Source organism: Poeciliopsis prolifica, unplaced genomic scaffold (assembly GCF_027474105.1).
Source record: "Poeciliopsis prolifica strain line A6 unplaced genomic scaffold, Auburn_PproV2 SCAFFOLD009, whole genome shotgun sequence".
Taxonomy (NCBI): Eukaryota; Metazoa; Chordata; class Actinopteri; order Cyprinodontiformes; family Poeciliidae; genus Poeciliopsis; species Poeciliopsis prolifica.
The window spans coordinates 4,458,253-5,034,968 of record NW_026562384.1 but is presented as its reverse complement, the minus strand read 5'-3'; the positions used below and the strand labels follow the sequence as shown (position 1 = coordinate 5,034,968).

At 40.9% G+C, this 576,716-nt stretch overlaps 2 protein-coding genes and 6 long non-coding RNA genes across 12 annotated transcripts; 4 read left to right on the top strand and 4 right to left on the bottom strand.

Annotated features, from left to right (window-relative positions):
- The first annotated feature begins 135,471 nt into the window (after positions 1-135,471).
- Positions 135,472-136,422, top strand: LOC129362768 (uncharacterized). The gene is made up of 3 exons (XR_008606263.1): positions 135,472-135,628; positions 135,705-135,767; positions 136,007-136,422. It is a non-coding gene; the product is annotated as an uncharacterized LOC129362768 (long non-coding RNA).
- A 6,449-nt stretch (positions 136,423-142,871) lies between these two features.
- Positions 142,872-143,823, top strand: LOC129362769 (uncharacterized). The gene is made up of 3 exons (XR_008606264.1): positions 142,872-143,028; positions 143,106-143,168; positions 143,408-143,823. It is a non-coding gene; the product is annotated as an uncharacterized LOC129362769 (long non-coding RNA).
- Positions 143,824-240,309: 96,486 nt separating this feature from the next.
- Positions 240,310-248,311, top strand: LOC129362636 (uncharacterized). The gene is made up of 3 exons (XR_008606255.1): positions 240,310-240,567; positions 247,295-247,356; positions 248,253-248,311. It is a non-coding gene; the product is annotated as an uncharacterized LOC129362636 (long non-coding RNA).
- On the bottom strand, positions 248,273-325,615 carry LOC129362635 (uncharacterized). Its single transcript, XR_008606254.1, has 3 exons — positions 325,450-325,615; positions 320,677-320,802; positions 248,273-248,360 (listed from the first exon to the last, which is right to left on the bottom strand). It is a non-coding gene; the product is annotated as an uncharacterized LOC129362635 (long non-coding RNA).
- On the top strand, positions 273,483-546,190 carry tenm2a (teneurin transmembrane protein 2a). Of its 4 annotated transcripts, XM_055034285.1 has the most exons (39): positions 273,483-274,057; positions 342,608-342,957; positions 364,682-364,726; positions 366,112-366,405; positions 378,855-378,905; positions 459,912-460,118; positions 470,945-471,176; positions 483,369-483,607; positions 499,339-499,461; positions 503,145-503,350; positions 504,853-505,048; positions 507,024-507,125; positions 507,607-507,801; positions 510,544-510,744; positions 512,429-512,614; positions 513,666-513,692; positions 520,480-520,626; positions 520,916-521,126; positions 522,718-522,837; positions 524,263-524,524; positions 524,840-525,107; positions 527,278-527,421; positions 529,016-529,265; positions 529,621-529,641; positions 531,171-531,400; positions 533,172-533,326; positions 533,611-533,712; positions 534,616-534,789; positions 535,015-535,652; positions 535,850-536,025; positions 538,784-539,019; positions 539,216-539,512; positions 539,734-540,291; positions 540,397-540,666; positions 540,806-541,216; positions 542,483-542,593; positions 542,691-542,958; positions 543,288-543,418; positions 543,637-546,190. In XM_055034285.1, exons 2-39 carry the CDS (start codon positions 342,732-342,734, stop codon positions 544,372-544,374), a joined length of 8,448 nt encoding a protein of 2,815 aa, XP_054890260.1. In that variant the 5' UTR covers positions 273,483-274,057; positions 342,608-342,731; the 3' UTR covers positions 544,375-546,190. The 4 variants fall into 4 exon arrangements, with proteins under 4 accessions (XP_054890260.1, XP_054890261.1, XP_054890262.1 ...); XM_055034286.1 differs by lacking the exons at positions 364,682-364,726; positions 378,855-378,905; positions 513,666-513,692 and having other exon boundaries at positions 273,484-274,057; XM_055034287.1 differs by lacking the exons at positions 273,483-274,057; positions 342,608-342,957; positions 364,682-364,726; positions 366,112-366,405; positions 378,855-378,905 and adding an exon at positions 405,085-406,444.
- Positions 298,981-301,117, bottom strand: LOC129362634 (uncharacterized). The gene is made up of 4 exons (XR_008606253.1): positions 300,920-301,117; positions 299,889-299,972; positions 299,225-299,315; positions 298,981-299,060 (listed from the first exon to the last, which is right to left on the bottom strand). It is a non-coding gene; the product is annotated as an uncharacterized LOC129362634 (long non-coding RNA).
- Positions 546,191-547,805: 1,615 nt separating the features above from the next.
- Positions 547,806-557,339, bottom strand: zgc:165573 (cysteine-rich and transmembrane domain-containing protein 1). 2 transcript variants are annotated; one of them, XM_055034289.1, is made up of 3 exons: positions 557,178-557,339; positions 551,806-552,124; positions 547,806-548,857 (listed from the first exon to the last, which is right to left on the bottom strand). In XM_055034289.1, exons 2-3 carry the CDS (start codon positions 552,104-552,106, stop codon positions 548,754-548,756), a joined length of 405 nt encoding a protein of 134 aa, XP_054890264.1. In that variant the 5' UTR covers positions 552,107-552,124; positions 557,178-557,339; the 3' UTR covers positions 547,806-548,753. The 2 variants fall into 2 exon arrangements, with proteins under 2 accessions (XP_054890264.1, XP_054890265.1); XM_055034290.1 differs by lacking the exon at positions 557,178-557,339 and adding an exon at positions 553,412-553,510.
- Positions 557,340-558,972: 1,633 nt separating this feature from the next.
- On the bottom strand, positions 558,973-563,489 carry LOC129362633 (uncharacterized). Its single transcript, XR_008606252.1, has 3 exons — positions 563,411-563,489; positions 560,278-560,395; positions 558,973-559,174 (listed from the first exon to the last, which is right to left on the bottom strand). It is a non-coding gene; the product is annotated as an uncharacterized LOC129362633 (long non-coding RNA).
- Positions 563,490-576,716: the final 13,227 nt, after the last annotated feature.

Here is a 576,716-nt window from a genome sequence, read left to right as displayed (position 1 = left end):
AACAAAACAGCCACAAAAGCTTACAGTCTTTATGTAAACCCGTAGTAACCATGAACATCTCATTATAATGGGTTGTAATGTCAATATCGTCTGTCAAGTTCAGTTTGAAAAATGTGGGAATACAAAATGTATCTTTCAGCTTTCCTCAGACTAGAATAGGAGCATTTAGGCATGTTTACTCTAAAATGAAGTTGCCATTAGCATGACTCAAACCACGCTCCACTAGAGGAGTGTCCTCTGCTTTCCCTGCTCCCCATTAATCATTTTGGTATTACCTTGATTGATCTAGTTTCAATGACTTATAGTTGAAGTCCTCTGTTTTGACATGGACTTTCTAAATATGCTAAAATAAATATGTATGTTTCCATCTACATGGTTTAATTTACTGTAAGGCTCAAAGTATATATGTATAATTTTTTTGCATGGGGATACCAAATATGAGCTGCTTCAGCTCAGCTTAGATCACTTGGTCTTGCCATCACAATTAATCTTCTTTCATCATAAATAAAGAAAAAAAAACAAAAACTTGTCTTACTTAGGACAAGAATTTCAATTAAACATCCAATAATCATATTAAAGATAGTTCACTAATCCCATCTACGCTCCAATGCTTCTACAATTTGGGGGTTGACTTGTTTTCTGCCTTATCTTAATGTCAATGGATGGGTGACATCAATTTCAGAAGTCATAATGTGTGTTTTACATGCAGAGCTCATCGTGTCAGGCTCTTAGCAAGTGGTTATCCACAACTCCAAAACTCCTGCAAGCTTAAAGGTCTGGATAGCTAACCAAATTAGCTTCTAATTAGGATTTACTTAGATTATCTTATAATGGGTTATAATCTAACCCATTAACATGTTATAATCTAATGTTTTAACATAACATTATGTAGCACTTTTTGTGTACATAACTATTAAAAGTGCTCCCCGAAAAATGATGCCCAGATTTTTCTATAAAAATAGATTTTATATTAATACTTCTTTCTGAAAGGCCTCATTTGTGCTAAGAAAGCACCAGGTCAGGGGAAAACTGTTCCATAAAACAATCACTGCATTGCATTTTTACAGAAAAGCTCCTCACCTGCATTTATTTTACACCAACATAATGATGAAAGTCCTGATGGTGTTTAGCGATGATGAGATCTCGACAACACAAACGATGAAACGCCCATCACACTTTACCCATTTACAAATATGCATTTTTACGATAACAGATCTTTAACTGGAACAGACCAACACCACACCAAAAGGGACACCACATTTATTTACAAATTATTTAAAAAATCGCTTTGGGAATTTCTTATGACACGTGCATGAGCAGCTGTGTGTGTGTCATGCTTTAAATGTGTCACTATGCTTTGACTTGTATTGTTAATGTATCACCAAATGGCTATCCCATCGTTCTTATCAAAATAAATAAATTCAACGATTCAGAAAGAAAATTAAATGTTTTCTTTTTTTCTTTATAAGTATACAGCACATTAATAATGACTAAATCACTAAATCAGATGGAAAAACAAAGGCTTGTTACTACAATCTGATCATAGAGCATCTCAAACTGCAGCCCTTCATTTTTTATGTGCCACGTCCCTCATAAGTTTGGTCGGTAACGGATATGAGGAGTAAATGGCCTCTGTGGCGGAACGGGGACAAATGATCACAAACCATGAGGCGATGTTGTACATGTAGGCTAAGTTTAGATCCCCCGCTGTCCAGGATGGTAAAAAACATTACCGGGCGTATTTAGGGAAGCTGTCAAAGCTTTCCTCTCCAGACTGTGTTCAATTCCAGCACCAGGGCCCCCAAGGGCTGGTGTCTGGGAATTAAAGCTGTCTCATTCTCTCCCACCCACCTGCCTGCACAGAAACTCACATAATCAAACACCCCTGTTGGCCACGACCCATCTGGTTTCTTTCTACGTCTGTTCTTCACAGTGTCTGATATGGGAGCAGAGCTGGTTACTTGACAAAAATACATTTAATTACCCCCCAGCAACCCACCTACCTACCTTCCCAGACAGACGAGCGAAAAAGGGACACACGCGTTTGGAGTGCGCGCACACACCCCGTCGACAAGCCTTTCACCTTCCTTTCTGGCCTCCCTACCGTTTCATCACTTCTGCTGCTTCAACAGGTTTACGTAAGCGTCTTAGGGTGAGGAGAAATTTCACTCTGTTTGCACATACAGTATCTGTTCAGGCATGAATGCACACAGATGTTCCCCACATATACAATCTTCAGTCGATGCGTGTCCAGAAGCAGTTCCCAGGGAATGAGGAGAGGTCAGTTTGTGAAATAGCCAGTCCATCCACTTTAGCTTGTCAAAGTCTTCTTAGAGTGGATTGACTCTGACATGTCTGCTCAGCCTATCAATTAGGAGATGGTTACATAATGAGTTAGCCTTTGGTTCACTGGTCTGCACACGTGACATGAGGAGAGCAAAGATGTGGGAGCAAAGCCTAGCGGTGAGAATTTATTAATTACATTTTTTTGTACTTTAGCACTAGTATTGGAGAAGCAAAAGTGTCAAAGCATTACAAGGTGCTGGAATATTAGATCTCTGCATAAAAGTTAAAATTTATCTATCCAAAATTGCTGAAGTTCTGTTTTTGGGGGACACAGAAACTGCTGTGCACTCACAAGGCTTTATAATCGATGCAGAATGTGCAGGTAATATTGCAACACAGTGAATTTTCATGTGAAAGGAACTTGGTCATGTGATCATAACTTTGACCTTGAGAGAACTAGTTTGCATTTTCATTGCACCACATCAATTTTCAGTGCAAGCTTAAATCAACTGACTTTGTTTAACTTCTGTATTTTAGCAGCGCTTCCCTAAAACGCACTTAAAGATGTGCTTGTTGCACATTTAAGCTTTTCTTAAAGTAGTGGTAGGGCTACATATTTTTAATGTGTTGTGACACAGATAGAAAACTGCATGCATTCCTCAAGGAATGCATGCAGCCTTCTGACATGTTACCTTTTCAACTAACACCAATTGTGAATATTTTAGTCTTTATTTTATGTCTTTCTTAGCTGCAAGAATATTTTTAGTATATGTTTATCTTAAATAATTTTTTGTCAGATGAAAATCTGACAATAAAATATTGAACTTCATCTCATTGTTTTGATTTAAAACTAAAAAGCAAAACTTATTCTCATATCTTGAGAGTATTATAATAATTTTGCCATCCTCCTCTAATGCAAGTGAGGGATACAATGCTTTAATGAAATCATTGTTTACTAAAATCTGCAAACACTTTTACGTGAGTGAGCTCAGTATGGTTATGCCGCTAAAACCAGAACGTCTTGAAATCATACTCAATAGAACAACTTCAATTAAAGCAGTTCTTTATATCCAGGTGCCCTCCAGTCCTCTTTAAAAGGTCACCTTTACATAAAGGAATCATCTCCACAAGTAGTCAGTCAGCAGTTGGCTGCTTAAGATAATGGGGTGCTTGTAAAAATCAAGCTGTAGTTTTAAAACAGCATTATCTTAATAGGACTAAGTGCTAGTCCTCCTTTCCATGCCATGACCCGCTGATATTCACAGCCAAATGTGCCCGTTTGGTAAGCAGGTAAAAACTGTTGGTGTCTTCCTTCAGCCAATTGATTAATGGCACGCAGCAACAGGAGGGGGAGGAGTAGCACTGCACTCCTTCAGGCTCCATAGAGAAAACCCTCCTCACTCTGACACTTCCTCTGGCATGGAAAGGATTTTAAACATTTTATTTAGGTTTGAAGCGTTTTAAAACTTTGTGTTCCTTGGTAGAAACAACTGGTCTTTGCCTATCATTAAAAAAAAAATGCATTACTCTGGATGAGATAACTATATACATCTACAGATTTGGGTGGTAGATACATTTACTTAAGTAAGGTTTTGGAAAAAAATAAAAAATACGTACTTTGAGAGTACTTTTACTGCGCCGTCTTTGTATTTGGGTCTCCAACATCACCAAAAGTCAGGATAAGATATTAGTAAAAACCCAAAGGGGCAGAATAGATGAATACACAAGTGGAAACTCATTTTGTCAGCACTATTTCAGCAGCACTACCGTCAACATGTCAACCTGACAGATTCACATAAGAATAAGGAAATTTTAACGATCATGTGTCAAAAATGCCACTCAAGACAAAGATAAGTTTTGATAGAATATTCAGCATCACCTTTCTGGTACCAACCATGACCTTTGTGCTCCCTCACACAAATCCTTTCCAATATGGTTCATTAAGGACATTGTAATTTCAAGATAGCCACAGCTGAGATTATTCAAAATCATTACTGATGCACAGCGATGTTTTCAGCCTTGAGGAGACGCTCCACATTTTGTCACACACACACACACACGCAAACTGCAAAGGACAACTTAGCTCAGGTAGTGCTAAGCAATCCTGGCAGCAAGCCTTGGCACATTTACAGTCTTTTGCTATCAACACAGTCAAGCTGAAGGCTGATCTCACTGTGAGCTAGTGAGGAAGGTTGTCCTTGGCAGAGCTGGTGTACCAGCTACATACGAAAAGTAAAGAGAGAGAGAGAGAAAAGAAACTATTCTTTTCCTAGATTCGAAGGGCTCACCAGTTGGTTTAGGGTTTTATTGATTCATACATGGCAAAGCGACAACCCCGTTACTTTGGCAAGCGATGGGCAGAAAAAAGAGGAGGGGGGAAAAAGTTAGTTGGAACGAGCAACAATCCAAGACTCATGGAGCAACAGATGCTGAATATTGTTCTCATTTATTCAGGGCCTGCTGTGTTAATGGCTGTGTAAATCTGCTGGTCTCTCAGAGTAGCAGAAAGCAGCTCTGGCAGGCCTCAACAATGGAGCCTAATTGGAGATAAGCCTGAACAACAAGCCTACAATGTAGCCTCATAAATTACAGCTTCTACACTTCCCTTCATTCTTGCTCCACTTTTTTTGTTTTTTTTTCCACCAATAAAACCCTAAGTACAACTTAAATCTTTATTTTAAACTCTGTGGTCTGTCATCCTTTGCTTTTTGGTAGATCCATATTGTTTTCATCCCTTTAGTAATGTCGCTATCTTCCAGTTCTCCATTCATCCCCCCATCTTTTCCCCTCCTTTCACTCCATGGCCCTGGCTTCCCCAGGATTGTAAAGAGGACTGTGCAGATTGAACAGTAAATTAAATTAATGTAGGCCATTTCTCAATCATTTTTCATCCTACTAAAATGATTAAGGCTGACGTAAGAAGTTCATTAAAACAGAAAACATTAGGCTCATTAAAAAGCCATTAAAACTATCGCACAGAGGTGATTTATGCTGGAGTGCAACTGGGGGAGGAAATGACTGGGGAGAGAAGGGCGGCGAGGGGTGCGGCGGCTGGGTCCGAATGGAAGCAGATGGGAGAGAAGAGGAGGCAGAAGATGAGGAGTCAGCTTTGTAAGAAAGGATGCCACTAAGAGTGAACTCTGATGAATGCAAGACGAATTGTGGCAAATGGAAACAGTGGGTGGCAAGCAAGCTTTTAAGGGCCTGAGTCTTTCTTTGTCTTTACATAAAATGCCGAAGCGCATCAGTTCAGCCTGTATTCTGCTCTTTCAAATGGTTTAAGTATCACTGTTCTAGATACAAACTCACTGAGTCACCAACCAAACAAGAGGAAACAAGATGTGAAGCTGAAAGCATAAGCAACATCACACCTTTTGGTGCTTTGTTGTCAAAATCTCTGCTAAAGCATACATTTTCACTTTGCTCCCTTAACTCATTTTTTCCTGTATCATGCTCATGTGATTTCTGCCCGTTTTCAGATATTTTTGTGTCTCCTGGATACCATGATTGGTGAATGGTGTTGACTACGTGATTTCTGTAAACATCCCTCGGTGCCGTTGGCTGTAACTGTTCAATGGACGTGTCAATCATTCAAACTGGCCGACGGGGTCCTGAGGAGCTGCTTTCCGCAATGTGCAACGTCTGACTGGATTACTGAACACTTTCACACACAGGGCACAGACTGGATGAAGGATTTTTTCTAAATTATTTTTTTTATCTTTTACTTCCTATGAGAACAATATCGGGAAATATGAAGATTTTTTTCTGCAGGAGGATTTTCTGGAGGTGATATTGAAGCCAGTCTGTGTCCTCTTGACTTTTCCTCAGATGAGAAGAGGTCACATTATTGTATCCATGGTATAAAACTCCTTAATGCTTTTTATAAATTCTCCATGAGGTTATGTGCACCCATCTTATTTGTTTTGCTCTAACGATGTAAAACTGTTTTGAATGCCGACTCCTTTGCTACACCGCCCTTTACACAGCTATGTTTACTCTACTCATGTTCGTCTTTTCGTCTGAATTGAGGGAATATATTTTTACAGCATATATTATTATTTCATGTCTCTCCTTCAAATGATTTCACAAGGATAAAAATTAGTATTATTACACTTATCGGTGCTAGACTAGAAGGCTGCATGTGATCATTTTTTTCTATGAATCTAGTGTAAAAACAGACTGCCAAATTTTTATTATTCTACATTATAGACAGATTGTGAATGCAAAACATGGGATTTTCTTAAGTTGCTGTCATACTGTTTCCTATTTTGTAATGTATTCCCTGAAAAAAAGAAAATAGCTGTGTTCACAGTGTCCCACAATGTCAGGACCAAGTTTATTACTTTTTCTATGACAACATTAGCTTCTCATTATGTGTTTTATTTATATAATTAGATGATCAACTAATAGGATATTTCAATACCTTATGAATGCCTCCAAGTGATAAGATAAGATTCGGACAAATTAAGTGGAAAACAACCCACAGCATGGGTTACATCTTCTACAGTAAATAATTTGTTTTCTTCATGTGTGTTGTATCGTCAAGAAAACGGATAAGTGTGCATTCACCAACTCGTGTAAAAATTTAGGTAGCAGTCTCCTTCTGACTTGCACGTTAAACCCTTGCAATTTATGCATTGTACAGGTTCCCATCTAATGTCCTGTCCTTTGACTCGACAGTATAAATGGGGAATGTTCAACCTGCTGTGGTGGCCACAGAGCGACAGAAAAGGCAGAGCGGTTGAGCAGAATGTTTTGAAGTTTTGTGGAGGAGCGGGCAGAGGTTCTGTTTTGGTTGGAATTTGGCTTTATCTGCTCGCCCAGCTGCCCAGGGCTCAGTTGACGGTCAGCCAGTTTTCTTGAGCTCTGCTCACAGAAAGACACTCAGCAGATTGAGTAGTTTGACTCTGCTCACTCTCTGTCCAGCTGGAGAGAATGTGCCACTAATAAGCGAGCTGCTACTCAGCAGATCTAACTGTGTTGCTGATGGTTTACTGTCGTTGTTTATTTTTAAATTGGCTTAGAAAGAAGGTTGTGACTACAAAAGACGGCCACCAAATCACCCTGCTTTTTTGGTGCAGAACTCTTTTCAGCTGGAAGCTGAGCTTCCAGCTCTGCATATCTGGTGTGTCTTGGCACGGACACATGGATTTGAAAGATGGTTCTCCGTGGGTTAGTTTGGTTCCAGTGCATCTCGTGGGCGGTTGATTAGACTGAGTTTCATGGTGTTTGGAGGCTGGATAAAGATGTTTGGCTTCTAGTTGTAGCGAGCCAAATCTGAACCTACTTATTCTGCAGGGTACTCCAGCTGAACTCTGCCCTTATGTTGCCACAATGTTCAGGTGCGCTACACGTTTCATGTCAAAGGCAACTCCTATTGGTTCCTAGACCAAGTTTTTAAATATATCACAAACCTCCGGCAATTGCCCTTCCTGATGTGTTTGCACACATTTTCATTTCAGCTAATTATGACTAATTTCTGTCATCATTTTTCAAATTTACTTTAGCAGTTGTAGTCTACGGTGGCCCTGGAGTGCAAAGCACATCGACAAATCAATGTCAACATGATCAAAATCACAGCATTGTAAAATTTTTCAATTTTTGAGGCAGTGGATTAGAATTTTGTGTTCTGTTTTTGTTTGTGTCGGTATTTTATCATGTTTGTTTTTTTTTTAATAATGTTTGTCCAAATAGGTTTTTTCTTCTTCTCAATTTGCTATATAAATAAAATTATCTGACCTCAACTTAGCTATAATTTTATTTTCATATTTTTGTTGTGGACCCCAGGAAAAACAGTCACTACTGTGGTAGAGACTAATGAAGATCCTTCAATAAAAAGAAAAGAATAAACATTAACATCTTAAAAAACACAACAACATTACCAAAGGTACCAATGTAAAACATAACACATCACTGATACATCTATTGTGATGGAGGCTTTGTTCCGCTGGACGTGATACCGGGTACGTGACTTAAAATTGATGAGAAAAGGAAGGAACTCTATTTCAGATTTTTCTATTTTACCTCAAATTACCTTGAATCAGCTTATGACGACCAATGCAACAAGTTGGTTCAAAAGGGGGGAAACTTACACACACACAGTTGTTTGTTCAGTGTCCATAAATGTCTGTGCAATGCACCAGAGATCAATAATTCTCAAAAGTTGGGGCCTCTCTTCTCTAGAGACGGGAAAAAATCCAGCCAGAATTTTTCCACAACCTCATAAATGTCCACAAAGAGCACAAGGTTTCTTACCATTGTGGTAGTGAATATTATTTCTGGCCAATGTATTTGAGCCTGACCATAAAATGTTGCCTTGTGTGGATTAGACAAAACCTATAACAACTGCAATTCTATGCTCCTAATTTATTTTTTCTAAAATGATTGAAACGTTATATTTGATGTACAATGTCGTCAAAATCCGTCATTAAACTCCCAAAAATTTAAATAAAATAACATTCAAACTGTTGACGTTATGACAGTCTGTGTTTTTGTCCTTTTATCTTTGTTGCAACACGTTTTTATATTTATTATTTTGTATTTCCTCTCTTTGTTTTTGCCTGCATGAACCTTTCTTACTGTATGTCCAAATACTACAGGGCTAGCATTACTTATCAAAAAACATAAATCCCTCACGCATTATCCATTCTGATTCTCTGATTTATTCACATATTCACTGCTCTCTTTAAATATTGAAAATGCATACATATTGTGACTGTCAGATGCATAAAGCATGCCGAGCAGAGTTTGAAGGAATGGTACACTGCAGCTCTTTTGCTCCCCTCTAGGTATGCTCAGCTTCACACTGCCCTTTGAAGAAAAAAGAAACCTTTACTTTACATGCAAATGGGCAACTGTGATTTCAAATAAACAAGCATATTCCGATTTAATGCTAATGCTTTCGTGCTTAAAAGAGAATTCCAAATGTGGCAGGCGCGGGGCAGCTGATGCTTTTAACATGAAGGGATCCTGCTGCCGACTCCCTAATTGTGTGCAAAGCTGCCAACTGTTTTTTGTCATTGCTTGTTTATTGTCTAACCATCCAGCTGACAAAGAGATATTTTGATTTATTGGCAAACAGTTAGTTAGCAGTCTGCAGCCACGTGCAGAGATTTGGTGTGTGTTTTTTATGTGCGTGCCTGTTTATGTGCATGCAACGTTGAAGATGCTATGTGTGACTACTTTAGCGCCATACAAAGAGAATATATAAAAAGCTTCTTGATGGCCTCATAACTAATCTTCAAACTGGGTTACAGTTCAAAGCTACCCCATGGCTCCACCATATTATAACTCTTCAATTAAATGTATGAATTCATGTTTCTGTACATAAAGAGAAATGGTGAGTTGATGTGTTCTTTATCCCCCATTCTGATGAAAAATTTATACCAAATTACAAAAAAATATTTGTATATCTGGGAAAGTAAACAAAAAGCCACTAACACTTTTTGTGACATGTTTATTGTTATTTCAAGTTATAAAAGAAGTGCGGTAGGTTTCTCAGTCCAAAGCATTGAGTTTGTTGAATTGAACTTATGAGGGGCGACTGTGGCTGTGTGGTGGAGTAGCCGGCTTGTGATCAGAGGGTTGTAGGTTCAATTCCAGTTTCCTCCTGCCACATGTTGATGTGCCTCTGGGCACATCAAATTTATACATCTGCATATCAGTGTATAGATGTGTTTGTATGGGTGAATGTGACTAGTGTAAAGCGCTTTGAGTGGTCAAAATGACAAAAGTGAAAAGCACTATATAAGTTCAGTCCATTTATGAACACTGATAATATTGAAAAGTAAAACTCCTTCAGCATCTTCACATTTTTTCAAAGTGCAAATACAAACCTGATTATTCTTCATTTGGATTTCAGGAAATGAACCAACACAAAGTGTCGGATACTTAGGAAATGGAAAGAATATTCACAAGAATAAAATCCTTGTCCTATCAGCATACAAGAAAGGTGCTCTGGGATAACGGGCGACGTGTGCTTGTAGAGCATGCTGCTGGGACCAAATGGGCAACACTTTCAATTTGCATGGGAAATCTGAGCAACACGTTGAAAAAAAGAGGCAAAATTTCTAAGAGGGGAAATCTTCAACAGGACTAAGCTCTTTGTCGTGATGCTCAAGCGTGGCGCATATTGGATATTTTAGGTGCATACCCATCATAAGCAGCTGGGGTTTACCTTGAAGTGAACAAACAACAGCCACCATCCAGAGACCACATGAAGTGTTCTTTCCAAAAACTGAAATAGGAGTTCTGAAAACTAATTATAAAGTTTGCGCAGGACAGAAGAGAAAGGTTGGTGAGAACAAGCATGCATCTTCAAGCTTGTTATAGCGATCTTTTGTATTTGCACAATGCAACAGAGGAGAGAACCTATTGACATTGAGAGATACTTCAAATATAAATATATATATACACACACATATACACATTGGAGTGTACTTGCTTTTCAATCAGTAAACTCCAGTTCAACACCAAAACAAACTACTTGTTAAGTCAATTCCCTCTTATATTCATTTAACAACACACAAACCTTGATAGACCCAAAATGCATTGGATAACATAATGCTGCTTTGTCGATGATACATCAACAGAGAAAGATGTTATATGAGCTACATTAGGATTTAAAAATGAAAACCTTTGGACTGATGCCGGAAAACAATGACGGCGGAGGAAATACCATCTTGTTCAAAAGAATTAATCACATTTATCAGTTTTATGCATGAACAAGAAAAGCATGGGTTTGTTTCAGAGATCTACTTTTGCTTGTGTTCGTTGCCTCACTCCTTTTTATAATTTCTGCTTCTTTTCTCTTTTTCTCCACGCCTTTGCTTTCAGTGCATAATTTATTCACAAATCCTATGATCTGTTCAGCTCCACAGCCTCCCGTTTACACATGAATTATGGAATTGGACAGTACTCGACATTGTTTCATGCTGCTTCTTACGTTCTGTTGCCTCTGCTAAGAAAACCATTCTCAGAGTGGGATATGATACTTTCTTTTGTCGTTGTAAAATCTGATGCAACATTTGCTTACAATGGAACTGTGTGCTTTCATTTCATTTGCACAGCTTCAATATTACAGAGGGTAAAATAACAGATACACCTACTACCTTTGTGTTCAACTACAACTCCTCGATTCTTTGCACATAAATGAGTAAGATGCACCTGATCTCTATGGATTTGAATCATTGGCTCTGCTTTCGTGTGTTAATTTAAAGCTTTGCACAGAAGTCACAGAGCGAAATCATTCTTGGAAACATTGTCATGGCTTCTGTGGGTGTATTTTCTTCTGACATGTTTGATTTTTTTCTCTTTTTTCTCACTAGAATTACAGCTGAATCCGAGAGTAGCTTGTGGACTTGGAGTTTGTTTGCAGAAGTGTCTGAGAGAAGCGGTGTGATGGTCAGCATGAAATGAAAGCCTTTACTGCCCTCACAAACTAACACGCATACATGCGGTGTATGGCTAGCAGGCTTCCTCAACCCAAAAATGACTGACATGCATGGCAAGCTCTCACTTTAATGAATCAGTCATAGCTGTCATCATCAATCAATCAGTCAATCAGTCAATCAATCAATCTTTCAGTCGCATCAACAAGATTCCCACAGAGCCATGCATTATGCACAGTCTGCTAGAGGAGGAGAAACGACTTTGTTCCTATGCATATGTTTGTGAACCTCTCAGAAGTTCCTGTTAGAAGTTTACGAAGCTTCAAGGCTCTGTATGAGAGAGAATAACCTGTAATGAGGCGACTTGAAACTGTTTTGACTCCATGACAGCAGGTTTTCCTACTCCTCTCCGATTCACTGTCCAGACTGATGCAGGTCACCATTCGCTGGACAACTAAATTACATTCAAGAATGAACTGCAAACAAGCCTTATTATTGTTTTTTTTGTTTTTTTTCCCCCAGCACTGTCTGTCATTTCCCCCCACATTGGTCAAAGTGGGGGGAATTGACTCCAGAAAAAAGTTGTCTAATTGTCTTGTGCGTTTCTGTAAGTTCTTCAGACTAAAACATATTTTGACTGTTTTCTTTTTCTAATAAGTAATCTTCCACTTGCCTTACCAGTTGTTTTAAGTGGTTGAGATTAGACCAGACTCTTGTGATGTTTAGATCAATATTGAAACAATGTTCCATGAAATGTTCCCCTGACCATATCGTCAACTTTTCCCAAACCTTTTCGCTGAACTCTCTGCTGGTTTTCTTGTCTTTTGAGCTTCTGAGGTGCTCGGACTTAATTGCACTTAGTGGAAATTATTCATTTATTTCTCATATTTATTGTTGACTGAACCGGCAACTAGAACATCACATTTTGTCAAGCTTCCTCTTTATTCAACATGGTTGTCTAAATCGGTTCCATGAGAAACCAAGATACACAAGTACCTCCATGCACCTTTAAGTCCATTAAATTTGAATCACAGGTTCCCGTTTAGGTGCTAATGAGCTGAAAAGCCATGTGGAGTGGCAGGTGGAACCTGCCTCATTTAAACCTCTGACATCCACAGTCTGCTGCTCTCTGTGTGTATTTCTGGTGCCATCAGGCCAAGATCCAAGGGGGCTCTTCAGAAAGATCATTTTGTAAGTGATGAGAAGTCGTGCAAGAAGATCAAGCTCCCCAAAGCACAGGTGTCGCTCAATGAATTAGAATATCATCAAAAAGTTAATGAATTCAGTCAACTTAACTCAAAAAGTTAAAATCACATATGATGTGGGTTTATTACACATTTATAGATTTATTTCTGGTCTTACACTCCATAAAGGTTTAAAATGTTGGCCTGATTCAGGCAGGCACTGAGTTCAGTTCCTCAGAAAATTTGAACATTGCACAAGCTCAATAAATTTCTAATTTAAAAAAATATGTGGCTCGTAAAATAGATATCCGTGTACTGAGTTCATACACCGTACAGTAAATGCACTCAATACTTGTGTGCGTCCCCTTTCTCATGAATTTGTTTTTCAGGGTGGTGTAACATTTAGTCATCAACCTGTGGATCTGCAGAGGTGTTCAGAAAACCCAGAATACTTTAATAATGGTTTCAGATATTCTGGAATGTTGGCTCAGACGTCTCATATTCCTCTTGACGTTATTCTATGGGTTGTTAATGGGGTTTGGGTCAGGCAAGTTTTCATGTTCCTTTTGGGGGTTTTTTAACCCAACTTTTCCTTTCTTTCAACTTTTTTGTAATATGATTGGATAGAGATCTCTAGACTGCCAGTTTGTCTTCTGAACAACTGTCAATTACATAATCCCCATTGCAGAATGATGTTGTAACCACATTATGACCTAAACAATTATGGGGAAAAGTCCAGTTTATATTTTTGTTAGTTCTAAGCTGTTGCAATCATTTAGTTTTAATTGATTGCCTAAAATGAACATTTATGTTGATATGCTACGTTTTTGAGCTACAACTGTGAAATAAAGATGATAAAAATGTGAAAAAAACTGTAACAGGTACAGAAATCCCACTCCCAATGGAAGTGCCACAGGAGAATGTTTGAAAAACTGGGATCTCATAATTTCATGAGATTCCTGGTATCTCCGCAGATGTTGGCGTCCAAATGGCATGTTTACACGCAGAACACATTTTAACGTGGCAGGGAGAATCGTTGGTTTTCTAAAAACACAGTTTCTTTTTGTGCCAAAATACTGACATTTCCAAAGTTAACCCCCCCGACTAGCTGTAGAGGTGATGGTGAAGTTTGACGTTTTCAGTGTGAAGGAATAGGTAATGAAGTTTGGAGCCCCTGGTTACTGAATCACTACAAACTCTGTGTCCCAAATTAAAACTGTTGAAATATTGCTTTAAGATTTGTCTAGCAGAAGCCTGGAAGCAGAAGAAAAAAAGCCACATCTGCAGAAATGGACACCTGAGTGCTGCAAACAAATCAGAAGAACACAGACAAAACATCTCATTGCATTTGTTTTACAATTAAAAGCATTATTTTTGAATTACTAGTTTTTAAGCCTCCTTAAAGGAAACTGTGCATGCGGAGAATAATTATTCACCACATGAATAATGACTCCTTAATAAATAGCTTAAAACACATTTTGCCAAAGTAACGTCTTCTATAATTGATTGTAATAAATTTATACTTTGCATGTCGGATGCTTGAATGAGATGAAAGATTCCCACAAAGTCAGACAACTTTTTACCAACTGGGATCATAAATTTAATCTGACTTTGTTGTATGATAACTAGGATTAAACGATAATGGATATGATTGGATAGAGATACATGATTGGGTTTAACTGATCATATTTTTTTGTTTATAAATTAGATGCATTTGCATCCTGGTATATCCTTTGTGAATTAAACTGAGTTTTGCACAAAGATTGTTTTGCATGTGTGCAGGTTCAAAGTAACACTATATTCCTTCTATATATTTACACACAGAAATTTAAAGTTTGTGAAGTGTACTTTTCAAGGTTAAGTGACTTCTTGTTTGTATTTGTTTGACACACTGCTGACATAAGTAGCTAAAGTACAATAACTCACTGAGTAAGACAACATGGCCAGTAATCTGAGAGTGCAGAAGTTCAAATAATAAATATTCACATAAGTAGTAGCAGAAAAAAAATGCAGTTCATGTTAAGGTACACAATACCATCATAACAACATCAACAAAAAAGGTTCAAAGAACTGTTTCAGTCTCTGGATTTACTTTGTAAGAAGTGATAAGTGTTGCGTTTTTTATGTTCTTTGTTACAACTCTTTGGAATAATAAGGACCTTGTTGCAAACTTCGAGGTCAAAAAGCGAGATAAAATATGTTTTGTATATCCTGAGCAGGAAAAAAGAAGAAAAAAAACTGCTTTGACTTGAATACTTTACACTTCCCATCCTGCGTTTGGTGGATTCATAATTAATGATGTATGAATGAATAATGCATTTTCAGTCCACCCACTCCAGTGAAACAAGAGTTGGTGGTGTGTAACCATGTCCATTCAACTTAGAACAACTGTTTGCTTCCCAACAATGCTTCCTCCTCTCCTCTCATTCTTCCCTCCTCTTGTGCTTCCCCTTTTCCTTGCTCTGCACATTTCACACACCTGCTTACTTCCTCTGGAACCGCTTTTTTTTCTCGCTCCCTCCATCCCCATACTGATCATCCGCTTGCTTGCTGCATCCCATGCCCAAAAGAGAGACGATCCATTAATCAGCAAATAGTGCATTACCTTTGTAATTAACATTCAACTGAGTTTTACCCAGTAATATTTCATTAGTTTATATGCAAATAATTTTGAGCGATTGCCTCATTTGGTCTGTGAGAGCCATGATATATTGGTCTGCTGGAGGAATGTGCACGTGTGTCTGTGTATGTGTGTACGCTCACATTGCCGTACTGCAGGTTAACACATTTTCATGAGCACTCTCTGTTCCCCTTGTACATACTCCCATCATATGCACAGTGTACTAAAATAAAAAAGGCATGTGTACACAGACAAACACACAGGATAGATGGTCAGGCCATATATCCTGCTTGCGTTTTAAATACATTGAGCTCTTTACTCACATCAAACTAATTTCAAATTCCTTGCACTCCATCAAACCCGAGCTGACTATTAAAGCTGCATGGTCAATTCCTTGTCAGTTTACCTAAAATATACCCACAGACACTTGAGAGCTGCACATCTAGCGGCTGCCAGTCCTTCATGTTTATTTAATCAGTGCATGGAAATGCTTTAGAAAAAATAAAAGAAGAAGTTTTCCCTTTAATTCCACAAGCTCTTAGAGGCCTGTGATATGACTGCCTCACTTGGGCTTTTTATTTTTATCGCCAGAACCTTTGTTCACATCTTGCACCAAGGAAAACATAAGCCTGTTCTCACACAGGTGGCGTTAACCATCGCTATTCTGTTTGCATGCTTAACAAAGAGGGGCCTTTGGAGTTAGTTGGCAACTCAATTGGTAGAGTACTTGATATTCTAGGGTGAACTATAAAATTATATACATACATACACACACACACACATATATATATATATATATATATATATATATATATATATATATATATATATATATATATATATATATATATATATATAATATATATATATATATATATATGTATAAACCTGATGAAACTGGTTCACAGATTAATTTGCTTCATCCTCTACATGCAGTGCAGGATTTATACAAAATTATAATCTCAATCCATATCAGTATTAAATTAGATATTTTATGTTTGACACACCACAGCGACAACAGAAACAAGTGACTAGAGCAGAAACTGAGGGGAAAAAATCATGTAAACCATCAATATTTGAGAGAAATAGTTATTTTGATTTTTTTTATATTAGTCAAAGTAAAGACAAAGCCACCCAATGCTTTAAATCGCCATTTCAGAGGCTTTAAGATGGTAAATTGTGTGTTTGAATTCAGCTTGTAAATTTCAGTCATTTCAGAATCTGGGAGAAACATTTATAACATTTATTTAACAGCAAAAGGTGTTTATTTGACACGACATTTAAATCAATGCAAGGAAAGGTTTATATTTCATGAAAGTATATAAGCAGCTCTCCAGGAGAAATCGCAGCATGCCACAGAAATTCAGGGTTCGCAGATGACTCCATGACAAAGCCTCAGAGAGTATTTTCTAAACAGCAGCTGTATTCAACACAAACTGAGGTTCAAAATCAAAGTTTCTAATATGGAGTATGAAAGCCAATGGAGTATGAAAGCCAATGAGATCGGTGTTTGGCGTGATTATGTGGAAGTCTTGTAATGTGCAATCAACAATAATCTAGAAATTTAAAGGAGGCAGAATACTGACGGAGGAGAGCAAAGACCCAAGTTTGCAGTCACTGAATGTTTAACCAGGAGCTCAGGCGTCCCAAGTTGCTCTTATCCTCCTGCTGATTACAGTCAACGAGTTGCAGGTGTACAGGTGCAGCACACCTGCCGGCTCCAGCACAGAGAGGTGGACCAGCAGCAGGATCTCCACGCTGCCCCCCAGTGGTTGCTTAACGTAATTCAGAGAGAAACCAACCACACGAATACAACAACCCGCATTCCTGACAGTTTTAGAGGAGGTTTTAGATGCATCCTTTCTCCAACACAGCTGAATCAAATGACTGAATTACACCTTCACTTTTCGCCTGGTAATGAACCATTCTTTTGATTCAGGTATGTTGGAACAGGGTTGCGTATAAAACCTGGAGGACAGTAGGACACATTATTTGAATAATTACCACAAAAACTATGCTTCAAGTTTCTTCCACTTTACAATCACACAGGACTTATTATTGGTCCTTCAAACGGCCTAAATAAAAAAGACGAAATCTGAACATGACAATGTCAAAAATCTGATCAATCTTTATATGGCTCCAATGCAACAAACCCTGGGAAATCCTAAGGCTGTTGCTTCTCTGAAGAGACATAATGTGGTTTTATTTATGTGAAATTCTTTCTTTTCTCTGTTTTTCTGCATGACAGAAAACTCTAAAGGATGATCTTAACACCGAGGGATGAAGAGTGGGAGTGTGTGTACATATGTGGATCTCTATGTACTTATTTATAATGCATCTTGTCAAAGCAGCAGAATGATACTGGAAGTGATGGGCCTCTGACAGGAGTCATTACGGTGGCAAAACACAGGAGCTAACAGAAGAGGACAGATCACTCCTCCGGAGCGTGTTTGCATACACTTGGCCATTCCATTTTCTACAGAGTCATAAAGGCATTTGTTATCTTCTTTTACTTGACCTTTTAAAGGTTTAAATGTGCATAGTTGTTCATAATAGTAAGGGGACAATTACTGTTAGTATATACATGTAAATGGAGAGTGTTTCAGCTCCTTCTTTTGAAAGTTTCATTAAGCTTTAATTAGATGCTGAAAACTTCATGGCACTCGCTTAGTTTTACTATAATGCAGCCCCAAAAAGAAATGTAGAAAATCAGTCTGCATTTAGGTTGCATCCAATGAATGCACGTCTTGTTTTTTTTTTTTTTTTTTGTGATGCTGTGGACATATCTAACTGTCCTGCTGCACCAATTAAACAGAGGTAATCAGGATCTCCAACAACAAAAGTATTGCTAAAATGAACTGCCACAATAAGGAAATACTCAACCTGATGCAAATTGCTTTCCGTTTGTGCTCAGTATAGTTCACAACAACCTCATGCTGGGGAGAAAAAAAAACAAACAATAAAACAAGCTGCTATATTCTGGACGAAGTTTATTTATCTAATCCAACTGAGCCAGATGGAGTGGGATGTCCTTTACTGCCTGCATGAAAGGTTTACCAATAAACAATAGTGTAATTGATCAGCAATGGCATCTTAATGGATTCTCGCAGGCTGCAACAGTGCTAACAACTTCACCTCTCTGCTGTTCATCGTAAGGCCAGCTCAAGAATTTATAAAACATCATTATTACATTGGTCACCTATATATATTAGATATATATATATATATATATATATATATATATTATATATATATATATATATATATATATATATATATATATATACATATATATATATATATATATATATATATATATATATATATATATATATATATATATATATATATATATATATATATATATATATATATATATATATATATATATATATATATATATATATATGTGCTCTTGTGTTCAAAATACTGACAAGCAAATGGGCTTGTGCTAAAAATTCGACACATGGGCGCACCGTTCCAGCCCCAAACAAGGCAGGTGTTAAATTAGGCTGGGGCTCTCTGTGCCTCGGTCCTGGCACAAATGCTTTGTCATCACCTTACACTTAACTAAATCTTTGCAAAACCACAATTGCTCGAGCTTGCCTGGAAGCACAACTCCCAGTCTCGACCACTCCCTCCTGATTTGGCCAACTGCTGTGCAATATGTAGGCACCAGGTTGCGGACTGACAGCGCGAGCCGTGCAACGGAGTCGAACTAAAATGAGCAGTTAATGATAAATAATACCCTTATTCCCAGTGCTTAGACCATGAAGCACATGAGATGGCAGCCACTTAGCTGCACGGTTTCACAAAACAATTTGCTCTATTAACTAACACAATGACAGAGAATGAGATTGCCTCGCTATTATGGCGCATAAAGAAGGGAACAAACTGACCACATGATTATCAGGTGATCTTGAGTTAGATACATGTGACCAATCGGCCAGCAGATAACGTCAAGGGCGATCATTTAAAATGTAATGGCCGCAGTTTTAGAAAGACTAATTAGGATGCAATGCACTTTGATATCACTGTCTCTTGTGCAACTATAGCTTACTTTTAGACATTGCATAATTTTTATTTCAACTGTCTGTGCAGCCATTTGACTCTTATCTGTTTGATAAATACACAGCGGTAACAACTTAGCGTCCTTTCTTAAATAAACTGAAAATTGATCTAGCCTAAAAGAATTTTGCATCAGATAATTGGTATCTGATTAGATTAGAAAATATGAAGCACTTTATCTTCTTTTTTTATTTAATTTCACATTCAGCGTAAGAACAGCCATATCTGCAAACCTTTTTCTTCTTCTTTTTATTTTTGTCTTGTTTTAATTCTTAAAACTCCACTTGAATATGACGTAAGCGTGTACGCCGTGCGTCTAACTAAAGGATGTCTGCTAAAGTTGCTACCTCAGCTAACACTCAGGCAATATCATTACATGACAACTGCCAATGTGTCCACTGGGGCTGATTCATTGGCCTCGAGTCCGGAGGCTCGCCCGGGAAAGACGGCTCTTCATCAAGCTACAAGTGAGCAGATGCTGGCTGAGAGGTGACAGCTTCCCAATATGCAAACCCTCTATTTATTTGCCTCTTAATATCCTCAGGTTGAAGTCACTGGGACATTTTTCCATGTCTGGCAAAAAAATTAAAAGATAAAAAAATCCATGCACAGAATTATTTGATGTTGATCATTTATCATTTGATTGAATGTGTATTCGAGGTTCAGGGCTTGTGCATATTTTTCAGGCCGAAATTTCCAACTTTTTACATTTTCAGGGCTTGCTGTCCTTTCTCAAAAGTTAACTTTTAGTTAAAAGATGGACGGATGGACATCGACTTATTTCCATTCTTATCCAGACCTGGCAAAGTCAAATTCTGTGTCCAGGTTACATAGAAACCCTAAAGTCTATAGTTTAATAACAATTATCTAAATAATCCTAATTTACATGCCTACATTTTTCCCACACTTTAGCATTTTCCTTCCTTTCTAATCATATTTCCCTCCCTCTCTTCTTTAATCAAGGTAATACCAAAACCTCACAGCACCAAGGGCTACATGAGACAAGAGCATTGTAATACATGCGAGTACAGATCACAGTGAGGCATGTATGTAGTGGGAAGAGGTGCCTTTGTGCCTTTGTGAGCTTTTGGAAGGGCATTCGATGAGCTGGCTGAGCACAAATCTCAGCTTTCCCCTCAGATCTTCTCGTTACCTGCCACGCGCTCTTGATGTGTCTCAGCTGAATAGAGGATTGGGGTCAGCTGTTTCTTTGATGTATGGTTATATAAAATTCACCCAGCCCCGTCTTCTAGTGACTCCCACAGATTCAGACTGTTCGGCTATTTTCTGCATGTTGAGGACGTCTGCAGTAACTTTTTCTCCCCTTTGTTTTCCAGCAGGTGCTGGCTCAGTACCTTACCTTGATGCTTCAAAATTATCCTTTTGTTATCGTTACATTGGTTCAGTGGACTGAGTGAGCTGTTAGCTCTTTTGGATAAGACAGCGATGTTTGATTCCTGAATGGTGACACTTTACATCAGATGTTTTGTTTTGTCAAAAATATACATTAGGATATGTTTTCTTTTTATCTTTCGGTCATTCACAGCCTTATCTTGTGTGTTTATTAGATATTGACCCTTTGCACGTGATGTCATGCTCTGAAGATAGTGGCCCACTATCATTGCTTTTATTTCCCCATTAAAATAGCACAAACAAACAAGTAGGGAAATCAAACTTTTCATTTTATCGTAAACTTTTTGACGAGGAAAGAAGGCGGTGATGGATAGCAGCCATCATTTGTAAAGACTGGCAGCCGTCGTCAGTATATTCTTTCTTGATCAGCTGCAGCTATCGGATTGACTTCTTGGACAGAAATGCGAAGACACTTTTGCAGTAATCAATACGACCAAAGATAAATGCACGGATGAGTTTTTCTAGAGCTTGCTGAGACATTAGTCCTTTAATCCTGGAGATGTTCTTCATGTGATGAAAGGCTGTAATTGTCTTCATGCGTCTCTGGAGAGTCAGGTCTGCGTCTGTCACCTCGCCCAGATTTTGAGCGTGATCTCAAGTTTCTAGCTGGAATCACTGAACCTCTGTGCTGAATCTTGATCATTTTTCTTTAGGTTCAACAATAATAACGTCACCTTTGTTTCCGTTCAGCTGAAGACGGTTTTAGCATATCGACACATCAATTTGTTCTAAACGTCTGCTCGGTGCTGGGATGGGCTCTGGGTCACTTGTTGGCATCGCAACGAAGAAATCCTGTAGATGTGACAAAATGGTGGTTCAATTCCCAATGCTAAACATACTGTTCCATGTAATATTTAATTTCCACTTCATAATTGTGTGCTGTTGCTTTGTTTTAGGTTATTGCATAAAAATTCTGTTAATTTACATTGAAGTTTGTGTTTCTGTCAAAATAAGTGAAAGAAGCAGAGGCTGCCTGAATACTTTGCCAGGTTGAATGGCTTTCAGTTCTGTTTCCAAGGGAAAGATTAAAATTACAGACGACTGGGCTACCTTTCATTCTTTCAGGTCAGCCCATCTTAAAGTGAGCTATGAAGCTGTTGTGGCATAGATTGCTTACTCCTCTAATAAATTAGGTACTCCCTTTTACTCTCTCTCTCGTGGTTTGCTCTTTTTTGATATACCTTTTTATGCTGTTCATTATCCCGTAATACCTGCACTGTCAACATCACAGATGAGCCCGGCTTCCCCTGCGCTTGAGCAATCTGCATCTGACTGCCACAGATGACCGGTGCAGAACCTCACAGGTGATCCATCACTATATTAACCGGGCGATGGGGACCAACTAGTAATGCAACATTTGATCGATGTGCAAACTGTAATTAAAAGCGCTGTGCTAATAAGTACCTTGGGGCAATTTTTTTCTTCTTCTTCTTCTTCTTCTTCTACATGCATGGTCATGGAGCATGAGATTGGGTTGGTTGAGAAAAGGTAATAAAGATGAGTGGAGTTGGAAAAGAGGGAGCAAAGGGGGCTGCAGGGCTGCAGTGAGTGGGCCTGGGTGAGAAGATCAAAGCTCAAGTGCTCCGATGGACAGATTGAAAAGCATGGGGTCGGGGAGAGGAGGGTGCTGCTGGCAGAATATCTAACAAGCAGAAAAACGCAGGGAGAAGAGGACGCTGGGGAAGTAGCCTGCCATGACTTGGCTGCAAAGGCAAAACATCATCTTTGAATTACAAAATCTTCTTGGAGTTGTGCTTTTGTTTCCAAGCCAGATGTGTGCTCAAGTCTTCCTAAAATTGTTTACTTTGCTCGCGTCGACTCCAAAGTGACGGATGGAAGCGAGGGGGGAATTAAAACGCGGCCCTTTGTCTCCTAATCTCTTGCTTTATCTTATTAGGCTGCACACCCATACTCATCCTAATTAAAACCAATCTTTAATTCACAACAGCAATGAATCACAAATGCAACCCCCCGCCCCCACACACACTTTCCACTTCTTCCTACATGTGTGGGTCAGAGTGATCAGCAACACATATGCACTCACACACACCAAAATCATAAACCCTGGGCCGGATATTGTTCCAAATCCCTTCGTAAACAATTAGGCGAGTTATAGACTGCTTAATGAGATAAAAGTAGATGGAGCATTATCTTTTGTTTTTCATGTCCTTTGGGACCGTGAGCCGGAGTTAGTTTGCATTATCGGGATGTCTCCCCTGAGGCGTCTGCACGGCTGGAGAGCTCCAGGCATTAACACACACAGCTCCATCCTGGGGTGTGTGGGCCTCTGCCTCGGAACGTGCTTCAACTTTAGTTAGAAGGTAGATGCACGGCAGCACTTCTTGTATTTGAAAGTCCTCCCACATTTATTCTTCTATCACCTTCTTTTGGCTTTTGTCTCATTACAAAATGTTTGAAATGCCTCCCATCTGACCCTCACTGACCTTTAGACAAAAGTTCAGCAGCCACATAGTTCAGTTAACCACAATGCGACAAATTAAACAAGGATGTGAAGGATAAATTCCTTCTTTTTCTCCTTCCATCTGAATTTGTGATTGTGCGGCGTGCCACTACGCCTTGGGAAGGGCGATTTCAGAAAAGGCTCGACTGTTCATTGTGATTCATCTGGATGTTGCACGGATAGGATGCAGCAAAATCAACAGAGCTCATTGGAAATAATGCGCCACGAGCTCTGCTTCAACAATTTAAAGAATTACCACCGGCACCCGTTTCTGCTGTCTTTATCTCAGCCCTCACCTGTCTTATCAAACCCTCTCCCGCAGTCCGTGTTTACTGGTTATCACACATCATCCTCTAATCGGGGAAAAAAAAAAAAAAAAAAAAAACAAGGATTCTGTTCTGTCAATATCTGAAAGATCTTATCGACCGCCAACACATGTCTACAAATACGCTCCGTCCATAAATGATTCATGCGTCTTTGCATTTCATGGTGCAATTCATAATTCATTTTGTTTACCTCTCCCGTGTTTAAATAGCATGTGGCTTCTGAGCGAGTCGCCTATTAGCAGCTTGCAAAATAGTTGGGGAGGTAATGGTAGAAATGTCACTGCACTCGAATGAGCTAAACCGGCTAAGCGATGACAAGCGATCTCCCTGTCAGACATGCAGACTAACAGGCTGTCGGGTTTAACATCCACTTCACTATCCTCATTATAAATGGCTAAAGTGAATGTTTGGCTCGGCAAACAGGCAAGACATCAAAGTCCTCCATGATATAAGAAGTGTGCAAAGCTGGCAGTGCATCCGATCATAACCTCTTACAACATGTAATGCGAGGGCTGCAGCCATCAAAGGCTTCATGCGTACATGCACAAACTTCTCTATCATCATGTGAGATGAAAGGTTGAACGTTCCTTTTGACCCTCTTTTTACCCCGTCTGTCACGCGCGAGTTGTGCACCCACATCTCCCGGTGTGGCTGTGGGTTGCTCAACTTTCCCTGTAGGATCACTTTAAGGGATAATTATGGATTTTTGAAGTGAGATCAATTTGAAGTTATATATGTAGTAAACGGTACTTTAAATGCTTTGAATCAAAGTTCTGTAATCCAGAAGGGGGGCCAGTCGAGGCTGCAGGCTCGGTGTATCGGTTCACATAATCGGCTTTGATTGCTCCAATTCTGGCAAGAACGCGTAAACTTAGAATTTTCTACCAAGTTGTCATTTGCACAATTCCTTTCTATGTCTTGTAGGCCTTTGGAAATTTTCCCACTGGACTCTTATGCCATTTATAGGAGCCATTTATCCTTTCCTGTGTTTAATGCCACCAGGGGGTGAACTTCATTTTGAGTTCTGAGTATGCCTGGAGGGGGATGTGGCTTATTTAAGGTCAAGTGTGATTCTGTTCAGGTGTGGCTAATGGAAAGGGGCAAGCGGTTGTTCTTTGCTTTTGATTTATGTCGGTTTTATGTGGTTCGAAATGGAAATGGCGAGTCAGTGGACATTGTACTCAAAAGAAATGACTTTCTGGTTATAAGTCAAAATGAAGATCGGCATAACAAATTTTGATAGAGCGCAGGTAAAACCACTGGCTACCAGGAACAACAGCAACCAATAGCCTAAATTACAGGCTTTTAGCCACTACTCCATCCACAAATAGAGCAATGCACCCCAATGTTATAAACACTTTAATTAGCCCCCTGTTGTTGTTAGCTTCCCCCCATTTTGAAGATTTATTGATTTTTCTTAAAATTCAGTGCTTTTAGACAATTGATTGTGACCAATTAGACAACAACAAAAAAATGCATTTTCGCAAGGAACAAAAGTCATGCACAAGTCAAAAAATTAAGTCCTTCACTTGCTTTACCTTAATTTGTGTATAGCATCTGCATATTGTTTGTGCTACTGCTGTATGAATTGCATATCTAGTTTAGGCGATACCAATAAATATGGTATTTACAAGTGGAGAATACCGGTTTCAGTAATTAAGTGCTTAATTACTGAAAGATGTAGAAAGCTTCAGTAATTAAAAAAGCTTTGCACTGGGCTAACTTTTGAAGACGATTATTTTTGTTGTCACCGTTTGGCTCGGCCTCAACCCGCACCTTTGGATCAGTCATGGCATTCTCACTCAAACATATAGGATTTAACCCCCTGCAGCTGGAAGACTCCCTCTGTCTGGTCGTCAGATTATTCTCCTTCAGGGGGGCATGTCAGTCAGACAGGATGAAAATTCTTCAGAATTCACGTCAAACTCAGTTAAAGATTGTTCTTAAACTACAGCGTCTACCAAAGCCAATAAATCACCCTGAAACTCCATCCTCATTATTTGCTACTGTTCTTGCTGTCTTGTGTCAATCCCTGCAGCACCACATGACAAAGTGTGACCGGGACGTTCACTACATGAATAACTGGAGTTACTTGCACACTTTCAGAAATCTTTGTTTTTGTTCTGAAAGTCCATAATTTGTTATCCTATTGTGTGCGTGTGTGTGTGTGTGTGTGTGTGTGTGTGTGTGTGTGTGTGTTTAAACTATCCAGATACCACAAAGGAAATGTACCCCATGCTGTTTTATAATTAGCTTTAAAATTAGCATTGCATCCCATTTTCTTTACCTCTTTTTTTCCACCCAGTTTTGTTCTTTGTGAAATCCCTGCGCTGCACTCGCCAGAGGTTTTGCCCTCCTCCTCTGTCTCCTGCACCCCATTTTCTTCCCCTTTTCCTAATTTGTGTCAGGCCTAATGACGCATTCATCTTCGGTCACCTTCAACCCTCTCGAAGCCGCTCTTGACGAATGCTCGCCGGTGTCAGAAAATCAGAGGGTAGAGTGGAGGTAAACACCAACAACTGATGCTTCCTTCAGGATAATCACCACTGCGGCTGGGCAACTCCTGGCACTAAGCACCCCCCTCAGCTTCTGTCTTTGATTTGCAAAGAGGGGGGTGGTAGGAAGGTAAGTGGATGTGGGGAGGGGAGGTTCTTATTCAGTGTGCTTGCAAGCTTGCATCTATGTGTGATTAATCTATACTGAGCGAAAGGTTGGGTCCAATCAGCACTCCATTTGTGGATAGTAAAGGGTTCTGTGACCATGAAGGGTAAATGGGAAATGGGAGATGGCGTGTCCAGTGTTTTGGCAGCGTAATGGAGCCTATGAAGTTATTTAGGACCAGCTCTGCCCTGTCACATGCCTGTCACACCGCTGGCTCGGCGGTGTCACATCCTATGTGTGTCTGGCGGAGCGCTCCGCCAAACACTGGCATCTCCCATCGTTCTGTGTCAGTCAGAAGACAACACACATAACAATCAAAACAGCATACACATACACACACACACACATGCACGCTCGCCAACACGCATGCAGATCGCATCGTGGTGAGAGGTAGGAGAGCCTACAGGGGCCCCGCCGAGCCATCAGCTCTGTCTCCGCCAGATAAACATCCTCTCGACACTGTGACATTTTCCTCTGTGCGAGCTGACGGTGAAGGCTGCAAATGTGCATGAGCATGTTCCCACACACGAGATGTTTTTTTTTTTTTTTTTTTGTTTTCTTGAGCATTTTCATTTATGCATGCAAGGAGTAACGGGCATTTTATATAAAGAGCAAAATTAATGTGTGACCCGGTTGCACCGGGTAATAAATCACTCTTTGTGAGAAGAGCGTTTTTTTTGTTGTTGTTTTTTTTCCCCTCCCTAAAATGTTACCATTAGCATTTTGTTGTGTTGTGTCGAGATAAATGATCGTGAGATTTATGCAAAGAGAATTAGATGATGCCAAGTGTTTTTGGCACGGTCAGGAGAGTCATGTCAAACTCTCTGGTTTTTGATGTATGAGAAAAGAGCAGCGAGCTGACTTGACATGTACTTTTAACTCTCTGCCAAGTTGAATTTATTTATTTATTTGTGTCCTGTTTTTAATCCCATGTGACCTGTGATATTCGTCTTGCCGGTGCGCGGTGGACAGGGCTCTACACGATGTGATGGCTGTGACAACAAATGGCTTTCTCGTGTAATAATTGTCTCTGTGAGTGTTCACAGTGGAACCTCTCGATACAGGGTACAAATGTAATAAAACTAAAAATAATGACATGACACAATACAAAATAGAGCATGGTCAAGATTAGCAAAGAGAAGAAAAAATTGGGTTTAAGTTTGTTTTTTTATTTTTATAAATCTGTAATCCATCCCCTTCACTTAGATACCCTAAAGTGAAATCTGCTTTCAGAGATCCTATAACTGGTGCATTGAGTCAACTGTGTAGCATTTTACCTGAAGTTTTTTACACGCTCATTTGTGGATGAAGACATAAAATTAAAATCGGGTGAGACTATGGAACCATTTCCTGAACATCTCACGGTGTGCTGTTCAGACCGTCATCCATAAATGTCAACACCATAGCACAACTTTACACTGACCGTGGCAAAAACATTCACCTAAACTTGGCAGGTCAGTCGACTGTAGCCTTGCAGACCGTGGTAGCTCTGGAGGAGCTGCAGAAACTTAAAACTTGGAGAAGGAACTTTGACAATCCACTCTCCTCATCTGGCAAGAGTGGCAAGAGAAAAGCTCTTGTTGAAAAAACACCAGAACAAGTGCAGTTTGTATGTACTACAGCAAACATTTGGGACTCAAATCAGAAGAGAGAAATTTTATACTAGCTTAGAAGCAAAAATGCCTCCAAAAACAACCAACATGGTGGTGGCTGCATCAGAGCTATATACAAATTACTTTTGTATGTTCCCCATCTAAAATGACTGAATTGGGACTATTTTCTTTCTACCCATTGTCCAGAGAGAGAGACCACTTAGGCTTACACATGATTTTGGACTGTAGGAGGAAGCACGAGTACCCAGAAGGAACACAAATGTGTTCAGGGAGAACATCCCCAAGCAGGGGAAGCCCATAACAGGATTCAAACCTGGGATTTAAACCATTTTTTAAACCATTTTGACTTAGAAGTCTTAAGTCTTTAAGTCTGCAAAAACTTGCAGTTGTAGTTGCAGCAAAAGGTGGTTTGTCACCTGAAAAAAACTACCCCCTATTCCCATTTTTAGCTCTCAAAATTTATGGTAGTTGAGACCTTTTACAATCTATTTCCTCATATATTTTGTATATTTTCATCCACCATTGCAATCTTTCCAAGCTCTCATAACTTTGGCCTGGGAGAGTACCTATCAGTCAGATCACCTCTGACGATTTTCTCTTTCTTTCTCCACCTCTCGATGTCCCATTTGTCCTCTTCCTCCCTCTCCACACCCTGCACGAGGCTGAATTAATGTTTGACTGTGGGAGACTTGTAGATGGCAAATGTTCGCATTCATTATGCATGACTTCCATGTTGCTGTTAATTTCTCGGAGCCAGCCAAGTCGAGGAAATGATTTTGTACATTATGTTTGTTTAATGAAATTGTCACACTAATGGAAGTGAGGGAGAATAAGATGGAGATGACTGTTTCTGTTTGTCATTTTTATGACCTGTTTTCTTTTTTTTTAGATCACAGTTTTCACATCATCACCCTCGCCCAGTATTTATGGACCCTTGAAGTTGTCTCAGATCCCTCAGCATTGCCCCTCTGCTCACCAATGCAGGCTTGTTTAACATGTTTTCATTTATTTTTCATCGTTATTGAATTGATGCTCTGTGGTTTCTTATCTAGATATTGCTATCTGCGAAAATGCACGGGTGTTTGTGCAGTTTGCCCGTCTTCTACTCAAGGTCTGCACACGTTTCGAGTGTTTGGGGATTCCCCTGCTGGTTTGTGAATAATTTAGTGTTCTGTATGATATAGATCTCCCTAAGCAAACACGTTTTATCTCATCCCTCGCCGCACCTGAGGCCGAAACCGTGTACAAGATTCTAATCACAGGTCCGTTTCCCTTTCCATGTCAGAGTCACACTTTAACATGATCTCACACAGCATCAGCTGAAGTCTGCTACATTGGGGTGGACTTGAACAAATGATGAGCAGATAGCTGTGGAGGTAGGTGGCCCAGGAGAAAGAGAAAAAGACCAGGACTCTAAAAGCTGGGTGGTTTGGGGCAACGTTTCAGATTTGCTTTCCCTCTTCTCTTTGTTTTAAATGCTGATAAATACAATAAAATGTGTGGATCAAATTAAACCAACACAACATAAAACTTGTAAATTGGAAGGACATTGACGCATGCTTTTGTTTTTTGTTTTTTTCTTTTCTTACAGCTGCAAGTGTTTTGGGGTATATCTCTACCAGATTTGTGCATGTGGAGGATATTTTTTCTCAAATTTGAGTTAAAAATCACTCCGGCTCAAGACTGCAGCTCAAAGTGAATGTAGACAACTCGAAATTGTGAAAGTATGGCTTTCATAGGATCTCTTTGCTGCATCCTTGGGGTCAGTTTTAAGACTGCTCTGCTAGTGGTTATATGCTTCTTTGTGATGGTTTCAATATCATCTCAAAATCAGCTAAAACACTCAAAATGGATCCCATGGAAAACCTACCATCACTCACCTGACCTCTGGATGAAAACTGATGTGGTTGCCTGGAAGTGACATTGGTGACACGTCTTAACAGGGCCTCTGGGACGACATTTATTCATTTTGGCTCTTCTTGAGGTGGCAGGAAAGCGAAACAATGCATTCATTTATATGGGCAATGGAGACGTGTGGATCTATTGTTTTTTAGTTAGTTGTTTTCCGGCACATAAATCAATCTGCAGTGCTTTCAGACAGAGACAACATGAATCCTGTGCTGTTTCTCTTTTGGCTTTTCCGGAGTTGAAAGTCTTGCGCCAGAGCAAAACCAAAAGAATACAACGAATCGTCATGGACCTCTGCGTATTCTGAATACAGATTCAACAGATGACATTATTCACAAGAAAATACTGAGTCAAGGATCTTTCATTTCATCAGGAGCTGAAACTAAATCCTCCTTACCCATTTGACATTTGTCTGTTGCATTATTTCACAGGTCACTGATATTTGGACCCGTATGATTCTCATTCATTGCTCGTAGACAAAAGACAATACCTAAAATCCAAGGCATTGACTGTTTATACATTACATTTTAGAGCTATCCTTCCAGCATTTAGTGATGATGTCACTTTGCTTTTAGTGACAATGTCATCCACTTTGTCAAAAGCAGGATTCCTGCTTTTGTCTCCTCAGAGAGAGGTTGCTGCATCCTGAACGTTTTAGAGCATGAAATCCTTGTTTTCTGTGTCTGTTGAGGGTTTTAAATCCCTCACAGAAAAAGTTGCCACATACTGTAATTTTCTTTGACTTTGCCGAGTTATGGCAGAGCTTCAACATCAGGTGACAGGCACTACCACCTCACTTGCTTCAGCCACTGGTGAGGAAATATATGAGTTTTTTTCAGGTTTGCACAGTTGGAAGTACTGTTGCCTTGCAGCAAGAAGGTCCCATTTGGATGTTGAACTGGGGTCTTTCCTCGTGGAGCTTGCATGTTCTTCCCATCCATGCTTGGGTTCCCGCTGCTTCCTCCCACATTCTGAAAACATAAATGTAAGTTAGTGGTTTCTCCAATTTTCCCTTAGGCGAGTTTTAGGCGGAGTTCTCAGCAGAAACAGTGGTTCAAAAACCAAAGAGACGTTGACGGATGCAGGACAGGCTTCTGGAGGTGGAGGTCAGAAGATGCTATGAATGCTGGGAGATGCAGTTGTCATGGTGAAATATTAATCATCAGGGGTAATTTGATGGTCTGGAGCTGTGTTTTTTCTTTCTTTTCCTGCTTTCAGTCCTAGATACGTAACAATAGTAAAAAAAACAACATGAATTCCTCTTTCTAGAAGAAAATCCTAAAAAATCGTTGAGCTGTCATCTTGTGACCTCAAGGTCAAGCACACTTTGGACATGCAGCAGAGTAATGTCAGCACACTGACATTTCTACCTCTTAACCTGCCAAATGACTTTGCATGCTAGATCTAGGTTGATTTGGAGTATATTTTTCACAGCACTGTGCATGTTTATTTTTTCTATAAAAAATTAATATATTTGTACTCACAACATCTCACTTTCAGTGCACAATAATTGTAACTTTAGAATTTAAATCTGAAATTTGAAAAAATGCTCCCATTTTAAGTAAAAAGACATTCAGTAGATCTATAAAAGCAATGTGAAAATAGCAACAACTAAAATCACGTCAATGCATTTATCTTTCTTCAATCACAAAACAATAAATAAATGCTTTTTATAGAAGTGTTACTGTTTCATAAACTAAGAATAGAGTATAACCATCATGCATACATGCACTCTGATGTGCTGCTGGTTCTCCCACTCAAGAGACATGGAAATCCAGAAGAACATTTGTGTTTATTCAAGTTTTTATAGGTTAAAAATCAGTCTAGTATAAAAATCAAATTGTAACCAAACTGGTCTTCCACTGCATTGTGTTACTGTTGAAAAGTCACAGCACTACAAAGAACCACAGCTGAGGCTTCCCATTCACTTTGCTCCACTGGGATATTATGGTTCAGCGAAGTCTTCAAGATACAGTATTTGGTCATTAAGGGCTTTGACTGTGAAGGAAAGCATTTCAAATTCTGGATTTGACTTGGAAAGGGAGCAGAAAAGCCAGGACAGGATAAAAATGATCTCTCCGGTAGTTCCTGTCAGAAATCCTGCCGCAACAATTTGGACTGGGCTTATAAATGAAAGGCATTGTCAGTGACACTGAATGGTCAAAGCACTTCCAATTGAGCCCCAGGGACGCCACAGCCTCAGAAAGAATCCTATTTTACTGTGCTATGGGTATTTCAAGGATTCGAAACCATCTGGGATGAATTTGTGCTTGTGAATAGTGTTCTGCACATCAATCACCCCTTCGGACGTTGTGCATGATACCGATACTGAAAAATTGGACCAACTTCCATGCATGTGCACATCCATGACAAGGACAATTCAGGGAGTCAATTAATCAGTCAAGTTTGTTTGTGCAGCACATTTACAGCAACATGGCAGTTCAAAGTGTTTAAATCATAAAAACACTGCCCCAAAAAACAAGAAAATATAAAAGACACCAGACTGTCAACAGTTGGAAAAACCAGAACGATACATTTTGATGTGTTCCGTCCTCAAAAACATCAAATATGTCAAATATGTTGGTCAATGTGTCATTTTTTTGAGTCAAAAGCAAATCTGAACAGGTGTGTTTCTAGTCTAGATTTGAAGGAACTCAGTGTTTCAGCTGTTTTACCATTTTCTGAAAGTTTGTACCAGATTTGTGGTGCATAAAAGCTGAATGCTGTTTCTTCATTCAGCTTTTTACACACACATTTGGGGGATGCTGAGCCAGAACCAGACTGTTGAACTTAGCAGTCATATTTTAGGGCTGTGGGAGCTGGTCTAGTCATCCATGGGCAGGACTCCCTGAAGAAACAACCCAGGAAAAGATTCAAACAGGATCCTCTTGCCACAAGAAACCCACCTGTACCACCACGCAACCGAAGCATGCCACATGATGTTCAAACCCATTTTTTGAAAAGGAGCATGCATTTTCCAAGACTCTGTATTTCTACAGACAACTTTGCAAATTCCGTTTTGATTCTGGTCAACGTAACTTAATTTACTGAATACTGCATATAATATCAATCGTATCATGTCAAACCCGTGTTATTATTATTATTATCATTGTTTTTGTGGGAACTCCTGAGTGTGCACACACGCGTACACCTGTGAGTTTGAGACTGTGTGTGCATGTTTATGTTTATAGCAGTGGTGCTGATGCTGCCTCTAACCCAAAATCCATCACTGAGTCCAGTCATGCGATTACTGGCTGCTATGGGAAACGCTGACTAGTGCTGCTACTCTATTAGGCAAAGTGCTTGTGTGTGTATGTGTGCGTCGGTAAAAGAGGCGGAAAGAGAAAGAGAGAAAATGGGTATTATCCCAGGTGCTAAGTGCTTCTTGCCACCCCTTTTTGGACCAGGACCACTTTCCCTCACAGGCCACACCTATGCAGCCCCCGCCTCATCCCCACCCTCTCCACTCCGGGGCTGCAAATCAGCCTTCCTGCTGAAGAGTGAGATTACCGTGTGCTGCATTGCAACAGATTGATTTCTCCTCGACCCGCATTCCATCCCATTTGCTTTCACCTGCATCCTTCCTGTGTCTCCTGTCCGAGCTGCGTAAATGAATTTGTCCAAGAAAAGACTCTACCTGCTGTAGATCGTAAGGAAAAAAAAAACTGAAAAGAAAAGGAGAGCTCTGCTCAGGACAGATATGTGGAAATGTCTGTGCAGCTACTGTTCCTGGGCATCTATAATCTACATCACGCGTGTGTGCGTGCTCATGTGTGTGTCAGTGTAGGAAACCAGGTGGGCTGTGAAATAGGGATTGATGTGTCCATTTGGAGACAGGTGTTTAGATGTGACTGAGGGCTGCAGCAGCGTCGCTCTGCCTCGGTCTGCTGCCTCCGTCGGGGCGCCTCCGCCACTGGCCTTGATTACTTGTTGTTATTGGAGTGTGAAATCTGAATATGCTTTTTCATCACTCAAACTTTGGCTTGAGTCGGAGCAAGGAGGCGCAGCGGCCAAATGTTAGGTTTTACGATGTGTAGCCGGGCTGAATTTGTGTTCTCAGTTGCTTACTGTCCAAGAGTTTGAACTATTGCTCTTTAAAAAAAAAAAAAAAAAAAAAAAGAGACATTGCAAAAATATGAATTTCCATGTGCTGCATAGAGACACATTTCTTCCTTGTGTCCTTTCTTTTTGGTATTGAAGCTATTTTTTTATAATCTCTGAAATTGTTAATTATTTAGTTTTTGTTTCATTTCTTTTTATATATGCATAAATGTTTGTAATCACATTTGTCAGACATAGATCCGACATATAAAACCTATAATCCCAAGACTATAGGGACAATTTTTGTCCCTTTACAAAATTGCAAATCATCAACTATGAAGCCGTCTACAGATTTTCCCAAGGGCCACTGAACTTTTCCTATTTACAAAAAAAAAAATCTTCTTTCATACAGTGTCTGTAATTCAACTTTATTTATATTTTATAATATGGTGATGCAGTTCACCAGGGTTCCTATGATTTAACCAACTGGGACACTGATTAAAATGGCTGCATTTGTTAAATATGCCAATTAAACCACACTAAACAGATTTATAAATTTAGAAATAAATATAGAAAAGACAGATGCCTATGGCACACTGAGGTGTTTCTCTATAAGTTCACTTCTTATTCAGAAATATTTACTCTTCAGTTATACAGCTTTCAGACGTCTGAGATAATCCAAACCAAACAGGTTGTTGACTTAAAATGAAGGCTTCATTTATATTCTGGGTTGGGAGCCTCTTCTGTAGATCGCATGCATCAAAGATGAGTGTACCCATAACTCATTCACACTCTGATCCATATATTTTCAAACAAAAACAAATGCAAAAGAGAATTTTGTTTATGGTTTTATAAAGGCACAGAGCAAGATAAAAGAAAATCGGCCTTCTATTGACCTATAATTTTCATATATTTACTGTTGGAATTTATGCAAACTAGTAAATCTTTTGGAAGAATATTTGCTCTTTCAAACATTGCGATATATTATATTGTGTATACCAAACATCCTGTTGCCAATGCTGATTTTTTCTTTTTTTGTTTGGACAGAAGCAGCATCTTTGTTACGACACTGCCTTCAAATGTAGAATAAAAACTGGCATTTACGTTGAATATCAAACACAAGATTCATAATACATTTACTTATCCTCGCAAGTTCATGGTGCACAGGTCTCCAGTTTATCACAGAGTAACCAACACAGCACACACAAGCCCACCCAAAGTAATTGTAGAGAGACTAATTATGCTTTTGGACTAGTTCTTTGGTTTGCCGTAATGTCTGCAGTAAAAATATTGCACAGAGCATTGTCACTGTATTTCGCAGAGCACTCTGTGTGTTGCGAGCAATTATGTTCCAACCACGATGCAGACATTTTTATTCAGCCCCCTTTACTCTGGTTGCTCAAAATAAAAATCCAATTAGGCAAATGGAGTTTAGGAAGTAGCTTTGGACTTTGAAGCCTTTCTGGAGCACAACTGGTTTGTGGTTGGAAAACTAACACTGCACATTACCCCAAACGTGTCAGAAAGGGAATATTTTGTGGTGACTGCTTTTCCTCTACCAGAGTCATAAAGGCTGCTTTCTGTTACCACAGCTGCCTGGTTGCTGTGCTCCTCTAACAGTTTTTCTTCCCTCCCAATCAATGTCAAGTAACTCTGATAACTCCACTCTACATGTACTGTACCATTGTTTTAAGGACATACAATGATGCTGTATGGGTCAGTCGAATGGACCAGTTTTATCATGGAAACACGCAAAATAGTGTACTGAACTGTACTAACCAGTTCCACTGATAACCAATAGGCCGAACATATCACAATTCTCTTGTCCTGATGAAATGAATCATTGTAGCTGTAAAATCAACAACACCAGCTGTTTTTCAGCATTGATTTGCGTCTCACCGGACGAATGAAACAAAGCAAAGAATATCACTTTCTGTTTGGGTCAATTTCAGTCCCTTTGTCTTGCATCTGCTTCAAAAGTCTGACATTTTTTTTCCGTGACAGTTTTGCAGCCATCTATTGGAACACCTACCAGTTTTTCCCAATTTAATCCCACAGGTCCACGGATGCATTTATGCCTGTGAACAAATCACTCGTCGTTGTGGTGCCTTTCATTGGTTCCATGGCTGCCTGCTCCTCTGTCATCTCGTCTTTTGTTACTCCACGTACAAAAATAAATAACTGGGCTGTGGGCCAAAACTGACATCATGATTCTTGTTCAGAGTCACGGAAAATAAGTGTGTTTTCTTTTGCAGCTGATGCGCCAAATTTCCCGAGATGTTCTCAAGCCGTCTCGTTAGGGAGCGCGAAAAAGAAAGACGCATTTCCAAACGCTTCCGTTTTTCAAGACAAATGAGCTCAGCAGACTCCATCAAATTTTTTTTTGATAAAGTCAGAGAATGTCTTTCCATTTCTTTCAATTTTATAGAATATCACAAAGCTTGTCCTGACTCCTGCATTCTTGGAAGAGTGGAGCTTTGTAATATATCCTTTTTACTTTCTCACTTTAGCTAGCAAGTCATCTGATGCCCGTCCCTGCTACGCATCAGTCATATTCTTCTACTCGTCTCCATGTTTAAAATGTACTGTCTAAACACAGATGTTTCCCGCGCACCATGCAGCTTTTCAGCAGGTTTCAGCAAAGAAGTATTATGAAGCCCATGCCTTGCTGAAAGCTAAAAGGATTATGCCAGTTGTAAAAACCTCTGCATCAAATTTTCTTTTTTAGTGTAGAGCAATAAAAGCAGTGGCCTTCAAAATAAAAGCAGTCCAGTGCATTTCGTGCGTCCATGGAAAAGTAATAGGATTTACACTTCGACCGCAACCTTTGATGCGGGCCGGTCAAAGGTTGTCAGCGGGCCGGATGTGGCTCGCGGGCCATAAAATGCTAAAATCTGTTTGGAGTTGACAGCCAGACAGCTGAGCGTTTAAATAGCTGGAGTGTGTTATAAAAAGACAGAGAGCACCTGGTAAAAGTCTATTAATCTTCAGGTGCTTGGAGAAGACATTCGTTATCAGAGCTTGGGAATTAAACATGAGCATGAATTCTTCAGGGGCGCAATATAAAAGAGTTGGATAATTTTAGAAGGGATCACTCCACCTGTAATTTTTAGCTTCCCTCAAAGGCCCCTCTCTGTCTCTACCGTTTAGAGCTAATCCCTTTTGGAATTTGGAAGCTGTGTACTCCGATGTGTATTCACAAAGTGGATTAAAGAGACTCGATAGTTCGGGTTTTGTTTTTCTGTGTGTGTGATTAAGTGAAACCTCGGAGAGTTATTAGATTTACCAGCTAAGAGGGGATTGCGATAGACAAATACAAAGCAAAAAAACCAGAAAAAACAAAACAAAACAATGCTGAAACACTTGCAAGAGAATTGACAATGATTCATCCCAAGAACGGCAGACGCAGCAGGTTGCAAGAGTTTTAGTACTTTTTTAAAATTTCAATTTGGCACTTTGGTACCACAAATTTATTCGCTGTTGAGTGTGTTGCATCTTATTTGGTCTTTTGATATTCAAGCCAAACATAAGGTGATAAAAAAGTTAAAAGATGCATGGTTTTCATTTCTTTCTTTTTTTTTTTTTGTCAATCTTGAAATTGATATATTTACAGTCATATTAAATTAATCAAAATTCTTATGAGTTTTGTCAGATTACAAGATATTCCTTTGATAATAACCTGTAAGTATGAAACATACTTTTTACTGACCCCACTTGTGACCCACTTAGCTAAAATAAATAACCTTTTCAACAATACTGAATACAATTGTATGTTCAATTGCTTTGTGTCACTTTTTTGCAGAAAGTGTAGTTATTCTTTCTTGCAAAAAAAAAGAAAAAAAATGAAATAAAAAATTAACTGAACAGATTCAATATTTACCCCTTGCAAAACATTCACAAATAGATTTAAGTCTGGCTTCATCTGCAGCATTTCAAATCATGACTGTGAAGCTGCTCTGTATTTACTTCCCTCCATTGACTGGACCATCTGACTTGTCCCTGATGTATTCTGTCAGTTTTATTTAGAAAAATAAAAATCATAAACAAACCATGTATCATTTTCCTTTGACTCGTGTAAACATTATAATCTTGCTGGATGTACTATGATGGAATGTAAAATGTAAACTCACTTGCAAGACAAGGCGTTCAGCAAAACGGCCAGGGCTTGTCTGGAGACGACCTTGCAAAATAAATGCATTTCAAATGCATCGCATTGAGCGTGGCGATCGCAGCTATCGTTTGAGCTTTGAGTCACTGAAACCGCCTGTTTGTGAATCTGAGAGAAAGTGCAGCAGGTGTTTTTGACCAGAGCAGGATTTCACTGGGACGTTTTACAGATCCTGTGACACGACGTTGCGTCAGGGACTGATTGATTATTCACACCAGAGCGCCGGCTGCTTTACACACATTAGCTTTTGACCTTACAGGTGAGGACTGTGTCACATCAGATGCTGAAAGGAGGCTGCGTTGTGAAACGAGGCGGTCCTGATTTACTGTGCCATCGCCGCATTCTACGTCGGCAAGGACCTGTGGGGAAACGAGAAGGCGGGACAAAGAGAAGGGTAGATAAAGCCAAACGGAGACAAAGGGAAGAAGAGAGGGATTAATCAAGTAGGGGGCCATATGAGAGTAAAAGCAAAAGGCTGCTGAAAGACGTGGTGAAGCAGGAGCCTGAATTGTGTCCTTTTCTGATGTTTATTTTATCTGAGGTGGCAGGTGTGTCGGGTCCACAACCTTGCAGCGCTTCTCTGGCCCGGTTCTAGCTGGCTGTGTTGCTCGCCTTGAGATAAGACTGTAATGAAGCCGAATGGGAATAACACAGACCACCAAAAGAAGCCTCCGGCCAGAGGCAGATTCGAGCGTTGCCTGCATCCCTCCACCCTCAGCTGCCCCTTTGTCTCACAACATAAATTTGCTCCTTCATCCCTGTCCTGCTGGCTGTGTTTGTTTAGGGACTGTCGATGAAGGGAAATAAATTGTGCTGATTCCCTGTGGGAAGTCAAGCCACTGGAAGGCCCATGTTTGCCTTATCGCACACACCGCTTCAAGCAGGGAGTTTAAAGCTGAATATGGATCGCCAGAGCTAAATAAACATGCCCTGCATTTGTTAGTGCTGCATTATACTGTGTCTTGCGAAAATGTTTCACGTCCTTTGAACTTTTTTTTGGTTTCCATTTATGACTTTACAACCAAATAAATCTATTTTCTATACAGAGATTGTATGCAATACGCATTGTAAATAGTTCTGAAATTATTATGAACTTGTAATTTGCCTGTTCTGATATTCCTAAATTAAATTAAATGCCTTTAGAAGTCACACAATAAGTACAGTCTGCTTACTTTTATTTAAATAATAATAATGAAAACTATTCTGTGAAAGTTTCTGAAGTTTTTCTTTTAGAAAGTGGTAGGGGGCAAACAGCATCATAAAATGAAGCAACACAGGACAAGCCAGCGATGAGGTTGTCCAAATGATGATCCATTTCGATTGGCAGGTCGGGCAAGGAGAGCTTTAATCAGAGAGGAGCCAGAAGTTCAATCCATCAGTGTTGAGATCCACAACTCCGGGGGTGAAGATCTGTTCTAAAAATAACTACTGCCTTCTTCAAATCTGGCAGGAAAAGCTAGAGTAGTGAAACAAAAGTCATTGTTGAAAGAAAGACACTAAATTTGGAGATTGTCTCAAGCCAAGTAGGGGACATAGCAAGCTCCGGTCAAAGGAGAGCACAAATATCGTCAGTCTAACCAACATCTGGGTCTCTGTGCGGCAGAAATAAACACTGTAAATCATGAACAAAGTTGGTCAAATTTGGAAGGAAAACAACTTGAAATGGCCAAAATCCGAGGCAGGGGTTCAGGTTCCAGGAGGACAACAACCCTCAACATACAAGGGAACGTCATACTGCAGCTTTGTGTGTCCACGTGTGTATCTTTCCTTTTATTCACTACACCACTCTGGCAGGCGTGGCTTGCTGTTGGAGCTCATCAAGACTAATCAGGAGGAGGAGAAGAGGATTCCCAGAGACAGACAGCAGATTGTTCTGTCATATTAACGTTGGTTAATACTCTAGTGCTGGGAATAATTGCGGACACCAAGGAATTGTTTCATAGGTTTATTGGAGGAGATGTACAAATAAATACAAATGAATTGAGGCTGAGATCCAGGTCTGCAGTTGGAGGGAAAGGAACATGGTTATTGGCATACTGTTGGAAAAGGTTTTGAACTTAAATACTGGGACCTCTAGAACAAAACAATGGAGACAAAAACAATTACCGCAACAGGGACGAAAGTATTGAGTCTGTGGGAAAAATATTAAGGCATGCCACTCATTTAAAAATAAAAATCATAAGTTTCTTTCCATTTTCAGGTTGTCATTATGCCTTGCTTTGTGTTGCTCTTTCACTAAACCTCTGATGAGATGCAATGCAACTCATAGTTCTACTGAGTAGAATGAACCCAATGTCTCTTATTAGCCTGTGTTGATGCAAACATTAACATGTTTTTTCACTGAAATTAAACTATCGTTTAGACAAATAAATATTTCTCTTTGAAAAAGCCTAAGAAATGTACAGATTTGTATTAATATTATGTAAAAACAACAGTTGTTTTAAACACATTTAAAAAAGACAGAAAAAACAAAAATGGATGATTGATTAGCCTTTGACCTTGTCCAGTTTAATAGCAGCTGAAAAGCACAAGCTGTCTGTCAAACTGAATGCATGCATGCGATTTTTATGTCGCCTCATACTGTCGTTGCTTTGCAGTGACAGGCTTAGTGTCCCGGCGAGGCGTGACATTGAGAGCCCCGCGCTCGCAAACATGCCACAGAAACATTTAACCCCTTTAAACTCAGCCCAAAATGGATTCATGTATTTGCGGCATGGTGTGTGTGTGTGTGTGTGTCTGGTATGTCTGTGTGAGAAACACAGTCACACCCTCCTGCAGGAGAAGAGGCAGTTGTACAAAGGCTGTGTAAGCACAGACGCGCTGACAGCACTGATGCGTGTGTGTGGATGTGTTTGGGGTTGGATAAATTTTGCCTTGGTGCCCTTGTTTCCTCTTCTTTTCCTCCTTTCCCCTCCCTCTCTTGTTCCTCCATGCCACACCCTCTCTCCTCCCATTATTGTCACTCTACACTAGAGGGCTGTCTGTGGACCCTGAATGCATTAGGCTGTCTGCTCCATTGTTTGTGCTGTTTCTCTGTTCCCGTGCCCCACTCTCTCCCAATATTTGTTTTCATTAATCACAATGGGTGCCTGCTGCGGGTATCTTGATGGCATTTTTTTTTTTCTTTTTTTGGTTTGCCTTTTGTTCCGCTGCCGCAGCTTTTGTCTTTGGTCGCTGGCGTTCCCAGTATTGTTTGTTAAGTTCCACGGTGTTTGCGTTGGCACATGTGTGTGCCTAAATGTTCGACGGCACATATGTGTGAGCACACCAAGGGGCAGACGAACGCAGAGGTGGGGACAGAAAGAACATATCACGCATTATAGCACATCCTTCCTCCTTTCATGTTGCGCTTTCATCTGAGCTCATTACAGCTGGGTTTTGTGAGACTGGCGGACTCAGAATGGACACGTCTTTAGTTACAATGCGGCAAGGATAAACACACACACTCGCACGCCATGTCCTTTCCTGTGAACACACACAATGTTGTGAATTAAAGTCCAGTTCCAGCCTGTCGTTTCTCCTATTAATAGGTAATTGCCTTGCATTATTTAGCTTTACTATAGGTTTAGAGAAATGGAAAGAGCATGTGGATGTCTGTGTGCACCAAATTGGCCAGCTGGTGGTAAAAAAGAGAGACTTTTACATGACTCAGTTTAATCATTAAAGTTCAACTCGGTTCAAAAGAACATTTAGTGACCACACAGCATCATGAAGAGCAAAGAAAACAGCAGACAGGTCAGAGATAAAGGTGTAATGACGTTTGAAACAGGGCTGGGATAAAAATAAAACCGGTCACTTAAGCGATGAGGATTTTGTAAGTACTTGTTGCATTAGACATAAAAATACTACATGGTCACACCTCCTGTCCATGCCACACACTCACCTTCCCGGTAGTTTTAAAGCCTGTCGGCTTATTTACCTCCTCGCCAGATTTTTCAGACATTTGTTGTCCATTGATCCAAGCTGCTTCTCCCGTGCTCCTGTTGCTTCACTTGTCTACGCGGTTGTTTTCCTGTGCCTGTTACTCTATGTCCTGTCAGTAAATATTTATTTCCATCATGCAGTTTCTACGTATTTCCATCACCACTTCAAACAATGATTTCATCACAAAAAAGAAGAATTGACTTTTGCAACAACATGTGTACCATTTCAAGGACTTTGAATGCTTTTTTTCAGGCGTAGCAGATTATAGGAGACCTTACTCAGAAATATCAATTACAGCCAACTGTGATAAATCATAGTAAGAACTTGTCTACTGATACATCATAAAAGCCGCATATTTATGAGCTCAAACCAACCATCTCACCCTCTCCCTCGCCTCCATTATGAAGGATCTTGTTGGTTTGTTTGGCTCTGACAGGTGGTGCTGCCATAAGGTGGATAAATAAATCATCTTTGAAGGAATATGAAAACATTCCTGTCTTCCCTCCTGATGGTTCCGTGTTGTGTTAGCATTCACTCTTTCTTTCAGTCACTTTCACCAGATTAGAGACTCTAAAGTCAGTCTAGTGTCAATGCTCATTTGTGAGCACAGGCATCATACCTGGTATGTATGGATTTCACCTGGTCCAGAGGATCAATTTCAATTAAATATCAAAACAGATCTCTCACTTTCCCCTACACCTCCTGTTATTCTGCAGGCTCTCAGAACCCCGGATTGTCATTTAGATTTTTGTTCTTCTTCTTTTATCCTTTTTTCTTATTACGCCCTTCGGTTTCTGTGTTCACACTGAGCAACAGGCAGCGTTTGTGAGCAAATGCACCGAGAGACGATACGCTTCTACACGGGAGCCTTTGCTGTATTCAGACAGAGTTGCCATGGTATGGGCAGAAAAAAAATATATAAACGAATCGGCAGAGTAAATTATTCTTCTTGACACCACTTAGACATGATAACATTCAAACATAATCTTACGTTCTTTTGTAGTGAATTTCTGAGCTGTCAGTAAAAGTATAAATAATGCTTTTCCTCAAATCAAAGAGAGGGTGGTATCTAAACGTGGAGCTGCTCATCTTTTGGATTTGACCTTTTTTTACCTGAGCTGCATTGTGGTAAACACCAAACTCCAGATGTTTACAGTCTTTTGATAAATGAGCCATACCCCTCAAACATTTCCAGACATTACAGCACCATACCTCGGTGTAAGTTTAGGTATTCTTTATTTATTTATATGGGTGATTTAAGTAATAGATCAACACAAAGTTGCGAGAGGAGAAGGAAATATCTAAGTTGTCAGAGTGTACAAATACAAATTTGTTTTTAATACTATTGTGGCGCAATTTCATACTGAAAGCATTCGTTAGTCTTTCTCTGAAAATATAGAAATGACAGAATTTTTAAGAAATCATTGTTTATGAGGCTCAGTGTAGAGCAGTAAACCATACCATCTCTAGTTGTAACTGCTGAGAAACACATAAGTGGCTTAAATACATTTTTTTAAAAATAAATTTGGGTAATTAATGCATTTACTTGCTGCTACCTCCCCATCTCAAACGGAAAACCAGGAGATACCGACCGTCTCTGATGTTGGTCTGGATCTAATTAGCTGTAAAGGCCGTTCCGGGCAGCCGTTCTACGTTTTTATTGATGTATGCTTGAAGTTTAAAGGTGCAGCTTTTTCAAATGCGGTGTGTGTTGTCTGCAAGAATCCAGCTCCTCATGTGCAAAGTTAATTCTTTTTTACACTCAGTGCTCCAAGATGAACCCAGTGGCCGTGGCAGCTTTGTCCAAAAACAAAAAAGTACACAAGCTCAAGTGGACATGACACTCTAGATGGCTGCACATCTCGTCAAGCAATAACTCAATACTTAATAGTCACTGCATCACTCAATTGAGTCCACAGAAAACAGACCAAAGGAAAACATAGCTTCAGCGCAAACACACAGAGATATCTCATAGCTTTAAAAAGACCAACATGGCATTAGGTAAATGTGGCAGGCTCATTCATTTCCTCATGTGGACTGACCTCTGACCTGATGAGCGATGGCCTCATCTGTCTCCCGGGGTTCCTCAAGTGAAAGCCGAGTCATTAAAGCTACAGTGATTTAATGAATTATAAATCTCCCTAGAGATATTAAGCAAGCCCTTTTCACGTGCAAACACTCAAATTACATCAGTATACAGTTTGTGCCTTCGTAAATGTCCATTAATTATGGATGTGATGTCATCATCCGCCGGCGATGCTTCGAATGGGCTCATTAATTGAATTTAGTTGGTAATCCACGATTTGTTATGTAGATTATCAATGGAATCTAAATGGTGACTGAACATTGACCTCTATGATTCTGCTTTCACCTAAAGTTCAGCATCGACACACTTTAAAGCCACTTGGAGGCAGCAATTCCAGATATGCATAGGAACAGCAGTGTGTTTTCACATCAATAGGACTGTACACGTTTTTAGTTATTTCATGTTTTGTTGCAAAAGTGAAAATAAAAAAATGTGATGTTACCAGTGGAACAAAAGTTAGCATCAACATTACCGTTAAAAGCTGATTTAAAAAGCTTTTAATCAGTTGGTATTCGATCGTGTCGAGTTCACAATCTAAATTACTAACACTGAAACTTGGTGACATGAAGTTCTGGATTCACAAAACAATTTGTCCATGTGTGAAAAGAGAAGCATTCTAAACTTATGTTTTGAGTTAGAAACATATTGTAATAAAAGCATTAAAAAACACAGTGCAGTGGGACAATAAGCACAGTTGATTTTTCAAGTTTTCCCACACACAAAAAAATAGGTCTATTTTAATCTCAGCTACTCGTGAACTGTGAGACACAAAATCTATCAAAATAGAAAATAATAATCATAAAAAGAAATCCAGAATTAAAAATTAAGTGACATTTGAATGATTAATTTGCACTTTGTAGTACAAAATAAGTTTTCATTTTGTGCAACATTCACGACAGAATAACACTTGTCATCTAATCAAGTTGAACGTAAAATATGTATGTAGATCACACATTGATATATTGACATAAGTTTAATTAGAAGAATGCATAAAGTGCTCAGTTCATGAATTAACTGTACACATGACTTTCTTGAACTTCAGTCATTGGAGTGACATGAAACATCAGGGTAACATCGACAGTAGAGACTTTCATTCATATGAATAACAAAACCATGAACTTTAATTTCAGTCCCAATGTCATACAGAAAGAGTCAAAACATTTTATGAGAAGAGATGGCCTCAAAAGTTACGATGAGCAACACACTGTGCTGACATGAATTCAAATCCTGCAGAGTTGTATGATTAATTATTTAAAAACGACACAAATTGATTTTCTGGATTTTTTTCTTTCTTTTTTTTTTCAAAGATGTCTCTCACAGCTACAATGCACCAGAGATACATAAAAAATATGACAGACCTCTATACATTGTTTAAAAGTGGGGAAATCTGACAAATCAGGACGAGATCAAATGCTTATTTCCCTCACTGAAAATCAGATAGGATGGATTATTATACACATATTACAGATTTTAGCTAAAACATCCCTAATCCCAGTGTTCTTTCTTCATCTGAGACACTTGAACATAATCTGAAATAGTTTTACAGAGACGGATTTCAACTTAAAGGAAGAAGAAAGTCTTTTTCTTTCAAAATTCTCTGACATTTTTCTTCTGATTAATGTGCTTTACAGCAGCAATAAAGACAATACAAGTGAGAGGCATTTCGCTCTGTTGAAACGCAAAAAACCTGAGACGTGGATTTCTTTATTTCTAGTAAAATAAAACATATGACTTTCCATTTCATTATTATGAAAAACAAACAGCCGTTTATTTATTTCTCTTAGTCTTTTAATTGAGCTCAGATTTAATGCATCGTACCAAACTTTGGCAAACAAAGTCAAAAGACCTAAGTGATGTATTCTGTGCTCTCTCTCTCTCTGTGTCAGTCATTGTCCTCAGTCGTCTCTCACCCCTCCTCCCCGATGCAGAAATCCATAGCGTTGTAAATGAAGCTGTGAGGATCGATTCTGCAGGCAGGGTAACGCCGGAACGCTACCACCAGTGTATTGCAACAATGATCTAGTGGTTAAAAACACATTGGAAAACAGAGAGAGGAACATAGATCTGAGCCAGCTGCACGCCCACATTGCTCTCGCTGGAGACATCATCAAATTAAACAACAACTATGATGTGTTTCTGCTCTGTGCCCCCGCTACCACGCAACTACGTTTCACCCCAACACACACTCCTCTCGTTGTTATTGACAAGCACCTCCACTGGGGCAGATTTATAATAGAATGCATGACATGATTTGTTTCAAGTTTAGAATGAAGGCCAATTAGTTTAACAAACAAGAGACAAATCTTGTTTGGCAAAAGCTGATGATGTAAGGGCATGTGAAACGCATCTGCTGGGAGGTATTTTGGAGGTTGTAGGCAGACTCTGCCGAGACGCTGATGTATAAAAACGTGTATTTCATGCTTTTAGGGTATATAGTTTTGAATCCACGTTTAGTTTAAGGTCTTTCATTTGGACAGTCATCCTGTGAAAACAAGTTAAAGCCAGAGTGTTTCATTAAGCAGCTTATTGCAAACTGGCTACCTGAGCCCTACTATTTGCTCTTCAGTAAAAAAAAAAATAAAAAAATAAAGTATTCACTGACTGTCTGGAATCTAGCTAAAATTACCTTATTTGTGAAATTGTAGAAGTTGTAGAAAATAAAAGAATAATGCGATGGGGTGGGAAAACCAAAACAATGGCAAAATACCTTAACTATGCTTATAAATACTTGAACATTCTTGTCTATTCTTTCAACGCTACATTTTTCCAACACTTCACAGTGAGCTGTGCACAGTGTGAAGTGACGCCAGAAAGGTTAATGGTTATTTTGCCTTTTTTGCTTTCCTAATTCCAGTTTAGCTGTTAACCTTTACTTTGACCCACTTGCCGGCTGGCCACAAACAATATTTTGTGCCCTGACTGCAGCTGGAAGGAAGTCCTGCCTGTAAATGGTTTTCACCGGGTTACCATCTTGTAAAATACAAATCTTCCTGTATTTGAAGATTTCCTGACAACATTATGATCATGTCAGCTTTTAAATCATCATGATTTTCTAAATAATTGCAATTGCACCAAGAATTATTCATACCCCTTATATTGGAGATTTAGGTTTAATGTAGTTTTATTTTTTTATTAATATTTATTGGCTGGACAATTAATATTTTGGAGTGGGCCAGTCAGAGTCTCAACTGCAATCTAACATAAAAAACATAAAAACTCAGAAACCATTAACGACGGTCGTCTTAATTTCCACCAGAACTTTTAAAACAAAGACAAAAAGTTAGTGGTTTTAAAGTCGCATAAAGTAGGTCTTTGACCTTTTTTCAGTTCTTCCTGGTAGGTGACCTGTTGTTTCACCTTGTGGTATTTTTCATCCAATTAACCTCACTCTCACCTCTGTTTGTGTGTCACCACAGCGGTGCTCTAGATTAAAGAAACCCCTCAACTCTGCAGTAAACAGGACACAAAGTTTCACGCAGAGACACACACGGACAAGCTCGGGCAACCCTTTGGTTAATAAATGGAGAAAAAATAACATGAACCATGTGCTGTCAGCTGGGCATTGTGACTTTTTTGCATAACCAGATACTATTTATAAGCAAATTTGTTGACTTTATGTGCTTTTTACCTTTCGTTTGGTGGATCGAATAACAAAAACCCAGCTTGAGACACACCAGTGAAGATAAGGGTCATGTCTTGCCCCTTGTCCGCGTCCTGCCAGAAAGATTAGACCTCTCATCCTGGCTCGGATCAGCTCTGATCAAAAGCAAACAGCTCGCAAACACTCACGCTCCATCTTTCAAGCACATTCACAGGCACAATCTCCTCTCCTTCTCCTTGAAGATGTGATCACAGACCCCAATCATGTCACTGCCACATAGAGAAATGCTTCTGTTTTCTTTTGGGGTTTTTTTAAATCATCATTCCCAATGCTGCACTTGTTCCTGAAGTTAAACAGCGGGTTCACCGGCGGGGTTGGGACCTTATCGTAACATGCATCCACTGGGCTTCCACCGGGCATTATGAACACAAGACTTTGACTTCAGCCGTGGTCTGATCCTTGTCTCAAATCCACCCCAAGTCCACAGGCGATGGGAGCGGAGATAGCCAACTATGGAGAAAGTCCACAGGTGGCCCGGCTCTGGATAAAAGCTTTGTTTGTTTGTTGAGACTGATCCTCTTTCTCTTCATCCGGTCCTGGCCTCTCCTCGACACAGCATTGTCCCCTTGCCTGAACACATCAGATTACCTCTGATCTCAGGTATTTCTGCTAAACTTTATCCCATATGCCGCTAGCTTTCTCATCACTACCTCCTGGCTTAATCACAAATCTCCTCCCCTGCCTCTCTACCTTACTGGGGGATTTTCGTCCCCTCCTGTCGCTCACTCCAACACCTCTTATTAACATTTTTGACGTAAATCTGTGTTGTTTCAACATTCAAAGTGGTGATTGCCTGGAATGTAATTAGAATTAAGGTTATTGATCATGCAGGGCCAGACAGTGGCGGTATAAATAATAGCTAGCATGAGTAAGTGAAAGCGATAGGTGAGCTCGAGTTGATTTATGTGCAGGCTCTATTGGTCCTCGGCATAAATCACCAACAGCCATGTTCTTATTGAGTTATGAAGCCCCAGAGTTGCAGCAGAATAATGGCCAGCTCTGTGTCTTGTGTGTTACTACTCAATCCATAAGATACCAGCCACGAACCAATAAATAAGGAGGGAAGTATGCTCTGTTTTTTGTTGTGAGACAGATTTATATATTCATCAGTTCCCGTGCCAGAGCAATGATGAGTGAGTGGGACTGTTTGGGTTTTTCTAGCGACTGAAATTTAAATTCACACCTGTTTCCTCAACAAAGTTGGTATGACATTGTTGCTATGTGAAAAGTCATGACAACTTGAGATATTAACGTTCAAGGTTTTAGAGTTTCTGGTGTGGATCTGGGTATATGAGTTCTGTTAAACTGCAGTTTTCTTTTTTATTTATTTTTAAGATTTCTATCTAAAAAAATTAGAGCATGCTGACTGGGGGATCCAGACAGAAGCTGAATTATTGCCAATTTGACTAGTTGTCAATAGTCATCACAGTTTTGGTCTTGGCCAAACTGTGGTGGTCTTGGGCATCACAGTTTGAAACCACTTTGTTGGTAGACAAATTAGTTGTCGATCAACTAATTTATTCTAGTTGTCTACCATCTACTGACGCCATGAAGCTTGTTTAGCTTTTCTTGCTATGCCGATGTTTGGTTGTGTCTTATTTCAACTACTGTAAAAATCCTCTGTGAATGAAGTCTGGATGACTGATAGATACTCAAAGTGTTTCAAGTCTTCTAATTTGCCCATTTTTTCCATTTTATTTTTTTAATAAGTCAACCTAGGAGGCAGAATCTCCACCTGCTCCCTAATGAAGCCCCGAATTAGATGACGAAGCGTCTTGGCTCGTGTTGTTCTTGTCATTTGCGATTGATCAAAATTTTCTCACGTGATCTGCGTTTTGTTGTGCATACTTTACAAAGTTGGCAAAAATCAACAGTGATGTGCAATTTCCTAGAAGAAAATGTAGAAGTTTCTCACTACTCCTGTCGTCCACGTCTCACTACTTAACACACTGATATGAACTGTTTGTTTGCAGTTCTGATGGCCTGAATCCCATCTAATCGGTTACACAGGTAACACTGCGCCGGCCCTGAGACATAAACTGTTGTCATCTTGTTTTGGACAAAGGAGTCATCTTCGTTACTTTGCATAGCATTTAGCAAATTCAGTTGATCCGTTGACATGCATTGGGTATGTGGTGAAATTGGATGCAACATCTGGGCCTTGAATTGCTAGCTGTTAGCATTTTTATGCTATGACCCATAGAACAATCAGTTATCCCAGTAGGATTCTGGGTAAAACACATGGGTGGATGGTTTCTGATTTCCCACTGCTGGCCTATTAATTGTTTCCAGCAGCTTTTGCTGTCTGTCTTTTGTCCCATAGCAGGAAATATTACTCACCTCTGCCATTCAGAGCAGTAAAATCCTTTAATCAATTTAAGTTATTGGTGCTTTAAATTTGATTATAATGGGGAATTTAATTAAGAATTAGTAACAAATTCGCTTATTGTCTTTTTTCATTATGCTGATTTTATTTAAACAAAGGAGTGAGGACTTAAATTCCAGGTTTACTTTATTGATTAAAATAGCTAATTAAAGCTTGATCATTTCTTAAATTAATTTTGAAATCTAATAAGGGGAGTAGTAAAAAAATAAAAAACAGGTAACGCAACCTTAATGCTACACACACTTACTGGCCAATTTATTAGGTACATCTGTTCCAGTGCTTGTTAGCATGAATTAAATAAATAAATAAATCAGCCAATAACATTTCAGAGGAATTTAGAGATTCAAAAAGAGCTATGAATTTGATTTTAAGAAATATTTGATGCTACATATAGAAATAAATTAATTTGAAAAGTAAACAAATATGACAAAACCCTCCATAATATTCTCCGTGTAATGCAGAGCTTGGATGAAGGACTTTGTTTAGAGCATTTCACAGTGGAAGATAGGTCAGGTGTTGTTACACAATATATGAACAACCACAGGATGAGTTCAGCTCCACTGTAACTAGCCTTTAGACCCTCATATTACTGCTGACTCATGTGGTATATTTTAATTATAATGCTTGGTTAACACACTAGAGTGGGAGTGTGATGAAAATACACAAAACTGTATTTTTCACATGTCAGTATAAACTGTTTTTGACAGAGTTCCTCACAAACTGTTTTTATTATTATTATTATTATTATTATTATTATTATTATTATTATTGTAGTACAAGTGCATATAAGTCACATCAGAAAGTAGCTTTAAAAAAAGCTCTATTGAGACAAAATACATGAGCAAATCTTATGGCAATGCAAACAGAGTGAACAGATGCATTGACTCTAATGAATCCAGACCTTTTATTTGGACAATTCTAAGGGAAAATGAGTGTCAAACTTTGTACAAGCAAGGCATACTTACCACACTACGTATTTCCAGAAAACATGAACCACTAAAATTGTATTTATTTATTTATTTTATTTTTTCCCCATCCGTGCCCATGCATGAATAAAAACGATTTATTTGCCATTTTATTCCCACCGTGTCCCAAATTGACTCCAGGGTTTTCCAGTCGGCGCGTTAACTTTGGCCAGTCGAGGAGGTTACATTTGCCGGCTGAACTTTTAAATGACCGACGGAATTGTAATTTCTCCTGAGTGGGGCTTGTCATTACTGTTGGCAGGCATCTAGTTAAGAGTCCCTGCCGATTGTACTGCAACGTTCACACTCTTAAGTGACACTAAGCCTCAGCAACAGGGGAGGGTTTTAAACAGGGCCCACAAACAGCCATCGCCCAGAGTCTCTTAAGAGCTGTCTGTGTGGTTCGCTGACAGATCAGTGTCCCCCCTCAGCTGCTGGCGTCTCTGCAGTCAGAGCCAGATTTCAGCCAGCCTGATCAAGAACTGGACGAGACGATGCAGCTCTTCAGACGGCACGCATCACAAGCAAACATGCCCCGCAACAGTTTAGTTTGAGACACGCACGTCGCTCTGTGCGAACGCTGCAGTTGCGGGGCAGCTCAGGTTGCCGACTGCTCTCGTCAGTCTCACATTTGTCGACGTGTCTCACTGAGACGTACGCGAGGCCTACAGAGCTCACCTCCCGCCTCACCAAGCACAGGTCCTTCAGAGCTTTATCAGGCAAACACTTGAAGCACAAATATTTTAGCCCAAGAGGAGAATAACAGGAGCAGGGGAAATTGATTTTGATTCGAAAGTGACGGGAAATAATGGGGCTCGAGACCGTCCCTGAATCTGAATCAGTTTCTCATTTCAGAATGCAAATGGCCTATATGAAGACTTTTGGGCGGTAAACAGGCTTCAATTCCAGCACTGCTGCGGACTAGGATGTCTTAGCAAACACAGTCACGGGCCTGCACAGGGTTACATGGGCACACAGAGGGGTGTCATGGCTGTTTTATATATATATAAAAAAAGGTAAAAACGGTTGCAATAACACAGCAAAATAAACTTTTCTGGTTCTACAACTACCAATTACATTGGTCAACAAATGTTGACACAAGAAAAAAGAAAAGGTTTTGCAGGACAGAACTGTTAGTATCTCATCTCATCAAGACATAAAATGTCCACTTGTATTTCGGCCCCGGAAATGGATTCTCACACGATTTTTATTTGAAAGCGCGTAAGATTAAAAACAAATGGTGATAGTAAGTTAATCGAAGGAAATAACACCTATCAGCATCTCTATCGTAATAATTAAAATAAACAAAAAATGCTTAAAAGAAACCCAATTACAACCAACCAATCTAAACCTGTCTCTCACAGGCGCACCTCCCAAATAGATTTTTTGACTAGAGTAAAGCTGACAGCTGAAAGAAAAAAAAAGAACAAAAATTTGAGTTGCCTAACGAAACATCATTAAATCCAACAAATTAATCTTGATTTTCTGTGACAATACTGTGGTTTAATAAAGGGAGACTGACAAACAATGCCAGGCGCATCATCGCCTTCAAATTAATAGTGACTGACACCTACACCCTCCCCGCTTAATTAATGGGAAACAAAACCCAACGAGAACATCCATCTAGATACACGGAAACAAAGAAAGGGTCGACTTCTGCCATTCTCTGTAAGCCGCCTGGAGACGCTGAAACGTGGAAACGTCGAGGCTGAAGGCATTCGTGCGTGAGCGCAAGCACACCTGAGTCTTGTCTTTTTTTCCCCTTATTTTTCTTTTTCAGATTGTGGTCTCTTAAGTAGACACCTAATACACCCCGAGCCCCTGACATTGAGTTTATAAGCAGGCATTATTTTTAGCGACGCTGTCATGTTTCCCGGAGTGACAGATCTTAAAAGCTTCCACACGCAAAGCCCACCTCCTCTTGCTCTCTAAAGCCACGTCTGCTAGGCAGCAATGACTGGGCTATTATCTTACAAGATGAAAGCTGACACGTCGCTTACGCTTTTCATTTTCTGCAAAGACCATCGCTTTCTGGCAGAGCTTTTTGATGTTTGATTTGTCCTCTCATCGCCGGCCCGCCGCGTAGCCACAGTCAATACTCTGCGATTATAATAATATCCGGCCGTCGAATGTCAAGAGACTTTTTTTTTTTTGCCCCCCGTTTGAATCGCACTTGGTTGTGAAAGGAAGAGCAGACTGAGAGATGGAAAGAGGAAGGGGTGGGAAGAAGGTCAGAGCAGCGTTTTAGAAAAGCACTCCGGAGAAACGGGACACTCCCCAGCACTTTGTCACATCAATTAGGAATTCTATCTGGGCAATGGGATCACGGCCTGTGGGGGCAGTGGGCAAGACAGCCTATACATCTTGCCGCTTCATGTGTACGCACATGTCTTTGTGTGTGTTTCCCCCCTGCTCCAAATTCGCGACAGATGCGTCGAGAAAGTGAGAGTGCGCATCGTTTGAACTGTTGATGTTCATCTGGCTGACCTCCTGGGAGAAGCTAATTTTAGCCCGGCCTTTCGCAACGACCTCGGCCGCTTCGTGTTGCTAATTTTCTCGTCAGCCATGAGCGGGCGGAGGCAACCGGCGAGCCGTCGCCGCTGCCTCGTGCTGTCGCTCTGCCTCTCTTTCTCACTAACAGTCAGTCAGGCAGTCAGGCCTTGAGGCTGTCAGAGGGGGAACAAAGTGACTGGGTGATGAGCCAGACACCCGTCGTCTGATCACACGGACTGATGCTGCGCCAGACACCGCAGCCACTGGCTCACTCAACAAGGTTCCTCTCACAACAGACGATCGCATACTCCCGACCTGGACTCTTTATTCTTTTCCTGTCTCCCCCCACCACCTCTTCCTCTCTCATCTTTCCTGCTCCTCTCTTTCCTCCCATCTGTCCTGCTCTATTTACTCGCCTTCTTTGCATTTCCAAACACTTGCCTGTTTTTCTCTTGTTTAAATATTGCCTGTGAAAGACACCTCTGTCGCTTCCTTCCTCCATCTCCTTTCCTAATTGTTCTCAGAGTTAGAAGGTGAACCCCCTGCTGTGTGCAAAACACAAACAAAGACACGCATACCGGGGAATTGGCACTTTCTGAAAAGAAAGGCCAAGAAGTTTGACAAATGTACAGAGCTGAATCTTTTCTCAAGGCTGATTAGAGCTGAAGGATCATTTCATAATCTGACTCTGGTTCTGATGGGTGCTTGTTTAGGTACATCTAAATCGTTTAATCAGACACTGTATTTATGTCTGTAAATCGATTCAAAAAGTGACAAACCTTCTTTACAAACTCTGCTTCAAGTGTTTATTTGTGTTCACATTAATATTTAAGATCATTAAACATTTTGTTGGTGAAAATTGAACCAAAACCCTGCAGGACTTCCAGGATAAATTTAGTAGCGATTTCACTTCAAGTGAAAGTTTATTTGTTGGCAATAGTTGTTTTCAGGCACCTGAATGTAGATTTTAGTCGACAATTACTTTCTTTGAGCAAAAAGAAAAGAAAAAACCCCAGAAGGTTTCAAAACTTAAATGCTGTTGCAACACTTTTACTATGTAAGCAGAAATAATAAATTAGTCCAGGACATTAAGTGTTGATTGGTCTTCTCTTATTGTTAGTGAATGTAGCACTTCTTACACATTTACAAATGAAACATTTTTCACGTGCCTCAGAGATCAGCATCGCATCGCCTCTGAGTGACTACCAAACTCAGTCAAAGGACAATGATGTCAGAATGTTTGTAAAATATGATAAATGTTGACTAACCGACATCGTTCCTCTAGTGATTATAGAATAAAGCATTTCCAAGAGTCTAAGGGAGATTCACAAGGACAAAAATTTCCTGTATATGAGTTATAACAGAGCCATTGTGCTTCCGCTAAGCCATCTACAACATCAAATCTGTCTACTTTTGACTGAAGAGAAAGCAAAGTGGATTGTTGCTCTGTGGTTCAAAGTCCTCTTTTCAGAGGAATGCAAATTTGGCATTTCATTTGGAAATTAAGGTCCCAGAGTCTAGAGAAAGTGTGAGGTTTCCATGATGACGGTTTGAGGAGGCACATCGTCTGCTGGTGTTGTCCTCTGTCTTTTATCTATTTCAAAGTCTGCGAAATTGCTCGAGTACTTGTTTCTGTTTTCTGATAGCGAGCTTTCTGGAAATGCTGATTTCATTTTTTTGTATTTCCCCACCAGGATTTGGCACAGAGCCACGCTGCCAAAGATAACGGTATTTAACCGTAAAATACTTGGGAATACATATTATTAGGTTGACATTCGTGTCTAAAAATCCGCTCCTATTGGTTCGGTTTATTTTGTCGTATTAATATTTGAACTATATCACTCTTCGTGCGGTGAACAAACAAGTATCACTTCATGATGATGCTCCAATTTACTGAGATGCACCTGTATTTGGTTCACTCTGATACACCTTCAACTACACTGACTTAAATCCTCTGAGATGTCTTGTATGAAACAACTGCATTTTTTTTTTGTTCTATGAATAAGCTGACTTCCTCTGATATTTGTAGCTCCCAGCTGCAGTGGGCTATGTATAAATCAATGCTTTGGTGGGCTAGAGAGAGGGAGCAGTTATATTTACTCTGTTTCCTAGCTAGCAGCACTAGCTGTACTAACAGGTAAAGGAATTCGATACACACCACTGGGAGGCAAAGGATTTTTTTTCCCTCACACACCAGGAATGGCAGTTCTTCTGATAGGGATGGAGTAATAAAGGAACACCGGTTCAGTCAAGCAAGAAAAAAAGAAAAGAAAAAAAAAGAAAAGACCCTGCAACACATCAAAATAACATAAAACACATTTTTGGTCATGCACCACTGGCAGAGAAGTCGGGAGGGGAAAAAAATGGATTGTGCACATACAAACGCGAAGTCGTCTCCTCGCAAACCTTCTGAGCAACTGGTAGAATTATTTTGTTGTTATTTTTATGTTTTACTTTTTCTACAGAAGGACAGAGGTCAAAATCAGCCAATTTTCCCTTATTCGATCCTTTTTAGCAATTCGTAGGTTTTTTTTTCTTTTACTAAAACGCACCAATGCCAAAAAATCCCACATTTTTTCTCCTGTAAATGCATCAATCCACAGCATTCCTTTCAGTGCACTCTTCTTATTTTTTTGAGTTTTCAGAGAAGACTTAAGGATTCATAGTGTGACGGATAGGTCATGGAAATCCGTCGTTTTCTGTTGGACTTAAAGCTGCCTCTAATATCAAGCAACCCACCCCACGTTTATTTGACCTTTATGTGTCAAAAGTCTAGAAAAAAATAATAACATCTTGAACAATACTGAAAATCTTCATCAGCTTATTTGCGTGTCTGTTTAATTCCTCAGAAGACCTGAAAATGCATCAGAATGATTTTCATTTTAATTTGCATTAGTTTACAGATTCAGATAAATTACTTGTGTGTTCCAGTGATGTATCTGCAGTCTACTTCAGTGGTGCTGAGTACTAGATTAAGGTCGATGGCGATGAATTATACATGCAGTGAAATGCAATTTTCTTCATTAGATGACAAATCTTTTGTTTGAATATTGCATACTATGGTAATAATGCCGCTCTTAGCTTTTATCATTGGCCACTGAAGCCATGTGGCTGAGGGAACAAAAAATAAAAATGGTCTTGTCATCACTGTAAAGCAACACTTGATAGTTCATTAATTCATCGAGCAAATTCAAGTTAAATCATTAATTGTAACATAAGTAGGCGAGCAGTCTCTGATTATCACCAGTGAAAGGCTGAGTGAAGAGCTTGTGAGTCTGTTATCTTCTTTTTCCGGATTATTTCTGTCAGCTTATAATCGTGTGCAAGTGTTTCTCCAGGCTTTGAGAAATGAGGGCTTGGATGGGTTAATGATAGAGGCCGAGGGGGTGTGTTAGCGTCGTCCTCTACATCACTTCTTGCCAAGGGAGGCCTCCGAGCTGCTATGATGGAGTGTTGGAAGGGGAACAGGCTGGTACATGGAATCGGTGATGGGAAGGGTGATCTGAAGATGGAGACTGGAGGACTGTGATGCAGCAAAGCGGGGAAGTACGCTGTGTGGCTGCGTTTACGCTCTACGGCTTCATCACTTTCAGAAACATGAATAATTATCAGTTTCTGCTCGCTGACCAGGTTTGCTCATGTTAGATTTTGCACAAGGTTTGCCTGACGTTACAGATGGTGGAAATAGCAATCTGGCTTTTTTTTCTACATATGCAGATCAGATTAAAAATTATATTTAAAATTAGTGTTTAATTGCCTGAGCATTAAAGCAAAACCCAGCAGTGAGTGGGGATTCTTTCTATGAGGCTGCAGAAGACAGATCTGTCAATAGAAATATACTATTAATAGCAAGGGAAAGTAGAAAATCTCACATTCATCCATCCATCCTTTATACCAGTTTATTTTCTATGCACACAAAAACACTTCAGTTTTTGTCAACGCCCCGTCACAGACAACTCAGGAGCGTCACATGGCTACATTCACCAGCTGCTTTTCCATTACAAATGTGCACAAACCTGTGCCTATATTCTGCTAATGTTGAAAAAACACAACTTTGCTCTGGCAGTGTTTCCATTCAAGAAGAAAGTAGATTAAAATTATGTGGGACGAAGCTTGAGTTATGCTCATAATTCAGCCACAGTGCGAGCACTCATCATCTATCAGCCATGAGATGAGACGTCGGTGTCTTATTGAGGCATTGGAGCAACAAATCTCTCATACCTGGGAGCAACTATGTGTGCAATGTTTTTGGAGAAGTTGTTGTCTGCGATTTTCAAAAAGAAGCATTGATTAAATGTGATTGAGTTATGCACAAGTTTTTTATGAACTGTATGACTGCAAATCATTCGAAAAGAAAACAAATAAAAAATGCATCACCGTCATAGTACTTCCTGTCCTCTTCTTCATTGTTTTTGCCAGTAGTAGGATGTATGTGTTGATTGCATGACTTGTGTGATGCCAAAAAAGGTGCTTCCATTGCAATTATTTATATGGTTGAAAAACCACTTTGTCCTCGAGCAAAAATTTTCTTTCTTTTTTTTTTTTCAAAACTGCAGTGTTTCTAATAAGCCAAATTACTTTGGGAATTTCAGTTTGCTCAATGTCAATGGTTAGTGGACACGCAGCTACAGAAAGGGCAGCTTAGCATGGTCATCTGGTCTAGTGAGCGTGTTTTTAATGTTGGGTAGAAGCCATGGAGATACCACACAGGGGCAGGGACAACAGGCAAACATCATGCAGAAAACAAGAAACAAACCTTTACTGATTCAGCAATAACAGCAACACTTCCCGCATGTTGTGATTACTGCCTTTAAATATGCAAAAACTGGTAGAGAGGTGAAAAAAAATGTTTAACTTTCTTCTGCTTCACAACTATGCATTATAGGTTTTGTGCATAAAATGTGACAAAACAGAGTGAAGTTCAAGGACATGAATAAAAACCCCGCTGTGTTTAAGTCAGGGGTGTCAACATCCAGTCGTCAAGGGCCGCTGTCCTGCAGTTTTTAGATGTGCCACAGGTGCAAAACACTGGAATGAAATGGCTTAATTACCTCCTCCAGTTCTCCAGAGCCTTGCTAATGACCTATTATACTATTCAGGTGTGGTGCAGCAGAGGCACATCTAAAAGTTGCAGGACACCGGCCCTTAAGGACAGGATGTTGACACCCCTGGTCTAAAGTCTGAAGTCACCTGTTGTTGGTAACACTTCATTTTCCTCTTTATAAACCTTTCTCATATTCCTTCACTGTTATCACAGCTAGTTTAATAGCTATCACACATATCAAATTATCAATGATAAATTAAGTTTCTCTCATCATAAATTTTTGCTCATCAATGTCAGAATCTGCCTACACACAGTTTTTCTTTTTTTTTTAACCAATGTCTGATTTACAAAAAAAAAAAAAACATTATGGCATTAAAATAATTTCATTTGTTCAGCAGAAAGAGATGCAGATAAAGCGCCGAAAATAAACTGAAATAAAATCAGAAGCGACCTCATGCTTTCTTGCTCTGATTGACTCCGTCATGTTTGAATCCTCCTTTGTGTTTGGATTGTGCAATGTCAGCAAAGGCATGACACTGAGCAAGTGGTGTGAGAAAAAGTGGTTTTGTCCCAGTGTTTGTGCAATGAAATGATCTTAACACATGCGGTAATACGGTTTGATTCAAATTTACATTTAATTTGCTTCGAGTGAACAGAACAAAACCAGGGGGCAGATGGCACAAACAGGGAAACAGATTTGATATTGGTCGACGGTTTAAATGTTGAGGAACAATTAAAACATTAAATCAGCGTGCAATTCTACAAGCAGATGGACAGCAACACATGCATATATGCATGGCGCTATTTTGCAAAACCCAAACTTAATAAGCAGGTGAAACGACTACGTATTGAAGGGTGTGAGAGACTTAACTAACTTTCCATCTAATTTACTGTGATGCTTCATTGCTTTGGGAAGCTTAATCTGGTCATCGCCAGTATTTATCCTGAGAGCTGTGACTTTTAAATTGTGCACACATGGACTTAATTGAACTAATTTTGTGACAACTAAGGGTGACCATACACGCCAGATTTTTTTTAACATAAACGCATTTTCCCACATCCTTTTTCAATTTCCCAGCGATGAAAGAAATTCGGTTCGGCCTCTCAACCTGATCTAATTTGAGCATGCTTATTTCGTGAAATCCTGGAGTGTATTTTATTCAAATCCCAATTTACAATTCAATGAAAGAAGAAAGCTGTGGAAGTGCAGATATTTTCCCTTGTTCAGACCTTTTTTTTGCACATTTCACAGTATTTGATAAGAGAAGCTTCCCTGTCCCAGAGAGAGAGAGAGAAAACCAGCATAATGCTGCCACCACATTGGGGTTGGTATGTTACGACCTGTCCACAATGTACCGATTCTCTCACCCATTTCCTTCTTTATACTTCACTGGGGCTAATTGCTCTCTTCCCCCCCTAAACTGTGCGACTCAGTGACATGTTTGTAATTGTTCGCCATCTACATCTTGTTCTTGTGGTGCTGTGATGGGCAATAATGTTCTTCCACATACACGAGTTAAAAAGGAGAGAGATCATAAACCAAGTTTTCTGTTTATTCTCAAAATGTCCTTGTGGTACGATTTGTATCGGTAACGCAAAAATGAAATGTGTTGAACACAAAAGTGGCATTCACAAGTTACTTAACAAATGAAATAACGGTGGCCAGACAAAGTTTGTTCCTTTAAATTTCAAGGTTTTAAAGATTTTCTCACATCAAAGGAGAGGTTACAGAGACACGTGTTGTTATACAGGGAAGCAAGTCCAAAGGGTCTGAATGACATTTTTAAATACTGGTGGTTAAATACTGTTGATGGGTTTTTTTTTTTTTTGTGCAATGTTCAGTTTGTTTTCTGTATGTTTTTTTTTCTTTCTACCAATGTATCCTTTGATTTGTGGATTAATCTTCTAGCAAAATCTAATATATTCTTCTCAATCCAAAATGAGTGTCGGTTGTATTAAGTTTTGGAGGCGAGTGCACTCACCTTAACGACGTGCTTGAATGCTCTTTGCCAAATTACGCCTCGACCCCGCCGTTTCAATCAGAAGCTTCTGGCCTAATTCTGGCTGGCTATTGAATATATTTCATGCATTTTTAATAGTGTGTTTTTCATGATTTTGGAAAATTCTTTCTGAAATTCTAATTTTAGCCCCATTTGTTCAGTCGAAAACAGTTTTGAGATCTGATTGGAGTATTTTTATTTAGAACACACTGGAACTGTTGAATCTGATGAATGTAAAGCTATAAAGTTAATATTATTCATTCCATCTGTCTATATGTCCAATGCTCTGAGAGCAAAACACCCAACACCACCATGATGCTAACACCACTCTGATTATGAGTTGGTGCAGTGATCTTTGGTGTTAAAACCTCGCCTTGACTCCTCTAGATATAATTCTTGCCACTGTGACAAACAGTTATCTGTGTCTCTTCAAGTAAAGGCTTGCAATGACATTGATTTTAGTTTCCATGAAATGACATTCTTGGGATTTGTTATTTCCTGGATTATTTAATTTTTTTTTTCCTTTTTTTTCTCTTTCAAGTATTTGATAAAAGTCTTGGCATGCATGATTAACTGATCTATAGAAATTGTCAGAAGAGGCTTCAAGCTTTATTAATTTTTGTATGTCTTTTATGACAGCATTGAGCCTCCCTGTAGTTTTGAATAGCTATATATCTGTATAAACACCTTTACAAGGCATGATATCAACGCTTCTAAAGTTTCCCGCAGTTGGCGAAGACTAAAGAGTCGACATCATTCTTTTGCCGTATTGACACCGTCTGAATTTTGTAATCTCCAAATGCAGTCTGTGTCATTTCTCACGATCAGTCAAAAGCAGATGGTGATAGATTGCATTATTTGACGGATGCACAGAGACTTTACCGCTGAGGTGTGGCGGCGGGTCGTAAATGTGACCCACTCCGCACTAATCTCTCCCTTCACCTGCTCCACCTTGGTGCCCTCCTTCCATATCCTCTCATTTTAGATAATGAAAGAAGTCTGGAGGGGGATGCCACTGCAGAGATCACTGATCCCCTCTAAGTGAAAACCTATACTCAAGTTAATGTGAGCACCCTCGGGGGACGACGGCTTCTAATTGATTAACCACATTAACCGGATAAAAGTCTACTGGATGTGAGCAGCTCAATATGGGAGGGATCCACAGCGGTTCAAAAGTTGCAGATAATGAACACTTTTATTTATTTTTTTGACTGCAGCATCTGCTCTGGACTGTACTGGAGCTGCTGCTTAGTGTGCATCCGAGACATGCACGCTCGCTCCGCTAGAGGCAGTGTTGAATCATGTATTTCCCTCCAGCTGCTGCCCAAGCTGACACATGAAAGAAAGCACAGAGGGAAAAGCGCTGCAGCAACAGCTTCACTCTATTTGAGTGAAGACAGGCACATGAGCAAATGGATAACTATTTCCCAGTAAGAGAAATCCCAGCACTAAAGAACAAAATAAGCTGAGGTGATTTTAAAATCAAAACTACCAAAGCATTTCTCTTCAGACTTGAAGGCTCATAGCCTTTTTGCTGTGCGAGTGCAAGCGTGCGTGCGTGTTAGAGGGGTGGGCGTTACATATTCTCCTATGAACATTGCATAATCAAAGCTTTGAGGCTTATGTCGATGTCACTCACAAAGGTTAGCCTTCAAGTGCATTCCTTTCACCTCTTTACATGCGGTGATTAATAAAACTCCCGTCCTCCTTTGAAGGTGCTCGTGCAGCGGCTGGCGCGGCTTTGAAGGAAGGAGCCACGGTTCTGAATGGGCTTTGATCTTCCCATGCAGCTCCGAAAACAATGCGGCGACACGCAGGGGGCCTGATGGGAGACACTGGCCCCGAGAATCCTGCAGTCGTTTCCTGCTGTTTAAACTACAACAAAAGGCTTGTCAGCATACTGTACATCCGGAGCGAGATGCATTTGTAAACTAGGTCGTCCTGGTGAAGGTTATTTTACATGCACTTGAAGTTGTGGGGAACTGACTGGGCCGACTCTCTCCTCCAACATGCAGGTATGTGTCAAAGAGTCAGCTGGAGCTCTTTGAAGACGGCTTTTTCAATGTAAAGCTCTGGGACTCTGCAGCTTCGACGCGTTTGCTGCAGAAGGAAAGCTGTGGTCAGCATGCAGTGCCTCGCCATCACTAATTTTAACATCCTTTCTAGGGCATTTAATGTGACAGACCAACCCAAAGCAACACATAAATGTAAAGTCTTACATTGTGACCACCTGCCTTTAGAGGTCTCCTAATTAGTAAGGTGGAGCAGATTCACCGTTTTCAACTAAGATTGATAAACCTGGCAGGCAGGTCAGGTAGAGACTTTGGAGGAGTCTAAGTTTGAGAACAAATGGGGCAGGAACAATCCAGCACAGGGATTTTTCCCCCTCCTCCTTAACCTTTATTTCACCTGAAAAATCCCAGTGAGATTAAAAAAAATCTATTTTGCAAGCTAACTCTCAAACCAGAAAAAGATGCAAAGGGAAGGAAGGAACATTAGCGACGGTCGCTATGAATCCAACCAAGAACACGCAGTGCATTCATCTGCATGCATCAGCTGCGATTGAAATGGAGAGTTTGTCCCTCTTGTCCTGCTCTTAGGGAGACTACAGTGCTGTGATTATGTTATTAGTTGTCATGCTGCAGTGTTATGACAGTGCCAGATGAACTTTTGTACACCAATTCCCTTGTTGCTTTTTAAGCTCGCCTGCAGACAGTGCCCTTTTTCATGCGCTTGTAGATTGCTGGGAAACACATCAATCTCCTGCGGGTGTGATGCCCGACGTCTCCCCCTCTGTGATAGGTGACCCCATTGCCCTTCCTCTGGTGTCCACTGGGCTGTTCATGTCTGGCTGCTGAACCTCCGCTACCCTAGTTATTAAAGACCACATCCGCCCTCGCCTCTCTTTCTATCTTTATTTATTTTTTCCACCTGCCCTTCCTCCAGTTTGCTTCAGCCTCCCTCAGTTCTCCATGTCTCTGTTCTTTAGCCTATAATGACATGGGAGATTGCTGTTGTGCTCTTATATCATCGCTGCCTTGTCGCCTCATCGAATGTGCAGAACGTGGGGATCCACCAGTGGTACACTCACACGACCTTTAAGAGCTGTAAAACAACGGCAAATTAGTTTTTTTTTGTGTGTGTGTTTTTTTTAAACTGAAATGTGTTTAAAAATCTCATCGGTAATCACGCTCACTCCCTTTTGTTCTTGTTCCATCAATCATGGGAAAATGTGGCAGGCTGGCCCACAGGTAGAGAAGTTCACTAATTAATGAGTGGAGGGTTGCTGATTCATTGCAGACAGACTGATCTGGTGCAGCGTTAAACTCAAAGCGGCTGGATTTATTATTTTTTTCATTCATTTTTGCGGGTTTGTCTGTGAACAGCTATATTGAAAGACTTGCAGAAACTCTTAATTGGATTTTTGTTGTCAGAAAAATACAATACTATGTGCAGCAATTGCAATTGTTTGATGTGTTTAGTTTGTTCAAATAATTATATCTATATATGAAGCACATCACCTCTTGGTTAACAAAGAAGTCACCTAGCAACAAGTCCACAGTTCATAAAAAGAAACTATAATTACAAGTGCAATAAATTTTCAACATACTTAACACGTCCTATTTTGGGAGAGTGATGTGATGACTTTCTGTTGTGTCTTGAACTCAGCCCATCCTGGTGCTTTTTGCATTTTTTAACCTTCTGCACTATTTCAGGAAACTACTTTTACTAGATTAATCAAATCTCTGATCTATGAGACAGATGATCTGTGAAAAACATAAAGCTCCTCTGTTTTCTCCCAGTGCTCCCAGTGATAACTGGAAACAACCAATTAGAGCCAGGAGGAGAATCTTAGCGATGCGAGTAAAGCTTATCTATGTGCTGCTCATCCCCAACACCTTTCCTCCTTTGGTCTCTGCTACACAATAGCTCCTTCCTGATATCAGAGTCTCGTTAGCTTAGCCACCAATGATGGCAGACAAATGGGTTTATTGCAACGATTTCTCCTTCATTATCAGAGTTAGCAGTGTATACACAAACATGATTAACGGTGCTTTTTAACCAGAATGGTGCATTTATTCAGAGAGTGAAAGTGCAGGAGGTTGACCTTTTAACAGATTATCTGTCTCATATTATATCATGACATATTGAAAGTTTTAACAACTATTTAATAAACACTGTTTTGTTGTTTTTACATGCTGCAACGATATTCTCTGCTTTTTATGAAATAATTTCATGTTTTTGGGCCAAAACTAACTGCTATATGCTATTTAGCATACCGCTACCCACTTTGACATTACAAAAGTTGCATCTGAGGAATGGAACCCCAGAGCTTTAATAATGCTGCCACCACCATTTTGCATTGAGAGCTTGGCATTGATTTTGCAATATGCCACATTCATTTTGTCAAACACACCATTTGGAATCAAGGCTCAAAGATTTTTGTCATATTTAACCCGACCGTAACATATTTTTCCAAGATTTTTAAAGATTTTAGCAAGGTCAAGGTGTCCTGGTCAGAATAATTTTTGGCATGGCTGACACATGTAGCTCACAACCAGTACTTTTTGCAGTGCCCTGCAAGTCCTTCACTGTTACTGTCAGCTTCATGACCGTCTCCCTGGGTCATTTTCAGGCTGGTCTTTTAAAAAAAAAAATCTGTATTAAAGAAATATCTATTTTGAGTAATATTCACATTTTACAAACATTTTGCTGGCAGCCTTTATCATTACCAAGTGTTTAAATAAGAAAGTGGATTTTGTTTTTGTTTTATTAGCGTCTTATTTCTTCTCCTTAGTAAATGTGATCTTTGATGATTTCTATGCAAATTAAGGGTTTTAAAAAGGATGTAAATGAACAAATGTCAGAAAAAACAACAAGAACAAATAAAGTGAAAAACAGTCAATTTTCTGTATTTAATGGCAGTTAAAGAAGACTGAAGGTTGAAACTGAATCAAAAGGTCATTCAACAAAGTGTTTTCATCTTAGCAATGCTTTCAGGAAATAAAATATTGACAAAATATTTCTAAGAGCTGTTTTACAAACATAGGAGGTATGCCTATATGCTCATACTTAAAACAAGCAGTTGCTATTAATGCAGGTTTCTTTCTACAAGCAGAAATATGTACTGCTATATTGGGACAGGATTAATAGCATGTAGTTGTTGCTGTTACAGCAGAGCCACCTGTTTTTATTTTTATTGTTTTACTTTATTAAAAGTTTGTCCCACCATCCCACCAATCCACAGCAGGAATGTAAAACTGAATCATTCAGAGCATTTCTATCAATACACAAAATGTTTGTTTTCTTAAATCCATCTCTACCCAACAATAAGCCTTAACAGGAATCAATGCTAATTGATTCCTGACAGAACAATACATCTTACTAAACCTCTTATTAAGATTGCGTTGTTCTGTCAGGAATCAATTCAGAGCAAAACTTTGCCGCATGAAATGTACTTAGCAAATGCAATGTGCAACTTCGAACATAAAGCCCAGGTTTAGTTTGAACGCACAACACCCTGGTGATACAGCCAAGATGAGACATATGCAAGATACCCACTGCTGTTCACTACATAGGGGATTCAGTTAGGGTAACCAGCTGAAGATACATTCCAGACGTTACTTGAGGGCAGTGGTGCTTCATAATTATGCAGCAGATATTTACAGCCTCCTGTCACACAAACGAGTGCTGGAGGGGGCTGAGAACATGGCAAATCTAAGGGGATGGAGAGCATGTATTCTCCGGTTTTGCTTGAGAACACGTTGTAATTGACATCTCTCTCCACAGCGTTGACATAAAACTTTATGACACAAATCTGTGTGCCCTTATAACTTTTGCAGTCGCTTTGTGTGCACCTGCGCGAGCACAGATTGCAGCCACAGCGACATAAAGATGCTTGATTTACCAATTAGGAATTAAAAACACAATGAAAACTTGCCAGAGCAAAACTGTTTGTGGACAAAGGTTTTCGAGAACATCTGTTGTCGATTTTATGGAAATATTTTCTATGACTACAGCATCTCTACTGTTCCTCTTGTTTAGAATGAGCAGCTGAAGACTCTTGATTATGTGCAGGATGTCTGCTTGATTGGTTGTTCCTCTCTTCTCATGAAAAACTGAGGCTCATTTGGGGGACGAAAGCTAGGAGTGGTCACGTTTTTACAAAGACAAGAACATTGTCGCTTTTCTAAAGTAAATTTATATATTTCTAATTTTAATTTAACACGTAGGCTGAAATAGACAGAAGTTATGACTTGGTTACTGCTAAGTAAGCTAAAAATAGGCCACAGCTCATAATGTTTTATATCATACATGGGAATTATCAGGCACTTGAGTCAGAAATATCTTTGTGTAGAAGGTATAAGTGTCTCTACACATGTTTATACAGTCGTCATACATAAGGGAGCAACGATGCTTTAGACACTTAAGACTTTTAGTTTTGCTCACATGTTGAATTTTGATTCACCAAAAATACAAATAGATGTAATTCAAGGGACTTGAACAAATACAAGTTGTGATGGAATGCAACTGATTTATAAAAAGAAAGCTATATATATATATATATATATATATATTATATATATATATATATATATATATATATATATATATATATATATATATATATATATATATATATATATATTATGGGTGTTAAAACATTTTGAAATATTTGAAATTTGAGTTGGTTTTGATCCTGAGCGTATGTCACCTTTTAGACAAAATAATTTAGATTAGCACTTAAAAGAAATAACATTTAAATGGCAATTTGCCCTAAAAAGTCAAATAATTACTGTCTAAAGTCAGCAGCTTAGAGACCTGACCACCCTGCAGTCTGCACAAAGGCTTCTTGTGGTCTGTAAAACTTGTTCTGGGGCAGAAAGGGTGGAGAGACGCGGTTTTACGTACAATGAGATGTCTGCTGTCATGGCTCTCAATAATCACCACCCACTTTTACTGCATGGCAGGATCTTCGGACAGAGTGATAGCTTTCCCTCCATCCCCCATTCTCTGGCAACAATCCCATTCAGTTTTTGTTAAGAAAATAATCATTATTTGCTTTAGAATAAAGATCCATCCTCTACCATATTACTTGTTCTTACACAGGATAACAGCGCTTTTTATTTAAGAGAGGCTTGGATCCAAAGTTTTTTTTTTTTTAAACCAACAGAAAAAACTAATTGTGATTCATTTTGGTTTCTTTCTGTGATGCCAGGCGGCTCTTTTTCATTGTGCAGAGAAGAGGCTTGTGCAACTTAAGTAATTCTGGACAAACCCTTGGGTACAAATCAGATCAATAGAATTTTATGAGAGAGATAATTTGCTAGTAAAAAACACTACAACACAGAATTAATCTCACGCCTTCTAGTAGTATCTAATCCACTGATGTAGGCAGTAAACTGGTCTTTACTGCCTACCAAAACAATGCACGCTCTGACAGCATGCAAGTATAATGTTTTCATTCCACCGTTTAGTGCCTAATTTTCTTACAAACTGTTGACCGTGATTGCCAGTATTAACCCATCTGTGCAGTGCAATCTCATCAAGTTCTTCAGGAATCGTTGGGCGTTGAAAGTTTTTCTCTCAGGCGGCCCAGTAACTGTGGTGAGTCGGAGTAACACAGGAAACTATCTGCGTCTGTCATTTGAAGTGACGATGAGACTATGATTCAGCACAGACAATCAGTCTTTAAAATCTTCTAATAAGTTGCTCAGTGGGAAAACCCCCCCAAAGGAATAAAGAAAGAAAAAACGTGGGAGTAAGCAACTCACATGAAGGAGAAGTTTGACCCCATTCTGCCATGAACACAGTTGATGAATTTTAAGTTTTATCGGCTCACTTATTGTCCTGGCATACAACAGCTCAATTTGTAAATAATAACGATACGATGGATGAAAACCGCCCCGAGTTTGTTCAAAGAGGATCTTCACACCTGACAGTCTGGTAGATTTGGTTTGACTGGGGACAGAAATTGTAACGTTTCTTACAGTTTTCAGCTGCTGCAGTTCACTTGCACACTGGACTGTGTCAAACTATCCAAGCTAAAGCAAAAAACACAACAAAAATAAAATAAAACAGTTCCCCCACTTGCCTGTGGTGGCGCTGCACCAAGAGCCACTGATGGAAATGACACAAAAACCTCAGAAAATGATATGAGCACAATTTCTTTCTTTGCAAAATGTAAACATAAAATGATATTTTAGCTGTTGTAGGATTTCTCTTTTGTCTTTGATAAAAGACCAACAGCCATTTCTTCCACTAGACTCATGTTTGCTTAGGTTGCTTTTACCCAGAATGCCTTTCTCCATGGCTCACTTCCTGCGTTTGGTATGTTTGCTTCCACACATGCATCCGAAATGTGCCAGAGTTCACAACAACCAAACATGGACGTAGGTTTTTAGGCAGACCAGATGTCACTTTTTTAGCCTGCATCAAAGTTTGTTTCCCAAACCAACCGGAATTTCTAAGTAAACACATTTGGTTTTGATTGAAGTGAACTAAACAGGGGGACCTTGAATGCACCCTAACAGTAATGTTTACTTTCTGAAGGAGAGCTCTTCTAAAGTGCTCCATAAATAAAGCAAAAGTATTCACCTTCACTTTTCACCCCTGGTGTTTGGTTAAATCTAAATCTTTATTCTACGTGTGCCACTAGACTGAGTGGCAAAGTTGCTCTCTAAAGCTCTCTCACCATCCAATCTCTCCCTTTTAACAAAGATCCCTCTGCCCTAATAGAGTCCTTTTGTGTTTCTATCATTTCAAGTGCTTCCATCTCCTCCCACTGATTCTGCCCTGAGTCCCGCCCCTCCATCTGAGCCTCTTGCTCTCCCTTTTTCTTACTTTTTTAGCTGCTTTAATTGCTTGAAGGTCATTGACAATAATGTGACAACTTATTAGAAACCCCATCTGATGCCACTGATTTTATACCTTACTTTGCCACAGCGCTTGGTTTCCAGGCAATTACTGAGCATGCTATTTATTAATTTCACGGTTCACAGAGCATCACACGCTATAAATAGTGAAGGATGATAGCTCAGTCATTCACATTGTTGGCGGCTGGTATCGATTTTGAGTGACATGCTTTGGTGGGATGGAGCCTTCATATTTTGGGGGTTTAACCCTTGTGGGTGTCTTTCAGGTCTGTGATGTAGGCTGGGATTTTTTTTTTTTTTCTTCTAAGAATCCCCAAATTTGATTGACCATATTGACTGTGCATGTTCTTCAAGACTGCTTCTGCCGTTTTTATTGATCCCAGCTTTGATGCAAGCAGAAATGTGGCACATTGCAATGAGAAGGGTAAGTCTGTATTGAATTGCATCAACAATAGACAATAATGAAAGAAGGAAGGTTACACAAAATATGCTTAGCACTATTGTTTTTTTTAAAGCATTTTTTTGTGTCTTTGTAAATACCTTTACAAATTGTAGCATTCGTAGTTTCTTCAATATTTGCATTTTCATTTTCGCATCACATAAGATTTTGATTTATTTGTTTATTTGTAGCTAAAGTTCAGTGCGCCTTAAGGCGGAACAACAAAAACAGCTCTTCTTTGAGCCTTAAATGCAATTCTGATATACAAATTCAAAATATAACTATGATGGGGTGGGGTACGATCGGGATCACAAAGTCATTTAAGGAAATCAAATCTTAAAAACTCAAACTGATAAAGAAAAAAAAATACATGAACGTAGCAAACACAACAAACTAACTAAACTAGTGACAGAAACCATAAGCCATAAAATAAACATGGCTCACACTGACTCGTTGTTGCCAAGCTTTCCAGCTTCTCTGCTTCCCAGAGCTGTGGACGTCCCTCTGCTTCCTTTTCCCTGGCATCATTTTTTTGTCCTTTGGTTTGCCGGTGCCAAGTGTCTTTCAGGTTGAGTTAACATCCCTGCTGCTTGTGTGCAGACTTCCATATTGGCTGACATTGACTTCCAGAATGGTCCGGGGCCTGGCCTCTTGACTAACCTGCCATATTCCGATTAGGAAGATGGTGTCAACTAACAACTCCAGACCTGTCTGTGTGCCCTGTCTGCAAGACTCAAACTACTCGGGTTTTAAGGTTCTGTTTATGATGAGAACTTCCTCAAGGTTCAGCAAGTAGCCCAGTCATCCCCGAGGGCCTGTCTCCCCTGCCAACATCTGTTGTTTTCTCATAGGACATCTGTCTTCAGTGGGCAGAATTTGTGATGAACATGACCATAGCGGTGACAACATCTAGTGCAATATCAACATGGGTGCATTGTGAAATAAAAAAAGTGAAGCATATGAAGTTGGTTGACTTTCTGCAACCAATCTTTTAGAAGACCATTTGCTAAGGATAATAGTGTGTTGTAGAACAGTGGCATGTTTCAACTAAAGAGTCCTGGCCATGACGGTGATCGTTCTTCCGGTCCTCTTCATCCTCCTCCTCAAATCACCCCCTCCCAAAACACATGACTTAGTTATTTTAACAAATTCAAAATAATTTGAAGAAATGCTTACGTAATTATAATATTTTTGATGATTTTATATGACATAAAGGTTACAATTTTAAACAATAATTAAGGCATTACAAAAGAAAAAAAAAGATAAATTAAGGATTCAAAATGAGAGATTACACACCTTCAGTGTCATACCTGCTGACAATAGTTGCTGGAAGTTATTGCAAATTAATTTAAATGAACAGCTTTCGTTAAACAGACCATAGACAGACTTTATTGTCATTCATTTGCACTTTCATAATTTTACATTTGAGCAAAATTTTGTTGCATCACTGCAAGACAAAGGTCTGAGGTAGAAAACTTAACATTAAGCTAATGTTACATTAGAAACACATTTTCTCTGCTCATTTAAATTTGTTTTAAGTTTTTAACTGACATAAAATTATCACTTGCTTATTTATTCTAATTTATTCATTCATTAGCACTCTTTTACGACAAGAAAACTGAGGAAGTGTGGAGAAATTCAGATTTCCTTTTTTGTTTGGTACATTTTAAGAGCTTTGTGGGATGTTCGGGGGTCACAGGGACATTTTCTTGCATAACCAGGAACCCAACACCTCTTTAAAATGTTCCTCACTTGCAAAGCTAACAGCTCCTGCACTTGGACACCTGATTAGAAACACAATCCTCCGGCGCACATGGCAGAAAATGTCATGCCGATAATTACACCGAAAGAGCTTCATACATGCTATATGCTCGACATGAATTGTAATAACGTCCGCAGATAGGTGACATACTCTCACAATTGTAAAGCACAAGCAGTTCAAGGACTGAGACCAATTATGTCTTGTTTTCTTGACAAGAGATTCACAGCTTTTAAGTTTTCATTTCACTTGACTATATTCTCCCGGGTCGGGAACCATTTAGCTGTCAAGACAAGAGAAGAGAGTGTAATGATCAATTACCCTGATACGAAACTTAAAGAAAAGGGAAACAAAAAACTGGACGAAAAGCCTAAACAATGAAGGGTATACGTCGACGAGCATGAAAAACAGACATCTCGTAATCTTTTAAGAAGTGATTTGCATAAGCGGGACATATTAAAAGGGATGTGTTTGTTTGTTTTTCAAGACTCACTTCACATGAGTGGCTCTCTCACATTTACAGCTCGTTCTTTTGCCTAAAGGTGTGAAAAAAGTGAGGCGAACATTCACGAGGCTTTGACCTTTAAAGTCAACAGCATAAATGTTGATTCCAGCTGCCACAATTGTCTTGTTATCATTACTGAATCACAACAGAGCAAGCAAATAAGGCTCAATATTCCCGGTAATGTATGGGTTTAATCACCGCCAGGCATCAGGCGTGTATATTACAATCATCTCTGGATGCTTGTGAATAATCAAAGGCAAAGAAAATCAGAAATGAAGCCAGTAAATGCTTCGAAGTTGTGTGTGTGTTTTTTTTTTCCGCCTTGTGTGTCCAATCAGAATGTAGCCTCCTGTTTTATTATTGCAGCATGCACCATTCGTGGTTCCCAGTCTTATAAATCAAGTCAACAAGCACTTAATGAGTTGACAGTGTGTTGGAAGACACTTGTGCTTCAAAATCCCACTTTGATGGCTTTCTACATGAGGTTATATATCCTCAGTGTGTTAAAAGTTCCCCATCAAGGGAGGGAGCATGTGTGCGAAGGGCTTCGTTTTCATCTCACACTTTTCAACCGTAAAAGGCGCCGAAGCTAAAGGCTCTTCTGATTGAGAGGGCGGCTCCTTTTACGGTCCGAAGCATGCTGAACTTTACGAGAGCGACACCGGCCCTTCAGCGCTGCTGGCTCCCGGCTGAAATATCATGTTTGTTTATCACTGGAGAGAATTTATTCTGCTGATTCATTGGCTGGCACTTGTGCAACGGCTGAAGGAATTCGATTTTTTATATATTTTTTTGCTTTATTTATGCGCTTCATTTTTCCTCCTGTGGAAGAGTTGTCTCCAGAGTGATACCATGGGAAAACATACTTTTCTCCCCCCGCCGTCGTCCCCCGTGAAACGAGATTACAAGGACAAATAGAAACAAGAGTCAGGGAGGATTGGGGACATGATGGAGAAGTTGTTCAGTGCAGTTTTGCTGCACTTGATGTCTCTTTTTGGCCTTCTGAAAAAGAAGAAAAGAAAATGTTGATGTAGTGCAGCTTTTCCGTAGTCCATGAATAATTTTACAAAAATAATTAGTTTTCAAATTGTAGGAAAATTGGGGGACTTGAAAAGTGAAATATTCCTACAACTATTCTATATTCTGTCGCATACAACGACAAACTTCAATGGAATTTTGCTGGAATTTTATGAGATGGATCAACATAAGGTATTGCATAACTTTGTAAATGCACCTTTTGCTGTATTTAATGCTGAAACTCTTCCAGCTTCACACACCTTTTGTTTCTTCCTTTTTCCTTTATTGTCTCACTTTTTTTCCCTCTTTCTTCTTTGCACACCTGGAGATTGAAACCTTTGCCCATTCTTTTCTCGAAATTACTCGAGCTCTGTCAGATTGAATGGAGATTACCAGTGAACAGCAATTTTCCACTCTGACTACTGAAACTACAATCGGCCAGGCCATTGTAACATGTGAATATGCTTTGATCTAAGCCACAGGTGTCAAACTCCAGTCCTCAAGGGCCGGTGTCCTGTTTTTTAACTGCCACAAGTACAAAACGCTGGAATGAAATGTCTTAATTACCTCCTCCTTGTGAAGATAAATTGTCCAGAGCCTTAATGACCTAATTATTATATTCAGGTGTGGTGGAGCAGAGGCACATCTAAACGTTGCAGGACACCGGCCCTTGAAGACTGCAGTTTGACAGCCCTGACCTAAGCCGTTCTATTGCAACTCTCACTGTATGTTTGGGTTGTTGTCCTGCTTGATGGCAAACCTCTGTCCCGGTCTTACGTCTCTGCTTTCAACCCCGCTGTGCATCCAGGCAGCCTCCTTTTCCAGCTCCTCAGGGATCTGAGTTCATAGTTCAGGTATTGTTTGAGTTTTTCCAGATGCTCCGACAAAAAAAATAATGAACTTGTTGCCATGGTCCATAGGAATTGCTTCAAAGTAAAATAAATAAAGCTAGAGCAAAACACCTTCCAAAGCACTGGTAACAACATTAAGTTACCCACAGATGAAACTTATTTAGCAATTTTGTGACATCTGAAGGAAATGTATTTTACCTTGAAGGCAATAGAACAAAAGTAAGTACAAATATAAACATTTGTCATATTTTTTCAAATTTTTGTTTGACTTTCAATTAACATGAAATGCTTGAAAATTGTGTATTTTTTCTTCTTTGTGTTAGTCTATCACATAAAATCATCATGAATTACATTGCATTTAATGGTGGCAACATGGAAAAAAAACAATCGGAGAAAAAGGGGCTGAAGCTTTGGATAGTAATTCAAATGAAGTATACTGTGTGATACATTATGATTACAGAGCTGGTAGCAAACTCCTGCTACCATGAACCATCTCTTCCAACGTATTATTGAGGTTTATGATATGAGACGAATATGACTTGATGTGGTTGGAAATTCATTAAAAATGACATTGAGAAATGATAAACCACTCTGAGTGTGTGTGTGTGGGTGTGTGGGTGTGTGTGTGTGTGTGTGTGTGAGAGAGAGAGGAAACTGTCCCCTCAGCTAGTGCAGGTCACCTGTGCTGATTGGCTTCATAGGGAATTTGCTCTGACTGTGAAGGGGCTCACGGACCTGTGAAATAAAATAATTAAAGGATGCTAAGGTATGCTGCCTGGTTTTTCTAGCAAACACATTTCACACGCAAACGGCAGGATGCGAAGCATCATGAATCCAACGATCAATGCCCTGTACCCACCCGAGCCCAGCCCGGCCCATTTGTCTGAAATAGTTTGGTTCAGCAGCGGGACAAGCCCAAAGTGCTGCTGTAAGGGCTGCAGGGGAATGCATGACACACCTTCTGCCATTTTCTCACTCTTCCCACAGTTTTTCACGCATCCAATGTGCAGTCAGCTTGACGTGTGACACTCGCCTTTATGTGTCACATGGCCAGCCCTTCAGCCACAGGGAGGAGACCCCTCGCAAGACACACTCCTCTGAAGCCAAGAGAGCGCCGACTTAACATGTAGGTCACATGGCTGCTGCGTACATTTTTTTCTCTGGTTTAATTCCACCAGGAGCCATAAAATACAGCATCGTCAAGACAGAGCCAGAGTAACGGCTCCACTTTCATTCTGCTCTGCAACATCACAGTTTCTTTGTGACAATAAAGCGTTGCTCTCTGGCCGCATCGCCTGCACTTGTTTTGGGGTTTTGGTAGAGCGGACAGGAGGAATCTAACATTATTACTGCGCTTGTGCCGTCTTTTTTGCTTTCCACTTTGTAATTATAAATTTGCGTAGGACACTGTCAATATTTTACAGTAATTTATAATTATCGCAATGTAGGTAAATCAGAATTTTAAAAAGCTATAATGTGAATAATACTTATCGCAACGTCAGGATTATGGATATTTGATAGTTTGGCAGTTTGTACCCTTGTCATACACATATGTGCTTAAAATATCATTTTTGTTTTGTTTTCAAGATTTTTTCATAAATAAATTAGATAAACAGTTTTAAGGATACATTTAAATATTACATGAATGCAGTGGAAAAGGTATAGAAATTTCTTGGATGGAAGGATATATTGTATATTATTTACTGAAAAATAAACTAATCATAAATAATATTACTTAAATGAAGCCACACTTGCGTACACAGGACTATGATTACGTCATCAAATCTGACTTTAATCTGTGTCTCGTTGATGGTCCTCCTGAACGAGGCTCCATTTTATGCCCCAATAACGACAAAAACCAAAAGGCGCAAAAGTGTAAAAACACAAAATGAACAGCATCCACATCTGACAACCAACTGCAATGTTACAAGGTACAGTAGATATATGAGGAACTTGAGCTGTCAGGTGAAGCTGTTTATCTGTAATTGGAGGATGTTTATTTCTCGGTTCCACCTACAGCCTTGCCAATGATATACCAGCTCTGTGACTGAGTGGCAGATAAGGACATGACTGTAGAGTGGCTGAGTGGTAACTCATATTTCTACTTCAGCCCAAGGTTCAAAAAAAGTTAACAATCTTTATTGACATTCTGTAACACAAAGATCTTGCAATATTTTTAATTTCGGACAATCGACAGAAAAAAAAAAAGTGTAAGTCACAAACTAAAGAAAACTTGACAGCTTTGCTATGTAAACTCATGCCATTAAGCAAAAGCTGGTCATTCAACATTCCTTCTGCATTTTAAACGTGGATATTTCAATGAGGCTTTTTGCACAGTGGCATTAAAGCATAAATTATGTAAAATCGAAGGTAACTATTTTACATTTATGTAAAGAGGTTCTCTTCTGTCTTGACAAAGATGGAAAATGGTCTGCTTTTGTGGATTATACAAAGGGCGACACCAGTTATTTTTAGCGGTAAATTAGACTGCTAGCCCCCACACTAACAAGATATGTTTTTTTTTAAGAACGACCTTGTGGCAAATGCGCATCAGGTTTTCACAACATGTAGTGGTTTTACACAATTAAATGTAAAAGATGAGTCAAAGTAGGCAATCTAGCTGATTAGGCCAAGGTTATAACCAAAGCAACAGATGATTAAGGTTGTCAGCCTCCCCAATCTAGCCGTCAGCTTTGCAATGGCTGTGCCCAGCCAAGGCAATAGATAAGCTAATTGGTAGCTTCACTAGACTCATGAATTGCCCATGGCAAATGAGTAGTCATCTTCACATTTGCCAAAGCAAGCTGTTCATTTATCAGCACTGAATCATCTTTGGCCGAATCACTGGTTGTCTGCAGCTATGGCTTTCATTTGGACCTTTAGAAAAAGAAAAACTTACACTGACCTAATGAGACTCTAAAAATGAGTGCTGCATTGTAGGTACGACTTACAGATTTCTTCTTTCTTTCCTCTTTTTCTGTCACACGTGAATGTATCAGATGGCTAATAACTTTAAAAAAATATAGAAAAATGTCACCCAAATAAATGTAAATAGCAGTTTTCAAGCGATAGTTAATTTTTTTCAAGGGGCTAAAACTAACCTCAACTGGAAAAAAAGCATTTCTAAACCTAAGTGAATGATGAATCTTTGTAGAATTATTTAAACTCAGTCACACTGGAATCTTTGCAAAGATGAATGCCCTGATTCAGATTTAATATTTTATATTTTAGATGACCTTCGCTGCCAAAAAACCTTGTTTTTTTTAACCACAGACAGACGTCAGTCACCTTGTTGCTTGTGTATTCTTGAATTTCTTTAGTCGGGACTTGATACCTTGTTTTTTCAGATAATTTAAAAGATTAATAAGATAATCAATGAAATGATCAACTGCACTTGAATTCAAGTTATCTTTGATAACTTGAAACATTGTAGTGTAAGGAAAACGCAAAGACAGGGAGAAATCTTTGAGAGATCAAATTGTGTTTTCATAGAACTCCTGGACTTAACTTTTAATAAACTGATGACGTAGAAAAAAAAGGTATTTCTTTTCAATATCTTAGGTGATTTATTTATTTATTTTTTTCAAATTAAAATAACCAAAACCGATGTTCAGAGTCATTAACCTGATGATACGTTGCACCTGGTGTTATTTACAGCACCTTTGCATATCTCAGTGGACAGTAATTCCTGTACTGATGCTAGGTATTTAATGTTCTGTGTTTGAGCCATGCACCTGTACCTGGGAAAAAATAAAAAATAAAATCTCCAGGGATGATTTCAAAGTTTCAGCTGGCTAAGCATGTGGTTGTTTTAAGCTGGTTATAAATTATCAGAGGAAATTAGAGGGAAGCAATTACATTTTCTTTCTAATTTAACACTTGTTCCACTGAAATGATCCACATAATAAGAAAAGGTACAACATATGTCACGATATGTGCTTTTATCAGGTGCACCTACAGAAATCGAGATTTTCATTTAAAAGCAGTTTGAACTACAAACCCATTACAGCAATGCGTTTACGCCTTAGTGCTATATCCTTTGAGAAAGGGATCTCAAGTTTCTAAAAAAAAAAAAACAATACATTTTAGCCCAATAAAGCAGAAAGTTCCCATTTGAACAAGCCAACTCTGTTTGTTTGTTTTTCTTACAGTGAAGTGGTGTTAATAGATGCACCACTTGATCGCTTAGCGGCGTGGAAAAATAATATGCCATGAAAGTGACTTTTCATTTGCCGGCAACACACATAACCACATTACACGCTAAACACAAGAAAGGCAGAAGGACAAAATTAATGGTTGCTTTCTCTGATAGCTGTGGATCTAATTTGCATGACTTTGCATTATACAGTCCATAAATGCGACAATATTCAAAATGTGGCGGTCCAATCATGTTTATTTTATTATTGATAGTTCAGTCGCTAAGATTAATTTTCACTTTTGATGCAGGGTAAAGACGGGCCCCTATTTGGTGGGAAAACACTGGATTGAGGGAAGAATAGATAAAAGGAAGCTTTACACCTACAATGAGTTTTTATCAAATCTTTATCAAGGTCTACAGATTAAATTACTCAAGTTAATAATGTCTTTTGCCATCGAGTCAGCCAATTGAGCTTTTAATTTAGTGGAATTAATCAAATTGCTACATGGGGATTTAAGTGCTAAGAAAATTGCGGGATTAGATTTTTTTTTCTTTTTTTTTTTGCTCATTATTTGACTAATACAGCGTAGATCTGTTGACATTTATTCTTCACACATTTTTCATTCATACAATGCAGCTCTTAATTGTTCATTCACATACTCTTTATGTAAACACATTGAAGCCCAATCTAATATTCAGATCCAAGTGTAAAATATCTACCTGCACACGGAGGGGAAGAATCGAGGGCATTTGGCATCGTGGTGGAAAACAGAATACTAATTACCTCCTGAAATAATTCAGTGTCAGCCCCAGTGTGGGCTCCAATCAGGGGGACAGCTGAACAGGGCCAGCCCTCTGTTGGGAGATTCATCTCTGTCAGCTTAGATAAACCCACTGGCCATCATAGCATTGGCATGCATAAGCCCCGTTCCTGGACCTGAAGGGGGGAGAAGCTGATAAAGCTATCCATTCTGACCTCTTCTGGAAGAAGACAGAGGGACTAAATGAACTTGAGCTTTCATTACTGAGTGCTTTTGTAGGAGCTCGTGGTGGGCATCTGTTTTCTTCTTCTTTAACATGTCGATTTATTCTATACAGGATTTCTGGGAATTTTTATGCAATCTGTTCTCTTTGCTGGATGAACACCAATTAATTGATTCTACTTTAAAGGAGGGAACTGTTTTTTTTTTATTGTTTATTTGGATGCTTGTTAAAACTGCCCCTATGTCCTAACAGTATGAGGCAAATAGTCTGCGATAAAGTTTAGCTCCTATGTGGTGTACTGGAATACACTGCTCAGGGTCAGAAGCAACCAATCAGAGGCAGGGGGGAGGTCTTAGACTGCCCCCTGCCGTCTAAGACCTCCCTGCGCTAAGACCTTGTTTCAGGTCTTAGCGCAGTCAACCAAGCTTGTGTATGCACTCCTCACATTCTTCCCCACAGCAGAATATGTCGGCTGGTGAACATGGCCACCGATGCTGGTGGATAATTTAGGTTATTTCTTGGTCATAAACATAGCTACAGCAAACCAGCAATTACTGGAATGGTGTGAGCAGCACGTACACACACCTGATTGTGGTTGCTTTATGGGATTTTGCCAATTCCAAAAAGATAAGCAGATGTTGTCATTTTTTCTTTATAGTATGGCCTGAAACTATAATCTTTGAGATATTCCTTTTTATGAATTTGTATCAGGAACTATGGTAAATATGTCACAATTTTAATGTTGTTTTAGCAGTGAAATAATGCCACAATTTCAATTTGGCCAAGAAAGCCAGAGACAGACAGATGGTTCATCCAATCAGCTGCCAGACACTTTTTGAAGTGACTATGGTTTCCCTGCAGTGCTCTGTGTAACAAACCATCTGGCCTGTCAAGTTCTATTTAGCACATTCAATCTGAAGAAGTTGACTTTCTGGAAAATACAATTTGGATTGTCACCTGTTTGCACCCCTGTCATAATGAAAATATATGTTGTTTAATGTATCTCTAGGTTGACCTTCATACTGGCTGCGGTTACTCTACATTCATAGAGAAAATTCTGAAAATGAGTGTATAGATAAAAATGTTCTGCATGAAACTATATTCTGCTTTAATTGTTTTATTGTTATTATTATTATTTAAGTTACATTTTATTTGTTCTGTATGGACTAAATATCCAGTGTCACAAAAATGACTTAATTATAAAATGTCTTCTCTGACCATCTGCACAGCACACCTATGAAAATATTGTAAAAAAAATAAAATAAAATGTGTGCACAATTCAGAATGCTCCACATTAAATAGATAAACGGTGCAGACTTAATAATAGAAGTGTACAGAGTTTTGGTTGCAACAACAGTCCCTGTTTGGTAAGCATTAAGAGTAATCACTTGTTTGCTGTGCATATTTGCGTATGCACAGACTATTCACATTTTATGACACTCCAGGTGAAGATGCATAGAAGAGCTGGAAATTATTGTGCTTTTATTGCAGCAGGATGATCTCACACAGACAATTTTAGGAGGAAAAAAAATTCAACATCGTGTGTGTGTGTTTCTTTGTTTGTAGTTCCTTGTGGGGACCATTTTCCTAGCACATACTTACTAGGTAAAGTCTAAATATTTTGCATAAATCTTTAGCTTGTTTCTTTTTTTTTCTATTCTTCTAGGAGCAACTTAATTCAGTTTGATAATGTTTGCTCTTCGAGGAATGTTAAAACTTTGCTCCAGCACTGCTTATTGGCAACATATCTTTTCCCCCATCATGTAAAATGTTGTCTTCATAATGCCCTCCACTTTTCTGTTGCCACATCTGTCATTTTTCAGTTAACATTTTTTCTTACAGTGAAACTATAAAGGTTTTTTTTTTTTTTTTAAGCAAGGTTCATATTTGCTATGTCCTTGTCATCCAATTAAGCTGCACTTTATCACAGTAAGTCACAGTCTGATGCCAAATAGCAACATGAATTCAGCCATCCTTTATGAATGGGTCAAAGATCTTTTTTAAGATGGGACATGAAGTACTTGCATGTCCATCTCAGAACACAAACCTTACCCAAGGTTTTTAGTTGCACATCACATGAAATGTACCACTTTTTCCTTTGATCATAGCCTTTAAGTATGAGGATCTCATTTAGTGGCTGTTATTCAGTATTTAGGGAAACTAAGTGAAACGCACTGCATTGCAGCACCATCCCTCTCTCTTCCAAGAATGTGCTTTTATAATACTTGAGACTGTTTGATCTCAAGTGACCTTAGATATTTGTGAATTAGATATTTATTCAGTCCAGAGTCACAATTAATAAGCATTCATTTGGTTTCTGCTGTACTTATTTAAAAAAAGAAAGAAAAAGAATCATGATCTTTTTTTTTTTTTTAACAAAATCCAAAAGATACAAAATCCAAAAGATCCAAAAGCAATACATCAATGAAGTGCTGTGTAGGTCTGTTTGCAGAAATATTGCCAGCAGCAGAAGAGAGAGAGGATTATTTGCTGGCAATATTGTGACAGACATAAAGGGATGAAAACAACATCTTTTGCTGTGGGATGGACATGAAAGCACACAAATGAGGACTGTGATGTTGCCCCTGCCTCTCGTTGTTTGATGAGGAATGGACATAAAGGGCAAAACTGAAAAGCATCAACTGTTAAAATTGTCTAAACAGGATGTGGCTGATGTTGGAGATTGATGGCGTGAAAAAATTCCTTTGCACAGATTACAGAAATTGTGTTATGTATAGGAAAAATGTTATGCTTCTTCTACTTATAATTATTATTTTCTTTATTCAAAGAAGACAGATGTTTGATGTTCACGCTTGGATTTTCTCATTCACAAAACTTCCCAGTTGAGCGGTGAATTTTTGCAATAGCACTAGAGTTACCATATGAATGACTGTATTTACCAGGTCACTTGTGAACACAGTTGATTGCACTTGCTTTAGCTTAAAATGCCTGCTGAAAACCTGCTGGGACATTTACCATGATCATATTTGGTGACAAATCATTATGGTACTTGTCATCTATGAGATTGTAAATAAGACTTTGCTCCACAGACTCAACCTCTATGAAACTATACTTTGTGGATGACTTAACGCAGCTTTGTGTGAGTGTCGTTCAGATGTGGCTTCGGCACCACAGTCTGAATTAACACCTGGACTCACACACCGTCTTATTCATCCACTCTTCACCTCTTCATTCATTTATTTATTTTTTCTCTCTTCTCTGCAGTTTTCTTTTTTCCTCAACAAGAACCCATCTTATTGCACAAATTAATCCCTTGAACAGCACACAGAGGGGGAAGAGAACTAGGAATTGAGAGGGTGAAGGATGATAGAATCCTGAGGCTTTAGGGCCAACGTCACTACAGTATCTAGGTGGTGTAGAATGAGCTCCATTATGGCTCTCAGGGCTCAAATTGAAAACATTACTGCTCCCATTCACAGTCCTCAGACACAGAGGATGGTCTTTATTTCCAATCTCAGGCTCCTTTCTGGTTGAAGGAGCACCCGTCTTGTGTGTGTGCGTGGGTGTGTGTGTATGCTTGAGAGGGAGGACTGTGTGTTTTCGTGTATATGAGCGTTTCTCAATAAAGTCCTCACTGCTGATGCTGGGCATACAGGTGACCCCTCATGAGCCTTTCTCATTATGATCCACCACTCAATGCTGGAGAGTTAGGAGCATGTTTTTTCTTTTTAAAGACTGTCGTTATAGCACAGAAGCTGAGGCTTTACGTGCTAATGCTGTGGTGCTGACCTTGGTTATCCAGGACACCATCAGTATGCATTGTGTTTCACTCAAAAGAATATAGCGACAAGTAGTAATACATAGGAGTTGAATGAGTGATATTTCAACACACATAAAGCACAGGTATCATAATTTGTGCAGCTTTTCCTCTTCCAGCCCTGTCCAGGTTTGTAGAGCTCTAGGAGAAAAAAAAATGCAACAAACAAAAATGCTTAAAACATTTAAATCTATATTTTTTTCTTTACTTGTATGTCTGGGTCATTTTAAATCGCTTCTGAAAACTTATCTGTCATGATCTGTGTTTTTTGTTGTTTTCTTTCTGGCCTCCCTCCAGCCTAGGTTAATTAGAGCAGGTGTTTTGTGTTTATACTATCAGGTGTGTAGCCTACTGAAGTTCAGGGGGATTCCCAAGTAATGGTGAAATTCTCGTCACACGTCCCCTAAACTGTCCGTGAAATTAAAGCAAATCTTTATTTTTAGTCCTGGTCTCTGTCCGCATCCTTTCCTCGATGGCGGACCGTGACATTATCTTTCTTCGTTAGCTGTTAATTGAGGGCTTGTGATGTTTAATTTGAATCTTATTTAATAATAATTACTATTATTATTGTGTTATTCATTTTTTTCTCTCTTTTCATCTTTTCATCATTTCTGTACAGAACTTTGATGCAGTTTTAAACCTGTTTTTAAAACTGCTATACAAAAACATTTGGCATTGACGTTTCAGGTGTCAATAGATAACTTCTATCTAGTTATCATGTTGGGTACCCTAAGTTTTAATCCTGGGATCCTTTCTATTTATTATCTGCTCGCTCCCAGTTGCTCGGATTGTAACATATTAAGATTAAGTGTTAAGTAATAAGATTAGCTACCACAACTATGTATACGATGCATAGTTCTGTACTATGTCGCCAGAGGAAACCGTACAAACAATAAATAGACACTTAGAACAAATGAATGTTCAGCTGAACAGAAAATATTGAAGTTATCACCTTTAGACCTAAAGGAAAAATGAGCAAGCGGTAAAGCATTCTTTTAAAAACAATATTTAGAAACTCTGTATATGTATTACGTATTCACATAACATTTCAGTCAATTCTTTTAGTTAATTTTAAGAATAATGCAGCAAAGGCTACAAGGTGACAAATTTCTCTGCTTTACCATCCACCAACCTGTCATACAGCTCATTTCTAAAAGACTGTTTACCTAAACACAATTCTCTGGAAGTAGAAAGGTCACATTTCCTTCATCCCTCCTCCACCCTTGTTTCCCTCCGCCACCATCCCTCCGCAGCCTCCCCACTTATCCATGGGAGGCTGCCAGATTGCTTTTGCCTTTTTAGCAGAGCTCGCTGACAGACAGACAAGGCCCTGACAAGGTCACAGCCAGGAAAAGGATTCATGATGAAAAGACCAGCTTTAAGGTCAGACACTGCCATAAATCAAGGATATCCTGCACAAACCGTGCTGCGTGATCATCAGTTCGATGCTAACGGATATTTATTAAGAACCAATTGGAACAAATGTGTAGAGACCCACCAGCAATGACACTGAAAGTCAAACAATGGCTTTGTTGCGGTAGACACATGCGTTCATTTCCTGCAGACTCACACATTTTCTCACTTTGATGTGGTGGCTTAAGTTGTTTTGCCCGAGGAATAGATTAGAAAGTTCAGTTGTCTGATGCAACCGTAAACCTCCCGCGATCTGAGCGCGATGCTCAAGAAGAGTGAGGCAGATGTCACGGTCGGACAGCGGGGAAGCAGTAGGGTAGCACCATTCGTCCTCCAATTTCCGAAACCACATACACAAAAAAAAAAAAACTCCTACCTGCACACCTGGGGTCAGTGTGACCATATCTGACCACACAGAGTAAAAGACTCATGGGTTCTAAATGACTATCTCTGAAGAAAGTAAGAGGGTTAAGAAGATCTTCTCGATAGATCAGGAGTAAATCTTAACATGTTAACACCACTGCCATGAAATGCTAAGTTGATTGTAGGAGATACCTGATTTATTTGTTGTCAGACAACCTGATGTTTTAAAAATGTACACTCCTCATTAACAAATTTATTCTTGATCATTACACATGTGCCTGGTAAAAACCAGCCCCTTGTTTTATGTTTTTTTTTTTTCGTCATACAGAGCGCCTTGTTTCTCGGCTATTGAGAAATTGAAGACTGGTGGGTGTGTGGACTCTGTTGAAATTTTAAATGATCGGGTCAGATTTTACCTGCTGCGAGTTACATCTTTCTTGGCCTCTAGACACAAACACATTATGAAGACTAATGTCCCTACAGCTGACAGCTTAAGAAGAGGGACAAAAGGCTAATTGGGCTGAAAGAAGGGTTTATCTTGGAGAGTGGCAAATGCATGAGATTTTTTCAATTCATTTTGGGGGAAAAATGCTATAGATTCACCCGCAGAATGGCTGCAAACTCTTGCCATCAGAAACTACTGAAACGCTTTGCGTGCATGCTCGAATGTGAAAATAGACTTCAAAGCCTTAAGTAATCTAGTTCAGACTTGTTTCTTTTGCTCAGCACTTACACAATAAAACAATTTTCTTTGAATCAATATTTAAGAGAAGTGAAGCCAAAGCATTTATTGCATAGTCGTTTTACAAAGTTACAATTGTAGCCACTTAAGGGAGAGTTTCCAACAATGAGGAATAATGATGACAGCTATCATTGGCAGTGGCTAAAAACCTTTTCGAGTGCTCCTGAGAGATAAATTCCCTTTTATTGTCCTGTTTTGGGGGCTTTTGATGTGCCGGAGCTTAAAGCAACTCCACTCCACAGATCAGGTGTTTAAAGGTCTGAACAGATGTATTGGTATTGGGGGAAAAAAAAAAAAAGGGCACAAGCTGACAAAAAGATAAATGCAGAGATAAGAGGGGTGAAAGTGAATGATATAGTAAAGAAAAAGTGAGACCAGGGGAAAAAAACAAGGAGCGTGAAAGATGAAGAAGCTTGAACCGGTCTATTGTCTAACCTTGCTATCTTTATCCCTCTCTGCATTAGATTTATTGGCACTCCTGGCAAGGATAAAAGTATTACAGTTTCCAGTATTGCAAGCTCTGAGGAATGCACACCAAACATCATATAGCGTTAGTGGCGTTTTCATTTTTAGCAGGTTATATGTCATTTCTAAACAGAAAATCAATCAATGTGATCAACTGCCACTGCAGCTGTCTATGTGATCTCGTCTTATTTTACACCAAAGTCCATGAGACAGCCTTCCTTTTGTTGGAAGGAACGGTGCTATTTATTGTGTTATATTTTTTATATATTTTATAACATTTTATCTACTACTTCAATTTAAAAAAAAAAAAACAGTTACATAACTAGTATACCTGTAAGATTGTAATTTTTTTGGACAATAACTTGCAATATTTCTAATGTCGATGCATAAGCATACTTAATCTAACATCAGTCTTGTGACGCAAATATAGAATGAGTCTGTAATTTTTGTGAGTTCAGACTCATTATTATAAGCAGAGCGTGAAGCGTGATGATCATTTATAGCCATGTCAGAGAGCAGCAGATTACCTATCACTCTCTCAGCGATGAAGCATTAGCTTAGCAACAGTGTCAAACCCTTTTAGTGCCAGGCGAATGTAATGCTGCATATTCAAAGAGGTGCCGTCTTTATAATCACAGGTACAGCATTCAAAAGGTTTTGTATGGGGTCTGCCATTAACGTCTGGTAGCCTGAACCTCCTGAAGTGCAGAGAGAAATTACACTATTCCTGGGTTGCTGGCTCCCTCTTTGACCATTATAATGGGAGAGTGAATCATTCAAAATAATATATTTTAAAGAACTTCATTTATTTCCAATGAAACTGTGCCTATAATACAGTAACACTAAGAAATGATTTCCAGTTTCTCTGAAAGGGAACCTTTTGAATCTGTCATGAACTGTGAGACATTCTGGCCCACCAATGTCAAAGACAGAAGGGGACCTTGAAATTGCATTACAAAAGTGCTCATGCTTGCTTAAGTTCTCCACATTTCTGCAGTTTATTATTCATTTAAGTCTTATTTCATTGAGGCTTTGATTATATAAATCAAGAAAAGGTCATGGAAGTGCAAGAAAAAAAGAAAAAAAAACATGGTTTTATAAAAAAAATAAATAAATTCAAGAAAATTAAAAATCTGAATGTGTAGCATGGATTTGTATTCAGTCCCTTTTCTTCAATTCTGAAATAAATATCCATTGAAAATGATTGTCTGTAGAATGTACATGTACATGCGTACATACACACAGAGTTGCCATCTTTATTTTCGTTTTTGAAAGTCATGTATCTTTTTCATTGGCATTCACAATTATGCGCCGCTCTTTGTCCGTCTGCCAAAGCAAACTCAATAAAATATATATAAACACTGGACACATCCCCGTTCCTTTTCCAGAAATACATTTTTGCAATGGACTTTAAAGGAGAATTTGGTACTTTATCAAATGATCAATTAATTTTGAGAAATTGTAAGTACTTTACCGCAGAGCTCTGTAATTTGTTTTATTCTATTATTGGACATGGAAGACTTGAAGGAGCAGTAAAATGCATGTCCCCTCTGTCTGCCATCAGAATCATGAGCACTCTTGTGCAGGTGCAAACCCTGGAGCAGTATGACAGAGCTGATCCATTGTTCATTATTTATTTACTAGAAATCCCTTAAAATGTTCTTTCCTGAAAAGAAGTTACTACTTTGGTCTTGTATTACTCCATCCTTAATTGAGATTTTTTTTCTTTGACTTATTTCACTGCATGCTTTTGATCATTTGATAATGTCAAAAGTGGATATAAAAAGTCCACACACCCCTGTTCAGATGCGAGGTTTTTGTGATGTAAAAAAGAAGACAGCAAGTCAAATACTTTCACAACTTTTTCCACCTTTAATTCAACCCATTACCTGTACAACACAATTGAAAAAACAAACTGATTTCTTCAGTGTTCCATGGTATATTTAATGAATTGGAAATTCTTTTGTCGCCTTCACCTGACTGATATCTTTGAATAATGAGATCCCTCTGCTGCTGTGACAGCTCCGTGCACAACATGGCTTGTGCTGGATGATGTGTGTGGTGGACGCTCCTACCACCACCACCGCATTGTGTTAGTATTTATTTTTTATTTATATTAGTTACAGGTTGTAGTCTGTTTAAGTTGACACATTAAATATATGTCTAAATAAATATATGTCATTTAGACATATATTTGCTAATGGGTGCACCCTAACCCTTAACCCTAACCCTAACCCCTAACCCTAACCCTACCCTTCCCTTAATGTCTGTCTGAATGGGTTTCTCATACTTGATTTTTGTTTGAGGTGCTGCTGATGCAAACCAGCTGGAGGAGGAAAACTGGATCAAACCATTTGTTTTTCTGAAGGAGGGAGACTTTGTTTCAAGTTTATTTTAATTAGTTAATTTTGTCAGCACAAATAATAAGTGAATATTTAAGTAAGTTAAGGTTAGCTTTGTTTTATTTGTTTCATAAGAAGCTTTATCTAATTTTGCATTTGTTCTTTTGTAATGCTGTGCCTCCCGCGTGGTAGATTTAGGTTACTCCACCCCTATTTAAACAGCCTTTGGTTCTTTTTTTGGAGGTCAGTTTTGTTTGTGTTGAGTTAGTTCAGTTGACCTTAAATTGGGCCCAAATTAGTTATTTATCCTTTTTGACTCATTCTTCCATAAAATCTTGATGCTTTGTTCACCATTTTTTGCAAGAATTAAATGAAACCTTTTCTACTTTGAACAATTTTTTTGTCCTCGTTTGAGTCTGGTCCCTCACAGTTGGTGTCAGGAGTGTCTCCTGTTTTCTCTGAGGGGAAAAGTTTCAAAAATGCCTGGAAGGGAAAGAGGACGAACAAAAGGAGGACCCAGATCTGAACTGGATGAAAGAAGCAGGTTCTTTCATCCAGCTGTTGGTGTAGCGTTTGACATGGAAGAAGAGAGGAGGGAACCAACACTAGCATACTAGGCTAACTTTCTCAGAGCCCAAATAGGACATCAGAAGGCCAAAGAGGACCACTGGACCAGAGAAACTGCTAAGAAATTTGAGGAACGACAACAACAGTTCAGATTGTTTAAAAGGGAGAGCCAACCTGAGACCACTCCTACTGCTCCACAGACATCACCAGTGCGGCCTACACAACCACCACATCCTGGAGTGGCAGCTTCACCTCAACGCAGTCAAATCAGGTGACCTTTATTCACCCTCGTGCGTATCCCATGCAACTAAATTACAAAAATTGAGTGAAGACGACCTTGGAACATTTTTTTATTACTTTTGCCTGCAGACTTACTGACCAGATCTTTGGTCAGTAAATCTAAGTAGATGGCTGCGTCCCTCCACTCAGACCCACTGCACAAAGCTTGTTACTTTCCAGAGGATTTGAAACGGATGTTTCAAAATGCAGCTGGAAGGAGGAGGCTCACACGATCACTGGTCTGATTTTTGAAGCAAGCGAGCCAGTTCTGGTGTGGTATTTGGTCTTGTCCTGGTCCAACTTTTGCTCGTTCTTATCCAACTCCTGGAAATTTCCTGAACCAATCTTTGACATCGACACTGTCAAATTAGTTATGTATTCATTTTGACTCATTCTTGTATTAAATCTTTATGCTTTGTTCACCAGTTTGTGGAAGAATTAAATGGAACCCTTTCTATTTTGAGCATTTATTTTGTCCTCGTTTGAGTCTGGTCCCTCACAGTGTGGCTATAAAAATGTCAGGACAAGCCTACTAGAACACCTGAACTTTATCAGAGGCACTATGATTGGTGACAGGTGTGTGCTGACTCCAATCATGAGTTTGAAAGTAATTGGTTAAATCAGAACACAGCCACAACCCCAGTTCTGAAAGGGCAGGCACACTTATGCAACCGCATTATCTCAGTTCTTTATTTTCACTTCACCTCAGTGAAAGATTTGTTTTCAATTGCATTGTGCAGGTTATATGCCAAGGAGAGGTCATGTACAATTTCATAATCAAATCAATCTTTACAATTATTTTATTTCACTTTACCACCTTAGAATATTATGTGCAGATGCAATATGTAAGATTTGAATTAAAAAATGGGGGCAAAATAAATTCAACTTGGAATAGAAGAAAACAAAAAAAGCAAACCTTTAGAAGATCAGCTTCCACACACCAGTGGGCCTGTGGTGGAGTCTATATTACAGCAGGTAGTAATTGGGCAAACTCACTGTCCTCATAGTGAGATCACTCACTGGCAAATATGTATATTGTTTGCTAAAAAATAAAGTAATCTTATTTTATTTCTTTTTCAGATCCACAAGTTCAGCAATCTGTATGAAACTCTGTCATCACAAATATGAACAACAACAAAAAAGTAACGGTGAAAAAAATGGTGAAACATTGTCCTTTAAAGTACATTTAAAAAGTGACAACTGTACATAATGGATTATATAAATATTACAAAAGCCTCCCCTCTGAGCGATAAATTTCTCCCCCCAGGCGCCACTTTTATCTGTTGTGTTGCCCTTCAAGGTTATCTGTAAAATGCGACACAAAGTGTTTCCACCCAAGCAAAGTGGGGAAGTGGGAAAAGAGCTGCAGCCATTCTTCACCAATTCTATTTCCCGGCTCGGGGAGGTGGTACAGCCAGAAGGGAGGAACACTGACTTGCACACCTCCACTTGCCCTCAGCCGAAGGCCCCCCACCACCCCTGAGATGGAGTTACCACAGGGGGCCACTTGGAGGCTAAACACCCTCCTTCAACAGGCCCCTCAGGGCCCTATTGTACATTCGTCCCTCAGTGGGAATCCTTGCCACTGCAATCTCTTGCCAGTCATCCTCCCCAGAGACAATTTGATTTGTGTAGACCCAAAGTGAACTTTCTGTGGATATGTAACAAAATTCACACTCCATAGATCTGTTCAATAAAGCTTGGTATGTCTTATATTTGTATTTCTAGCTTCAAAGTGGAATACGCTGCAGAACACCGCAGCTCCACAGATGAGCATATCAATGGCTTTTATCTTAATTTGGTTGCACTGACTTATAAATGCAACCTCGGGAAACTTCAGGGCTTCAGTTCAGACCAGCGATTTACTTCCTTCAACTTGTGTCTGTCTCCCTGCAGTTTACTATTAGATCAAATATTTATTGGTGACACCACGGGTTAAGAGTTGCAAAGTATCATCTACCTTGGGGGAGCAGGACTTTGTGAAGGAATTTGCCATCAGACAGTAGCTTTGCCTTTTAAAAGAGCTCTAGCTATGTGGGCCCTGCACCCTGTGGCCTCTTGCAAAAAGGCCAAGTCTGTGTGGCTTACCCAGAGATAGGGTCCTGAGGCAGGGGTTGGGATCAGGTCTTTCTTCTGTACTCCTTGCACTGGCTCAATCTACTGATAAACCTAGTCGAAGCGAACACCCGGTGTTCCTTCCGAAAGTCCAGAACAGCAGAGCTTCTCCAGAAATTGTAATAAGTCAGTGAACAAGATTTACTTTACGTTGATCTTTCTTATCACAAACGCACAGGTGTTTTCTTCTAGGCTTTAAGACACTTAGAAGGAAGTATGCGAGAGATTAAAACTTGGACAGATAAAGCGATGGTCTGCTTTATGGCGCCATGTTTACACATACATGTAATTTGATGGACTTAAACAATTAGGAAATAAAGAAATAGAAAGAGAGTAACCAGTAGCTAAGACATGAAATGTTGAAATTCAGAGTGAATGCTACTTTTAAGGTGCAAATATATTTATTGCCATAAAACCTAGAAATCTGAAGTATGAAACATAGATAAGTCATACTCAACATTTCCATTGTTTAGTGAAACAAGCAACTAAATTCAAAAGCATTTTTTAAAACAAAAAAAGAAAAAAAAATGTAGTCTGTATTATCATCATTATTATTATTGTTTTCATTTTCTTTTTTTATATATTTATATAAAACCCTAACCCATTTTTTCACTGGGACAGAGGTGAGGGGTTTGAGCTGCTGCTAAGCTGTTGTTAAGTGTGGTAAAATGTACAGGGACAAATTATAAACATATATGAATATCTTGGGAACTTTTCTTTTTTCCTTAATTCAGTAAATGCTAGTGAAATGTAGGCAAACAGTAGTCTGTAGGTAAGCTAACTATGCAAAATGGTTGACGATCTCATACTTTCTCTCTTTCATGTCTCTTTGATAAAAAACTGGGTTACAAATTGACACTTTTTCTTTATATATATTTTTGAAAACCTGACTTTATAATTTTTCTTACTGGCATTGTAACTCACCACAGTTGTTCTTGTCTTCCACCAACTGCTGCTGAACACCATCACTGCCAAGCAGGAACTAACCATTTCATGCAGAACCAGACGGGTGTTCAGTGCAAATATGGATGTGTGCTTTTTAGTCTGGGAGAGGCGACATTTAATTTTTATTGCTAAAAGCAATTTTTTGTAGAACATAATTAATTTTGTAATCGACAGGGCCCCAGATTTGTTCTATTAAAAACAAAGAACAAGGAACACAGGTTGGTTTAAATGCACAGGGAGACAATCAGGAGTAACAAGAAACAGGTGAAACTAATCTAGGGGCAGACAGGACAACGCAGAGACTCCGCAGAACACAGAAATCTAAATAAACACACAAATCCCTACACTAGATGCTGTCATTAGTATTTTTTAGCTTTTTACATGGGTTTTTTCACACTGAGTGGACTATTTCTTACCTTTCTGCAAATCTTCATCACTTAGCTTCAAATGCTTTTGCCATTTTCAAAAAAACCATCCAGCATTTACTCTTGCATTTTTGCAGGAAATGCAGCGTTTCTAGTTTCCACTGTGTTGCATCATCTTCTTTCTCTGACTTTAGACGGCAATATGTGAGCATTTGAGATCTGATGAGCAAAACTAAGTTTCCTAAGTTGTGGATATTCTGTGTATGTCATACCGGAGAGCATTGTGTAAAAGACGACTTTTCATTTCCAAGAGAGTTTTCTATTTCTCCTTAGTATTTTCAGGCCAGAAAGAACTTGGTAGCATTTTCCTTTTTAATTGTATTTAAATTTGTTATACATGACAGTTATAACGGATGTTATGAAGAACTGCTTTGCACAGTTTACAATGTCTGACTGGATTGCCAGACGCCAAGTGAAGAGAGAAGTTCTTTTGTTCAGAGAACTTAATTTGTAATCGTTTACATCTTTTGAGTACAATGGGAGGCAAGAAAAAGGAAAAAAGTTTCTTGCTTTTCTCAGACAAGAGACTTGCTGCTTCCAGATTTGGATACCACTGACTTTGATTATGAAACTTCTTGTAATCAAAATTTAATAAGCCATTATAAAGGATTCTGTGTAATTATTGTGTAATTGTTATTATACTTCAGTTTGTAGATATAGTTCATGCTCAAACTCTTTTAAATGTTGAATTTCCCAGTACAGAGTTAATCAGTGAATCAGTATATTTTTTACTGCATATATCACACTGCAATATTTTTGTCATTCAAGAGATGATAATGGCTATGATAAAAAAAAAAACAAAAAAAAACAAATGAAGACAATGTGGTTTTATGTCATTACTACAGATTTGTCACTATTTTTCTTGTGCGATTGTATTTTGAGCTAAACAGCATCAACACTGTTATTAGATGGCATATCTATCTATAAACATAAATGAGTGGGAAGAAAACAAAGAACAATTTTTAATGTCATATGGTGCTACAAGTTTGTCTAGATTTCTATAAATTAAAGAGCTCTAAAACTTGTGAACATTTTTTTTTTTTTTGCATTAAGGTTAATGGTCAGATTGTGTACTGTTCGGCTAGAGATTTTCAATTGCAATGACAAACCTAACAAATATTTAGATTGTAAAGTATAGGTCTTTTAAGTGGGATTTTTTTTTTCAATTTTTACTCCTCTGAAATATTCAGTAAGGAGTGTTACTCTTACTGTTTTGTCAGAACAATAATAATCTCCTTCCCCCCTGGAAATTCTCAAAATACTTTCATCTAATTTTGGGCATGTTGTTTTCAAGCAGAACTTTCAAAAATAAGCCTTGGAGTTTTATTCCTACGCCATTAAATTGCACATTAAATCTTTTTTTACTCTTATAAACTCATCCCTATTATTCTGGTCCATTCAGCCGCTTTGGGATGCTCTTTTAACCCTCAATCATGTTGCTGACATTTTGCAAATTGACTTAATTACTTGTGAGATGATCTAACAGATGTTCTCCTTTTTAATAGCTTTCTTACCGCTCTTTTCCATCCTGTTGTTGCCTGATCACAACTCGGTTTTTAACCAAATCTCTGTCATCAGATCCAAACATGTAGCCAAAGATCCTACCTTTGCAGGAACGGGAGTAAATATCAAAGTAACATAATGATGATATGGGCCCCACCATTTGTCATAGTGGGACAGAGTGATTTCTTAACATCTATGATTTTTAAAATGAACCAAAAACTTTTTTTGGTTTGTTTGTTTGTTCCTTCTGACCAAAGCAGATAATACTGGTAACATGTTGTGTCCTCCATATCATGTCTGAAGAATTGAAAGTTGGGGTTCTTGTGTTTTAACAATATCATTTTTCTTGCAATTCTTGTCTAGTGCAGGAATAATTGTTATGTCAACAGATTCTCCCAACTGAAATGTAAATATCTGCAAATCCTACCCAACCTGTCAGCCTGTCTCATCAGTTTATGGCTTAGACAGTGCTCTGTGGAATTTCCTCAGCTTGGGATGTTGTTGCTTAACATAAACCTTAAATTCCTCTTTAGGTCATCTGTATTTATAGTTATTAACAAAAAGGTGTTGACATCTGTTGTTAATTGATGACACTGGATTATATTTACTAGTGTTAGAGTATAGATTCCAAACTATTTTCAAAACTTTGTGGAAAAGCATTTTTCTTTCCACTTCACACTGTGGTTTTAACCTCACAAACTTAAAAACTGAAATATATGAACTCGCATTGAACTATAGCTAACAATTGCCCTGCAGAAGAGAGTATTAATTTTTTTTTTAAACCAAAAGGTGAAAAATGTACAAAAAAAACCTTATTTTTTGTACAGTTTACAATGTCTTTCTGACACACTGAAGGGTGAACAGGTTATCTAGCTCCTCGTAATCACCTCGGCAAAACAGCATTGGCCAAGATAAACACTGTGTCAAGTAGCTGTAGACCTGGTCCGGCATTGAGTTAGCAAAGTCACTGAGCTGCACCTCGTGTGATGTTGCTGCGTCTGCATCCATCGCAGTGAGAGTAATGCGAGTGCTGTGACATTCTCCTAGTTTTAGTGAGGCCACAGAGAAAGATATGGTCTGTCAGCATGACACAGATTGCTTGCTCGATGCCAAGAGAGGGAAAGTGTAGAATGTGTGGCTCTGCACTCAGTGGCCTCAATTTGCATGGAGTAGTTTGTATTCCAAAGAGGTTTGTAAAAAAAAAAAAAAAGATGTGCAAGCAAGAGATTGGTGTGTGCAAGCTACTGTACATTAACCACTTAAAAAGCATTTGAAAACCCCTTGCATGCTACAAATCTCTATCTGCCTCTACCCCTCACCAGAAACAGATGTCCAAGCGACCTGCCTCCATTAAGTGGATCTGCTCCAGAGTATAACTCAGCCCCGGCCCCAGACCCTGCCGAGATTTCAGGCTGCGGAGCCAGCCCACCGTCATCACCATCTCTCTGCCCAGACGTGGCACTTTGAGATTGAGACAGCGGGGGCAACACGCCAGCGCCGGCTCCATCGTCGTGTAACTCCTAGTGCAGGTGGGAGAGCTGGAGCTGGACACAGCCCATCCCTCTGCTGTAAGTGGTCATTAAAAAGCTGTCTGACAGTGCTTTCCTCTATGAGTGGTAGTGGAGTTGTCCTGCTCACTACATCGACTACTCCACTCTCAACACCACAAGTTTCAGTTTAATGGTGTCTGCTGGTTAGTACTGATCCATCTGTCAGTGTGCGAGTGCGTTAGCTACCATCTTGCTCTGCAGTCCTGTGCTGGGCCGAGTGTGTCATGTCTTCTCTGACAGTAGTAATTGTTAGGATTGGATTCAGCTCGGTGACTGGAAGACAAGAAGGACAATGGACAGTGTGAAGAAGAGGAAGTGGTATCTTCATTCCTATATTTTTTGTTGTTGTTCCCGTCATATTTAGAATTTTATGTCAGGATTTCCACCTAAAATGATCTGAATTATTAGTTTAGAGAATCAGATGGGCTGATCCCAAGGTAATGTTAGTTTGGGCCTTTCTGATTTCTTCTGGCCAAATTTGTGTGTTCACAAGACATTTTTAGATGAAATTTCTCTGTGGCAACAATATATGTGTGTGGGCAAAGAGAAAGGGGGAAAAAATCTGAATAATACTATTCCTGGTGCATTAAAGTCTTTATTTTATAAAAAAAAAACAAAAAAAAACAGGTAGCACTTTATTTGACAGGTTGCCATGACACCATCATAAACATGACATAACACCTGTCATGAACATGAGTAAGTATTCATGAATATTTATGACTGTGTCAGTCAGTAAATCTGAATCCCACAATTTTATTCTGACATAATTGTCGATATTTAACACTTCATCCATCCATTTTGTATGTAGAATACAAAACCCAACAATCACTACCCAGTATCTGTAGTTTTTATTTTATTATTTTTTGTCAACCTTACCCTCATTATTAGTGCCACATCATCCAATTTTTGCAGCAGGCTTATGTTCAGAGTTAATAGCACAAGTAATTTTACATCCATAAACTACAACATAATATTCTATTTCTCCCTCATCCTTCAGTTCGACTGAATTGTTCTCGCTTCAGGTATTCTGGCAAATGGTGAATAAATTACATGCAGGCACCCAGAACCCTTTATGGGTTTTCATTGGTATTCACTCATAACGGTTCTGGGGTTTTATTTAATTATCTATCTTTGTTTTATGTTGGAAAATCATTGCAGATAATCTGAGGAGGATTAGACTGCATGTACCTACAACTCCCCTTCTACACACACACACACGCAGACAGACACCACTACCACCACCGCCCCTTTCTAGTTTCTGTCTGCCCTGTCCTTTCCTTTTGCCTGGCTCCCAATCCAATCTGTGCCATTTATCAGATGGAAGTGATAAGCTTGGGGAGCACACAGACAAGCACTACATCAGCTAAGATCTCTGTGACTCTGCTATATTGCAGTAACTGGATATTCTAAGTTATGGCTTGGTTTATAGTACATGGTAAAAAATAGTGCAGGCCACTGCAGCACTCAAAAAAAGCTGATTTAATATTGTTATAAATTTTAAAGACAAGAATTAGCCACAGCCGACCGACGCACCTATTTGCAATTCATTATTGTGCAGATTTTTCTGTGAAAAGTAACTCCAAATTATTCACAGGAAGTCTGCTTATTCACACATATATTTTTAATCATAGATAATTTAAATAGTTTTAAAACAATAATAAACGCAGCTTAGAAAGCTGATCTACCGAGGAGCAATGTCACTGTGACATACTACTTGGCTGGCATTTGTGAGGCATCCATTCAAGGATTGCTGTTGAATTTTCAACGCCACTGATTGGCTGCACCCCACTTCCACGGCAGTGCTAAAAACAGTTTCCACTGTGCAGTAATGCATATTAAGGTATATTTGCTGTGTGGTCTATTGAAGTATGTGGTTTTTAGAGAGGGGTTCAAGTGTTTGTGAATTCTAGAGATAATCTAACCTGTCCAGTTAATACAGGCTCTATAATTTGAAATAATTTTCACAAGCTCTATGGAAACTACATTTTAAAGTCGTTTAACATTTACAAGGTAACGTCATAATGAAACATTGGTACACATTTCATTACATTTTACTTATGTCTAAGTGAAACTTTCAGCGCTTATATTTAGCTGCTCAAAATTATAATGACTGAATAAAACAACTTTGGTATTATTGTCTTGTGAGTGGATTTCAAACATGCTGTATGCCTGACTGCAGTAAAATTGCATCATTCAAACTTTTGCACATTATGATTGTATTGTGATACTAAGAAGACTTCTTAGTGTCTTATTCTTTTCTGTTGTTTAACTACCTCCTTTAACCTGAAACATGGTAGAGAGCCAGTGTTTCAATCTTTCTTCAAGCCTCAAGTATCTTTGTCTGTAAGTAGTGTGTTATTGTACTTTAATGTTGTTTAACATAAAGTAATTAAGCTTGTCTGCTGTTTAGGTTTTGTGTTCGTGTCCAGCCTTCGTAACACCACATGGTAAAATTGTAATAGTCTTTCATATAAAAATGTGTGTACTTGAGACGTGCAAGCTTTTCTTTTATGTTTTTATGAATGTTTATTTTTTAGTTTCACAAAAAAAAGAAAAGAAAGCTCAGACGTTACTTCAGCTGGAGGTCTGGAGTATTTTTTTTTTTTTGTTCGCTCTCTGTCTGACGCAGTCCAGCACGCCTGTGTGAGGACAGAATAATGGCAGCAACGCACAAATCAGAATGTTCTGGATTTCGACAATTTACTGCTAAATTGATGAAAATGGTAATTAAACTTTCAAATCAAGGCAAACATGTTATCACTAACTCACCAACAACCTAAAATAAATGTGTATTCGGATGATTTATTTTTTTCTCACGTTAGCCCAGAAATGTCCCTTAAACCTTGAAAGTCATAACATTTATAGATGAAGTGAAAACTCATAAAGTCATAGCTCATCAAAATCACATGTGTCGATCATGTCCTTTTATGAAGTTTGTTAAATTATCTTCAGTCAAAAGCTGCCATTTGACAATTCAATTGCACTTAGAAAGAGCTAAATACAGTTGTGCTTTCCTCTGAAATATGTTTTGATATTGTTCTTGCATCTGAATATATATATATATATATATATATATATATATATATATATATATATATATATGTGTGTGTGTGTGTGTGTGTGTGTGTGTGTGTGTGTGTGTGTGTGTGTGTGTGATGCTTGTGCCTTAAGATATGCAGTCTCAGCAGTCTCAGCAGTACACAGTTCACACACATTGACTTAAACTCAGTAGCTGTGTTTACTGAGATGTTTTGCATTACAGAGCTTACAGCCTGCTTTAGAAAGTCCTCAAAATAGCATTGTACGGCATATATCTTCCTCAAACTTTGGATAAATGCATTCACTTTCTATATTGTTCTGCACTAGACAAACAAAAGCAGACTCACAGTTGTGGCTCACAGCAATGTTAACTTAAATGTTAAAAGTAAATTAGAAAACAATTTATTGCCAAGCCACACACAATTCTGCTGCTGGCTATCCTACTAGAGTTCTCTTAGATGTAGATAAGATGCTCACAGACCTTCCTTAATGCTCCCTCTGAATAAAATAGGAAGTAAATAGTATTAGCGTATAAACATTGCTGTCTTTGCGCACATTGAAGAAAATCTTTTTGAACCTTTCATATTTTTTCTCCTCAATACACATTCAGAAGGAGATCTGCTACTCTTCAGACACTGGGAAAGTTATCAATGTGTAAATATATATACATATATATATATATATATATATACAATGCCTTGCGAAAGTATTCATACCCGTTGAACTTTTCCATATTCTCTCACATCACAACCACAAGCATAATTCATTGGAATTTAATGTGAAAGACCAAAACAAAGTGGCATACAATTGTGAAGTAGAAAGAAAATTGTACATGATTCAAAACTTTTTTTGCAAGTAAAAAACTGAAACGTGTGGTGTGCAAAAGTATTCATGCGCCTTTTCTTTGAGTGCAATCAATTTGTTAGCAGCTGCTGAAAGTAAATAAAATAGTTGCTTTTAATGTAGCTTAGTTACTTTCCAAATCAAGTAATCAGTAATCTAAGTGACTTTTTCAAGAAGTAATCAGTAATCCTATTAAAGTTACTTTTCAAAGTTGCTATGTCATCACTATATATATATATATATATATATATATATATATATATATATATATATATATATATATATATATATATATATAACCCCGCCCCTGAGAGGGTGGTGTTCGAATCCAGTCTGGTCCTTTAGTCAAGACCCTTCAAGCTACTGCCTACCTCATTCCATGAGAGATACTAAGATGCGTAACATGCCGGCTCAGACGTCGCCCAGCCAAACAAGGTCTGCGTCAGAACCAGAGCACCTTGAATGGGCTACTGGAACAAGATGGAAATGGGCGAGAGGTGAAAACTTGGGTCTGTTGGAATGCTACTACTCAAGTAACCCTAATCAGAGAGGGTACATGCAAAGACTGGGGAAGGATCGGTTACTTTGACATTAACACTAAGTGCTAAACAACTAGTAGCTCAGTGTTCCAACATCCGCAAACTGTCACAACTATAGATTGATGAGGTACAACACAAATGCTATGGCAAAAAGGAGGAACCTGGATGTAAGAACTGTGGGGACTAAACTACAAGTCCCCACCCAGAGAGGGGATATGCAGTGCATGAATCAGAGCTGAAGGAGACAGCTGCCAGCAGGATATTTATATTACACTGTTGTTGCTGAAACCCAAATGTGAATGCAGCGTTGAGAATAATATATATAACTACAAATATATGCCATCACTGTTCTGACTCCCGCTGCTGCTTCCTAAACCAGAGGAGGCAGGAAGTGCTCTTCTGTGGTGAGCCTTCAAAATGCCTTCAAAATAAAAGCATGGGAGTGGGATGAATGTGACCGTCTCCAATATTGGGGGGACACATTGGGCTCTTACGCCTATGTCTGCATGAAATTCAATTTTAACTCACCGATTCTTATTTCTAGAAATGATAGAAGTTGTAGTCTGTGCTCTCAGAAAAACAAACAGCACAGAATGTATGACATTCATGCCAATAATGTTTGTAAATCTGTTTGACACAGCAAATACCAACCATCTTCATTTCTCTGCACAGTGCAATTTTCGGATACCCTTATCTTATTTCTAGACCTGCCACACTTGATATCATAAAAATGTCATTTTTTACATAGTAGAACCTTAAAATGAAACAGAACCTCGTCTTTGGATTGTTACAAAACGAATTACCTTCATCTTTTCATTACACACTTTATCTTGCTTCTTTTCTTTTATTTATCTATCTGGAAGAGCATTCATGTGTCCCTTTCCTTTATCCTTGGAGACGAGAACGGAGACAATGGTTCCGCCGTTGCATTTCCTCCCCATTCTGTCTCTGCCCAGCAAAACATGACGGAACAAATGAACCAATTAATTGTGCCGGTGGCTGTGCCGTCCCAAGGGGCGCATCCAAAGAACTGAGACGGCCTGATTAGCTCGCAGGTAGGCCTGAGTGGAGACTGGCAGCTTAGACGACTCGAGTGAGAAAAGCTCAAATAATGTGAAGTAACATACTTACAAAAACACAAAAAGTACTTTACACTGCAGCTGCTTGCATTGCTTTCTCCCCCTTTGGCCTTTTTCGCTGCTGTCGACACAGCTTTCATCTTAAATAGCAATTTGTGTTGACTTTATCCTGTCAGTGGAGGTATTAACAAATAATTGTTTTTTCAAGTCTGAGTCAAATCTTACGTCTCGAATGAGAAAAGTTTACATTTTCACTTTGGATGCATGTGACCTCGTACATGTTTAAGGATTATTAATCCCCACAGTGTTGATGGGAATATAATATGCCCACAACACCACACTGCTGCACTGTTATTATAAAACCAATCATTGCCCTGAAATCTAATTAAACACATATAGCACATTGTCTGTTTCAGAACATCTGAATGTGGAAGGTCTGTGAATCAGTTTGAAAATGTAAAAGGTTTAACTCTTGCCCTCATTTAAAGTATGACTATGCATTTATGTAAAACAAAACGTTGTTATTTTATTTGTTTATTTGTTCATTAAGATCTCCATTATGTGCAGTAAAACTACAGTTTTCTTACACGGACACAGCAGAAACATAATCACAATTAAAAAGAAAGAAACACAAAAGAAAAAGTTATTAATTTTCCAGGTCCTTATACTTCTCCTTAACACAAACATTTAAGCTTAAAATGATGTTGTTAGCGGACCAATAGTTACTAATCTATCCATTTAAAATCACTGTTGGTGTCTGTTGTTGGGTAAATCAAAGAAGAACTGCTTTTAACCTGAAGAACTGAAAGTGTCTTTGTATGTACATCAGCTTGACAGTGAGGGACGATGGTATAAACTAGTTATTTAGTCTTAAAACAAGCTGAAGTTAAATAATAAAGATTTCGGTTTCAGCGACAACGGTGTCATCATAAATATCCTGCTAGAACAAGCTGGAATATACAATATGTTTCTTTATTAGCCCTGGTCTCCTGGATTATCCTCAGTTATTATATCAAATGTTCAAATTGGATTGTTTTTAATTCTAAAGATTTGCTTGATGGTAAAAACGTGGCTGTTTTTGCTGACACCTACTGTCAAGAAACCTAACAAAGAAGGCATACTGTGTGTGTGTAAACACTACGTTCTGTCATCGTCTTTAACACTTAAATGCGAGTCTAGTCTGGATTCTTTGTTCATGTTTGAGTGTGAGTAGAAATCACAGGCTCCCGTCTCCATGTGTATCTGCAACAGAGACAGATCTTGAAATAAATAATGCCAATCCTGCAAAAACGTTACAGTACCTTCACGAGTGACATGAGTGTGAAGTACAAGAGCGTTTGAAAAACTTTTGTAACTTTATTTCAATCGATTCCATGCGCTTCCAGCACACCTAGAAGGGTTTCACCTGACTTTAAGCAAGAATGATCAGGTAATACCCTCAGTATTGATCTAACTTGACCCTCTAATATTAGGTGTCTTCCAGACTCTCTTCCATCTTTCTGTTATCACACACTCAGTGATCGGAAATTTGTAGACTCTCTGGGAAAGAAGGGGAGGAAAGAAAAAAAAAGACCTCTTTACAGGGTGTCATTTTACAGACAAGGTCAGATTCACCATGTGCATTTTATGTCAAAAAACTGGGCAGTGCTGGAAAATATTCTATTTAAAACATGCTGAAGTCACAACCCAAGGGGGGTCAGTGAGGGATTTTTGAATTTAAAGATGATCTATGAGCTGCAGAGGTCATGCGTGCCACATTTTAGCTGAGCTACAAATAATATCGTGCAAGGATTCATTCTTTGGCCTTTGACTCACAACCTGCTGATAGGTGACTGTGTCACATCAGGAGTCGGGCTGCAGTCTTTCATAGTCAACGCCTTACTGCTGAAATTTCATGTTGAAAGCTCCAAATCCCCTTTTCTAAATAATGTCAAAGGTCTGGAATAGCTGGTGCTGACTTAATCCTTTACATGAATTAGTTTAGAAAGAAATAGCCTTCAGTTGTTTGTATGTGATCTTGAGCAGATCAAACAATATTTCCTTACTGTACACTATGAGCATATTATAGAAAAAGACTTTAAAGTGTCTGTTTTCAAAGTGGGTGAAAGCACACACCAAAAAAGGATTCAAAACTACTTTGTCTACAAGGCAATTCAGCTGCAGCTTATCCCTCATGGTCAATTTGTCAGCATGTGCATGCCAGGAGGTATCCTTGAGGGTCAACACTGGTCATTGCTCTCTCAGACACTTGGCGAAAAAGAGGGCAATAATGGAAGGTAAAGTGAGACAGAAAAGGGGGTGGGGGAAGGGATGGAGGGGGGCAAGAGGGAGAATGATCCTGACAAAGGCCCTGAAACAGATCTGTCCCAGTCAGCAGAGCCAGGGGAGTATGCAGCCAGGCTGTCAGCACCTCTCATTAGTCAAAGGCAGCCTCCTCGACAATGTGACACTGATTACTGAAAGCGCTGATTCAGACTTTCTCTCCCTCTCTGTGTAGCCACAAACAGCGTCAGCTAAGGCTCCATGCAAGTCTCTATTTGTACACAAAGACAACAAAGCACGCCCGCACGCAGACACACACACTCACGCACTAGGTAAGCTTACCGTCTTTCCCCTGCAAAATGGTGGAATTGCATTTCATTCAATTTACAGATTTACTGTTCATCTTTAAAGGGACAAAAAAATACATAAATAGAAAAGAAGTGCAGTGAGGGGCAAGGGAGTGTCTTCCAGCCAGCTTGTATGGCCTGAAGGAGCCTCATCTCTTCGGTTCACAGTATTATAAAAGTATGCATTCCCCACTCACACAATGGAAACACAGACTTCAATATGTTATTGGGAGGGATTTAAAAAATATATTTTTATTGTTGGAAAATCATTTGATTTAGAAAAACATTACAGCTAAGAACATTAAAAAGATCTATACTATGTAGAATGCCTGTGTGGCCAGCTTTTTGAGGTATTTCACCAGCTTTTCTCCTCTAATGAGTAAAAGAAAAAAAAAAAAAAAAAGAACACATTCTTAATTGCCAAATAGATCAGATTGGAGAGTATTGATGTCCTGGTATCAGCGGAGGCATTTTTACAGACATAGAAAAATAATGCATTCAAATATGTAAAGCTTTGTGAAATGTTATTTATAGACATGCTCAAGGCCCGATCCTTGTTATATTGTTGAATAAGCCCAAACAAATGAATATGTGACCAACAATGCTCATGGCATTACTTTGGAATGTTAGGAATCTTAATTGGCTATTCTGAATCTCAGTAACAATATCGAGTTGATAACCTCATTCTCTTTGTGCTATTTTTATGGACCTCATGCAGATCTGCACACAGTCATTTATATTTGATGAACAAGGATTAACAAAAAGCGAAAAACATTTTTAAAGGCTCTAAGTTATGCTCTGTCTATTGTTAATATTTCATCAAATAAATACACAGCATCTTGATTGTGAAGCTCAAGTTTTACATTACTGGCAGATTTCTTTTCACCTCGCCTGCATGAATTTCCTTCTGCTTATGACGCGTGTGCCTCTGCTGTGTGATTACATGCAAATTATGCACAAAGTCTTAATAAAAATCCAACAACCACCAAGTCAAAGTATCACATTAAAGGTTTTCTTGCAAGCAAAGCAATCAAAGCTGATTATCATGTACAAGAGTGGAAAGAGAAAAAAGGCTTTCATATGTGCAACAGACCATCAAATTTTGAAATATGCACTTTGGAGTGCCTTATGTGAAAAATGTTTTCATAAATTCCCAGTTAAGTATTTATCGCCTTCTCAGAACTTCCATGTTGACATCAGCAGTCAGTTCTCCTGGCTCTGACAGGAATATAAATATGAAGAGCCCTCCAGGCTTCTACAAAGGGACCTTTTCATGTGGCGCCTCTGAGGGAAGGCAGCAGGAAACACGACCCCAGAGAGAAAAGTGTCCAGTATGCCCTTCAAGCACATACACTGCTGTTAGCCTGACCAGGCCAAGGATTAAAGGGAATTTGTAGGGAGTCCTTTGCTCTCCAATTCTGACTCCTACACTGGATCTCCTAGTTTGTACCACCTGTGGACTTGCCACAGGGAATGCGGTCTGTGCGCCTTTGATTGAGCCACATGGCATTTTGACCTGGAAAGGCTCAACAGGCTCTACTTTTTTATTAGTGAACCAGCAAGCCAGCTTTCACTGAAGGCTGAGAGTGTGCGAGCCTACTTGGAGTCCCTGCTTCAGTCTTCCTGACAGGAATGCTAAGTAATTTGTTGTTTGCCTGCTTTATTTATCCACTTTTAACCCCTTGACCAGCTGACGGCTTCACTTTTGTGAGTACAAACACTGTTTAGCATGCTTTCATTAGAGCTTTGTTATCCCAGCTCCTATCCAAACTGCCTGGTTGTCAATATACAGGCGGGGTGTGTTATGAATAAGAGGCTAAAGTCCACCCTTCTCACTATGTTGGTTCTAACAAGGCCAGGATAGCAGCCAGATTGACAGCTGCCGGGCCATTTTAACAGCCTTCGTGTTAAACTGCTAAACTCCGAGAAGCCATATGAATGAGTCCCTGCCAAATCACAAAGAGCACAAACCAACTGCCTTCACCGCTACAATTTTCCAACTAACCATAAGCTTTCCTGAGGAGAGAAAATATAGTCTTGGACTCTTAGAAGGATGCTATTTTTCAATGCAAACAACGTCAAGTTTGCACTCCTCTCCCTATCTTATAATGAGACTGACAGTTTTACCTCTTCTCATCTTCCAGTGGAATAATATTAGTATGTGGAATGGTTAAGATTTTTAGATATGTTTCCGTTTTACCTTCCCTTACCCTGAGAATGAATGACACAGTAAATGTTGGGAGTAAAGAATACCGTCGAGCGGTTCGTTATTCCAGAGCAAATGCTCATACAACAGACATCGGAAAAAACTGTTTTCTAACCCACACATTGTCAAAATGATCCACGCAGGCTCAAAAATCTATTCTACAAAAATTTGATGAAATGTCACATAGAGAGTTTTACCCTCAATATGCTGTCGACAACACAGAGTGGATATTTCACCTCTCTTTGTTGCAGAGCGAATAAGGTTCATTCAAACTTTTTATTTCATTCGCTGGCCGATTTTTTGTTGAGTTCAAAGCTAGCCTTGTAAAAACAAGTCACTTGTTCTACAATTTGTTTTATACAGAGGAACCGAATCTTCAAACGACTGCTTTCTGAAGATATGGACTCTGAAGTTTTAATTTTTACCCAGTCGCTAACGTTTGGCCATGACATTTGCAATGCGCCAGCTCGAAAGAGCTTTCCGAATATTTTGCATGCATCTTGCATCGATTTTAAATGCTAAACATTTGTAGTCTAACATGGACTGAGTGGCTTCCTCCCTTGTCTGAAACAGCACAGACAAGGGAAGCCCTTGTCTGTGGGGCAAGGGCCAAATAGATCAGATTGGAATCAGCAAACTCTTTCTTTTGTTTGCTGATTGACCCAGTTGAAATTCAAGCTGACAAATTGACCTCACTGAGATAAATCCCAGAAGGAGCAGCAAAGGACGACAAGAATGTAGCGGAATCGAGTTGGAAGGCAATCACCAGGCAAGGACAATGCCATTCCTATAGCTCAGTTTGTGGTTTACCAAATTAGGTTTTGATGTGTACTTGTGATTAGTGCCTTGCTAGACTATTGTGACCCACAGTATTACTCTCAGAATATAGGAAATTGCTTAGGCTGTTCAGAAAAGCAAGAAAACTATGGAGACCAAACCTGCCAATCATCTGGAAAAGGTGAAACTGGTCTGTGAAATAGAAACAATACCAACCAGAAACAAATCATGGCTTCAAAACTGACAACTTTAAGTTTGGAGCTCTTTGAATGTGTGACACACTTATAAGACATGTGCTAGGAATCAACACAACATCTTGTTAAATGGCAGGGATTTACTTTTTCTGCAAATCTAAGGAACAAACTTTTTGCATGTGTTTGGAATGACCTCTAACCTCCGTGGGGAAAGTAAATAGTTAAACTGCAAACAGGAACTATGATAACGCTGCTTTGTGCATCTGGGATGTCTGATTAACCTTTCTGAATGTCACCCATATGCTGCCATTAAGATGCAATCAGTGACATATTTATGTTTCAAAGCTTTTATCATATAAACACAAGCAACTATTTATTGGACAACATATTTGTTATTTTCTAAAACAGACACATTTGAATATGTTGTTCATGTTTTATCATAAAGTTCTTATGACTATCTAAATTTCCTACATTTTTTTATGCTTTAAAACTCCAGGCAACTCAGAACAAAAAAAAAAAACAGGTTCCTAAAAATGGGACTCCATTACTTACTCTAGCATCTAAAGCCCCGGAGCCTCTTAATGTCTGCTCGCTGAACAGCTTTTGGTGCCTCTATCAATTTTCTTCTGCGGCCAGTGCATCATGGCACCAGCACTAAAGGACAACTTCTGTCAAGAACTGATGAAAATGGCATTATTTGATGCACTGGGAGTGAACACAGATTTGAAGTGGATAAAATTTTTAGCTTTCCAGCTCGCGTGTCTGTGGATCCATCGCCACACAGTAAACAGCCGTGGCTAAAATTTGATGTCTCTTTTGACCTGATAAATGGGTCTTAAACTTGGAATGTTTGACAGGTTTATCCCTGCAATATGGATATTCCAGGGAACCTCATCTATTCTACTTTTACTTTCTTTATTTTGGTTTAGACTTTTAAAGTATTTTTGGATGAAAACAAATGGCTGCAAAGTTAAAGAAAGCTCCTCAATGTTAGACCAAGGCATATAACTACAGCACACGGGGGATTTATTTGGGTGTGAGGGAAACAACAGTGGAATTGCCAGTTCTCTTTTCTGTCACCTCCCTTTCTCTCCAAATAGAGGGGAAGTCAAAAACAGCATTTGTCGGTGCACATTACATCTCTGCTGCTATATTCCCAAATGAAAGCCCAGTATGTGGCTCCTTTCAACAGAGGATGGTAGCAGGCCCTGTTAATTGGACTTGGCTCGGTTCTCTACGAAGCTCTATTGTCAGCATAACAAACTGAGGATTACTGAGCCAGAACTGCACCGTGCTCATAGCGACATGAACTGAGCTCAGAGTGTTAAACCATTGTACTGTATACTTTAAATTGAGACATAATAGTTGAACTTAGACAACAGAAGCAAAACAGCAGGTCCTTCGAAATCCTTGACTTCTTGAGCATTTTGTCCCATCAACACTGCAGATTCTCCCGTATTTTATAGGTATTTTATTGAATGGAATGACACATACTGTTTTATCATTTCAAAACAAATATTTTATGTGATCCAGTGCAACAAATTGCCTCTACAACTAATTCTTAAAATAATTCACCTTTGTGTAATTTGAGATTGAATAGTTCTGTGAAAACCTCAAACTTTAGAGAGTAGTGGTGAGCAAACAGCATCATGAAGACCACTGAACACACCAGACAGGTCATGGATAAAGTATTGGAGGCGGCAAGAGACTAAAGACAGGGAGGGAACTCCACGTTCCAGCAGGTCCAGAAGCCTACAATGAGCCGGAGCAAGAAATATTTTGTCCCACGAAGGGGGAAGTTCAGATAACACCGTTTTAAGTGAGGTATTGCTACTGCTACAGAGTGTAGGTGTGTCACAAAATAAGCCATGAAAATGTGACAAGGTTTATGGGGTCTAAAGGGTTTTTCAAGTTGCTGTACATAAGCAATTGTTTGGCCTCTTTGGGAAACAAACAGACAGATGAGGAGCAACAGATTTTAACTAATTCTCATATGGTTCCTGAGGTACTTTAAGATAAGAACATAAAACATCTCTGCTTTAATTCCACTGCATATACTGAGATGTTTACACAAGCCTGGTGAAGAATTTCAGGTCTCTGGAGACACACACAGTGGCAAAGTAATGGAAAAAAAAACCCTCCAATAATCACAGTTCTTAAATATGCTTTGTTCCCAGGTCGGTCGGGATTAGGCTTTAAAGTCATTTAAACAAACTAAAAATAATCTTTTCACAACACAAAACCTGTTATTCGCTTCCTAATTCTTTTACCCCTGTCTCAATCAATTATCTCACTTTACATGTTCTCTCTGAGTGTGCAAGCCAGCCATCTCTCTGCGCGTTTGAATTGAATGCATTAACTAACAACTGCTATTTAATATTATCAAATAACCTTAAAAATCTAATTTCACATATATATCCTCAGCATTGGTTACTTTGGCTTGTTTTAAGACTCACACTCACACACTGCTTTAAAAGAGCGTAAAGTTATTCCTATTGTTCAATTGTGGTACTTCAAGCAACATCACATTATATGTATTTCACCCAGATTAAATGTAGATTTTGCACATCCTGGCATAGAAATAATGCACTTTCTAGAAGAATAGATTTTATTTTGAAACCTTTAGCGATTTTAGCAACATATGTAAAGCTGAACATTATAGATTTTTATTTCCCTTGAAACATTATTTAGCAGCAGTGCTGTTGCAATTGAATCCATTCCGATTAAGCAGTGTTGGTATGTCTTTCTTAAATTAATTTATCTCCTTTTGACAGAGCTTGAAGCTTTATGAGGGCTCCCCAAGGAAATGTCTCTTCACCCTCCAGGCACATCCCGACGATTTGTCAGATCCCAATTTTGTCGGTTTACAGTAAAACCCTCGTAAAGTTAATGCTGCCATAAAGAGCCATCTGCAGTTTTGGGCTCTCCTATTAAAATGTACACAAAGTCACAAATAAATAATGCATTTATTTTTGAAAAATGATCTATCAGTGAAGTAGACTAACAGGGAAAACTATTTATTTGACAATATTTGTTCAGTTGCGAAACTAAAAAACCCCAATAAGAAATAAATTTTTTTGCACCCCTGATGTTTACATTCCCCATCTCCCTTTTGCCAGAGGGGATTTTTATGGCTTGTGAGAAACATTTTGTTTCAGCATTTGTGTTTTCCTGTGTTTTCTAACAACATTTACTTTTGTCCAAAAGCATTCCACAAAGTGGGAACATGTGCAAAGAATGAATCATTGACAGTTCATGCTGCTCTCTTCTGTACTCCTCGCCCCAGTTTTCTGGATAATATAAGTTTGTGCACTAAAATGGCTATGGAATGACTTTAACATTTTACCTTGAGGCAATTTAACCAAATGTCAATCAATTTCAAATGTATTTTCAAAGTCTATGAGATATAAATCAAACGTCCTGATGTTTCAATCAGCCATGACATCATCCATCCATCCATTTTCCGACACCTTTGTCCCGAGTGGGTTTAGAGGGGTGCTGGTTCCTATCTCCTGCTAATGTTCCGTGAGAGGCGGGGTCATCCTGGACAAGTCGCTCATCTGTCGCAGGGCAACACAGAGACTGACAGGACAATCAATTTAGAGAGATCAATTAACCTGACAGGTTTTGGACCAGAGTACCCGGAGAGAACCCACGTATGCACAGGGAGAACATACAAACTCCATGCACAAAGACCCGGGGTCTGGAATGGAACCTAGGATCTTCTTGCTGCAAGGCAGGGGTGCTACCACTGCCATGATGCAGCCCACCATGACACCAGTCATTCTAATATAACCTCTAACTGCATGATGCATCCTTCATTATATATTGAGTTTATCATTTTATTTTACACTAACATTTATTTTTTATAAGACTAATATTTTCTGTGTTTTATCAGCCAACATAAAGTTTGAGCTGTTCAGCAACAGAGGAGATCTAAGTAAATTTTAGGTTTCTTCCGTACATATTTGTTTGCAACATTGCATTTGTTTGCTATGTTGGATAGAAAAGGTTTTTTATGTAATGTATCTGATTATGAAGTCAATAATGTCAGATGGATATATTGAAACCCAGTAACCTCAAAAGCTTAGGTTTTTTGAAGTTCTATGTTGTTTTTTCAAACATAATCTTCCTCACTCCCTGAAGTAGTGAAATTAACTTCAGCCCTTGTCCAGCTTTATCTGTTTCCGTAGAAGATGCATTAGAGTTTTTAATTATTGCTCTAATTATAGATATGAGAAATGTTCTGTGATTACTGACTTTCATGTAAAATAACTTTCTCTTATATATCTGAGCATACCTGTTAATATTAACTTGGACTTGTTCCCTTGTCTTTTTTATTTGTAAAGGCAGTCGAGAACTGGACTTTTGTTTTACCCTATCTGTAGTCAAGCAAATCAGAAATGTTCTAATTACTCATCTATAAATTGAAATTGTTGTTCCCCTGTCATACTATGGTATATTGGCCATTTGTTTCAACACCATAGATAAGCATGATGTCTTATGAAAATAATGCTGAGTGTCCACCTCTCAGTCCATTTGACATTGTCTCTTGTACAATCTGTTTTCCACATTCTTTGTAGTGCGTCAGCTCACACACTCCATATTTGCATCAAATGTGCACCACTGCTACAGAATTGATGTCACTGTGATACAAATATGCCTAAGTAACACACAAATAACCTGTTTATAATTTAGTATTCAGAATCTTTACTCACATCAGCATGCTAAATGCTTGAAACTGAAAGTGAAAGTGATGGGATGATCTACCATAACTAATTTAGCCAATAATTATTTAACCACTTGGGAACATTTATAGAGCTTTGGGTCATTCTTCCCACATGGTAAGTTGATTTTTTTTTAGTTTGAAAAAAATCCTGATGTAATATGACGACATCATAGCAAAATATGATGTACTCTATAAATCTAAATGCACTATTGTACTACACTATCCTGTGCAGTAGCATTCAAAGACAAGAAGAACTTTATGCTTTTTCATCTGAAGTGCTTGTAACATTTTTCTTTACATTTGCACAAGATGAAAAACAATGTGACACTTAAAGAGTGCCATTTGGCACATGTGATTTTGCTTGTAATGAAATTAAAACTAGGATTTTCTATTAACTTTCTTGTGAAAGAACATGCCACTCCAATAAGAGTGAAGTTTATTTTACAACCAGCTACACATTTTTAGCAGGAATAGTAATTGGCATGGAAGGCACTGTAAGTCCAAGAATAACACACACACACACACACACACACACACACACACACACACACACACACACACACACACACACACACACACACACACACACACACACACAAAAAAAAAAAAAAACCCTCATAATTTACAAGTCTGGAGGAGTGAAGTGAGCATCATTGATGCCCAAACAATTGAAAAAGGTACAGAGTTCTGGGTATTTTTATTCATCATATTAGACATGTACCTTTTATTAATGTAAAGATAGCTGCTGTCTTGGCTAACATGCTTCAAATTTAATTAGAATCCTAAATAGGGGGAGATAACTGCATGACTGCTTATGCTGCTCAAGTAGAATACCTAGTTTGTTTGTTATTTATTTACTAGATTCCCTCTAAATGCTGTTCACCTTGAAGCTTTATTTCTCCCTCCCAAGAAAGAAAGAGAACAGTTTTATGGTTTTATGATCATTCCTTTTTAACATGTTTTTAATTATTTTGGGTTTTGATGTCGCCTCAGGTCCCTCCGTTTCAGGTAATTGTCCTCTACAGGAGACAGTGGAAGTAACCTCACCTTCTAACTGCGCTCTAGCTCTCCCGGTGTTTTGAATGGGGATATTTGTATGCAGGCAACTCCTGAATGTGTGTAACCGTGTAGAAAGTTGGAGTGGCAGCTCGAATTAAGTCTCTGCAAGAGTTAGAAAAGTGCAATCTCTTTGAAGTTTTATTGGATCAGAGGGAAAGTGAAAGCTGCAGTTTGGCGAGGGTTTGACATCAAAACATGACTTTTTTTTTTCTTTTATACTTTGGACTTTTTGTGGGAGACATCACAAATTACGTTTATTTAAAAAAATGCTTTTTAGCACTACAATTAACACAAATTTTTCACAGAGGGTAACATTTACACAGTTAGGGGGAGGGAGGAAATTAAGCTGAAACTGAAGACTTGTTTAGGTAGCCCTGTCACCCTCTTGCCTGCATGCTTTGATTATCTAAAAAATAATCATTTTAATTGCTTCTAAATTAGCCAAGCAAAAGGCCTTATTTGCATTTGTGTTGCGCCTGTGATGAGATGAAAATAGTTTTTTCTTTTGGTTGGAGCATAATTTCACATAAAAGTAACAAATACACTAAAAGGTTTTCTTTTGTGCAAAATTAACTGTGCAACAATTTGCAGTCCCGGTGTAGAAATACACTTGAGGCAGCATATTATTTACAAAGAAGTCCATAATTCCACAAACCGGGAAAGACAAGAATACATATAATTAACGTAACAAGAAGTAAGGAAAGGACTCAAGGCCAGAATGGAATTATAATGTTATAGCAAAGTTTATTTCAGCCACTTGTAAATATGTATCTTTTTTCTTCCAACCAGATCAATATTTCAATATCTTTGAAGGTTGAAAAAGCAATTAGTACATCAGTTTTTCAAGGTCTGTCCTTTTTGGCTCAGCTATTCCTTTTCCACGAGAGATCAGAGCAACACCTGCATTACAGCAAATAAGCCCCAAAATCCATTCATCCATTATTTTATCTGACCAGCACTCAGGAAGAAGAATGACTTTTCTGGATGTGGAATATCCACAACAACCACTGGATATAAAGCTTGTTTACACAACCTGCACATGATGGTGTCTGTAGTTGTTGCAATTTGCTTACGGTGCAACTCTCAGCAAAATAAAGCTGGGATTTTATGTCGTTTTTTTTTTTTTTTTTTCTTTGAGAGGAAGTCTCCCCCAACACACGCCGCACACATATATAGATAACCGAAGAACATTGAAAAATCAACTTTTGCTGACCTTCAGCCACTGAAGTTTATCCAACATAGCATTTGAAAATTCTGCACAGCTAGCATTTCCATTTCCACACACATCTTGGATTGTCGTCAGAATATTAGCAACCGAGCTGGGATGGCCCTGGCCCGTAGCAGTGAGTGAAGCCATTCACTGGGACTGTCATATGATTGGATTGAGGCAGACCTGAGCGCAGCTCAAGCTGCACTTATCAGCGAGCGAGCAGATAGGGCTTGTCATACCGCCTGTCAGATCTGATGAGGGGACCACAACCCTCACAATGGAGCTAAAATGCAATCTTCTCCTCCGCAGCCGCCTGGCCTACCACGAGGGACACACTTATTAGACTTTGTAAACAGCCAAATGTGAGCGCTAAACTGTAAGAGTTACTGTCAGGGTGGCTTCGCCTCTGTCAGCCAGCTAGCTAAAACAGGCAGCAATTCCCTACAAACTTCTGGTGCAAAAAGTGGGATCACAGAGGATCTGAGAGTAAGGAATGTGTTGGAAGTCAGACATACTCTACAATAAGTATTCGCTTCTTGAAACCTTTAAGGTTTCGATAATTCGTTTTAGTTTAGGGTTACATACAGCCGGACCTGAATATACTCATTAGAATGTACTGGAAAACGGTTCTTAATTTTGTTCTTAATTTTCACATTGGAGTTTATGATATTGCAATAACAGATAAAAGCTGGTAAAGCTTCTTCAACACCATTAACAGGGACACAAACTGAGGTCTTATCAGCCAGTTAAATGTGGCACAATTTAGATAAAAATACAGCATTTCTGAAGACAGCAGAATGTTTTTTTTTTGTTGTTGTTGTTTGTTTGTATATTCGTTGAATCTGAAAAAAATGTAAGCTTAGTTTTAGTTTAGGAACCCTTCCTTATATATTCAGGAATTACAACAACTTTTGAATCCAGAGAAACTCCTATTAGCTTATCAAGAGAAACTACTCAATACCTTAGATCAACATTAACAGAACAAGAATCCAGAGAAGCCCCTTATCCTTAAACACGGAGTTATACTTTATTTCCTTTTTCTTCTTTTACTCTTTCCTTTGGTTTGCAGTTTTGTTGTATTTCCTTCAAATTCATGTAAAGCACGTTGAATAGCCCTGTTGCTGAAAATGTGCTATATAAATAAAATGACCTTACCTTCTGTATCTTCCCATTCAGACACAGAAACCTAAGCTGGTTGGAGCTGCTATCGAGACCTGCCTCACTCACCCTCTCTCTCTCTTCCCTCTATTTATCCTATAAGTGCTCCCTGCTGAGGACACATTCTTCATTTTTAATATAATCTCCCCTTTCTTGTTCTCTGATTATGAGCCCTCCCCACAAAAAGCTTCCTTTTCCCGCTGAAATAATGATATTTAAACAAGCGGACATGCACGGGATTGCCAGAGGAGACCCACAGACGTTTAATATCTGCCAGAGTACAAAGGGCAAAGGAGAAAGAAAGCCCAGTTGACAAGAGACTCCTTCCTCCATGGAGCACACAGTCTGCTTTCCTGAGATCATTAATTTCTCCAAAAGAGATCTCTCCGGGTGAGACTCATTCACATGCAGATGGCACTATTCTGCGGGAGCCTCTATCGCTCTCTTACTCTCGTTCCATCAGGCCATTTAGTGCTCCCGTTCTCTCTCTTTTGCTTCGTCGCTCCTTCCTATATTAGGCAAACGGTTAGCTTGGCAGCCTTAGGTGACATTGCGCTCATATTTCAGCACCAGGGAACAGGAATAATGCAGTGTGCTGCTATGGATACATTACATGAGAATTTGTCTCTTTTAAAGAGAGCAAAGCCGGGGAGGGCGTCACTTAGCGATACAGGCGTTTGTCTTTGGGAATCATTTCTCTTCACTGGCTTCTCTTGTCAAAATCTAAACTTCCTCTGTGTCCCCTCCCAAAACCCCCACCCTGTCCACATGGTACAGTTTAATATCTGGAGACAACATCTTGCTTTGTTTGCGCTAAAGGTTATAGATAAATGAGCCCCCTATGCCTCCTGAAGCAAACAGCTTTCTTTGCCATAGGATTCTTCATTTTGTTTTGGTTAAACCATTTACTAGAGATGGAGAGTTTAATCTGCAAGCTAGATTAGAGTCACGCAAAACAAAACCAGACATCAGGCTACACTTACACTATCACTGTCCAAAGTCAGGAATTGAGGGCCTGCGTCCTTTGTGTTCCAGATTAAAGGTGCTTGACTTCTGTTTTCGAAAGGTTTGGGTGTTTTGGAGAAGGGACACATTTAAAAGTTGCAGGACAGTAGCTCTCGATGTCTGGACTTGGCCTTGGGCATGTGTGTTTTAGACCTGACCCGGGTCCACACACCTGAAGCAAAATGGATGGGTCCTTCATATGCCTCTTCAGAACTAAGAGAAAGGTAATTTAGCTAATCAAATCTTTAGACCTGCAAAACACAACAAAATGTCAAAACTACATTCCTGTAAATATTTTATTATATCTTTTTACAGGACAACAATGAACATGTGATTGCACGATTCAGTGTAAAGTAGTCAGTGCACAGCTTGTATTGCAACGTAAATTTGCCAAAAGAGCTTTTTCAACAATTCTGTTTAATAGAGAGAGTGGCAGTCTTTGTTCAGTTTGTTCAATCTTTAAACTTTTAGTTTTCAAAGACTGAACACTAAGCCTCAACCAATGCAAAAAACAAACTTGACGTCTGCACTGGTCTCGCCTCTTAGAGATTTAAGACTTTGGGTGGAAAAGATGACTCGCGAACATCTCAGCCTAACAGTGACGTTGCTGGACTGGAACCTTTTCTTTTGTGCTTTGACCCTAAATCACTGCATCATCTTCCCATTGCTGCTCCCATCGGCTAATTTGTAGAAAACCATTCCCAAACTGTAATTAGTAATCAGCGACCTGTTACTGCTGGCTTTTCTGTCACAAGCTGGAGGTATGAGCTGCAATCCCCGTCCCCCTGCACCCCCTGCACCAAACCCCCTCACCTCACTCAGTTCATACCTAACCTGAAAGACTTTGATGACACATTTCTTTGAAGGCCTGATCAAAGACGCGAGTCTTTGATGAGAGTGATGTTTGCTGTTGGTGAGGATGTAAGGAGGAATACCAATCATTTATTTCTGGGAAACAGACCAAAAGAGGGAGAGATGGAGAAGGGACAGGAAGGAGGGAGTCCAAGGATGAAAGCATTCCTATACACAGAATTCAAATGCATAAACAATATTTGCCATGGAAATAGCTGTAATTTATATGTTTGTATATTAAATACTTCCTTCTTGCTTTATAGGGCATTGATCGAGTATTTTAAAAGATGATCAGAAAGCGAAATGTTTTTTGGGGAAAAGCTATCTGGTGTGGAGGGTAAATTTGTTTCCATATGCATCTACTGTCTTTATTTTTAAATAATTGATGATGTACAATTTTTATTTATAAAATAACATATTTGCTTTGAGTAGTTTGTACCCTTTGTTGTTGTTGTTTTTTTATTTGCACTTATACAAGTTTGTCACATCATGACAGGGCGACGATAGTGCTCTTTAAAAAACTGTGTTGTAAACAAAATAATCTGTACGAAATAGGCAATAAAAGATTCATTTTCCACTTTCATCAACAACCTTCTCCACTTCAACTCCAAAATGTCAAAATCAAAATAAACAAAACGTAGAGAGAATACTACTTTATAGAAATCTAGACATTTGTATTCATACTTATAAACACATAGTTTAAGATTAAAATGAAGAGTTGCAATGTGCACAGTTGTACCCTTCAGAAGGTCACGTTTACATTTGCGGATGTGTCTTGCTTTGACTATATATAGATTTAAATTGTATTTAATCAATTTCCCGCTCTGATTTTAACCCATCACTCTGTGCGCTGTGTTGTGAAACAATGTCTCTCAAGTGCTTCAATGGAAAATGTTTCTGATTTTCTTTGACACTGATAAGGTCTCTACCCTGCTGTGTTATAACACTGTAGAGTTATGTCTGTGTGTGGCCAGATGACCGGCCGTATGACACGACTGTTCAGAAGATCTAAGGCAAAAGAAGAGTGAGAAGCATTGTTACATTTCCCATTGCAGATCAATTATTTTTTCCAGATTGAAAACCTTTTTTTTTCTAGCCTCCAGCTGAATCTATATTTCTGTAATGAATTTTTTATCTCTGTTAAATGTCTGACGTCTGAATTAGGGTTTAAAGTGCATCTCCTTGCACATAAAAGCTCTGAACAACCAAACTACATAGGACAAATTTTAAATAAACACAGCTTTTGGTGCCGTAATCATGTTTTAGGCTCAACAGGTGGGTTGGTAGCTTCAGTTCATTTGTGAACATGGTATTTGTGATCATGTTCAATATTTCTCCAGTACATCAAAGGTGTGGCCAAAGAGAAAGTTTGCTCTTCTCCTCAGTCGGAATGCTGTCAGATGTGTCAGGAGAGGACGCCACGTCAGAAGGAGCTCTGGCCCAATATGTGAAAAAAAAACCTGAAATGGAAAACACAACACAAACACAAGGTGGAGGTGGAAGAACAAAAGTAAAAGCAGATCGACACGAGGCAAAACAGACAAAAATCAAGTTTGACTGCGAAGCAGCAAACGACGACACGCCTTATTCTTGCCGTTGCAATGTTTGCTTTTTAGGCCGTCGTCGAGTTTCCCCCTTTCGTAACTGCCATATTTTCTCCACTTCAGTCGAAGCTTAGCCGTCTCCATGTAGCAGGTTAGGGAGGAAAAACAAGGATCTCAAATCGGCATCTGTATTCAGGTGCACTAATGGAATCACTGAGGCTAAAATGGCAGGAGGTGAAAGGTGAATGCACAGAGAACAGCAGAAAGCTCCACACGACTGCCGCAGCTGTCGCTCTGCCAAACCACTCGACTGTGATGGTATGGGAGATGTGTGTATTTCCGTGTGTAGGTGTCCACGTGTCTGTGTGAGTCGGGGAGGGGAATGACTAAAAGAGGAGCTCTCTTTCTTTTTTTCTTTCTTTTTTTTATTTTTAGTTACAGACTTTGCCGATCGATTCATTTTGTTCACAGGCATTCATCTATGTAGCCCTGGTGTGGCTTTCCTGAAGTGGACGGTCGAACGAGTGTGTGCTGACGGTTGCAAACAAAATATTTAGTGATTTTTATGAATTTACTGGAGGGTTTGCTGTTTGTATTCCTGGATGTAGTTTGGAGGCGGTATAAACAGATATGTCATACTTTGCAAACCAGTGCAAAGTTAACCATAGCTGACCATAAAGGGCGTCACATTTTTTATTTTATTTCTGTTCTTTTTTCAGAAATGGTCCCCTCTTGCTTAAGCTAATCTGCTTCAAGATGTGACATGTTGCCATTAGAGATGGTGGAGTGCAGACCTTTTCTGTGATTAGTGGTAATTTGAGTTGCTATAATATGCAACCAGTTTGTCCATTCTCCTCTAATGTTAGCATAGCATTTTGAGCAACACAACTGCAGCTTCATATATATTTTCTCTATTCAGATCATCTTACGGCCATCAGTGACAATCGCACAACTTCCAGAAATCACAAATCACAAATCGTCTGTTTTTCTCTCCATTCTGATTCCGATTAACCTCATCAAGCCTTTTTCACCATGTCTAGATGATGTTCAGCGCATTAACCCCTGATGCGCTGAACAGCACTAACTTGCTAACATAGTACTGAACCTTGAATTTTCTGTATCATTTCTCGCCTATATTCTTATCAGTCGTTGCTCCTTTTCTGACCTTTTCCCAAAAAACGCACAAGCTCATCTCTATTGTTGATTATATTTTTAACATTGTGGGTTTTTCTTTTCTTTTTTTTCTTTTTTCTCACAGAACTGTACGCAACATAACTTCAAAGGATAATGCAAGCTAAACCAACTTGGCATTTAAATTAGCATTAAATCTGTTAATAAATGTTTCACAGAAACTCGAGTCAGCTTAAACTCATTATAATGATATGCAGTGGGTTGGTTTTAATTTAACATTTCCCTCTCTGCTCTACAATTTTAGGCTCTCCCGCTGTGAGAGCTAGATGTGTAGATTTGTATTCCAGTTCCCAATTTAAGATTCATCTGAGCATATGTATTCCCAACTAATTGATGTGATATTTTGCTTGCCTTTATGAATAATTGTTCATTAGTCTGTGGCCTTTCTCATTTTATTTTTGCACGTAGTGTGAGTAAAATATCTGCAATTTTGTAATAGTGTCTTGTTCTTTGCAGTGAGTGGGAATTGCCCTTAGTGATGGAGGAGAACATTCTATTTTTAGAGATTTAAAGAAAAAAAACAAAAAATTTTGCCTCTTGAAGCGACTTTTCAGAACACTTCCTGGCAGCACGCACTTAAATGTTGTCCTGTATGTTCAAGCTGGAGTTGAAGAAAGAAAAATAACAAACATAGAGAAGCTTTAACAGAATTAGCTCGGATCAAATAACATGAAAAATAAACGGAGATGGAAGACATGGCAGGAAAGACGGGAAAGAAATGTTGAAAGAAAGACAGACACTGTCTTGTCATTAAGTTTAAAAATATGATGGATGATGGTAAGGTAGACAAATATATGGTGGAGAGGAGCAGGGCTTAATAAAAATAAAAAATAACTTACAGGTCTTTGCGCAAAGAATTGACACATACGACATTTAGGATTCCAATGTGATTACAGTAAAATAATTGTACGTAGCATTTTTTTATTTTATTTTTTTTAAATTAAGTTCATAAAAGACTTTTATGTTTGTTCGTGTTTTTTTTATTTATTTTACTTTAACTGCTGATACCCATAAATATAAAAAAAAAAGTTTCCAAAGGGCGAATATTCTTCCATTTGGAGTATTATTGATGTACCTCTGCTTCACTTTGTCCCCCTCCACTGTGATGCTCATAATGGAGACTTGATGATACCTTTAGCATCACTGGCATTTCGTTTTTTTTTCCTTTTTCACAAGGAAAAAAATTGAAAGTTTTCTTTTTCTAACATCACAGGGCACTCTCACTTGCTTTCAGTTGTGCTGATTTAACATTATTTTTAAAAAGAAAGGAGAACAGCGTGTAAGATGTCGTAAAATAGTAACTGGTTTATCTAAAATCATAAAACGGTGACAGACAGCTAAATATCATGGTAGCACGCAAAAGGTTGAGATTAAGCTGTAACAAACTCTACATGTGGCTGACATACAGTGTTTTTATGAGGCTGTTACATAACGCCACAGGCTATGATTTCCCTTCCTTTTATCTCAAGCACACTCGCAAATTGCAGTGAAAGTGGAGAGTCTAGATTACGTCTGCAGCCTATCACTGATTTGTGAATTTTAAACGTAGAAGACAGCAGTAGGAAATACCTTTACACACGGCACACACTCTGCGCCAGTTGCTTAACACATTAAGAGCATCTGCAACAAATGAGTGTCGACGTTGTTGTGATGGTGCATTGCCACGTTTAGCCGCTCCGAATTGGTTTGGATGCAATGCACGAAGAATATGCCACGAAACATTAATTCAGCTGTATGAATTGTTTACTTCTAGAACATATAGTTGATAAATATTTCAGTAAAATTTAGTTTTAACAGACGAGACAGATGAAAAAGATCAAATGTTGCAGTTTAGTAATCTTGGCGCCTGCCAAATTCTCATGCAACAAACAAAAACTGATCACATTTCAAAGAAGCTTTACAACCCAAAACAAAACTCCTATTTTTTTCTTTTTCTTTGGTTTGTTTGGGGTTTTAAAAAAAAAGAAGAGCGAAACGCAATTTGGACTTTGAAAATGGAAGAAAAGGAATCGGAGAAATTGTCAATGATAGAGAAGAGTGCACAACATGCCGAAAGTCCTACAAACAGCGATGTATGAATGTGCCTCTTTCTGGCCTGTGCAACATTTACCAGAATAAACATCCACATGCATTAAATCCTGTATGTCTTGTGCTTTATTGTTGAAAAGAAGCAAGCAGATAAGCCCTCCTGGGGAAGTGAAGGACCACATCAAAGAAAAAGAAAAGAATCTACAGAGTGACTTTGGCGGTAAATAGCGGAAGGGACTCAACCTTTTCCAAAGACAAACAACACGGCTGAAACAAGAAAACTGTATTGTAAATGAAAGTGCCAGAATCACTTCATATCTTTCAAATCTTTTTGTGAAATTTGTTAAGCCGCAGTAGCGATTTACCAATCTTCCTCAATGGAAACACCCTGGCGAGGATTTAGACTTCGATGTCATTCTGAGAGACGTTCATGCTTCTCAATGCAGCATGGCATGGTCTGAGCAAAACATCTCATATGCTTGCAGTGCAGAAAGGAGCTGCTGAAACAAATTACAGCTGGAAAATCCCGTTACTTTTGCAAATGTAGAGTGAGACCAAAAGAGCAGAGACAAGATCATTAAAAGTGCGGACATTCAGACATCACACCAGCAAGATATGGTAATTGGAAACATGAATATTCACATTAAAGTACTATCCTTCTATCTACTCAAAATATTCAACCATCATTCATAGTTACATGCATCTGTCATAATCTCCTTTTACCCATCAATTTATTCAACATCCAACAAGTTGGACAGTTAAGTGTCATCATCGAGCTGAAAGTGTTTTACTTCTTCTCTGCAGTGACAAACCTTCAGGTAATATTTAACAGGTGGTACTTGGAAACACATCTCTGTGAACAGAGATAATGTTACGCTGCTTGGTAAGGTTGTCGATGACCGCCTTCCTGGACTTCGCTGATTAGGATGTGACACCACAAATTTTTGATCACGGACACGTCTAACTTTCTGACAAGCTGAATTTTTGGCTTTCATCATGTGCAAGCCATTGTCATCAAAATTGCAAGAAAAGAGATTTAGTCTCATATATCTATGTGTAATGATTTTGTGCAATATATGTTTCACTTTTTGTTGAGATGACTGCCGAGAAATATTGTACCATTAGGCAATAATAAAAATATTTTTGAATGAGTTGTGTTTTGTGATTCTTTATTTTGTTTTCTGCAGTTGCATTGAAGAACGGGCTTAATTAATGATCTCAGAAGGGCAGCAATTTATTTTTTTTCACATGGGGTCAGGTTGATTTGAATGCTATTTCCCCTTTTATGAATTAAACTAACAGTTAAAAACTGCTGTTAAATTTTCGCTGGTTGAGCTTGTGCGATATTAAAATAAGCTTGATTATCAAATACTTGGAAATATGACAGAGATGAATTAGTAAGAGGAGAAACATGTTTTTCACAGCACGTGAGCACAAAGAACAGTAAGAACTCAAACAGCTTTAAATTGGCTGGCAGGTGCTGTCTGACGATGCAATTACACTTTGTAAATGATGCTTGACTTGTGCATTGCTGCACATAGGGCTCTGGAACAAATTAAGAGGCCACTTAAAGTGATCAGTTTCTCTGATTTTACCTCTATGTTTCTGAGTCAGTTCATGTGAATTTGTACAACATCCGTAATGATAAATACAGATTATTTTTATTTTTTCCCCCGTCATTCCTTGTAATTGGACCCCATTCTGTTCTTTTGGCTACAAGTTTCACACCAGTTTCTGCTCCAACAATTGGTTGGGTGCAGCAGAGCCACGACGCAACCTACAACAATCCTCCAAATAAAAAATTAAATAAATAAAAAAAAGTACAAAAGCCAGGAAAAGTTTCCCTTTCAACTACCCCATGTAGGCCTTCGAAGGTAGGCTGTGCAGTGTGATATCCTGATAATTGGAATGATCTCTGCAGTCCCCCTTTTTTAAATACGGCAACCACTAAGAGGTGGTCACTGAGGTTTGGCGACTCAGTGTGGTGCTGCTCTGTAATGGACTGTTTTAAGGGCTGAGTAACTCCTTTCAGCAGGGAGAGTCAGGGACAAACCAGTCAAGTCAACGGGGCATTTCATGTTCTAAAGCTCTAAAGTGCCTATGAAACTCCATCGCGTGGGAAGGTTTAAAAATATATAAAATAGACAAAAAGCAGAATTCATTTTCATTGTTAACTTTTTTACATATGGGTTTCATCAACTGTACATCACCTCGCATAAGTATTCATGAGCCATGAACTGTATCAGGTTTTGACGTATTGCAGCCAGGTACATTTGTTTTGTGTGTGTGTGTGCGTGTGTGTGTGTGTGTGTGTGCGTGGGTGTGGGTGTGTTATGTGTCATTTGGGGTAAAAGGAAGACATTTTTTTTTATTTTTTATTAAAGGCGTTTTCTTGAAAAACACTTTTAATATGTAGAAATAGTTTTGTTATTGCAGACAGAGCTGAATGTCTTACGAGAACAGGGGGTTTCTCGACCCAGTTTGCCTACTTTTTCAAACAGTAATGTCCAATAAAAAAGCCTTGGAGTGCCCAACCATTACACAGAAGAAATGGATCCCAGAAGGAAATGTGTTTTTGTGTGAAACGTGTGTATCACATGCATAAAACGGCAAAATACCTTTTGAAATGCTGTCTGGGACTGAAACCAACGTATCATTATCCGCATTGAGTCATGGATCAACAAGGACTGAGAGGCCACCTAGCAGGGAACTTCAAAATCAACATAAAGAAAAAGACCACAGTTTGCAAAATTACAGTTTGCAAATGCAGCAGGAGTGATCAATTTTCAAAGGCCTTCAAAATGTTGAACCTACTCTACCAAATACTGAGGGAATTATTGGAACTTTTCAGCTCATAGAAAGTAAAATAATCAATAAAATGTAGTTTCTCATTAGGATTTAGTAAATAAAATAGTTTTGGGGATCCTGGAGACGTTTGTCTGAAAACTAAGGAAACAACCCAAAACTACATCAAATTCCACTTAAGGTCAAGTGTAACCTTGGGCATCTAACTACAAACTCAAAAATAATTACAAGTCTTTAAAACTAGAGCAAGCAACGGGTCCAACACTCGATGAAAAGAGTGTTGGCTCAAAGTCTTCAATTTTACTCTGCCACTTAAGTTTTCATCTAGGTTTTTTCTTCAGTTTGCCTTCTGTTTGATATATTCTTGTCTTTCAGAAACTTTCTCACACTGTAGCAAATTTAAGTACTTAGACACATCACAACTCTAGGGGTGAATTTTTTACCATAAGTAAGCGTCACCTAAACATCTCATATTAGAAGCTAAAAATGGCAGCAGCATCTTTGGAAAAATTGTTTTTGTTCATCGCCTGTTAAAGATCCCCCCAGAAAAATTTCAACAATTCATGCGATGGCAGAAGTTCGGCTGCCATTGTGCCTTCAGTTTCTAAAACCCTGCTCCCTTGTAATTTTTGGACCCAAATCCTGTGTTTGACTGTTGGTGACAAGTTTCTCCACATATCCCACAGAGAAACGCTTTCTTTCTCACACACACATGAGTATTTTCTGTCAAGCTGCCTCATCCTCGCTGTCTGTCATTTTCCTTTCTCTCTCTGATGAGCATGCATGCTCACGCACACACACACACACACGCACACACACGCTCTTCAGGTCCCCCGTGGGTCCTGTTTAGAGCGTCACTTTCTTTGTCAGTGAGGAGCCACAGTGAAGCTGCTGAACCTAAGGGAAGATAGGCCAATTTAACCCTCCCTGCATCACTCCTGCTCTCATTCCCTCATCCTCTTTCCCAACATTTCTCTCAAGTCCCTGCTGACTTGTTTGTCCCAGTGGTGTTTACCTCCACCGCCTCTCCTGGCTCGGCTCAGCGTCCACCCTGACAGTAAGGCCATTATTTTTCTTTCTCACTTGTATCCTCTCTTCTCACCTTCTCCTCTTTTTCTTTCTGTCTCTCCCCTCTCCACTGCACCCATCTGCTTTTTCTCTTTCTGGACCCTAATTGGCTCGGCACCCTCTCCCCCCGCACCCCCTGTCATCTCCAGTGTTTCTTTGAAAGCTACAGTGAGCCCAGCAGGAGACAGGAGAATGTGCAAGGACCCCCTGCTCTAACAGAGTCCAATGATTGTTCTCATCTTTATTTACACTATGTGCTTCCTCATTTGCACCAAAAGACGGGGGGTTAACATCGTGTTGTACGCACTCAGGCGTTCACAATCAACCAAAGCATAGGAGGTGTTTTGGTCTCGAGCTAAAGTTGACAATCACCTGGATGTTACTTTGAAGGTGAAGTACCCACTGAAACATTTCTAAAACATTCACCAGTGGAACAGTACTCCCCAGCAGTGGGAACGCAAATGTGCTATACCTGCGTATTCAACGCTTCAAGTTCAACACGTGCACTTTGAATCCAGATGCTTGACATTTTGTTCTACACCTAGCGTTTTGAGTGTCTGGTTTACGTTCGAAGTCTATGAGGAGGCGTGTCAAGTGTGTGTCAGACACTCTGGCCATTGTTTTCCATTCGTGGCCTATTTGGAAGACGTGTTGGATGCACCGTGATTGACCCTCAACGTGCCTTCACATATAGTTTGAATGTAAATCAGATGCAGGAACCGCGTTTGACACCATTAAGCGTCAAAATGTTTAATATGGCTACCCTAGATAGAAAGAAACAAGCACAAAGACCCTGATATTTAAATCCATACCACCTAAAGTGTTTCCTAGTTTGCAAAACTCCAGCACAGCCTCAGATATCCTCTCCACGGATGGTTTTAGTGGCAAATGTTGGAGCATTGTTGCATGCAATGCATAAAAAATGAATAACACTGTTGCAGGAAATCTGTGTCAGAAACTGTGAAATAAGCTAGGCAAAGTACAGCATGTTACTCCAGCTAAAAGAGAGTAGGACAGCAAAAAAAAAAGAGAGAGAGAGCAAGCTGAAAGAGTTGTATGTGCATTTAAGAGTGTAAATATTTGAGTGGCCCCTGCTGTTGCTGTGCATTCTGCCTTGAGCAGAGTAATGCTTTTCTGTTCTCCAGAGTTGAAACCTTACCGCCTAGCTTGGCTAAACCATTTCATGGTCCGCTTTGGAGGTTCCCATGTTGGAAATGGCAAACTCCCTTTAGTTATTTATGATTTGTTGCATTAGACTCTCATCCTTTGAAAATTCCCAGTTGTTCTCCAGTCAAAGAAGTTAGAGATCCACTCCAAAACAGAGCTGCCCTGTGCATGGTTGTGATTTACAAGGTAACAAATGTTTATTTAACATTAGCTTCTTTATTATACCATTTAACTCATTGAAAACAATAATAACAAAAAAAAAAGTCTGTTTACTGCTGAGGTGTTGCATTATTATGTTTAAAGGCCAATTCAGGTGCATCACATTAGCCAGCCAAAAAAGGAAGTCTGACGAGAAAAACACATATATATATCTAAACTATTGTGCTCCAGCCATGATATTTCTGCCTTTGGAAAAAAATATGTCATGTATGATAAGAGCTAATATTAGTTAAATATTAAATATATTATTTAATACTTTTAAAACTTGTTGAAGTGTAAAGTTATTACCTCATGTACATGAGGTCAGAGATCTCTGCATTTTCGATATGGTTTGCACCCTTTTTCTTCATTTCGCTTTGACTTTTTTGTATTGTTTTATCTTTTGCCTTGAAACGGCTAAGCAACAAAACCTACAGTTTCAGAATGATTCTTTTTTTTCCCCTCTAACTGTCCCTTATATTCCAAAATGCTAAAAATGTTTTTTTATCATTTTATCAGCAAGTACAATGTAGTTGCAAGTAGCTTTACATGAACAAAATGGCCAAATCGCAGGTTTGACTTGAAGTCTTCTCGAATTGTGAAGCTTATCTGCAATGATTAGGAAGTAATTCCAGCTCTCTTAGAGAGTGCTTAGTCAGTGTAGGAGAGATAAAAGCTAATATGAGAAGTGGATACAAAGGCACATTTTGACTTCAGTTTATTTTACAACACAGCCAGGAAAGCCGTTGGACCTCCTGTACTCTATGTTTACTTGTCATTGTTTGCACCTCCTCATCTTTTAACACCACTTATTCCTGCTCACTCCACTCTCTCTGCTCCTCACCTCACAACTTCCCATCTTCCCCTTCTTCACTATCTCAAGATTCAGATGAATAATTCATCTCCACTCTTGTTAAAGAGAACACAAACCTTGAAAAGAGACAGATGAGAAAAGAATCCCCTTCCACTAACACGTCAAATGCAGTGGGACAACAGTTAGGAGCTAGAGGCTTTTCCCTGCCTTTTTTTGTATGTGTGTGTTTCCCCTCCACCCACATTTCCTCTCGGCCCCATGGCGCACTCTCATGCCGTCCTCATTTCGCTCAGCATGGGCGCATCATTTTCTGCCCCGGGGCATGCCCAGGACGGTCACAGCTGTGAGGAAATGTCAGACGTTTACCACCCGCCAATCTCCTCACCAAATATGCATGCTGATGCAAACACACGGGGAAAAGGAAAAGCGCAAACACAAGAGCGCACGCGTGCACGGACATGAAAATGCTGATGTGCAACACGCAAACACACGCATGCTCACGCCCTATTTACACACAACACAGCGGCAGAAATCTCATTACTCGGAGGGCGCATGGCATTGATTTTTGCCTCTCCTCGGTCGTGGTGAGTTCTGGCTTGGCACGGTCTGGGCTCATGCGAGAGCACCCACAGCAGCACTACGGGTTAAGCCGATTACATTTTTGGGGGGGGAGCAGGGAAACCTGAGGGGCAAAAAAGATCCAGTTTTGTTCCCCTTTGCCCCCCACAACATCCCCCTCTCTGTTTTTTTTTTTTCCTTTCCCCTTTCCTTTCTCCTTCTCCTGATTATATGCTTGAGAGGTTTAAGCAGCATGGGGTTGTGGTTGCATTCATTGACACGAGCAAGAAAAAAAGATTTCAGATTTAAAGTATTACATTTGTAAATGGTGAATGAGGAAAGAGAAAAGAGAAGAGAAAGAGAAAACCGGTGCGGCTCACAGATATGTTATTATAAAAAATAACCTTCAGAGCAAACCGAACGGATAATGAGGCTGAATGAATACTACCTTGTTGGTTGTTATATTTAACCATTAAAAAAGAAAAAAAAAAAAAAAGCAAAGCAGAATACAATGGACTGAAAACAGGGTTATTTCCCCAACCTTAACCTGGCTTGTCAGGTTTGTTCAAAGTGCTTTAAATGCACATTCTTTCTTGAGGCTACGTTAAATAATATGTGTCTTTTGTTCTAAAAGGAAACTATTAAGATTTCAGGAAGTCTCCAAAAGCACTCTTTGATTGCTTTTTGTTTCATCAATCTGTCCAAGTCGGATTTCATTGATAGACCAGCAAAAAAAGTGTCAAAAGTAAATCTAAAATGTGTTCAAATATTTTATACAACCACTTCTACCAGGTTTGCACATCTAGATTATATTAAAAAAAAACAGGAAAAAAAAACATTCAAGACCTTCCACAGGCTCTCAATTGAATTTAAGTTGGAACTTTGACTAGGCCATTCTTAAATAAAAATCAAAACATTTCATTTTGTGTTTTCACCGTGTTTGTTTTCCACCACAAATATCATCATAAACGTAAATGTGTATTTTTGATAATGTTCAGCTTTCATATCAAGTTATCCGAACATCTTCTTCCAAGTTTGTTTCATCCCCTGCCTTATGGCACACCGCGACCGGGACTCGTAATTGTTTTCTTGGCGCACTTCCGGTAACCACTCTGGCGCAAAAAGGCTATTTGGTGAGGGCATAGATAACAGTGATGCTGTGCAGCAATTCTTGGAACAGCTGAAGAATATTTTACTGCTGCGAACTTCTGCAAGACTTTCTCCTTCACCTGTCTGCTGTGTTTTAGCATCTTTATGATGCTGTCAGTCCTTTGATGTTCTGATATTTTTCCCCCTCGCTGTTATGCATTCCTTTGTGTGGGAAGTGTCACGTAGACCCTGAGTAAAATACATTAAAGTGTGTATGAAACAATATTGCACATGTTTTCATAATGCCAGCTTATTTCATTCCTCTTCTGGACGGTGAAATATGATTCAGCAGATGTAAGTCAACGGAGGTCTCTCCTCAGCAACGCCTCATCCCTGGCTACTGAATCCTCATTATCGCTTTGTCATAATTCTGTTTTTCTTCTGTCTTTAAAAAAAAAAAGAAAAAGGTTATTCTAATGGCTGCTGTTCCATTTAATTATATAGCAATTATCTGCTGCCTTGTGCCTGACCGGCGTTCTAAAGCAAAGTCAGACTGTGTCTGTCATCCCCGATGGATTTTTCTTTTTTTTTTTTTTGATGCAGGACAAGTTGAATGTTTGCCTGAACTTCTTGTTAAGTCCAAGTAACCTTCTGTTTTTTTTTTTTTTTTTTTTTGTTTTGTTTTGTTTTTTTTTTTGTTTGTTTTTTTCATTCCATTCCTCTGCTGATGCATTCCCGGTCCTGTTGGATCCGTCTCTGTGGTTCAGAGTGATAATTAGCCTGCAATCTGAGGGAGAAGAAATCATTGATATGTATTTTTCTCCTTCTATTTTTGTCCCCTGGAGTCAAGTTGATTCTTTGAAGTTGGGGCATGTATGAAATCACTTGATCTTTATTTCTTTAAGTTCATTACTTATTTTCCAGTTGTGTGCATGTCATGCATTTTTAACAAACTCTTTGAGTTGACTTTGTGATGTGTTTGTAGCCGAGAACATCAAAGGAATCGCTTCCTCTCTGTCTCCCTTCTTTTCCCTTGGTCTCAGTTTCTCTCTCTCTCATTCTTCTCTCCTTTTCATCTCCTTTTCTGCCTTTTTCACTCAGAACTGCTTGCTCAGAGAGCTTGTCTTTTTTTTCCTCACTTCTCTACTTTTTGGATGGGATCGGGGATGGAATGAGACGTTGATGCTTGCAATAATTGTTCTTTCAAAAACTCATTTCAATTTTCCTTCAGAACATTAAATACGGTACCATTCCAACGATCAGATAATGAACTTATCCATTACTCTAGAAAAAAAGTGCATTTTTTTTTCTTCTTTTCTTCCAGAAGCACAAAAAGCTGAGAGAGATTCTCTTACACGTATCGACAAGCAGACGCTTTCATCCCGACCCGAACGTTTTAATCAGCTTCTACTGGAGGTTTGGAGAAATGAAAGGTTTTAATTCAGTAAATGCTGGTATCTGTTTATATTTTATGGTTCAGATAAAGTCAGAGTCCTGTCGGAGGCATATCATCGATGTTCGCCACTGGCTACAGCTGATGCAACAGATGTGTAATATTTTTATTACTAACTAATCGGCAAGGAAGCATTTACACGTGAATTTTTCACCAGGTTGATGTTTAAAAAGAAAAGTAGCTTTTTCAAGTTTTTAAGGGTACCGGGAACCTTCTGAAAGCAGCTTCAGGATTGATCTATTTGTATATTGTGGGCTGTCCTTCACATTTAAAATGAAAGGAAAGTAATTTGCTAACCTCTTCAAATCCTTAAATTCAAGAGTTGCAATTACTTCCATGGCCACATGTGTCGATGTCCATCAGACAGTTTCTACAAACATCGGTGAAAGAGTTTGCCACTCTCAGTATCTCTTTTTAATTTCGATGGTCGACATATTTTCTTTTCAGTTGACCTAGGCGCTTTGAGGAAACAGTGTTGCATTGCTGGCCTCCTTTACCCGCTCCAGAACTAGTTGAACATGTTTTCTGAGTAATTGTACTGTTACGACAGACATCTGTGACCAAATCTCAACCATCGAGGTGTTTAGTTACTGTAGTCCCTCAGCGGTGGTTCCAGTTAACTCCCAGCATGCATCACTACCACTGGCAACAAAACAGCCTTGCAGCAATATGCCACTGCTGCTGTGCTTCACAGCTGATATGGGGACGTTGGGCTTGAAAGGCTCACGTCGACCTAGTGAACATGAATCTTGTCAGTCTGGCCAAACAGTTACATTTTTCTTTACATCTCACCAAAAAAGTTTGTTTTGGACAAGTTGATTCTGTCTTTGATAGGACTCTTTCAGTCCATGGCTATGTAAAAGTTCGCGAGGCGATTTCTCGGTGTGTTCCTGAACAATACAACCTCTTTATGAGTCATTATAAAGTCACCTGACTGCCTTGTACTTGAAGTGTTTGAACTGGTAGTCTGGAGATTTCAGAAATGCGCTGCATACATATTTTCAGAGTTCCTTTGATACCCCCATTGTTCTGTCATTACTAATCACCACAATGACTATGCTCAAATCAATATGTTTAAGGGGTGAGTCCCTCTGAGTGCCTGTTCAGACCTTCACTCTCTATGCTGGCAAAGTCAGTCTTCCTGCTCTGCCCATTGGTCATGGTCAGAGGGTTCGGTAGCGCCGTTCATATGACAACCTGGCATCTGTCTGTCAGTCTGCAACAGAGCAGACTGACAGATGTGGCCACAGCGTAGCTGACCACCATCATTGAATGAACAGGTGAATGACTGCGCTTTGCAATCCCTTGGACTTGACAAAGGGCTTCAGAAATGCAGGCTATTGACAATCTTATGCTGGAAAATTAAAACATTTTAGAGGTTCCAGAAATCCTGATCAAAAGGTTTAAATTGAGGTGTTTATATATTCATACCTGTATCTGAAATTCGACCCTGTATGAATTAGAGAAAATCCACACTAAGTTAAACCCTTTCATGCATGAATTATGATCCTTTATGTCAGGATTTTTTTTCAGATTTTTTGTTATTTTCATTTTATTAAGGTGTAAAAAGAGAAATCACCATGATTTTTTTTTTTTTTTTTGAGGTGATCAGTTGTATTTTTCTCCAAATACAAAGTTGTTCTTTGGAAAATACATCAGCAGCATTATTCGTTCGGGGTGACTTCATGTCACAATATTTTTTCTACCTGCTAGAGTCATCCAAAATGGATGTAGGGATATCCTTGAGTTGCTTTTCTTTTTTTTTCTCAAATTTAATAAACGTTTTTTGCACTTACAGTGGATGGATAGTAGTTGACAGTGTGTTGTATAGTTCACTGGTGTCCACTTCAGTGGTCTGTGTGCATTTCTAACATAAAAATCCAAAAGAGTTAAAATGCAAATTTTTTTATTTTCTGATTACTGTACTTTTATACACTTTTTTCTCTTAAAACAGGACTGTAAAAACTGTATTAAAGCCTAAAAAACAATACTGAATCTAAATCCAGGATAACTCTACAACCTCCTGTCCACACCTATCTTTGCGTCAAGGAAGTGCCAATATTACATGTTTCTTTTCTAAAAACACAAATGTACTATTTTATGTTTTTTTTTCCTCTCTCTCTCTCTCTTTTTTTTTTTTTTTACATAATTAAATCATTAAAAATTCCTTGCTGTTAAACTTGACATATGTGACGTCCTCTGTGAAATGGCTGACGCGCCGCTCCATCTGCGCCCCGTCTTTGCCAAACATCTTGCGAGCTGCGGGGCAGCAGGGCGTGGCCTGCCCTCAGGCCACAGGAGAGGTGCCCTCTCGCCCAAAGGCTCTCAGCACGGGCAGCTGGGCCGCGAATGTTCCCGGTTACGTGGGTGCAGAGAGAGTGCATGGCCCCTGCTTTAATTTCTTTTCACCCACATGTGGTGCATTCAGTGAAATGTTATTTTAATCATCTCTTAATGACAACCAGACACACAGGCTAGTGTGCGAGGAAAAGCCTCATGTCGCTTTGGCTGCTAATGAACGTGGCTATGATTAAGAAAAGAAACAAAAGAACATTTCATTATAAAGACGAAATTTTAATTCTTGTCATGGAATATTTAAACCTTAGTCAAACAGCAGTTTCTGATGAGGGGGGGGGAAAGAGGTTGATATTTTATACTCCCCCCTATTTTCAAAGTCTTCTTGGCTTAGAGCAATTTAATTCACTCTTGGGTTCCTTCCCCACATAACGCTAACCGCAGCCTGTAATCAGCTTATGGAACGATTTCCTCAGCACGTGGGTTTTGCGATAGAAATTTGCTCTCGTTTGTTGTCTTTTCTCTTCGCCATCTCGGCTTCTCACATTTTATCAAAGGTATTTTTGTTTCGGTAAAGTTACCGACAATGACTGTAAGAGACATCACCACGAACTCCATGAATAGCTCTAATTAGAGACCAAGGGCAGAAATTGTTAACTTCTTTTCTTTTTTTTTAACATTTTAGTAAAGTACTTTTAAAGTCTATGTGGTGGTTTGGAAAAATCTTTAAATATTAAAATCAATAGACTTTATAAGATTTTTTTTTTAAGATCTCATCTAACCTCTGAACAAAGAATGACCCTTAACATCGCAGCGCCTACTTATCTTATATCTTTCTGTGTGATGTCAAGAGAGTTTGCAAAGCAGCACGGGATTTTAGTTTTTTTTCTTCCACCTCTCCCCCCATGTGAATTTTTAAGTCACATTTTCCCCGGAGCCAGGTAAATCCTTAATGTGCTTCGGCCTTAGGATTTAAAACACCCACCTTCATTAAAGAGGGGTTTATCTGAGCCTGAGTGAGCTTTTAGTCTGCTTTGGAGACAGCCAGATGTTGCCCTTTTTTTATGTTGCGCTTTCTCGCAATTGCGAAACTCGAAAAGGCAAGTGTGGAACAAAACCTATAAAAGGAGGATTGAGCTTTTTTTTTTTTAAAAAGAGAAGTTTGAATGACATATTAACAAACGTTTGCGCAAAGTAAAAGCGCTAATGGTTCATAGTTTCACTACAAATGCTGGTTTGAAAAGTGTGGCTTGACTCTAGATTCAGCCCCAGTTTCAGAGGTAAAATTGTCAGGTGTTTAGAGTTAGGTCACGTTATTAAACGATCCCAAACTTTGAACAGAGATAGAGAAATAGATGGATGAATAAACATAGATGATGGGATCTGGAGTCCAGACTACTGCTTAGTATTCAGTCTCATGATGAAGAGATTAAAGAGAAACCTTTAAACCTTCTAAGGATTGGGAATTCACCAAATCTAACATGCTTTGTTTAAAAATTGTTATTCAGTGAAGCAGTTAAGAGGAATCTGGTAACTGTGCAGGACCTGAAACATGTCATATGTTGATGATTTATTTTTTTTTTTTTCATGAAGGAAAGGGAAAATAGAGAGAACAGGACGACGGAAGTATGGAAGCAATTGGGCAATTCTGATGCAAAATCTTCAACAGGTCGAAAAGCGTTTCCTATAAGAATTGTCTCTCAACAGGGGCCAAATTAAAATGGATCTCACAATTCTGAGATTTTTTTATTTTTTCTTTTTTTTTTTTTTGTTGCAAAAATAGAGGTAAAAAAGAGAAAACATGACTCTGTTCCATCCACTTTCGTGTCAGAATGCTGCACAAATTCTCACTACTGAGTTTGCAGTTGGGATGTGACAAAAAGGTGAAAAATGTCACACAAATAATTTAAACTTCCATCCATCCAGCCATCCTCTGTCTAGCAGCCTTCTAACTCACCTGTAATGTGAAGAACATTGCACTCAGTGGGAGCAGTGATGCTGTCCTCTGGGTTGAAGGATAGCTGACATGTCAGGAGAAAGTTTGGTGGTTGAGACACGAAGGTCTATCGGTCATTCTGGCTCTCAATCTGCTTTGGTTCTGATTTAACAGAGAAAACATTTGTCCACATATGTACGTCGAGCCGAACAGGCCCATCATTGTTTCTGTGTGGCGTCTCATCAGAGGAAACTTGTGTAACCCAGGGTAAAAACTGCCCTTAATCCCGCCTTTGTTGCTCCATTGGTTGGCGTGATAGTCAATCACACAGAGTAGTCAGCCAATCATTGCACCTGGAGTGTTTTTTAGGCCTGCTCCAGCTTTTCCCAATCAGGTGTGAGGGGGAGAGCTGGAGACAAAGGAGCTGCAGGTTTGTGTTTCCAAACAATTAGTTGATCTCTTTGTTGTTATGCACTTTTAAAACTCACAATATAAAAATTACGTAGATCTGGGTATCCAGTGAGCTTGGAGCCAGGAAGTTCTCATACAGCGATCTATAAATGGAATTGGTGAGTAATGAATATGTTTTGTTGGTGGTGGTATCCAATGCTAATTGTTTATGAAATATACCATCTAACTTTTAAATTCTAAACATGTATTTAAGATAATGAAATGAATGCTGATATCTTTAAGTTGTTTTAAAGATTTGATTGTGGATATGATTGTATTTATTTCTGGATATAACTGAAAAAACAGTCTAGTTAACTAGCAGGATGGTAATTTACTGGACCTGTTTATTTCAATACAGGCCAGGTGACCCTTTTTGGGTTAAAGGATGGTGAGCTTCTGATAACTGGCTGGAGCCAGGAGAACCTGAAATTGACTCCATACTGGTCTGGTAGGAGGCTGATGGTCCACAATATTTCCCCCTCCATCTCACTACATAGACACACTTCATTATTCATCTTTTCATCGGACACAAATTGCGCTTGGACATTCTCCTCTTGAATATCTGGAAAAAACACACAATGGACTTTTAAATGTGTGTCGGTCAGACATTGTACTGACCAGGCGGGGAAAAGTGAAGGACTTTTGTGCACAATTATATAGAAGATTTACTGCAGTGCTGTGTATATATTTATTGTGTTTTTGTTTTGTATGTTTTGTCTTGTAATGTTTACTTTTCTTTAAAATACATAGTATTGAAAGCAATTATTCTTTTGTTTCGTTTGATTACTGACAACAGCTCCAGTAGATGAATTTAGTCTTCTGATCTCAGATGCTACTTAGTCTTGTGCTACATTAAAATACTGCTACATTATTGGTGAGCTAGCCAGGAGCTGTTTGATCAGTAATCAATAGAAAGCCGTTGAATTGAGTTGCACAAATAAGTCTGGTTCATACTCACCAATTCAGTTTTCATCATGGAAGTTTTTGAAACTTTTGGTCTAAAAATCTCTAATACAGTATTGATTGATGAGTCTCAGAGAACCCCACTGATGAGCTTATTGATTTTCTTGAACAGTATGGTAGTATTAAGCAGAAAACTACCATAGATTTACGTGAATCAGAATTTGATCAAAGGTTGGCTGTTGAATATGATTCTGGATTATCTTTAGCACGCTTATCTCCAATATTACCCTATATATTTACATCAAGTGAGGGTGATAAATTTTATATTGAAAGTTTATCTGAGATTTATGCCTCAAAGGTTGGTGGCTTAAAGACAAACAAGTATTTGGCGGATTTACAAGAAATTGCCAAGCTGTCTGGAAAAAATTATGCTGAAGTCCTCACAGAAGTGATGTCCCAGATACAGCAGTCTGTTTCAGAGTTTTGTCCTGTGGTGCCAGTGAAGGCAAAAGAAGAACAACCTGCAGAAGCAGATGAAGCACAGCAGCCATCAGCTCATGCCACAACTCGACTCCCTTTTCCTTTGTCATCCCATTTACAGTCAGATCCTCTTCCATCCAGTTCTTCTGTCTCCATCAGAACTGAAGCACAAGGTCAGGAGAAGCAGTCCACGTTAATTTCTGCTGGTGACCTTAATCCTCCTGAGGTGCAACGCTACATTGTGGAGCATGTTGTCAGGAGTGGGGACAACTCTCTGCATATGCATACATCTCATAGACTGAGAGTATTCTCTGGAAAAGTCCCGAGGCCAAGTCATGAGACAGACTATGACACATGGCGGGCTAGTGTTGATCTAATTCTTCAAGATTCTTCTATGTCACAGTTGCAATGTACCAGACTAATTCGTGATAGTCTTCTTCCACCTGCCTGTGATATAGTGAAACATTTAAGTCCTGATACATTGCCAAAGGTGTACATGCAACAACTTGATTCAGCTTATGGAACTGTTCAAGATGGAGAGGAGTTGTATGTTAAATTTATGGACACCTATCAGGATAGCGGAGAAAAGCCATCTGCTTATTTGCAGCGTCTGAAAGTTGTGCTACAGCATGCAGTAAAGAGAGGAGGTTTTTGGAGAAGGACATGGATGCACGACTGTTGACCCAATTTTGTAGAGGATGTTGGGACAACAATCTAATATCAGAACTTCAACTCAAACAGAAAAAAAATAATCCACCTTCATTTGCTGAGTTGTTGTTGCTGCTTAGAACTGAAGAGGACAGGGAAACAGCAAAGACTTTAAGGATGAAGCACCACTTGGGGAGCACTAGACAGAAAGTTGCATCTCAAGTCCAGTTTGCACATACTGATCAGGAAACTAACCTGTGTGTTGCTTTGAATAACATGACTAAACAGCTTTCACAACAGATGGCAGCAATACAGCAGCAGCTCACTTCTTTAACAACAGGTCAGATGAGCACTAAGTTACCTTTTGCTGCAAAAGTTACTTCAAAGCCTAATGTGAAAAAACCTGTTAAGGATGTAAATCTCAGCATTTCTAGCTCTAAACCTGGGTTTTGTTTCCGTTGCGGAGAGGATGGCCACATTAAGCCTCAATGTGACAATGAGCCCAATCCAGTATTGGTCAGTGCAAAGCGGAAATTGTTTTATGATAAACAGAAGAGACGGAGACAAAATCCCTCTACTTCAGGACATTTAAACTAGTTCCAGTTCCTGTTGAGGGGCAAACAGGAGCTGAATTGGACCAATCTTGTCCCGCAGAGAGAGCGTCTGTTGAGTGTGCTAAATTGCAGACAAGAACTAAAACTAACTTGCCAAAGGGATTGATCGGCTCCAGATGTACAGCAGAAGTCAATATTGCTGGCTACAACTCTCAATGTCTTCTGGATACCGGCTCTCAAGTTACTACAATTCCTGTTTCTTTCTTTAATGAGCATCTTTCAGATTATCCAGTTCACTCGCTAAATGATCTACTTCATGTTGAAGGGGCTGCAGGTCAACATGTTCCATATTTGGGTTATGTTGAAGTACCAATAACATTTCCAAAAGACTTCATTGGTAGTGAATTAACAGTTGAAACCCTTGCTTTGGTTGTCCCTGATGTGAGACCTGGATTTCCAGTTTCAGTATTAATTGGCATGAACACACTTGAAATTCTCTATGAAAAATTTTGTTCCAGTGACTGTCCAACATTTCAACCTGCTTCATATGGGTTTAAAACAGTTCTGCATCAGTTAATGCATCAGCAGAACTGTGGTAACCATTTAGGTGTTGTGACACTCAACAGTAAAACCCCTGTACTTATTCCAGCTGGTTGCACAGTGGTGGTTGAGGGTTGTGCCAAACTGTCTCGTGCGGCCAGTCAGTGTGCTATTGTTCGGCACCCAGTTTCAGGCCTGCCGGGTAGCCTCGTTGTTAGTAGTTGTTTGGTTGCACTTCAAGCTGGTTTACTCAATAAGGTTCCAGTTGTTGTCTCCAATGAAACAAAGCAAGCCACTTCCATATCTGCTTCAAATATCATTGCTGAACTGGAAGCCTATGCAAGTATCATTTCAGAGCACGATGAGATCAATCATACAGCTAAGGAGACATCAACAGCACCTTTGAACATCAATTTTGGTGAGTCACCAATACCATCAGAATGGAAGGAAAGAATCATTACAAAATTAAATGCCATACCTGAAGTTTTCTCCCATCATGATTTAGATTTTGGTTGTACCAAGCAAGTGAAACATCACATTAATCTTCATGATAACACCCCTTTAAACATCGTGCGAGACCAATTCACCCACAAGACATAGAGGCTGTTCGTAAACATTTACGTGAACTTCTGGATGCTGGTGTTATTAGAGAATCCGAATCACCTTTTTCATCTCCAATTGTTGTTGTTAAAAAGAAAATGGAGACATAAGGCTGTGCATTGACTACCGTAAACTTAATTTACAAACTGTCAAGGATGCATATGCTTTGCCTAATCTGGAAGAATCATTTACAGCACTTAGAGGATCAAAATGGTTCTCTGTGCTTGACCTGAAATCTGGTTATTATCAGATTGAAATGAATGAAACTGATAAAGCGAAGACCGCTTTTGTTACTCCACTTGGGTTCTGGGAGTTTAATCGGATGCCTCAAGGGGTTACTAATGCACCATCAACATTTCAGAGATTGATGGAGAAATGTATGGGTGACCTGCATTTGAAAGAGGTTTTGGTTTTTTTGGATGATTTGATCATATTTTCTAACAGTCTTGAAGAACATGAAACCCGTTTACTCAGAGTTCTAAATCGTCTGAAAGAGTTTGGATTAAAACTCTCTCTGGAAAAATGTAAATTTTTCCAAACATCTGTCAAATATTTGGGCCACATTGTTTCAGAGGAAGGTGTTGAGACAGACCCAGAAAAGATTTCTACAGTGAAATCCTGGCCAATTCCTACCAATTTGAAAACTCTGAGATCTTTTCTGGGATTTACTGGCTATTATAGGCGTTTCATAAAAGGATATGCTACTATTGCCAAGCCTCTTAACAATCTGACCCGTGGGTACCCATCAACTAATAAAACCTCAAGAGCACAATCTAAGTGCTCACAGTTTGATCCAAAGCAACTCTTTGGTTCCAGATGGACTCCTGAGTGTCAGTTGGCTTTTAATACTCTGATTGACAAACTTATTACTGCACCAGTCTTGGGGTTTGCTGATCCTGTATTACCTTACATCCTTCACACAGATGCCAGCACCACAGGACTGGGTGCTGCCCTCTACCAGGAGCAGGAAGGGAAGCTCAGGGTAATAGCTTATGCTAGCCGGGGGTTGTCAGCCAGTGAAAGTCGATATCCAGCTCACAAACTTGAATTCTTAGCACTAAAGTGGAGTGTAACAGAAAAGTTTCACGATTTTTTGTATGGAGCGGATTTTACAGTGGTCACTGATAGTAATCCCCTTACTTATATTTTGACATCAGCTAAGTTGGATGCTACCAGTCATCGTTGGCTGGCTGCACTTTCTACTTTCTCCTTTAAGTTGCAGTATCGAGCAGGGAAACACAATCTAGATGCTGATGCACTTTCCCGTCGTCCCTGTGAAAAATCTGTGACAGATGAGGTTGAACATAAAGATCAGGAACTCATTTCTCAGTTTGCTCAACAACATCTTTTAAGCAGCACTAACGATGAGATATTACCTGAAGTGATTGATGCAATTTGCCAAAGTCGTCTAGTTCGGACCAGAGTTGAAAGTCTTTTGGTTGAATCGCTCTCAGTCAGTGCAGATATAATTCCTGTGGACTACTCTGAAGATTCACATGGACTTCCTGTTGTTCCTGTGATGTCTCATGCAGACCTACAAGACCATCAGAGAGCTGATCCTAGTATTAGGGAAGTAATCCATCAGTTGGAGACTGGTGAAAAGATTCCTTCAATAATCAGGGGTGAACTTCCAGAACTTTCTCTTCTCCTTAGGGAATTAACTAAACTGGAGATGATTGATGGCATTCTGTACAGAAAACGCCAGGAACATGAACAATATAAATACCAACTGGTCCTTCCAGCAGACCTTCGTCAATCTGTTCTCCATAGTCTCCATAATGAGATGGGCCATCTGGGAGTGGAGCGAACCCTGGACCTTGTTAGGGCTCGATTCTATTGGCCAAGAATGGCTATGGAGGTGGAGAAGAAAATAAAAACATGTGGACGTTGTGTTCGGCGGAAAAGTTTGCCAGAAAGAGCGGCTCCATTGGTCAACATTCAGACTTCACGTCCTTTGGAACTCATTTGTATGGATTTCCTCAGTATTGAGCCTGATAGCAGCAATACCAAAGACATTCTTGTGCTGACAGACCATTTCACCAAGTTTGCTATTGCCATTCCAACGCCAAATCAAAAGGCAAGAACAGTCGCCAAATGTCTTTTGGAAAATTTCATAATATATTTTGGAATACCAGAAAGACTACATACAGATCAAGGTCCGGATTTTGAGTCCAAGTTGATAAAAGAGCTGTGTGCTATGATAGGAATCCAAAAGAGTCATACAACACCATACCACCCAAGAGGAAACCCTGTAGAAAGGTTTAACCGTACACTGCTGGCAATGTTAGGAACTCTTGAATCAAAACAGAAGTCAAAATGGAAAGAGTATGTTAAACCTCTCGTTCATGCGTACAACTGTACCAGAAATGAAGTGACAGGATATACTCCTTATGAACTTATGTTTTGGACGTTGTCCTCGACTTCCAATTGATCTTGCTTTTGGTCTCCCTGTTTTTAAAGAGAAATGTCCATCACATTCACAGTATGTACAGAACCTGAAGTCACGGTTGAAAGAGAGTTATCAGATGGCATCAAAGAACTCTGCTAAGAGTGCTGAAAGGAACAAGACTCGGTTTGATCAGCGGATTCTACCATCCAAGCTGGAAGTTGGAGATCGAGTACTTGTGCGGAATGTGAGACTCAGAGGTAAACACAAACTCTGTGATAAATGGGAACAAGATGTCTTTGTGGTGGTGAAGTGTGCTGGAGATCTTCCAGTTTATAGTGTAAAACCAGAGTGCAAAGATGGCCCAATACGCACACTACATAGAGATCTTCTTCTTCCGTGTGGTTTTCTCCCTACACAGATGCTGAAAGATCAACTGAGACTGTGTCAGTTCCAAAAATCCAGAGACATCAACAACTTGAGAAATGGCAAGAATCTCCTGATGACTCTGTAGAAGGTGAAGACTGTGAACAAGAGATTCCATTCTATCTAGTTCCACCTCAAGTGACGGTTGAAGTGGAGAAAACACTCACAAAGTCATCATCTTCTGATGTAGAGAACTCTGTTGCTCTAACAGCCTCTCCAATGAAGAAACAATCTGTTGAAATTCCTTCAGAGTCTGAGAGTGTGAAGTCAGTTGTTGAAGTGGAATCAACTGAACTAGAATCCAGTGCTGAAGACCAATCTGATGTGTTTGTAGAGCAAGTTCCATCTGATTCTGAAGACGTGCCTGATCCAGGAAGCCCAATTGGTGAAACTGTTCAAGCTTCTGATTCTGACGTTACTTTGAATACATCCCTAAACTTTGATGGCATAAATCAAATTAATGACGTTCCTCCAAAACGTTCAACACGTCACAGAATGGTGCCTAAACGACTTCAATATAGCACTTTAGGCAATCCGCTTATTTCAGTTGTTCAAACTTTATTACATAGTTTGTCCGATGCCCTCGTTTCGACACCCACTACTTCTAGCACTGTTCAAATTATCTAAATGTTTACATGTCACGGGACGTGCATGATTTAGGGGGGGAGGTGTAACCCAGGGTAAAAACTGCCCTTAATCCCGCCTTTGTTGCTCCATTGGTTGGCGTGATAGTCAATCACACAGAGTAGTCAGCCAATCATTGCACCTGGAGTGTTTTTTAGGCCTGCTCCAGCTTTTCCCAATCAGGTGTGAGGGGGAGAGCTGGAGACAAAGGAGCTGCAGGTTTGTGTTTCCAAACAATTAGTTGATCTCTTTGTTGTTATGCACTTTTAAAACCTCACAATATAAAAATTACGTAGATCTGGGTATCCAGTGAGCTTGGAGCCAGGAAGTTCTCATACAGCGATCTATAAATGGAATTGGTGAGTAATGAATATGTTTTGTTGGTGGTGGTATCCAATGCTAATTGTTTATGAAATATACCATCTAACTTTTAAATTCTAAACATGTATTTAAGATAATGAAATGAATGCTGATATCTTTAAGTTGTTTTAAAGATTTGATTGTGGATATGATTGTATTTATTTCTGGATATAACTGAAAAAACAGTCTAGTTAACTAGCAGGATGGTAATTTACTGGACCTGTTTATTTCAATACAGGCCAGGTGACCCTTTTTGGGTTAAAGGATGGTGAGCTTCTGATAACTGGCTGGAGCCAGGAGAACCTGAAATTGACTCCATACTGGTCTGGTAGGAGGCTGATGGTCCACAATATTTCCCCCTCCATCTCACTACATAGACACACTTCATTATTCATCTTTTCATCGGACACAAATTGCGCTTGGACATTCTCCTCTTGAATATCTGGAAAAAACACACAATGGACTTTTAAATGTGTGTCGGTCAGACATTGTACTGACCAGGCGGGGAAAAGTGAAGGACTTTTGTGCACAATTATATAGAAGATTTACTGCAGTGCTGTGTATATATTTATTGTGTTTTTGTTTTGTATGTTTTGTCTTGTAATGTTTACTTTTCTTTAAAATACATAGTATTGAAAGCAATTATTCTTTTGTTTCGTTTGATTACTGACAACAGCTCCAGTAGATGAATTTAGTCTTCTGATCTCAGATGCTACTTAGTCTTGTGCTACATTAAAATACTGCTACACTTGGCATTATCCAAACTCTGATAGTATTCAGGGAGGGAGAGAAGCTGATGTCGACTCTTCAGAGAATCATCACATTGCATTTCAATCAGCTCTAACTGCAGACTCTTTTCCTCTTCTGCATCCACCAGGAAGGGCGTCGAGGAGCTTGATTTGATTTTCAATGACATAAAAATCTTGGAAAGGCTGGTTGAATTCTGTCACGAGAGATGCAATCACAGACACATATTTTCCTTTTTAGGCAGAAAGGTCGGCCTTTGGAAAAGCAGACTTGATTTCAGACGGCGCCGGGAAGAGAGGAGCGTTAAAGCCTCAGAGTTGTGTCTCTAACAGGCGGAGCTTTACACAGAAGGCTTTCATGTGCACATACAGGTGCGGCACCAGCTGTTCTTTGCCTTGTAAGTTCTTGTTCAGTGTATTCAGATGATGCATACGATCAATTAAAAATGCCAGGTCTGCCAGCCACGGAGGGTCCCTTAGTTCATGAAGAGGTCGGCCCTTCTCTTTTAAAAAATGGTAGATTTCTGATCTCAGCGAATAAAACCGCTGCAGCACAGAGCCGCCGCACATCAGAGTGGTAGAGTACATCCCCGAATTCAGCCTCCATTCTCTGTGGTACCGTCCTCTCGCTCGAATTATGTGGACAGTTTTTATAACAGTGTTCATCACATCGCCCAGCTGGACGGTCTTGGCACACAGTTCTTCTTGATGGATTATACAGCCTCACCTCTGCTCTCTTTTACCTTGGCGCGCACCAACGATGCCATTCCTTTGCGTTCGCCCGTCATGGCCGGAGCTCCATCTGTTGTTACTCCACAGAGCTTGTCCCATTTAAGCCCCATCTTTTCAACTGACACAACTTCAAATATATCTTTTCCCATCGTTGTGCCTTTTAGGCTCATTGTATGAAGCAGCTCCTCCGTACAGCAAAACTGCAAACAAATGAACTGTTGCGTTGCAACTGATTTTTTACTTGCATGCCTGTTGAGTAAAAATGAAAAGCACAAGCTTTGTCTTTCAGCTGAAGTTTCAGGTTAGCTGACAAGTCCTTGATTCTCCGCACCACTGCATTTCTGGATAAGCTCACATTGTTGAAATCAGACACTTTTTCTGGACACATTATTTCTGTGACTTTGATGAAATCACCGTCTGAAACCGGTTTGCCGTGCTGGGCAACAAGTTTAGCGACTTCATAACTTGCTGCTGTGGCATTTTATTTTGTTAGCATAAAAACCTGTTGTTGAGCTGGCAGGCTAGCTGCCATTTACTTGACTTTCTGTGTTCGTTCAGCACCAGTGTCTGGTGTTCGATCTCATCATGCCAACAGAAATTATACTCTTTCATCACAGCAACATCTTCATTGCAAATCAAACAGACACACTTTCCATTGGTTTCTTTGACAAAAATACAAATTTTTGTCTGAAATCTCCTACACTCACTTGCTATTTTGCGTTTCTTCGGTGCTGCCATTTCTGGTGACTCGCAGGAAAAAATTTTCTTCGCTTAATTTCGGTTTTCTGTGGCTGGCTCCATCTCATGTTGAAACTGAGAAGTGCGACAGAGCTGGAAGCTCAAGATTTTTGTGGGCGCCGCATTCAAATATATTTTCAGAATTTGCTGCGGGCCAGTAAGAACTGGACCGCGGGCCGCAATTGGCCCACGGGTCGTCGTTTGGACACCCAAACAAAGATGTGCAGGAGGAAACAGACCCACCGTGGAGCGGAGAGCGGTGGGAATAAACAAATAGCCATGAAGCAGAGGCATCTGAAAGACTCCCGTGGCTCGTTTCCTCCAACTGTTGCACGACAGAAAAGGAGAGCGTAGCTTTAACAGGTGGAGGCATCGTGACGGGCCTGAAACTGCGACTACTTATTTGAAGTGACTAGTGACAAATATGGTGCTTATGTCCAACCAGGATTGACTATTCAGGAGAGTGGGTGAAAGAAAAGAGAGAGAAAAAATAAAAAAAACAATGTGAGTTTACACTCGCATAAAACCTCAGCAGCTGTTACTATGGAGACTGAGAAGTTGTGGGCCGAAGTTTCTTCTGGATTTCCTCCCTGGCGTCGCTTTATAAGGTCTTCTGCAGCTTTTAATATTCTCACACACAAGCCTTTAGTCTCCTAGTGCTGGCTGCGTTCTATCAGGCCTAATGAATAGCTCCAGTTTGAGCACGTGAGATGACTAATATGTGGAGCTGATAAATGAACCAGCAAGTACATTGCCTCTGTAAGTAGGCCTTTTTTTTTCCTGTTTGCAGACTAAAGGGGAATTGTGTTTCTCGTTAAGTCTTGCCAATGTAAATAAAGTTGACAGTGAAAGGCAGATACTGTAGATATATACATTTGGCAAATGTTAATTAATTGTTGAGACTATTACGATCGTAGCGGTCATCTGTTTTCTCCAAAACATTATGCATTCTTAATAAACAATCTCACAATAACACAACTTCAAAGTTGGTCTCCTTCCCACCAAAAAGCCAAGCGTAAGTTGAAATGCGTACATGTCATTGTCAAAAGAATGAACCTGCCTCTCCAAATCTTGCATGTATTAGTGTTTGTGCCGCTCGATGGCAGAAGAAAAACCTGTTATTAAACTGTTTGTCTGCTTCATCAGTGGCCATGCTGATTAGCCTAAGCATTCACAACAAGCTCTGATGCAGGAAACTCACTGTAGCAAAGCAGAGAGGAAGGTGGGAGCACCACATACACAAGGATGATTGATAGTAATCTGATTGGTTGTTTCTGACCAAGAGGTGCATTTCTGCGGATGACCGTAGGACCAGATATTTTTATTTACTTTTTTTTTTCCATAGATTATCTGTTGCATGTCAAACTGTCAAAACAAAGTGTCAGTTTTAACAAGTATGTAACTAGAAAAAAAAACACGCTGCTTATGAAAGCTGCAGAAAGCATCTGCTGCTTTCTGTTTATAAGACTGTTTAGTTGAAGAATAAAGTATATAAAGTAAATAAAGGTAAAACAAAAGCTCAAAAAGGGGAAAACACAAGGAGGTGTCTGAGAAGTTTAAGGATTTACCAGAGACTTCTCTGTTTCATGAAGATCTCGAACCCCTTCGACACGAGAGGCTTCTTTTCTTTTGTACTAGATGTGACAAGACATAAAAGCTCAGAAAAAGAAAAAGAAAAAAGCTTTAAACTTTTGCAGTCTATTTCCAGTCCGAATATATACATCCTTTTTCCCCCGAAAGCCTCAGCAAACATCAGATGATGAAGAAAGAAGAAGAAGAAGGAAGAAAAAAACAGGCTGTGGTGTTGGACTAAAGTAGGGCAGTGTGTGCAACTGGGAGTAAATGTGTTCTTAGTCTTTCCCACTCTGAAGTGTTTGCACTGATGCTGAAGTGGAGCAGAGAGGCACATCTATCAGAAAACACTCAGCCAGATTCACAGCCTGGGGCAGTTTGGTCTGAAACATCCACGACCGCAACGTGCAGCCAGAACTCTGCTGGCCTGGTAATTACATGTTGGAGGCTGCGTACAGTACATGATTGGGAACTTTCTTGAAAGCTAATAACTCATTACCATTTTCTTCATTCGGGTCCATCCCGCCTCACATCTCTCCCCTCATTCTGTCAGTCATGCCCGACTGCAGGTTCTAAGGAATTCTCCCGAGTTGCAAAGAACATGAATATCCAAATATCGTTTTAAACATTACAAATCTGCCCAGCAAGAAATCTCAATACGCATTAGAGACGAAGAAGAAGAAAGAAAATGCATGTTCTTTTTAACCTGTTCCAGTTTTGCTGATTTTCTTTTCTTGTTTTTTCTTGTTTTTTTTTTTTGTTTTTTTTGAGAATTATATCCAGCAAAACCATCAAGTAAATTTAAACTAAAGTAATAATGTAGTGGGGTAAGGGAGGAAAATCAGCTGAGAAAAAGAGAAAGATTAGATATTTGATATGATCAATCAGAAAAAGAAAAAAAAAATAAAAGCAAATGAAACTTTTTCTATCCCTTCTCTAAATTTCAAAGCCGTGCCTGTCGCAGGGAAGACAGAGGAAATAAGATTTTTGGGGAGGTTCTTCAGAGACTCTCCAATTTCACACTATCATATTAAAGTGTCCATCTGTCTGCGGATGGATGAGTGATACTCCTGCAAGGTGCAAGGTGGTCTGCAATTCCCATGAATAATTTGAGTGTGTCACTGTGGGCGGTCCTTTCTAAAGGAGATTGTCCTGCAGGAGGCTGGGTAATGATAGACTTACTGGGTTTCTCTTTCATCCCCCACTCCAATTGATGAGCTAAAAAGATAATATGTATCCCAGAGGTTGGTGAAGTGACTGGCCTTCTCTAATATATTTAAGTCATTATTCACACTCTTCTCTTGAATTGATTAGTATTCAGATCATGGAACTGGGGGAAGAGGGGAGGATAAAGGTTAGATACATATTTTAGATATTTGACATGAGCAGACCGTGCCTGATAAATCTCACTAGTACAAAAAATAATAATAATAAATCCACACCGAGGTGTTTTTACAAAACAGATAATTCTCACACCTCTGCAAGCTATCACTCCTGCCAATATGGCAGCTGTAGTGACAGAGGCTGGGAAGAGAGCGTGTCATTTGAACATGGAGGCAGGGAAGAAATGACATCGAGAGCAAGGTCTCAAGAAATTGAGGAGAATGGGAGAAAAAAAATTGAAATAAAAGTATGCGAGGAAACCCGGTGGTTCAACACATTCTCGTTACTAACCTGGCACACATTGACACAGAGCACCCACCCCCCATCCCCACTGCCCTGCATCACATTTTTATGCACCTTAAATTTTCATTGTGCAGAAGCCTTTCTGCATCATGCTAGGGGAACTCAATACGTATTGGGCTGAAAACAATGTGAGACGAGTCAAAATCCAGCAAATTTGGTAACATAAATGAGGAGGAATGCAGATTTTCTTCCAAATGTTTCAAATCGTCAAATTTTAATACGAGGCGACAATAACCCGAGCAAAAATCCAGTTTGGATGATGATTTTCTTCAGTAAAGAGGGTTAAAAAGAAGCTATCCAAATCAACCTGGCACTGTGTAATTGCCCCCCCAACCCCAAATCAAATAACTTATCATGCCAGGACGTCATCACAGCAACGCTTCGCCATTCTCGCCATTGATGCCGTTTACAAGTGTACTTAGGAGCGCTGTCGTTCGCATGATAAGCTCAGCGGTTCCACCAGGTGTTTGCTAATTGCTGCTAGTCTGGTGGAGCTGCGTGGAGGAGGAGGGGTTCCTCGGTTAACTGCAGCTTCGAGGCAGAGATTTTGGGAAATAGGTGGCGATAAGAAACTCCTGAATAGCTGAAAACCTGAGAATCGAGGATGGATCAATGCTTTTTCTCCTAAGAAAATGTCCACCTCTTCGTTTACATTACCACAAATGCAGTCTTTTTTTTTACTCTGCCTTGTTCCTCCCCTAAGGCTCAGAGTTGATGCGTGACTGACAGCTGTGGACAGCTTGGTGAGACACAACAAACTCTGGGGACGCCACCAAGAGGGAAACTGAGATGCGGGTGCTAGAGAAGCAATCGGACACAGTGGAGAGACGTCAATGTGAGTTTTTGTGTTCGGGAGAGAAGGATAAAGGTGAAAAAGCAGCATGTCCGGCGTCAATCAGAAAGAGATGAAAAACAATTATTTTCACATGTGCAAAATTCCTCACAAGTGTCGAGAGCTTTGTCCATGTAAAATCATTTTGATAACAATTTAATTCTGATAGAGCTGAATCCAGATGATTTTTCAGCATTTACTGTCACATGCTAAGACTTGACCTTCAACTTTTCTGTAGAAGCAGAAAGATTGAAACATCCAACTCTGATGTGTCACAGGTGTGGCTTAATTCAAAAGCTTTTGCGTCCGGCTGCTTTCTCAAGCAGTCAAGCATTTCCATATTTGTTGCAGAGCAAAGATCAATACAGAGAGGTTTTTATTATTATTATTATTATTTGACAAGAGGGTTTCCCCTTTTTTTTCCCTGACTATATTTGGAAAGAGATTGATTTTCCAGAATTGCTCCACTCTGCTGGTGGCGGAAAGACAGATGTTTCATCTAATCGCCTGACACAGTTTTTTTTTTTTTTTTTTTAGGACAACTTCTCTTATGATTCTCTGAGGAAAAGCATCTGGCAAGTAAGGACATTCATTCAGAAAAGCGTGTATTCAAAGATTTGTTCACCGAGACATGTTTGTTGAGCCTCACCAACAAACCTGAAGGCCGTTAAATAGAACAGAGAATAAAAACGTTACAGACTAAATTACAAACAGGGAGAAAAATCTGGGATTTATTGCAACTAACAGTTCAATACTGTTCAATGACAACATAGTTGTAAATTCTTGTGAAGCCTTATCTTAGGATGCTAAAAGCATCACTGCTAGTTCTGAGGAAGAAAGAGGGAGAGGATAGAGCCTAAGCAGCAGCTTGTAAAATGTATCATATAGAATCACAATTGATGTCACGTAATCCTCGAAAATCAAGTACTGGTCCAGTGTCTGGGCGTGTTAGGGCTCATTCAGTCCTCAAACATATTTTGTCTATTGTACTCATTTCTTTGACCTTACACAAACAAAAAAAGGCACAACAAAGACTCAAATGTTTGTCAAAAAGTCTGAAGAAATACATTTTTCGAGGTCATAAGAAAGGATCTCTCCTTGGAAATGAGATTAGGCACAGTTTACCACTTTGAGCATCATTGTTTTGCCTTTTTATTTGGCAGCACACATTGTTTGGTTTCATCGTAGGTATGTTATCACTCCGTCTCTGCAACACAACTCTGTTGATCTTCTCATCTGGTTTTGTGACATGCAGATCAGAAAATTGCCGTTCCAACAGCCGATGTCGAGCCTCGGCCTCTAATCACCTTACTTCTGTTTTTCTCCTGGTCCCCCTCATCTCCTTATCAAAGACCCAGCTTTTTAATCCAGCATGCTTCTCTGGTTACAGTCACTCATGAGTGTCCTGGAAATCCACCCCGTCTCTGCTTCAAATCCATGCAAATCACAACATCTAAGAGCAGCGGAGCTTCTGCTCAGGCAGAATTATGCACATATAGGGATTGGACAAGTGAAGGGGGGAGGAGGAGGTTTTGTTGGGCAACGGGGGAGGGGGATGGGTCGAAGTACACCGCACACATTTCACTCTTAGCAAGGGGTTTTTGTCATGCTTCTCTTCAAAAGATCTCACTCCCTCTTTTAAGTTTTCTTTTTTTTTTCTCTTTCAGTTTGGCTTCACTGGACAATGTCAGGCAGTTCTGAGTGTTTTATAGGGATGAAACATTGTGACTTTGATCCAGAGGGTTGGCTAAGTGCTGGACTTCAAGAAAATGTGGGGCCTTGTTTTTGACACATTGTGAGGACCATTTTTCTAACAAATGCTATGTAGCGGGGTCCATTTGTGTACGGCCCAAAGTCGGGGGACCATAAGAAGACAAGGGTTATGGGTTAAGTTTAAGACTAAGGTGTGAACTGAGTTTCAGTTTAGGATTAGGCATGTAAGAGTTTATGGTAAGAGTCAGGGTTAGGCTGAATAGAAAGGTGTGCTATGTGTGTGTTTCTGCACATGACTGTGTGAGAGCAGAAGGGTGGTGGGGGCAAGCGGCGTTTGCTAAAGGGGCTGTTCAACACTCAAATTTGGGTGCAGAGAGGATGAAGGATAAATTCAGGATGACTGGAGCGGATTGGCATTACACAGTCATATTGTATGAAGGCAAGGGCATGAACACACGCGGATTTGATGTGGGGTACGAGGTCAGATCTGGATTTAAAGTAATCTCTTTTGAAAGTAAAAGTGGTGTGTATAATATTTTAGGTGCAAAAGCATGGGAGTAGCCATGAGTTCTGCAGGTGCACTTGCAGCAAAAATGAGCCACACCAAAGGTTTTCTGTCTGGAGAAGAATAACATTGCAGTATTTTCCGGGTCGGGATAAGAACAGAAAAAGACAACAAGGATGCGAAAAGGGATTTCCAGACAGCAGTTTCTATTATATTCTAAATGTTACGTCCTTACATCTCTCGCCCTTTTTTTTTTTGTTTCATTTGTTTTCATTGTTGCTTGGTAGGATGTTTCCAGATTGAAAGCATACTAGATAGCAACACCGGTAGCTTTTATTTTCCTCTCAACTTTTCAAGAGGTCTTGTTAAGCCATATTTTTTTGTTTGTTTGTTTTAAATGCTTCATTTATGCTGTTTAATCTCAACAGCAGTCTTAAACATACATTTACTCTTCTAATTTAGCTGTGTTTCATTAAAACTGTCAATAACAAAAAGCTACAACAGCTCCTCTGCTCTATAATATCCAGTCATTCCTTTTGCATGCTCCAAACAGAACCACAGCCACAGACAGCTCTGATCATGAACAAAGACAAATACAAAAATATACCAGGAGATATTCAAAAACTGTTCAAGACTAAGGGAAGGCAAAAGAGGAATTAGAGTTCAAAATATGCAAATTAAGAATTACAAGGAAAAAAAAACTTCTGCATTATAGTATGTAGGGCTGAACTATGGAATAAGTTGAATGTTCAATATTCAAACATAAACCTGTACAAATTATGGTAGGAGCTGTCATACATAATAATGGATAACATCTTATGAATTATCATTTGTTTGTTTTTTGAATAGATAGAAAAATGCTTAGAAAACTTTGGGTAGAAGTATACATTTACATTCTGTCTCCGTTTATTCATTTTCTCCTCTGTCCTACAAAAATGTATTAGATGTATAATAAATAGCACACAAGTACTTAATAGTTCATCCTTGAATATAATAGCAATTTAAATTTGATTACAGCAGCAGGAAAAATCATTTCTTTAAATTTGACAAAAAAAGAGCATCAGCAAAAACACCAATAATAATTAAATAATCCCTTCATTAGATGTATGCCATATTCATCAAAATTACAAGAAATGGAGACTTGAAATATTTCTCTCAACATTTAGGGAATTCACACAACATCAGATTCATTTCTGAATCAAATGACAAAAATAGGCAATATTTTCAGAAATTATAAAGCCTTTTTTTAGATGCATGTGTGTTAAATGTACTTTAGCTACATAATGAAGAACATTTTCTGTGAAAGTCTAAGGAAAACAGGGGAAAAAGGACATCATCCGACCAGAAAAAGATCTTGTTTGTCTCATAAAACGGGCCAACAAAGAGGACAGTTGCTGGCTCCACATGTACTGATTTAGAAAAACCTTTGCTGAAACCTTTATTGAAATATGCTCTTCCCACAGAAATCTCAAAAACAAGCGTGCTAATAAAGTTTCCGTTTTGATATGTTGCAGATTAGATTATTTGTTTTAGTTAGTTTCATTCGTCTCACTTCATCTCAAAATACATAGAAATCCAGTTGCGCTTCATCAATAATGCAAACATGCAGCGGTGTAACAAAAAGCAGCGAATGGAGTAAAACTTCTGACCTTGATGACGGGTTACGTTTTTTTTTTTTGTTTGTTTGTTTGTTTTTTGGTTTTTGTGTTAACGCAAAGACGTATTTCCAGCACCTTAAACATATCGAGAGTTGTGTGAGGGAGCTGTTTCCGTTCATTTTAACAAAGGAGAGTAAGAACCAATCTCATTCTGACACTGTCAAGAAGATATACACTCCGCTGGTAAGAGGTGCCCAGAGTTCCTGTCAGCGACTGTGCAGCGAAGAGACAGGACACTTGTTGACAGGAGCTACTATATCCAATGGGGTATTGAAATTCTGACAGCAGTGCAAATGCAGGGTAGGAAGTCAACAGCAAGAGTTCAGTGGATCATCTTGGCAGGTCTGGTTGAAAGTCTAATCATCATAGTTGGCAGAGCGGAAAAAATAAAAAATAAGCAGCCCTCAACTTTACTAAGCAGCTGTTGAGAATTTGACCATCTACCTGTCAAACAATGACCCGGTTGGGTGACCCCTGTCCTCTAAGGGCTTGGTTTTGTGTGTCGAAACAGAAGTGGACATGAGAGGACCAGAGTGATTACTGGCGGCTGAGGACTTTGTGAAATTTAACTGCGAGGGAAGCAAAAGGGCACGAGAGTCTCCTGTGACCCAGTTAAAGCTACTTAACGCAAACAAAACATGAACAGTAAATGACACAGAGAAGAAAATGAAAGAAACACTTGCAAATGTCTTTGTTTCACATTCATTGTGCAGTTTAAAACAACAAATCATCTACCTGTAGCGCCACACAGGATCTTACATTTGGTCTTGGCCGGTATCTGTAGCGCATTGTCTTGCTGAAGTGCACAGAGACAGACGCCATCCTGGATCTCCATCCGTTTCAACAGCAGCACTAATGTTTCTGAGCAGAACAGATTCAGATAGGATTGCTGGAAGTATTGCATATATGCATATTATATTAATAGTGCAGATGAAGTTATGTTTAAGTGTCAGTGGTTGGCTGTGTGGTTCTCTCTCCTGTGCGTCTCTGTGTTGTCCAGGATCTACTCTGCCTCTCCTCCGTACCGCAAATAATATCCAAACATCAAAATAGATTCCTAACCAATTGATTTAATGTCATTACAAAAGCTGTCAAAATGTAAAAAAACAAAAAAGCCAATTTTGTTTATATGGGTAGCAGAGTTTCTTATTTCTCCTCATGTGTCAGTTACTACGAAATTTGTCGATTGATTGCTTCTGAATTCATGTTGTGTCTTTGAGGAGTTGATGTTTTTCACTCTTCAATAATTTTTTAAGCCTGTCATGGAAGACTTTTTACTGTTTTTTTATTTTTTTATGGAAGCAAAAAAAGAAAAAAAAAACCTTATTTGGAAGGCTTTTTTAAGTGTGTCTTCCATTGCTAATGACATATCAAGATGATTACACTAATGAATGTGTCTTCAAGTCATTTGAGAATGCCTAATTTTTTTTTCTGGCAAATTTGACCAAAATATCAATCTAAAAAAATGTTTGTTCTTTGACTTCCTATATATTACTGCATCTCATTGGAGACACATGTTGATTTCTATTAGTAACCTGGTCAGTAATTAAACCAAATGTGCTCTTAAAGTTGCAACAAAAAGATACAGTTATACATATTCACACAGGCTTATCACCTTCCCCTACACACACACACACACGCACACACACACACACACACACACACACACACACACACACACACACACACACACACACACGCACACGCACACAAAATACAAAAAAGAAATATTTCCTTGCTTCTCCACCAACATACATACAAATACACACATGGTTGCAGCACTCTTATCAGCAGAGAGCCAGATAGGTGCTGCGTGTCCTCTGAGCACCCTGATTTCATCTCTGGGCAAAGTGATTGACAGGTCTGACAGCTGGGCTCCATCTACTCTGCAGATGCATGGACAACCACACACCCTGCACACACACACACGCGGCAGCTTAGCAGCTGAAAGGCGGTCGGCAAGAGAAAGAAAGACGAGGAATGAACGGCAGAGGAGAAAAGAGAGCCGGTATTTTATTGATCGATGAGGAGATGCCGATCGAAGAGGGATGGAGTGATGCATTTGCACACATGCTGGGGATGTAAACACAGGAGGCAAAAAGGAATTTAATGAAAACAGAAGTGAAACTGGATGCAATAGACATGAAAAGATAATTCTCCCCATCAGCACGTGCGGCGGCGATACACATGTGCATATTGAAACCCGCATCCCCTGTGATAGACACTTTGAAGAGTGATGAAAGGGCAATTATTGGGATGTGCGCTGCAGAAGCTTGAAGCTCGGTGTTAAGTGCCTTTGGGGATTGCTGGGAGTACACTAAGCCAGGTGGCGGTACTTTGTCACACACTAACAGACACACACTGAGCACTCATCAGCAGACTAGAGGCAGCTAACGGGCCGGTCTGCACATATTCACGTGTCAGTTAGTAATCACGCAGCATGACCTTGTTTTCCCTGACTGCTTAGGCTTGTCAGAAACATTCGCTGCAACATGCATCACTCTCCTCCCTGACATCTGTCTTCTCAAATGAGTGCGCGAGCGGCAGAGAGCGTGTTTGTGGTCAACAGGAACGCGCGCGTGCAGCCTATCACTGACACCGCCTCATGGAATGACAGCCGGTCCATCATTAACCTCACCGTAGGACTCCATGACATGTCTGCTTCCTGCGGCGGCCATTTTCTCTTTCCCCATGAGCCACGGAACGAACAGACTGGAAATTGACAAGTGACCCTGAGCTGGACTTGAGAACCGGGGTTTCTCACAAAAGATCTCCGAGACGTTTTAAATGTGATTGTTTTAGTTCCTTAGACACTAATTTTTGCAGAGATTAAATGATATGTGATCAATTATCTTTCTTTAACTGGAATTGTAGTGAAGAAGGCTACAAATGAGTACTATCAAAGCAGAATTTAATTTTGCAAATCTTCACCTGGAGCTGAGATCTTTGTGATCCAAAAAGATGACTTTGCCCTCAGTTCAGCTGAAAAAAGTTGCAAAAAGAGTCACAAGTGCAACATGACCTTATAACATGAGCATGTTTTAGGCTTGTAAATATTTAGAAATGAGTAAAGCAGTGCATGTTTCAGACTTCAGGCATGTTATTCAACCAAATCTGTGCTGGAGTAGAATACGAAGGACGACCCTGAAAAGCATTTGTTGGGGTTAAAGTTTCATTGAAAAAGACAAATTGATGCCCTTTGACCTCGCCTGTCTTCATAATTGGCACTCTGATGGGTTTTCACTCTTATCACAGAAGTATGAAACACGTTTAACTTGAAATTTATTTAATTAAAATCAATTAAAGAAAAAAAACATTTCCAACATAACACAGGTCTAGACTTTGTGGTTTTGCTGTATTGAAGTTTTCTCTGCTTACACTTATCATGATCAAACTTATTCAGTTATTGTTTGAGAACAGGTTGGCAAAACTCTTACTGTTGTGTTTCATTTTTTTAATTTTTTTATTTTTTGGTTGTTGTTTTGTTTTGGGGGTTTTTTCCCCACTTATGTGGAATTGCTTTCTTAAGCCAGAGTCGCTTCAGGCCTTTTCAGCCATAACACTTTGATTAATTTCTTTAATTCTGTTTAGGCCATTTCATTTTACCGTGAAAGCCATCTCGGGGCTCTTCAGAGAGAAAAGTAAATATCCTAATTGATTTCCAGTTAAATATAGTACAGGTCACTGTCATTATATTTAAACTCACAAAATCAGGTGCCTTATAATTCAAAGGACTGCAAAATACAGTCTATTTTCAACTAATTGCGTTCAAATCAAAATCGGTGCAACACAACACATGGATATGTTAAACCACAGTGTCTGCCTCTTTGACTTTCACCTCCAAATCATTTTTCAACCACTCCAAAGAGTTTCAGGTTTGCCCTACTTGATCACAGTTCCCCACTTTACCGTTTTTGTTTTCCCTTTTACTACTTAGGGCATGGTTTTCATTACAAACTTATCCTAAAGCCTTAATATAGACTACCAGGAGATATATTTAATTTCCCTCTGGGATTATGGAGATATACTTAAAGTTAATTTACATCTTCAGTCAATCCATGCTCCTAATGCATCACTCAAAACTACAACAGAAGAAACCGTCTATCCTCATCAATGCATTTGTCGTTGTAGGGCTGTAAAAGTTGGACTAATTTCATTAGGCTGTCCAGGAAGCTTACTGCATTGCCTCCAGCTGGATGGAAAATACTGCTGTGAAAATTCAATTTTGGACAGTTTTCATGTGCTCTGGTACAAATCTACAATGAGGCAGCAGTGACGTTTTCCTCTTGGCGATCATTTGACATTTTTTTAAACGTCATCGCCATGCAGCTGAGTTTTGTTTTGGTCCAGTTTCATGATGCAATCAAACTAGTACAGAGCTAAAACAACTCGGAGCTCTCAAATATTGCGAGACTGCAATTATGTTTTCAAATATGTTTGAACCAAATCAATTCTCCACAGCTAAAGTAAAGAGTAGCTACATCATGAATGGTGCTTAAATGCACCATCTTTTGTCCATCAACTGGTGCAACCACCTCCTAGTGTACTTCCTATTCCTTTTTACACCTTTTTTTCTTGTGCCCAAGGTTCTTTCTCAATTTATTCCTTGGGTACTTTCTGTCTTTTTCCCCTGCTAAATTTTATTTCCTCCCAACCTTCTCTCATTCATTATTGTCATTTCTTTAAACATCAGTTGCTGTGTCAAAGGTGAGTTTGAACTCTAAAGATCGTCAAGAAGTCATAAAAATCTTACATAAAATGTGATTGCTTTATTTTGTAAATACTGCTGATTTCAATTAATCACATTTTACACACAAAACGTCTGCACAACAAAGCCCTTTCTTTTGGCTCGCTGAGAGTAAAATCTTACTTCAAATACAATCTGATTTGATTCTAGAAAAGACAGTTTGCGACAATTTTGCACAATTTGAGTGCAAATTGACAAAAAGGAGTGAAGCTATTGCCGAAGCTATTCAAGCCTACATCATCATTTCAATGCAAAACGTCAGCAACAAACAAACGGCCGAAGCAACGGACAATCCTCAACGCAAATGCCGGCGCCCGCGGCCCACATTTTAGATGTTTCAAAACACTTGAAAGCTAAATAATCGTATCGCTTTGCACCAGTCTGATGGCTGAATAATCATAATAACAGACTAAAAGCGAACATATTTGCTGTTGAGCTCACATGTTAACAGCAGGTTTTTAATATGAGAACATTGGTTATTATGTCAATAACAGGGGTTTTTGTTAAGAAAAGAAAAACATTGAGTTGATTACAGGATGTGCAATTAACTCTATGAAAAAGTTCAGTCGAGTCGCAGAGAGGGGAGGAAATAAATCTCGAAGGACAGGAGAAAGGTCACTAAGGTTAAGAGTGTTTGAGTTTGATGTATCATGTTGCTCAAAGCCACAGATGGATTTTTGTCTAGGCTCGATCTCGGTGAGGATTCCTGAGCTAAGAACATCAACTTGTAGCCAGATACAGTGTGGTGTCTGTGATAAGCTTCACACACAGAAGGAGGGCCTAATCCAAGCTAACTCCTCAGATGCTGAGCTGCACAGCACCATGAAGATGATTAAGCAAGATTCCTCTAAGATAAATGTTTTCCCTGGAGATTAGCTTTGGATAGCTTTAGCTTTGAACTGACTTAGAAAGCTCTTGAAATATATCATCTGTGGGGGAGATCAGGCATCCTCATGTGCAATAATTTGTCACAGTTAGAACAGTGCTGATGGGAGTGCTGCACAAACAAGCAGAAGTGAAGGATGAGTTTTAGGCATGTTGGAATTTATATCCTTTGCCATTTCATAAAATCTGTTGTTTGCAAGCCTAAACCAAAAATGTTTTATCTTTTCATTCAGTTTAGAATGTTATGCCAAACTATATAGAAGGAAAAAAAACAAATAAATACTGGCCCAGTAGGACTTTGTCTTCCCCCCGCCCCCAGTCTCTCTTGGTTATGAGACACTTCCACATACACTGATGGATAACAGAAGCCCATCACACTTAATTTCCTCCTAGATTCAGTCTTGTACCCTGCTGTCTCCGCTGCTGAATCAACATCATGGTGGCTTGAGATAACACAGAGCCGTGGCAAGATTATGTCCTCAAGTGTAATTTTGGTCTGGCTGCAGGACTGACCGGAACCAGCTGCGAAGCCAGTCAGGACCGTATGTGTGTGTGTGTGTTTTTCATCTCTTTCACATCACTGAAACTATACCACACTGTTATTGCCTTTCATGGGAAAGATGGACAAGCTGCAGTCACATATATGTCCTTCCAGAAAAACAAACAAAAAAAAAATAATTCAGAGCCTCAGAACAAACAAATGGCAGAACATTGAACATCTTCAATGTTACTGTGTATTTAATACATACATTTTATATTCTTAGCTAAATAAAAAAAGTTTTATTTTCTTCACTAAATCAATAAGGTGACCAAATTAACATTGTTGACATCTTATTGTTATTGCAACAAGATGTCTGTTGTTTTATTACCTCTTTTTTGTATGAAAATAAATTGTCCACCTCCTTATAGATGGTCAAATAAAACAAACAAAAAATAAATATAGAAAGAAACTGTAGTCTTTGTTTACTATCACCAGGAGTTCTGCCTGGTGATAGTAACAACCTTTTCAGTGTGTCGATCTTCTTCTTAGGCCTTCTGATGAGCCATCATTGGATCCAGGTGCGTTAAACCAGGGAGAGAACTCAAACATGCAGGATGTCGGCCCTTGAGGACCCACTTTGGGCACCATTGATTTAGAGCCTCAGCAGCTGAGCCAGGAGTGCATAACAATAATTTGTGTCCAATCTGATACCATTTCCTTTTCTAGAAAAAAACTAAAATGCTGCCATATTTAAAAGCAGTGCAGAGTTTTTGGGTTAGCTGAGTGCTGTCCGCTAACCCAACAAAAAGTCTTTATTAGTCCACTCAGTTATGCAGTCGGACTAAAACAGAAAAAAACTATTAGCCTTATTTCAAACGAGAAAGACAGCGATAGATACAGGAGTAAAGCTTAAAGAACTGGTCTTCATATCAAGCGCATGACAAGATTCAAGTAAAATAGGAATTGATAATCTTGTCATATTGATAAATCTGGCTCTACGAGATCTCATAGTGCCTGGATCACATGGCAAGATTTTAAAATTGTCAGTGGATTTTAAAAACTGTAAAGAGCCCCACGTGATACAACAAAACAAAACAAAAACAATCACAGATATAACAGTTTTGGTGGTACAGTGTGAGGTTTACAGGCATATACAGGCAAATACGACACATCATACATGAACAGATTTCACGCACAAATATTCAGATGTCGGATGGGAAAACTCACAAAACCCCTGAACATCAAGCATGTTTTTAGAGTGAGTAAACATGGCTGCAGAGGACAAAGCAATGGCGAATGTTTGTGGGCAGACCTGACGTCCTTCCAAACAGATTAGAGTGGCCTTAACGCACCACACAGCAGCAATATCTCATAAGAATATCTTTACAACCTTCACAGTAATCGTGGCGTCCTTAAGACTGTCAGAAGAGGAAAATCAGATCAAGAATCAACTTAGCAAGACCTTTTCTTGCTATGTAAACCCTAATTGAGGGATCTTATACCAGCGCATTATAATTCTGTTCATTTACTGTAGAACATTTATTGTTCAAAAATACTGACATGAATAATTTGAGGGAATTGGTTATTTGCGTATTAATAGTCATTCTAAATTTATTGCTTCCGCATTCACAAGAAACGACACAAATTTAAGAGTCTGTTGTTTTTGGATTATCATCCAGAGCACATGGTGGTGTAAACTGGTTCAAAAGAGACATTTCACTCTTACATGAGTAAAATGCATGTGGACAGTCAGATCATGTCTATTGCTATACGTGTGTGTGAGTCAGTTTGTGTTGTCTGTATTTGTTTCTGTGTACGTGATCTGTAAATGCCAAATTCTGGCACTTAATAAGCCCCCATTATGGAATTATCTCTGGTGCTTTTGTGTCTTTGTACAGAAAAACCTAACCACCAATTAAGTGGTTGTGTGCCTAGATGCCCTATTCTCTTGCCCGTTTGTAATTATCGGTTTTCTCAGCGTTTTCTCGGCTCAAGCTGGCCCTTCTGCTTTTGATTAGCCTTCTCCAGAGCATTACCACTCACAAACTTTGTCACTCTCGCTCCGAAATTAGCTGTCATCCCAGCCACATGCATATTTCATCATGCCCCCAGAGCAAGGAACCAAAACTGAACCACACAAACAGAACAAATATTATGGGTATTCTAGAGCATATGCATTTTCTTTGGAATCCAATCGTGTCTCATAAAGTATATATATTTTTTAGCTCACATAAGTATCCATTTGCATATGAATGCAGATTTAAAGAGAAAGTGTAAGATTTCTGTCTTGTTTTTTTTTACTGTGGACATAGAATAAATTATTTCACACTTATTTGATGTCATAAATACAACCCACTGCTTATTCTCATGACTTGTCAGGTAATTAGCTTAAGCTCATTTAAGGGTGTGTAATTTTACTTTTTATCCTTTTCTTCAAACAACAACAACAAGTACAAGGTTTGTTAAACCTAAAATGTAAGTTCTGTTTACCTGTTGGCATTCTGTACATTTACTTGTTTGAGCCCGTAAACACAACAGGGTTCCTTGGTGCAGCTGGGAGTGTTGGAGTGGACTCCTCTCTAATCTGTCTCACACAGTCGTGCCTTCTACATCTCAGATGGAAGTCTATCAAATCCTCCTGTCTAAAACCAGTGGCCCATGCCGCTCCAATTAGGTGTGTCAGATGGATTCTATTTGTTCACCTTCGAAAAAGGCACCAAGGTCGGACAGCTGCCTCTGCCGTATCAAGAAACTTCTGGTCTGCAGCCCCAAAAGGCCTGTTTGAACACTCTGATACGTTCCAAATACAACGGCGGAAGTCAACGTTGCAGCATCGAACTGCAGATTAATTCTTGTTTCTCTTTTTGGTTGCATATATAAACAATAGAGGCTCCAGCAATTCTGTTGTATCTGGGAGCTATGTGGATAAATGTTGCCTTCAATGTACCACAACTTGAACCAATGACTTTAAAAGGTCCCTGCTCACATTAGCTAAGCTTTGCTATTAGCCTTGAATGGAGCTGGCTAGCTGCACAGGGTAGATCGCCATGGTAACTCATGTGCTACGAGTTAAGGCTCAATCCAGAAAGCATGTCTGGAAAATCCCAGCTTCAAATCTCATATTGTGATGAAACAGCCCTCTGGATGTAGAACAAAGCAACAAGTAACGGTGAGTATTTACGAAAAATAAATAAATAAATAACAATAAAGAAAAGTATTTACCAGAAGGAACATTCAAAAACCATGACGATTCAATCATGTTTAGTTTAAAAGCACATTGTTCGAGGTAAACCGTAACACAAACAAACTCAGGACAGTGTGTGAAACAAAGTTGCTGGAATAAATTAAGAATATGCTTAAGGGACAAGAGGAGAATAAAAACAATCTCAACCTCTCTGTCAAAGTGAAATTAGTGTCCAACACAGAAAAGGCTAAACCGGTAGGTAGGTAGGTAGGTAGGTAGGTAGGTAGGTAGGTAGGTAGGTAGGTAGGTAGGTAGATAGATCGATCGATCGATCGATAGACAGACAGACAGACAGACAGACAGACAGACAGACAGACAGACAGACAGACAGACAGACAGACAGACAGACAGACAGACAGACAGACAGACAGACAGACAGACAGACAGACAGACAGACAGACAGACAGACAGACAGACAGACAGATAGATAGATAGATAGATAGATAGATAGATAGATAGATAGATAGATAGATAGATAGATAGATAGATAGATAGATAGATAGATAGATGTGAATGCAGCACAACTGACAGGTCACACAAGTGGCTGAATTTATGTTTCAGCAAAACCCTGTCATATTTGTTGACAGATGTTACTTAATGCTACACTGTCCACTGTCTTCTCCACCTGTCAAGGTCAGTAATTGTAATGGAGACGATTTATATATACCTCTGCATTGGGGGGACAGGAAGTTGTTTTGAAGCCTGGCAGAAGGAGACAGGAGACACGAGATGGAGAGAGGGCTGAAGGGAGGGAGGGAGGTCCATTGATTAGGAAGATGCTCTTACTGATTAGAGCCATCACTCAGTGTCACAATTATCAATGTCATCAGCTCGTCTGCAACAAATTCTACTTGCATCCCGGGACAAACCAACACCCTCTGTGAATATGTGTGTGTGAATGTGAATATGTTCTTCCTATGCTATCCCACGCCCTCCCAATTACTCTAACTGATTGGATATATGCAAATTGAACCTAAATTAAATGCCGTCTGCAACGGAACCCCGCGTGGGACAGATTTGAGCAGGCACCCAATCACAGGCGCCCAGGAGCGCCGCATTTCGTTGGATTTAACCTTCATCTTTAACCCAAGGTACAGGTAAACGTGTGTTTTTGTTCCCATTTTTGGAAAAAAAAAAAGAAAAAGCATTTTGTCGTGAGAGATTTTATGCCTGACACAGCTGCAGTTGCTGCTTGTAAGGACAACAGAGACGGCATTTTCAGTTTTGTTTTAATTTAGTTTGATACAACCTCTCTATTCCCCACTCTCAAGCAATCTTTTAAATCCCATGCTGCATCAGTATGCGAGCCATCGTCTATCGTCACACCACAATGTTGTGCCACCAATGACTGCTGATCCACTGTGACCAGAAGGACCATCTTCCCCACTCCGTCTTCTTGTCTTTCATCTGTTTTCCTATCCACCACAAATTTTATTCTGCTGCAGAATTAAATTTGTCAGTATTTTTTACTTTATTGTTTTAATAGGATAGTTCTCATCTCTTCCATTCATGGAGGGAATGAGAATGAAACAGGTGTTGAAAGGAATAGCGGCGCGGCTTGTGCGTCATTTTATTTTGCAGCGTTGGCAAACATTTTCGTGGAGATTTTCATTCAGACGTTGTGGCGGATAAGTTTGAGTCGTCGATCGACGTTATTTTCGTCTCAGTGATTCTGAGACGAACTCATTTATTTGCTCGTGTCCTAAGTTTAAGGGGTTTGTTTGTTATTTTGAAAGAGTTGATGAAGGTCGTGCTCTTTTCCTGCGACTATGTTTGGATGGAAGCACTTTGCGAGGAAGAAACATCGTCACGGAAGTGATTTGTTTTTCCACCGGTTGACAATGAATAAACATTCTGGATCTGTTCCCTTTATGTGATGATATTTTGAAGAACTTTTGAGTTAATATCTAAAAGACATATTTGACGCAAGACAAAGTTGTATAACTGGAAGCATAGATTAAAAAAAAATTTTTTGTTCTTATTTTTGTTATTATTTTGTGAGATAATCCTAAGTATTGTAATGTATTAGTAGTGTCAAAAGATTCCTTTTGAAAGCTCAAACAATCCTTTCTTTTCTTTCCTTTTCTTCTCCTCCAGAGAATGCTCACAGTGAGAAATCTCTTTCTCCCTCAGGCAGCCAGAGTAAATCTCTCTAAGCTCCGGCTCCCCTACCCTACCTTTAGATTGAAGGCCACCTCCAAAGGTCACTGAGCAGAACTGATCCTCAGTATTCTCTTTATCCCAAAGGGCTGGATGAGACTGGAGAAACGGGGTGGCCTGGGGCAGGAAGGAGGGTGCATACCGAGAGTGATGAAGAAAGAAATAAGGTGGGAGTAGAGGTATGATTAAGGCATTGAAGATGATTCAGAGTGAAGAAGAAAAGGGACAGGGGAAAGTGACAGCGAGCTGTGGAAGGAGGCGCATCTGGCAGATAGCCTGAGGTCCGGAAGGAAGAAAGGAGCCCAGATGTGCGGCAGAGGAACAGTCAGTAACGAAAGCAAAGGCAATTTTGAATGAATGTGTTCTCATTTTCTTCTGAACAATTGAAGTTCACAGGTATATGTTTTTTTGCACTTGTTCAAAACGCCTCAGACTGGCTCCCTGTAGGTCAGAGACTAGGCTTTAAAATACTGTTAGTTTATAAATCACTTGAAAGGCTCAGTGCCAAAATACATCAAGGATCCGGTGCCATTATATGAACCTTCCAGATCCCTCAGGTCTTTTGGTTCTGGTCTGCATCCCCAGAACCAGAACCAAACATGGAGACGCAGCATTCAGTTTACATGCACTTCAAATCTGGGACAAACTTCCAGAAAGCTGCAAAACGGCTGAAACACAGACTTCCCTTGAATCTAAACAAAAAACCCAGCTGTTTATAATTCCTTTTGAACCATAATACATAAAACACTGAGCAATTTGTGTTGATGATTTTGATGATGGCACTCATCAAAATGCAATGTTCGTTACTGGTTTTCTCAACTGGTGGCTGTATGGAGTCTTATGACTTTGCATTTTTGTTTTTTATGATGTAAAGCAGTTTGAACTGACATGTTTTTTTGAAACTTGCTTTTATTGATTGGTTGTTTGCTCCTCCAAAAATGTGCGTGTTCTCCTCTGCAGTATGCATACTACTACACTAAATACAACTAATAGACTACAAGGTTTACAAGTATCTTTAAGTAGCACAGTCTTAGCGATAGTCTGTTTAAACTGGAAACAAATGGGAAGTGAATTTTTAATGTCACACAGAAGTTAATTCAAGTCTAACAAAGAAGAAGGCTTAAATGAAATGATGTGCAAAGTTTGAGACCTACACCAGAGACTTGCAGCTGTGTTAGTAGAGAAAGGCATCGAGTAAAATGTATGGAGCCCCTCTCACTCATTTTGGATATAATTAATCTTTCCTAAGTAAATGGATACGTACCACAGGCTTTTAAGGAAGCTGTAACTAAATCTTTACTGAAGAAACCTTATCTCAAAAAAGACTTAATAAATGGCATACCAATATCTGCTCTTCCTTTCTTATCTGAAAATCTTGAGTAAATAGTTGCTAATCAAAGTGTTTGTTCATTTACACATTAATGACTCGTTTGAAGAGATTCAGTCAAGGTACGGAGTTCATGATAACACCGAAGCAGAACTGGTGAAAACCACAAATGTTATTTTCATGGCCTCAGATGATGGAATTGCATGTACTTGTCCTGTTAGATTTCAGTTTATGCAGCCAATCATAGTTTTGTCTTGACCATGTTTGGATGAAGGGGACGGCACTATCCTGGTTTAATTATTTAAAAAAAAAAAATTGGGGTCAGATTCCAATTTGTTCACGTAAACAGTAAATCAAATTTTCCCCCCAAAGATACTTGTGGAGTACCATAGGGTTCAGTGCTTTCAGTTGGTAAAATTATAAATATAAATATTCCCTGTGATACTGATTATGCTCAATACATACATTATACTCAATAAGTATAAAAAAATACATTCTTGTACAATGACAATCCAATATTATCCTGAACACAAACAGATTCTCTGATAGACAAGCTCTATTTTAAATGTTACAATTAAAAGACTGCAATTATTACATTATGTTCATTTTTAATTAATTACCGTTACGTTGTTCATATATTTAAGTTACGCTAAATTAATAAACAAATACTTGAGGTAAATCAAAATGTTTGATTTGAACGTACTCAAAAAAACAAGATGTTACACCAACTAAAACTCTGAGCAAAAATTCCCTTTTAATAAATTACTTTAGATGCTCAAGTTTACAGTGAAAGATTGGATATATTCCACAAAATCTGACCCGTGGCGGTCTTTAACTGTCTAAAACAAAGTATTTACTTTTCAAGGTACTGTTTTTAATTGAATAATATAATCATTAATAAGAAACAGGACTAACTGAACTGAAGAAATCTCTGGTAAGACAAAGATTTTCAAGTTCAAGTGTCACTTGTTTTATCATCAGATCGAATCAAAATTAGTTTCATCATGCAAGTAGAATAGTTCAAGACGAGACAGGTCACATAATCTTTCAGAGGTTTATCCTGAATAGGTAAGTAGAACCTAGAAGTGATGTATCAAAATTCTTAATTTCTGCTCGACTGAACTGGAGCAGAAATTCCCTTTTTGCAGTGCAGTGCCAGTGTTATTGCATCCATGTGTTCATAAATCTCTGTCCTGCCCTGCTCAATCTGTCTCCTTTTTTACGTGCCATCAAGTCTGCGTAATTTCGCCCTCTAATGAAAGTTCCTCTGCCTATCAGTGACTGAAAATGATACTGGAAATATTAATAAGGGGCCCTTTTTAACCAAATTACATTCCATCAGAGTCGAGATTAAATTAGCGAGTGCCAAGGTGTGCAGGAACAAAGCTAATGGAATCGGATGACAGCATCCGTCAATCAACACACGATATAGGTCATTCTGCATCCAACCTTGTTTTGCCCACTCTTATCAATCAGGAACACACACAGGGAAACATGATGCAGAGCGCAGGTGGCTGCAGGATGCTAAATGTGCTCTCATCTTGCTGCACAACATGGAGAAATAAAAATGTTTGACATTAAAACACAGGCAGACAGCTGAACTCTGCATACTTGGATTCTGTCATGTAAATTACTTAGATGATGCCCCTGCAGACTTAAAGTGGGATGTTTCACGACATAGCTTTAGATTTAGACAACAGACAGACTTTCCTCATTAAACAATCTTTGAATAGCATCATCCACTGGGAGCATTACGTCACAGAAATCGGCTCCAATGAGACATAATAAATGCAAACCTGTATAAATTCTTTCAGATTCAGATAGAAGGTCATCAGTGGGAAAGATAATATTTCTGCAAGTATTTCAGCTGAGGGTTGTGCATCTCACAATTATGATTAATATGTAACCTTGAACGGCAGGAAAAAAAAAAAAAGAAATTACATCGAATGATATTTCAGTTTGTGCAATAAACTCTATTTTATCTCCTGTTGTGTGTATATGTGGAGTGGAAGAAAACTGGTTATTATATGTTCATCACTTTCTCTTTTTCCACCCCAGTGTACACATGCACACGCCTACGCGTGCGCACACGCACACACACTGTTTTTGTCTCCCCAGGTGTGCACCGGTCCAGGTGTATGTCTTCACAGGAGCTCATCACTGCTCTAATGAGAATGATCACTGCTCATCTGTCTTCATCCACATCCAACAGAGAGCACCTGCTACTATCTGTGGGCATGCGTGTTTGTATGTGTGTGTGTGTGTGTGTGTGGCGGGGCGTGTGTGTGAGTGCGTGTGCGCTCATTTACATTTAGGTTGAATTCATTGCAAATTTCATTTGCCCCCCGAGTATATTATTTATGCGTCCAGGTTTGTTTAATTGAACATTCGGTAAGTTGGCTTTGGACCAGCAAACGCTCATACTTCAAATTTAACGTCAACTAGTCGATTGTGATAGCTGAGTCTTGGGAGGCTGTGAAAGATTGCTCAGGTGCCGGCAACTTCCCTGCAGGAGTGAGGAGTTTCTGATTTAACCATTTGAGTCGAAACAAAAGCTCCTGTCTGTCACCCAAATGAGGCTGACATTCAACGAACGAATCAATCCGCCAAAAGCAAAAGAAAAACACAAAAAAAAGAGTTTGAGTTGAAAAGGACATAACCTAACTCTATGCAGAGCCTTGTGTAACTCCGAACTCTGATAGCCCCCCACAGGTTTCTTAGCTAGGATTTGAGTGCACTATTCACTTAATGCCAAATGCTCCAATCTGTGTTGAAGTTATTTTCCAGCTTAGATGCATTTAGGCCCATAATAGATTTTTGCTATGACTGGATAGCAACATCAAATTAACACCTGCCAATAGACATCTGTTGGTACACAATAAAAGTCTATTGTGTGAAGAGTTTCACAATAGAAACAACTCACTCACACTGACAAAAACAGTTGGCCTCGATTTGTAGGTCTTAACCGGATCTCAATTACTAAAATGAATTCGACAAATTTAGCACCTTTGTACAGACAGTTCTCCAACATCAAACCTTTATAGCCAGTTAACACTGGGCTGAACAAAAGCCACTTTGTCCGCGTTGGCCGTGTTTCAAAACACTGATCGGCGCAGGAGGAATGCAAGACATTCAATGTTGCAAACAACCCTGACAACTGGCCAAGAGTCTTTTGTGTCACTTTGGAGGAATTTTGGAATTGTTTTTTTTTTTTTTTTTTTATAGAATTTATATTATCGTCCATCTCGGCCAGTCATCCAGGTGCTACAGGAGCAAAGCAGCCAAAGACTATCAAACTACCATCTTCATGTTTGACTGCTGATTTGATATTGTGCAATGCTGTATGAATTTTACACCTGATTAGCAAACGGAATTACAAAGACAGAGAAATTAATTGCATCACTCTCCTAAAAGTTGACAAACTGTAAGAAAAATGGGGAAAGGATGAAACATTGGAGGATAAAAGTTTCATCAGATCCGTGATGAGGGAAAACCGGCCTGATTCTTGATTCTGGCGCAGTGAAACATATTCTGACGATATTCTCCATTAAATGCACTGATGCTGCAGCAGGCAGTTCATAGAGAATGTAAAAAAACAAGCACTTTCACATAGGGTATTGCAAAGACGTTTTTCTGCGTGCCAGTTTTACAGTATACCCCACAATATGATACATTCACACTTTTTGTTGTCGCAATTTAGAGTAGACAGTTGGTCCCCACTCCCAGTGGGGGGCCAACACTTTGTTTTTAACACAATCTAAAACACTCCCACAGATCTGAAGTAACTTTCAGGTGAATATAAAATGTGTTCCTTTTGTCTGCTACCGACTCCAACACAGCTATACGCAGGAACAACCCAGCACAACACTTCATAGGTATTAAAACAAATTGATTTCTTCCCCATCCTATCCCATTCTCTTTATTCTTTGGCATTTGACTGTATTAAGAGTGGCTGTCAGTGCATCACTTTCAGCTTGTAGTGTCAGTAGAAATATTCTAATATCATTGGAAGAGTTCTTTCCAGGTTTGTGATTGGACCGAGAACTGGCTTTACGTTGTTGTCCAAGCACCATTAACCCAGTTCACTGTTTAGTTGAACGCCAGGGTACACTTCTGCACTTTCATTTCCATGATACGTTACTACTTTTATTGTAGCGTGTGGCCCAAGCCAGCTGCCAAATATATATATATTTTTTTCTAGGTAACCCGGCATATGCCTAATAATGGTTAACATAATTGGGAAGGTTAGGCAATCTCTATCTGCACCAGATAGAGATCACTTTAAAACTTTCCAGCTTGAACAAAACATACTCCCCATTTAAATTTTCAGCATCTTTTTAGAAATCTTACATCACAGACCAGCACAAAGTAGTTCGTAGCTGTGAAGTGGAAACGGAGTGATATCTGGGTTTCAATCCTTATCACCAAAATCTAAAAAACCAAATGTGTCAGGCATTTGTATTCAGTCTCCTGAGTTAATGCACTGCAGAAAAGGAATATTTTATAGTATGTCTCGACCAGAATTGCACATCCAGAGACAGAAGTTCTTTCCAGCTCATCTTTACAAGTTAGTCAGATTATGTTTGCTGCATCTGACAGGTAATGACTTCCGTCCTTTTTAACAAATTTTGAGGAAAAGCATTTCAACAGAATGATGCTGCCTTCAGGAAATTACAATGTCCTGTTCAGGTACGTGTCCAGCGTTACGTTTTTGACATACAAAGCAATTAGTTTGCCAATAGGTCAAAATTATTAACTCTGATCATTTCCACATGGTTTCTATGTTTCCAGCTCTATGTTGCTTGATACAACACTGGGTTTCTTATTACTTTCATCAGTGATTTTCTCTTTTAAAAGTCCACAATTAAAACTTGTCATGTCAATGGATTCTTCCGCCTTAGCTGTCTGTGCTGCTTCTTTCTTGATTGTTGCTCGTGTTACCGAACTTCCACATCTTTCTCCCCAGTCTTGCATTAGTGCTGGTCACTTTTCTTCCCAGCTTTGATCATTTTAAATTTAGCATGCTTTGACAGCAGTGAGAGCTGCTTGACTTTGTCCTAAGGATTGTTGAGTGGGTGCGCATGTGTGTAATGCATGGGTAAAGATTTTAATGATCATGTACGCCTTCTACCCATTTCAATCAAGTAGCCTTCTCATTTCGATTCCACCCCCCGTTTCTTTTTATAAATGCCTACCCTTGAAAATATGTTTACTTAAACCTGAGCAACAAGAGCGGGCGAAACAGCAAAGATTGCATTTACCCCCAGAGGCTACATCAATTGGCTATTGTCAAAGTCAAAGTAGATTTTATGTAAAACTCCAAATCCAGGTTGTTTGTATTGACCAAACGACAAAGTGCGTGTTCATTTTTCCCCAATCCAATTAGAAATCTTGTGGGTTTTTGACAGCTCATTTATATTTGTAAGTGAGTGCCCGACGCTGCATGTGTAATTGTGCACCGTGTGGGGAACAGTGTTACCTGGGTTCGTATAGGAACACAAACAGAATTGATTTAAATCTAAGATTAATACGGTGGAACGCTGCGATAGGCAGCTGATTGCTTTTTATGATCAAATAAAGTCAATGCTGATTCATGCAGAGCTCAAAGTGGAAAACATTGATTTTATTTTCCTCCCCTATCATCTTTTTAAATCAGTGGTTTGTTAAATCTTTTTTCACTTCCTTTCAGTTCGCATTCCAAGCCTTCATTATTCTCATGGATCTCACAGTTCTTTAACATTCTCGGAGATGAAAGAGCTGCTCTTGATGCAAAAGAACATCTTAAATTGCCCTACATAACTTTTGCCTTCGTGCCCAGGAAATGCCTTCGCACACTATTTTATAGCAGAAATTTGCATTGAAATGGTAAGACAAGCACAGCTCTATTATTAAAAGCTTCACTTTGAGGAAACTCTTACTTTAGTGCATTTTCCAGATACGACAGTATGCAGATTTCTGGTTTGGTTAAATAATTGAGTGCCAACCCATGGAAACCTTTTCAGGTGAATTTGCAGGAAACGGCTTGTCTTGTGCTCCCACCACAGCGCCTTGTTAAATCAACCCCAGCAGCAATAAATGGCAGTTTGGTCTTCACTCAAAAGGTTGTTTTCCGTGCTTTGTCAACATGCTGGCTCTCTGTTCAGTCAGTCAGTCTGTCAGTCAGTCTTTCAGGTAAAAACTGTTTGGCTGAGATCAAGACATAAGTGCTGGTGACAGTGATGGAGTGAAAAGGTCAAATATGACGCACCGGTTATGGAGATGGAACAGAAAGGGCACTTTGATATTTCTGGCCAAATTCTATAAGCTGCACTGTAATTATTAGAGGGAAAGAAAAAAGATTTCTCATTTTATATTTACTTTTGCCTTTTCTTGCATTATTCCAGTAACAATGATCCGATTCTGAAGGGTTGCTTCAGTTCACGTGTGGACTAATGACTGTTAAGTGCAAAGCAGACGATGGAGGAAATTATAATTTGCTGCTGTTAATGCATACATTCTGCTTGCTGCCAGACTCAGATGACCCTAAACTCTGATGATGTTGTTCAGCCTACAGCTGTCAGGTCAGCAGAGTTCATTTACCCTGTCCAGCTCTGTGTCCTCTAAGTGGGCTGATATGAGCCATTTTTGGCCTCTGCCTTTCACATTTCCATTTAGAAGTCCAGATAAAATAATTTAAAAATAAATTAACAACCCTAATTAAAGAATGATGAATCAGAGTGGATGGGGTGCAAAGTGTGAAAAGACTGAAGGCTTTAATCTAAGCTTTTTAGAAGTCAGTCACTGTAGGAACTGTAAATAAGGTGCTACACTTTAATGTTTTTGGTTCATTTGACCAAAGTCAAATTCATACGTATAAATATGTTTTTTTATTCAAACACATGTTCACACATAAACTAACGTGCATTTGTTTTTGTCTGTTACTAATTAGTCAGACAAGAACACAATGGCTCTATTTCTTAGGTTTGATGCTTTATCTAAGCCACAGATGGAAACACTAATACAAACTCTAACCAGCTACTTTGACTGATTTTTCTCTGAGATTTTGGCCCATATTCACCCAATACCATTGCACAATTGCTGCAGCTTTGTTGGCTGTACACAGACTAATTGTCCTTTGGAGTGCAGTTATCTTATTATCATGTTCAAGAGACCAGTTTGAATTTTTTCTGGTGACACAGTGCAAGACGGGTTCAATGTGGTCATAGATGGATGAACAGGATGTTCAGGTCAGCTGTGGCATCTAAATAATTATTTTGGTCCCAAATAGTTTCAAAATAAGCTGACATAATATCCTACCACCATCCTTCTTTTTTACTAATCTAGCCCCTCTGCTTCAGCATGAGACATGTCGTATCTTCAGAGAGGTTCTTCTTTTAGATGTAACTAGAGGTTATTTTAGATACTGGTGAATTTCTGTCATCTAAAATCAATCGCCCATTCTTATAGGACTTTGTACTTGAATTCCCACACTTGCCATTCACTGTATATTTTCTCTCTTTTTGAACCTTCTGAGTTAATGGTGACAAAAGTTGAACATGGAAATTTCTGCAGAACAACAGCTTCCAGACTATTCAGTCTGGCACCAAGTACAAAGCTATTGTAATTTTAATTAATCCCCCCATTCTTCCCCTCATTCTGATGCTTCACTTGAACTGTAGCATATCATCGTCGTCATGTCGTAGTGCCTAAATGAATAGTAATAATTGGTTGAATTTCCATTTGTGTTAACAAGCAATTGGACAAAGTCTCATAGTAATCATAAAATAATGACAGTATGGAGCATGTGTGTATATCCTAACAAGCGCTCTGCTCTAGCCTGGTGACCTCATTAGATGTAATACCTTTAGGGTATTTGTGTAAAAGGTATGGAGGCAAGTGATGTACAGTATCTATCAGATTCTGACTGAGTGTCTGCTTGTAAATTTCTAACTTCATCAAGCTGGCCTCGAGGCAGGCCTCTAATCATCTCCTCGAATGACAAGTACTACGAGTTAACGCATATGGATAGAAATGCAGCCTGAGACAGAAAAACGTGAAAAGATATAAGAATTTATCAATAGCACTTGAGGCTAAAATTAAATTATTCTGCTTCTGATAATTAGTGTTCTGTAGTGACGAGCCAGTGGGGCCTTCAGGTATTTTTAAAAAGGTATTGATAGTATGAAATGAACTCTGTCAGGAGGTTCTGTTTGCTCCCTGCATCCATCTATCCATCTATCTATCTATCTGTCTAGCCCGCTCTCTTGGAACATTTGACGAGCTATTGAAAACACATTTTGTGTTTAACATATCTAAAGATGCTGCATTGACAACCTGTTGCAGGCAACATTGTAAAACACCAAGGAATCACCCAGAGTTAGGGACACAAGAGCGTTGGCTGCTAATCCGGCTCCTTGTGCTCTCCTGTGAATAAGTCAGGTTAAAAAAATGTTGACCTGTTTTATGTGTCAAAAACTATCCAAACAGCCAACAGTTGATCTGACATTAAAGACTTGAACATAGTTATTATCCTGAACCAAAGTTCAAACAGTTTTGTTCTCAGCAAAGCTGCCAGCATCGTTTTCTGACGGTTTCGGAAGCATCTACGGTCATGGTAATGTTCAACAAATTTCACAAAGTTCGGCTATTCCAAGTTCATCATCTTGTAATTCACTTGTTGTGATACACTTTGACCTGCCTTGTTGCTGAAATGTGCTACACAAATCACATTGATTGATTGATTGGTTGGTTGGTTGGTTGGTTGGTTGGTTGGTTGATTGATTGATTGATTGATTGATTGATTGATTGATTGATTGATTGATTGATTGATTGATTGACTTAAAAGCAAAGCATATGGCTATTTCTGCATCATCCAAAACGGATCCCAACATTTCCCTAATAAATGAGTGAAGCCAAAAATTCTAGCCAGCCAATTCTCTGGGCTCTAAACATAAAATTCACAAAATTGTCTCGTCTTAAACATGGCTCCATTTTCTGATGAACCAATATATGGCAAGATATCCCAAATGACTGGAGTTAATTCACAATGCAAGATGCAAAGCCAGTGTTCTGTCATATAAGAGGAGCACTTTTAGTTGAAAATATTTTTTTTTTTTGTTATCGGAGCAGCTATTCCCAGAATCCTTCGACGGTCATTTTCATTCCGTCCTTGTTGTTCATTTTGAGGAAAAGCATCTTGTAAAAATCCCTGAACTTAAATTTCAGAAGCCCTTTATTATTCAAAACTCATACAGCGTTTCATCATACAGCAATTTCAAATCTCAGAAACAGCTGCAAAAATAAAGTCTTTAAAATTGATCTGCTTGATTTTTACATAATTATAATTAATTATATCAGAACTTTTTCAGAGGATATAGCACTTGAAAGTGTTAAATAAACATTGATAAAGTAGTATATTTTTTTTTCCTGGACTAGTGTTGATTTCACCCTATTTTGTGAGTTAAAGAAGGAACTCTGATAAAGTGTTAAAAGTTTAGCTACTATGATAGTGCTAATTTAACTCTGAAAATTGTGGACCTATATAAACCCTGAAAAAGTGTTGAATTCAACTGTGTGGGAATTAAATTAACACTGGTCTATTTACTGTGCATCTGTTCTGCTGATCAGATGTGAAATGAAACAGAAAGTGTTAATTTGTTCAATGCACCTGAAACAGATATACAGTCATAATAAATACAGGTGATTATTGTTAAAAAAGTTCACTAAGTGAAACACTATCCAGATCACTTCTACACAGTCTGAGGGTTCAAAGCCTCAATTTCTGTTAGTTACGTTGACAAATAAAAAAGCACATGTTTAATACATAAATGTGGGCTTAATGTAAAGTCTATTTATTTCCTCCATATAGGTTGCTATTTTCAAAAAGGTGCTTAAGCTGACAAACATGCCTGACCAAAATGTATGTATTAATCACCTGAATATGATCCAGACAGGTTTGAGGCGAATTAACAGCAATCGTTCACAATTGGTCATATTGAACGATTAAACAAATTCAATCAGAAATGTTAGTCAGGCCTTGACAGCATCACGATCACAATTTCCGAAAGTAATGAATTATTGACATATTTATCGAAATAGAAAGGATTTCAGTTGTCATTTTTGCATTTTTGTGGTCTTGGTGAACTAGGTTGTTCTCATGTAGCTTATAAATATTGACTTTGTGTTTCATTATCTGTGAGCAGTTTATTTTTCATGCTGATTCTGCCATTAATAAGTTGTGACTTGGTCTTCTAAGTATTAATTACTAATATCTCCATGGCATCTGCTTAAATATAATACACACTGGAAAACCTATTTTGATGTGGGGTCAAGTGTGGGAGGCGTATCAGGTTGTTTAACTAACGATGTCACAAATGTCAGAGGAAAGGTTTTCTAATCCTGTTGGGTGTCTAAGACAGAGCAAAGAGACTTATCTTAAAAGTCAACCTCAGAGGTTGAGACTGCTGGTGTGCCACCGTTTCTTGGGGTATAAATGTGAGTGGAACTAGTTTGCACGACATTGGACAAGCAGTACTGTAACTGACGAGTATCTTCCTGTGACATGTTGTAAACAAAACTGAGAAGCCATACCAAAGCTTCAGTGCCTCCGGGGAATGGGTGGGATAAGGTTCTCCCCCCACCTTGCCAGGTCAGGTAGCCTTAGTATTGGTCTTATGTCAACATGCCATCTTAAGTTCCCCTCACTCAAGAGATGTTCACCTAATTAAAACCCCTTTCCTTTTGCCCTCAGGGAGAGATGGGGAGGTGGATGCGGACAAAGCAATGGAGAAAGGGTCTCTTGTCAGAGACCGTGGCAAAGTGAAAGGATGGACTGGAAACTCAAGGCTGGGAGAGGAGAATTTAGCAAGGCAAAAGCAGAAGTAAATGACAAACAGTAAGGGCATGGCTGCAGTAAAAGTACAATCACTTGCATCTTTGCCAACCTTGAAATGGGAACAGTGTGGAGAAGCTTTTATTTTTTTCGCACTGTCTTTTTCATCAAATTTCCAAATACAAAATTTTGTCCAATAATAAATGGACAAATTAGTAACTGTCTGATTTATGTATGTATGGAGAGACAAAAGAAAGAATCTGTGGTGAAACAAAAGGACTCATAGTATGACATGGAGAGACAAACTGATTGGACCACGGGCGAATTAATTGATAAATAGGCCAATAGAAAGACTTACAAATGAACAGAGATAATGACAAATAGACAGATGAAAAGAACCATAGACAAATGGACAGAATGATAGATGGAAGGCAGATAAACAAATAAAAGCATGTTAGACAAATCATGATTGGGTGAGTGGATAGAACTTAGAAACATTTGGGAAAACCCTGAAAGTAAAACATTTTTGCAATGATGTATCTGTGCAGAAGCACTAAACAAAACAAAGTAGAGAACATGTGGATGAAGATTGTGATGATACCCCCTGTGCTCCTTTGTATAGAAACATCTTTTTTTTTATAGCTACACAGGAAAGCAGAACATTGCTGCAACACAGAGAAAAGGGTGGAACATAATTGCTTCTTGTAACATAATTGCTTAAATTGCTTAAACATTAACACAATTTTACCTATAAATCTTCTTTTTTCTTTTTTTTTTTTTTTTAGCTTTCCTCTCACCAAAATCTGCTATAAATGGATTCTTCATTTGTTATGACTGCAAATGAAGCCGCACATGGGTGTACAGAAAATACCCCATGACTGGTTGTTCGGATAGGTTGCCATGGCGAAGACAGTGATTAAAGCTATTAAAGCTGCAGGCACAGGGTTAAATGGGAGCTCTGACTGCTCCTGCTGTCACATATTAAACAGGAAAAAAAAAGAAAGAAAGAAACACAAAGTATGCAAGAATGGTAAAGAAATGAAAATATGCGACTAGAGAAAAAGCAGCTTGAGCAAAAAAAAAAGAAAAGAAAGGGTAAAGTGTGGGTGAAATAAATGTGATTAGCTGTGCTCAAAAGCAAGGCATGATCCTGCCTCGCTCTTAATTGATTTCTTTTTCACGGAAGATGAAATAGAAGGTTATGGTACTCCAACAATAACTTACCTATTCAGGCTCAGACAGGGGGGGCTTTATCACACTACAAAAGACAGGGCTCGTTCATCATTACAGTGTGACATGTAGCACTGGAGCTTATGCTGTGAAACAGGAAGTGTGTGCATGCGTGTGTGTGAGAGCATGTGTAATAACCATCTGTGCGATATCATGAGGAGGGAAAGGAGAAGATGCTTTTTCTACTGTGCATGTTTTAATCTGGTGTTTCAGCAGAGTGACATGTTAATTTAACCTCCTACAGGCTCTGCTGTCTGGGATACGGTGATGCAAGGCAGGCTTCTCTTAATCAGGATAATGTCATTTTAATTCTTTCTTTCTGTGTTTCAGTGGCAGCCATACTGTAATAATTCTGTATAATGCTATTAACAAAATGATTTCCAGGGAGTAAATATGACACCATGACTAACAAATATCACACCAAATCACTACTGACAGCTGAAGTTGAAAGATAGTTTTCCTCTAAATTGCACGGCATTTCAACAGAGAAAACACCATGTAATACAGGATTTGACTCCGTCTTCAGCCATTTTGTTCACACGGTTTTATTTTTGCGTAGCCGCTCTCCTGTTTGACACGTTGCATCGACATGTGGACAGAAAAAGATTCAGATCCAGCTTGATCTTAAAGTAACTTCTGCAAAAAAAGAGAGAAAACAATGCGATTATTGTTAAATGAATATGTGTATGATTATATCCTAAATGTGTTGAATTTAATTCAAAAGAAGTGGAGTTAGAATTTCTGTCATTTATTTTATTTTTCATACATCAAAAGCATTTAAATGATGTGTTTTTACTTCAATTGACAGCATTTGTGTAGATTGGAAAGCGGAGAACGGCAGAAATTACAGAAGCTTCAACAAAATGTCGTGTTCCCTATGGTAAAAGGGAAAATTCTAAAGTATTTTCACATTTACTTTTTTTTCTCTTTTCTGTCACATGGCTCAGTTAATCCATGGTCACTTTTAAAACCCTGCAAGGCTGCAGCTTTTTCAATAAACTCTTGATTCTCTATAAGCGCGGTGACATCTGATGAAACCATAACTCACTTCAACGAAGGTTGATATGCCAGAATTTTGGCTGCGTTTGCATGAGGAATGACGAGTAAGAGAAGCAGCTGGAAAGTGCTTCAAAATATTTCCTGGTCCTTCAGGCTGAAACACACAACTTCCCTCTCTGCTAGCACACTGCCTAGGAATTAGAATAGAATAGAAATATGTTTTATTGGCCCACAGTGGCGAAATTCAGGCGTCACAGCAGCACCCTGTAGTCACTGTTCGTAAAAAACTGAGTAAAGCGTTTTTGCTGCCCCCATTGAATCAACCCGCACTTCTACGATCTCAGATGGTAAAAAAAAGGTGTAAAGGGAACAGCACGCAGCGTTTGTGGGCGTGCGAGTGTCCATGTGTATTTTTTATTTATTTTTTTTCTATTGCAGAGACAGGAGGAGAGAGCGAGATGGGAGATGGACTGCCGAATGCAGGAGTTGTTGATTGTGTGTGAGAGCTTCGAGAAAGGGTGCAGAGAGTATCTATCCGCATCATTCACTCTAAAAGCCCGGAGAAATGGAAAGGATGGATGGGAGGACAAGTAGAAGTCAATAAAGAGGTGGTTGAAATGGAGAGACAGGAGATGAGAGTAGTTTCATGTGAAAATGACTTAGAGGAGGGCAAAGGCGGGGCAGACTGAAAGAACACAGGAGTGACAATAAAGTAAGCAAGATACCCAGGGATAAAATACTAAAAGCCTGATTATAAAGACTTCATGCCCCAAGTCAAGTGGAACGTGACAAGACTTAGAAATTTGGGGACAATGGTACGCTACATTTCACAAGCTAGGTTATTTATACTAAATAAAACTTTTGCTCCCATTCTGTTGTGAAAGAAGTTGGGTAGTTTTGCCCAAAAAATGGACATAAATTGTTTATATTGGGGGAGAGAACAGACTAGAAGAAACCTCATTATTTTTCACAGACTTCTCTTCTGAGCTGAACAACCTTGAGAGACTTCACTGAGCCTCTGCCACAGGATGAAATAAGAAATGATAAGGTAAAGTTATGCTTTGTAATGATGTAATGAAGCCCAGGCACAAATTCAAACTGGAAGACTCTTTTTAACCCCACCTGCGTCATCCAACCGGTGCATCCTGCTCATCACTGTCGACCAATCAATGCTGGTCCAAGTCACATCATGTCCAATCACAGTCAAAGTCCCAGCTGATAAGGACCTCCATCCATTCCAGCAGACCTCAACTCACCACCACCCCTTCACCTCCACTCGCCCGGCCTTGGGGCCGTATTTTTTGCCAAGCCTCCCGGGTTCTTTGTGGATGGCATTCCTACCAGCATCGGGAATGCTCATCCGAGCTTATCGCAAAAAGTTTTGCGATAATTGATATCCTCAGCCGGGGCCCGAACGCCAAAGACTTTTAATTTTGTATGTCAATAAACTCTTCTACTTGTCTTCCCCTCTCTCTGTCTGAGTCTCTCCAGATTGCAATGTCAGTGTACCTTTATTTCAAACCAAGAAGTGACTTTGTTCATTTGGAACGATGGAAATCAAAAGTTTGAATCAAAGAATTGGTCATAAATTTGTTGTCAATTGTTTTAATGTGCATTCGGACCAAAATGAAAAAAAAGAATTTCAAAAAATCTGAGACCCAGGACTTCTCTCATTTCTAAAAACTATCATGGCTGGACATTTACCTACTGATCACACTTGCGTATAATTATTTGAGGAGATGAATGCAGCGCATTCAAGGGTTTGGAAACAGTGTCCAAAAGTAAGAACCAGAGTATGGGAAGCCCAGGATCCATCCAGTGAATGTAAATATCTAGTGTCAGAATCTGGGCTCCAGGTGGATCACTTTACACACATCTCTAATTTGAGTGCATGAACAAAACAAAAAAAAGGTAACAATTTTAAGCTGAAAAGTCTCACATTGAACAACTCTTGCTTTCGAAGAAGTGAAATATTGATACATCATACAACCTTATGATGAAATGGAGATCTACAGTAAGCCAAAAATAAAACAACATCTCTTCCGACTAACCGACCTCCCTGAACTAATGTCCCACACTGAAAGGCTTGGGCTTTATGTGGCAGGAAGTCAAGAGTGTCTTGCATTTGAGAAAGTCTCTGCACACGCCTCACAAGCCTATGTTGAACGTTTAATAATGTTTCTATCTCTGCCCGAAGGAAAATCAGGTCTTGTGGACGTACAGTTCATACTTCTTTACTCCAATTGATAGTGCCTGCGAGGAGAAGGAAGCAACACCACATGCCCATTCCACTTGGCAATCGTGATTTATATTTTTAAAGGTACAACAGCCATCTACCGACTTCTGAGTTGTATCTGTATCAAGCGGAGTACACGGCTAACCAAGGCGGAGGGAAAAAAAGAAAAAAAGCATATTTAAGCCACTAAGCCAAAGGAGAGCGCTGCACGCATTATCCATCTGCTAAAATACACCAAAGGTTGATCCATCCAGAAAGGGCCTTCGGGTGGGTCAGAGGTCTGAGAGCAAATCCTCACATTTGTGCAGCGCTAAATGAAGCATTATGCAATGTTTTGGCGTAGCTAACTCAGGGCCTTTACTGAACATCTTGTCCTGACATTAATCCTGCCAACAGAAACTAGGCAGGGAGAGAAGCAGAGTCTGACCCCCAAACCCTGTAAACTCTCATGGGCTTTTACATGCACAAGTACAAATACGTCTTTCCACGATAGATAGGTTGTGTAAGAATCAATCAATTTTGCAAACAATATCAACACGACAATAAATTCATAATATTACAATTATAAAGGCCTAATATTGCCAGAGTAAGCTACTTTTGCATAAATCCCTTTGTCAATGCAGCATTGCACGGTACAAGAATATCCTAAAACACAACAGTTGGAGCAAATGTTTTCCGATGAGGCTCGATTCCAGTGTCTGCTCCACACCTTGCCGCTCTTGCATTAGCCTTGGTTCAACCTCCTCTTAAGACTGTGGTTATCCCAGTTGATCTAGTATGGTGTTTGACTTTTTTTCCTTCCTCTCAACCTTTCGCTATAATTCCCAGATGCAGGAATCTGTAAACTTCCATTTTCCTTGTCAATGTTTTTTTGTGGGTTACCCTCACCCCTTTAGGATGCTGGAAAACTGGCAATATTGTGATTAACATAATATTTGTGTTTTTTTGAAGAGTCCCTTTTGTAGTGCTTTTATGTAATATTTTAATTTTAAGATAAACAAATGAGAATTTTAATTAACTCAGTAGAACAGTTCTTACTGAAATCTTTTTTTTAATTATATTCTAATTTAATGATATATACTTGTAAGTGAAAGTCCTTTGTTTTTCACGAGTTTAACACAAATTTGCCAGCATAATATATTTACACTTGTTTCTTAAACAACCTGACAATGCGCAAAACAAGCATTGCTTTCTCCTCTTATCACTATCTCATTCATTTACATGTTTCAGCTCGAATGCAATGAACTCCCAGAAAGTAAATAATACATTTTGCATGTGGCGCATTACTCCTTTTTCATTAATGTAAATCCCCATGTTGCAACAACCACAGGAAACTGGTGTGTTAATGGATAATAAATCTATATTTAAGGATATAGGCAAGAGGAAATCCAATTTATGTCAAGGCTCTCTAGCAGATCCCCACTTTTATCCCCATACGCGCCTGGCTGCAGGAGTAATCGGCTTTGTGTAATAAAATGATGATGATGACTTTATCTGACATTTGTAGAAGGAGGAGTTCCAGATTTCTGTAGGTCTATATTATCAGCCTCTATCCAGTGAAATAATCCTCAGACAGAGTGAGACAGTGATTTTTTTTTCTTTCTTTTTTTTTTTTTTACAGGGGAGTAAACACAAGGGTTATATTGAGGTGAGCAGAAGCAGTGTGTTTGCAGAGAGTCCTGTTTGCTTTGTGTGTTTTTCTTTCTGTGTGCAACGCGTGCGCGAGGCTTACATGCTCCCTCCATGTACTCAGAGATTCTTGGCCTTACCTCTCTCACCTGCGATGTGGAGGAGGATGATTACATACCAGTAAGGTCAGATTTATCTCCATGGAGATGCCCGAAGGAACACTGATACAAGAGATACATTGAGAATGGCGCTCCATTACCTGGAGCAGCGAGACAGCACAGACAGACAGCCGAAATAGATAATGAGGTGTAACTAGATGGCTGTGAGGATTGTCCCGTAAAGCTGCGTTTCCAGACGAAACTCAGCTGATTCGGGGCTAATGATCAGATTACAGCCAATCACATTCTTCCATCTCAGTCACTTCAAAACACGTCAGGTCTCTACCCGTGACATCCATTTACTCCTGCTCCAAATCCTCCAGTTCTCCTCTTTTGCCTGATTTCATGCAATCGGCTTTCTCTTGTGTTTTCACAAGAGCTAGATTCAATTAGCATTTCCTGCGAGTTAAGTGGCCCTGCGGGGTTAAGGTCTGTCATGTCAGATGGATCTGTTTGTGTGAAGAAACAGGAACACCAGGCAGTCCGCTGTTGGTGAGAAAGAGATGCCTCGGAACCCGTCGAGTGAGCTTTTGCCAGACCTACATTGCTTGGAGTAACTGGATCTTAGAAAACTTTCAGTGTAATTCATAAAAAAAAAAAAAAAAAAAGAGACCAGCCATCATCGGTAATCTCCTCAAAAGCTGAGCTACGTATAATTCCCAAGCTCTAACGTTATGTGAAGTTTGTCCAAAAGCAATGCAAAGTGCTCGAGCAACCTCCCATCAACACACATTTAAATATCCTCGAGTCCAAGACCTTTATTTTCAAAATTGCCAAGCAAAAAATGTCTGGAACAAAGTTGGTGGCAAAACATTGTATGGCACTATCCTGGGGATAGGGAAATATCTAATCTCTTCTTATGCCAGACTAAAGGCTAAATGATTGAGTTAATCATTTTAGAAGTTACTTGTTTGTGAGGCCCCTAAATGACATGTTGATCTTTATCATTAAAGCTGAAACGTCTTAGTACAACCACGGAAACATATTCAGGTGAAGCAGTATATTTGCAAGTGATTCAGGAAGCACACCAAAGCAACCCGGACACCTCGTGAATTCCTTATATTTTAATTAAGTTGGACAATATCCTGCTTTCAGGTAATATCAGGTAACGTCCCTCCAGGATTGCCTTGTAATGTCGCAAAAATATTTTGACAAAATATAAGATTAGAAAGAGTGTGGCAAGACCTTAAGAAAATACAGTTCAATATTTAGCTGTACTGGCTTTCCTTAAATTGTTAGTTTCACTAACAACTTATTCAGGAACATACCTCTTATAAGAGTTTATTTTCCATCTCTGCTGCCTGTTCACTTTTGCTGTGCAACATTAGATTGTTTTCCCCACTGTGCTAATATCCTGATATCTGGTTATTTGTATTATTTTTCAAAGGCATTAAAATAATATACAAATTTGACTCTCTGGTCTTCCTTTCTTCCAGCACTTGCTGGATATCATGAACATGGGATTTTCACTGCTTTTTGCTCTCTTTGTCGAGACAATTTACAGCGTCTTGCAACCTTGTTCGGCACAAATAATGGTTAAACGGTCCACAAGAAGCTTACAGGCAACCGCTGCCCTAGTAAAAAGACACAGGATGTCGTGAGACACTGAAGACAGTACGATGTAAGAACTCGAGAAATGGAAGTGGGAGGTTTAGATTAAAGCGCAACAGTTTATATAAATCTTTGAACTTCTGCGTGTCTTAGCAAGTCCTTTATTTCTCTGGTGACTTTAAAGGTAATACGAACAAAAATCTTTTGTGTTCCCCCCCACACCCCAGAAGCAACACAACAACAGCAACCCAGTTGCAGTCTGCAGAGTTGGCAGAAAAATCACCTGAGATTTCACGAAATATTTGATGGGGACTAAAATGCTGTGAAAAATAATGATGTGGTGCCAGCTTTATTGGTACCCTTGGTGAGGATGTTTAAAAAGCACTAAAACAAAATCTTCTATCGCAGTAGCAGTATCTTTCTTTATTTCCCAGAAAAGAACTTTGAAGTATCCAGTGTGCGTCTAGTGCTGCACAAATAAACTCACCTTTCATTGCCGTGATTGAAATAATATCCCTATTACAAGGCATGTCTCTAATGAGAGATATGTGCTGTACACCTAACCTTTTCTCTCTCTATTCAGTCCTCATTTTAGCCCACGAATATAAAAATAGGGACTGACCCACTTAGAGGTAAATATGCATAAATACTTGCAAAAAAAATGGGGGGAAAGGTTGTAACTTTCAGTTGTTTTTTCTCATCTCTTTCTTCCCTATGTATTTTATTCATGACATTTTCCGTCCATTTACTCTGCCCACGAGGGTAAACCAAGGTAAAGCTGCTCGCTTATTCAATTAACACTGATCAGGAGGCATTTTAAGTGGTTCCCCGGCTGATTTTTGAAAAGAGGCAAAGGCTGCAGCTTGTGGTCTGCATTCTAGGTCAAATTAAGGCAGCCAGGAAGCCGAGATCAAGGCCGGGACTGTAATTAGGCGTGCCAAACTCTGCCGGGTGTCATTTTCAGAATAGTGACAGTAAGGGTTTTGGGGGGTATGCCACAGGGCGGTGTTCGATTCCCTTCGACAAAAGGGTAGACTTTATCAAATCTAAACCTCCCGTCAACGCAGAGAGGGCAGCTCAATATGGCTGCAGTGAGGGCACAAATGCAGATACAGAAACACGTTGTGGTACAGTGCAAGGCCTCTTCTTTATTAGAGTCTCATAAAATCCTGTCTCCATGGCAACTACCTCATTAGAAAGTCACTGGTGGTGGCCAGTGCTCTGCACCTTTTTTTAAATGTCTTTTATTCTGCTTTTGTATGTTTTTTTTCTTCATTTTTTCTTATAATTGCAGTTTAAAAAGTAGAGTGTTACAAGAGGCGATAAATAATGACTATTGAGAAGATTAATTTGACAGTGGAAAAGAAAAGAAGAATATGTTAGTGGCGTGCTTTGTTCTTTGTTTCACGTCAAAGAACATTGCACATCATCCAACCTATCATTTTCAAATCCAAACCAATAACGAAAAAAAAAAGAAAAAAGTTAACAATTTGCACCCTGTAATTTCAAACCAGAGCATTTTATCTTGAAAGGCATAGTCTAGGTTACACGTCTGACTTCAGGAGATGCTTATAGTCAAATATTAGGAAAGGTGCCCTCATAAGCTTTAAATGCCCTTTTGTGTATGTGTGTGTTTGTGTGCCAGAAGTGCTGTCATTGTGTGCCCTACAACAAACTAAGCTGGCAATGATGGGAAGCCCACAAGGGATCGTGTCCTTGGCACCGCAGCAGGATCCCTCCACCAGTGTTTTCAGGACATAAAGGCAAAAACTCAGAGCCACGTTGGATCTATTTTTTTTCCCTCACTGTGGTTCTCCACAGTTAACAATTTGCAAATCCCCTGCAGATTGATTTCAAGGTAATTGTGCAGAAAAAGACACTACATTTGTTTATTACTTACAAAAGTCAAACTTGTGAACGTTCTCTGACAGCAGGTTTCGCATCCAACACACACACACACACACACACAAGGGGGTGTGGTTATCAGATAACAATTCAAGAGCAAGATCTGGTTTGTTAATGAATCCCTTAGACCAAATGTGTCAAACTCAAGCCCGGTGGTCAAATCCGGCCCCCCATAGCTATTCATGAGGCCCTTTAGCTTCAGCGGGCTACGTAGAAAGGAGCTTTAAGACAAAGTATTATCTAAAATATGGTGAAACAAGCAAAATTGTGTCAAAGGCTTGTAGAAAAAAATAGCTAATTGAAAAGGCAGTGGTTGTTTGCTTGTTTTTTTCTTCTCAAAGAAATTCACGGGGGGATATCACGGCGATTCTAGTTGATATGACAAACTTTTCACGAACATTCATTTTACTGTCGGAGAACTTGTTGATCAGTTGTGGTGACGTACTTAATCAAACAGTCATGTTAGTATTTCAACACAGACCTGGTATAGTTGGGAAGCAGGAGTCAAGTTTTATAGGTTGTCCTTTAGAGAGACAATAAAACATTTATTTGCATTCTACACCTGAATCGCGACTATGGCAAAGACACAAACGTCAGAAAATCTTAAATGAATGGGAATGAATTATGAACATTAAAAAAAATAATTGTAGCGTTTTTCAGAAACATTCAATTCTTTTAGATTTTTGGTTCAAAAACCTTCAGCAAAAATTTTAAATTTAGACATTATTATCAAACTTTATGGAGAATACGCCAATGTTTTGAAATTTCCATTCTGTGTGAAGTCAGAAATTCTTGTGGGGGCGCACTCTACTGGACTGGAGGCTCGCAACAGCAGCTTGGTTTGCAGTTTGGAGTCGTTTGACCAACCCTGTTGACGCCTCCCACAAGAACAGGTGACTTCATGCTCATCTGTGCTACAGCAATGCGCTTTAGTGTACATGCAACTTACCATAATTTCATAAATCTTTCTTTCACAAGGTTTGGGTGTTTCACTTAGTTCTTGGTCTTTTATCTATTTGTGCATCAAATCAAAAGGGACAGTGAACCACATTTAGGGAGTGGAAAGTGTATCCTGAAGAATTTAATAAGAAAAGAGATTTTGATGGATTACAGACCTTCTCCACATCTGAGACATTTTCAGAATGATGAATCACAAAGGCCTTTTATGCTCTCTCTTTCTTTCCATTTTCCTATCTCTCCCTCGCTCCCTCTTTCTCTGCCTCCGCTCCTTCTCATCTCATGAGCCTTGGCTTTCAATTGTAAGAGATTACAGGAGCATAGCTGGACTGTGGCCCGTCGAGGATCTTTTATTAATATTTATATGCATATGAAACAAGCCAATTCTAAGCTGTCTATGCGCAGCTGAACCCCGCAGCCTCATTGTGTGTATATATATAAATATATATGCAGGAATCATCATGTGCGGGCGGTTGTGTGAATATGTCGTACTGTACAGTTGCTCAGTTTGTGTGTCTTTGTTTCGCGCTGGCACCAGCTGCTTAACTCTGCCGTCGTCCCAGACGACCCGAGCCACCGGTTCTCCATCAGAGACTGGCAGCAGGTTTGATCGTTAGCGCGACTTGTGTCTCTCCGTCTTCAAGGTTAAACGTGACTCTGGGACCAGAGGTGTGTGGCAGTGGCGGTGGCGGTGGGAGGCTCTCAACCTGCAAACAAGCACGGCGCTTGACAGTCAAGGCTGTTGAGGAAGCAGGTATCCCACCGGTCCAGGGAGCAGAAGGAAATTAATCTTTCATACATAATAGATAGCTAAATACTTTAAAACACAAAAGGCGGTAGGCGCTTGCACCAAAGAGGCCCTCCCACCACGAACAGGTCAGACATCCAGCTTCCCTCTCCTCTCCACTCTCATTAATACTCAATTACAGCAGTCCTTCAGGCTGACACTATTGTCTCCCCGAGGAAAGCTGGCCTTTATCAAGACAACAGGTATGGCCGGCCCCCTTGTACGCAGAGCTGAAACTGGGCGATCTCTTTGTCAGGGAAAGGAAGAGAATGTCATCGCTGCTCGCTGAAGCCACTTTGCATGTGTCAGTCACGTCGTCGTAATCAAAACCGACACGTAACGAAGGAAGCGTAGCCCGCCGGAGTGGCTGTATCATAGCAAGATAATAAACATAAACAGCTTTTAATTTGCTCCGTGGGCACCACAGCACAGCCGCACAACACATTTCAAGGTAAAGCGATGCTAGATGCCGCTAAGTGTTCCCTTTAAGCAGTCATGTCTGCAGGCAAATGAAAGCTGACACCTGTTTAAGGGCCGATTTTGATCAGGTGAGTGCATATTTCAGCACCAGTATGTTTATCTCAGTTCTGAAATCTATTTATTGTGATGTTTAGCCCTTTTTTACTCACTTATTCTTCCAATTTCGGTCATAATTTCTTACATTTGCACAGTAGGTAGTTTTATCTCATCTTGCCTTATGTTGTACTTGAAAGCACTGACTTCATATCATGAAACGATTGAGTCATCTCATGCTATAAAAACAATTTGAAGGCCTATTTCTTTTTTCTTGCTCCAAAGAAGAAATTTAGCTCCTTTTATGTTTAAAGCATGACAGAGCAATTATACGCCGTTAAAGTTAAGTCATATTCTAACTTATTAATGACAGCAAGCAGAGCAGTCTGTTAAATTCCTCACAGCAAAATGCACAATTAAAGTCCCTTGAAAAATTATCCACACATCTTTATTATTTTTTTTTTTTTAGTTCCTCACACAACCACAAGCTTAAAAAAATTACATTGGATGGAAAGTGTCTTTACGGCTTGGCACAAAATCCCAACTAGATTTAGGTTTGGACTTTGACTTCATCATTTCAACAGATCAAGATGTTTTCATTCTACACTATTCTGATGTCACTAACGTATTAATGACAGCATTAATAAACAGCATTAATGCTGGGGGTCAATCTGCTGTAAAGGAACCCTCCACACTTCATTGGGAGTTATTTGCTATCATCTGAGGAAAGTTCCTCCTTCCGCTTGTTTGCTGGGTCCACAAAAAGACTCACTTTCTTCCATAAGGGACAGATTTGGAAACTGCACAGCAAAGTTTTTTGGGGTTTTTTGTTGGTTGCTTTCTGGATGCGGCGCTTTGTTAATCAAGCCTGTCATTTTTTGGTCAGATTGAAGTTGTTACATACTCTTTCTTGAAATAAACAGAGCTCGGTATCATTTTCGTTTCACTTAAAAAATTGTACACTGTTTTTTGTAGGGTAGCATCTATAATCCCCACAAACACAAAATGAAGTCTGGTTGCAGCGGAGCAAAATGTTGACATGTTTAAAGAGCAGACACGCTCTTGGAACCTATTATAACAGATCATATTTTTTTCTTCTAAAAGTCAAAATTTCTACTTGATTTATTGTATTTCTGCCTTTCCATAACATCCGATTGGCGGTCTCCACATTCCACTGCGCCTGAGCCATTAAAATATGGGATTCTGTAACATGACACAGTGGAAGATGTCACCAACAGAATTAGTCACTGAGGAAAAGAGTATCACTGTTGTTCCAATTAGCAACTCCCTGCATGCCTTCCTTGATTCTCGGCTCCTATCTCTTTGCTCCTTACATTACCCCATCCATTCCCATTACACACAGTTTCCTCATCTCTTCTGCCCGCTATTCTTTCCTCTGCTTGCATTAAAACTTTGGCTTCCCTACAGTGAGAAGATTTTCAGAACGAAATGATAAATTGGAAAGTATGAAACTTGTATCATCATCTTTTTTTCCTTTTCTTATACACATCTTTTTTTTTCTGGGTACTGTTCCCTAGGTGGAGTGGTCTCTGTGGGCTCCCAGCGTTATCTGTGGGTGTTTAGCTCTTAATCTGTCAGACTAATTCCTTGGACAAACACAGCGACAATGTGAAATTCCCAGTCCGCAAGGAGAAAGGACGTGGGGGCCACAGGGCAGCTTGGAGACTGATGAGCCCCACTAGCATAATTAAGGCCAGAACCTCCCTCTGGATGAGCCTCCATGTCCTTGTCTGTCTCTCTATCTCCCTGTGTATCACAACACACGCACCATCTACCTGTGTCCTTTCTATCTCCCTGCTCCTTGTTTTTGTTATCTTTGGTTTCATTATGTTGCGTCTCAGGTGGCGGCGGCATGGAAAATATTGCATTCCCACTACTGTGTGCGTCGCAAATACCAGAAGAAGCGAAACTGAAAAGAGGAGTGGAAAAATGATGGTTCTATCAAGTGAGCAACTGTATTTTGCTTTGAAAGTTTGAAATTCATCAGAGTATTGAGAGCTTTTTAAGTTCAACATTTAACTAAAGATGTTTATTTATTTATTCCACAATATTGTCAAGATTTTTAAAGGCACCCTGAACTGCGTAGGCTCCTTTTTCTTTCCCACTGGCTGACAAGTTCTTGTTTGATTATGAGCTGCTTACAGTTGCATCAGAAGTGAAGATATAAAACAGCTATTTTCATTTTAATAAGTCCGTAAGCATAACTGCTTTAGTCTTCACAGATGTGGCAATAATTCTTCAGCAAAAATTATGTATGCACAAACCAGCATGGGCCGTATATGGACTGACCCAGGCCTGGGTTGATTTTCGCATTTGAAATTTGTCCAATTTTTCTGTAATGGTGCTTAGTGGTGTTTTAGAACAAAAACTGAAACAGCACTAACTTGTAGGTTAACTTAGCACTAGTTCACTGCATCATTTTTACCGTCTTACCAATTCTGATTTCATCCTGTCGAGATTTTAATCCAAATCAACATCGGTGAAAACGATTTAAGTTCTCTCTCCTGACCCAGTGTTTGGTTAAACTGTCTAATTTCTGTCCAAAAAGCATAAATGTAACCTTTAGAGTAGCAGAGTTTATTTTTATTTATTTATTTTTTTTTTGTGTGTGTGTGTGTGTGTGTATCTCCAACAGGAGACATAACGTGTGTATGTGCTGGCTTGTACACGCAATAAAAATGTGTGAGTAATTTTATTACACACAGGCTATGTGAAATTAGATATGGTATCTTGATGTGGGAAAAGCAAAAAAGTATTAAGCGCCGTTTGAGTTCAATCCATGCTGTTAAGACTTGTTAAACGTGACCTGTGCTAGCAGTGGGAGCTGTAGCTTTGTTAGCAGCGGCATGTGACAGCTCCGTTAGTGTAAGTGGTTGTTACTACTGATCTATCTGTGAAACACAGTGCCATGTCTCTAGGCAAGCTGGAAGATACCATCTCCTGTGCGCAGACACACATACACACACACGCACACACACCCCCACACACACACACACACACACACACACACCTACACACACAAACGGCACGCAAAGCATAAACAGCGTGGATGGAGAGACGGGCCCTCAGTGGAAATGATATTGGGAAGAAGACAGTCGTCCTTTTCTCCCTTACACCTGAGAGTCCCAAAGGCTCCATAGAAAGACACTTCTCCTTAAATCTCTGTCAAACTCTCCTCATCCTCCATTCCCTCCTTCTCTACTTTCTTCCATCACCGCAGGCGATTGGTTTGATCTGCAATCCCTGTAGCCTCAACACATTCACTACGTTTGCTGAACCTCACCCTGCTGTTTTCTCAACCTACACGAACCTGCGCTTTCCGCTTGAAGCAAAACAAAACAGCCGCTGTGTCATAAATAGGTTTGGCTTTGTTGTCTTCATAACTCACAAAAGTCCTGCAACAAGCATCAATCCATGTTCAAATAGTTTAACAAGCTCTACTTTTTATGCATTGTCATTTGCTTCCATCACTGCTTTGCTTTGTTGCCTCCTGGCGTACCTACAAACTATACAGTCTACACACAGCTGGCTTTTTCTTTACTCTGCTTTTTTTAAAGCCAACAACAAGTCAAAGACAAGTCAGTACAAGTGTACGAGTTATTTGCCTGAGTTCTTTTCTGCCCTTTTTCTTAATGCACAAATAGATTAGTTTTGTAGATTGACTTTCTCTAAAGTGAGCAAACAGCTGGATTTGAAATGTAATATCTTGTTCAAGTTGCATAACTCAGGAATCATTTATTTGTTTCTGATGGGAATTTTTTGTTTGCCCCAACTGGAATTTCAACAACCCTGCTTTATTATCCTGCTCTATCACATAGTGTGAAGAGGGCAACAATAATGTTGTGACAATTCTTCATCCAAGGCATGCACAGCTGTATCATCTGTTTTGAAAGATATATCTGACTACAGTTTACATTAATCTTGCATCTGTTGACAATGTTTGCATGCTAGCAGTTTGCAGAAGGGCGAGGCTAACATTAGCATGTGTCATCTTTGTTTTGATAGGACTTGTTGGTAATGTTATTTCATATGTCGGAGTGGTTCCATATAATTTTGCACAGAGAAATCTTACAAGTATGTTCTTTTCATGATCTTTAAAATACAATGCCCAGGGTTTCAAGGAGACCAAGAACTGCAACAGCCAATCTTTCCTTCACTGTGATTGGAAAGAGTGCAAAAGATAAAAGCACATATTTACAGATAGTATGTCAGTCGTTAACAACCCGGGTTGTCAACGGGCTTGTGCAGAACTCAATGGCCTGCAGGGGAGACAATGCGATCATTTGAATGCGGGAAGCTAGAGAAGGGATGCATATTAAACACACAGGACAAGGGTTGTTAAAACAAAGATACCAATATATAGATGTTGTGGAAAATATTTCTGAGCACATGTTTCTTTCTAATATAACATTGCAAAAATATAATCAATCTGACATTTAGATTTAGCCAATTAACATACAATTGTAGTTTCCCTGTACAGTAAAACTGTGCAGAGGCATGTATAGATTATAACAAAACTGAACAAAGTGTCTTATGTATTTGTTCAAAGCATACAATTTAAACAAATATGGGGAAACCTGCTTAAATAATAGCAGAAAAGTAAAAACTGTTTTTTGTGTTTGTTGGTAGTAGTGCTGGCAAGAGCTGGCAAGAGGAAAGACTTCTTGCTCCTCTGTGCATTTAGTTTGGACCAGCCTGCCATTATATTTTCTTTGGTGACCAACTGGGTTCTTAGTTTTTGTGTCGTCAGTGTCAATCTTAAGTTTAAAAAAAGATACAATTATGAAATGTTAATTTGCTGAATTAAAACCATTGGTTAATAATATATTCTTCTACCTCTACTTCTGTGTAGTTACCAGTAACTAGTATTTCTTTTATCCGATGCGGCACACATCAAATAAACAGAGGAGTTATGAAAGTGACGAGTTTTACTTCAACATTGGCTATGACATGCTTGGCTCTAATAGGTATACAATGGTGCTGTCTGCAATGCGATGTTTTGTACCAACCATCTGTCAAGTCATGCCTGCCAGGCGCTGGAGACAATACTGCTAACTGAAAATCGCTAACATTTAAACTAACATTTATACTGTCTGGCATGTTTATTGCTTCACTGTGGTGCATACAGAAATTTTACAGACCTTTTTAAATTCCTCATAAACAACAGTGTTGGTCTTTAAAATGCCTTGACGAGCTTGCAGTGAGACTCATCTTTGTAGTCCCCACTCTGTTGCACAACTAGAGTAAGGACTTCTTGATGTCCTTTGTTGTTGTTTTTTTTTTTCCCCCACATTCGTCTGAGTCATTGGAAAGTACCTTTAGAGTAGTGCCTTTGCTTTTGCTGTCAACAAAAATGGGTCCCAAAAGCTCTTCCATGGATGCACTTGCTTTGTTATAGGAGTATTTAACTCTTTTCTGATTGTCAGTCATTATTTAGCTGAGACGATGAAAGGGACGGAAGTGGCAGAGTGTTTGTGGTTGAAGCACTTCTGCGTACTGTGTGTTGAGGACAGCATTACTTGTGACAAAGGAAAACTACACTTCTATGTTTTTTGTTTTTTTTTTTTACATTAATTATATAAAACTTTTATTTTCACAACCAATTGCAGGACAGGGAGCTCCAACAAACAGTGCTGGAGGTCGCAGGCTGCTGTAGATCAGCACAAAGCACTGAGGTGACACCGGAGACAACCTAACGACAACCTTTGTCGTATCATGACTTTCCATACATCTCAACAAGAAATCTCATCTCCTCTGACACAAATGCTTGTAAGTTGTCGGTCGGGATACATTTCCCATTAGTCATTTGAGCTCTTCTACCTTTGATAGGCAATGAATGTGCTGTAAAAATAGACATATTTTCAGCCGCTCATATTCCTGAGGGGGGAATAGATGCACCGGTTGTTGCTCAATAGCGCTGTTCCTCCAAAGCCAGTGAAAAGCCTACGAAGGTATGTTGGTGCCTGACTTAGTTAGCTTGTGAAATTATTTCAAAACTGCTTTTGGATATGGATAACAAGGTAACAAAGCAATTAAATCAAGTGTGGTCAATTTGAAGCACCCGACAGCAGCTGTAATCAAACATCTGGTTAAGGCTCCACAGATAAATAAAACAACGAGCGTGGGATTTAAAGAGTTCTTCGCCGATTCGCTTGCGCACGTCCACATGGTTGATGTTGGCTCATACTTGTATGTATGCCGGCCGAAACAATATTACATCCCACTTTGGAAAGTTTTGTCTTCCTCAGCCATGTGAGAGAAAGAATAGTCTTTTCTGACACCTGGCAAATGAAAAGGGCATTCACTTCAAGCAGGTACGACAGCAGTGAGAAATGCTGGCATGCCAGACATCTTTCTGGCCAGGACTGACAGGTGAGCAGCTGTGAGGTTTGATGTTACCCCACCTCAGATGATTATCAGTTCAGGTCCATCCAAGATTTATTTATTTATTTTTTTTTCAGTTTATTTAAGCCCTTGCTAGAGCTAAACTACCAGCATTGCTTTCTGTCATAGATGGTGTTTAAAACTCCAGTTGCATTCAGGTTGTAAAATTAAACAACTTGTTTTAAGGCTCCCACATACTTGGGTCATAATATGCTCATTCTTTGAGCCTCTCCTGTTCTGCACCTACTGAGTACAAATTCCTTCATTTTGTACAATCCAAATCAATTCTACCATTTCGATGAGCTAGTTGGGAGCCTAGATCTCCCAACTAGCTCATCGAAATGGGCAACTGCTTTGATGTTTTTCCCCTCCATCAGAGCATAAAAGTTTTTAAACTTAGCATTAATGCCTAGATGTCTTCCTAATGAGTTAACCTAAATATTACATTTTAATAATATTCAGTCATTTGAATCAGCCCTTACCAAATTCTTAAGATCGTAAATTAAATGTTGAATCATGAACGATGCTACTTAAGTGTCTGTGTAATAATTTATACAGCACATGTTTGAATTCCCAACCTGCAGCAGCGGAGGGTTATGGTGCATTCACACAAAAAGTGTTTCCAGTGTCCGGCGCGTCTGGTTTACATTCAAAGCATTGAGGGCCGTTGCCGCGCTAGAGTCTGACGCGCCTCCATATAAACTTTGAATGTAAACCAGACGCTAAAACGCTAGCTGTAGAGCAAACTGTCAAGCGCCTGCATTCAAAGTGCGCGAACGTCAAACTCGAAGCGTCGGACTCGTTTTTGACGTGCGTCACGCCTTTGGTGGGAACGCATGCAAGAGGTGGTCTACACGTCATGGACTTCATGACAAAACTTCTTTCAAACCTGGACTTGTCCCTCCAACAGTTGACTTGGGGAAAAAAAATAACCTGGGAAGACACCCATTTTCTGTACCAATTTCTCTCCGTCAAAGAGCTCAATGAAATTACTCTCAACTATTCCATTATCTAATATGAAGTAGATCTGTGGTGCCACACAGTAGGAATATTTAAGCGGAGATGAACGCAATCAATAGATGAAAGTATAAACGAAACAAATGAGACTTGGTAAAACAAATGGCTTTGATTTGAGGCTGCAATCTGTTCGAGTGCTGCATGGGGGCCGCAGAGACAGCAACAACTATTATTAATGGTAAACAGTGAATAAAAAGACCATAATAAGGCATGCATGATTAGATAAAGAGGAAAAGGTCACAGCAGGTTGATGCATCTGTCTCATTAGCTGCTTTATTTGTGTCCCTTCGTTTACCCTTCATTAGGCTGCCTGTTTTATCCCCTCTTTCTGCTGTTTTCCACATCTCTCCATTCATTAGGTGCTGCCGCTCTCTATCGCCTCCTTTCTGTGCGGTTGTTTCCGAACGTAATGGCTTCCAACAGTGTGTGTCTGTCTCTCGGAAATGTCACCCCAACACTCTGCGCGGCGCACTTCTTTTGACATGAGCGCTATGTGTGGCAGACAGGGCACAGGGATTAATTTGCCATGTGTGTATACCTCTGCACCAGACAGGGGTAGAGACTGTGACTGAGGCCTGTCTGACAGCAGCGTCGAAAGACTTTCTTACTGGAATCCCTCAAGTCTCCAATTGCACTTGATGTCACAAGCAGCAGGGAAAAAAAAAAAAATGCGGGGATGGGGGCGTTTGTGATGGAGGAGAAGGTGTGAATGCAGAGCCTTGTGAGAGAGACAGGAAGACGGGTTGAAGGAAGGAGGGGACGCGGTGAGTGTGTGGCATCAGGTTAAAAATAAGTGATAAAAGACAGATCCTCGTACGGAGATTTAGAGTGGGCCAGTTTGTGGGGAGGTACAACATGTAATGCAGCTCAGTGCCAAAAGAGGTCATGTGTGTGCTTCAGATTCATTAGCGAAGGAGGACAATATTAACATGCCATCATAATTATTGCCAGTTTTAGCAAGAACATTCTGTATTTGTGATCCTTTAATAAGTACAACTAACCTCTGAGATTAGGGAAATGTCTCTTCAAAATCCTGACTTTCACGGTGTGCTGTGGTAGTTTGTAAATTATTACACATATTTTTTTGTTTCCCTCTTCAATTGATGCATCTTCTTCACAATATTTTTTTTTCTCTTTTTTAAATTAATGAGCCCTTTGTCAAAAATAAAACTGAGGAACAGCATCATCCTTAATTGTAGTGCTCCTGGTTAACTTTTACATTAGCAACCTGCATGGCAATAAAATGTAAATAAGCCCTTTATTGTAAACATAACGCATTAGAGGAATGGATTTTAAAACGAGGCATTGTAGAAAAATGCCTTGTTCTACAATGTCCCTAATCTTACGGTAATTCTTTGCTTCCCTTATCCTGTCTAAGAAAGTAGCTGAAGCTTACCCAACTGAAATAATCAGATTCTTAGTTGGGTTTATATCTAGACTTTGACAGCAGTTTTTTTGTTTTTTGTTTTTACCATTGCACTGAACCACTGGACATAAGCTTAATGTCACTGTCCAGTTTGAGGATGTACACCCATACCACTTTTTAAAGGAGCAGTATTATGTAAAAATTGACACTTTTGAGCTTTACATCATGTTATAAAGTGTTACCTCATCAAAAACATATCCTGGATTCGTTCAGGTATGTTTAAGAAGTCCTTTGCTTTCCCATGGCAACTGTTCAAATCGAATGGCAGACATTAGATTTTGGGCAATTAGCCATTTTTGAGGCGCAAATCCTCCTTGGAAATGAGCAGTTTCCAAGCTTCCACCTCACAGAGCACCCCTCCCCTGCAACTCCCTCACTCAGCTCCTTTAGACTAGCCAGCAGCAACTAGCAAACACCTGGGGAAAATGTGCAACAGCGGAGCTCATTATGCAAGTTACTTCGCAGTGAAATGTTGGTAAAAACGTCGTTCAGGGTTTAATAGAGAAGCACTGTTATGACCTAACAATGCTCAACAGTCTGATGTGCAGACTCTGTTTGAATTACACATCGCTGAAATCCCCTTTGCAGATTATGGCTCCTCTTAAGTGATCACACAACCTTTTATGGTGAAATACACTTCACAGTTTTTAGCCTTTAAACTTGTGAACAAATGTGAAAACCCTTTTCCTTTTCCTCAAGCTTTCCAAGTATGTGCCATTTTCTGTTAGTGTAACCACAGCTTAACCAAATGAGCAAGAAACTCGGAAGAAAAGTTTCTTGCACTCGAGGGTCACATAAGACAAGCAAATAAGATTTAACAACTCAAGTTTATTTTATTTTCCCCAGGAAAAAAAATAATGTCCTGGTAACACTAGTTACCAAACAATAAATGAAAAAAAAAAAGTCCACCCCTTAGAGCAATAAAAATATTTATATTCAAATGATGGTAGTTCTGAAAGCTCACTTAAAAAAAAAAAGATTCCATTTGAGAATGTTCAAGAACAAATAATTTGTGGAGATTATATATATATATATATATATATATATATATATATATATATATATATATATATATATATATATATATATATATATATATATATATATATATATATATATATCCATATATTTCTATATATATTTCTATATATAAGCTTACAATCTGTTCTCCAGCATCACCAGTCATCACTCCCAACATCCCGAGTCACAAACATGGCGGCGAGACCAAAGATGGTTGCTATGTCTATATCATCATACAGGTATGTGGGAATTAGCAATACTCTGATTTATCGGTGTAAAACGGATTAGCATTTAAAGTAAACCAAGAATATGCACCACTGGAGGGCTTAACATTTGCACAAACAGTTACAAACATCACTTCACAATAAAACATTGTTTCCTCTCACAGAACTATGTTAAGAACAGAGCTCCCCATCGTGCTCCAGGTGTTTATTTGTTTGTTTGTTTTTTTCTTTTTCCAAGCCCAAGCAAAAACTGAACTCTGGCTACGTAGACATTCTTACTTAACGCTTAAAAAAGACAAAGCATGACTTTTTCATATCCCAACACCACCAACTTATATGAGAAGAAAAGTTGGGGCTCCTTCTATGTAGTTTGCCATTTTCTCTTCCACTCCCCCCAAATCTGCCTGGCGTTTCTTCTCTGCCCTACACAGCAGGAGTGTGCGTGCAGCGCCCTCTATTGGGCATTTAAATAACTAACAAAATTACACAAAACGTACAGACATATCAGCAGCATAGTTGTTTTTTCAATCTTCAATATGAATGAAACACTTTGGCGTTCATGGTTCTGCATTTTGCAAAATATGAAAGAGTGAAAAAAGTCTAGCAAAGTTAAGGTATGAAAACATTTGCAAAGCACTGTATCAGCTGAGGCACTTTTTTTTCCCCAAAAATCCTATTTAGTGCAGATTAGTGTGTTTTTAGCCAGACTATCTCTGATTAACAGTTTTAAAAGTACTTTGTCACTTCATGCTTGTAAACAATTTATGTAGAAAGCAAAAAAGAGAGCTCCCACGTTGCCCAAAATCCAATGTCTGCCATTAGCTATTAACCCAAGTGTGAGGCACTAATTAAAACAGGACACCCACATTCAAGCCAACTGAGAACGCCAGTGCTGATGCATCATGTAGAGAAAAAACAAAGAACAAAGAGCGGAAAAAATATTCTATCACTGTGAGACATTAATGGTTTGTGTTTTTTTTTTTTTTTTTTTTTTTTGTAAATAAAGGGTAAGAATAGTGTAGAAGTTATTACCCGCAGGGCTGTTTTATATGAGTAAAAACAGTTTAATATTAAAGTCAGTAAACCTAAATTTGAAAGTGGTGTCATTGTTTTCACATTTGTCATTCAGTGTTTGAAATATTATTCCATCATATGGGTAGCTTTTATTTCAACAAGACCATTCTGGCAGCATATTTAATGATAAAGTTAATTATTTAATTTAGCCAAGAATGCAGAGCTAGATGCTCAAAATGGTAAAGAAAGAAACTCCTTCATTGGATCTATGCAGTGTGTGAATATTTTCAGGTGTGTTTACTTTTTGTGACAATATCAACAGCAGCTGTATTCTGAATGAGGCAAGACAATTTGTGATAATTATGTTGGTCTTTGTTTTATTTTCAGTCTTTCTTTCTTTTTTTCAAAATGAGGGACATCTAGCTCACATTAAAAAACTAACTGATTAAAGGAATACAAAAGGCAATACAATTGCAACGGGCAATTGTTAAATCAAAATGTCTGTCCATAAACTTACAGCCAGATCTGAACAATAAATGTTTGAGACTGTCTGCTAGTGAGCTGGGGTTGCTTTTGGAGTAATGCCACTCGACCTTACAAACATAAATATGAGTTTTCTGAAATTTAACTGCAACTTCGGGCTTTGATTAGATGACACTTACACTGAACCTCTCGGCAACACAGACCTCGGGTGGGTTTTGGTCTGAGACGGAGAATGAATGCCCGCTGTGGGCTGTGATGGAGGATCTGTGATGCTGCAAGTCTGTTTCTCATCTGAAGGCCCCGGGAACCTTGTTAGAGAGCATGGCAGCATGAACTTTTTGAAACACCAGAAGATTTTAAATAATAATCTGTGCAGTTTTCCAGAAAACTGGACACTGATCCTGACTGGTTTTCTCAGCAGGACAGTGATACAGAATATGTAACAAAATCAACACAGAAAGGCCAAAAATCGACCTTCTGAAATTATCATCGCAATCATCATCGTTCAAAGAAAAAGAGGAGAGAACCCAGCGCTCGATGTGCGTGTCAATGTGAAATAATACAAGAGAAGACAAAAAGGCGTGGTGTAAATATGAACTGCAGGATCACCTGTATTTATCGAACAAATGTTTTGATGTTACAAACATTTCCTTCTCCACTGAATGAATGTATAAAGGCTGGATTTTTCAAAAAAATTTCAGAGCAAAATATTTTACTGCAACTACAAATGAATTTATTTAAGGACTTTTTGCACATCATTACCTGCTTGATTATAAATGTGGAGGGCCCTGTATTAGTGTTAGTATTAGTATTAAATGAATTTTCAATAATCAGTTGTGTTTCTTTTCCTCTTTTTCACAGTAAGTGGTCACAATGACGTACACTTTCAGATTTTAACCAAGTAAAAACAAACAACAACAAAAAAAAAATGAAGAAAAAGACAACGCTGCAGTTCTTAAGAGATGCTGCCGTCCAATTCGCTCTCGCTCGGCTCTCCTGATGAACCTCACCATTGCACACACCACACCTGCATTAACGTGGTGTTGTTGATGAAAGCCCGCAGCAAGCCTCACCCTCTTAATAAAGTAATGTCTGGAGTGGCTGTGAGAGCCTTGTCTGGGAGGGTATGCAATGGGCTGGGGAATAATGAGCAAGTCTGAGATAAATAATGGATCGCCGTCATTCACATTACAGAGGAAATGACTGTAATAGTGCTTGCCGGGTGAAAGACCTCCATCTAACACATTAACACTCAGGACAAAGATGGAGAGGGACGGGGGCTCAGGATTGGAGAAAGAGGATGCAAGTGGAAGTGCAAGAGGGCTGATCATCATCCCGCCCGAACACGAACCTGCCCACTTGAGGCTGGCGTGAAACAAAGCGAGACAGGAAAGAGAGGAAACGAGCGCAACTATTTTAAGGCTGAGGCTGAATGAAACACCTGAGAGCTTCATTAGCAATGTAGCATCTATCAGGAGGAAGTTCTTTAGGACTGTGATATTTTTCTCTTGCTCTCTCGACCCACTGTGCCTGCCCCGGGAGAGGGCATTAGAAACAGAAAGGTCTGAATGCGAGCCTACAATAGTGGAGATAAATGGGATTTGAAGCACGGGCTATAAGGAGTGGCAGTCATTAGACAGTAAGTGAGCCAAGCGAGTTGTTAGGACATGAGCAGTGCTAGTCGTTAGGAAAGGATGGAGGGAAAGAGGGATGGAGCAATGGAGGGAAAGGAAGGAGGCCAGTGGCTGTTTGTTCTAGGACTAAGTGCTGGATAATGAGATCAGACTGACATGACCCTCAGAGCTGCAAGAGACAGCTTTAGCATTACACCTCTCCCAGTTTCTCGATCGCATTCTCCATGTCTTACATATACTTTCACTGTCTGCGTTTGTATTGTTGTCTCTCGGTTTGCTGCAGCTGAATCTGCGTCACAGATGGAATATAAGCTCTGAAGCCAACAATGCAGAACTGTATAAATGTTGACAATGAGTCAAACTGTAGCAGACTGAGTGTAAAGGCCTGAGAAAGAAACAAACAAAAGGACGTTTGCCATACTTTCACCAGAAAATAAAATATGGAGGAAATAAAGAGGAAACTTAATTTACAAACTGGAGAGCTACTATTCTCCAAATTGTGATATTCGCTGTTGTCTCAAGTGCGAAATTTATCTTCTTTTATTAGTGATTTACTTTCCAAGGAAGCTATGAATGGACTGGCGTTCTGTTGAGCTGCAGTGGGTCATTGGCTGAGATAGTTCTGCCAACAACTGAACTTTTTCTCCCTGCTTTTTAATGACATAGAAGGCACTTTTACATCACTTTTTCCTGTTTCTTTATGTGTGTACAGACAGTCTTCTTGGTCGTGACAGATGGCCCGCTCGCACTGAACCAGGTTCTCTTGCAGGAGAATTTCTCCCCTTCGCTGTCGCTACATGCATGTTCAGTATGCAGGACAGGTGCAAGTAAATGACTTTTTTCTAAACCAATTTGAAGAATGAGCTGAACTTGACGCAAGGATCAATTGGAATGTATGTATGACTGAATTGCAATTACCTTTTTTAGTTAAATGTCTTAAGATGGAAGTGTTGTGACTTGGCACTGACGACATTTCACAGATCCTTATTAGATCCAGGGAATGGTTCCTGGTTTCTGGAACCACTGAGGCATTGGCAAGACATGACTTCTCATCATGTCTAGTTTAACCCTTAGAATGCTAAAAAATAATAACTATTTCACATGAGTTATCAGTCACATTTTTCAGTAGCATGCTCGACTGAAGGAAGGAGATGAAACGTTAGCGTCTGTTTGCTGGCAACAAGAAGGTTAGCAAATCAAATTATGGTTTAAAAGCTATGTATAACTGAATGACTCAACAGTTGGAAATAAGCACCTCAACAAACAAAAACAGACTTCAAATCCATAAAACTTATCTGAAAATTATCTTTTAGTAAGCTTTTAGCATATTTTTGCCATTTTCAATACCTTTGCAACCTTCTCCCTCTGAACTTCTTTCTCTATCTATGCTAGTATTTTGTAGACTAATAAAGCCAAACCAATGGCACTGCCACTTCCTATTAACTTCCCAACTCAGTTTTCCAGACAAATCTAAAGCTTTGTCAGGAAAACTACCATTTTCTACCCCCCTTCCCCACTGTGCTCTGTAATTATTGTTTTCCTGTAAATAACCCGTATTGTCCCGTCCTCACTTTAGTTCCTTCATCTCCCCACATTACTTGCTCTCCCTTACCGCTGTTACAGTTGCGTCTACCCTCTCTTACGTTAGTCTTACCCCTTTATGTTAGTCTGGCCCCCTTTTGTTAGTCCCCCTACGCCAGGACAGCAGCACCGGACGTCGGTGGCATCTTGCGTATTCTCAAGTCCAAAACTTGACAGGTTTGGAGACCAGAGTGATTAACATTAACAGAACATAACCAAACATTCAAGGTCTGAAACCGTCAGATGTTTGAATGTGTCTGATCAAGGTTAGCCACATACCTGTGCATCTGCAATAATGGCAGAGAATATCTGCAGCCACTCTTCTTTGATCCGTCTCTGAAAGTGATGTTTCTCACCTTTACAGACGTCAAGAGTCTAAAAGTGCATATAATGATGTTTAATTAACACTTGCTCATGTGCAGGGCTCTTCTGTGTAAATCAGTTCCTAACAGAATCAGCAGCTACATTTCCCATAGCGTGTGTCTTTAGTCAGCGTGTCTGGATTCAGATACAATTTCAATATGCCACACCGACTCCTGAGGCACAGATGTCTCTTCGGTTTGAGCTTAGGGAAAAGTATGCAAGCTGTTGGTTTTGCTGTGGCAATGTGAAACCGCCCCCCCACCAAAAAAAAAAAAAAAAAAAAAAACAGTAAAAAGCAATGAATTAGATCCTACAGCTGTATAAAACAGCCATGGGTTCTGTTACATGAACTGCAAACAATTACAAAAAATTTCATGATCATAAGTCTGACCTTTTCTCAATTCACAGCTCGACTCCATTCGTGTATGACTGAAGAAAACAAGATATTTCAAAATGCCAAACAGCAATTGGCTCTGTCTATAATGTTGACTATTGCATAATTGGAGCAGTAATCTTCTCCAATAGTCTAAAACAGTCAAGTGTGATGATGATATGCAAAGGAATTTATTATTTCCTGGAGCTGCAAACAGTCTCATCAGGATCTTGAAAGCAGTTTAATCAATAGGAAGCGTAGAGGACACAAACGACGTGTTCAGATTTGTCACAGTCGCGGCCGTATTGCCGAGCAAAAGAAATCTAGCTGCATTAGCAGGTTTAAAAAGTATCACAAATCAAGCAAAAAAAAAAATAAAAAATTTAGAAAGAGATTTTGTTTTCGTTCTACAGGTGAGGCTGGAAAGGGAAAGCGGTGGCAGCTGCAGGCCACTCATTGGAAAGATTATTTTCCCAGTTCTGCAGCCACTTTTGGGCAAAACAAAACCAGGTGCATGCTGTTTTTGCCAAAAAATTACATAATAAGTCCATGACAGCGAAGGCCATCGATAAATGATTGACTGGCAGTCAATGAAGCATTCAGTTCTAATTTGGCACTTATTGATCTAGTTCTTGGATGACTGTGATGATCATCTTTTCATTTGCAATCTTACTAGGGAATCTATCATTCTGGTCCAAGAGTGGACAGACATTTTAACTTTTTTGTATTTCAGAATCATTTTTTTATGCCTTGTAGTTTTTCTAAAATGTGTCGGGCCTCATTTATCAAAACCCAAAGCAGATTTGTGAGCAAAGATAATTGTAGGAGAAGTTCCACATGTGATTTATGAAACTACACCGAGTGATCCGACCTCATCAGGTTAAGTCAGGTTGAATCATGTTACGATTAATCTGGTGACTGGACACAAATGTAATTCACATTTCACTCTCCATAATTTCTCTGGTGTAATTTTGCCAAATCGGTAACTATAAGGTGGCTTGTTTGTCCATTTCTGATCCCAAAACATTAAAGATCTTCAAAGATTCAAATATTTTGAAGTGACAGAATCAAAATGGAGAATTTATAGCAGTTTGGAAGCAGGATGAAATTTGCGCCAAAACACAAATGCACATTACTTAAAACTTTAATCTTTTGGTTTTTTTCCAAATTTAAATATGAGTTATAAAATTTGACCTCTTTTCAAGGCAACATTTGCTGCTTTTCTGATGTTTTTCTTCTTCCCCTCCTCCCCCCACAGAAGAAGTATGGCAAGTGAACTGAACTTTAAAGTTGTGTCAAAGGGCTTTGCTGTGAGTCTTTGTTGCACTGAGCTTCATAAAACTTTCTTTACACCATGCTGATCTGACACACACACAACAGCAAGTAACACCATCAAACACAAAATACTTTTCACTTGTCCCACATACCAGGATGCAGAAAATAGTCAGATATACCATATTTGAGTGAAGGCGTTCTCTGTGATTTCTTTGTAAATGCTGGTGAAAAAAAACATATTCTGAGTGAAAGTGCTGTAACTAAAACAGGAGGGGGTCTACAGAGGGATTCTTTCATTTTACTGCATGCAACCAACAGGAGGTTCTGGGGCGGAGAAAAAGAAACAGACATGAAGAGCAGTCATTTTAATTTTCAGACAAGTGTTTGTTCTGCATCCCAAGGAAACTTTTTACTTCAAAGATTCGGGAAATCCTTTGTGTATCACTTTGCACCGGCTCGACGTGCTAAATATATGGGAGCATTTTAACACGCACTGTTATTTCTGTCGTGCAACCTTGACTGCTGGATGTACGCCGTGATCCACCATGTCAGAGCCGCAGGTTTATTCAGAGGTTTCCAAGCCCTCTTTGACCTTTTTGCACCGTAGCACAAAGCATCGATCTTAGCATCAAATTGAAACGGGCCGGTCGAGGATATTAATATATTACGACAAGCACTTCTTTTACGAAATGCACACAGCAGATGAAAGTGAAACAACACTTAAAAAAATGTTTTGAAATGACTTGTTTTTTTTTGGGTTTTGGTTTGCACAATTTCAACACTGTAAAAGACTGCAGGAGCTGAAATGAAAGGCCGTGGATTTTAAAGGGATGTGCTGTAAAATAACTGCGAGCAGACCTGGACTCTGGGTTCAGAGAAACGGCATTGGTTTCTCTTACTGTACAATTGAGTCTTATTTACAGGTTATGTCCACTTCTTTTTCATTTGGTTTTGATGAACTGATTTAAAAATTAAGTCAGCTGACAATAAATCTTAAGGCTTTCAAAGGTCTTAATCATTTATTCACAGGCATTTTTCTAAACTTTCTGCTTTTTTCTGCATTTAGGTTTTGACATCAATAGCGAGGTTAATAAAACAATCGCAATAATTTTAACTGCTGGTTTATTTAAGAAGCAGTTAAAAAGTAGATGTTAACCCTTTGGAAACAACAAAGAACGTATCAGCAGAATTAAGACTTTGATGGCTTTGTATTAAACTTCCTTTCCATCTAAAGTCCACTCATTGAAAAAGTGTTTATGATCACTTTGATTCATGCTTTGGAGTTGTATCCCTTCATGTAGTTGGATATTCATGCTTTGCCAGTGATTTGAGAAGGTTCACTGCATCTTTTCTGATTTCTAAGTTTGCCTGATAGAGCATTTAGATTGTCAAGTGGGTTTTAAGACACAATTTAAGCTGTTTAACAAAGAAAGGATGATTACTGTAGAAAATCCAGAAAAGAACAAAAAAAAAAAACCTGATTTTTCTCTTAGGTGTGGATTTTTTTGGGGGGGAAGGAAATCTCATTTAAATGCACTGGTCTTTTTCATTCACAGGTTTCTTTCAGTTATTTATTTTTATTTTTTTTCCAATCTGACGCGTCTACTTCTGCCAATAAAAAGCCTCACACCTAGGCCGGTGCTAATGAACTGAGAGGAGGAGAAAATGGAGTAAAGTGAGTGTGATAAAAATAAAGTTCTAATGTGGGATGGGAATATATATTTTTTAATTTATATTTAAGAATCAAACCTGTATTTAAAAAATGAAACCCATCCAAGCAGACAAGAATCTGTAAAACCTCATTTAATGAGGTTCTGTTTGCTGCCAAATTACCAAACTTCAGATAGTTAAGTATGACCAAGATCTGGCTGAAATCCCATGTTGGGTGAAAAATGGATGTCAGTTTGCATGACTATAAGAAAGTAATTGCAATTAAAATCATCAGGGATGATGAAGGCTAATATTTTGAGGTGGACAACTTGTCTAGCATAGGACTATCCCTCGGCTGTCGCCCAAACACAATACAACCTTCTCCCACTATAAATAATAAATAAGTAATAAAACGGGTACAAAAATGAGGAAACGCTAATGGAGTACGCTAGTAAATATTTAAAGGATAACAACAAAAGCTATATTATAATTCTTCATCACAGTTAATATTAAAATAAGTTACCAACACCGGATTGTTAAAAGTTACAACTCTGTTCAGAATCCAAAGTAGAAATAGCTGTCTCACAAACGTTTTGATATTATATTCATGAAATGTATGTTTTATTGACGCCTAAGGAGAATTTAGAGATCAGTTGACCTAACAGTCATGAATTCAGACTGCGGCCAGGAAGCCAGAGCACCAGAGAATAAAGGGGATGATTGTTGATTTCAGGGGGAACAGGATTAAATCAAACCCAAACTAAATTCATTTTGTCTTGATGACTAAATACACTGATTTGCTGGTTTGTTATATTTCTACATTTAATTAATGAATGAAATGATTTTGGCTTGTCGACCTATACTTTCCTGTTTGTACCTGTATTTTTATTTCCTTTTTCTGCACTGTAATCTTTTAGCATCAGAGCTCTTTTGAAGTCGTGCACTTGACTCAGCATCTCAAACAAAATGGTGCTCTGGGGCTTGTTAAATTTGTTCACACTTCACCGTCAGACAGTAGACTTGGACCATGCGGGCCTGTTAAGTTTGAGTCTGGCACTGAACTTCCTGATTCCTGCTTTCCAACTTCAAAGACACCCCAGAAGCAGCTTGATAAAGTCCAGCATTTTGGGAATATTGCCATTCCGGAGAATCTTCTGCGTAATGCAGCTCGTCAGCATTCCGACTGATACGATATATCTTCTCCTTAGTTGTATCTGGCATTCGTACGTTATATCCTCTGGCCTGTCTTTGAACTTCTTTCTTTATCCATTGTCTTTTAACCTTTTCAAGTCGACTGTTTTGATGTCACCTAACTCTTTAGTGCTCTTCATATATTTCCACAGCCATTAAATTTTTAAAGCTCTTATAAATCTAGCACCGGGCTTGACACGTTTTTAGCTTCTATCGTCTGTCGTACAAGTTGTTGAGCTTTTGGTTTTGTATGATCCACTGTACCATTAACCTGTAAATTAATGTTTCAGGCTGATAGTGCAGACAAAGCAGCCAACCAAAAGACACCGTCAGCACTGCTTTCCTGGCAGTTCAAAAAAAAAAACAATGGCCATCATAGCTGATGAATAGAACGGAGTCCGCCCCAGTGCCTCAGATCTTGCTGCTTCGTTTTGAGCTTGATTACCTGTCTGTAAAGATCCATGGATGGTAATATCCCTCTTGAGAAAACATTGTCTATATGCAGCTGTTATATGGTCCTCTAATAGTTGGGTTGTTCCAACCTAACGGTACTCTCTTTCTTCAAACCTACCAGCCCGCCCTCTCAGGAAGAATTGCCATTGTGTTCACATCTGTGCTCTGTGATGATCTAGTTCACGCAGAACAGCAGTAGGGATAACTCATTACCGAGATATATGGTACACCTGATGGCTGCCGGGGGATTTGCCTTTGAGCTGGCTTTTTAGGAGAGTGTCAGCGCACTGCTTTAGTTCATTAACTTGACTATTTTTTTATTGCCTTTTAGCATTTCTCGCTTGCATTTAAAATGATGCTTGTTTGATTTGAAATTTCAAGCTTTCCGTTTGAAAATGCATTCTGATCATACGACAACTGTGTTTTGGATTAAGTCTGCTCGTGTGTTTTTCTATCAGAATGCATCGGATCATTTGAACCTTATGACAAAAGAAGGAACTATTTAAAAGGGGAGTAAAATGCTTTCACAGCACCTTAAATTTGGCAACACAGACATTTATTCCTGATGATTGAATGAAATGAGAGACATTCACATATAGGTAAACCCGTTTCGGTAACACTTTATTTGAAGAGGTGTGCATAAGACTGACTTGAGGCTGCCATAAGCATAACATACCACACATGTCATGAACATGAGTTACTCTTCGTAAATGTTTACGACTGTTGTCATGAAGCGTCATTCTGTCAATAATGACACTTTTAATGCAATGGTGCGCTAAACGTCGCATTAAAAGTTCATCAAAAGTGTCGACTTTGCATTATTCAGTAAATAATGAAACTTTTAAAACAAATTTCCATTAAAACTTACAGTGAAGGCCAATCAGAAGTATCAACTTTGTATTAAAAGTGTCACTATTTTCCGTGTAACACTTCATGACAACAATCATAAGCATTCATGAAGTCTTCTTCGTGTCCATAAATGGTGTTGTGTCATGTTTATGATGTCAGTCTTATGCACAGCCCTTCAAAAAGTTTTTTTAAAGTAAAAGTTTGACAGGCATATAAAAATGCAAACAGAATTTATCTTAAAGGGAACGGCGCGTGCCTCAAAAAACATAAAACAATAATTTTGTGTTCATGGCGGACAGGCCGTTTCTGATCTGTGTGTATCTGCCATCCTATGCAGCCAACTCTTCTAGCCGTAATACAAAGCTGGTACACGTGTTCACCTCTCTACTTTTTAACCTGCAAAACTCTGATCATTTTTTTATTTTTTTTCTGTTTCAACTTTAGGTTTTAGACTCAACTACCTTTGCTGGAGGCTACATATCAGACTGCATGCAAGTCCCTCTGGGGCCACAAAAAAACTTCTGACAACTTCTTAAATACATGCAGTAGTAATTCCCAACACCAGTAAACACACTTTGATGTTAAAAATTGGTGAAGTTTTTCTACAAGCCCTGGGACAAAAACATGTTCCCACCCACACAGCTGAGTGGAAGCATTCCTTGGCATTACTTATAACACTGAAGTATCCAGTCTTGCTGCACAAACCCGGTGTCATTTTTACAGTTTTGCAGTAGTGCAAAAATAACCAGAGTTTGTGTGCAGACCTTTGAAATAAACTGCGATTCATGCGAATAGGGAATAAACAAAACCAACTTTAGTTAGACAGAATAAGGCCATATTAGGCCACTGTGAAGGACTGTCACCAAATATGTTGAAAGTATTTTACATCTGGATGGTGAATGATAATGATGGCGGTTTGGGAAATGTCTGACAAAATAACAGATGCGAGCGCAATCTAATAAATCTATCCTTTTCCCAAACACTAATAGATTTATCATTTCTTGAGGTGCCCTTGGAGGAACCGGGAGTCTATAGCCAAAAACAGCATGACTTGGTTGGATACGACTGAGCTCTGAGCCAGGGTCAGAACCTGGCAGGTGGTGTGCCACAGCTGTCTCCAAGCATCATTTTCCATGGAGGCTGAATACAAATTTGAAGAGGGGCTTTAATGCTGTGTTTATTCTTATTTGGCAAACTTTTGAATCGTAAGTAACATGCATTAATTTAACTTTTATCTCTCTTTTTTCAGAATACCCTAAAGCACAGAACATCAGAGAGCTTTGTTTTTCTCATCTTTTGCCTTTGTACCTTATGTCAAGAGGGTGAGTCAGGAGGATGTTTTGGAAAATAAAACATTTTATTTCATAAGATGGCACAATACCCAAGACTTGCAAAATGTTCACTGAAAGTTAAAGGGATGCTTTTCTTAAAATCTGTGGGATGATGCTTGAAAAAGTGTCACGTTCCTCAAAGACAATTACATATTGTCAAGGTAAAGATACAAATTATACACTGTTCTCATAAGAAGTCTTACATCTCCAGTTTCAAGCAAACATATTTAAAAATCAGACTTAAATCCTAATCAAAACATCAGAGTTTCATGTTGTTAAAGCATGTACCTAATCATGCTTTTGGCTTAGTTACATGCTAAACCAAAAGCATGTAACTTTTGGTTTAGGTGCAATAATAGGAGCTGCTTTCTCCTATTATTGCAGTTGTCAATAGTTTAAAGCTATAACAATATTACAATAAAAAACAAATGTGAGAAATTCTGAAGAATTTTGACAGCAAATTAATGATCCCATTTTTAATTTTCAAAGTGCAAAGAAAGAAAGGGGGAGGAAGAAGTACAGTGACTGTTCAAGTAACAAGCTAACATGATACTGCTAATGTCTGGTTAGTTGCCCTGCTAACTAGCCTGCTGCTGGGGTCTTGTTTCATGCTAACTTCCGACATTTATTTTGAAATACTGTCGCTTTCATATCCACAGGTGGGTGCAGCCTTATGTGTGCATGTGTATCTTTGCTGGCTTTCTCTTATTGCAGAGTATGACAGACGGGGAGGTTCTCACAGCTGCAGCTCAGCACGACTAGACAGATGCCAGATCAGTCCAGCAACTTTCCACTTGCTCATCTGTCCATCCATCCTGCAAGATTATCCCTTTCCCCATACTTGACACAAGAATCCGTTCCCAACCAGCATTAACCACCGCCTGTCAGCATTACCAAAAACCACTTAACAGTAATGAACTGCAAAGTCAACAAGCCATTTCATACTTCTCTTAATTAGTTTAAATTTCTATACATCAACTAATTTTTTAAAAAAGAGCTGGATTTTAGGTAAGTTTTCTCTGTTGCTGCAATGCTATGTTTGCTAGTGTCTCACTACAACACTGATTCACAATTGGATGTTTCCAATCAGGGGTATCAAGTGAAAAACTCTGTGATTTCTAACAGAGGTGAAACAGCTTTGATTACCAAATTATGTTTGAAGTCTAAAAGAACTTCAAACATTTTGGGTCAGGATTGACCTGAACACTCTGTGCAAGAGGATTCTGATTCCAATGCATCTTCTGAAAATCTTTGATCATTGGTTAGAAAGGCATAATATACAGAGCTCTGCCAAATGTAATGGCGAATCAACAAGAAGATCTTGCTAAATTACCTGTCAAAGTCATTACATTTAAAACATTACTGTTAAAATTCTCATAAACCTTCAATTATTGCCTGAAACACTGTTACTGATTGGTTGTGACAGCCCCCAAGAAAGCTCTGGATAGAAACTGTAACAAAAAAAATTGACATTTATTTTGACAGTACAGTTAATAGTCTGTTGTACCAATGTACCGCGAGCCTTCCTATTTGAAAACACACAAAAATCTCAGTCGTTTTTAGCAGCTTCATCACTACATCTTAAAATCAGAAAGTCTAGACAGTAATTGCCTTTCAAGGAACTTTGAGAAGCACTTTGTACAATACTCCACAGTATGATGAGACAGCTTCTCTCTCTCTTTTTCTCTCTCTCTCAGAGACGTGATGTAACAGAAGTGGAGGTACTTTGTGACTAAGGCACTTAAGCAGGAGTTGAAGACCCTGGAAAACAACATTTATCTAGGTGACAATCCTGCTGACCTGCAACGTAGCCCCAAATGTCTCTCGAAAACAAACATCTGGAATAATCTCTTATTCCAGATTTCATGCTTTGCTGGGTCTCAGGCTGGAGCTTTTATGTTTCTCTAAGCGCTAAAAACTTGGTATCTTGCAGTTAGGACAACTCTGTTCTACTATCCAAACATATTGCAAAGAGCCCTGGAAAGCAGTTATTTCCATTTGGCTGATGGATGGATGGAGTATATGCTTGTGAGAAAGATCTGGCTGCATAATAAAGGGCGAGAGGAGGCTGAGCGGAGGAGGGTGAGCAAATAGCGTTTGAGAGCGAGCCACTCTGAAGAGATTGTGGTAACTCAAATTGGGAAAACAAAAACTAATAAACCCTACTCAGCAAAAAACCTGTTCGTACACCTACAGGCAACAACAACAATACAACCACCACCAAAGGTTTGCTTAAAAACATGCTATAATACTTGTAGTCAGTCCAAGTTTGTGCTAGTTAGTTTCATTTTACACAGAGCTCCGAGAGATGTGCAGTGGTTTCCTCTGAGCGGGTTAGGGTTAGAAAACGTCTGTCTAATCATCAATAATAGAATACCGCTACATAACTCATCAGATATGGCGACATGTAAATTCAGCAGCACTTCGCTTTCACAGACAGTGGGGACTACGTCCAACTTTTATTGTCCCTTTGAAAAGGAAGCTTAAATAAAGGTAAGCTATGTGAACATGATGTTAGCCAGGCTAGATGTACAGACTGGCGGGTCGCATATGTAGGACAACGCTGTGACCAAAAGTCTGCAATACATACATTCCTGAGCGATCCGATCCTTCTGAACCGCTCTTACCTTGCAGTAGTTATTTTACTTAATTAATATACAGAGAGATTTATTTAATTGGCGAATAAATAAAACAAGACTGCTCATTGCTCTTTGTGCGCCTGTCATGGTGGCAGATGTTACAGCAGGAGAGGGAGAGAAGAATCACAATGCGACTTGGTCACTTCTGGCTTCCTGTTCATAGTTGAGCGTTGTATTTTTATAAGCCAGCACTTTTTTACTTTTACTTCAGTACAAATGTTAATGTGGTACTTTCACTTTTACTAGAGTACATTTTTGTCTGTTGATTTGTACTTTTACTTAAGTACGTTGTTTGAGTACTTTCTCCACCACCGCCGATTACTGACGTTTTGTTCACACCCATGCAAATGTGAAGATTTGTAATGGAGACTTGCTGTAATTTTATGCTGTTCTGAAAAAAACTCTCTCCATTAGGTGTTTAGTGGTTTGGTATTTCTACATACACAGCCAAACTGAGACATTATAATGATTTATTATGCTACTGTAATGGGCTCTAATAGAATACACATATCCAGCTACTAAAAATATAAAGACAGAGAGCTTCTGTTTTACACCACTGGTTGAGCTTATACAGACACCTCACAGAAGTTTATACAGCATCCTTCATTTCTGTTGACCTGCTTGATACAGAGTTTGAGAAAAGCCTTAAAATAATTCAAGTGTCATTCCAGTAACTCTCATATGATGCAGCAGAAAAATTCACCCTTTAGAATCCCGTTCCACATGAGAAATTTTTTTTTTGTTTTTTGTTTTTTTTTTTTTTTTACAAAATTTACTCAGTCTGACTTATTCCAGTACATTTAAATTAAAGACAGTCACTCTATTTTTGTCATTTAGACTTTACTTTTTTAGGGTTTCTGGGAACCTTCAATAAACAATAATCAGTTTAAATATGAGCTGAAACCCATAACCGGTCAGTGGCGACTTTCTTGTCACCTGGATATTTAACTGGAACCGTTCACTTTGATTTTTGAACATTTTAGCAACAAATACAAATACAGGATCAGTGATGCTCTGGGGCATTTTTCCTCTTTGAAATATTAGTTCATTTAAAACAAAAACCTGGTTTGCCTTTCCTTTACAAAAGTTATCATAAGGAGATTTGGAAGCATGATGAATTAAAAAAAACAAACAAAAATGTTAATTTTGTATTTATGCAACAGCCATAAGAAATTTTATGTTTTTACTTAATGTTTCTTGCTACATCTCTTCACAAGGCATGGCAATAATTGTACACTTTAGGAACAGATGCCACATTTATTGAATCTATTGCCTCTTTCATAAAACATTTCCATCCAAAACCCACAAAGATATTCTTCATGCTGTCATTCATAAATCGCATGTGGAAGCCTAGCTGTGCATTTCAACAAAAAGAAAAAAAGTCAGAAGTGCGATGCAACAGGTGCATCGACATCAGCTCTACTGATGTTTATATCATTCATTTTAATGCTGTCTTAGAGGGTTTTGTGAAAGAGACTTATGTTATCTCTGCAATATTACAAATTTTGTAAGTTTGTTAAATTCCGAAAAGAAAAACAAAAAACAAAATTAAGTTAATGTTTATTGTGCAATAGATATAGCATTGTGTCATTTTTTTGTTGTTGTTTTTTTGTTTTCATTGACTTTGAAGAAAAGTATCCCATGAAGTTAAACTTACATACAGGTCTGTTGTATCTGCTCACAAACTGTCACATGAAGAAAAAAAAAAAAAGGTGTGCTGCAGGTATTTTTGTGTTTTAATGATCCTTTTGGCATTCCTCGACTGTGTTCAAGAAACAAACAAGTTCTTTCTAAATCACATGGAATCAGACCCCCCTGGACACCTAAACATACAGGTCTGCCTGTAAAGCCCACTGCTGCTTTGATGAATCACATAAATAAGTGCCGTGACCATGTTGGCCATCAGCCCTCTGTTATGCAATCACAGCGTTCCTGTGGCCCTGCATGGCAGTGCATAAGCAAACAGAAAAAAGAGCTGCATTTCTTACAGCTGCTCAGACGTCACAGAGGAAATGCTGGTTTCAGTGCTTTGTGACAGTCGCTGAATGGTTCCAATCACGGGAATGACACACAAGCATAATGGTGGTTTCAGTGAAAGTACTCTCCAAGTCGATCCGTCAGAGCGTCAAGTATATTGAACTGATCAGCTGGTTGGGTTGTCTTCTTTACATATGCATCTTGGTGCAGCCGTCCTACGAAGGCTAACAAATTGTCAGATTGCTTCATATTTGACTGATACTCTTCAACCAGCTAGCAGCTTCTAGATGAGTGCAAACTGTAACTGTATAATTTTTTTTTAATTAAGCCAAATGTTACCCAGAAATATAACTTGCTAAAAGTCTTTTTGTCATGCTTTTCTTTGCCCTAATCTCTGCTGTCATTCCATAAAGAGTTTAAAAACTTATGCCAGGGTGATATGTCAACCACCCATTGTCAAATGTCACAGTTTCAAGCCCCCTGATGTCTATTCTCTGGTGGCAGGCATTAATTTTTTAGTCCAGACTCCACCGACCCTGTTCAACACCGAGCCTCTTTGTTAATTTCACCGTAAGGCTTCTCCTCAAAGATATCAGAAAATTCAGCTTGCTTCACCCTGACTGCAGGAAAACCATCACTTTCCCTATTCTCAAAAGCCTTTTCTTGGTTATTGACATCACCTTGGTGCTTCAATCCCTCTTAAGTCAAAGCACTCACGTCAAGAACCTTCCATCTAGCCTTTCGAGGGTTCCTCAGATTAGGGGAATTCACCTCTCCGACCAACAAATTTAATGCATCCAGAGACCTGACTGGCTCCAATCTGAAATTTTATCACGACTATTTTGATCTACTCTTGAAGCACTCTAAAGGTAAAGGTCCATGCACCAGTTCAGTCGCTTGCTTAGATGCTGTGTTCTGGCCTTTACTCAGCATGCTCAAATTTACCCTTTAACTCCATCAGTTCAGCCCATCCTCTAAAACTCTTAGGGGAATCACCCCCTTGAATTTTCCTATGACAGTAACCTGGTTTCAAATTTTAACTCAATTCAGTCTCCGTCCTATTCACTTCTCAATCCACTCCTTTAGATTTTTCCCATCCAGGGAATTCCCTGAGCTTCTGCAGGTTCTGGGCTTGGTCTCCAAATTCCCAATATCTCAATCCAATTAAATATCTCTGGAATGCAGTAGACAAGCAACTAAAAACTATAGACACCCCACCTCACAAGTTAAGGGTCTTACAGGACTTGCTGGTGACATCTTGCTGCTTGATATCACAGCACACCGAGTTGAGTCTATTCCTTGATCGACTAGAACTGTTTTGAGGGCACAAGAAGGGGATAAATTTCAATTAAACGGGTTTATTGTTCTGCCTGATCAGTTTGAACATAGTCTATTTACAGTGTTGCTTCTCCTCCCCTCCCACGTCTGAATGTCAAATCACAGTACTACATATTCCACTGTTTTCTCTGAACGTCCGGCTCACTTTCCTTCCATCTACATCCCTCTGCTTTGAGACCCCCACTCCTCTTATATCTACATCTTACATTCATTACTACGTGGCCTTGGCTCAGTCCGCTGTCTCCCCTTCTGTGCCGTTCAATTACTCTGTCTTCCCGGGGCAAGCACTGGTGTCAAGCTACTGTAATGACTTTCTGATTATCTGTCTTTATGTGATGAATGAGATGGAAATGTTCCACCTCTGCCAAACGGGGCTGGCACAGTGCCAGGCTGCCACACCACAGCCATGGAGGACGGGAGCAGGGAGAGGCAGGCAAAGGAGACAAACATTCAGCACGGATGTGTCTATACGTTTACCGGAAATGATGAACAATGAGCATGTTTTAAAGGCTGTGGGGAAGGACTCAAGCTAGGGCTAAGTCAAAGCGTCCCCTCTTTTTTTTTTTTTTTTAAGCATGAAATCAGTCTTGTCAGTTCAGCTTCTTTCATTCAGGTTTTCTTAAAAGAAGTCAGGTTGCAAAAAGAAGAACAAAAAAAGAAGCGAACTTAGTCTGTAGATGGAACTGCTGGAACTCAGTCTCTCCCAAATAAGGCACAAGGACAAAATTGTGGCCTGTTTTGCCATCTAAATCAAGGCGACTTTCAAGATGTAAAGTGATTGTTCATGCTTGACTTTGACCTTCTGAAACTCTCCTATTGATTTTCTCCCTTTCTACCGTGAGTGTTGATGCCTGCTCTGCCTCTAATGTGCTGGAGGTAAAAAAAAAAAAAGAAGAAAGAAAGAAACAAAGAGAGACAGAGCTTGTGACATAGACATGGTTAACCATAGGGCCAGGGAGGATGCCATCCGATATGGGCCAGCCACCTGAGAAAGCAGGCCTAGCTCCAAGTCACCACTCACTCCCCTCCACCCACTTCATCTCCAGTTCTATTATTCATCCCTCTTTCAAATGCCTTTTATGCTGCTCAATTACCCCTCCAGCAGCCCAGTGTGGACACTGTAATGACATTCTGATTATCAGTCTGTAAATGAGAAATGAAATGAGTGTGAGATGCCATGCCAGGGGAAGAATGGAAAGCCTTTTAAATAAAGAAAAAAATATCGAAGGCAATGGAGGGGGGGGATGGCAAAGAGAGGACAGAGGGATGAGTGCAGCACGCCGGTGATCACTGACAAGATGATAAAAAAAAAAAAACATTTTTTAACGCACAAAATGTATGAAATTACACCTTTGGATTTAATTGCTCTCTAATCAAAGCTTTAGCAGTGCCAAGAGAACCTTTATGTTTTCAAACAATCATTCTGGAAGAAAGAAGCCGTGTCGTAATTTAAAGCACGTTCAGTCACTTTGGAGGAGCTTAAATAGCAGATATCCTATTCAAAGGCTGGCTTAGTGGGCCGAAGCTCAGAAATCCTCATCTTTTCAGCTTATAACGTCGACATCAGACTATGGCATTGAAGCTGTTGAAAAAATACTCAATCAACAAAACCAAAAAAAAAAATGACGTATTTACAACTTGAACACAGAAGGTCAAAGTTAAGTAAATTTCTAAGGAAGAAATGTTAAAGCTTACTCTACATAAACTATGAGTACAATTAAAGGCATTGGGAAATTAATGTTGATTTAAGACAAGTTGAAGAAAGGAACGCTTGAGATGACGTTTATGCAAATCACTTTCTAATGACTGCTGGGATATCTCTCCTAAATGCTGGGTTCATGTTGTCGAGAAAGAGGCAGTGCAATTTTAATTATAGTTTGCTGGGTTCCACAGTGGAGATGTACAAAAGTCCAGTTGCTTGAAGTCAGTATAAAGTGTCCAAAGTTAACGATAATTTATAGGGCCTTGGCATCTGCTGGTGTTAACCGGGTCAGCAGTCTACTTGGAAAAATATGAGTTCCTAATGCTTCCCTCTAAAGACACGCTTTATGTCGATGTTGTGACCTAAAGAGGACCTTGAATCTGCTCATACTTCAAAAATGACCAGCTCATAATGGCCACATTATGACTTTAACCCATAAATGAGTGCTACTTGTTTAGTTCAGATTACAATATTTCTCTTTTCAACCCACTGCATGGCAGTCTTCCCATTAGATATACAATGAGTCACATCATCTAATTTCAGATGGAAAACCTAACATATTCTCAGCCAGACATGACTCAACCCTCTTATGATAAATCAAGCCCAGAATGGCTTTCACAAAACAACCCAGACCGGGTCATTTTTAGCTGAGCAGATTTCAGTGTTTTCCTTTCGAATTAACATCTTGTAAATGTGTCTGTGGGACTCTTGCTCGGCTGACCAGAAAGTTCTCCATCCAGTCTGCTTTTTATGGCTCCATGAAACGCCTTTTGAGTACCAATTACCTAAAGTTGTTCTTGTCCACGTTTACCTGGCAATAAAATGCATCCGCAGGCCATTTTCTGCATTCATTAGATCAGCAATCTAACTGGCCCACTAAACTACAGTCACTTCCTCCCAGAGAGTCTTACTCATTTCATCCTAATCAACAGAAATGCTCTACTGCCCCAAACTGCTGTTTAATAGGATATTAACATCCTGATCAATCACCTTAATTGATATTTTTTAGGCATTAATGCTCTCAAACTCTAACAGATGTAATTGTCAGATAGGGAGTGGGATCCCCATCGGCAGTAATTGGGCCATTATAGATGCAGGCATGACTGAGAGATTTAGAATGCCAATGACACTGAAGATGGATGGGGCTGGGGCCTCTGTGGGTGGATCCGTATATCACTCATGCTTGGGTACCAGAGGATTTCTCGTTGAAGAGATAACGCTTGATGCGATTTTAACAACTCTGCCTACGCGTGCACAAATACACCTGAGAGCAGATGTGTAATGCAACTTCTCTTGAGTGTTTCAGCATTTTGGCTCAAAACGCTCCCTGTGTGTTGCCGGCAATTATGCCATATGGTGTCTTGCGTTGGCCGCATTCTCAGTTTTGTGTCACGCTATTAGAGTCGGGAGCCAAGGAACGACTGCCGTGTCTCCATTTATCCCGGCTAACTTCTGCAGCTCCCAGGAAGACTGGTTTCACAAAAGCCTGCTGATGCTTGCACAATTGTCACAGCTCACTTAGCCCCCATACTTCCTTACTCCAGTGCGCAGTAGGAGAAGAGGGGCCAATTGTTTGCAAAATAGTTTTCATTCTTTCACGGCCGAGTGAATTTGAAGGGAGCCTGTGTGAATTATTGCCTTAAGTTTATAAAGAAACATTTCCTTAAGGGCAAGCTGTATATGCTTTTTATTAGAGTTGAGAACAAAGGAAAATCAGCTTATGTAACAATTTAATTCAATTTGTCTATGAATTGTATTCGGAAATAAAAGCTATTAATTGCAATCATATAGATGTTTATGTCTCGTGATCTCTATAAAATGTATTTTTTGTCGGGGTCAAGGGACTTTAACTGTTCCAGTGCACTGTATAACTAAATTAAGATAGTGAAAAAAAAGCAATATTTCACACTAAATATTGGCTATGGTTTTAAGAGGGGAAAAATTGTACATTAAGAAGTAAAACATTTTGTCAGTACTGGTTATTTTGCTGCAAATATGCTTGATTATATCCATCCACAGATACCTACAGGGAGAGCTGGTGTCTATCTGCAGCAATCACTGGGTGAGAGATGAGGTAGACGATGGTTGCCATTCCATCACAGGGCGACATGCACAAAACAAACAACTAAGTGCAATTTAAACTAATCATTTAAGCCAGCAGTCATGTTTGACATTCGACATTTCCAATGAAAACTACAGAGAACCTTCAAGAAAGTTTTTCTAACAAAAAAAAACCATGAAAGCTTAGGCTTCTTAGTGAATTTAGAAAACCTACTGTAATTTTGCCACCTTTTTTATGTTTCTATAATGACACAAAAACAGGTAAAAATCCATGTCCAGTTTAAAATGCAAATGGGATTTAAAATGCCACTTAGGAAACTATTAACTGTATTTACTGTGTTGGACCTTGTAATAGAAAGTTTGGGAACCACATCTCCAGATTTTTCAGAAAAGGTTTGGACAATAGTTCTGCAAGACCACAATTAAACTCTTTGGTGCATAACAGAATTAATTTCAAAGTCTTTATGTTGTCCTATCAATGCCTAAGTTGCCTTTCTCCTCCATACCTTTGGATTTACTTCAGCCTCATCTTCCTTTGTAGGCCTTCAGATAAGTTGACCTGCTGCTTTTAGTTGATCTCCCTTCAGGCGGAAACCGAAAGGAGATCAAGGTTTTCAGTTTTGGCTCCCAAAACTTTGGAATCCGTTACGCTTGAATATTAGATACGCATCTTTGCTCCCTGTTTTTAAGTCTCTTTAAAAGATGAAAACGCATCTTTTTTTAATAGCGTTTTGCCCAGCGTGAGTTGATATATTCCTTTTATTTTCTCTTTGCTTTTATGTGTGCATTTTAAATGTGAGCATTTTTAATGCTGATTTATGTCTTGACTTTTATTCTTTGAGTTGTCATGTTTCGGTAGAGAACTTTGGGAAAACTTCTGTTTTTAAATATGCACATGGCGTGTACAGGCTTAGGTTCAAAATGCCGACAATAGCCAGATGAGGGTAGGATTAAGGAAAAGATGACAAACCTTAGAAAGAACAGACCAAAGGAGAGCATGAGGCAGACAACAACAGAATCCAATGAAATGCTTCAATACTGATTAGTAATGGGCTCCAGCAGTGAGATGAGACCAAACAGGAAGACTGAGGAGAGAGAAAGAGAGACTGGCAGAACCTGAAGAAAGGAAGAACCTGAAGAAAGGAAGAACAGGGGAACAAGGAAATGAAACTGCAACTAACACCAGAAATAAATAATAAACATGAACTAAACTAACTAAGAGCAGATTAAGAAGAGTAAAACCTGACAAGGTTGATGGGGTGAAAATAAGAAGAGCTGAGGAAAATAAATAAGAACAAAGGAAAATAAATAAAATAGAGGCGAAAAACAGAAACAACGTGGGATATGACAAAATGTCCTTGATAAATAAATTGGATTTGAATTAGAACTTGAGAAAAATGCTAATTATGACATGAAGAAAGACTTCTGTTTATTATGGCATCAATGGATGATAATCTTCATCTCTTCGGGCAACACAAAGGCCTCGAAGCACGACGGAGCCGAAAACAACACCAAGGCCAAAACCGGATGACTAAAATTAAAGTTACTATAAACCTGGTTTGTCATAACCAGTGTTCAGACCTCAATCCTATCAAATGTTGCAGTGGCCAAGCGACAGCCAAGAAACACAAGACGTTTAAAACCTTGTGTACGCTAAATTTAGCCTCCTTAAAACTGAGCAAAACTAAACCACAGGAACATCTTAGGGTTTCGTTTGCTCTTACAGACTCTAAGTGTCGATTTAAAGGGGACAGTACGCATACTTTCACACTTTTGTCTTTGTTTCTCCTGAAACAGACAAGCCATTTTGATTTCATCAGTTGTAAGCTGCAACCCTCAGTTAATTTATATCTATATATATATATAGATATATATATATATATATATATATATATATCTTCAATCCTGCTGCTGGTTTGCTTTATGGTCTGCTCTCTTGACAGCTTTTGACATGACATTTCCACCAAGCAGGAAAGTATCATTGCACCAAGGTCACTTGTGGGAACCCATCACAGTCTCTCAGTGTTTCTGCTTTAAGGCGATTGCATATATTCAAGTAACAAATGAGCAGAGAAAAGAAGACAGTGCTGAAAATTTCCATATCACTGCATTCAGGTCAGAGTGTCTGGTAGCTTGATAGGCAGATCAAACCGCTTCACTGCAGCAGAATCTTGCTATCTGTCATTGTCTTTCTAGAATCCACTTTCTCTACTTAAGTGAAAGCATAGTTAATCTCTCTTTTTCTTTTATGAAAACAGTTTGAATTCCAGTTGTATTACGATCATTTTAGTCTTTATAACCACAAGAGATTTTGCTCTTGAGGGAAAGTAACCGCTGATGCAGCCCACAGAGATTTTTCTGTTTTCAAGAAAAATGATTTCTTACCTTTTTTTTTGTTAGATAATCTTGTGTAATTGTATTTTCCCTCTGCTAAGATGGAAAATCCCAAAAATAAATGTCAAATCTTTACAAACAAACGTTACTAACACCTACCATTAGGCTGAAACATTGTAAATATCATAATTCCCATGATAGAGCGCTCTATATAACTAACAAATTGATAGAAAATTAGCATTTTCTCAATTCTTTCTATTCAGAAAATGTGGTTCCTCCATATATTATTTTTACAGTCGCTCAGACACAAAGGCTTCAGCAATGGGACACCTGGAATCAAAGTCAAACCATCTCGTAGTTTTGTATAAGTGGCTGTTAAGAAAAAAAAAGTTTGTTGTGCGTATAATGTCAGTACCGTTATAATCACATGTCCACTGGTTTGGAAAAATCTCTAGGAACGCACTTTTGTACTGAGATCCAGATCAACAAGAGATCAGGAGTTGATGTTCCCCTTTTCTTTTTGATTGATCACATCCACAAGACAGGTCAATCAAAAGCAGCCTGGATCAATAGCCTGAAAGGAGGATGAGGATCAATGGTGAGGATGTTTCACTCTGACCAGGTCATTCCCAATAAATGTTGAAATCAGAGTTGAAGATCCTTACTTTACCCAGCTGACCGAGAAGTTTAACTTTTATTGACATTTTCTTTAATTTGGTGTACTTTATCTCAACTGATTAGAAATAAACCCAAAGCAATCTCTCTCTCTCTGCGTATATATATATATATATATATATATATATATATATATATATATATATATATATATATATATATATATATATATATATATATATATATTATATATATATATATACACAATGCTCCACTTGTAAAAGTAAATCTGTTGGGCTTCTCCTTTGCACTCAGACAACAATTCTTAGTACTACACTGACAGATTGGACACATATAAAATTTATTTAAGAACATGGGGGCAAAATAAGTTCTCAGAGAGGACAAATGCAGTATTACATCCATTTTACAAAACACTTAGAAGCTGCGACAATGTGGTGTGGGATGTTATAGTGGAAAGTTATAGTCAAATCTCTTTTGTCCATGAGGAGAAACAGTCAAAAAGCCCAAATGGTGGTTTGTAGTTCAACTGGACAAATGCATCTTGATTGACTCATGAGGTCTATCTATTTATTTACAGATCAGACTCATCTTCAACGTCTACTTCCAAATTAAACTTTTGAGTTTAATGCATGGAATCCAGTAATTTATTTTTTCACACTTTCTGCTAGAATGCCGATGTAACCATTTTAAAAATGTTGCCGTGGGTTAACCAGTTGTTCATCAAGCCTGGAAAGTCATGTTGCCTCAACAACAGTTTGTTGTTATGGTAGTATTCTTGAAATAGGATGAACTATTTATCACTACGGTCACATCTGAAAAGGCTCAAAAGGTGCCTAAATAACTTTCAAATCCTTAGATTTTACCTTGCGGATGCATTTCGAGAACTTGCATTGCTTTTCTTCTTTTTTTTTTTCTTTTTTTTTACTAGTGGCATAAATTATCCAAACATTAAATTTTGCCTTTGCAAGGGATCACAGAATGAACATCGGATGTGCAATCATGGGCACATTTATCATCACGACACTAACGTAGTGAAAATCAAATAAAAACAAAACAGTGAATAAAAAAGGAGAAGGACTCTCTGAATGCAAAGTTTGACGGTGAAAAATAATTTGATCGACTATTAAGTAATGAATTCCTTTGATTGTGTTGCAAGACAGGCAAACACTCTTTTTTTTCTGTGTCGCAGAAAAAGACATAATGAAAATAAAGCTGGCACTAATTGCCGGCTGATTGCATGAAGAATGTTTCAGATTTTACCCACTTGGGGTTAAAAGAAGGGAAGATATGGTACCTTTCAAAAGTATTCAGGGTTCTTGTGATAGACTAGTACAGCTTGCGTCTATGCCTTGTAGGCAACAAGAGGAGACCGACAGATGGTTTTCCAACTTTTTAAATATAAAGATCCAGAAAATGTGGTGAAAATGTCCTTTTTTGGACTTGTTGACAGGCAAATGTTTTTACCCCTGTCTCAAATCTTTTCCAGATTCAAATAGGTTGTCTCCCAGAATTGGAGGATTAATTTTATGCCCTGTTCATCCTCCAGTCAGCTACAATCAGCTTTCCTGTCTGTGATAAAAAATAGAATCGGCGCAGCATGATGCTCTCACTGTGTTGATGGGCTTCCAAATCTGGGGTTTTGCATGTTGGTCACTGATTTAAAATTTAGTTTAATGTGATCAAATTGCTTTCCTGTTTGTGAAATCTTCAAGAAGTAGATGCTTTTGACTTCTTAGGAAAGATTTTATTTGAAGCTACTAGTTCAAACCACTGGGAAATAGAAGCCATAAGCTCCTGGTCAGTTTGTATCAAACTACACAACTACAAGAAACTGTTTTTTGGGGGGTTTTGCTGTAGGTAAGAAGAGTGTCTTGCATTCAGTCTTCTCAGATAATGTCCAATCTCAGGTTGACTCTTGAAAGGCGATTTGTGATGGGCTCTAGAGACAACAGTCCCAATCAAAGTGGAATAAAATGACATGACTCGGGATGTTTCTCACTCGACGATTAAGCGTCTCTACAAAAGACAGAATGCTAACACTGCGTCTCGTCTCCGAAATATTTTCAGTGTCAAGCAAGAAAGAAAACTTTAGACTATTCCCGCACTCCTTTGTCAGCACTGAAAACTTCGGGAGAATACAACTAAGATAAAAGCGTTTATCTGACTTAGGGCATTCTTTTGAAGACATTCAGATCGCTGTCTGACTTTGCACATTTGTCTCCGGCATTGAGGCACATCAGCAGTTCATCTTGATAACAGAAAGGGCTATGTGAGCGGATTTAGTGAAATAACCTTTTGCGAATACAATCTGAAGTGTGGCGTGAAGGTGAGGTTGTAAATGAAAAGGAGAAGGAGTGATCATATCGTCCAACATTTTATGAGCGAAAGAGTTGCATTGGTGGCATTGACCTTTGCCTCGTGAAATGTGTTGATTGACCTTTGTGGGCGATGTCTTGGAAAGTATTCTTATTCCTTGAAGGCTTTACGTCTTGTCATGTTACAACCACAAACTTCACCATGTTGTGAAAAGTGGAGTATGCGTTTATATAAAACATGGTTTAGTTCAAAGCTGTAACACAACATTATGCTGCAGTTGTAGCTGCACGTTCTTTGGGTTATGTCTCTACCAACTTTATACAACTAAAGGTATTTTTGCTAAACAGCTCAGTGGATATAGCTGGATGGAGAGTGTCTGTAAAGAGACATTTAACCCTCGAGCTAAAATAAATAAATTGGTATTTATTTATTTAGTAAATTTATATAAATAACTGTTTTTTCAGATGAGAACTTAATTGTCAATAACTTCCTAATAAGTTAGAAAGCTACCATTCAATTGGTCAAACCAACTAACAACTGAACGCTTGAAGCTTTCATGGAACATTTTGCAAGTTGATTGCTGGAATTTACATATTTCTGTTTTCTTGTTGCTCCCCCATTTGGAACATTTTCTTGAGAGAAATGTTCAGGTTGTTTACTTTTGGACTTTCATTGCTGACCTTTCAATTCTGTTATTATTTCTCTCTTAAAACAAAAAAACAGGAATTGGCCAGTTTGGTTGTGCTAGTAAACATTAAGGAGTTAAATGTTTATCCCGGTTGCTATTTCTAAATGAAATATTTTCTAATCTCTTTAAATTATACCCCATTAAATTGTTTGACTTATTTCAATAAATCTCTTGAAATTTCCTGCATTTTGTTTGAAACTTATGAGTGTCTTATTTGGTGTTTTGTTTTTTTTGTTTTTTAACACTATATGGTTGTAATTTATTAGGTCCACAGCTGTTTTGCGGTTTGTGTTTAAAATGTTCCATACTTATAATGTTTTCAAGTTAAATGAAAAAAAAAAAAACATAGTCTTGTATCAATATCAATGTGTTAAACTATAACCCAAAATCAAAATAAAATATAAAAAGCTTTCTTGCAATGAGACAAAATGTAGAAAAGCTGATTGGTAAATATCAAAAAAAAAAAAAAAAACCTCTTGTAAAAGTTTTACCAAATCTCAAGATGGCAAGGTGTTCTTACAGCATGGAGGAGTTTAAAGAAAATATGAAGAAGTTGTCCTTCAAGTGAATTAACAGTGCATCCAAGAACTCTGTTTTTCATGTGAATAGGGCAGTGAAGTGGTTAGATGGACCATCCGAATGGAAAGAAACTGTGAGTGGGATTCTAAGAGGCCAAATGGAAACCTCTTCAGCCAATTAGAGTCCTGGAGGGTGCAGTGCAGTTAATCCCCATGGTAACGCACATGAAGAGCAGTGCGCTCTGAATGCCCTCCTGCTTTATTTCTATCCCAATCTTTTCATGGGGAAATGTATTTCATTGTCTCCAGCTCCTCTTGCAAAAATGGTGTTCCACCAAAAAAAAAAAGAAAAAAATAGCGCATCCTCACTCATGGATGAAGATGCTTTCAAGGGTGGACGTATGAGAGCGGAACAGCATTACTCGAAAACAACCGGAAGCAACATTTTCTGGGGAAACAGCAAAGAGATTCACCAGTGCAGCACAGACATTATTTACCTCTTTACTGGCTTAACATGTTTTCACCAAGTTGTAAAATGTGCCTTGTCTGTGGAGTGGAAGAAAGCAATGATTCAGAAATGCATTAGCACATGCATTAAAATGAGTCAGCTCCATTAGCATGACTGTTCCAACATCCTACTACACAAGACATGGCATGAAAAAAAACGTTTTCTTCTTTTTCAAAACTCCACAACATGTACATTTTAAAATGTTTTTCGTGTGTTTGCATTCATATTTTGACTATATTTTAAAAGCACAATTAAAACTGGGTGTTAGTAATACAATTCCTAATAACAGGACTGAATTTTAGTCAAATGTCTTTACTACTTTACTTGCGTTTGTAAAAGATTAACTTCTTAGTGTATTCTCCTCATAGTAACTGAGTAGAGGGAGCAGCAGACTCCAAACTCTCCAGCTAAGGATGAAAAAATTGGTTTGAAATTTTCAAATCTCAGTGAGTTGCAGAGTCTCAATAATATCAAATTGGCCCTGTTTCTATTTTTTCTTTTTTTATTGACCCACAGCTTTTATAGAAATCTGCTATACTAGCCTGCTTTATTCCTTCCAGGCTTTAGCTTCTACAGCATCTTCTCCTGCTCTACAGGCTGTAAACTTTACAGCTGTTGATCCTATCCAAGATACGCATGGAGGACCCAGAAGGAAAGAGTCTCTATTCCGTTTCATTTCCTTCTTTTACAGGCTCTCTCAAATACCCAGTGAGCGACCTCCTTTTTCTTTATTTTTCCGACTCTTCTGCATTTATTAGGTTGACCTTTGCATTATTCCTCCTCTTCAGGCACAGACAGCTAAAATCTTGAATGCGGTGACATATGCTTGTGTCCATGCATGCGGCTTACATCATTCGCAGAAACGCCATAACACCAGTGACAAGGCTATTTTTTATTTATTTGTTATATTTTTAGGGTTTACATGCCGAGTTTCTCATTAAATAGCTCATTTATGTTTAGAAATACATTCAGAGACAATGTTGTGACAAAGACTTTCATAAATCATTCATTGGAAACAATACCTCACACTTTGCTGATATGGCACAGCTCATGTCAGCCAGGGAATGAAGAGCTTTGTTATGGAAAGGATTCTCGTAAGGTGTCCTAAGAGACACGATGTAAACTTTCTTTCAACTCTTGTCTCTTGTTGAAATCTTGTATCTCATGCCCAAGCAGATGCATCCTCCTCTTAGGCTTGAACAAGTGAAAAATGTGGTGTAGATTTGAAGTAAATTATGCATGAAGGTACATTAAAAAAAAAAGAAGTTATATTGTGAAGAAGCTTTTTGTTGTTGTTTTTCTTTTGTCAATCATTTCGGAATGGAAAATGCTCTATAGATGTATTATACACAATTTCAAGGCTCTATATTTTTCTAAATTTTGATGATTATGAAAACCCAAAATTTTGTTTGTTATTCTAAAAAGTAAGCTTATGTCCATACACTCAATTGTTGGCTGGGCCTCCTTTGACATGAATGTGTATCAATATATATATTTTTTTCTGTTTGTTTGTTTGTTGTTTTTTTTTTTTTTTATTTGTAAACCTGGTCTGGCATGCTATGAAAAAAGCTACTCAAATAAAAGGTTAAATGAACAATTAGCTGTGAACACCGCGCACCAATTACAGAGTCCCTAAGCATTTTGTGGTTTCCATTAACGTTGTGTTTTCATCTTAACATACCATATACTGTCCCCCAGCAAATTGCAATGTAAACCCGTATTTCCACCAACCATGTAATGGTAATAAACCTGATGTGTATATAATGCCAAGGGACATTTCACAGGTTTCCTTTGGAAGAACAGAAAAGTCAGACTCGTACAGAATGATAGCTTTATTAACCTACCAGCTCCTGTTTTCCAACCTTTGGGCTACAAATGATTCTATTATCAAGGCCAGTTTAGGTGAATGCATATTTCAAAAATCTACAAGGGATTAAAAACTGTGGTAAATGTCATATCCATCACTTCCTAATAGCATAGCAACTCCATTTTTGCTTCTGCGTGGCACAGTGGGATAGCAGATGTTAAAACCCTTATCAAAATAATGACAAGCTTTCCCCTATAACAGTGTCCATGTGTACACCTGTGTTCATGCTTGTCCGTGTGCACACATGTACTAATCAGTGCTGATAAATGGCAACACTGTGGTACAAAAGGCAATTACACCCACTGCTTCGCCTCAGCTGAATTTAACGCCGGCGAATGTGGACTTTTAGGATAGCCTTTGGCGATGTGGCCATTGGAGCAGGAGACAGAAATTGTGTGAGACAGATGGAAAACAGGACAGGAAAGAGACAAGTGTGCGACTGAAAATATTGTATTTGAAACTCAGAAGGAGCTGGGGGGAAGGCCATTGGCTCTTAAAGACTTTTTCCCCTTTCATCCAAAAGGGCATTGCTGTTCTAACAGACACGGGGGTAGTTTCAGATTTATAACGTGTGGTGGGGGGATTTACTGACCCCGGTCATCGTCTGTTGGAATGGACAGCATGCACACCGTTTGGGAGACACTTTTCAAAGGGGCGAATGTTTGCAAAGCCACCTGGGGAGAAATGTAAAGAGTCCATTGCGAGGGAATAAGAAAGACCCAAGGCCTTCTCCTCTGCTTAATGTTGGTTTTTCACAGCCCGCTCAAATTGTTCGTCTTCTCTGTTCGGGGTGTGTACAGTGTTCTCTGACTGCCCTTTATCTTTCAGATGTAGGTGGACAGCTGAGTCTTGAATAAATCTAGAAGAGTGCCGAAGAGCTATAATAGACACAAAGCAATCTCGTGGAGTAGGATGGTGTTGAAAGTGCCAGGACTGAGAGGCGAGAGCGGACCTTGATTTAAACTGAAAACATCTGTAATGTTCAGGTCGCAGGACTGAAAGGAAGATGTGCCTTTTGTGGTTAGAATGCCTGCTTTTGCCCTGTTTTTTAAAAGCAATGGGTGAGCTTTTTTTTTTTTTTTCCATCAGTTCACTTTGTGCTTCCTCAGGTGTGCTGACCACATTGACCGTAAAGTAGAGTGCTTAAAATCACACCAAACAAATGCAGTCGCTTTCCAAGATTTAGGTGCACGAGAACACAACGACGGGAGGACTGGAGGTGTGCCATTCATATGTCAGATCAAAGCTTCCTCAGCGGTGGGCACCGGATGAAAAGATTGCGGCCTTGATCTTGGATCCAGACGAGCCGAAGCGCATGCACGCTGCAGATAAGGGAAGAAACTCTGCAACGAGGCTTTAATAGATGAGCTGAAAAAAGTTATTACTTTTTAAAAAATGCAATTGATAATGTTTAAGCTTACAGTTTTGACGATATAAACAATAAATGACATGCTTGATTAAACTGATCCTTTTCAAAGTGTAAATGCAAAAATGTGTGTTAGAAGCTCACACAGGTTGCAAACTGAAGAAGGATTTTTTTTTTTGTGAAACTATTTACTTAGTTTATTCGAGATTTATTTATTAAACTATTCAACGTGAAGCACTATGTCATGTTCCACGGCCACGGTTTTCCAAAAGCAACAGACGGATACTGAATAGTTTACGCAGTTTATTATAATTTGAGAAATGTTTTGCAAAGGGTATGCATACCTCATGTGAAAAGAACATTAATTGAGGCAGACTTTTTTGTAAAGCCAGCATTATTCAGCAGGCTGCATTTTTTTAAAATGTTGTCATGATTTGCATGACGCAAACAACTTTAAGCCACTTTCTATGACTTTTGTACAAGCAAGCACATACAAGAATGAACATATCTTTCCTCTGAATGTGTACATATTGCTATAGGCCTATCTACATATTGCATCAACACAGGAAGAAGTCAATTGCTCATTAGAGCTATTTTAGATGCAGATTGCATTTGCCTCCAGTTTCAGACTCAGAGATTTCCACACTTGCCACATTTACATTCTATTGGGGTTTTAATGTGCTGCAATAGACATGGCTGTCAACGTTACTCTCTGGCTTCTTTTTAATACTTTATTCATAAGTAATACATTCTGTTTAGTTCTTCCTTTGTAATATGACATGTTAAAGCTGACAATATTGTCTCCTATTATGATTTGGGGAGTTTTGTCCTCCCATCTGGATGGATGCACATTTACACATTTTCCATTTATTATATATGTATATATATGTCACAAGCATATCCAAGGCTGCAAATAAAGTACTAAATGCAGCTGCTACTTTACTCAAAGGCAGAAATAGTATTTAATCCCTGACATATTTCCCAATTATATGACAGTACCCTCCCCCCTACCAAAAAAGGAAAGGATGAAAAAGGATAAAGCTGACAGGTAATAATCTAGAACATCCAAAAAAGATATCCACTCCTCTTTCAGCGTCGAAACGGATCCCATGAGACAGACAAATGCCGCACCAGTTGCTCCTCGGAGATAATGAGCCACTGAGTGCTGAGTGAGATGTTTGCGGGGCCAGAGGGCTGGGATTGGACTTGCTTCACTGGCTCTGTATGGAGAGGGCCCGGGCTCGGCTCTAAATTAGTGCGCCCTCTGGATCAATGTGGGCTGTAATTAGCTGCTATTGATCCCAGACAGATCAGCCACTACAGTAGGCCACAGCCAAGCAACCCTCGACGTCCATCAAGCTCCTTCCCCAGGCGCAGCAGTGCAGCCTGAGATCGCTCCGAGAGCAAACAAATAATATCAGCCAGCACACTCGGCTCCTGGTAAGTGCACTAAACATGCGCTTCCACATTTCAGGACTCACTTATATATTCCATTAGTGCGCAATGCAGTGTTTTTGTTTTTTGTTTACTATTCGCTTTTTTTATCTCACAATCCACGGAAATGTATAGATTCCACTCAAGGCTCTGAAAAATAATAAAAGTAGAAAAAAAAAAATTGGGCCAAATTCCTTGTTCTGAAGGATGCGCTGTGTATCTGCTGTCATCAGCTGCCACAACCATGGACAACAACTGAGAGATGATTTTCATGCAATCTGGCATTTGGGAATAAGAGATTCAATCTTCTCCAAAATTATGACAATCAAGACTTTTGTAAATATCTCATCAAAGCGAAGGAAGCGATTTTGCTCTTTTCACTATGCTAATCATCCTGGCACTCATTAGAAATTTGATAGGTGTCTTTTTTTTTTTCCTCCATTCGCTGGGTGGCGTGAAGTGATTGTCAACAACAAGCCTCCATGTTCAACGGCAACTCGGTCTCTTCAGATTAGCCATTTCACTCTTCTTAGGAATTGTAACAGACGTCCTTTCTCCCCCCTTCCCTTCCTTTTCCATCTTTACAGAACTTGTAATCACAATAAAACACATAGTTGATCATTAGCATAGGCCTGCTTGACGGAGATATGATTCTGAATTATTGAAGCCCATTAAACAAATGCGATTTAAGCAAAGGCGGAAGATCAGAATTACGCTCTTCACATTGTAATTCCTCCTCAAGAGCAGCCGTCTGAAGGCCGTATCCTTTCGCACCTAATGGACTCAAAATTTCTCCTGCTGTAGGTTAGAATTAATCACACTCGCGCGGGTTTCCCAGAGAGCGACTCAGGGAGCAGCGGTGGCAGGCATTAAAGATTCAAACTTCTCAGTTTTGTTGGAGAGAGTTTGTGAACGACGTCCTCGGTTTTGCAGGGACGCGCCGTCTCGCAGAGCATATAATTAACAGCGTTGACCTTTTCTTCGCAACATTATCTTTATTTAGAAATGCTACAGAGGAAAGATGATCCTTCCTGGTAGGTGTTGGAGAGAGGAGGGAGGAGGTGTGGGGAGCAAAGTCAGGCCCCAGAAGAAAATCAGTGGGAGGGAAATAATGACTGTGAATGTTCTCAATTATCCAGGTCATAAGATATGTAAGAAGGTAAAGTTAAAACTGTCTGTCCGATAGGTTTCATCAGCTCTCGTTTGCAATAATTGTGCCATTTCGGTGTGATGTTTTATTTAAAAGCAATCTCAGGGCTTTGACCAACTTCAGTGTTGACCAGGTATAATTGCCTTTGCCTCTGTCCAGTCCCGGCCTCAAACTTATTGAACTACTAGAATATCCAATTTTGCTCACTCCAAGTGTCCTTTTTTGCTGCAGTCTGGCTTGGTTAGATTCAATATTGCGGCGATGTTTGCAATTCCAGGCCCAAATGAATCTCTCAGCACAAGCCGATGCCTGAAAAGATGTTTCCAGAGATTGAAGGGAACCCAGGTGGAGGAGTAGTGCAGCAAAGTGAGTGGGAGCAATTTGCACTCTGCCGGTTATACCAAACCTTTTCTTTAAAACAAATAAAAAAATTTAAAAAAAGGAAATAAAAAAAATGTAAATCAGCAAAGAAAAGGAGGCAACAAAAGTAATTTTCTTAAACAAAAACATCCTATTAGCGAAGCTGTGAGGTGAGGATCGTTTTTTGTATTATTTTCTACTATCAGTCTCGTAGTTATGCTGATTTTAAAAGTCTTACTTATTTGAAAGTATATCAGCAAATGATGCATAGTATATTTACTTGGATATGCAATAGATGGTCCAAGCTCCCGGTCAGAAACTGGCAACCCTGAGCTCAATGTGTAAAATAGCTGCCATGCATATATTGCATAATGAAAGCTGCATGTATAAATCTTTTACCATTTCACTTCTCTTGTATGCACTGTACCACCAATATGTTTTATTTATATGTTTTGTCTCCTTTTCATATTGGCATATTTTCCCTGGCAGAGCCCTCATAGACAGACCCTCCCCTTTTCCTCCCTCTATGTATTTTTCTCTTTCAGTAAGTATTCGTTTTTTTGGGTATCCTAATTATTTAACTCTTATGTATATTAACAAATTACAAATCGCATGACACCTTTGAGAGTGCATTTCTTGAGATTGAGAGCAATAGTGATGATTATAACATGCTTATTTAAATACTTTCTGTTAAATTAATAATAAGTCTCTCAACAAATTCCCAAACTACCCCGCTGCAACAACAGAACTACATTCAAGCCGCCTGATGACACCAAGTGGGTTACCTACTGCCTTTGATACTTAACCTGCTGATGAACGTTTACCAGAACTTCACTTCAGGAGTTCGGCCGGCAGCATGACACACATTATAATCATCTAATTTGAGAACATCGTTTGTTTCCTGTGGCTCCATCTGAACTGATTCCCGGTTTTTGCACGGTATTTTTATGAAGCAGTACGCCACATAATGTGTAATTATAGACGCCACCATATCACACTGAAGCATCGCGGCGTACAGCACTGTAAGGTGAACGGACGTGAAACCTAAAACAGAGGAGCAGACGCTTCACCGGCTTTCTCCAGCGACGGCAGGAGGAAACGGGCCATAGCTCTGATTGTGACAGCAGCCTTGGGATGACACAGCTGTCACTGCCGCTACAGGAATGGCTGTGCTCCGCTTGTTATGATTATAACTGTGACACATTTGTTTCGACTGTTTTAACACTTTACGCGCAGTGGCAGTTTATGCCCGGGGACGGTTTTGCTGACTGAGTTTTAATGTCAGTAATCTCCTATAGAGCGCTGATAACACATCTGTAGTGGAAACACCGCAGGTTTAAATTGTAGCAGCCAGAGCTGCACAGAGTGAGAGGTGTGACACTATAATCTAGGCATAGCCTGTCAGAAATAAACAGGCTGTGGTAGAGATCCTTTAAGTTATCTACAAATGTTACAAATATAAACAGAGGGGAAAAAAAAAAAGATTAAACTCTTGAGCAGATGCAGTGCAGCGTTATCTATATGTTTACCCACAGAACCAGAAATATTACCTGCCTATAGGCTTGCAGTTTTAAAAATAAAGCGCTGGACATTTTAGAGTTTTTTTAAGGTTTCTGTAAAATACCTGTTGTTTTTGTAAGGCTTAATTAATTCCACTTAGACTACCAAACAAATATTCTTTTATATAAATTAGTAGGAAAATGAAGCATCCAGAGAGATGTTAAAAACTTGTTTTATAAGAGTACAAAAGTAGACTATCACAAGGTAATGCAAAATGTATTGCAAGGTCTTGCAGAAACTGTCAGTGAAAGGGAAAAATTGGTTCCAGAATATTTGTTTGGAGGGACCTTTCTCTCCCTCCAGAGAAACCGCACTTATAGCTAATGAAAGAGACAACTTTTTATTTATTTTTTTATTTTATTTTTGTGTGTCGGTAAAATGGCTTTTTAAAGCCAAGAATTTATTTGTGATGCCAACATTTTGTGCAGTTTCTCAGCTGGATGAATCGTAAGAATTGCAACGTATGCTTAGAAACCTGCAGACACATTTTTTTATTTTTTATTTTATTTTACCACAATTATTGCTGCAAACATTTTGGGGTATGCATCTGTCAACACTTCACATCTAGAGAGAATTGTCCATTCATCTGCACAAAATATGTCTAAATAATCACCTTGGATGGACAGGTGCCACATGCCCTCAATAGCCCTAACTCTTACTGGGTCAATCTGAATATGAATTCCTTTAAGCTGCTTCATTGTACCTCTGGTTTTCTCCAAAGATTGGTTTGTATTTAGCGCCAAGCTTCCTTTTCCCTACTAATAGAATAGACTTCCACTGCCTAGTGCCAACATTGCCATGTTTTAACAAGTGGATAGTGTGTCCATGGTGATGTCCAATGGTAGTTTGTTGACGCAGACAGCGTTTTACATTTAGGCCAAAGGTTATGTCTTGAACATAATTTTCTCTATATGACTTGAGAAGGACTGAAAACAGAAATCTTGGCTTTTTACAACAATGTTTTTTTTTCTTGCAACTGTTCCATAAAAATCTGATTTGTGGGGTGCTAGACTTATAGTTGTTTTGTCAAAAAGATAAAAAAATAAAACTGCAGTCTTTTCAGTTTCAGATAAAAGATCCAAAAATTCTCCATCAGACTATTGTTTTGTAATTTGCCCTGTTGTAAACCTCCCTGCAGCTTTAACTGGGTCCTGCATTGTTTGGTCTCTAAGATGCTGCTTGTCTTTCGGTGTTCTCCAACAAATGTCCGAGGCCTTCACAGAACTATTGTATTCATCCTGAGATGAAGGCATTCAGCTGCACAGGATTGTATTTAGTGGAGTTAAACACAAATGCACACCACAATGTATTTTAATTCATTAATTGTGTTGGTCCTTTGCAACAAGCCCAACCCAAAAACTACACTAGGGTTTGTGATTGGAATGTAGCAAAGTGTGAAAACATTCAAGAGGTATGGATACTTTTGCAAAACACTATATTAGGAATTTGCTCCTTTCCTATTGGTAAAAAAAAAAAAAACATATTACTGTCATTCAAATAGCTCTGCCCGGATGACTGTGTTGAGTGTGTTTGAGATTCTGACTGTGTTGCATCCTGCAGTGTCCGCTTGAGTCAGTGCTCAGACTCGGAGATGTGTCAGTGGCTCCGATGCGGCTTGTCAGGCATGCTGCAGCTTCCGGCCAACCTGGTCCAGCCAGCCACAACTCTCCCCGCACTCCTGGGACCGTCCACAGACAGCCATCACCATCCTGGTCTCTCTCTGTCTCTCATCCTCTCATCACCCTTCTCCTTGTCCCTCAATCCACACCACTGGAGTGTGAACATCAGGATTAGGTAAATGACAGGAGGAATCCAAAGTTGACTAGGCAAATATCCTTTGGGTCTGTCTTCAATTTTGATATGTGGACTTTCGGAAGACAACCCCTCTCCCAACATCCCCCTATCCTTCTCTATTTTTCTAGTCCTTCATTCTGAAGAAGTTTATTAGTGCTTAGAATTTGCATTAGTTGAATCAATTTCAATCAATTTCACCATCAACTGCATCAGCAAACTAAAGGTTTTTCTTGCAGCATGAGGCCAATCAGGACGATTCCCCACATGGAGAGACCAGGAAATGGAAACATGCTGGATTGACTCGTCTCAAAATGTCATTACCACCTAAGGACAGACTGTACAAACCAAGAGAAACTTCAGTGCATTACCTCTATTCTCTGGCATATACAGTGTGCTTCCCAAAAAAAGAAAGGGGTTGCTTTCCTTCACATTTAGAGCATTTTATTTTCCCCAGGTGCTGCGTTGAACTGTCTAGTTTCCGTAACTCACTGAAACCTGAAAGATGAAGCTGAAAGCCGTTTAGGCTTTTTTCCATTAACGGTCAACATTGGCTGCTTCTAGTTTCATTCATAAAAAATCTCATTTTAACCATGTGGGAAAACTTAGTCTTTCCCATTGTTATTTTTTATGGTCGCATATTTATATCTAAATTAGTTTTTAACCAAAACTACCTTATTTTACTGATTATAAAATATCTTAATCGTAAAATGTGGCCAATGTTACTCCCTTTGGCTTAAACAACTTTGCAGCTTTCTCCACTTTCAGTTGTGCCTTGTATGTAAAGCTTACACTGTCAAAAAAGGATAAGGATCCAGGCTTTGAATATACCCAGGATTTTCCATTTCATAATTGCCAGCCAGTCTTTGGTAAATTCTTAGTTATAGTGGTATAATAGTAAGAGGATCTCAGGATCTGCTCCAGCAACTCACCTTCCTCCTGGAGCAGATCATTTCTAAACCATTAACTTTTAGCTGTGTCCTAAATTCAGTTTAAGACGTATCTGTCTCAAGACTAGTTTTCCAATAGTCCTACTCTCTATCTGCATTAAGTTAGGTAAATTCCACTTTTGCCTTTATGCGTTTATAAGAGAGCAAAGGTTTTGTTCTGACACACGCCTCCCAGCCGATCTAAACGTTTGCATTCGCCTTCTCACTTATACCTGCAGCTACTCTCATCAACAGTAGGAAGAGCTTGCTGTCGGTCCTGTTATGACAATAGAAGGTTTTTGAAAACTTTTCTTATCACCTTGAGGTTTTCGTTGTTCTCAATGTTACTGCTGCCATGGGATATTAAAGAATTTCTCAAACATGCATGAGAAATGTTTGAGAAATTCAAACATTCCTCATGTTTGAAACACTCCAGGTATGTTTTTGATGAGAGAATGACAAAGTCAAAAAATGAAAAACAGGGCAATTTTACATAATGCCTCCGGTTATTCTTCAGTTTGTTTAAGTTGTATTTTTTAAATATTTAGCATGTATTTGGCATAAAAGTGATATTGAATATGTCCAGATGTAGTAAGGCAAGCCAGTAAGACTTTTAGAAAGCTTTCCGATTTCTTGATGGCTGTGTTTGTACAAATAAAAAATGTCTCTAAATGATATCATATTATGTCATTTCAAATGTATTTCATAGCTAATGTACTGAATTTACTGTACTAAATGACTCCTGTTGACAGTCTGATTGTCATATTTAGAAGGCTCCCTTCAATGAATCCCAGGTATTCTTTAAAATTACATTTAATTTTGCATCATCACCCTTTTATTTTGTTTGTTTTTTCACAGTTTAGGGTTACAACGAGAAAAGGGTTATAAAAATCAAAACAAATATTCCAACGCAAAACATACTTGCAAACTGAAATGTCACTAAAAACAATTTTCTGTTGTCTGTATTTTTTTCAAGAATATAGCAATTGAATCTTCCTCACTATGCTTTGTAATTCAGACTGACTGAGATACCAATACTGTAAAGTAAGACAGATCTGTGTTGTTATTATTATTATTTTTTATCAATCATCACAATAGGCAACACGGTGAAACCCACACCTAACATTGTGCTGCATCCGCCCTCTACTGAGTCGAAGCGTTTCATTCGCCAAGCTTGAAAGAAGTGCTGATGTACTGGTGCAAATGCGTTCAGAAGGTGTGAGCAATTTGCTCTGGCCATCCAGAAGTGACCTCTGCCACAAACACTTCAGTCATAACGGTGACAGGGAGAGGAAAAAAAAAACTGTTTCCTCACAACCTGCTGCACATTTTAAAGGAAGGAACACTTAGTAAGTCTCATTCTTTTCTAGGAGTATACACGTTTGGGATGTTTTTTCTAAACTAATTAGCAGTAATTAGAGTAGGTCTGTTGATTTCCTGGATTTAATATGGATGTGTAGATGGTGTGTAGATTGTTCATGTGCACCCACTAAATAGCAGTGAAACACCAGTTTGACACCAATAAGGGCCACTGTGCGGATGTGCATATTTTTAAGGTAAAAAATGTGCTACTTCATTACAGAATGAGAAACGAAGGCGTTTTAAATCCCTGAACCTGAAAAGTGGGTCATTGCGTTCTGAGTATTAGCCGGGTAACCAGATCTAAATCAAGGAGAACAACCATAGGATTTGTCTGGATGGAGTATTTGAGCATGAACGTGCAGCTGATAAATCTCCTGACTGCATGTGATGCAACAGTGATGAAATTCCAATAGAATAGTTCCTTGTGGAGTGTCAAAGCAAAGAGCAGTGCCTCCGGAGCAAAAGAAAGGCCTCATCCATCAGCTACGTTGGTGGTACTGTTAAACTACATGGCGGCACGGATGTGGAGCATATAGTTACAAGATGGTTACATTGAATAGTGACTAAGTTATTGTAACACGTGGATTTGTTTTGGTCTGAATTCAAAGTCATTCCATTCCAGCACCGGGGTCCAACTGTATTTGGTTCCATCCGTCTTCGCATCATCTCTGACCAGCTGCTGCCTTGAAGAAAAGCATTCTGACAGTGTAAGACTGCCAGTGACTGTGGATGCAGTGGACTGAAAGAAAGTCAAGGATTCAAAAGCAACATGGTGAGTTCAATGAATCTTACAACTAGACAAAAAAAAAAAAAAGAAAAGAAAGAAAATCTATAGTCAGCTCTTATAGGTCGAGACAAATGCTGGCCCCACCAGTTTTAATCTTAGAGGTTAATATTTTCAGGGTGCTGTGCAATAGAGATGTTAATGGTTTTAGGTTGGCCAATGACTTAGAAGTTGTCTACAGCTAAAATATTAAATTTCATCTAAATCTCCTCCTAGAGTTCTCGATTAACCAGATTTAAATCCGCGGCATGTTTTGAATACAGCACTTTAGCGCGACTGTGCAGCTGTCATATTCGCTGACGTTATGCGGTGCAACAGTGCTGAAATCTCCACTGAATATTTTGTTCATCTTGAGGAATTTCATACCATCAAGTGCCTCTTGAGAAAAGAGAGGAATAAGTTGATACTTCTGATCATGCACATGATGATATTCATATCAACACCTATTATTTAATTTTTTTGTGAATACCTCCCCCACCCCCAAAAAACAAAAAAGAAAAAGAAAATATCTCGTATGTTAAACATCTGTCTCTTTATCACAAGATGGCATCACTACTGATGTGTAATGTAATTAAGATCTAAAGAATATTCTGGCAATTACCTGTCTAATGGGCCGTTTATCAGCTCTCATTCTCCAAGCTGTCTGTTTTTTTTGTGCTGGTTGGCTCATCGAGAGGCAAGCAGATGTATATGAAATTGTTCCGAGTGTACAAGAGAGAAAAGATCGCTCAGTGAGACAGTTCCGCACAGAGTCCTGACTACTGCGGGTCCCTTGTCCCCGTCGCTTCAACTCGCTATCAAAGTTGGAAGAAGAGAAAGATCAGACATCTCTGAAGTAGAAATTGATTAGTTCACAGAGGGGAAAAAAAACCGGCCAGGCCACTGCCTATTTCTGTCACTCTGACATCAGTGGTAAATCGAGGGCACCCTAAGCAGCAGGAGCATCGCCTGGAACATGAAACAATCCATATTCAGTTATGCAGTGGTGTGGGCGGTAGGTTACCTTTTTCCATCACCGGTGACACCTGAAAGACACCCTGCAGTGTTTCACTGACAACACTTATGAACCCGGTTGCCTCCCTGTGTGGCAAAGTCAGGGTTGAGCGACACCATGTCTTGTTGTCTTTTTGCTCCAGTGGGTGGTGCGGACTGATTGTGCCACAGCGGGACGTACCTATATATGCGCAATGTGTATTTATGTGTGAAGATAGGGAGGTTCGCCACATTGAACTGTAGAGTCGTGGAGTTTGAGGGAAACAAAGTTTGACAGTGATATTAAAAGGACTGGAGGAGGAAAGCGTTTGTGCTGCTGCCTGTTTGTTTTGGTCTTCTGTGTGCACTGGAACCTCCAGTGGATGCTTAGTGTCTCTGAAATAATGCCTGTTTAAAGGGTGAGAAGCCGTTCTGTCATCATTTCCACATTTTGACAGACTATAGAATAATGGTCAGGTTTTATTAGCCATGTTGTTTGTTTTCATCTACAGCCGGTAACTGTTTTTTTCAGAAACGTACTTGATTCAAAGTCTTTAAATTTAGCAAAACCACACAAGGGCTTTCGAAGGAAGGATGACTCGGATTCTGTTCTTGATGGAAATCGGCTAAAAAAATGACTAAACAGAAAGATAGAAAACATTGCACCCAAAGAAAATAGGAAACCGGATTCTTTATTTTAATAAGGAAAACACGAGAGACACATGTTATGTTTTGCATCTACGGTGGATTTTCTACTTTATTTAAATGTTGCATATCTAGTTTACACCTTGGTAAGAAAGGCTAAAAAGTTGTATTATTATTATTATTATTATTATTATTATTATTATTATTAATAACCCACATTTTTCCATTGGCTATCAAATGATTGAACTTTAGGTTCAAATTAAGGTATTGTAATGCGATGCTTTATTTTTTTTTTTTTTTTTTTTTTTTTTTTGGTGAAACACAAAATATCCCAGTGAGATAAACTACAGTTCATCTTGTTCAAGGACTAGGGGCAGTTTTGAGGGGCCTGTAGGTGAGTCTAGCCTTTAACCGGAAGTCTTGATTCAAAAACCTAAATCCAGCTTATGCTAGACAGGAATTTTTATTTGCACAGTGCCCCGGTGTGCCGTACGAACTCTGCAGCAAATCCACTCGAAGGGCAGCACTGATGTATATCACAAAAGAAAAGTGATTTCCTAAGGAGACAGTAAAGTTGTAAAATTATTATATTTCAACTTGAAAAGCACTAAAAAGGGAACATTTGACAGTATCATCCACAAATAATAGTGAAACGAGAACAATAAAGCAGACTGGTAGTTGCTGAAAAGAGCAGCAAGACGTTTTTTTTTTGTTTTTTTTTGTTTTTTTTCCCCACTCTTGGCTTAACTTCTATCTTTTTGCCGGGAATCCAGCAAAATTGTTGCTGCAGAAAACAGAACATCTGTTTTATATTTCACTTGAGGGGATATTACGGCCTAAAATCACTTAAACTTCCTGGAAATTATGTTTGTACATGAAGTGGATCTGTTTCTCACCGTCTACACACAGCAAGAGAGATTCTTTCATAACTAATAATTGAATTGCTCTAAATGAAAGGGCTATTGGTGAGATGTAATAACAACCGGTGTTCGAAGTAGGCCTTTAATTCACAGCCCCTCATTACCTCCGAAGGGGAGAGAAAACATTAACACTTTAAAAGCATTTTGACATGTTTGGTTAGGTAACTTTTTGAATAAAACATAGCTTTATGTTGCGGATAATTTAAATGAAAAGCTAATGTTTATTCAAATGGTTGCACAACCATGAGAATGGGCCTATGTTTTACAGTGATAAATAATGCAGCTTTTCAAAATTGCGTCAGAGATCCCGTAGTCACTGTCTTGTGAGACAGATCCTCGGTGCAACCTTTTTTTTTTTTCTTTTTCTTTTTCTTTCTTGCATGTTTTGTCATTTGTTGAATTGCTGACTAAGCAGATCAAAGGTTTCAAATGTCTCACTCAACAGCTTCTGGCTATGAACAAATACATTTTTAGGTCACAACTTAAATAGAAGATTACGCTAATCAATCCTGTCTATGCGTAGGAGACGTAGTTTAATAATTCATAGACTGTCAACAATTACTGAATTAAACAAGTCCTGAATTAAACAAGTCCTCTCACCTCGATATCATCATGTTAACAGGGTAAAGGACCTTATTTGTTCTCATTAATTAGTGCTTTATGAATGGCTAATATACAACAAATATTTTAAAAAATGCAGAAGAAAGCTGTCATCGAACACAAATAAATGTCCCTAAACATGAGAGCTGATTTCTGTTTTGACTGTGATAAAATATCCTTGATGAAATTGTAACAGCTTTATCTAACATGGTGGATATGGGACTTTTTATGAAAAGCAACATTACTTACTGGACAACAAAGTACTGAGTTGTCCAAGCTTGATATCCAACATCTTAAAAACAATAAAAAGAAACATTTATATCCTCTGGCAGTGTTGGATAAAGGATGCAATTTGATTATGCTTTATTTTATTGTTTGTTTGTTTTTTGTTGCTTTTTGTTTTATTTTTTTTAAGCTGTATAGTTTGGAGTCACAATTAGGAAGGTTTGATGTTAAAGTTCAAAATGGATGCCTTACTCATAAACCTCAACAATTAAACGGTTTTTAAAATGTATTTTAAAGATTTATCTAATTAAATCTTCTGACAAAATACATAAAATATTCTTTAGCAAGGGTACGGCTGCAGTAAAAATACAACGCACAAATGTTATTAGCTCATATTGCTAATAGCAGTTAGCTTGATCACTGAATGCAGTCATACTTAGTCAACTGCACGGCTTGTTTGTCAGAAAATAACTTTTAAGCAATTTATTAAACACACTTTCCATGAAACCCACAACTCTGTCTTGAAGATGCTGGTTTTATCTGTCTGGTGTCATTTTCTACTCTTAAATATCTTGTTTCCAGTCAGAGGTAAATCGGCTTTTGCCCACTAGCCAACATCAGCGTCTGACCTCACAAATGAGCTTCTGGGGGGATTTGTCAAAATGTCTATGAACACAACTTGTGTAAAACGATCCCAAAAGGGTGGAAGGTTTTATAGCTGCAAAGGGTGGAGTTACATAATATGAAACCTTATGGATTAAGATGTGACTCAATTTTAACCTTCTGAGGCAGGAAAGGGGAATATTTGTGGCAATATAGTGTATATATGTATTTGTAAGATTGTGGTTGATGGAGCAATGTTGCATTGTTACATGAACATTGTTAAGGTTCACTAGTGTGTCTGAGGCAGCTGTACATTTGCTTCAGTTTTGTGTGGATGTGTGTATGTGTGGGGGGAAGGGGGGTGCCTGTGTGTGTGTGTGTGTGTGTGGGTGTGTGTGTGTGTGTGGTGTGTGTGTGGTGTGTGTGTGTGTGTGTGTGTGTGTGTGTGTGTGTGTGTGTGGGCTGGAGCCCAGAAAACCCCACTTTGTTCATATAGATTCATCAGTGGGTGGTGGTTCATTAATTCAATTGCCCTCTGTGGTGCATCATATTAGTGGTTGTCAGATTATAGCTCTTAATTGATTGATTCATTTTTATTAGTCGTGTAATGAAATTACCTATTGACAAGCCATGCAGACTGGTTCTGATCAATACATACTGGTGGTGGGTAGGATTTCAGCAAATAGCTCGCATTTTTTGGCTGCAGACTTCTTTTCACCCCCTTTATTTTCAAATATGGGCTGTAGACACACACAAAGTAATTTGAGAAAGTAAATTTTCACAGCAATAATAATATGCTCATCAAAAAACGCATCGTTATTTGTCCAGTAACAAATAACAAATTTTGCTTGTCAAATAGTCTGATTGTCATGCATTGAACAAGTTGTCTGAAGAACATATGCGAATTTTGGGTGACCGATAACTTACCAGTTGATGTAAAAAAAATTTGTATAGCACTCCATAAACTTTATTTTTTCAAAATAACATTACGGTGTTTATTATTTTACATTTTTAATAAGCTGCATTCATTCTGTTTCTGGAGCATAATTGAAACTTCATTAAAACACCTTCAGATTTTATTTCTGCTTTCAGTCTTTTTTGGTGTTGACACCTGCCATCAATTGTTGTGCATCTGAGAAACCAGAAGTCAAACACAGCTGTTGATTTTCTTGACTGTCCTTGTTTGCACCTCTAACTGGAGCTACAGTTTGCAGAGGGGTTACAAATTGATCTAATTTCACAAGTCTATTAGGACATAAATATAATCTTATTTGGAAAAAAACAGGGTAAACGCAGTCATCAATAAATGTGGGACAACAAAGATGTTACGATAAATTCCACATTTCTCCAGAATTATTAAAAAAAGCAAGAGTTGTCAGGGATGGTGTGGAGAGAAACTGCAACATACTGCCTTTGGTTAGAATGTGGCCACAGCTTCTTCTTTCCAGCACATCTTCAGACTAAAGAGTCGAATTGTTCAAATAAAACAAATAAAACGAGACCACGCCTTCAGGGAAAGATGGCGATGAGGGTTACATGTTAGGTTACTTTCTTAATGTGGAATTGAAGTTTTATTTTGGCATGATAGATTAAATTATGGGCTGTTCCAAATGCAAACCAGTCCTGACTAAAAACCTTTAGGTCTATGTCAAAAGTTAAAGTGGAGAGACCTTTAATTTTTTTAACAACAATATAGTCACTATGTGGAAAAGCTGGCATTTCTAATTGGGCTGGTCATATTCCAGAACTCAGTGTGCAGAATCTAGAATTTGTATTGTTTTTTTAATTATGAAAAAAATCATCCTCTAACAAGCATTTCATCAGGAGTGTCTCCTCCGAATTGTGCTAGATATGATTTTAATGAAATCCCACCGATCAGTTGTGTGTATTAAATATCCCCACAAAAATACAGATTTATTGCAAATCTGTTTTTTTTCCCAATACCTGGAAAATAAAATGTCATCTGCCTCAGGGTAGGCATCTCATATAGACTAAACATAATATTCTCACATCCCACCTTTAAAGTCGGAGGATGCAGTTTTATTCCATGACCATCTAACCTCCGTGCTGTTTTCCTAATTGAGAGCAGCATGTAGCTGCTTGCACAAACACTCGTGCATGTTGTATTTTAAGCAGCCTCTATGTTAATTCAAGTAGAATCTCCGCTCTTGTCACTCTCTGGTTTATTTCTACACTGTCTTATTTTGCTGCGGGCGTCTGCTAATAGGAACCTTGCCTGAGGCTCTTCACCTCACACACAGAATATCACCAGGGCATGATATGCACAACAAAACTGACCTTTTCCATTAGCTTTGCTCTCCTCTTTACAAGAACGCACAAGGAGAACAGTGGTGGATATTTCTTGCATCTTGTCATGATGAAAATAAATTGGTTAATGATAATAAGGAATGGGGTGATGCTGAGTTCTCTCCTGTAGGTCATGCAAGTTTTTTTTTGTGTGTGTATTTTTTGTTTTGTTTTGTTTTTTATGCTGCAGTCTGACCTGGTTGCAAATTCAATCGCAGACACAAATTATGAGTACAACTCAAGAGAGCATTTGGCTTCCTTGTATGTGTTGCAGGGGATTGCTTGTGTCAGCTCCTCAGCAGTGTCATGCAGTTTAGGTTGAGAATGGTGACAGCACATGAGGGGAAAGCAGCCCAGCAAGAAACATTGGCTATGAGGACCTTGTTTAATGTGCTTGACACTTTCCGTGCAGGGGGGTGAACTTGCTTTTCTCTTTGTGGCAGAACCGATCTCCACCGCCCATAGCTCAGTGTTCCTTCTCGTTCAGGCTCCACTCCATCAGCTGGTATGTATGAGCAGTTCCCCCTCTGCCCCCACACCTCTGTTTTTCTTCTCAACTTGAACCCTTTACACTTATCTGCCAGTGTTTTGTACGTTTTAATGTTTCTAGCATTTTTTTTTGTCCTTCGTAGTTTAAATGCTGTTTAATGACTTTATCAATTAATTCTTTGTATTGTCTTTATGAACGTGTCAAACAAACGCATTTTTCCATTTATTTGTGGGGCAAATGGTAGGTCAGCATCTAAGCTACCAACACATGTCTGTCCACTTATTTTTATTTTTATTTATTTGACCTTTATTTATACAAATAGAATATAAGTGCCTGCCACCACCTTGACATTATTTTTAAAGATTTTGAAAACCATGTATCATTTTCATTCCACTTCCTAATTATGTCCCACTTTATTTTAATGTGTCGTATAACATTAAAATTAGACAAATTATTATCTAGTTGTACTATGACAAAATGGGAACAAGCTTGAGAGTTATAAATACTTTTGCAATGCGCTATGTTTCTGCTCAAAATACACACAACACATACTTTATGCTGAGAAAAAATACAAAAATTCAACACATATTTGTCCCACAGAAAGTGAGTTGAAGCTGGAAGTTGATGTTGGAGTGATTTTCCCGCATGGTTACAGAATACATTAGCATGTAGTTTGTCATGGGAATAATTGGCCTGTTTATGAATCTGCTGGCATGCATATAGCCAGGCTTTGCACACGATTGGCTATACGGCCCACCATACACACTGACAGCCAGTGTCTCGAGGAAAGAGAAGTTTGATAGTAGACTTGGAGCTGAAAGCAAGTGCATCAAGCATCATTTATTTTTCAGTGTTTTTTATTCATCCCAGTTTAGCATTGCATCATTCCTGTTTGTTTCCATGTCCTCCAGAATGAGAGAGAGAGACTCGACTACCTTGGAGCCCGGAGTCATGATGTGGAGCTTTGCATGCCTGCTTACGTCTCTCCCTATCCCCTCAACCAGCCATGGCAGCTGTGTCTATAAAGAAAATGCCATGTGAGCCTGCATTCTGAGATGTAAAGACTTTAAGCTTTTAGCTGCGTCAAGGCCTGGACCCAATTGTTTCAGTCAGGCTTCTGAAAAGAACATTTACCTTGGGATTTTTTTTTTTTTTTGAGAGTTCATTATTTTATTTCGTTGAGTGTACTCAAATCACAATGTTCCAAATGAAAGCAGCGTGAGGATCCATGCCATTTTGCTTTCCGAAGCCAATTTCTTCAAGTGTTGGACAAGGTAGTACATTTCACAAAAGGCATTTATCCATCTAACAAGTAATCTCAGAAATACTTGAATCACTCTTTTTTGTTCAGCGAAGCACCACTCCTGCTTTTATGTCTTCAGCCATGCCGTCTTATCAACAGCTTAATTTCAAAGGGGGGAAGCAATTAAAATTGTAATAACTCATTTTATTAAAAGAAGATTGAATCTCGCTAATACTTGTGCTCCGATTAAAAAAACAATATCACAAGTAATGTGGTTTCAAAGATGTCCCACACAATCGCCAAACGCTCCACTGTGCATTGTCAGTTGCATGTAAGGAGGTGTGCGATTTAAACCAGATGTTTGCATGCAAATCTTTTCAGTCTTTGTTTTTTTAACTCTTGTATTGAATCAGATTGAACCTTTCTGGTTTTAGATCAGCTAGAATGACTGATCTAAAGTTTTCTTCTAAGCCTGAATAGTCTATTTTGCCTGTTCATACACATGATTGTAATAAACTGTTAGGTGATTTTGGGAATATGATCTGAACATTGAAAGTTCATCTGGAACTCTTTTAGTTTGTTCTTACAGAAATCTGCAGATTAGAATATTACAAATATTAGTTAATGGCCATAACAGCAATTCATATTAATATCTGATATTGAGTTCAGTACCAAATTTTTATATTGATGTGTTCTTACTTGCCTTTAGAATTCGCCATAGTTTTTACATAACCATTCCACCCTGAAACAAAAACTATTCAAATGGAGGATTAAAAGTGTAAACTTCCTTTGCAACTCTTCTAACAAGTAAACCTCTTAATAGAACAATATATTTAGTGTTTGCTTTCATTTCTGACCGATCATCCCTCATCTCATTGCTGTCTCTTCCTGTCTCATCAGCTGAAAGGTTCAAAATTGGCATTAAATCTTAGTAAAATGTAGCTTGAATCAACACAGTGTAAAGTATTTATTTTCATCCACAATATGCTGGGATGTTTTTTTTTTTTTTTTTTTTTTTTTTGATTTAGCTAAAAATTCATAGTGACAAGATAAGATCATGTTGGTATTTTAGTGACTGATCATGACTTAGCTTATGTATTGTTACTGTAAATGCTTTACTTGTAGTACCTTTCACCTTGAAATCTCTCCTCTGTACTTCTTTAAGTACGACAGACCTTTTGCTTTGGGTGTCCTGAATTTAAGAATGACCCCAGACACTTACCCCAGAGTACCCACTTATCTTGTGTCTTAGCCCCTTAGTTGTTCTGCCTCAGGCTGTGTAGCCACCCCTCGCTTTGTCCCAGATCCCTCCTAGCAGGAAGCTTCATTCCTCCCCACTGCAGGGTCCATTAGCAGATGTTCCAGTTACCAGAAATATATTGTCCATACAGTATATAGCAACACTTACAATTATTTTGTGGTAGGCCAACGTAAAGTCAGTGTGAAACCAAAGCCTACCCCAGGTTTTCCTTTTTTCTTTTTTTTCTAAACAACAACAAAAAAAAGGTCTTCTGTGTTCCTTCTGTGTGAAAGTGTGTGTCCACGCACGTGTCCTAACAAACCTTTGAGGCATTAACAGAACAACTGTATTCATACTCGGATCAGCTCAACTACACACAGATTGACTCCATCAACCGACTTTTAAAAGACGAGAGTTACACCGAATTACACTCTGGGTTTGGGGATTCACATTTGTTATGTTTTTAAACACTTCAATTCGCTGCTTTTTGCCAATCTTTGACTGTCCTTAACCACTAATGCAGGTAGACAACGCTCAAAACAAATGCAGTGTTTCTTACACCCAAGCAGCAATGAAACAGAGCAGCGCTGTTTATGTTTTTATGTCTGTCTGCTGTTTATTCACCGCTTCAGGGCACAGAAACGCTGCTTAAAGAAATAAAGAAATGCCCCCGTGTCACAATGCAACAAATAGATTTACAGTTAACTTGCAAAAATCATCCTGTAATGGCTTCTTTCCTCCTTCGTCTTTTATGCATTCTGGTTTACGCACAGACCTTGACACTAAATGTAATAAATAGCAATAGTAAATAGTCGAGCCCACAACATTTGCACGCATTTTCAGTCAGCTAAGAGGCACTGCAGCCTTCAGAGACGCATTACTGTGTGTGCCACTTCTTGTTCATGAACTCACACAAATAAATGCATTGAAGACTGGCCTGGAGGCAAAAGCGTTCACCCAAACCCTAGCGTAAGTGGGGAGAAGAAAAAAAAAGGTTTAAAGTCTTCCTCCATTCGTGTGCCCTTTTCCTGCGGTCTCTGTATTTGGCATCTGTTGAACGCTTCTCTTGATCTTGTTTCCATCGATCTACAATCTAAGGTGAAAGCGTCAGGAGTTTAAAGTCGCAACAGTACAAAAGCAGTCCAGACACGCAAGACATTAAACTTTCATAGTTAAAGCGATAAATATGCTTGCAGTAAAAATGTCACGCTGGGATCAGCCTCTGGTTTGCAAGTGAGCGCGTGCACTCACGCCCACACGGTTTTCTGCAGTCACTTTCAAAGATTCCTCTGCCTCATTGTGGGAACTTTGTGCAGGTCCTGACCGGCTGATGTAGCTCAGGAGCTGTCTGTGGTGCTGGAATCAGTGCCACTAACAGGGGAATAAATTGAAGTATTGTCCTTTGCTAAGTGCTATTAGAAACTTCTTAAATCTTCTTTTTAAGTTCCTTTGCAGTCATATTGCAGGGATGCTATAAATACCACCCAGCTGAGCCAGGGCCAGAGTTTGCGAGGTACAGTCTGAGTCATAGTGCTGGTGGCAGACCCGGTATTTAATGTGATTTATCCAACTTCTCCGCATTTGGCAATATGGGACACAGTTCAAACGAAGAGCTCAGACAGAATATATCGAGACAGCTGTGTGTGTGCGTGCGTGTGTGTGCGTGCGTGTAAAATTGTGCAGGCCCACTGATGAAGTTTGTGCATTGCACGGAGGTGTGTGTATCTCTGTGCGCACATATGCACAGACTCTTACACTGTGTTGGGCATAACGCAGGATTCAAAGGGAGCCTTTGAAGTATTTTGATGTTCCCTGGCTGCTCTCTTGCCAGTTTCCTAAATAGGTCAGAGACTCTGCACTCTGCCTTCTGCGCTGTGCTAGCTGCGCGGCAGCCTGCTAGAAAGAGTCAGAGAGGGCAAGGAAAAATGATATATTTAACTCCATCTGAAACGAACTAACAGGCAAGCTGCCCCGCTCACTTTTGCTTCACGGCATTTCAGTTTCGTGGCAGTGATTTTTGGGGCGTTTTTTTGTTTGTTTGTTTACACGATGCTCAGCAGGTGTTCCTTCACAACCTGCAGGCTGTGTACATTTCTTCAGAGGCAGAACGAGGAATGATGGACACGAAAATTGATGGGGAGAAGGCAAAGGTGAACTAAACCCTGTGACTGTGATGGCGAGAGAGAGTCAAAATGATACAGAAGACTTCTTAAACGGCTTCCAAATGTTGTCAATTTAGGACCTTAAACTGGAATGTATTTCATCACCAAAATCCATGCATTCGTTCACCTTTACATCATACCAACACATTATTGGTAGCATCATGATGTAACAAATATGAATGGAGCAAAAACACAGGGCAATTCTAGAAGAGGAAAACCTCATGGAGGCTCCAAAATACTAGGACGTGATTCACCTTCCGGCAGGACAGAGACTAAAACTGCCCCCAAAGCTGTTTCAGAAAGGCCCAGTCAAAATCCAGACCAAAATTAAAATGAAAATCAACGCTGTGGCTTGGAACTGCTTTTCAAGCATGCCAATTGCTCCAAACAACTAAGCTTGAGATACTTTAAAGATTGGAGAAAAACACAGATGTCCTGGCACATAAGAGATGCAAGATACTTCTCAGATTTGTATTTGTAAAACAGAAATCAAAACTTAACATTGTAATTCACCTTCAAATTACGCACCACTTATCCTGGTTTCAAAAAATACCCCAATAAAACATTGAAAGTCCAAGTCGTATATTTAGTTTTGCAACACACTATAGATAAAGAGACAAATAGTTCAACATAAGGTATTGTGCAAAGCAGAGATTGAGTATGTACACAGGAGGTGGTGTGGTCCTGCGGGCCATCCGTTCATGGGATTCTTACTGGTTTCTTACTGCTGGTCCCATGCAAGCCAGTCATTTGGATCTTTGATGAATTTTGAATCTTTAAAAACCTACAAATATTTTCTCTCATTCAGACCCCTTTCACAGTGCCTGTCTGTTTCTAGAGTATATGTGAACATATTTATACTCATGACTCTGTGTGTGGTGCTTCATTCTGAGTTTGTAGGAGTTTGTTTTTTTTTTCAAGCCCCCAATGGTTTGGGGTTGAATTTCATCACAGCACAGAATAACACATCTGCGGCAGTCTCCGAAAGGCTTAACGATACCAAGGTTGACTAAACTTAGAATAACAGACATCCTTTGTCCTACTTTTGTCTTTGTCTCTTTGCATATCTACACCATTTAAGAAGGTTTGCCTACTCAAGGGGCAATACTTTGGACAAACTTAAAAGTGTGTTTTAAATGAGAAGATGTGTTCTCCAATCTGAACAGTGCTGCCATTGAACACACGCACACATACACACACACACATGCACACGCAGGCACAAATTCATGCAAGCAAGACTGGTATTCACCATTCCCTTGGACCCTGTTAGCACCTCCATTCATTCTCCTTGCCATAGCAAGAATAAATCAGAGTAAGTCAAGCACTTGTTTTAGTTGCCAAAGGTGGCATGTCCAAAACCGCCGGGGGAGGAAGGGTTGCGGTGTGATTTATTGTCGAGTGGCACAAAGCGAGAGAGTTCTTCCATGGGAACAGGACACATAGCTCTCTGTGGAATGTGATTTGTTTTCTGCTTGGCTGGACCAAGCTAGCAAATGTAGCAGAAACCAGCCCCTCTTCCCTTTAGCTCGAGCAAACACCCACTTTTTTCCTCCTCGGCTGAAATACCGATGGGGGAAACCGGAGGGAATCAGAGTGGGTAGGCTGGTGTTTGAGGATGGAAACAAATACCCCCATCCTTATATATCCCCTTTGCTCCACCCTGCTCAATGGGGGCCAGCAGTTCTAAAATAGTGTCTCCAGATCATCTCTGATCTCCCTGCTCCTTCAGTAGTGTACGCAGCAGGATGCCTGGACTCAACCAGAAGCCCTCAGTCTCCCTCTGGGGCTTCACAAGTTCCTTCATGTCCTCGCCGCGGATAAAAGTTTCCTCACATCGCCACAGATGTTTTGCCAATTTTCCAACACCCCGTGACCCCCACACAGATGCACAGGTCTGCGTCACATTCCAGTGGGCCACCGCTATCACTCCCTGTCGCTCGGCATAAACAGATCAGTGCTCTTATAACGGATGTGTGTCACGACTGCGTTCCCAAAGACTTCCAGCATCATTACAAAGACTCCCCCCTTAGCCCTACCCTCCCTCCTACACACACACATCCTCTCTTTGTGAAAGATGCACTTTTTTAGGCCCTCTTTTTTTATGCAGCAAGTTTCTGCAGAATAGGCACAAGATTAAATGGGACCAGCTGAAAACCAGACAGATGCCCTATCACATTTGAAGCATTGCCACCTGCTGTGTTTTGAGAAATGAGTGTCTTTATTTGAAGCATGAACGTCGGGTCTGCTGCTCTCAACTGTTTGTCTTAGTTGACTTCCCATTGGGGATTGTAATGTCTGTGTCAGTGGGCACACTAATAGAGATATGTGAGGTTAGCGCTATTGTATACATCAATGCCGGGGATCTGTGCTTCACTATTATAGGCCTGTCGCTTTCCGCCGGGGATTATACAGGTTTTAAATGGGGGAGGAAGGCTTTACACAAAGCCATATTGAGGGGCTTTAATCTACACAAACACTTTCATATGAGGTATTATAATAGACTATCATCCTGCAGATGTTACTTTTAGAGGAATAGTGTGTGAGGACTGTGGTGGAGGGCCTGCACTTTAACAAATAAAAGATTAAAGGGTGCTACACCTAATGTGAGGGCATGAACGAGGATTGTGTCTGATCAGGCTGCATTTTGAAAATATAACCTATCAGCACATATTTTTTGTCTTGCGCAAATATTCATACCATTACATAATGTTGACGTTCCACTTCCACGTCCTCCCTGTGACCTTAAACTAATGTGACCTGAAACTCAATGCATTTGAGGGGCTTTACGTGACAGACCAACACCTGTCACGTAAATACGCACAAAGTGGTGCGTATTTTTCACTTGGAAGGAAAATAATTCATCATAAATAAAAATCTGGAAAGTGTGGTTTCTCACATTCTAGCTGAGTCAGTTTTTTTTTTTATTTCTTTTTTAGATTGACTTTCACTGCAATTACAAATGCAGGTCTGTTTGGGGTATGTGTCTGTCAGCTTTGCTCATCCAAAGGCTGCAATATTTGTTCATTAATCCCTGCTAAGCAGCTCAGGCTCAGTCCAGCTGGATGGAGGATATTTGTACGCAATTCTAACAAACAAATATGCTTTGATCTAAAACATTCCAATTTACCTCAAAATGGCTGTAATTGTGATATTTTCTTTCTTCTAGGATTGTCCTTATTTATCTCAGACCATCTTCCTGTGTACTCTGATCAATTTCTCTGTCCCTAATAACGGAGATCGTTCCCCCCACTCTGAAGCTTTGGCACCGACTTTGGGGTCGGTGTGTTCAGAGTGTGCAGTTAGTTAGAAAACTAATTAAACACACAAAGCTTTTTGTATGTCAAACAAAATATTTAGCTTTGTTCTCATTGGACCAGACCACTTTCCAACACGTTTTTTGTGGTCCTACTTGGTTTGTAGCTAACTTTGAATGGGACTTCTTTCAGCTTTTGTTTATCAACAGCTTTCTGGTTTTCTAAGAAGGCTAACCTCATAGTAGATTTAGCTGCTGGTCTGTGACCAGATTCTTCCACTTGAATTGTGGATATTCGCATCTCCACCTGAGTTTCTGTGTCAGAAAGGAGGTTAAATGCATTATGCATGTCACACGTTTTCAGTGTGAAAAGAAAAAAAAAGAAAGAAAAACCATGTGTAATTTTTCTTTTTGGATGCAGTCACTTTGTGCCGATCTGTCACCTAAAATCCCCCAAAATGCGACGAAAGTTTGACAAAACAACAAAAGTTCAAAACATGTAAATATTTTTGTGCAGCACTGCGACAGTGAAATCTCCAGCTGGATCCGACGTGGCGTTTTGATGTTGTTTATGTGTCTTGAATCGCAGGTCCAATTCAACTTGGCTAAGAAATTCTTTCAGTCTTGCTCAAAGTATATGTTTTTAAAATAATCCATAATCTGCTGGATTTCTCGTCAGATTAAAAATGGATTTGTTAATGAATCTGCTTACGGTCAGCGGTGTAAGCCTCTGCATTGTTGCCTCACACCAAGAAAGTCCAAGAATTGAATCCTAGACAGGATCTTTCTGCTTGGAGTCTGTATGTTTTGCTTTTTCATCTCTAAATTTCCTTCGGAGTCCAGACAAGAAATTCAAACCTGAAGCGTAGTTTTTGCAGAGCAACTATGGTTGATTATGAACATGAACAGCTTTTTGTTTCAGACATTGTGAAGACAGAAAAGCAGACGAGTATGCATCCAACTCCTCACCCAATGAGGACTGTTTTTGATTTTAACCGGGACCCGCTCTCCCACCTCCACTTCCACGTCCTCCCTGTGGCCTTACACAGGATTAAGCAATCATTGAGAAGGCATAGATTGGTGCAAAATGATTAAAGAGGGTAGACTTAACAGAGTAGGCAAGGCACAGACAACTACTCTGTTATATCATAAAGATCTTCAAATAAAAATGAACAGACACCAATAAAAATTGGACCGGGTCCAAATTAGCTGTGAGTTGCACAGAACTGTGATCGTTCTCCATCACGTCACTGTGACCTAGTGGTATTCAGATCATGTTCAAGATGTCCAACTTGGTCATTTCAGTCATTAAGAAGGCAAAAAGGATAAGCAGAGGCACACAGAGAAGGAACCAGACATGAGAACGAGACGATTGTTGCTGGAGCTTACGGCGATAGACGTTGGTTCTGAAATGAGGCGCAGAAAATGCTCAGTGCCGTTATAAATTTGTTTTTCCTCCACGGCAGAAGTATGCAGACAATTTTGCCTAAAACATAGACCTGATATATTTTTGTAATAAGGTGTCATCCTTTCAGAATATCTGACTCAAAATTAATGTACAACTAAATTTTATGCCAATATTTGTACTTTAATCGTCATGTTAAAAAAAAATGCAGCCTCCTCCTTCATCCAACAAAGTCATTTGTGTCAGCCTAAGTTTTATTTTAGAAAAAGATATAAGACAAAGATCCAAATTGTATTTAGTTCATCTTGTAATGTCACCTGGCAACAGATATGTCTTTAGAGTGGCTTGCTGAACGTTTGCTGCAGGAAAAACTGGCTCAGTTCAAAAACAGAAGCAAATAACAATATGTGAAAAATATTGACATCTCAAGAAAATTAGCCAGAAGGTTGTAGCTTAAAAAATGAATCTCTCAAATGGAAAATGACTGTAACCAGGCAGCTAAAGCAGGTACAAAAGCGGCTAAAGGACAACAAAATCAATGGTTTGAGCAACAATCACAAGTGCATCATTTCACCAAAACTTGTGAGCAAAGCTAAAACGCTGTGTGTGAGAGTAAGGTGTCCTACAAACATGTCTCAGTTTGTAGGCCAGGGGGCCTCAGGAGGAGGATGTAAATATCTGTACGGTTTCATTTAATCACAGCTCTGCTACAATTTAGCCATATTGTACACATAGTGTTGGATAAAGAGTTATTCCAGGAAGCCCAGTGAAGCTAGCAGTCATGTATGTTTTTTGTCTTCACATGTCTTCAGGAGTGTACATGTTTGTATGCATTTAGATCCATAATCCAGATTGTTGTTTTTTTTTTCCTGATCTGAAAGATTTTTTCTGGACTTTCAAAGATAGAAATTCTCCTTGTTTTTTTTTTTTTTTTTACTGTCAAACTTGTTTCTCCTACTAAATCATTTCCTGTGACTTCAGCTCCAACTGCAGCACCTGGCTATTTTACATAAACTCTTCTTAGTAAAGACCAACTGAGTTTAAAGAGTCTAATCTCTACCTTTTCTTTGCTGCTACATGTCTGTGTTTTTACTTCTTTGTGTGCTCTGTTTTCTCTCTCTCTCTTTCTCTCTCTCTCTCCCCTGAGAAACATTGACCGAACCTAAAAAGGCCTCTGAGTTGGATAACAGACTGAGGGAGGGAAAAAACACACCAAACACTGCAGTCTTCATTTACATTTTCATTTAATTTTCCTTGGCCGGTAGCGCTGTGTACAGAATCAATCTTTCTAACTCCATTTCCAATATATTACCAGGAGAAAGCAGGAAGAGAGGGGAGGTATTGATTGACTGAGTGTTCATTGTGTCTTCACACAAAGTGCACACTTCATAAGAACGGCAATGAAATTGCTGTTTGTTTCCTCTGCCTGTGTCTTTATTTTAAGTGAAAGATTAATAATGACGGCGTGATATGGCTTAGGTGTGACAGTCAATACGAATCTACGTCTTTGTCTGGGCAACGGGTCTTGTTTTGTCGTGACTTGCCTTACGTCCTTACAGGAGAAATGCTGCTATTGAATTGCAGACAAGTCCAATAACGATTTTGGACTTTTATAATTACATGTGTCCACTCAAGTGCATCATCTGTTTATTTAAGTCTTAACTGCTCTGTTGCAAAGAGGAGAGGATGAGCGAGGTTTTCACTTTTTTTTCTTTTCTCCTTCTTTTGCACGTCAACCTTTTGATGCAAATAAGATTTGAACTCAACATGGCACTGCTCTTTAATTGGCCGCGCACTGACCTAAACAGAGATTACCAAGTCATAGCTTGGCAACTGTAACTAGGCACCGCAGGTCCGTACAGCTTTGGTATTGGCTGGTTGAGGAAATTGCGGCCAAAAGAACCTGCCTGTGTTTTCAGATCTTGGAATGACTCATTTCCCTGGCATCTTGACATGTTGCAGCGGTTTCTCATTGGAGGAAGCCAAACAATTTAATTAATGTTCTGGGATAATTAACAATTTAATAATCAGAACCATTGACTGTACGGCAACTATTGTCATTCGTAGAAGCGAAGGGTCGACGTGCTGCTTTTACTCTGACTGCAATGTTTCAATAACTTCAATAAATTTCGGCTTGTCTTTTAATTTGCACTTCACCGTTTTTTGTTTTTTTTTTATGCCCTATATGTCAGTGTGACTACACACTACTGTCATACCATTATATTAGGCACAGTCAAATGCGATGGATTCTATTTATTGGTTTGGGGAAGTCTAATGAAATCTCCTCCCCCACAAAAGTCAGTAGGCGTAGAGGAAATGTCAGCCCCGAGATGTAAACTGAGTGTAATGAGGTGACAGCTCTGTCTAATCTCAGCCAAGTCGGTGTGAGAATAATTTTCTGTGTCGGAAAATGTTTTGAATATGTCAGCCCTTTTAGTTCTCATAAAGAAAAAAGAAAAAGAAACACAAGATATAGACGTGCTAATGTTATTCAATTGTTCTTCATCCTGCTCACCAAAATCACATAGAATTGTTAAATGTTCTCTCATTTTTTTGTGGTTTTCTGATACCAAAAATTAGCTAAAAGTTGCTTATTTTATTTGATAAAATAAGACATCATTTTATCAAGAGGTCGACTTTATTTCGACCGTTTTGTCAAAATAAAGTCCCTTTCAAAAAACATAAATTATCATTACTATGACCACAAATAAATAGGTAAAAACAGTACAAATGGAAAAAAAAGCCTCGAGAGTTTATCAAAATCTACAATTTGTCCGACGTCTGATAAAATGCAACTGTGTAGATTACTTTGACTTAAACTAATCATGCCATAACGTTTGTGATCCCACGCTTTCATGATGTTGGCGCCTAAGTTTAAAGGTTTCCATTCAGACCTTTAGCTGTTCAGGTGGCCAATCTGCAACTTAAATAAACCCTCTGTAAACCTTTTTAGTTTGTACTGAGATTCCAGTGATTTTCCAGTGAGGAGCGTATATTCCTGATAGAGGTGTATATTAGGCAGCCGGCTGTCTGTTGGTATAGCTTTGTGATTGATAGGAGGAGACATGCACCATTTACTGGCCAAGCTGAAACCAGAGGGAATCTCCATCTTCTCTTTCAAAGCAGTCAAGAGATGCCTCGCAAAGAAAATTGGCCTATTTCCATGGGGTTGCGATCTGGTAAATTCAGCTCTAGGAACAAAGAAATACAAACAAGCAAACTGTGTTTTATCCTGCACACAATGCACCCCGCATGCACGCGTGGACAGTAAATGAGAATGGGTTCAGACATCAAGGTACATAAATTGGAATCTACGTGCACTTTACTTACCAATATTGTGTTTTCTCTGCCAAGCACATTCGGTCGTAAAAAGTATTCATATTTGCCTGACAGACACTTAAAGTAAAATAAATGTCAGTCCAAGGGATTCTGCAGGGATCGCAAACAAGCAAAGACTCTTAATAATTTTGCGGGGTATATTTCGGGTATTCTGAAGTGTATTTTCCAGACGTTACTGTGCATAGGCAGCGTTTTACCTGCACTAATCGGATGTAAGGAAGGAAAACTAACATGAGGAAGCGGGAGACCTAAATTTTAATATGAAATTACTTTTGCTTTGTGTTTTTGACGAGGTGGTCATAATATTCCACATTTTGCAAGGAGTACTTTCCACTACAAATACATGTATTATTTTCTATTTTCAAGATATATTTATTCAAATTTCGCCATTCAAATGTGCAAGGAACAGAATATGAGAATAAACTAACAAAACATAATTCAAGTGGCAACATCTTTCTAACAATAACTAAGACACAGAAAGTAGCTGAATATGGTAAGACTTATAGAACATAAGTAAAACAACAAGGCAATCATCACAACCCAACACTTTCAAGAAGGTAGGATGATTTACATCATGGCACAAATCATCGTCCCGTCACAGAACTTAATGGTTTATGTATCCATCACCTCATATAGGAACAATAAAAAGTTACTTATATATTCCGAATACCTGACAGTCCCCCAAAAACATCACATTACAAGATGGAAAGCTGTGTGACAACAATTTTTACTCTGACTCCTGAAGATGACCTCATAAAACCCCAATCATAAAAGTGTAAACCAAAAAATAAAAACTTTATATATTCAAGTTTTTGTGCTGGGAAGCTATTGAAATTGATAGCTACCCAATGTGTGTTGACCTCTTTCTAAACAGATGAAGTTTAGGTCAACAGTTGAAATACATCATGGTATCATACTCTTTTTAATTAAGCTCTTAAAAATTGCACTGTTTGGACTCAGCCTTGTTGTCCCTGCCAGTCCGATAGGATGCAGGTGCCAAAGAGGGATTCTTGCCTCCTCTCTGCTAATTTGATTTCTGTTGAAACGTAAATTAATAGAGATCATGTCAATAAGACGTTACCTCGTTATATAAGTATATTTTTCTCCTCCGGCGTATGAATAATCCCTCTGTCACTTTCTTGGGTTAAATAAATTGATGTTTTCTCTTAAGAATCCATTATCCTGCATCCTGTTGCAATTTATTTGGACTTGCTGAAGACAGTGTTTCATTGCATTCGGTTTATTAATTTTATTGCCACATTGACTTTATTGCAACTGTCAATTACGGCTGTATGAAATAGAAGAGGTGCCAAAACCGTGTTTTCACACAGTTGCAGTGGCTATTTGAAATTAGTGTAAACAAATTCGGACTTATGTTCTTAAGAAACAAAGATAAGAGGAAATTGTTCACACTGAGAGCTAAACTAATTTATTTTTAGCAGAAATATATATATATTTTTTTTTTTCTTGGGCAGACATGTATTTCTGACAGAAGTTAACCAGTAGAAACGTTTCCCCACATTTATAAGAGGCAGAAACACCATCATATCTGAAACTCGGCACTTTAGATGTGGCTGGTTGCGGCCCTAAACATTTTTAGGCTTTAGGAATCAATAACTTGTTTTTCACTTTTCGTTTTCTACACTACACCCACAAACTCACTCTATTTCATTTGGATTTATACAACTGGGTACATTGACCAAAAACAAAATGCTGCATAACTGTATCGTCTGAAAACTACGTGCTCAAAGTGCCAACATTCAAATGACCGTTACAGTAATTTGAAAAAATAAATGTCTTATTTTTTGTGGCGGGAGGAAAGTTTTGAGGGTTAAGAACACATTTGTAAGACACTGTAGAGTATGACTAATCACCCTACAGCAACAGGTTTTATTTATCCTTGCTCCTGGTGAATCGGCTCTTATTAAAGACTTCAGCAGAAGGAGCTGAACGCCTTAGCTAAGAGTGTGTAATGTCATAAAGCGTTTCTATCCACTGTGCATACATTCAGCACTGGCTCTTCAGTTTTCAAGTGGGGCCTTTGCTGATGGCTTTGCCCCTTAACATCTGGACAATGGCTGCAAAGCATCTTGGGAGAATACCAGAGTGAGCAGTAATGTTAAGTCCCACACTTTTTGCTGGCTTAAAAATGCACACGCATGCACACACTCACAAAATGGATCGCTCTCATCGACGGCACCTCACAGGCGGGTTGCTGAAAAGGTTATTTCAATTATGCACTGTTATCAGTGCTCAGTGTGCTTATTTTACAACTTAATGGAATAGATGTTTGCTCTGTTCAGACGCTGGATGTTTTCGGGGGCTTTATTTTCATTCGTGCTCGAGATCTCAGATGTACAGACTGGTTCTGAGTCTGAACCACACAAATTAACTACTAGACTTATGGAGCTCTGATTTGAACTAGCTCATTAAATACCGTAAAGACAATTGCTCTGGGGGCCTTTATGAGAATTAGACGTTTAAATTAGACTTTCATACAGCCCTGTTTACATCAGGTGCCTCCCAATTTGCTGAAGTACCACATGGGTTCTCTTAGCTGCATTCGCATCCTTTAGCCATGCATTAATCAGCGCAGAAATCTTTAGATATTTTTTTTTTTCCAACAATACGGACAATGTTGGGAACATATGCTGCTGAAGTTACTGCTGTTGTTTTGAAATCTCACCTCAGCAGAGTGAGAACGGTGTTTTACCCAGCTTGTTATAGTATGCGCCAGGAGATGCTAAGACAGCGAGCAAAAAGAAGAGAAAAAAAGAAGTGTCAAAATGAATTATACATTTTTTTTCCAAGACTCACATATCATATCTGAATACATTATCGCAGTCAGACTACGATTCAGTGTATATTTTTGTGCTTGCACGGATTTAGAAGCCGCACAATATTTGTGCCAGGGAGGCACCTGTGGATAACCGCTGTCTTTTTCCAAACACAATAACAAGAAATAGCAGTGGTTGAACTCTGATCTGGGGGAAAGTTAAGGAGCATCAAAAGCAATATCTCACAGATGGCCACGGCTTCCGCTCACATCTGTTTCTCGGCCGCTGTCGCCTGCACAGCCACTTTATTGTAGCACTCAAAGACCACATCTTCTTGGGCAAACATTAGCCCTTCTCACTGGGACGAAGGGATCCTATTTGTGTGCCTAATACAGTGTCTTCTACTTTATTGGCAGACGACCGCAGTGGCGCAAAATAATATCGGTGACAACAGCTGTATTGTTGACTTTCAATGATTCTTACTCAAAACCAGCCCATTATGCAGCCTGTCATCTGATTAAGTACATACATGTTTGCCCAATGAACATTTGCCGCCTATAGAGCCAGTATGTCACAGCTTGCCTCCACCACCTCCTACCCCTCTCTCTGTGCCTTTTACCACTTTGCTTCCCCGGAGAGAATCTGAAAAGATTAATTGAAAGAAAAGCGAGTATAGCATCCGTAGGCAGTGTTATTGTTATTATTATAATTAGCAATCGTGGCATGGCCCACTGTTTCTGTGGCCTGTTAGCTCATGGGCTAAAGCCTCTAATGAGACGGCTGTCGCTTGGTGTCGGCTTCGCTGTGAAAGAGCAGCAGAGACAAAGCAGAATTTGCTCATCATATCTTAGCGGGTCTGCTTGCGTATCATTTATGTGCCTATGCAAATTGCCGCATCATACATAAAGCAGAAAAGGTCCCCCCACGACAGCCTACACACGCGGTCAGGAATAAACAAGTGGGAATCCAAGGCCCAAGAATTTTCTGACTTTTTCAATTAAAGCGCCAGATGCGTTTTCTTTACTCGTCCTACAATGTTCTACCCACACAGTACACCACCGCAGAATGGTCATAAATTACAGTGACACTTATAAAAACATACAGTCTGATTTATTTCACCAAGAAGACGTAATTACTGCCGGAGCAAATGTGACAAATGGATCCTGCAAGTGAGGATAATTGTGTGGATGATCACATAGTTACATACAATCTATAAAAGCACTAACACAAGTGAGCCTTAACTAGAAACAAGGAAACATGTTGCCAAGAAAAAGTAAAGATCTAGTTAGTGCATCCAAATGTGTGTTTCCTATATCACACATTTGCAGCTCGTCAAACTGAGCAGATATTCTCTGTTGTTTGCAAATTCACAGCTATTATAGATTTTATTATTATTATTATTTTATCTGTTCTCACCAAGAGTCGAATAGACTTGTTTTGTGGGACGACATTTTTAGCAATTTCTGTATTTTTCTAATGTAAACCGAAGACCTTGATATTCCTTGGCAACACGTTTGCAGAATCTGCTGCTTTTCACGGGATGCGCCCTGACAACATGCATTTTTTCTTTTGCTTTCGATTGTTTTTATTGTCGTTAATTGTCAACTGATTACCTAATTACCAAAACATTACAGTGTTATCTTAAAATCATTTCCAAGGGTAAAAAATAAAAAGGTTACTAAATTTCAGAGTGTAATAATTAGGGTTGGTTACAAAATCTTAACCAAATGGCTTGAAGTAAGTACAAAGTTTATTTAGTAAATTGCTTATTCTGTGAATAATCTGTCACAGAATTGATTTTCAAAATGGTCAGTGTCCAAAAAGCAAATTGAACTGCCTGAGAATCTGCGCAACTATTTGGTCTCCTCTCCGGCAAATGTTCAGTTTTTATGCCTTCAAAAGGCTCTGGCTGAGGGTTGATTATAATCATCAATACTTCAGTTACTTCAACTAATTTTAAGTCAAATACACAACATCAGGGTCATGGTTTTCAAGCAGTAGATGAAGTGCTTTGACATTTGGATTGACGGATGTTGGGTACAACATTGGCATGATGCTGGTCAAAATCTGGTTAAATGTGCGCACTCACTGCTGTAAATGATCCATTTGTTAATCTAGAAGACGGGACATTTGCAGGGTAAGTTAGTATTGTTTCCTGCAGGTCAGCTGAGCCAAAAATGGTTAAAATATCATCTTTTTCTGCGACATTTCTACCATTTTCCTGCATGTGCTGAGGTAATATTCCATACAATAACAAACAAAAAACAAAGCACAGCTTTACATTTTTAAGTGTCATTCCTCGACTGACACTTCCATAAGCCTAAAGATACTTAGAAAGTCTATGGGTATATTTTCAGAGTGTATATAATATACTTACTAAATTCACATCAATTGAACATTATCAAACAAGGAAATTATCTTTTTTTTCGGTAAACTGGGTTTAGCATAGCTGTAGGAAGTGTGAAGGAGGAATAGCTGGTTCATAATTGGGTGAACTGAAGGGAGCCAACCAAGCAGAAACATATTGCAGTTTTAAATTATATTTAAAAGAAAAGTGACTTTATGAGGTTCATAGAAAAAAAAAAATCTGGGAAATGCAATTACAATAGTGTCTATACATTCCTGTAAAGCCCGGTTCTTAAATGCTATATGTATTTCTTTATTCACAAAGAGTATTGCTTTTAAAACAGGTTTTTATTGTGCATATGGAAAATTCCTCTCGCTGTCTAATATCACATTTTCATCACTGGAATAAACATTGAAATAGAATTGCCACTTTTTCATCTTTAAGTGGGTAATTTCAAAGCTGCTACACAAAGGCACAAATTGCATCAGTGACAAAGGCTGACATGGCAGCTGCTCTGCTAAAGTATTAATATCACAAAACTTTAGCTGGTCTATTTATCCTCATTGCTACTCATTTACACTAATTCTCATTTTAGTATGCAGAACAAAAACATTAACAAGGTTTCGTTTCTACAAATAAAACATTTCACAGACTGTAGGTGCTTTAATTTGAATCAGAGATTTAATAAGTTGCTTGATAAGTGGTTCTTTTCTTTTGTTGTGCAGCACAATTGCTGTAAAACTGCACCGGCTGTAATGATGCTGCCAATATTTAAAGATAAACTCCTGTTTTAACTCTTAATTTTTGCATATCTTTACAGTTGAGCAAAAGAATTAGGTAGGTATTATACTTCTTTTGTAAAAAATGCTTACGTGCTTGTCAAATCTTTGACGTCTCACCCCAAATGCATTATACATGACAACAGTGGTGAAGTTTGTGGTGGCGGTTCAGCTGCATAAGAACCTCATTCTGTAAAAAAGTCCTACAAGAATGGCTTTGCTGCTCACCTGCTTCCTTACCCTGTTTACTGCTAACCCAGTATGCAGGCCGTCAAATGGTTGGAGTTATGTATTCACATTTAGGCCAAGCTTTGCCAATTTGCATAGTAATTACCTAAATTTACATTGGCTGTATGATCTACATATTTACATAAACTCTGTCTTCTTGATTTTGTTCACGCTTGATAAGAAACACCTACATGTACATTTTTTTAGATCCAGTCAGCACCAAACAGAGGGATCACACCCGACGCTAACTTTACCATTGGGAACAACAGTCGTCGCCATTGTAGTACTTTTCATCACAAATGAAATATGTTATTTACTTATATCACTTTGTCAGTGAGTCTTTTTCATAAAAACCAAGAGTGCTGCCTCTCAAACAGTTGTAGCAAAGACTCGCTTTTCTTAGCTGGTGTTATTCACCGACTGTGTCGACACAACAGGGCATCTCAGAACCTACTTTCTGTCTTACTTCAGAAAAGACGATCACAAATACTAAAGAGTGTCACGCTTAAAGCACATACCTTGTTCTTATTTTCTTCTTGTTTTTTCCCATCTGTGCTTCTGTCACTTTATGGCCTTTAGCATTTTGAGCAATGTCGTTTGTCTCCGATGTGAACATCTGCAGCCATTAGACTGTCCAACAAGCAAAACTTGCATTAGCAAGTTCAGAGCACTGAATACTGTCCCACAATTATTGTACTGAAAACAGTCCTTTGCAATATGAATATTCCGCTCATATTATATTGCAATGACGATGTATTTGTGATATATTGTGCAGAAAATGACCCTACTGAGTCATTTTCTTCCTGCCCTTTACCAGTTCATTTACATCTCTTTTAGTCTCCCCTCTACTTCTTTGCTCACATTAAGTATTTGTCATCGAAAAGCAAAACAAGTCTGTAATTTTGACTCATTAGAGCTCAGTCTGTAATTGCTTTCGCTTTTAAACTCCAACGAGATTGCTGTTTCTTCTTATTAAAATCCCACTTTCAGTTGAGACAAAATTTCAGTCGAAAAGGAATCTTCTCTCATGTGAATCGAGGACATCTGAGCTGTCATATCAGATACTGTTTTGGCTACTTGCCCGTACAAAGGGCAAGAAGTTGCATCTTCATTCTTTGGCCCATTTCTGTCAGAGATGCACACTCGCCCTCACCCAGAAACGACAAAATCGACAAAATTGACAAAATGCGATTTATTTCATGAAATAACTGATTGACTCAACATGTGGACAAAAAAAAAGGGGTGAATTTGTGACACAGATTCTCCCAATTTCCTAAAAAAGTATAAAGTGCAGCTGCAGAAAGCTAAAGAAAGCTGCAGAGAGCCTTCCTTTGTTTGACAAAATGATGCCAAGATGCCTCCATTGGTGGAAAGATTTATAAGTCACATAACCAAAATCATGCACATCCACATGAGAGAGTTTTCTCTCTCTTTCTCTGAAAGCTACTACCACGCTGAAGTCTTTTTTTTTAAGCCATCAGCTGGGAAATTGCTGAGTAAAAATAAGTGAGTGTGTATTTCTGCGCACTCACATACACTCACTGAAGTAGAGAAGGAGACTCAATTAAAAACCAGCTGTGCCCTATTCCTCTGTTAGCCCTCCAGCGTCCCCCCCCCTCTTCCTTTCTCTCATGTCTTCGCCTCCCCCCCGACCCCCATCCTGTCCTCCTCTGCTACCCCCTGCCTCAAACCCCCTGCTGCTCTGTAAGCCACCAGTAAGCTGCTAGACTCCCGCTGATCTAATGCTTCCCTCCAAAACACACACACTCACACACGTACCAGACACAGACGCAGCGAGTCACACAGGCATAAAACACGTACCCTTCCCCTCAAATGTTCTTTAAGTGCTCATTTGAACCCCCTCTTCCCCCTCCCCGCACTTGTTAATTGATGTAATTTCTGTCGACTTTGGTGCCAGCTCAAGCCAACCTCCCTCGTTTTCCTCCGCCACTCTCTTCTCTTCTCCCTGATCTACCTGTTACCCCCCAACATGCAACAGCGGCAAAGCGCTGGGTGAGGGATTTCAAGGCTGGAAGTATAAATTCTGGGCTTTTTAATGAGGAGCCAAACAAGCTGATGGACTTGGAAAAATACTACAGGAAAGAATGAGCAGATGCTTACTAATATGGTTTCAAATCACTTCTTTTTTGTTTTTTTGTTTTTGTTTTGAGCAACAAAGGTTAGCATAGAGACTATTCGCCCAAAGATATTGTCCCCTGAAACACTTGAATAGTACAGTTAGTTTTTGGCCCGTAGACTGGAAGCCTACTGTGCATTAGGTTTTCTTTTAATGTATATATATTAATATATATATTTGTACTACTTTGAATAGCTGTAATTTATGTTTTGTGCCATTGCCATGCAGAGAAAGACACAGTTAATGTAGCTTAATAAGGGTGTATCCGGAGGGCAGCAGGAGTGCTTAGCCAGCTAATCAGTGGTAATTCTATAAGTCCAGGTCCTTTAATTAGCTAATTTGCATTTTCAGAATTAATCAAATTGATTATGTAATTAACAGTACAATGCATCTTCTTCTCGGTTCCAGAAAAGGCGCGCATGCACAATAACAAACACTGGCTGCACCGAGAGTTACCCATGGAGACCAGGACCGTGACTGGTAGCGAGTTGTACATGTGTGCAAGAGGAGATATTGCACAAGGTTCAAAACGCCTTCTCTGAGTTTCTGCAGTCTGCGATATTAAGAGATAGCACTGTGGTTCAAAGAGCCCTTAGCTGCGGCTTTAAGCAATGTGCTTTGATAGGTTATAGCGGCTCATGCTAATATTGACTCGTAATGGAGAAAGGTCAGCTCACACATCTCCCATGTAAAAAAAAATAATAATAATTTTACAACTTGCCCCAGGACTATGTTTTCCTCATACGCGCTCTTGAGGGGAAATTTTGATGATTCATCGATTATTACAACAAAAAAAAAACAAGAAAAATGGGGAATGACAGCTGGGATGAAACTAGGTCAGGCTTTTTTTTCTCTCTCTCTCTCTCGGCATAATTTACCCAAATTAGCAATTCTGCAAGTGCTTGTCAACAGGAGTTTGATGAATAGCTTACCTGCAACACCAACACAGAGAAGGAAAAGCAGACATGTACACTCATTCGACTTATAGGTCAGTTTTAATCCGTCGGAGAAAAAGACAGCTCATCTTTGGATTTTGTAGTACACTGGAGTGTGCAAGAGAACTTGTGCATCCAAGCTCCTCAAAGAAAAGTAAAAAATATCAAGTCTGCACAGATTTATTCCCATCTGCTCCGCGTTTTACAGATGTTGTACAGAGTTCTCCATTAACCTGATGCACAAAACATACACATTTGCAAGCTAAAGGAACACAACATGTGGTTCAAGCACCAGCTGCACTGCGGTGTGGTAGTTAACATCCACCAGTTTGTGTGGAGTTTCATCAGCAGGGAGCAGGGAGTTGATCTTTGGTTGGCCAGTAATGCAAATGAGACCTTCTGAACAAGAAGAAGCAGGTGTGTGTGCGCGTGTACTCGTGTGTGTGTGGGTAGTTTTTTTTTTGTTTTGTTTTTTTAAGAGAATAAGATGTGGTCTTTTGCCACACCATGGAAATCAGATTTGGATCTCAGTTCAGACGTTTTTCCTACTTACTGCGACTGTGTTTTGCTGAGAACCGCAGTGATAAACAATTGTGATAGATCTTTTAGTCATTATTCCTCTGGCAGGCGCTATCCACCATCAGGCTGCTGGGAATAACTCACCTCATAAATTTTTGGCTTGATATTAAAGCACACAAATTAACCAAGTCGGCTTTTCATATCTCAACTCTGCCACCACGAAGATATATATCCAATAACTTCTGTCTTCAGTTATTTTTGCTTATATGAAGAATTCTTATATATATATATATGTTATTTTTGTCAGCTAAAATAACACTTCAAACAAGAAAAAACATAAACAATAAACCTCCATGTATCACTGACTTTATGATGTTTTTTGTTCAGTAAAGTCCTCCAGAAAACCTCTAAGGCCTCCACAAAAACTGCATTTAACGGGGAACGCTAAAGGCAAAGGATCTTATGCACTAATTCTGAAGTCAAGTGAGTTAATCACCCTCACAGCACCACAGGAACCATGTATCATTTTCTTGATCTGAGACATTTTGACATCAATCTGTCACATGAAGTTCACGTTGTGGGTCCGGCGAAATGCGACGAGGTTAAACGTTAAAACATGAATGTTTTCGCAGGGCACGACTCCCGCAGAACCAGACTTCGGCGAATCTAAGCTATCCATTTCAGGCAAATGATCAGGTGCCCTCTCTGTTTTGTCTTATTATTGATTCTTGATAATATGGTTTGGGGCCCAGAGGACACTTTGGCGAAACTGCACGTCCCTCAACAGCCTACATGATCACGATGAAGGATGAGCACCAGGAGTCCAAGTCGGTGGTGCCTCTTTTTCTTCTGTCGCTTAGGAACTTTAGAGCAATTCAGCAACGCCTCCCCTGATCTGCATTTCTCATCTCGTCCTGCACCTGTGTGGCCCTCTGGAGATCCCGTGATTTCCTTCCTTCTCTCCTTCCACTCTTCTGTCCGGATTTAGGCGTGCCATCTGGAGGTCTTTCAGATTGTACTTACACATTACAACCCAATATACTTTTTTTTTTTGGTCTCAATCAATGAATCAGCGGCGTGCAGCGTGATGGATTGCCAAAGAGAGGGAGAAAATGAAAGAGTAAAATAAATAAATAAAGCCAAATGGGATGGGAGGGGTGGGGGGGGCTTTTAGTCCCCTGCCAATCCCCAGTTATGCATAAAAATGCTTCTGAAATGAAATCTTTATCAAAAGAGCCACAAGGTTCTCCTTACAAGGTGTTTTCAAATAACCAGGCGTTATTATCATACCTCCACTGGGAAATATGCATTTACAGCTTGGAGAGTGCAAGGCAATGGGGTAACTGCTAACAATGTTTCCCCTAGTTATTGTGCATAATTGCATGCCTCTGTTATTGCACCTTTCTATTGCTGCTAATACAGAGAAAGCCCATTAGGCACTGTGCTAATGTGAGCGGTAGCCTGCAGTGCAGTGGGTGCACTGTTTAAAAAGCGACCACCGTAATGGGAGCTAAGCCATATAAGGAGGGCAATAACACCCAAAGCAGGCATGTTCAAGCTCTATTAAAGTAAGATTAAACTTTTCTATTAGGCAGAGCCGAGGCAGCTGCAGCATCTTAAAACAAATGTGAAAGATTGGAACTTATTTGATGTGCCCAAGGCTGGACTTTAGCAGCGGCTCAGTGAACCAGTGGAAAGGTCCATGAGGATTTTCCAGACCCTGAAATTGTTTGCTTTCCTTTTTTTCTGTTTTTTTTTTTTTTTTTTTTTTTAAGTGAAATAAATTATTTTTAATAAACTCTTATAATTGCAATATACAAAAAAACAATAAAATAAAAATTATTTTTGGGGTATTTTTTGCTCATATCTAATTTTGGGATCTGAGCCCATGTTCAAAATGACCTTTTTAGAAAAGACGGGAGGAAAATGTTGTCTTCTGGTGGACAAGCCTGGATAGGTTTTCCAAAAACTACTATCTTTATTGATCTATCAAAATATCTTGACTGAGATACATTTTCAAACACGGTCAATTAAGAGGCTCTCTAAAAGTCAGAATGTAAAATAAGACTATTTGATTCTGATCAACTTTGTCTTCAGAATCCAACATGGCTGCTTTGCATAAAACATATAGCCAAAGCAAAAATAAATAGATATATTAAAAAAAAGCACACATACACACACGCACACACAAATACACACAATCACCTCTTTTTGTACATGCAGACACTAACATGTGCAATCTGTTAGTGCCCACCTGACTAATGACATGTTTGTTATGCATCTGGTCATGCTCAAGAATAAAATTTGGTATTTATATGAAAATACACTTATTATTCTTATTATTATTTTTTAATGAACAAACAACTCTTTATGAATTGGAAATGTCCATGTCATTTGCAAGCTGCCCGATTTCACCCTTCCAGAACTCACTCTGTTCTGTTGCTGGGAAGACAAATGGAGTCGTATCAGCTCTGTAATTGATATGACCTTTGCAAATAATATTCCGTCTGCTACAGGGTCCCTCAATCAGAATTCAGGAATTCATTGTAAAATCGGCAGACTACACTGAGGACAAAGGTCTCAAACTCCACTCCGTGAGCTCTGGTGTCCTGCAGCTTTCAGACATGTCCCTGATCGTAAACACCTGATGCAAATGGCAAAGCTCCCTGCTCACCAAGCGGCCAAGCTCTCCAGAGCTCTGCTAACGAGCTGGCTACTTGAGTCAGATGTGCTGAAGCTGAGATGCATCCTTAAGTTGCGGGAATGTGAGAATGTGAGATGGGCAACATGATTAGCCAACAGATTATCATTGTTAATATCACGTTTAATGAAAAGTTTGAATGCATGGCTGAAAAAAGACTTGGAACAAAAGAGACGCTGAGACAAACAAAAAAGAAAAAAGAAAGAACGCTAACGTTTGTAAAGTGCACATCTAATGGCTCCAGATTCGCCTACCTGAGCTATGGCTCTCTGCAGCTCCTCTGGAGACTCTTTAGTTTCTACAATCAGTACTCTGTATCTTTGGTGGATCTTCTGGTTTTCCTGACCTGGATGGTAGATGGGTAGGTTGCAGCACAAATACATTCATCCGTGTGGCATTCTAACCTTAAGCACAAGTTAGTTTAGATGTTATAAACGGATCTCGTTTAAATGAGATTTTTTTATTTATTTGTTTTCCGCTCTCGGTCCTTTTCACATCAGCATTGCGCATACCGCCAATCTGTCGAGAGCCGCTACTGCAATCTGCCAATGCAGACCTGCATTCCAGACTTTGTATGATTGAACAAACCCCCTTTTGTCAAAACGTTCTGCACCGGGCTTTTTTTTTTTAGGCAATCTGCTGAAAACAAAGATCGCTGTGATTTATCAACTGTTTAATTTTTTTACGTTGCTGGTGCTTAACAGTAAAGGTTCATTTGCTCTAATTTTTAATTAATGTCCACAGTCCTAAGTGCCAAGAGAGACAACTCAGCTACTTTGGGCTTAGCACCAAAACTGGGTCTGGAGACAACTTCCTGTATGTGTTCATAGACGTATTTGTAGCCTATGTCAAAAAAATATGTAGAACATGCCATGCGGATGCTTTTGTCATGTCTTTGCGTCCTATTTGTGCAACAAGCCCATTCATTGGATGGGACCTCTGAAAGATTGATCGCAGCACAATTTGAGACTCTTTAGGTGTTTAATCACTGTTGATCCCCTTCGCGTCGTGTTGCAGGGATGCAGCTGCAGCCAGACAGCCCACAGTGGATTACCCGGCCGTTAATGACCGGCTAACTTGACTCGGCCGTGAACGCGCGCTCCGCGAGCCCCCGGTCACTGCTGTCCTCTCCTCCGCGCTGCATGCGAGTCCATGGTCGCTCCCTGTCCCCCTCCCCACCAAACCCCCACCTCACACACAGCCGCCGCCGCCGATCAGTCGTCTTGCAGAGCATGCGAGTCTGCACCCCCACCGCTGTATCCTCCACTCCAGAAGAGAGCCGACGGAAAGACGTGTCTCTTTTATTACTATCAAATATCATTCATCTGATTTCATTGCGCGAAGCTGTTTTTGTTTTGCTTTTTTCTTTCATTCTTTTCGGGCGACGTCGGGCACTGTCTCCGCCGCGGAATGGATCGCTCCATCTGATCCCGGCAATCCGGTGACATGTTGAACCGGAGGCTCCCAGCCTGCCACCTCCGTCAGTTCCCAGACAGCGCAAACAAAAGTATCCAGTGAACAAGTGCGCGTGGCGAGCAGCCGGCGGCTCAGCGCGAGGACTCGTAGGAGGGGTTTGGGAGGTGGGAGAAGAAAAGTTGGAAGTTGAAGACAGGAGGATTATGCGGTGAGTGCCGCACATCGCCGCGAACAGGTACGTCACATTCTTTTTCTCTTTTTCTTTTTTGTAACTATATTCCTATGGAAACGATGCTTACGCACCGCTTGTTTATATATGCCGCTCCGTGGTCCCGCATGAGCGCAGCAGGGGGGTTTTCTCTCTCTGACACGCAGCGCCAGAGCCGTGACATTGAAGTGCCTTTCATCGGAAGAGCAGCTGTGGTCCTCCTGCGGGTTTTCCGCTGCGCTCGCCAGCGGACGCAGAGGATTTTCCTCGGTCTGCTGCGGCGGAACAACGTGTCGAAAGTGGCGATAGAGCAGAAAGCGGGCGCCGCTGAGTTTTTGTTTGCGTCTGTTTTGGGAGCATCCGCGCAACATTTCTTCGCGCGGAATATGTGAGGAGGCGCAGGATGAGTGACATGATGAGTGATTCCAGAGCGCAGCCTCCTCTAAAGGGTCAAGGTGTTCCGGGAGGCTCGCGCCTCGCGTACCGACGGGTCTGCTGTCGCATCGCCTGCGTCCTTCAATCTCTAAAACGTGCTCAAAAAGACTGTTTTGTCGAATGATTTATAGTGTGGATCATCGGCTTGAATCGGCAGATTGCAGTGGTGGTTCTTGTGTGATTGGCGCCCTGGGCAGTACTCAACCCCACGGCCCCCTTAGCCCACCCCATACACATCTGAACACATGAAGGTGCTCCTTGGGCAATAGCAAATATAAAAAACAGCGGGAAACATTAGGAGGTAAAACATGTCGATGTGCTATTTTTTTTTAAACTGGATAAATAGATATTTTATTTTAGATGAATAACTTGAGCCAAGCACTAAGAATAGATTTTTTGGGATTTTTTATGTTTTTGTACTCGCTTGTTCTGTGGGATTTCAGGCAAGAACCGAAATGTTTACACTGCTGATGAAAGTTTTGACATCAAAACGCTAACTAAAAGTAATAATAATGGGGGGAAAAACTAGCGCCGAGGCTAATACTCCTCTTAAAAGTCAAAGTTGAGGCTTTACATTAGCATTCTCTGTCCCGTCATTAGCTTCTTGAAAAATGTTTATGAGAAATGCTGAAGCAAATGGGAGATGAATGTCAATTTTTTTTTTTTAATTCTGTTCTAGCTGTATCTCCTGGCAGAAATCGCTCGGGTAACTCCTCCGACGCCGGCGTGAACGCGGGATCCGCCGCGCGTTCTCGACTCTTCGCCCTCGCAACGCCGTCATTCACCTTTTTGCAATATGTTGCATGCATCATTTAGTTTTTCTTTGCCCTGCCTTGTACTCACTGTGAAACGTTATAGAGTTATTATGTAGAGTTAAATCACACATGAAGGCTGCAGATGCGCCTGTTTTGCTCTGCTTTTGATTTATTTCCTCCAGTGCGTGATCTAAGTTTTTTCTTTCTCTCTCTCTCTGGTGACACTGAGAAGCAGAAAGCCACAGCCCAGCTGGCGTCCCCCCCCCCACTCCTCCTGTCCTCTCCTCTCCTCTACCCCCTTGTTCTCCATAAGCTGCAGTAGAAAATAACACAGCGGGACGTCGTTAACTCTGGGATGAATATTCATTGATCATATGTATGTGCATCGTCCTTCTTCCAGGATTTATTGCCAAAGTTATAGGACTCACAAGGGAGGAAAAAAACAAAACAAAACAAAAAAAAAAACGGAAAAACTTTTGCCGGGACGCATGGTGTCAGAGGCTGAGGCCCACACACCAGCTGTAGAGCCTGGGCAGCCATTGGCACCTTGTGACACGTGGACACACAGATGCCACGAAGATCTTGATGACGAGACGCCCCACTGAAATTCACACTTCTATCTTGCTGGAACTTTCTTTCTCGCTCTCTCTCTCATTCTCTCTCTCTGCTGCCCCTTTATCTCTTCCTCCACCTTGAGCTCTCTTCAAGCCAGTCTGCGCTTGTGTGATCTCTAACTCCCTTTGATGGTGCCACCTCCCCCTCCCAGCCCTCTTCTTTCCATACCTTCATGTTGAACTTTTGAAAGAGCTACAGGAATCAAAATAGAAGTAAAAAGCTCTTTAAGATTTGCATGCGGTCACTGCTGAGGGATTTTTAAACACACGCATATGGAAACAAATGTTGCTCTCGAGCCATATGTCCTGTCCAAACTTGGCCACCTCCCTCTTTGTGGTGTTTTTTTTCCCCCCTAATCGGCAAGGTGTACTAATCGTGGCGGGCGGTGTGCTGTGTGTGCATATGCAGTCTTAAGTGCTAATAGGAGCTCACACTGGAGAGCAGCAGGCCGTGTCAACCGCAATCTCCAGACAAGCCCTCAGGGTGTCCTATTTGGCACTCGCACACGGACGCAGACACCCTCACACACATATATACGCGCTAATGGGGCCGCTATGTTTAGACTCGACTTAAAGAACCAGAGAGTCACGGGTTCATGTCTGAGCTGGACATTCACGGTTGATAAACAGGATTACCTTAAACGCTGCAGATTTTGTATGTCCTCAGAAGGCGTTTGTTCTAGTAACGATCCAGTCAAGGTTTTCCTTCTTTGCTGTCTTCTAACACGATTTCTGCTCTTCGATTTTCATGAAGGCTTGAGTCAAAAAGTTTGATCAGTTTTTGTTTTTTTTGGTTGTTTTTTTTTTTTTATTAAATTGTATAGAAAAGAGAAAGTGCCACAGATCAGATCTTTGGTGGAGGCAGGTTTGGATTCTACAAGAAATGAAGGAATTAGGAGATTTATACTTGCACTTTAGACATATAAAAGGTGGTTGAAACACATATTTACGAAAAGCCGTCTTCTGATGATTAGAATGATTCTCATTTTTCATGCCATTCGCCCTGCCAGTTACTGATCAGAGCCCCTGTTGCCAAAGGAAGCCGATTCCGATCACTGGTCGATTGATTGGTGCGTCTCAGCTTTGCTTATTCACACATGAGTATTGTCAGGCAGTGAGTAGCTTTTAGTTTCAGTGTTTTGTCTTTGTCTCTCTTCCTTCTATGTGGGTTACATATTTATACATGCATTTTGCTGCAACACCTGTGAGGCCCGGAAAGAGGTGCATCAATCTTCATTAGGCTGAAATGAGGTTGGCCTTGCTGAATAAATGACTAGCATCCAGAAGCGCGTGTGCTCGTGTGTGTGTGTGTGTGTGCGCTCTGAGCTCTGTGCTCCATTCCGACCTGGCTGACAGATGACTGCAGTGATTTCCAGGGTTCAGCAGATTAGGGGATTAAAGACTGGCGGCTTCACACAATAACACAATCAGCGCGCGTGGGCATCGGCAAGCGTCCGCACGTCCACACTGGTCAAAAGCGCACGCTCTCGCATCCGGGTCTGCCGGGGCTGCGGTCATTGATATCCGGCGTGACCCCTGTGATGTCTGTTGTCCCAAGGTGTGCGTGTGTATAATCACGGATGGAAAACAGCATTACATAAAACCTCAAGGGTCCAATTTGACTAATGCCACTTTCACAGTACAGCCATGACCTGCATTGGTGCTGAGAGCCCAGTTAATACATTTTGTCCTTCCCCATCAATTCAAAATCCACTTAGTGTTTGAAAATGAACTAGCATCGTGGGTTGAATGTTTTTTTTGTTTTTTTTTTCTCGTTGGCTATGCAGCTTTGTTGACAGAGTACAGTCAAAAGTTCCTCTTAAACACAAATTCAACCCCACTCTGATTTTTTAAATATTTTATTTTATTTTATTTTTCTTAATTCTGCCAACTGGTGCTCTGAGTTAATGGATGCTATAACAAAAAAAAAACTCCTTATTTGTTGCTCAGGAGTAATTATTCGAGTGCAGAAAAGTGCCCTACATTTGAAGGCTTTGTGGGTTTTTATGTTTTGACAGGTTTGCTGTTTTTTTTTTTTTTTTTTTTTTTTGTCTGTGTGTGGAAAAAATAAACTTGCTGCATGGTGCTAACATTCGTTTTCATTTCACTGTACCTGGGCATTCCTGCAGGGTGTGAAACACAAAAAAGCTGTTGCTACCGGTGGTGCAGCCATAGCGCATAACCGAGTTTTACAATGCTTTAAATCCATCCAATTTCATCTTGGCAGCAGAATTTTTAGACAGTTTTTTTTTTTTTTTTCCGTGGAGATGTTACATAGATAAAAGAAAGTAAGACTTTCCAGGAGAGCTGCACACCTGCGATTCAGAGAATTGTTTCTGTCTGCCAAGTTTAAAATCTAAATATGACTGGATTTTTTTTTTTTTAATTTACCATTGCTGACAAACGTGTTGGCATCCCTGTAAAGATACGTTGAAAATAAGAAAAAAATCATTCCATCTGTTGTAGCAGCAGCATGGAAATTTCAGGCTTCTCTTATTCTGCCTCCTGCTGAGCCAACCCTGCAGGTTTTCTGTTGAAATCAGGTTTTGGGACTGAGGTGGGCCAGGCTGGACTCTGGATGTGAGCCCCTGAGCTCGAGAGCGAGAGTTTGGGAATGCTGGCCAAAGTTTCTCTTACACATAAAATCAACTACAGAGCGATAGTCTAGGACACAATAAGTAGTTTGTCTGAAATGTGTCATTTAACATAAAAAGTTCACCCTAAAACGTCCTTCATACAAGAAAACTCATTGTCGCATCTTGGTGACCGTCCCAGGCCTGCATGGGTTATGCAAATGCAAACAATTGCTCCAATGTTCAATCCATTTTGCTGCTGTTACGTTGGATGTGATTTGTGGAGAGAGTTACGTTAAGAGGAAGCTTGACATCATTTTTAAATATTTGTCTGATCAGTTATCTGCTATCTGCCAAGTATACAATTAAAACACCTGGGTGATGCGTTAGAGCGCTGTTCTACTTCATAACACCGAGGATACCCCCTATGTTTTTTAAAAATTATTATTATTGAACATAATTTCCTTTAAATACATTAATTATATATGTATTTTTAATGTGAATTTTATTTTGCATGCCTGCTATTTTGAACATCCTTTTAAAGAAGCAGCCTGAATAAAATGTTTCATAATTTCAACATTTTACAAAGTAACATTTTTTTCAATACATAAATTCAGAAGAAAAAAAAACCTGATCTCCCCTCTCTCCCAAAATAATCTTGGAGCCCCTCGTTCCTGTGCTGCTTTGCCCACAGCATCACAATTTCTCTGTGAAGACTTGTTCAACCCCAAGCTTTTTTGGCGGCTGCACAAATGTGGGCTTCAGAAATTCCTCGGCTCATTGTGCTTATGTAAACATAAGTCATGGGCTGATTTTGTTAAAAAACGAATATCCCTAATCGTGCGATTCATTCTCCAGTAGATTGAATTGACTCAAACTACTTCTTTTAGCGAGAGGCTGTGTCATTGCGGGATCGTCTGTTTTAAGGCTTTCACTCGGAGCCAAACGTTTCCCCACACATCCAGCACACTGCAGTCGCTCAGCAGATTAGCATTTCATCATTTCAAACAAAAGGTTAGATAGTGAAACGTGTAGGAAAAGAAAAAAAAACCTTATTGTCACTGCTAATTAACAAAGAACACTGACCTTTGAAAAAATAAAATGAAAAGGGAGAGAGTTCAGCAAAAGCGAAAGAGTCTAATACTGTTTATACAGCTTCTATTATTGTCAGGATACGGCGTTAAATAAAAAGTATTAAACTGAGGGGCACAGCTCTATTAAAGGCCGCTCAGTCTGTCCACCACCTACACAGCTTTTCACAAGCTCAGGGTTTTCTTGAGGCAGATATACAATCAAGCCAGTGTCATAAATCCACATCCAGAAGTAAAAAAAAAAGAAAGCAGAGAGAGAAAATCTTGCAGTAATATTGCTTCAGGTTAGTAAAATGATATACATTCTGAACTCCTTGAGAGCCGATTTTGGATAGCATGACACGCAACGGTGTCAAGAAAAGGTTTTTATTGGGACGGCCTGTCTGCAGATCAGATAACCACTTGTGCCTCGGTGTATCACTCCCCCGCCCCGCTTTCATTTCCGTGTCCCATCTGTCTACTGCTCTGTTTGATCCGAGACTCCCTCTGTGTCAAATTTCAACATTTCAATCATAATTTTTCTCCTTTCAGACGGCTTGCCGGGGCATTTTCAGGAACAGCATCCTGTGGGGATTAAGAAGCCTAAAATTACAAGAACCTATTGATCAAGGGGCAAATAATTCATATCGTAGACGTTGGTTCATTGTTAAGCAGGATCCCGTACGATTCAAACGGCGCGACAATCCTGGTCAAAGTTAAGTTTGTGTCTCGTTTGCGGTCAGCATCTGAGTCCGTCCAGCAAAAGTAGTTTTAAGACATGGAACCTAAAAGTTTGTTTCAATGGCAAACATATGTTCCAAAGCGCATCGGCAAAAATAGATAAATAACTCAACAGAACACAAAACAGTTAAATGTCGATCATCAAAAGCCAAGTCTTTAGCCAAGTGGGTTTGAAGTGTACAAATCAAGCAGTTCCTCAGGTTGTATTGATCAGGTTGCCTAACAACACTGTTTAGGAAAAGCATTAAGAAGCTTCCAGCTCTTTTAAACAGTGTGATAAAATGATAGTAGTGATAAAATGATAGTAGCACCGTGAGGACACGTCAGCGGGCTGACTCTTAGCAGCTGGTGCTAAAGATGCCACCTGCTTCGAGGCTAACAAGCTATTTCAGTTTTTTTGTTTGCTTGTTTTTAATTTCTTTGTCTCATTAAAGTCTGATTTAACATATAAACTCATGTATACTTCTACTCTGCACAGAATTGTGCGTGTTATAAAACAGTGGAAAACTTTATTGTATAGTAAAACTTTACTCTAAATTATTTTAATAATTAAAAAGTTTTCTTTAAGGAGATATGGGGAGCTTTAGGATATCTATAGAGTTAGATGAGTAATACCACAATAGATGGCCTGGAATATTTTAAGCCAATGATTTGTTGCCGCATATCCAGCTGAGTCCTGAACAGCTCATAGTCCTGCCAGATTTTGAATATGAAGCCATTTTCATTCAGCGGTGGTTTTGATTTTTGGGGGGAAATGAACTGCTTTCATGGAGATTTAAAAATATATATAGTGATACATGTCTCAATAATTAGTAAAAAAAAATTGATTGGCATTATAAGAATACGGCTCTTTAAGCATACTCCCTCTGGTGTTTTTGAAATAAGCTCAAAGTCTTTGAGGTTGGACGGCCTTCGTTTGCTCACTTCACAAATTTTCTGTTGGCTTGAAGTCAAGGATTTGGTTGGGCCACTGTAGCTCGTCCAATCAAAAGATGTATGTCAATCTGAATCTGTCAGGACGGTGAATACTCTGGGTCTTCATTGCAATTACCTTTAAAAGAAAACATTATATGACCTTTTTATGTAAAAATGATGATCACTTTAAATGAAAATCGTGACAGAACAACATTGCAGAGGAGCTTTGGTTACATATTTTCTTTCTTATTGCTTGAAACGGTGTTGCTGAGAAAGCCTGCCAGGAAGGAAACTGGACACAATGACCAACATTGGATCTGAAGTTCAAAGAAGAATGATTTCACATGTTTCTGCATCTTTCTGAATAAGTCACTTTCTGGTATTTTTCTGAACAGTTTCTGAACTCTGAGAGCAACAAACTTGTCTCCAGTCTGTCCTCCTTCCCTCCTCCCACACACACACACACACACACACACACACACACACGCACACACACACACACACACACACGCACACACACACACAAACACACACACACACACACACACACACACACTCTCTCTCTCTTGTGACCTTTGATGGCTGTATATTTTTCTTTGAAGGGGGGCTTGTGTCGCTCAGACGACCACTGTGGTTTAACGTTCGGATATGAGTGTGTATTAGCTTTGCTTTAGAGAAAGTGACACTCGCAGAGCGCTCCCTTCATCTTGGATTACTATACCCATGGATCCTGTGGGTATTTGTGTTGGAAGTGATGGTAGAAGAGGATGATATTTACTTCTTCTGTCTGACAGCTGACCGACCGGTTTTAACTCAGCCTCCTCATGGGCTTGTGGCGCTTTGATAGGAGCTTCTTGACAAAACCTAAGCTGAGAAAAGTGGAGTTTTCATTTCTTAAGCCTTTTATAAGTTGAAAATATGCTCCTGAATAGAGGGTAAGAGCCTCTCTGTAGGGCATATGTTTAAATTCAGTAAACACTATTGTGATGTTCAATTTTCTTAAATATCTTTAAAGGAGACAGACTTTCTTGAAATCATTTAAAGTTCTCTTAAACTATTAGTATCCCCTCTCTGCTAAGTTCTTTCAAAGGTCTTATTGCTTTTTGTGCTAATTTTCTGTCGAGTTCTCGTATCTGGCCATTAAAGCATGTAAAATAATTACAAAAGTGAACAATTGAAGGACAAAAGAAGTGTCACACGTCAAAGAAACTACAGGAGAATGCATCGTTGTTGTTCGTTGTTAAGGGCGCTCGCAGGCTTATTTTTCCGTAAAAAATTTGCTGCAAAACTGAATCGCGGAGGATGCATAGGCATCCAGACTTGGGGACATTCACAAACACACAGAGACGTCTCTCTGCTGGTGTGGAATCGCTGCGACTTTCACCATTTACAGTATTCATCTAACTTTTATTTGTGGTACCGTTTGATTCCATGCATTTCCCAGCCAACAAAATAACTCAAACTCTTAGTGGCAGCCGATGTAATCAGCATATAGAAAGCGGCTTCTCTTCCTCAGTGGCTTATCTGCTCTCGCTTTCCCTTTCTGCCTCTCTTTCTAAGTAGACATGTCTAGTTACAGCCTAAAATGGCCTTGTGAAAGAGGACGCGAGTTAAGATGGCATCCCCGGAGACTTTTCAGTGGAGTAATTTAATAAACTGTGATATTTTCCCACTCCACCAGGGAAAGGGAATAGGTTCAGAAAGTAATGAAACTCAGCTGTTGAATTTTTAATATTAAAGAATCAATTTCCTGTTCTTGAACATAACCAAGTAAAGGTTCCCCCTCCTCTCGCTCCCCCTCTTATGTCTCCTTTGTTACATGTGTAGCACTGATGTCCAATGAGCCGCCTGTTCTTTCGCAGAGGAAGGATGTAAAGGTTTGATGCAAATGTTTGTTCACATGCCTGCTTTGGCTCAAGTCCAGACTGAAGCGTTTGAGGAGCAGCTGGAAACCGAGATTTCCCAAACAAATGTTCCTGCCATGAAGCTGTGAGTTAGCAAGTCACTACCTAGCAAGAGCGGGCATATGTTACTGTTAATAATGAAGTCCTTCAATAAAACACCGTGGGATTTCTGCCATACGCGGTGCAATTAGGGAAAGGCTGGATTTTGTACTGAGCAAAGAAGAACCAGAATTTAGTTCAGGTTTTCTGTGTGGCTTAAATAAAACATTCAATGCTTTGCAAAAGTATTGACAACTTGAGAGACAAACAAAGAGTCCAGTTTAACTGTAGAGTGGAATATGAATAATACATAATTATTTTTTTATTTTTTTATTTTACAAAGAAAAACCTGGAAAAGTGTGACATGTTTTCCATATTCATGTCCAATCGTCCAGTGACCTCTTGACCCTGCAACTATAAGCAGGACGATGAGTGGAAGGATCTTTTGTTGTCTAAAAGTCAGACAGAGAACCAAGCACTTAAAAACTTTTTCTCTTTTTTTTCCTGTTGCATTTTCCTAATACCAAAATATTTACAAGCTATTATGAAACTAAAGCAAGCAGTGGAAACTAGATATTTAGATATTGTTTTGTTTTATTTTATTTCAATAGTATTTTAAACTGCTTTTGCAGTAATTGCTTCTTTTATTCTGAGGGGCCTTTCAGTCTGTGTCAGTTCTGAGCTTTTTTTTTTCATTGCATTTATTGCCAGCATCCTCACAAAGTCTTTACATTTTATTCTGGGGTCTCTGGGCACATTTTGCACTATGACCTTTATATTTGTGACGTCTCTTTTTCCTGAAAGATAAAACTTGGCATTAAAACTTGTCTGCAGTTGTTTGAGCGTACACGCATTCAGACGTCTGGAAATTTTACCCAAGATTGAACAAAGTTTGTGGAATCCTCTTCTCGATATCTTCACTGATTTATTTAGATTTTTTTTTTTTTTTTTTTTTGTTTTTTTTTGCGATGTTAGAGAGGGAAGCAGCGTGTTTAAGGTTGTGCCCTGAAATGCATCCACATGCGTTCCTTCATTTAGCTCATTTATTATTAATTGTTATTTACAGGGTTTCTGCAGTGCATTAAAAGAGGTCTAAAAAATTATTGTTAAATTTAAGGCCACCAGTGGCATTAAAAAGCACTAAGTCTGATTCTAAGGGACATTCAAAAATTGTTGTTGGTTTTCAAAAGAAAATACGATGAGTTCAGCTTTTCTGAATTGTTCAGCCAGACTCCCTCACTGGGGAATTCATAAATTATTTCCAGGAATGCAAATTTGCATAATACACTGAATCATTTTCGGTGGAACACGTTGGCGGGAAAACGCGAAAACACGAGCGGCAGAGAAAATGGGTAAATGCAAATTTCAGCCAAAGTGACTCGGAGATGAGTTATTTAGGGAACGGCTGCAGCCTGTTGATGGCAAAGTGGTTATAAAGAAAATGAAGCTTCTAACAATGGGGGGGGGTCAATACTCGGAGATCACACATGCAGTCTGACAACCATGAAGGGGCTGTAACAAGGAAAAACAGCCAAGTCTGTCCAGTTGCCTCTCTGTATCCAAGGGAGTGTCTTTAAATACAACTCAGACCCCACAAGCAGCACCGCTGCAGTCGCCATCATGTCCATCAACTGTAATTTTAGATAAATGCAACGAAGTCGCTATGCAACACACAGATTCAAAAATAATCCACGTGGCTTTTCAAGACCTTATATTTGAACTTAAATATCATAAAAACAGTTTCTGAAGAGCAACATAGCTGACATTCATTTCATAACACATAGATGTTGTTTGTGTGTGTTTCCAACTTAGATGAGCCTGTCTTTGTCCTCAAGGTTTTGATCTGTGGCTTAGGTGTAAAGAATGTTGTTTTACTTAAAGCCTGAGAAGGTCCTGCATGTCTGTATGGGTTTTAACCATCCTTCATTCACAATGATCTTGAGGCGCGTCATTTAGAGCTTTAATACTAATTAAATAGCTGAGGTTAACACAAAAGAATATATGCGAAGTGCAGATAATTTGAAGATATAATTTAGCCAGCGACCTTGTCTTATAAATGAAGTCGGCTGCGGCTGTTCTTAGAGCCAATCAAATCAAACATGAAGCAGTCATTGAAATGAAGCATTGCTTTTGGTTGGTGGGAGTTTAGCGTCTGGTAGCATCAAACTTCAGAAACTGTTGATTCTGCTTAAAGCTAAAGCCATCTGTAGTTGTCCAAGTATCTTTTTTTATTATTATTTTTTTTTATTTTGCTAAACTAACTCAGAGATCTTTATTTTTGACACATTTTTAATTAGCTTTTTTTTTTTTCTTTTACCCTTCAATCGGTTTTTACAACTTTTGACCCGGAGAGGAAACTAACGTGATAATTTCCTTCCGTTTGTGCTTTTTGTCAAGGCTGTTTGTTTACTGCAGATCCTCAATGACACTCCTTTCACCCCGACACTCACCCCCTCCTCACACACACACACACACACACACACCCCTCCCTCTCTCCGTGTGGCAGAGAGAAAAGAGAGAGACAGAGAGGGAGAGGTCAGGTGATGATTTATGACCGAGATGCAGCATTCCAGCACGGGATGATTAATCTCTTCTGGGAACACTTCACGAGTACAAGTTTAACCTACCTCGGCCTTGCACACGCGTCCACGCTCACACGGCGTAGGGCGCGTGGCGGCGCAAACACACAGAGGTGCGAGCGCGCGGGCCATCTGCATGCAGGACGTAAACACAGGGGCAGAGTGCATGTAAGTGCTTTTGTATGCCATCCGTGTGCATCTGTAGCCCTGTATCCCTTTCCTGACATCCCTCTCTTAGTGTTTACCTCTTTCATTCTCTGTCTGCCCCGTTTTACCTCATCCCTCCACCCCCTCTCACTTAAACCCCTCCTCATTGGCTTCGCTGGTGCAGTGTCTCACATTTACTCCTCTTTCAGCTTGTCCATTCATCACTAACAGTCACAGATGCTCACACTCGCATATAGAGACGGGGCAGAAAAGAGGGAGAGAGAGGAAGGGGGATACAGAGATTGAGAGAACCTCTGTGAAAGGCCATTTGGCTCTGGTATCAGTGAGCATAAGGCTATAGGATTAGTGCTGCTAGGTGCTAAAAGCTTCAATGTCTTAATAAGCACGGAGGAAGGAAGGGACCGGCCCTATCTGTATGCTACAGCTGGGTTTGTGCACAGACATGTGCACATGCAGGTGCTCTGCAAAAGGTACAAAATGCTTCTTTTGTCAGTCCCGGGCCAGCGCCGCGAGATGATGGAGAGTCTAAATACCACAAGCTGCATCTGAAGCTGTGTTACTTGAAAACACTTCAACAAATTGTTCCATAGTTAAACTCATCGAAGCACAGGGGGTGGCTGAACACATCTTTGTTAAATGAATTCATTTATTGTGATAGGGAGCATTCACAGCCGGCTGTAATTTGGGTTCCTATGTTCTCCCTCCTCCTGCTCTTACTCAGCGTCGTCTCATTGCCAAATCGAGCGTATTGAATTGGGGTTCGACACCATAGAATGGCTCAGTCGGTTCGGATGTCTCGCCACAACTCAATTGGAATTAGACCTGGACTTTGACTAGGCCGTTCTATCACCTGAAGATATTCACTAAAAAACAATTTTATTGTGGCACAGGCTATATGTTTAGGGTTGTTCATGTTTAGGGTAGTGGGTTCTCTGTCACAGTCTTTAGTGTTTTGCAGTTTCTTTCCTGTATTTAGCTCCGCCCACCAACTTTGACCTCCTTCCTGCAGAAAGATGCGGCCATTTTATTTATAGTTTCTTCAGTCATTTCAATGTGATTGATAACTGGGAATTCAGACTACTAACATTTTGTTTAAAGTGACAGGGTGAAGGCAGTTACTAAACATGTAACTATGACTCAGTCATCTTAATATTAAAGGCTTTCCATAAAGGCAACGACATCCCTGGAATGTGTGACGAGCCAATTCTAGGAAAATATATACACAAAAAGCCCCTCGAATTTTGCAGTCATGGAATATTATCCACCAGCTGTTTTGATTTTATGAGCATAAATTATGAAGAACTGCTGTGATGTATCTTAAATCAGCTTACGTTTTTAGCCGCCTTGACAAGACCAGTTGTTACAGAAGGCAAAACCGATTTCCCTTTTTTTCTGAATAAAGGCCGTAATATGATTGTGGACCACCTTACATCATTTGGACCATTACATTAAAATCATTTGCCTAAACTAAATGGGTACAATTTTGTTGCCACCAAAGCACCATCAATAATTTAGTGCATGCTCTGGTGAAGTCAATTTGCAAATTCACTGTGCAAGATGATTGGATTCCCCTTTTTAGAGTTGCAACAGTCAAACTGATACCCATATGAACATCATGACAATAATTCCCTCCCTGTGCTATATTCTGACAAAACAATGAATGGTCTTGGCTGGTTGTTCTCTTGCTTAAGCAAGATTTTATTTAAGCCAGATATAGTCAAACTTTGTCTATTTTTACAGCTTTAACATTGTCAAATAAAAAAAAAAATCAGGAATAACTTCCTATTTTATCAATTAAATTCCCAACAATCCAACCCTTTTAAAATAATATAATTACGCTACTACAAAATTTAGCTAATGTTCTTAAACCAAAAAAAAAAAAGAATTAAATATGCATATTTTAATGATGCAAGAACTTTATCCCCGGTAACGTTCAGTAGAATCTGTCAATTAACTGCAACCAGATTGTGATCATATTGTTTTGTTACGTCTGCATGTAATCTTTTCTGCTTGATTTTGCAAAGCCTCCCCCTAAGACGGCTGGGAAAGCTACGCTTTCACACGTACAGACTAGCTTTCCCCCGGCATTAATTTCCTTATCTAATAAGACAACCACTGCAATTTTTGCCAAGAATAAAAGCTAAAAAAAACAAAGCGAACACATTTCAAAGCGGTGTTCTGCGCAGAACTATGTCTGCCTAAACATTATTTGATATACTCGGCTACTTAGAGAGATCCCTCAATTCAGAACTTCACTCTTTATCCCGCTCAGTTGTTAACAAAAGCAGAGTCGATTATCTGATGCAAACATTTGCGAGAGCAGAAGAGTGCCATTTTAGGGGGATGAATGATGGCGATGTCATTTATTGTGAAATCCCATCCTATTACCCATCTCAGGTGAATCTCCTCGTCCGCAACACAGCAAGTTCAGCTGAACGATGGTTCAATACTCTGTGTGCATTTCTGGTCTGTGACACCGACCTTAAGCCAACACGCGCATGGAGAGGTGACCTGTCTGCACTGCTTATGCATGACGGCCTCAATACTCACATGTGAGCCATTATGAAACATGTTGATGTAAGGATAATATTGTGCTTCTGCCTGAATGAGCCCTCTGAGACATGATTTTGTGTGTTTGTGCGGATTTATTTTTAGTTGTGAGAGATGTGTATGTGTGTGTGAGAGAGAGATAAATGCACATGCAATGATTTCTATTCTAACCGTTCCCGCTGTCTCTGTTGCAGAGTCTTGATTTTTCATCTGTATTATGTCATAGAAACCTTGTCAGCATGCATGTTGAGCCTAAAGATGTTTATTAGAATTTGTTTTCTCATTATTTCTCTTATGTTACTGTATGTGATTTCACAAAAGAAATTCAGGTCTTAAATGATCAGCTTTGCCATCAGCCATTTATGGGTTGCGCTTTTCATAAACAGTGGCCCATATATGTTTTTTTATTTATTATCCACTTTTGTTGCTTTAACATGTTCTGGAAGCAAAAAAAATAAAAACGTTCAGTGTTTATTAAAAACTGCGCCAGAGTTGCAAGACAAACATGTTATTGTGCTGCTATTGTTGAATATCGTGATGACAATATTGATTATGACTCAGCGGCTGCTTTCTGATGCATTTCTATTTTATTTTTTTTCTCCACCAGTTTCCCACCCCTCTTATTTGAGCTTTAGCGTCACGATCACAAAATATTTATATTTATATGCACTGAGGGCGATGAAACTCTTACAAGATTCCATCAGATTTTGCTGCAACGTTGCAAATATTGATGGACTGCAGTTTCATATGTTGTGCAGCTCTATAAAATTTACCGTAAATCTTGAGAGAAAAGTCAGGTTACAATGTCGTTTTGGAGATAATTAAAACCTTACAGCAAAAATATCAAGAAATGGAATATTGTGAAAAAGTTGAATGTTTTTTTTATTGATAATTTCAGAAAGTGAAAGTCGTGGAATGCATTGATTTATTAAAGCAGTGAAACAAAAATCTGTTTCTTGCAGTTTTCATAACTTTGACTTACAAAACAACAAAGACCCACATTTCAATTTTAATATTGTGGGAAAAGTTTGTAAACTCCTGGCATCAGCTGAACAACTGGAAACACCTGAAGGTCTAAATGGTATTTCAGTCGGGGTCACATTCATGGGGATGACAATCGAGAAACTTTCCACAAGTAGGAGAAACTACAAAAGGTCATTGCTAAATGAGCTAGCTGTCCACTGAGGGCTGTATCCCAGTATATTCAAGGAAAATTGAGTGGAAGTGCAAAGTGTGGTAGTGAACAATACTTCATCAACGGGGACTACCACAACATTCAAAACAAAATTCATTCCAGGATTTGGGAAAGCTTCACTCAGCCAACTATGGAGTGCATAGAAATGAACATACTTCAAAATCTGCCGCTTCTTTTTATTTAAAAATATTCCTTCTTTCTTTAAATCATGCGAAACACTGAATTCTGTGCATTTATTTTGTGTTAAGCCAAATAAATAATTTATTACATTTGCAAGAAATAAAGGCTTGAAATATTTCACTCTGGAATTGGTAACAAAAAACTTTTTATTATTATTACGGCATACCTGTGATGGCTGTACAACATTATCTTTCTAAACAAAAGTCACCTACAAGTTACACAAACACTGATGAGTGTGTCCCAGCTTGTGGCCTACGGTACATTTTTTAAAATCTGTTTGACATTTTTGGTCATGCGTAGGTTTATGTCAGTCTGCTGGAAAGAAGCCGCACAAACAATGAGTAACAAACGAAGGCGTTAAGAAAATTCAGTCAACTTGACAAATGCTGATGTTTTGTTTAATGCAACACAGTACTGTAGACAAACCGGCTGCTTTTAGCATTTTGATGTCGGACTGTTGGAGTTATTCTGTCTGGAGCGTTCCCGTTTCAGTCGGACCTCTGCTTAATTAACCCATCCACACAGCTTGCTCGGGCTTCAGGAAAATGCTGACCGAATCAGTTTGGATTTAAGTCGACTAAGCTGAACAAGAATTGAATTTGCAAGCCCATCCGCACAGTTTACAAGATGAAATAAACCGATCCGCTGCAATACCTGTTGTAAACCCTCGGCCACCAGTTAATGCAGGCTGCAGTTCAGCTGATTGTGCAGGTCAGTGAAATTGAGGTTTTCCCTGAATAACGATATGAGTGATATAAAGTGACTAATTAGGCAATCTGTCGCGGCATTTGAAATAATTGTGCGGCTAACTCATTACTGTGCTAATTTATGTTATTTGTTTAGAAAGGCAGTGATGCTATGTCCAGATTATGTGCTTAATAAACAATTAATTACCCTGCTGCTTCCTGCAAAAGCAGGAATTTAATGTGTTTCCGTTGTTGCTGTTTTTCCAGCACCTTGACACACGAACCGCCTTTCTCACCTCTTGGCCTTCAGCTTTTATTAGACATTTAAACTCTTACTGATGACGGGACGAATATGTCCACATAACAGGATGTATTTCCCGCAATTAATAAATCCCTGCTAAAAAGAAAAATAAGATTTAGCGTCTAATGTTATGAGCCGCCGAATGCTTGAGGGTTTAGAAAATGAAATGCATCATTGGCTGAGTGAAATTAAAGCTGGGACATGTTGTCAAACCAAAGTTGATCTTGTCAAAACAGCCTGCATGAGAAGCAGACAGTACTCTGACTCTTCCCCTTAAAATGCTGACAGCTCCGTGATTAGACACTAAATTGGAAATGTGTCTGGAGAAAAGAAAGGAAAAGAAAAAAAAAAACAGAACTCACTTCAAATATTTGCTATGAGGACAGTGTCGGATGTGTGAGAGCGAGCTTCAACCCAAATTTGACCAAAAGGAAAAGAAACGGCTCTGAGCTCCGACTCAGAGCGCGTATTTTGAGCAAACATGCGCATACTGTGCTATTTTCATGGATTTAGCAGCATGGATTTTCGTGGATTTGGGCTGTGGAGGCGCAGCGACGTAATCACTTAAACTCCCTCATGTTTAATATGACTGCTCGCATTTTATTCTTCCTCAACACGGATTCTTTTTATCCCCTTCCCCCCCAAAAAAGGAGCTCAGTCAACTGAGTTGAAAACAGGATATGAATGAAGTAATGAAAATAAAGCTTACGGAACATGAAGAGCGAAAGAGAAAACAAGATGTGGTTTTCCTTCTCAGATAATCTCGTAGTGTGTAATTGTAAAGTGGAAGAAAAGGTTTTCAGTTTGAAAAAAAAGAATCTGAAAAGTGTGGTGTATTTTTTACTCGGCCACCCTGGTTCAGTCACAAACACGCACTTTGATCTAAACTCATCTTTTGCAGCTGTAATTGTTCATTCGATGTCGACTCGCTGCTGGAAAGTGATTTTCTGCCCAAGAGCCAAATCTTGCGCGGTCTCTAAGTTCCCCTGCCCTCTGTGCCGCCTGCTCACCCTGTGCCGTCTCTGCAGTCATTTCGAAATGTCCGCGTTTTTGTGACCACCGGCTGAAACAATAACACCGAGGGCCAAAGGATGGTGCCGACCACAAAGCAGATTTCTAAAAAAATGAGAGGTCAGGTCAGGAGCGGGAAGCGATCAAAGCGTTTCCACTGCAGCTTTATGAAATGCCCAGATTTTTGATGCAGCTGAAACATTTTCATCAAAAAGCGTATTTTTGATTTTGATTTTTTGCCTAAATTGGCATATTTCCATTAAGCACATTTAGTTTCATAATTCCAATTTGCATAATTATACAGTCAATGGAAATGCAGATGATAGCTTGGATTAAGAAATTTCTGGGACAATAGATGTGCTGTGCTTGCAGTATCTCCAAAAGAACGAAACAGTTTATCTTCTTCATGGTGGATAGTGAGTTTGGCAGCTCATTATGAGTCCCTGCATTAAAACTGTATCTCTGGGAGGTATGTATATCATGTCTTATGCTTTGATTTTTTATATCTTTTGTAGAATTCCTAATTAGACTTTCTGAACCATTTGAAAGGACGTTTATTTTTACATATTTGAGCAAGCTAATCAACCAATTGTTTTTGTCGGTTTGAGTCTCTTTAGTATATATTTTATGCTGGCTGTTTTACTCTAGATTTCACAGACTGAAAGAATTAAAGTGGCGCTGTTTTAAGATATTTGACCAAGCGAGTGATGCTACTGGTGTATTTAAATGTACCATACTGGTGTAGGATTTTCAAATAAACATGTAAATTCAGTGCATTTATGTCTGTGTTTAAAAAAAATTATAAAATAATAATAATAATAACAAACCCAACTTTTAAGTCAATTCAGCAGATTTTCTTTATCGGATCGGTATTGGCCGATATCAACCCTCAGACATTTATTATTGAAAGTGAAAAAAGTCACAGTTATGCACTACTTTGTTTCAGTCTGTCTGATCAAACACATCGACGAATGCGGTCGTCATAAAAAGACGTAAAAAAAAACAAAAAAAGAATCAAACGTCTTTGAGGGCAAGTGTCAAATTTGCGCCTATGTAAGAGTTTTGCGTTCCTGTCAGCTCAACGATGCCACCGGCTAATATCAGCTCTTCCACTTGCACTGGCACTGTTTTATTCCCCGCCAAGCACAAATCTCTGTCTGGGATTTGTAAGACACAGCTTTGAAAACAATCCCTGCTATATAGCTGTGCATTTGCACTCTTATGAACAACATTACATTTATCTCCGGAGTTTTTATTATTGCACCGGCTTCTGCACTGCTGCTGTCTAAGCCAAGAATTTCATATTACTGGCTCAGCAGGGTTAAAATATTGCCCTTGATTATTTTGAGTCATGTTTGCCTAGAAAAGGGGGGAGGGAAAAAAATGACCTGTTTTTGTCATGTCTTTTTTTTAATCCTCCTCAATTCTCATCTCAAAAGCAGAAAAAAAAAAAAAAAAACAGACTTTATCTAAAACTTAACAATGGCTTTTAAAATGAAAGGGATTGACTAATTTTACTTCATTCAAATATTGTTTTGTTGGGGGTTTTTTTAACTTCCGTAGCGGCGAGGATTACAACGGGCTTTTTAAACTGTTAGATTCCTGCTGCTTTTTAATATCTTCTGTGATCTATTTGTGTCCTAAGCTGCTAATAGCTGAAGGGAATCAGCACAGCGGGGGTGGTGCTCGGATAATGGATTGGTTCTTTTATGTTTCTACCCCCCCCCAAAAAAAAATAGAGGTTGAATTGGGAATTAGTTTTTTTGTTTTTTCCTTTATCCCCCTCCTATATTTATCACTTGTCTAACCTCTGTTTTGACCCAACATTATGCACATCTTTGGCGTATTAGTGGCAAAGAAAATTCAGCCTGGCATCTGCGCTGTTTAGAGGTTTGTGCTTGTTTTTCTTTTTGCCTGAGCAAAGTGAGATTATGGTAAACCAGTTTGGGATTTCAGAAGAAAGTTTGTTGGGAAACTGAATGAACGAGCTTAACTTTGGAAACTCCGACCCACCGGGGTTTGAGGGATACTTTAAAAGTAATAAAAACTAATTCTGTATTTTTTTATTTTCACTGCCATTTAAGTTAGATGTGATAATAACATGCACATAGCCAATCTTGCAGCTCCAGTTAAAAGGTGACATTTGGCGTTATTGGCAAATTAATGGCAAATTTATTCCATTATTTTCTCTGGTTGGAAACGTCAGAGAACAAGCAACTTCAAATGAAAGACTTGGGGTGTTTTCTTTCAGCCACTTATGGTGAAAATTATACACCCAGTCTCAAATCTAAACATATGTTCTGTAGCCAAGATAAACCAGAATATTTGAGAATATTAGTGAAGAAAATATTGATTAAGTTCAATTAGTTTTGTTGCATAAAAGAGACTTCTTAGTTGGCAAATCTCTGTGTTTTGGGGGAGGCCGTTCCAAACCCATCCATCCATTGTGCATCACATCCAGTAGTTACTGTGCAAGAGGTAAAGTTCATCATGGACAGAGACACACCCAGGACAATCAACCATGCACACACTTATGCTCACACTTAAATATAATTTAGAGCAGCCAATTGACCTACCAGTCATGTCTTGTACTGCGCCGGTACCAGAACATACGAGCTCAATGCAGAAAGTCCCCAGGCCAGGATTTGAACCCATGACCTTCTTGCAAGGGAGCTGTGCTACGGTAGCCCTCATTCCCAAACCAGTCTGAAATTATTTACGTTGGAAGCTCCAGTTTCATCTAAGTTTCAGCCGCCTGGTCCAAACCCAAACCATAGGAAAGTGGTTTTGACAAAAATCACTTGTGGCTTCACAGCCACAAGTGATTTTTTTTTTTCTGGAACTCCATAATAAATTTGATTTAAATATAGACATACTCCAACAAGTATGTGACCCAGCTGCGTAATATATAACCAGACATTCTGAGCTAAATTCAAACTTGTCATTCTGCTTTTGAGATACATTGAAGTTAGATGAAAATTTGATCCTTCAAATGACATGACAAAAAAAAAAAAAGTAAACATCTGAAGGTTGAGCTCATCTCATCTGTCTGTGCACCTTTCAGTTTGCCGACTATTATCACATGCCTGTTTCGCCTTCCTTTTTCTCCTCGAGGCAAGCGTTTCACTCGATGGATTCAGTCGCTCGCTGGATATGGAACTATTTTCAAAATCTCTTCCTGACAATGAGACGTTATCGGGGACAATCAGCGCGCTAATTCTGCATTAATTAGTGATAAACTCTAAAAAGCACAAACAAGTTAATGGATGCTTTTTTTCGGGGTGGGAATGGGGTTTAAATTGTGTTCTTTCATTAGGTTCCGCACGGCTGGAGATGGAAAGAAGTAACTGACAGGAAACGACTTCGGCGCGTTCGCAGCATCCTCGATCGTCTCCGGGGACCAAACAGCTCTCTGTGGCAAACGCTAAAAGCTGTAATGTTGGGCGATGTTGCATAAATGTTTCAGCATCACGGTGCTTGTTACACGGGCTAGACCGAGCCTCGGCGGGCCAATATGAGCTGCCTTATAATGGCGTCTCTAATGCTCCAGTCCACATGAAAATAAACAAGTCTGTAAGGCAGAATATTAAGTGCACTCTATTACTGCTCTTTTTCTCAAATAAATTGATGTTTGTTTTTTATGACATTCAGTCTATAAAGATCAGCAATTACTACTTTACAACTGCAACAATGCAGTGAACTGTTTTTTTTTTTTTTTGTATTTTTTTTTTTTTTTACTTTCGCTTTAGCGCCATGGAGGGAATGCTTAAAGTGATTTGATTGGCTACACCTGGTGCGACTGTGAGATGGATCTCCGAACCGTGCGAGTGTGTCCGTGGGAGATGGCGTGTGTGCGTGTGTGATCTTTGCTTCAGCTGTGAAGTATGGCTGATTCCCTGATCCAGCAGGTTAAGGAGGGCTTTGGCTCTGTGCTGCTGACCCATCTGGACCGGGCGTCGGGGTTTCAGCCCTCATCCCCACAGCAAAGCGCACGGAGCTAATCTCTGCTCCTTTTCTGCTCTGTTCAGACTTCTGGCTCTGTTACAGCTGTGACAAAATTTTAATGGTCGATGACCCGACATACCCCTGGCGATTTTTATTTATTTATTCTTTTTCGGTTTGGCTCTGACTACTTGTGTATAATCTGGCACCAGATGTGGCTTTTCACCCTGGCGACAGCAACACGAAACCCAAACATGCATAGATATGATGAAAACGGTGGAGTTATTTTCCCATTTTATTTTTGTTTGGCTTACGCTGCCTTGGAGCTGATCCTTTCCAATCTTTAGCTCTTGTTGAAACGTCATATATACCCTGATTGCATCCCTCAAACACACACACGCAAACACACACCGACTAAAAGAGGATCAGAGCTTAGATCCACTCACATTACAACACTCTGTGTCTCCATGTTTCTTTCTCCCTTCCTCTCTTGTCTACCTGCAGACACAGTGCCATCCCTTAGCTGCACTTGGACAAGGACATGCAGCACACACGCAAAACACAGGCACACACACTGCTGCGGGGCTGGATAACATTTGAGAGGCAGGATAATGTCAGCTGACCAAGGCCTCAGTGGCTCCCAGTCATCCATGGCTGCCAGCTTCACTAACATCAGCTCCGCTGCGCAGTAATGGGACAAAGGCGGCCTGCTTTTTCCTGTAGCTTTTAATAGGGCAGCTCTCTTTGCACAAGCAATTCAGACACTGACATGGGAAGACGAGGAGCCGCGTAGCTCGCATCAACGGATCCTTGTGCGGTTTCGATGTTTAAAGGGAGATATCAGGACGCGGCGCTGCATTACGTGGACAGAGTGTCGTGCGTTAAGGAAATCTGGTCCAGCGGGGAATATTGTTACAATGTTTCTTCATTAAGTCAATACTTCCTGATGAATAGTGTCTGAGGACCGGACCAGCTGCCACTGGGCATAAAACACCCTAGTCCTGCCACTGAAATGTCAGCAGTTGAGATTGGATTGTGGGCAAGGCAAGCAGGAAGTGGAATATATGGAACAAAAGACACAGGGACATTTAGTTCGCTTTGTCAGCTTTGATTCCGGGACTCTCTGTAATGAGTGGTGTGAGTGAAATGCCAATGCAACACCATGCGCGACGCTGTCGCCTAAACTATTAAAGCCCCTTTGAATAGCGGGTTGTGTTACGGCACGCTCTGTAAAATTTTGATGTGTTTCAGTGAGATTTTGTCTGCTACATCAACACAAATCGGTGCCTAATTAAGCAGGAAGAAACATAGCCTAAGGTTAGGTTATCAAATCCTTTTAGAAGAAAAATTGAATTCATTTGTAGTCAACCCTCTTGAGACGATACTTTATAGAATCACCTGTTGCTACAAGTTGTCAGTCTGTCGCAATATGTCTCTACCAACGTTTGAAATGTACGTTTTTTTTAAGACTTTTAAAATCTGGTTAGATTGTAAACCTCGACTTTCACGTTTTGACTTTGACTGGGCCTTTATTTTATTTTCTGCAGAGTTTTCTAACATGTGAACATCCTTTGATTTAGCATTCCGTTGAAATCTCAGGCTCATTATGTTGGTGGAAGATAAACATTCATGCCTCTTTTGCAACCTCTCACTGGCTTCCATCCCGATTTTGCCACGACTGTTACATGGTAGCGATGTGCATTGTCGCATACTTTGCATGCAGGATAAAAAGTTGAATTTAGATCTTAATTTACTGTGCTCCTTGTAGATATTTATTTTATCATGTAGGTGAGCTTTAAAGTTCCCCACGACTTTATTCTTGCTGTGTTACTTAATCTTCATCACTGTTTGTCTTTAGCAAACATTTGATGCTTTTTACAGAAGAGGTGCGTTAATAATGAGATTGATCGGCTGGTTGCACTGGATTATATTTTGGGCTAACAGAGTAGAGAGGGTTATGTACAAACACACCTCACTTTCCAGATTTGTTGAAGTAAAAAATAAAATAAAATTGATGCATTTCCTTCTACACTGAAAAAAAAGTCATTGGATGAACATAAATTATGGAAAGGATTTCCACCTGATTACTTGCTTTATTTCAGCACCATGTACTTGTGTTACTCCTATTTAAAGCAAATGTGTTAGGTCAACCTAATTATTAAGATTATTCCAATGTAAAGCAAATGTGTTGGCTCAACTTGTTACAATGGTGATTCAATGGGTGATTCTAAATCAAACATGTTGGCTCAACGTAATATATTGTGGTTATTCTTTATATAAATTAAATGAGTTGGCAAAACATAATTCATTAAGGTTGTTCTAATTTAAACCAAATATGTTGGCTTAACCAGAATTATGGTAATGCAATGGATGATTGTAAATCAAATGAGTTGGCTCAACTCCATTCATTAAGGTTATTCAAATTCAAATGAAATGTGTTGGCTCAACATATGTTTTAAAGGTTCCTTTAACTCAGTTACTATAGCGTGACCCAGTGTAATGCAATACAGCCAGCCCAACTAATCTGCAATGTTTAGGACCAAATCATTGATGTAACTTCATTAAGACGAATCTAGTTGAAACCACCTTATTTTACAGTGGTACCTTCACACTACCTGATTCAGTAGGTCCAACTCACTAAAAGCAAGTTAGCTCAACAAATATGCTTCATGCTAAAAGACAGCTAGTTAATCATGTGGAAATCCTTTCCATTATTTCATGACGTTAATTCAAAGACATATTTTCAAGCGTTAATCAAGCATTTTAAGATAGCACTAGGTGAAAGTGTAGGAAGAACTCAACAATTAGAAAGGTACAACACAATTGTATTTTCAGAATTGTTATACATCGTTTTTTTACACAGCACAAAACACAGCTGAGTTGGACATTGAAATAAAAAAACAACTACAAAAAGGTTACAGTTTCATTCCCAGCCAATTCTTTACAACATAAAACATGTCAGTATAGTTGCTCAACTTAGAGAACTGTAACAATATAAATCTTTTCTACTGCAGACTTTAAACACTCATTTTCCATATGAAACTCAACTTAGCAGCGAGTTTCATATTGAGAACTTGTGCTTTCTTTGATAAGTTCTTTCCATCCAATTTCATTATTATTTCTGTATTACTTCAAAGGTATGCTTGAGTTACTGAGCAAGTTGAGTGCTGAACGCACTAAACTTGAGGGTAGCTCAAGTTTAGTGCGTAGATTAGTCCCAGCAGCATCACTATTGCAGAAGATACACTGCCCAAGCTGTTCATAACTTCCACCTCCTCCAGGACAATCCCAACCAGATGTGCATCGGCACCCTCTGCTCAAATGACGATTCCGAGGACAGTCTCGGCTTTGGCCATTTCATTCATCAACGTCCTAAGGGAGTTAGGGAAGGGTATTGGGGGGGGGAGACAATTCACATGTAATTAAGTAAATAAATTAAGACTGACATTGATTGATTCATTCATGGACCTTAGTGGTGAAAGTATTTTAACAACTTTTAGGAGTTCTATTGTAAACACAAAGAGAATTTAACATACCATGTACTCCCTCACCAGCTTCTCTGGATCTTCATTTAGGTACACACAGACATTTGAGGATGCACTCTCGTCTGACCTCAGCAGTGTCTTCCTAAATATGCAGATCAAAAAACAATGAGAACAATCTCAAAACTCCAGCAGTATAGGTTCACACACTTGAAAACATGGCTACATTCAAAGGAAGTAACAACAAAAGTGATGAGTGGCTTGCAGTGTATTTGAAAGATAGTTAAAATTGTTAGTATCCCTTCATTATGCCATGACTAAAATGGAGTTTAACATTTTATTTAAACATCTAACTGAAGCTGTTAGAGGTTTAAATAAAGACATGAATATATCACCAAAGAAATATGTGAAAAGTACAGAATGGTCAACACAGTCTATATCCTTCTACTTAAATGAATATGCAAAGCATTCCATGTCTTACAAGTACATGGAGTCTATGTGTGGGCATGGATAACGTCGCATATGCCGGTGTTTAAGTGTAAAATGTTTTAACAGGTCATATCTACGAGACAGAGAGAGACTACACTCCTTACATTTCCACATCCCCACGCAAATAAAGACAAATAAAACAGACTGGCCAAATAAATGTTTAGCTGAACTCTAGCTCTATAAGCTCTCTAACACTACATTCAGTAACTTTAGATCTGGCAAAACTTACTATTAGCCACTGAAATCTATAACTTGATAGCCGATGAGCCCCTTGACCAGTACTTACGCAGGTGGATTACAGACAGGTGATGTTCTGAAAGAGATCAGATATATTTTCAGCCATTAAAATATGCAATTCATAGTGAACTGAGTTGTATCTTTTAGTACAAGTCCCTTGAATGCCTCATGAATATAACCCACTGGACACATGCAAGACGTATGTGCAGAACAATGGTGAATTGAACATGGTAGAAAGCAATAGTAACATAGGTCAAAATGAGCACAATCAACACAAAAAACATCAACATTTCAAAATTTACCAATTTTACCAATGAACTTCAATATTGTTTCTGAGCTACAATTATTTGGGGACAACAAAGAAGAGTCCAAAAAACCCCAACATCTTTACAGCAGAGGAATATGTATTTTAAAGAAAAAAAAAAATAGAAAGCTCAAGTCTGTAATAATGGATAATCCATTGAGAGTTTTAACCTGACAAAATATACTAGAAATCCATAACTAACAGGTATTTAGGAACATTTAACAAAGCTCAGAAAGCAATGCTTTCTGCAGGTTTCACCGACTGAAATGTAGGACTTTTTACTACCATAATTAATTAAGAATCTCGATGATGATAGAAAGGTACCAAAGTGTGTGTATCTACATTTACCTCCATAGTAACATTACTGAAATAGAATTAAAATAGTTAGAAATAGACTGATGTTAGAGATAAAAATCCACTAAACCTCCAGGGAGCTCAGGAGGAGCAAAACTGTGACATTTCTGGGGTCCATTTGTGTCTCTGGCAGCAGCTTTGTGACCCTTACACTACATATGGCTCTGCAGACTTTTTTCGCACAGAATGTACCTAACATGGTGCGGCGATAAATGTAAACAAAAAGCTATCTGCCTTAACCTAACCGACTTAATCTACAGAACATGAAATAATGTGACGCAAGTATGGAACAAGTAGAAAATGGTAGAGAAATTTTAAGTTACATATTTTTATATGGATTTAGATGAAAATAGTTTGACTCTTACCTTCTTCAAATTAAGTAGATGCACGCCAGGAATCTCCCCTCTGCCCTTGAAAAAACCCAACAAGGTGCAAGCCAGTTATCTCGCGTGATTTTCCGTAATCTCTTGATGTCGCTGGATCCTCTTCAGCGGGAGATGAGTCTGACACAATAGCGCTTTGGAACTGACGTCACTGTGTTTTTTTTTATTAGATTAACTTTGACAAATATTGATATTGAATAAAAAAAAAAAAAAAACGTATATATATATATATATATATATATATATATATATATATATATATATATATATATATATATATATATATATATATATATATATATATATATATATATATATATCTTGGCACAGCCAAGATACTGCGCAGGACCCTCAAGCTCCCAGGCCTCTGGTAGAGGACCCGAGCTCAGAGGATAAGAACCACCCGCGGTGGGTATATATATGTTAATTAGATGTATTCAAGTTGAGATAACGTCATTCAATCACGTTAGTCCAGTTGAGAGAAAAAACCGATTGTCTCGCGTGTTCTCGCGTGATATCCCGTGATCTCACTCGTTGTCCTCAGCACAATATCAGTCTAACTATAATGAATCATGTTCGCTCAACATGATTCAATTTTATAAATGTGAAGTCGTGGAATATCTTGTTTATCCAACATGATTTTATCACGTTTTCGCTTCAACATTATTGTGTGAAAGGTACATGATATTTTTTTTGTTAATGTAATACGCCCCGACGTTCTTTTTTTTTGGCGGAAGATCTAGCTGACGTAATTGAATCACGTTATCTCACCTTGAATACATTTTATTCCATTTGCGAGAGAAAACCGATTGTCTCGCGTATTCTCGCGTGAACTTGCGTGATATCCCGTGATCTCACTCGTGGTCTTCAGCATAGGATCGGTCTGACTATAATGAATCATGTTTCGCTCAACATGATTCAATTTTATAAACGTTGAAGTTTGTGGAATATCTTGTTTATGCAACATGATTGTATCATGTTTTTTGGCTCAAACATGGAATTATTTAGTTAACAGTACATGATATTCTTTTGTTAATGTGATAACCCCTGAGGTTCCTTTTTACAGTGTATGATTATGCTCTGGTTTGTGTTGGTAGGTGACCTAAAATCCCAGTAGAATACATCAAAGTTCGCGGTTGCTGCCTGATATAATTTCAAAAAGATGAAGCTGCATTAATACCAATTCGCTGCAACTATGCCTCATCACTGCTGCGAAAATACTTTGTTTCCAGACCGAGAGAGGATTGCGTTTTCCGGCAATGAAACGTACCGGTGACATACGAATGTCTCTTTTCTCATTTCTTCTCCATCTTTAATCTCCATTCATTTAGCATGCTTGTTATCCTCCTCCTCTGCGCCGCGCTCATTTTTTATTTTTTTTTCTCCCAGTGTCTCAGCCTAAATGCGGAAATTATGCACCTCGCTGCTTTATCCTTCTCCTACCCTCCAGGTACTGCAGCTGTCACGGCAAACATCTCTCCTTTAACATCACAGCGCTGTCATCCCACTCGCCCGCGTACACACAACTTCACACTTACAAGAGCCTCCCTTTCTCTGACCAAGAATAAATCTGTGCTGCAGCAGGGACACCAGCGTTAGACCGAGGTTGAGCCAACGTTCCAGAGCTGTAATGAGAAAAAAAAAGAGAAATCGAGGGGCGGGAGAGGTGCTATGGTCTCATACTAATTCACGTGTAATCCGAAACGAAGCGGAAAAAAAATAATAATAACAAAAATAAGGAGAGATGCTCTGCTTTCTCTTGGCTGTTGTTATTTAACTCCCAGTCATCCTCCCACACAGCAGGGCAGCCAGACTCTTGACACCATTCCATTTAGCCCACACTCCTGCCAGAGGATCCAACTAATAACTCACATAGCCATAGCGCGGAACAATTACTTTCAAGAAGAAACAGAGGAATCGGGGGAAATGAGAGGAAGCGTAACCTTGACAGAGGATAATGTTTTTTAACATCAGCCAAAAAAAAAAACCCCTGTGCTGAGAGTGATGCGGCCAAGAAAGGGAAAGAGAAAGGAAAAACACGCATGCACATCAGAGTTTGTTAATGAATCTCTCAGCTGAACTTAAGTTGCATTACGGCACACATTCATCACTATTCAAGGCCTTTCTCCTCTGCTCTCTGCAGACTGGTTAAAAAAGAAGAGGGTGATAAAAGAGTCTGAGAAAGAAATGAAAGGAGAGGGGAGAAAAAAAACCCAAAAAACTCTCCTTGTATTGAATGTTTCTTCGAATCTGGAGCGAATTACCTGAAGCCACCGGGGACGTTTAAAAAGCACGCACAGATCTTTACATGTTATCTACCTAACACATGATTTTTGCATTCACTAGCGGATTTGAAATGCAACATAACACTGGATTTATGTTAGCCCTCAGCAAAGAGCAGAGCACCTCTCTGATCTGTGCCTATTTAACTCGTACCAGGGATGTTTCGGTAATGAATGGCAAGAGAACAGATTAGACTTTAAATACAGATCCCATTTTTCATTTTTTGCTTTGTTTGAAATTTTCAGAAACATGTCGGTTAAATTAAGTGATTCAGATCCAGAAAGGATCTGAATCCAGAAAGGATCTGAATCAAATTGCCCATAATCTTTGTTAGACAATGTAAAAACATACAGCAGTGTGCAGCAATACGCTTCATCATTAACATCTTTGTAATTGAGAGACATAAGTGACGCTATATGCATCAAGTTAAATAAAGAGCTATTTCAAAGGAAATGCTGTTTTTTTTTTCTTTTAAATTCAGATATTTGTTATTGAAAGTGCAAGGATTTACTTTTTCTTTTTTTGAATATAACACAAATTCAGTATTACAAAACTAGGCTGCGAAATGTAGGAAGTGTTTTTCTGGAACATTCATCTCAGGCATTTTTTTTATATTAGCTTGTTTTTGCAAAGTCGCTCACGATGCTTGCTGAAGTGGCAACCCATTCCTTACACAAACTACATCTGCATCAACTGGGACATTTACTGCATTACATCATAAGATAGAAGATGTCCTGCATTCAAATAGATCTGAATCTACGTTCGCGGTTGAAGTGTTGTGAAATAAATCAGACTGATTACACTTTGACTTGGACCGAGATGGATTCTAGATGCTCTTGGACTAGCCTTGTGCTGTAATTTGTTTCGAATTGGTGCAATTAAAATGATCTGAACTGAATTGGAAATTCCAGTTCAGATTTAGTGTGACTCTAATGTCCTACTCTTTTTTTTATTTTATTTATTTTTTTATTGAAGGACTATGAATTATCAACCATACATCACTCTCCCCCAGGGTACAGTAATGTAACAATTTTGCTGAAGAGTTTGACATTTTATGATCCAACTGAAGAAATTACAATAAATGGCCTTTTTTAAATTTTTTTTTACATCAAGCCTTTATCTCCGTTAGCTGATGTTTGCTAAACTCGCAACAACAAAGCACAAGGTCTCCATTTTCATACATTCAGGGAAGAGGAGCAAAGAAACTTCAGATCTTATACTGTTGGGTCAGGGTTAGGTCAGAGCCAAGCAATAGAAAACTGACTGCTGCTTCACAATAAAATAATCTGCAGACTGCTAGTCATGGACAGAAACTGTCAATACAATTAGGATTTCTCTGTAAAACTGATCCTTGTCCAGTGATTCTTTCGGATTTGTCATCATGACTCATTGTTCACCTGTAGCTTATTTGGTTTGTTGAATTGAGAATGACTTCACTTTTGTCAACCTGCTAACTGCACGATAATAGGAACATGTAAATGTATGTATAAATGTTATAAATACTGAGGTTTCCAGTAAGTTTCTGCTGTAGCTCTACCTTGAGACATTTGCTGCATGCTTGTCGCCTGCTCTCTCTGTCCATTTCCTGTCCGGTGATGTTGGTGGACTTATTATTTTTGTTTCATCTCGATGACACATTCTGAATTTTGACATTTCTGTACACATGCTTCGGTTTTGTCTTTCCTCCCTCTCTCCCCACATCATAATAAGACCTAATTATTTCGGAAGAAAGTCCATTTATGATGGTCACCCGAGTGTAGGACAATCTTCCAAATTTCACTTTGACTGCATAGTGAACCTGAGAGTGTAAATAAAAGTCAATTGCATTTGGCACAAGATTGCAAAATTGTTCTTTGGTCGTGACACTTTGTTTTCTGTTGCTTTTTCTTCTGTGAAGGAGTCGCGATGCAATTGAGAATGCGATTTTACAATGAACACAAATAGTTGCAATGTTTTTCCTCTCCCCTTGAATAGATCTCATTTCTGCGAGAAATGTTTTATAGTCCTTGGAACAATTTCAATTGTTCAATACATAGCATTAAAAATATGAAACGCCACAGTTTAAAGAAACTTTATGTAATTATGTAAACCAAAACACTCAGATAAATCTCAATGTTCTGCAATATACTAATTTGGCTATTTAATTATATAAGAGTGCTTTTAAGAGATAATAGCTTTTTCATCGGTCAGATTTTAGTGATTTACATTTGAACTTCACGCTCTGTGTTTGAGAGAGCTTACCGTTACACAGCTCTGCAGCTTGGTGAAATCTTAACTTTTATTTCAAAACCAAGACAAAATGATTACATAATTGACATTTCAGGCTGCCCTCCTCATTTCATATTAGTGATGAACATAATCGCTGTGGTTAGCTTTATTAAAAGCAGTGTGTGTGAGTGTGTGTGTGTCCTCTTGATATTGTAGAGTCTCTCTGAGATTCTCTAATCCAGTGGGTCCCAAAAGGATAAAACGCGTTCGGCCTCCTGTTATCTGCTCACGTCCAACTCCTTCTGGGAGCCTGACTGAACAGCTGATATGCCCCCAAAGGAAATATGTTGGGGTTTTTTTCTTCTTCTTCTTTCCAGAAGCTGCTTGCAACTTTTGTGATTCATCTGATTTCATTTTTAATCAACGAATCACAGTGAATATATGACTTCGCCGAGTCTTCTCCTCAACAATAACGTGTCGGTGTCAGTGTGACCTGGTAGCTCTTTTGTGTGATATCTTCGCTTTTTCCTTTTCTTTTTTTAACGTTTCAAAACAGACGATCAATGGAAACGGCCGTTGTCCGGCGTACAGTTGATTTCCCCGTGCGTCTCAGTTTTTTTGAAAAACAATAATATGATCTTATGAGGTTCCTAAATGCCACGTCGGTTACCTCGAAATCTGGAATCGACATTCGTGCGAATCAGCCAAGGCGCCGGACGTGAACGCCTGAGCCACACTTTTGTCGCGCGCGAGCATCTTTTGGGGGGACTGACTGGAGGAAACGCATCAGGGAAAATGCGATTTGAGAGGATATCAGGGAATTCCTCCAACAGCATGCTCCTATAAATCATCTCTTTAATCAGCCAGAAACTCCCTCCTAGAGCCTAGATGGCAAACGCGAACACGCACAATAATGCAAAACAGAGAGATGGGGAGGGGAAAAACACCCCGCTGTAGGCTGATGGAGCATGACAGCATCACATACTGGGATAAACGAGAAGCAAGCCAAAGATAAAGGTGGACTGACTGGAGAGAAAGAAAAAAATAAGAAGAGAACTGCATAGGAGACATATAAAGATATGGTTGACACAGGCTGGCAGAGTCGGTGCTGAGCCAAGCAGTGCCAGGCTGGTAATTGGATCGAGTCTTTGGGGAGCAGGATAGACACAGGGGAGAGGGGAGGACGGGGGAAGCGGGAGCTAAAATCTCTTGTCTCCTGAGCCCATCAGCTAAAAGTGGCTACAGAGCGTATTACACACTCATTTGGTTGATAAAATCCAACGCCGGGCCCCAAACAAGACGCAAAACCTAATCATAAACCAAGCTAGGTTTTCTTTTTTTTATTATTATTATTATTTTTAAACATATACAATTTTTGCTGGAAGACATTTTAATCCGATATACAAAGAAATTAAACATCTGTAAGCTGTGGCGGAATCTATATTAAAAGCATCACTCCCACTGATGTTCAGCCTGAATGGCAGAGGCAGAGAGGAGATGGCAAGAGATGGAGTTGTCTCACTGTTGTATTACAGTAATACCTCGGTTTAATGCTTTTGGAATAAGGCCGCACTCGGTCCGATTGAGATTCTGTTGCATTGAAGGGGACGACATTCGCCCCTCCTCTCCTCCCGCCATCCTCCAGCCCCTCACAAATCCTCTTCTAGATGAGATTGGGGTTCAGAATGAAGGGAATGAGCGGACTCTAAGAAAGACGGAATGGCGCTCACAAATCCAGCCGAGGATTTTTGCCCGCTCTGGATGTGTGTGTGTGTGTGTGTGTGTGTGCATGCGTGTGTGTGTGCGTTGGTGGTTGTGGGGTGGCTGAATCCCACATATGAGCCCTGTTAATCCCCCAGACATGCCTGATGTTGTGTATGTGTCACACGCACCTACATCGAGGAAAAGCTAATGTTTCTCAGACACTGCTCTTCGGAGGACCATGCTGTTTGTTCTCTCTTGCCTGCCCCTCTAGCTCTATTACTCACCATCTATATTCATTTTTTTATTTATTTTTTTTTACTTTTCAAAGACTCACACGCTAGTTTCCAGACACATCATTCCCTGCCCTATTTTCCGGATGCAGATGGGCGTAAAGAAAATCAGACGGAGGATGAAAGAAGACAGACGAAAGAGGGCGAAACAGCTGGTCGTGTTGGAGGTCAGCCCGCCAGTGTTTATGCTCCAAATTGTACAGATACTGTTGAGTGGTTAGAAACACTAGAAAGTGAAAGAAGGAAGTCGTAAGAGGAGGTGGAATAGCTGCTCGGCCCTTTGGCTTTCTAATGTTTTCTCATGTTAAAACCCACAAGTTTCAATGTGCTTTTTGTTGGATAGACCTTCTCAAGAGCATCTCATTTCAAGTGTCATTATGAAAAATGATGAAAATAACTCAGCGCCGTTTAAATAACTTGGTTGGTAGCTGCTTTGAGGCCTCCGAGGTGTTAGGAAGAACATGCCTGATAAAAGACAAGCCAGAGATAAAATCTGACGCAGAGTTTTGGCGTAACTCCAAACCTACCAAGAGATTAAAAGAAGCTACTATTTGTACTTTTCAAGAGAGTGACAAGTAAAAGCCTACTTTAGACAGAAACAGACTCTTTCAGATGAAAACAACATGAAAAAAAAAAAGCTGAGTGATGGAAGGTTATTAGTGCAAAACACTCTGGAAACACCTTCTCCTCTGTGAAACAGGAACGCGGCGTCATGCTGCAGTAAAGCTTTTCCTTCAGCAGGAACAGAGAAGCTGGCCAGACTTCTTGGCAATCCTGGAATAAAACTATATCAATAAAATTAAAGCCACAACTTTAATTTTATGATTTAGATGGTCTCATGTTTATGTTCGAATGCCACAGTCAATGTCCAACCCCAAATTCAGATTTTAATTCTTTCTACAAAATAAAGAGATGACAGAAGTCTTCAGTCTGGTGCATTGGTCTCAACTAGACCTTTTTTTGAAGGATCTTTTTGTTTACAGACACTTAGTAAGTCACTTTATTTGACATTCTTGTTGTTGTTGTTTATTATTATTATTATTATTATTATTATTATTTTGGATACTTGCATAATCAGTGTTAAATGCTCACCAGAATTTAAAGCTTATTAATCTTTGAGAATGTGTCCTTGCATTATCATTATTATTATTATCTCATTACAATTATATGACTTGAAAATGGTCACCAAGCAACAAAATTATGGTTTATCGCAGTAACTTATGAGGCAATTAATCATCCAGCAAAAAGCGGTATCTTGACAGGGTTACGAGCGTGCAACAGTTAAGATTTTCAATTCATAAAAATGTGTAAACCATGTTTAATTTCTCTTATAATTCACAGTTGTGTACTGCTTTGTAAGAGTCATTCGCATGAGTCACCAATCATAAGGTCCTGCGGTGGCACCGAGGCAAAACGTGACAGGTTGAAGGGAGCGTCGATACTTTCGCTGGACTGTTTGGGATTTGGAAACGGAGAAGACGAGAGCCCTGGGCGAAATGACGCCGCTGCAAAACATACGAATTCATCAGATACTCTGCTGCAAGCAGACTGATGATGTTGTCGGCTTCTCCAAAGGCCTGCGGGAGAGGGTCAGGGTCAGGTCGCCCGCGTGTAAACAGCAGATGTCAAAAGCCGCCTGCTCACGGCCACCACCCTGGGCTCCAGTGAGCTGCACAGTCAAAGGGACTCGTCGCGTCCCCGCCGCCCATCTGCCGCTGCCTTAGCCCCGTAAGCTTAACGCCTGTAGAGACATTGGCAGTGACAGCTACCTTACGCCTTAAGGATTCAGGTGAGATTAAAACAAGTACAGCCTCCATTAGGGCGTACACGGCGGTCGGCGGCGCGAAGACGAGCAGGTCCGGGCACGCTCGAGCTCATTAGTTGTGCAGACTTTGTACTGGCAGGGTCTTAATTGTTTTTCTCTTTAACTGAGCAACTTCATCAATAATCATTAAAAGGTGCTCAAGCAGGCGGGGTGCTTCTTACCGTTGTCACACGCAGCACAGAAACACAGATTCAGGTATCAATGTAAACGTGGAGGAAATGAATCGATTACTGGAAGCTTGAAAGAAAAAGATGAGCTGGATAAAATGAAATCTTTTCTATTTTCTTTTCTTTTTTTTAAGCAGAACTATCTCTGAATTCTATTTTCGTTGCGATACCGATTTAGTCGAACCACGCTTTGGACTGCCTGTGCAGTACAGATGTGTCTCTCTTTGCATGAGGCAGCCTCGAACTTCCTGTGGCTGACATTTCAGCTGTGCGTTTAAGAGCTTGCTGAGTTCTGAAATAAAGGTTGTCATAGCCAAGCCTCAGACACCATCCCTTCCTCTCCTTTAGTCAGTCAAAGCCAACCCCGCTCCGCTTCTCCCCGCCGCATCTTTCCCTGCTCCGTAACTTCCCGTCAATCACGGAGTTAATTCGTTTACGTATTCTGCCTTTATTTCCCTGCCTGTCTTAATTGGTCTCTCTCGCCTCTTTGTTATTCATAACATATGATTATTATATGCATCCACTCTGCTCTTTTTATCACCCAGTAATACACGCTCACCTGACCTGCATGATAAACAAGCGTTGCTGCCTTGCGAGTCTTCATCAGTGTGGCATTTACCTTCCCAGCTGCCTTTAATTAGAGCCGTTTCAGAGTTTGCAATTTGATGTTGGAGTTTGTTGACGGGATCGCAGCTCAGTAAAACACTTATTTTAAGAGTTATTAAATTTCTGAGGGCCAAATTGGGACCAATGATGCTAATAATTGACGCCTTTACGTTAGAACAAAGGCATTGTTTACAAAAACCACTATTTGCCATGGATTGTTGTGACAGTATTTCAGCAAAAATAAACAAATCACCGGCTGCGGAGCAGCAAAGTGTTACATTTCACCATCATGAGTCAGATTTTTATTTATTTATTTTTTTGGCACTTTTGGTCTTATCAAAAAAATTTGCCGCCAAACTAAATGGACAGTTTATGTAACTGGTTGAGATCAAGGGGTTTATTTACTCTTTTTTTTCCCGAATGAGCCGCAACCGTCAAAGTACAAAGATTACACAATCAAGAGATACATTGCAGAGAAACATTAATAAACACATGCACATATTTAGCCTAGACTCCAGGGTTTCCACTGGGCTTTCAGATTAATTCAGGGATGATAAATTTTGCAGATGCAATTCAGTTTGAAAATCGCTCCTGATTTCATGTTCCAATACTAAAAGCTTCCTTTCCCAGTTCAGTTATTATTCTTTATTGAACAAACGTAATTATTAACATTAACACTATTGTTTCCATATCAAGAGTGAATTTTCTTTTACAGTTTTTTTTTTTTTACTGAGTGGTTTTGTACATGAAAACACAGCAGTGGGACAGGAAGCAATCATGTAGGTATGTCCAATTAGTGTAAAGCGAACCTTAACAGCTGGAGAAACTTCAGTCATTAATAAACATTTGTAGCCTGCAACATGAAAGGAAAAAAATTCATTTCTGAAGAAAAATCCTAATAAGAACTTCATCTTTTTGTGAGATAGTGACTTTTAAATGATTTCTCATCAATCAAAAATCTGAAAAAAGACACCAGCTCCATTTGTTGAATGTTTCTCGTTAAAAAATGTTCCCAGACAGTTGTAACCTTGCTTTTTCAAAAATAAATGAAAAGGGAAAAAAAATAAAATACATTTCTACATCATAATCAAGTTGTACGTGAAAGAGCCCTCTTTCAAAGGCAGGTGGGGTACACTCAAAAGTCAACGTGTGTGTGAGGCAGTGAATTACAGCGCTACCAAGCTAAGTGTAGAATATTCTGTCTCAGTTTATGAGGAAATAGAAAAAAGAAATTAAAAATCACCCGCTCACAACACAACCTTGTAGACTTCCTGTGGAATTTTAATAAATCTGTGGTGAAGTTGTGTTATCTGAGTTGTGCCAGTTAAATTGAATGCATCAAAAAGCTTAGGGAAATTCAAACACTATCACTTGCAACCTTAACAAGTCTATAAACGAATAGTTAAATAAGTCAAACTGCATTGTTTCACTAGATGGAAAGGAAAAAGTAGTTTGTTCACAGATATAAAATGGACTGAAATAAAACAACTATATTTTTACATGTGGTTTAGTGTGTGATAGTTGTAGTTGTGTGCCACTCAGAAGATTTGCAAGCAATAATTCAGGAGATTATCACATTTTCATTAATATGGCTGTATGGTAAAGATATAGCGTCACCTCAAAGACTTGTGGGTAATATAGATGATTATCATAACTGTCAGTTTTTATATATTCAGAAATCTTGCTGAAGTTATCGTTCTGTTCAGGCGTTAACTCGAAATTTTCAATAACAGATTCAGCATTTTCTGCTGCTATGTTGATGCACGCTTTGAAAATTGTAAAACCGCGAGTGAGAATGGCGTCAAATAATAAATTATTGGCAGCATTTAAAGGTAAAGCTGGCAAAATAGTAGAATGATTTATTCTGAAATATATAACAAAAGTTTAGCTGAAGTGGAAAGGAGTATAAGCATAAAGTTTGACATGTTTGTTTCCAATAGGTGCTTTTTAACTCCCTTTGCTATGAGCTTTCTCTTTGTTTTGCATAGAAAGGAAGCACATTTGTACTCCAATGTTTAACCCTAATAATTGTAAATCATCCTGACTATTTTTAAGCTTGTAAGCATTTATTTCACTTCTAAAAGTTGATGGTACTCATAGCTTAAGGCAGGTTTTGAACTTTCGTTTCAAATGCTTCACGAGATTCATTTGAAGTTGTACTACACATACAGCCTCCATGTTTTTCCTCATGCCTGCATTTCCCCACATAAACAAACGAGAGCAAAAGCAAAACTATACGGCAGATTTGTTGATTCTTATTGAATAAGGTTCCATTTTCTTTTCTTGTCTTGTAGCTCATGTTGCTTGACTGGATTTCGTTGTGACTTAACGGCACTCCAAAATAAGATTCCTAGCTGGACAATCTTGCCTAATAACATAAAATTGGACTGGAAAGGGGCAGTTGACATTTACATGGATTTTTATGAATAAGCATCGTCATCCCTGCATACCCCATGTTTAACAGCGATGGACCCTGATTTAATTACTACTTTAGTCTCACGCGTAACCACTGTCACTCACACACACCACAAATGTCAGATGGACGAGGAAGCGGGATTAGAGTGCTGTAGGGTATTTTTTTGCAAATGCCACATGCTTTGTCTTTTTCACAATGCGAGAACGGCCAGCCGACATTTGGCAAGTTTTTCTCTCTTTTTTTTGTCATTTTTTAAATTCTTTTAATGAAGATGATTCTGCGTCAAAGTAACTCCATGCTCTTCAATTCAATAAAATGTCAATCAATAAAAAGTTTCAAAACGACCAACAGTAAATTAGGCTCGGTTTTCACTGGTTCTTATTTCTCCTGATCCGAACGCGCTGACAGACATGCGTGTCTTTGTTCACAACTGCTGCAGCCTTCAATCAGTTTAGTGACTGAAATGGTTTCCCTCCCATGTCTGTTTACAACTCGTGCATGCCATGAGCATTCTCATTCCCCTCAGCTATTCTTAACACGCTCACTTGTTGGCTTTAGCACACAAACGCGCACACACAGACATATTCACTCAGGCCGCACCGGAAGGAGGGCAGGAAAACTTTCCCCAAGCGCGGCGACATCTCCTCAGGACAGGGAAAGTAAATGAACGAGAGTGATTTGTGCGTAAGTGCAGAGGCAAACACACAGTGTGTTTTCCTGTAAAGCTTTTTTTTTTCTTTTTTTTTTGTCAGCTCTGCAGGCTGTGAGAACACATGACCCATACAAATAGGCAGCCCCAGGGCTGCCTTCCTCTAATATGTTGCAGCTATCAGCAACAGATGACAGAGCGAGGAAGGAGAGAAATGCAAACAGAAACAAAAGGTAGATCACCTTAGAAACAGAGGGGCAAAATACAACCGAGGGTGAAAAATTGTAAACAGGCAAAACGCAGCGGTATGCACACTGTGGAAATATGTATGTCGCCATAAGTTTGAGTTTGAATGTGCTGAATGAAGGGCTGAATATTTGGAATGAACAGTATGGATATATTGCATAAAAGTCAATCTCACGTCAACGAGAAAGCATGATAGAATGTAGGACATATTCGTATGCGACTTCTAGCAAATGCTAGTTTCTTATAAAACACTAACATATTGGTGTCTTTTCAAAAAAATATCTTATTTCATAAACAGCTTTGATTCATCTATTTTTTGTTGGTTTTTTTTAGTTTTCCTATAAATTAGAACCTCCACATGGGAAGAGACAGATGATGCTATAGCTGTTTGAGTTTAAATCCACCTACTTGAAAGAGACATAAGGTTTTTTCACACACACAAAAAAAAACCCAAAAACTAATTGCAACACTGTGAATTGTCATGACCTTAAAGAATTGATATAGAAAATCCACTGCACACTTTCCCTTTAACAGCACATGTACACCCGTTTATACATCAGCTGAGTCTTTAGTCTCCTTACCAGGATTTGGTAGTGATTTTATAAATTTGGATGCGTTGATAAGTGACTGATGTAGTGAATATAAAAATAACTAAATCGGATTCATAAAGGCAAATCAAAGCAATGAGAAAACGTGAGAATGTTTAAGACACTTAAAACACCTTACACCTAAAAAATATGTTTTAAAATTTTCAACCAATTTTGGTTGTTGAAAAATCTTATTCACTAAGAAGTGCACATTCTTACAAAATTGCATTCCCGTGTCCTCATGTTGACCAAGATTACTTAATGTCAGACGACTTGTTGCACATAATCAGCCTTTGATAAACTGCATTTACACATTGGCTTATGACGTGTCTCATTGTGTTAATGGTGTGCTCAGGTGTTTCAGACCTTCCAAAACATTCATTTTTGGCTCATCTGACCAAAATGGCATCTAGTACGTGTCGACTGTGGCTCCCGCATCAGCTTTTGGAAATGAAGAAAGAACCTCTTAAAGGTTTTGTTTGACATTTCTTATGAATCCTCCCCAAAGGACTTGCATGTGCAGCTCGCAACTAGTTGTACTGTTGAAAGGTTTCCCCACATGTCATGTGGTTCTTTGTAACTCCTCCAGAGTCACCAAGGGCTAATTTCCTTTAGGACAATTAGCAGAAAAGTGCCAAATGAGACATTCACAACACGCTGTTTTGCTGACGGCTAGTAACTCCAAATAAATTGCCGTTGCAAGCTTTCAGGATTTTAATGGAGTTCAAATCAAATTTGCAATAGTGAAATAATCCACGATGTTGATGGGGCTACTGTGAAGCAGCACATGACAAAGGCTGTTGCGAAAGGGGGGAAAAAAAGAAATCATTTTTTGCTGATCAAAGCAGAGTGCAAAAACGAGACTCTGTGGGGAAAGTTGCCCTGTGAAGCTTTCTGAGAGGTCATGGGGAGTTGCATAGTCTTTAAAGTCCTTGAAACGCAACTTCACACAAAAACACAAGGCATGTTGGTATATTTACTTCCAGAGGAAACTCAGACATCTACATGCGTTCACACAAGACATCAAATACGTAGCATAAGCAAACCCCTGCAGCTATATTAACTTAAGACTCGCATAAACTACATAGCAGCTTCACTGTGGAGTGAGAAATTAACATTTAATTTGCTATGAAATCAGCTTTTAACATCATTCAGTATGCAAATAGTGCATCAATGGTGCAGGGGCTACAACTGTGTTTATGTTCATAACCCATCGTGATTAATTGAGCGGAATGAAGCAAAAAAAAAAATTGAGAAAAGAAAAACAAAAGGAAGGATGAGAAACTGAGACACATATAGCATTGTCAGTGAATCAAATTGCAAGAACTAAATCGAAGAACAACAGTAACAACAAAAGTCAAGGCCAGGACTCCAAAAAAAAAAAAACGTACACAATGAGGAATGTGTCTTAAGAAACATTGGTGTTGAGTTTACTCCAGATAACATAAAGGAACAAATAAATAAATTTTAAAAAGACAGCGTCTTACATCACACACAAAAACCAGGACTTGAATGAAAGCAAACAGTTTGTTGCAAAGAACATTCGCACCACCAAGAGTGTCCTTGAAAGAATGAGGCACATATCGTTTATTTTTTTTGTGTGTTTTTTTTTTAAGTGTTTCTGTTGTTTTAGAAGTCTTCAAGAGCACGGATAATTGAGATGCACAAAGAATGGAAGCAATCTTTTTTCTTCTTTCCAGTGGTTTCCAGGCTGGGGGTTCAGCAAACAAAATCTGTTGGGTTTGTCCTTCTCTTCAAACGAGAGCTGGATGGAGATTTCATTACAAAGTTCTTCATTACACACCAAAAACTTTTTGTGTGGCCAAATATCGTAAACATTTTTGGGCTTTTTAGTGAGGAATTTGCACCTTTCGTTTTCCATATAAAATGCACACAGCTTTAACAATCTGAAAGGTAACAGTTGGGTAAACATTTTGTATTTAAGTGTGGATTTCTGCGATACATTAATCCATTCTTTGTCAAATGTATTTGTGCGTATTTGGTCAAATGTAAACATTTGCACCACTGATATTTTGTTGGAAATGACAAAGGCAAACAACCACACAAGCAAAACGTAACCTGTTGATATAAATACTACCAAAAAATGGTTAAACATAATTTCAAAAGCCTAAAACTCATCAGATTCATGCTGTTGTTGTGCATGTAAATTTTTGAGTGTCCAGCAAACAAGGGGGGGCCTTGTTCACAGGCCGCGCTGCATGAACCTCCACCCCCAAACTCCCAATGTTTTCAGGAAGCAGCCGCAAAAGCATGCAGAGACCCACACGCTGCTGTGGCCACTCATTTGCATGACAAAGTCCTTGTTAATTATTTAAGGAGTCTTATTTGATCAATACAGGAGAGCTGTATCCGACTGGCAGGGACAATCTGATCCACTGGATTCTATAGGTCTTCATTATTCATGAGAGCCACAGTGAGGGAGAGAGAGAGAGAGAGAGAGAGGAGAAAGAGGGAACAAAGTGATGGAGAGCAACGCTACATGGGTAGCTGTAAGCCGGCTCTTGTTTCATGTGTATTAAAAGTTTTCCTTTTCGGTGCCGATTAATATTTTAAAGGGTTTGAAACTTAGATGTGGAACCTTGCTGCGGAGGTGAGAGCAGACAGGGAAGGGTTAGTTGGAGACGCTGCTCGTGTGACTGCACCGTGGTTTGCCTCGTTGTTAAAGAACAGACGAGCGTTTGTCGTCGTTGTTCGGTGAAAGCTTCAAGTGAAGTATTCAAAAGTGTGTTTGGAGTGATGTCCTTTTCATTAGAATGCATGGGACGACAATTTCAGGGACTATCTTGTGTGTGTATGTGTGTTTTTCTTGCAGGTTATGGATTAGTCATGGGTATATGTCAGCGCACAGGCACAGCCAGGGGGCGCTTATCTAAAAATAGTGATAATCCCAGAGGAGCGGCAGCGTGTGAGTGAGTTCAGATGTCCCTACTCTGTCCCCTTTAGCAAATGCCCTGGACGGCCTGGAGGTTGGAGCGATTTTGGACGAAGGCTCAGAACTGTTGCTGTACATACTTACAGGCACACAGGTCCAGCTTTCGTACACCTCTGTTGCTGTCCAGTGAGAGAGAAAAAATCGGAAAAGTAATACGCACATTTATATACAGAAATTAGAGGGTGGTATATATATTTATATATATTCGCAAGAGCAAATTACAGAAGTAAACATCATCCTACGACAAAAACTCATAATTGTTCCCTGGTTGAAAATCCATCAACTTTTATTGACTTCTCGGCAGCAACACGCAGCTCATTTAGTTCTTGCTTCATCAGGGAAATTGTTTTATGCGGCCCTGACGCGGCTCAGCCTTTTAAAGGGAAGACAAGAGTTGGGTTTCTTTGCAGCGTTAAGTTGAGCAAGAAGTGAACAAGTGAAACAGAAAAGTAGCATTGAGAGTAACTGCAAGTATTTTTTTTTCCTATCGAAACCTATTCAGCTTTTCTTCTTTTCTTTTTCTTTGTTTTCTAACCAGAAAACCTTGTTTCACTGAGCGCCCTTTTTTCCTTTTCTTTTTTTTTTTTTTTTTTGCTCTTGTTAGAAGAAGAAACAAAGAGCACTTTGCCAGAAACATTTTAGCAGGTCAAAACTAGGAAAAGGTCCTTTGAGGGGTCATTTTTCTTCTACAATGGCACAGAGCGGCGAGGTGTGAGGCATTATGGGACTGTGCAGGGTGCTGAGGGAGTGGCAAGGTGGGAATGAAACACAGAGCTATCTTTGGAGAGACCTCTCAAGCTCACCTTTATGACATCGGGGGGGATATTGCCAAAGTCCATTCTGTGTGCCTGCGCGCGTGTGTGTGTGTGTGGGTGCACGATCGTGGGTGTGTACATGCATGCACATCGGACCAAACATTCATAATTGGGCCCTGTAGCTCGTTAGACTTTGAGTCGGCGCTGTCGTCATGCCAACCAACCGCTCTCCTTTTGTGTCTTTTCTTATTTTGTGTAGGGATGGCAACTGCATGGAGATGCCTCACACAAAACAGCAAAAATCCTCCCGTCATTAGACCTCGGTGTGCAGCCTTACCTTCTGAGGCCGGGCTGTTTGCATCCTTTTCTACGTCCTGTTGCACAGAACCTCGCTACCCGTCTAGACTTAGATTACCGAGCGCGGGTCAATGTGTCAGAGCCATGTGGTGTGTCTCGCCTAATCGCCTGTGCACGCGCTTGTTTTGAGTTGTTGTTTTTTTTTGTTAAATGTGTGTGACGCACGGTCCAAGTATGTCACTGTGCTAGTCTCATTAAGAGCTTACTGTCTTTCTTGGACACCTCTCGGAACACCTGATTGGACTGAGACCAAGCAGCGGCGCTGATCCTCACCGATCACAACACCTGGCGTGTTGTCATCGGGGAGTAGAAATCAGTTGCCAAGAGAGGATAGAGAAGTAAAAGAGGGAGAATGAGATGATGGAGAAAGGAAAAACGATTCATGGCTACAGATGTCTTTTTGATTTTTGCCACGTTGCAACCACAAATGTCACATTTTTTGCGGGGCGGGATTTTTACGCAATGCATGTGGGCAAAATTAATAAGTGTTTGTGGAACACACAGCCAATAGTTACCCTGTCAGCAGGTTTTATCATTTGAGCCATGAGGCTTTGTGGCATCTCAAAGGTTAGGTGCCCTCGTGACGCTTAACTCAAAAAGCCAGGCTCTGGTGTTTCTTGTGCATTTTTATGTCATAAATGCACACAGATCACTGAAGTGGACACCACTGAACCATACAATGTACTATCAACTACTGGCCATCCACTGTAAGTGCAAAGAAAAATCCTATATGGGAGATGAAAAAAAGCAACGCAGGACTATCCATCGTGACATCAAATAGACTAATGCTACTGATGTATTTTCCAAATAATAACTTTGTATTCAGAGAAAAATAGAACAACTGATCACCCAGAAAAAAAAAATTCTATATATATATATTTTTTTTACAAAATTTGTTTTTCCACCTTTTTTATACCTTAAAGAAATAGAAAAAAATTGGAAAAAGATCCAGACATAATGGATCATAAATCATACACGAAAAGTTTGAATTGTGCAATTAAACTCTATTTATCTTATACCGATTCACCACAAATTGTCACGTGTCACTCAATTAAATGAAGAAATTTGCACTCCCAATAATAATATATGATGCAGTCGAATTCAGTTCATAATTTGACTGCATCATCTTGGTAATTACCAAGAAACTGTATAGTCTATTCCAATCTAAAGAAGTCCAGCTGCATGGAGTCACTTAACTTTGCTCCGCTGTTCATCGTAAACAAGCACATAGTGAAGGTGGAAAGGAGCATCTCCCTTTTAGCAGGAAGTGACCTCTGGCAGAACCCAGATCAATGTGGCCGGAACGCCGCGGTGCTTTCTCTTCATGAAAATAATTGAAAACAACACTTCACAGCTCTGTCACTACATTGTGTGGGTCTGTCGCATCCTAATGAGGCACTTTGAACCCTGTGCTCGCGCCATCGCAAAACCTTTAAACATTTAACAATTATGAATACTTCCACAATGCACCGCCGCTGTGTATTTGAATCTAATTAGTCATGTAGCAAACGAGGAAGGAAAAAGGCCTGCATGATTAGACTTCCTCGGTCACACTCACTTTGGTCAAAGCGACTGTTGCGCTGCTCTTTGATAATCTTTCTAGTTTATCTCTGTCTGTCTCCATTTCTCGCTCTAATTGTCTGCCCTGCTAATTAAAGTCAGACCACCATATATTTATCTGAAAGGAGCTGCTGTACATCTAAGGGTTTGCGTAATTACATTCTGGTTCTTTACGTCTGTTCTGCTTATGACTTCAATTGGATTAAGATCGTTTTGATCATACCTGTTTGTCGTCGCTAATGAAAGGATTATGCCTTTAGCGGAAACACCTGCGCATCTATACGGTTTCAGCAGAAGAGTCTGTGGTTCACCTCAATCTTTAGGTCAGGAAGACAGGAATACAGTTGACTTTCTGCGGAACCAACGCTTCCTTGCTAGAAGAGTCCGAGCCGCCTGGTGCGACGCGCGGTTCACCTGGACGCTACTTCGGCGAAACTCGTCCTCTGAACAGATTTCCAGTCCGATCTCATCTCGAATGTCATCACGTTTCCTCCAGCTGAAAGCGCAGCGCTCTGGAGTGCGGCTCAATCAGCCTCATTAACGGATGAGCGGGCGGAATTGCAAGTGTCGCCCTGCGTGGCCCGGCCTCTCTCGTGCTCGCCTAATTGTTAACCACGACATTCGCATCAAAACCGTCGGCCGGTCCGATGCCGCTAACCTCTTGTTTCTGTTGCCCCCGGCAACCAGTGAGAGCTTCTCTCTCTCTCTCTCTCTCGCCCCCCTTTGCCGCCGCCGCCGCAGTCGAACGGAGACACAGACTCTGCGAATAAAAGGCTGAGAGGAGATATTGTGAATTCTGATCATTCAGGAAGAAGAAAAGAACACACGCTGGGTCCTGACAGATGTAAATGTCAGCTGTGTTGTTTGATTTGAATGGCTATGAGTGGAGAATACCTATGCCTGTGATTCAATGTTTTTTGAAAAATGTTTTTGTGTGTGTGCCTAGCAGAGGCTGCGGAGGCTGAGGCACACAGGCGGGGAGCTCTAACAGACACGAACAGCCCGAAGGAAACTCTCATCCTCGACTGCACATTGGCTTTTTTTTTTTCACTCTAAACTATCTGTCAGCTTCCTCTATGCATCTCTCCCCCCCTTCCCACTCTCTCTCTCTTTCTCTTTCCTCTTTCTCTTACCTGCACTCGTTTGCTTGTTCCTGGTCGTTCAAAAGCTTTTTGGGAAGGTGAAGTAAAGGAGCGGAGGCACTTCATGCAACTCATCACCGAGCTCGCTGCTACTGCTCAAAGAGTTCTGGACCCCCGCTGGGAAAGATGAGAGGCTTGATTACAGTCAAATTAGCAAGTGAGCAGGTTAATTACAGAGGCAAATTCCTGTGTAAGGACTGTCAATTTTCTAAGAGAAGCTCCTGCTTGAAGAGCCCAAAGTGAAGGGAAGGGGAGGTGTGAGGTAGAGGAGCTGAAAAGGCAGAGGACAGATTTTCTTCTTTTTTTTCCCCCTCCATTCTTTTTCGAGAAAACTCCCCAGTTTCTACCTGTCTTAACTCTGAAGTTTGCCGTTTGAGGTTAAGGGGAAATGGTTGCATCAATGAGCTATTATTTATTTTATTCTCTTTTAGAGGACACTTTTCCCCTGCATTTTCTTTTTATTCGCCTCACTCCGGAGACTGCATAAAACCCCTCACTCTGTCTTTCTACCCGCTCTCCCACTGGCTTTCATCCTTCACTTCACAGGAATCTTTCTTTTTTTTTTTTTAAAGGCTTCAGAATTTTTATATTTTTTTTTATTTGCTACTTCCACATACGAAGACAAGAAATCACCTGAAGTTTGCAAGGACATTCCATTACTCAAAGATAAAATGTCTAATGAGCTTAATGAGAGGGAAAAAGGCAAAAGCAATTAAGGAGATAAGGTGGATTTTCTCCTTTCACTCCCCAATTGGCTGACCTTGCTTACCACCAGCTACTTTTGATATGTTTGTTCATGTAACAAAATCCTAGACATGTGATTAGAAGCTTCTCTTAAAGCTCTCATCCAGGCTTTTGTTTGACAAATCAATCGATTTCAGCTACAGGTTGCTTTGAATGACAGGCGACGTCATTCAAAGCAACCAATCAGACGAGTTGCACATAAACATAATCGTAGCAGTAAAGTAGTTTGGATGGTCGTTGTCGTGCTACGACTGCCGTCGGTCATCAGCTTCAGCGAGCAAATTGTCACAAATGAAGAGCATCAGAATCCATGTCAAAATCTGCTAATCATTGCATGTTTTCCATGTTTACTAAAACCAGCTGCATTCTTGTACCTCTCGTAAGGCAATTGACCCAAATACACGCGAAGCAGACGTTTCTGCCAAATTTTTGAATACGTTGTGTTTTGTGAAATTCAGCTGTGAAAATCTGTACTTCAGTACCCAGCTGTGCTTTTTACGAACAACACGTATATTGTTACTGCAGACAGATGGTGAGAGTAACACTGAATATACCTCTTTGTTTTAACATTTTATTGGGTGAACATCCATCTATCCGTGCTCCGTCTACACCCTCCCCTGCACGGATGCAGAGGCGAGTGCAAATGTCCTCATGTTGGCCTTTGAAGCAGGAAAAGTGACAAATGTGACAACGTGACTGAGTTTGACGTAAGCCAGGCTGCGACGACACGGTATATGGAGCCGAGCGTCTTGGAGAGAGAACGCCCATGTGGCCACGTTCTCCTTCTGAAATGGTCAACGTTTATCAAAAATTCTCCAATAAAAGAAAAGGGTTAAACCAGTGACAAAGTAATGAAAATCCCAAATTTATCACCGCTTACGATGAGTGAACTTTAATGCAAAAAGCTGTAGAACAATTTAAATCTCGGTGGCAGGTACGGCTCTACACCTCCACGGGTGTAGCAAAGTCCACGTCCATTTCAAGCAGTGAAACCAACACAGCATGAGGCAGGTGGTCATAATACTACGTCAGGTCTGGGTGGATGTTTTTTGTGGAAAAATAAAAAAACAAAACAAGAAAAAGAAAACATCACTGGATGGTGCCTTTGCTGCTCCGCCTCACTTTGACCAACGGTCAGTGGGTGTTTTATGACTGCAGACAGTGTTTGCCTGCATCTGTGATAAATTTACTGGGCAGATGTGTGCAAAGTCTGGAGCAAATGGAGTGAGAAGCTGAGCAGCTGGCAGAGGACAAGAAGGAGGCGAGTGAAGAAGATTTCACACACAACCCACGCCCATGCACACAAGCAGTGATGGATCTAGGCGGCGCGCTGGAGAAGTGACGTGACTCACACCAGTTCACTACCAGATGTCATTTGGGTGTCACATTGACGACTAGCTGCTGCGGCACAGCTAACTTCATTTCTCCTGCCTTGTCACCTCCGTGTCGTCGTCTGTCATCAGTTCAGTAAATTAGAGTTTCATTGCCGCAAGTGTTTCCTGGGAATTTGTCTTGGATGTTGTCATATCTCTTAATGGACCTGAAGTTGTGAAAGTTGGCAGTTGGCTTTTCATAGATTTATGAGAGTCGCTGCAGCCAGCGGGAAACGCATCAGAGAGCTGGTGCGACTTGGAGAGGGCAGTTTAGTGAGAGCAAAGAGATGGCATCTATATTTTATCTGTCAATGATATTCTACGGGGGGCAAAAAGAAGGGTGTTTTTTGTTTGTTTGTTTTTGTTTTTTCTTTGCATGACTTTTGAGAAGTGTATCAGCAGCAGTTTTCACTTCTTCTTCATCGCATAAGCACGATGGCCTTTCCCCTCTTCGCTTTGTTCTTCATTTTCCCATTTTCCTGCGACCACAGTTCTCCCTTTTCCTCCTCCAAATGAGAAGACTCTATTGGATTCTCAGTCCATTCCAAATGAATTGAGCCACGGCGCTCGTGTCAAAACGAGCTCAGTCGATTGCCCAAATGTAACTATGCACAGTTATTGCGACTGCAGTGCAAGCCATTTGCGGGGAGCCCTAAACATTATAAACAAATAAAGCCGCCGCATTGCCTCCAGGCCTTTTGGTTAGGAATGCACTGCAGTGTCTGGTGAATGAGCAGCCAGCGTGAAATCCAATATAGGCTTTTGTGCGGAGGAGGCGGGAGAACACTCCAGTCCAATCTTCATCAATAAGGCACTGTACAAGGCCGGTGTGGCTATTGCCGCCCGAATCCGACCGCTGTTGTTTTACCCACTCCATGCCACGTCTCGTACAAAAAACACCAACACTAACTGAAGAAGAAAAGCATTCCGGATAATAAAAAAAAACAACAACAACAAGAGGAAAAAAAACAACCCTGCCTCTTCCACATACCTCCGCTGGCTAATCAGACTAATCAGAGTGAGAAATTCAGGTGGTCTCAGAAATGTCTTCAGATCTCACGCGGCTCTAATAAATGTCCCTACATGCCGCTGATTTCGAATATCCACGCCGTCTTGCGGAGTTGGGTTTTTACAGCAGAGCTTCAGCCTTGTTTTTAGAGGCAGCCCCACAGAGCTTTTCCATAAACACTGGATTCTAAAGTGCTGATGCAGGCGTGGGATAAAAAGGGCAAGTTCTCCCACTGATTTAGCTTATCATACGGCCTAATGCCACGGTTCTCAAGCTGTGGTATAAGCACCGCTTGTGGTACTTGGGGTGCCTTTGGTGCTGCTTGCAAGCAATCTTTATCAGATGCTCAAAAGGCATCTGATAAAGATGCCTTTTGAGCATCTGAATATTCAACAACATTAACTGAGATATTCTATAAACAAGTGCAAATGGGGGGAAAAAAATGACACTTCGCTTCACACATGAAAGAGAAGTTTGATTTCAGAAAAGTCAAGAATAACCTGAAGGAAGGAAGAGTGAACTTAAGTCGAGCAGTTGTGGCTTCTTAACCTCTCCACCTACTTTACGAGATACACCTGTTCAATTGCTTTTTTCAACACAATGCTGCAACATGTAGACATCTGGCCATGGTGAAGATGTCTACATGTATGTATACTTGCTGAAGTTTAAACTGAGCATTAGAATACACAGAAAATGGCATTCAAGTGACTTTGAATGTCACATTTTGTGCTGTATGTCAGGAACCACTGGTCTACTGGGAACTTTATGCAGTACCAACGGAGATGTTTTGTTGACGTCAGGGGGCAATGGGCCGACTGGTTCAAGATGTCAGAAAGGGAACAGTCGCTCAAACAGACACTTAGCTGCAGCCAAGTATTGCAGAACACCAACTCTGAATCTCCTAATGGGCTCCTACTTTACAAGCCTGGACTGGCTGTCACACCTCTCCACTAAGAAAGGGACATCTATGTTTGCACATTATCATCAGACTGAATGATGCTTGGTCTCAATCCAAAGTTTGTAAGGTGGCCTTATAAAAGAGGCTCGTAAGTGAATGCTGTGTTTCCTTTGCCATTAAAGTCAGAAATGTTTGAGTCCATTTGCTGACCAACTCCAGTGTGGCGTCGTTGAAAGGCAGTGAAAAACAGTCGGACTCAGTCGCTGTTCATGTATTTGTTTACAGGTTGTGCTTTCATATATTCTGGCAATTGGCTCACAGAACGAGGTGTTCCCGTAGTATTTGTGAAAGATCCAATGACATTGACAACATTGTCGGAATGCAAATATGGTTTGCTTTTCTTTAAATTGGATGGCAGCCATTTTGAATTCCATGGTTCAGTTGAAGAAACCTTTACTTTTTCTCCAATCAGACCTCAACAGACATTTTTGTCAACCTAATCAATTGAAAAAGTTTAAAATCTATAATTCTGACGTAAATCAGCAGAGAACAACTTTTGTCTTTCATTGTTTTGTTTTTTTGCAAAATGTTAAAAATAGTGTTGTGACGTTGCAGTACTTGGAGAGCTTTTACTCACTCAGGTGGCACTTGAGCCTGTGGTTGCTGAAGTAGTTATTAAAGACTTGAATTAGTGTAATTTGTAGGTTACTATGTTAGATAAAAAAAAAATAAAAAATTACCTTAATCATTATAGATGGGACTGTGTGTGACATTGAACAGGCTGTGTTCCCTCCTATCCAGACCTCTTTTTTTCTTTTTTGCTCTGTCCTAATGGTTTAGTGTTGTTCTGGTGTAGAAAGAGGATAAATCACCAGGGGTATAGTTGCTGCAAGACATGCACACCCAGAGGACTCTTTTCTCCTCTCTGATTTGCTGGAAAAAAAAAAACTCCCAGCGGTTGCCATGGTAACCCCTTTATCGCCAACAGTTATGGAGACATTGACCCAGAGCAAGGGCCAGGGCTGAGTGTGATGACCTCACACCATTTGTTGCACGGTGCCTTTCACCGGCTGCACCTCTGTTTCTGGGGAGATGTGCTCCAAGAGACCGCACACAAAGACTCGCGCACAAGCACACACATTAACACACGCGCCATCGTTTTGTGTGTGTGTGTGTCTGTTTATTTGGCCCCGAGCACCCCGGTGGGACTTTTTATTTCTTCATTTTTGAAAGCAGCAGCATACATATTAAGGTTCAAGCACAAGAGATCAGGGAGAAAGTACACAGGAGAGCATGAAATTCTTCTTATGCACAACTTTGAAGGAAGGATCCTGACCGAAACCAACCAGTCGTTTCTGTTCCAGCTTCCCTGGATGACAGTTGTTTTTTTTTTAGGTTTTTTTTTTTTTTTTTTTGCGGCCACAAACCCCCTGCGGCTTCCGCCAATCCGACGTGACCTCTCCGGCAGCCGCACATTAATTACCACGGCCTCTCCCTGACTCGTCACCGCAAACGGCATCCATCTTGACAAGTCATTTATTCTTATTTTCAATCGTGCAGACTTATTCGCCATAATAGAAGAGAAACAAATTTTCCAATTGGATGTGATAGCTCATTTGTTTCTGTCATGCCGACATGGGGCACTTTTTATGAATTAAGATTTTAAAGGATCAGGAGTCGGGCGGTTGCATAAGACGTTGCGCCACACGTCCACTGTTATGGATGTCTTTATAGTGCAGTGAAAAAGTGTTCATACCCCTTAACTTTTCAACTTTTTCTCTGTCAATTTTATGGGGATTTTGTGCGACAGTCTGACCATCCAAAGTCGCACAATAGATGCACAGTTTTCAAGTTGATACTCCTAAATAATATCCAACCAATTGCCTTCAGAAGTTCCCTAATTAGAATTAGGCTGCTACTGTGTCATTTAATTCCCAGTTCATTACTCTGAAAGGTTTGGGTTTCTATATGGCAAACTGTCAAAAAATAAAACTTTCTTATTTTTACGTCCTCTTTTTTGCTATGGGCGTTTTCTCATTGACTCTAAATATTATTTACAGTATTTTCTGCATTTTTTTTTTCTTTTGTTTGTATTTGACAGATTTTACATTTTACCGCATAATATTAATCATCGTGGTAATTCCACTCATTGTGATTCGGATTTACATTCATCTATTTCTCTCTGCTCGGCAGCCATTGTGGACACGCCTGTTTTATAAACTACCTTCGCGAGACGACTCTGACTTTTTTTCTTCTTTTTTTTTTTTTTTGTCCTGCTCTAATGCAAAGTGGCCTTTGCAAATGCCTAGCAGTCTCCGCCTCTTACCCCTCATTTCACTTCTTCTGTGTGCCTTTCCAGCCACATCCTCTCTAATGAAGCTAAATCTAGCACGTTAAATGGGACCAGTCAGCTATGTCATTGGTGCTGAAGCAGGCCAGAGCTGTCTTCTATTGGCCCCCAAGGGCACAAACACTCCAAAGACGATGAGTTGGTACGCATTTGAAGTATTCACTGTACACAAGCGCTGGTAACGCACGAGCTTACTGGTGGGCCCCAAGAGACACTGGTGTGACACACGTGCCCCTGTGTATGTAGGCTGGCGAGAGCGGATCAAGTAACAGAGTCAAAAATGTGCATGTGAAAGTAAGTGTTGCTGAAGCTCCAGCAGAGATCGATGCCGTACCAAAAGATCGAGAGCTGAAAGACAAGCTTGATGGGAGACCAGCCTGTCGATTGCATCGCTCCCAGCTTTAAAGTTCTCAGCTTCAGGATTTTTGTATAGAATCCTAATGGCTTTGGAGTGCGAGTGTGTGCAGCAACACGAGTGGAAAAGCACCACAATATTGGACCTTACGTGACAATCCGAAAGGCACGCACACACACACACGCCTACATACACGGCGTGTCAAATCTCATACTGAAGTCCAATATATTCCTGACAAAGCCATTAAAGGTGCTTCATACAATAGCCTCTCACATTATACCGAGAGAGGGGAAGTGAGGAAAGAGCGCACAGAGAGGGAAACTGGGGAAGAAGAGCTGCATGTTTAAGTGTTAGAAAGCGAAAGCAAATTCTGTTGATAGGACAGCATACCAAAGCACACAGCCATTAAAGCAATTAGCTCATTATGCGGTTTAAATTTCAACAAAGCACGAAATGTGGCGTAAAGTATCATCAGAAAAATGGCCTACGCAGAGACCCCCCCATCCTTCATGTTGCACGTGTGACAAGAGGTTTTTAATGGTGAGTAGCGTATAATCTTAGAAGTCTGCAATTCTTTCTGTGAGTGACATATTGGTGCTGACTCACCAGCTTCTGCTGCCACAGGAACCTTCATCAACACTGCAACACTCTTTACACACGGTGCCAGACTTATAGTAATCGCAGGATGATCACCGTAATTCAACTTTTTCTTTTTCTTTTTTTTTCCTGACATTCAATAATTGCCGATGTTGAGTTTGGCGCAAGTACTTTACAGGAGCCGAAGGATCTGGTTTTGGTACACTAATGGGAGGAAGTAGAAAGACGGGCCAGAGCGTCATCCTGTAACGTATGGCACTGAGGAAAATGTTATGTGGTGTGGTGTTTTGTTATTATTTCAATTTCTGAAAAATGACCCAAATTTTATGGTTAAGTTCCATTTCATCTTCACTTTAATTTTTGTTTCATTCACTGATTGAGTCGTATGAATAGTTCATGTAAGAACCGAAAGAAATCATGGATGAAAAAGAGCAGAAAAAAGCACAAACTTCCCCTATTAAAATCAGAAGTCATATTTGGTGAACTCTGGTTAAAACAGACCCTTAAATTTAGCAATTTAACATTCATCTTGTCACAAAACTGTTGCCCAAAACACTCGAATTGATAAGCTGAATCAACAACCGACCTGTTCGCTTTTTGTGGGCCATCAGAGTTGATTAGGAATCCCGTTTAAGGCCGATAATCTGGTTTTCCTCTATCATCAACCCCCCCGGTTGACATTTCAGCCTGAGGAAATGAATCTTCCCTGGCATTTATTCACCGCTCCAGGGTTGCACAGCCCTATAGCTGCTGTCATTTACACTTTTTAAAAATGTGTCTTACCGCCACACTTTCCTGTTTACTTAAACAATCACCGACTTTCCTCTAAAGAGACAGGATGACAGAAAAAAAGAAAAAAAGCTACTCTGCGCTTCAAGATTTCACCTCTGCGTGGGGCTCCGGCGTGCACATGCACACACGCACACACCAAGGCCATGAGAGTTGTACAGTAAAAGCCAGTCATTGCCTCCAGTGTGTCACCTCTGTCATAGTGTTAATTAGACACTGTCACCGTCTGTCCCCAGTGACATTTATTGCACATTTGAATATTTTACCCAGACAGATGGTAAGAATGTCAAGGCGTGACACTGAGTTATTAAGCCCTAGCCCTCTCCGTCTGCGACACAATGCAGGGCTTGTCAGCTCGCGATTGTTTTAATAACTCACTGACAGAACCGCAGCAAAGTTTGCCCTGACTCCCCGTGCTGCACAAGTTTCTGGGGCTTAGGTGAACGCCCCGGCACACGCGTCCGCGCGGACAGACCTTTGCAGCGTTTGTGACGTCAGGCAGAATGGAGATGAGGAGGGATTCCCCCAATGAATAAAAGAACAGGCAGCGTTGGCTGTGTGACCCCCCTCCTCTGATAATATCCATCTTCAAGCCACCGTGCATTTCTCACATTTCACATGACCTTCATTTACAATATTTCTCTTGTCGGATGTGGAGCCGAGCCTGTACGAGCGTCAACATCCTTCCGGCTTCACACACTGCGACTCAATCACTTTGGTTTAAAATAATCTAGAGCATGTGTTCTGTTACTTCACTTGAGATGGGAGTTTAGTGCTAAACATCTCTGTATCTGTGTCGAAGGAAAGAAAAAAAAAGTATTTGAGGATGTTAAAAAAGTCCACAATCCCAATACATTGCACTTGATTTTCCAATAAATGAGTTGCTGCTGCATGTGCAAGTGTTTTAAATTCCCCTGGAGATGCGTTCAAGTGTCTAGAAGACTGTTTTTTGGTTGTTGTTGTTTTTTTTTTTTTACTGTTTTTAGACGTCTTTCGTCTCATTTCAAAAGGGGCATCCCTTTTGAGGGCAGAATCTCTTTGAAAGTTGCTTCAAGTGGGGCGTGTAGGGATTCTATATGAGTCTTAAACCGTAGTCGCTGTGACAAAACCACTTGTTTGAGTTGCGTGGCAGAAAACCGAGCCTTTTATTTTCTCAACAGGACGTTCTCTCTCACTTGCATTCGGCCACTGAGTGAGGCCTCAGTTGACATCACCGCAGTGCGAGAGGATGATCACTCATCGTCTGCTGACATAATAACTCTGTTTCATGCTATGTAGTGGAAATACCCACAAACAACCAGGATGAATGAAAGTTTTGGAATAATAAGTGATGGGGATACTTTGTCTCATGACTAAAACTGTCCGGAAAAGAACAAAACAACCAAAAAGGTTTGCCATTATGGAGAAATGATGACATTCTGATGGCTTAACAGCTTTCAGCTTCAAAAATACATTTGTAATGATGACGTAACATTCAGTTCAATGACATAATGTGGAAGAATAAGGCCAAACTGCAGAATCTTATTTTTAGAAACGTCTCAATGTGCTCTATGCATTACGATTAAGTTGTCATTAAAGTCAACTACACAAAAACTGCTGCAGAAATCAAGGCATATACGTAATTACATGGGTCGGAAACAATAAAAATAAGGGGAAAAAATCGCTTAAAATCTTACCATCGATTCAAATGGCACGCAGGTAATCAACAATTACAAAAAGTTTGAATGCAGCATCTGGAGGAGTTCAGGGATCCTCAGATTGCATAATGTCTGATTGCAGGGTAGCTTGATAAGCTCTCCAATATCAAATATGTTCAATAAATAATCACATGTAGGAGGTTGAATGAACATAAAAAGTGTGGAGAGAATACCAACATAATCAGAGCAATTACACTGTTGCTAGAAATAAAATGAGAGTATCACATACATTTATAATATGGCTGAAGTTAAAACATGCTACTTTGGGACTGAATATTCTCTGATGAGCCTTAACAAAAATGTATTTATTTTTTCCTGTCACTAAGGATTATCTTTTTCTAGTAAATTTGAAACATACATAAAAAATATTGTTTTCCTGCCATGGTGTAAGTTTCAGGGTGGCAGATGGCTCAAAAACAATTTTTTATTTTTTTTTACTTCAGCTGAAACTGCTGCGCTCTACACAATCACACAGAGAATTGGACAAAAACTAACATTATAATGAGTGACTATAAAACACAGCCAAGACTGTCACAGTCAGCGGAAAATTAACAAGTGCTTATGAATTATAGAATTACAGAGAAGGATTTCCGTCTCTCTCTCTCTCTCTCTTTTTCTTTTCTTACAGCCCACTGAAGCTCTAAAATGCAGATGATGACGAGGTTTTGATCTTGACTAAATGGAGATTTATCGCTGCTGATTAAAATTTTAAAAGGATTTTTGGCTGTTTTGGACCGAGCAGGTGTTTTTTCTTGGCTTCGTGGCAGGCTGGACGCGCCAGCCAGCAGCAACTCATTCTTTAAAAAAAAAAAAAAACGCCTAAAATATGTTCAGATTTGCATCAAAAGAACGATTCCGCTGGAGAACTAGTAGAGTAACTTAGAAAAGATGGCCATTCACGCATATCTGATTTAAGAACTACATGAGTGAGACAGAAAGGAGCATTAACATCTACTAATGTACCTGCTGTGTGCACATCAGTGTGTGCACATCAGTGTGTGCACTGACGCTGCTTCAGGGGTTTAACCGTCTCATCCGTTAGTCCTTAATTTGGAATTTTGGCGTTCCAAGTTGGAAAAAAAATCCACCGGCAGCTGGAACTCCAGCTTAAAAAGGTTGTAATTTCACGCGGTCACCTCTGTGAAGATCAAAAATGGCTTCCATGTCAGCGTCATTCCAGATCTCACGTAAAGAAAAACCTTTTCTGTCGAGGCTTGATTTCTGACTTAAACATGGATGATCATGGTTAGCGTGGAATACTGAATATGCTTTGAACACCAGGTTGTTGGATTTTATTTTAGAATACGTTATCGGTTTAAAAGTTAAATGTTCACCTGACCAGAGCGGCTATCTTGGATGCTTAGCTTCTAGGTTGGCAGAAGTCAGCGGCATGTTTGCGACCTGACACCCGGCTGGTGTTCCGTCTTGCTCCATATTTTGTGTCTGACTGAGGAAGGCAAAAAGTAATTCTAAACTTTTCTCATCACAAGCCAAACCGCCGTGTGAAAGTAGCCAGAAAATAAACCGAGCTCCCGTCTCAACGCTATTACATGCTGCATTTGCAAAAATGGAGCCAGTGTTACTAAAGATTAGAGTAAAATAGGGATTAAGAATTGAGTGAACTCAATTTCATTGTGTTTTCTGTACGTTATTGCTTCGACGTATTGCGTGGAAAAAAATGAAATGGAACCGCAGCAGAAACTGTGCCAGGGACTGCGCCGAGTCGATGGCGAGGGGTTTCTTGTAAACCTGTCGCCAACTTTGACATCTGACTGAAATGGGCTTTTATGGGTTTTGGGAAAAGCCTGAGCTAAGGCGTAAATTTGGCAAAATATTTCGCTGCACTGCGCTGCTAGTGTGCAGGTCCTTTAATATAGATAAGTACTCGACAAATATTGATTTGTTGGCACTTTATTCTGTGTAAAACCTGTAACAGCCAGTTGCCCCTTAGGTGGACCTCTGGCATTTCTTGCTGGTGAGTAAAATAATTCCACACCTCAGCTGCTTTTTGCAACAGGCTGACTTCATAATGGAAGCTTGTTTGTTCGGTTATTCCAACTATATCCTCCCTGCTGCAGCAGTGTCCCATTCCCACAGCTCATTCTCATCTTGTCCGTCATTTCTCCCGTGAGTTTTTGAGCTATGTGTAATTACCCAGTTTGTTTGCACTTTGGCTCTAACTGCCTGTCTGGTTACAGCCAGCTTGTGTTAACAGTAAGTTTGCGTGTGTGTGTGTGTGTGTTTGGTTGCATGCATGTGCCAATCAGTCTTTAGCAAATGTGGGTATGAGAGAGAGAAGGCGAATGAGAGAGGGAGGCAGAAGTAACGCAACAGTGCAAGTGTGTTTCGTAGAACATGTGTGCGTCACCCTGAGCGCACTCTGGCAGACGCAGGGAGACGGAGAGAGGGACCTTGTCGTCTCTAATCCCTTTGTTTTGAGTCAGATTAGAGCTCTGCGAGGCGTTCGCGAGGCCTGCAGAATGTGGATTTACGGATTAGTCTAATAAACAGAGGCTCTGTGGCACTCTGCAGCCCAGTCTGGAGATTACACAGGCACCGAGAGCAAGGAGGAGAAAGGGATGGATTTCTCCCATCTCCACAACCTCCCATTCTTGCCTTCGTTCATTTCCATCTGAGCAAATGAGGGGATGAGATGGGAGGCATGAGGGGGGGCGAGAAATGAATGTGGATGAGATCCGCTCACGGTTCCCGAGCCACGCGGCAGCTTTCATCCACTCAGCTCCCTGCAGAGACCGTAACCGTGAGTCACATAAGCAAACCTTGAGACGTCTGACTCGCAACCTGCACTCCTGGTTGACCTCAGTGGTGCTTCTTAACCACGCCGTTCAGACTCGAGGATCTCGGGGGAGGTAGCCTTATTCGCGTACAATACTCAGCACAGAGAAGACAGATGCCTAAAGGATGTAGTTAATGTGGTGTCTTGCAAAAGTTTTAGAACCCCTCTGACCTTTTCATATTTTGAAATGTTACAACCACTCATGTAATGCATTTTATGTGTCAAAACGACACAATGTAGTAATTATTTCATTTTTATATATTTTCTTCATACAAATACATTTCTGAACAGTACGGCATTCACCTGTATTCAGCTCTCCCAATAAATTTAAATTGAACATTTTACATTCAGATTAAATTAATTCTTTCTTTTAACATCTTTTTTTTTCCATTAAAGGAAAGTCATTGCGCATGGAGAGACACGTGACAGTAGCTCGGTAGTTGGACCAGGCCGCTTACATTTTCAGATAACGGACTGGACGGTGCTCTTTGAGATGCTCAAACTTTTTAATATTGTTTTACACTGGAACCTTTCAAAAACCAGCTGCCTTCAGACAGACATTATATTGAAAGCAGGTAGCCCTTATTTACTTATTAGGTTGTGTAACAGAGTTACAAATGTGTTTATAAAATTTTTATTCATTTTATATCGAGAATTTGTGAATTTTATCTTATTGAATTATTTTTGATTTGTTGCTTTTGCCTGCGGGGGTCGCTTTTCTGCGCTTTGCCTCGATTATGTCTCCTAGGCTTCCGTAGTTGCCCCAGCCCTAGCTCATCCGCTTACCCCTTTCCCCTCACAGCAATTGTTTCGCGCTGCTGAGGGCAAGTCAGAGGAAAGTTCGCTGCAGTGATGTATGTTTTCTGTATGAATATTGTTGTTTACTCTGAGGTTTTTACCATGTGTTGTTTATTATTGCTGTTAGTGGGTTGCTTTGCAGTTTTGACAGTCATTGCCGATTTTTCTAAACAGTTTTATTATAATTTCTTTCTTTTTTTATTTTGGCGCGAACAACCGGTGCTAGTTAGACTAGCACAGTTCGGATGAACTTTATTTTTATTTTCACATTTAGGGCTGGAGTGTAAGGAGAGGGTTTGGAGAGGAAGCTAATTTGTTTTGTTCTTCTCTCCCAGGTATGTGTTTTATTTTAAGTTATACTTTTAATCTTTTAATTTAACTCTGTCCCCCTGTATTGTAATGTTGTGGCCACCAGGTGGTGGGTTTCTCTTCTTGTTTTTAGTTTATTATTTTTGTGAGATTTCTTTTTTTTTCTGTTGACTCTTGTTGAGTCTAAAAGAAAAATAAATAATACTAAATAAATTGTTAGCAGACAGCGTTTCGCGCTGCTGAGGGGCTGGAGTGTAAGGAGAGGATTTCCTTACACTCCTTACACTAATACTCTTCCAAAATGCTACAATTAGAAGAAGAAAAAAGAACGATGGGACCACTAAAAAAACCATGTCTATTTAACTTTTCAGTTGTGATTTGGAGAGAAGCTATTGCTCTTCCAGTCTGTGGAAGTACACCGACTCTCAGGGACACAAAACTTATTGGAACTGGTTCCATTACATCGCATTGCTCCTTGTTTTATATTTAGAATGACCTTATTGTTGTGCCAGTGCAGATGAAAGGAACCCTAATTTGTAAAAGGAAAACAAAACAAAAGAAAAAAAAAACGTGTCCACACAGTTATTATGAGCTCACTTGCTAACAAGAAGCTAAAAATAGGATGGGAAGTTTGGCATGCTTTTCTGCACATTATGGCACTCTTTGACATTTAAACCCAGACTGCATGAAATAATTGAACTCTGCCAAAGCGGGAATTATGAGAACAAATCGACAGCTCTCGATGTGTTAGAGAGTAGCATAAAGTGATAGATAACACGTCTGAATGTGTTTATTTTATTTATTTATTTATTTATGTTCTTCGTCTGTAAGGTATTACGTTAGATGTGTGGAGAAGAGACAGATGAAATGTTTCCTGCCCTTTACTCTCCTCGGGCTTTGGCTCACAGAAGCTCTTGGGTCCAGAAAGGAACTCGGTTTCCAGCTGAATTCAAGCCATTCACACTTTTCCCTTCGCCTTGCCTTTGCTTGGCGTGTGTAAGGATACATGTATGCGCTTTCAGAAGTGCCTGAGATTGCGCGATGTATGACTCCTGCGGAAAACGGAACACTCTTATTCAGAGTCGAGTGAAAAAGGAAAAAAAAAATAAAAGCTGGCTTGGGGCGGGGTGCACCGTGTGCTATTCAGAGAGCAATTCCGCATTTCGCTAGAAAAAGGACAAATTTATTCTCTTTAAAGAGATTTATCTGGAATGCACACACAATCCTTGCTTTCAAGTGTAAATGATACTTTTGGTAACTAAAATTCAACATTTTACATTAGGCTAGGGATTTACATGTTAAGAGGGGAAGTAAAGTGAAGTGGATGCTGCCTTTTGTTTTCAAATCTAAATTTGTAACTGGATTCGAGCTTGAACCGTTTGACAAATATTTTAATCTCCACTATATTTGTACTCTCAGTTGGGTGTGTTTTTTTTTCTTTTCTTTTCTTTTTCTCCTCAAGTCAAGATGCGCACCACTGTTTTGATGATCTGTAATTGAGTACAAGACCGACTCAAGGATTTGTTGTCCCCCCCTCCCTCTCTATTCTCATGCGACCTCTCCATGCACAGCTCTCTCTGTCGACTCTTTTGTTTCTCCCAGTCATTCAGACTCTTCCAGGCTTTGTCTTTGTGAACAAACTGTGTAAACAACTTAATATGAGCGACTGTGTGCGCACGCACACACGAAGCAGCAGAAAATTGAAGCCAAATACTTCAGAGCTCCAATTTTGTCATTTCTGATAACAGGGCCTGGTTTTTCAAAAGAAAACTTTTTTTTTTTATTTTCTGCTATACAAACACAAATTTCTTTCAAATTATAAAAGAAGAAACATGGATGAGTATATATATAAAAAAAAGGTTTTCAAATGAACAATTTCATCTCCTGTTGACAGAGTTTTGAAAGAATGGGTGAATTTTCTGACGGAAAGGCTCCATGCTGCTCTTTAGCAGGCTTGCAGACTGCAGTCTTTTTAGCCGGTTGCCTGTTTTTGCTGTGGTTACAATTCAATTAAATGAGCTAGGTAAGGGCTTTAAGGGCCACGTCGCAGTCTCTTGTGTTTGAACCTTCAAATTTGAAAATTCTCATCTTGTTCACAGAGAAGTCATTCAAAACACTTCAAACAAGGAGACAAGTTAAAATTGTCCAATGATAAATTAACTTCATGCATGTTATTAAGAAAAAAGGACAAATGATGTATCTGTCTTGGGCGACAAAGATACAAGCCAGTAAGTAAATATCTTTACAGAATTGCTTTTTCTATGCATGAAATATTACAACTTTTACAAATTGATCATTTATGTTAAAACAAATTTGGCCAATGAATAATGCACCTTTGAATGCCACATGACATATTGTAAAATGTACGTAATGCCTCATAAATATGGTACACCTGACCGAATGAAATGTGCTATACAAATAAAATTTGATTGATTGATTCATAATCTCATGCTGCAACATGCAAACACTCTGTCTGTGCTGATGAAGATTTACTTTCTAAGCTGGATGTTTGAAGCGACTAATATGTTTGCAGATTTGATCCTTTTTCTCATTAATTCGGCTTATAATTTACGACCACTTGGGGCCAATATTGTGTATATAAACTGCGTGTATGAACTTGAAATCCATCCACAGGTTATCAGACCATTCTTTAAGCATGAAGAAGAAGAAAACTGAGATCCTGAGGCTGTAAACCCCTTTACATTGGGCTCCCTTCAACCAGAGAAACAGTCGCTATATGTTACAGCAGCACATCAGAAACAACACGCACACTTCATAGAGAACGAAGGACTTTATGTTTTACAAATTTCTTTTAAATTATGTATACTTAGCCCCACTAAAGACTAATTTTTAGATGCACCAACAAACATAATGGGTTAGAAAACTGTGATAGAGGTACAGACTGTTTGTACTTCAAGCGAAGTTGTCGAGACGGCACTAACAGATGAAAATCTTTCCAGAAATGTCCTTCATTTATTTATTTTTAAGTCGTAACACTGTTGCTCTGTCTTTTTTTTCGTAGTCTATGAAAAATCGGGGTAGGTGGTTCTGTGCTGCCGTATGTTGAGAGTGACTAAATGCTGTTTGAGCATCCTCCAACTTGGCTGCAGTTGGGAGTCATCTGGACAGGAAGTGTCCCACAGTGTGGTGGCCCCAAGGCTTCATCGATGCCCGTGCTCCCACGTTCTCTTCATGTTTATTTATTTGAGACAGAGAGAAAAAAATGAGAGCAGCAGCTGGGTGTGAGATCTTTTGCAGTTAATTGTATTTGGGTATAATGCCAATGTACATGTAACCATTACAAATGCAGTGCAATAATATGCAGAGCCAGGCCCGATTGATTAAGATCAGCATCCTCCCCAGAGCTGGGTGCCTCTGCAGTGTCTTCAGGCAGATTGGAGGCATGATGCAATAAAACACAAAGTACCTGAGGCAATGTTGAGCCATAAATGCACCAATGCACGTATTTTAGAGATGCTCTTTTCCCTGTGTAAAGCCTTCCATTGACATTATTTTCCCAGCATTATGAGAAATTTGCAGTTGAATTTTACCTTTCCCTCCACCCCCTAATTTTTAATGCAATTTAATTTGTATCAAATAATTATTAATTAAATGGTGTGCATAAATTTAAAGCACAAAAAGACATACATCTACTGTATGCGTCTCATAAAACCTTCAAAACTAATTTTTTCTATGAAGTCCCGTCGAGTTTTATTTCCCAATGCAGGTCGAGTTGAAAGGGGCAAAACCATCTTGTTGGAAACTCTTCAATCCTGTTATGTCATTAACTTCCTATTAACCGAATACGAGTTGTAGTTACAGTGAAATGACACTATGTTTTCATCACGTGTCGCTTATGTGAAGAAAAAGATGAACGTCATTATCTTCTCCAAACCTCACCGGTGTCATTTTGAAAATGAATTCTTTGTTCTCTCCGTCACCGAAAAATTACATTTCTCATTCTGCCTGGCTTTCACGGTCATTTTATGGTCTCTTTTCTCTTTCGTGCAACTCTCAGGGAAACTACCTGTGAGCCCAACCTAGTGTTTGTGCGCTGTTTCAACGGCAGATCTGTTTGTCCATCTGTCAGCCGCTACCGTCCGGATCATTAGATGAGTATGCGCGTCGCCGACAGGTAGCGCGACAATAAAGTCTGCTGTGTAATTTGTGTAAATGAGAGCGAGTGATGCATGATAAACGCCCCGTGCGATGATTAGGAGAGATATCACCAGCATTATGGGAAATGGAAGCTGGCCGTGGGCTCCGGTGGACCTTCAGACGAAGAAGGGCAAGAGTTGAGTCAAGCAGCAAAAATGGTTGAGAAAAGGTCATTAAGTCTTTGGACGGTCTCACCCGGGATCAAGACTTGAAAATATAAAATAAAACCTTAACGAGGGGAAGAAAAAAGCAACATTGGAAAGAATTTTTTATAAAAAAGTAAAATACACAACAAGCAGCATTGCATGATTCTCAAACATTAGTACCGCTAAATGGTGATTTTGGGTTTTCAAAGTGTGTGTTCATCGCTATCTTAAACAGTCTTACTGGCCATTTTTGACAACCGATTATTGTGATCTCTCAAGTTTTCATCTTGATTTTCAGTCATACTGAGGAGCAAATCTACTATTAAATTGTTTTCTTGAATGTTTATGTGTACAGTGTATGTGCTTTAAGGTAATTTCTAAATTGTAATCCTGTGCTTCTTCCTTGCTGCTTGGTTTAGAAAAGTTTATTTTTGAGCGTTTCTTCGCTGCTGTTTCATGGAAGTGCCAGTTTTTGCTTTGGTTTGTGCTTCCTGCACACAAGGTTCCAGGTTCCTTGTTATCACACCAGTCCGGCCTTGTGTCAGTCCTTTGCAGTCCTCTATATAAATAGTACTGGGTTTCATTTTTCCCATGTCAGAGCAGTCAGTTTCACCATTATCCACCTGCCTTCGGAGCCCTACTTGCTTTAGGGTCCTTCCTATCAATCCCTCACAGCTACAACAAACAAAGCCTTTCTGTAAGAGTCGTCTGCCTTAAAACAGCAGCAATGCTAGGAACTGGGTTGTTTTGCTGCTGCTTTAGTGGAAAAGAAACAATAAATCAATTAATATTTATGGAATAGTCATTGCGAAAACAACATTAAAATGAAATATGTTTGCATTGTAAAGGATATACAATATACAGCCTATTTTACAGTCCCTTTGGGGGAATTAGCTTTGGACTAAAGTGCTGTCACTTTAGCCGCCCACACAGAAGATCAATAAAAAGAAAATAGAAATAGACAATAATCCACCAGCAACCAGGCTCATATACAAATCAGCCAGAGTAGCATGCGCCGGGCAGCAGCCATATTATAAACGTTTTAATAAGTCTTGTTGATGTTGCGGTCGGAAGAAAAGTTTGTGTGCTATCTCGGATGACGTAAGATTTTTTTTTGTTTTTATTTTTTTGTATTGAATGAATTGCTTCATCAAACCATATTACTTGGCTTGCCAGTTTACACTACTCTCAACTTTTTGATAAGTTTCTGTATTCAAAGAAATTTGGCGAGTTTCTTTCTCACCGTGTATCTGACAAAAACCATGGTAAACCGTCACCGCTAGCCAACACACCTAGCGCGTGACAAACACAAGTCGACGTGTTTATCACGCTTTCATTCAAGCCAGGTTAAGCAGTTGCTGGTCTTTTGGAAAATATCTAAAATCAATTTTGCCTCGGAATAGTGTTGGGATCTGACCGTTTCTCATAGGCTTCGGAAACCAATTTGTTGATTCTCAGTGTCATCAGGACAAACGGGTTTCCCAGAGGGAATGTAGTACAGCTTCAGCTCTTGTAAAATGTGGCTGGCGGTAAATGTTTCAACAGTTTCCCTGGTTTCAGTAACAAGTCATTTGTTATCAGCTTACACATTCAAAAACATGCAAAGAAACAAACCTGTGCTGCAGCTTTCTGAGACTTTCATTCCCAGTGAAGCAGAGGATTCGTCTAAGCAATTACGACTTTTAGGACAGCGCAGGAGACCATCCTCTTTGCTGTCCAAGCAGAACGTTGTTAACTTCCTTGTTTACATGTGGCTGTTGACATAAATAAGCCATCTTGTTGTCCATGCGGGAGAACTCAGTGGTATTGTACTTTCTTTAGATCGCCTTTAATAGGAGGAACACGCATCAAGAGCAGCCCCTTCTCCACAACAAGCCATCCACCATATTCTACTCATCATTTAAGTCCATCCTTATTTCCGTCAAACCAAAAAAACACCAATGTGGTTTTGGAATCTAAAAACAACTAGTGCTCCTGGTGAAGGAGATGGTGCTGAGGGCGTGTGTATGTGCGTGTGTGCATCCAATTCTCATTGTCCTCCTCTATCAAGTATTACACCAAGGTTGCCACTGTGCCTCTACTATTGATGGCCTTGGAAAGAATTAAAATGCAGTCATAAATCAGTTATAACACTATTGAGAATGATTGTCATTTTGTAGTCCAGATAATCCAATTGCCATCAAGCTGAATAATGCAACCAGTCGATTTCCTGCACTTTTGGGAAACGAGCTCAGCTGCAGGCTTATTTTACTGTTAAACATGAGCTCATATTGTTTCCCCAAAGTTTAAACCAGCACTTTTTAAAACAGCCAAAACAAATGATTCCCTCAACATACAGCTGCTGTCTGTTGCGGCGGCTCTTCTGCGTGCGCTCGTCGGTTGTTTGGACATTACCAGTCAAAGTGTCTCTGCATTTCCTGAGCCCGTATCCCACTCTATTTCCTCGTCCTCCATACAAGGTACAAACACATTAAGGCTGAACTCCTAATAGCCTGTGTGATGGATGCCCGAGAATAATGAGCTCTTTATGAGACTTAATACCTACTGTTAATCAATGGACATAGCAGGGCACTCTTCAATACTACCTTCCAAGCATTTTAAAATGAGCCCTCATAGCATAGATTGACTCACATTCTAAAACCTCGCTTTTCTTTCTTCTTCTTCTTCTCCTTCTTCTTGTTCTTCTTCCTGTCGCCACTCTTGTTCTTTTGGAGCGTGCAATTAGCAACATCACATATTCAAAATCAGCTGATGACTGTTCTTCAGAAATGCCCTCTCCCGCTCTGATATTGCTGAGTGCTCTCCAGACTGGGAAGCTTTGAGAGATTGGAAACACAATGCTCGGCTCTAATGCAGTGGGTGGACCAGACTTTCCTCAGCCTCAAGTAATAGAACCGTGAATGACCTATTTATTCCCATGAATATCAAATCCCGGCAGCCGCTGGAAGTGTTCCTGTCAATTTCAGCTGCTTCTCGCACTGTTGTTCTTTGAACTTCAGTTCCCGAGCGTATTGCACTGCTCAAGGCTGTTCGACAAAGTATCATGGTTTATTAGCATCATGTTCATTTATAGCCTGCATTCATAAATGATATGGTTTTGGAAATTAAATGGTTGCTGGCGTTCCCAGAACGAACAGATCAAACAATAAATACGGAGGTAATTGCAAAAACAGGCATGTCTTTGCAAGTTGGGATGAAGGCCGCGGCGAGTTCAGGTGACACCATTTTCTGTGCAGATCTTTAAATACACGTCACCGTGTGTTTGTTGTGTGCTCTTTGTGTGAGTGTATGCATTTGGGTGTGTTTGATTATCCCTTACAGGCTCTAAGGAAGCCAGATCCATTCTCACTCTGATAATGAGGGAGAGACTTCCAATGCCCTTAAGTCATTTCTCCTCCCCTGCCTTCCTGCGTGTTGCATCCGGCAGCGTTTCTCTTTCTTTGGCCTTTACCTTCTTCGGATGCAGATTATCTGCCTGCGTTGCCGTTACACCGCCCGGTCTTTGTCAGCCGCTTTCGTGGGAAATCGTGCATGGCTCCCTTCGGTTCAGGCTGACTGGACCGTGTTTGAGTCACTCACTGTTTTTATGGAATGGATGTGTATGCCAGATGACTATTTTTCAACAGCACGGTCGATGGCTGAGTATCTCTGTGGACCACAGGACTGGCAGCTCTGTTTCTCCCCACAATAGCCTTACTTATCCCGCGTCAATACTCCAATGTGTTGTATATTTGCCCGGTTGCTCAAATGTCCATTCCTAGTGCTCCCTCTTACCTAACTCTCCCTGTGGGGTCCACTGGGAGTGGAAGGCAAGAGTGAGTCACTGCGGAACCTCTGTTAATTTTCCTCTAACTTTTCACTCCTCTGCTCTTTCCACTTCCCTTTCCTCCTTTGTTTTTCAGGTGACCGAAACATCAGCGGACTTTGTGGGGTTGGAGGGGGGCACTTCAGTAGGCCTCTTCTCCCACTCCCTCCTTTGCTGCAACATTTACCCCAGAGGGTCGCAGTACTTAACCCAACATCAGCATGGATCTAAAAGACCGGAGGAATCGCTCCCTCACCAGGAGTCGTTGCTCCAAAGACTCCCAGTACAACACCTCCTCACTCGATGCAGACGAGCGCCGCGTGCCCACCCAGAAGTCGTACAGCTCCAGTGAGACGCTGAAGGCCTTCGATCACGAGCAGAGGCTGCACTACGGTGGCTGCGTGACAGATTTGGTACACCACGAGTCTGATGAGTACTCCAGGCAAGGTGGGTCTGCGGAGCACATAATCCATCTGAAATGCATAATTGCGCAGTCAGATAAGAAGCTTAATCCTAACTGTGCCGGACCGAAGGTATTGCATGGTAACAGAGCTTGTTTTTTGCTATTTAAAAGCCAGTTCGATATGCATTGCTGAAAATTTAATTAGGACTCTGATTATTCTCCTGAAATGTTCATAAATTTGCCATCACCAGCAACTTTCACTGCCTATTTAGTACTGCCCGTAAGCTGTCTGAATTCGGGACACAATACGGTGCCCATGTGTAATATACATAATGTCTACACATTGAAAACGTATCCAAAATATGATGCTTTCATTGAAAAGCAACAGAGAACATTTGTAAATATTTCCCAGTGCACTCAGATTTGGAGTTGCTGTCGTGCTGCTTCTTATCTTGCCATGTAGATAGGTATAAGTAAAATAATATTCTACCTGCGACTTAATGTAAAAAGTGAAGCACATTTTGTTAATGTCCCTTTTAACTCAGATGCTTTCAATCCTTTTAATGGGGTTTATATCGGGACACAGGGCTGAAAGTCTTTGCAGTGTCACTACAAAGACTAAGTAAGGTAGATGCCATTTTTTCATCTTACTTTTTGCACTTTATGAATGTATGGCGTACAAGCATGAAGGTTCAGCGTCTTATGATCATTATCAAGAGGTCAAATAAGTCTGTTTGCCACATCAAATATTTGGAATACCTAGTTGAAGGAAGCTCCTGCGTACCTGGATAAATTCTCGGGTCGTTTCTGCAACGTTTGGGCAGCACTTCCTTAAATTTTGTCCAAGTGGTACCTAAGGTTCGTCTCTGAGTTGCAATACTTGCACCAGAGAGTCTTTCTGCATCTCCAAAAGCTCTCTGGTAGCCAGGCTGGCAATCAGTTTGCGTGCGCCACATTGCCAGACTTGTATAAGTGCTGGAGCAAATTTTACATAGAGTAATGCAGTTGCTATGGAAACAAAGTAGACGTGCATCAGCGTGCATCAGGGATATAAATGATGGAAAATTCATGCTAAGCTAACCTAGCGGTGCTGTGATTGAAGCAACACTAAAAAGTCATTACAGAAAATATCCAAAAGTATAGAAGAGAGGCTTTCCAGCAAAACATATTAGCATAAGCACAAAGAAGTTTGGTGAAATAAAATGCAAACTAATGGATTGTAGCAGTTTCCATAAAAAAAAAAAAAAAAAATTTCTTATACCGTCAAAGCTTGTCTGTCTATATCTTTTGTTCCAGCGTGTCATTTTGTTCTGTCAAATATTAAGTACATCTTGACTCACAATAAGACGGTTGAAACCTCTATTTTCTTTGAAGTCAGCTCACCTGCGCTGGCTGCAAAAACAATCAAGATTTCCTACTGCATTTTCGCACGAGGCCTAAAACAGATATTTAGCACTAGCAAAGCTGTCATAATGGACTTTTGTATCCCCCCGGTGAGCAAGTTAGCCGATAGGCCGATAGGTCATCTCTGAAGGGTTGGGTCAGCTCCCTTAGCCATGTCTTTAGACTGTTCCCGTGTGTGTCTGTGTGCACGCGTTCTTGTGTGTACTTTGCGAAGGAGGAGGGGGGATGGGGGGGACATGAAACAGAAAGTATCGATCTTTGGCTGGTGAAAAGAGTCAGACTCAATGGGATTGATCCCTGCTAAGCTCTGTTTTCTCTGCATGGAAACAGACAGGAGAGGAAGCCAGCTCACAGCGACCCAACAATGTGGAGCGGAGTAGAGAAACAGTGAAACACAGCTCACAAATAATAATAGCATTAATATAAAAAAAAAAAAAAGTCAATTTTTCTTACGGAATGCTGCTGTTGCAGCCTGAAAGGACAAAACCTACCAGTGATGTCTCACTTTGTGTGGCTGCAAGGAATTAGGAGAAATGGATCAATCCCGTGGTAGTTCAGGGAAACAAAATACTCGACAGCACACCGCAAAGGGAGAAATGCGCTGCGAAGAACGGGGCGCCGCGCGAGGACACACTTCTATAGAGGCAAAGGTAAGAGCAGAAAATTGAGGATTGATTGGCAGAGTCCATGATAGACTCAAAGTCAGTGGTGTGTGCCGCTCGGACACACTCCAGTGCTGCACTGAGCTGACCTCACACCGGGCGATAGCTGGTCGATACCTCAGTACTCTCAGCCTATCGGCTCCGCCGAAAGCCCAGAGCCACAGATGCATCGTGGGAAGTGTGGCCACAGGAGACCAACAGTGTTGCAGCACCATATGGACTGTGACACTATGGGAGGAGGAGTAGTGCTGGAAGGACAGAGAAAGAGAAGGAGTTGGAGTGTGAAAGAGTGATAGGAGAGAAGCAGCAGACAAGAGTTTTCTTGTTATTCCAAGATATTTTTGCAACCAGAACACGAGAAAGTGAGGGAGTTGGGCAGACACTGTCTTCTTGTTCCTACTACTGCAGCTTGAAGCTTCCAGGTAAAATGCTAAAAAGGAAAGTAATATTCATAGCTTTTTGTGGTAGAAACGACCCCCAACTGTTCATATTGCGATTAATTTTTCTTTTTGTTCATTTGAAAGCTAAGAGATATCCCTAAGAGGACTTTTAGTGGCTAAACTAGTGGGCAGCACTACTTTTTCCTGGCTGACAGGAGCTGAACTAACATTAAGTTTTAATTCAATTAGAATTTCCTTGCAGTTGGGTGCTTCTGAACTTTTTGGGAAGTGAACCCAAAACTTTTCTCGGCCCTTTTATTTTCCACGCTCATAGGAGCTCAATCCAGTTCGTAGTATTTTTTTGACTCTTGTTACAGCTCCTGTAAAAATAGAGCATCCTTAAAGTATCTTTTTAACCTTTACTTCACCAGGAAAATCCAATTTGAGATGAAAAACCACTTTTGCAAGAAAACAGTGGTAACAAACAGTTTTTTTAAGCTATGCAGTCTCAAACAGAAGGCACCTTAATGTCTCCCTGCATTTCAAAGGATGTCCTAAACAAATCAAGCATCTGTGTCTGTAAGTTGAATCACAACAGATCACCATCTGGAGTTTGCTCTTGGAGAGTCCTTTTTGAGTCATTTGGGGTCATACTTATGCTTATTTTGCAATACAATCTTGTGTTTATGGTGCAGTAATTTTTGAAAGCTATTCTAATATAAAATGCCCGTTTTGAACGAGAATAACAAAACGCCTGATCTTTATTTCTCTTCAAAGAGTAGCTGTTTATAATTAGTCTACTGCAACACCCTCAAATCGTCTTCTGCATATCTGATTAATTGAGATATTGAACATAAATCACTTAACAGCTGTGTCCAGCAGTGGAGAAAGAGCTCATTCATTAAAAATACCAAAAAAATGATGTGGTGTTTTTTCTTTTTTCTTCCCCTTCAAGCAACATCATTATACATTTTTTTTGTAATTGCAGCTTATGTTTTTAAGTAGAGTGATCTGCAAAAAACTAAAATAAATAACAGATTTAGTGGGAAGATTTTAAAACCTTCATCAACCTTGTAAATTAGAAATCTGAGCAATCAAAAGGATGGTTGTCGTGTAAAACCTGGAGGTTTTGTGATGTTTCGAAGTGCAGCTAATATACACAATGAAACGGGTCAGAAAAAATAAGGTAAGATATGATCTGTAGACACATTTATCATCTAAACCCACTGAGTCCTGTTTACCTGGGCAGATCAGCAGTCTATCACATGTGCAACATGTAACACCTACCTACTCAAGAATTTGAAAATGACTCTGTGCTGCAGGAAAATGTGATTGAAATGTGGGTAAAACATTCTTGTAAAGACATTTATATTTCCATGAAGTTCAAAGTGGGACTTAAAAACACTTCTTCAAGAAATGTGAATTTAATTTTTGAGAACAAATAAAGAGTCTTGGCCCACCTAAGAGAAAGCAATAAGACTGATTTCTAAAGTCGTCCAGTGTTTCATTGTAAAGCTAATAATCTTAACTTGACATTTTTATTTGATTTCTGTTGACTCTGTTCTGTCACTTTTGTATTATAATAATAACGACAAACTTCATACGCAACACTCTGCCAAATGCGGCGTCCAAGACGTTATTCACAAATTCGATGTTACATATATTACTCTGCTCTCTATCCTAGAAACTCAAAATCCACAAAACAAGCATTGCTATTTATAAGAATAAATATATATCTTTATCTTTATATGAGTTCCAAATCCTTCACACATGTGACAGAAATGCTCATGACTTGTGTTATATAGACGAGATGTATTTTGTCAAGGTTGGCGGTTAAATATTGAGGGATTGTTTCTCTTTGCCTGTACAGTGGTGACAAATGTAGATCAACACAGCTCCACAAACCTGAACTGCTAAATGTTCATATTTTACGAACTCCTGCATTACAGCAGCAGCTGTGTCAAGGTGAAAACCGGTTTAAACATTTAAATGGGTGCCTAACTGCCTGTCCGACATTACGGCTTGCGTTACGGTTAAAAGCCCAATCCAGTGTAAGCTCCCACATTAAGCTTCAGGTCTAAATGTGCACATTTCGAAACAAGCCCTTTTTTTTCGTGTTTTAAAACGTCATCTCAGAGATCCCAGTAAAACAAAGTTCAGCGGTGTATCCCGACGAACCAGCCGCCCCCCTTCCTCCTCCTCCTCTTTTTATAGTATCTCAACTCCACCGTTTCCCCATTACGCTCTTATTACCTACTCTGCTTGGATAAGCACAGCCAAATAACACATTCTTCCCTCAAACATAACACGCAGCCGCCTGGAAAGCTCATTAGAGGCACTCACAATTTAACACTGCAAAACAAAAAAAGATTTGAGCCATCAGTGATGCCAATAAGGCTTGGGAACTCATTCTCAGAAACACCCAGGCACATTTTTATTGGACTTTGCTTTAAAATGGAGACGGATCTTCCACACTTGGCATGTTTTCAGTCAGAGTTATCAGTTATCTCCAAGGCGAAAGCCAGTCCCTCTACTTCCTGTCTCTATCTGTTCTCTTTCACCTTTTTATACATCTGACTCTTTAGCCTCATATTTCGGTCCACAGCGCGGTCCACAGCGCGATTCCCATTTAGCTCATTTTTGGGGTGTGTCATCCTTCTGAGTCCATCCCCACGCAGCAGGCTCTATGTCGGTCGCCGCAGTCCTTGGTAGCTTTGGCCTTTCCTTTCAGAAGGAACCAAATGAGCTCCTCTTCATTCTCCTCCGCTGTTCTGCCCCCCCTCCAGGGGTCGAAGCCACACAGAGAACTCCACCAGCAAGTTGCCCGTCTCCCTGCCTGGACAACTCTCTGCATCATCTACCGCCCTTCACTCCCTTTTGCGCTCTTCGTTTTTCTCACTTTCTCTTATGCCCTTTTCTGCTCTTCTGTCACACATTTCACGTCTCTGCTTCCTCCGTCAACATTTTCCCATCTATTCTTCTCAATCTTGCTCTTCCTGTATTGCTGCTTTGGTGTTCATATCACATATTTCTTGTTCTGAGGTCTCTGTGGACCTGGCAACAAGCGGAAGGGGTGAGAGATTCACTGCCTCGCAAATGTATTCGCACCCCTTGAAGATTTCTCTTGCTACAACAGCAAGCTTTCAAATATTTTAAATACTATTTATATGAGACACAAACACAAATTACTGGATAATTGTGAGGCGTTTTTGACATTTTTTTAGAACTAATGCAAATCTGTGATGTGCATTTGTATCCATCCCGTTTTAATGGGATTCCCCTAAATAAAATATGCATTTGTGTGAATGTTGTCCAAGAAATGACATATATCAAGACACTCTCAACTTTTTTTTGTTTTACATCGACTCCAATCCAAGTGATAATAGTGATGGCATTGCTTCACCTGATCCAAACACTCATTATCTACCAGAGTAAATTTTTTTTGCTTACACTGAGCTAAAGGGCAATCGACTGTCAGGGGTGTGAAGGAAGCTTAATTAACAGAAAAACAAAAATCTATTTCTTGGATCTTTTCCATTCTTGACAAATATGTGCAAACGTATGTAATGTTACTGACAGCTGTATCTCTTCACAATGTGTTTTCCTAAGGAAGAGCTAACCAGATTAAACTGGCAAAAAGGTAGAAAAAAAAAACAAAACTCAATGATCAAAAATCACTTTAATGGATAGTTGTGCATTTTTGTAATAAGGCTGTATTCAAATGGTTATGGGGGCTTTATGTCTTCTGCAGCGGGTAGTAAATAGCAGTTTGATTGTCTAAATATAATGGCAGACACAATAATATCAAAGCAGTTTGTGTAAAAAATTTTTAAAAAATTAGCAAAACAACAATGAACAGCTATCATATTTTGATTTTCTACTCTGATTTTATTTTTCATAAATATGTTAGTCTGTCTAAATGATCTGTTCTCATTGTTTTTTTTTCCATTTTTTTCAAGACAGTCGTCTCCTTTTCCATTTTCCTGTGGAAATGATTATTTCATGTTTGCATTGACAAGTTATTTCTAACTAAAAGCTAGTTAAAGCTTCCTAGGTTTGGACTTAATTGAACCTCTTTGACATCGCTGTAGTTCTAGGAAGGAATCCCTTAAATTTGGTGTTGGAGTCTCAAACTGGCTATTATATTCAGGCTATGGGACGGGCTGATTTATATTCATGCTAAATGAAAACATAACTGGTTAGGAACCGAGGCAGACTCGCAGCACGTGCTGGGAATCGAACCGGGGACAACTGCGTTGAATACTGCGGCCTCTGAATATAGAGGTACACTGACGTACACTGAAAATAGAAGAAAAGCCTGAGTTGGACGGTTAAATTTCACATGACAAAAAACGTGCCATTTCACCTCCTTCCTCCACAATCATGAAACCAGGACATTTTGGGAACTCGTTAAAAAAATGCCTTTTAAAAAATCCCAGCGGTTCACACAAATTTTTTGAATTCATCTGTTAATTAAGATCGATCCATTTCTCCCAGACCTCCAACAGATCCAACAAAAGTTAAAACAGTCTTTTTTTTTTTTTTTAACCTTGCTTTAATGCTGGCACTTTTTACTTACACTTTCTGGCAATAGGGATTGCAGGCAGCGAACTGTTTCAGGTGTTATTTCTGTCGTCTCGTCCTTCCCTCAAACACATCCCGAGGTGTGCAATTTTACAGAGTCTTTGGTGCTTTTTGTTTCAAGACACCTTAATCATTTTTCCATTTGCTGTGTGTTATGTCTGCCTTTTCTTTGAGTTCGTATTTTTTATTTTTGTACAGCTGCTCAAATATAATCCATGTTTGCTGTTTCAAACTGTCAGTGTTTGTGAACGCATCATCCTGATGAGTGTTTTTCTAAGCAGCGCTGCAATCTGGAGTCGCACACGCCGTTCAAAATAACAGCGCCCGGCAATATTACGAGACGGCAACAATAGTGACGCAAGTCTTAATGGTTCACAACCTGATGAGTGATATTAAAAACAAATACCAGGGAAAAAGGTGACAATAGCATATTTTTTCAGGTGCTAAACAGATTTTTTTCATTATCGTTCAAAATTTTGGATTGTGTCATGGAAATTATAATGAAAACTGATGTTTTTAGCTTAGCACCCGCAATATTTCATTAATTATTTTAAAAAATTAAACTGAATCAACTGTGGCAAAGCAAATACTAGCATATCACATTGGACTCAGCAGCTAAACAAATGCATCCGTCACAAACGATCACAAAACTAAATGTGAAATTGTTTTTCTTGAGGTATTGATTTTGGCGATTCCCACTGTGCAGGTATTTTCTTTTCTTATCTTCTTATACCCTTTTTTTGAGCTTTCATCTCTTTTGGAGGCTGGTGTCACCTGGTTTTGAAAAGTCTGCCCCAATAAAAAAAAAAAATAAAATGGCAGAAAGAAGCCAGGATAAGCAGTGTATGAATTGACAGATGGTCGGTACGAAAGGTCTTGCGGCAGTCAGCACATTTTTGTTATGGTTTTTTTCATCTGGGAAAAGTGGGGCTTCAAACAGACAAAAATGCAAAGGTGTGAAGAGGCAAAGGGGCAAAATGACCAGCCTGCGGTGACAGCAGCAGCATTTAGCAAACATAGACGACTGACTCGGTTCATTTGTGCAGGGAAACGTTTGACAAACCTCATACGCGGATCGGAAGTCGGTATTGTGTCGATATTGTTCAAATGAGCAACACAGCAAATTTCCACACACTTGAAAGTTAGAACTTGATGTGATCCTTTAGCAGCTACCAGAGAAAGTTATTTGATTAAATATTTGTGCAATATTTTGAATTTGCTTAGTACACTAAATTGTAAGCGCATTTGATTGATCTGAGTAACTTAGAACTATTATTTGTGAGTCTAGCAACTAGATCAAAACTATTTGATTTATTTAGCTGGGGTTTTCTAGATATGTTGCAATGTATTTTTGAATTTAATGTTTTTGTGAGATTGTTGGAGTACATGATGTTATATTACTTTTATGTATTCAAATAATATCTTATATGTGACTGTCACTTTAAGGGAAGGTTTGACAAGAAAGTGGCATAGGAAATATGTTCAGGGAAATTCAGTTTTCCAAACTGCTTATATTTAACGTTCTGTTGGTCAGCAGGAGTCAAAAATCGGCAGGAGGCAGACAAGATTATTTCCAAGTGGCTATTTAGACTGGAACAAACCCAGGAATTATTTTCAGTATGCGCGGGGAGCGAGCGATTACTGGCTGAGGGAACAATTGAAGCTGATGAACGGAAGTCGTGGCAGCTGACAGATGAGGAAAGGTTAGGAATGACAGAATGAATACCCGAGAAAACAAGAAAAAAAAACAAACGGAGCACGAAAGGATTCACCAGCATACTCAAAGAAAAGTAACTCAGTAGAGACGTTCGGATAACAACAGCAAAACACAGAAGCAGTCAGAATACAAAAACATTGAAAATGACCAGCAAGCTCAAAGTACAAAGGATCATGACAGAGCACTAGCTTAGAGCAGGATCCAGCTTAAAATAAATCATGAAAAAAAAAAACTCTCCCAGTAATGAGGTGAAGTGGAGTCTTGGCTTGAACCTGGCCCTTATGCCACAGAACTAGATGATGTGTTTGAAGGAGCATGTGTTCATTTGTCAAACGAAAAGACGAAAACGAGGGAACCGGCATACCGGATTGTGAAAAGACAAAAGCCAAAAGCGATTGGAAGAGTAGATCATGTGATTAGTGTCCTCCTTCGCGCGTATTCATGCACACATGCTCTTTTGTGTCCGTGCATTCCGCAGGGTTACCGTCAACCTGGCCTCCCGATGATCAAAGAAAGAACAAAGCAGCTGCGCGCTATTAAATATAAATGGCGCTGAGATTAAATAAATTCCCTCCCAACCGATCCCTCTTTATCTTTGTCCTCTCCCTGGCGTTCTGTGCCTCTGCCAGCTGCTGACACTCAAAAGCATCCAGTTGCAGCAGAAGTAGCTCAGCCGAGTTGCCGGAGAACATCCTGGGGATGACGCTCTTCCGTTCTGCCGACCTCCAACACACGCCGTAACGTTTTAGGCCCAAATCTGGTTCTGTAGTGTAATACAGAGTTGTCTGCTTTAAACGGTCTGACCAAGTCTCGGCAGTCTTGTTTGAATAATCGCCCCAACCCCTTCCCTGCAATAGCACATTTGTCTTAAGAAGTGATGGTTGTGAGAGGAGCTTGTGATTTAACTACTACATTATTTATCCCGGCCAGAAACACCTCGGACCAAATATGTCGACCTACGGGTTCGCTACTGTGAATAAAAAGAACAAGCAAATGTTAGCATTTTGACCACAGGTGCCTGCAAGTAGAGGAGAACGCTGGTTAAAAAAATAAGACCTGTGAGAGCCATCGACCGAGGGGATCCATTTCAAAGGTGGCAGCTATTTAGCGCTCTACACTCTGCAAACAAATATTAGGCAAAAAAAAAAAACCCACAAAAAAAAACAAGAAAGTTAATTGTCAGACTCCAGGGAGACGCATGCTGACATCTGCAATTTTCTCCGAATAACAATCATTTTTCAGACCACTTTCTGTGGGTTTTGTGAGAGTTGAGTTAATCTATGTTTACTATGTAATGACCCTTTTTGACTCTGCCTTGGCAGCTTTTGATAAATGAGGCAGATTTTAAATGTCACAGTTATCAAGTGTTTCTCTCTCTCCCTCTCTCTCTCTCTCTCTCACCTCCTCTCAGTGGAGTCCCTCGCATTCTAGGCTGTAATTAAACAGGTTCCCAAGCTGCAGCATTTTAATATGTGTGTGTCAGTGCAGCGAGCAGTGATCACAGATGTTCGTCACTTTACCTTTGGAACTCTAAGTCTGTTCATTCATTCACTCACTTTACGAACAAAAAAAAAACAGCCGTCAGAGCCAGGATCAAAGTTTTGATTATTGTTTAAAAAATCATCATGATTATTAGTCTGGACCACCTATATGAGTGCATGTCATGATTCTGATTCTGGAGACGATAATCCAGTCTCAGATCCAGGAAGAACTGTAACGGTTGAGGTGATGTACTAGTCTTACGTAGCCTTAGAGCTTCACTCTCCAGGAAACGAGTCACTGCTCATCCACATAGAAATGAGTAAGTAGAGCTGGATTGGTCTTCTAATAAGCATGTCCTCTGCACACCTTCTAAGACAAGGGTTTCAGAAATGTCTGACAGAGAGAAGACCTTGGGGCAGAGTCAGGGCTCAGTGGGGAGATTACATCTGTGCTGAAAATAAAAAAAAAAAGAACTTTGCAACATTCCTTTATCCAACTCCCCCCGACCCACTGATAAGCTGAGGGAGGTTGCTAGGGAGCGGGAGATATGTGCTTTAAAATGTTTGCATATGTGACCCGGGCTGAGATAAGCTGTAGAACACGGGTCACCGGGTAGAAAGATCCGCTTTCTGTTTCTTTTTTTTCTTTTTTCCATTGGTCTGTTTTCACCAGAACATTAGAAAGTTGAGTGCAATGAATGCAATTCAATCAATCAATCAATCAAATTTTATTTGTATAGCACATTTCAGCAAGGCATTTCAAAGTGCTTTACATCATAAACACAAGAAACAAAGTCATGCAACATATAATAGACAATACATTGTTACATATTACATTTCAAATGAAACTCTAAACAGGTGTGTTTTTAGTTGCGATTTAAAAGCAGTCAGGGTTTCCGCTGTTTTACAGTTGTCTGGAAGTTTGTTCCAAAGTTTTGGTGCATAGATGCTGAAAGCTGCTTCTCCTCTCTTGGTTCTGGTTCTGGGGATGCAGAGCAGACCAGAACCAGAAGACCTGAGAGGTCTGGAATTAACGTCTAAAGGCAGGTAAATTGGGTGTAGTGTTACTTTTTAGGAGCTCCTCTAACTCTTAAAAGCAAACTAGATGAAATATACAAAACAATCTGTTGATGTAGACGGGAAAACTCATAACTGAGATGCTTTGCCAGTCGGTACATCTAAACAAATACTTTTCGGGCATGAAACGGGCTTCACTGCCTGGAGCTTCGTTTCTCCGGTGACAACTCCTCCAGAGTGCATGGTGTTATGTCATGTCCTGTCATGTCTTGTCTTGTTCAAGTCACACCAATGGCTTCTGGGCAGGATTGAAACTTCTCCAGGATTGCAAGATATTTGTCACACCTGTTTTGGCAACCTCAGCAGGAGGTGCAAGAGCTGCCCGCAGCAGCGCAAGGAACCGAAAGTGCGGAAGTCGTACGCGAGGCGTGAGAAGCGTTTGGCCATAGCACTCCTGTTTTGGACGTCATTTTGCTCGGTCGTTACCGGCCTGCTAATGAGTGTGTTGATATCATGCCACATGCTATGGGATATGTACTGTGTTTCTGTGAATACTACAAGACGAGTGAGAGCTGCTAGATTTAGACATAAAAGAAGCATGTAAAGGCTGAACGGGGACAAAAACTTCAGAGTTTTTTACTGTTGCTCTAATTTTGCCTCTGTGTTGGCTCCTTTTCACTCTGCAGTTTGCAATTTAGTGTATCATAACATTGAGTTACCTCACCTTAATTATAATTTCCAGGCCTCTGTGTGAAACTTAAAGCCTTGCCTTCACACTAAATTTACTTTTTCCAAACACAATAATTGCAAAAGTTGAACTTTTGCTGTTAGATTCAGTCAAAAAATAAATTGTAAGTAAAATAAAGAAACAAATAGACTCATATAATTAATAAAAGCTAAGGAAGTTCTACTGTGAACTTTTGGGTTGCCAAAATATCATGTACACCATGTGATACTGATGAAAATAAACACTGTTGGAGTTGCCACCAATTGATCTGATGACGTACCCTTCATTAAATCACCTCATGCTGGAAAGTGAAACTGACATATTTACCTGCTTTCTGATTAATTTAGCAAATGATGCTCTGTTCACTTGTGTACTTTTAGAGAAAACAAAAATCCATTAGATCAACAAACAGTTATGTACATCTTTTCAAGCTTTGCACCATAAAGACGCTGCAACTGGGGAAAAAAAACAAACAACTGGGGAAAAAAAACAAACAACGGCCTTGTAAAACATTGCCATAGAGGGTTTTCATCTATGTATGAATTTGCTCAGATGTCCCGTCTCCCTCCAACAAAAAGGCATGTTGCTGTTGTAATTACTCGGATGATTCTGCGTTAACAGTAGGTCACCATCAATCTGTGGCAAGGTCCATTCAGCAGCCTCCATCTTGCCACTCGTGTGTAGCAACATGTTTGCAGATTGGTTAAGAAATCACAGGCGATATAGGCTTTTTTTCTAATAAATATTTAGAACTTTTGAACTTGCACATTTGAGACATGCTCAAAGTAGTTTGCAGATTTTGCAATTTAGCAAATTGCAAAACCTGCAACTTAACCCTAACCCTAACAATTACTGCAGCTGGCAGCAATTGTTCCACTCCTGCCCTCCCAAGTCCCTTCTGATTCTCCAAACTGAGATTGCTCTGGCAGCTGTCCACTCCAGTTAAGTTGTGCACTGCTCATAAACACTCTGCACAACACTACTTCAAAACAGGAACTATCTCCTTAACCTTGACCTTTATGTAACATCTACTGAACTCAAGATTAGGATGCTACTCTTTTTTTATTTTTAGTTTTTCACTTTTTATTTTGAAGCTTTAATAAAATCCAGCGTATTGTCTTCTACTTTTCACAGCCCTCTTCAGGTGGGAAGTTTGTTCACCTTTATGAATATCTCCCTCAAGAAAAAACAGAAAGGCGCTTACCACTAAAAAGACGTTCGTTCATCTTTCCTTTGCTGTCTTATGATCCCTCCTTTTGTCATCAGCCTGAATCACTCTATTTCACTCCTCCCTCCTTGTCCTTTTGCCCTCATCACCAAAAGGGAAAGTACATCTTTATCATTATCTCAAGCTGTAGCGCAGCGGCAGACTGTGCAAACTGAGCTGTAAAACATTTGTCATTGCTTTCATGTACAATAAAGTCAAAATCTAGACCTTTTGAGACGCGTGAATTCGGCAGCTGGCAGCAATTGTTCCTGCGCAGTGGCTTCATCGTGTTTGACTCGTTTACGCCGCGTCTAATTGCATCCGTCGTAAATAATGTTGATGAAAGGGAAATTATCTGTGCTGTTTTCTGGTATGATTCAGGATTCTAACCACAACATTACAGTAATAATATAATATATTATAATATGTGGCTTGTATATTTCTAATGAAGGAAATGTTTTTATGTTTAAAGGTTTAAAAGGAAAAAAAAAAAGAATCGTCTGTAATTTAATATCTGACGAGATATACATTTTGTCCCAGCTAGAACAAACATTGTGGTGCATTGTGGGATGAGCACTCGCACACTTAGGAGTTATATATATCTTCTGCTTCGATCATTATTCAGTTTATACCAACAAGCTATTATAGCCAACTGAGCTTACCCTAGTGTCACAGCACCGCTGCCAGTCTTTTTCTATGTCCTCTGCAGAATCATGTTGTTGTTATTTGGCCTCAACACTCACCTATTTCACGTGTAGTTGTTCCATTCATAATGTGAAACCTACTTTTGCAATAATCCAGCCTATAAAATTTGACATGTTTGAGTAAATTTTGTTTTAAAAGTCCTTATTATCTCTTGTTCAGATTCATTAAGCATTTAAAACTCTCTTAATATCAGTCCAACCTGTATGTGCTGTAGGATGGCTTCTCTTATTTTGAAGATCAGTTTTTTTTTATTTATTTCAATTGTCCATATTGATCTCCTATATCAGAATTGCATAAGACTGACACTCTTACTTTAAAGAGCAGTGGAGGTTTCTGTGGGCGATATGGGCAACCGCACAGGGCGGCATCTTGTGGGGGCGGCTGAGTACAACCAGATCCTTTCTAAATGTCTGCATTATGCATGAGTAATTTACATAAAATTGTACTTTTAAAACAAAACAAAATAAAGTGTTCATATTGGAACGATTTTTGAACCAAGACATCTTAAACAAGCAACAAGATTTCTAATTATTTTTTTTTGTTTTTTTGCACTAGATATAACAATGTACCTCACATTTCAAATCCAAACTTTTGCCACTTTATCACATAAGTTGACGAGTCTAGATATGACCAAACTGAGTATTACAACACTCCTGCCACAGTGATGCCCACTAAGCAGGACCAGTGTAACTTCTCTCAACCTAATGCTCTCATCTCAGTAGAACAAGGTAATCAGATCGTGTTTCTCCAGTCCCTCCAGTCTCACATCGTTACAGTCCCAGGCAAATCAAAACCTTGTTTTTCAATTAACCCAGTTTTTTTTAATCTGTTGTAAAATCTTGAGTTGCTTTGTGTAAATGGGGAAGCTCTTATTTTACCTGCTAAGTTCTTTTTTCTCTCCGATTGGATTGTCTTGTTTCAGACTTTTAATTTTCTTGATACCTTCTCCGGCAAATATTAGCATTCACACCTTTATTCAAGATTTCCTTAATGTGTCGAGCTGTTCTGACCTCTGTTTTAGTAGTTTTAACAGACTCCATAGATTTTTTTTTTTCCTGCTTTGTTTGCCCGATGCAGATCAATAATTTGACCTTTCTGAAACAGAGGAGCATGTTTTCCCCGACCAAAGAACGTGGATTCTAACAAGGAGTAAAAAGCTACCCATGGCTTTACTTTGAGTTAAACAACATCTTGGCATCTGAAACATAATAATCACTGCTGTTCTTTTCTAATGGGAGGCTCTTGTCTATTTGCTTAGTTAAATATAGGTTGTGACCTTTCTCTGGGCAGGCAGTGTAAACATGCATTCTTTTGGATGTTGTGTGATGGAAAGATATTTATCTAATTATGTCACGGCAAGACTTTGCAGTGGTCTAAATTTACATAAGCGTCCTGAGGTTGTTCCAAAGAAGAAAGGATGTAGCATAAGGTTACATCAATTTTTCATGCTTTTGTGTCTTTGATAGGTTCGTAAAAACATGTAGCATTTATCGCAATATTATCTACAAAACATTTTGAACCTCCTAGGATACCAGTTGCTGTTGTTTACCCCATAAGCATAGTGATTTTATTTTAAAGTGCATTAAGTGCAATTGGGAAGTTAATCATTCATTCATTGTGAGCAGAAATGTCAACATATTCTACTAGGATTTTAGGTGACAGACCAACAAGGCAGTACCTGTTTGTAAAGAGGAAGAAGAAAGAAAGGTTTTCAAACAAAAATCTGAAAAACATGCCTTGAACCACCTGAACTGTTGCACTCATAACTAAAATTCATTGCAAAGTCACCTAAATAGACCAGGGAGCAGGTCAGACTGAATATTGGGCAGCAGCAATATTCCAAGTTGTAGTTGAGCCCAAAACTATTCAGAGACAAGGCAAAACGTAGGAAGAAAAAAATGTTAGTCAGTTAAGTTTAATGTAGAATGCAAAATCACATAACTGCACAACATGAAAGGGCCACCGTTTAGGAAAACAGATCTCTCTGACGATGCAGTTAACTATTTCTAACCATTTCACTAATTGAGGGAAAAGCTTTTACTTTAAATATCAGCCAACTCATTGCATGTGTCCACTCCGAAGAGTCTCTTCCAGTCTCAAGTCAGAACATCAAGGCGCTGCAGTTTGTCTGTGTCACAATGTTAGTGATATTAAAAGATTACTCCAAATCTAAATTTGTAGCAACACATGGGAATTAATTGCTACTTTTTCCTTGTCTTATCATAAAAGATCCACGAATGCAGGAGGCTCGAGGGGCGTGAATACTTTAAATGTAAACAAAAAGAAGTTAAGTTTCAAAAGTTTTGCTGCTTCCCAAATTGCCAACATTGTTTCCCTGCTTCCCGGTTGCTTTCTTTCTCTCTTGTGAGTGAAAACACTTCTTCATTTATTTATTTATTCTCCCTATTATGGAAAGGAATATATACGTCTCTTTTCTTGACTTTCATGGCACATAAAAGACAACACAAATGAAAAGTTCCTTTCTATTGGGAATACGAAAGTGCAGTGCAGATTAATTTTGAATTGGAAGCAAATGAAAATGGAAAATATTAAGGAAAAAAAATGCCGCATTTTGACAGCTATTAGGAATGAATTTCAGCGTTGCCTTTTGCTGGGACAAAGAAAATAAGGCTTTTACTGTTATTAGCGGTAATTTTGGTTATTTCAGGGTTTTGCTGGAAAACCCACTGAGCACAGCAGCATTTGCTTCCTGATTGTGATGCATGCTCCACCAAGGTGCAAATCAGTTCACTAGCTTCGGCACTTAAGTTCAAATCAGAAGTTGTTCAGAGCGAGCACTCCCATGAATGCTCAAAATGACATGTCCGAGGGTGGCCTTGGCTATGAGCTACCGGATCTGGAAAAAGCAACATAATTGCAGGCAATGAAATCCACAAGTTCTGCTCGCTTTACATCCACTACAGAATTACTCAGTGGGGTGAGAGAAAGTCAACCAGCATAATGCAGAGTCCTGCTGCCTATACTTTTCCTGTCAAACTGCTAACAAGCACAAATGATTTTTTAATGATAGGCCCCTCTATCCCTCAAAGCTGTCTACTCGCAAGCGGTTGTACTCGTACACACATGCCACGACGGTGCGCACGTTCACTCCCACACATGTACATAATGAATTTTTATCCGGGGAAGGACATTTGGTTTAATGGCTATCAGCCACGGCTATACCCACACATGCTGCTGCATAGGTGTACGGTTCCAACAGGACGCTTCCTTCTTTCCCCCCCCCGTAGCGTCGCTTATTTCTCTGAGATAAGCGTGTGATGCATGAATACTCCGAATGATGATGCGTCTCAGGTACAGAAGACGGAAACATTAGTACTGGGGAGATAAGCAAAAAAAAAATGTGTCTGTGTGCATGTCCTCCAGAGGTAAATAAACGTAAATACAAGACTCATAACGACTAGCGACTCCTCCACGTACAGAAACATGAAAGATTGAGATCTCTGCATGCTAAACATTTCTTCAAAGTTGTCTGGAACATGACCTATCTTTTTCAAAGGGGCTATCAGATTACAAACACTCGTACAATGACTTACAATGCATTTTAAACATTGCTGCTGCTTATTCCCTTTCATTATGATGAAAAGGAATGATGAAAGTACAATGTTTATATTACATAACGCAAAGAAGAGTCATATTTTTTCTCAGCAGAAACTATGCTGTGTTATTGCAAAAGTTATTTTTTTCTGCACTGTTTTTTTTGTTTCTGGAGTGTTTGTGTTACTGTGCAACAATGACAAATGAAACTATATTCCGTTTTTATTGTCCTACATGTTTTATTCCAAAGTTTCAAAGCTTATTTCCACCGATCGTAACCAGGCGTTCAGAAAAACCACAAAGTTTCAGCCCTCTTATGGATTTGTTCGGTTTTTGTCATTTTGTCACGTGTGAATGCAGCTGGCCACTTCTTAAAATTTTACATCATTCAAAGCACACCTGTTTAAAAATGTGCCTTTTAATTGTTTAATTTTATTAAGTAAAACCGTGCAATGTGTATGTTTAGGAGATTTTCTTTTCTTTTCTTCAGCAGTTTTGATTAAACTGTTAAGTCCTAAACAGAGAGCTGGCGATAAAGCCAAAGAAAGTGGTACCGTAACTCCACCACATTTTTGCTCTCCTTGCAAAATTCCAACAGTTTCTGAAAGGGCTTTCCGGCCAATAACGGGGGGTTTTACGGTAATTTCACCCCCATTAATCTGAGGGCCACTCTCTTAATAGACAGCAAAAATAACTTGATAGGTATCAAAAGTTCGAGTTGTTATGAATAAACGGGCAAATATATTTACATTTAAAGAAGTGCGTACAATTAAAGTAAGCAAATCTAACAAAAACAATATTTCTTGTGTGGGGAAAATTTGCTCTCATTTGGGTTTGCTGACAAGAATGGAGAATACCAAGGGTGTGTTGGACTCTCCCTGGAGACACAAGAATCTGATTGATGCGTATATTTTTCAACCAGCCTCAAAACCGCTTCACAAGAAAGATTGAATCACGCAAGTCGCATAGCAAGTCAAAGATACCTGTTGATCACTTTACTCATTTATACAAACATCTTAAGAGTTTAAAAAAAAAATAGTAGTAGTAGTGGTATTACCCTTGGCTCCACAGAGCACCTTTAGTGCCTAATTGCTTGAAGAGCCCTCACAACTGGCCACCATCTTTTAAGAATAATCACCAGCAAATTAGGAACTCTGCTGACAGCAGAACTGACTCTTTGCAATCAGGCACAAGCTGAACTCCTGCTGTTTTCAAACTAGCGCAGCTTTCCTTTACTATAAATCGTACATCACCTGCAAACCAAGAGTGCGTTCTTAGCACAATGAAGGCTGCCTGTTTCAATTCACACCAAATTATTTGTTCGTCGAGGCTGGATGTTCCCTTCATTCAGCTCTGTTTTTTTGTTTTTTTTCTCTTCACTTTGTTAGTTGGTGTTCAAGTTGGAATCCCTCGTAGTTAAGTTATGTTGCACAGAACGTCTAATGTAATATAGCAAAGCTTTTGAATAACATTTTTGCTGGAGTTGCACGTGTGTTTCACGATGCCATTTTTATCTTTCATTATTGTGAGTCGTCTGTCTTCATGTGCAAATGCAGATGCGTATTTTGAATATTTACAAAAAAAAAGTAATCCTACCACACTTAAGGTCATGTAGTATATAAATACTTTTAATCCTTTTTTTTACACATAGGGTAATATATACATAACTTTGCCATTTTGGGACAGTTTTCTGTTTCATTCCAACCCACCTCCTGGTTCTGTTACTCTGTTAGGCTGAACATTTTCATACTTTTATTTCATTTAATAAAACCTTTTCTCAATTTAAATTGAATGATTGTGCTAATTACTATCTTCACACGTCTCTGTTCTCATTTCAGCGCACACTGATAATTAGTCCTTGACTCAATACATTTCTGTCAGGTTGCCATCTTTGTTTTCCAGTGTTTAAACTAATATTCCTTGACGTTACCACATTTCTTTTTAGATGAGGTTCTGTTTATGTTTTGCACATTTCTCTTTTTTCCTTTTTTTCAAAGTGGCGAATATCTGCCGAGATGTTTTAGGTAGATTTTTGGCACTCATTTCTTTTATTGAACAGTAGGGAGACAGGAAATAGGGTGGACATGGAGCAGGTGGACAAAGATCGGAAATTGAACCCAGGACGACAGAGTCGTGGACTTCAGCCTCTGACATGCTGCATGTTCTCTACCAACAGAGCCACCCGGGAACGCCGTCTCCAGATGGATTTCCAACATATTTTAAAGTCTGGCAACTTAAATCCGCCCGCCGTCCTAATTGTTTCCCGGAGATTAAGAAATATTTAGGGAGGTTCAAGCAGAACAAAGGTGAAAGATATTCCTTTATCTTCGAATCAGCAATTACTAAATTAAAACAATATGACACTAATTATGATAACTTGCCTTCTGTGAAAGGTCAGATATTTTTAATCTTTTCCACGGACGTGCTTGCTCGTATGACCTGAGGATTTTAATTTACTCATCAGAGGTGTGTTCAAGTTAATCATTATTAAGCACTTTTACTCCTATTAGATTGTGAGATTGCCTGACATTTTATTGGGAAAGCGACGAGGAAAACCGACGTATCAGGACTAAACTCAAAGAAACTAAGTCTAGATAAGTAGGCGGGGCCTTGCACATCTAAACTGTCTGGACTCTATGAATCTTTTGTGACCGAACAGCAGATGTTTTTGCCTTTCAGAGCAGCATTATGAATTTTCCAGGCACGTCGTGCAATATTACAGGACAATCAAGCTACTGTGTTGCTTTCAGTTGTAAAAATTATAGAAATTTGACTTCACAATTTGACACCTCGAAATTGCTGTTTGTCTCTTCAAGAGCCCACTACTCTGTTTTGATTGCGTCCTCCATTATGCCGTTTCAAACCGTTCTTAGGCGCGTTGGACTGAGATCTAGTCCCGGTCTGAGTCATTTTCGTCTCAAGGTAAATGTATCCTTGAGTGTGTCCTGCCTCCTTCATCATGCAGAGCACCAGCCTTTTGAAACTTGTTGGTAAAAAGCTGTGGGGGAAAAAAAAAAAAAAGCTTAAAGGTTTAGTTTACGGAAAGAACAGCAATTCCAACACAATGTAGATGCAATGTGTTGCTTAAATGGCAACTAAAGCGCTCCCAGGGTTCAAAGGACAAACATTTAGGCACATGTGTGACGTTAGCAGTCATGATCTGATTAGAATGCAAAGCCATACTTTCCTCTCTCCGCATCTGTCATAATATCGTGTAACAAACATGCGATTGGTTTTCTATTTGTAGGATAACTAAGATAGATTTTTGTGCCCACTCCAACCCCTCACACAAATCCATCTTTCTTTGAGTACATGCGATGCTGAGCTACATCCACTCCAGATGCTGATGAGGAGGGATGGGATTTCACGTGCGCAATCACTGGGATGCTAATTCTACAGAATAAATTCCCGTGGGATGTAATGTCAGAATCATGTGGCAAACTGTACGAGCAAATGCAAACAGCATGAGAATGTCTTCGTGGGACAACTTAACATTTGTTTGAACTGTCTTTAGTCGCAGACGGGGCTGTCTTCAGAGAAACCAGGGGGGACAACAGTCAAAGGTCTGGGGTCGGTTGTGCTGATTTCAAGTTTTTGTAAAGTTTTAGCCTGCTTATCGAAAAGGAATATTGTCTCAAAATTTTGAAATGTATACAAATTGTAGCCAAACTTTGTTTCCCCTCTTACACGATAACTCACATCTTTCAAAGTGATGTTACAGCTTTATTACAGCCAGCAATAAGTAAAAATCTAAACGAGAACCAGAGTTATGGTTTATGTAAAGGAAAAAAACAAAAAAACAAAGCATAAATCCAAACACATTTGTTCAAGTTAGGCGTTTCATTGTGATCTCGTTTTTATTTTTTTATTATTTTGTTCTTCATCTTTTGATTTTTTTTTTTTTGCATATTCTTGCATTGTATTGTTCTTGTGAAGTCTCTCTGATGTCTTTCAAGGGGCTAACAAACAAAATGCATGCCGAACCATCTTTGTGAAAAATTATATTTTCCCTGTATTAAGCTTCTTACAGCTCTTCCTTTGACTTTCTTTTTTGAAAGCCTTACTGACAGTGAAAATCTCACTTTGAGTCCTATTCCCTCCGGAACAACTTCCGCACAGAAGAGCGTTGGCGTCAGCATCAGCCTAGCCTGCTGAGGTTTGACACGTTCACTGACAGGGAGGAAAAAGAAAAACATTTTTGCCTTTCAGAGTGTCTAATAATCTCTCCATTCCAGTCAACAACCGCATCCCAGCTGTGAAGGTGGGGTAGTTTGGTTCAAGATATGTTGTCAATTGATTTTAAACAACCCATGTTTTCTACTCTCTCAGGCGTCCTGGAGTTCTCCCCTGTTCTTCTTCGATATCTTATGTCAGGTATGGGCTGTAGTTAGACACCGCGGTGTAGTGTCCCTATTTACCATGTAGTAAAGAAGTCTCCTTTTGTTATCACTGGTGATAAGTGGGAGGAACATACAACAAAGAAGCAAAGAAAAAGAGAATATTGTAATATTCCCTCATGTCTTGCGATGCTTGGACTTCTTTGCACTGTAGCTATTTGGACGCTTGGCAAGCGGCGGCGCATTCACTGTTTCCACCTGTGGAGCTATTCACTCGTCTCTGCTCTCTAGTCTGGTCCATCTGTTTGCCTGAGTAGAAGTAAAGGGCCTTTCACCAGCTCCCTGGCTAAGTTTCCTTTTCAGCGCAACGCGGGAGCTTCAGTATAAAGAGGGAGCGATGAGGATCCAGGAGACGACACTCATCTCTCTGATGCGTCTCGTTGGGTGACTGCGCCCGCACGCCTGACGGGTCGCAGTCAAACCGAGCCGCACAGCTGTGCGATCCCCAGTGCTCTGAATCGCACGGCGCGCCTCCGCGATGGCAACCTCTCTTCATTCGCCTCTTTCTTTGCTTTCCCTCACAAACTGCTAATGAAGTCAATCACAACTGCTTTTCCCCTGATCCTTTTACCCCGACAGCTGATGGTGTGCGATTGCATCCACAATACTCTTTTAATTAGTATGGAGAATAAATTGGTTGAGCATGCCTTTTTTCTTAATTGCTTTTTCCTCAGCTTGGATTTAATTGGGCTCCAGTGCTGTTTATTGATCTACTTTGATGTGCTTTAATTTGGATAATTTTATATATTTATTTTGGATGTGACAAGCCAGTTTGTCTTGAGGGGGCGGGGGGAAAGAGAGCGATGGGCTCCAGGGGATGAGCGCCGCAGCGGACTGCAAGCCCCGGGGTGCTTTGTGTGTGATGGCAACTAGGTGGGGAGATGATCAAACCCTGAAGGCAACTAAAGCGGCTCCACTACAGTCCAAGAGGACTCAAGTGAGCAGCTTTTGATCTCGCATCAGCTGCTCATAAAAGCCGGTGTGGATCAGGAAAGCGAGGGAAGCAGGTTTTCAAAGCCAGCCCTAACAGGCCTGCAGGCCAGTACACATTTCTTCCAGCAGCTAGCTTGAATTTTGTGCCTGATTCATGCTGCGTCATCTCTCCCCCTCCTGCCTGCCACAACAAAGCCCAATTTTCATCCTCCGCCTCCGTAGTTTTATAATTAGTGTGCTTCTCCGCATGTGATTGTGGGGTTTGTTTTGTAGATCTGGTGTGTGTGCATTCGCTTTTCAAGAAGACTTGCTTGTGCAGTAGTAGTAGTCGTTGTTGGGTTTTTTAGGACATTTACGTTGTGTCGTCCTTTGCATTAAAGTCTCTTTTATTTTCTTCTTCCTCACACCGTTTTCTCCTCTCGCTCGCAGGGGGTAACTTCACCCTCGCCGAGTTGGGAGTTTGCGAGCAAACTCCCCCGCCGCATCCCGCTGCCGTTCCCTACTGTCCTGACCTGGGCCTCCTCCAGAGGGGCTACTCCCTCAGCGCCGGCTCAGACGCGGACTCGGACCCAGAGGGGCCTTTGTCTCCAGAGCGAGCCATTCAGCTGTGGGCCGGGCGCGCAGGTGTGAAATCTCGCCGCAGCTCGGGCGTGTCCAGCCGTGAGAACTCGGCCCTCACCCTCACTGACTCCGAGAATGACAACAAGTCTGATGACGAGTCAGGTAGGAAAGAAAGAAGTAAACAAGCAACAACAAACAGACAAACAAAAAAAGGAGAAGCTGAAGCATTTTTCAGATGTTATATATGAAAGAGAAGAAGTGCGCTGTGACAAAAGAATGAGTTTGTGTTGAGAGGACGACAGAAAACCATTAAATTGATTGTTTGGATCTGTTCATGATTACTTGGAATTCCCCCGAGAGAGACATCTTTTTTTCTTTTTTTGGTTCAATAGCCCAATACTCAAAGTGCACCATTCCTTAAATCTCCTCTTCTCTGACTTCCCAACATAAATGTTTCACTCTTTTCAGATATTGAAATAATGGAGCGTAACAGATCTCGATGTCTTTTGGTGGTTTCACTAAAGGTTTGCACTGACAGAGCTTTGTTCGCCGACTCTCCGCTCCAGCACCTATTGTTTCATCTTGTGATGGTAAATAATGCAGAACGCCACTCCAGCATTGCTGTTTCATCCACGGCGCCTGACTTGCACTGCTGTTCTTAGCAGCATCTGCCTCGCGTTCGTCGTCATTGACGGTTTTCGTATTTTCTCAAGTCACGACCACAAATCTCTGCGTATTTAATTGGCATTTTAATGCAACACAAAATAAAACATAATTGTGAAAGTAAAGAACAAGAAAATTGGTTTTCAAAATGATTTCTATCACACTTCAGATCATAATTAGGTCTGGTGTGGACACCTTTCATCCAAAACGTTACATCATAGCGCTGTTTATGTTTCAATCATTGTTCCAATGCAGAATGAACCTCCATGCCATTCTCAAGTCCCATGCTGCTCATCTACCATTGACCTTTTGCTCCTTCTACATTTGTTTTTTTATTTGCATTAAAGTCTCTTTTATGCAGCTCTGGTGGAATATCTGGTATTTTTGCAGTTGTGCAAAACTCCATTTTGAGATGGATTGATCAGTATCTGTTAGCTCTGCTTTTAAATTTTTCTCAACTTTATACCAAACATCACTTCCTCTGCTCTGCTGGCGACCCAGACTCAAGAGCCACTGTTGCCACTGTTGTTTGCATCGACGTCCCATTCCGGCCGTATCTGATCTGTCCTTTTGTTTTCCCGTCAATGTCTGTTCAGATGTTTGATCACAGATCAGCTGTATTAATGAAGAAGCTGGATTGTCCGCAGGTGGACACTGTTTCACAATTTCATTTGATTGCACGAGATGTCATCGAGACGTATCAGAGCATTCCAAACTTTTCATGTTTCTGTTTCTAAACAGAAATCCGTCTCCTTCCATTTTATAAACATACACTTTATGTCGGCCGCATTTAATCTCAGTAATAACTCATTGTGATTTGTGTCGGTAACAAAGGAAATATGGAACAGTTCAGGGCGTGTATATATATATATATATATATATATATATATATATATATATATATATATATATATATATATATATATATAAAGGTGTGTGTGTGTGTGTGGCAAGGCATTGTACATCAATAGTCATGTTTTGCCGGCTGACATGGTGCTGAAAGTTTTGTTTTTCTCTTAACATGGATATGAGTTACTGCAGATGTAGCCTGAAAGTGTGAGGTATCCAGGGAAATCTCCTTCCTCTGGCAACTTTGTTTATTGCCGGCTTCCCACTTCCTCGTTAATCCCGACGCAGTCGTAAACCTGTGCACCAGCTCCGCCGACGTGTCAATGGAGGTTAATGAAAAGTGGATGAAAGGAAGAGCAACAGTCTAATTAATTGACTTCTCGGCTGGCGCGTGCATCAGTTTCGGATCAACCGGCGTTGGACGGCGGGCCTCAGAAACAACTTCTGTTGACTGATCAAACTACTCCACACCTATTAAACACGTCAAGAAACACCTTCCGAGAGACGCGCCTCTCATCCAACCAACCGATAATTGCTTTGTGGTTAATTACCAGACTAATCTCGTTGCGGCAGATATCAGCTGCAGACGCCGCGCCGCTTTTCTTTGTCTCAGGGCCACGAGAACGCCACTCTGTCGCCGACATTTGCAGACCTTGTAAAATTAGCAGCTTAATCCAGCTCCGCATTGTGATAATCGCTCGCCTGCAGTATGATGTCACAGCGTGGAGATCAAAAGTGTTCTTTTCATCTTCTGGTTCCCATAAATAAACTTTGTCAAATGCGGTTATTTATGGAGAACTCGTGCTCCTGCCAAAGCCAAACCTTTTTATTTGTCGATTGGATGCATCTATACTGATGACTGGGAGAACTGGTATTGAGATTTCTGCGAGGCGCTTGCTTGTTTAACTGAGAACAAACTCGTTTACCCCCAAGAAACGTAACCGACGCCTTGCAGTGCGGCGTTCCTGGCTGTCTTCCGTCCTCCTCTGTCGGCTCTGTGACGAAAGTTTTCCTTCTCTTATTTACTGGAAAGATAAAACTCCCCACAACCATCCAGTCACTTCCCTCCATCAACCTAATCAGGATTAGTTTGATTAGGCTCATCAACCTAATCAACCTAATCCTGGGTTGATTAGGATTAGCCTATATGGCCTATAGCCACATAGGCTATATGCCAACATGGCTATAGCCTATAATAGCTATAGGCTACGCACTGGTATGAAGGTTTTACAATTTTCTCACAACAGAAAACAAATTCTGTCATATCATTCATGTGGCTTGAAGTCAATTCACTTTCCTCCTGCTTACCAGAAACATTCGTCTGTGAGCTTGGGAATAATTCTAATCACTTCAACCTAAGGCAGCCATTTTGTTTAGAAAATATAGTAGATCAACTCATCTGTTAATTATTGTTCTGCTTTAAAACTGCACTGCTATTGGCAAGAAGACAAATGTAGGTATATCAGCTTGTTATAAATACTTTAGCACTGACTGGTGAGCAGTGTTACAGTTTTGAGAGCTTGACAATGTTCTGTCAGGATTTCCTCACTGTCGGACAATAAAGGATATTTCTGTTCTTCTGTCGTGTCCCTTTGAAAATGAAACATCAAGAGCAGAGGCTCGACTTTCCTTTGTCCGGATGGAGCAGAGTGAAGCAGCTCCGTGTCTCTCCGTCCTCTTTCTCCACGCTATCCGTTAGGAAGCCTAAAAACAGACTCTGACGCTACAACTTCACCAGATTTGTGGATCCAATGCCGTCAGAGTTTTCTACCCGAGCCGTGTTTCTCTGCAGCTCCTCCCGAGTCTCTCTTCTTGCCCGGCCTGTCAGCTGGGGTGAATAATGTACAGTTTGTCCGTTTTGCCGCACTCTTTTCATTTTCAGATGACGGATTTATCAGCACGTCATAAAATGTTCAGACTTGGAGTATTTTTATTTTTTTCAGCTAAATTAGCTTTAAACTTCTCCAATGGTGTCATGATGCTGTTTATTCATTAAATATATATATATATATATATATATATATATATATATATATATATATATATATATATAACTACAGTTCCAGGCATCCAGCTAATATCAGCTCTTTTACAGAACCTGCTAAAGACACATATTACATTCATATTGTATTTTTGTATTAAAATCATAATAAATGTTTTCTACAGCAAATATCAGCAATATTATTATCATAAATAAAGGCATTTCGATCATATTTTACACTTTAGATTGAAAGTTTAATCTAAAATAATGGTTTTGTCCAATGTTTTCATCCCCTCACAACCTCATATGGGCCGTGCCTAGTGAGCACAGATGAGCGATAGACGGACAATTATGAGAGCATGTGTCAAACCCAATGAAACGCAACTCTGGACTTCAAAGGTTTCTATAGAACTTTTAAGAAAAACCAACAACTCAGATGCTGAAGCTCATTTCAAGGCTTCAAAGACGACACATTTACATCAGACCCCTCCATTCGCGTGTCTGGCAGCATGAGGAGATCAGAGGAAGGTGCAACAGCTTGATAAAAAAAAATGAAGAAGAAAAAAAAAGCCTGTGTGCTCTGACTGATCAACTTAATTCATAAACAGTTGTCACTTGGAATAAGGAAATCTCATATTTTTCGCCCTTAAACCGTCCTCTGAATAAACTCTCTGAGAAACACAGAAGAAGGTTTCTCTCCCATACGAGAGATGATGGTTTAACTTAGACAGAGGCGGCGCGTGTGACCAGAGCGGGCGTTCTGGTTCCGAGTGTTTGTGTGTGAAAACAAAAAAAATATATATTTTTTAAAATTGTACTGAGGCTGTCACTCTCCGTCTGCCTGTTCTTTCTTTTGTCTGCCTTGAGAAGGGAAACGGCGTGTGAGCCCCGAACTCTTCACATGTGAGGGAGTGCGAAACAGGTGCAACTCGAGCCCCGATGTCAAAATATCAACACAATGATCTGAGGGTCTAATAATAGCAGCAGACAGAGCAACACATCATAAGCGCATGGTGGCAAATCAAAAAGACGATGACGGGCCTAAACACCGAACGTCATGTTGCACCTCTCTCATCTCGTGGCGTCTGCAGCAATCTTCAGAAGTCTCACCTTCCCGTGCTTCTCCTCCTCCTCCTACTCCTCCCTGCCATCTCACCCTTCTTTCATCTCCCTTCTTCGTAATTTCAAGCTTCCTCGTCTTTCTTGTCTTCGTTCACGCCGTGCCTCTCACAATCTCTTGTTATGCTCTTGTCATTGAGGACTGACAGGTGTTAGTTTAAGAGTACGGGGCTCCCCTTAAGGGCACAAGCATGCATGTGGATGAACACACACCTGTGCCGAGTTCACGACCGAAACGTAACCCCCCAACCCACTCCAAGGAAAAACAAAAACCCAACACGGCGCCCCAATTAGAAGCGTGTTCACGAAGAAGTGTGGGCTGGAGAGAATGTTTGTGCCAACATTTCCTCTGACTCATTCTTTTTTTTTTTTTTTGATTGGATGCTAAAACAGTTCGGGTCACGATGTTAACAAATGAAGAGCACGCCAAAAGGAGAAATGTCATTCAAGTTTCCCAACCGCGTTTGCTATTTTTAGCTGTTTGGAAGACATGAAAAGCCTGGGAAACAAACAAAATGCAACCTGGGTCAATAACAGATTTAAAAAGTGTGATCCCTGCAATATGTGGCCGGCATCTTTGCTAGTCTCAACACATTTAGCACCACATAAACACCTTTTTTAACTTGAAGTCACATTATTGATGTAGAGCGCGGTCAACGGAGACGCATGTATATTTTTCTGTGGGTTTTTTGAATCCAGCTGAGCATGTGTTGCATGATTTTATCAGTGACTAAGCAGGGTAGGAGGACGAGGGGGGAGGGTGAGTGCTATTGAAAAGTATTCAGTAATGAAGCATTTTGCAAGAACTTCATGTGGTGGATCCACACAAACCAGTGGACAATTGTGAGTTTGAATGGGAATTTTAAACAACTTTCAATTAATAAAAGCATTAAAATACTTTTAGACGTCTATAAGCCATTTAAAATCCACGACTTTCCCGCTTTCTGCAACCAATTGTCGTCAGCCGATATTCAATTCAGAAGAAGAACGGTCCAGAACTGAAACCAATGATGGATTTAACGACGGGCTTCTCCTTTCTCACTATACTTGGGATAGAATACATGTTTGTCTTCAGTAGATACAATCTGGAGTGATTTTACCACACATGCAACTTACAGACTTATTAACAAACCAACAAAAGAAAAACTGATCACATTTTTCCTAAAAAAAAAGACGCACAGCGTCAAAATACACTTAACCGTAAGACAATTATTTAGACAGACTCAACAAGTCATGGTTTAACTGCACACATTCGTCCAAGTTATGTAAAATACAGTACACACACAATTAATTCAAACTAATTCAAGTTAAAGTGTCAAGTCAGGTTTATTTATATCGCGCTTTAACAACAGGTGTGAAACTGCAGCAAAGTGCAGCACAGGAACGACAATAACACAAATTGATAAAAATAGAGGATCAAACACTGCTTCAAAAAAAGAGTCATAAAAATCTTACCAGTTCACACCAGCTGGCCATAAAAGTCGACCACCTCGCCAAAATAAACAAAAAACCAAAAAAACAAATCAACATGTTGAAGAAACTAATGGCTTTCGGTACACTGTTTTGTTTTGTTTTTTTCCTCTGTTTGATGGTAGCAGTATAAAAGTCGTGACAACTGGTTTCCAATCAGAGTTGTGTGCTGAGTTATCCAAACGGACGTCCAGCGGTTTGCTGGCAGAAGTCTCCGCTTTCCCCTCAACATGTTCTTTGGTTTCAACGTCTCTGGATTGGGTGAAGGCCAAATTTCCAGTGTGTCAAAATTCCCAAAATGGAGTGAAGGTCGTCAAATGTACTTTCATAACTAACCGTCAATGTGTGTGGGTCCCTCAACGAACAGAGGCGTTCAGGCACTTGGAAGAAAGACTTCTGGAGTAATCTTTAGATAAATGTATCAGCTCACCAGTCTGTTAAAGATTATGGGATGATGTCTTGACGAGATGGAGTCCATTATTTTCCGATCGAGGGAGATTATTTACAAGTGGAACATGTTATAAACAACTACCGGCGTTCTCAGGATTGGAAGCTCCAACAAGGTTAACCCCAATGTCAGGCTGGTGTTCAACGCTCAGAGAAATTGTAAAAATCCTAAGAGCCTCGTCTCGGAGTCTGCGAGCTTCAGTTAGTGTATTAAATGTTAAAGTGCATGGAGGAACAAATAAAAACAAAGAGAAAGACAGAACAAGCACGGCTTGTCTGAAAGGATTGCCAAAAGGAAGCTTCTCGTCTGTAGCGAGGGAAAATGGCAGCGCGCCTTAAGTTGCATCTGAACAAACAACACGAAAAAACCCCCCCAAAAAAACGTAGTTTGGACAGATAAGACCAGAGCAGGACAGCTTGGATGTGATGCACGCTGTTATATTGGGCAAAAAAGACAATCAAATTAAGTACACAAAGTACGTGGTTTGTAATTCTTTATGACTTTGATTGGTGCAGATGCAGAACCAGTCCACCTATCAATAATACCGCTTCGTTTTTTTTCCCTCTTATTCGTGAGCAAAACCACGAGAAACTTAAGCCGCTCCAGAGTTTCATACTCATTAGCCGCCGTTTAGCACCATCTTATCTCCATTACATTTTTTTTTTTAAACACACTGTGTAACCTTGCGCTTAATTACTGTACACCAGTTTATTTATCTTGCCAGGTCATTTAGCAGTTTTTTTTTTTTTTAATGAAGGTTGAATTAAATGTTAAACAGCTACAAGAGGACTGTTGATAAACATAAAAAAAACATCCAAGTAGTGATGCTGGCTTGAGAATAAAAACTGCTCAGATTCCTATCCTGAAGCGATTAGAGGTAACTTAGACATCATTGATTTGACAGGAAATGTTTTTTTTTTTTTTTTTCAAATCATTAGTGTTGAAATTTGACTTAGAGTGATGGAAAACATCTGAGGCTTCGAGCCCTCGGTGGTTCGAAACCTTACTTGGGCAACCAGGACTCTTGATCCAACAAAATACCCCCGAGCAAAACTTTGGAGTCACAACTAAAAGTTTTAAGCACCAGGTCGGTTTTAGAAGATTGTCTTGAAACCCATTTTAAAACCTCTGCAAGGCATGATGGGTATGAAACTCGGTCGCCGACGGCTCCTTTTTGTACTGGGGGGTAAAAAAAATAATAATCTTGCCAACAGTACAAAATGGGAAAATGGACAAAATGAACATTTGGAGCACACAAGAAGTCCATCACAGGATGATTTGTGGATGGAAATAATTTAAACTTGTTCTAGTGCCCAAGTCCAACTTTGAGCTTTAGTCAATGAGAATAATAAAAATTTAAAAAGTGTCTCGTTGAGAGTCTTGCATTACTTATTGCACGAAAACTTCACTATGGTTGGAAAAGAAAAGTTCTTCCAAATCAATGAAAGGGTCATTGGTCATGAATGTAAATGGTTCCGACCATGCACAATTTGCACACACGTCTACTCCTGGTCCGCGTTCTGATCGAAGTAATAATGACACAGTGAAAATCTGTTTGCTGACTGGGAGTGAAATTCAGGTTGTTTTCACCTGATGAGTTTCCTTGCTGTGCATAAAACTTTCTACTTAAAAGCCTTTGCTTCTTACTTATATTCTACGTGTTTCTATATGCTTCATTTGTGCAGTTCCACTGCTGTAATTTAAGTACATTTCACAGCAGTCAGTCAGAATGAGCAGAAACACTGAGTAAATTTACTTTTTTCACTTTCTTAAAATGCAAATCAGAACACGGAAAAACCCCGTCATTTGTGTTCAGGGTCCATTCATTAGACTTTCCCTTTCTCTTTTCCCAAGCACAACATTTTCAACCTCAGCCCCGGTTCGGTAATGAGCTGCTTTGCATCAATAATTTAAAAACTACATTCTATAAATATTTGATCGTGCAGCATTTGTTATTTTCATTGAATAATCTCCCGGTGAGAACGGTCACAGATATCATCAGACGCAACAAGTTTCAAAGAACGCAAAAACCCGCAGAAATAACATCAAGTCATATGAGCAAGTTCTTCACTCAGGCATATATTCTGCAGATTTATATACATCACATCAGTCTCCGAACTTAAACTTCTTGATTATATTTCTCTTTCTTGTTATTTTTTTTCTTCTTCTTTTATTTTCACTCACTGCTAAATTCCAATTATGGAGAAGTATGTTCAGGCCATCAAATTAGTTCTGGAAGTGCGGCGCAGGGATTTCAGAGTTTCCTTACATCTAGCTTTATTGTTTAATATTGAACGAAATCTTTTACAGCCCCTTCCAGACACTATTAAAATGAAGAGACTCGAGCGTTGGCTTGGCAGCGGCAAGCGCGCGATATCCTCGCACGCACACCAGCTCGCCGAGACCTGCAAACACGGGCCACGGAGAGCGCCATCGGGTGATTTCATTTTGGCACGGAGGAAGACAAGATTTACCGTCACGACTGTGTGCTGCCTCGTAAAATGCCCGTCTGGAAACACAGGCAGGAATATTGGAGGGCTTGTAAATTTCCCACAGCCAGAGCCTGATGGCCGCTTCCAATCCGCGCTGGCCCGGAGGAAGAATGATTTGTACACGCATGGATGAAGTGAGATCAAGTTTTAATGCTGATTTTTTTGTCTTTTTTGAAAACCTCAAAGTCAAGGTTTAGATATACTGAATAAACCAGTATTTACAAGTCTTTGGGAGGCATCCGTATGCCTCAGCGGCCTGTTGAGGGAAACGGAACGAATTCGACTCAACTTCAGTGTTGTGCTTTGCACAGACTCGCTGCGTCACCAAGACCCAGCCCACTTGCACATGCACGTATTTCCTTCACTTGGCTCAATCTCTCGGTGCTGGTCGGCCGCATAATAAATCACGGGCTGGAATGTGACGTTCCGTGGCAGGATGCATTAATCTTATGATTAGCGAATGAAAAGGTGGGGCTAAATTTAGTGTGGCCTTTCTGGCTTTTCCCTGCCCCCCTATCTGGGCATGCTCAACTGTGCCCCGTTTTCCCGCCCTCACATGATCCCCAATTCACAATCAATTTTTTTTTGGGGGGGGCGCTTTTCCTTTAAGATTTTTGTGGTGTTGAAGTTAATGTCAAAGAGAGGAGATGGAGGGGTGGACAAGTTTCTTAATTTCCAGCCAGCTGCAGTGAGATTTTTCTTCGTTTTTTTTTTTTAAGTTGGCACTGTAATTACGCTTTATAAAAGCAGAGTTCAGCAAAGCGATTCCTCTGATTAACTAATCAAGTCTGCTGCCACAGGTGGCAAAGTCCCTGTGCCCGCGCTGTCCTATTTCTTCTTCTTCTTCTTTAGCATAACACAAAAGAAGCAACTATAAATTAAAACTCGTTCAATTTGGCTGACAGGTTTTTTTTTCTTTGTTGCCCTGAAAAAAACGAGACACAGAATCAATTGTTGTGTAATAAAGGAGGTTAAGACGGCATTTAATCATGACTTTGTCAAGAATTTGAACACAAAACGCCGTGGTCCCTTGCATACACGTTGCAATGATTCTGTTGTGGACACGAACGCCTCATATTTGACCTTCCACCTACCAGATCGGATTTTCTCCAACTCTTCCCAAAATGCCTTGGCCCAGATCAAAGGTCTAGTCCAAGTAACATAGGTAATTTCCTAAGTCCTTAAAATATGAGTGGGTAACCAGGTCAGTTGTATTGTGTGAATATGTTATTATCTGAGTATGTTGTCTATATATGAAACCATATATATATATATATATATATATATATATATATATATATATATACATATATATATATATATATATATATATATATGTATATATATATATAATATATATATATATATATTTTTTTTTTTACATGTCTCAGAAAAAACATGTAAAAAAATTTAGAAGAATTATGATGAGAGCGTTGACATTTTTTGGTTTCTGAGTCTAAAAAATGTGTACAAAATAATTTAATTCTGTCTAATATTTTTACAAACTGTGATCTGCCACTCCTCTCAAGTTACGGCCGACACAAGCACATGTTGCTTCTGAGATCTAAGATCATTCACATGTGCAAAGCAACATTTAGTGTAAATTTACATTAAAAGTGTCTTTATTTACTGAAAGACTCTTCATGAATGTTTACAACTGCAGTTGGGTTAGGGTTAGGATTATGTTCCTTTATGAGTCCTTCATGTTCATAACAGGTGTTGCGTCATGTTTACAACAGTGTCATGTCCGTCTTATGCACGCCCCTTCAAATAAAGTGTTTCCAATTTTTTTATGTTTCATTGCTCAAATGTTAGCAATGAAATCTCACTGGCAATGTAAGCACAAGCTAGAAAATCTGAATGGAATAAAGATCCAACAACAAAATTGTATTCTAAAATTCTGTGTTATTTATTTATTTTATTTTTTTGCATAGATACCACATATTTCTTATTTGAACTATTCTTTTTCTTTATATTTGATAAAGATCACTCTTTGGGAAGGTCAATAAGTCGCAATCTCTTCTTAAAGACGTAATGAAACTGTCAGACCGACTGATTTATGAATCCTAATCGTTTCTGCCTCGTCTTAATGAGGCTGCGTACTGTAAAATTTATAAGTGGTAAATGTCGTTGCTTTCTTTCAGACTTTCAACCGGTTAGATCTGAGCTGCAGCACCTCACAGCAGCAGTAACTAAGGTCAGGCTTCTCCTGTCCATCAAACACAAGCAACACTTACGGAGCCGAGCTGGTGTGGCCTTCCGAGACCGCCGCTGTGCCCGCGGGGCGTCCGTGGGCATGCGCGTGAGGTGGAAGCCGAGAGTGAGAGCTTGTGCGTGTGCGCCAGAAAGGGGTTGGGGGCATTAGCCTCTGATTGAGTTTTCAGAGAGCAACGTGGGGTGCAAAAGGCTCCACAATGGTCTAACAGAATTAGTAGCTTGTGATGAATGGTGTGTGAGAGCAGCACTGACAGCTCGCTTTCACAAATACACACCAGCGAGGAGGCGTGCATGAACGTGTGTGTGTGTGTGTGCGTGCCGACCGAACACCTTCGACTCTTCGCCCACTGGTTCAAGGACTTTTCGCCCACTAAGAGCTGCTGGAACGAGGAAAGAGAAGTGACAAAACGCACGCAGTGGGAATCTCTACGCGTCTGTGTCTTGGATTGATGTCAAGGGCCTGAAACATGTCCGGCGCTCGGGGATCGATGGCGGCCGGCCTGTTCGACATGCTAAAACGCGGCTCTTGTGCACGCGCTCGCATTTTACGCAGATTAAAAAGACAAAAAGACGTGGCTGGAGAGAGCGCGCGCGTTGTCCCTCTTTTAGCGTCTCCGGCTGAGTAAAAGCGGCATCAAATAGAGCCTGACGTCGAAAAGAAAGTCTGGTAATGCACCGCCGGACACAAAACAACAGACACTCTCGGGCGGACGCGCACGCTAAGTCTCGGAAGCATAAGAGCAGCATTTAACAAAAGCCTTGGGATATTGATCACTGCAGATGGATGCTAACTCACATTAAAGGATGGGAGCATGGGGTGATGGAGAGCAGAAAAGAAAAAGAAAACTGAAATGATTAACAAATGGAGAGGGGAAAAGTTATTGATGGGAACACGGACAGCGTGTGTGACGGTCCGGTCGGAGTGATGGCGTCATCGTCAGCGAAGGGAGAGGCCAGAATGGGGTAAAAGAAAAAACAAAATCCCCATAGCATTTGGCTTGTAACCCATTGACACCTACACATCTGCCTTAATGGAAAATTTAGTGAGCTCTAATGGTTTCTCGTACCGTCCTCAGTCCTGCGGCAGAGGGTGCGGATGAAAGAGCTCTGAGAGAAAATTGCGAATTCGCCAGTCAGATTTCCCTTTTCCATGAAAGCTGGGTGCATCATTAGGAGCAAAAGGGTAGACAATGTAAGGTTTTGACTTCATTTGATTTCTTCAAACCTACATGTATTCTTTTTGCCTTGTTTGTTTTGTTTTCTGTGTATGATTTCTCTATTATTTCAACCCAAGCCAGGCTTTTTCTCTGTTTTTGTTTTCGGTCCTTTTTCTTATTTTTTTTTCTTTCTTCTGCCATCTCTTCTCTCTCAGTTTATCTTGACGATGAAGAGAATGAGGATCCATTTGGAGACTATGTGATCAGTAAGTTGCATCCGACTGTAGATCCCCCTTCTGATTCCTCAAACCTCTTTAGATCTGTTTGCCATCTGTATGGGAGTGCACTTTGTGTTGTGTGTCCCTTTCATGTACTTCCCTGTGAGTATTTTTCCATCTTGTCTGTTCATGTCAGTTTAAAAACAAATAAAAAACAAACTTACCGCAACCATTGTAAGAGTTAGTGACGTTTTTAAAACTTGCAGGACGTTTTGGACGTTGACAGCTTTCCGTTAATCTAAGGTCTCAGTGTGTTATGTTATTCAGAGCCAAAATTGATATGAAAAAAAAAATTACATTCACTGTTGTAAAGTGTTTTACGTGGAGACACCTTGCTTTTCTTAAAACTCCATTTAAATGTGTAGAAATGCCTCTTTTTGTCCCTCTAACAGGACGTGTGTTGAGATGAAACATTAACATAAAAATGACCCTTGTGCTAATGACTTCATAGTGTATCTTCAGTGTGGTTTTCTGGTTGCTGTTATCAGGGTGTCTGCTGGGGAACGGTAAAACAAATGTTTCCTGTGCGTTAGTCCGTGTGTTTCATCGGGTCCCAGGCAGGAAAAGCTTCATTTCATGTTCACGTGCCTCTGCTACATTTCAAAGCTCCTTTCATTATGATCTCCTGTTCATTAGTACATGTCCAACTGGTTAATCTCTTTGCACTTGATCAGAGAAAATTTCCCAGAGGGTACTTCTGTGGTTATTCCCCTCCCCGCCTCCTCCATCGGCTGTGTTTACTCGAAATCGTTTGTCTCTGGGAGCCCGAATTTTGCGTTGATGTTTGGATGCAAAGTTTTCCTCCCGGCTTTTCTCAGCAGGACATTGCACGAGGAAGCGAGAGCAGAAGAGGAAACTTGAACTGAAGATGCAAAACAGAAAAAGATAACATTCCAATGTACTTCTGCCTTACAGGCTTGAGGTGTTTACATTTTGACTTAAATTGTTTAGGTCATGACCTTATGGTGAATGCAAGAATCTGTGCATTGATGAAGGTGTTGGCAAATAGATGAGGCAAGGTTGGGCAGAGCTACCCCACGCAGAGTGATTTAATTGACTTTGTTGAAGCACATTGAAAAATTGTGAGTTTATGTCAGCATATGGATACGAAAACAGCAATGCACTGTGGTTTGTCTCAAATATGCGCACACATATGAATGATGGCAAAGAAAAAACAATATTAAGTGCAAGCAATGCTTCATTTATTCTAGCAGTTACCTCTGCACTCCTATAGTGCAGGAATGTTTTTGCTGCAGAAAGAAAGAAATCCTTGATTTGGCACCGTGGGTTTAAATATATATATATAAAGGGAAGTTTTCTGACACTAACAATTACTGATATTAATTTGCCTTATGACATTGCATCTGTGGAAGCAAAAAATAAATAAATACATTCAGTTATCTACCATGAGAAAATAACATAGCCAGACAAACAGATGGATAACTTAAGGTCTTACAGTACAAAACTTAAATCGACAGAAATGAGATGCAATAAACACCTTATTATAGGATCAAAAGTTGTGCAAAACCACATTAGCTTGCTCGTGCAATGTCGAACAATTTGTCTTTTTTTTTCATCTCGACATCTCCCGAATCCATTGACACGAATCCTCTCTTCTTTTCTAACACTAAGCAGAACCTACAGTCCTGTCAACGGCACAACCGCACAAATCGAAAACTCATTTCTCTGCAACCCCCAGCGCAGCTATTGAAGTAGTATTAGTGTGTTTGAATTTTTCAGGTTTTCAGCAACAAGCCGTTTCTAAAATGAAGGACGGCGTATGCCGTCGCAAACGCAGCGGCGGCACCAAGTGTTACACGTCAGACGTTTATGGAACATAAAACGGTTTCGAATTCCCAAAATATCACACAAATGATCTCAAAGACCTTCACAGCCCTGTGCGTTGTTGCCAGACATGCTGGTGGCAGTGGTTACAGATGTGTCACTGAACTTCTGGATGGTCCAGTGAGCATGGCTGCAGGGGCAGTTGCTCCATTTGCTCCATCATTCAGGCACCAATGGTTGGTGCTATTATTGGGAGGCGGAAAGTACATAATTTCTACATAAACTGACCGTGACCACGTTCCGCTTACAAGATTTTTCTCCAATCGTGAAGGATCACTCTTAGAGTGCCGAAGAAAGACAGAGGATTAGCAGATTCAATTTGTCTTCTACACCCGCTCACCTATAGCAGGAAAGCGTGTTGAATCACGTTTAAAATTTGTGAAATATTTGGTCAAGTTTCTAGGAGAACAACGTGTGTCCAGGTCAGACCAATTGAGGTTGTTTTTTTTTATTCTATAGCGTACACCTTTTTGGGAGAATCAGTACAGTAAATCGTAATTTATTTATTTTTTAAATTAATATAACACAAAAGTTTCTGGCTTATTTCCATGTGTGGTCAAGAAGACAAGTAAAATAACAATGAATGGAGTAATTTAGACAGATGTTCTTGATCAGAATCGCCTAAAGATGGAACAAGTTTTGTGGGGAAAAATGGTCTCACAGTCAAACAGCCGAAGAAACTCGACCAGCTCCAGAGAAGGAAGATGAAGTCAGTCGCCTGACTTGACCAGAACTAGAAATCTCTGAAAAGAAGTGAATTTCAAGGCGCATAAACGAGTCCCCAAAATCCTTCAAAACCAGAGAAAGAATAACAAATTCATGGAAGATTAGACCTGATGAATTGTGCAAGTAGTTTCTACACAAAGGAAAATTCTCCAGGCTATTATCACTAGGGGAAAAAAACCAATAATATTCCTACTACTAATTATTAAATACATTTCATTAAGCACTTTCTGTACTTATCCTTGAGGTCAACCCACTTTAGCATAAGATTTGGCTTAGATTTTTAGCTTGTGACCTGGAATTACTTTTATGTCAATAGCCTAATTTAGAAATGCTTCTACAAAAGTTCCTTAATTATTTCCCCCAATATTGGACAGCGGATCACATTAGCTTAATGAATAACTTTCCAAACGATTCTATTTCTTTAAACACTTTCTCATTCTTAAGTTCACATAAATCTACTCCCTTTTTTTCTCTTTTCTTTTAAGTCCCTGCAACAACCTCACTTCCTTAGCGACCGTGCCAAGCCCCAGCTCTGCCCGCTCCGGTCTGCTGACAGGCTCCACAGCAAACTTTATTTCCCCATCGACTCACACAGTGCGAGAGCTCATAAGAACTGGAGCACGCCTTTGCAAAAAGCTCCAAACGTTCTGAATTTCCTGCCGTGGCGGCACGGTTCCGGTTCCTGGTGTTTGCAGAACAGATTGGTGACCCCCCCAGCACTGTCATCCAGTCTGACATGAGAGACCTGACAGCTTTCGATTCTGGGTTAAATTGGCATTAGTGTGAGTTATGCCATGACTAGTCTGCCTGACGCAAGGCATTTCAATAATAGTAACATTTAAACATTAATCGACGAACTAGACTCCCCTTTCTTTCTATTTTTCTTAAAAAACCAGACTTAGTTGAATAACATTGTTTTGTTTTTTTGCTTTGACTTGAAAACGACAGTGGTGACAGATTTTTATACACTTTCAGTGAGCAGAGGACGCCTGAAGAAAAGACTTTTCGGCTTTATATGACTAATGAAATTGTATTGAACGTCATAAAATTTAGCCAGGAGTGTTTTAGCTGCTTTCTGCTGCAGCTTCTGCTCTTCTGAGCAGGTCGCATGACACAGACTTGCTTTGCTGTGATTAGCAAAATAATTTTCACAGCTGACTCTACATGCAATACTAAATGAAGCATGCAATGTTCAACGGGTTTTATCTTTTTACTTTGGCCCTGCAAACTGCTGCTTTTAAAACCTTCTTTTTGAGGCTCCCACAGTTATATCAGACTGGGACATTTGTGAGGTTTTTCAGTGGTTTTCCAGACACTCTGTAGTTCACTGGGTATTTTTTATCTTTATGACTCATTTTCAGCCCAATTCTGTCTGCTGTCATGACGGCATATCGTCCCTGCGCTGCTGGCAAACACCTGAACAGATGAAGTTTGAAGTTATGCTGCTTGGAGTTGGCATTAGACAACAGAGAGTAAATAGAGAGTTTACTCCTTTATGTGCTTTTTATCAAATTTGGAAGTATCCTTCTTGTTATTGTTTAGTTTTAAAGACCCATTTCTGCTCAAATTTGAACGTTCTTCTGCCTGAAGCTTGAGATGCTGCTTTAGGACTGTGCGCCATTTCGTGCATTTCCATGCAACACGATGCATTTATGACTTCACATTCGAGATGTGTGGTCATTGAACCACCAACCACAATAATCAGCTTTTTTTATTTTATTTTTATTTTTTTTTATGGTGCTGTTTTTTTCTGTAGTGGCCTTTCAGCCCATGTTGATACCGGACTGGTTTCACTGTGGACCATGGTACGCTCTCTTCAAGGTTCAGTGAGCATCTTCAGAAGGTCTTTTGCTTTTGTTCTGGCGCTGACAGGCACTCTCCTCACCAAGACTCGTTCATCTCTTGGCGTCAGAGCAGATGACCGTCGCTCCTTCAGGTCGTCCGGAGAATTGCGGATGATTCTCTTTCCTATAACCTGGCTGATTTTATTTTTTTGTTGTTGTTGTTGTTTTTTTTAGAATCTTCATAAACTCTGTCAAATGGGCTTTCCAACACACCCACAGACGTCCATCCAATTCGCTACATTTTTGTGTACTGCAAAACCATAATGTCAACATCTGGAATATTGATTTATGAGAACTCCATGGTTCTCTTAAAAAAAAATTTTAAAAAATCGGTATTCTGGTAACTAATAGAGATAATCTTGGTAATCCTTAAAAACTTGAAAGTTTTAGTCTGATTCGATGTCAGTCAGTGGGAAAAAAAATATATATATATACTCCTTTTTATACACTGTATTTAAATATCTGATTTTAAGTATAAGTGTGGAGTTTTACAGCTTTTTTTTTTAGCTCTGCATGAGTCACAGGTTTTTGATGTGCCAGATTATTTGTAGCAGAAAGATACAGACGACTGTGTGAACATAAAGCAGGTAAAGTGTTTTCCCTGACAGAAAGGCACAGTTCGATGGCGGCAACGTTCTGGAAAGTGCTGGCAGATCATAAACTACTTTTTATTGTTCGGATGTGAGCAGACGTGGTGTCCTGATGGAAAAAAAAAAAAAAAAAAAAAGCTAAAACCTTGTGGGACAGGCAGTAAAAAACATGAACTGTGGAGTAAATTTTTTTATGAGAAAAAAGAAATCAGACTGAATAGTAAAAAAAATAAAAGATCCTGTGGAGGAGCAGATATCATTCAAGATCCCTTTTTTTTTTTAATTTTAGAATGAGTACTTCCAGCTGCTGTGACTTTATTGTTCTGACGTGCATTTAAAAAAGTTAATAAATAATTAAACAAATAAATAAAAAAATCCCCACAGTCTCTTGTTCAACACCAAGCAGCTGCACTCGGCGCTTCCTCCTCCAGCTGAGTGATTATGACAGGCTGATTGGTGTTTTGTGTTCTCCGGGATGAGAAGATCAATGTGGGGCTGATAGCGAGGGCTGGGGGCCGGGCGCGCCGGAGCAAGGATAGTGGCGAGCAGGGATGAGGCCTTGTCACTTCAGAGGAGGAGACGGGGGTCGGCAGATCTTCGGGGCGGGGCGGCTGTATGCGCAACGACGGATGATACAAAACTATTAAGAGCGCTTAATGTCGGGAAGATCCTTGACGATTGCGCTTAAAAGCGCAAAGATGGATATCCAAAAAAAAAAACAACAACAACTAAATAAATCAAGGAGGCTGCTAAGACCTACGAGGAATTTTTGATTTGAGCCAAACAGTAAAGAAGATGGCTGGAGGGATTAACATTCTGCGACTGTCTGCAAACGGCGGGGTAATCTCTGGCGTCCCGCAGCGCGGCGCGCTGTGGGACGCACGCGACTGCCGCGAGGGCTGCCGCCGTGCGCTTGTGAGCACGTGACACTCCGTCTAAGGTGTGGCGGGGTGGAATGAGAGAGAGAGAGGAAGAGAGAGAGAGAGAGAGAGAGAGGCTGATCCCAGCCCATCCCATCCCCACTCCTCCACCGTGCACTTCTCGACACAGCTTGACGGATACGCCCCGCGGCTGGCGTGACGCAGACACATGCGCTCTCCTTCTTTTTCTTTTCTTTTCTTTTTTTTTCTTGGCAGGATAGCCAGAGCTTGTTTATCACCCACCCATAAGGTTTCATCCATGACTTCGATGAAGAGACGCGCGATCCAGCACAACGCTGCGTTTTTGGGGTGATGGGGTTTTTTGTGTTTTTTTTGTTTGTTTTTTTTCTTTGGGTTGGGCGGGGGGGCTTCTGTCCTCGTGTGTGCAGAGAGGAGAAGTCAGGGGAGAGCTCCTCACAGACCTCTAATCCATATCGATTTGCGCTTCATGCTGTCTCACCGAGTGGAGCGCAGCACCGCTCGGCGTGGCGCGGCACGGTGCAGCGCGGCACGGTGCAGCGCGGCACGGTGCAGCGCGGCGAGGCAAGGCATGCCTTGGCGTTGCCTCGCCCGTCTCTGCCGGCCAACGTTTGTTTACATGCGAACCGGACAGAAAGGCTGGGAGAGGACTACCTGGCAGACACAGATAGTCTCATAGCGATGTGTGACATTTCGGTGACGGACGCAGGCAGGTTCACATATGCAGCGTGTGGCACACAGACACTCCCCCCCGACACACCTTTGGAGGCGCTCCTGTTGTTCTCCCGTCGGCCATTGTTGATGACCGTTTTCGCTTTCAGGGAAGCTCGGGGCCTTGTGTGGTGAGGGGAGGGAAACTCAGCTAATTAGCTCGAGCTGGGCAATTATCGTCTCCCATTGCAAGCAGGGTTACATCTGTGGAAAAAAAAAAAACTCCCCATGAACCTTTTCACGTTTTGGCGCAATTAATTTTATCGGGATTGTAATAGATAGACTATCAGCAAGTAATGGAGTGCGCCGTTGTGAAGTTGATGAGTGCACGTTGCGAGAAGAGCGACGTGCGTCTGCGTTGTGTCCCCCTCAGTCGACTTCCTTGAGAAGCACATTTAGTTTCAGATGTTTGTCTCCTCCACATCTGCACGTCCAGACACTGACATCTTCACCTCCAACCAGCTCAAGCTCAGCAGGGTTGGAGGAAAAATGTTTGCAAACCTTTTTTTTTTTTTTTTTTTTTTTTTTTTTTTTTTTTTTTAGGGTTTTGAAATGGATTTAAGTCTGGACTTTGACTGGGTCATTTTTTATTTTTTTGTGGTTTTGATGTAAACCGTTTGATTTCACTGGATGTGTTAAGGATATTTTCACAGTGTGGTCAGAACAGACCGAATAGTTCAATGGCTGCTTTCTTTTCGCCACTTTTCCATCGTAACTAAACTTTGGCGTTCCTATCCATCAGTTGTCGTGTCAACGGATTCTCAGCAGGTTTAGTGGACTGTAGTTTTTGCAATCTTATCCTAACTTATACATCCACCAACATGTCTGTTGTGTCTCTTGGTCTTCAGGATACCGTTTCTTCATGAACGTTTGCCGAAAAGATAATCTGTTTGATTCGCAGAACATCCGTGTTTATCCTGAGATTAAATTACATTTCGTTCTTTTGAAAAGCATACATCCTTTTAATTTCACTCCGCAGCTGTGTGCTGCTTTCTGTTGGTCTGCCACAAAAATTGTAACATTTGTTGGTCGCAATGTGACAAAACGCGACAAAACGTCCTTGATCATGGAAAAGGAAACCCACAGACAACTTAGTGGAAACGCTCTTCATTATAGACAGAACTACTCGATGCAGGATTATTCAGTCTAAACTGTCAACTTGTTGTTTCTTTGCAGTCACACACACACACACACACACACACACACACACACACACACACACATAAGCCTAATCGCTCTGCTCTGCCAGGATCCCAGGCAGAGCGGCAGACCTCGATTAAAAAAACACCGTTCAACAGAACAAAGAGGCGACTCTGATGTCGATATTTCTGTTAAAACCATTTCTTCTCCACTCAATACTCGTTTTAATAGGTTGGCTTTGTTTTGCACTGAGTCAAACGGGAGGAAAGAGATGAGATGAATAAATCCATATTAGAGTCTCTAACCTCCGATGGCGCAAATACTCTTTGTTTTGCCACTTAACACTCGGTGCCGTGCTAATCATCAGGCACACGTCTAACTTATTGCTTCCTCCGCCCGAGCCCGACGCGGAGACAGACTGGCTTCTCAGCTGCTCCTAAATCTCCCTGTCAGAACATTCTTTACCACTAAGCTGAGAATCAGTAGTACAGGCAGCCGAGCGAAAGCCCCGGATACAGAAGAAAGGGATGATTTCAATCCATAAGCTGGTTGGGTTCTGCCTCTTTCGAAATGTCTTGATTTTATTTGCTAACAGGCATGTTCGCTCGTACTGTATTCCTTTCAGTGTTTGTTAAGCTAAAAGCCTAGTCCGCTACCATGCAGACGTGGATCAGCTCTTCTTGTGTGAAATCAATAGTGCATCTCGGTCACCTTTACATGCGATCGATGGGTCACCATCGCCAACCAGCACACAGCCTTTGTGCTCAGTAGCCCCCATGAAAGTTATAACTATCTATTTTAGGGGTAGAAGTTGCCCAGTCACTCAAATCAATAAAAATGTACACACTGTATATGTTCCACATGGGGCCATGAGGTTATTCTCATGGTTATTTAACTTATATACATACATAGTGCCCTTCAAAATGATTGGGATCCATGGTAAGATACTTTTAAAGTACATAGTTACTATGACCTCAAGATGTCACTCTGTAATGGCTTCTCAGAAAGTATGTTTCTTCCTTACTTCACTCCTCCTACATGGACAGGAAGATGGATATCTGTTCAACTGAAGCGTGGTTTATCTCTGCTGTTTTAAGCTTTTTATTATTGCTTTATTATTCTACATATGCCACAGCTTATCTTTTGTCTTAGTTTTTTTCCCCCCTAAGGCCATATTCTGACTTCCGGAAATCAACAAACGTCTGCCTTTTACTTGAATGTCTTGTTTGGCTAAGAGAAAAGACGGGGGAAAAAAGCAGGAAGTCAGGGATCAGTAGTCCAAAAGGCGACAATGCGAGTGAAGCAAAGACGAAGAGACACTGGCGCTCCATTTACGGCACAGCGGTGTGCGGTTTCTTCTGTCAGCCTCCTCTCTGCGCCGGTGTGGTGATGTCGACTCTCCATGCCGCAGACTTTGGTTTGAGCAGCAAAGGTTTATCACAGAACTGCAGCATGACCGCAAGGAAATATTGACCCAATCGGAGCGAAACACCCTTCTTTTCCATTTAATTTGCAGAAAGAGTGGCAATTTAAAAATAATAGAATTTATTTATCTTGCGTTGATAAATGTTAAGAAGTGAAAGAACTTTTTTTTTTTTCCCAGCTTGAGATTGTGCGTCTGCAATGAAATCCAAAATCCCTTCAAAGCTTTGTCAGGCTGTCAATAAGTGCCAAAGGCGCTGCGGGTTTCTTTACACTAAAACGCATGGCCTGTGTTTTAGTGTAAAGAAACCACGCAGGATGTTAAAAAAAACAATGTAAACTTATTGTTCTCATCAGCGTAAACAATAAGAGAAATCCACCTAAAATGAAACCATCAGCCAGGAAAGACTCCGAAGCGGCTTTAAAAAGACGAACTGTGTCCATTTGAGCTGCTGTTGGTTGCAAACAACATGCTATAGGATGAAAAGTGGCTGCACAAATCCTCTCCCAATCCGTCATTTTTCTCACCCCGGCTCTCCTCGGTGGCCACAGACTGTAATACATGAAACACTTAAGCAGCAGCTCTGAAATGCACTGGCGCGATGGTAAGTAAGCACCAAACAGAATAAGCAACAACAAGATCCTGTAACATCTCAGTAATAACATCAGTCAGTCGGGGTGAAACCAGATCCTTTGACATGAGATCCAGCGATAATAACGCAACATGATGTGTCTTGTTTAAATGAAGTCTGTTTCACAAGTCGGTGTCCAGTGGCTCTCAGCTTGCGTTTGTCTTTTGAAGTCAACTTTATGATTGGCATCATGAGCGTAGCACATTGCATCAGCAGTGGCTGTCAATAGTGTCACCACTGTGGGATGCCAGGTTTACCTAAATTGAAAACGTTAGGTTAATGTGACACATATTCCTTGCATTAGAGCCGAAAAGTGACGAATGTGTTGCTACACAAAAAGGAGTAAGGAAAAGACGAGGTGCAATGGCCTGACTGAAAGTGTGGACACCCTGAAACTGAGGGAAACGAAGCGTCTTATCATTAAATTTCACTTTCTTCTGAAGAGCAACCACAAATATTGTGAAGATGAAACCAGTGTTGGGGTTTCCGGGCCACATTTCCAAGAGATAGATTTAAAACAAAACTCCACTGAGTGTCACAGGAAGAGATCCAACATCGTGGTGACAGTGTAGACGACGTTCGAGACTCTTGTCTCACCTTGCTGTGTCGACAGAGTTGACTCGTAAAACCTTATTGTCAGGATAAGTACCATGTTTAATAAAAAATTTAAAAAAAAAATAAAAAGAAGGAAGAAATAAACAGTGACAGATGAGATGCAAATACTTTCTAAGCTCTGCGAAAACAACCACTTGCTGCTAAGAACCAGAAGTTAGACTTGTGTCATCACCAAGAAGCCTTCTGAACAGCGTTTGATCATCTGCTGTTCAAAATCAAAAACAGTTTAATTAAATGTAGTCTGGATAGTGCAAGAAACCTTTTTGGGTGGAGGCTTACGAAACCTTTCCTTTACTTGTGAAAACACACAAACGGCCATTTTAATTTCAATTAAGGGCCACAAACAAGAAATGTAATAAACTTCTCTAACCACAGCTGAATTAATACACACTGATGGCATGTCCCTTAAGTTTATTTCAGAAAAATAGGGATTCTTGTCTTGCTCTTACTTTTTTCACATTACTCTCCTACTTGTCAAGTTTGTTCATGTCGATGTATTTTCTGTTTTGAGCTCAAGTAGTCATCAAGTTTTTTTTTTAAGTCAACACTGGAGCGATGAACTGCATTGCAATTATCCAGCCAGATGAGTTTTAGTATGCATCGGCCACCTCTGGGCTTAATTAATGCTACCCAGCCCTCTGAACCTTTCAAAAAGAGGAATTGACTAATTGCCGATTGGTTGACCGCTGCGTTGCCTGTTTATTTCGATCCGTAGACAGGAAGAGATATGACACTGCGAATAATGAGCTTTAAAAACAAGAACAGCGAAGAGCTCCGGCAGCAGGATTTATTTCCCGTTTGATGCAGTTTTTAGTCTGCGCCGTCTTTTGTGTTTCGTAATCTCTCCGTCTTGATTTGACTTGTTTTTTTTTTTTTTTTTTCCTACGGAATCTGTTTTTGTCTTTCTTCAAATTCACAAGCCTTTGAGCATTTGAAACTTCCCATTGAATGCGAGCCACCTGAAGTGCTGGGATCACTCCGACAGCAGCACTTCTCTGTCTGTTGCCACAGGACGTTTAAAACCCCCTCCCTCCTCTTCCGCTTCTCTCAAACTCAACTTTTTTCTTCTTTCTTACCATATTCTATTCTGTTTCTTCCTCAAAAATAGCTCACTCCCCATTGGTCTTCAACTGTTCGTTCTCGCGGTGTGCACAGTTGCATGACTTCTTGTGAGCTGTGAGGAGGCAGAAAAGCTATATCTGGCTCTATCAGAGTGAAAATGTCAGGAAGTGTACGAAAGGAAGATCTGTCTGTCATTGCTCAGTGGATTCACCTGATCTCTCAGCCTTTCTGCTTTGCCAATATCCAAGGACTGTTGTTTCTTTTCTTTTCTTTTTTTATTCCTTTCCTTTTGGTTTGTGCGTTCATCTTACTTCTTCAGTCCTTGGTTTTGCTTGTTTGGTTGCTTGTGTCTAAATTTAAGAAGAAGAGCGAATTACAGACAAGTGTTTCACATAGATCTCATTCTGCCTCTCTCCTTCAGTTCTCTTTCAGTGCTTTTGTGCACCCATCTTTCAGATCTAAGCACATTCGCCGAATTCTTTCTTGCCATCTGACTAGAAGTCATCATGAAAGCGTGCCTTGGCCTTCTGAGGCCAAATATAGAACGGAGCTTTTTTCCATTCGTTTCCTTTTTTTATTTTTATTTTTTATTTTCCCAGACTCAGGATTCTAGCTTTTTTTTTTTTTTTTTTTAACTAATTATCCTTCAGGGTCACATTTTAAAACATCCCAGGCAGCTTAAAGTTATCATATAAGGTATAAAAATAAGGCAGTTTAACACTGGTGAGGTTTAAGATAAGGTGCAAAGAAAACATGTCTGCGACAGACTTACAATTGAATGGATTGATGGTTGGTTTGGCGAAGAACTGATTTATCGATTGGAAGGACAGACGGGTGGACGGACAATTGGACTCGTGGACGAATGAATACATGTTCCTGTGTACCATAAATGAATATGTATCAACACAAACAAAAACATGATTGGATTTTTTCTTTCTTTAGGTGTTTCAGAAGTAGACAACGTGACAGGAAACATCTTCTTGTATTTCTTTACACTGTCTTGTCTTTTAGACTTTACTTTGTTGAAACCCTGTGGTTTGTGTTTGTGTACTCTAATTGGAAAAAAAGAAGATGTTTGAATTAAGCATGTTTGTGATCCACCCTGATGTAATCGCAGCCGGAATCCTCTAGTACACGCAACGTTTTCCGTAATCCGTGTACACATTATTACTGTCATGCATACATTTTTGCTTAGACGCACACAGAATCACACACATACTTAGCAATTAGCCCTAAGTATACTTGACACTGTATGTTAAGGACCCATCCAAAGACTGCTGGTGTGGGATGAGAGGTATGAAAAGTGAGAGATTACTCACCCTTTCCAATACGCCCACGCGCACACACACATATCCATACTCACCTCCTTCCCTCAAATCTCGCCTTGTCCCTGTCTTGTGATTCAAAACAAAAATCCCTCTCTGCCTTCTTAGGCCCACACGTTCTCGCTGCGACACAGTGAGGTGCACATTATGGGTCTAAGTAGCTCTGTAGCAATGTCACATAGCCAAGTCCCAGCCTAATCAGGCCACTTACACACACGGAGACCCACATGCACACTCTTTGCGGAGGCCATGTGTTGGGACGGTGATAGAGGGCTGGCAGTTGGCAGACAGACAGCAGACGCTGTTCTTCGACATCAAACGTCTCAGAGCAGAATCTCACTTTCATGCCTACTCACTCCCCCTGTGTCGCGCACACACACACACACACACACACACCCATACATACACACACACGCACACACAATACCGCGCAGACTCGCAAACACACCAACACGCGTTTTCTTCTGATCTCGCTGCCAAAACTCAAAGAGTTGAGAGGACTGATGCACATGCATGAGCTCACACGCACACATTGACGCGCAGCCAAACATTCTAAAGTCTTGAATTATATTTCGTCAGTCGCTTTTGAAACCACTTCATGAGATGTAAGTACAAGTTACATGTCTGGCTGAAAGAAAAAAAAAAGAATACTAATAGTCATGTTAGTATTCTGAATTGTCATAGTCCGATGTTATCGAGGGAGAAAAACTGACTGAAAGAAGTCCAAACAAATGCACAAGCATGAAGTGACTGCATTCTCCCGCACTTGTGGTTTTATTGACATTTTAGGAACAAATATGAATTGAAAAGGCTCCCGTTCCCTGCACAGAGGCCTTATTGACCTTGTAACATACAGAAAAAGTGAGACTAAATAAAAATTTTACAATGGAAAACTTTTTTCAACAACCTTTTTAGAAAAAAGACCTGGTGAACTAGATACAGTCTTAGAAATTCAAAAACATAAATAAATCTGATTTTCAGTTACCTTAATATAGCATACATATAAAGGAAGCTCTGATCTCTGTGTTTTAAGTGAATTTGGTTCTTCAGTTTTTGAAAGCGCATCATCAGTTTTAGCTTCTGATTTTTTTCTTAAGAATTACAATGTTATAACAGCAACACAATGCCGTTATAAAGTCCTGTTCTCAACGAAATGGCACAGCTAATCTGGCACTGACAGCCAGATTAGCAGTTAGTGTAGTTAACAAAAATAGCTTTAGTAAAACTCCAGCTTTTGAGTCTTCTATATACTCAACTTGTGAGTTTTTCAAAGGTCGAAAGCATTTCCAAATCCAACATGTTCCATAATAAGCAAAGATTTGAAGTTAGGATATTACAATGAAAATCCTGTGAAAATGACATTAAAAAACAGAAAATGTAGTCATTTTACTTTTGCATCCAGTCCTTGGGATTTGCAGTCATCCCAGTTTATTCCTACTTATTATAACAAGTTTACTCTTTGCTGTTACAGAAATTTTTTTCCAGGCAATAAGAAAAAGCTTTAGCAAACCCTGTTATTTTAATAAGCCATTATATTGTTTCCAAAACTTAACCCAAGCTGTTTTGTGTTGAAGCAAAAATTACAGTGAACTGAAAGAAACTTAATGTAAACTGGAAGAAAAAAAAAACAGTAGAAACAAAAAAAAACTTTCCCATCATCTTTTGTTGAAGATTTCCCAGAAGGTTTTCTGGTCAGAGAAAAAGACTTTTTGTTTTTTTAGCTTGTATTAAAAATGACATGTTGAGCCCAAAACTCTAAAAACACAATCACCGCAGTGAGAACACGACCCTGTACATTTAACCAGAGCAAAATGTTCTCATCAAAATGGTGAACTGTCTGTATTTGTTTAGCGCTTTACACTGCGATCAGTCGTTCACACATTTGTACACAGATTCACACGCTGACGGTGGTAAGAACCATACTAGCCATGGAGTGAAGCTGCCGTTTAGTCTGTACCATCCACACCAGGAGGCAAAGCCCATGAGATATCTTGACACAATGGTACAGTGACTGAGACCGAAAGAGCGAACCGGAAATTCACCGAGACGCGAGACGAAGCCCCGCTGTCCGAAATCCACGTAAAGCAAAATTTCGGTGCCAAAGACCGAGAGATTGCTTCACTAAATGAAGAGGAGAACAGAAATTGGAGTGGAGATACGCGTCTTGATTGAACTTTTGCTTAGCTCCACTTAATAATGTAATAGTCTGTCTCGCTCCTGACGGATGCATGGCTACAGACAGTGATATAGCGGTCTAAACAGCGAAGATGGAGAGATGCGGCACAGACATGACTGATAAGATGAAAAATGATTCATCGACTCATCTTGGCCCAGCAAGAGCCGCAAATAGAGCCAAGGGTGGCGGGCGAAGGAGAAGAAGCTGGCTCGCTTCGCTGACGGGAAGTTTGGGGGAGGATTTGCGAAGTAACTCGTGTCAGAGGAAGTGAAGGAACCTGTGGACATTTCATTTTCTGTTTTATTTACATCGTCTGCTTCACTCCATGTGAGCAAGCTTTTGTCACCTGTGCTCACAGACCCTCTCGCGCGCCTCGACAAAATGTGTGCTCGAAACCAACTCCCGATTCTCTCTGAGCACACAAGTTGCCTTAACCTTGACGGGAGCCTGTATAAACATGCGGCGCGGATTCGGGACGCCGCCGCACTCTGCTCCTATGTGCTTCTCCGTGTCAAGGAAGCGGCCTCTGTTTGTCCCGCGCTGCTTATGCACCCATGCTGAGGTGCGTGTATCCATGAGCAGCCTCTCCTCTAGAGAAAGTTAGTCGGGCTCTCTGCCCTTCAAAGTCATTTGGAATTCATCTGCGAGCCTGACCCTGACAGCTGTTTGTTTTTCCTCTCCAGAGAGAGGAAGTGGAATGGATGGATGGCAAGAGGGGTGTGGTTAATGAATGAGAAAGTGACAGATATTGAGGAGGACAGAAGAAGAATGGGAGTGAGACTTGGGTGAAAACCGGAAGGGAGAGGGAATGGCAGCCCTTTCTGCCGGTTGCCCCTCTGCGCAGTTCCAGCACCGTTTTTTGGTTTGTCGAGCATCAGAAACGCACAGAACAATAAAAGGGGATGCTCCGAAGGGCTTCCATTAGAATCCCTCACAGACTGCTAGTTTAGAAAGTGTTGAATCTCTTCATCGGCGTGAATACAAAGCAGGGCAAGGCAGTCAAGATAAAAGGACAGAGGGGTCTCCGAGCAATCCCTCTGGGTAAATATAGATTTTTCATAAAAAGAAAGCCATTGTATTGCATTAGTGTGTCTGTTGGGATCTGGATGGGGGGGAAAAAATAAATAAAATAAAATAAAGCCTCTTCAGCTGACTGTGATAAAGTGGAAACCAAGTGGGATGTAGAAATTTGTGCTTTTGTCTGAGCCGGGTGTAGGTGGATGAATACGCAGGCGGAGAACAGGAAGGAGGGAGGAAGGGATGTAAGGAGAACGATGTCTTGGAGGCTGTTAGAGGTGGAGAGTAAAGAGGACCGAGCCATAGGTGAACGGAGGAAGAGGAAGAGGAGACTCTCGGTTTGATGCATAGGCAGAGAGGACCGGTGTCAAGGGAGACATGCTCTCCTATTTTTATACTTCTCCTTCTGGGAGCCCCCATTCACTCGATCTATCCATCATAATGACGGAAACCCCCAAACTCACTTGTTTCTCCTTTTTTTCCTTCCCCCTCTGCCTCTTTCACGCCTCTCTGCACCCCTCCATTTTTTCCCCCCGTTCCGTTTCTCCGCTCTATCGAGAAAAGTCCAAGGCCTTCGCTCAAACGCTGCGCATTGAGGGCTTTCGGAGAGAAAGCGCTTATTGACGAGCCATAACTATTTTGAGTATGCAAAGCATCCACCTGATAACGAGTTCCCACTCAGAATATAGTGCTTTCCTTTTGAGGCCAAATGATCTTCTCACCATTTTTCTGCGGTCTTTCATACGCTGTCACAAGGAATTCATTTGCCCATTGCTTGGGTGTATTGATCTGTGTGTCTCAGCCAGTGTAATCTCTCCCATCTGCCCAGTAAGGAGCCGGCTCACATCATTTTCACTCATGCTGTCCAATAGGGTTGTGCAATATGCACTTTTTTAATGCCATTTTCATTCCTACAAAATATTGGAATGCAGGGTATTACCGTTTTTATAGGCAGGGTTGTGATGTTGTAGAACTACACTATATAATTTGTTAGGATTTTTGAAATGGTGCTGTGTTAAATTATTATGGATCAGATGTTTATTTTGTATGAATCCATGTGGTCGCCCGAAGCTTAAGCTTGCACACAAAAGTCAACCAAATCAGAGCGCTACAAAAATATTAGCATCAAATATTAGCATGTTTTGGTTCATCCATTCAAAACTAAATGTTCGGGTCTTTTGAATGAGGCTGTATTTGCGATGCCATTTTTGGACTGCCGCCCAGCGTAATTTCACCTAGTTTTCGTCCATTCGCACAGATTGAAAAATGCTGTCATTGAGTTGCCATTTTGAAAACGTAGTTGCAAGTGTTTTAAGACATAAAGTCCGCATGAGGGCTTTTGTGCTCATCTTGTGCTTATCGATCGTTTTCTTTCGCTCTGGTGTGCTTTGTTGGAGTTTCACAAAAGTCCTCACAAAAGGACCATCATCTTAATCATAATCTGTGGACAGGAAGCAGAAAATTACAAACACATGAAGAGGCTGTAATTTGGGCATGATGAAGCTCTCACCATCTCCTTTTGTGTGGTTTGTTCTCGCCGTTTTGTTTACTCAGGTTTTCATCCACCTCCCCACACATACTGTGCTCGCCACGCCAAGAGGATGTGGGTCTTAATGTCGATTTGCTTTGTCTTCCTGTTTGCCTTCTCTCAATCCTTCAAACGACTCCTGATCGTCTTCATCAAGCAAGCTTTCTTTGAAAAATACATTGTCTCATCGGTGTGCAGTCATATTGTGTCATGTCACGTCAAACTTTTATCTATTTTTATCAGGATTTCATTTGATAGACCAACGTAAAGGAGTGTATGATGGAAGGAAACTGAAACTTGGTTTTACAAAATGAAATGTCCCATTTATATACAGCAACCTTATTGGTGACCATTAAATCTTTGCATTTTCTAAAACACTCTGATGGTTTTTTGGCACCACCCTAAGATGCAATTGCTGTTGCAAATAATTGAAGTATAACTTTTCCAGCCTTGTATGTTACAAGATTTCTTGCACATTTGTCTTCGAAAAATACTTTCAACCTAAGTGAAAGTGGGAGAGGGTTTGCTTTGGGATTTTTCATCTTGCCACTGATTTTTTATTTTATTTATTGGATTTTAACTCATTTTCACACATGAAATCTTTGGGAAATTTGTCCCACTGGAAAGTAGACCTGTGCTACTGTCTCATATCTTTTACAGCCTATAACAGCATGACGTTGCCACCACAATGACTTACCATAAGACCGTCACAGTCAGGCTGATGTGTGGTCTTAGCTTTCCACCACAAAACATTTTGGTCCTGTTAAGGTGTTTGCTGTGCCCGCTGCATGGACCGCAAGAAAGTCCTTCATGCGGTTCTCTTTCAGCCACGTCAATCTTCCAACAAAGCCTCATTCTCCCACCCAAACTCTTGATCTTTGCACGTTATCCCGAGTTATCAGCTGCTTCTCTAAATAATATTTTTGTTTTTATGTTTTTGGATGATCTATTTGATAGCGCTCCATGAGTTGCAAAAAATTGGTAATGTTCTCTTATGACATACTGTAAATATGCTTGAAACTATATCACAACTTAATCTCCGACCTGTCTGTCTGGGATTAAGTCCTTCATCTTTAAAACGGTGGACAGACTGGTGGACACATGAGTATTAACTTGTGAAAGCAGATGATGAATAGACAGAGGGATGCATCCATCACTAATACTTTGTGCATGTGGATAAAACGTATATGGATGTTAAAAAAAATAAACATAAATATTTTCATTTTTCATCATTTTTTTTTTCAATCTGTAAAGTCATAATAATAATAATAGCTGTACCCACTCCCTCAGTATATTTCAGGAAGACTATTGTGTTTTGCATCAGAATGAAAAGCCATCCAGAGTCCATGATGAAAATATTCCCCCAACATCGAAGCCAGAAGCATGTCTTTTATCAGCGGCTTTTGCGAGCAGCAAATTAAAGCCGGTGTTTTGTGATAATATTTACAGCTGCAAAATGAAAAAGTTGTGTCACACATGACAGTGTGACTGTCAGATTGCATTAAGGCGCTTTGTGTTGGGAGCCTGTCAGCAGCCGACTCTCTGGTTTTCGTAACCTCCACCGGCTTGCCAATCACAGTGGAGGCGAAAACCAAAAAAAAAAGGTGTGGTTGATAAACCCCTGATAGTAATTTTTGTCCGACATGTTTAATTCAATAAAAGAAAGGACAAGAGGAACGACTGTTGGTCTTATTGTTTTGATTAGGTATAGACAACTTTCTAAGAGATTTCTGTAGTTTTGTTCAAAGTTTGCTAAAATACAACCACAGACAAAACCACTTAGCCATGTTTACAAAAAAAAAATTAAATTAAGACTTTTCAGATGTTTTATGGTTGAGCACACACATTTTTTTTTATTGGCATGCCAGCGACGACAACCTCCCTTTTGTTTTTTTTGTAGCAGTTGTTAACAGTGCAGGACGGATGCTCTTGGCTCATGTCTGGGCACAGTAGCGAAGGAAGCTGTTTTCCCAAAAGTAATGGTGAAAAAATTGAATGAACTTAATAAAAATATGTTTGGTCTCTTCATGTGAAAAACCTGTTTATTAATAAACTTGCAAAAACCATTTATATTTTTCCTTCCATTTCAGAATCACAATTTGTTTTGGTTTTTTCCACTTGAAATTTCGTCCAACACTGACATAAAAAAGTAATTGCAGGCTGTGGCAATAATGGAACTGGTGGCTATTTATATTTTTTTTTTTTACATTTCATTTCTCACAAAAAAAAACAATGTTATCAGGAAACATTTTGGTTCTATTTTCAGAAAAGCAGCCCCGTTTTGAAACCGTGGGGGCATTTGTGTGTAATCTCCTCGCTAACCTCTGCTCTAGGCAAACTTTCCCGTGGAGAAGGAGCTTGTGGCGGCGGGGTGGCTCGCCACACTTCTTGCGCTGGGTGATAACCTTTTCTCACTTCCCCTTTTATTCCAGCAAATCCCTTCTTTTGGCATCTCATGAAACGCAGCCCGTCCATGTGTGTCTGCGAGTGAAACAGTCAAATGAGCTCGGAGATAAAAGCCATTTCATGTAGTTGTGCTTGGACGTGAGTCAGTGTGTCTGTGGTGGCGGGGTTTAAATTTGAGGGTGTGGCGCAGACAAATGGGGGGGGGAAGCCCTACTGCCGCCCGCTCGCTTTCTCCTCCCCAAACTCAGCCACCCCCCAAAATCCAGTGACAATCCTCTCTTTTGCTTTTTAAATCAGGTTTCATCAAACACCCTCCACTGCTCCGTTCGCCCATGCGTCCCCTCGGCACAGCAGATTTCAGTGATTTTCAGTGGTGTACAGAATCGGTATTATTCCCACTATCAGTTGCTCGGAACATTCAGCTGCTGCATGCCAGTATGACATGCACTTCTAACAGGGTTTTTAACATAACCATTCCCCCGTTTTTAGGATCGCGATAGCATTGTTTTTGCAGTTCGGAAACCAATGATTTCCTCTCCATGCTGTTGTCACATCAGCTGTCATATAACGCATGAGCGTCCAGCGTTTGTTTTCCATTGTAGTTAAATTCAACAGTGTGGGAAGCAACCAAAGTCCCTTTTCCAAAGGAAAACATCTGCTAAATGGTCACATCTCGCCCTCAGAACCAAACCCGAGCTAGGCTTTACCTGGTGTTTTGCTTCTGTGTGTGTGCGTGTGTTTGGTGGTGCAAAAAAAAAAACCCTGGATAACCTCCTCTGTGCTTCCCAATGTCCTGTCTCTGAAGAGCAATGACCATTAAGCAGCTGTTCACTTCTAAAGCCACAGAAAAAAAAGAAATGGTGAGAGCTGCTAGAATGCAAATGAGCCCCCGGTATGTGCCAAAACTCCTCCGAAGGGAGAGACCGTTAGGTCAGACACACACTGCAGCTCGTGCAGGGCTGCTACATGCGCCGGCACATGCATCTACATCCCAGCGAAAATGCACTTATCCAGATAGGTTAGAGTCCCTATTATGTAGTGCAACTATTCTCTTGAGTATCTGATCATGTGGCTGTAACCACATTTTGCTTGGAGCTGAAGAGAGAGGAGCCTTTAAAGGCCAAGACACCTGATTAAGTAAAACACCATGTGCTGTTGTTGTTTTCAAACTGTTGTCTCTCATTGTGGTGTTAAACTTGCTTTTATCGGTTCAGCCATTTCTGGTGCGTTGTGTGTTGAGGTGTGAACTGGTGTGGCTGGTGCGGATTCTGATACGACGAGCAAAATCACGTGCGTTTCAGTGGAAGACGCACTGATTTTTGTCCAGTTTCTGACCTCCAGTTTTATTAATCCTGAAATATTCTTTTCGCGCTTCTTCTAGAAGGTTTCCTGATATCTGCTGAGACGTCACTCGGTGACATGATGAGCAGAAGCAAGAGGGCAGCTGCTGCAAAAATAGCGCCTTGCTAATAGTTTAAAACAAAGACAAACTGGTTTCTGACTTGACTTTTGAAAGACTGTGGGCAATCAAGGTAGAATTTTGCCAATTTTAAATAAAGACATGAAATTGTTTCAAGTATTGTTTCTCATCTCACATGGACAAAGTGAGAAAACATAGCAGCGTTAGCGATACCTGATGAATGTGTCAGGCGAAGCCAGATCAAGGTAAAAAGTAAAAGACTTTAGCAAACTGAAATAATTATGTGTTACATACACAGCAGTTATAGTTATAATGTATCCTTTCTGAAAAAATAGCTCAAGCTATTTTTGGCTCATCCAGTTAATGAAAAACTGAAGAAGAAGAAAAAATAAAATCAGTAAAAACATTTGATGTAAGTGACTCTGTGGAAAAAAGACATACTAGCTTTCATAACCTCTTAAATGAAGGTATTAGAAAAAGAGTGATATATGTGGTGTTTCTCTAGTTTCCAGAGCAGAAAACTGCTTTACCCCATCCCTGCTGCCCAACAAGAAGTTCAGATCATCTGACAGCAGCATATGGTTAGGGGAGAGAGAGAGCGACTCCGTGCAACTTTGCGCCGCTTACAACCAGAGAAAACCCCCCGCAAATTTGCTGGCGTCTCATTAAAAGGAATTTACAGCACAGGACCAGAATGACACTGAATTTGAGTGGTTTTGAAACCATGACTGCTTGGGAAAACATGGTAAACATCTCATGCTGTGAAACCATAGAACAAAGAAAATGCCCTAAAGATATCTAAAGTGTTTTGAAGGTGCATTTTTCCCTTTGCTTTGATTTTCAAGGATGGTTTCAGCACCTTCTCGCTATATAAAATGATGAAACCACTGACCTGTCCAAGTTTCATTTAAAACTCTTTACTTTATGGATGTAGGAAGCATCTTTATTTTTCTTTCTTTTTCATTCATGCTTTTTATTATTTTTTTTGAATGCGTATTGCTACATGTGCACGCACTCTTTGTGCTCCCTGCCTAATAAGAGCTTAACCTTATTAATCACATTAGTGTGCAGAGGGTGGCGCTGGCAGCACTCTCCCAGTCGCACACACTCAAACACTCGCACACACAGGGAGAGGCATGTCAATCTGTCATTAGTTAATAGCTCATTAGCACAAGGTGATTAATTACTCTGGCGGGGTGCGGGGGATTGACGAGGAGGGAGGGGAGGTTTTTCAGAAGGTCCACGAAGACTTTCACCCTGAAGGAAACAGGAAGAGTCTGGACTGGAAGGATTGGTGTAAAAAAAAAAAAAAATGTAACCTCCTCTCACTTCCCCGTAGGAAGGTTTCACCACTATCGATTTCCTGGGGAATATGCTAGAAAAAAAAACTAAACAAAACAAAAAAAGCCCCGTCCAATGCGTGAGCGTGCGGGCGCTACCCGCCTTCTCCTGGAGGTGTTTTGCTGGCCTGTGTTTTTCTTTTCTTTTTTCTTTCCCCCGCGCCTCCTGGGGATCAGCTGTAAAGGTTAACTAGTCTTTTCTTAAGCTTTCAGCCTCATGACAAATGACCATGTTCAAGCCACGGGGCACCTTACAGCGCACCTCCCTCTCTCACCTGCGATCCCTCTGTGTTTCTCTTCAGGAGGCAGGTAGAAGAGAGAGAGAGGGAGAAAAACAACGGAAAGTAGATGGAGGGGTTGGGGTGGCTGGGGGTTCGGGTTAAGAGTGAGAGAGGCGCCACAGAGCTGTGGAAGGAAGTTGCGAGCTGAAGACGAGACGGCAGAGAATTGGCGGGATCTTGGAAATCTTGGAAATAACCAGCTTGGATTGCACACACTTGACAGCTACTTTGAGTTTCCAAACCCGTATTTTCCCCGGAGCACGCAAGAAGAAGAAGAAGAAGAAGAGAGGAATGTAAATCTGCATAAATTACCTAGACGGAGATTTGACTTGATGTCGGGCCATTACGTGATGCTTGCTCATCTTACCTGTGACCTTTCCATAAGCTCCCTTTCATTGTTCCTTTAACACATTCTTCAGCTTCCCTTGACATGTTTTCCGCTCAGCCCCATGTCCTCCACGCTCAATTACTGCAGCGTGGATGGACCCTGGTGAATCGTGCAGAGTGTGAGGTTCAATGTTGCCCTTATACACACCCAATATATATGCTTATATAGATGTGCCAGGTGTAATGGCGCTGAATGGCATTGATAAATAACCAGTGCCTTTGCATTACCGTGTACTGTACGTGTTTGTACACGCGTATATGTGTGCGTGAGCGTGCGCTTGATGGAGTGTTACAGGGTGTTGTCAAGAAAGCAATTTGTTCCTGTCTCGGATGGGACTTTTATCATGACGAATCGACGCGAACCTCATCTAGAAATCCACCGCCCGATTCTACCTGGGCCGCGCCCGCAACTTTCATTATGCCAAAGTCACAGTCCCAGAGCACCCTCAACCTTTTTCCTGCCTCCTTCCTGCTGTAAGCCAGTCTGTGGAGAAAGCCGGTCGGCCCCTGTTGCGCGCGCCGCTCCCGATCGCTGTACGCCACACGCCCGGACGTGGGCGCGAGCGGCCCCGGGCAAACGAGCGCACCGGGGGCGGCTCTGGCGTGTTGCGCAGGAGTAATTGTGTGGCACGCTGAGGATGATAGATTGTGTCTTTGAGTGTCACACGAAGACGCTGAAAATGAGGCTGTCACTGGCCATTTGGAAAAGTGACTCAGGCGTTGTCCTTTCGCTCTAATGTCCTTCTCTCCAGTCAGTTTGGCAGAAACGTAAAGCATTTCTTGGGAATGTCTACTAAGCTGTGAAAGTAGCACTAGTGTAATTTTTTTCAGTTTTTTGTTTTTTTTAATAATAATTTTTTTACATCAGGTTGTCCTCTCCAGAAATATTTGAACTCATGTTACATTGGAAGGTTTTGGTGTCTAACTTTTGCCATTTTCCATTTATATATATATATATATATATATATATATATATATATATATATTATATATATATATATATATATATATATATATATATATATATATATATATATATATATATATTATTATATATATATATAATATCTTCTTCCTTAGAAGTAACTCTCTAATGCAAATGTTATTGTTTAAAAAAAAACAACAAAAAAAAAACAGTGTCTGCTTGAAATGCAGTGGTATTTTTTTTAAGTTGCTACCGGTCACGCTAGCTGTAACCTTACGGCTCCACCACCAACTAGTCTGAGATGTATGCAGTCAAGGTAAATCCGAATCCAATTTATTCATAAAGCACGTTAAATAAAACAGAAATTTGCCCCCAAAGTGCTGTCAAAAAACAAGTCAAGGAAGAAAAGCAAAGACATGAAAAAAAAAAGGATCACATTTAAAAAACACATAAAATCAACAAAAAGATCTCATCCACTCACACTGGACCAAATGCTATTAATGAAAGATGTATTTAAAAGAGATTGATTGATCTCCTCTCAAATCCCGCCTATTTTTTGGGGACGACTAAACTCAGCCGGTCAACTGATCCGCAAGACACCGACTGTTTATCAAATTACATGCCGCCTTTCCGGCATATGGCTCCTTTTTTAACCAGAAATTGTAAAATCACACTATATTGAGCTCCTTTTATATTTTTTTTAACAAACCTCGATCCCTGTGGTTTCACTTCCACGTTACGATGAGATCGAAACACATGAAGCGTAGACGCCCTCTACAAACTGGAGTTAAATGTCAGAAAATCAGCACATGTATAACTGAAAAGTCCTTGGCTTTCAGAACTCTTGCATGAATTTTCAACATAGTTTTGAGAGGCGGGTTGAGCCTTGGACAGTTTGCCGGCCCATTGGAGACGACCTCACGTTCTCGGACTTAATGATTGGAAGTACTGGCTGCATGCATTTCGAAGGACGGAACGCACTGCACCAAACGACAAAGCCCGTAAAAGGTGTCACGTCAGGCTTTTACAAAAACATGCTGTCTTTTCGTTCCGGATTTATGTATAGAGGTAAAATCCAACTCAAACAAAAATGATTAAATGACTGAATAAAAAGAAAAAAAAAAGTCTTCAGCTGCTTTTTAGGGAATCAAGCACCATCACGACAGCGTACATGCTGCTGCTCAACACCAAACTCCATGGGTTATAATACGAGTCTGAGGAGCAATTAGTAGTGTTTGGTTAGCTGACCTAAAGGTCTGAGTGGACATGTTGGGCTTTAAAAGGTCCGAGACGTAATTCAAACCATGCAGAGACCTCCATGTTAACATCATTATTCAGAAAGTGAACCCCGGACGCCACTGGTCACCGGTGTGTGTGTGTGTGAAGGATTTTATTTGTTTCAATGTGATAAGAGATGATTTTTTTTTTTTTTTTGCTTGAATTGCATTAATGTATTCAGGCGCCTGTGCGTGTTTTTTGTTGTTTTTGTTGAGAGAAGAAGACTGACAGAAAGAAAGTAACTTTATATATTTTAACCATCTTCTTAACTTGGAATAACAACAACGGTTCCTCCTGTGGAGCGGGATCACCTCTAAATACACACATGATGAATGATCGGCCATTATCTGAGCACCTAAGTAAATTGAGCACGCAGAATGCTGATGAATGTCTTCACTTATACGGCACATGAAAACATTAATACAGCATGACGAGCTGGATGACCTCAGCCCTTTTCGGTTGTTTTTGGATGTGACAAGACGTGTGCCCTCTGCTGGGCGTCGGGAGGACCTTCACTCACCTGGTCACCCCTCCTGCAGACGGCGTGGTGCATCCTGTGCAGACTTTTACCTCGCCAGCTTTGTTTGCGACATGCAAAGATTCTCGTAAATAAATAAATAGATAAATAAAAAAATAGAGGGAGAGAGGGAAACTGCGTTTCATTTCCTCGTTTTGCATCAGTGACGTTCAGAGAGACGGAGGATGTTGGGCCGTGTTCTTTCGGGTTGCGTGTCCATGTGAGGGCTGACATATTACTGGCTCCGTCGCCGCAGTGTCCTCTGCCCCTCCTGACTCTCTCCCTGCCTCCTGCTTTTGCATCCTTGCTTCGCCGCCTCGCCTTCCCTCCCTTCAACCTTAACCTCGCCTCTCTCCTCCCTCCGCGCTGCCTTTCCTCTCATCCCAACCCCATCATCGTCCCCTTTCTCCCTGATTCTCCTCTCTTCTTCTTCTTCTTCTTCTTCTTATTTTTTCTTCTTCTGCCTCTTTGCTTTGTCACATTTCCACGGTCCTGTCACTGTTTCACTCTCTGGCTCTGCCGTGCGTTCCCGCCCTCGTCGCCTCTTCCTCCTCCTCCTCTCTCTCTTCCTTCCTCTCCTCCCCCCCGCCTCCCCATTCCTCCTCTCTTCCCCGCTTCGTTCGCTGGCTCCCGCCGTCATCCCTTCCTCTCCATCTCGGCGGTGTGACGCTGCTGGGAGGGAGAAGGAAAAAGAAAGAGAGAGAGAGAGGGTGTGAGTGCGTGTGTGTGTGTTGAGTCTGGTCTCAGTCTCAGCTGTGGGCAGATGGAGGATGGAGCCGCATCTCTCCTCGTCTTGCGCTCTGCCTGCCACCGGCTGAAAGGCGCTCTCTCGGTGTCGTCTCCTCGCGCCCGAGCTGACCCCGGCTTGTGACGAAAAGGAGTTGGGTGACGGGGAAACCTGCGGTCTCCAGGAAGGAAAAAAACAACAACAAACAAACAAACAAAAAGGATCAGCCCCTATTTTTTCTTCTTCCATTTTTTCTTTTCTCTTTTTCATTCATTTTTTTCTCTCTCTATCTCTCTCTAACCCTCGCGTGTTTCGGTGCGCGGCGCGCATCTCTGCAGTGCAACAGCTCGCACGTGTGCGGCAGGAGAGCTGGTGTTTGGGGGGAGGGGGTTGTGGGCTGGAGAGGGGGGGACTGTCCTCCGTGGCGGAAAAACAACAAATAAACAACAACAGACGGGAGCGGAGACGGGAAAGAAAAGGGCGAAGGCGAGAGCGAGGGAGAGACAAAGAGCACTCTGTCGCGCGCGAGAGAGAAAACAAGGCGCGAGAAGATTGAGAAAAGCGAAAGGAGGACCCTCGCGGGGGAAGAGAGGAGCGGAGTCCTGCGGAGGAGAGGAGATAAGGGCAGAGGGTTCATGACAATGAGCGACAAGTACGGAGCGATGCATCACGCGAGCAACGCGGGGAGAACCAAAACCCTCTCGCACGAGACAGGTGAGTCCCTCTCAGACTATTCCTTATCAGACCCCCGATGCCTCCGACATCCGTCCGACTGAAGACCAACAACTTCACCGGAGCCAATCCCTTCTCCTCACACTTCCTCTCCCCTCCTTCAACTTATACATTTTTCATTTGAGTGCCTCGCTGTAATGTAGGTTACATTCGCATATGGCGGCTCGTGTGAGTGTATGTGAAGGAGAGAGAGCGCGCGCTTGTGTGTGTGTGTGTGTGTGTGTAGGTTGGGATCAAACGGCATACATCTGAATGGAACGCGGCTTTGATGTGCCCTTGAAGTTATGATTGGAATCTGTGAATGCCTGCGCGAGCCGTTCACACCGAGTCCTTTTTTTTTTTTTTTTTTTTTGCCCCACTCATTGATTGTGTGTTGCAGTTGCGTCTCCAGCAGTGGCCACGTTTCCGATTAACGCGGGTTGTGATGACTCGACGGGGGTAATAGGGGGGTGTACTGATGGGACCCGCGCGCGTCTTCCTCCGCTTCGCGTCGGTACGTCATTTAATCACGTGCGTGCAATATTTTCGCGAGGTAATTTCTGCGTATTTGACTTTCTGATTCGGGGGCTGATTATTTGATTAAGTTCCCAGATTACAAGTCGATTTCATTTAAAATTCAATGGGATCCGATGCGTCGGTGGCTCCGCGCGCGTGAGGGAACAGCAGGGCTCACATTTAGCGTGATTGTGTTGTTTTACAGAGCAGCCTGACCTCCGAGGAAACAAAAAAAAAAAGGGTTATGTGTGTGTACGACATATCTGTGTGTGTGTGTGTGTGTGTGTGTGTGTGTGTGTGTACGACATATCTGGGTGTGTGTGTGTGTGTGTCCGTGTGTTGTTTGATTGCTTTGTGGGTGTGAAGGGGGATTGCTAGCACTCGACAAGCTAATCAAACAGTTCCCACAGACAGTCACAATGTGGCACACACCCCTCTCCCAGCTTCTGACACATCTGCCTGCTGTCTTAACAAACATTATGAATTTACAAAGCCGTACAAGTAGAGGGTGTGTTTTTTTTCTCTCTCTCTCTGTCCTTAAAAACAGAAAGAGACATTGTTTCAGAACGAAAAAAACCCCAAACAAGCGGCAAATTGACAAGCTCACTTGCATACAAAGGCAAACCGACCAACTCGCAAACACATTTACACACACACGCGTGCGCACACGTCTGTTACAGGGATCCGGGCCCAGCGGTAGATAAATGCGCCTTTTCTGATTGCCGCCACAGACAAGGACGTGATTGGCATGGTAGACCGGGGAATTAGCTATGGTTTCCATGGCTACTAATTAGGAGGGTACTGACTGGTGGGCTTATGATGACAGATGACAGATCTGCAGTTTGCTTCCTGCCTTACAGATTGGGTGGTCCCACCGGCTAGCCGGACCCCCCGCCATCCAAGACAGGCAGGCTCTCTCCGCAGGCCGCCTCGCACGTGCTCAGCTATCATCAAATATGCAGGGAAGGGAAATATTATGAAGGTTTTTAAGGTCTTGCGTGAAGCAATCATGTCTGAAAATGAGAATTCACTTCCAAGTTGTACTTTCACCTAGTCAGACAACAGAAGGTCAATATTTCTTTCATAACTCGTGTCAAACGCAGAACCTGCAGTGCTTGGAGACCAACAGCCGACGCGTGCACCCATTCACAAGGTTCACCTTTTTTTTTTTTTTGCAACACACACGCGCACGCACGCAGTCCCTCGTTGTGCCGCCATGGGGTACGCAAGAGAGAAATAGGTGTGATTGAGTCCATCTGTGACGGAGAAAGAGAGAGGCAAGGAGCGCTCCATCTGTGGACACCTGCCCTTCCTCCAGGCTAGCGTCCCAATTTTCCTCAAAAAAACTGCCAACAGGATCTGTGGAAGCACAGGTGCGAGAGTGTCTGGGTGTTTGTTCACAAATCCGAGCGCGGTCTGTCGGTTTATGAATGGCATTGTCGGGGAGTTTGTCCCAGTCGGGGCACATTCACAGACGGTCTAAAGAGTCAGTAAGTTCATATGAAACGAGTTTTCATGTTTTTGTTCTTTTTTTCCCATTTGCTTTTTGTGCCAGATTGGATCCAACTACTGACTGGGAAAGAATTAGCAGCACAGATCACAACTGATAGCATTCAGGGATTTATAATAAGCACCTGCAGCACAATAGGAAACTCAACCAATGTAAAGACTTAAACAATGTCTTCACATCGATGAACACAGCAGACAAAAATGTCTATTTTTTATGTCTAACCTTTTTATGTATTACTTATTAAGAGTGGAGCAAATACCCCAGGAATCGTTTGTAAGTTGACTGCAAGGGCAAAAAGGCTCCTGCAAATTAAACTGTGATTTTATGAAAATGACACAAGCCCAATGTCCTGTGACCCGTTCAAAGTTTGACTGGTGCGTCTGGCAGAAAGGATGTGAACGTAGGCAGTTGTCAAACAGCACAAAGTATATGGACAATTCTTCACGAGGAGGAAAAGTGAAAAAGTTTAAAAGGAGAAATGGTGCAAGCAGGAGGGGGGGGGGGAAAGAAGTGAGCTGAACATCCTGACAGGTGAAAGGTTGACAAAATAGGATGCAGTAAATAGAAAAATCCCACCAAAAATGAGATATGACACACAAAAAAGGTCATGTCAAACCAAGTTTATTTGAACATTAAGGCAGTTCAAAGTACTTCACAACATAGAAACATCAAACAGTCACCAGTTGTGGAAAAAACAAAGCGAAACATGATAATTGGTGTCAATTTTGACTTTTATTCAAAGTTATTATTATTTAGTTATTATAGTTTATTATTATAGTTATGCAGGACAGAACACTGCTGAAATTCTCCATCCTTATGAAAACATTTTGCACAAAGATATTTTTCAGCTTAATCAATCAGTAGAGAAGTCATTTGGGATTTTTGCTACAAAATATCCACCACTCCATAAGAAAACCCTCGTTCATCAGTAAGCTGAACATCCCTAGTTAGTCATTGCTTGCATTGCATAACAAAACAAATTTCCTCTCGACTCTTGAAATAATGTGGTGCTTCTTTTTCTATTAAAGTTCAAACTTGGAGCATTAAGTGTTGCTCTCTGCAGCGCTGATGGATGAGACGAGCAGTTCAGTTACAGCACGAATGTTTGACACCTTAAGCAAGAAGGGGAAAAAAAAAAGTGCTAACAGGCAGAGGAAGGGTAAGCCACTCAGCTGTCCGTCCTGCATCTCTCCCTTTCTCTCACTCAGACACCAGCTCCACCTAATGGCCTCTGCAGGAACTGAGGCACACAGATTCACAGTCTGACATGCACTCATGAGCCTTGATTAAAATGGCTGGAGCGCGATTGCGTTTCGAGGCAGTCGGGAAACAGCTGAGATAATGGTCAGGTTTTTTTTTTTCCTCCTCCTTGGTCTGCGCAGGGAGCGTGGCAGAGGTGGAGGAGAGTATGCAAAAGAGAAAAAAAGGTGGAAGAAAAGGAGTTGGAAAAGGCTCTGAAGGGGGGAAAAGAGTAAAAATAGCAATGCGATTGAAGAAGACATGCATGACACGGCTAAACAAATAGCCATGTGCAGGAACAGATGGTAATAAAGTTCTCTGTTAGAAGACTAGTGGCTTGTACGTGCACACACACACAACCGTATGTGTGTGCACGCTGACACACAGCTTGATTATGGAGAGTAGCGGGCCTTGAGTCATTAAGACTTTGTCTCAGTGAAGCTGACTCAAAAGTGAGCAATGACAGTCATCTAGAAGCACCGGTCACTAGCAGCCATCTTTCTTTCCCCCCCATTTCTCTGACTTTGCGCCCTCCGTCTGCCTCCGCTCGGTTCCCGGTCCCGCCCAGAACATTCTGTGACGACCGTGACGCCTAAGTGTTCACGAGTCGATCAGTCAGAGATGAGAGTGAGCCATCAGGGCAGTGGTCTGCAGGTGAAATACCGTAAAGCAGATTTTTATTGATTTTTTTTTTCAGTTTCTATTGATTGATCGCACTTTGAAGTGTGACGCAACACAAAGTTCTACATTTTAAACTGTTTGATATGTTTGTAATATATAAATCAAGAAAAAAACATGTCAAATGAATTTCTCTTATCAGAATTGATGTTTATACTTGTTTTTTTGTATCTGCACATTTCCCCCATTTTGAAAAATATTTGTTTGGCTGCTTTTAAAACAGCTGGTTGAAATCCACTAGAAACAGCCGACCCTTAAAACATACCTGAACACCGAAAGTATCGCGCAAATTTTCACTAGTGTCTCTACAAGACACATATCGTGTTGTATGACTGTATTAGAGTTTATTTCGCTTTTCTTTTTTTTTTTTAAATCACTTGAATATAAAAACAAAAAACCTCAATGAAAGCGCCGCGATCATGAACTTAGAAATGTTCAGCGATAAAAGAACAGCATCAGACTGAATACAGCAAGTAATTCAGGAAAGTGTCAACTCATTAGTTAATGAAGGATCTCAGATATATAGATATCTGAGCTAATGTATCAGTAATGCATAGAAAGGTAAGGACCCCTTCTGGTTCAAGGGGAGGAATGATCAGCCAATAGCATGTTTAATGTTTAGTTTCAAAAACTCTGATTCGATGCATAAGTTGGGATGATTCCTTCACATTCCGTTAGATTCAAAGCTATCGTCTCCATCAAAGAAACCCGCAAAACATTGGCATTGTTTTTCTTTTCTTTTCTATTGTACTCCACACAAAAACAAATCAGAAAACGTCAAAATGGGAATCAGCAGGCTGGACCTTAAAGGAACTCCGTATCGGCCGAGAAGAGTCTGATTGGCACACGTTGAATCTTCTTCTCCATCATCTTTCACCGTTTCCCACCTCTTTAGGGAAATTACTTTTCCCCCTCGCGTTTTACTTTTCCCCAATTCTGCCTTCCCCACGTCCAGAGAAGTGTGTGCGTGAGAGGCGGCGATGTGTGAGGGCGATGCGTCCTCAGTCACGGTGAAAGCATTTGTTTCTCTTCCACTGGGGTGGACAGATTATGTATTTCACTCTGTTTTCTTCACATTGGCTTCTACCCTCCCTCCCCATCCTCCTTCCCTTCACCATTCGTTTTGTCCTCCCCACTCAAGGTCAGTGGGAAGATTGCTTTCAACCCCCTGTGTCCTCCCCCAGCGCGCCACGTTTTATTGTGCGAGCGACCGTCAGCGGCCGGGCAGGGCGGCAGCGGCGTGCAATTTGTTTGTGCATGTTTGAAAATCGTGGTTGTTGACGGCGGCTGGGGGCTTGGGGGGAGGCCAGTTGGAAGGAAGGGTAGGGGTTGTGTTTTGTAGAGTTCAATCTATCCCGTTTCTCATCAGGTAAGCACTTATGTGTTTGCGCGTGTGACTTGCTAATGAAAAAGTAGTCAGCTGGCTCAATCTCGGCCTGCAAGCAAGTCTTGAAGAAAAGTAAAATGGAAAAGGAAAAGGGAAATTGATGAGATGAAAAAAAAAGTTATTAAAATGCTAGTATTTTTCTTCTTCCTCTTCTTACCTGTTGAATATTCTTTAAAAGCAAAAGATCTTTCCTCCCACAGATGTAGATGTGTGCTCCGCGTTTAAATATTTAATGCATTTATTGATTTCCAGAGTGAGCATGCACGTCTGCTATGCGGCGTGTGACTGTTTTTTTTTTTGTTGTTGTTGTTTTTGCTCAGAGGTATTAATTTTCACCGTGGTGATTTGGGTGAGTAAAGGGCTGGCAGGCTAACCGGTGTTCTCAGCGTGCATTTTGAGCGTTTGTGTGTCTGATCGGTGAGCTGGCTGCTTTTATGCTTCGCTACCCTGGCTGCTCATCCATGTGCACCATCTGCATGTGGCGGCGCCATGTGTGTCACCTACACCACAACACGTCCCACTCCCCTCGTACTGTATCTCGAACAATCCCTCCATCGGCACCTGACGCCGTCTCTGCGTCCCCCTCTTCTCGCTCCCTCTCTCGTCTGTGGTTCGTCTGCTTTCATTTACAAAAAAGCCAATTTATTTTTAAAAAAATAAATAAATAAAAGAGAGAAAGGAAGGAAGAAAGAAAGCTGACATCGCTGCTAATTTAAATCCTTTCACTTGTTTGGCGCCGCATATTAATACTGAAGAGTAATATCTCCTTAAAGTTATTCATCATGCTTGTTCACCTTTTAATTTTTTTCTTTTTTCTTCTTTTTTTTATTTATTTTTTTCCTCCTTCAAGCACAAAACCATCATATCCTCAATCAGCGCAGCTTTGTAGCATGCGGCGTCGTGCCATTTGTTGGCCACGCAACGCCGGCGCTCTAAGTGATCGATCCACGCCACAGCTAACTACGAGACAGATGAAAGTGTCACGAGTACAGTCGGGCTGAAGTGACAAATTGATCCGCGCGTTTCTGCTGGAAAGGAGTTTTAGTTGCGGAGACGCAATCGTTCATCTGCACAGCCTCATTATGGCTTCTGGAGCGGCAGCAGCCACCGTGACTCATTGACTCATCACGCTGCTGTTTTTGTAAACTCCAAAACCCGGCTAACCGTCCCCCGTTTTCATCCCTCATCTCACCGCAGCATTTCCCGCTCTTCTTCGGATGTCTTGGGCCTTCGCCGGCACCTCCCCTTCATCTTTAACATCCCTCTCCCCAAAGCGACGGCTCAAACTTTGTGAACTCTCTTTCCTCGTCTCTCTGGTCTCCCCAGCACATCTTTTTCCTTTCTTTTCTCCTCTCCAAATGCCTGTGTTAACCTTTACCAAGGGGGGGAGAAGAGACAGCTTTTCCTCATAGCTCTGCCGGCAACAGGGCTCCCTCCCCTCGCTGTCACGTCGCGACACAATTCGAATTTAAGGGATTGGCTGAGGACAGCGGTTCACGCACGCAGCGGTTTCAAAGAGTAGTTACTCCGTCGAAGACTTGTCAGGTGGTTTGCTTGGCTGTCTCTGCAAAATAAAAATAGGTCAGTTGCGGGATTCTTTTATGAGCGTGCAAAGGCAGTTGTTTGGTGGGAAGGTTTACTGAGACTGAAACGTTTCGTAGTTGTGTTGTCTTCCAGTATCCAGGCAGACGGGCGAGGAAGGTGTCATGAGGTTTCAAACAAGTTGCACTTTCAAAATGTCTTCAGTACAATTTCCCTCTAGTTTCATGTCCCTCTGTTTAGATGCCAAAGAAACTGAAGGAGTGACAAGAGTTTTCTTCAGCTCAATGAAGCAGAAAGCACCCTCCTCCCCAACTTGTTGCTGGGCAACTCCAGTAGAGAGCTATTCTCCGTCTCTGTTGCTTAGCTGAAAGCGCTCTTGCGTTGTTCAAGTTTTTGACCCATTTCTGAATATCACAATCAGTAAATGTTACAAATGACACTATTATTGCTGATTGTATTTTTTGCTGACTGTTGCAACCGATAACCAGCCAAGTTGAAGTTTAACTACATTACATGCACTGGGGGTCAGTTGTTTGAAGCATAAGTTATTTCTTTTATATGTATATTGTCTGTCCTAATTGGCTGTTTCTGACACTGAAGGCCATGATGCATGAACATCGTCGGATCTCTGTACTGAACTAAAGGAGCTCAATTTGTTTTTCAGATAAGTTCTGAAAGTTTCCGATTCCTTTGAATTTGAAATTAACCAAATCCCCCTTCATCAGCTGATTGTTGATTGGAAAGGTCAACAACAGTCAGAGCCAATCAGATCCTGCAACCAGATGTTTTCTGGTCCACAGTTGTTAGGATAGGACTGTTTGATCTGACAGACAACACAGAAAACTAAAACATAATATTCTGCGAGTTTACCAGCAGAGTTAGCGGTTCGTACTTTGAATCCAGGAAAATATGAAGAAATTATACTCTACATGTATGCATCAAAGTCTACCCACTGAACATTGATCAAATGTGTTTGATCACAGTTTTTCAAAGACCAAAAGTATTTTTATTTTTGAGAAAATTGGTAAAAAGAAGTGGCCGATTCAAAATTCTGAACGATTGAGATTTTTAGTTCCTTCAACACCTGCAATAATAAATGTTCAAAGCAGGAGGAATGATTTTTGCTTTGAATGAAAAAGGAATAAAACTAGATAAAGTTTGACCTTTTTGCTCTAAATTTCTAGGCAAATACCGTGAAACTGGTATTTTCTGCCAGGCTCCATTCAAAGTCTGATCGCCACGCAAATGTTTTTCAGCTCCATCCTTTTATAGGGAAAGGATAAAACCTGAGCACCTTTTATAATACGCACACGCTCTTCCCCTCCATGGTTCTGCTGTCACATTTATTTTTTAAGAAAATTACAATCAATCATGTGCACCTTAAATCACACAAAGAACTTGGAGCTTGTCCTCTTGCAGAGATTAATTCGCGCCAGACTCAGTTTTATTACTTTCAAATTACTTTGATGAACACAGTAAAACTGCTCATCCGAAAAAGATACATTAGCAGTCCATCAATTTTGTGAGCTGGGTGACACATTCAAGTAAAATGTTTTGTCACTTCTTCCTCAATTAAGCCGAGGTAATGTCCTCGCTTCCACGAGGAGTCGATTAAAACCAAAGAAACGCCGCGGCTTCCCATTTCAGCACCGAGTCGCAGCGTAGGCCTATTTACAGCTCAGAAGGGAATTTACTCATTTAGGTTCTACAGTTTTGTTTGCCTTTTTTGTCTTTAGACTGAAAACTCTCAAGGCTCAGCTAGTGCCTTCTTCACGGTGACAGCTTTCAGCGCGTCTTTCCAAAACCCTTCGACAGCCACATTCTCTGGCCTCTTCTTCCAGACCGATGGCGTGCTTTGGGGAATCAAAGAGTGCCGCGACCTTGCCTTGGGCACGATGATCGAGTGAAACTGCGTCTGCTTGTGTGTGTGTGTGTGTTACTAATGACCGGTGCTTAAGGGGGGAGTTGAGGGGCGATGGGCCATGCAGCAGGGCTGAGGGGGCAACGAAATGATCCCATCGATCATCCTCGATCACCCAAATAATGTCACACAGATCATTCTCTCTCTGTACGAGTGTGTGTGATATTTACACACTTATTTTTCTTAAGGCTCAGCGTGTGGCTGTTAAACCTTTCCCCAGCATGGGGTCATGCTTTTCGGGATTCGCTGCATCAGAGAGAGCGTGCGCGCACTTGGGCCCAAATGCCAGCTATCGCGTGGTTCCATTAGGATTGCCAAGCCTGACCGTAGATTGCTATTGATTTGCTATGGCTTCTGTTCAGGGGCTCTTCAGCTGGAGGGGCACAATGATGTTTAAGTGTTCAGGATGCCACGTTTTTCAGGGTGGAGTTGGGTTTCATTGGTGTTTTTTTTTTAGTTTTTGTTTTTTTACCCAGCGGTGTAAGAAAAAAAAAAACTCCAGATCTTTCTAATGAAACGTTCTGTGCTGTGATGTTCAGCCTTTGAGCCACGTGGCCAGTTGTTAACTCTGACAGGGTGCAGCGCGTTGATAGCTGAGCTCTGGATCTCAAACAAATCAATGCCAAGTGGCTGGATCCCCGAGCCACTTCTTAATGACAACCACCGCTCAGAGATCGCCGCGCACTCGCTCCATCTCCACTTTGCCGCTCTCTTGTCCGTTTATTTCTCGCCCTGCGCGCCGCCTTTATTGCGTACACTGCTTTTATTGTCCGCCGCGCGCGTCTGTCGCACCTTCTGCTCTCTGCGCACCAGCTGTGCGCGGGCGCACACGCCACAGACAAGGTTTTTGAACATCTTTGCTTTGTTTTCTCTGGTTATTTTTTTATTCATTCGTTGGCGGTTAGGCCTGTTTTAGGCTTTCCAGTGGCTGAAGCCATCCCTTCCCCATCTGTGAGCAATAGAGCAGGAGAAACACTAACTCTGCGTCTTCATTACTAGCAAATATAATCAGACGTTAAAAAGACCCGCGGTGTGTAGTATTATATTACAATAGCTCGGTATGAACCAGCTGCACATCCAGATGTGAGCAAGTCCTCCGATAGCTTGAGTAGTCTGTGCATGTCGTAGCAAGTGTGGGTGTGTGTCTTTGCGTATATGTACCTGTGTGTGAACATGTGGATGGAGATTAGGGGTGTAATGCAGGATTATCCTAAAGGTGGAATTTCTACTTCTTTCTTCAGAGTGGATGGATGGATGGATGGATGGATGGATGGATGGATGGATGGATGGATGGATGGATGGATGGATGGATGGATGGATGGATGGATGGATGGATGGAATGGGTGGGTGGGTGGGTGGATGGGTGGGTGGATGGGTGGGTGGGTATGGAGTTTTACACGTTTTGTACCCTCACAAACCAAACTTAAAAAAAAAAACTTATCAAACATTGCCATTTCAGATTCCGTTTTAAAATCCATCATTACTATTTCATATACAAACATATATTTACCGGATGTTTATGCGTTCAAACTTTCAGTAATTTATTCCAAAAGTGAAGATAACTCTGCTGTGATGCAAAATGAGCAAATAAATACAAAAAAAAACCAAAAAAAAAACCAACCCAGCTCAAGATGATCCAAGTGTTCTCCTCATTTTACGCAGTCGGCAATGCGTCCGAGGATGGAGACGTTTAATCATTTATTAACAGGGCGCAGTATGTTTTTTAATTTTTTTTCTTCCTCCCAGCCACAAGTCTCCGTATGAGCCGGGATGGCAGAACAGTGGCAGAGAGAGGGGGATAATCGTTCCGCGCTTCCCAGGTGAAGCACAAAATATCAAATTTTCTAAACCAGTAATCGGAGGGTATCATCCCCTCCACCTTGCGCCTTCGGTGTCGGCGGATCTGCCTTTGCTCTTTTATTTGTCGGAGCTCTTAACGTTGTTAACTGCACAAATCACTGCTACTGAACACAACGCCACGTATTCAAACATAATGAGGCTTGAGTCATTGCCATCTCACTGTTCAAAGTGGTTTTTATTTAGTGCGGCGAACTGCTTCAAGGTCCCCACTGCTTTTGCTCATCAACAATTGCCAAGCATTAAATAAAACATGAGACATCAGAGCAATGCGAGCAGAGGAGCCCGTGCTCTTTCTCCGTTTAGAGCCCGCGCGAGGTGGTGGAGTCAACCCCGAGCATGTGCAAAACACACACATACACACAAACATAATATCCAGGGGAGAGAGAGCAGAGGGTTTGGGGGGGGGGGGGTAAAAGGTCTGGATCTGGAGCTTTTCATAATTGTTTTGGTCTTATCTGGGTTTTAATATGTCTCTCTCCACAGGGAGGCCTTCACGCGTTCCACCGCAGACGTGAAGGCCTTTGTTTAATTACGCCTGTCTGTGAATGTGTGATTCTGCGACGCGTGGCCCGTTTCAGTTCACCAGCCTTCCCCTTATGATGGCATTCTTCTTAAATTCGAGCACATGTAATTCACATGACTCAAACGCACCAGACGACGGGATGAAAGCGAGAGAACGCGCGGATATAGGGGAGCGTCTGTGCAGGCGGACGCAGCGCGAGCGCCGACTACAGAGATACACACACCCTTGGCAGTGCTTCTCCAGTCTGTTTGAAGTAGAGTCTCGCAGGAGGCTATAGGGACTGTGGCAGTGTTTCACCCACTCAAACACACAGTGGCTTGATTTGGGGGTGTGCGGAGGGGGGGACAACGGGGATTGCGGATGGAAAAGAAAGGCGGAGGAGACAGTGGGAGGAATGCCCCTCAAACGCTCTCCGGTTCGTCTCATCCCTATCTCTGGGTCTGGCTCTGTCCTCTCTGCAGACATGCCCTGAATGAGCGCGGCTTGGTGAGCAGGTTGTTTACCGCCACGTTTTTTTTTTTTTTTTTCTTTTTCTTTCCTAGCCGCCGTCTTCGTGGCCCCGGCGTGCTCATATCTCCCTCAGTCATTGACTGGGTGAGATTGAAACTGTGCACCAGGGATACAGTGAGAATATTACCCAGCTGGCAACAGAAACGAGGTTTGGTGGGGCTTTTATATTTCTCGCCGTGTCAATTAGAGTCGCTTACTAAAAGAAGATGACTTCCCGAACCCCCCCCGCAGCCCTCCAAAAAAACTACCCTTGCTGACAAAATCCGTCCCTCGAGAATATAAATAAAAGCAGATATTTACACATGCTTGTAAAAGAAATAAAAACCCATTCCCCCCCTCGCTGTTTGAATTCAAATCAAACTAAATATTTCCTGTTTTTAGTCGTCCCGGTAAGCTCCAATTATCTTGAGCTGTTCAACGCCAGAATAACGACAGAGAGAATTTTATGCCGTCTTTAAAATGCAAAATTTGAAACCATTTTCTGTAATATGTGGTAGAATCGCCTTGTAAATTGTATGACTTGTGCAAAAATGTCTTGGGAATCCCTCCTCAAGCAATTCAAAAACTACCTTCTGGAATTTTCGGTCCATTCTTTCCAACAGAGTCTGGTCTGTAGGCCGTCTTGCTTTTCAGCGACGATTACAAAATGTCAATGGGATCAAGATCCAGGCTTTGCAACGGCCACACCAAAACCTTGATTTCATTTCCCTTAAGCCACGTCGTTGCAGATCTCTGGACACCTCAACTTTTTTAGAGCAAAGCTGTGCCAAGTCAGCGTGGAGCCGATTGGTCAGAAAAACAGCCAGATACGAAAACGGCGGGTTGAATCTGGTCAATTTGCAAAAGTAAGGAACATTTCGATGACTTACCATCACTTGTCACATCGGCGCGTTGATAAAACGTCGGCGCCGCGCTTCAGAAGCGCTGTGTGGTTACATAACACCGCAAGTGACACAGCATTTCTTTACAGATGCAGAACGAGAAAGAACAGGGCATCACAATACCCTGAATATCGGCGAGAAATGCGATTCTGCCCAGCCGAATGTGACTGAACGTGTACGGTTTGGGAGATAACGCACACCGGTTTTTATCAGCGTGACGCAACGCCGCGTGATGGGAGAACAAAATGGCCACGCCGCTGAAACGCAGTGCAGCTGCAGTTAGAGGATAGAATGACCCACTCTTCACTTCATGTTGGAGTGCCCTGCAAAATCATTCATTTTTGACATTTCCTAACATTTTAAAACCCAAGTAAATAAAATGCTGGGATTTTATGTGGCGGACCATCCCTCATTTTTTTACATAAGTGTGGCAATCATTTGTGCAGCTGTGTTTTTTCTGCTGCACCTAAATAAGTTCCAGTGCAACCAATTGTCTTGAGAAGTCGCATCCAGGCTTACAAATCCAGGTTATCTGTGACGGCATCAGATGTTTGTTCAGGAAAATTAATTTAGGGGTGAAAATGCGGATTTGTTTATTCCAGGATTAAAAGATAAAACAAAATCTCAAGCTTGCAACATCCCAGAGAGCTCTGGTCTTCCAATTAGCCTAAAAAACTGACAGTGATGCAACTTCAAAGTTCAAAAACAGAAACGCAGCCAAGATGTTGGGTAACTCCTCCAGAGTTACCTCCAGTAACTCTGGAGGAGATGCAGTGATCTCCCGCTCCGGTTGGCCTCATCAAGAGGAAATAAAGAATTATTTTTGAAATTAAGATTGGGTGAAATAATTCAGTCTGAAAGTGCTAAGTTGGTGAAAACATGCATGTTTGGAGAGTTAATCACCAAATAATCACGACAAAAGGTGGTGAGACAAGGGATTGACTCAGGAAGACTGGAAGGCGTGAGATTTTTGGAACCTCACAGTTGTGTGAGCGGCGCTATTGTTCTGTTCTATCAAATCCTCCGAAAACGTGTCAAAGTTTGTGGTTCACAGGTGCAAGCATTTTGCTTTTTAGTCCTGTTTCAGAGCCTGCGGTCTCAACTTTAACTAGATACGTGCGGCGAATAAAAACTTAAGTGAAGAATAAATTAAATGGGAAGCTGAAACGTGGCTCAAGATTGATGGCCAAATGAAAACTCTGAGGTGGGTTCGTTTATCAAGTGGGCCTTAAAAAGCTGCTCTTATTTAAGGTTTTTCATCACCAGCCAGCAGACACATGTTTTCTCAGAGTAGTAGATCCAGGCCTACACGCGTAAAAACGATGCAAATACACAAAACAATCCCACTTTAAGAAACTGCTGCGATGCTGGCAATTTGCAGATCCGCTATTTTGTTGCTTGCTCTCCTGTTTTGTTTTGGTTGTTGTTCGTCTCACAATCTCCTTGCACCCTGTAATTTTTTTGGAGCGTAGGTACAAGCAAAACACGCTTCGTCCCGCCACACCACGTATTTCTCCATCCTCCCTCTTTTCTTAGTCATTCCCTCAGACTTCCCTGCGGTGTTCCCTGGTGCAGCAACCAACCAAAACGGCTAATGGAGAAGGAATGTACGTAGGCTCAGCCACAGATGGAGAGACGGAGACAGAGCAGGGAGAGGATGCGGGACGCAGAGACTCACGGGCAGAAAAAAAAAATAAGAGAGAAGAGACGAGGCAGAGACATGTAAAAGCAGGAAGATAAAAGCAGAAAGGCGAAAACTAAAAAGCTCTCAGCCACGTTGCCAAAGAAACGCCATGTTCGATGCGTTTCCACGGCTTCCACACCAGGTGGTAAAGAACAAGATTTTGTGTGTTACTTTTTACTGAATATTCACCCTTTTTTTATGCATGTGTGTGGATATGCAGAGCTGCTGAATGATTCATGGCCCATGTCAAGGATGGTTCTGGGAATTTCCCACAGTGAAATGAGGTAGACGTTCAAGGATGTATTTTTTTTGTAGCATATCTCTATATTTTATTTTATGAATGTACGTATATATAAGTAAAAGGAAAATCTTTTTTTTTTGGTGTGCCAGACCTGATGTTAAAGTGGAGGAGTTCTTGCTATAATGATAAACATGTTGCTTAATTGTGACGCCCGGTGATGTTTTAATGTGCATCGCAGTCAAATTGAGACTAGCACCGTTTTCTGTTTTTGACAAAAAAAAAACATATAGAGCAACAAAAATTGCACATTTTCTAGGGCAAAAAGGATAAGGTACAACGTTATGGATCAAGAAATTTGGAGAGTGAAATATGCATTTGTATTCAATCTTTAATAGTCCTTTGAACTTGGTCATTCTACCATGTACACATACTTTGATCAAGAATATGCCATTCTACCCCCGTGTTATGATAGTGCCACCACCGTGCTCCACTATGAAGAGTGTGTGTTCAGACATTACCTCCATGCACAGAGTGTGTTGATTGTTAGTCAAAAAGTCTTTGTCGAAAATACCTGGTTTGTTCTTTGTTTTCTTTTTGTCTTCGAGAGATATTTGTTCTTAATATCTTAGGGCAACTCTATATGCACTGAGATGAAATTATAGACAGGTGGATTAATTTGTGAGCCAAATAATCCACCTGTAAAATCTGATTTTATTTTAAGTTATCAGACTGAAGGTGGCTGAACACAAATGTACACAACATTGTTCCGATTTTTATCGTTTGTCCAACACTGTCAATTGATATTAAGTTTGTAGCTGCAGTGTTATAAAATGTAAAAAAAAAATAAATAAATAAATTGATGAGATAATATGAATACACTTTACAGGGCTCTGTGTGTCATTGAAAGGGATTAGTTTGTATGCACTGAGGATGTGACCAATAAACCCGCCGTGGGTAACCTCATAAAAATTATTTATAAAGTTTCACTGAGTCCATTTCTCAGCCGAGTGTCTCAGGTCTTCGGCCCATGCACACGCTCGAATATCCTGCTAATACCGCGGGGGCCGCAAACTTTGTTCGCATTCGACTGATAAATGCAATGAGATTGTCGAACATACTTGCTAACCTTTTGAATTTTGTGCTCCTTGTCTGAGGACGGGAGGCCACTGTATGAGCTCCTGTTTTGTCCTGCTTGCGTTTAGACGCGGTTTTACAGGCACGCAGTGGTTTTATCGTTTCATCCTGTTTCCTGTCAGGTCCAAGAAATATGGCCAGATTTAATTTATACTAATGAATGAATCTGAGATGGTAGTTATTTTATTAGAAAGTTAAATCCTAAGTGCGTCTTAAAAGTTTCACTTTGATTTATGTGCTTTTCTTTTTCTTTTTTTTTCCTCTGGACCTTCTTCCTTCTGTCCTTGATTTTGTTTCCATCACTCCTATGCCCTTCACCTCCATCCTCTCACTCTCCCTCCAGTTCTGGAGGCTACTTTTTTTTTCATCTCCACTTAGCTTTTAGTGCTCTTCCATGCCCCCCTCCGGGGGGAATCCACCTCTTTCCAGACACTGCCTTATTTTAGCAACACAAGCTGGTCCTTGGAGAGCACCGCCAGTGCTGTCTGCCCCTGTGTGTGTGTGTGTGGGGGGGGGGGGCGGGTGTGTGGGTGTAAGTGTGTGCTTGTGCATGAGTGTGTGAGTTTGGACTTCCATATATGTGCACAATTTCTGATGTATCAAGACTGACAGGTCAAGCGGTTTCGTCGGTGAGTTTCTTTCTTTCTTTTTCCCCCTAGTTTCCCGTCTTTTTTGCCGTTATGAGCGAAGCGACAGGTGAATTATTAATGAGAGAGGGAATTTTTGTTCTACTTCGGATCTCCCAATGCTGCAAAAAATGTCTGAAGGAAGGCAAGCATGAAACAGCAAGCATACACACTTTGTCTTCCCCAAAATTTCCGCAGCCATCAAGGAGTTGGTGTGCTTTGGGACTTGCAAATCTTCATGAACGCAGATCCTTTTTTTTTTTTTTTTCATTCAAATATCTGTATTTTCTCTCTCCTCAAAAGAAATGAAAAATACATCAGCCGTAGCGTATTCGTTCATTCTCCCTCATCCCAAGTCGAGTCCCCCGGATTCTCCAGGTACAGCTGCGTTCTGTAAGCTGTGCAGTGGTGCAACGAAAATGAGCGGGAAAGACGGTGCGTCATCAGAAGCATCACTGCGGGCCAAAATGCCTTCTTATGTCAGATTTGCAAATTCCCCCACACCATCGTTGAAGGGGGGAAAAAGTGACCTACATAACTACAAACCAGAAAAAGGAAAAAAAAGCGAAAAACACGAATGGCCCCATTCTCTTCTCCTCCACTCCACTCTCGCAATCTCTCCATCTCTGCCGTTCCCTCTAAAGCCGTTCCCTTTCTCTCTCACTTCGTCGCCCCTCGCTCATCGCCATCCTCTCCCAAAAGAGGCTTGGTGCCTTGTCGGCCCTCATTCAAATGGAAGGAATAGTGCGTTTTTTGGTTTTCGCTCAAAAAAATGTTGCACATCCCAGCACGGGTGCATTTTTTTTTCTCAAAAAAGAAATGGTATATTGATTGTAAAATGGTATAATTGACATTGGTGGAAGTGGCTAGGTGATCCAACCAACCTGTTACTAGGTAAACACCATCTGTTCGCACAAAATCCAACCCCCTTCTTACGTTGTGACGGGAATAGAGCGATCTGATTGCACCTCTTCTCGCACACCTCGGCGCTGCCAGCTTTACGAGGTGCGTGCTGTTTGTGTCTCAGCTCGTGATGATAATAGATAGTAGCAGAGTTAATGTTCTTTTACATGTTACAAGGGAAAACGTGCATTTCATGCCACGTTCGAGCTGCCGAGAGATATCATATGATTGCGACTTCACTTTAGGAACGATAAGTAGTGCCGTTGAAGACGTTTGGAATGACTGCATAAGCTGGAAAGGATGCAGTCAGTACAATCAGTGCTGAAAGTCTTGCTCTCTCTCGCCTCTGCTCAGATTATGTCGTGAAAAACGTGCTTCGACTAATTTCATTTTGCTTGTTTGTTGAAGTTTGCCGCATGACTGAGAACTGCACAGATTCAGCTCAATTTACCCAAGAATGATTGCATTTTCTTCCGACCGTTTCTCAAAATGTGTCTGAAAACATGAACCGAATGAGGGAGAATGGATCCAGCTCCGCTCAGTCTTGGCGTTCCTTTGTATGTTTGGCCAAATGCACCGTCAACATTTCCTGCCCGTTTCTTTCTCCCGTCTCCCACTCGCGCCTCCTCTCTCTCGGCCTGCAGTAAAATTGAGTCAAATCAATCAATTCAGGTTTCTTGGGCAGACCAGTGGTGTGGTAAGAAATTGACCTTTCATTTAAATGTGTGTGTGTGGGTTGGTGGTTGTGTTGGGGCGGAGTGCATGTAGACAAAAACGAGAGGGGAGCAGTTAGAGCTACGCTACGCTCTGCCTCAGAGCCAATTGAACCACCCATTGTGGTGTTGCCCCTAACTATCTACTGATGATCAAAAACACACAGACACACACACACACACACACATTTTGTCCGTCAGCAACAGCAGACATGACAAGCGCATGGTCTGTGGCATTACAGACGGGCAATGTCTATTTTTAGCGTTGATGCTGAGCAGCTTGCATAAACGCTAAAAAACCGGGGGTTTTCCCCCCGTTTTTGCCCGGCTGGGTATTGAGTGTATTGAGTGAGTGAATTAGCCTGGGTTAAGTGGCTGTGCTTAGGGGCACACCAGTGCTGCTGCGAACGCCGGCTGCTCCCGTGCAGCCTTGGAATGAGCCCTGTGAAACTAGATAAAGGGCTCACGACGACACACGCACGCACGCATCATACACACTCTGACTGAAGGGCGGTGAGCACCGAAACGATTGTGAATGGACAGTGTAGGCAGGGAGATGTTTGATTTTATGCCATCCCTTTTTTTGTTTTTTTGCTGGGTTGTCAGTTTCTTTTTATCTTCCTTCTTCTCCTTTTTTTTTTTTTTTTGCTTCCACACGTCCTTACAGTTCAGGAAAATAAATAGTTGCACCCTCAAAATTCTTGTTTTTTATTCTTGGCTGTTTTTGTTTTTTTGTTGTTTTTTTGTTTGTTTTTTTTGCTTTTTCTTCCCACCCAAGTATTTCAAAACATCAGATAATTTTAGAATTAAACAAAAATGACCTTGGGAACACACAAAAAAAATCTGTTTTAACTTTTCTCAGTTCATTTATTATGTGAAAACATTGATTGATTCCCCCAATATTATCAATTGACTGTGATCAATTATAATCACACATAGGGCCAGTTTCACTTATTGCCATACAACAAATCACTTAAAAAGAACTGCTTTGTTTTTTGGATCTATTCGCCTGTTCATCAAACACCTCAGGTTGAATGTGTTGGTCTGGATGAAAACCTGTTGGTGGTTGTCTGGAGCCGTGTCAGGTGTTGGACTACTTGCCTTAATTGATAGAAGTGTGATCTCTGCTCTCTGTCAGATAATATTCAAGGACAATATCCAGCCATCATTGGGTTATTCAAAGTCCGGCAGAAAGAAAAAACTAAATTCCCAGTCAAAGTCCAATTTAAGTCCCAGTGAATTGCTGTGGCATGACCAAACAAGGTGAACATTTCCACATTGGGTGAGGTTTATATTTATTTATATATTTATTTATTTATTGTTAAGACAAAGCAATTTAATTTTTGTTGTGATGATCTCGAACAATTAGAAATCCACCTGTGAACAAATGCTGCCGCATTGCACTGCATAATTTAGTCGATGTCAAATTCCTCTCTCACACGCAAACTACTTTCCCCACATTTCAGCAGATTTGTAATGACTATTAGGAGAGTTGGGCATAAAAGGACACTGATAAATAAGGTGGACGGAAGCAGGTTCCAGTGGAGCACATATCATAAAAGCATCGCTGTCCGGCCTGTGACTCCTGGCTTTCAAATGCGCTTCAGGCTAGGTCACATAAACAAAAGCCAAAAGGCCTTGCTCCAGGTGCTATAACCTGTGGGCACTGTTCTTAAAATAACAAAACCAATCCGACGGCGTACGCATTCGCTTCTCGGGGAGAAGAAATCTTCAGTGAAGATTTCCCTTCAAACGCGGCGCGGCCCTCATTATATCATGTTAATGCGGCGGATCCTCGGCTCCTGGACCCCGGCGCTCTCCGGAGGGATCTCGCGTGGAGATTTCTTGGCCGACATCCGGCCCTTCTCCTCCTCCGCCATTGTCTGTCTGTCCTCATCCCGCTCCTCTGCACTAAAACAGCTCATAATTATTGTCTCAGCATCATTCATGTATAATTTATCAGCCGTTTAAAAGCCGAGCTGCATGCAGTTAAATCTACTGGGAGCTTCAGTCTTTCGAAATCTCTTCCCTTTCCCCTTCCCCTCTCCCTTACCCTCCCCGCCTCATATTTTCTCCCCTCTGTCATACTATCTTCCATGTGCAGGAGCCCTCCGTCATCTCTTTTGACTTTATGTTATTCTTTTGTTCCGCACTGTTGTGCAAGCTGCATCCTTCTGCCTCTTTCGTTTTGTTTTTTGTTGTCGTTGTTTTTGCTCCCCCTCTTAATTTTCAATTTCTGACAATAAACAGAGAAGATCACGCGGACGTTCCTCTTGTTCTCTCTCTGTCCGGATTTCTGCACACCCTTCACTCTTTCGCTTTCCTTCTGCCCCCCCGTACCTCACCAAAAGAGGAAGGAGAGGTGCAGAGTAATTGGATTCCCACTAATAGCGAGGGTAATGTTGACAGTACATAAATCCTGCTGCTGAAATAGTGCCTCGTTTATCTTCTGATTTTGCCTCATTGTTTTTCGCCGCCCGTTTCCCACCCTCGTCTTCCTCCTTCTTCAGTGCCTGTACCTTCATTTTTTTCTTTTATTTTTGCTTTCACCTCCTCTCCGTCTCTCCCCAATCTCACCTTCCCCTCATGTCTCCAGGGGTCTCATCAGGTAGCCTTGATTGTATAGATGGGACAATGCGTCTCCGGCAATAATTGGCCAACACCGGTTCGCTCACCTCCACGCAGACACTGAGGGAGAAACAGAGCGAGGAAGAGCTGCGGATGAAAGTAACACATATGCACATTACTTCAGAAATGTGTCGCCACGTAAGGCTTATATGGGAAGCAACGAGGGCTCGACTTAACCCGGATTTGGGGGAAATAAAAAGGATTCTGGCACCTTTCTGTGCTTTTTTTAAAATTCTGTCTGAAACTTGAGAGTCACATCTGTTGCTTTCTGTTCCTGTGAAGCAAACATTGACTAAAGACCAGGTGCAAATCAGCTCAACAGTAATCGGGAAGTAAGTCTGAGCGACAGTTGTGGGTTGCAACATATTTTATTTTTTTTAAAAAGGCAATAATCTGTGAAGCAGAAGGTGACATATTGCCTTGTCCCTCCCTTACAAATCAGGGTCAAGCCCCAAGAATGCTTGATCCTGTTCAATAATTAACCTAATCATCTTGATGGTGACTTACAGGGCTGAAACACTTACAGCTTTCATGCTGCTCATTGTTCTATAAATATGTGTTTTCTTCAGTGACACACTCTGACATCATCTGTTTTTTGTTTTTTTTAGCCCTTATAAAGCTCTTAGTGCTGCAAAGACGATTATTTCCAGACTAAGTGGTAGCCCACAATGCTCTAAAGAAAGGCTACTGGTTAATTATTTGCACTTAAGTCAAACGGTAAAGTGCTGGAAGTTTTTTTCCTGAGGCTAATATCTTTTATTTCATATTTGGTATTAGATAATAAAGGAAAACATTGCACGCTTCTCTCTGTGACACAAGTAATCTTCTAATTCAATTATCGTATTATCACTTAACTGTGAGGGGAAATGGCATACAGCAGAGGAATCCGGTTTTCTTCGGAGAACGTCCAAAAATTGGTGAACGTGTAAAGAGTTGCTTGAGAGAAAACCGTAAAAAAGTTCCAGTTTGGCAAAAACCATCCAGGGAGACACAGCGCGGACTGGGAATTAAGCGCCGTGGTCGAGTAGGATCACAAATGGTTGTTTTTGCAATGCGTGCAGTGAAAATGAACTCTGAACTCTGAACCCAGGCACGCAAAGCGACAATCCTGGAAACACATGTTAGAGGACTGAAAGTATGTGAGTCTCTTTAATGTCTCCTGGTTGAAAGTAACTTCGACAGAAAATCTTGTACAAACTGTCGAGCTTCTGACTTCCAAACTCCATTTTCTCCTTGTCCCCAAATCAAATTAACAAACAAAAACAAACCCATCACTTGTGGCCGACAAACCCCAAAATGGTGATGACTGATGGTGAACCAGGTGACATGATGGTGGCTGTGCCCGGCTCATATTTGCAGCTGTGTCGTCATTCCCTTCAATTTAAACAAGAGTCAGTTTGAAGCTAAGCAGGCCGAATTACGCACTGCAAGCCAAAACTTTGAAGAAATGAATGTGTAAACAGACCCATACATTGTTTGGGTAAACAAATTAGCATTTCAGAAAGAAAAAGCTCCCCCATCAATTGATTGTGAATTGAGAGAGCATGTACGGCAATAAATGTAAGAGAAATGAAGATGTGTTGGGGCAGCGCAGACAAAGATGCTAATGTTTGTGTCATTCATTCTCTTTCCCACTCTCTCCGTCCTTTCTAAATATCAAAGGAGCTCATCAATTATTGAGCAAGTGTCAAGCATTTGAAATGAACGGCCCTTTCTAGCAGTATTATCGAAGCCCATCTTGCTCTCCTACATCCTCCCTTTCATGCGCTTTCCTGGTCAATGTCATTGACACTGGAGTCCAGGTCAGGTCGGCCAATCAATCCCCTGTGTGGCATCTGGTTGGTTTGGTCTGCCCACAGGCTTCCTGTGTGTTCCTGCTCCTCTGGTCGTTGTCATGAAGGAAAGGCTTCGTGACAGGGAGGCTATTTTATGCTACGATCACAAACTTTTAACGTATTTCACTGGAATCATTATCTTATAAATATAAAAAAGTATGGTACAAATCAAGGGAGCGTATTTAAAGAGGCAGCATGGTAGTTCTGGAGGAGCTGCAGAGTTTCACAGTTCAGATGGGATCATCTCTTGATAATCATTAATCCGTTATTAGCCTTAGCCTCTACAAATATGGTTTTTGTGGAGGAGTGGCAAGAGGAAAGTCCTTAATCCCTAAGCATACACCCAGAGCCAAAACGAGCAAGAATGAAATGGTTGAAATCAAATGTCATTCCTAAATCAGATGGGTAAAACTGCACCTATAATGAGCAACAAGAGGCTTTCTGCTAATGCTAATTCAGGTCATTTATTTTACATGCAATCTCTGTCTGTTTTCATTTGTTCTGCAAGAGCTGTTACTGACAATAGAAATAAAAGCAACCGATCAATTAAGAGCAAGAGGCAGGACTTGCTTTGACTCCTTGGTGACTGGGTACAAATCCATGCCACAGTTTATAATTGTGAAATTACAAATTGTGGGGTTAATTTGGAATGAATATCTTTGTGAGGCACATTACAGGTTAGCACTGAAGGTCAAACTCTATCAAAAAGATCAAGTCATCTTCTTTGGTTGTGCACTCCGTGAACACCCACTCCCAGCTTTCATATGTGACAAATCGGAAGAAGAAAGATGACAGAAGGCATAGGACACGGCAGCACAATAGGGTTCCCACTGTCTGTGCATTAAAGCACTTCCACAGTCAAGTGTCTCCAGGCTGGTATTGTTTGCCGCTCCTCTGAGAGGTGTGCATTTGCTCTTAACACACCCACAGCCATTTAATTGGGCTGTCAATCAGGAGGAAGCCCACTTCCTAAACTGTCTAACACTTTCAAATAATAACACTCGGCAAGCATCAGCCGCGTGCCTTAACCGCACATCATAATCACGTAATGCTACGATTTTATCTGTCGCCATGTCCAAAGCCTTTGCTTAGAGGCTAAGGATGTGTTGGCAAGTGGGTAAATCGAAGGTAAGTGGAGGGAAGGGGCTTGTTTTGCCTCGTGTTTTTTGTTGCGAAAAAACTCCATTTACATCTTTCTCCGAGTGATTCGCAGTTGTTATTTCTTATCTGCCACTCCTCCTGCCATGTGCAATTCAAGAGCAGACCCACACATCCACGTCTTTTCTCTTCCTTTAGCCCCTTCTTTACGTCGAGTCAGCATGCTCCCTTACCCGTTCCTCCTTTTACATCTACAAACTCATCGCCTTCTTGCCACCTTCGCCACATTCCTCACATAATCACCGGGACTTTTACCTTCCAAGCCATCCCAGTTTCCCTCTGAAATGTTGTTGTCCGTTTCGTCTTTCTTCCCGTCTTTCCATTCGTGGCCCTCTTCAGTCCCTTTCCTCAGTCAACCCACCTGCGTTTCGACAAAGATGCAGCATCCCACAAAGACTGCAGGACTAATCTGTTCACTTGAAGTACATCAAAGAGAGAGCAGGAAAAGACAAACACAGGACTGAATCACTACTACTTTATTTTAGTTATTATGTCTCTGTGTTTATTTCTCTCACAAAACATCTCACAAGGCCCATTGTCAGAGAGAAAGGAATTGTTGATTTGCAGTTTTGATTCTCTTGACATTATAATTGGGATAATGTGAAAAGAAATAAACAAACTCTAATGCTATTGTTCGCTTTCTAAGAAGTGTTATCTACCCTTCTTTTTTTTTTTTCCAAGGCAACCAAATGATTATTGTCAGATGGCGCTGTAAACAAATTTAAAGCTGTGAATTGCTTTCAATGAATGCTTCCACAGCGCTTATTCAATTTCAACATTTTCTGGAGAAAATCGAAGATGTCATCTGCGTAGTATCATACCCAGCTGTGACCATTTCCGCCGTCCTCACTACCTTCTGCTTTCTTCAACGGCCAGAGTGCAGTTTGTGTGTGTTTTAACGTGGTGTCTGGATTTGAAAGCATTGGGACATGAGTTGCGTGCTCAATGAGCCTGTAATGGTACGAATTTGTCTTCACAGGCCGTTCTTTTGAAAGGAGACACAATTTCCCCTCTCTGAGACGAGTTTGATTTGGTCTCCTCCCTCGTGCTGCAGAGTAAACAGACACAGCGCGCCGTCGGTTCCGATGTCCCATGGGACACAATCTATGAGGAACAGCGAGTAGTTGCAGTTTGATTTCAAGGAAATATGTCCGTAACCCAGCGTCTGCCGTTGCATTCTCTTTTTTGTTCCTTCGTTTTCCGAAGGAACGACTGGGGCAAGGATGAGTTTGAGCTTGTGTGGGGGGGGGAAGAAAAATGTGCATACATTATAGAGAGCCAAAGGAAATAATATATTGGCAAACGAAGGAAGAGGAGAAAAGTGCAAAGACACATTTGGTTGCATGGGGGTGCGAGGGGTTTATGCACCATTCCATTTGTGGGATGTTAAATTCAGAGACTTATATAAACAGAATGAAGGAAAAACAAGAACAGATACTGCTGGCCGTATAGGAGTCAATCTGTTCCCCATTCTATTGTTGGTAAAAAAAAAAAAATAGAAATCCCTTACAATAAGAGGGCTCGGCTTTAGGCTCAGCCATCCTCTATGCTGCTGAAGCTTTCTGCTGTGGATGTAACAGTTAATCCACCACCACAAGTGCTATCAAGCCCCTTCTGCTGCTTTGACTGGGGCTTTTTCATACATTCATGCACGCTCTGGTTTCCATTTCCCATTTCTGGTCTCTGTAGAGACATCCTTTGCTTGTGTGGGTGTGTGTGTGTGTGTGTGTGTGTGTGTGTGTGTGTGTGTGTGTGTGTGTGTGTCCATGTAAAGTTATTTAAAGGCATCAAAACTAAAACACAACAACGTACAAGGGATGGGCTGGTACAAAATGACAACAATAATCATGTCACAAAAAGGGATAACATGGCCTAACTGATTTTAGTTAGAACTGAATTTATTTTTCGTTACAGCTGACAAAACCTGAAGCAAACTACGATGACAGGAAGCTACGACAGACATGGCTAATTAGTGGAGATATTGTTTTAGGTAGGCAGGAGAGAATCCACGATGCTGGGTTTACAAGAATAAGACGAGAGTCAAGTTCAGCAATATTTTTGGTGAAAGCTAAAAAAAAATCTCAATGTTTTGGTTTTGTGTCAAGTGAAAGATTGTGCCTGCTTGGTGATGGGCTGAGTGACCACTGGATGAACAGCAATACACACATAAACGCATATCTTAAGACGATTTACAGAAACCAGCAACCGAATGGTCGTGTTACTGCGGAAGAAGTCAAAGTATACAGAGAGAGAAGCTCAGAGAGAACAAGATCCCAGGCTGAGATTCAACCAAAGATTTCCTAAATCTCAAAAATTGTGACAACATTTCCAGTTTGATCACTCACACAGGCTTCCAAGCTTGGAAACCTCACCTTCAAATCCAGAGCTGAGTGCTTTCTCAACATTACACACAAATCATCACACAGCTTGTCTACTGTGATGATCAGTGGCCACCCTGATTTGAAACGCAATGTTTGTACAAAAAATAAAAAATAGCCCTGGTACATAGAAGCATCTAGCTTCTTATTGTATGACTGGAATGCCAAGACAAGATGCATAAAAAAGAAAAATATCAATATTTTTACAGCGGTATCTCACTAGAAATAAAAGGGGAAGAAATGTATGTCTTGTGGACCAAAAATAGGTTTAGGAGCGCTCTCTTTCAGTGAGCTAACTCCTCTCAGCTTGCGCCAACAATTCACCAAACATCTGGAGAAAACTCTGGACTCTTGACAATTTCTCTGGTCTCTCAATCAAAGAATATTAAACTGCAGGAATGCCACGATGTAATACATAAAAGTCGGCATACCTTGAATCTGTTAATGACCCATGCTGATGCTTAAGAAAAAAAAAACATTGAAAGCCTCTGCATTTTTCACTCAACAGAAACTTTTCAAAGAAGCATTTGAGTAAATGGATCATCAGTAAATGAGGCGCTGCCTGTTAAATGAAGAATCGAATAATGTGCAGTTAACGATAAACAGAACCTCATCATCAGCCTGGTCTAATGATAGTCTAATTGAATTTTTTCATGGGAAAGAATTAGAACGATCATTTTGACAGTGGCAGCCACAGGCTATGATGAAGCTCTGAACTGAACTGTTGATAAAAATAGAGAACTACTTGGATCTGCCATTCCTCTGGATTTTCTTTGGTCGACATAAAACATATTTTCTTTGGGTTTGCGTTGCTTCACTCAAACCGCCAACACTTCCGTATGGAGTGTTTATTTTTGTTGGTTTTTTTTTTTCTTCAATATATTTATTTTCTGCTCCACTAAAGAGCTGATTAAATTGTTACACCCTCTAACAAATTTTAAACCAGACACAGATTAAATTTCCACTGCAGAGAACGTATATGAAGCTTTTTAAATGAATTGCAGTTTTCCATCCTGCTGCACTCATCATCACCACAGCGCGCTCGCCTCCAGATGTGGCCCGAGCCGAGCCAAGGCAACGTCTTTCTCGGGGCAAAACGTGCCAGATGGGGTGGGGGCTTTTAGACCAGCTAGATGGAAGCTGGGGGGGCCTCCAGGCAAAGAGCAGCCCTGTGACATTGAGGGGCACAAGTGGCCGCAGAGCTGACAAGATGAGAAGTGATATGCCCTCGCCATCGCTGTCAGTCATGCCACCTCATTAGAGATGGAGGAAGAGGGAGGTATGTTCAGAGGGGGACGAGGGAGAGAGCGAGAAAGAGAGGGGGGGAGGCACTTGTGCTGGCAAGAAACCTATTTTTTATGAGGAGTACAATCGGAAGTGTCATGGAATCTCGTTCAAAGATTGTTAAATAAGCATATCCTCCATGTTTGATTCCATAGCGCGGTGATGAAGTGTTGCAGCAGACGAAGCCAGCTGGAAGAAGAGTTTTATGTGGAAGAGATAATGTGAAGGCATGAATATTAACCCCTTGCTAAACACCCGAGCTCAGCCCGTCTGTGAAATCCCACTGTGCACAATGCTAATACATGCTGTATCCACAAGGGAAACGACGGGGGCTTGTTGCACCGTCAGATGGGAAGAGTGCATTAAGAAGCTCTCTCATGTATTCATGCACCCATAATAGGATATATAAGACGAAAATCCCAACAGTCATTTCAGACGGAACAATGCTGCTCGATCCGGCAACGCGTCCGAGTTACACACCCCGACTCACGCCCGCACGCGCGCACAGACACAACATCCTTCGCCTCAGAAGCTAAATAGTTGATTGATGGTCTAAGCTGTGAAGAAATGCTCTCCTTTATGTCTCTAAAGGTTTGTAATTGCTGCAGTGAAAGGATGCTCACTCGCCTGGAATATTGATCCTAATGGGATTACTATCCTGCACCAAAGAGAGGGTGATGGAGGGAAGGAGATGGAGGGAAAATGGGAAACGGATGAGGAGAGGTCCGGACAGAAGGGAGGCTGAATGGATGGACAGAGGGAAAAGTCTAGTTTGTCCTTGCCATTTCTCATCGATCCCCTCGCTTTCCACTGCAGTCGCTCATTAACGGCTTCCGTACGGGAACGGCGAAGCTTCTCTCTGGAAACAAGAGATGGGAGAAGCACTGGGAAGAGGCGACTTGCAGAGTCTGAGTGGTGGGGGGTAGAGATGATTCTCATGGGAGAGATCATGAAGGGGCTCTCCCCCCAGCTCCTTCGGGGAGGGTTGTTGTTGTTGTGAATGGCTGCAGTATGGAGGCAGCTATTATCCCCGGCAACTGCAACAAAACAAGCGGCGGAGGCTGGTCAGAGCAGACTGGTGGGGGGGAGATAAGTTGGAAAATTGTTTTCAAAAGAACGGACTGAGACTTATATCCGCGAGGAGCTCGAGATGTAATGCAAACACAAACCGAAATAGAATATAACCATATGCTTCTCCGTCAACCATATTGCAGTTCTGGGAAAAGTACAGCTCAGTGCCTCTTTTGATTATTTCCATCAGAGCACTGACATCCTCCCGCTGTCCCCATCTCTCTGAATTAATCAGCGCGGCGGGCCATCAGCCTGTCCGTCATTCTGTCCGTCCAGCCCCCCCTGCCCGTTTGCTCAAACCGCAGATGGGAGGGTACGGCCATCAGTGTGTGCGACCAGGCTGTCCTCGGCGGCTAATTGAAATGTCATGATGAGGCAGAGTCTTGGAACATGAATGCATGTGTGATTCATTCAGTAGCGTGGCGGCGAGCGATGCCTTGCAAAAGTATTCACACCCTTTGAACAAGCGTGTGCGTGTAGTTCAAAGCGAGGAGAATCAGGAATATCCTGGAGGCCTGTGGAAAACTTGGTTTAGCTGCAGAAAACCAGCGCTCAGGTGGCAATATTTGTTGAGACTCAAACATGTTGACGTTATTGAAAAGAGGTAAACAGAAGCAATCGTTAGGAAAAAAATAACTAAGTTTCTTTTCAGTTTGCCACAAGCCTTGTGCAAAAAATTTAAGGAGGAATGACTCCTCCCAGAAGGACACTGACACGAAACGTACAATCAGAGATACAACAGAATGGCTAAGATCGATTGATCGATTGAGATTGGTTAAGTCAGTGGTGCCCAAAGTCAGTCCTCGAGACCCAGCATCCTGCATGTTGTTGTTCTCTCCTGGGAGATAGTAACAGCCTTTTCAGCATGGCAGTGTTCTTCTTCGGCCTTCTATTGAGCCATCATTGGATCCAGGTGCGTTAAACCAGGGACAGAACTAAAACATTCAGGACGCCTGCCCTCGACTTCAACGCCACTGGGTTAAGTCAAAGACCAGACCTGAACCACCAGCAGAATCTTAGTCAAGACCAGGTTCATAGATGCTTCCCATTGAGTTTTGCTCAGAATTATTTGCTATTACTGCGGTGCCATGTCTCTCATTCCTGATTAAGAAGAATGGGCAACATTTTTAGATGCACAAAGTCAGAGATAAGCACGGAATTTAATAGATATGCTGTGAATGGTTCTGCATTGATTGGAGACGAGGTGAATCTAAATGTTCGCCTCCCTTTTCAGAGTTCTTTCCGTGAAACGTCGTTCTTCCATTTTGCAATTACTTGTCATTTGTGTTGATCTGTCACACTAAAATACCCCCTACAGCCCCGAAGTTTGTAACATAAAAAAATATGGGAAATGTCAAAGGATCTGAATGCTCAGTATACATATGCATGTGTGTGTGTCTTTTTCAGTCTGGCCATCATGCTGATGATCTGACTGGGTTCTCTCCATGCGGCTGCGTTCGGCCTCTTAGCGGCACTCACACGAAAGTCACCTTTATGAATAATTATCAGAAAGCCATTATGTCCGTTCAGAGCCTCTTGATGTCCCTCTGCGGGAGTGTTTCTTTTCAAAGAGGAATATGTTCGTGCGTGAGTCACTGTTTGGCTTGCTTTGAAAGTTTTGTTTTTTTTTCCCCACCTCCCCTAGTGGGGGAGATTTCTTGGAGAAATGACTTTGCTTACAGTTTGAAAGAAAAGAAAGAGGTAAGGATTATCCAGACGACGTCGTGGCGCTTCACAGAGGGGAGGGATGGTGGAACAACAGCAGGGCTCTGCAACAAACTGTGGCTAGGACAAAAATAATCAAGCGCAAAACCGACTAAAAGAACGGAGAACGTCGGAGAACCTCAGCCAGGGAAATTGTGGTGGACAAATGCTCGTGCTAGCAGACACATCTTTCCACCTGCCCTGGGGGCGGGGGCTGATTGTAGAAATGAGTTTTCAATACCTTCAAAGGCTTCTAATGCAGCCAGCAATTTCATTTTGACAGACTTTCAAAAGGTGCATTTTCTTATATATATATATATATATATATATATATATATATATATATATATATATATATATATATAATATTTTTTTTTTTTTTTTTTTTAGAAGCACAAAGGAAACTGAGAGCGTGTGTGTCCGTCTGGTTGCACGCATGTGGACTCAGTAGTGATCAGACTCCCACAGTGCTGTCTCAGCCTCTAAGAACTGCAGGAGACTCGTGGAGGACAAAAAGCAGCATGAAAGGAGAAAGAAAAGAGGGAGGAAGGAGAGAAGGGGCAGTGTAGGGTTCACTTTCCAGCTGTGTGTTTGCATTACTTTGTGAAACTACACTTTTTTGACAAGGAGGTCTTTGCCGCCTGATTATCAGGGTGGTGGGGGGCTAGGTTGCAGGCCTGAATCCCGCTGCTCAAAAATAGCTACTCATCATGCCAAGAGCGCAGGTGCTCAATGCAAATGGCTACACGTCGAGGGTGAAGTTTTAAATACACGTATAGAGGGGGGATTTGGGGGGAGAAGCAGAAAAAGGTTGATGTTTGCCAGCTCTGAGCTTGAGTTAATCGTCACCAATTCCTCCCCGGTTAACGTTCCCGCGCCGGGTATTTCCTGCCATGCCACTGTGTCCCACACGTCTTGAAGATTTTGTCACAATTTTGCTCGGAATTACTGCGGCGCCGTGTCTCTCATCTCCTCGTGTTATCCTAGATCGACTCCACGATTTTGAGATCAGGGCCCTGTTGGGTCCACACCATCTGTTGCAGAACTCTTTGGTCGCCTTGTTGCCAAACTTAGTTTATTATGACTGTCGCCGTCGTCGTGTCGCGGAAGGAATATCACATGCTTCCCTGACGGCGCCGCGCCACAGACGGGGATCTTAACATTCGAACTGACTTTTTGGTGCGCACTTCAAAAGCAAGAAAAACAGATGCACGCCATACGAGGCATCACCTCTAGCTTTGCTTCAGGTGCCTGATAATGACGGTGGCCTGGATGTTAGGCTGATGGCTCGGCAATAATCACTTCTGACTTAAGTTGCCGTGGGGACGTCTGGGGGGACGACCAAGGCCATATAGTCTCATGTTTGGGTTTGCAACACTGGTTTTGACCCCATATGTGGGTAATTACTGCAGGCATTAAGAGCTTCATTCAAATGAACTGGTCAGAGTTCAAAAAGATGCTGCAAGACTGTCTGAACATCTTACTTTTCTATTATTTTAAATAGATCTATGACTATATTGAAGATGCAAATACATCTCTCATGCACAACATTTTGTTGTATGCGGTGCCCTTGCAGCTTTTACATTTTGTTTAGAGCCTGACACAAAGAGGTGCATAATTGTAAAGTGGAAGCAACATGATGTGTTTTTATTTATTTTTTGTCTACAAAAAACTGCGGTGTGCATTTGTATGAGTTAAATCTTTGTACCACCACATTTTGATGCGGTTAGAGCTTTGCCAAACCTTGAGTGATACTTTTGCCTTTTCCTCTGTGATTTACGGCAATGTAAATATGCTTGATCTAGCACAATAGCTACATTTGATTCTTTGTTTCGAGGTAGGGTTGAGATCTGGACTTTAATCAACCGGGTCTCTAACGCGTATATGCCGCCATCGAAACCGTTATCCTGTAACTCCAGCTGTCTGGTTGAGTCCATTGTACTACTGTAAGGTCCAACAAGTGTTGTTTTGGTTTTATTTCTCAGATTGCCTTGTATTTAGCCTCCATCTGTTTTCCCATCAGCTTTCTGCCTGCCTTAAATGCAACATGTTGCTTCCACTACTGCGTTTCACCCTAAGCTCTGATCAAATTTCCACATGTACGTTTTATGACTTGTGGCAAACTGCAAAACCGAAAAAAAGTACTACTCGTGGCTTTCTTGCAACAATGGGTTTCATCTTGGCACCCTTCCATATCAAGACATTTAAAATTTACTCACAATTAATACTTTTTCATAAACATTAAGGACAAGGATAAGTTCCTATATTTTGCTGAAAAAACACCATTAAATTAATTTTGTCTTATCTTAAATGTACTAAGGTATTTCCACTTGCTGTGATCCCCAGTGCTTTATATGGCTGATATGCAATATAAGCAATATTTAGTGAGTTATTTTATATTATTATTTGTCACTTATTGGGTAGATGGGTTCAAGATCAGTTGAGCTACAGAGTACAAGGCCCTGAAAAGGTTAAGAGCCTTGTTCAGGGGCCCGACAGTGACTGCGCAGTAGCACTCAAACGCTTGACCCCCCGTATAAGTGACCTAAAGCTTTTAGAGATGAACCACCACATTCACATTTATTTTATCATTTTTATTTTTTCGCAGGAACAAATCTTTAGTTAACAGAATCCAGCAGAATCATAATTCACCTCCAAAGTTTTTTTTTTTTGTTTTTTTTGGGGGGGGGGTTTGCGGCTTTCTGGTGTTTTTAATTGTTTTGATGTTTTTTGCACAAAAAACAAAAAAAAGAAAAGAAAAAAGACAGGCAAAAACAAGATTGATGTTTCTTTCAACTTGTTGCTCAGATTTTGAAAAGCACTTAGAGGTGTGGATTGGCAACAAAAACACAATGGTGCGCCATTTCTTAGAAAAAAAAAAGAAAAAAAAAGACAATTCGACTTCACCTCCAAGGCGACATTAAATCATGTTCAAATGCCCGCATTCTCATCTGCTCGCTTCTGTTCTTACCCGCCTGTAACCTAAGCGATGAAAAAGTTCAGGTAAACTTTCCCACGTGCTCGCAGCCAACTGCATTCACACCGTCTCATTCGAAGAACTGGCTATTTTTCTCAGCGCTAGTTTTCCATAGGGACTCCTCCTGCGTGGCTGCAAGTGGAAGGTGGGCACCCAAAGACACAGATTATCTGTGAGTGATGATATCTGGGCTGCAGAGTAGATTATTCCTGATTTATGGGGTCTGAGGAGCGGCCCAATTTTTAACTCGCTGATTATGGCTGCAGGGCTCCGCAGGTTGTTCTCTCATGTGTTTATGTACGTGTGAGCGTGCATATTTTCCAGGACACGGTACCCTGAGACTGATGTTGCTTGTGTGTAATAAAGAAGCGATATAATGAGTTGCCCAGCTTTCCCTCTTTGAATGATATTTTGCATTAAAAATGTAAATTAAAAAGCCCCCACCATCGTTCACCACATCCTGAGCCCCCTCTTCCTCGTCGCCATGTCCAAAACAATTTTCTGCTTGGCTCCCTGGCGGTTGTGGGCGAGCGAGTATGTTGCATGTTCATGTCTATGCGAGAGTGCACATGTGTGTCCATCCTCGTCTGGGGCCTAACTGATTGCGATTGCATTTTCATCGGATTTTTTTTTATTATTTTTTGCTGTGCAAAAGGAGAGCAGAAACCCAGATGGAGAAATGGGATCAGATGGGGAAACTCATCTTCCCCTTTTCCCAGACACATTCCCTTCCAGATTGCATGGTCATCGCTGCAACGCGCGCGCACGCGCACTTGCAGTGCGCGGTGTCCTCAACTACTCAGGGTATTACCGGTGCTAATGAGGTGTGAGAGTGGGACAGAGATGAAGCAAGTGGAAAGGAGGTGGATCAGAGGAACAGATCGAGAGAGAGAGAGACAGAGAGAGAGGGGAAGAGGGCGAACCATCAATCTCATTGCGGGAAAATCAATAGGAAAAGGTAGAGTTGGAGAGGAAGACGGCGGGCGGAGACTTGGTGGAGGAGAACAGAGTGAAAGTTGGTAAAAGATGGAGAAGTGAGGAAAGCAAATAGAAGAGTTTAAAAGAAAGAGTTAGCTAATCTGAGGACTAACATTTCCAAAACCGCTTGTGCGAGAGAGGGTGTGTGTAGGCAACATGTATGTACACTCTCTGTTCACGTGTATTAAGTACATTTCTTATAAATAAATTATATTGTGACTCAGTCGTAATGATTTTTAAGACAACATTTCGCTCAGTAGACTGGTGGTGTTGTACGAATTAGCTACTAAAGCTGCAGCTTCCCCTTTCATTAGCTAAATAAAGATCATAGCAACTTCATTCAAAAGAAAATGTACTAAAAAAACAAACAATAGCTACAAAGAACTTCTTTTTTCTCACAACTGAGAATGTTGACAAAATATTAGAATCAACATTTCCTGTTTCCGTGTTAGCTTCCGGAATGGCTAGCTGCTGTTGATGCTAACATAATAAATGTGGCGATTTGAAATTTCCACTAACGTCTGGTTCAAAAGTGAGCCAGGAACTTACGAGATTGCACTGTTGTTCATCCATTTTGCTGTTTGACGACTTTTACGCAAGTGTTGTGAGGGTTCAGTAGTTTTCATTGTCAATGTGTCTGAGTTGTTAGCTTCATTTTGCCAATTCACGTCCACAAGAATAAAAATGAGTAACGGTGTTTCAACTAAGTTAAGGGAATTACATGGTGCAGAGAGTGATTTTACAAAACAGTCAGGCCATGAATTGAGAAGCTGACCGACTTTAAGCTTTGGTGAGAAAACAGTGAACAGCAGAGCTGGATTCAAGTCTCTCTCAAAGTCAATCACGCAAAGTAATGGCCAACACATTTATGCCAGCTCTGCCATTCCATCTATAATGTCCCTGCAGCCTCTGGCACCACTAATGTCACCGTCTACAGACTTGTGATTAAGAATCTGTCTGAGACACCTGCTACGGAAAGCACCTGAATATCAAGGCATGCTAAATAGCAGCCTTCCCATTGTTTGGCTGATATCATGTGGAGCTTTTCTTTTCTTTTTCCAACTTTGAACCCCTTGGACAGTGGAAGAGAGAACTTAAGCAGCAAAATATTGGGAAAAGTTTACCTGGTGGTAACAGGCTGGATGGCGCACCAGGCACGGTTCCATCGTTGGACGACTTCTTCTCTTCCTCTGTGAAACAGTTTCTGTTGGGTGACTTTGAAAAGTTGAAGTTGTGAATTGGATCTAAGTTTGGAGTCACTTGAGTCTGCACTCTTTGATGTGGAAGTTGTTCATCCAGCAGAAAGCCTCAAAGTCAGTGATGTTCGGTATCAGGGAAGTGTTTAGAAACGAAGTTAAAGGAAGTACAAAATGTCACAGTTTTTATCTGTTTTCTGTCGAGCCATGTGAGCTCTTGGTTTAAGTTACTACAGCAGAAAAGGAGACCGTGGAAGGCCTTGGTCATTTTACCTTTTGGCACGTTTTCCGTTTTGGTTGCTGTTTTGGATGTCGCCAGCCCGGGCGATGTACTGAAAGAGCAAACATGCACCTGGAACGGAGTGCAGAAGATAATAGGAAGGCTGAATCTATTCCAGAAAAGTTAATTTGTTTTATATTCTTGAACTTTCAAACTCTGTAAGTTATGAAGCATGCAGGCTCTGGAAGCATTGGCAGTCTTTTTTGTGAATCTCAGAATTAAGGTAAGCATAATTATTCCCTAGGGAATTCACATGGAGACCGCAGTTCACAGTGAGCAATCTTAACTCTGCTATAATTACTAATTAAATAAAAGACACAAAGTGGAAATTTCTTAATCATTTTGTCTTTAATTTTTAAATCAGCAGAAAAAAAGCCTTACAAAAAACCAGAGTTCAGTAATTGGCCACAAAACTCTTGATCGGTGAATCACTAAAGATGTCTTGCTGCGTAGCTAACTGCGTATATTTCTGCATTGACAGGCGTCTGCGTAGATTTAGCCCTGAAGATGCAGGATTCTTGTTCTGACACAATTAGCAAGTCTTTTTATAATGACTTGTCTACAAATCAATTTCTATTCTCTGTACGCATTTGAAAGATATATATATGCTTGCTCTTTTCCCCCAAGTCCTCTTGACAACAATTTTCTTACACGTCTGTTAAGGGAAAAACTGCTTCAGAAGTTTTAGTACAAAATCCACAGAAGCTCTCGTTGCACACCTCCACTCTTCTTTCACTCTCTCTCCTCTCCTCTCCTCTCCTCACCCCGCCATCCGTGCTTCTTTCCCTTGCCTCCTTTTTCTTCGCACGTTTCCTCCTCTCCATCTGGGGGTTCTGCTAACTTCTTTTTTTGCCTTTTGTCCTCCCCGCACCTCATTTGTGTAATCACTCTCTTCTATTTGTTCGCTCCCCTCCTCCTTCCTGTTCCCGCTCCCGGTTTCTCTTCCCTCTTTTTTTGTCTGTCATAGCTGGATGCGGGCGCAGTCATTTGCCGCTCGAGTCTATAGCTGGGAGCTCTCTCGTGGAGATAGATGCCTGCCTATGAAAGACATTTGTTTCCTTTACTGTCACTGTGCAATAATCAGCCTCGCTAACGTAATCAACATATTGCCCTCGCAGTAAATACAGCTGAGCAAGTGGGTCTTGTGTGCTTTTGGTGTGGGCATGTGAGTGTAATGTGTGTGAGTATAGTGTGAGTGAATTGGTTTTTTGTGGAAGGATATGTCTCTCTTTTTCTCTTTTTTTTCCCCCCCTTCGCTTGCCGCCCCCCTCCAGCGTCTTTGTGTGTACCTGTAGATGTGGCGGCGGTGTCATTTTTTTTTTTTTTTTTTTTTTGCGCGCGCCTTCTTTCTTGGCAGCACAAACGCGGGGCTCTTATGCATGTGTACGCCATGTGACGGAGAGAGATAATTCTTGGTGAAAAAGCAGTTTGTTAGCGAATTAGAGTTAATTAGCCAACTTTCAGTTCCCAATGCTGTAATTGGGCCCATTTCTCTCTGTTTCCTCCAGCTGGCGTCTCTCATCCACTGCGGAGAAAGGAGGGGAGAGAAAGAGTTGGGAAGAAGCGGGATGTGTCAGAGGAGTTGGAGGGAAAGGGACGGGGGGTAGAGGGGTGGGGGGGGCTGCCTTACATGTCTGTAGGGGTCTGTGGAGTGCGAGCGAACCTACCCCCTGGGGTAAAGGAAACACTTGCGCTGGGATGAAGACAGTAAGATGTATTAACTGATGATAATGATAATAGGGAGGCTGATGGAAATGAAAATGGAAGAAAAAAAAAAAGAAGAAGTGTGAGATGAGGGTGGAGAGGAAGTGCGTGGAGGGGGTGGGGGGGGTAAAAGTGGGGAGGGATGGTGACGGAGATATTGAAGGATGAGAGGGGAGGCAATAAAATCATAAAGCCATGACAAAGTGATCCAGAAGAATGTACAGTGGAGCAGCGGTGTGTGGGGGCTGGTGTGGACCAGCTGCGCTCTAGTCCAGTTATAACCCATTTTCAATGGAGATGCTTTAGAAACGGTGCCTAATTATGTATCAGTTCTTTGCATTTTGACAAGAAATTCCCTCTTGGACTGGAAAATTACTTCCAGAGCTGCAACAATCCTTCGCTTGCTCCTGAGAATGAAGCAGCAGCGTATAGCTACATTTGTGTCCACCATTAAAAAGTGGAAGAAAAAAAAAAAAGAGTTGGACCTGTCTAACTAATCAAGCAAAAAAAAAAAAATCAACAACAAATAAAAGCAGTAGTACAAGCAGTTCAAACTGCATGCATAAGCAGCATTTGCAGCTCCACTTACAAACATTCAGTGTTTAATATCGTCAGCTTGCAGAGTAAATCCTGTCATAAACTCCCATTCGTAATTGTGCTGCAAAAGGCGTTTACACATGCTGACTGCTTCTGCGAGGCAATATGGGACAAACACTTTAAACTGTGAAAAGAGAGAAACTTTGTGATCCCTGACAGAGGGCCACAATGAACCAGTGGGATACTCCGGGTTTAAAAGATCAAGTCTTTCTAAGCAATTCCTAACTCTGGAAATTTCTAATTTGGTCCACATTCGACATATACAAATAAGTGTCATTTAATAATTGGGATTATTATTTGAAACTAGCGGGTTATTGCGAGGTGAAAGGAAAAAGAACGCGTCGGTTTCAATCGTTTTCATAAATGAAACACAAAAAAGTGTAGGGTGCTTTGAAATTACGATTGTTGAGGCAAAAATACTTTGCAAATCTGACTTCTGCTGGCACGTATATCTGCAAAGCTTTTGGCATTACGTAACGAACAGCTTTGCATCTTAAGAGATCTGAGGAGTCAAATTAGATGGCGAAAATGCTGAACATACATTCCAAGGTCTTGCCAAAGATTCTCCCTTGGATTAAAGTTTGCACTCGCACTGGACCGTTCCAAGACGTGAACATGCTTCGGTCCAAACCATGCGGTGGTAACGGCTGGCGGCGTTTTCACAACCTTCCCTCAGGATCGTTCCGAATTTCCTATATGTCGCAGTGGAGCTGGTGTGCGTGGGGTTTCCCACTGTGTGCATATTGTTGCATGTTGAGGAATGATGGCAAAAATGTTTGCACAAAAACGGACAAGGAGAAAAGAAACTACAAAAGCTTCAGAGAAATATACATTTATACTGATTTTTCTGTATTATGTTCCACCTACCTTCACTTCAGTAGTGTTTGGCTTCCTCAACGTAGCGTCAAGAGTAGCACTGGGATGTTTGGGACGATGCAGCATGCTCAAGGTCATGTGAGTGAGTTGGATGTAGTGTAGTCCAACTTCTATTTGTATTAATTCTTATCAAATGTTGCAAAATTGGGCTGACGTGCATTTCACTAATTGCTCCTATTCACTAATCAGGCGTCGTCTGGAAGCAAAGGCAAATTTTGTTGCTCAGTCTCAAAGAATAAATCATCTGGACTGGCACTGGAGCGCAACACAAGTGTGTTTCCTAAGAGTAATGGAATTCCTTTCCCTTTTTTCTTTCCAGTCCATCCCTTTCTCTCAGCATAAGGCCTAATAAACCCAGATATGCCAAGAGGAAAATATTTAAATAAAACAGCACCGTAGGCTCCGGTTGAGGAGTAACGCCTCGTGTGAAAAATGTTGAGGAATGGCGGAATGGGAAAGAGGCGAGGGAGTAAGTGAAGTGAAGGAGCGATGAAAGATGAGAACAGAACCTCTCTTGGTAATGCGCCGTGATGATCAGTAGAGTCTAATGAAGGTGCAGATGTCCCGCAGGAGTCTTGCGCACTCTTGACGACCACTGGGAATGGCAATTAATCCGCTATGTACTGAAGGAGGATGCACGCGCACACACACATTGGCTGACACACACGATCGGAGACAACATTTACATAAAATGTACCCCAGGCTCACTTGCCGTAGCCTATATTCATACACAGAGCAAAACTATGGTGCGTTCAGCCATATTACACTTACCATTAGACTGTACAATATAATGTAAATGGCTTGCAGAGAGCAGCATTATGCCCACTTATTCTGTACCAGCATCAGAAAGAATGGCTCGCTGTTCAAATGATTGCCTTCATTTTGTGTGCAACCTCCCAGAACTCTCCAAAACATGAACTTATTTCTTTTTCTTCCAATTCACACCGCAAAGGAGCTGGGCTGACCTATATTTTGCATAGAAGCACTGCGTGTGTGTATCTTTGGAAGTGGATCCCTTTGTACTGCCCGGGCGGTTATTATCCAATTGGTACTTTTATCCCAGCTGGTTACCTGGCTTAAGAAAACAGGAGATGGAATTGAAGTGGGGAGGGGCAAAAGGGCCTCAGGTGTACGAAGGGCCTGCACTGCGGATTAACGGTCGTCGCGTGTGTACGCTGCGGAACAACTGCCTTAAGAGCCGGCCACCGAGGGGCCCCGCAGTTATGTAAAGATGAAAGGATAAACTGCTGAGACAGGAGAGTGGAGCAAAATGGACAAAGTGCGAGATGGAGGGGAAAAAAAGCAGATACGACCACATTTGTGTGTCTTCACTCAGGCAAGTGTGCATGAATGAGTTTGTAAATGTGGTGTGTGTGCGTGTGTGTGTGTGTGCTTGCGAGCGTGCATTTGTGCTCAGCAAACGTTACAAGCCAAATACGGTTGGTTTGCCCTCTTCTGAGATAAAAGCGTGCGCCTCTGTACCACTGGGACCGCAGTGTGATGGCACTACTCGACTAAAGCTGACAAATGTGGTTACTGAAAAGACACACTGTGCTGTGGTAGTGGCAAAGGAGGGACCAGCAACCTGAGGTGATGGACGGATGACATCAGATCTTTTTGCACCACGTGGCCCAGACCTCTTCTCCTCAGCTCCCTCCTTTTGTAGTTAAATAGAAATGTGTACGAAGCTTATTCCTTTTTTTTTTATTATTCCTGCACATCCCCTTCCTTACGTGTCGAAATTGCCTCAACCTTTGCGTGCGTGAACTGAGATTGTTCTGTCTTTGTCCTCATCCTGGATTCTTCCTCTGTCCTGATTCCCCCTAATCCACGTTGGAAATTATCATTTATTTTGTCTGCGCTGCATAAAAGACAGATGAAAATACCACTCCGCCTGCACCTGCATTCGCTCGGCGCACAAAAAAACCCATAAAAAAAAAAGAAGAAAAAAAGTTGCGAGTCAAGGTTGTGGATTCTGATGAATTTCTTCTCTCCCTTTTGAGATCCTGGCTTTATGATTTCTTAAAAGAAAGAAGACCGACTTCAAAAGCATATTCGCATTTCAAGGACACACTGTGCATTACAAAGGACGGAATAAACTGTTTTGTAACAAACACGCGTGTCATGCAAACAGAAATTCACACAGCGACGATGCAGAAGCAGACGGTAGAAGAGAAGAGGTGGTATCAGTTGTAGTTAAGGGAGTGGGGGGCGGTGGGGTCTTAGTTACCTCTAGGTTAATGATCCTCATTAATATTCGCTAATATACCCCGGGTCATGCAGTAATTAAAAATCTCATTCAATGCTTCCATCTTACATTGACAGACTTGGCTTCGTCCTACAAAGATTGCCACTCATTATTTGTTTCCTGGATCGGCGGCTCCTGGCGCAGACTTTGAGCTCGGGCCGAGCATTTGACTGGGCCGCGCGCCGCCGGCGGTGCCTTGTGTGGGGCTTTTACCTGCGCTTGGTTTGGCACAACTGTTTATGAGCTGAAAAGGTTTTGCAGGTTCCTCCCCCGGAGAGTTGCATCACGTTTGCGAGAGAGTGTTTGTGCAAAATGGGACCGCAAACAAGCACTCCAAGATACACACTCGTGCATACACCTGGAAGCACAACTGCATGTTGAGTCCATTAGCACAGGGGAGTTCCATATTCCTCAGAGTCAGCTGATGTCAGCTGATGCAAGCTGTGTTAATTGTAAGACTGTAAGACAGTTGCATATCCCCCACAGAAAACATTAGATAGATAGATAGATAGATAGATAGATAGATAGATAGATAGATAGATAGATAGATAGATAGATAGATAGATAGATAGATAGATAGATAGATAGATAGATAGATAGATAGATAGATAGATAGATAGATAGATAGATAGATAGATAGATAGATAGATCAATGCCGTGTTTTCCTAAGCAAGCACATTAGTCAGACGGTTAAATCCCAATACAAGCTCCGTCACCCTGAACATTATTGAGGAGTAGAGTATCGAGTCATTCTGCTTTGGCGTACGCAGAGAGTCTGCATAGCAAAACATAAGATTAAATAGCTTCATGATTGGGTCATTGTTGCAACATTTGTTGAAGCATATCCTCAAAAACTTTGTAGCAGTGGCACATGCCATAGGTACGATATACATGGAATCTCTGAATTGTGTTGTGTCACAATAAGAGTCTAGTTTTGGCTCAGAGTAACAATAATTAATTGCTTAGGGCAGTTATTAATAAAACTTATTATCTCCCTTAGAGAACAAGCAGTCAGCATCGGTTGTCAAAGTTGGGGAGCCTGCAATTACAAGGTTCCTTCTGCAGAACATTGAATAAAACCAGGATCAATGGGTCTCCCTAATAACACAGTGACCTGTATGTTTTTTGTTTTGGATTTTGTTTGCTTGTTTCGATGGGTTGTCCAATAGTGACAATCTTTCCAGAATTCTTTTTGAAAAATCTCATAAAAATCTGTGTTCGTCTCACTTTGATTGAGACCAGATTATTTATGTTACGCTTTCAGATGTGAAAAAGAAAAAAATGTAGTCTTTCTATAGTTTGGAGCATATTAAAACATTCTTCACATTTATTTGTCATATACATAGATCCACATTGGTAGCAATGTTACCTTGCAGCAAAAGAGTAGTGATGAAGGCTCCGGGTCCAAATCCTGGCCTGGGTACTTTCTTGCATATCCTCCCTTTATATGAGTGAGTTCTCTCTGGGTACTCTGCATTCTTCCGATCAAAAGTGGCCAGTGGATGGACATTCCTACTGCCAGAACTTGTGCTGCTTTGTCTGTATCGCTGAATCAGTATGTAAACATGACCCAGTGAAAAACTAATAAACATCTCACACTGACCAATTATTTTTAGAGTTTAGAAATGTGGAAAACTTTTCATGAAGTAATTTGAAGATTACGTTTAAATGAACATCTTAAATGCTCATTTATTTTGTTGTTATTTTAATGTCTTTCGTTTGATTTCCTGTAGAGCACTTTGGGTCGCCTTGGGCATAAATAGTGGTATATTATTAAACCTGCCTTCATTTGCCTTGCCTTACTTTGTGATCCACCTTTGACATGTTTACCATCAACAAACTAACCACAATGCTTTATCAACACCATTTCAGCGCATATTTACTTATTAATGCCTCAAATTGTATGGCTCCCTCTACTGCGGTGAGACAACCTGCTTTGGGCATGTTTGAGCATGAAAGTTTCAGCCTTAGCTTGGTCAGCTCAGGCTGCACCGCGGCACAGTACCGTGAAGATGCAGTGCACGACGTCAACAGTGCCTCGTCTCTTGTCTCTCTCCTTCCTTGCTTCTCGGAGACATCCACACTCCAAACTCCACCATCGCAATGAGCCTATGATGGCCCATACAGCACTAACATGCAGAAGGATGAGTCGAGGTGCAAAGAAAGACACAGAAAGCGGAGTTTTTGCCTGGAGCGAGCCGTCTCGATCTTGTTCTTGTTTGGAGTCGCACGGCGCTCGACAGAAAGCTAGTTACGGAGAATATAATGTGGCTCACTGCGCCGTTCTCCAGCTCTCAATCCCTATTTCATGCTCTTACTATAAATAGAGACTGCAGAACATCAAAGGGAGGAGAGGATTTCTCTCGCAGCAACAGGCCACAGAGCAGTCATTATCCATTGGCTCGAAATGCATCATCTCCCTTTTGGCTGATCCCATCGCGGAGGATAGCGGGGGCTGCTGCTCCGCCGTCAAGAGGAGATAGTGCTGACTCACCCGCACGCGATGCACATTTGATTTACATCACGCCACTTCAGACAATTAATAATCGGTGACCTCGAGTCGATGCATATCAAACAGTCGCAGGGCATTGAACAACACAACACCGCAAACCAGAAGATCCACACATCAGATAGATGTTCTTTAAATTGCTTGCATTCGTCCTCCTGTTCTTGCCCTTCGTTTCTATTTTCTTCTCCTTTCTTCAGTTTTTCTCCAGTTTTCGCTCACGTTTTGTGCCGAACCATATTGCCGTAGCAACTGCAGCAATTGGCCAATGGTTCAGAGGCGTCCCGCCATGTTCAATCGGTATTTATGTGGATACCTATGCTTGTGTGAACAAGAAGGCGTGGGTACCTATAAAGCCTGCTGTTACACTTTAGGCATGTGGTTTCCGGAAGCCCTGGAGTTTATAATCCGTTTTATGAGCAATTCCATATGCATTTGATTCTTGATTGTGTTTTCTCATGTTGGATGATTGTTTTGTTTTGGTCTTTGTCTTCCTGCTTTCCTCTGAATTGCGGTCCTTGTATCTGTATTTTCTACCCGCCGGGTGAATTGCTGTTGTAGAGTATAATCAGGCAGTAAATTTAGGGTGTCTGTAATTGTAGCAAACATCTGATTTGCGCTTCAGTGACTCTTAAGAGTTTATCCCTGGAATTGTCTGGAGCAGCGCCATGAGCTTTTTGTTCTTGAGTAATTCTGGCCTCCAACTTCATTAGAAGTGTCTTCCAGCTTCATCTTAATCTCTGATTTAACTTTAATCATACCAGGATTAAAGCAGACTTTTTTATATCAAGATAATTCAACACTTTCATTTTGTTTATTTTTTTTTTAATAGCAAACGGTTTTAAGTCTCTCCAAGAAAACGCTCATTGCCTTTTTTCATTATTATTCTTATCAGCCGTTTTCTTCATCGCATCTCTTAACAATTTGCATATTACGGGAGAGGAGGCTATCTGGAAAAACTCCAAATATTTAATACTCACTCAGATTTGCAAGTCAAAATTACAAATGCTAATTTTCACTGTGGTATTTTAAAATCTTAATTACTTAACAAGCCATGTCAAAAGTTGCAGAAAGGTTTCTGTTTCGTTGTGTTCGTGTCATCACTCATTACTGATTTTTTTTTACGTGTGTGTGTTGTTTTTTTTCTTGTGTCAACTTTCACCTTTACTGCAAGTGACAAAATATGAAAGGACTCTGGTTATAAATGTCATTTCCATGAAAGAAAGAGCTCTCTGTTTTCGTTTTCGTAACATTTCAACACAGACAGCAGTTATAGTGATTTTATTTTTAAATAAAAAATGCTTATAAATTGTTCTTTTTTTTTAAAGGACACTTTTGGCAAAAATGCTCTCAAGGACATGATTATCATACAAAACGTTTAACTAGGCGTTAAATCTGAATAAATATTTTCAAATTGCTCTGACTCAGATGGTCAAAATAAAATATACAAACTCAAATATTCGGTTAAATGTGCCTGAGAGGCATTTAACCTGCATACAGCTAAAGTGTGGCTGACAACTAAAGCGCTGTCATCCACGTGCTTGCAGTAAACGTCACACCCAGCTTGTGTCTGGACATCCAATCAGCCATCTTGGCAGTATCTGTAAAATTCATTTCAGTGAACTGGCCTGACCACAAGCCTGCCTCGCTTGTTCTTGGAGCACTTTTCAGATGTATTTGAGGATCACTGGCACCAGCTCAGTTAAGGTTTTAACCATCTGACCCAAACTGCGCCCCACAAAACAGGAATTAGTTACGAACTTATGAAGCCACCGAGAAACCCACTCAGTGTAGCAGCTCCCTTCAGTCGAAGTCATATCCTGAAAAAGTCAGACAAGAAAACCCTTGATCTTTCTGCACAAGGAGAATGTGCGTATCTGTATGCAAATTGGATCAGTTTTTGTAAAGTGACGTAGCCTTTATTGTGATTTGCTGCCCTGTGAATTAACTGAATCGAATGTGTGGAGGAGCCAAGATGAAGGTTTCAATTGCCAAACAGAAAAAAATGACAAAGGAAGAATACATTTTTTACTTTATCTGAAATCAACAGCTATACGCTTAAAGTACAATTGAATGTGCATGCGGATGATCTAATGATGGCCCCAGGCTTGCATTAGATCAGTTTTTCTGATTGGATAAAAGCAGTATAAATCGCATTAATCTGCTGAAATGGCCTTCCAAAAGCCCTGTTGAAAATGTGGGAAATGTGCTTCTATGTTGGATTGGTGCCCAGAAACCCGACCAATTTCATTTATTTTGCTAATTCTCTTGGAAAGGAAGCGCGGTGTTCGTTTTGTGTGATGTTATATGCATCTGTAATGAATCTTTGGCCCACTAAGAGACTTTGTTTCTGTGTTCGAACTGTGGCAGGGTACAAACAAACACAGAGACCTTTATACACCAACGTTTCCCCCTCCTTCTGTCCCGGTGCCTGTCAGCCATTAGACAGCTGTTCAGAGGTAATGGAAGCTTGAGAGGATAGGTGCCTCTCCATCCGCACCTTGGGTTGAAGGTCTTTCCGGTTTTATGTGTTCGCGCCGCGCGATCCATGCGTCCGTGCGCCATTAGGCGAGTGTGTTTGCTCAAAAGGGCCCGTGCGCGTGTTTTGTATTTACGGGAGAGGAGGCTATTTTCGTTTGATTGTTTTCAATGAGGGTCCAACGCGTAGAATCCATAACAATACCATCAATCCTCAGCGGCAGCAGCAACATGGATGTAATTTATATGGTAATGCAGCCACCGCGGTTGCCCCGAGTCACACGGTGGGCATCTCCGACAGTGGACAGCACGAGTGTGCTGTGGCGTCCCAATGCTGTAACCAGCTGCAAAAAAATGAAAGAAAGAAAGAAACCCACACACACACCTTTGCATATAACAAGGAGGCATGTTTCAATTAGCACACGCACATAGATGGTAGAATGCATTTGTCCGCTGGGGTGTAAAGGTTGAGTGTACTGCTTTGTGTCAGGTCAGGTTTGTCCTCTTATCGAGCTAAAAAAAAAAAAAACAGAAGACAGACTCTTGAGTGAGCAACCAGGAGACAAACATGAAGCACATCCTGGAATAGCACAAAAAAGAAAAAAAGAAAAAAAAAACTCCCATTTTACTGCAGCACATTATTATTATTATTATTATTCACCTTGATAAATGTGCACACAAATCTCATCGTTGTCAGTGTGGATACGTTTCTTTTGCGTGTGTAAAATGATTTTGCAGGCTCTGTAGAAGGACTGCTAATGAGGGCAATTCAAAGTTGGGAAATAAGAGACCCAGGAATGAAAAGGGGAGCAGCAGTTCATGTCAAATTTCAAACTTTTTCTTATAATAACGCTGCCATTGAACAAACTAAGATACGTATGTTTAAGAGTTTGAGTGACGATGGGTCAGCCTCATCACGACTTCACTGAGCAGAACTCGACAGTCTCCCGTTATGACTCATCTTACCCTGATCTACATGAACAGTAGGAGACTAATTCACAGCAACAGGCCTTTAAAAGGCCAGAAGCTTTTGAATAATATGGTAATTAAAGAGTTGCTTCTTTCCCCAGGTACTTGTCTGAGTCATTTCACGTCACTGCTAATGCCTATTCTCTGTTTTTGTGCTCACCTACAAATTCTTGTAGATTGCTACGAGGATTTGTAGCAACCTCTGCTGCAATTTTAAGGCGTTTAAGTCATGCTTTCGCTTTCCAAGTGAATTCCTGTGCTCACTGTGGTCGTTGCCTAGCAGGGAACATGTCCGGTTTCACGCTTTAGCTGTTGTTAACGCAACATTTAAATTTTCTGTTCATCAGCTCTCAGAGATCCGAAAAATAGCGTTCAGACTGACCGGATCAGACACGCATCCGAAAGACACGCTCACCGCCTTATGGCTGTTACGGCTTTGGCGACGGACGGGCCTTGTTAAGCCACAGGAAACTTGCAGGTGAAAGTGAAAAATACATGTATCTAAAAATGAAGAACTGCTTGAAGGGAAAATCTTGAAGAATTCATGGCTGAGGTGACAAGAGTGTCAGACGTAGCAGGCAGAGGCGACGAGCCTTTTATTGCTTCAAAAGATGACCTTGGCATGGATCTCAATTGTACCCCTTCCCGAGGGCGGTGTAATTAATCCCCTTTTAATTTAAATTACAAGTCTGGCTCAACAATTATGAGGGCAACGTTATCAAGATAAGATAATTATAGCTTTGCAGCGCAGTGATGCTCTTGGTTTTTTATTTTTTGTTCAGTGACGTTCCTCTGACGCCTGATCCTAGTTATAGCTAAAGTTTTGCAATCCTCTTAAGAGCAAAATGACGAAAGGCTGCTTTAAGAACAAAACGCACCCTAAAGGATGTTGTTTATTTACCAAGAGACGTGAGCCACAGTCGAGCTTCTCATCTTCCTTCTTGAAAAAAAGAGGCAAGTCTTGATAGCTCTGGTTTTTAATTTAGTCTCAAGTCCCTGTTACACCAGTTAACTGCAGCCTAAAGAAAAAAGAAAGAAATCACGATTGCCAAAGTGAACCGCTGACAGCTGAAATTGCTGGTTGCACCTAATTTCAAAACGGACCGAGTTATCTCTGCACTTTAATTTCTAAGCAGTACTTGTGTGCGCTGATCAGATTTACAAACCTTAGTTGTTTCCAAGTGAAAATCGCTGGGAGACTCGAACAGAAAGCTGCTCTTCGAACGCTCAGAGTCAGAGAGGCAAATGATGTAATGCAGAACAGAGAGCCCTGCAAGTGTGGATAACACCTCCTTTTTTTTTTTTTTTAACCTATTCAAAGGACGGCATCTTGAGCATCAGCTCAAGGCAGCCAGTGTGCATGGAGGATCTGCCTGTATGGGAAGTTGGGGCCCCTCCGGTTGCGCAGCAATGAAATGATGCCGGCGAGATGAAAGAGAGGAACTGAGCACAAGCAAGAGGAGAGCTCCAGGCGAGAAGAGCATCCCAGACGCTCTGTCACACATCAAAGAAAGAAGAACCGGCGATACAATCGAGTCTTTGGGCTCCCAGTTCAACTTTATTCATTAAAAATGCGTCTGCTGAGTCACACACCCGGCCGTCCTTTCCCTTCGTTGCTAATCGCGCCTCTGATTTACCGCCACCGAGCCGACTGCGGAGGAAAAGGCAAACAAGAGAGGGACTAACGAAAGTGAGCAACGTGCAGACACTGTGACAACAGGTGTGCAAAATTCACGGCTACATCTAAATAAATTTTCTTTAAAAATGGAAAAGAGAGAGATAGAGAGAGAGGGAAAAGGCTTGCGGGAAAAAGAGAAAGGCGGAGAGTGACTGGACTGTATAGATAAATAGAGAAAAGGGCCCATTGTGTCAGCAGCTGTCTAAATAGCCCTCAGAATACCACGCAGACTAACACACACACACACACACACACACACACGCCTACATACATAGTTAGACTCACACACACTGACTGACAGCTCCCCCTCAGTCCAACATCTGTGATGACAGCAGCCATGGTAATGAGCCTCTCCATGTGCCAGTGTAAGTATGTGTCTTCTCCCTCTCGATGCTCTGCTCATTCAATCATTTCACATCAGCCTTATCGTGTTGAGCCCCTCCCCCGCGTCCCACCTCCACCTGCAAGCCTCCTGATTTCGACCATATTATCTTTGGGAGGCGTACTAGATGCACAACACAACACAAGAGCAGTGGCGAGAAAAGCCCCGTGGCGGATGTGGTTTCTGTCGTCCAGGTGCATTTTAAAGAGAGGTGTGGAAGAAGAAGAAGAAGAAGAGAGGGACAGAGCATGGAATGGGGTGGGGGAGAGATGAAGAGATGATGAATGACTCTCGTTAGAGGGGTAATTTGTTTCTCCTTGTCTGACTGGGCTCCAGCTGTCGCTCCATCCCTCGCTCTACTCCACTCTCCTCTCTTCGCCGTAGCGCTCTTCACCTCAGCCAGATGGGCCGGACGGATGGACAGACCGAGCCAGGAGGGAGGGACAGGTTTGGGAAAACGGGAAGACAACAAAACGAGAAGGGGGGCGACGATCAGGGAAGCACTCGATCGAAGCAACAGGCAAAACCGACTCTTCCCTGACAGAAGCTTGGACTTGCTCCCCAAACTGAGGACGATTATGTTCCACCGTCAAATCAACAAGGGGATTCTCGTGCTTTTAGCTCTGATTTCCCCAGCCCACGACACACTTCTTTTTTCTTTTTCTTTTTCTTTCGCACCAATCAACACTTGCGAGAGAACGGCGGGTTCTGAGAGCGAGAGACAACGGGCAACGGAGTGGAGGCCCGAGAGCTTGTATACAGATGGCCGGGGAGGCGGTTGAAGGATGGCGGTGAACAAATTGTCAAGAGAACCCAGTGAGCTCATTGCCAAGTCTTTGTTCTAATAACACAAAGCAATTTTCACTGACCTTTCTAGAAATGTAGCGGGCAGAAATGACTGCGTTAAGGATGCCCCACAGCATAATTGCTAAGGAGATTAAAGTTCCCTTAATTGCTTTTGGCCAACTAGTGCAATTTTTCCTTTTTTGTAATTAAAGTGATTTAAAATATTAATAACTACAGTCGCATACACATAGCCTCGCCGCACACGGGGTCCAGACTCACAAAGTTGTGATAAAGCCGAGCAACAGCAGTAAAACAGTCTTAAGCAGAAGCATTTCTCATCGCCTGCTGTCACCAATAGCCCCATTACGGGCCGCGTGAAATATGCAAATAGCTAAAATCCTTTCCCAACATCATTTGAGGACTGAGCGATCAACTTTTTCCCCATGCTTGTCCATGGCTCATTCAATATTTTCTCTCCCCCGCCCTCCTGCTTTCTCCTTGGTCAGCTCCCTCTTATTGCTTCCTCTAATGCTTTTCCTTCCAATTGCCAGAAGTTCTGGGACACCTGTCCAAGTCGCCAAATTAAAGGGTTCCACTGACTTCCATAAATGCATCCGCGTGAGATCTAGGACCCAAGATTTCAGAGAATGTTTATGAAAACGGATTAAGACTGTGGTCGCTGTCAGGAGCTCAATTCGATAGGCTCATTAGGACGGTATGGGGGAGGAGGGGAGTCTAGATATTAAACAAAGTTGAGGAAAGTGATAACAGAAGCAACTCTGCGACAAAGTGGAGTTCATTCTAAGGTGTGCAGCTCCCACAAATCAACAACTTTCTCCAGAGGGAATAGCTACAGATCTTTTAAACGTCTTGAATCTCTGAGATGAGATGAGGAACACCAGCCTCACTCTACATCACAGGAAACGCAGTGCAAAGTGTTCCACTGGTGATATGCATGCAACTATTGTACGCTGAAGCAACCGAGACGAGTTCTCTGGAGTTACAAATCGAGTTTAGGTGTGGGACCGTACCCGACTGCATTGTGCTAAGTTTTGGTGGATTGTAAATTCAGACAAAATCAACAAATCCTCACACTTTTTTTTGCTAATAATCGGGGGTTTGTTGCAGATTTTTCTCAAAAATTGTCAAAAACTTACTTACTAAACTGATGCCTCAGCTTTGCTTGATGTCAGATTATAGACCATGATCTATACAACGAGTAATAGGAAGTCTCACATACCGTCATGAATAAGCGAAAGTATTTCCAAATTAGTACCACAAATATGAAATCCTGGAGGGACTGTGAAGATATTCAGTAATGTTATTTGATTCTAAGAATTCATGGATATTTTAACAGGTTATTGAACGCATATCGATGCATTTGGTACTATCGGCCCCTTAAGAGAATTCTTGATTATGATTTGGCCCAACTTAAAAACTCATTAAAGCATATATGTTAAGGAATTGAATGCCATTTGAATTCATGTGTAAAGATCTGACTATACATTTGACAATAGAGAGTATCTTCCAGCCTGGCATCTGTTTTTTCTTTTTTGCCTTCACACTGTTTTTTTTTCCTTCCTCTTCAGTATTTCTATATCTCTGTGTTTCTCTATTCCCTTAGATACTCCTGTGACCTTAACGTCTTCACACCTCCTCATCCGTCTCCCACCATACCTCCCTTTTCCGTCTCCTTTTCGCTCCTGTCAGCTTGCAGTGTTTGCTTTGGCACTGTTTATCCATTTTTCTCTGTTTGCTCTGATGAGATTGACCGAACACACACACACACACACACACACACACACAAAGCACGCGCGCAAACACCAAGACACACGCGTCCATACCTAAACAGAAGACAAGGCGGGCGTCTCTCTGGGGTGTAGTTAGTGTGGGGCTGGGGATCGATCCTGGCTCTGGTTTCCGCGATGCAAAAGCTCCGAGGTGGAGCGTCATGGACAGCAGGACAGAATTGTACCGGTCCGCCTCTGTTCCTGTCCAAAAGTTCTTCGCAGAACGAAGATAGACACAGAGACTCAAATGTCAGAGATTTATGTGTTTCATTTTGACGTGGGACAATCGGGGAAGGCAGCCAACAAATACGTCCTAATGTTTTGGTTCTCAAATGATGTCTGCATTGATTGTCCCTCCCTCCCTTTCTCCCTTCCTCGGCCAGGCAGTTTTTCCCTGATGCGAGCAATATCGCACAGTCATCTGGAGGGGTCCGCCATCTATCACGGCCCTTTGCAGATTTTTTGACGTCTGTCATTTCTGTCAATATTCAGCAATGGCGCGGCGAAGGCCGTCAAATTGAAATCGCTCCAGTTCCGCATCCGGGGAAAGTATCAATAGCGCAAAAAGAGGCGCTTCAGAAATAGAAGATCCACTCAAGTTTTGCAACCTTTTCGTATCGCTCATTTTGTCTGGGGAAAAAAGAAAAGAGGAGGGTTGCCGTGTGAGGTTATCCACTTGCAAATGAAAGAATAAACAATTGTGTGAAATTTATTGGAACTTTAAAGGAAAAACAAGGTGATTTGAAAGCATCGGCAGCCCCTCAAGCTATAATTTCAACTGCAAAATCATCAGAAGGCAGAAGTTAGTCTTTGGTAGACTACCTAATTAGTGGCTCTAATAACCCGAGTCCTTCAGTGGATTCGCTGGACTCACTGGCCTCATTCTTACCATGTTGTTGATTGATTGAGCTGCAAATATGGCGGCCATAATTATTCTATATTTTGAGCTGTCTCTAAATAGAATTTATTAGATTTGTCTTTGTCCTTGATTCCAAACCTTTGGAGAGTACTGCGAATTGTCTCCATCCGTCTCTCTGGTGGATGGGACAACCTGATTGTGTCCACGCATCCCATGGCTCCAACTATTTAAAGACTCCACCGTTCTTTCCTTTGTCTTAGCCACATATAGAGGACGACCGAACAGTAGATGAAGGCAATTCTTTCTCACCATTTGTGACGAAATGAGACTGTGAAATTTGACAGGGGAGACAGCTCATGTTTGTGCTAACAAGGGAAAATGTAAATGAAATCATGCTTAGTGGAGTTTTTTTTTTTTTCTGTTTTCAAATTTGGTCATTGTGCCTTACTGGTGGTGTGTTCATTGACTTTTGCTCAGCCGAAATAGGTCGTTTGTGGAAGAAATCTGTTCACAAACCAAGAATGTTTCTGCAAGCAGGAAATCAAACTCCGAGAGAAACAGAAAACACAACATTGGGGCTTTAGCTTACCGCGGTAAATCGCATGTCGCGCTGGATGTTGGGTCAAAAAGTTTTGTGTGCCAGATGGAGCGCCTGCTCAGGGAGACCTCCAACTAGTAAGACACTCCTGGTGAGAAGAAAAAAGACGCAATCCTAAATGAAGAAGATACCAATGACATTGACTTTTCATTGCATCAGAAAAGAGACGACTGCGAATGCCTTTTATAACTGCACTATTTCAGATCAGGCTTGTCAAGTTTTTGAATTTGCATAGATCCTGCTTCATCCTCCTGTCATTAAGGTCTGGAAAAAGAAAATTTGCTGACAGGTTTCACTGAAAGACTCGGTGTCATAAAAGCTGCATCGTGATTCTTGACTCTAAGTTGGATTTTTCTCCTGTGAATCGAGCGAGTTGGCATTGGAAATCTCTGATTTGAGCCAAAATATTCTGATTGTTTGAAACAGGAATTCTCTCATAAATATCTCTCACTTCTCATTTGATATTCATCATTTGTTTTTTTTTTTCTTTTGGATTAACTGCTCCTTTAAAGGATTTAGCTTCTTACCCTTCAAAATGTCCACATCTCATTTTGCCGCTTTGACCCCTGACCCTCGTATCACTCAGTCAGTCATCTGGTTTGTCTAACATCTTCCTCTCTTCCTGTCCCCTCCACCCTCCAGGTCGCCCACTCCCTCCAACCTCCTCCTCCACCCTGCTCCCACCGTCCCTCCCGTCCTCCTCGTCCGCCCCTCATCACCCCTCCCCCGGTCCGTCTCCACCCATCAGGGAATGCCAGGTACCCCTGCTGGAGAAAAACTCCACCCACTCCCACCTGGAGCCCCACCGAGATGACTCGTACCTGCTCCGGGCTCAGTCCGCGTCCACGGGTAAGCGAGTGCTCCAATTCACCACATTTCTCTTTATCTGTCCATATGTTTTGTGTTTGCATTCATAGCCAATCCTAATCCTCTGTCCTTACGTTGCACCTCCATTTCTCACAAAAAAAACAAAAAACATGCTAATCCTTGCTTTAATAGCTTCTATTTTCATTCTGCTAATGGGAGCATATGTTTGAAATGCTCGAAATCAAACAGAATGCTGTTTGCATTAATTAGAAAATAAATGTGTTGAAGTATGTTTCATGCAAGTGTCGGTAGACTTCAGTCGAGATGGTTTTAGAACAACATTTTAGCAACACAACCAGGAGAAGACAATGACGTCACAGTTGGGCGGTTTTACAATGTAGGTCCAGGCAAAAGCAGAAGAGCTCTTTATTGAGGACGATGAAGAGGAAGAGAAGATGACATTCGTATTAGAGCTGCTGAATACCAGGGCAAGTTCTTGACCCACCCAAACTAGGGTTTGATTTAAATGTGAATGTGTGAAGTGCAACACAACACCAGAGTGTGAAACCGAGGAGTTGTGATGTCACTTGAAACTGTGCTGTTTATTGTGTTCATCTAAACCAGTTCTAAGTTCAGTCATTCCCACATTTCACATTAGGACTCCTGCCATAAAGTTTCCAGAAAGTGCCTGTGGATAGAGCATCAGGATGAGATACACTTACTTTACATTTACACAACAATCCAGCTCTGGGTTGATTTAACACAACAACCAAATTGGTTTGGATGTCAAATGTTTTGCACTAATGTTGCCAATATAGTGGGCTGCATAAAAATAACCCATATGATGAAAAACTATTCATGTTATATGTGGATTTTTGTTTTATTCTGAGTTGAATTTGGCCTTGAAGCTAATCTTATTAAAGTTTTAAGTTGGGAAACGGCATATCGCTGTAAATTTGTATTTCTTGTTTTTGCAAAGCTAAGAAATGCGGCACGAGTGGATGAATGAGATGGAGACTTGATTTATGTTTAATTAAATTCATTTTCTTTACTCTAAAAACTTCCTTACAAAGTCGTTGTCCTGTAAGAGCCGCACTTTTAAATTTTATAATAAATGTAAATTATCTATACCAACGTAAAGACTTTTACTCAAAAGCAAACTTTTCTGCACTAATATCAGCGTTTAATTAATTTATTATACTTTGCTAAATGCAGGAAGGGTTTTTAAAGACTGGGTGACCCAAATCCTCATCTTATTGCTAAGAATAGATTAGTTTTTTTGTTTGTTTGTTTGTTTGTTTGTTTTTATTTTATCCCAAAAGAATTTAACTGGATGCCGTTCTTTTACTAACGGCAAGTTTTGGATGCAATGATATGTACATGATACAAAATATGACTTCTTTATTTGTTTAATTAGAATATGTTTTAAGGTTTAATTGGCGGTGGCAGCCTTTTATTTGATAGTGAATTGACAGGAAAGTGGGTAACAAGATGCCGGGAATCGAACCTGCGACAGCTGCGTCGAGAACTAAGGCCTCCATTTGTGGGTTGTGTTTAACCACTGCGCCACCACAGCACACCCGACGTGCTTTGACTGAAAACGGTATTTAGAAAAAATAAACAAATAAATTATTTTGAAAAAAAATATTCTGAATATTTGCCCTGGCCTTTTGCCTGTCTCTTATGACAACTCTAAACAAAAACTAGTTGACTTTTAAAGGTATTGCCTTTTAAAATGTCACCCTGCCACCTTTTAAAAAGCATCACCTGAAAAAAATAATGATGCAAGTTAAGGCAACCCTTTCGCTCCGCAGCATTATACAGTGAGCTGGTGTGCTTGTTCTTATTTTGCATATGACATTAATAATCCATCAGAAAGCGAAAGGTAAGGGGATGATGAATTCTGAGCGCCGGGAGGAGAATCAGTGCTGCAGAGACAATCTCGTTACTTTCCCCGGCTCAGAGGCTTTCAGTTCGTAACCAGACTAGCTCTTGTTGGTCGTTCCAGGCGGATCAGCGCCTTGCCGCGGTTTTCCTGCCTGGCACGCTCAAACGCACCGGCAAAGCGTCCGCAGCGACGACTTCGTTCGTCATCGCCAGCGTTTATCCTCAACAAACTGCGGGCCAACTTTCGGGCTGTCCGCCTCCCCTTTCCCGCTCTTCGCCGTCGTTTCTCCGTCCCTCTGTGCATCTGCACTTGTAATCAGCAGATATATTTAGCAGAGGCCTGATGGGAGGGAGCGGGGAGGGCAGAGAAGTCCTAATGTGATTTTTGGTGGAATACAATCTATTGTTAATGGCGTTAGGCTCTCCTTTGATCCAGTATAAATCTTCATTAGGGAAGGCCCGGGTCCCAGGTTCAAGAGCAACGTGATTAGGAGGCTTTTAAAATGACGTTACATCAGCCTCCTAATTGGTTTACTGTTTGCTGGGGCAACATCAATCATTAGCCCAGTAACCGCACAGCAAATAAATTCACTCTGCCACTGACACCCTAATGGCAGACACTGGCAAAGTGGGAGAGTGAGGCTCGCAGGCCTCAGTCTCTCTTCCTCTTGCTCCTGCTCGCTTACACCCACACTTTGTGTTCTGGGGCGCTTCTTTCAGCATGTACCACGCAGCCGTGGAGCGAAAGGAAAAGAAGAAGAAGAAGAAGAAGAAGAAGAAGAAGAAGAAGAAAACTTATAGAGAAGCACGAAAAGGAGCCCACAAAGAGGCAAATGGGAGCAGAGATGGAGAAAGTCAAACTTTGACTTTTGAAGCTGTTTAATGAGACATCTCGCGTGGAGGAGAGAAGAGAAGAAGAAAAAAAGAAGCAACAGAAGGAGAGCGAGACGAGAGGCATCCAAAGCACGGCGGCGAAAAAAAAAAATAGAAAACACAGGCGGAGAAAGTGACTGAAAAGGAGATGCATAGGAAGTCAAAGATGTGGAGAAGAAATTGGGAGAAAAAAAGAGAGTAAACTGATGAGAGCTTAGAGAGTGAAGGAGCGATATTTGGTTGGAGGGAAAGCAACATTAAGATGAAATTGCAAATTGCCGTATTTCCCAGACAGGACTGCTGCAGATCTAATGGGTGTGGAGAAAGTTCTTGGCTTTGGGCATCCATTAAAATCGACCTAAATGAGTTTAGAGTGGCGGTCTGGCACTGCATAAGCACACCCTTGCATGTAAGCAGAGGCGGTGATGGGGTTGGTGGAGAGATGGGTGGTGCGAAGAGGAAAAACACACACCTAGAAAACGGCGTCTGCACATGCTGCGAAGGCGCACGCCTGCCCGAATGTGTGTGTGTGTTTGTGTGTGTGTGTGTGTGTTTGTGTTTGCCGTCGCCCCACGGGGAGAGGGGATGCTGGGCAGGAAATGAGCCTTAGCAAGCCAGGCAGAAACTGACCGCAGCGAGATAATCCTCAGGAAGGCGCATGCTGTTTGCACGTGTGTGTTCCACCAAAGTGGTCCGCCATTACCTAAGCTAACAGGTGGACAGACACGACTTGTGTTTCCAGCGAAGCGTGTCAGAGCGAGCGGGAACAGAACATCGCCGTCGTTGGCGGGGAACTGGTCCGTGGGTGTTTACGTGGGAATACTGTCTGGCTCTGAGCACCTGTCTGGGAACGGCTCCCTCCTCGGAACGCCTGCGTTGGTGGTGGGGTGGAGTTGGGGGGGCCTTTCGGGGGCAGAGACGGCCAAGCGGAGCGTGGCAGATCGCTCCTGGAAAGAGCTAGCGTTAGCGCAGTCTCTGGCCATTCATTATGCATGGGGAACACGCGGCTATTTTTAACTCCGTGCCTCCTCTGAAGTGGCTGGCTATCTGGCTTGCCAGGGAAGCCACCTCAAGTCGCTGCAGGAGCGATGAATGTTTAATGGCTTTGTTGAAACAAATCTGCAGAAACAAAGGAAAACAAAGACACGTTCCTCTGCTACTTCTGCCTAATGGTGTTATTCTTGATGGCGCTTATGTAAGGGTGACATTTGCATAACGGTGGGATGTGTGAAAATGCTGCATGCATGCGTGTGCGTGGGGGGGCGGGGCTAAATGCATGCATGCAGTTTTAATTCTTTTTTTTTTCTCTGTGCTCATGGGGTGTTTGTTTTTGGCTGAAATTTGATGACTCTTCTCTAGCGGCTTATTGCCTCCTAATTAGACAGAGATGACTAGCCAAGGCAGAGGCAGTTGTGAATGTATGCCAGTGTGTGTGTGTGTGTGTGTGTAAATGTATGTCTTTGGCTCCATCTTTCCTTTCATGCCTGTATGTTAATATGAGCTCATTCGTCTGTTTAGGACAAAGCCAAAAGAAAGAGAGAGGGAAAAAAGAAAAATCCATGTGACAAATAAACCCCCTTTGTCAGCGCGTACGAGTTTCTGAGTTTTCACCTCAAGCTCTCCTTCCCTGCTCATCCTCTGAGCTCTGAGAAGAATGACAAATGAGGAGCGTGTGACATTCTCTGACAGAGGACACAGGAAGCGGCGGCACATGGGAATATACCACCTTTAAACACAGGCTGCATAGCGAAAAGCAGGGAGGGAAGGTGCATGGCGGAAACAATGAAGGCTGCAGTTTTTTTTTTTGCCTTTCTCCTGGACAACTACAGAAAGTTGGGATGGAGGGACGAGCCGGTTGCTCTATATCTGCTGAATGGGTGTTTTTTGCGCGTGCACGCATCCGTGCTCTGTGACTTCTCTCTGTTAACCACAGAAAATGTCAATAAACAGTTTGCTCATCCAGGGCTGCAAAACAAACTGCCTCGGTTGCTTCCCGCTGCCAGCTGGCCACACACTTGCATGCAGACACAGACGCACACTGTGAGATTAATATAGTGTGGCGAGGCCTCCCCCGATTCCCCCTTTCGCCTCACACTGGAAGTGTGTGTCTGTGGGCAAGCGGGGGTTTTCACAGGGAGGCAGGTTAGCGGACAGGCTAATGCTCCTCCGCCAGGCTTCGTCGAATTGGCGAGAATAATGGACTTCCAGGGATTAGCCTGAGCCAAACGCACCGGCTCACTTGCTATATAGTCTCCACTCTCCTCCTCTTCTTCCTCGCCATTCGCTGGGGAGACCTTGGACCGAACAAAGTGGGTCAGGCTTCAGCGGCGGCTCTTCGCCTTCCCACCCCGGGCCCCCCCCCTCCCGACAAAAAGGTGACAACAAAAACAGAGGACCGTTTTCTTCTTCTTCTTCTTCTTCTTCTTCTTTTATCACGACCAGAGTTTTCTTTGCACAAGAGAAGAAAGAGAGATAAACCAGGAAGGAAATAAAATGTGATCTGCTTGGCTGCTCGCTAATTGCACAATTTCCTTGTTGCACACTTGGTCTTTTATCAAACCGGGTTCCAGGGTGTTCACGTTAGCCGGCTTGAACTGCACCAGTCAGTCCTGGTTCAGTTCTCTCTGCGGTCAGAACGGGCTGCGGTTTTATTTGGGGGCCTGTCAGCGAGCGCTGGATGAAACCATTTGCCTTTGCAACTTCAGTATGTTTGTGATTCCTCCGGCAAGCTCGAAGGTCTTATTTATTTTTTGTTACAGATACGTTTAGGGTGGGTTTTTTGTTGTTTTTTTTTGACATGCATTTCTTTTTTCTGCTGAAATAATATTTAATGCGCATTTTAGAGCACTCAGAAAAAAAAAAATATGGCTATCTAAGCTTCCGGTAAACGCCGAATGAGATATTTTATCTATTTTTGAAGTTCTTTGACGGTAAGAATAAAAACGGCGTCGATCAAATATCAAATTTTAGAAGAGAAAAGAGGATAAAATTCCTTTATCTGTGGAGCTGTGTTCTGTTGTTATGAAGTAAATAACAGCAGGACTTCCTTCCTTCATTCATTATTTAGCCTCTACAGGATTTTGATGCATGCATAATTGAACTGGTTTTTGTGTGTGTGTCAGCAAGTTTCATTTTTCTATTACAGAATGTGATAGATAAACGTTTCTCCATTCAGAAATGCTAAAGCAGTGCAGTTTCCCCACTTTTGGCCCAAGACAGAATCAAACTGAGCGGCTGCTTAAAGCACCCACTCTTGCAGCTAAGCTAATAGGCCAGGAAGGAGAGTATTCATCAGCTGATCCGTGGTAGCTTTGGAGGAGCTGCAGAGATCCGCAGCTCAGACAGGACAATCAGGTAAGGATGTTCATGTGTTTGAACGGGTCAAACCTAAATCCAATTAAGAATCCATGGCAAGATTTAAAAAAAAAAAACTTTCCTACATGTGCAAAAATGGTAAAAAGGGGAAAAAACCCCACAGGAATTACATTTATGATTGTATAAAATTGTGTTTTTATTGTGTCCACTAAGATGAGCTGATTGCAAATGCAAATTTTTCAGATATTTAAAAGTTGTAGTTTTTCTTTCACTTCAAAAAAACCCCTAAACTCTCCTGGAGACGTATTTGTGTCAGGTAAGATCTCAAGGAAACCCATTCAGGTTTGTGGTCAAAATGTGCCAGGATGTTCATGAGCAAACTGCAGTAAATTACTTGTTCACATTTAATACGGAAACATTTTTAAAATGTTCGACATGAAAGTAAGAAAACCGCAAAGGAAAAGGCATTCCATTTTTCAGCAATTTGAATCAGTGGGTGGGTGAGGGCCTTTGCGTGTGACGGTCTGCTGATTCCACGCCTGCAGGTGTGCGGGTGTGTGCGAGCTTTTTCCTGGCAGCTTTCTCTTTTTTCCGTTGCTGTTGTTGCGCGCATTGTTACTAAACAAATGTATTTATGGAAATGGGATGTAGCGGGAGCCGCTGCACTTTTGCATTTATTGAGGCGTCGTGCCCGAGCTGAAGTCAAGTCAGATTTATTTTTAAAGGGCTTCAAACAAACTAGGTTCGTCCCAAAATGGCTTCAGATCTCGACGGGAGGACACAAAATAAAAGCGAGATGAAAGGAAGGGAAACGATTTCCCCCCGTGACGAAATGACGAGTTTTTACGGGGAGGAGGAGCCGAAAGGAGGGCAAAACAAGGTGTAAAAATTTACAGCATCTGTCAGTTGGCTCCCTCTCCGCATCCATGATGCGGGAGACGGAGCTTCTCGCAGGTGTTTTCGGCTGCAGGTATGTTCACTCGACGGGACGCGTGTGCACGCATGGGCGTGGATCGCTTTCTCCCACGGGGATCTTTGCATGTTCAGACAGATGTTCTGGGACTCTCTTGCCGAGCAGAGGTCAGTTCCCCGTCTCTCTCTCTCTTTCGTCTTCCCCTCGTCTCTCCTTTCACTCGCATCCGTTCTTCACTGGCCGTGTTCGGTGTCACCTGAGTCCCAGTGGTGCGGCGGAGGAATCAGGTCATGTTGTAAACTGGTTTCCAGTGCAGCTGCAGTTCCGGCGGGAGCTTGCTGCCCCCGCCTCTCCTCCCTGTCTACTCTAAATACTGGTAAAGGAGAAAAATGAGGAGGAGGCTCATTAGGACATGAAGAACTGCAATGCTTGCAAACATTCTCCATATGTTGTCGCAAACTCTCATGCTCTGACAGGACAAGACAAGGTAATCCAGGTTTGATCCACGCTGGACTTAGTCGATGTGTGCTGAGGTAAAACTAGTCCTGCAACAACTTGAACCGAAAAGCCGCTCAGAAAGGAAGAAGCCGTTACCCCATCGCTGGGCTACAGTTTGACAAAGTAATTTTGAATACATATTCTCTGGTTTGATGAGACTAAAAATTGAAGTGTTTGACCATAACAGCTGCAAACCTGAGACCACCGTCGGAGAAACATGGACTCGGCTGCCTCATGTTTTGCTGCTCCACTGTCTGTTGGGTTATGCAAGATAGATGGTATTGAGAAACAAATCTGATGACATCAGCAAGGAAACTTCATCTTGGGTGCAGGTGGGTCTTCAAATTGGATGATGACCCTTTGGGTACAACGTAACTGAATGCATTCGAGTGACCGATCTTGGTCCAGCATAAAGTTTATGGGAAGAGGTGAACAGGCATGTGCAAGAAAGTCGACAAATCAGGAATAATGATTTGTAGACTTGTTATTGTACAGTGAACCTACATTGTAATGACGACAGTGAGTCATTATACTTCTCAAAGTATAATGAGACCAACAGGGCACACAGTGTGAAAGGTAAGTCTTTATTTGAAGTAAGACTGACAGGAGGCTGCCATAAACATGATATAACATCTGTTATGAGTCTTCATGAATGTCTATGATTGTTGTCAATGAGTGACATGTGGTAAATAATGACGCTTTTAATACAAAGTCTGCTAAATATCAATAAAAGTGTTGCAAATTGCTATTTTATCACCCTCAATTTTTGGCAAATAGAAACAACTTCAACATATTTTCACTCGAGTGAAAGCAAAAAGTAGCTGCCCAAGAAAATACTCAAGCAGGAGTAAAACATATTTGGTGAAAAGCCTCACAGGGTACCTGATGAAAACATCAATAATTCAACATTTAAATGAACCAAATTTTGGTATTTTAATAATTCATACAAAAAAATATAATTGCAAAATGACAAAAGAAAAAAAAAACTATTCCAAATCAGTTTATTTCAAAATAAAACTTTGACAAAATCTGCAGGTGTGCCAGGTGATTTTTTTGGTTAAAACATGTAGAGTATCCAGAAATGATTATTCAAGTAAAAGTAGTAAAAATACAACAAAAAAAATTCCCCTAAATGTTTCCCAGTAAATATACTCAACTCTGTATTGGTGAAAAATAAATGTGCTTCGCTTTATACCTGAGCTTGAGGCATTGCATTGTGTTAATCTAGCCAAAAAAACATGAAACCCATTTAAACGAAATGTTATGTGTAAAATAGAAAAGAGGTGTGGATACTTTTCTCAGGCCCATTTACATCTCGAGTTGATTTCCTGCGCACTCATGGGGGTTTGCAACGACTACATCCTCTCTCCCTCTTTGAAAGCTTCGCAAAATCCGAGCAGAAGGGCGTCCGAGAGAATGCGACACATCCGCGCGTCTCTCTTGCTCTCACACAGCGTTGCTTTTCTTGTCTAATTCCAGAGGAGATGAGAAATGGAGGAGGGCATGTGTGATCTCGCAGGTTGACGAAGTTTCGGTCGTCTTCGGCGCACACGTATGTCTGCATATGCGCGCTTACTCGGCTCTGTGATCAGTACAAGAGAGGCAATGTGCAAACAAACAATCATTACGATGTATTCCACGTTTAGAAGTGCAAGAAGATGATGAAAGTGCAACATGTAGAGTTGCTGAAAGACAAAGAAAACTGTGTTGCAGAGCCAGGATTGAACGCCAGCTGCAACATCAATAACTCTGTGTGTTTTTTCCAATAATGTAACATTTCTTTTCAGACAGCAGTGAAGTAAAAGCATGGACACTTTGTTATGACACTTTTTTCTTTCTTTTTCATTTTTCCCTCCCCCCGTTCGCTCAGGCGGTGCTGTGACACAGTATGTGTCGCAGGCTCATTTCTAAGTCTGTCTGTTTGCTGTCAACAAGTTTGCGCAAACTGTAGCGGGTCGCATTTCCTCGAGCGTGGAAGGAAAGTCGAGCCTGAGCAGAGGAAGAAAAATATTTGGGAATTTGCTGCACATTTTCATGAGGTGAACATCCAGAAGGAGACTTTTGAGTTGTTTTCTATTTCAGTTTGGAAATGTGGGGAGAAAGTTTGGAACTAGACATTTGTTTACATTTCTAGATGAATGTGGATGAAGAGAATTGTTTTGTCTATATATATTAAAATATACATATGTAATTTTTTTAATATCCAGATTTTATTTTCTATGTAATTCTATTTTGAAGTTCTCTGTTAGTTCTGCATCCATCCATACATCATTTGTTGGATCCATCTGTCCATCCATCCATCATCCATCCACCCACATGTTCATTCATCCTCCTAATATTTCCTTCCCTTCTTTAAAGTCAGTAGTTTCCCGTGGTTCACATCTACAGACTAACGGCCGAGAAAATATTTTTAAAAATGTCGTGTTTATACTTTAAGAGACGACCCAGAGTGAAGATTTCTGGCGGCATGCATCAGAACTTTGATATCAGGCCTGCAGGAACCCTGCGCTGGAGTTGCTCTCTTTAGGTGCCTTTTTAATGGCGTACATTTTCAGCTAATTCAGGCCAGCTGCGCTCCGAGTCCGAGCGCATAAACAAAATGCTCGCCGAAGCCTGTGAAGTGAGGCAATTGTGTCGGGCTGCCTCTTATACTGTATAGTATGTGGTTTATTGATTTTCCTGAGCAAACCACACACACAATGAAGATGGGCTCAAACCACCCCAAGCCCCCCGCCCCGCCCCGCTGCTGCTGCTTCAGCGAGAGGGAAAAGGGAGAAAGGTGATGTGTGAATGGGTGTTCTTGTCTGAGTCATGCCGGTTTGTTTTTCAGCTCCCTCACTCAACAGTCCATTAGCTCATTGTTGGAGGGGGCTGCTATTGGATTCAAGCTGACATGTTCCCTCAAGTCTGAGAGCAAGAGATGAGGGCACATGCAGCGCTGAGTGCTCTAATATTGTTCACACACACTCACACGCGCGCGTCCGCTTAGATGTGACAAAGAAACGCTGGGCAGGAAAAGAGGGGATAAAGGAAAAAGGGGGAGGAAGAGTTGATGGGGGGAGAGAAAACTGTGAAAGGAAATAGGAGGAGATGAAGTTCTCACGTGTCTTTGTTGCTACAATCGTCTGTCGGCTTGAGTCATCGATTGTTTTGACAATATGACACGTTGTCTGAACTATTGTTGAAAAAATATTCCATAATTGGGTGTTAATTGGCCCGAGAGCTTTATATTTCACCTACCCGAATGAAAGCCTATAGTAGAATAACAGGCCAGCTGTAATTTTGCACGTGTCCAGTTTGGAGAATACAATCTGTCTGGATTTCATTCAGAATCCTGGTGACATTTTTGTCTATTGTTGTGTTTTTTTTTTCTGTCTTCCAGGGGCCGCCAACCACCACAGTCAGTCCACGCTGCAGCCTCCACTGCCGCCTCCACACAACCACCACAACCTGTCCCACCAGTCTGCAAACAGCCTGAACAGAAACACCCTGAGGGGGGGACGGAACCCCATTCACGCCCCGGCTCCGGGCACCGGAGACGGACCCACCACCCCGGAGTCGGTCCAGCTACAGGACAGCTGGGTGCTGAACAGCAACGTCCCGTTGGAAACCAGGTCGGAAGATCAATGTGAATGATTTTATTCTTGTGGGTGGGGAGGGGAGTTGCAACCGACAGGGCAACTTTTGCTAAAAACAGTAAGTAAATCAGGGGAACCAACCTTGTCTGACTGTTGATCGGATGATTTTATTTTTTTACTTAAATGGCAACTGATCTGTCAGAAACTCAAAGATCTGATCATTTTCTATTCAGTGAAAGCAACAACAAAAAAATTTTGCCTAAATTATATTTAGGCAAAAAAATAAAAAGAGGGTGATTTTATTTGGCAAAAAATGGCATAAGCCAATTATTTTAGAAAGATGACAACATGTAACCACTGCTACCCCACACCGACATCAACACTCTTCAGTGTGGATGCTGCCACTGCGTGAAAGAAAAAAGTTTGTAATTAGCCCAGAGGAGATGTTCCCAAATGAAACCAAAGGAAATACAGAAATGTAAAGAGAAACCTTTTTTCTACAAGTTTAGAGATGCCTACGGTTCACTGAGGCTGTGAAAGAACAAGAGAGAGTGGGACTTAAAATAAAGGTTGATTTTACAGCATCTGCTTTGTCACACACTTGCTGTGGTGCCTCCTCTGCTTCTCGTTGAAATAATTAAAGACCACTGACACTGGGAAGACAAGAAAAAAATATAAATGAGCTATTTTTATATATTCTTGTAGTTTGCAAAGGAAAATCAGAATCAGGAGATTTACGAACCTGGTTGTCTGAAAGCACTCCCCCATCCCACCCAACAAAAAGTGATCAGTGCACTAATCACTTTGAGCTGCCCTCAGAGTGATTGGCTTTTTGACTTTGACAGTTTTATTGAGGACTGCATGTTGTGAAACAAAAGCATTGAGGCCTCTCCGGACTGCATTTTTGCTTCTCAGTAGGAAAAAAGGAAACAAAGTAAGAAGCGTAAGAATACAGCGACCGACTGTCGGTTGGACCGACGAAGGTTGGACCTGACACCTTCTGTCAGTCACAGCTGGATGTGTGGCTTCACTTCTGGTATAAAGTTGTGACAAATTGAAGGTTAAACAAGTACATTCTGCTTTATAATTCTTCATCCAAACTCAACAAAATGTTGCCAAGGAACACTTAATACCTCCATGTGGTTCTAGCAGACACTGCTGATGGTTAAAGCTAAGAGCTACTGGTAACTAGTTGGCAACAAGACGACCTCATAGCAACACTGTCTCCTCTGAACTAGCTCTCTAAGTGCAAGCTAACTTTTTGTTTGTTTGTTTGTTTTGCTTTAAAATGAGTTTGCGGTTTGCAAACAGGTTTATTGAACAGGTGAATTTGTATTCCGCGACGTCTCGGGGAAAGCGTTTAAAATCCAGCAGAGCCAGTGTTATAAAAAAATTGAAAGGTGTGACGCAATTAAGATGAAAGCTCTTCTTTGAACTTTCCAGTCAATAATAATTTCTAACTATGCAAAGGAGGGAGCTGCAGACTCCGTGTCAGCTACGGTACAAATCCATACCGTTTAAAACACATCAGACAACACCGAGCTGCAAAGTTATCACAAAACTCTGAGAGCAAAGTTACAGAAGACGTGGCCCAAGCTGTGGAAAGGATGGACTGTGGTAACATGTCAGTTTCTGACAGCAGAGCTGCTCTTAAGGGAAGTCATGTGTTTGAACGTTTTCACATGTTGCAACTGGAAATATTCATGTATTGTCTACTATAAAACAACAATAAGACATGCAGAGGTACTTAGAAAAAAAAATAAGTAAATAAAAAATTAAGTACATAAAGCCTGTGTTCATTTAATTCCAGTATCTTTTTAAAGTAACCGGCCGAGTGATGAAAGAACCAAGACACGCAAAGTAACTCTGTAGGAGCTGCAGAGATCCACAGCTCAGGTGGGAGAATTTGTGCACATGGCAACTTTACGTCGTGCGCTAGGTAAATTTGAATGATGTAGAGGATTAGCGTCCAGCAGGACAAGGCCTCTGAGCATCCATTCAATAGTTGGGCCTAAATCAAAGCATATGCATGGATAGGAGCGAAGTGGTCAAAGTCTAGACCTAAATCCAATAAAATCTGCCACGGGAACGGAAAACTCAACATCCTGACTGAGCATGGAGCTGACATTTACACTTTCTAGATATTCAGCTTTATTAGAGACACATAGCTGAAAAGAATTATGCACTGCTTTGAGTTGGTCTGTCACACATGTGTCAAACTCAAGGCCCACGGGTCAAATCCAACTAACCGCCTGGTCCCTGTGACTCCAGAGAGCCACAAAAATATCACTTCACCACAACAGTTGTGTGCTTAGATATGATTTTTGTCAGGCAAATCAAACAAAACTACTATGTGAAAAAATGTTAATATTACTTCAATTTAAGAAATATGCAGTGAAAGCTGTAATACTTTAACAGTTTCTTGATGTTGCATCAAAAACTTTTGCCACAATCGGCTCTTTGAGGATACATTGAAATGAAAATGAGTGTGACACCCATGGTCTAATCGCATACAATTATTTATAAAGTAAACATGTTTTTTTTTTTTTTTTCTCGCAGCAGGACAAAATGCTGTGCATAAAGGCGAATAAGTGAACGGGTGTGAGCGCTATCGCGAGTGGCTGCAGCACCCATGGTATGAACTCGGGGTCAGGAGGGAAACCAGAAGGCCTGGCTCTCCTTTCTAACACCCCACAGGGTGATTTCTAAATGATTATTTACACAATTTTGCTCACAGAGGAACCTCTCCGTACGCAACCCTCCGGACCACAAAAGGAAATGACTCCTGAGTGTGTTGCTCGGAAGCACTCTCTACCCCATCACAAAGCCTGACACAAAAAGCTACGCATATCAAAGCTATTATGCACGCTACCTGGAGTGAGCTGGCAGGAAATACAAACCATTTTCACACACGCTACACGTGTGCCTTTGCCGGCGTACAAAGAACACTTACTGGGCAAACAGAGCATTCATGCGGGGTATTACTATTCATGAGGCGCGCAGTTCGAGGGACGCTGCCGTCCTCCCTGCTCGCATGCTCGTAACGTTTTTACTCCTGCAAGCTGCGTGGCTGTGTTTCTCCTGCTGGGCACTGGAGCTTCCAGCTCTGATGGGTCCAGATAAGCTCCTCCGAGTGCTGGCCCCGTGCAGTATTTATGAGGCCGGGCCATGTTTAATTCAGCCACACTGGTATCTGGCCAGAGCTCAGCCAGTGCCGAAGCAATGTGTTGTTACGCTCGATCGGCGAGAGGCACGGTGTCGAACAAGAACACCTTTTAGGAAAAGGAGGAAAAGATTCTCACAGTTGCTTATCGGGACCCGCGTTGCCGTGGGGACGTGCAAATCATTCGGAGACTTTTTCTTTCTTTCTTTCTTTCTTTGCTTATTTTATTTAACCGGGTACGTAGATGGAAATTAAATTCTCATTTTCAACAACAACCTGTTCAGAAAGCATTAAAATATCACGCAGCACAATATCACGCGTCAGAGAAACAAATAAAAGTACAACCATATTCACACTGACTAAATGCCCTATAGTTCACATAGAAACAGTTTCTAAAAACGGCTGCAGTAATCAGACGCTGTGGTTTTAACTGAGATGCGAACGAACTGATCTCAAGGCATGTTTTGCAAGTCGATCCAATCATTTGGTGCCGCAAAATGAAAAGAGGATCGGCCTAAAGACGTACGAACTCTTAGGTCCGTCATAGTGGTGAATTCATAGGAACGTAAAATGTGAGTGTCGTTGGAAATACTGATGAGTGGGCAAAGGTATGGAGGGGTTTTGTCATTGATAGTATTATAGATTAATTTGTACCTATTTATTCATCTGCGTGAATGGAGTGATGGCAGGATTTTACAAGTGAGTATAGATGACAATGGTGCGCATTAAAAAGGATAGCAGCAACACAACGGATTACAGAGTGACTGATGACATCCAGCTAATGGAGTAGAGTTTTAAATACAGATTTGTATCTCACCATACATGTGGGAGTGCAGGATCTTGCGAGGAACCCGTAATAGCTGCTTGCGGTTCCAGTTTTGCCATTTCTGCAGTCAGAAATAGTTCAGGGGTCTCTGCTGAAACAAAACTGAAGTATGAATTGCTTCTTCTTCTTTTTTGTCCTACCGAGGGTGTCCATGATTGCCACGTCACCGTGGCCCACCTCCCTCAGAGGCAGTGTTTGTCCGTGCTCAGGTGACGGGGTTGGGCTTGGCTCAGTGCCTGCCGCCTTGAGCGGAGCCCGGAGCTCCGCCCTCCGGCCTGGCTCGAGCTGCTCAGTGGTCCTGGCTGCGACGGAGGATGAGAAGGGAATATCTGGAGCTGCTGGAGCTCGTGATTGGGTCGGAGCCAGCACCGCAGAGCCAAAAAGTCACAGCAACCCTGCGCTGGCAGTCGGCGTCCTCCCTCTCATTATAACCGGCAGCCATAGGAAATGATGAGCAACCTGCTCGCGTGAGGGAGCCACTGCCATGTGATTGAGTGCGTTTGTGTTTACTGCGTGATTACATCCAAGCATGTGTGCTCCCGGCGATTGTGACTGGCCCCCCTGTCGTGATCATATGTAAATCCTGGCATTTGATGTCCACTCGTTATGGTGGATGAATGCATGCACGCGTGTGGGTGTGTGTGTGCGTGTGGGTGTGTGTGTGCGTGTGTGTGCGCATGCGGCCTGACCCAATACTTTGACAGCCCTGAGAGGATGAAGATTGATCACCTAAGAGCACTCTAGGGCTCGGATGACTGGCAGAGTCGGAGAGAGATAGAAATTGACGATCGGGGGTAGCGGGAAGATAGCAGAGAAATATAAGTCGGCGGAGAAGTGGGGGTGAAAGAAAGGGTTTACGGTAGAGGAGGGAGAGATAAAGAGGGGGAGAGAGGCAAAGAAATTGAGAGAAGTGGTGATTGAAGGAGATTGTTTTGGGGAGTGTGTGTGAGAGAAGATAGAAAGGCCGAGGAGGGAGATTGGGACCCGAGGAACATGGATACATTTACCAGTGTGAGATAAATGACTATAGATGGCTCCCGCTATCGAGTGTGTGCGTGTGTGCTTGTGAGGCAGAGTGAGAAAAAGAGGAGCGGAGCGCATTTTTCTATGCGAGGGCGAGTGCACATGTGTATACATGTGTTGCAGCATTTTGTGAGAGAGCACCTGATTTCCAATTGGTCCCTTGGAGCCTTTTTGCCTCGCTGATGCCAGGTTCAATCTCTCTGTGTGATCTCAGGACGTTCCCCAGCAAGCCCCCCTGCCCACTCCACTGTGGGCCACAAGTCTAAGGGAGAAATAAGCTCGCCGAGAAGGCTGCAGCATCTCAATTTATCTGGAGAGAACGGCGGAGGATGGGGGTTAGGGAGGGTGGGTCACTTTCAAATGCATTACTGAGGCGACAGGGAGAAGATCCAACCTGTGGGTAAGGATCGAGAAAAGAAATACTCTCAGCTGTGCAGCCGCTCCTGTAATGTGCAACCATTACTCCTTAACGTTATGCAAAGCTTATGAATGGTATGACCTTGCATTCTCTTAACGTTTGCTCTAAAATTAATATTCGGCTTTTCCTCTCCGCTGCTCTAATAATAAAAAAAATATTGTTTTCCTCCAACTGCATTCTCTTTTAAAGTTTTTTTTTTTTTCAATGACAAAAGAGAATCTGTTTATGCTTGAGATCATAACAGCAGCAGTACGAAATTGTATCTGCACTGAAGAACACTTGTTTGTATTTATCATGAGCATATTTTCAAAAGTGAAAGCAAATTGCCGCCATTAAATAACCAAAGTGACCAGGCTAACGAACATTTCGAAGTCTGTTCTCTGAGCTGGGACTGGGACGATGTGCTCCATCTTTCTGGTTTTTAGTGAGAACTAAAGATAAACGTATGGATGTTCAGAAATGTAAAAAAAAAAAAAAAAAAAACAACTGTGAAATATCCTTTAATCTAAGCTCCGAGCAGACACTATTCAGCACTGAAAGTGACAAATGGTCGTCTCAGCTTATACGTCATTTAAATCTGCTCTGCCATGGTTTAGGCAATTAAAGCACTTTTTACAATAGAGCCACATTCATTCAAGCGTTTGAGCCACACTTATTCATTGCCTTCCTGTCTTTGAGACAAAACAAAGGGCATTTCAACATTAGGAAGCAGTAACCACAGCATCGTTCCTTGCTCTCCTGTCCAACAGCTGGTCAGCTGGAGGTCGGCGTCTGAGAACGAGACATTTCTTTTCCCAGACAGTTGCTGTTTTGTTCCCCAGCCCTCCCAGTCCACATGCGATACCGACACCGGGCTCGAAGATGTCCGCGCTGCCTCCCAGCCACCACAAGAGGCAGAGAAACAGATGTGACATTTATTCAAATGTTGGCCATACATAACTGTAGATTTACATCCCATGAGTCAGAGTCTGATGTTAACAGCAGATTAATCACAAAAGGTCAGTGATTTAATCATCTGTCGAGGATGAGCAGTTTCATGACACATTCTGGATTAAGTCATGCATTTAATCATCATGTGTCACGCATTAATTAACCGCTTTTTAGTTTATGGCACAGGGGTAGACATGCCTTTATACATTACAAGAGGTGTTTTTTTTCGTCTTTTAAAGAAAACAACTTATGCTGGTCAGTCACCAATAAACTACCGAGTTAAGCAGCAAAGTTTCAAGAGAGATTGGTCCTGCTAATCTACTCTTCATAGTCTGGGCATTGGCCAGTTGTTGGGTTTATGAGGTGAGTTATTGGAAACCTGACCTTCCAAGATCAAATGAAATTGATAGTTACTTTTTATAGTTTTGGTATATATATTTTTTTATCCATCCATGATCTCCTTTTCCAAAATAGGTCTGCAGAGGTAACAGGTCCAGAAGGGCAGAAATCTTCCTCGTCAGCCCTCTCTAGTGTAGTGTGTGCAGCCCCTGCAGTGACCTGAAGGGATTTAAAGTCCCTCCGGCGTGTATTTGGTCTTCCTCCAGTTGGGCTTGTCTGGCAAACCTTCGAAGGACCCAGGAGCCACCCCGATCTACTGATTTATTTATTTATTTTAAGCAGAAATGCAGCAAAGCTCATGTCTCTGAATCCAGCTGACCTATAAGAAGGACATTTCAGCTGCTGATCTGCAAGATGTCTTTCTTTGCGTTATGATCCATGTCTTATGACCATTAGGGGAGAGCATAAATTGATGGGTAAAAGGAGAGCTCAGATTTGTAGCTCAGCTGTTTTAAACCAGAACAGAACCCACATTCCTGCAGAAGAGGCCTCGGGTTACCTATTCATCTCCTGACTGATCGTTTGTGAACGTGACATCAAGATAATTAAAATTCTCCACAGAAGAACTGCATGGTGGGATTTGCCTTTTTCCGGTTGGGATTTTAGGGCCTCGGGGGAGTTGACTCTGGTCCCGGTCGCTTCGCAATCGGCTCCGATCTGCTCAAGTGCATGCAGAAGTCCATGCCCTGAAGAGAAGTCATGCAAAAAGCAAAAAAAGCAAAAAAAAAAACAAAAATACGTCAGGCCCTGTGATTCAATAAGCTAACGCCATCCTCTCCACTACCAAAGACCCGGACTTCATCTGAAGTTCCAAAGTCGGCTCACATTTTGCGTAGACCAAAAAATTGCGGCATTTTTTTTCGCCACCCGAATGAACTAGGTCTTTTCAAAGTGTCTTCTGATTGGTCAGAAGTTTTTTGCCGTGCGCTCAGACTGAAATGTCAATATTTGTCTTCAGCTAATCCGCTGCCTCTCTCCGGTTTTTGTATGTAGACGAGACATGAATACTTTTTAAGGAACTCAGCTGACCAAACTGAGGAATTGTTTGTACAATTCTTCGCTGAATCGCTGTTATTAATATTAATAAGACTTGCAAATGATCAATAACTCCTGGATGGACAATTGTAACATTGACTGTTGAATGAAGTGTGTCTGCAGACCCCATCCATCGCGGGCAGCAATTATTATTTTAATTTTTTTTGCTTTTGTCTGTTGCCAATAGAATCATCTGAATAAACATCCCTCGTGCAGTTTTCACCTGCCGCTTGTTTTTGTTTTTTCTCTTCGTATCTTTTGTTGTGCTTCTCTCTCTTTCGCTCTTGTTTTTGTAATTACAGAAGGTAACAGTTGTCAGCGTTTCCTCCACCATATTCCCCTCCCAGAGAGCTTTGTGTTTAATTCTCGGATCCCAGTGTTTTCATGGGCACTCCCTTAACGAGCCGACCTCCCTTAATTGTTCTCTACATCTGACATGTGTTGATGCGTCTCAGACTGCCGTCCTCGTATTAGTGAGAGCTGAGAAAATGAACCGCGCTTCCGTGGCTGTGTAAAAGCGCGCGCATTTGTTCGCTCAGGGGGAATGCCAGCTTTGACTTGCCGCTAATTACCCAGCATGCTCTCTGTTCTGTGGTTAATTGTCCAGGTCCTCGTTTTCTCTCGATGGGACGCGGCGTCGGGGAGGCGACGAGAGAAAACAAAACGCGTCCTGTCTTCTTCTTCTTCTTCTGCCCGTCTTCCTTCTGTCTCCGTCTTCCTCCCTTCGTGTCACTTGTTGCTCAGCGGGGGCGCAAATTAAACCGTCGGCTGCCGATACAGGACGAGCCGGCGGAAGAAAACTCCCGCAAATTTGTGCCGCCCGCGCGTGGGCGCCGAGCTACGAGTCTCGGCGTAAATGTTTGTCAGTGTGCGATTTAGGTTTTTGTTTGTTCGGAGTGTTTAAGAGCGAGACGCGATGACAGCGAGGGGAGCTGTAGATGGGAGGTAGGGGTGGAAGGGGTCTCTGTCAGCTTTCTCTAATTACGTGTGGCATTTCCACACTGGACCACTGTCAAAAAAAAAGTTGAAATAAATAAACAGATGCACAAAACACACACACGCATAAATACACAACCCAGCCTCTTGCCTAATGATACAGAGCTGTGATTGTTGGCTGCCTGCTATGATAGAACCCCTCCATTGCCGTCCGCAACATAAATCAATGTCAATTACCTCCCCAGAGCACATTAGACACTTTCCATTCCTGCTCATAATTAGTGCGGACCGTAGACATATTCCCATCCCACACAGGCTCGCCGAGCGCCGTCTGCACACCAACAACAAAAGCCTCGGACTCAAACGGTTTCACTGGGCGAGTTCAAATGCATACCGGCACATCAAAAATCGCATGCATTGTGTCGCGCAGGACGCGAGCGGCTCACCGGTGGTTAGAAGGATTGTAATTAATTAGCGCCGGTCTTGCCGTCCACAGAGCGCTTCAATGGCTGTGAAAATGAGTTCAAGCAGACACAAGCTGCTTGACCTTGGGGAGAGTGGGCGTGCATTTTGTTGTGCGCAACACGCCGCGCGTATGTGCATCCTTGCGTTTGGCAGCATATATGAATTTTGCATGCATAATAGGGTTGGGGTATTTTTAGACAATAACATCATATTCCCTTTACATGCCATCTCCTGGTGTGTGTGTTCTTGTTCTTCCTTTCTCCGCTTTCCACTCATGCAGCACACCGGACAGGTAACAGGGGACGGAGGTAACAGGGGACGGAGGGGGCACAGCAATCCAACAATCAGTGGTATAACATGCAGAAAGAGTGGGAGAAGGGGGAGCAGCACCAACGGAGTGAATAATTGATAGAGAGAGTGGAGCAGTGCTCCCAAAACAAATCTTCATGCTCAGAGCCCATTACCTGTTTTTAGCAGGAAAAAAAAAAATAAAGAGAGACACACGCTCTGTTTTGTTAACAGCGGTGATTAAAGGCATCAAAAATGATAGGGGGGAGCAGAGGGGCTCAAAGCACAGATAAGCTCTGTTTTCCTTCTTCTCAAAGGACAGCCAATAGTCTGAATGCCAGTGACAGTGGGCTGCATTAGAAAAAGGACAGCCCTGACACACATTCAGGCACACATGAGTCACAAGGACTGGAGGCGGAGAAGAGTGACAAATCCAGTGGATGGAGAGAGGAAAAGAGACTCTGAGCCCTCATAACTCAATCTAGTTATGAGGATCTCTTTACCAGGAGTGAGTCAAGAAGTTTAGGGTTTGGTTCTTCCGTTTGAGCAAGTGAAGGAAGGTCGGGCTGTGAAAAACAGCAAAAAAACAAGTTCTCTATGTTCTGTCACTTTCAGTAGAAATAGAGAGAATTACTGTACAATAGTTGCAGAGGCCCAATTGAGGTGCTTTTACATGATTAACTCCATAATCTGAAACCAGAATTCAACTCCCAAATATTGATTTCTGAACTCTTCCCAAGTTGCAACATTAATATTTTTTTTTCTGAATTAATGTGAACTTGTTTTTTTGCATTATTCAAGGTCTGAAAGCATTGCGTCTTTTTTGTTATTTTGATCATTTTTCATTTTAAATACTAAATTTTTTGCTTAGAATTTCGGATGTTGTCAGTTTTTATAGAATAAAAGAACAGAGTCTATTTTACTCAAATATGTACTTATTGAGAGTAAAATAAGACATTTGATCATTTTGAAGTGGTCTCTTAATTTATTTATTTTTTCTGTGATGTATGTGTACATCTTGGGTTTTATCATCTGGACCCTCATTCAGCTTAGCTGCTTTATTAAAAAAAAACATGGCTTGGAAAAAATGTATATCTACAGTTTATGGAATGTAATTTTTCTGATCCGATTTTTCTAAAGATTTAAATGTTTTTTGTCTTTTCCGCTTACAATGAAAGAGACCAAACTGGCTCCCACCCTTTCTCTGAGAAGAGATGTGCTCTGTAAAGTACCAACGAATCTCGACCATGTATGTGTCATTTTTATGAAAACAGATTCAGATTTATTATTTTTTTAAAAAACAAAAAAAACAAACAACAACAAAAACAAAAAAACCTACAACCAAATAAAACCCTATTTTCCCTATTTACCACAAACGGAATAGGCTGAAACCAAGACTTGTACTTTCCTTCTCATAGACTCAGCAATTTACAAAAATGAAAGACATCTTTTGCCACATACACACATAAACACACATGCCATGGAATATTTGGATTTTCCACAGGATGTATAAGACATCATTTTTTTGAAGTTTTTTGTGTCAAGATGAGCATATATATATATATATATATATATATATATATATATATATATATATATATATATATATATATATATATATATATATATATATATATATATATATATATATATATATACATATATATATATAGGGCACAGAATAAAAACATGTTTACCCTTGGAGGCATGTTAAAGTTTCATGTGCGTCCAGTAACGGAGATAATGCTGATTCTCTGAAGTAAACCAAAAATGACTCGTTAGCTCTGGCAATATCATTCTTTGCCTTCCAAGCAAGGAAACTCGACGCAGTGTTTTCCCTTTCGCAGCCCTCATCCCCAAGGTCAGAGGAAACTCAGAGGGTTTGATGAAAAATGCATATTCTCACTTCCACACATGATCCCAAGGGGGACAAGCAAGACGAGACAACTTCCTCAAACACTGTGAGGCAAAGTCCCTTTTCACTCCGTCTCCGAGGCGGGGAGGTGACCTCTCCTCCTGTGATATGTCACACTCACCTGAGGGCTCTGTCCTGTCGTACCACCTGTGGTCTGTGTGTGTGTGTGTGTGGGGGAGGAGTTAGAGGGGTATGGGCGTGGGAGGGGGCCCACGGCCTCTCCACATGTGCGCTGCGGGGATGCGTTGCAGGAAATGACACAAAAAGGTTTCACACGTGTTTTTGTCCTCCTTTCTTTTTAATGTCTCTTCACAAGATTTTAAATGTGGAATACCTCTAACCGTGACCACTGCTTTTCTTCAAAAGGTTAAATTTAAAAAAGAAAATGTTGATAAAACAGAGCAATAAGGTGATTAATTACAAATGGGTGACAACACACTAAGGAAAAATAAGGATAGTTGTATTAGGAGCTTGAATGTGGGAGCATACGCACTGACAGTGAAGGTGGAGGATAGTAGATAATGTTGAGTGAAAGGATGGGGGCTCAGATTCCTCTCTGATGTTCTTTCTGAACTCTGACCCCTAACTGGACCACGAGGAAGAAAGCGCTGCGGTCCTGATCCGGTCCAGCCACATCATAAGTGAGGGTGAAGAGGAGAAAAAACGAGAGCAAAAGAAACAAGGTTGCATCAAGTGGAGGCCAAAGCGAGGGCGGGACGCAGTTCAAGGCCGTCCTCATGAATGTGCTTGTCGGATTGAAAAAAACTGAATGGAAACTCACTTTCCACTTGTGTAACGTGTCACTGTCGTTCCCCTTGACGTCTCCGCAGGCACTTCTTGTTCAAGACGTCATCAGGCACCACCCCGCTCTTCAGCAGCTCCTCCCCCGGATACCCGCTGACGTCGGGGACGGTGTACTCTCCGCCGCCTCGCCTGCTGCCCAGGAACACCTTCTCTCGCTCAGCCTTCAAGCTGAAGAAGCCGTCCAAGTACTGCAGCTGGAAATGCGCGGCAGTTACGGCGATCGCAGCCGCCGCCCTGCTGGCCGTCTTACTGTCCTACTTCATTGGTGAGTGGCAACTTCTAACACTCAACATGTAAAATTCAATTCAATTCAGTTGTGATTTTATAGCCGTAGCCTGATCTGAGACCCAATAATGTCCCGTTTTCAGTTTTTTGACTGTTTCCACCTGATATTAATCCTAACAGACCCAGCAGGAACCCAGTACTGTCATTGTTTCATTAAATGTCCATTATGCCATTCGCTTTAACAAGATTCTCTGAGCCTTTAAGGAAAGAAACTTTCCCACAGCATCACAGGTCCTTTACCGTACTTCACAGTAACTACAACATATTGTTTTTTATGATGAAATACATCATATATATTCACTAAAAAGTTTTTGTCCCATCTGACCAAGCTGCTGTTCCAGTTAACTCTCAGCAGAGTTCAGCAAAACTTTCGTGTTTATGTTTGTGAATGTAGGACCAAGAAAAATAATCATAATGTTTTCTGGCAAACCTCCCAAACAACCAGCTGGTGCGTGGATAACACAAAGCAGTTGTGATAAGGATCAGGTTACCCGAGTATAGCCCTCGCTGACAGTTGCTAATTTTTTCACCTCCCTCTCCATTCTGCTCACTCTGCATGGTGGCAAGATAAACATGGGTCCACTTCCAACTTTGTTTGTCACAGATCCAATTTTCCAAAACTTTTGAACTTTTTGCTCCGACTGCATATCTGACCGAGTCGGAAACGCAAAGCGACTTTCTTCGTGCCGTTCAGAATGTCTGCGTTAACTTCCTGGGATGCTTTCTTGTCTTGCCCATTTTGAAGAGCAGCAAACAGAAACTCATCTTTGAGTCACGTGATATTTACTTGTTTATTATTTATTTCCTTTTAAACAAATATTTCTTAGCATGTTGATTTTTTTTCCTTGTTTAAAACCACTAACTGGTCAACAGCCAAAAATTGTCTGGGGTTTTCCAACTATTTTGATGAGCTGAATCCAAAAATCACATTGGTTTTGCTCAATCAGGTCAACTTTCTGAACTGTGGTGCAACGTGAGCATCAGAATACGTCACTTGTTCTCACGTCTGGATCGGTTTCCTGAGAATCTGGATCAACGAGAGATGAGCAGGAAGAGAGATTCAATCAGGACTGACGAGAGACGGAGACGTAACGTTCAATTTACATGTCTCTGTATCACTCAATTACCAAAAATCCACGCTTGTAACATTTAATTAAGACACGTTGTTAGAGAACCAGTTCTTTTCTCCTAAAACCTTTTTTTGACTGAAAAATATTAACGGAAATGTCGCATTTATCTGAATCGAATTGGAACAAAAACCTCCACCCGATTGAGAAAAATGGATGTCACTGTTTGGATTCAGTGGTGCAACTTAAGTCCTGATTCAGTTGAAGAAACTTCCAGAAAATATTCCTTTGTAACCCAGTGTAAACTTAAAGAAAAAAATTGTTTAAAAAAAAAAGTGTGAGATTGCGCTGCGGCACTAAAACAATAATCATTTTAAAAAAGAGACTTTATATTAAGGCTTTTTACACAGCAGTTGTGCCAGTCACCGGATGGTGCTGAATACAAATGACCAACATGTTGGGAAAGTGAAAGAATCCAGCCTCTGTCACACATGAACACCTCTTTTATTTCAAGTTCTTCAGTCCAGCTTGTGTTGTGCTAACCTACAATCCTTCAGCTTTTGCTTTTATTTTCTTTCCCTCCCACGCCGGAATAAGAGAAGAAGAAGAAGGGGGGGGGGAAGTGTCAAGTTAACAGCCTGCTACAAACACCAAGCAGAGTTCTGGGCGTTGTGAGCTTTTGTCGCTTTAGCTTTGTTGTGCCGCTCTGTCAAAATCGGCCTCAACAGATGCCTGTGCTGGTAAACAGCCACTGAGACACACACACACACACACACACACCGCAGAAATAACCAGGAATGTTTGTCTGAGCAGGTATCAGTCTAAGTGGGGATCCTAACAGACCCAGCAGGAACCTGGATGTTTTTCACTGATCTGAAGCCAGCGTGTGATACTTGAAGGAATGGCAGACACTCAGAGCGCATCAGGAAGAAAATCTGATGCCTGTCTACCGCTGGATCTGCAGGAAGAAAGAGAAAAGTATTGCTCAGTGTGTGTGCATGTGTGTGCGTGTGGGAGTATGTGTGAACATGGACTTATTTATTTTTTTGACCTCCTTCACTGGCCGAGAGAATGCAGACCTGTGCTGTTTATCCGTCGGTGTGAGAGACAGAGGGAGGAGGGCAGGAAAAAAAGGATTTGAAAATATAAGGACGTCTATATGTGTGTCTATTTTAGAATGCGTGTGTGTGTGGGGGGGGGCGTGAGTAGGTGTGTGAAAGGAGGCAGATGTGCCACCAAGCCCCTGATTGGCCTCTCACCCCAGAGACCAACGTCAACAGATGGGTGGATCACAGGAATCAGAGGCATCAGCAGAAAGAGAGAGCCCCTCACTGACTCCACATTAATTATTAATATAATTTTACATTATTTATAGACAAACCTATAGCATACTGTACAATTTACCTGTCTTAATCTAGCGCATCGCAAAAGTATTCATATCCCTGCACATTTTCACGTTGTCATGTTGCGACCGCTGAATTCAATATATTTTGTTTCCGATTTATGCGACGCTTGGTGCTGAAGTAGCCACAGTTGTATTCATGTCTGAGCTTTGACAAAAGGTCATCCACTCTTTTGTTGGCGATTTTAAAAATAATAAAGAAATGTCCAGACCTAGGCCAGAGAGGCTAGTCCAAAACTCATCTGATAGCCTTTGCCGACTGCCAGTCCATAACATCTAGTCACAAAACCAGCTCCAATTGTTCCAAATTGCTGCCAAGGTGCTGAATAATAACTTAATGTAGGTATTTTTCCCACTTGTGTTGCTTTTAAATAGCACTCTGGCCTGTGTCAGGCTCCGGTTGACTGTCAGAGTCTCAAATTGGCTACCTTATATTCCTTGACTGTTTTATGAGAAATCTCTGCAGAAGGAGAAGTCGTGCACAACAGGCCTTGCAAAACATTTCTCATTTATTCACATGAATTACGTACATATAGAGTGGTACCCAGACCCACCCTTTCCTAAATGGGGGATTGGTATACAGTTCAGTGGCTAATCCCAAATTGTTGTGTCTTTGGAGATTTGGTGCAGGGTCACATCGCAGAGTCACTTTCTATTGATTTTCTAGCATCAAAGAGTTTGAGCTGGCCTCATGTGGACTGGAAGACAATGGGCGTCTGCAGCATTACCATTTGGCTGTGGGGTGTGAAGCGGGATGATGTGTGTGGACACAACAAAGCAACGTTCTCTAATACTCCAGACGTTCCCCCCCTGCCCAAATTGGAAACGCATTAAAGTTAGTTCATGAAACATGACGAAATGTGGAAAAGTTTTAAGAATAATGAATACTGCAAGTTCGCACACACACACACACACACACACACATGCAGGTTTGCGCACAAACTCGTCCACTTTTGCGAGTGCTTGTGTGGCCCCCTCGGAGTGCCCTTGAGAGCGGTGTGCCTCCTCCAAGGCAGATCAAGGTCCCTGGCCTGGGGCGCACACGCACACACACGCATCCGTCCCCTCCTGATCTCTGCCCAGTCACACTGCACTGGACAGACACATACAGAGCCACACAACCGCCGCTGGGATGGTGAACGAAACCCAGAGACACCTCAGGCCAGAGGAATGTTTCACTCCTCTGGAAGCGTACAGTACATTTGCTAATAATGACAAATGGTTTGTTTCATCAAAACATATAATTCTAATTATTAAACGTAGAGTTAATTAGAGAAATAATATGTAGCGTGCCTGCTTCAAAGACTAATTGCAGCCTTTATTTTATTTTATTTTTTTTCCTTTCCCAACGTTGCACCAGGGTTTGTGCACACGCCAGAGGAGCCCTTTCAACAGCAGTGCCTGTCTGTCTTAATAATTAGTAGTATTAGCTTGTCAGCCAAGCCAAGAGATTACTTTAATATTAGGTGTATTTATAGCACAAACAAGACGGCTAACAGACTATCTAAATACAGTACACTGTTGCATTTTTAATAGGATCGAACGCGTTCTGTGCATTCTCGCTCGTGCTATCTGCTGGAGATCTGTGCTTCACCAACACACCTAATTGTGTTGGTGAAGCACAACTCAGTAGACAGAACAAGGCTGAAACAAGAAGGTTTTGTTTTATTCTTTTTATTTATGTTTTTTTTTTTTTTACTTTTGCTCTGTTGCTAACTGTAAGGTCCCCGTTCAACTGTAGGGAAATGTTTTGCTCGGGTGTTTTGTCTGTGCCGAACAGAGCGGTAGCGGTGCTGCCAAGCCTGAAACCCTTGTGTTTACCTTGCTTTTTGTAGCGTTAATCGTGCAGCGAGTTCACTACTCTTAACAGGGAGTGGCGGTTTCTATTTCTTTATTTTATTTCTTTTTTTTTTTTTTTTTGTGCCTCGTTTGTGTACGACGCGCACGTGTGTATGCGCGGGCCCGGGCGATCTCGCTGCTGGGATTTGCGCAGAGCACCCAGAGCCATGCAGCGTGAAGAGGACCCCTCTGAGGCATCCGCCCAGGAGCCCGCTCATAAATTACATCAGGACACATGTGCCTGAGCAGCACTTTTCTGTTTTGTGTGCGTGAAAGTGCGCACGATGCACGTCAGTCCTTCTCCGCTGGAATTCGACATAAACTAGGTGTGTCTGTCTGTGTGTGTGTGTGTGTGTGTGTGCGTGTGTGTGCGAGTGCACGCACGATGTTTCACATCACACTCAGTCTTTTCTTCCTTAGATTTCAAATCCACACATTTTATAAGTATTTGTACACCCTTTAACTTTTTTGCCGCGCGTTTCCTCCGGATTTTTTGTCATACGCCAAGCAAACAGTGTTTTGTGTTTTGTTTTGTTTTTTTGCAGGTAAATATCAGTGTGCTGTGTGGTTCTGTTCATCTTCACTCCTTTCACTGATACTTCTACATAAAATCCAGTCCAACCCATTAGGTTCAGTAATCACAAACCAATCAAAACCTGGGAATCCATCGAAGCTCAGAGGCAGGGATGAGATTAACGCAACACAAATGAGGAATAAAGTGATTTGGACAAAATAAACTTTATAATCTATCTGCAAATTTATTCTTTGGAGAGAAAATTCATGATTTCGGTGAGTTTAGTTCATTTTGCACAAATGAAAGGCAGATCAAAGAAATTAATGAAAAATAATAACAACAACGATGCTTGGAGAGGTCTAATCCCCAGGGGCCTAATAAAAGCCTCCAACTAAATAGCACAGAAAAAATACATAATGCAGTTGTTCATCGGGCGATCATACATTTATGAGATAGAATCAAATAGAAAGAGAAAAGACACATCCACAGTGTCCAAATGGGGATTTAAATGAAATATGTAACAGTGGAAGAAGTGACCATCACAATTCTTTAGGTGCAGTTTTGGTTTTACAGAGGTCGAAGACAAACGACTGACTTCAACCTGATCTGATAATTGACTCAACTAAGAACGCACCCCAGCCACCATGAAACACGGTGGTAGCCGCTTCATGCTGTGGGGGTTCCTTTTCCCCTCCGGCACAAACCCGGACCGAAAGCTCTGAACATAGACCGCCACATAGGAAACGGATTCAGTTCTTTCAGATTTGCTTCACAGTTATGCTCCACTGTAAATAACGTGACCAAGAAGCTTCCCCGGACGCGCAGAGGGACTTTTCTGAAAGGGGCGCTTCAAGTGTACAGCCGACAACACTTCTTTGAGGCACAACCCTGCTGCCTCAGATGGAGTCATGGGATTGAGATAAACATACACACGTAAACTGCAAAGAGAGAGAGATAGGGGGGAAAAGAACTGTGAGTCTGTTTGTTTCATCATTATAGCATTACAGGGAACTCAAGAGGACCTCCAGACGTACTTCTCCTTTATTTTTTTTTTTTCACTCCAAACTCCAGTGGAGTGTGGCCTTCCTCTTTTACGTGTGAAGGAATGACTGAACGGATGGAGAGAGGAGGATAAACGAGAGCGCTTGTTCCTCATTCCCTCGGCGTCTTGTTTGCTCGCTCCGCGTGGAGGACCCCTGCCAAAAGGAGAGGTGGTTGCTAGGATACAGGTGAACGGTTGGCATATAGGCGAGGAGACGGGTCCGTCATCGTGAATGGCAACCCGGAGAATGCAAAGGAGGGCGAGGGAGAGAGAGGCAGAGAGGGATGAAACGCACGCCGGAGGTCAGAGGTGAGCGTAAACACGGATAGGAAATGGAGGACAGATCGCCCCGAGAGCCAGACGGGGAGAGGGTCGCGGGGACGATCCGCGGCTGTCTGCTCCCTGAGCCGTGAGGTCGCGAGATTGCTCGAGTGTTAGGGAGGTGTTGTTTGCACTGCAGAGGGAAGAGGAAGATGGTGGTGACGAGGATGAGGATGATGAGAAGAAGGAGGACGCCCGGCGTGAGTGACAGGACAGGCCGGGGCGCGGGGAGGAGAAACCGGGGGGAGAGGCAGACGGAGGAGAGATGAAGGAGAACGCGGCCTCCCGAGGGCTTCTGTCACCTGGAATAACTGCGGGACTAATGTCTCCTAATTGATCACAGCCAGCAGAGAACAGAGGGACGGCCACCATGGCGAGATGAAAGGACGGAGGGAGACTGCAGAGGAGAAGAAGTCACGTCCAAACAAGTTGGGAAGGATAAAAAAAAAAACTAAATAAAGTGGGGGTGGGGAAAGAATAGGAGTCTTGGAAGACGGAGTGTGTAAACAAAAAAAAGGGAAAGAAAGGTGTGATAGATGACAGGCTTGTCAGGCTAGTTGCGTCCGGGTGGACTGTTTTCACATTCCCATGCATATGCACACAATCCCCCCAACACACACACACACACACACACGTACAGGTGCGCCCTTGACTTCTATGAGTAAACTCCTGCTAGCGGGCGCCGGTGTCACCTTTTGCGGCCGTGTTTCAAATGAATGTGCGCGTGAGTGTGTGACTGGTGAATTTGTCCGGCTCCGTGGCGTACCCCCAACGTGGCACCGTCGCCTCTGATGAATGAGAGGACCCCGCGCTTGTGCGCGCGCACCCACACCACGTATTCATTTATTTTTATATATATATATATATATATATATATATATATATATATATATATATATATATATATATATATATATTTTAAGGCTTCTCTCTCTCTCTTTTTCTGTCTCTTTCTCCCGCCTCCTCCGTGTGTTGATTAAACAGAGCCAGCACGCGCACAAACACTGTCATCGAGTGTGACCTTCACGCCTTGAAGCCGACCACTTCCCATCCATCACCGCCGTCTTGGCTGCTCCAGACTGATCACAATCGCTTACTTGCCCCGCCGCCGCTCCTCCGGGCGAGAAGTGCCTCACTCGGGCGAGTTCCCGTCACCGTTTCCTGCCCGTAATAACATGCTAATGGCTTTATCGTTCACAGCTGTGCAGTTAGCAAAGTAAATACATAATAATCAAATTCATATCCGCAACTCGGAGGTCTCGCGCGACGCATGCTGGGTTAAGCAGAGCAACTCAGTCAAGTGTAAGAAACGTGGAGGGGGGGGAAGATTAAAGATGAATATTTCTGTCCAAAATAATACATATATTACTAGCTAGAAGGAAAAAAACAAAACAAAACTCTTCATTGTATTAAAAATGCATTTCAAAGTATTTTCAACTGAGTTTGTTTTGGTGGGTATGTATCAATATTAATGTCACAGTTATTATAGGTTGAGCCATAAATAAAACCTTCACTCTCTTGGAGTCAGCCATTGCTCATTTGGGAAAAGTGCTGGAGTTTTGTTCATATCATGCAATTACTAGTGTAATTGTTTACATCAACTGCTCATAATGAGCTATTTATCGACACCAAAGTTGTAGTTTTTGCATAATGCGATGCCATTACTAAATTATACTATTACCCTTAAACAGCTGCTTGTAATTTGCTATCAGTAGTGGAGTAGCCTACATACTGTCTCTTGTAAATTTGGCAAGTTATTTCAAGTGTTTGTTTTGAGATATTAGCAATAGTTTAGATGTTTGACAGCAAAATTGTTTCATCTTGTGTAATTGGCAATGTTATTATATGTAATTAATTAGTTGCAGTAGCAGCTAATGACAAGAAATTGGGAACAGAATAAAAATGCAGCTTTTGGGTCGTTTTTTAATCACTCCTGTTATCACATGTAATTACTGCTTATGCTGCATGTGAGAAGAAGATGTGTAACGTGTTAAAGAAAAATCTACTAATATTTAGAAAATATAATGGCCAAATTTGTAACGAGTTTTTACATGTTTCAAATATCAACTGGTTTTTAAAGAGAAATAGGGTTTCAACTTTATCTAGTTTTTTTTCATCAAGCGTTTTAATCAGTCACATAATTGAATTTGTAAAAGGATTTTAAGCTGATATCTCCAAATAGTTGAATTTCTCTTACTGCGGTAGTACCCTGTTATTGCATGTTATTGGAAGTTCAACTAAATAATACTTTCTTTCAAATATTTGTTTTAATTAAATTTGTCAGCTTAAGTTTTTTGGGAGGGGGGTTTCCCTTGAAGCAAACCTCTGTAGCTGACGATATTATCTTCCTGTTTTTAGATGTAGAAAGAAGCAATAAGCATTAAGGAAAGAGTGCAACCACTTTGTAATACGCAAACTTTTTTATTACCTTTTATTTGTGTTATTATTATCCTCTCAAGGTTTCAGCCAAAAAGAAAAAAAAAACAGTCGAGTCGGTGGCTCCGCTCCAAAGCCGGCTCCTTGACCCCTCCGTCCCCTCTCGCGTCGCATGCGGCTTCCCTTCTGCTGATCCAAGGTGGAACAGTGAGAGGTCAGGATGTGTCGCTCATGCCAGCGTAGGTGTCCGTGTACATGTGCATCTTTGGCGTGTGCGTGCCACGTGTTTCTCTTTTTTTTTGGGAGGTGAAGGCACTGCTGGGGCATATGGCGGGAGGCGGGGATTGGGGCATACGGATCTTGGACGTGGAGCGTGTGTCGGCGGCAGCGGGGCCTGTCGCGCTGATAAAGGTTAGGATCGTGCGGCACGCTGCCAGTCCAGGAAAAAGGGGCAGGGCACGGCGCAAGGTGCTACACCATCTGCACCGCGAGGGATGAATGGGTCATCTGCTCTGGTCAGGGGATACAACGTAGGGTGCGCAGTTGTTTTGGGTTCTAACATTCCTCTCTTTTTCTTTTTTAGATAAGTTTGCAGTTTTTTTTTTCTTCAATTTTTTATTTATTTTTTGCTTCTGCAGTTCTTGAACCAGCGTGCCTCAGCTTGCTGCATTCATTTATTTCCTAATTCATTTTTTTCATTTACTGCAGGTCTTATCCGGGCCCGATCGTTAGTCCAATTAGGCCCCCACGACGCTCGACTTGTTCTCTGTTTAAAACAGACGACTGAAGATTTTTTTTTCTTTTCCTTCCCCACTTGCTTGTTCTCCGTCACTTCCCTCGGTTTCTTTTCAGCTCCTCCGTCTCCTGGCCTTCCAAGACGCACTCTGTCTTTTCATCCTCACTCATTCTCTGCCGCTTTCTGATGTGTGATAAGATAGCATAGTTCCTCATATCCTGTTTCTAATACAGATCGATGAGAGGGAGAGGACTGGAGGTGGGGCTGGGATGAGGTGAGGCAGAGCGGCTTGATGTGGGGAGGAGGGAGGGTCACGGAGCAGATATGTGAAAAGGAAATGAAGATTCAGAAAGGAGGACATCACTCTGATGCACATCTCTTTTCATTTAACCAATCACCCACACACACACACGCATGCTTGCACGCACGTGGCTTCTGCCGTGGCGGTGGGTCCTGTCAATATTTCAGCACCGGTAAAGAAGCCATTTTTCAGCTGTGATTTACTAAGTTGCTTTCTTCTCGTTTTGTGCAGGTAAGAGCCGCCAGCATCTCGCATAACCTTTTGTGTTGCAGTCAATTACAGTTCAGTTGCATCAGCTGGGTGAGGAGGTCCCACCGGGCCTCGCAGCTTTGCGCGCTTGTTGTTAATACCGTGCAATTTGCAGCATGCATACGCTGATGCACACACACACACACACATATATACGCTGGCAGACAGTTTGTCTCTCGGAGTCGATGTGACCCCCCAAGGGCAGCAGGCAGCCGTCAGCCGCCCCCGTCCTTTTGTCTGAGACTCTAACTGATCTCAGCAAGAGGAGCGTCTTCAGACAGTGCGGGCTGCCTTATTTATAGGTTACATGAGTGGATTTCATGAGGTAAATTTTACGTAATATCCCAAAAGGCCTGACTGTTGAGAACTTGGCCCAGCGTGTTTTTTTTTCTCCCTTCGTTCCTCTGATATCAGCAGTGGGAGCTGCTGCAATTGGAGAGAAATTGATTTCTGCACTTCAGTTCTGGATAAGTATGGAAAGATGTTAATGTTGACAAAGATCGTTCCCAATCGCATCGTCGAAGGATTAGATTCATCTATAGATCCATTTATCTGTCGTTTGGTCTATCCAATCATCTGTCCATTCATCCAATCATCCATCCATCCACCCTCCCCGCTTCATTCATCAATATAGCTCTTTTCTTAGCCCTGTGTGTGTGTGTGCGTGTGTGTGTGTGTGTGTGTGTGTGTGTGTGTGTGTGTGTGTGTGTGTGTGTGTGTGTGTGTGTGTGTGTGTGTGTGCGTGCTTTGGCTTAGTCTGCAAACAAACCAAAGCAGCCAAGAACAGAGAGCCCCTATGAGATAGCTAGGAAGGGGTGGAGCATTGGACCAATTAGAAGCCAGGCTGAGACTGGGAGGGGCCGGTCTGTGCTACAATTACCGTCGTAATTGAGGTCAGAGTTGTTAATTTACTGGTGAATTAGAACAGTTAATATGCATTTATCTGGATGGCCAGGGGAGAACGGAAACATGCTCTTCGTGTGTGTTTGCGTGTGTGTGTAAGTGTGCTCTTTGTGTAATTTTACATGCGATGCAAGAGATCACATATAAATACATGCATGAGGCCGCGCTGCATCTTTGGCGCAATTAGCAGCATCACAAGTAGTTCAGTTGGATCAGCCGTGTAAAGAGGCAGCAGCAGAAGAATGGCGAGAGACAAGAGAAGAGTTTCAGCATTTCCACGTTTTCCAGAGAACAGGATGATGATGATGTAATATTTTCCACCTGGTGGACATGCAGTGCACAAAGTCACCTCTCTCCGTCACTGGCTCTCTTCCCCCACCTTCACTCGAGCAGAAATCAATTTACACCCTTTAACTTTGAAACATACAAATATTGCTGGGACACGCACAGGTGAGCTGGTTTTGTGTCGTCCTCTGATCTGCTACAGGATTAAAAACGCCGGTAATTCCCCTCTTGGTCATCCACGGCGCGGGGGAGGAGGAGGCTTCACCTTCGTGTCTTTGCCGCATCATCTCTGATTTTCTCTTTTTTTTTCCTTCTTTTGCTAGAGTTCTTGACCGCTGACCTCTCTGCCAGCGCCCGATCCGCCGCCTCCTTCCTCCCCCATCCGCACCATCATCTGTCTTCTCTCTTTTTTTCTTTTTCTTTTTTTGTCACAGGACCCCGTGTGTCATAGTGGGTTTTTTTTTCTTGCTCTCTTTCAAATTCTGCCTTCTGCAGATGATACAGGCGAGCACTTTGCCTTGCTGAATTATGAATTGGGAAAATATAAAAAATAAAAAAAAAAACTCCATGAAGTAGCTGATCTATTTTTAATCCAACACGCTTGTTTGTTATACCTGCTGCTCGGTGATCTGCCCCCGTATGCCTGTGTGTACACGTGTGTTGTTGTTTTTTTGTGTGCTATGTGCTCATCTGTTGAGCTGAATACATGAAGAAGGCAGAGCTTAAAAAGAGAAACTCACACTAAGACAGTCTGAATCCCCTGTTCTCCCCGTGCCTGTCAGTGGATTTGAACTGAGATGGGCTTTACAGGCTCTGCATTTAATAGAGACTAGAAAACAGTAATTAAAGCAAATGCAACCAGCAAGAAAAATGCTTAAAATTATGTCGGCGCAAAGCTCAATACATCAGTTTCTGCAGAGTTTTTTGTTGGGGCTTTTTTTCTTAAATTACACTCAGACGTCGTCAGACGTGCTGCTGTGACCGTGGAGGAGGAGGCTGGTAAAGATGATGATAACAAGTGTCTGGCCTCTCTTTGTGCTCCTTGTGTCTTGCTGCAAAGAAACCTGTTGACGGAGTGTTGGCTTTGCTTTTGTCACGGAGGAGTAAGTGTGCCATCTGTTGGTCAACCTTCCTCTGCTGCTCCTGCCTTCAAACAACAAGAGCCGCATTCCAAAGGAACCTCGACGGGATTCATGGCGGATTTTACGCGATAACCAGAAAGTGGCGGATAATTTTGAAGTCCGAGGAAAACGAAAACGTTTTCTGGTTGTTTTTTTTTTTTCCACAAACAAAAAGCTTAAAAGTGTGGCATGGATACTGTGTGGAACAACTCTTGACTCAAGCAGCTTCGCAAAACTTGAGACGGAAACTTTGACCTTTTCCTTCCCAGCATCGTTGCTCCAGGTCTGTCAAAGACCTGGGGCAACTCCAGATCTTTGAAACTCATTTTTCAAGTTTCTCGACTTGATTTACATTGTGGGCTTTGACTAGACCATCTGAGCGCATGCTGAGTCTTTGGCTGTATATCTGTAGAGCTGTATAAACAAGGAACCTCGTCTTAGTGCCACAGAGGTTTACTGTTGTTATCTCCATCCATCTTCCCATCAATATCCTCCACAACCCATGATGCTGCCATCACCGTGTTTTATGGTGAGCATGATCTCTGAAGGGCTGATGTGAAGTTTTTTGTTTTTCTGCACATAGATCCATTCTGGTCTCATCTGACCACATCACCTTCCTGAACATGCTGGCCTTGCCTCTGTGACAAACTACTAACATAACGTTTAGATTTTTTATTTTTATTTTTTTTTAACGGTACGCTTCCATAAAGACCGGACAAAAAGTTTTCCTGTCAAGATTCTCTTAACGTGAGTCGTCCTTCAAAGTTTACCTGCGTCTTTGATTAATCGTCCCTTTGACCGACCTATTAGTTCACGTGGACTGTTCTCTGCCGGACCTTTGAAGCTTCGCATTGTGTTTATTTTCTAACTCTGCTTTTAAACCAATTCTCCACGCTCTCAGCCCTGACTGTTTGCAAATTGTAAAAGAGGAATCATAAAATATCAGTTTTTTTGCGGAAAACACATGCGTGTCCATGGCCTCGCCGAGACGTAAACCAGACGAACACACACACAGGCACACAGTGAGCTAACCGCAGTGCTGTCTGCTGTCTGTTGTGTTCTTGGAGGTGACCTAGAATGAGAACGGCGTCACAATAGATCCACAATTGCTTACTGTCTCCAACTGATTCAATAGGCAATCTTTCTATCGACGGCTCTCTGTGATACCATCTGTGTGTGTGTGGGTGTGTGTGGGTGTATGAGTGTGCGTTATCTATAAGGAAGGACAGGGCAAAGATAAGAAAAGGGGGGAATTCAAAGAAAAAAGATGGAAAGGAAAGAAGGCTGGTAGCGATTTTAAAGAAGGGGTCAAAGTTCGGATATGAGAGAACAGAGACAGGGGGCGCCCTCGCCTCACCCGCTCTGTTTCTTGTTTTCTATCCAAACCCTCCACTCGCAGCCCCTCCAATCTCCCAGCACTCCATAAAAAATAAATAAATAAAAAAAAGAGCTGACAGTGTAGGCCGGGAAGCAGCCAAGGTGTCAGCGCTTTCCTTTGACCGGGAAGCAGGAGAGGGGAGAGAAGTGGAGAGAGGCTGATGAAACACACAAAAAAGGAGGAAACAAAAAAAACACTGAACCGAGAGAGAGGAGAAAGAAAGGAGTTTTTTTTTGTTCCCCCCATAGCAAATCCCGAATCCGCATCCCTGCTTCCTGAAACTTTTACGCTCCACTCGGTGTGTGCAAACCCTCGGCAAGTGCAGATAGGATTTTGACAAGATGGAAATTGATTCCTGGGCTCCACATGCAGGTGTTGTGAGTCCTGCTCCCGTCTTGAAGAGAGGGGCAGCGTCGCCTTCATAATGCAGTCTAACGCCGCCGTGCATTCACGCCTCCATATGCCCTCCGAGCCCACTTCACAGGACTCGCAGAGCTGGAGGTGCCTTTTAACGTTAAGTCACCTTCAAACAATGCATCTCAATCAACTGAGCTTTGGAGATCAAAACAGTCATTCATAAAAGAAACGAAACATACCTCTCACTGAGGACATTATTGAACTAGTAAGGCGAGAGAATGCTTGGCGTTTTTTCTTCCCCCCTCCCTCGTCTTGTATTTGTGGCTGGAGGAGGCGTTGTGCAGGGTTTGGGGGTGGTGGGCAGCGATGAGGGAAGAGACACGGGGAGAGTAAAGAGCTGACAAAGTGAAGAGCGAACCCACTCGAGGAGCCTCGTGCCACCAGCACACACAATAACACAACAGAGGACAAAGGGAGAGGAGAATGTAGAGGAGAGCCGTGGAGTGTTCCCTTCAGAGAGGAATCTGTCACTCGCTCTCTGCGAGACGGTGCAAAAGGGTTCCAAAATAAAAAGAAAAATGCAACAGATGCCGAAGAACGCTCTGGGAGAGAGAGTGAGAAAGAGAGAGGCTGAGGCAGGGAAGGAACTCGACAGAAAGGAGACGTTTGAGATTCCTTAATTGCGTGATCTTTACAGGCTCGGCTTCTGCGTTCCGCCGTGTTTCATTAACTGCGGCGTGTGTGTGCGGGTGTGTGTGTGTGTGTGTGAGTGCGCTGCGAAACGTATTGCACCGTCACATACATGTGCGTCTCCATAAGTCGGAAAAATGTACTTGTTTTAGTCTTTCAAGTCGAGCTCGTCTGCTAACGTAAAGCAATGAAACTTCAGGGGGGGTTTTTTAGTTAATTTCGATGTTTATGGCTCGCAGAACAAAATTCCCGGGGTGTAGCGTCTCATAAAATTAGAATATTACGTAAGATCAATAGAATAGAAAAAAAAATGCTGTGTTGTGACATTATGTGACGCTACGTTACATTATGCCTAAGAACCTGGCTCTTTATGTAGAGCTGCATCCAAGAATGGAAAGTTAAGAGGAAGGAAAAAATGTGCACAACTAACAGAGACAGCTGGAGTCTTGAGAGAGCTCGGAAGTAAAGCTGGTTGACGTGTTTGAAGTAGTTTCATAAGGTCCAGCTGGACGTGGGGCAGAACTGGACTCTTTCTGTCTGCCTGAACCAGTGGCCGTGTTTTAAAGTCCACATATTGGATAAATGCTCGAGGAACGGCGTGAAATGTAAACATTTAGCAGTAATTCAAAAGTCCAAAGTCCAGGACGACTTAGAGATCACGCTTACCTATATTGTCAAGCATTATGGACATACTGATTTCACTTCCCAGCACGACTTCCAAGTATTGAATAGATACTGTGCGGTTTGTGGAAATACTTCTCACTTGGCTGACATTTTTGTTATCAAACTCCTTCTTTCTTTTTCTTTTTTTTTTAATCATTCTTATGTAATATTCTAATTTTCCAGAAAGCTGAATTCTGGGTTTTCATTAGCCACAGTCACCAAAACTCGGGAAAAGCTCGGAACGCATCAGGCCGTGTGAAATAAGCCGGGCTAACATCTGAAGTTTCCAGTTGAATTCCTGAAATAAATGAACCTTTCGATGGTGTCCTCAGTCACGGGGGGCTTCACTCTTAAAAGAAGGTTGTTCTGCTGATGAGCTTTGTCGTCTGTCCTCTCCTCCAGCCCTCCTCTCCGGCCTCGCTCACATGTCTCTCTGCTTCTCCTCCCCTCCGTGTCTCTGTGTGCAGCGATCAACTTGCTGGGTCTGACGTGGCAGCTGAAACCCTCTGACGGCCCTCTGTTAAACAACGGACTGGGAGCCGGTCTGCCTGTCAACAGTGACGTGGCCACACTGCCCTCTGGAGGCAGAGGTATGAACTGTCAGCTGCACACCCGACACCGACGAGAAGCGCTGTAGCAGAGGGGGTGTGGGTATGTGGGGGTGGGTGGAGATAATACTTTTACCCCCTGGAAAAAAAAAGTGTTTTGTTGTTGTTGAAATATTTTCAATGTGCTGCATTCGTGATTAAACATGCGCACCGCTTTCTTGTGAGCAGTCCTCTTAAAGAATCATATTTCGATCCATTTTTTAAAAGAAAAACATCAATCCATCTTCTGCATGAATAAACCGGCTTCAGCCTGTATTTGGCCACATTTTCACTCCTGTTAGAAAAGAGAGAAACATCGACGGGGAGCTGGGCGGTACCTCCAAAAGCCGTATTTGCTCGGTAACACACAGTTCGATAGATTTTTCTTCTTTTTCTTTTTCCTCTCAAACACACCCGCGTATGAAATATTGATGCGGCCGGTGACGCAGCACTGGATGCGGCGTCCTGTTTTAAACACAGCCGGTTTGTGTCGAGCCCAGTTTATCTTTTCACTCGGCGGCGAGGTGAAAACCACCCTCTCTCACCTCCTCTCTCTTTAAAGGGCCCCATGCGGCTTCCTATCTGTTCTTGCTCGATGTGTCTCTGAAGCACGCTCGCTCGCAGACGTGCTCTTGCTCTGTGTCTGTACAGTCGGCATTAATGAGCGGACTGCTCCGTTCCCCAGCCATCTAGGCCAGATGCTGCTGCTGCTGCTGCTGCCTGCCGTTCTGTACTCACTGCTACTTTCATTTCTTCACACACGCACACTTGCTCTCAGACTCCGTCTTTTTCCGGCTGCTCTCTGACACGCCTCCGTTAGATGGCTGACCTGATTGCAGGATGCCGCGTGTGTTTTTCTGGTTTTCGCCGCGCTCCGCGGCCCTGGAGCTGAGGTTCCGTCAGCCCCCCATCATTTCAGTCCTGCAGGCTTTGGGGACAGAGTTGTACGTCCAGATGCAAAGGACTGCGTGGGGAAAGCTGAGAATCCAAAGATCAAGATCGCTGCTGATCCCGCACAGATGCTGAACAAGCGTAAAGAAAACCTACAGTGAGATGAAAAATTTACTTTTGCCCTCTCACGGATTTCTCCAACCTTGAGTAAATAAAAAAACGTCTTCAATTGATGAGTTGTAATAAGAGGCTTTGAGTCTTCAATATCACAGGATTGTGGACCTTTGAACCCCACCATGACGCCATTTTGTCTTTGTTGTCCTTGAATCATGAACACTGACCCTGAGCTGAGGCATGTGAGACACACTGTACTATAGATCTTGTTCTTGGTTCTTTGGGGAAGTTGTTGATGGGCTCTTTCATAATTTGACTGCTTACCATATTCCCTCCGTTTTGTGGATAATGGCTGTCGGTGTAGCTTTCAGCCTTACAGATGAAATTGTAAGTGTTTCCAGACGGACTTCGTTTCTCGATGTGCTGCCGTTTGAGGTTCTGAATCCTACTTCATGTTGTCAGTAAGGTTCTATTGATGTATATTTTGTCTCTTATTCAACAAGCTCGGCTTTAGCTAGTAAACCTGAGCCAAAGTATGAGGTTGATCGCCGTTAATCTATGATTTAGAGGATTTGCTTTTGATGGCTCAAAATTGTCTTTGTAAACATTTAAATACTTCAAATGATCTTTTATGAATGTTAAAATTGATTTCATCCAAAACACTTCAGTGTGTCAAAACATAAAAGCAAAAACAGAAGAAGTCCGTAACACACAGCCCTGCAATTTAAAAAAAAAATAAAAATCAGAAATCAGCAGTAAACAGTTTTATTTCATTATTTCAGGTTCTGACACTGACAGACTTCTGCTGCTTTCAACAACTTCAGGGATTTCCGGTTGTTTTGCTTGGGGTCGTTTCTGTCATTCATCCTTCAAAAGGCTTATGAGGGACGATTACGAATCATTGCGCCTCTGACCTGTTGAGGATTTCAACTTTGCTTTTGAGCAGTATCCTTTCTTGCCGGTGTTTTCACAGCAGGGACGTTTTCAGAAGGAACACTGCAATAGAGGACACGAGTCGCAGGAGTTCAAAAATGAATAACGTTCCTGATCATGAGCAAAGGAGCACTGGCCGTGTGGCGCATCCCGCTGCAGCAGGATGTTGGAAAAGTAGCAGAAAATGTTTGATTTAATGCTGCACAAGAAAGACTTGAGCAGTACGACCCTCCAGAAGACAGAAAGCATATAGAAAGTCATCATATCTGGTGTTTTTTTGTGTAAAACACATTCCTACAGCTGTCATCCTACTTGCATGTGTGAACAAGCAGTGTTCACTAACAACATTTCTGGGAATTTTGACTTGTTTTTTTTTTACACGAGACTTGGAGGGTCAAAAGTGACAGAATAAAAGCTTTTTGCGTGATACGTTGAATTTTTCATATTCTGTCATCCGACAACCTCAGGCTTCAGCGTTGTGGAGAATTTAAGTGATGGACCAACACCGAGTATCGGTCAACAGTGAAGGAAGACATCGTGCCTGATTTGCTCAATTTCTTTTTACAAACAAATGCGTAAAAAGTGTGGAATCCGTTCCTTTTTTAGATCTGCATAAAGAGAAGGAGCTAAGATGATACTGAATATATTGTGAGCACAAAACACATCATGCTGTTGGAATGCTGGTCAGTTTTTTGTTTTTTTTTCTTGAGAAGACAGATGGAGCAAAACCGAACCTCACAGCTGTACCGCGAGTCTGAATATACGCCCAGAGTTACGACAGAATTGTTTACATCAAAGCAGAGCCACGCATTAGAACGGCCCAGTCAAAGTTGACACTTGAAGCCTGAAACGTGATTTTTTTTCACAGACGCCTCTTCGTTCGTTCTCACCGGAGCTCGAGCAAAGACCAGCAAGCAATTTACAAAACTTTCAGTCTCTCGCTGTAAAAAGCTGAAAAACCTCAAAGCGGTTCACTTTTTGTTATTAGTGAAGAATTTACAGCAACAAAAAAATAACACAAATCGTTTTCTTTCAGCGTAGCTTCACTTAACAGTGAAGTGAAACCATGTGTCGGTCCAGGTATGAGATGGCGCTGAAATACACTGCAGTTTTTGCACAGCTTAACACCAAACCTTACTGAGTGATTTTGTCTAGTTAGTACAAATATCTCAGTAGTTTTAATATAAGACTTAACTAACTTACAAGTAACTTTTCAACAAGATGTAGGGGTTTGTTCAAAGTCAATAATTCTTTAATATCAATGAAATAGTACTGGTTACACTGGCAGATTATTCCACTTATAACGTGGGAAAAATATGTTTTATAGCTGAAATAATTTGCCAGTGGAACTAGTGCTATTTTTTTTAATCAACATTAAGAAATGACTGCATTAAACAACTGTTATATTGTGCTGAAAAAATATCTGTGAGTTAGTTTTGTCTTATTTCAATTGTACTGGAAGCTGGAAGCAAAATACTAGGTAAAATTCTGTGTTTTTGCAGTGCGGAGGTAACGTGACGAAATGTGAAAAAACTGACATTTTTATTACCATTACTCAAGTACCAAAAAAATTAAGTCTCTAACTTGGAACTCTGTGCCTTAGATCAGTTTTTCTTCAGATATTCAGAATGGTGTTTCCATCGACTCTAATATCACCCATTACATCAGCCGTCCATTAAATTGCGATTGTCACGACAGATGCAACAAGCCCGTTTGTCTTTCTTTTTGTCCTCTCTCCCTTTGTCCAGGTCCGTGGGCAGGCAGGAACAGCAGCATAGACACCGGGAACATCGAGGTGGGCAGGCGGGTGACCCAGGATGTCCCACCTGGAGTGTTCTGGAGATCCCTCCTCTATCTCAGCCAGCCGCAGTTCCTCAAGTTCAACATCTCCCTCGGGAGGGACGCCCTCTTCGGGGTCTACATCCGCAAGGGCCTGCCGCCATCGCACGCCCAGGTACCATTCGCTCGATCGGACTCGTCCTGAGCACCGCTCAGGGAACGCCACTGCTCCTTTACTCGCTTACAGAAACCTCACAGCGGGACTCATTAGGGTGTTGAGCTTGGAAATGAATGTTCATTGAAAACATTTTTGTTGCATTTGCCGTTTAAAACATTAGTTATGAACTCCGAAAGCTAAATAATTTAGAGAAAAGATTTGCGCTTAATTAGGTTTCACAGTAATGCAACTTCAAGTGTCTCTTGTTAATTAGTGGCTGCTCATTTCCAAATAGATTTTATAGAATAGGGATAATTTCCCTCGGTTAACTGCTTGATTGCCTGACATAGCTTAAGTTTTAGTCCATTGTGCTGAACTAAGAACAGAGAGAACGAGACCCTGCATAGTACGGAGTTATCTCCTTTCTTCTATCACGATTGAAACACCTTGTACGTAGTTTAAGGCTTACATCTTTACAGCATGTAACGCGTTTGCATCGTGCCCACCAAGCAGCTGGCCTGTTAAACTGTAACGAATGAAACGAGCAGGTGGCTCAGCGCTTTTCTTTTTTTTTTTTTTTGATGAATCAGTTGACCAAACAGAGCAGATTGGGATTTGGGAGAAGATGTCCTGAAATAACGTGGATTAAAACACACATACAAAAAAAAAAAAGGTGGGAAGATCAAAACAAATGTTTTTAAATATTAAAAAAATGATTGTCATGAACAGTTAGCGTCTTAAGTTTCTTCCGTTAGTATAAATCCAGATTAGTTGCTTCTGAAATCTAAAGTTTAAGGCTCCTCTAAATGACTAAAGAGGAATTTACCATATTAAATCAATACCGGCGTATTGACGTCATAGCAGTAAATGCAAATGCTGATGTATAACGCTTTGAGCCGTCTTTATTTTTGCATCGATTGGTCACTGGAGGCAGTGCGTCTCCAATTATCTTCCTACATTAAACGCAGATTGCGAGAGGGGAACATATAAAGCACATTCTGTCAGAGAAACTCTGATAGATACGTACGGCGATGTAAAAATCAATCAATTAGTCTCCAGTTAGAGCACTTTCACATCTAACAGCTTCACTGACGGAAAATCCTTTTCATGTTCCGCTTTCAGGACGCGTTTCACGCAGGAAGATCATTAGTGGCACACCGCCTCCAACTCCCATCCCCAATATAAATAATCCTCGGCTTTTATGTAAATCACAGCTTAAAGAAATGTGACAAAAGGTCCTCAAAATAGCGCTTAAACAAACAGCTTTGACACTGGAACTGTTTGAGGATAATAGAGGTCCGCTCTGGCGTTGGCCCTTCTAAGCCCCTCCGCGTTTGACTTCAGTCTAATTTGGATTCATGCTGAACGAAGACACCAAAAAAAAAAAACAGTCGTCTACTTCAGATGAGTTATTTACTGCTTATAACCTTTCATCAAATCACAGAAAAAAAAAAAACGCTCGTAAAACAGATTTTGCTTGTGCTGAACGTAACTGTCTGTCAACCAAAACCTCTTCGCAGTATGACTACATGGAGCGCCTGGACGGGAAGGAGAAGTGGAGCGTCGTGGAGTCCCCGCGGGAGAGGAGGAGCATCCAGACCGTGGTCCTGAACGAGGCGGTGTTTGTCCAGTACCTGGACGCCGGCGCCTGGCACCTGGCCTTCTACAACGACGGCCGGGAGAGAGAGTCGGTCTCCTTCAGCACAAACGTCATGGGTGAGACAAAGAGTGGAGGAGAGAGAGAGAGACAGTCGGCGTCTTACCGCTGTGGGCAGAGGGGTGGAGGGAGGGCGGTGGGGAAATGTCGCAATGTGGCGCAGCTGTTTGAGAGCTGAAACGTGACTAAGAGTCGCAATTTAGGAGATGGCTTTAATACCATTGACACTGCAATGCCTGAATGACTTCACACATTTGCAGTGTGTAAAAACATTCACCGGCAGCAGCATGTTGCAAAATGCTGCCAAAGCTATAGACCTGCAGTAGCATTTACTATGTAGGATGGACCACTTAGTGAGTTGGAGAGATTTTTCTTTCCCATTTTTTTTTCTTTTTTTTTTGCCAAGTAAACATAGTCTAACCAACATATGCATTCAGAGAAAATAAAGACACCCACAGGTGTCTAGATAAAATATATTAATCGCCTCGTTCGCTATTAGGCTCGCTTGTGATGAGCCGCGGCGTCCGATCAGCCAGCGCGACGTGCAAAGAGAATATGAAACTGTGCAAAGTGAACGAATTTGGTTTCACAGCTTCCACAATGATTTCATACGTGCAGGGAGCCGTGAGTGTGAGAACAGGGGGGGCGGATAGACTGAAAGAATCCTTCACTGTCAATATAAAGGAGAGAGAGAGAGCGCTCTCTGCTGCAGGAGAGCAGTGGAAAGATGAAGAGATGGAAAGGTGGCAGGGACGGAATTAGAGCAAGTAGTAAGAACAGGAGGTTGGGGGGTGGGAGGCATAATAGCAGGGGGAGAAACCTGAATACAGTGAAGTGGATTGAAGGAGAGGAGGAAGGAGGAGCTTTGGAGTGGCGTGAAGGAGAGGGTGGCATTAGAGTAAGAGGAAGACAAGGGGTTCACATTTAGGGGGGGGAGGCTTGGGACACAGAGGAGGGGAAGCGTGGAAGGGCTGAGTACTCGTATTTGTTGGAGGAGTGCGAACTGGAAAAAAAATGGAGAGGAAGAAGAGACGGATGAAAGTCCACAACATCCTCTTTGTGATCACCATCGACTCTGCGACTTCCCACCAAAACGGTTCTCCTCCCGTTAGTGGGTTAAGAGGCACTGAAAGGCGGTGGAGAGCAGCTGGAGTCGTGTGTGACGCACCGCGGCTTCCGAATCCGGCTGACTCTGCCCGTCGGTGCCAAGCGGCCAAACCTGGCCGCAGCATTAATGAACCAAATGAACGCAGTAAGAAAGGCAAAAGCTGGAGTGGCGAGGAAACAAACCACTTTTTTTTTGCCCCCCATCTTGTTGCAAGTTAGAGAAAAAGAAATTGTATGTAGGAAGCATTTTCACCACGAGAACTTCCCCTGGGAAGCACACCAAACTGACGCTCCAACACGTTCATCTCCAAGTGAGGAAGTAGAGTCCTTACAAATTCATATAATAAGACCGAAATTAACCAAATTTATGTCAGTGGACAGTGGCCAGGGACGAGCAGTTAAGTGACGAGAAGTGATTTTTGCCTCCTCCAAGTCGGTTCCAAACACTTCCAGAAGAAGAATCTTTAGGGAGAAACTTTTTTAGCGTCCTCGATTGGCCGAGTGAATCAAGACGCGTCTGACCCTCGAACCCGTCTGGGTCGGTCTTCTCACAACCAAAGGGACGATCCAGAGTTGTGAAAGTAGATTCTGGTAAAACTTGGCTGGATTTTTCTTTTTCTTTTTTTTTTTTTCGGACGCAGCCTGCGGAGCCGAGGTCAAGGGTTTGCGAAGGTCGTCATAAGAAAATGATTCGAAATGTATTCTCGCCATGCAGTCCAACGAGAAACAGAGGGAGGGGGGCAGGCGACGCGTGGGATCCCGGAGGGGTGTGTTTGCGTTTGATGTCTGTGCAACATGGCGACTCGGAGGCGCCTTCAGTTTTGTAGCGCGCTGAAGAATCAACGGCGCCAACGATTTAATGAAGTGCTTTGATGCTTGGCATCGAACTCCCTGAACCCTCCCCTCTTTCTCTCTGTCTCCTCGCAGATTCGGTGCAAGAGTGCCCGCGCAATTGCCATGGCAACGGAGAGTGCAACTCGGGCGTGTGCCACTGCTTCCCCGGATTCCACGGCATGGACTGCTCCAAAGGTATTAGTTGTGTACAAATCCCGTCAGGGAAGATCTTGTCATTTCCGCCGCCTAATTAGATGTGAAGACACATCCTCGGTCTCCGTGCGAGCGCCGAAAGAGGATTAAGAGCAGCAACATGGCGCATGGCCTCAGGTGAAGCTCAGACAAGATGACTGATGATGAATGGCAGCTCCCCGAGCTAACGACTCCCCGGCTCTGCGCTCACCTGGGATAGGCAGCTCTGATGAATAGTTTAGTTACCTCTACTTGTAATTACTCTTTATGTCATTGGCGCTCTCTGCCCCCTTTAACCACTCTATTCACTCTCCTGCATGCTTGAGTGTGGATTTGCCCCGCAAACCATCAACAACAGCAACAACAGAAAGGCTTGCTAATTGTCTCTTTCTTTCCTCATATGCATGATTTAATCTTTTCTCCCTCTCCTTTTTCCTCTTCTCCTCCTCCTCCTCCTTCTTCATTTTCTCCTCTTCTCCTCCAGCTGCTTGCCCGGTGCTGTGCAGCGGCAACGGCCAATACGACAAGGGTTCCTGTGTGTGTTACAGTGGCTGGAAGGGACCCGAGTGCGACATCCCCGTCACGCAATGCATAGACCCTCTTTGCAGCGGCCACGGCACCTGCACCGATGGAAACTGCGTGTGCTCCATCGGCTACAAGGGGGCGAACTGTGCAGAGGGTGAGGGTGGGCACTTTGTCTTCTAATCTGCACAATCTCTTTGAACGTTTGAGAGGAACTTGGGTATTTCAAAGATTTTTGAAAACAAAAAATATGTCCCGTAGCAGCACGTCTCAAATAATAGGTCCCTAAGAGAACTGATAAAGGCTGCGTCCAGATTTAGGGTCGGCGTCCCTCGAAGGCTTCATTTGAAGACTGAATGCACAACAGCGATGTTAAAAACAAATTCAACGGACTCACTGAAATGCGGCCCAACAGTTTATGCTTCCTTTACCACCCATCTGAAGGAAGGTTCTGGCGCATCTTTGAACAAGCTGTCCGCGCATCCCTAAAAGTGTTGTGAAGTCGTGGATCTAAAATTAAGGCCTTCAAAGGTCTTTGGTTCATTTCTTTGAAATGTAAATCAATCTCAAATGCCACTGTCACGGGTGTTAAATTTTGTGGTGGCGTGACTATTTAGTCTCATGCTTTATGCAGTTTTTGTTTTGTTTCTTTTTCCTTGGGGAAATTTTTCTCAGGCAAACGTTTGAGTCATGTGTAAGCATCTTCTCGAGACTGGTAGCAAGCCGCTAATATACTAGCTGGCTAGCAAGTTCTTTTGCATCTATCAAAGACACAGTAAGTGCAAATTTAACACCAGTTGATTGGATGACATCAGTCTTTGCCATTGGTTCACTTCCTTTGCCAAACCATATGAGGCTATTAGCATTCTGTGCAAAAACCTTTGCATGGGGGTTCAGGTTGCTTGGCAAACTATGTGATTTTCTGCTGGGAATTTCCTGATAAAGTTCTTCAATTTAATTGATAAAAAGTCTTAAATTTGAGTTATTAAAACCCATTTGAAGACTTTCCTATCCCCAGACTCATTGTGAGCAGAACGACAGTTCAGTTTTAAAGACAAATATATTCAAATGTGCAAAAATTAAGAGCTTAAGAAGTTGTGTTGTTCGGCTTTTGTCACCTGCAAAGACATGTTTTTTAGTATGACGGTGTCAAAACTTAATTTAATTATTGGAGTTATTTATTCAAAAAGATTTCAAGAAGTAATATAAAAAAAAACAAAAAAAATTCAGCAAGATTTTGAGCTCCATTTGTCACAGTTGCCAGGTGATCAGAAGGTCAGATCATCCACGTTCACAGCCGCTCCGCAAAGGACCCGACCTACATCGACCTTCGAAGGCCCCGATGCTTTGGTCGGGTTTGCGTTGATGACATCATAACCATTGAGCCAATCAGCTGTTGTTATTAGCGAAGCATTAGCAAATGACACATTTTCGACAGACTCTGAAGCAGCAGCGTTGCAAATAAACGTCTGAGCGACAACCCGCAGCGACGCGATGTTTAATCTGCATCTAAAGCGAGCAGAACGGCCTTCCTGATCACTTCATGTTCAACCAGTGACCCCTTCTAACTAAAGATAGTCTGCAAATTACAGCATGATCTTGTGCTGAGCAAGTGTTCGTTCCCGCTATACGTAACAATGAAGTATGACACTGCAGCTGAACACATCAGAGGTTTTATTAAGAGCTGAATTCGCCCCTATTGATCCTCGTTAAGACGGATCTGCACACCACATTCTCCATCATCGGAGGCAAAGGAGAGGGATGAGAAAGGCCAGTCGGGGCGGCGAAAGGTGAATATCTTAAGAAGTTAGAGAGAAAAAAAGTGAGTTTTTGAGGTTGAAGATGAAGGAAAGAGGAAACAAAGGTGGGGTGGGGGAGAAGTCAAATGACAAAAGGAGTCAAAAAGAAACCTTAGAGGGCCCGAGAACAAGGTCAGCGATTTCACTGCGTCTTCTTCATCCATCCAACCTTCCCCCTCCTCTCATATCTGATATTCATCACGGGAGAGTCCCTCAAACAATTTACCTGAAGTGCCGGCGACATGAAAATCGATAAGTGTGATCCGCCGTTTCTGCCGGGCAAACAGAAATAGAGAGGCCGGAGGTTATGTGCGGGCGTGTGCTTTTATTAATTTGTGTACGGAGAGGGGAAAAAAAGGGTGCAGCCGGGTCAGCTGTGCCCGAGGTGAGGGAGCGAGAGAGAGGGAAAGTCGGCGGGGGGCGGAGGGGAGGGGGTGTCACACACGGCAAGACAAGGAGGGGAGAGAAATAGAAAAAGAAAAAGTGTGACCGGGACAGAGCAATGACAGCCGGCCCGGAGAGGGGTGGGTGGGCGCTGCGCCGAGAGGAGGTAATTTGTCAAATTGGTTTTCACTCACTGCTCAAACTCACAGCTGCCCGTCAACCTGGCAGACTGACAGTGTCACATTTTCCCCCCCGTGAACTGCCACACACACACACACACACCCCACACACACACCACACACACACACACACACACACACACACACACACCCACACACACACACACACACATACAGTTAGAAATGCATCCCCTCTATCTGAATAATGTCAGGGTTTTTTTCCCCACAGAATAAGATTTTCCCTCCTGTGCTCCCATTACACTTTTAGCTGTTCTTTACTGGGCGCCTTAATTGCTTTATTAAAACATCTGCTGATGTTTTCCTTCATTTTTATAATCCTCTTCTGTGCCTAACCAATTAAATTCTCGCCTTGTTCAAGACTTTTCTTTGATAGCTCATTTTACTATCTGCCCTGGTGCGCGATTTCGCAGCTTGTCTCGGTTTCCCTTCATCTGTTTGTTCCTTTTTTTTTTCTTTTTTTCTTTTTTTATCCCCCTCTTTTTCAACGCTGTCGTATCTTTTGGCTTTTTAATGCAGTGGATTGCCTGGACCCGACGTGTTCCAACAACGGCATCTGCGTGAACGGCGAGTGCCACTGCAAGCCGGGGTGGGGAGGGCTCCACTGCGAACTGCCCAGGGCCCAGTGCCCGGACCAGTGCCACGGCCACGGCGCCTTCATCCCAGACACCGGCCTGTGCAGCTGCGACCCCAACTGGATGGGGCCCGACTGCTCCATGGGTGAGTAGGAGCCGCCGCAGCAGCAGCGCCGAACGGACGGCTGAAAGAGACGAACGCTCTGAGCGAAGACTGAGGGGTCAGGGTTTTTAGGAAACCGCCTACTCAGTCCCGACGTCTCAATTTTTTTTCTTTTATTTTCCCACTCCCAGGGTACTTGACTATTAGTTAGTCATTTTATACCATGCTGTTCTGGTTTTCAAATTGGGCTTGGATGCAGTCCACTGAAATTAAAACATGCTGCGAAATAGAAATCAGCAACTGTTACAACGATCAAGCCAAGTTGGAGCATGTTGGAACACAATGTGGGAAGTTTTTTTATTTTATTTTATTTTTTTCACTGACAGTAACAGTATGGAGACGGAGGATCTTTGTGTTATTAATATGGTGCCGTTCCAAATCCTAAAGTAGGGAAGGAAATTAACTTGTGCAAAACTTTTAAATCACTACTTTAAAGTGGGGGGAGTGAAGATTTTTTTCTTAGACTTATAAAGTGTCTGCTCTGTGAATTGAGATTCATCTGTGCCCCGCCTCTATTTTCTTGTCTGAACACCCAACGTAAGAAGCAACCGGTTGTTTCCAGGACTTTTCTAATGACTAGTCCACCCGCGGGTAAATGTGTCACAGTAAACATATTCTGACTGTGAAACATGGTGGTGGCAGCATCATGTTGTGTTTTTCTCCACCAGCTGTAAAAGAATTGAGACTGAAGAAGAGGTTCAACCTCCTGCAATACATTGACCAAATCACACAGCTTGAGCTGCTGTGGAACTGATTAGATTTAATATTTAATGACCTAGTCAAAGACTTGAATCCCATTACATTATTATGCATTAAGTAAAATCAATGTGATGTTATATTATTCGTCATAGAAAGATGAGAAACCTCACAAAGCACCAGTCCTCTGTGAATCCCTCGCTCAACTCCTCCAGACTAGCAGCAGTGATTAGCAAACACCTGGTGGGCTAACTACCAATGCATGCCACACTTTTCAGATTTATATATGTAAAATTTATAATTATTTTCTGCTGGTTTGACACACGGTGAAGGCACTGTACTTTTTTTTTTTTTTGGAAAGGAGCTACATTTCTCTGTCAGTAAAGCCAGCGCTGAAAGCTTCCACTGATGCTGATCCACTGATGGGAGCCGCTGCCTGCTCCTCGGCGGCGGCGTGAGAACGCCGCTCGCCTCTCGCAAACAGAGCTCTCGTCACGAGGGGAACTGCTTAACTTTAATACAGACGACAGTGTCTGCCGCCGCGGGACTCCTCCGCAGGCGCGTATCAAAACGTCTGCTCACCAGGGGGTCCCGAGCACACAGACGGAATCGTCACATCTCACCACATGCACCGCCCGCTGCCTGCGACGTCGCACACAAGAACATAAAACGTTGCCTTAAAGACATCGTCGCCCACTTTGATTAAAGGTGCGGGACAGGAAATTGAATCAGCAGCTAACTTGGCTTATTTCTGACTCTTTTTGATATTATTTTAGGGTTCTTTCCCTCTCCCCCATGTTCATTGAAAAACAGCAGAAAGGAGAAATAAATCTGTTACAAGGGTGTCAAGTCCAGCTCTGCTCTGGGTAGCAGAAAAGACTCAAGAACAAAAGTGTTTTTTTTAAAAACGTCAAAATGCAACCTGAAAAGTTGTGCCTGTGTGACCCAAATTTGTCTCGTCCTCTTCCAGAGGTTTGCTCGGTCGATTGCGGGACCCACGGCGTGTGCATGGGCGGGGCGTGTCGCTGCGAGGAAGGCTGGACCGGGGCCGGCTGCGACCAGCGCGTCTGCAACCCGCTGTGCATCAAACACGGGACCTGCAAAGACGGCAAGTGCCAGTGCCACCAGGGCTGGAACGGGGAGCACTGCACCATCGGTAGGTGTTTCCTGTACCTCCTCACCCCAAGACTGTGTGTGCGTTTTTGTTGGGGGGGTTTTTTGTTGTTGTTGTTGTTGTTTTTTTGGTGTGTGTCAACACCGTGGGTGAACACAGAAAACATCCAGTCAGACTGAAGTGGCAGCTTCCTAATTTTTTTTTATTTATTTTTTCCTTCCATTTTGTTTGAGGGATTTGGAAATGAGAGGTGGAGGCGCAAGCAAAAGCTACAGGGAATTCAAGGAGAGGGCTGGTGTAGAGAGGGGCGGGTGAAACGAAGCGGAGAGGAATAAACTTCTGAGGAGTGAGGGTGGGAGGATTACAAAAGAGCAGGGTTTAGTTGTTTATAGTCTGCCTCTCAACTGCACACCCAGGAGTTTTAGTTCTTCTATGGCCTTTGAAACACCAAAGTTGTGTTATGAAAGGCAAAACTCTGCAACATACTGTGATCAAAAAATAACTCAGATTCTCCGTGTGGGTACGTGTGTCATTGTAGAGTGCGTGTGCGTTCATGTGTGTGTGTGTGTGTGTTTTGTCAGTCAATCACTGTCTCATATTGACATCAATGTCACTTTGGATGGATGACTGCCAGATCCCTTTGATTCCTTCACAGTACTCGGAGACACAAAGTCTCCTCTCCCCTGTCACCAGAGGCGCTGTGACTGCAGCCCGCCAAACAAACACCAAAACACACACCTACATGCACGCACGCACGCCCCAGCACATACATATGCACGGGGGAATAGCGGTTTATGATCTCCCCGATTCCACCCCACCCCCCTACCAGAAAGTAGGGCAGCTTTGACTGCAGCATCAGCCTGAGATGAAAGAGTTGTCAGGCCTCAGCTTGAGCGCAAAAAGCACTCTTCACCAGCACCAGACATCCTCAGTGTTAGCTTATCGCAGCCTGCCTGTTCTGTATTTCAGCTCTGCATGATGTTGCTTGCATTTATTTTAAAATTAAAAGCAAAAAAAGAAAGAAAGAAAGAAAGAAAGACCAACATACTCTCCCTCCCGTCATTTACCTTCTGCACGTTTTCTCCTACTGCAGACCATGGGAGCATGGTTGACAAAGCAGGTACCGTATCTGACTCTGGTGTTTCTGTTTCTTAGCCTGTGGTGGTAGAAGCTAGCTGCTGCATTGGCCTGGCTTGGCTCCGTAGACTCTGTGGTGCTTATCTGTCCGTGGTAGACCAGAGGTGCCTGCCTCAATGACGACTCCCCTCCGTGCGGTGCACTACCCCTCTGTTGTTTCCTCGCAGTGCACTGCATTAGGGTCCAAGCTGTCATTGAGCCCTTCATGTGTCGTGGGGTGACCGTAGAGCCCTGGTGTGGTGGTCCCGAAAGTGCCGAGGGGGCCTGTGTCGTGGGTGTGTGGTTGTGCATGCGTGTGTGGGGCGTGTGTGTGTGTCCCCTCTCCTCCCCCGTCCGGTACGGGTGCATCTCATTACGTTGGGGAGTCATTAAAAAGCCAATTCATTTCAGTAATTCAATTCAAAACGTGAACCTCAGATGTTGTATGGATTCATTACACGCAGGGCGACATAGTTTAAGTGTTCATTTCATTTCAACTTGATAGTTACGGCTTATTGCTGATAAAAAAAAACCAAAATTCAGCTTCTGTGGAAATTATATTAGACGAATAATAAGGACTTTGTGGAAATGTTGTTTTTTGACCTCAACAATCATTGGGAAGACTGCTGACCTGCACAGGGGCGAAACCAAAGGCGATTGCTAAGGAAGCCAGCTGTTCACATGGTGCTCAATCCAATGGGAAGCTAAATGGAAATAAAAAGTTTGAACACACAATAGGGAGAGGTAATTAAAGCCCATTGAAGAGTTTGTGGGAGATTCAAAGATCTGGACTACAGTTGTAGTAATTGAATCAGTCAATCTGTCAATTTTATTTGTAGAGCATGCTTCAGCGACATATCATTTCAAAATGCTTTACATTGTAAAAACCCATCATAAACACAACGTTTAACATATATCAAAATAGGATCAATACACAAGTGTCATCATTGAAATCATCAATACATGTCAAATATGTTGGTTAATGTTCCATTTATCTTGGTTCAAAAGCAACTCTGAGTTTTTAAGTTTTCTGGATGTTTGTTCCAGATTTAATGTGTCTGGAAGCTGAATGCTGCTTTTGTCATACTTGCCTCTGCTTCTGATTCAAGAGCACATGCAGAAGCATCTAGAACATCTGGTGCCTCTGAAGCTTTCCTCAGGTCCAGGCACGTCTGAACCAGATGTCCAGAATCGTCTTACCGGAGGCTAAAAAGTAAAAGGGATTGAACTGATGCTCAGTGATCCAAAGTTCACTTCACAGATAAAAGCAAAAATTTGCATTTAATTTGGAAAATCAAGGCCCCCCACAATCAATGAGCTCTAGACAAGCTCAGGCCTTGAGCTTGTCTGCATTGTCAGATCTGCTGTCTCTCAATTGTTTGGTTCACCGTCTCTGAACTGAACATATTGGTGTTTTTGACATGCAGGGTGAAAACATGGCGATCAAACCAGGTACTGGTACGTTTGGCAGAACATGAAGGTGTGAAGTCCTGCTCTCAGTAAAGCTTGTCAGCCATGGGAAGCATGAAGTACTCTGAAACACTCTGGCAGGTGGCCGCACTGACTTGTGTTGGTCCTTCTGCTATCGGACCAATCAACACCAGCGGGTGACTTGGCTCCTCAAATCATTACTGACAGTGGGGATGTGGCATTGGACCTCAAGCAGCTCAAATTCTGTGCTTCCCCAACATTTAATTCCATCTGAAAAGATTACTTTAGACCACCAAGCAGCAGTTCAGTTCTTTTCTTTCCTTTGCTGAGCTATAAGTCTTATATTGTCTCTGCTTTGGGTCTGACTTAACCCAATGAACTGAACATTTATGGCCCAAGTCCTTGTTACTTTTGTGCATGGTGACTCTTGAAGCACAGTCGATACCTGATGAATCCAAGCCAAACTTTCAAACGGGCACATTTTTTTCCTTCCACAAAACTTTCCCATAACAACCAACTTCTTTAGCAACAATATTTGGTTCTCACGTTCTGCCTGAGAGGATCAATTATTCGGGGACACTATTAAATCAGCCGTAATCCCTGTGATTTTCTTTCAAGGTCTTGGGTAATTTTCTATAAAATAACATTCTTAGCTATGAGCCGTAATTATCAAAGTAAGCTGAAAAACACAGTGAAAATGTAACGTATGAATGAGGTTTACATTCTGAATTAAATTTGTGGCGTAAATAAACTCTTCAATGATATTCAAACGTATTGAGACGCACTTGTGTGTCCAGTGTGAAACCCTGAACAAACCAAGCACCAAACACTCAGCTATTCCAGCCATGCACCGCGTAAACACAAGTGCTTCACACATAAGGAGAAAACGACCAAAGTCGTGGCGAACTTTTGAGGTAATTGGTACATTTCATAGGCCACTGATGCAAGGCGTTAACGTGGTGTCAAAAGAAAAAAAAAAAAGCTGCAGAGCTGTTAAGTGTGTGTGCGTCTGTGTGTTTACATTTTGAGTATTTGTGGCAGCGGCCATGGTGGAGCAGCCACTAAATTCATCCCTCTTGCATGTCTGTCGGCTCGCATCGTTGGCGTTGATTCGATCTGTTTCATCAAGCCAGGTCGAAGCAAGAAAAAAAACTACAGGTTACGCAATCCCGTCAGATCACACACAGGGATATTAAGAGCAACAGCCTAAAGTCGAGAAATCGAGGCAAACAGAGAAGACTGTGAGTCCAGAGTGACTTTTCTCACACTCTCTGGGCGAGAATGCTTATTAGATAGCCCCGCAGCTGAACCTCCGTCAGGTTGCGCGGAGCAGCACAGATTGCCTGACAGCACAGGTCCCTGGAGCAACGTTGAGAGTGTCCTCTCAACCCTCTGCACTTAATGGAACAGCTCTCATTGTTTTATGAAGAGCCAGCTCAGAGAAAAAGGTAAATTGCTGGGTTAAAGATGGAGCAGGACACGGAACGACGGGGGGGGATGAAAAAAAGAAACAAAAAGCAAAGGGACATTCCTGACGTTCTTAGGGCAGCTTATTAAGGACAGGAGAAGTAGATGAGCGGAGGTTTGTTTTAGAAGTTATCCAGCCCGTCTATAGGATGCAACGGTGGATTTATAGCAGTAACCTTTTACTTGGTGACCTTTAGAGCAGACGGAGTTGGGCACAAAGGGACTGGCTGGAGGGGGAGGGGAGGCATACCGCAACTTTTTACCACAACGTCTCGGCTTAGTTTCTTTCTTCTACTTCACTCTTTTCTCTTCCTCAATAGCCCCCTTCATTCTCACATAACATCTATCCAGTTATATACCCCATCATCCAGTCCCACAGATACTGTTTGTGTGTGTGTGTGTTCGTGTGTGTGCTGACCCATAACCCAAGGCAATTTCTTTGCCTTTTTAAGGGGATTTCATCAGAGTCCAACTACATTACTGAGGAGGGTGGGCTTAATAGTTTCTGAAATCCCACTTTATTCTACTTAGTATGGGGGGAGTATTGACTGGGTCCTGACATTAAAGAGAGAGGAGCCTTATGCGAGGCCTGCCCAGGCAAGCCAATCAATGCCCGCTATGGATTGTCCTGTCCTGGTGCTTCATAAGTATTTGGCTGCTTTAAATGGCAACTCCATTTAACAGGCAATCACTGCTAACTGCCTTTGTTCCCTCAGCTCGATACTCGGGGACAATCTATTCCAGCCTGACTGTTAATGCGCCATCATGAGCGCTCCCCTGATGCCGAGAATGCTAATAATTAAAGATAAAACCTTTGATTTGATTCCTCTTGTTGAGCCGCAAAAACTCGGCTGGAGCCGCTCCGCTTCCGCCCCTCAGGGTCTTCCCACCCCACAAAACAAGATGGCGGTTATCCTGGAAGCCCCCCTTTTTTCTCGACTCTCCCCCCCACCCCCCACCCCCGTCAGCCGCCCCGGCCGGTTTGAGACGTGATAAAACGCCAATCGGGGTGAAATGCCTGTTAATTTAGCCGCTGCCTCGGTTTAGATTGCACTATTTGTATTCATAATGCATGGCTTTATTGATGCAGCGATTTGTCGGCGGGCAAAATCCTGCAGCGCAACTTGAGTGAAAATATGTTCATTAATCTACTGAGCAGGACTCGGTAAAAAGCATTTCATATTCATAATCTCTCACTGGGTTATTTTGTCCGTCCTCGCTCGGTGGCGGGCGCGATGCCGCAGAGTGAGAGATGCCAGGTCATATCTCCCAGGTGCGTGTGTGTACGTGTGTGTGTGTGTGTGTGTGTGTGTGTGAGCTGAGTGCTTTTTGTGCACGTGTGTATTGTTTTATCAGTCAACCTTGTCTTTGCACTTCATCTCCCATGGGTAGACGTTGGAGTGCTGCGTCCCGTTCCTTCATTTATTGGTGAGGAAATCACTATGACAAGTTTGTTTAGGGCTTTATTATATTTTTAGGGGGGGAAAAATAAATAAAACATTGACATTGTGTCACATCAGTCCTTGAAAAATTCTAATGAGGGAAATGCGCAGTGGTGAAAATGTTTGCTTCAGACAGGCCGAGCAAGTATTGAAAGCTTTCTTTCATTAAACAAAAAAAAAAAACATTTCTGTCTGTCGCTGTCTTGGCCTGAAGTCAAATTATTAAACCAAACTTAAACACTTGCTGTTGAGCTTTTATAGCCCAGAGTATTTATTTCGTGTCATTTAGCAGGCCCTCTACGGACATAGCCAAGTGAAATTAATACATGACTAATCTTGACTGACTAAATTAACATTTGGGGATATGCTTTAGCTGATACGCTGCCACAAGTTTGACGGAAACATTGATGCAATCTCATGTCTGTCTGCATCAAGCTGGAGCCAGCAGTTAGGCTGCTTAGATTAGCATATAGACTAAAAACAGGGAGAAAGAGACTTGCCAAAGCCATAAAAGTGCTCAAGGTGAAGAACAGCAGGTTTGTTTTAAAAGGATTGCTTGGTTTCTGAAGCGGCGCTTTTGCAGACTGATATTTAGGCATTATTTTAACTCCGGCACACAAGTCCTAAGTAATCTCAGGGATTATTAGTAGAGTTATTATTTCAGTATCTAGTGAACAGATATGTACAAACTAAGATAGAAAATATTCTTTTAAAACAGGAAAGTCAAACTCCTTTTCATTTTGGGACATATCAGTATCGCGAAGGTTCACAAAGGCCCGGTTGTGTCAGAACAAACTGATAAAAACCCTTTAAACCATTAAAATAGTCATGTTAAGATATCGACATATCTGATTTTGTTATTATTAAATGCTAAATTACATTGAAGTATAAAAGTGAATTGATAAGTACTCCTTAAAGTTAAATTGACTGATGAGTTTATTCAGGATTTCATGTTTTAAAAAAAAAATCACTGATTTCTTGAGCTAATATAGAAACAATTTCCATTAATCTCAATTAGCTCAAAAAAGTTTTGTGAACTAAAAGAACTGACTGATGTTATTTGGCAATATAAAGATGATTTATATAATTTCCCTTTGGGGTCAATATAGTATTTTTCGATTTGAATTTTGAAAAGCTTCTTTGATCTGATAAAATAAACCGTTCCCTTAAAGGTTTTATTTATGTGTCCCTCTGGAGTTTGGAGGGCCACATAAAATGCAATGACATCGAGTTTGACATTTGATTTAAAATAATTCAACCACAAAGCTTCATCGATCTGATGAGCCAATGATCTTTTAAGTTTTTTTGCAAATACAGTTTGGATTTTGTTTCGCAGTAATTGTGACTGAGCAAATCCCGTTGGCTCTCCGTCTTGTACCTGCTGCGGTAAGTGGAAGGCAGCGTTGCTCTCGATTCTGCTTGCTGACTATTTAGAACTACAAGACCGATGACACGCAGGACACCGAGTTAACATCTTTCTTCTGGTTCAGCTGCAGAGAGCAGCAGGAGTTACTGCGGAGGGTAAAACAAACGCTCCCCATTGTACCGCTGATTAAGTTCACAAAGTTTTCCCAGCTACACTTCTGATTTTAATACGTGACATCCAGAGTGGTGCTTCACCTGATTTCAGTTTTATGCTTAACCAAGTTGAGCAGGAACTAAAAAGAAAAAGAAAAAAAGAATAAGCCCATGCTTTTGGTATCATTTCTTCTTCTAATAAAGTGTCTTGTGATGAAATATAATTTCCATATTTGTCCTCTATTAAAGCCAGAGCACAGCAGATAGTGTGACTATGAGGAAGATATTACTGTCCTCTGTAATTGCCTTCTTTATTTGCCTCAGAGTCACTGTTGAGTTTGGAGAGCTCTCGCCTTGCTGGTTCCAGACTTGCTTGGCTCTCGGGCCTCTGATTCTGTGGAGGGAGGGAGCGGAGGGGGGTCTTTTGCATAAGCTTAAGTAAAGGTTTATTAGTTCATAGACTGCATATATACACGCACACGCGCAAACGCTCGGACACGCACAAACACGCACGCACGCACCGCCAAACATAATCTCATTCTCTCATGAGAAAGCATTACTCTCAAGCCATCAGAATCCCATTACCCACACTGAATCATAAATAGAGGGAGAAGTAGAGTGATGATCGGGTGGGGTTCCATCCAGTAAGCGAATAAAGTAATCTATCCACCTCTGTCCGCATACGGACGGACATTAGCAGCCGTTCCCTTCGGTTTCGAGCCGCAACGAAAGACGTAAGTTTAGAAAAAGAACAAAAAAAAATATCGTGACCCGCTGACTTAAACGGATTCCTAACCAGCCGGCATCTCGACGGTTGTTCATCCGTGTGTCGTTAATTATGAAACAAGTATCCCTCTGTTGTTTCTCTCTCTCTCTCTTCTCCTAACCCCCCTCCCCCTTCAACCCCTCGCTCCTCCTGTCGTCTTCACCCAGACGGCTGTCCCAACTTGTGTAACGGGAACGGCCAGTGCACCATGGGTCAGCAGAGCTGGCACTGCGAGTGCCAGACGGGCTGGAGGGGTCCCGGATGCAGCGTTGCCATGGAAACCTCCTGCGCCGACAACAAGGACAACGAAGGAGGTGAATTAAAGAGCGGCGGTAGCACATTGAACCGGTTCGTAACAAGAAGGGGGGCGGGGGGTGAAAAAAAGATATTGGAAAAAAAAGAATGGGTGATAGAGAGAAAATAAATAAATGGGTCAAAGACAGAGATCTCAGGAGAGGCGTCGTCTCCAGGGACGGCAAAAGCAAACTTCTTTTTTTTTTTTATCCGAGAGACCAGCGTTAGATAACAAGAATATTTAACGAAGGATTCATGAAGGCTTAATGCTCTTTGCCGTCCTCACGGCTCCCTCTGCCCCTCTTTCAGACGGACTGACGGACTGCATGGACCCAGACTGCTGCATCCAGAGTCCCTGTCAGAACAGCCCCCTGTGTCGGGGCTCCCGGGACCCCCTGCTGGTCATCCAGCAGAACCCCACGTCCCAGCCTCGAGTCAGGTCTTTCTATGACCGCGTCAAGATGCTGGTGGGACGGGACAGCACCCACATCATCCCCGGGGAAAACCCGTTCAACTCCAGGTACGGCAGGGAACCCAAGCGAAATATGTTTAGCCCCAATTACAAGCAGAAAGGCGATGTTTTTCACAGCATGCTAATGCCAATGAAAGTAGGGGATTTGAACCAAAAGACAGTGATTAGCTTATAACCAAGTATGTAAAAAGTAGACCTGTCACGATATCAAATTTAGCTGATCGATAAATTGTTCATTGCGGTAAACGGTAAAATTGTGGTTTTGAGACCATTTTCAAGCAATATCATGGTAACGGGACAGGAATGCAAAAACATTTAACACCGGAAAAAAAAAAAAAACACATTTGGAATATCCTAAATAAATAAACACATAAATAAACAAAGTAACAAAAAGTCTCTGAAAGCCAAAATTGTCCTTCCAAAAAAAAAAAAATAATACTAATAAGGGTCAGTTGAGACCAAAGCACCAGACTGAAGACTGAAGACTTTTGTCTTCCAGGTTTTGTCAGAAACAGAAAAATGTTCAATCATGCAAATGGAAATTATTGAGTTTATAAACTTATTGTGCAATTAATCAATATACCTGCTTATCTAAACAGGCCCAGTAAAAAGCACATTTTCAAAGTTGCTGTGTTCCACAAATTTGGAAAATTGAACTTCATTCATCATAACTTACATATATACGAGTTATATATATATATATATATGGAAATATATGGATATATATATATATATATATATATATATATATATATATATATATATATATATATATATATATATATATATATATATATATATATATATATATATATATATATATTTTATTTAACGGAACAGAAACTCGGCACAATGTGAATCCATAGTTTTCTTTGAAAATGAATATCTGAAAAGTCTGTTATTATTCAACCAGGCGCAACAAATTGCAGCTGAAGTCACCAAAAGTGGACTATTAATTATTCACCTTTTCTCTCCTGACATGTAAAAATCCTAATAAAACCAATCAGAGTTTGTGGGCCGCTTGTACAAGCCGCTGCATATTCACCCACAGCTACGGCGAGCGTCAGGTTATTTAGACTTTTCGTGGGTTTTTTCTTTATTATCAGTATTAATTATTTTGGATGAAAAGGCTTTTCATCAGCAAGATCAAGGCCACAACAGTGGCCCTCTTAAAAAGCCAGACATGAAAGCGAATAGCTATACCACATGGAAACGACACTCTCTGCTCCGTTGTTCGGATTTCAAACAGACAGAAACTTCTGGAAGGTTCGCAGATCTCGCCGATGAGCGGAGTAGGAGCCCTGTCCGTGGTCCTGATTTTTATCCACGGATTAAAACAGAGGAAACAACCCATCAAAGTAAAAAATTAAAATTAAAAATGTTTGGAGGTGATTCGCAGCGTCACGGTTTATTTCTGTGATTGACATGCGGAGTGGCGGGCCGGGGGGGGAGAGGGGGCGCTGATTGTGTATAATTAAGGAGTAGAGGAAGGACCAGAGCAGCAAGTGAGGGAGTAAATTGAATGATTGAAGGATAGCCGTGCTAATCCAATCAGATTAATGGGAGCTTGAGGGAGGGGGGAGGAGAGGGGCGATGATGGCTCCCTCCTCACTGTGTCCCTTTTCTTGTCTCCGTCCAGCTTGGCGTCCCTCATCCGGGGTCAGGTGCTGACCACAGACGGAACCCCTCTGGTGGGGGTCAACGTGTCTTTTGTCAACTATCCACACTACGGATACACGCTGACGCGGCAGGACGGAATGTATGTACGACAGCAGCGCCGTTCAAATCTGGAATCTACCTCACGTTGTCAGTGTGACCAGATTAGATTAGATTAGATTAGATTAGATTAGATTGGATTAGACTGGATTAGAATACTGATCTTATGAGGAGACTCGGCTACTTAAGACTCAGGTTACAAGAAAACAGTCTCTGTTGGGAAAAGATAGCAAATATCTGATCGATATGTTAAGAGAAAATAAATACATAGCAAAAAACATAATAATCTTAATTGTTTTTGGTTCAGCTTTGAGTATAAATATATTAGTACACTTAAAATTAGACTAAACTAACTTATAAGTACATGTTCTGGATGGTATATGAACTTGTTTGAAGTCAATAATTCCTTAACTATTTCTATTTGCAGATATTTTCACTAATAAGATGTTTTTCCCATGTTATAAGTGAAAACCTCTGCTGGTCATTTTTCATCTATTTTAAGGAACTACTGACTTAAAACAAGCTCCTATATCTTTCTGCTTACAGGTTAGTTTTGTCTTATTTGCACTGAAACACTTGTTAAAGTTTTCCCTTTTTTACATTGTAGGTAACAACTATATGCACTTCGATTAAAAGCCTAGGCTTTTATGACGCAAAATCAGTGTTACGAACTCAGTCAGGCGAGGCAAATTTATCTGCACAGCACATTTCGTGTGGTGAACGACTCAGAGTCCTTTAGAGTAAAGTCCTCTTGTCTCACGTGTCTCTCTCTTCCCTCTGCAGGAACTCTTGTGTTTTTGGACCTTGTGCTCTGACCATACTTCTGTGTCCGTCTTTGCACCGTTGTTTTTGTCTCCGTGTCCCGCTCTCCTTTCCTTCCAGCGTTTTCTTCCAGACGCAACCGACAGCGTGCTGACATCTTGCCACCGCTTGTGTTTCAGCAGCAGCAGCAGCACTGATTAGTTTCATGGACTTGTTACTTGAATGACCATGTGCTCTAACCTCTCTGTCCGGCCTCGTTTTTGTCTCGATGCCGGTTTTCTTTCAGCAGTTCCAGACTCTCAAAAGCTCTTGATATTTCCCAGAAGGAATGTGTGCGACCTCTCTTGTGGTTTTTTTCCCCTAATACCTGTCATCCTGCAGATGTTTTTATTTCAGCTTTGACAAAATGCTTGTTTCACTCTATATACTCTTCTAACTTCACATTTTTAACTTTTTAGACTAAAGCCATCTCTGGGTCCCTACTTTGTTTTGTCTCTTCTTAGTCCAAGCTGACTTTGTTGCCATTCAAAGCAACGCCAGGTCTCCATTTCAGGTCTGTTTTGTTGTCGATTTCCTCAAACTATATTGAAAGAAGAAGACGAAGAAAACCCCCGATTTTGTTTTTGAGCTCAGATGACTGTTCACCACAACCACAACGCTCCCCATGTGTGCCTCATTCCCATCCTGTTTTCACGAACCTCTCCAGGTTTGACCTGATAGCTAACGGCGGCGCCTCTCTCACCCTGCGGTTCGAGCGCGCGCCCTTCCTGAGCCAGGAGCGCACCGTGTGGCTGCCTTGGAGCCAGTTTTATGCAATGGACACGGTGGTGCTTAAGACAGAGGAGAACACGATCCCAGGCTGCGATCTGAGCGGCTTCGTCAGGCCTGACCCTGTTGTGATTGCATCCCCTCTCTCCTCCTTCTTCAGCTCCAAGCCAGGGGAGAAACCCATCATACCGGAGACACAGGTGCAGTACCACTGACCTCTGGCTGCCGGCTAATCTCTCTCCTGGTCCCCTCGCGCTCCTCCTGCTCTCCTCTATATGCTTGTCTCTTGTAGCTCCTACCTCCCTGCCACCCGCTTCCATCGTCTCTCCCCCCGCTCTCCCCTCCTCTCCCCAGCCTCCATCCCCTTCATTTATTCCCTTCTTTCCAGTTTCTTTATTTCATCCCTCGTTTTGTCCTTCAGCCATCACTGGAAGCGCGACCCCCATTACTTTCCCTCCATCTAATCCTCTTAATCCCCCCCTCTTTCCTGTGGTCTTTCCCTTTTGTTTCCCCAGGTGCTGCATGAGCAGATCGAGGTGCCCGGCACGGGCCTCAAGCTGTGCTACCTAAGCTCCCGCACGCAGGGCTACCGCTCCCTCCTCAAGGTCACCATGACCCCGGCCGTAGTGCCGATGGGCCTGCTGAAGGTGCACCTGATGGTGGCTGTGGAGGGCCACCTCTTCCAGAAGTGGTTCCACGCCTCCCCGAACTTGGCCTACACCTACATCTGGGACAAGACGGACGCGTACGGGCAGAGGGTCTATGGTCTGGCCGAAGCCGTCGGTGAGTGGCACAGGCGGCTTTTTCTCTCTCCCTCTTTCTCTCCCGGTACTCGTTGAATACATTAAACGATTTAACATGAAGGGGGCCACCGGCGGTGACGGAAGGAGAGGAGCTAATTAGGAAGCCTGAAGAGAGATAATACAGCAAGTAAAGCCAGCAGTAAGGCCACAGTAGAAAGGGCTCTCCCCCCTCTTCCATACGTCTATTTCTTCCATTGAAGCTGCTTTTAGCTCAGCCAGCCAGCCGTAACTGTGGTGAAGGGTTATTAGCCATCGGGGCGAGTTAGCCGCTAACTACTGGAGCAGCAAGCAGGAGTCCAGGGGAGCCTCGCCGCTATTACTTTCTGCTGTCACAGTCACTCACGGGCGCCGTCAGCCAAACACGACTGTCAAGACGCGGGAGCCCGCGGACATCCGGGGCTTCGCTGCGGACTGTAGTGGCATGGCAGGCGCGCTGTTTGGGAAATTGGATTCAGTCAAAAAAAAAAAAAAGAGAGAGAGAACGTCTCTTTCTGCTTTTCCTGTAGAAGAGGAGGTCGGGTTTTCTGTCTTTGAAACTATGAAGACGCAGTTACTTTGTAACTTTTTGCCATTTCACTGCCACACGCTGCGATGTATGTGACTGGGCTTCACGCAGCAGACCAACACAAAGAAGTGGCTAAATATAGAGAATACATCTTGCATTGTTTTTACTTTTTTCTATTCAGCCTCTTTGTTCTTAAGCCCCTCAGTAAAATTTAGAGCAACATTCATGAGTCACCTAAATTAGCATTCAGAGTCACAGACCTTCAGACGTCTCTAAACCTAACAACCCCAATATTAAACACACTTCCTGCTGTGTGGAGGCTTTTCTTCAGTGTGGGCAAGGAAGCTGGTTACTGGGTTCATTGGACAAAAACAAATCTCAAACAAAACTTGTTGACGGCTGCACATAAATGCATGCCACACGTTTCAGATTTGACTTTTGGTTTTGAAAGGACTAAAGATTGGGAAGCAAGATTGAATTGTTGTCCAAAATAAACTGACAACAACATGAAGAGTCACACGTCAGGATTTATTTGTGCGTCTTTGTTTTTTCTTTTTTCACTACCTTGGAAGGCCTCGTTTGCTTTGATTTGTGTGGTTTTTGTTTTTTTTTAGTTGTGCAACAAAGTTGTGACTCTCACAAATCTTTCCAACCCCAAAACTAAGCACTTCTTTCCTTTTCCTATCATTTATCAAGCAATAATATAATAGGATCTGAAGGTCCAATGAGAAAAAGCTGCATATCAAAGGAAGTAAAGTCTGATGAAAAAAATTTTTTAAAAAACACACCCAAATCTTTACAACCATTTCAGAAAGTTGTTGAGAACAGCTGGTCCAGGTTTTTTGGTTTTGTTATTATTCTCCTCTCTCTTTATGCAGTACGTTCTGTAGATGCTTGGTAGAAAAATGCTTTGAAGTTTAAGGCTGAAAGGTGACATAATGTGGAAAAAAGTTCAAGTGGTGTGAAGAGTTTCTGCAAGGCACGGCACATCAGCATTGTTTGTGGCGAACCTGAAAACGTGCTGGAAATAGTACTCTGACTGTGACTCAAGAGGGAGTTGATGTGTTAACAGACTTTTCCATTTAACAAGCAGGAACACGCACGCACACACTCGCACCAAAACACCTTTATGAGCAATCTGAATGTATCTGCCTGATCTCAGCTTATTTCCCATACGTATGCTGCTTATATTCAAATGAGTGCTGGTCAGGGTTTTGGACGTAGTTCTTCTATAAGCGGCGTCTTCACCGCAGCGACAAACCCTGGCCTCGAGGTTTCCAGAGGCCTGCGGGGCAATATTTCCCAATTAACAAGGTTTTATCAACCTGGTGGGGTGTTAGCTAGGTGTGAGAACAGGTTTGAGTGCAAGTGCTAACTAGCCTTTTTGTGTGTGTGTGTGTGTGTGTGTGTGTGTGTGTGTGTGTGTGTGTGTGTGTGTGTGTGTGTGTGTGTGTGTGTGTGTGTGTGTGAGTGCATCGCATGTTTCACCTTTAAAATGAACTCGGAATAGTTTGCTCGAATGAAGTTGGTGGATAAAATTTCCTGCTTCCTTCACAGTGTTGGTCTTTTTGCTCTTTTCTTAATCTCATAATTACATACCTGTAAGGTCTCTTGTTTTGTGTGTGTGTGTGTGTCTCACACGCAGTGTCGGTGGGCTACGAGTACGAGTCATGTGCGAGCCTGATCCTCTGGGAGAAGAGGACCACCATCCTGCAGGGCTACGAACTGGACCCCACCAATTTGGGCGGCTGGTCGCTCGACAAGCACCACATACTCAACACCCGCAGCGGTACGTGGAAGCCCACGCGCCTCGGCTTTAACCTCGACTTCAGGCTTTGCAGACGACGTCTCTCCTTTTTAGTCTTTCGGTTGTACTGAGCCGCTTCTCGCCGCTTTGCAGGTTTTCATCACTGTGTGTCTTGCTGCTTCTTGTCATGTACAGGGTTTGCTTCATGTGATTCGCGTTAGATTTCACAATGCCTCTTTTATTTTCAGTGTTTTTATAGGAGGTGCTTTCATTTGTCTCAACCAGTCAAACTCAATGTCTCAATGTTTCTGATTATAGAAGTTTCATAATTCATTTGATTCTTTGCTTCTTGTTGTTTTGTTTATTTATTTTGGATACTAAAAGTGTCGTTTGAGAACGTGAACATGGCCTCAAGACAACAATGTTATCATTCATCGCAATAACTCCTAGCACAATTTATCGTTCTGCAAAAATTGGTCATTGTGACGAGCCTAATCGCATGCAAAAATATTCAATAGAATCGGTCCAACGCAATCCCACCATAGTTTCAGGTTTTCTAAATCAATCTGAGTGCTGAACAAATTTGTGGTAAAGATTCGCACAATTCCCTGATATAAATTAAAGGTTTTTATGACGCAAGCGCCATCTCTTGATAAAAAGAATGGTAAGAAAAATCCAGCAGTATGTAAACAAAAAACTGTTATTTTTTAAATTATTTTTTTACTCAGGGTAGATTTACTGACATCCTGGCAGCCCGATGCTTTTGATTTAAAACAACAGCTGTTCTGCTAAAAACATTTCACAGGGTCAGAGTGTACAGAGGAAGGACTCTGTAAGTAGATCCTCCAAATCTCCACAGATTTTTCTCTTCGGCTCACCTGCAGCGGCTTCCTGCAGGATTTAGGTCTGGGGGCTGAGATGGCCACAAAAGGACGAGGATTTGGTGTTGATTTTTTTTTTCCATATGCTAAAAATTAGCATATGATTGACTAAAAATCAATCAAATGTCAATAGTGACTGATTTTTAGTTCTCTGTTAGAATCCAGCAGATATTTATTTAAAATGCCATAATGAACAGACCGGAAACAGGCCCACAGCATCACAGACCATTTCACTGTACTTAACGGTCACCGAGATTCACTTTCACACATATTTATGGTGTTTTACTCCAGTTAAGTGTTTCTTGTTAAAAAGTTCGGTAAGAGACTCCGTGGGGTTTGGAAGACATTGTTGATCTCGTCCGCCCGTCGCCATGAAGAACCGGTGACTCACTGTACGCCGCCGTCCCCTTTAACAGTAAACGTTGAAGATGTGTTTACCCCCTTCGCCGTCCTGCTCTCTGCGTGCGGCAAGATAAATATGGCTCCTCATCCAGCCTACTTGGCAGTGGCTAAAAGAAATGAGCCTCTGTGTCATGACTTATTTATGCCCCAGGGAAACAGAAAGTGACGGATTAGTAATTAGGAGTTCCTGGAAACTTTTTAAGTAGATTGCTTGGGTGGAAGTAATTGTACCACTAGGGATTTTGGCAGAAACTGTTTTTTATTCCAAAACATTGGATCCTTCGTCCACCACACCGAATGAATGTATTCAGATTAAAATTGGGATTTATTTATTGCACTTTTATTTCTTACAGGCATCCTGCACAAAGGCAGCGGCGAGAACGTGTTTGTGACCGAGCAGCCTCCGGTCATCACGAGCATCATGGGAAACGGACGCAGGCGCAGCATCTCGTGCCCGAGCTGCAACGGCCTCGCCGACGGCAACAAGCTGCTGGCACCGGTCGCCTTGGCGATGGGCATCGACGGCAGCCTGTACGTCGGCGACCTCAACTTCGTGCGTCGGGTCTACCCGTCGATGAACACGACGGGAATCCTGGAGCTGAGGTAAAAATCCGACGCCCGGAGAGGAGAAGTGTGAGAAGAAAAAAAAAAAAAGAAAAAAGAAAAACACGACCCTGTTACATGGAAGGAAAGAAGCGGAAGGAGAAGAGGGTTTAGCACCTAATGTGTGTTGTTTAGCGTGGCGGCTAAAAAGGCGAGAACGAGCAGATAGGAAGTCGCGAGCTTCATTATAAACCCTGCTTGATGCCGTTCCTCCAAGGTGCCGTTACATGTTTACAGTCTCCTCATTCGCACCACCTTCGGCTTTGGATTTCTCTCTGTTGGAAACTCTCGGCAGATTGTGAGAAGTAATATACCTTCTCTTGTGTTTTTTTCTGCCGTCTGCTCTTTCTTAAAGGAACAAAGACTTCAGGCACAGGTGAGAAACTTCTGTCAAGAAATTAAAACGTACAGCTCATACTGAGGAATGCATGCAACGTCTTGTAAATATGTCTGAACCCCTTGAAAGTTTCCACATGTTTGTCAGTCCAGAGCTACAAACCTCTGTGTGTTTCATATTTGTTCCATGTGACACATCAGCAAAAATGAGTGCATGGGTGTGAGGGAAAATTTCACTTGCTCTCCAGTTTTGTTTGAGAGTAGTTGGAGTTTTACTCTTTTAACATCCCTAACTACAATTGAGGTCAACCAATTGTCTATGAGGTGTGTTATAACCCAGATGTCTGTTAGGAGCACAGCAGACACTGAAGGATTAAAAATCTCAGGCGATGTCTCACAATGGATTAACAAGAAAAAGCATTGTCTCCAACTACAAACCTAGATGATGGATGAGCGCCGCAATAAATAACTGCGGTGTCTTTGGAGGAGCTTCAGGGATCCACAGCTTAGGTCAGGGGTGGGCACTCCTGGTCCTCGAGGGCCTGCAACTCTTGGTTGTCTCCCTGATCCAACACACCTGAATCCAACAGCTGAATCACCTCCTAAATGCAATCAAGTTCTCCAGAGTCCTGCTAATGACCTCATTATTTGACTCAAGTGTGTTGAAGTAGAGCCGAATTGGGATTTATTCGGCTCTCGAGGACCTGGAGTGCCCACCCCTGGCTTAGGTGAAAAAAAAGAACCTTCTTGGAAAAAGAGCAGAGAAGGCAGCCATTGTCGGGGGGCTCAAATAAGTCCCACTTGTTGTTTGCCATTAGGGGACAAAGCTCTGTTCAGACAATAGCAGCTTTCTGTCCAACGCTCAAATTGTACGATGGGAAATTATTCGTGCACATCACCTGGAAAAAACACTGTAACAAAGAGAGGTCAAAGTTGACAGGGAGACAGATGGAGCTAAGCGCAGAGCAATCCTGAAAGGAAACCTGAAGACCTGAGCATGGAGTGGAGGTTCAAAGTCCAGAGATCAATCTAAATGCACACCAAACTTATGTGCTCACAAATAATTGTCGTAAAACTACTTTTCTAATGAATATTGGGCAGAAATAATCATTCTAGATGTGGTCAGAGACATACATCTAGAAACAGTGGTTACAGCAGGAGGAACATAGCAAAGGTTTTGGGTGAAACGATTTGAAAAACACTTTTAGTTTCCCCTTCACCTCCTATTACACTTTACATGTGATTTAAAAGAAAATACATGAACCGTTGCTTTGAAAGTTGCATTAAAAGTCCATTAAAAGTGGACTTTTTAAAAGTCTCATTATTTATTGAATGACATTTCATGACAACAGTCAAATACAGGACTTCATCATGTTCATGACAGGTGTTATGTCATGTTTGTGACAGTGTCATGTCAGTCTTAATCACCCCATTCAAAAAAAAAAGTGTGACCAGATTTCCTTTTTGTGAAGTGGGCAAAATGCTGAAAAGTTCAAGGGTTCATGAACGTGCAGCTGAAAACGTTCAGCTAAAAGCTGTCCTGTTATATTATATTTCCTCTCCCTTCAGCAATAATCCAACCCATAAGTACTTCCTGGCGGTGGATCCGGTATCCGGGGCGCTCTTCATCTCGGACACCAACTCCAGGCGGATTTACAAGGTTCGCTCGCTGACGGGCGGCCGGCTGCTGTCGGACAACGCCGAGGTGGTGGCGGGGACGGGGGAGCAGTGCTTACCCTTCGACGAGCGCTGCGGCGACGGTGGAAAGGCCACCGAAGCTACGCTAATGAGCCCCAAAGGTAGAACCATTACCCGGCTTTGTTTTCACGAACATCTTCGTTTCAGCTTTGCTTCAGTAATTCCATTCCTTCGTAGGAATCAAGATTTTTTTTTTTCTTTAAACTCCACAAATGACTTGGCTTTGGGAAACATTGGCTTATGCAGTGATCTGTAGTTCAGTTCAGAAGACGTGACATCCTCCTATATTTTCACATGAAAGCACCGCCTTGTGACTCGACGAAAGCAGGACAGAGACTGAAGCGGTTTATAAACCAGGTTAACGTTAAACTTATAATGGAATTATTTTTGTGGATCAGTGGATCTCGGCACACTGTGACACCAAACTGTCAAACGTGTCACGCTGTAACATTTCTCGTCGGTGACACGAGAGTGTGTAATGTGGGGCTGCAGGATGCTTCCACTCTACAGTATGTGTATGTTTGAGTGCGTGGGAGGGGCAACAGTCGCTCTCTTTTTACCTGTCACAAATCAAACATCAGCTTCATTTTTGTTCGTCAATTTTTTTCCCCCCGTTTTAAGCAGTTCCTGCACGTTCTCCGTTTGCAAATTCCAGACTTTTGGAGATCTAGAGACGTGAAGTTTGACATGATTTTAACATGGAACCTGCAAGAACCTTAAAGGAAAAGAAGAACCCAAAGGGAGGAAGCAAGGACATAAAGGGCAAAGAAAGAAAGCAAGGAAAGTATTAAGGAAGAGGAACGGGTGTTGGGTGTCATATGTGTGTCATGTCTTAAAGTGTAAGATATGACACAAGTAAGGAAATAAAGGACGGATTCAAAAAGGAAACAAAACAGAGGGAGGCAGCACACAGAAAAATGGAAGGAAGAACAGAAAGAAGGTTGTAAGATACAAGAATGAAAGGACAGAAGGAAGTAAGGAAACACAAATGTGGCTAAAGCAGTAAGAGCAGAAGAAAGAACAGCGAGAAAAAGTGAAGGACAGCGATAGAAAGTTACGACAGGAAGAAGAGAAGGAGGCAAAAAGGAAAGAAATGCAAGAAATAAAAGTAGGTTGTGTTGAAAAGGGTGAAACAATTTGAAAAACACTTTTAGTTTCCCCTTCCCCTTGAGCAAGATGCTCAGGAAACAGTAAAAAATAAATACGAAGAAGGAAGGTGATAAAAAGGGCAGAAATTGAAAAACATATAATCCTCAAAAACGTCTTGAAATTCTAATATTTTTGCATTGTCCTTATTTGTTTTTACGTATTTATCCAGAAAACGTTAAAATCAAAACCCATAGCTTTCCAGACTGTGCAGGAACTCTTGTTCTGCATCTCATTGCATCTCGAAGTTATTTTGGTGTACAACCCATGCGATGTTCCCCATGTCACACAAGCGAGGTGCTCAGGAAACAGTAAAAAATAAAATCTAGATGTAGGAATAGATGGCGAGGTCACTAAAAAAAATGCACCGACTGAAAAAGCAGGGCAGGTAAAATGCACTAAAAACCGATTTCCACTCCAGACGACCCCGCTCACAACCCGCAATTGCTCTCTGAGAGGGGGCCCGGGCTCATCTCTGCATCCTGATGACTCATCCTCGAAAACGAACACTTCTCGACAGTTCAGCGCCCGTTCCATCGCTAACCCCCTTCCCACACACAACCCCCCGTCCCTCCTCATCTGCTGAAGCACTGAGCGATCCAGCTGCCAGGGCCGCCATCCGTTTCTCAGCTGCCACACCGAGTGGAGTTTAATTGACTTAAAATGTCTGCCGGGGTTGAGTTATGAGTCGTCACTCACGGGGGTGTTCATCTCTGTGCTCGACAGGCATCGCTGTGGATAAAAATGGCCTGATGTATTTCGTGGACGCCACCATGATCCGCAAGGTGGACCAGAATGGCATCATCTCCACTCTGCTTGGCGCCAACGATCTAACTGCCGTCCGGCCGCTGAGCTGTGACACCAGCATGGACGTCAGCCAGGTGAGGAGAGAGTGAAGGTGATTGATGGCCGTGATAGACGATGATGTAGCGTTCCCTGAGTGCTGAGCTGTGAGGCTCTGTGGACGCCAGCCAACCCGGGGGGTCAGAGGGGAGGCTGATATGGGGAGGGATTAAGGAGTCCGTGAATCAATGAACGGATGGGAAGAAAGAAAACCCGTCTGCAGCCACTTAGAAAAATTAAGAAACTTTGCTAAATCTTGGCTTTAATGACCATCTAATGCATATATATGTATGTATACATATACTCTGTTTCTTCCTAACAGGTCCGTCTGGAGTGGCCCACGGACTTGGCTGTGAACCCCATGGACAACTCTCTCTACGTCCTGGAAAACAATGTCATCTTACGCATCACTGAAAACCACCAGGTCTGTGCTAACATGGCCATAGAAGCCCCTTAGGATGAACACTCAGCACAGTGTCCTGACAAGATTTCGTTCCAATTAGGCTTCCTCGGGCCAATTTAGAAGTGAAAGTTTCAAGTTTTGCAGCATTGGCAAAACAGCCCCTTTATTAGTTCCAGGAACTTTCAACCTTCCTCGATGTACAGTGCTTTGTAGTGACACTCAAAGCTCCTGAACTGTTTGACATTACAGCCATTTCAGTATTCGAGACAAAGAAGTGTGTGACTGCGGTTCGAAAAGGATAAATGGATCACAATTTTTTTTTTAAAGAAAGAGTGGCGTGTATTATTTACTGCTGTAACTCTTTTACTCCTAAACAAAATTCAGTGCAGACAGTTAGTATAGTAGATATTTTGATAAATAGAGTCCACCAGTTGTTCTTCACAGAGATCAATGCACGACTCAGAGAAAGGGGAAAGAAAGAAAGTCCTAGACTTTACCACAAGCCTTTTAAGGGACAAACACACGGAAGAAAGTACTGTGGTCAGATGAGATCAAAACAGAACCTTTTCCAGAACAAACACCACAGTGGGGAGACTTTTCTCTGCCATTTAATTGGAAGATAGAGATTGACTATTCACTAGGAGGCAAAGGCTCACTTCCCCGTAGGACAACACAAAACACACATCCAGACTTACAATGGCATGTTTTAGATCAGAGCATATTCAGAATTCAGACCCAAATCTAATTGAGAATCTGTGACAAGACGTGTAAATTGATGTTCACCGACACATAAATGACATAAAGTCCCAACAATGGTTCTGGTCGTGATGTGGTAAAATGACACATGGATGAAGGAATATGAATACTTTTGCATTTCACTGCAGCCCCATAACTGAGTCTTCTTTCTTTTGTTGTTTTCCATAGGTGAGCATCATTGCCGGCCGGCCCATGCATTGCCAAGTGCCAGGCATTGACTACAGCCTCAGCAAGCTGGCCATACACGCAGCCCTGGAGAGTGCCACAGCCATCGCCCTGTCTCACACCGGCACTCTCTACATCGCTGAGACAGACGAGAAGAAGATTAATCGAGTCAGACAGGTATGCCCTGGAGAAACCTTGAGCTCTGTTGTTTGTCTTTCCTGCTGGTTTGGAATAAATTTGCTTCTTTCAAGATATTTTTGGCTGCTAAACCTGGCAGATCCTCTGGTTCAAGCTGAGATTTCCAGATTACAGTACTCCTACTTTACCTCAAACTGAACTTTGCTTCTGGCAGAACGTTCCGTTTGATCACGCACCTCTCTTCTGTCCTCTGTGCGGGTTCAGGTGAACACCAACGGAGAGATCTCTCTCCTGGCCGGCGCCGCCTCCGACTGCGACTGCAAGAACGACGTCAACTGCAACTGCTTCTACGGTGACGACGGCTACGCCCCCGACGCGGGTTTGAACTCCCCGACGTCCCTCGCCGTCTCCCCCGACGGCACCCTCTTCATCGCCGACCTCAACAACATACGCATCAGGGCGGTGCGGGCGAACCGGCCGGGCCCGGCCCTCTCGAGCGTGGGGTTCGCCGGGTCGGCGCAGTACGAGGTGGCGTCACCGAGGGAACAGGAGCTGTATGTCTTCGACGGCGAGGGGCTTCACATCCAGACGGTCAGCCTCGTGACCGGGGAGCCGCTTTATAACTTCACCTACGGCTCGGACGGCGAGCTGGTCATGCTGGTGGACAACTGCAACAACACCGTCAAGGTCAGGAGAGACGGCCAAGGACAGGGGGGAGGAGCCGGCCTGCTCAGGCTGGTGCTGCTGCCCGAGAATCAGGTGGTGACCCTGGGATTGGACCCGACCGGAGGGCTGCGCAGCGTGTCCGCCATGGGCCAGGAGGTGTCTTTGATGGGCTACAGCGGGAACACGGGCCTGCTGGCCACCAAGGCTGATGAGACCGGATGGACAACATTCTATCAGTAAGTCTCAGCAGAGGATCTAACGTAAATGTGCATGAACTCCTCTGGTCTGTGTTCTGTTTTCCTTTGAAATTTCACGTCATGCTGCTGCCCCCTAGTGTTTGCTTTGGAAACTACATTTAAAACTTGTACCAAGACTTCCTTCAGCAGTACATTTATTTGCCAACCCCTTTAAATCATATCCTTTGCCCCCCCAGGTATGACAGCGAGGGCCGCCTGACCAACGTGACATACCCGACGGGCATGGTGACGAGTCTCCACCGCGAGATCGAGCGCTCCATCAACATAGACATCGAGAGCTCGAGCCGAGACGACGACGTCACCGTCATCACCAACCTGTCCTCGGTCGAAGCCTCGTACACAGTGGTGCAAGGTACACCGACTGAACGCAGCAGCAGGAACTCACTTTTCCTGTATTCAGACTCATTTTCTTCAAGCCTTGAAAAGTCCAATCAGAAGACTTTAATTAAGTAACGACGAGTCACACAGAGTTGTTCTTTCAGAATCGCAGCCTCCCCTCTGTGATGGTAAACACGCTGTCCTCCGGTTTTAATTTTTATTCATTTATGTGCTCGCTCCAGGAGATTATTGTTCTCCTCTTTACCCCGCCTTTCTCCTCTCAGTCCCTCTTATGGTGGAAAAAAAATTAAAATTACCAATATATAAATTGTTAATCCCATCTGGGTCATCCAGCTTTTGAATGTCATCCCAGCAAAATTCATTAACTCACGTTGAGTGAATCCTCCTCATCCCTCAAGCTCTCTTTCTGCCTCTCTCTCTCTCAACACGCGCACTCAGCCGGTCCCAATGATCCCTGAGCTTATTTGGTGTGTTTAGAAAAGAGGAAGAAGAAGAAGAATTGTGTTCTTCCCCTTGACCGCGGTGACGCTGCCAGCGCGGATGCCGAGCCGGATCGGTTGCAGATGCAGTCAGCAGCGCTCCACCTGCGTTTCACCGGCCGGCGGAGTGTTGTTCGCCGCGCTTTTAAGTCATTCAGGGTTTCCTCCACACCGTGTGGGTTTTCAGCTCAGCTCTCCGCTGACATCCTCACTTAACCGTCTCCCCTCGCTTCCCGCTCTTCCTCGCGCTCTTCATTAACTCCTGCGCAGCCAATTCTCCCTGGCCCCTCAGGCTCTCATTTCACCCCCCTCTCTGTCTTCCCCTCAACCTCGCCGCCGTTTTATTACGAGGTTGTTCAGTCAGAGCGAGCAGGAAAGATTTATCTAAAGGCTGGTGCTGCCAAGTCAGTGGGAAAAAAAAGAAAAAAAGAAACGCTTCACTTGTCTGTTTGAGGCATTGTTAAAATGTGCCTGGAGCTTTATTACAAATTGGCCTTATGGATTACTGTCATTTATGGCAGAGTATCAAATTAAAAAAAAGAAAGAAAAAAAAGAGCTTCTCACCTTTCTGTAAATTGAATGAAGAAAGATCCAAACTCTGCATCTCCGGGAGAAATCAGCTGAAAACAATTTTATCTCCATCATTGCCATGAAGACGTCTTGTTTCCGAACATCAGAGGGGAAAATTAGCCTCAGCATTAGAGACGGGCTTATCTCACTCCTTTCTTGTGAGAAAGACAATAAATTGTAAAGATGAAGAGATTGTATAGGGATATCGGCTCAGCATGAAATCTTTCTTTCAGATTATTTCTCACTTTTAAGGACATAATCGTGGAAAGCCATCTGTTTTATAGACCAGATCGTGTTCTTTTCGACATGAGCCTTAACTGAAAATCTTGCATCTTCATCAGACACCAGCAGACGTAAAGGGCCTTTTTCTGATTGGTTGCTTTGGCACGCAAAAACTTCTTGCTTAATGTGAAAACTTAATCTTAAGCTAACCTAACAGCAGTTTTTATTTTTTACCAAAAAGGTCAAAACTTTGAAAACTGCTGGGTTGAAAGAAATTTTCGATTTTGATTATTTGGCTCAGGTATGAAGCGATACATTCCCGGTTTCTTTGATCCGCCAGTTTATGGGTTTGATCCAGTACAGTAGGTCAAAAATATGAAGAAGTGACTAATGTAACGTTATAAAAAAAAAGGGGGGGAGCAGCATTTGGTGAAGGTTGTGTCCTGGACAGTTAATCATAATATAACAGTAACCAGACACTCTCAGACTTAAAGGTGGAAAGCATGCATGTCTTTGTAAAGCACGTTAATCCAGATTCTAATCTGGGACAATCTCGCTCCTTGCCAACAGTTCATATAGCTGTTCGGAACTGAATCATTTTTATTTCTCGTTTTATCCTACATTTAAAGTATCGCATTAAAATAAAATGGCCGTGTAACCTTTTGAGTTCGAACCAGATTCATACGTATCAGTGTATTTTGCGTATTCACAATTTACAAACAAATTTTATGGCTAATCGGAGCTGGCGCTACCTTGATTTAAGCACCAAATTTAAGTTAATACAGGCAAACATATATAAAATGTTAAAATCAGTTGTAAGAAAGTATAAAGTCGGGATGTAAACAAAGCTTCTTTACCTGTTTGTATTGATGTTATAGTCAATTATTTGGTGTAAATGTTAATGTAGCTCGAAGTGGCTTGTGATAACCACATGGCAACTGTTAACTTTACTCAACAAAATAGTTATTAATGTGAATTGGAGTAATTAAGACAATCAACGGACATCAAAGATAGTACACAGTACAGCTTAATGATTTTATCTCGAAATCTTGTCATGGAGTCCAAACTGTCAGGTTACAAAAATACATGAGGATCTTTTTTTTTGTCAGCCCAATCCGACTTCTGTCCCAACAGAATTCACCCAATGCCTGGGTTCTGCAAACATTTCTTTGTGTGAAAACAAACTGAATATCTGTGGTTTAAGAAATAAAGAGAAAAAAAAATTAAGCAGTGAACTCCATTTTCACATTTACGAGTCTCTGTAATGTTCAATTTATAAATCCTTTAGCCTTATCAAATATGATTTTTCTTCTAATCTAATCGAGTTGCATTTTCTAACCGTGAATATTGGTCATTTTTCCTCATTCTATTTTGGACCACGTTTAGCCGCAATCAATATTTGCTGTTTGATATGCTAGACGTGTTTGCTGCGAGTTCCAAGAACCCCTGATTGCAGAATGTCAGTCCTTGAACTCTGTTTTCTTGATCTCTCCCTTACAGACCAGGTGAGGAACAGCTATCAGCTGTGCAACAACGGCACCCTGAGAGTGATGTATGCCAACGGAATGGGCATCAGCTTCCACACTGAGCCCCACATCCTGGCAGGTTCCGTCAGCCCCACTATCGGCCGGAGGAACATCACCCTGCCCACCGACAACGGCCTCAACTCCATCGAGTGGCGTCTGCGCAAAGAGCAGACCAAGGGCCGGATCACCGTGTTCGGGAGGAAGCTGAGGGTAATTGCTGATTTTGTAAAGTGAATGATTGATTGTTTTAAACACTCAGTGCCAAGGTATTCATAACTCTTAAACTTTTTTGGGATTACGATGTAATTTCAGGTGTTTTTTGTGAAATAGCGAAGCGGCATAAAACTTTTGTACAAAACTTTGCTTGTTTCTGAGCCTCAAAATGAATCGATTGCTTTTCTTTTAGGCTCACGGACGCAATCTTCTCTCCATCGACTTCGACCGCAACACCCGCACTGAGAAGATTTACGACGATCACCGCAAGTTCACGCTGCGCATCATGTACGACACTCAGGGCCGCCCGGCCATGTGGCTGCCGAGCAGCAGCTTGGCAGTCGTCAACGTTTCCTATTCGCCCACTGGACAGCTTGTGGGTCTGCAGAGGGGTAGCATGAGTGAGAAGACCGAGTTTGACCCCCAGGGTCGCATTCTGTCCCGGTCGTTTGTGGACGGGAAGATCTGGAGCTACAGCTACCTTGATAAAGTAAGTTCATCTATCTTTAAAAGAGTCACGCAGGAGTTAGGTTTTGCCAAGAAAGGCAATAGCGACAGTAATTTGAATTGGGGAATTGAATGAAATAATAGATCATTTTTATGGTCACGAAGGTGCAAATTACCTCCGGTGCTATTTCATAGAAGGCAAGTCATCCATTGATAATGCTATTATATTAATCTGTACTTCAACACTCTGCTCTTTTCCTCCAGTCCATGGTGCTTCTGCTGCAGAGTCAAAGACAGTACGTCTTTGAGTTTGACGCCTCAGGTCGGGTCACAGCTGTCACCATGCCCAGCGTCGCGCGCCACACCATGTTCACGCACGTGTCCGTCGGTTACATCCGCAACACCTACAACCCCCCGGAGAGCAACGCCTCCATCATCCACGACTTCAGCGAGGACGGCCGGCCGCAGGCCACGCACTACATGGGCACCGGCCGCCGCGTCCTCTACAAGTACGGCAAGCTGGCCAAGCTGTCGGAGATTGTGTACGACAGCACCGTCGTCACGTTCGGGTACGACGAGACGGCCGGGGTCCTCAAGATGGTCAACCTGCAGAGCGGCGGCTTCTCTTGCACCATCCGCTATCGCAAGATGGGCCCCCTTATCGACAAGCAGATCTACCGCTTCAGCGAGGAGGGGATGGTGAACGCGAGGTTCGACTACACCTACCATGACAACAGCTTCCGCATTGCCAGCATGAAGCCTGTCATCAGCGAGACCCCGCTGCCTGTTGACCTCTACCGATACGACGAGATCTCCGGAAAGGTGCGCCCTTACCACCAGCTTGGCATCTTTGTCTCTCCTTAGGCACCGAATGTGGTTTTTGTCCTTCTGCGGACTCCTCCCTAACTATTTCCTCCTTTCCCACAGGTGGAGCACTTTGGGAAATTCGGGGTCATCTATTATGACATTAATCAAATCATCACCACAGCCGTAATGACGCTGAGTAAGCATTTCGACACCCACGGTCGCATCAAGGAGGTCCAGTACGAGATCTTCCGTTCACTCATGTACTGGATGACGGTGCAGTATGACAGCATGGGCCGGGTGGTGAAGAGAGAGCTAAAGATTGGGCCCTACGCCAACACCACTCAGTACCGCTATGACTATGATGGAGATGGACAGCTCAGCGGTGTCAAGGTGAATTTCTGTTTGCACATATTGAGTTTCCTTACGCCATCCCCCTCCAAATCCCCCTCCCCCCACCCCTTATGTTTCGAGGGAAAGTTACGCCTGCAATGTTGCTAAAAGCTTTTGAATGATTCACCGCTTTCCACAGGTGAATGACTGGTCCACCTGGCGCTACAGCTACGACCTGAACGGCAACCTCCACCTGCTGAATCCGGGCAACAGTGCCCGGATCCTTCCCCTCCGCTACGACCTCAGGGACCGCATCACCCGCCTGGGAGACGTCCAGTACCGCCTGGACGAGGACGGTTTCCTCAGCCAGCGCGGCTCGGACGTTTTCGACTACAATTCCAAAGGCCAGCTCCTGAGGGCCTACAACAGAGGGCCGGGAGGCTGGAGCGTGGTGTACCACTACGACGGGCTTGGCCGTCGGGTGTCCACGCGGAACAGCCTGGGACAGCACCTCCAGTTCTTCTACGCTGACCTGAACCATCCCACCAGGGTGACGCATATCTTCAACCACTCCAGCTCTGACATCTCATCGCTCTACTATGACCTGCAGGTATGTTTGAAATGTCAGTATGTGCACCATGTGCAACAAATAGCATGCATTGTCAAGATATGCCAAATTCTTTAAGCTGCATGTCTGTCGGTGCATAAGGATCATCTTTGGAGGTGACAAAATCCCAAGTGCCAAAGCAGTTTATCTGCCTAACCAACCCTACACATAAAGACAACAAAAGCATTTTTTAATTTGTAGTTTTCTAGTCTTATAAATTGATCAGAGGTGTTGGGAAATGTTCATTTGTAATCCTCAACTTGCTGTTTCCCTGGGTTATAAATATAACAGAGGCTCATTTCTCTTTGCTAGTCTCTAAAATATGAAAGACTACAAAACATTGGCATTCAAGTAAAGCCAATAAATGTACAGCTTCATGAATAAACCAATGTCTTCAAGAAAACATTGTTGTGCTTAAAATTGCCTAAAGCAAAAATGAACAAGTTTAGAACCACAGTAACCTTAAGAGTTCCCAGGGTTCTTCACTGCAGTAAAGAGTGGCCTCACAAGGTCGCCATAACTACCACTAGATCCCACCTATAAAGGTCTGCAACTACCAGACTAGTGCTTGGACTTTTATTGAAACTTTGCAAGTGAGATTTAGCTTTTCAGCAACAAAATCCACTGTCTTGAAGAAATGACGACGTTTTGAAAACACCTCATGCCTGCAGTTAAGCATAGTGGAGGACCTATGATGCTGTGGGCCTTTTTCTCTTCTAAGTTCTCCAGGATCCTGAGAGTGCCTGACCTGATGAAGTTTTCAAAATACCAGATTTTTTTTTTTTTTTTTTTTTTTTAGAAAACAGAATGTTATTGGGTCAAATTACCAAATTAACACAAAAAATGCTTCACCAGACTTATGACTGTTGTGTGCAAACTATATATATATATGTGTGTGTGTGTGTGTGTGTGTGTGTGTGTGTGTGTGGGGGTGTGTGTGTGTGTGTGTGTGTGGGTGTGTGTGTGTGTGTGTGTGTGTGTGTGTGTGTGTGTGTGTGTGTGTGTGTGTGTGTGTTTTAAGCATGAGATTTTTCCCCAATTAAATGAATTTACTTAAATGTAGGGTTACAATACACATAGGCATAAAATCATTTTAAGGCTTTTTGCACATCTTTTCTGGAGGTTCCAGGATGTTAACTATCAGGATGTTGCTCTCTGGGATTCGCAGGGTGAACAATGTAGCCCAACCTGTTTTATTTTTATTTCATGTCGTTTTATCTTTGGAGGAGCTTAAAAAGTGACTTAAAAAGTGAATCATCTCTTCATCAGGGCCACTTGTTTGCAATGGAGGTGAGCAGTGGCGAGGAATATTACATTGCATCCGACAACACAGGAACCCCACTGGCAGTTTTCAGCAGCAACGGGCAGATGATCAAACAGGTACAACTCAACATTGTTCAATCTGTTATTTATTTATTTTTCCCTTTATACTGCTTTTCCGTCACAGAGTAACGTTTCTCCTGTTCACTTCGCCCAGGTGCAGTACACAGCCTACGGTGAGGTGTACCTCGACTCTAACCCAGAGTTCCAGCTGGTGGTGGGTTTCCACGGCGGTCTGTACGACCCATTGACCAAGCTGGTTCACTTCACCCAACGAGACTACGACGTGTTGGCCGGACGCTGGACCTCGCCCGACTACAGCATGTGGCCCAAGATAGGGAAGGACCTCTCCCCGTTCAATCTGTACATGTTCAAGAACAACAACCCCCTCAGCGACATGCTGGATGTCAAAAACTACGTCACAGGTAGAGAACGTTGACGGGTCTTGATTGCCGTGACGGTCCTGTTCTGGGATAACGAGGCATTTTTCTCTGTCACGAAACGTTCAGACATGCCTCGGACCTGTTAGGGTCATCTTGGGATATTTAACTCTGGGAGGCTTTTGACTTCAGTTCATAAACTGAACTTTACTTGAGCTTTGATATCGTCAGTGATCTGCAGGAATAAAAAGTGGTTCCTGTGTGAATCACAGAGTTGTTGTTTTTTTAAAATGATTAAACTGATGATTCCTTTCTTATCATGTTTAACTGTGTCATTTAGCAGAGTGTGTTTTGTGTCTCGCCTGCTGCTGCAGATGTGAAGAGCTGGTTGGTGATGTTTGGCTTTCAGCTCAGCAACATAATCCCAGGATTCCCTCGACACTCGCTCTACTTTGTGGAGCCGCCGTACGAGCTGCAGGCCACCCAGCACTGTGAGAATGGCCAGGTAAAGTCAGCCATCCAAGATCTAAATGGATATGTATTTTTACACTAACTGTATATTATTTTTTTTTTTAGTAAATTCTGCTCTACTTTTAGTTGAATCGAATATGTTTCATTTTGTGGTGTTGGCATCACAGAGAGACGTAAAGTCCATTTGTCTAGAGGTCGCTCTGGGTTGTAATGTTATGTTGCAGTAACCGTTTTTGTTTCCTGGTCATTTAGCTCATCACTGGCGTGCAGCAGGCGGCGGAGCGCCACAACCAGGCCTTCATGGCCCTCGAGGGCCGTCTTCTCAACAAAGAGCGCCGCAGACGTAAAGACAAGCCCGGCCACTGGTTCGGCACCAGCACCCCCATCATCGGCCGCGGAGTGATGCTGGCGCTTAAGGAGGGCCGCGTTGTGGCCGGCGTGTCGCCGCTGGCCAGCGACGACAGCCGCAAAATAGCCCTGGTGCTCAACGGCGCCCAGTACCTGGAGGGCACTCACTACACTCAGGACGGGAAGGACTGCCACTACTTTGTGAAAGTGGGGTCCGCCGACAGCGACCTTTTGGCCCTGGGGCTCACGAACGGGCGGAAGTCTCTGGAGAGCGGCATCAACGTGACGGTGAGCGGCCGGTCGAGGAGAGGCGTGACCGTGGAGTTCGCCGTCCCGTCGCTGGTGCTGAGCATCCGCTACGGGCTCTCTGTGGACGTGGTGGACGAAGAGAAGGTAAGACTGCTGGAGCTGGCCCGACAGAGGGCGCTGGCGGGGGCCTGGGCCAAGGAGCAGCAGCGCACGAGGGACGGGAAAGGCGGCAGTCGCCTCTGGACTGAAGGGGAGAGGCAGCAGCTTCTAACGACGGGTCGGGTCCAAGGCTACGACGGCTACTACGTGCTGCCGGTGGAGCAGTATCCAGAACTCGCCGACAGCAGCAACAACGTCCAGTTTCTCAGACAGAACGAGATGGGCAGGAGGTAACAGGCCACCCGAACCCCGCTGACTCTTCCCTTCTCTCCCGACATCTCCGAATTTTGTCCCTTTTTTTTTTTCAATATTTTCCTACCCAGCCTCCTTAACCTTACTCCTCTCAAAACCTACGGAGAACTAACCAACAAACGGGGTTACTCACGGAACGCTGCAGGGACTTTTAAAAAGAATGAAAAACATATTGTTAATTTTACTGCCGCAGGCAAAAAAAACAAAAAACAAACAACAAAAAAACACAACAAAAACAGACGTTTAGTCAATTTTTTGTTTTTTGGAAAAAAAAAACTTTGATCAACTTACAAAAAAAAAAAAAAAAATGTAAAAAAGCACTGAAGAACTCTGATAACTGTTGCTTACCCAATAAGAAGATTCCCCTTTTTAAAAAAGATAGTGATATTTTCGCCCATATTTATTGGGTCACATCGAGAGCAGCCACGATAACGCAGGAAGAAGGGAAGGGCGGGGGTCGCGCCGCGCTGGCCTCCGCCAATCGCGGCGCGTCTCGTCGCCAGCAGAGAACCTGAAGGCAAAGGGACCAAAGCGGAGACCGAGCCTCCTCAGAGCGCAGCCATCACCCGACATGCATCACAAAACAGCGACGCCAACGCGAGCCGTCTCCCTGTCTCAGGCCTCCCATTGTCCGTCCACCACCCGTCCAGTTCCGCCGCCGATCAGCCAAGCAACAGGACAACGGCATCCATGAACATCCGAGCTGATGATGAGCTGAAGCATAAACTCAAAAAGAGAGAGAGGAAAAACAAAAAAAGTTACAAAAAAAACAAAAAAAAAACGACAGCTATCTGTGGAAAGTGGCATAGCACCACGTTGTTTATTTTGCAACCGGGGGTCGGGTGGGGAGCAGAATCACACTCACCCTCCTCACCCCCCATACATATGTGTCAGACTACACTTAAAAACTTCAGGATGTTGCGTATACCGTAGATGCCGTAGTTTTGTACGTTTCAGTCGCGGTAGAATTGTGAGATTTTCACCAAGGCACTTCTGTACAGCGCGATCAAACACACACACACACACACCACTCACCAAGTCCAACAGACATGCTGAGTTAGTATTTATTTGGTTTGTTTCTTTTTTTATTTATTTATTCTTAGTACTAAATGACAATCATGAATGAGTCACCAGTTCTTATCGAGACGAACATCGATGGACGAGCTTCTTTTGTTTTGTAAGATATGTAATAAATGTTTTCTTGGTTTTTGGTTGTTTTTTTTTTGTTTGTTTTTTGTATTTGTTTTCGGTTTGCTGACAGGGGAAACAACAGTCAACTGGCAAAAAGAGTAATTTATGTATTGAGGTGTTTTAAAAAGCAGTTTATACTTTAAATAAAGTCTTTAAAACTGTGAAATCTGTTTTTTCGAAGTATATTTCGATGTACAGTGTATAGACTTACCTTTATGCAGCACAGTAGAATATTGTTCAGAATATCAAGTTTTATATTTCTAAGAGGAAGTGGCTTGTAATGTGCGAAACCTTTAGCTGCTCTTACTACTCTAGAGTTTTGTGGCACTCTGATACTCCATTATCTACGATATCGGTCCAAAGTTTGTTTTTTCTTATCCTTTTTATTTTCCGTTTGTTTGTTTGTTTGTTTGTTGTTTGGAAGCAGATTCTTTCTGTCCTAGATCCCAACAGCAGTAGCAGTAATGGATCCCTCTCACTGTGAGGAGACTCGTGCTGGATGTCATAATGTACCAAATCAGTATTATCAGAAGATGATTCTTATACGTTCACTGAAACGAGACTCTTCTCGAGAACCTTATCAATAAAACATAATTGTTTACTTCAACCGAGCTTTCATCTCATCTCTTGTGTCGGAGGACAGAGCGCCATCGTCTTTCAGGCACCAGCGGTCCACTCTCATTAGTTGCTCTTCAAAAGCAATCTTTGAAACGCCGGGTTTCCTGTCTTTGTTAATTATGCATCATAGTCGAGGAAGCAATAGATTTTTTGAGTCAGTTGTCCTTAAAGGGGATGGGGGCAGCATTATGCGACATTTTACAGCACAATCAAGTAACTGTGTTGCCTTCAGTTATAAAATGCTTTGTATCAAATATCACTTACTAAAAGAAATTTGATTTTGACAATGAAATTGGGCCACTGTCTCTTTAAGGTCCTACTCTCTCTGAAACGCACGGCACCACGCACGGCACCACTCCAGGTATGTTTTTGATGATGGAATAACATTATAATATGATATAAAGCTCAAAAAACATCCATAAGTGCTCCTTTAAAACAAGGAGAATGTGTTCTAGCAAACAGTAGCTCCCGAATTCTGTTCTCAGGAACCATGTGGATGGAACAACACACGTTTGGTGCATAAGTACTGGTTTCAATATTCTTTATAAATAAATGTGAGACTGTTGGTGAAAATCAGCTTTGATTCTTGCTACAGATTTACAACTGTGCTTATGTGTGGCCTTTGAATGGGCCATTCAGGTTGGGATTTGAACTCGGGACCTTTTTGCTGCAATGCCGCACCGCTACCAACAGAGGTGGGTAGAGCACAAAAGATTTATACGCAAGTAAGCTTAGCTCTGCGCAAACATATTTTTACTCTAGTAAAAGTCAGAGGTTGCTAAAAAGTCCAAGAAAGTACTTAAGTGTGAATTTAAAAAAAAAAAGTACTAAAATAATGAGTAACTGATCATAACCTCTAACATTTAAAAATTATGGATTACGTGCAAAGTCTGATATTTCAGAAACAAAAAAAGTACAAATTGATCAAACTATAAAGGAAATTTAGGAAGAAACACTTTTCCAAAACAAAACGTATTAAATAAATGTGTCTAGTGGGAAGCGTGCATTTGCTAAAACCAGGAGAAATGCTTCTAGTCACAACATGTGCTGTTCACTGTATCTTCACTGGTTCTCCAACAGGTCCAGCAGAAAAAAAATCACGTTAATACAATGAAGCTGGTGTACAGACAAGTTTTGCTTCCATAAATTGTAAACGTGTGTCTGTATCTGGCGTTTTTAGATAAAACGTTGATTCAGCAAAGTTTACTCTAGCAAGAGTCGCAATGCTTCAGATTATTATTATTATTGCTGTATTATTTGTGCTGCAAAAGGCCATTGGGCTAATCCTAAAGAAAATGAGTTATGATGACTGGCCAACTCTACACAGGAATGTGGCAATTTAAGTCATCAGTCCAAACCTGAACCCTCAAATTAAAGATTTGATTTTTCTAGATGCCTAATGCATCTACAGTGAAATAATTTGACATTTTTTGTTTTCACCAGACGTATGAAGTGTGACCAGGAAGCACACCGAACACGTCAACATTTCCAGGTTCCTACAGCCAGTATTGATCTGCAGTCTCTGCCCAGCTTGCTTCTTGCACACTCCACTTACATCCACACACATGACTGGAATCCACCCAATAATTGGAAACGACAAAGTCTTTAATTATAGCAATAAATTTTAATGAAAGACTCATTCGAAGCAAAAAACAAACAAAAAAAGGCATCCACAGACTAATAGGGTTTCTTCAGTTGAGTAAGTGCAGTTGTTATTTTTTTTACGATGTTTCCAGATATATTTCCAAGGTCCAAATTATAAATAATATTAGAATCATTTTTTATAATAATAAAAGCACAACATTACATTGCAGCCATTAAAAAGTTAATAGTCAAAGAACAAAAGATTACCTTTGTTTAAAAATGCATTTCATTTATTTTCACAAAAAAAAAAAAAAAAAAACAGGGAAGAAAAAAGTGAAAGTGTGAAAATAAAACGGATATATTTCAAGTTTCTAAACATCAACCCTCCTGTAGCTCATTAGCAGCCGGGGTCGGGGTGAAATTTGGGAACGGAGCCCCCTGATGGGAGCGTAGTCCTTTGTTTGCTAATGTAGCTGAAGAGTGGTGACGAAGGGGTCAGGGTTCAACAGGCAAGCAGGCAGGCAGACAGGATTTGTTTCTTGCAGAGGTAATCATTGTAAAGTGCCAAAGAACTTCATACTAGATAAGCCTGAGATCCGTGTACACTGGAGGAACAAGCACGTATAATGTGCATCTTACTGAGTGTCGGTGTGCAATTTATAAAAGAAAGAAACGCCTCAGATTCATGTTGGTGTTAAGAAGCTCCGTTGCAGACCGCTACAAGACAACTTGTGGACAGGTGGACCAGAGCCGAGGACTTCACATTGAGCGGAGAGACTTCCCGAAGAAACCGGAGCTTTTGTTTATTGAGAAAGAGGAGGAAGAGCAGAGACGACGAGGGGAGGGAGGGAGGAAGAGGCGAGACGGAGCCAGGTTTTAAGGCAGAAGAAGAAGAAGATAAGGGGGAAAGGTTGAGGAGGTTTGGGGCTTACAGGAGACTAATGAGGCTGAGCAAATGAAGGAGGACGTTATGTCAGCATGTCCCAGAGACAGCAGCAGCACAGCGCCGTCCAGCAGGCCGTCAGGCAGGTGTCCGCTGTGTCGTCCCTTCTCCTGTCCTCCACCACATACACTGGGAGGGAAAGACGGAAGGTCAGAGACGATAAGGGAGGGCAAAATGCAACAAGTGATTTGTTTGCATTCCTCCCAAAAAGTAGCAGAAAACAGAGGGATATTTTCGAGAATGACTCTGTCAGGACTCTGGCAGCGGTAACCAAGGGTAACCAAGGCAGATATGATTTCCTTTAATTACATTCCTCAAAGGACGCTCGTCTCCATGGCAATGCCATAGCAGCTGAGATCGAGCAGGAGCAGAGTACTGCTTGTACCGCTGGACGCATATAATGAGTTTTCAGCAGAAAGCAGTAAAACTTTCCTTCACTCCACGTGTGCAGCAGAGGCTCTCCGTCTCCGCTCGGCAACAGGTTTTAATCAGAAACGTCAGAGGACAGACAGCATGAGACATGTAGGAAGTTTAGCAGATGTTCACAACGAAAAAAATAAAAAATCCAACACAGGTGCTGAGTAAATCCATCTCCCGTTCCTTGTTTGTGTGATTAATCATTGATGTAGAGCCAAACAGTCATCCAGCCTTTAACAGCCTGATCCATCGCAGGTCAGACCGCAAACGGAAAGCGGCTCTGACGACGGCGCACTGATCTGGTTAGTGCCGGGCCGATATTTAACAACTCTTGTCTTGGTCTGAAAGTCTCACAGCGAGAAGCCTGATCAACCAGTCACACACCCACTACCTTTTACAAAACGACTCGGTGTTAATGATGTTTTCTTTGGGATATTTTACGTTGAACTTCACATATTGTTCTAACACCGGGGAACTACTAATGAATCAACTTACCTTCATTCTCCCCAGCTACCTGAACTGTGACCAGTTTAAACGTTTTGGTGGAGCTGAAACTGTTATTAATAGACAATCCATCAAATGTATAATTAAATGTACCTCTGAGATTTTTGTTTTGTTTTTCTGTTTTACATTTATGAAAACTGAGACATATTGGAGCTCCAAACAAGCTAAATGAAACAATTTGTTCCATTGTTTAACAATGCTTTGCCCTTCTGCGACAGACTAAATTTAATGAAGTGAGACTACAGGAATAAATAGAGTTCAACATTAAGCTGAAGGTTAATATTAAGCTCCTGAAATGGCGTTCCCGAAGCTCTGACATCAAGCCTATTAAAATTCAGCGGACTATGTCTAAAAGCCAGGTGTAAGCAATTAAACACACCGGCTGAGATAAACCTAAAACTGTCTGCCATGAACGGCGATCCATGTCCAGTCAGAACGATGACAGGAACCTGCTGACGGCTACAAAAAAAAAATCACGCAATCAAGGTGAGTTTGACCTGAAGGACAATAGTGGGGATTCATGTACCGTATTTTCCAGACTAAGCCGCACGGTTTAAATTTCCGGATTGGCTGGTCGTACGACAGGTGTGACTTATTTATCTTTTGACTTTTCATGACAAAGTTTTTGACTTATGCAACTTGTAGTCCGGAAAATATGGTATATATTTGGGTCTGTTTGACTATGTGTGGATTAGAGAAAAATCCACCAACAAACTGATTCTTAAAGAGCTTTTAAACTCTTTAGCAGAGAGTAAAGATATCATTTGGAAAAAAATACATATTAAATCTGAATTGTTGAACTGATTTTTATTATTGGCTTTAACATTTTATGCATACTTGTTTCAGATAGGGGTGCACCTTAGTTTTCTAATTTTAATTTTGACCAATGGACAATTTAATTAGACCTTATTCTGTGATACAGTCGCTAAGTTGATAACAGTGGGGTGATAATTGTTAACTTATTAATTTATCAATTATTTTCAGACCTTTGTGGAAGTAGATGAGATCGGTTCCAATGTAACCATCCGCCGATTAAGGAAATCAATCAGCAGGCCGATTATTGGTAAGCCCTTGTTTCAAAGTTATGAGTTTAGAAACTCAACATACTGCAAAAAGCTGTAATGGGTGATTCGAATAACTAAGAATGTAGCTTAAGAAAGAAAGAAAATGAACTGTATTTACTCCAGAAGATTGATGAAATGCTCCAGGAAACGGTTTGAGCCATGCCCTGAAAAATGGTACAACTAGCTTTTTAAAATTTAATTTAGCATCTTCAGTTACCCAACCCTGTATATTTTGTGTTTTCTGCAGACGAATTGAAACGAATTCATGTTCTTGATCACAATCGCAATGTTTCAAAGATTGTTATCTTTGGCAGAATTTAGGATCTGAAAAATACAAAATTCAAATCACTGACGAGGCTTAAATAAATCCAACACTTGGGATGTTAAAAGAAAATTGAAAAAATGTGTCTTGTCCAGCTGAATGTCATCATGTGCCGTATGGTGGTTTGACATAGGTTTGGCCTTCTGTCTCTCTGCGTGCATAAAAACTAGAAAAGGCGAGCCAGAGGGCATCGCAGTCGTTCTGCCATTAATACGTCTCTGCAATGGCAACAGGTGCAGTCGCTGGGCCATATTGGTGAGCATATGTAAAATGAGACATGGCACGTGCAACGCTCCATTCGAACTAATAACGCTGTTGTGAGTCGGAGAGCGCCGCAGCACCAGCGCTCATTAATGTGGTGCTGCGCAGCCTGTTCTGTGGATTGCTAAAGGGAAACAGCGGCAGCTTAATGAAAATGTCCCATTTGCCCAAGAAAGTGCAACAAACGTGTAAAAAGGCCCAAACATGCCCTTTAATCACACTAGAGACAAAAAGCTAATGTTCCTGACTGAAACGTACTGCAGGAATGCAATTGGAGTAAAATCATGCAAGAAAAATGAAAGGCTGGTAATATTTAATAGCCTCTATTATTCATATGATTTATACATTTTGTTTGTGTCCACTTTACTTTCTCTAGAACAATCATCACAGAGCCTTTAACATGCTGGTCCAGCACCGTGCTTCCTATATCATCAATGGTATCAATTATCTTCTGTTGACTATTACAATACATGCCATATACACTATAGAGGTTTTTGCACACCACTCACCCGTATTTTTGGGGGCTTCCCCATACATGGGTCCAGGAGCGGGTCCACCCTGCCAGGCATACTGTGGCTGGCCTGGATATCCCTGGAATGGGGGCTGTCCTGGGCCAGGATAGGGACCTCCAGGACCCATTGGTCCAGCGGGGTAGTTAGGGTAGGCTGGGTTGGGCTGGTCCATGTTTACTGGGTATCCCTGTGGAGGATAACCCTGGGGTGGGTAGCCCTGGGGAGGTGGGCCCTGGCCTGGGTAGCCTGGAGCAGAAGGTCCACTGCCTGGGTACGGAGGCGGCTGCTCGAAATTCATCTCTGGGCCGAAGAGTCACTTTTTAAGAAATAAGACAAACAAACTTTTTAGACCACATTTAATAAACATTACAACCACAAAACCTGGTGTCTGTTTGGCATCCTACGTCATAAGTTGACCTATGCTTGACCGTAATTGTAAACTGGAAGGAAAATGATACAAGTAAGTAAATGTTTGAAATGTGATGCTAAAGGTTGTCTACAATTTTCTTGATTTGATCTAAAATCCTTCTTTGCGTCACCTCCACTTGCTGGTGACGCACAGGTGAAAAACGGTGAGCATGTGAACGCTCACGTTGCATTTAAAGACGGCTCAGACATAACGCACAACAGATTACTGTTGTAAAGGATATGTCCTCGGTGCGGTCTGTCTCGCTCACATTCCAGCAGCACAACGACCCCAAACATGCGAGGTTAAAAGAGCCCCGTCAAAGTCAAGACCCAAATCCAATTACAAATTTGTGGCAAGACTTAACATTTTGTTGTACCTGCCCAGTGAATATCCAGCCAATCAGACTGTGATTGAGCTATTTGGCAAAGAAGAATGGGCCAAAATTTCAGTCTCTACCTGCACAGAATTAGTTTTCTTCCACTTCACAAGTAAACACAACTTAGTGCTGGTCTGTGTTGAGGAAAATTCTTTTGATAATTAGAGAAACAATGAGTCAATCAGAAAAAATGTGCATTTGTCTTTAGATATTAATTTTGAAAAATCAGATCAGGCTAGAGAGAGTGAAACTTACAATACTCCTTGCACGCATCTCTCCCTTGCAGGGAGTTTCTCTTTGTTTCTCCCACTCTGATTAATTTGTATTTCTTCCCCTAAATCAAACTCAGTTCAAAAGCGTTTCGGTTTTGATAAGGTCCAGAGATCTCCTCTGAAACTTCTGTTGTCAGTTTCATAAGAAAAACACCTTCATTATCAGTTCATTCTTCCCAGTAAATACGCCAAAGTTGTATTTTCGACACCTGTCGCATCAAATCCCAATAAAATACCACTTATCGTTGTAATGAACCAAATAGTCAGCGATTAATATACATCACAAAACTACTAGATATTAGTTTTTGCAACTACGCTTGTGATTTATTAAAACTGTTTAAAAAGTCTGTCATAACTTCAAGCATTCTGATGCAAGACTCGAGAGACATGATTCCACCTAGACCTACATTCTGCTGTAAACAATGGGAGTAAAGCAAACACGAGTATCAGCTGTCTCCGTTGCCCTTTCTTCCTGTAGGATGGTTAGGTAACCTCCACAGACACATTAGGTAATGATTTCTCCTGAGCCCAGATAAAACATCTTACCATTCTCAGGAAGGGACAAAATGATGAAACCGTATCCCAGCACAGAAAAAGTACACATTATGATCACCGACTACCTTTTCTCTGACCAGTTTCCTCCTGCACAGAATGAAAACTCAGCCACACGCAGCAGAGACAATCCCCTGCAGACTGTTTTCATGACTGCAGAAGGCGTCTCACAGCTCACTGGTCAATCGCAACTCCACCAGAGATAAGTACCATTAGCTTAAGCTTCACAAAGACTTCAGCGTGGAAAATGAGGCTGCTGAAATGAACCATAGGGAACAGAAGACACTTTAAAAAAAAAAAGAAAAAAAAAAAGAAAGTGACCATAGACGGCCTTCGCCGGCTGCACTGTCACACCTCATTTTCCCTCTTTGTTCACACACAAACGTGAGAAGCCCAACTCGATCACACATTTTGCATTTCGAGGGCTGTGTGAAACGTTGTGCAAATGAGGGAGAAAACTCATAAACTGGTAGAGGTTTTTAATGTTTAAGCGTTACTTAGTGAGTTCAATAAACACCTGGAGCTTTTTCGTTCCACTTGAAAGAAAGACCTTTGTTCGAGTGGAACAAAGGTTGAAGGCAAGTGGATTTTTATAGCTAACGGCTAATGGTTAGCTATAACCAGCTGTGTGATGAAATAGAGCCGAGGCCCATCACAAGCCACCATGATGTCCGTCGCCACATTTACGTACAACAATAACAATGGAAAAAACGGGGGTAGATGGAAATCCGAATCTCTGACTCTCCTCCTGGGATTTCTTTGTCACGTTGTATGTACACTGTAAACACCTCCTGGTTATCTTATCCACCTACTTTCTGTGTCAGGAGTTACAGAAATAAAGATACAGAAAGAAAACCCTTATTTGTGTGTGGGGGGGGGTGGGGGTGCGTGTGCGTGTGTGTGTGTGTGTGTGTGTGTGTGTGTGTGTGTGTGTGTGTGTGTGTGTGTGTATTTGTTTTCTGCTCTGGAAAAATTAACATTGCTAATATTTAGCTCAAAGTACAATTTCTAATTACTTCTTAGCATTATCAGCAACTTGTTTTATTGTGGCTGTTGGGAAATATCCCAAGGTGATTGGTACAATACATGCTTATCTCTTAAACACGGTTCATCTGCGAAACATGAACTGATGTAATGGAAAACAGGGTGGCATTTACAATCAATGTTTGAAGTAGCTATGGTGTTTATAAGAGGTAAAAGACATAAAAACAAACATTTTAAAAGTTATTAGACGTCCTTTATTGATCCAAAAATAAGTAAATCATCTCTGTTACACTAATAATGCTTAGAATGTTTGTAAATTGTCATTTTGTCATTGATTGGAGGTACACAACCAGAAATTTGGAGTTGATTACCAATCTCTGATTGTAGTCGATTCATATTTCTCTATAAAGCTGATATAAAAAGGTGTAAGAAGAGCATACAAAATATTCTCTCTGGCCTTTCTGTCCATGAGGATATATATATTAGAAACCAAGAGGTTTTCAAACCTTTGTGTGAGAATAGTGTACTATAAGGTTTTACAAACAGCAGTTTTGAGTCAAGTTGGAAACTCAAATAGGACTTTTTATATGAAACTATTCTGCGATACATTTAGCCCTTCTATTATTATGTGCTGAAAATCTCGCTCTCTTCTTCAGCCTGGAAAAGCTATGCAACGTCTCAATGTGTTGCATGAAATACAGTTTTGTTACTAAAAATTTCTTACTCTTCTTTCCCTTACATTGATGCCAAAAATAGCTGCATTTTAGTAGTTTAACAACTTCCAACTTCAAAAACTTCTTGCCAGTCTAATAGTGATGGTTAAGCAAATAATTGTAACTTTTTACAGGGAGGAATGAAGGTGTTGTCTTCTACCATGTCTTTACTGCCGCAACACTATATAAGACTATACAAGTATACATATTATAGCATCATGATAAACAAGGTTTTCCATAGATACATGAATCGATTTCTTGTCAGGTTCATAAAAAAGCAAAACTAAAAATCAAACCCGCATGACTGAGAACTATTAGTGATGAGCAGATTTATGCACTAAAGAGGCAATTAATAAAATCAATAAAAGTCTCATCCTGATCAACATTGTCTGCATTTATTGAAATACTAATATAAATATGAACGTCAGATCCACACACACACATCTTTTTGACAGGGATCTTCCTCCATACTAGTGCTCTTTGATCCCAGTAACAAGCACAAGTCTAGTTTCAACATTTCAGCACCAAAGTGTTGCTGGAAAAACCTCAAACTGTATCCAAAGAAATTCTCTGATTATTTATTTTTCACACCAGGGTGACAGTATCACACAAAACCGGGACAAAAGACCTAGTCCATACTGGTTCATAAACTTTTACCGGTACACTCCTGCTTTTGCTATGCCAACAAGTCGAATGCAGAAAACAACAACAAAAGAAAAAAAAAAAACACGGATCGTCTTCTGGTGTCAGATTACAGGTTAAACACTGATGTGGAGCTTCATTCAAAAGAAAGCCCTAATATCTGACACCAATGAGGATCTATGCCAACACTGAAGTTTGTTTTCTGGCCCACTGTTTGTGACTTACATAAAAATGTTTCAAGTCAAGAATATGTTGCAAATGCACTAAAAATTAACAGTATTTATTTGATTGAGCCTACTTAAGTCCAGACTGAGAGCACTAGAGATGACTTCTTCAATTTGTGACTAGTTTTAATAATTAATTGTATGACGTTTTAATAGTGTCACCATTTGTAATTGATTTATAACCTTTGCTGCCTCTTGGCCAGTACTCTGTAAAGAAAGATTAAGGAGTTTTTCATCTCAGTGGGACTTTCCTGGTTACAAAAGGGTCAAATAAAATAAATAAGTAAATTTGGTGAAATAATAAAAATGTTTGAGTTCAATCAGCACTCTTGACTGAAGCAAAGAAACGACTTTGCGTTTGCGTACCTAATCTGCATGACTGGTCTCTTCTTCATTTGCATGGGTGTCACCTGTTTTATGTTTTTTTCCAGTCTGAACAGCAGATGTGTGTGTGTGTGTGTGTGTGTGTGTGTGTGTGTGTGTGTGTGTGTGTGTGTGTGTGTGTGTGTGTGTTATGGTTCGAACCATGTCTTCACAACAGGATCTTGGTGACAGGATCACAAAAACTCACATACACACAGGGAGGAAAGTTCATCTGGGGGTTGGGAGGGGTGGGGGTCTATGAAGCCGCCTGGGAAAGGCCCAGTCAGCTCCAGTTAAATATAGCCAACACTGTCATCACTGAAACTGATGAACCCAGGTCCATCAGTTTCAGGTAAAAGCTAAGGCAGTTTTCTTTCGCAACAAAGTCAGAGGTTTCCATGAAAGAGAGCAGGAGCTGTAACTTAGCAGCCCTTGTTGTCTCCTCCCAGCCTCCAGGGCCATGAAGCCACAAGGTGAGCAGCATTTCATGACCCCCCTTTGGGGCTCATTAGGAGGCATCGCCACAAATATTTTGGTGAGCACATTTCGCCATTTGTAAGCAACTAATAAAACATTTAAGACAAACGAAACCATGACATATGATATTCCGTTTAGCTGCTTAGCAACAAATTTGCCTGGGAATTAATAAAAATGCGTTTATCTAATGTCTCCGCTTTGTTTGTATTGCTAGCTAATAATCACATTTAAGCCCCGCATCCACTATTAAAGTCGATATTAGACATGCGTAACATCCAGGCCACAACCAGAGGTTCACACAGAAAAGGCTCCTAAACACAAAAGTCCTGGACTTAACGGAAACTACGAACCGCTTACCTTGAAACAAAACGGCTCCGGTATTCCTGTGAACGCAGTGACGTTAGCTTAGCAGCAAACTCACTCTTCGGTGCTGTTTTCTTCACTATTTTTACCGCAATGACTGACCCCCCACCCCTCACCTCCTCCCCTTCCGAAGACCAGCGCGTAGCTGGACGTGACGTCATGTAGAGGGCGTGTCTAACAACAACAGCAAAAAAAAAAAAAAGGCTCTGGGGAGAAAAAGTACATGATTGGCGGTTGACGCGGCCGCTGGTCACAGCGTCCAATCAGAAACGAGGACGGTGATCAAAGCTACGTCGGGAAACTGTGACTCCTGATCATTTGACTCGATGAAAGATTAAACAGACCCGCATCCTCAACATCCTGTGGATGACGAAGCAAACGCCAGGGCAGGAAAAAGCTGAGATGACGGACTAATTTGTGTTAATCAGTAGAAGCTCACTTTCTTGCTTTTGCCTCTGTAGATTTAAATATAAGGGTAATAGAAATTTGGCATCATTCCTCCATTAGTATTTTTGACACAAACTGAATACATAGATGTAAAAAAAAATCTTTCCTACATCTATATAGGAAAGATAGTTATATGTATGATAATATATGTATGTATATTTATATATAATAAACAACAAAAATACTAGAGCTAACAAAGTCACCAATTAACCATCTTTGGTTGGACATTGGTAAATTTAAAACAACCGTTTAGCATTAGCTTTCGACATATTTTCATTAAAACCCAACTAAGATCTGTTCTGTAACCCACAAAATGTCCTCATTGCTCAGAACCAAAACTCTTCTCATTGTGGTTGACAGGAACTGATGATCAAGATGCTCTCCAGAAGAGGACTCCAGGGCTCCATATGCCATTTGTGTAATTAGGGCTGTTGCAAATAATTATTTTAGTCGGGTAATCTATGACTTGATCTGACAATTAGGTAATCAAATAAAATATGAATAAAATATTAGCAGAAGTATCAATATCGCCCTAAATTGTCATGGCTCAATTTTTAAGTCAAGCTTGACAGAAAAGTACACAAAACTTGAGATGATGTTCAACAAAATAATAAAGCATAAATAAGAAAGCAGTAGGTCACAAAGACATTAAAAAACATGCATGCTCCTGTTTTTAGTTTATGTTTTCATCTTCAGTCAGTTTAATAGACGAACTCTTATTTTGCATAGTATAGAACAGGAGCCACCAACATTTTTCCTAATGGGAACCCTGAACCAATTTTTGCTCACTGGCTGAATTTGTGGATTTCTGAAATGTATGGTTGTATGCCTTCTTTTACCAACCTTTTATTTGTTGAATTCATGTCAATGTGTATTTGAAGACATAACAGAACTTTGTACAAAAAATGTGTAATTAATCTGAATTCTCGATATCACCTTGCAGTGTCTCAGTGATTCCACCAGAGGTCGCAATCGCTCCTTTGAAGATCTCTAATGTGAACCTTCTACAGTTGGAGGAGCAGTTCTTAGCTCTTCATTTTTTACTCACTGGCCTCAAATTAAAGATTTGATTTTTCTACATATTCTCAGTGTGAGACACGCACAATAAAAGATTAATTTGTTTTTGATGATTTTGTACCGCTGGCTGCATGACATATTTTTACCAGATTAAGTTTGGCCAGAATAAAAGTTCAACAGATCAATGTTTCTAAAGCTAGTGTGCTTCTTGCACACTCCACTTACATTCATGAATAATACTGCAGTCCACCAAATAATTATAAATGACAATGCTAATAATTATAGCAATAGATTATTTTAATAAAAACTCTCAAAACAAAAATGGTATCCACTGACAAATGGTATTTATTCTTCACCAGATTGGGAACAGAGCCTGGTTTAAAGGCAGATCAAGGCTACATGAAGTTTTTGGTTTATGGGAGATTAAGGCTCAACCAATGCAGAACACAGCCAAAGGCAGCAGCAGCAAAAGAATCTCTTCAGACAGCTCATTTCTACGGGGTCACTTGGTTTCTCCACCACAATCACTGAAAGGGAAAGATTTAGAAAGGTTAGAGAAGAGAGGGCAAAGGGCAAAAGAAATTGACAATACAAATAGTGATTTTTTTTTTCTTCTCCAAAAATTGCAGAAAACTGGAGAAATTTTGGAGAATTACTCTGTCAGGACTCCGGCGGAGAGTTCAAGGGTAATCAAGGCTGGTACTATTTTTTCTAATTACATTCCTCATATGAGGAACATATCCATAGCCTTTTGTACTGCTATATTGCTGGCTGCAGATAATAGGTTTTCAGCATAAAATACAATAACACTTTCTACTACTTCACATATAGAGCATGAAGCTCAATAAAGCTGCAATCGATAACTGTTTTTAACATATTTGTTAAAGCTGTCACTATGCCGTGACATTATAATATGAGACAGATAATCTGTGAAAAGAAAAATAATCAAGCTCCTCCGCCAGCTCCCAGTGGTCCTACTGCCATCTGTAGAAAACACCACTTCCAGTCAAATCACTTTGTAGTGATCTGACCGCCAAGCCAATTAGAGCCAGGCGGAAGGTCTTAGCACTGTTATTCACGCCAATAACTGCTGGAGAGATAGACAACATCCCACTTGTGACCCTGCAAGGACAAGCGGGTATAGAGAATGGATGATAATATGACTAATGCACTATTGTATTTTGGATAAATAATGCTTCAGGTGGGAAGAAAGTCCTAACAAATGGTTACCAAGATGACATACGTGTCTTCCTCAACATATCTACTTTAACTAATACTATTAGCAGAATTATACTAATGGTTACAAAGTATAATTCTCCTTCCCATACTACCAGTGGTGTAATCATACCTTCTGCAGACTATTGCAAAACATTCCCTATTCAAGTCAGTCCTCAAGGGCCTGAATCCTGCATAGGTTAGTTCTTCCCTTGGTTCATGACACTTGAATTAAATGATGGTTAATTTGCAGGCCTCTGCAGCACTTTGACATGGTAAGGAGGAAGTCGAATCATTTGATTCAGCTGTGTTGGAGCAGAGACACATCTAAAACTGGTAGTAGACTGGCTCTTGAGGACTGCAGCTAAACATCCATGCTATATTCACATTATAAAACATTGTGCACACCACTCACCAATTTGTTCTTTTTGAACAAAGACTGCAGGAGGGCCTCCACCTTGCCAGACATTCTGCCCACGTTCAGGAAAGGGCCTAAGATCCATTGCTTCAGGGTAGCAGGACCGTGCAGAGGCCTTTGGAGGGACAGGGGCTCAAAGTTAAAAAAGGGCACATTGAACAGCGTACAGCAACACAGCAACAACCCGTATTAATCAAGAATCTAATTGGATCCTACTATATTATTCCCATCATGCGGAGACAATGCAAAGCAAATGTAGTCTATTTTCCCCAACAGGTATAAAGTTTCTGTTTCTGCTAACAGTCCTGGAGGACTGAGTTGTTTTGAGGCTGTAGCTGGTAAACAGACCAGAGGAGAGAAGGTCAAAGGTTATGAAGTTATGAAATAAGCAAATTTTCTGCCATTTTACTAATTAAGCCCTAATAATATTTATTTAACCTTTACAACAACTTGGCTGCAGACTGATTTTTAATTATAAGACTGGGATATTAAGGCAAAGACTGTGTTTAACTGTGTTTAAACACAGTTAAACACAGTTTAACTGTGTTTAAACAAAGAAATTGTGTTTAAATACTGTTTGTTTAAGCACAGAAACTGTGTTTAAATACAGTTTCCGTATTTACAGACAGTATAAACACAGTTTAACTGTGTTTAAACAAATGTGACCTGGCCGAGGGGCAGGGTTTCTTTTTTTTTCTCACAGAACGCACCAGAACACTGATTAATATACAATATTTAAACAATTTCTTTAAAACACTTCTCTTTTAAAACACAATTTCAGGCATTCTACTTGGTCCCTAGAAGGGAAAGGGGTTCTGTGAAATGAGACAATTTAAATCATTCCCAAAAATAAATCAACCAACAAAACATGCCATGCAAAAGAAAACAAAATAACCAAAACAAAAGAAAAACAAATGAGTAACTTCAATAATAGAACAAGCACAGACTGTAAGCAAACAAACACTTCAAACAGTGGAATAATTGTCGAAGTCCAATTTCAGAGTCCTTTCAATAGGACCGAAGGAGTCATGCCCCGCCTATCCACAGCAACAAGTTTCGTTCAGAACTGCTCAAACAAACACTGACATGACAAGACAGCAGAACATCCAAAGTGCTGCAATGCCCACAACAATCATGTGCCTAAAACAGAAAACACACTAACTGTGAATTCAAGTAAAATAAATAAAATAAATGGCAGGTAGCTTACCCAGGAGTGGAAGCACAGCTACCCAGAGAGGGAGCGGACCAACAAGTGAGGACTAGATGGAAGCCACACGCCGCAACAATCTCCAGCTTCAACTGCCAATGCCACACCAACAAAACAACGCCGCAGAAACGCATGGCAGGTATAGCACGAGAACTAAACCACAATCCCGGCCAGATAGTACAAATGATAATGATAGGATCTGCTAGAAGCAGCGAAAGGTAGTGGATTGTTGACCAACTGGGTCAGAACGAGTACCGCAGGTAAGAACAAAAAAACTAAAGGTTCTGGCCATCATCAACCTGCAGTTTTTGGTAGTGAACACATTTAATATTACAAGGCAGCTATTATGCTTTTATTATGTTAAGAGTAGTCTTTCTCATAGTGACATGCATTAATTAAATTTTTGCTTTTGTTTTTGTTTTTTTTTCTGCAGTTCCATGTTGAAGTTTGATGCAGCTCTGTTTTTCTGAATGGACCGTCTTCATCTCCACTGCAAGTACAGGAACCCAGGCAGATGTACAAAAAGTACAGCAGATGTTCTTTGATTGTAATTTTGTAATTTATCATTGTTAATTAAACCCTGAAAGCTGTGTGACTTTGTTAATATTCTGTCCTAAAATGCGATTAGATGTGTCCTTTTTTTTTTTTTTTTTGAGCACCTGCCCCTTTAGTGGTCTCTGCACGGCCCTGCCCTAAACATCCTCTGACCCCCCCTGCACGTGCCTGCTCTCACACATTTATACACCAACACACAAATTGGTCAGCAATTTGAGGTGCTCCCACAGGTTGCACGTCAACAAACATTGCCCCTATCCATTTCTGTGCCTGGAGTATCTTTATTGATATAATTGTATCAATAAAGATACTGATCTGTCTTTGTTGATCTAACGGGAATCAAACACACACGATTCCCGCATGTGTGCTTATCTGTTTTGTTGTTGGTTATAATACTGTCAAGAATTGGTTCACAGCACAATTTCTAAATTATTTATTTATTTATTAGTGCAGGTGTTATTTATTAATGCCATAATCTGGTGGACATGCTGTCTGCTATAGAGAGCTGCTCAGTCTGGAGGAGAATATTTATGATTTTAATCCCGAGCCGGTCCAGGAACACAAGCACCCACTTTTGGATCAGAATGATGGTGATTTCGCAGCCCTGCAAGCTGCACGTCTCTTTGAAGAACAGACACGCACTGAAGAAGTGAGAAACTGAAGCTCTGGTCAACGTTTTGTCAGAGTTACAGTTTTGTGCCAGTCTGTGTGAAACTCCAGAACTACATAGCACTATTTTAGCTTCAAAGACGTACACTTCAAAAATATATGTCTTTTGAGTTGTCACTCCGTGTGTGTGCAGTATGGGTTTGAGAAGTTTCATTCTTGTAAAGGCATGATGATAGTGACCATTTACGTTTATGCATTTACGTCAAAATATACTCATGTTCAAAAATTCTAATCAAATTCAAAAATAATTTATTAATCCCAAAGGGAAATTAAATTTGTACACCAAAACCAAAATAAAAGTAGCACGAACCGAGCCCAGTCGATTGACACCAATCTTTTGTAAATAGGTGGTGGTGGTATTTGGAGGATGGTTGACTTCGATGACCTCTGGAAACTTTGATTAATTTTAAAATCATAGCGTCGCAAACAAAATCTTTTGCCGCACAAACAGCACAAACGTTTGACACCAATTTTTGCTTGATTTTGAGAAAACAGGGCTAAAATTCACTCAGATCAATATTAATCTAGCCTATATTAAAAACTATGTAACTCTTGACAAATGTAGCACCTGCAGGTTATAATTCAGAACAAGAGGTTGAAACTGAAAAAAGTTATATATATATATATCTATATATATATACATATATATCTATATATACATATATATATATATCTATATATATATATATAACTTCTTACCTTCTTTTTGATAAATGCAACAGTGTTGGCTCAACAGCAACTTGACTCTTCTGTATTGTTTCGCAATGAGCGACCCCCTCGTGAGGTCCAGTAAATAAAGGTTAAACTGCACGTGACTTCATTTGGAAAGGCGTGCCTAAAATAAAGAAGAAAACTCAGGAGGAAGAAGCATAGCATCCAATTAAAAACAACAGCGAAAATAAAAGGGATCTCAGAAAGAAAAATTTTTGACTGTCAATTTGACATGCTAAGTTATTAAACGGGTCCACGTCATCCAGCAGACGATGACTATGCAAACAGGAGAGGAGGAAGAGAAGCTGAAATTATCGAGCGACTGCTTTACTTTATAAAATCACTGAAATTTGATATTGCTGTCAATTGAAAAACTAGAGCAATTTCACCTCATTGCTTCATTACAGTCGGTTAAATATCTCCACATCACTCACATACTGACTGACATTTCAAGCCCTTGTTTCCCTTAATTGTGATTTTACACTTACTTTCTTCTGATTCCCAGAAGAAAGTTCTATTGGACCCTTTACGTATCTCAGATGTTAATATTTTTATGGGATCATTTATGACATCACCAGATAACAGTGGATTTTCTTAATCCTAGCTTTCTTGTCGTGGAACTAACAAGCAGTCCTCCTTTCTCGTATTGCCTAAACGGGGTAAAAAGGCTGAAGCCTTGTGTCCAGATGGGTACCAAAGGTTGTCTATGTCCACAGATGTCCAGTCAATGATCAAAAGTAATTTCTGATTGTGTATTTTTAACTTAAAAAAGAATGATATTATTATTTTCTGAGTAAATGCAGCCAGGTGAAACACACTTAAAAACTCTTAGTCTGAATATCAATTTATTCTGAGATAAATTCTTCACTGACAGTTTTGCTTAAAGTAGAGAACACAGTTGTAGAATTTCACCAAATGATAAACTCCTTGTAAATAGTTTAAATGTGTGCGAGTGAAATTAATCTTGAGATTCCAAATTTCAACTAGTATCTGACCATCTCCTCAGATTTTCCCATGCGCTCTGCCCCTGGGATAGATTGTTGGATAGCACAGCTTTTCAGATATTCTATGATTGTTTTATTATATTTATCTGCTGCCTTCAAATTGAAAGAGTGTTCTGGATTGTGTTGTTTAGGCACTTCGTTAGGATTAATGCAGAAAGGGACATGGAGACCAGCCATGGAAAGATGGTGTCCAGAAAGACCGGGCAAGATGATCCAAAAGAAACTGCAAAGAGTAAATGTGCAAGTTTCTGTCCCAATCAAAACCTGATGAACTTAGAGTGGCATTTCAGGTTAGTCGTCTTTTTATTTTCTTTGAAATATTTCCGTTCCCAAAACATGCTGATATTTTTTCTTATATTTTCGACGTTGCCCACACCTGCATCTAAAAAGGTAAGTGCCACTTTGATTAACTTGAATAATAAATGCTGAACGTTGCCTTGTCCTAAAAAGGAATTTAAAATGGAAACTATTACTGGCTTTCAAGAGTTATTGCTGCCATGTTTAATTTAGTATTTTGGGGGTGGTTTTGTTCTTTTTGTTGCTAAAACCAAAACAGCACAGTTATGTGATAATTCTCTTTAAAAGTATTTTTGAGTCCTTAGATTGAACAAACTGGTACATTAAACCCAGTTTATGGCACTACAAACTAATTTTTACATTTTTGTTCCAGTGACTTTGCAACAATCACTCATTCTTGACATAAAAGTCTTATTGTTTTCTTAACTGATTCTGTGAAGCTTAGCAATGTGTTTTCTGACAATTTTTTTTGCATAAATGTATATGGAAAAAACTTTTTCTTGTCCTCTTCTCTGAAGTGACATAATGATAATGCATTTTAAAACTGCGCCAATTTTAGTACTGCTGTATAGCTGAGATTGTACAATAAAACGTTGATTACTGATAAAGTAAACAGAGTTGTGAAACCAAACTTACATGATAATGACACCAGTATGTTGCTGTAGATTCAGTTCAGCTACTGTTTTTACTTTAACAGTAATCTACTGTTATAGTAGACCAGAATAAACTGCGGTCCAGACACTGTGAACTTACAGAATTATTTCTTAGAGTGTGGATGCAGCTGCACATAACTGAGGTAAAAGGCTGAAGCCTTGTGTCCAGATGGGTACCAAAAAATTCTGTTTGTCTACATCCTCAGATGTCCATGTAATGAAATGTCATTTCTAATTCTGTGTATTTTAACTTTAAAAAACTGGTAGGTTATATATTATCTGATATAAACCCTACCAATTAATTGACTTTCAGCCAAGTGAAACACAATTAACAGCTCCAAGTGTGAATCCTATTTTCACACTCAATGATAGTTTTGCTTCAAGCAGAGTTTTATATGGGAGGTAGAAATTCACCGAATGATAAACTCAGTGGAAAGAGTTTAATGTGTGTTAGTAATATGAACCTAGAGCTCCTTTTTTTTTTTTTAATCAAGTCAAAGGAGATTCCAAATTTCAATTAGGTGGTTCGACGTTGATCAGGTCAGAATGTATAGGATGTTGCAGAAGCGAGCTTCTTCCATGAGGTGGCGTCAGAGGAGCAATATTATCTCCTCTGGCCTGGGAACTATTGCAAGGAAGAAAGATTTGTGTTCCTGCACTAAACCACTGACAAGCAAAAGACGAAGAAAATATCCATTTAAACATTTTTACTCTAAAAATACGACATCTTGTATTCTTGTCCACTGTGTTTTTTGAGTCGATCTGCCCTGTCCAAAAGCGTCAGGAAGCACCTGCCTTGTTTTCTTTGGTCCAATACTGATCTTAACACAATATTCACTGCTCATGAATTTTACATCCAACAGTCCACATACAGTATGCAAGTCGGTTGCTTAATTTTTTTCTATTAGTTTTACTGAAATGCCTCTCCCCACGAGCAAGAGTCAAAAGCAACGCACAAAATACACACGAAGACTTCTCCAAACATGCTGCTTTTATTCAAGCTGCAATGTAGAACTTTAATAGAAAAAAATGTTTTCTCCACATTTATTCAAGCTGTCATCATGCCATGACAGTTTGTTACGAGACAGATATCTGTGAAAACAATCAATCTCCTCCACCTCGTTTGCAAATATCTTTTTTGCAAATTCCTGGTCTGATTCCTGGCAGAAAGTTCTATTGGACCCTTTACCAATCTCAGATGTCTATATGGTTCAGGGACACGTCAAATATATGAATATCTCTGTAGTTTTTTTTTCTTAATTCATTAGATGCTAGTGAAATGAAGGCAAACAGTAGTCTGTGGCTACTTTTTGAAGATTAAATGGTTTAAATTTCACCATTTAAATGTGAATTGTTTATTTTATTTTATTTCTATTAACAAAAAATAAATAAATAAATTGTGGAGGGTCCCCCTGTCAGTCAGGGGCCATTAGAATTATCATAACTCCCCCCCCCCCTATCCGCCCTTGTTCAGGAGTATTTTGGACCCAGTACAAAATACTGGGTCTTTTGTACTGGACCCAGAACGTGACAAAATGTAACTTGCCAGATTCTCAGAGAGTCATCTTCAGTTCACTTGAATTTAATGAGTTTGTATCAGAGTAATTCATATCTGCTAGGGAGAGTAAAAATACTATTTCCCAAATCGACCGTCACAGCTGAGTTGCTTGAGTTACATGCACTACCGTTTCTTTGCCAGCAGAGGTCAGCCGTTCCTCATGAGCTTTGCAGTTCCTGTTTAACTTCAGAGAATTTAATAGACGGGGCTTTTCTGTGCTTATGCTGAGTGTGTGCAGGACAGCTAAAACACTCGTTGAATATTGTTTTCCTAAAAATCACGCAGACCTGAAACATCTTTTTCAAACATTTTAATAAACATAACATCAAATGTTATGACACCAACAAAGAGACCTAGAATATCTCTACATAAATTTGGGCTCCTGATTCTCTAGTGTCTTTGCAACGGTTTCTATGTTTTGCTGGGAAAGAAGCAGCCTGTTTACATGCCATTCTTATTTTTTGCTATGACAGCAGAGTTATCGCCCAGGGGCCTCAGTGCTGAGCTGAAATGTGCTGCCAGTGTGTGTGTGTGTGTGTGTGTGTGTGTGTGTGTGTGTGTGTGTGTGTGTGTGTGTGTGTGTGTGTGTGTGTGTGTGTGTGTGTGTGTGTGTGAGGGTGCTCTTTTATTTGGAGCTGGCAGCTAGAGTGAAGGAGACCTGTGCATATTTGCAGAGACTCATCTAAAGTAAACACTCATGTGATTTCACATGTACAGGATGTCGACCCGTCCTGGAAGAAACAGCACTGGAGTGTTGGCACTTTATTGACCTACATTAACTATAGAAGATGCTCTGTCAGCACAGTGAAGTCCAAGAGTCAAAGGTGCACATTCACAGCTTGCAGCAAAGCATGTTCTGCCATTTTTTTATGTTCTATACAATATTGGTTGGAAGTTACTCAGACAGGTTATGGCGAAACAATAGATTATTGCTGTTGACAATGAGGTTTGTTTTTCTTTAAAATGTTACAAAAAGATGTTACTGAAATAAATCCGAGTATATTCTACTGTATTTTTGGTTGGAAGGGAAGCAGAGCGAAGCAGGTTCTCTGGTATTTTTCTCTTTTTTTAAATGTACCCAGTGAAAGGCCTCCTAAAAGACAAGTTATTTCTCCCAAAATTGAATCTTAACACTGATATGAACGCAATACATACAGAAAATAGATACCTGCTAAATTTACCTGTTGATAAGACTCTGTGATGGATTTATGACTAGTCTCTTGAGATAATGTTTTTTTTTTTTTAGCTTGTCCAGTTTCACCTACAAAATTCAGTGTCTTTTTCTGGATTATTTTTATGTAATATACAAACAAGAAGTTTTTTTGTCTAATTGTGAAACTGAAATACAAGGACAGAGATACTTTTCAAAGCAAAGGCTTGGTTATGTTCTGCTGCTGCTTTGCTGCTTCTTGACTCAGGGCATCTCGAATCTGTGCAGGTTGCGATGGAAAATGTGATGTCCAGTGTCAGAAAGCTTGGTTTCAGTTGCAGCTCGTGGATCTTCCCACAGGACAATGACCAAAAACGCGCGACATTCGGAAATAGCTTGGATTTGAATGATTCTTTTAAAACACGGCATCTAATTTTCATCAGTTAATTTTCTGTAAATGTGTATTTATTGTCTCTGTTTCCAGTTATTTCAATGACTGCTGTGGTCCTGAAAGAGGAGCGTGCAGGCAGGGAAATGTCTGTTCTGCAATAACACCAGATGATGTTGCAATACGTGGTAAAGTTGCACAATAAACATGGGCAATATACATTTTATAGAACCTGTTTTGTACCTAAATTGTAAGTTATGACACCAGACTGTGCAGTAGGTAATCTCATGGAAGGGGAAGATGATGGTCAAAGGTGCTCTTTGCATATCAAGCAGTAACCTGGCGTTCAGAGACATGTCTCACTGCACCCTGTGCAGCAAAACAGAGATTGTGCAACGGCCAGGGAGACTGTTTCACCGAGCGAGAAGCCGTGCCAAAGTGATGCAATTCTAGCAATGTATTAAAAAAGTTATGTGTCATATTCTATTTCTTTAGATATTGTTAGATATCAACTTGTGTGTGAGGGGGGGAGGCCAGAGAGGCAAAGTCCCCCCCCCAAAAAAAGACATGAAAACATTTTCCTGTTCAAAAACAAATCTGTCCTCCAAGTTTCTGCGGTCAGCTTGTCTCTTGGGTTCGATTTCAAAGTGCAGCGGTAATCGAGGAATCGCTTTAATCTCTGAAATGTTCTCGCAGCTAAAGTCAGAGCGCAGCCCCGCTGGCTGAGTTCCCAGGAGCGTGCTTAATCACTGGGCGTAAGGTGGAATGTGTTTGCCTATAGAATCCAGCACGTGCTCTGCTTCAAGTCCCCATCCCCTCCCCCTGTGGAGATCGCGGAGCAGAGCTGTGTATTTCCAGTGCCTGTTTGTAACGTTGCCCCGGCAATCCAGCCTGACCCCACTTCCTGACCCTCATCACGGAGCGGCGGACGAAAATAGAGCCTACTCGACTAACCCGTGCTTTACCCAACCAAAGGGCCCTGAGTTTGAGGGGTTTGGACTCATCGTTGGGGGGTGAGAGAGGGGAAGGAGAGAAACACCCGGTCACCTCCAGTGTTGTTTACAGTAATACGAGGCAGATATTTTTCCAACACACGTTGTGAAAGTGCAGGATTGAAACGCTTCCTTGGCCGTACGCTGCGTGATGAAGACCAAAACAATCCAAGCGTAGAGCTGGTTTTTATATTCTTTATGATGTACATCGTCATCTTAAACTACATGAAGTCGGAACTGGAGTTTCTTTGCTGCTCTGGTTTGTGAAGGTTACTGATAAGCTCATGTGTCGCCGTCATATGGACAGTGAAACGTACAGTTAGGGCCAGAAATATTTGGACAGTAACACAATTTTTGTGAGTTGGGCTCTGCATGCCACTGCATTGGATTTGAAATGAAACCGCTACAACAGAATTCAAGTGCAGATTGTAACGCTTAATTTAAAGGGTTGAACAAAAATATCTGATAGAAAATGTAGGAATTGTACACATTTGTTTACAAACACTCCACATTTTAGGAGCTCAAAAGTAATTGGACATATAAACATAACCCAAACAAAAAAGTTTTTTCTCAATATTTTGTTGTGAATCCTTTGGAGGCAATCACTGCCTTAAGTCTGGAACCCATGGACATCACCAAACGCTGGGTTTCCTCCTTCTTAATGCTTTGCCAGGCCTTTACAGCCGCAGCCTTCAGGTCTTGCTTGTTAGTGGGTCTTTCCGTCTGAAGTCTGGATTTGAGCAAGTGAAATGCATGCTCAATTGGGTTAAGATCTGGTGATTGACTTGGCCATTGCAGAATATTCCACCTTTTTGCTCTCATGAACTCCTGGGTAGCTTTGGCTGTATGCTTGGGGTCATTGTCCATCTGTACTGTGAAGCGCCGTCCGATCAACTTTGCAGCATTTGGCTGAATCTGGGCTGACAGTATATCCTGGTACACTTCAGAATTCATCCGGCTACTCTTGTCTGCTGTTATGTCATCAATAAACACAAGTGACCCAGTGCCATTGAAAGCCATGCATGCCCATGCCATCACGTTGCCTCCACCATGTTTTACAGAGGATGTGGTGTGCCTTGGATCATGTGCCGTTCCCTTTCTTCTCCAAACATTTTTCTTCCCATCATTCTGGTACAGGTTGATCTTTGTCTCATCTCTCCATAGAATACTTTTCCAGAACTGGGCTGGCTTCTTGAGGTGTTTTTGGGCAAATTTAACTCTGGCCTGTCTATTTTTGGAATTGATGAATGGTTTGCATCTACATGTGAACCCTTTGTATTTGCTTTCATGGAGTCTTCTCTTTACTGTTGACTTAGAGACAGATACACCTACTTCCCTGAGAGTGTTCTGGACCTCAGTTGATGTTGTGAACTGGTTCTTCTTCACCAAAGAAAGTATGCGGCGATCATCCACCACTGTTGTCTTCCGTGGACGCCCAGGCCTTTTTGAGTTCCCAAGCTCACCAGTCAATTCCTTTTTCCTCAGAATGTACCAGACTGTTGATTTTGCTACTCCAAGCATGTCTGCTATCTCTCTGATGGATTTTTTCTTTTTTTTCAGCCTCAGGATGTTCTGCTTCACCTCAATTGAGAGCTCCTTTGACCGCATGTTGTCTGGTCACAGCAACAGCTTCCAAATGCAAAACCACACACCTGGAAACAACCCCAGACCTTTTAACTACTTACTTGATTACAGGTTAACGAGGGAAAGGCCTTTTGAGTTACTTGCAGCCTTTGGAGTCCATTGTCCAATTACTTTTGGTCCCTTGAAAAAGAGGAGGCTCTGCATTACAGAGCTATGATTCCTAAACCCTTTCTCCGATTTGGATGTGGAAACTCTCATATTGCAGCTGGGAGTGTGCACTTTCAGCCCATATTATATATAAATTGTATTACTGAACATATTTTTGTCAACAGCTAAAATAACAAAACCTGTGTCACTGTCCAAATATTTCTGGCCCTAACTGTACACTGGCTGAGGGCCTCCTACTTTCAGCAGCCCCTCACAGCTGCTCCAGAAAAAGAAAAAAAAATGTGGACATATCGTGCATGACTTTACAATGAAAGAAAAAAACATAACAATGTGGAGGTACATAATAAATGGTATGAATGACTTTGAACATCCACAAAGTAAAGCGCAACTTTTTTCTGTCTGGAAGTTTAGATTTGGCCACATGTGTCTCTGACAGATGGTGATCTTTGGAGCACATGTGGAGCTGGTTCTCAAGGACATCAAGGCAGAGCATATTCATCTCTGATTCTGGATTAGGAACGTCCGAAAAGGGCCAGATCAGTTATATTTCTGCTAAAAATGTTTACCGGTCTCTTTAACAAAATCTATAACTTTCCTACAAACCTCAAATCCATCAATAAGCAACTTATAGGGTAACTTATTTTAACGAAGAGAGTCCTTATGTTAGTATAATGAATTAGATGGCTATGTACACTCAGAGAAAACTGACCCATCAGATTATACTGGATCAAGGTGTATTTATCTACATTATTTATGATTTTGGTTTTTAATCTTCTCTCTTTCAGCCTAAAGGATTCAAAACCAAATTGTACACATTTAAAAACAAGTGATCTTCAGGCGTTTGCATGTGGGCGGAAACAGCGCAAACATAGAGCTTGCTATAAGGGAACATGTGCATCGGAATTTGAACCAGGCGTGTGAATCTGGATGATAAATCCAACTTAGAAGCTTCCGTGCGTCTTGTCTGTCAGCATATGTCTATATGTAGACGACGACTTCAGGGCATTTTACGTTACGGGAGATCAGGTTTGTTCTGTCAAAAAAAAACTAAACAAAAACATCTCTTCAATCTGTGCCAATAATTACTGCTGAGGTAGTCTCGCTGTGCTGCGCACCAGAACTTGCGTTTGCAGTTTCATTCCTTTGTTCATGCAGAAGTGCACAAACCAGCATCTCATGGAGCTTATCAAAGTCAGCAGGCATCGGTTGTTGCTGTTTTTTGGAGTTTTTTTTCACATGCCAGACAAACTCAAACATTGCTTCAATGAAAGTGAACCACTTTCTTTTTCTTTGCTTTTCTTAGCTCCATTCCTGCATTCTCACTGAATGAAATAGCAGCATAGTCCAGATAATTCCCATGACGGCCAAATTCCGAGTGGAGCTTTTTTTTCTTTTTTTAAATCTGGTTAGGAAGCGTGAAAATGTTGAATCGCGAGTCACTTGCTAGCTGTAACTCTGCTTGGCGGTGAGGCCTGTGAGGCCATGAGACAGGAACAGCTGTGCAGCCTGACATATATCACTGGGTCACATGATGCAGTAGAGCGCCTCTCTGCTTCCACTGGCCTAGAGATGGACCTCGACAAAATCCACACAGCTGCCTCGACGGGAGCCCATTTAAACATGAATGCTAGAATAGGTGGTGTGAGATTACAAATCTGAGACAGGCGATAGGTGAAGCAGCCTGAAGATTGCGTCGTGGTCATGTCTGGCTCGCAGGCAGCAGTTGCTCACATTCCTAAATACCCGACCTTCCCCTTTCTGCCAACGCGTACGAGCTGCAGATCTGGGGCGAGCGAGTCGACGATTCAAGGGTCGCACCGGAATCCGTGGCACCGGCGGGCCCGGGTGTGTCCCGGGGCGTCTAAAAATGCTCTTTCAAATCAGACCATCTGCCACACAGACGCCACGCAGCGTCTCATCTCTTAGATATGTCTGATCATGGGGAGGTCGAAGCCCAACCACTTCACTCCATGGAAAGCTCATTTGCGTTGACGTTCCCGCCTTTTGAACTTTTCCACTGGCTTACAACTGCTAACTTTGTTGTGCCTGAATTGGATTTTAGGTGACGAACCGACACCGAGTAGTGTGCAGCGAAGGCAAAAATAGAGATTTGTTTAAATAAGTCTGAAAAAGTGTGGTGTGCATTTGTGTTTTGCCACCATATACTTAATAAAAGGGTAAAGAGGCATTTAAACATTGACCAGGGCCAGTCGCTCATGTGTTTACAGAAAAGCGATTGCTAAAAAACAAAGTCATGTACAAAAAAAAATGTCCTCTGGTCAGATGAACCACAGTGTTGACAGCCAAGACGATGCTGTTTAATAATGAAGCAAAGAGTTAACTACAGGGAAATCATTTGATTTCTCCCACTTTAGCTTTTACTTTGCGTTGGAATCCCGATAAAACACACTGGAGCGAGTGGTTGAAACATGCCCAAGTGGAAAAAAACTGTCATAGTGGAATGAGTCACTGTAGATAAAGTTCCTGTTAACCCAAATTCATGTAAATCAATACACTGGCAAATAGCTGCTCGCTTGGACCAATCAATGCATACATGGTATGTGGAAGCAAGGTATGCTGTCCTCGCCCTGAGTTCTCAATTTCTTCAGCAGCTAGACAGCTAGACAACGATGCTCCAATAACCAAACTTCTTTCCTTTTAGCGGTTTATTGAAGAGTGGCCTCTGACCACTGCCATCACTTTAGCCATCGTAAACTGAAACATACAAAAACTGCGTATTAGCAAACGAACTAGCGTTTTGTTACGAGCTAAAATAAAACATTTACACCAAAGTTACATAAAACAAAAAGCAATTAACAGATACTTACGAACAAATCTTGTCCGACACACAACGTACGAGAATAACAAACAGCGTAACTATGAACCGCTCGGTGCTGCGTTCCACCATCTTGGATATTCTCTTTATGATTCAACGTCACTAAACAATATAACAAAATATCCACCAGGGGTGCTCTAGTGCGGTTTTCAACTTACTGGTCAGGCTTTACTTACAAAAAAGCAGCACACTCCCCGTCTGGTACAATACAATTGTGCCACTACAAACAATCTTTTCAAATAAACATTTTGAACTGTTTACAACTACAACATTTTAATCTACATCCGATAAAAGCAAAACCATTTCAGTAATGGGTCTCAAAAACACTTTTTCGTTTCCATCTTTTACAGTTTTCACCTCTGCTTTTCGAACTTTATTGTCCTTACTCTCAAATGTTCTCACAACTTTTCCCATGGACCAGTTGTTTCTGTGAGCGAGAGCATCTTTCAGTAACACAATGTCATTAACTTTAATGTTCGGTTTATCATCAGTCCATTTTCTCCGTTTCTGCAAAGTTGATAAGTATTCACTTTTCCACTGTTTCCAAAAGGAGTCTGCCAGACACTGTACTTGCTTCCATTGCCTGGAGTAGAGGTCTGGAGATGCAAAACTTCCTGCTGGTGCAGATAGCGCATTCACTTTTTGAGTGAGGAGCATTGCTGGAGTGAGAAGGTTTGGTTTGTCGGGATCGGTTGAAATTGGTACAAGTGGTCTTGCATTCATTATTGCCATTACTTCTGCCATGAATGTACTCAACACTTCATGTGTAAGTTGGATGTGTCCGGCTTTCAAAAACATACCGTCCAGTATGCGCCTTGCCACTCCAATGAGTCGTTCCCAAGATCCACCCATATGTGAAGAGTGGGGAGAGTTGAACAGCCATGTGCATCCTTTCTCTAGCAGGTAGGAGTTCAGCTCTGTGTCTTTTTGATCAATTTGCAGTTCATTGCATGCTCCAATAAAATTTGTCCCTCTGTCAGAACGGAGTATTTGTGCAGGTCCACGAATGCAGAAGAATCTTCTTAGCGCATTAATGAAGCTCGATGTCGACATTGATTCAATGAGCTCGATGTGTACAGCTCTTGTAGACATGCAGGTGAAAAGTACAGCCCAGCGTTTGCTATCTGCACTTCCTCCTCGGTGCGACGTGTGGAGACCGTCCAGGGGCCAAAAACATCCAGTCCCACACTAGAGAAAGGTGGCATGACTGACAGTCTGTCGATGGGTAAATCTGCCATCTTCTGAGTCTGCATTTGTCCTCTAAGTTTTCGACAAAGGACACATTTGTGAATGATGGAAGAAATAAGCCGTTTACTGCCAATAATCCAAAATCCGGCTGCTCTGACTGCTCCTTCAGTTATGTGACGCCCCTGATGCGCTACTTTCTCATGATGGTATCTGATAAGAAGAATGGATATGTGATGAGACCTTGGAATGATGACAGGATGTTTCTCCTCTTTGTTAGGTTAGCCGGTGCCAAGCGTCCTCCTATTCTGAGAATCCCTTCTTCATCAATGACAGGGTTCAACTTTTGGAGACAACTCTGTTTTGGAAGTGGTTGATTTGTTTTTATGCACTTGAGCTCCTCTTTGAATGTTTTACTTTGCACTGTGTGAATGATAAAGTTGGCTGCATTGGATACTTCTCCTGCAGTGGTACCGTCACTGAAACACTTCCAGCCTTTACTTTCTGTGTCTCTTTTCTTGAATGATGCTGCCACACGCTTTAGTGATGCAATAGTACGACACAGTTTCATCCAATCAGAGAATCTTTCAAAACGAGATGGTTCCAGCTGCGTTACTAAGGTTTTGGTAACAAAGGTTTTCACATCAGGCTTGATCTCTGTATCTGTCTCAGGGTCAATGAGAGTAAAACTATCACAGTGTGATGTCTCAATGTCATGACGTGTCAAAAAAGAAGGACCACTGAACCAGTTTGTGGAAGCTAATGTGGAAGCTGGGACTGGTTAGTGGCTGTATCTGCTGGATTGTCACAAGTGGATATGTAACACCACTGGGTTGGAAGTGTGGACTTCCTGATCCGAATCACTCGGTTGGCCACATAAGTATAGAATCTCTTTGTGTTGTTGTGTATGTAACCAAGGACGATTTTACTATCTGTGAAAAATCTGACAGTGTCCACTTCAATGTCCATCTCATCTCTAATGAGTTCGTACATTTCTACAGCTAAAACTGCTGCACATAATTCCAATCTAGGGACTGTGTGTGCAGGTCGGGGTGCGACTTTGGATTTGCCAATGATGAAACCTGTGTGCCACTGACCTTCACTGTCGAGAGCTCTCAGGTATGCCACTGCTCCTATGGCCATGGTGGAGGCATCTGAAAATATGCACAGTTCTTTCCCTGCAGCAACGGACTGGGAGAATGGGAAGTAGCACCTTGGTATTTGAAGCTGCTCCAGATCTTTCAACGAACTTCTCCATTTGTCCCATTCCTCTTCTCTTTCTGCGGGAAGTGGTTCATCCCAGTCTTTCTGCTCTGTGGAGAAATCACGGAGAAGAGCTTTTCCCTGCATTGTTATGGGTGAAACAAAGCCTAATGGGTCATATAGGCTGTTAACGGTGGCTAAGACACCTCTTCTGGTGAATGGCCTTTTCTCAGTTGCAGCATGAAAAGTGAAACAGTCACTTTTAAGATTCCATAA

Coding starts and splice junctions, on each gene's coding strand:
- tenm2a (XM_055034285.1), top strand. CDS start 342,732: ATGGATCTAAAAGACCGGAGGAATCGCTCCCTCACCAGGAGTCGTTGC. Junction 527,422..529,015: donor CATACTCAACACCCGCAGCG/GTACGTGGAAGC, acceptor TATTTCTTACAG/GCATCCTGCACAAAGGCAGC. Junction 539,513..539,733: donor GCTACAGCTACCTTGATAAA/GTAAGTTCATCT, acceptor CTTTTCCTCCAG/TCCATGGTGCTTCTGCTGCA.
- zgc:165573 (XM_055034289.1), bottom strand. CDS start 552,106: ATGAATTTCGAGCAGCCGCCTCCGTACCCAGGCAGTGGACCTTCTGCT. Junction 548,858..551,805: donor GGAAGCCCCCAAAAATACGG/GTGAGTGGTGTG, acceptor TTTCCCTCCCAG/TGTATGTGGTGGAGGACAGG.